Genomic DNA, 543,800 nt, shown 5'->3' on the forward strand with positions numbered 1-543,800 from the left:
TCAGTTTTTAGAAGAAAACCCTATTTCTTTTGTTTTAAGGATTGTTTTTTTTTAAGAGAGAGAGAGAGCACACATGCGAGCATGAGCCAGGATGGGAGTGTGGGGGGAAGAGAGAGAGAGGGAGAATTTTAACAAGGCTCCATGCTCATGAGGAGCCCAGTGCAGGGCTCAATCCCATGATCTTGGGATCATGACCTGAGCCAAAATCAGGAGTAGGATGTTCAACCGACTGAGCTACCCAGGCACTCCAAGAAAACCCTATTTCAAAACAACATTGAACCTGCCTCCCACCCCCTCTGAGTAAACTGTCCAACCCCAAACGCTTAAGAATTTCCACTGTGGTTTGGATAATCACGCAAAAAATAAGATGAGAAGTGTTATCTGGGAAGACATTTGGCACACAATGGGTGACACCGTCTGGATGGGCCCACAGTGTTCCCTGATCCCATGATGTGATGCGTAGACTGAGAGAATCAACTTTGTCAGCATCAAGAGGTAATTGGATGCCAGAAGACTGACTCACGCTCAGAGAACAAAGTACAAAACCTAGAACATCAATTTAAATCTACATTTACAATGAGAAGCTCACACCCTGGTCTTCACACGTGATTTTCCATCTGCCTAGAATTTTTACAGCCCTCTTCACAACCCTCTCCTCTCTGCTTTGGCTGACCAATCTCAGGTCTCCATTTAATCAGCTTTTCCGGAAACCCTTCTCTTGCCATCCTGGCCTTCATTGAGGGTCTTTGCTCATTGAGGGTCTATGTTCCCAGAGCTGTGCTTCTTCCCACATCACAGCAATACCAGAAAATTCTCCAACTCTCCAGATAGCACCTGGGTGTCCTACAAGTCAGTTCTGACACTACCAGGAGTAGGTGTCAGACCCCACAGGTTAGAGCTCAATTCCACAAGACTACCCTCACTTGAGACGTGGTGCAAGTCCCAGGTTACCACCTGTAATTCTCATTGGCTATGAATCCGGAGTTCCCATGGTTGCCTCCTCAGGCTCAGTAACTTGCTAGAATGACTCACAAAACTCAGGAGAGTGCTTTACTTACTACTACGGGCTCGTGATGAAGAATCCAGACTCAAGAATCACTGAATGCAGAGATGCATAGGGCAGGGATGGGATGGGATCAGATGCGTGTGCAGAGCTCCCGTGTCCTCTGCAGGGGCCCCGCCTTCTCAGCACCAAGTGGGAAGCTCTCTGAAACCCGTTGTTTAGGGGTTTCTATGGAGGATTCATTAAGTAGACATGATTGATGAAATCATTGGCCATTAGTAATTAACTCCATCGCCAGCCTTCTGGAGACAACCGGTTACGGACTGGGGCTGAAAGTTCCAGCCTCTAATCATACCTTGGTTTTTCTGGCAAGCAGCCCCCATCTTGTAGCCATCTGGGCCCCCCCCAACCACAGTCATCTCATTAGCATACAAAAGACACTCATCACTCCACAGAGATTCCAAAGCTTTGAAGAGCCATGTGCCAGGAATCAAATATGTATCTTATATTTATTTATACTTATTATAAGTATATATGTTATATATATTTATATTACATATATAAGTATAATTATATCTGATATTTATAATAAGTATATGTGTAAATATAGATATATGGCATTTATTATGTAAAACTTCACTCATTTATCCTCCCAGGAGCAGATAAGAACAGAACTATCATGCTAACCTTTGTCTCTAGCCCTAGGCTTGCCACAGACCAGGCTCCCTAGCCAGGGAACTTCATGCTTGAATTCTGAAGAAATCTACACGGAAAATCAAGCTTCAGTGGAAAGCTTACTTGCTGAGCCTAGACTCAGAGCTCAGTGACTTAACGATGTGTTGACCAGTATTACCCGGACAGATGTATCATTTTCCATTACAAACGTGTATCAGACACAAGCCAGGAAACCCTGGTGTCAGATGCGGTAACATTACCTCAAAGAGTTTCTGAGATATGTGGTCAAAGGGTTGGACTTTTAAACTCCCTATTATGACTTCACTGCCGTCCTTCCTCTCAGTGCCCCAGGTGACCTCACCTACGTGTCGAGTGTTCCTAAAAACTCTCCAACTGCACCAGCAGCAAAGGCTTACTCCACTGTGTTTCCTTTCTACAGATGGTTTGTTTCATCCACGATTCTTGGATCTTTAATTTCAACCTCAGGGAAACTGAAGTGACATTTTTGAAGAATGCTATTTGCAATCAAATCTCCACTCAGTGTTCTTTCCCTGTATAGTTTTCCTTATGTTTTTATTTTTTTTTATAAAATAGGTATTCCTTTAGTATGTGCTCATTACAGAACATAAAGAAGGCAAAAAGAAAAACCGCCATCTAGAAATAATTATTTTGCATCTTACGTGTTTCTACTTAAAGCATATGGTAAAACATCTTCTTATGTCAATAGATACCTTTTTTTAATATTTATTTATTTATTTTTGAGAGAGAGAAAGAGACAGAGCATGAGTGAGGGAGGGGCAGAGAGAGAGGGAGACACACAATCTGAAGCAGGGTCCAGGCTCTGAGCTGTCAGCACAGAGCCCGACGCGGGGCTCGAACCCATGAACCAGGAGATCATGACCTGAGCTGAAGTCGGACACTTAATCGACTAAGCCCCCCAGGTGCCCCTGTCAACAGATTTCTAAATTGACAATATTCCGGGGCTTCAACATGGTCTTCTGTATGCTAATTAAGTTAATAAGTATATCTTTTAAACTTTCAGATCTAAATCAAAAGCATGTTTTTTATATAGTCATTAAACAATTTGGTTATGAAAAGTATCCCGCAGCCCGAAAAATATGTTTGCAGTATAATGTTAAGTGAAAGGAGTTTACCAAAATTGTGTGTGTACTGTAACTGAAACTGTTGGAAAAATTCTAAGAAAAAAATGATTGAAGAACACACATTAAAATGCAGTTTGCTATGGTGATAAAATTATATGTGGTTTCTTTTTTACTTGTCTCTACTTTCCGTGTCTTTTGGCAGTGTGAAAACTCACTTTAAATGAAAATAATAGTTTTTTAATTTCCTGTGACAGTTAAAGTGGCTGATCTTGCATGCGGCCAAGGAGTGAAGCTTTTTCCACTCAGTAATTCTGTTCTTGAAGTACCTGAACTTGACTAAAATAACAAAACAGCAGACACACTCTACTGCTTCTTTCGGAGGAACTCTAGCCAACAGATTTGGGAGAGGTGGGCTGAGGGGCTGACTCTCTGGGAAGGTGCAATGGCCCTGGCCACCCAGCGCGAACGTGCCGTTTCTGAGCTTCTCGTGCACCTGCTCGGCCCAGCACGGAGAGGCGTCCTGACCCCTGGAAAGACTCTTGTTCCGTAAAAGGCAAAGAAATAGAAGGTCAGCGTGCCAACCTACGTGGCCACTTCTGTCTTATTCATAGGAAAGGAAAAAAGGTTTTATGTTTCTGACTTCTCCCTCAAAAAGCATCTCTCCCAGTGCGGACTCGATCGATGTCAGGAAGCTGGAATAATCCGGTGGCAGCTAACAGAGTGTGAGAACTCAAATCAATGTCATGCAAGGGGTGATGACCTTATTTTGTTCCTGAGTGATGGGAAATACAAACCCGCTTCTCTCTTTTGTGTAGTAAATTGAACAAAATGGAATAAAGTCATTTTGATTTCTTTTTAAAAATTTGAAATGCCGAGACGGTGTTGGGTGGAGACCACGGGATGAGGGCCGGCCCCGGGGCAGCACCACGCGCTGGGGCCTCCGAAAGGTCCTGTCACCTCCCTGATGGCCGCTGCTGCTTCTGTGCAGCCGGCCTCTGCCGAGGCTTCCCCGATCCGTGCTCGAGCCAGACTCCTCAAGAGGCCAACATCTTGGACACTGATGCCTCCCAAAGGAGCTTATCCTACTAAAAATAGGACCTACTGGAACCACAGCGAGCCCTTGATACTCACGAGGGACCATCAAGTGGTATTCGAGAATCCCTAAATTGTGAAATGTCTCTCTGCACGAGCAGCTGGCTTTATTCTGGGGGCCGTTTGTCACAAAGACATTCAGATGTCACGATCTCACACCTGTTCTGTGCATCATCCCAGCGAGCCCTCACTCTCTACAGCCTGTGCCCCTGCAGCGACCTCCAGATGCGGTGTCTGAATCGGACACCCTCTTTCCCCACATCGCCTGTGCCCTCCCTCCCTCCCTGCAGGCACTTGCTCCCTGTCCCTCCTCCACCCTCTCTGTCCCCCATCCTGGCTTGCTTTTCTCCACACCACTCACCTGTCCCTGAATGCACTGTGCAGTTTACTTGTTTATCTCGTCTCTGCCTGTCTCCCCTACTAGAATGTTAACTATGGGGACAGCTCATTTGCTGCACTTGTCTTGTTAATGTTAGATTAAAGTATAACCATCAATAATCAACCCAGGGGCTCCTGCCCACCCTCCTGCTCAGTGCCCAGCCCCTCAAATCTATGCAAAAACCACCTGACTGAGACAGAAGAGAGGTCAGAAGATGGATGGATGCTTCTCACCTGGGTTTTCAGAGTAGCGTCAATCCAGATCATCGAACATTGGAAGAACGTGGCACAAGAATACAGTCTTGACCCCTCAGTGGTTCTTGCAATTTCTTAACGTTAGAGGCAACTTGGGGAAATAATCTATCATCTGAAGAAATATTTATATGTTTATCTGCCTGTCTTTTTTCATTTTCTTTTCTTTCTATTAACTTCACGTGATCTGAAAATTAGTATTTCACATGACAAGAGAGTGTGTCTACTATGACTCCCTTTCTATGAAACGAACTCACATTCGTGCTGATAGGCACACCGACCCTTCCATCTGGACTCTTGGTGGAGTTTGATGATTGGCATGAAACTTACCAAAAGCAGTGCTGGCTTTTGGGGATGGTGAGATTTGGAGTGATTTTTCTGTTCTTGTGTTTTTCGATAGTACTTGAATTTTTTATGACAGTCATCATTTTTAGAGAAAAAAATACCACAATTCATTACTTAAAAGACAGAAGGCCAACAGAAATCTATAGACCAGCCTTATTTGTGAATGTGTACGGGGGGTTCATAGTGGGGTTCATGTGCAGGGTTCATGGCCATGCTGCAGTGCCCACGTGGGGAGAGCCTACAGGTGGAGAGGGTCACTGTGCTTCAGGGTGTTCAAGAGGTTCTATTACAGCTGAAATCCCATCTGCTGACCTGAATGTGTCCAAATGAGTCTGAATAGTGAGTTTGAACTATGGCCAGGGCTCCTGTCCTGATGGGCGTGTCCAGACGGACGTGAGGAGGGTAGCCGCGCAGACCAGGTACCTGGGGGCTTTCTGGTGACCCCTCGTTAATGGGATAATTCTATGTAGGCTTTCAGGCCACAAAATTTCCTTCAGCTGCTAAATATCCTTTCCCCGGTGCCTTACTACGTCTCTGCATTAATATTCATTTCCTGTTCTTATCAGTAGCTTATCCTACTACACGTGCATAAGCTACATTGCCTATGGTCCATAAAACTGAGTCTCTACCCATGTATTACGACTGAAATGTGAGCGTTTTAAATAAAGATCTGTAAGGACGTTTTCACCAATATATTAACCAATATATTAAAAGAACCACACTATAACTAGGGAAGTTTCAATACCATTCATGGAATGTTATATTAATATTAAAAATCTATAAATATGGCATTTCACAATATAGGCAAATAAAATGATCTCATTTGATGGCAAAATGACATTTGGTAAAAGTAAACATTTATTCTTACTGAATGATACTTAAAAAATGAGAAATTGAAGGATGTTGTCTCCGTTTCATAAAGAAGTGACTCATTGGTGAAACTATAGGTGTGCTCATTAAATTTAACCCCCGTTACAATAAGAAACATTGTGGTGACCATGACTGACTATTCACCCTTCACCTCTTCTCCCTCTTTTCCTGACAGACCTTGATTTTGTCTAGGTTTTTGCTCCTGTCCTATTCAGCCACAGGGGAAGGCGACCAAGCCCACCCCAGAGAAATAAAAACATCTCTCCAAAGTCTTGTACAGGAATGTTCAGAACAGCTTTATGCATAAGAGCAAAAAGGTAGAAGCAATCCTATGCCCATCAACTAATGAATAGATAAATAAAATGTGATGTGCCCGTAGACAGGAAGATTATTTGCCCATAAAAAGGAATGAAGTACCGAGAGATGTTACAACGTGGACAAACCTTAAAAACAATGCTAAGTGAAAGACGCAGAAGACCACATATTGTAGGATTCCTTTTATATGAGTTTTATATGAGTTGTCTAGGATAGGCAAGCCCAAGGGACAGAAAGTAGATTGATGATTGCCTAGGGCTGGGGGTGGAGGGAATGGGGACTTTCTTTCTTTTTTTACTTTTTTCAAAGATTATTTATTTTGAGAGAAAGGGGAAGAGAGAGAGAATCCCAAGAAGGCTCCATACGGTCAGCGCAAAGCCCGATGTGGGGCTCAGACCCACGAATTGTGAGATCATGATCTGAGCCAAAGCCAAGAGTCAGCCACTTAACCCATTGAGCCACCCAGGTGCCCCGGGTACAGACTTTCCTTCTGGGGTGATGGAAATGTTCTAAAGTTGATTCTGGTGATAAGTGAACAACCCTATGAATTTTATTAAAAGCTGTTGAATTATACAATTTAATGGGTGAATCGCATGCTATATGGATGAAACCTCAGTAAAGCTCCTACCAAAAAAAAAAAGAATGAATGAATGGAACATGGAGAAGAACAAGTATGACCTTGGTCTTTTGAGAGACTTGGTGGGCCCTCGGTAGGGGGAGAGATAAAGGGTGGAGGTAAGACGTTTGTTTTAAGATAGGATCGTGCCTACAGGGCAAGAGCCAGCACACAGAGAGAAGCTGAAAGTGCAGACTGTGACTGACTGTTCTAGAAAAGATATGATTACAGAAGGAGGACTAGCCTCAGGCAGGAAGGCTGGCTGGAGCCTCAGATTGTACTGCTAATGACTGCCCCCTTTTACGAAAAGCAGTGTGTCTTCGGAATGAGACCAATCCTGCTGCCCAAGTAAGGGCGGACAAGGCAGAGTCTGTGCCCGAGGCTGCACCTGCTCCGAGGACACTCCACGGGAGGCCACTTGCCTCACCTACTGGGAGAGACAGTGCACCAGTGGGAGATTCCATGGGAAGCCGGGGAATGGGACCCGTCAGCACAGAGCTGCCTCAGATCCTGCCAGAGCCTCCTGCACCTTTCTCCACACCAGGGAAGAGGGAGGAAAGCATGGAACGGGGCTTGGGACCCGGGTTCTAGTTCAGTTCTGTAGGGTATCTGTGAGAGATAGTAACCACTAAACAGATGTTCACATGAGGAAGAACGATTAGCGAATCGATTAACTGCATTTTATGTACATTTCTGGTCTCACGGGTAACTATTCAAATGTGGTCTTTTGCCCTTCATCAAACAGGCAGAAATATCAAGTGAGCCTGGATTCCTGCTCTACATTGGAACACTTTTCATTTTTTCAGTAGTTAAACAATTACGTTTAAAATAATTTCCTAACAATTAACTCCGATAATGCACATTCAAAAGAAACAGAAAATCATGACTCTCCTGACACCCTTTCCTGCAATCAGTTGGAATTCAGGGTTAAAACTGGGGCCACCTGATGTCTGATGTCAGAACAGCATGTCTTTACCTATTAGGGGTCCATTAAATATACCTTGACTTTAACTCAATTTGAGGAGGAAAACTTGATCTACATATATATTTTTAATGTTCCATCTTTCAGCCAGGTGGCTGGAGTTTCTCTTTTAAGAAGGTAATGTCACTGTGCTTACAAAGCATGGATGTATGGATGCCAATGGCAAAAGGTCTTCCCCAACCAAACTCTTGATTCAGGATGTTAAGATCAATGAAATAAGGGATTTTTTTAATGTTTATTTAGTTATTTTTGATAGAGAGGGCACCAATCGCGGGGAGGGGAGTGCAGAGAAAGAGAGGGAGACACAGAATCAGAAGTAGGCTCTAGGCTCTGAGCGCAACGCAGGGCTTGAACCCACAAACTATGAGATCATGATCTGAGCTGAAACCAGACATTTAACTGACTGAGCCACCCAGGTGCCCCAATGAAATAAGTTTTTTAAGCCACGTTTATGAGTTGGAAAACAATGAGTTTGTAAGTAATCAAGTTAATAAGTTATTTCTAATTCAACAATCTCACTTGTTTAAATTTCCTGGATAAAAGAGTGAAGTTCATACCAGAGAGTAGTTGCAGAAATGTTTGGATTAGCAGAGAAGGAGCAAACCAGGAAGTCATCCAGGTTGTGGTATGACATTAAGTGCCTAGAGAAGTGGGGAAAGAAGATGGACAGGAAGTAAAGAGGGGGGCACAGAGGACAGAGCACACCTCTCCACACCACCACGCCCTGGTCCTTGGCCTGTGTTCCCGTTTAACATTTACAACAATGGCATGTGCATTACCCATGTTACAAATGAAGAAAAGTGATTTCACAGAGGTACCTAATGTATCCCAGGCCATTCTATGTGGAAGCCATTTGGAAAAAAAAGAATATGGAGATCTTGGTAACCAAATAGACATGAGCAACCAAGATGGCCCCAGGTTATGAGTTCAGACATCACTGACAAAACCCCGAAAGGTGAGGAGGCCAAGACAGCTCCTCATCTATTACTGAATATGAGCCAAACTCCATAATGTAACCAGGTTCTATCAGATCTGTCAGAGCTCCGTTTCCAGACACATCCCCTTCTAATCATCCCACACACCATAGGCTCCAGGCAGATTGGCCCCTTCAGCTCCACCAGGCTTGATTTCTTCCCTGTCACTTCACACTTCTCTTCTGAGTGGATCACATCATATTCTGTCTGGTAATATGGCTCCCACACTAAGTTGTGACCACATTAAGAAAAGCGGTAAAAGTTAATCGTCTTGATTACCACTCTCTCCTCCCTCAGAGCCTAGAACTTATCCCTGGTACATAGAAGGTGCTTAATATTTCGTGAGTGAAAGTATGGATGCATGAATTGAGTTTAGCACCCTTCCCTGGCTGCTATGTATCTATACCATTTAGTAAGGATAAATGAGGAAGTCTGTCTTGAAAAAATATGAATGGAGATTATACAATTTCCATGATTTAAGTGTGTAGTCCCATTTAAATAAAAAAGCCTCCTCCATATATTTGATGGAACCTTCCTAGTTACAAGTGTAAGAACTCTGCATTTGCATTCAGGGGAGGGAGTCCTAGAAAGTAGCGGGATTGGTGCTGTCCCAGGTTTTCCATTCACCAGCTGTGAAGCCGGGACATCTCTGGACCACCACCACCCCACCCCAAGGCCTCAAGTGAAACCGGTGCGGACAATGGCGGTATCCACCTGTGGGGACCATGGAAGGATAAAAGGAAAACATAGATACAAAGTGTTTAGCACGATGTCTGCCCACAGGAAGTGCTCATGAGCAAATTGTTATAGTTCGCAGTAGTGATGACTGATTTTTGCCAGACTTAATTTAGGCAGGTAATTAACTCCTCTGTGCCTGAGTTATTTTTTTTCATCTATAAAATAAGGACAGTGATGACTGTCACATCTTCTTCACAGTGTTAAGAAAATACAACTAGAAGTTGTAAATATTCAAGACAGTTGCAAGAAAGAAGTATGTGCTCATGGTTCATGAGTTCCAAACCCATGTCGGGCTCTGTCCTGACAGCTCAGAGCCTGGAGCCTACTTTTCAGATTCTTTGTCTCCCTTTCTCTCTGTCCCTCCCTGCTCACACTCTCTCTGTCTGTCTCTCAAAAATAATAAACATTAAACAAAAATTTTTTAATAAAAAATTAAAATAAATGGCCATGCAAACTCCCTGTTGGCTCATCCATCCCATGAACTGAAACTTATTTTGCTTCCTCTGATACAAAATTTCTCAGCTTCAGCACTGAGGACATTCGGGGCTGGGTACTTCTCTGTTGTGAGCTGTCCTGTGCACTGTGGGACGTTTAGTGGCGTCCCTGGGCTCGTTCCCTTAGATGCCGTGACGGTCCCCTCCCTGTCGCCCCCAGTTGTAACAACCCAAAATGTCTCTAGACATCGTCCAATGTCCTCTGGGGAGCAAAGTCACTCCCCCTCGAGAGCCACCACCCTACCATGTTTCTAGAGTATTGCCTGCTTATATAATGTTATTTCATTAGAAAAATCTTCCTTTCAAATTCCCCGTGTGTCTGCACCAGGAGAGTTTTTACCTAAATTCAAACAGTTCTGCAAACTGTTTTCTCATCTGGCTAAAATTACCTAGTAACAGCAGTGCATTTCCTATGGGAAGACGTGCTCTGGAGTGACTGTTTCAGAGACAGTCCCTGGGTATTCCAGTAGTAAATTGTAAATGGCTCTTAGCCGCAGGAGAGATGACCTCTGAGAGAGGTAAAACATACAATTAAGGCAATTCAGGAGAATCTTGAATTCCACACGCTGTACTTTGCCTGTGGATAAACAGTGCCTGTACTTGGGTAGGCCACAATTCCTTTCTAGTACCTGTCAAGAATGCTTGAATTCACTTAAAATAAAAACCCAATTTCTCAGAAGCAAAATAACCAAATCAAGGTTTCTGCGTTCCCCACCAAAGTTCTCAGTTTCTCAACCCAAGGAAGTTTCTAATTGCTATTAAGATTTTCTGTAATGAGCAGGGGCGCCAGGGTGGCTCCGTCTGATTTCGGCTCAGGTCATGATCTCACAGTTCGTGAGTTTGAGCCCCGCGTCGGGCTCTGTGCTGACAGCTCAGAGCCTGTAGCCTGCTTCGGATTCTGTGTCTCCCTTTCTCTCTGCCCCTTTCCTGCTTGCATTCTGACTCTCTCTGTCTCTCAAAAATAAATAAACATTAAAAATTTAAAAAAAAAAAGATTTTCTGTAATGAGAAGTGATGGCATCCATTACTTGTGTAATTAAAAGCATGCTGCCAGGCACTCAAATATTTCTATATCAAATCCTGTTCCCAGGTACAAAATAATGGGCCAAGTACAGAGTGGATCCACATGACTTTTCCCTACATTATTTTCACAATGCCAACTAGATTGCAGCTTCTATTATTGAAAAGTGCACTGTATTTTACATATTTGGCAAATACCTACACAATTTAATTTCCTGTTGTCACTACTTCTTAAAGAGCTCTGTCTTCCTTCCATTTGAAAGGTTGAAATAAAACCTCAGTTGGCTGGAGAAAGCAATGGTTCTTCTTCAAAGATTCTTTTTGGTGGGTGATCGGGAGATGATTAGTACAGTGGAGTCTTACCGTTGGTACTTTCCACTGAGACAAAATCGAGTATTCACACTTGGTTATGAACCGTGAAAAGACACAACAGCACGCACAAAACAGTGCAGGCAATTCCACTGGCCCCTCCGCTGAGAAAGTGCATGTCCATACTGGATCTGCCATTTCTTTGCTCTTTCTTATATCTGGCCTCCATGAGTATGACTCCGTTATATTATTTTTATACAATGCAACTGATTTTATACAAATCAGCTATTTCAGCTGGTCCTCAGCCTGAGAAATAGTCATTTGTTTCAGCCCTGGAAGAAAAATTGATCATGTTGGATTTGTTGAGAAATAGATTGGTCTCCACAATGGCCGTCCCTTTCTAAGGAATTTTTAAGAGTAACGTTAATGAGGCACTGCTTTTTGCCATGTTTTCTGGACTGGGAATTTAACCAGATGTAAGTAACGATGCTTCCTTTGTTTCCCTATTTCCGGGCAGACAATGTCACCCTCTGCTGCCTTCTTAGGAGATGCCCAGTAGGCTTCTTACTGGATGTTATGTACGTTCACCCCATTCCTCTTCTGTGCGGGGAGACTCCAAGAGTTTCTTTTGACTTTTTTCTCTCTCTGGAATGCATGAAAAGGAGAACTATCCCCCCACAACACCTCTGTTCTGTATTTCCTCTGATCAAACAGCTTGTTATAACAGCCGCTCCCTTCCTCCCCTCCTCCTTGAGCCACACCATCTCCTATCAGCTTTTTATTGTTTCCTTCTTCTTTATTTCCTTAACAATTTAACCTGCTGTCTCGCTCGAGCATTTTGCAGGTTCCAAAGATGCAAAGGAGAGCCGGTTGCAGCCCGAAGTCCAAGGACAGTAGATAAGGTACACAAATCCATAGAATCCAAAGTCAAAGGTAGACATTCTAGAACTTTCCATGTTATAAAAGACAATTTCTGAGGCACCTGGCTGGCTCAGTCAGTTAAGCGTCTGACTTCGGCTTAGGTCATGATCTCACAGTCTGTGGGTTTGAGCCCCGTGAAAGGCTCTGAGCTGACAGCTCAGAGCCTGGAGCCTGCTTCCTATCCTGTGTCTCGCTCTCTCTCTCTCTCTCTCTCTGCCCTTCCACTGCTCACACTCTCTCTCTGTCTCTCAAAAATAAATAAACATTTAAAAATTGTTTTAAAAAGAAGACAATTTCTCACCAATAGAATGGATACTGGCATAAGATTTGCCACTGTATAAACCTTTTAAAGTTGTTCACAGATATTGAGTATTCCATCATTTTGACTTGACATCAAATCAGTGCATTTTGCTTTCAGACATGAAGCTGATTGTTCCAGCCAGAAAGTATCGTGTGAATTTGCAAGACACAAATAAATGTTAAAAGAAAATTCCTCGATTAGAAATACAAGAAATCCTGTGAGAAAAATTATCTCGTTGGTAGTATGTTCATACTTGTCACCTACAAGGCTTTTTATTTTTTTATTTTTTTTTTAAATTTTTTTTTTCAACGTTTTTTATTTATTTTTGGGACAGAGAGAGACAGAGCATGAACGGGGGAGGGGCAGAGAGAGAGGGAGACACAGAATCGGAAACAGGCTCCAGGCTCCGAGCCATCAGCCCAGAACCTGACGCGGGGCTCGAACTCACGGACCGCGAGATCGTGACCTGGCTGAAGTCGGACGCTTAACCGACTGCGCCACCCAGGCGCCCCTAGGCTTTTTAAAAATGTACCTTGAATGAAGGTGAAAGAGTACATTTTCCCCTGAACCTGAAAATAAGTATCCGTGTATCGGAAGTCTTGTCCTTCTATCCTTGAGGTTCATGCTAACTCAGGCAGGGCACAAATAGAATAAAATGCTTGAGCTCTAAGACCCAGCTCTCGAACTACAGTGCACAGAGGTAACAGAACAAGGAAATGAGTTTGCTTCCCTCTGAAGAAAGAGGCATTAAGAGCTTCACTTCTGTCTCTCTGTTTGTCATTGCCGGTAATGGAAAGATCTAAACAGATGTTTGTGAGTGCATCTCTTGTTGAAAAAAACACACACAATATCTTGTTAGAGTTAATAGTAATAACTAACAATAATCATGTACCGAGAACTTACGTGCCAGGCATTGTGGGAAGAATTTCACATGTACAACCTCATCTTGCCTTCTCTTTCACAGCCCTCAGAGAGAGTTGACTTCATCTGACCCAGGAAGAGAGAGACCCATGAAGAGGTTGACCTGCTCAAGGTCACCCAGGTGGGAAGTGATCTCACCTGCCTCCTTGGGCTGAGCTCTGGGTTTTAACCACCTTGCGGTGCAGCACATTGTTCAGGGTCAGGGGTCATCGATGCAGACACTATTCCACATGTATCTTTCATTTCAAAAAGAACACATCATATCAGGTAGAGAACAGTTTATGTGGCAGGATTATTTACTCACCCAATCTATCAAGTATGGTCAAGTGACTAATTCAGAGTTTTGAAAACACATCAGAATCAAACGTTCTGACACCCCAGAGGTGCACCAAAGCATACACGTGGTGTCATCGGAAAACATCAGTGACCGAGCGAAATGTGACTTAAGACAGGGCTCCATAAATTTACTGGCTGATTTTGTCAACAATTTCTGTTCTCTGGTTTTTATCTAAGGTCAGTATTGTCCCTTCACAGTGGGAAAATTACAATGCTCCTTTCATCCAAGTAGTTGGCAATTTTATCGGATGCTATGTTATTTACCCTCTCTTGTGATTGTTCTGATGTTTTATCACTTCCTTTAAGAAATCTATCATTGGATTTTAAAGATAAAAGTTAAAGTGATGCAGTTTACAAAATAACCAAAATATGTCCTTATTCCCACTATTTTAACATCGCGAACAACACCACAGATATTGATATTCTTGTTACCAGTGTCTTTTATATCTTGTAGGAAATTAGTCACAAGTGTGATAAGATAGAACTGTTTGTTTTTAAGAGCCCCTGCCCCTCACTGTTTTGGGTAATATTTGAAGAATCACCATGCAAGAGGAAATATTGTGAATGTAGACTAAAAGAAACCATCCAGAAGATTCACGCAGATAAAGGAAGCAGGAGTAAAGAAAATCGATAGTTCGCAAAACAAATGGAATTTGGGGCACGTCCTAGTGCACCTGCCCAAAGCAGCCCAGTTCCTTCCCCCTGATTTAATGAAGAGTGACCACATCACATCAAATGTACTCTGAAACACATTTTTCAGGAATATAAAGCAGCCTCTGCCTGCACAATGGATGATTATCAAGCTGCTAGGGGCCAGCTTGTTCCTAGAATAGACCACAGGGATGGGGTCCCTCAGTTGTGCACCGAGAGATTGGTCCAGATGGGGAACAGTGAGGCTTTCGTCAGGCCATGGGCATGTCACATAGACAGTGCTCCGTAGAACACGAGGAAGGGAGAAATTGGGTGCAGGGTGGAAGGAGTCTTAGGAGTTGGGGAAGTTTTTAAAAACTCATCCTCCAACCTCAAGAGTCAAATTTCAGTCTTTCAAACAAAGTGGTGAGGAGAGAAGGAGGCCAAAATGAAAAAAGAAAGAAACGAAAGAAAATTCTCCGTAACTTTGTGTCTTCTAAAGAACATCGCTATTCACGTCAACTCTACATGCAGGACCTAAGTAACCTTGCTCCCTGGGACACTTTAGGATAATTGTCTGGTGTGCCCATAAAACTTACAGTAAAACCTTGGTGAGCAAGCATAATTCATTCTGGGAACATGCTTGTAATCCAAAGCACTTGTATATCAAAGAGAATTTCAAGAACCATTGGCTCAGTTGTGACCATGTGATGTTCGGCATCACGTTCGGTTCGTTGCAAGACATCGCTCATTTATCAAGTTAAAATTTATTAGAAATGTTTGCTCGTCTTACAGAACACTTACAGAACATACTACTCGCAATCCAAGGTTTTACTGTACTTAACAATAACTCACTGCTGATCTATTTATGCTAGAACGTGAGATACATAAAATCTTGAAAGGAAGCATAGGAAATATGGAAGAAAAGAAAGGAAAATAATCCACTGCCATAATGGAGAGAAAGACTGAATTTTGGCTATCTTAAGTTCTAATATTTTAAAAAAGTCACCATGATTATGAAATATATTTCTTCAGTGGTCTCTTTAAATGCTCTGCTACATAGTTAGGAGCAGAGCAGAAGGGACAAAAGGGGCTCCTGCGTGACTTGGTTGGTTAAGAGTCTGACTTCAGCTCAGGTCATGATCTCGCAGTCCGTGAGTTTGAGCCCCACATCGGGCTCTGTGCGGACAGGGTGGAGCCTGGAGCCTGCTTTGAATTCTGTGTCTCCTTCTCTCTCTGTCCCTCGCTCTATCTATCTCTCTCTCAAAAATAAATAAATATTTTTTTTTTTTAAAGGAGAGGGGCAGTCAGAACTGTACGTACCTGCTGTGTGCACAGCCCTACACCTTGCACACGTGGTCCCCTTTAAGGGGATTCTTTAAATAGGATTTTCTGCTGGCACTATTTGGTACCAAATACAAGAGAAAAACTTTCCTCTTAGATATGAAGGGGGAAAGTCTGCCTTACTGAACAGTGTCCCCTATGGCAATGAATGTGCTGTCAGTTCCCACAAAAGCCTCTTTGTGGCAGATGTGATACAATGAATGCAATCACAGCAGAAGCTGGGCCCTTCTCTGTGGATGGACGCGAAATCCTACAATGCAGAGCTTCATCCTCCTCCTGCTTTCCTTTTTACAATCCTGGTTTGCCTCCCCAATAGTTTAAGTGGTGCCGTGGCCTGGGAGCTTCTAAGATATGAGGTACAATCACCAGGAACTTCTGTTTCCCTTTGAACAGGTCTGCCAACTCCCCGACGCTTCCCCTAGCCACGAGTAACATAAATATCACCCAACTAATGACAAAAAGCCACAGTGGCAAAATATATATCCTGTCAGGTGTAAGGTTTCTGCCAAGATCAGCGAGAAGAGCTTGAAGGTCGTGTAGTTCCCACGTGGGGTTCATGCACTGCACGCGGTCACATGCCTGTTCCAACCTGAAGACACATCGAAAAGGATTTTTCATTCACTCATCCATCCCCTCATTCATTCAACTAACGTTTATTTCTGGACTCTCTGTGTGTCACCTTGTGCCAGATCCTGAGTTGGGCTGGTTAAGCAGGGAGGGGTAAAAGAGTAGTTTCAAGGTTGAAAATTACATCATCTCTGGAAAAAAAAGAGCTATAGAAACATTGTATTAGATCATAGTATTGAGGGGCGCCTGGGTGGCTCAGTCGGTTGAACGTCCGACTTTGGCTCAGGTCATGATCTCGTGGTCTGTGGGTCCCAGCCCCGCATCGGGCTCTGTGCTGACAGCTCAGAGCCTGGAGCCTGCTTCGGATTCTGTGTCTCCCTCTCTCTCTGCCCCTCCCCTGCTCATGCTCTGTCTCTCTCTGTCAAAAATAAATAAACATTAAAAAAAAAACTATATTAGATCATAGTATTGAAGCAATGTTAAATCCCTTAAGATTATAATTACATCATTATGTAGGAAAATGCCATTGTTCTTAAGAGATATATATGTAGGGATAAAGTGTCATGATGTGTGCAGTTATTAAAAAGTTTTTCAAGAAGTATGTGTGAGTATGTATATGTATATGTATATATACACACATACAGAGAGAGACCGAATGTCACAAAATAGTAATGATTGGTGAATCTAGGTCAAGAGAATGGGGGTGTTCGTTACATTTATCTTGCACTTTTTCTATGTTTTTAAATTTTTCACAGTACAAAGTCAGAGGAAAATTTATCATCTCTGACTTCAAGGAGCTTACTATCCAGAGATCAATTTTTTCTAACAAAAAAGGAAGATAGGGAAGGACTAAATTTAATGTTTATTTATTTTTGAGATAGAGACAAAGCATGAGTGGGGAGGGGCAGGGAGAGAGGGAGACACAGAATCCGAAGCAGTCTCCAGGCTCTGAGCTGTCAGCACAGAGCCTGACGCAGGGCTTGAACCCACAAACCGTGAGATCATGACCTGAGCCGAAGCCGGTCGTTTAACGGATTGAGCCACCCAGGTGCCCCAAGAGAAGGATGAAATTTAAAAAATGTAGGATCAAAGTCACTGGAAGGATGTCGAAACTGGTAAACCAAGGCTGGAACTCTTTGGCGAGGAGGTCTTGGTGGTTTGTGGCCACACCCACAAACTGAGCTATAAAAAAGGAAGGCCCGAGGCAGATGCGCTTGGGTCCAGCCGAGCCCACGGTGGATGCTGTCAGGAAACAAACACTGCAAGGCTCTTGGAGGCCCTCCTCCCCAGCCCCTGGAGGGGGTCTCCTACCCCATTGCTCAGAGATGACAATGGCAACACCGTGACTGGGGCGAGGCCACCGACTTCATGTTACAGGTGCCTGCAGTCACCGAGCGATGGCCAGGTAACGCTTGAATGGATATTTAGTAACAAGGAAAGTAGAGGGGATGGGGATGTTTAGGAACATAAATCAGAAAGAATGTGGAGCAAACTCCCCTGCTTTGTCTTTATTCAGAAGGACTTCACAGAAGGTGATGGAAACCAACGTGGGAAAGCAGCTGGCCAGCCAAGCCTAACTGGGCCAGGGGCTGTGGGGCTCTTCCCTGCTACTGTTGGGGGCTTGGTGCCGCCATGAGACTAGAAGAAGCTTGAGCTTCTTTGTTGATGGCATTAACACAAGAGGACGAAGAGAGAAGAGTGGCTCTAGGGCCTGTTGGGAAGGGGTCGGGGTTACGGACCTGAGAGCAAGGCTCAGGTTCAGGCTCTAATGACCTCACGGCCAGGCTGGTGTTGACTTGGCCTGGAAAGCTGAGGTTTCCCTGCAACCCCTGAGTCACCCAGGATGGGATGACAGCCAAGCCTTCTCCCCAAGGACAAAGGGCCACCTGCGAAGCTGTGAGGCTTAATCGTCCTTCCCTCTCCGCTACATGATTACTGCAGGGAGATGTCACTGCTCGCTGTAAGCAAGTCCCCTCCGTCACAAATAACAGTATCAGAAGTTGGGGAAACACTCTCAGGAGTGGAGAAGAGCAAAGGTGGACCCTGGAGAGAATGTTCTCCACCGAGGCAGGAGCTGTAATCCTCTCCCTATCGCCAGCCAATTACAGGTCCAGGACTCAGACCTCAGCCTGTTCCACGACAAAGCCCGAGTCTTTCTGTGCCACCGTGGACTCACAGAACCACAGGACGCTGTCTCACCATCTGACCCAGAATCGAAGGTTTCCTGTCATTCCAGTCCTGTGTGCTGACGTTAGCACCCCTGTGGGACTTTCTAATGTCCCGACTTTGTGGTTCTTGACCCTGCAATGCTTCTGACCTGTGGGTCACCTCATCTAGCAATCGTAACAATCCCCGCACGCCTGGTGCCTGCCCTGACCTCCAGTCCTGTTTGCCATCTTGGTTCCCAGGCCCAGATTTCTCTGCTTTGTTAGATTTGTTCCACCGGAAGATCATGCTCTAAAACTCCAGCTGGGGCCCCACTCTGACCTGAAATACCTTCTCATTCATTCTGAGTCCCAGCCACTGTGCAGATGATCCTCATGGTCTCTTTTAGTTGTAAAAAGCACTTGTACCTTTTATTATCTATCTATTATCTATCTAATACTTGTACCTTTTATTAACTCCTAAATCCTTAAGTCAGTTGCGTCCATCCCCATGCTTCTGTTTTTCAGGAAGAACTATTTTTTACTCTGGCAAAGCTAACCCCTCATTCATCTCTGCTTTTGACTCCTTCCTACACCCTCTAGGGTCTTGTTTTAGTTATTCTTCCTTATTTTTGAGATTTTTGATCACTCTGTTTGGGGCTCCTTGTTCCCAGACAGCATATCCAATCTTTCTCTGACACTCCTCACAGATCATGAAACCCAAAGCGCTTTCCTCCACCAAGACAAGTGGCCATAGAATGTTCTGGAGCAGAAAGATTCTACGGCTTGTACCACGTGTTTCCAGGGAAGCCAGCCTGAACGCCGGCTATGACTGCCTGCACCAGAGATTGGTGTTCAAGCCAAAGGAAAATTCTTCCCGCCTGGACACCAAGGAAGCCAACAGAGTGTGAGGCAATTAAGACACAAACTGTGACATAGGTGCTCCATTCAGATCCTGTCCCAGAAACATAGCTCTAAAGTACAACCCAAAGAAGGTCATTGACCTGTTGAGTCCTAAACTGGGGTGGGTCTGTTTTCCAGTTCTTCACCAACATGGTGGTACATCCCAGTGTGGAACATGCTGGATGCAAATAGCTTCCATGCTTTCTAAACCCACCACTTGAGAGAATCCGAGGTACGCGGTTTCCTTTTCCTCCATCCTGCACCCCTTCCTGTGGGATGTCATGGGTAGTGCAATCAGCGAGTCTAGCCCTGCACAGGCCATGGTGTTCTGTCACCCCTCAACAAATGATTGAAGCTCAGCACGTGTATTTGACCAAAGCAGCCTCCTGCCATTTCATATCTCCACAGTGCCTTGCATTACTTCTCTTCTCTCTCATGGGTTATTTGTACTCCCATTTCAACACCTATGGTGCCTCGAGTTTGTCACTACCTTCCTGTTGTCACTGGCACTACCATCGGGCTTCCACCTAGACTTTCTGACCTCACGCCCCTCCTGCCAATCCATCCTATATAACTCTTAAAAGGCAATATTGTCAGTTCTCACAGTGGTAATTCTTGGCTCAGGGAAATACTGTTTTGTGATTTTATAACACTTAGAGGAGGGGTGTCTGGGTGGCTCAGTCAGTTGAGTGTCCGACTCTTAATATTGGCTCAGGTCATGATCCCAGAGTCATGGACCAAGTCCTGAATTAGGCTTAGCATGGAACGTGCTTAGGATTCTCTCTCTCTCGCTCTCGCTCTCGCTCTCTCTATCTCTCACTCTCAAATAAAAATTTAAAAAGAACTTTAATTTAAAAAACAATAAATAAAAAAACAATTGAACTCTCAGAGTATATTCAGTTTGGTTATCCAAGCTAGAGGTTCTTGTCCAGGGTCAGAGCAGGCAGGGACGCATGTTTCTTCTGTCTTCACAGACAGAATCTTTGTGTCGGAGCTATAGATAAGAAGCTCTCCCCTCCTCTGTTCTAGAAACTTCTTGTTCTGTCCTGTGGAGCTAGATGAGAAAGCCAAAGTTCTTGGCAAACACAACCCATTGTTCCTATAAGAAAGATCCTTGGTGTCAGAAGGAGGGGTCTTGGGTTCAAAGAGAATAAATGAACCAAGAGATACCTCTGAGAATAGAACCTGAAGAGCTTGCCCCAGAACCAGCCCTTGTGTTCAGGAAGATCTGTCTCTCTTCACATTTTCATCCTTCACAGTCTTTATTGGAGGTTATCTTTTTTAATATTTATGCCTTCAAATGCCCCTACATGCAAGTACAAAAGCATAATCTGATTGATTGGAATAGAGTTCTAATGTATATGTAATAATATTAAATGATGAAACTAAAATAAATTGCTTTTTCTTTCTTCCCCCATTTTTCATACAAGGCTTTTGGCTTTCTTAAGGCAATTAAATACCTTTTTATGATTTAGACATCTTCAACATTTAGAAGCAACGATGGTTTTCCAAAAATGGTAAGCACAAAGCTATTAGATTATTTCAAAAAAACTTTTTTAATTATTTTCTCCTATCCTTCTCCTGTCACACTGTGGCTGATGAGCTGATGACCAACATTAAGTGATAAGAATAACAAAATAAATAACCCTTGAGTGTTCTTCCCACCCACCCCAGCCCCGACCCTTGGCTGAGCAGCTACTACAGGGGAATTTAGATGTTGTTGGTTAAAGCAGTTGCATCCAAGGGTCAAGGACAGAAGAAAAAATGGCAAAACTGGAAAGGCAAACTGAACTGGATTGACCTTAAGGGTTGAGCAACTTCTCACGGGAAAAAGAAAAATGGATCTAGAAGAGGGTTGTGGAGGAAAGCCAGATCGGGGGACGAGCACTCATAAAGCTGAAGTCTTAGACATTTGGGAGTCTGGGGGATAGATGGGGGGGAAGCTATTGCCACATGAGCTGTGTGAGATTTTGAGAGCCAGAAGGAATGGGCAAAGAGGATTTTAAGAGAAGCTGGAGTGTAAGAATGTACTCCTTTAGAGACATGGCAGTAAAGGCTCAAGTTACTTTCAATTACGGGATTTCTTCTGAATGGGATTCTGGCCAGAGACAGGCCTTAAGACGAGCAAGAGCTGATGTCTTTATGCAGATTAAATTTACAAGATAAGAGTAAAATTAATTTAGGAAGACTGGCATAGGCTTCCCTGTTCCCCAGGGAACTTTTAATGTCTGATTCCCAGCTGAAACTTTGTTCCCTGGGTGTGGAAAGAAAGAGTCCATTTACTAGACAATGGCCAGTGCAAAAATTCAAATCCACACATCCTTGTAAAAGGCACTTTTTGCATAGACTAGAAGACCTTTCTAGCATTGCAAAGCCTCCTTCTAACCCATGTATGATCAGGGCCTTGTCTACGAGTCATTTACATTTTGTAATGCATGTTTTCCTTGGTGTCTCTTCCTAGAGTGTTTTCTGAAAAGATATCAATCAATTCTCTCCCTCCAAACCAGCTTTATTCTTTTTCAGTAACATTACTCTTAAGGAAAAACACTTCACCTATTCAGGACCAAGAGATGAAGAAGCCAAAGAGCATCCATTATAGTCACCCGAACCATTCTTGAAATTCAGGCAGGTTAGCTACACCATGGTGTAGACCTCAGTTTCCTCTGACAGGCTTGGTTGTCAGGGTTCTCAGGAATTCATCTTCAAGAGAAAAAAATTTTAAGGAAGTAGAGTGGCCCATGGTGCCCTACTTGTGTTAAGAGTTAGAAGGATGGATGTTAAAGGAGGAGTGGATGGATGTTGGGTAGATGTTGGGGGAAGGAATACATGAATGTTGGGTGGTGGTGTGGATGCATGTTGGATGCATGTTGGGTGAGGGGGTAGGTGCATGTTGGGTGGATGTTGGGTGCAGGAGTGGATACACATTGGGTGGAGGCGTGGGTGCATATTGGGTGGATGGTGGGTGGAGGAGTAGATGCATTTTTCCCTCCACAGTCAACCCTGAGGTGAGGAAAGGATGGGAAACAGGGGGACACTGAGGGTCAGAGAGTTCTCTTGGCATTAAAGAGGAGAGAGAAGCAGTTAGACTGAGTTCTAGGGTCTCTAGGAAGGCATAAAGTGGAACGACAGCATTCAGGTTTCTGGGATGGACTTAGGAAGCAGCTGTGGAGACTGAACATTCAGTAGACTCTTACGGTGGCCAGATGTTAAATTCTGAGTCCTTTGTACCTACAGAGAGCTTTTTGTTCTCATCAGACAGACGGTATCTCTTGCCCAGTTGGTTTTTCATTGCTTTCCAGCACTCAGGTGACTGACACTTTTTCTGTGGCCTTTTCTTAGCCCATTGTCACTGAAGAGGAAAAGCACAGAACTAAAAGGAGGTTGAATCAGTAGTGACAACTGCCAGCCCCCGGAAGCCCAAGCTTCATCCCAGCTTCTAGTGCCCCCATTTCTGGATGGCCTGGGCTCTGTGCCCTTCAGCTCCCTCCATGTATTCCCTGCTCTGCAGCCCAGAGGCAGCCAGCTGGCCTTCTCCTTTCCTCCCTCCCCTGCAGGGCCTAGAAAACAGTCTCTAGGCTCCAGTTTGTGATATCAATCACTGCCTTTGTTGGAATGATGTGGGAACAGACCCTTTCAGGATGAATGAATGTATCAATTATTCTTCATTCCAGTTATCGTCTTAGAGTAAGCCTGTAACTACTATTCAAGGACCTTAACTATAAGAATTTTATGAAATTCTGGAAACATTACAATAGTCTTAGTCCCTAGAGTGATTCATGGTAATTTTAAAAGTGAAAAAGGCCTGTTATAGACTGAGTTGGGTGCCCCCTCCAAATTCATATGTTGAAGTCCTAACCCACAGGATCTCAGGAGGTGACTGCCTTTGGAGACACCGTCTTTCAAGAGGTGATTAGGTTAAAATGAGGTCACCAGGGTGGCCCTTAATCCAATGATTGGTGGCTTTATTAGAACAGATGAGGATACACACACACAGAGAAGGACCATCACGTGAAGACACAGGGAGAAGACAGCCAACTACAAGCCAATAAGAAGCTGACCCTGCAGACACCTTGTTTCTGGACTTTTAGCTTCCAGGACTGGGAGAGAATGCCTTTCTGTTGTTGAAGCCCCCCCAGTCTGTGGTACTTTATTAAGGCAGCCTTAGCAAATGAACGCAAGGCCTAAATCCCCACCCACAGGAGCAACAAAAAAAAGGTGAAACACACTTTCTACTCATCCTCGGAGCAGTAAGCAAAGGGGAGGCACAGGAGGCAGCCCCAAGAGGAAAGGAAGTGGCCCTGTGCGCAGGAAAGTGACCCCAGGGCTCCCAGCAGAAAGACCCTGGCGAGACCCCACCTCTGACGTTTTCTAGCAAAGCAGGAGCCCCAACTGAGTAGGGTTCCATGTAGAAGCAGACAATACTTTTTCTCCACACCCACCCACAGACTTACAAACAATAGGTGAGAACACAGAAACACCATAATCAGCAGATGTAAAAAATGCAAAATGCATTAAGAGTCTGAGCCCATTTTGCAAATAGGAAACTGGACTTTGCAGCTCGTACAGTGTCTTAAGAGTACCTCCCCACTCACCAGTCTGGAAGGCAGGAGGCCTGGGGTGTGCCAGTCCAGACCTTGGACCAAGAATTAAAGCCATGGCTTCTGGACCAGCTGCCTTCGAACCTAACTGCATTTTCCCGCTCTCCATTCCTATCATGCCTCCATTTATGCATCTAGAAATGGAGCTAGCTGCTAAGGGCCTTTTTTGTACTAAAATCCTTTGGTTTTGATTCATAATGATGATTCACCGTGAGTCAACAAGAAAAAGGTTAAATTATGTTCTGATTATTCTAGTTAAGAAAACAGGCAAGTATGTATTCTATTGTAAAAATGTTTCCGCCAGAATTATTAGAATTTGAGAACCATTTTGTTGTGTACAGATGTAGGGTTGAAATACTGAGAATGAATTTTAGTGGGGCCTCTCATCCCTTCTGATGCTAAATGGGGACTAACCATACCTGTCTGTACCACATTACTTCCTCAGAACCTTCTGGGCACAAGGAGATTATGTATCGTGCATTTTCAAGGTCAGAAGTTTCCACAGGCTGAAACAGCATGTTATTTCAGGGAGTGTAATGGCATTTAAAGTTGACATATCACATCTAATCAATCCCACTTGTCTTTCAGAAGCAGGATTATCCAAAAAAAAAAAAAAAAAAAACCCAAAACTTAGGTACTTATAATGCAGTTAGCACCTTCTTTCCTAAGAAGTCAGTGGATTCCAAGTATTGAGAATCTGTAGATAATCTTATCTGTCTTCAATTTATTTTGAAAATTGTAATTATTTCAAAATCAAAACAAAGGGACATGAAGATTGTATCTCTGTCTCTTTCCTGTTAGATAGTCACATTCACTTCTGGTTTATTTACCCCTCAAATCAGATGAGAACAGCTTGGCAGGGCCAGCAGGTGCCCGCCTGCTAGACACACAGTACAGGGCATGGGAACAGAGACAAGTGCCTGCAAAGCCCCTCTCTGCTTGAGTTCCCTCTGCCTTCACCTCCAGATTCAGGACTTATCTAGACTTTTGGTCCTTTTTTCATATGTTCCGCTGGCTCATTTTATTCTAAGATGAACATTCTTAATTTTAAATTATTAAAATTCTTTAAAATTATTCTTAATTAAAAAGAATAATTGTCTCAGTATCAATTGTCTGGAATGCCTGAACCACTGATTTGGTTCCGTGGTTTCCTGCAGTAAGGTGGCACTCCCGGACATTCTGTTGACAGGTGACAATGCTAATGCTCGAAGTTGCTCGTCTCCCTCCCTGCCCCGAAGAGGAACCTGGTGACCCTTCTTCAGTGTTCCCTCAGGAGAATGCAAATATGTATGCTTCTATTGATTCTTTCAACAAACATTTGTGGGAGGCCTATGCTGTTCAGGTCGACTCTCAGAATTTTGGAGTTTCAAGGAATTTTCTAAATAATCTGGACCAGTGTCTTATTTTGCAGTGAGAAAACTAAAGATCTGAGAGAAATGACTTGCCCAGCATGGAGGTTATGGAATTTGTTAGCGACAAGAGGGACTGGAATCCAGTTACCTGGGTCCTGGCCTGAGATTTTAGGGTTGACCTCCATTTCTGCTGGCTGTGGCTTCAGAAACAAATGAGAAGAGGGCAATGCTGCTCCTGACTAGGATGAACGCTCCTCACCACCCTGGCCCCTCAGAGCCAGTGGCTCCTGCTGTGATGCGCCCAGAGCCTTTGCACAAGGATGTAGCTTGCCTTTTTGCAGTATGGCAGCAATGAACACCAAGATAGCAAAGGACATCACTATACTCTCCTTCCCTTAGCCTGGGATTCTCCTCCAGCCCAGGAAGCTAGGCTAGTCCACAGAAAAGGAGACCAAAAGAGTCATTGCTTAGCTTTTGACTGTTTTTCTCCATTTTTTATTGTGATAAGATACAACATAAAATTGTACACTGACATATTTTTGTTTTAATTTTTTTCAATGTTTATTTATTTTGAGAGAGAGAGCCAGAGACAGAGAGAGAGCAGGGGAGGGGCCGAGAGAGAGAGGGAGACACAGAGTCCCAAGCAGGCTCCAGGTTCTGAGCTGTCAGCACAGAGCCCGACATGGGACTCGAGCGAGTTTGGCGATAACATTATGGTGCAAGACACTGCTTCCCTTTCTAGACTGGGGTAGGAGTGTGGGAGGGGGTTTACTGCCTAATGCATCAGCCACCTGCCAAGCCCTGACTAGGGACAGCAGAACCCTCAAGATAGATGTGGATATCCAAGTGTAGAGGAAGTGAGAGCAAGCCTCAGTTCTGGGGAGCAGGGAGCCCTCCCAGAGTCCCCCTAACCACAAGGACACGGGCCCTTAGAGTGGGGATGCTTGGGCAGGCAGGCAGAAAGGCATGGAAAGCAGCTAAATGTTCTCGGTGACTGGGAGTGAGTCCCTTGCCCTGTAGAGGGGCGGAGGTGTGTGGGCCAAAACGTGCATACCATTAAGGGTTCTGTCAGGTCTCAGCAGGGGCCTGTGGAAAGGGTCTTCCCGAAGGACTGTGGGCATAATGAATCATCGTGAGAGACAAGCAACACCGGGGTTCAAGTTCAAAGAAGTATCGCTGGAAATGTGAAAGTTCTTGATGCTCACAATGGTGATTTCATCCCTCTAGCCGCAAATCAAGCTCCTTTCTGCCTGTCATCAAAAGGAAGAAAGAACCTGCATAATTTAAGCAATATAAAAATAGGCTCCCTTTTGACTTAAAGAGGAAAAGAACTGGTACCTCTCTGTCCAGAACAGACAGGAGGGAAATGTCAGCGGATGGAGATGACAGTGAGCCTCTCTGGAATTCTGGAAGGCTGGCCATGGATCCCAGGCTCTGGTCCTGGAGGAATGCTGACGTTTATCCCCCTCCTGCATGGTGTTTTCTCATCTATAAAATGAGGTGCTGGGGTCAGATTTGTCTCGTGGCTCCCGCACGGTTCCGTGTGGAGAACTCTTTATGGATAAGCTCTATGATTGCCCTTCTCCAAATAGGGTGTGGTCCCCTGACCACCACCAGCATCTGTCTCACCTGGGAACTTGAAAGAAAGGCAACTTCTCAGGCCCCACCCAGACCTACTAAATGAGAAACTGGCCCTGGGGTGGGGCCCAGAGTTCTGTGGTTTAATCAGCCTACAGATAGTTCTGGAGTGCCTTCAGCTTTGAGAACCACTGCCCTGATGTAAATAAAGTACTGAGTTTGCGGGCTGTGTGAAGTAGATCCTTACCACTTTACTCTTAGGAGGATGGCAAACAGAGAATAGCACTTAGTCAAGTAACCACAGATGTTAGAAGGAATAGGTTAGACTCATTACATTTGGTAACCAGCCTGCACCAAGATAAGTAAATTTTCACAATTGATAAATATGTAATGCTTCCCACTTATTTTAATGCAGTTAAATAATTTTGATTTTTTTTTTTAAGAACAGTGCTGCAGTTAACCAGACGTCTCTATCTGATTAAATGTACAACATGCAAAAAGCTTTCACAGATAGATGAAGTCATAGAATAATTGAGTTACAGAGATCTTTGCAGCTTATTTTTCAAAGCCACATCATTGAGTTTTTTAGGGGGATAACCTATAGAATCAAAATGTATTTAGATTTAAGTAGATAGGTTATACACGTAGCCAAAACGCTGTGAGAGTAAATATTATTTTTTTTTCTTTTAGAAACAAACGTAACACCCCTAACAATTTGCAGTTATGCGTGCTGATTCTCTGGCTCGTTTTCCAATACAAAAGGCTGACTAAGGTTTCCAGTCATGATATTATTTGGATGGGACACAAAGATGAGCTCTGTGTTATCAACTGTGAGGCAGAATGTTCTTTTGAGTTGCAGCCCTGGCTTGTTCTCAGAGCAAGAGAATGTCCTGTGTATGGGGTGATATTACACTCGGCGAGATCACCTGACCCTTCACATTCAGTACCATTTTTATGTCTCAGTGTAGCAAAGGCCAAGCCAACAAGTGAAGAAAGGAGGTTGTCTTTTGCTTGAATTAAGGGACTTAGTGGTGACAACCACATTTTAAAAGTACTGAAGGATTCAAATGGTACCACTGCTGCTTTCTTTTTCCAAAAAAAAAAAAAAAAAAAAAAGAGTATTGGCCGTTGGAATGTGGCTAAGTATGCTGTGGCGTGTGGGCCTTTCCAGCCCTGGAATGGTCTTGCCCCCGGCAGGGGTAACTTGCTGCTTCCGGTGCGACCCGGAAGTGGGTTCAGTGCGTCCGTCAGGTGTCCCTCAGTTCTTCCCTTTTCAGCCCGCCTCCCAGTTTTCACCAATGCACATTACTTTCACCTACTTCAATTCTGTATCCACACTCGGGATTGCCTTTCCTGATGGAGGTGTCCAGTGAGTTTATTTAAAACCCCACTGATTGCGCTCTTTCTGGGGCATCTTCCAGATAGAAAGTGTCTACCCTAGCTCAAAGGTGAAAGTCATCCTGACCCCTTTCATCAATCAATCCAGCACCAGTGAACGGAGGTCCTGCACGTCAGGCCCCCAGAAGGAGGAAGAGCATTTATCTGTAAGCGCCCAGAGTCCACTCAGCACTACAAGGTGCTCACGCGCTGGGAGGTGACACCAGCCAGGGTCACCAGCAGCTTCCTCGTTGCCAGATGCCGTTCATCAGCTTAAGTCCTTGTGTTCCTGGAGAGCAGCTAATCACCTCCTCCTCATTACTGGTTTCTCCCTCGGGGGCCCAGGACCCTGCACACCTGGATTGTCTTCTTCCAGTCTTATCTCTCTGTCCCCTGCACATGCTCTTCCCCTTCTCCCCAACTGCTATGGACCCACACTTCAGTCCTTGGACCTCTCCCTTCCCTGCACTCACTCCTGATGTAGCATTGCCAGAGTTTCAAAATGGGAATACAGAAGTCCCCATTAAGTTACAATTTCAGGCGAACTAATAATTTCGTAGTACGCATATGTCCCCAATATTGCATGGTGCCGAGTATTTACTTGGTTAACGAGTAAATATTGCATGAAACATACTTATGCTAAAATTGTTTATCTGAAATCAAATTTAATTAGGTGTCCTGTGTTTCATCTGTCTACCCTAAAATGATCTCATCCAGTTTCGGGACTCTCATGCCATCTAGATGCCGACTCCTCCCAAAATGTTTATCTCCAGCCTGGATCGCCCCCTCCCAAACTTTAGGCTCCTGCCGCCTACGCCCCATTGCCACACGGATAATTAATGGATGTCTCCACATCAACATATTAAAAACAAGGCTCGTCTTTACCACAAATACTCTGCTCACAGGTAATTTTGTTCTCATTTGCTCAGCCAAATCCCTGAGCACACGATTCTCCTCTTTTCTCGTGCTTTGGTCCCGGCTGGTCTGCTACCAGCATCTCTTGCTGGATCAGTGCAAACACCCTCTACTCCTCCTCTGCTTTGTCCTGGACCTCATACCGTTTTTTCTTCACATGCCGACAAGATTCTTTGAAAATATTAGTCACATGACGCCACTCTTCAGCCCAGCACTCCACAAGCCTCCCCATGCCACTCAGCCTAGAAGCCAAAGGTCCTTACCTCGTCTTGCAGCATCCCAGGCCCCCTCAGACATTATCTGCCCCTGCGGCCCCTCCAGCCACTCATTCCTGCAGCCTCCTTGTTTCTCCAGCGAGCCGGCATGGTCCAGACCCTTGGCTCTGGTGGCGCCTTCCTCCCTCCTGGAATGCCCTTGCCTCAGATACCCCTCTGCCTGGAGAAGATCTGTCCCTCCCCTAAATCTCTGCTCATATCTTGCCTTCTCAGAGTGGCTACTGACCACCTGATTCCCACTCCGACCTACTTACCACCCCAGGCACCCCAGACACCTTTTTTCCAACTCTTCTCATCATTTTGCCAGTGATATCGACTTCTACTGTATTACAAACATACTCGTTAAATTATCACTTGTTCTCAGGCTTTTCCCACTAGAAAGCCCCACAACCCCCAGGAATCTTTGCTCGGTTCCCTGGTGTGTGCCAGGCACCCAGAAGAGGGCCTGCCTCACCGTTGGCATAAATGTTTATTGGATGAACAGACGAAAGAGTGCTTGTGGCTTGGACACACAGAAATGATTGCAGGGCACACAGATTCAGGTCAGTCTGTGCTCGTCCAGGGCACGGTCCACAGGGTGGAACAGAAGAGAAATCATTTGCAGAACCTAAGTCACCCTTTGACTCCTTTCTTGCCACCCCCTTTCTATCCCTTGAAGTTAAATGCAAGAAGCAGTTGCCCTGTTTCTCCAATTGGGTGGAGTCCCAGGAAGGGTGTCACAGCAAAGAGCCACCCAGGAAGTTTCCAGAGATAAGCCTTCTTGATGCCAATCATTAACCTCCTGGCTGGCAGACAGCTGTTTGTTCTTGGACTCTGTAGTTCCATATTCGTCTCTAGGGAGCTAATAAACCCATTAGGAGTCACGTGACACTGATGGAATGACTACCACTGTGATTGGGGTGCTAAGCACTATCACTTGGTTATCAATGGTTATTTTCCTGGGTATAAGTTCTGGAGGATCCTCAGAGTGTCACATTTTAAGGGTGGGATAAGGGAAGAACCGATCAAAGTTGCTTGATAAAGGGTCTTATTCATCTTGACAAGAAGAAGACACAAGGTAACCAGGTTGGGACTAGTCCCTGACCCCACTCTCCCCAGCAGCCTCAAGTCAGGACTCATCGTACTTGGTGAGCATGTGGTCCCGGGCAAGGTGACATGGTGCCAAGGGCATGGGCTTCAGGCTAATGAGTTGGATGAAGGTCCAGCACTACTTCCCTTATGGGATGCTTTTGGCCTTTCTGAGCCTCAGTTTCCCTTTTTATAAAATAAGGAGGAGGGGCGCCTGGGTGGCTCAGTCGGTTAAGCAGTTGACTTTGGCTCGGGTCATGATCTCGCGGTCTGTGAGTTCGAGCCCCGCGTCGGGCTCTGTGCTGACAGCTCAGAGCCTGGAGCCTGTTTCGGATTCTGTGTCTCCCTCGCTCTCTGACCCTCCCCCGTTCATGCTGTCTCTCTCTGTCTCAAAAATAAATAAACGTTAAAAAAAAATTTTTCTTTTTAAAAAAATAAAATAAAATAGGGAGGCTACGCCAAAGAGGTGTTATAAAACACAAATGAAATATGAATGTAGGGGCGCCGAAGTGGCTCAGTCGCTTAAGCGTCTGACTTTGGCTCAGGTCACGATCTCACGGTTCATGAGTCCAAGCCCCGCGTAGGGCTCTGTGCTGATGTCTCAGAGCCTGGAGGCTGCTTTGGATTCTGTGTCTCCCTGTCTCTCTGCCCATCCCCTGCTCACACTGTCTCTCTCTGCCTGTCAAAAATAAATAAATGTTTTAAAAAACTTAAAAAGAAAGAAATATGAACGTAATTATTTAGCATAGTGCCTTGAATATAGTGTGCACACAATAAATTATAGTGATTTCCATTTTGAGAGAAGTGACAGATGTTGGCTGCTGGGTCCCAAGAAAACAATTTAACTAGTACTAAGTTTCTCCAAGAAAAGTGAAACTCATTTCCCTTGAGGGTGTGGTTTTGCTTCAATGAATGTTTGGAGGTCAGACAAGAGTTTACTTCTTTGCCCAGGCCAGATACTTGGCTGTTCCCATGATGATAACATAAGAAGCCTGTAATCTTTTTTTTTTTTTTAAGTTTATTTATTTTGGGAGAAAGAGAGAGCAGGAGGGGCTGAAAGAGGGAAAGAGAGAATCCCTAGCAGGCTCAGCACGGTCAGTGCAGCGCCCAATGTGGGGCTTGAACTCATGAACCATGAGATCATGACCTGAGCCAAAATCAAGAGCCAGTTGTTTAACCGACTGAGCCACCCAGGCTCCCTAGAAGTCTATAATCTTAAAACATCTCTCTGGTCAAGATACTTTTTAGTCCAAATTATATACCCACAAGATACAATGTCTTCCCAGAATAGAACTGGGTTAAGTAATTGGTTCCTGGCAATACTTATCAATCTTGTCTCCAGAGGGTTGGTATCGAGTAGCAGAGGCATGATAAAATAGATTATTTTTTAATATAAAGAATACTAAACTATAAGGTACATCCTTATAATGAAGGAAAAAAATCAAAATAGGCCACTGTTGCGGGGGGGGGGGGGGATACCCTCAAAATAATTACACAAAGACTCTCTCCACAAATGCCAAACTATTTCAGTTTATACTGATCACATTGGGCCATGTTACCTACACTATTCTTCCTGAAGCCCTTTTCATACGCCACAGCGAGACTCAGTTGTATTCCTGGGTAACGTGATCAAAGAGAAATTTACTTTCACATTAATATTGGGCTGGAAAAGGCTCAAATCTGTTGTTTTTGAGAGGAGAGCTAGCGTTTTTTCTTGAAGAGCAGATGGAGAAATGGGAGTGAACAGTTTTTCTTCGCAGCTTTTTTATGGAAACAATATGCATGTGGAGAAGGGTGCACATCCTAAGTGTATACATATCAGCGACTGTCCCCAGAGTGAGTCCACCCATAAAAGGACTACCAAACCAAGAAATAGAACCGTTTCAGCATCTCTTATTCTTCCCCATTTGCTACCCTCCCACATCCCCAAAGGTAACCACACAGGTTTGTAACATAACTTACGACCCATGGACTACTCCAGCGGACTCAGAGGAGGGTCCTCAGAATGTCACATTTAACGGTGAATCACGGAATAGGTTGTTGTTAAGGTCTAACTTCGTTAGGTCAAAATTTGTGACATTTTTTCACATTGTCGCATTTACTTGAGTTCCATTTATTTCCATTGGGGAATGGCATCATATAGCATATATACACCACCATTTCTTTATTCGCCCTCTACACGATCCCTTTAGCTGTGAATCAGGCCATTGCAATTGTTTGCCAGTGCACGTAACGCTGCTCTGAAGACGACTGAATCACGTGTGTGCACTTCTGTTGGGCATATGCCTAAGAGTAGAATTGCTGGGTCATAGAGGATGCATGGGTTCCACTTTATCAGAACACATTACGTGATTGTCCAAAGCGCACCGTCTGTTTACTTCCCTGCCAGGAGCGTTTGTTCTGATCACTCGACGGTCTTGTCAACAGCTGGTATATTTCATCTTTTGTACATGTACGATGGGTGTGTGCCAGTGAAGTCGGCCACATTTTCCATTGTGTATTGATGACTTGGATGCTCTCTGTGAAGTGCCTATTGAGATTTTTCACATTTCCTATGGGATTGACCTTTTCTTACCAATTTGGAGCATATTTTAATACATTTGAGATAAGAGCTCTTAGTCATTCACATAACGAAGATCTACGCACTCTATGTAGCTTGCCTTTCGACTCTGCATGCTGTATTTTGATGAACAGAACTTCTTCATTTTAGAGTAATCCAATTCCTCAGTCTTTTCCTGTATGGTTAATGCTTTTTGAATCATGTTTAAGAAAGTTTTTTCTACCCCAAATCCATAAAGATAGTTTTCTGCTTTGTCGTCATGATGCCTTACCATTGTATCTTTCACATTGAAACCTACAACGCATCTGGGAATGACTTCTGTGTATGGTGTGAAAAATCAGTTAAGTTTTGTTTTCTCTGTGTGCCTATCCAATTGACTCAGGAGTTATTTATTCTTTCTTTCTTTCTTTCTTTCTTTCTTTCTTTCTTCTTTCTTTCTTTCTTTCTATTTCACTGACTGTTCCTTCCCAACTGTCCTATGGTGCCATCATCGTCTTAAATCAAGTGCCCATAAATACATAGGTCTATTTCTGGACTTTCCATTCTGTTCCATCGGTCTGTTGTTTATTCTTGCACTGTCTTAATCAGTGTAGCTTTATAATACACACCCGTAGCTCTTGCATCTGAAACTGTAGGTCCTCCCTCCTTTTCTGCTTGGCTTTTTGCATTTTCATGTAAACGTTAAAATCAGCTTACACACCGGCTGGGTTTGAATGGATTGCACTGAAACTATAGATCAGTTTAGGGAAAATTTACATCTTTACTTAAATATTTGCATTTGTGTCCATATTCTTCCATTGATTAAATCTTCTTTAGGGGCACCTGGGTGGCTCTGTTGGTTAAGCATCTGACTTTGGCTCAGGTCATGATCTTGCGGTCAGTGAGTTCGAACCCCACATCAGGCTCTGTGCTGACAGCTCGGAGCTTGGATCCTGCTTCCGATTCTGTCTCCCTCTCTCTCTGCCCCTCCCTCGCTCACATTCTGTATCTTTCTCTCTCCAAAATAAATAAATATTAAAACAATTAAATCTTCTTTTATTTCTCTTGTTAGAGCTTTATAGTTTCCTATGTAAGGGTCTTACACATCTTTCATTAGATTCATCTTTAGGCATTTGAGTTTTTTGATACTATTGTAACTGTTTTCATTTTTTAAATTTCCGCTTTTTCTAATTGTCTGCTATGGGTGTATGTTTTGATGATCCAAAGCTGTGTGACAAACTACCCCAGACTTAGTGTTGTGAAATAACAGCCATTCTAGTATGCTCACGGCATCTGTGGGTGAGCTAGACAAGGCACAATGGGAAGGACTCCCTTCTGCTCCAGGATCTCCTCAGCTGAGAAGACTTTGAACAACTGGTGGTGACCCAGATGGCTAGGGAACCATCTGGAGGCTTCTTTGTTGGTGTGATGGGCACCAGGGCCGGACTGACTCATGGGCTGGCCTCCTCTGGGACAGCCCACAGAAGCCCATCACATGACCTCTTGTGTGCGTGGGCTTCTCACAGGTTAGTGGCTAGTTTCTGAGACATAGACCAGTGAGAGCAGCCCTACAGAGCCCAAGAATGTCCAAAGACCTAGGAGGAAGCTTCCCAGACTTCTCCGACTGAGCCCTAGAAGTTCTATGGCATCATCTCTACCACACTCTTTTGGTTACAGTCAAGTTCCAAGGCCACTGATATTCAAAGGAAAGGGAAGAGAGCACCATTTCTTTTTTTTTTTTTTTTTTTTATTTTTATTTTTTTTATTTATTTTTGGGACAGAGAGAGACAGAGCATGAACGGGGGAGGGTCAGAGAGAGAGGGAGACACAGAATCGGAAACAGGCTCCAGGCTCCGAGCCATCAGCCCAGAGCCTGACGCGGGGCTCGAACTCACGGACCGCGAGATCGTGACCTGGCTGAAGTCGGACGCTTAACCGACTGTGCCACCCAGGCGCCCCGAGAGCACCATTTCTTGATGAGGGAGTGGTAACGCACACTGAAGAAGAGTGGGTGGGATGGCAGAGATTTCCTGGGCATCTTGGGAAAATATAACCTGTCACTGATACGGAGATACCACTGATGTAAGCCTGTTGACCTGCAAAACTCACTTATCAATTCTAATTCATTATCTGCAGATTCTTTTGGAACTTTATTTGTACAAACATGTCATTGCAAATAAAGGGAATTTTATTTCTTTTTTTCCCATCTTTACACTTTTTACTCCTTTTTCACTGATTCGTTTCTTCATTGTTCCATAAGTGATTCTATCATACTGTTAAGTTTGCTCTCCCTACAATCCTAAGACACAATTATTTTGAAGAATAGTCTATACAATGACACAGACAGTGCTAAGATTACCAGGAAAGGATGGGAGGGAGGGAATGGTGGGTAGTAATGGGGGTGAGGAAAGGGAAGGGTATATTTTCTTCTTCAATAGAATGTTTGAAGCCCTTGATTCATTTTTTTCCTCTAGGCTCAACTATAGAATTGGTTTGAAAACATTCATTTCACAATTTAGCCAGAACTTCCTTGTTTTTTTAATGTTTGTTTATTTTTGAGAGAGAGAGAGAGAGAGTGAGTGGGGGAGGTGAAGAAAGAAAGGAGGACAGAGAATTTAAAACTGGCTCTGCACTGACAGCAGAGAGCCCAATATGGGGTTTGAACTCGCAAACCCTGAAATCATGACCTGAGCTGAAGTGAGACGCTGAACTGACTGAGCCACCCAGGTGCCCCCTAGATCGTGGCTGTTAAGACATCCAGCCAACTGCTCCAGGTCTGCCTCTCGTGACTGGAAATGTCCATTGCCTTGGGCTACCCAAGGTCCTCTGGGACAAGGTCCTCTGGCTAGCTGGCATTCCTGTGTCCTGAATCTTCACCTGGAACAAAAACTCAAGTCCTCAAGACAGGGGTGCCCTGTGGGTGGGATGTGGGTGGATGAGTGGGATGAGGCAGGGGATCACGGTCTTCCTCATTATCTCCCTCCGTCCCACATCTCTGAGCCCTGCTGGAGCATAGGAGAGTGTGCACGCCCTTTTGGGAAAGGCTACCCCCAATCACAATAGGATTTATCTCCACAGCCAGGGTCCTAACTCACATCTGTTCTCTCCTAAAGCCCAAGCTCTTTCTGTGTCAGCACACTCAAAACAAGGGAAGATTTATTTAATAAATGGCAGGACGGGATGGCAATTTGCTAAGCACCTTAAACACCGTAGACCACACACAGAGGATGAGCTCAGAAGAAGTACTTAAGTACGGAACGACAGGACAAGGCGTAGAAACTAGAACTGAGTGCTGAAACAGTTGAGATCATAGAAGACACAGATTGACCAATCACAGTTTACACGCAGATGGTAAATACCAGGAACCGAAGAAACATAGTCAATGCGTAAGAATAGGTCTCATGGAAAAATGGCTGCAAATGGTAATAACTAAGTCAACCAAGAAAAGCTGTTGGGGGGGGGGGGGGCGGTAGGCGGAGGTGGCAGTGGGAGGTACGAGAGGTGGAGGGGTGGGGGTACTCTGCCAGCAGCAGCCACAGTGGGAGGAGAGGCTTCTTGGAGGTAACTCTGAGAAGAGAGTTGCCAGCGCTGAGTGGGGAGGGAGAGTGGCAAGAGGAAGAGGGGGGAGTCAAAGCAAACTTTGGAATCACCATTCACCAACGCAGGGAACCAGGGACCTGTGTCAAACTGTGGAGCTCTGGCAGAGTCGGGGCCAGAGGTCCGTCAGGGGACCTGTTCAGCACGGGGTGCAGTTAGGGTTTGTCCATGAAGACAAGGTCCATGAAAACAAAGGTTATGGGGTAAATATGTCCGAGGTTCACAGAGAGATGCCAACTGGACTCCTAGGTCTGTGAGTCATCTTTACGTTCATGAATGGGTTGAGGAAAAGGAGAAAGGAAGGACCAGTTTTTGAGGTCCTACCCCATTTCGGGTGCTTCCATCTCCTGTCTCATTTAAACCACCAAGCCATGAATTTTAATAACAAGAAAGCTGAGGCTCTGAAAACTTCATAAAGAATTAGAACCCTTTGTTGCGGGGCACCTGGGTGGCTCAGTCGGTTAAGCGTCCGACTTCAGCTCAGGTCACGATCTCGCGGTCCGCGAGTTCGAGCCCCGCGTCGGGCTCTGGGCTGATGGCTCAGAGCCCGGAGCCTGCTTCGGATTCTGTGTCTCCCTCTCTCTCTGCCCCTCCCCCGTTCATGCTGTGTCTCTCTCTGTCTCAAAAATAAATAAACGTTAAAAAAAATTAAAAAAAAAAAAAAAGAACCCTTTGTTGCAAGTAACAAAGCTAGCTTGATGAGGGAATTTATTATATAGGGGACTCTCGTGGCACCCAAGGACAGCGAGAGAGGGAAAACCCGTATGCTCCTTTTTTATGTTGCGCAGGCTGCAGGGTAATGAACGAGAGGACTGAAAAATGGCAAGAGCAAACCCATGAGGCCCAGAGAGACCATTTTCTTTTTTACAGCCTCTTGGAAATCAGTCACGAAGCTCAGTTTTGTTGAATTAGATGTGGCTTTGGCTGGCAACCAAGATAAAATGATGGTGGAGAGGAGTTGTCCTATGCTTTTTGCCGACGTTGGGCCGATATTCCAGGATTAACTTTGGGTAAAACCAACTTTCTATGTATAAATTCAAATGCATGGAGTATAGATAGGCTTTCAATAACCACACTTAGAATAACAACAGTTTAAGTAAAAATTATTTTTAGCATTTTTATGCCAGTGGAGTTTCTTTCAGACTTGCTTTTCATCTGAAAGCCTAGGAAACACCGAGGAAAGAATTCTGGGGTGGGAGACATTAAAAACTGAGCCTCTGCTTTAGCTGTTTCCTGTTCATTGTGTAACCCAGGACAAGTGGAACCAGCCTTCCCAGACTCTGATATGACAGATTCTCTGTAAATGAGAGATGCGGACTAATGCGAGTACTTCTCAATCTTTAATGTGCATATGACTGTCCTGGAGATGTCATTAAAATGCAGTTTCTGGGGCGCCTGGGTGGCTCCGTCAGTCCATTCGGTCTCCGACTTCAGCTCAGGTCACGATCTCACAGTTCGTGGGTTCGAGCCCCACGTCAAGCTCTGTGCTGACAGCTCAGAGCCTGAAGCCTGCTTCAGATTCTGGGTCTCCCTCTCTCTCTGCCCCTCCCCAGCTTGCGCTCTGTCTCTCAATGTCTCTCTCTCTCTTTCTCTCTCTCAAAAATAAACATTAGAAATTTAAAACAATAATAAAATAAAACAAAACAAAATAAAATAAATAAAATAAAATGTAGTTTCTGATTCACCAGGTCTGAGGTGGGGCTGGAGACTCAGCATGTCTAACACGTCCCCGGGTGATGCCCATGTTAATGGTCCCAAGCCACCCTCTAATTAGAATACCCTCTACGGGGCCATTAGGCTATAAGCTTAAGGGCTGCCAACTAAAGAAAAGCATACATCACAATTAATAACAATATTTATTTTTAAAAATGAAGATGCTTTAGTTTTCCACTTATAAAAATAATTCAGGCTTATCAATGATTTTTTTTTTAAACACACAATATGTAAAGTTCAAGGGCTGAAAACCATCCAGAGTTAAATACCGCTCAAAATAGCGTGCTCTCTTTTCACTCGGTCATGAAGAAGGCAGGTGCTAAGTTTCAGTATTCCTTTGTTTTACCTTGTCTCTTAAAGTCAGGTCATGAAGCTGGTAACTTTTTCAATCTGCTGTCCATCAGTTCGGCACGAATCGATTTGAATTCAGTTCCTCCTATTGTGGTAGACTTGCTCCTGTATCATATGATTTCCAGTTGTTCATTGCTTGGCTGGAGGAGGAGACCATGACTTTTTGATCATCCCTGCCAGGTTGCATTGACCTGAAGCTATCTAGAAGAGAAAGCAGATGAGCGAATACTGAGAATTTTTAAGAGACTTAAAACACGATCCAAGTTAAGAACGTTAACAGCTGTTGGACTTAGGGTTCTGCATCCGCACTAATATTTGGGGGAATGACTCAGGTCGTAATCATCATTGATCGAGGAGGAAATCTAGTGCTTAGTTCCTCTGCCATTTCGTGATTTGCATGTTAAATGTTCACGTTAAAGACATTTGAATGTGCTCAAAACGACCGCAGTAATAACAACATAGTCTTAAGAGCTTGTTGGCCATTAAAAATGATATGCAACATATCATTAAGGCTTAATAAGGGTTGATTTAAATATGCAACGATTAAACATAAGGTTAAAGATTCCAAATATCACATTCACTTTACTCTTTACGCATTTTTCTTTGTCTATCTGAAATAGCCAGGACTCCTAATTTAGCTAGCACACAGTGAGGTAGTTACAATTGCAAATCTACGATATGCTTATATTTTATAATTTGAGGAAATTTTCAAAGTGTGCATATAGATTTATTTGGATTTGCTTATATTTGTAATCATACTATCAGGCAAATGAAATAAAGCAAAACTATCATCAGTGTACAGCTAACAAGGTATTAAGAGAACAGGCTGTTTGAAATACTCATGAAATAACTCCAGCATCTAGCCTGGCAGTCAAATATATGATATGTGACTTACTATTTTAGATAAATGATATTTATCATTTTAAGTGCCAAAATTTAGGTTAAGAAAAAACTTTTCTGAAACACATAGCATTCTTCCTTTAACAGAAGGTTCTCAAAATACTTTAATCTTTGGGATACATGTTATAATCACCATCAATTATTCTTTGCGTCTGTCCTAAATCATCCTAGAACACTATGACTTTAGAAACCTTGAGTTATTTGGTTTTTACTCATAATCATTTTCTTTTATAAAAGTTATAAATGTTCAGTGTTGAAATTTTTTCCAAAGGCAATAAAATAGAGAGAAACAAATACGAATCCTCCTCAATCTCACAGGCCAGAAATAATCATGAACAGTTCAATGCAGTATGAGTCTCCTAGGGCCACCGTGACAAATGACTATACACTGAGTGGCTTAAAAACAGAAATTTGTTCTTTCACAGTTCAGGAGGTCAGGAGTCTGAAATTAAGGTATCAGCTGGGTTGATTCCTTCTGGAGGCTCTGAGGAAGAATCTGTCCCATGCCTTTCTCCTATTTCCTGGTGGTCGCCAGAATACAAGCCTTGACGTTCTGCCTCTAGGCTTTGCCTCAAGCATCGCATGGCCTCATTCTCCGTGTGTATCTTTCTGTCCTCTCCTCTTCTTGTAAGAACACCGGTCATTGGATTGAGGGCCCCTCCTGATCTAGGATGACCTCGTCCTAACTAATTATATTTTCAAAGACGCTGTTTCCAAATACAGTTACATTCTGAGATGCTGGATGGACGTGAATTTTAGGGGGCCCCTATCCAACCCATTACACACAACCTAATATATATTTGTATAATTATAAAGAAGAGTTTATGTTAGCTATATAGCTCAGTTCCCTTTTCACTTAATATACTGTGAATGTTTCCTCGCGTCTTTCAAATATAGCATTTTAAATTTATGTAGTATACTCCATCATATGAATATCACATCATTTACATAACTGACCTGCAAGTTCAGACATTAGATGGTTTGCAGTCTTCACTATCATACGTGACTCTGACGAATCTACATGTGCCTTTGAGGTGACCTGTGCTTACTTCCTTGGCATAAATACGTATGAGTTGAATTATTGGATAGAGTGTGAACATTTTATTTTATTTATTTTGAGAGAGAGAGAGAGAGAGAGAGAGAGATCAAGTAGGGGAGGGGCAGAGAGAGAGAGGGAGACAGAGAGAATCCCAAGATCCGGGGCTCAGACTCACCGGCCACGAGATCACGACCTGAGCTGAAGTCAAGAGTCTGATGCTTAACAGACTGAGCCACCCAGGCACCCCGAGAGTGTGAACATTTTAAAGGCTCATGACAGATCTGGTTCAATTGAGTTCCAAAAATAATGTGCCACTTTACTGTCACCAACAAGAGAGGAGAGAACCCATTGCATAGCATCTTCTTTACCTTTGTATATTTGGTTTTTGAATATTTGACAAATGGATAAACAAAGAAAGAACATCACTTCTTGTATTCTTTCTTTTTAATGTTTTATTTATTTTTCAGAGAGAGAGAGAGAGAGAGAGAGAGAGAGAACGTGAGTGGGGAAGGGCAGAGAGAGGGGGGACAGGGAAGCTAAACAGGGCTCTTGTGTTGACAGCAGAGAGCCCAAAGGGGGCTCGAACCCATGAACCGTGAGATGATGACCTGAGCTGAAGCCAGCCACTTAACCGTCTGAGCCACCCAGGCGCCCCTTCACTTCCTGTATTCTTATGTGAGGTTGCATATTTGTTGTTGATGTTTATTGGTTATTTGTTTATCCTTTTTGGGTGTGTTATAGTTTATATCTTTTATGTCCTTTTAAATTGCTCCACGGGTCAGCATTAATTTTTTACAGTCTTGCTGATGAATGTACTGCCTGCTCTCACCCCTTACAGTTTGTTGTGAGCTAAGAAACTGTGTAGACATTCTCCTCCACTTCCCTATTCCCATTCTTTGGGCCGTTTCTGAACCTTGTACAGACTTCAATTACTGCCTCCATTACACCGTATCTTAACTGTTTACAGGTCTTTCGCTCCTAAGACCTAAGGTCCTAAGACCTTGAGCGCCATGGGCCAATGTCCACATCTTATTCACGTTTTTGTGTCTTCAGCAACAAAAGCGCAGGCACTCAATAAATATTTGTTGAACTGATTTGTTAGATTGTGAACTGGGAATTTTCACAATTCCTTGTCTAGACAGAAACAGCTGAACAAGGAATATCTAAAATAAGAACAGAGTCTAAAGTGTATAAGATTTAGTCCATGGATGTGGTACTTCCACTTTAAATTTTTAGAAGTGGTGACTTTCCCCTGTATTTCTCAGCTATATTGCTGAGATAATTGAGACTGTGAGTAACATCATTGAAATAGACAAAGTGTTAATGTAGCAATAACACACATAATAATAATTATCATCATAATGGAATCAAGACATATTAAAGTATTGAGATCAGAATAAGACTGGCAATTGTCAAAAATTTTAATTTCATATTGTTTCCATTGAAATCAATGACTGTTCTTGTAGGAGCATCTAGGTGCCTCAGTTGGTTAAGTGTCTCACTCTTGACTTGGCTCAGGTCATGATCTCACGGTTGTGGGATCGAGCCCCTAGTCAGGCTCTGTGCTGGCAGTGCGGACCCTGCTTTGGATCATCTGTCTCCCTCTCACTCTCTGCCCCTCCCCTGCTGGTGTTTCTCTCTCTCTCTCTCTCAAAATAAATAACTAAATTACCCTTGTAATATAGCACAACTTTATGCAATTTGCAGATTTTGAAATACATTTCCATTCAAGATTCAAATATGAAAAACAGTCTAACTCTACTTGAGAAGTACTTTGAAAAACCTTTGCAAGTTTCCCCCACGCTAGAAATAAATGGATTTTAAAACATAATTTGAAAAGTTATAAAAACTCTCAAAAATCGCTTTGGCTGTAAGAAAGGTCTTACAAACATCTTTTATAAGCATCTCTGTATGGTCAAACTTTCTTTTTTTAGTTTACTTTGAGAGAGAGAGAGAGAGAGAGAGCACGAGCAGGGGAGAGGCAGAGAGAGGAAGAGAGAGAATCCCAAGCAGGCTATGCACTGGCAGGGCAGAGCCCCACATGTGGCTCAAACCCACAAACCAAGAGATCACGACTCCAGCCAGAACCGAGAGTCAGATGCCCAACCGACTGAGCCACCCAGGCACCCGCATTTCTGTATGGTCAAATTAATTTTCACATGGATATTAAAAGAAGACATTGCTACAAATGGGTTTTCTGTCCAGATTCCTCTTTTATGCCTTCGATGTCCTTTAACGTCCCCCTCCCCATCCATGTCCCATCTGCCTCTCTCCCATCACACGTGCCACCAGCATGCCACACACCTTATAGTCCAAACCCCCCTTTGTCAATTGCGGATGCCCCCTTCTCTCCCACCATAACGGAGCAGAGCTCTTTCTCTGTTCTCTTTTCTCTGCTCTCATGGCGCACTGTTTTGCTTGGGTTTTGGTTTGGTTTCCTTCGGTTTTAGCAATCTGTGGGTCTTAGTTGTTTTGCAGTGTGGTCTAGTTATTCACGAGCATTCTATTCTTCCCCGTGGGCTGTCAACGTCTAAAGAAGGGGGTGAACACAGGGGTCGTATGCAAAGGCTCCAGTGTTATTTGCGACTATGGTTCTAATAGTGGACATTTGAAGGGCATACATCTTAACTATTTGGAGGTTGAAATCATGCTGTGGGCATGTTGGAGACGCGGTATTTGCAGAGTTGCTGTTGAAACTCTTTTTAAAGTTGTGATGACAGCGTTTGATTCTAAAGGTGTGCCCAGACCCACTCCAACACACTGGGTGCAAATGCCACGTGCGTGTGTGTGTGTGTGCGCGCGCGCGCGTGTGCGTGGTAATCGACCCCGGCGGGGAGAAAACACACCGACCCCAGAGCTTCTTTTTCCCAGTTCGGAACGTCTGCGATCACTTGGACTTTCCGGCATTATTTCCTTGAAGGTGCTTCGGGGCGCCGGTGGGTGGAGAGCGATCTCCCCGCAGCCCCGGGCGGAGCAGCGAGGGCGGGGGGGGGATCGGAGAGCGCGGGCATCTCCCCCCCCCCCCCCCCCCCGCCCCCAGCAGACCCGCCGAGCGACCCGCGAGCCCGTTTGGGACCGTTTCCAGGTCGCCGCGCGGACGGGGCCGGAGTGCGTCCGGGCCGAGCCTGCAGGAGCCCTCGGGGCCCCGGGGATGCAACAGGGCGTGGGAGCCGCGGCAGGAAGAGAAGGGCCACCTAGCGGGCTTTGTTTCGGATTCCGGCAGGTTCCCCGAGCCGGAGGCTTTGGAACGCGAAGCCGACCGAGGAGGCACTTCCTTACACTAATTGCAAGGGGAAGGGAGTGACTCATGTTACACCGGCTCGTAGCTTCCCTCCCCGTAACTGCTAAATTGTAGCTTTAAAAGGAAGTGACATGGGGTGGGGAGAGACGTCAGCTGAGGACCACTTTTTTTTTTTTTTCCCGAAGGGTCCACCCCATGGGTGGAGTCTCGCTTTTTTCTTTCCAGTGTTGGCTGACTTACAGCTCCTATAAACTAGTGGCAATTTCTGCACCCCAGCCTGCTCCCTTTCAGTTTCTGGTTCCCAAGCCCATGTGCCAGGGGCCGCCAGCAAGGAGGTATGTGCCGTTCGTGCGATTTCCAGGCGACTTCACCTCTGGGCGTGGCGGATGTTTGTGTGTGAGTGTCTGTGTCTCACTGTTATCCTCTGCGGGGCTGGACCTCACTAAAACCTCTGGAAGGGGTAGGTACAGAACGAGGAAGCGTGGAAGGTGGAGAAGGAAGTCAGGCTCCAGTGGGGACGTGGAGGGGCAGAGCCTGGAAGGCACGGGGGCTCTGCAGCCACAAAAGGACCCTTCCTTTGTGCTCAGCTGGGCGAGCGTTCGTTTCCCGGTGGTGATTTCGAGCTGCCGTTCAGGGCTTCCTCCCCGCCCCCCTCCCCCTGCGGCCCCCTCCCCTTGGGCCGAAGCGTTTTCTCTGCGATAGATGAAGCTGGGGAGAAGGTTCCTGTTACAGATCGGTCTCCTGTGTCATGCAACACGTTCTTCCGTCCCTGGCGTTTCTATGGCAACCACAAAAAAAGAAATACTCCACAAAAGGCAGCCCCCGATATCAATTGATTTATTTGTATTTCGTTCCGAGTTTGCTGCTTTCCGGACCCGGTTATGGGCTCCGCTTGCTAAAATCCAGCACGGCTTTGTGGCTACCCCCTCCTCACTTTCATTTTGGTTTTTCCCTATCGGAGGAGGGCTGGGGGAGGGGTGTTGTCAAGGAAACAGGCATTTGGGATTACCTCTTTATTTACTTAATTTTTGGCCTATGAATTTCTCCGTCATATCTAGGAATTATGGAAGGAAGGGTTCTGTGTTTATGCGAGTCCTCCGTTTCTGGTCTGTTTTAGGAAACCAAGACAGTTTTCTAGACGTGGTATTAATGCCGTGAGCAGCCTAAGCAAGGGGCGAGCGTGCACTTCTTTATAGGAGGTGAGGTCCTCGAGAAAAGTTTTAGAGGGTGTTTGAGGACCAGCGCTGATGGGTACGTTATTATCTGCCCAGGTGTGCCCCATCGCCCAAACATGCAAAAGAGGGTTCTTTGCTCTAGCCTGAACTTACTCAGCACAAAACCCAAGTTCAACAAGTCCGAGTGGGTGACAAAAGGTAACTACTAGCAGGATTCTCTGTTTGGATTTTTTTGGTTTTGTTTCTGTTTTTCTTTGCACATCTTCCTTATGTGGATCACCTGTGCCATCCGCTCTCATTAAGGTCAGGGTCCGTACACCTTCTCGTTTTCAAAACCGGGAAAGCATTAACCCATCTATGATTATGAGGCAAGCGTCTGCAGTTGGAGAAAATTATCCTGAGAGGAGGGAGAAAGTGTGTGTGTGTGTGTGTGTGTGTGTGTGTGTGTGTGTGTGTGTAGGTGGGCAAGGATCAAAGTCCTAAGTTAAAGCTACTGAATCTTCTCATCCTTTATGGGGAGAAAAAGAATTGATTTTCAGGAAAAGTATAGAATACAAGAGAAAAGTATCATCTCTCTGGTAATAAGCAAAGTCAAATATGATTAGAATCAAGGACATGTCTGCTAGAAAGTCCAAATGGGCCTGTTAACAGGTGAGAGTCTTTTATTCAGTAAGTGTGAGGAAATATCTGATAACGGACACTATTTTCTTAATGGGCATATCCCGAGTTACAAGTTAGCCCTTATAAGATAGATCAATAGTCGTCTCATCCTCGATTCTTAAAATTATCTGTAATTTTAAATAAAGACTTGTGAAGGTCGCTCAGCCCTCCGAGTCCCTTCTCGTTCCTGAAACCAAAAACATTACTCAGAAACCTCAGGCTAACCCCTCAGCATGGAAGCAGGAAGAAGGGGTGGTTTTAATGAGGTTCTGTTTGCAGAGATCCTGACCTAAACATGCCATTATCTGGGACTTCTAAAACTTACTATAATGCAAGAGGTCTCAAGTATTTCAGATACAAAAGGGACCTGAAAATGAGGACTGCATGGCATGGCACGAGGCTAGCCAGAACCAAATGGAGTTAAAGCCAAGAGAACTAGTTAAAGAGCAAAAAGCAAAGTGTCGTTGAAAAGAATCTGCCTCTCACTTTGAAAAGCGCCTGTTGGCACACCTGAGCACTTGAGTTGTGGGTTTTCCGATGCTCGCAAAGAGCGTGGAAAGCAGTCTTGCTAAGTTACTGTTTTCCTAGTCTGAAAATGGTCCTCAGGGATGTAGATTTACCCCTTGACCCCGCAAAGCAGATGGATGGTGTGTGAGTCAGAGTCTGTGATGGGGGGCGCTCTGGAGTTTCCAGACCTAGCAGTTTCACAACAAAAAGCCTTCCAGCATGGAGTCCAGAGGGCAAGAATCGTTGGGAAGCACAGCCAGAAATAAATAAATAAATACTGTCCTATAAATGGACCCTGAGCAGAGCTTAAAAACATAATAATAGCCCTGACCTGGGGAAGGTCAGGGAGGCTATAGAGCAAAGCAAATTCAGGACGCCATGAAAGAGGCTGAATAGAGTTGGTTGGTTCCAAGGAAAGACCTTTTGACATTGGCGTCAGTTGCCGCTGAGTGGGGGCCTCACTCCAAGGCTCTGAACTGGGTGCCGTGAAACTGCGAAGAAAAGAGAAGTTGTGGTCTGGGCTCCCGAGTTAAAAATCAAATTAAAAGTTAAAAATCAAGTCAAAAACCCAAGTTAAAACCAAACAGGTGTGAATGACGTGTGTGGACGTGCACAGGGCTGGAGGGCAGGAGACCAGGCAGGAGGGAGGTGAGAGAGAGCAGACGTGGTTAGTCTGAGAAGACCATGACCGGGAAGAGGATGTGATGGTTGGAAGGAGAAGAGAAACACAAGTCAAGGGGAATAAGACAACGTTGTCCCAGCTAACAGGGGTGGGTGGTAGGAGATGGTTCTCAGTTCTTGTCCCAAGTGGGGAGAAGTCCGTCTTTAGTGTGGAAATAAAGCAGGTATACCCTGTGCTGGTGGATATAGATTCAGGGGCAGAATTTTGTCTAAACCAGAGCAAGAAAGACTGGTAGAAGAAAGATGATGTGAGTAGGTGGTGGAATCATACCTCATCCACTGATTGTTGAGTTGAAGCTCAAGAAGTGAAGGCCAGACTTCAATCAAGTAAGAGATTTGGGACAGGGAGCCCCACATGCCCCTGTGACATCATCCTAATAATACCTACCATTGCCATCGCTTTGAATTGTGGGATGGTCAGATGAGCGTGGGGCCAACTTAACTACATTTTGTGCAGTCTGCCGTATTCTCAAAAGGAGGTCTAACGAGTTATGTGAAGACTCTACATTCACAGTTCTAAATGGTTTTTAATACCTAAATGTGTAGAGAGACCTATGTGATCAAGCCTGCTTAGTAATCATCCAACACTACCCAGAGCGTGGGCAACTCTAATTCAGTAGTCTTCGTCCAAGACAGAATCAGTTTGGAAATCAAGTTTTGGAACTCTGAAATTTGGCTTAATGTATGGACCAGGGAAGACCACGGCTAAGGCTGTGGGAAAGAGCAAGCTCAAATCAGGGACTCATTCTTTTAACGATATGCATTGTGCGTCTATTGTCTGTCGAGTGCTATGGACACAACTGTGAGCAAAACTGGATACAGAGTAAACGGCCACAGTTTTCAAATATCTGAAGCCTTTTCCAGGGAGATAATGTGACTTGCTGATCTCCATTTTCTTCTAATGACTGAGTAAGAGGAAATATCTCAAAACAAGAGCAATTTTTGGTGAGCATTATCGTGGGATGATCTGTCTAACCTATGTCTCCTCCACTTTTCAAGACACACTCTTGTTCCACCAAAGATTTTCTACCTGTTTTTGATTTTGTCTTCATTTTGTTACTCTAGTTGGGTTTGTTCCACTTCTTCCTTTGATCCTAAATCCTACTTTTCAGTCACCCTTCATTCATCCCTTTATACATTCATGCTTACATCATCCATCCACCCATCCATTACTCACTCACTCAACAAATGATATTGACTATCATGTGTCAGGCACTGTAAATGATGGATATAGCCATAAATAGGAAACTATTTCTTTCCTAAATAAGCTCAGGAACTAACGGGGAGAGAAATGTGGAAACAGCCCCTTAAACCAGAGGGTGTTATCTTTGAGAGATGCATTTATTGGCTAATGGTGCTGCATTCTTGTTTCATTGAACAAATTTATACATAGATTGTGCTGGGCAGAGAATGAAAGAGTGGTTAGCTGTTGGCCATTGTCCATGTTAAAGTTTTCTTGTATCTTTCACACTGGTTGAGCTTATGGCTGGTGTCAGTAAACATTTGTTGATTAATGAAATGGGAAGAGGTAGGATTTCTGACCCAGGAGCCATAGAGGAATAGAGTCCAGAAGACTTACATGTTCTCTTTCTGAAAAGTACAAACTGAGCCTTAATCTCTCAAAGTTCCCGCATAGCGAGTTACTTGTAGACTTCCATGGGACTATAGCTCCCTCCAGATGCACTCAATGTATAGCATTTTTAAAAGAGAAACTACCCCCTTCATCAAAATTATATGCCCAGTGGTTTACCAGAGAGCCTCTTGTCATTTAGAGCTAGGTTTCCCATAACATTGAAAGTCTATGTCTCCTTCCTACAAAACCTAGATTTAGGTTTCAGCACCTTAAATCTAAATATCCAAAATACAGAATGTTAAAACTTTGTTGGAGTACTCCTGTTTATATTTCCTGAGGTCATGAAGCTCCTCTTAGAATTGTTTTGTGCCCACTTGATTTCCTACCTTCATCATGGAATTTATATGGGCAACCTAAAGAAGTTCTTCTGGAACACCACCCTCCTCTGCTTGTCAGACCTTCAGAGAAAACATTTAGCAAGTTCCCCTTCTTAGTTATTTTGATCTCATATGAGGTCAGCTTCTTCCTCCAGCATGAAGTTGTTGCAGAGTTCCAGATAATTCTGGTTGGCATAGATCTCTCCCTTCTGAATTTGGGTTGTACATAGTAGCTATTTCATGGTCATTTCTATGTGGGCTCCTACAAGAGAAGAGGCCACATTTTGGACTTCTTAGGAGTCTGAAGCTGATCACTAAAATTTCTGCAGAAGGTTATCGCTCAGTCTGGGGGATGACAGGTAACTTGCAGAAGCCATCAGAGATGTTGAGGTGACCAGCCAATCTGTAGGCTCTCTGAGAACGCTTATAGCCCGCCTTCACGAGGACTTCCTGTGTCTATTACAGAGACCTCCCATGTATCAATTCACTTGATCCTTCTAACAAACCAAGCAGGTAAAAGTTTTCTTACTTTCCATTTTACAGATATAGAAGGCAAAGATTAGTGAGTTATTCACCTGGTTTCATAATAAGTAACGGAGCTAAGATTTGAACCAAGACCATAGCTTTCCTGAGCCCAGCTTGGAACCACTGTGCCCTCCGTATGGCTGGTTGGCATTGTATCCATCTGTCTGTGCCCAGGGCCAGCGCGGTGCTGCATGCTGAACAGACACGCAGCAAACATCTCTGACATAATCATCAGATCTCCACCATGCAGACCTTCCCCTGTATCCCTTTCGTCTTAGTTTTTGGGAGCTGCAGAAATACTGGAAGAGAGAGCAGTGGTTTTGAACTTGGGGAAAAACCAGTAGCAGAATGTATAAGACACGCTACTGTGGTTTTCAAGGAGCTTGGCTGTTCTGGTTTAGCCAGGGAAGTGATCTGGTGGGGAAGGAGAAGGGCCCTGTTGCTAAAATATCTGAACGACAGTGCACGGCATCACATCAAATTAAATAGGAACTGTTCTCAAAACACATTTTTAACCAAGGGTTGAACTTTGCTTAGAAATTGCTCTTAAGGACACCTGTGGTGGCTTCTTGAAAGGCTCCCAAGGCTGTGGGTGGAGAGTCCGACTCTCTTTTCTGCTGTTGATTGCCAACAAATCTATCACCGAGTGTAAAGGCAGAGTGTCATCTGGGAAGACATTGCCTGTGCTGATCTCAGACAAACTTTGAAATAAGACCTGGTGAAATGAATTGATGGGGAGGGAAATTTGGTCTTTTTCCCATCTCCATCGGCTCCCTCGTGAGCTGTCACCTCTCTGTGGGCAGAGGTTAACCCAGGCTGATGAAATTTTAAAGAGTCTGTCCGTACCAAGTGCTTCTTCCCAGAATGCTGCCGCTCTCAGCACACAATCAGTGCAGTCCCCGAACCTTCCTACTGGGACCAGCTCATGCCCCCCTTTTCTTTCTTCTGCTGTGGGGAAGGGCAGGTTGCATGGAGATATGGCGACAGCTTCTTTCCCCAAATGTGCACCACCCTTTGGGTCTGTCTCTCAAACTTCTGGCCTCTGTTTTCCTCCATCCCATCATACATGCTTTAGGAAACTCACTCGAGATGCCATTACGTTATATGACAATTCAGTCTTTATGGTTCTATCCTTTTTATTTTTTTGTTTTTTTTAAGTTTACTTATTTATTTTGAGAGAGAGAGAGAGAGCATGAGTAGGGGAGGTACAGACAGAGGGAGAGAGAGAGAATCCCAGGCAGGCTCTGCACTGTCAGCACAGAGCCCGATGTGGGGCTCAAACACATGAACTGTGAGATCGTGACCTGAGCTGAGATCAAGAGTCAGATGCTGAACCCACTGAGCCACCCAGGCGCCCCTTTATGGTTCTATCCTAATGACTGCACTGGGTGCTTCCTGGTGGACTGGGGTTTTCTAACTGCACTGTTTCTTGCACAGAGCAGTGTCTGGCATTGAATGGGTACTGTAGCCTAGAGAAAGGTGGGCGCAAGGAGTCAGGGGTCAGATGGCCCCCGCCAGGACTTCCCAGGCTGACTTTCCTTGAGGACCAATTCTCAACCTGGGCACTGTTGACATTTTGGGCCAAGTCATTCCTTGTTGTGGGGCCTTGCTGTGCACTGCGGGATGTTTGCATGCCAGTAGTCACCTCCCCACCCCAGGAGTGACAGCCAGAAACATTCCAGACTTTGTTAAATGTACTCTGGCAGGGCGGAGTTACCTGCCATTGGGAACTCTAGGGAACTCTTACATCTGACACTCAGAAACCCGGTTAGCTGGCTGGTGATCTAAGAGAACTCATCTCTCAGGACTAACTTGCACTCACCAGCTTTATAACAATGGCCCCAACCAAAGGGGCAATTCGTTCATTTAAATCAATTGATAGGAATTGAAAAATAGTAAGAACACAGGTGTAGGGCGCCTGGGTGGCGCAGTCGGTTAAGCGTCCGACTTCAGCCAGGTCACGATCTCGCGGTCTGTGAGTTCGAGCCCCGCGTCAGGCTCTGGGCTGATGGCTCGGAGCCTGGAGCCTGTTTCAGATTCTGTGTTTCCCTCTCTCTCTGCCCCTCCCCCGTTCATGCTCTGTCTCTCTCTGTCCCAAAAATAAATAAAAAACGTTGAAAAAAAAATTAAAAAAAAAAAAGAACACAGGTGTAAGCACAAAATAATCAAATGTGGCCCCCTGCCCAGGATTCCATTTAGGTCACCCCTACCCCTCAGCTGGCTGAGCCCGGGGTGGGCAGGGGGGCTAAACTTTGGGTGGGACAACCCACTCCCCAGTCCTGTGGGATGGATTAACATATGTAAGGAAAGAGTTGTGAGAACAGCTCAGTATTCCTGACTTCTGGTGAGTCTGCTGGGATTTACTGATTAATTCCCAGTTTCTAGGCCAACCAGTGTGCTCCCCACCCAGGTCTCCCTCTTTTTATTTGCCTCTTAGTACCCACCTCCAATTCTGTAGGCATTTCAAGCCTCTCCTGCCTTCTCACTGAAGCCAGAGGGTCACTTTTATTGCTGGTCCTGGGACCAGCTCCTACTTCAGGTAACCCCCCCCCCCCCCCCGCCTCGGCATCCCCAAGGCTCCCCAACGGCTCCCCAGCAGCTCTCCAGCCCGGTGCCGGCAACGCTAGGCATCTAGTCTGTCCAGGTGTTGTGTCTGCCCTTCTCCTCCCTTCTTCCTTCCAGGACCAGAAAGATGGGCGTGGCGGGGGTGGGGTCTATTCTTCCAAACTCCCACACAATTCCAGAACCTTCTCACAGCATTCCTTCGTGAACCCTTGTATCCAGCCTATGGTTGGCCAAGCACTGAAGGTACAGAGATGAACCAGACAGAGTCTGCCCATGGGGATAAGACAGACTATTAAAAGCATTGCATACACTTGCATGATGTGCTCTCTCCCATAACTTCCCTGGATCTTCTTTCAGGGTTAAAGGATCTTCCATAGCTTCAAAATGAGCAGAAATTCTACATCTTAACCCCTGAATCATGTGGAAATTTAAGAAGTTACTTAAGACCAAATAATCTAATGAAAGTTTTGTGGTGTCACTAAAATCCTCATTTGGCCTCCATTTCTAGCAGAATAATAGGGTTAAAGTTTAAGTAGGGGAAACAGGGAGAAAGGACTGCGGAGATATTTTAAATGTGCCTGATTGTTTTAATTATTTATATTGGGTCCAATTTTAGCTAGATTGAGATTTCATCCCCCCTCCCCTTCTTCCACTCCTTCTGTCTTCTCAAATGGTTGAATCTGTGATTTGCCTTTAAGACAGTCTGGTCTTAACAGCTTCCCCTCCGGCCTGGTTCCCCAGAGAAGATGTACCTGTCTTGAACATGTGCTTAGCCAGGCTGGGATCTAGTTGTTCCCTGTGGGTGTTGGGCAAGCATTGAGTTGCAATTTCCCAAGAACGGTTATGCTATGTGGCCCACCCTGCCTGCCTCTCTGGGCAGGGAGAGGATTAGCAGGTGGGGAGTCAAGGTGTCCAGTCCTTGTCAAAGGCCACAGGAATATTTCATTAGCGAGAATCTGGTGACTGTCCCGCCTCCTTCCCTAGACACTTTCTGCTGGGCCACAGAGACTGGGGGTCTTTTCGGGACAATGAGAAGCAGCACGGCACAAGGGAGGACCAGGGCAGGGTAGCAAAGCCTGGGTTGGGGCCCCAGTCCTAGCCACCTACTTCCTTTCAGTGGGACCTTGGGCTTCTTGAAACTAGGAGTTGTCTCTTGGTGGGTACTGTCCCTGGCACCGGGAGGTAGCCTCACATGTCCTGTGGCCTCATTTCTCAGTCTGGTCAGGGAGGAGTCCAGGCGTAGATACAAACATCTTCAACCACCCACAGGTTGGGGTCCTATTGGGGAGTGTGCCAGCAATTGTGCTGAGCTGCGGGAGAGACTGGGCCCAGGTCACCCAGGCATCCGTTTTGCGGAAAGATCTAAAATTTATTTTACTTTAAAAAAGACAACAAAGATGGATGTGCCATGATATAACACACAACATTTACATGAATTTTTGACACAAAACACGCTTGATTGTTTGGACGGCTTTAGGCCATAGCTCCAGACCTTTTGGAGTTAGCTTCCTCTGCTAAAGGGAACATTTCTGCAGAAACTTCTAGAGTGCTGAGTTGGATGATCTCTAAGTGACTTTGTGGGAAGGAAGAGTCGATATATTGTGCTGTCCCTTCCAATGCCTTTCCTCTTTACCACTGTCACTAAATGAGGAGTCTTGGGGATGGGATGGGGTGGGGGGAAGCAGGGTTTGAGTCATCTCTGAGAACTGGCCTGCCTTGACTCTGTTTTCTCCTCTCTCTGTTCCTGATGGTATAACTGATGGGGGGTTGCTTGGGTGTCTTTTTGGCTCTGGTCACCCACCACCCACCTTTTTGGCCTTTCCTCCCTTCTACTGGAATAACCCCATCTCTGGATTAGCACAGTGCCTTGTTCTGTTCTTTCTAATGTCTCTTCCTCTCCCATTGCCTTGACTATCTCTCGAGTAAGGAGTTACTTTAACTCCTACTGCCTGCAGCTGTCTTTTATCTTATTGTCAGTTTATGATACATTACTTCCCATCCTCATAAGTATTTCTTTCATTGGGATTATCTTTTGAAATTTGGACGAAACAGGCAAGTAAAATTTGCCGATTCTAATCCCAACAAGCTGTCATAAAGGTACCCATTACTCCACACTCTCCAGTGGGGAGAAAAATAACCTAAGTCAAACCTCTGTAAATAAGAAGGCTGGATAGACCTTGTTGTAATAGAGGGAAAGAGGAGAACCTGACACCTAACTACCCTCAATAAACCACTTTTTTTCCCTTTCCAGTTAAACTTTGTTGGAGGAAAAAAAAAAATCTGAACTGTGGACTTTGCCCAGGCATAAGCAAACCATGTTTTATTTGGTATATTCGAGAATAATAAAGAAGAAGGGTCGACCTCGTGTGTGTGTGTGTGTGTGTCCGTACTCTTCTTGAAACCATGTTATTAGGCCACCTGGCTGGCTTGGTTGGTAGAGCGTGTGACTCTTGATCTCAGGGTCAGGAGCTCGAGCCCCACATTGGTTGTAGAAATTACTTAAGTAAATAAAGCCATATTCTTAAGCATAGATACGCTGTGTCACTTGGCCCAACATTTCACTGAAAATGCGAATAACGCTGTGAAATTATTAGGCTGCTGTGATGTCTGCACATAAGAAGTCTTACCACATATTCCAGTGCAATGTATATTTGCATATTTGTGTGACACAGGATGGTGCGACCTGCATTATGGTGTGGAGCCTGTTGAAAGTAGAGAAAAGGTACTCTGTGACCACAGGGGGTTTATTATCTAATTTAGTTTAAACCAGCAAGTCTGCCAAAATGCATTCCATTTAGGAGATGGTAGAATATCTACTTGGGGACGGATTCGACCATTTGGAGCCAGCCCCAAATCTGTAGTGGGAAATAATTATTGTCAAAAGACTATGTACTTTATGAGGCCAGATCTGATTTTACCCTGAACCTACGGCATGTATAATACCGAAATTACTAGCTTAACAAGGGTGGTCACCTGTTTGCCTGCGTAAATTGTGAAAAAGCAACCACGATAGCAAGGTAGGAAAAGAAGGAATGGTCGACTGAAAAAACTTGTCCGGGGGCGTCTGGGTGGCTCAGTCGGTTAAGCATCCGACTTCGGCTCAGGTCGTGATCTCACAGTTTGTGGGTTCGAGCCCCGCGTCGGGCTCTGGGCTGATGGCTCAGAGCCTGGAGCCTGCTTCCGATTCTGTGTCTCCCTCTCTCTCTGCCCCTCCCCAGCTCACACTTTGTCTCTCTCTCTCTCTTAAAAATAAATAAACATTAAAAAAATTTTTTTTAAGATCGTCCATGGTTGAGACACACTCACGTCCGGCAGAACCGAGGTCCTGAGCCGTTGGCGTGGTGTCTAACCTACTCCATTTACTAAGGGAGGAGAGTCCAGATGCTAGTGGAAGAGAAGTTGCCGTCAAAAACAAAGAACGGTTTTGTCAACTTTAGTTCTAAATTTTCGCTTTGCCGAAAATTATTTTCACTCAAAAAGAAAGTTGTCCCTGGTTCACAGGGGTGACGAAGCTGATGGCTACACGTAAAGTCCAGGTGGCCAGCTGCCTGCCCTTGGGCCGTAGCCCTCCTGCGCGGAAGCCGAGCTCTGAGCTGGCCATCCAGGTCCAGATGGAGTCTCCTGGAGCGTCTGCTCCCTGTTCTCAGTCTCCTTCCAACCTCAGACTCCAGTGGAAGGAAAGGAATCAAAGGAAGAAAGGGTGAGCCTCCGTGGAGCTGGCCTGCTGACCTGGCAGGCTCGGTCTTTGATGCAGAGGCAGAGTTGGGGACGCAGCCACAGGTGGCACGGAGGGAGGACGTGGCTCTAGCCAGCTACATCTCACCCCCTGTACTCCCGTCCCCAGGCCTCCGTGGCAGAGCCTTGCCCACGTTCTCAACCTTGCCTGCCTGTTAGAATTGCCTGCCTTGGACCAGCTGCTTGAGTCTCTGGTTCCTCAATTTAAAAAAAAAAAAAAAAATGTTTTCTAGGTGATTCTGAGGGGCTGGGAGAACAGGAGCCGGGTGACAGAAAGAGGGTGGCTAGTAAGACAGTGACTGGGCAAACAGAAACCAGAACCAGGAGACAAGCAACGGGGATGATGATGATAGCCACATTTACGGTTATCATGTGCCAGGCAGGGTTCCAGAAACAGCTAATCTTCACCATGACCCCGTGAAGTAGGACCTACTGTCTCCATCTTACCGATGAGGAAACTGAGGTTAAGTAATCTGCCCGGGGTCGTGGAGCCCGTAAAGGCAAAGCAGCTCTTTGGCTCTTGAGTCCCTGCCCTGGTGTTAAGGCTGATAACTTTCCCTGACACAGCCTCTTCAGATACTCAGTCTGCAAGGTTCCGTGTTACAAGAGTGCAGCAAGGAGCTCAGAGCCTACTTCGGAACTAAAACAAAAGGAATAAAGCGGATGAAACCAGTTGCAGGAAATCCCCTCATCCCTGATTTTGTTTTGCCTTGTGTTTTGCCCGGCACCTCTTGGATTTCACTTTAATGTGGTGGTAGAAAGACATAGCAGAAAGAGTCGGGAAGGTTCTATCATCTCTGACCGACATATGTTCCTAGGATGGAGATAGAGTTACATGACTGAGTTTTCCCACGTCAAATACAGCTTGGTGGCATTACATTATCAGCTGGAGCGACGGAAAGTAAAATGTCCCACCTGCCTGTGTGAAGGCTGCTTCACTAACGAGGATGCCCCGATCTGGGTGCTGCGTCACAGCTCCATTCCACTGACATTGTGTCAGGTTATTCATACGCGGTGAGCAGGGTGTTTGTCTGGACCAGTGTGGTGGATGTGACTGACCATTGAAGTCATTCACGTTACGAATCTTTGCTAAGCACCTGCCACGGCCAGGTCCACGCGCTGGACACCGTGGATACAGACGAAAGCACTTTTGCTCCTAAGGAATTCAGGCTGTAGGACGGCAGACAGATACACAGAGGAAAACATTCGTTGATGTTACACGGCCTTGGTACTGTGCTGAACCTTTTACATCACTTCCCCAGGCAGTAAGTAATCTGTACCACACAAGGGTTAAGTTCTTGAATCCTGAACTTCACAGCCAAGTTAGAGGGGACCCTGAGAAGGCAGGGAAAAGGGCATGTCTCGGTTTGGGGGAGGGCAGCTGGGTGGTACAGGCTAGGGCAGGGTTTGGAAAGACGAGCACACGCCGGGCAAGTCAACTGGGGGAGGGGGAGGGGAGGGCAGCAGGCAGATGGGACAGACCCGGAGTGCAGAAGTGGGACAGTGAGCCCTGCTGGGGCAAAATGACCACGGAGGTGTGCCCTCTAGGAAAACCGTCCTGACCTCCTCACTGCCCTGCCCGCCCTCACTTTTTATTCTAAAAACACACTGCATTTTGGGAGGGTAGCTGTTATCATTTAAATTTCTCTCCTCCTCCTTCCCTACTGTGTAGCCAGCTCCTGGATGCCATGGGGCGTTTCCACTCCCCTGGGTGGTGCCTCAGTAAATATTGGGGAAGGAGTGACGGGCATCCTCCGGGGAGGGGTCCTTCCGGGGGGAGCCTGTCTCACCAACCCCCCCCCCACCCCCCACCGATGATGCTGCCAGTTTTATTGCAGCCTGAACCACATCAGAGCAACAAACTGCTGGGCCAGCAGGGCTTCTGTCGGAGGCACTGAACCTCTTTCCCCAGGAGATGTTTCTGTCGTTAGAGGATGCAGTTCAGCAGCAGCCCCAAACACGCGCAGTGCCCCGTGGCCGTGGAAGTCCTCCCGTGGTGGCCCGTGCGGGTCCCAGTGTGTGAACTGTAACGTCGCACAGAACCTCCCGCTTGGTATGAGCTCTGCGCTCACGGTCTTGAAATTCTTCCTAAATTCTGACCAAGGGGCCCTACGCTCTCATTTTGCACCGGGCCCTGAAAATGATCTAGTCCCTACGGCATTGAGTCTAGAGAGGTTTATTGGGTGTTCGTGAATGCCAGGGAGTCTGGTGGGGCTATAGTTCTGCTCTCACTGCGGACAGCTGTTCAAAAGCAAGACTGTGTGAGACAAGATGGCCACATAAAGATACGTCCGTGACCACCAGCAGCTCAGGGCGTGGATGCCACTGCCAGCCAGTGTCACGTGAGGCCATCTCGGAGTAGGAAGGATGGTGTGTTTGTTGGGCAAAGCTTGTGGTAAAATTGTTCCCACACATTCTTTACCTCTGGCCATGTGATTAAATTTTCAACCGAATCTTCCTGAAACTCAGTCTGAAGAATGGCTCTCTGTTGATGGTGTTTCCATGGTTTTTTTGGGGAGAAAATAGAACCATCTTCCAACATATGAAGATGCCAAAATCCAAGGCCAGAGTTGCCTCAACTAAGAGAAATCATTTCTGGTGATCGTGAGAGATTATTGCTCTCCTGTGCCCGTTTAAGTGTGTGTGTGTGTGTTTTCTGTATTTTGGTTGCCTTTCTGACTCGAGACCTGAATAAAAAATATATGTTTCAAGTTTTCTGTGAAAAACATCAACTTTATATTCAGTAGAAAATAACCTTTTAAAAAACAAAATTCTAAAAATTAATACGTAGATACTTTCAGGTGTTTGGAGATTCTGCCCACCCTGTTTATGGGAAATCTGTTTTCAAATGGGGAAGGATAGAAAAACGGAAAGGTGGGATTGCTGCCATTTTGAATTCTTTCAGTTATTCCAGCCAAGACAAATCACTTTTTAAGGAATGGAGAGAATTTACAGTTTTCATCTCTGAATTGCCATTCTCACTCTTGGCGATCTCGTGGGGAAATTGGAAAAGTATCATACGACTGGAGACAAGTGAAATTCCCTGTTTGCAAAAGCTGGGAAACATAAATACTGGGGCCTTTATTCTGGTATGCAGGACTTGGCCCCAAATATTTCAGTTCATTAACTAATAAATAATCACATGGAGCCAGCATCCACTGTAGCTAAATTCTGTTGAGTTGACTTAACCTGATTTTTTCATTGGTACCATTATTGGGTGGGTCAATGGGGAAAATGCCAGAGCAAAGGTGCTATCTTTATTTAAGTAAAACTGTAACAGAATGTACCCATATGCTTTTATGTATATGACAGGGCAGCTGGGGGTAGGGAGACCAGCTGGACTCATAGCTAATGAAACAATGAAACAGGCATGTTTTTATTTCCACTATGAAACAGAAGATGGAACTCATGCTGTCTTTCCTCTTTTCTATTTTACATCTCTTTCTCATTCATTCCTGCCTACATTCCTCTTTAACTTACTTCCACGAAGACAGTTCATTGAAACTGACTCCTCCTATTCAAAGGATCAGCCTATCGTTCTTTTCTATTGTTAGGAATTTGACCACTTTTTACAATTCTTCCATTCATTCATGTAATTGTTGGATGGCTTTTTTGAGACATACTTTACATATCATAAAATTCATCCATTTTAAGTGTGTAGTTCAATGAGATGGTAAATGTATCCTGTTTTGCAATGGTCACCATTGTGTAATGGTCATTCATCACAGAGCCTTTTTTTGTCACCCTCAGCAAGTGCCTTGTTCCGATGGGATCCTCACTTGCACCTATAGCCCCGGGTGATCAGCAGTCCATTTTCTGTCTCTACAGTTTTGCCTTTTATGGGAGCTGCCTATCAGTGGAATAACTCAACATGTAGTGTTTTGTGTCTGGTTTCTTTCATTTAGCATAGTTTTTCTGAGACCTGTCCATGTGTTGCATGGGTCAATCGTTTGTTCCTCTGTTTTGCTAAGCAGTAGTCCATTGGATGGACTAACCACATCTTGTTTATTCATTCACCTGGTGATGGATGTATGGTTTTCAACATCCATCCAGGTTTAAGTTTACTGCTTTTTTTTAAAAAAAATTAATGTTTATTTATTTATTTTGAGAGACAGAGAGAGTGAGCATGTGAACAGGGGAAGGGCAGAGAGAGAGGGAGGGAGGGAGGGAGGGAGAGAGAGAGAGAGAGAGAGAGAGAGAGAGAGAGAGAGAATCCCAAGCAGGCTCCACCCTGTCAGCACAGAGCCCCATGTGGAGCTCGAACTCATGAACCATAAGATCATGACCTGAGCTGAAACCAAGAGTCAGACTCGTAATTGACTGAGCCACCCAGGTGCCCCAGTAAGTTTACTACTTTTATTCCTGATTCAAAGTACAGGTTGGAAATAAGTCCCATTTTCTTTGCTGCTTCATCCCTATCCCCAGAATCCCATTTGAGGGACACGAACATTCACAGAAGGGCTTGGAGGAAGAGTGAGGAGAGCTGCCCCCACCGTCCCCGGCCACAGTGTCTGTCTCTCAGACTATGCAGCAGGTGCTTCGACTTGGACGCTGTAGGTTGATCAAGCTAACAGCTCTGATCTGGGGGAGAGAGCAGGTCTCTCAGATCTAAAACTGGACAACAGGGAATATAAATTCCTGACTCCTGTCGTGGCTCATTTGTCTCCCACCCCCAAAAATGTAAAAATGTCCATGTTGCCAGACTGATGAACCCACTTTTCCCCACTCAATTATTTACCGCCCCATGGATTTCATTGCTTAAGTGAAGCTTTTGACAATTCACCAAATTCTATTTACGAATTCTTTCCGTAAGCGTCCGTTCCGCCCTGGCTCCTGGGGGGATGGGGTGAGCCGCCAGACGTCAGTCCCGCCTCCCAGGGTTGTGCTCCAGAGAAGCTTTGTCAGCTTCTGCTCTGTTGGGGCATCAAAGGGTAACTGACCTGGTTGCACTAGTAAAATTTCTTTCGCATATATGAGCCCTGAAATTTCATCTGATTTAATCACCATGAGTCTGCCGTAGCAAATACAGCCTATCACGTCTTTGGGTGGGTAGCATTGAAAGCGATGACAGGATTCAATGTCAGGTGTTCAAAACTTTTGACCCGCGGAAGATTTTCTCTGGATCTTAAGCCCAAAGCCTAATTATCCTACGTGGTGGCAATGGCTTCTGTGGTCTTGCATGCCTAGGGCTGATTTCCCGTCACTCTTTGTAGTATATTCAGAGTTGTGCAATCATCACCACTATCTACCCTTAGAGGATTTCATCACTGAAAAAAAAGAAAAAAAAAAACCCATACCCATAGGCTGTCACTTCTCCTCTCCAGCCCTGGACAACTACTAGTCTACTTTCTGTCCTTACAGATTTGCCTCTTCTGGATATCTCCTATAAACGGACCCAGATGATATGTGGTCTTCTGTGACCAGTTTCTTTCACTTGGTCTAATGTTTTTGAGGTTCCCCCATGTTGTAGCATGTCTCAGTAATTCGTTCTTTTTTGTGACTGAATAATATTCTATTGTGTGGATACACAGCCTTTTGTTTATCTGTGCGTCAGCTGATGGACATTAGGGCTGTTTCCATCTTTTAGCTATCACGAACAATGTTGCTATGAACATTCACATACAGATTTGGGGTGTCCGATTTTGGTTGGAGCACATATCTAGGACTGGAATTCTTGGGTCGTATGGTAACTGTTTAACATCTGGGAAACTAGAGGCGCCTGGGTGGCTCTGTCAGTTGAGCATCTGACTCTTGATCTCGGCACAGGTCGTGATCTCAGAGGTTTGTGAGATACGGCCCCCCATCGGGCTATGTGCTGTCGGTGTGGGGACTGCTTGGGATCGCTCTCTCCCTCTCTCTGCTCCCCTCTCGCAAAATAAATAAATAAACTTTTTAAAAAATATTTGAAACAAAAACATCTGGGGAACTTGAGCTTGGTGTTTTCATTCACTGCCTAAAATCTTCGCTGAGGCCAAGGAAACTGAGGCTTTGCAGAGATGTCTCAGACTTTCAAATCAAGCCCCTTTGCTAGTCAGGCCTATCTGAAAATGATATTATTGAACTGATGCAGGAGAATTTTATGCATGAGATGCCACAGGAAAGAAACGAAGAAGGAACTATCAGAAGGGCTCTTGGTTCAACTCACGTAGTGGTAATTACATGGGGTTTTATGACAGGGAACCAGGGCTGTGTCCTGTCCGACCTGAGGTATCTCTGTACTGCCCTCAAAACAGTAAAAATGGTTTCTTGGGTGTGTTTAGCACCGTGTCCCTTTTTCTTTCTTTCTTTCTTTCTTTCTTTCTTTCTTTCTTTCTTTCTTTCTCTTTCTTTCTTTCTTTCTCTTTCTTTCTTTCTTTCTTTCTTTCTTTCTTTCTTTCTTTCCTTCTCTCCTTATTTTTGTCTTATTTTTACTTTTATTTTAAGTAGACTCCACGTCCAAGGTGGGGCTTGAACAGACGACCCTGAAATCAAGACTAGCGTGCTCTACCGACTAAGCCAGCCAGGTGCCCCAGTGGGTGCCTTTTTCTAACAGTTTTAAGACACTAGCTTTTTTTTTTTTTTTTTGCATCCAGGCATTGTATTTCCAGAGCTCTCCACTCTGCCAGGATTTGCTTTCTTAGAAACTAGGAAGTTCTGTGAAGAGCGTTATCTGAAACCCAGAAGCACTTGCTTTCAGTATTGAATCCATTTTTTGTTCTCCCATTTGAGCCAGTATTTACTGATCTTTAAGAATTAAATTACTGTTAGACTAAAGCTTAGATCAAGGATTAAAAGAGTAAGTCTCCCAGCAGTAAACCATTTGCTAAACTATACTTCTGCCCATGGGGAGGACCAGTTGAAATGGTACCTTGAGGTTTTGTAAGAATGTATTTCCCCCATGTTTCTTGATATTTAGTTATTTCTTACTCTGTAAGAAGAGTGATGGAGATATAAAGAGCATAACTATGAAAAAAGACAGCCAATGAATTGTACATATATAAAAATCACTTTAATATTTTGTAGCGTTTTAAACAAATTGTCTTATTTTTCATCCCCAGTAGTTTTGTGAGGTAGGTTGATGGGAATGACCGAAAAGGAAACTGAGGGAGCAAACTAAACAAGTTGTAGAACTTCCCTGAGCCTCCATTACCTTATCTATAAAATGGGTACATGGATAAATCACAGAACATTATCAATCCCAAGTGATATACAACATACTTAAGTAATCTGAAAAATGCAGTGCAAAAGTTTGAGCTCTTTTTTTTTAAACTAAAATACATTGCCTAAAATAAACTAAAATACATTACCCAAGTGGGGTAGTGCATTACCCCAATACCCTTCTACCAGGGGTATTTACCAGCATCAAGAAGGAAATTACTATTTTCCATTGTCTCTAACTCAGAACATCCTTCTGGAGTGTTAATTGCCCAACCATTTTTAAAAGCCATTGGTTGATATCTGGGAAAGCTGGAGGGGCGCTGTCCGAATAATTCAGCAATTCCAACTCCAGGGGTCATTAACACGTCGTCTAGACTAGACGAAAAAAACTGGAAATACCCTAAGTGTTCATCAGTGTGATAATACATTAATATTTGGTGTGGTCACAGAAAAGAATACTTTTCTGCACTTAAAACGACGAAACTACGTGCATAAAATTTCAAAAAAATAGTGTGAGTATAGAAAGGAAATCACAGAAGGATTCAAATATTATTTTCACACCTCTTTACAACTCAAAAATTATGGATTGTTTGTGAATACAGATATATCCAGTAGAAGAATAGACACATAGAAGAAAACACGAATTTCAATCTCAGATTGGGGAAGTGGTTTCAGTATCTATACTATGTTATTTCCTTAAAAAAAAAAAAAAATCAAATGCGACTAAATATCAATGAGGTAAAACATTTCGGACGTTTTGTATATTTAAGATATTTCAGAAATTGGTGTGCCCGGATCACTCAGTCGATGGAGTGACCTACTCTTGATTTCAGCTCAGGTCATGATCCCAGGGTGGTGGGGTCGAGTCCAGCTCTGGGCTGAGTGCAGAGCCTGCTTGGGATTCTCTCTTTCTCTCCCTCCCTCTCTCTCTGTCTCTCTCTCTCTCTCCCTCCCTCTACCCTTCTCTCCCCTGCTCGAACTCTCTCTTCTCTCTCTCAAAAAAAAAATTTTTTTTTCAGAAATTAAAAAACATTTGAGGGCTTATCATCCAGACTATTTCCTAAGCATAGAGATAACACTTTTCTTGTCTCACAAAAGTTAGCTCCTGTGCCGGGCATGTTTTTATTGACTTTCCATATTGTAAACGTCTTTTGTCACTAAATATACATTCTCATTGTTTTTTTTCCCTGTGCCTCATAAGTCTTACTGTTACAATTTAATTATTGACTCAGAGAAGAATGTTTAGAACAAACAAAATTGCTGGTGCTTCCTCTTAATATTTGTCAATTATTTTCTACTTATTTATTTGTAATTCGAAATTATTTCTAATCCGCCTAAGATATATTTGGTCTCTGACACTGAAGGAGCTCATAACCTAAAAAGCAGAGGTGAAATTAAAGTCTGTTTTAATTAGGGCACAAAGAACCCATGGAGTTTCCTAAGGAATTCCTCAAATTTGGGAAGTCACTATGGAACTTTAGTTTACTATGACCAAAAATAACAATTAACCAAACAAGTGCCTGGCTTGGAAAGAGGATTCGCCCATCCTCGGGCGACCCAAACTGTCACTGGCTGTTGCCCATGACTCCCTTCAGTTTTCCCTGTTTCCCAGATGCCCTGTGGTTTGCCTGTGTCCCAGGATACCCTGCGGTTCTGTGTCCCAGGATGTTCTGTGGGTTCCCTGTGCCCCAGGATGCTTTGCGGTTTACTTGTGTCTCTGGTCTCCCTTTTGTACTGTGTCCTAGGCTGTCAGTCCTTCAGCAGGAAGTGGCCCAGAGGCCTTGCGAGGCTTTACTGTCCCCTCTATTCCTGGATGCATTCCTGATGTGGGTTCTGGAGATGCACCAGTTAAGACCACGACCTAAGCTCCCTGCTGTGCTAGGGTTTCCATTCCCTAATCTCTAATGGTAGTGTGTCCCTTTACAAATCTAAACAATTTGCCTCTCTGCTTTTGTTTTTTCTTCCTTCCACAGAATCCATCGTATAGGTAGCTAAGTATATCAGAACTGGCAGTGCCCTTACAGGTAGTGAGAGTACTTCTTGGGTCTTTGGATGGGCAAAGGAAGGCCCAGGCAGCGGCTTCTGCATTCACCTTGGTTCCCCTCACTCCCAGCTGAGGTTATGTCGGCATGAGTGTAGTTCCAAGGTACAGCTTCCTGATTTCCTATGGATTTTTAACTAGTGATTGGAAAAGGCTGGTCTGTGACTCAGTAACAGTTGCTGCCTCTGAGAGAGGAAAATAGCATCTGGTGGCAGGGCCAGGAAGAAAGAGCACTCAGGGCTTTGTCCCTACCCCCCAGTGACGTGATGGGGCCAGTCACCTGACTGTCTCGATGGCCAGTGTTTCATCTAGAAAATGAGTAGTCGGAGTATTGACCCCTGCAGTCTCTTTTTATTGGTATTTAATAGATGAAATTATAGTATGAATTAATGGAATAGGAAGGGTCTTTCAATAAATGCCTTGGATACAACTGGTGAAATATTTGGAAAGAGACCCACTTAGCTCTTCACGGACTATCATAGCCCAAAATAAATGTCAGCTATAGATTAACCAGTTAAAAATAAAATTAATTCTGGACCATAATATTTAAATAAAAATTCTAATAAGCATTAAAAAATAAAAAATAAAATAAATTAATCCTGGAAAAACAGTGACATGTGTTTTGTGCCGTTTGAAAAGTGAGGGTAGAAGGACAGACTTTCTAAGTGTAAACTTTATGAAAGAAATCACTGTTCTTCACAATAATTTAAAGCCCCAATGAGCTAAAAATAGAAGCCAACTAGAAAAATGGTCATTCTAAATGGAATAGGAAGATGTTATTCTCCTTAATAGATGAAAAGCTCTTAAAAATCAATGTGCAAGAGATAAATGGGCAAAAAATTAAAAGGCAAGTCATGAAGAAAAAGCCATAGTTTAATAAATGTTAAAGAATATCCAGCTTTACTTGTCACTCCAAAAATTAAAACAATGCGACACACTTTTAATGTATGAAGAGCGAGTCTGGTTTTTGTTGTTTTTAGATGAGAATTTTTATTGTTGACATAAATGTGATAAAATGGGTATTTTTGTATTTTGCTGCTAAGAACATAAGTAACCACAAAACTTTTGGAAAATGATTTGGCAATATTTGCCAGATACCTTAAACTTTTATTCCTTGAACCCAGATATCCTATATGTTCTAAAGACCTAACTCAAGGTTCAGAAGAAAAGTTATGCCTGAAATTATTAATCATGGCTTTAGTATTAAAGAGGCAAAAAGAAGTCTAAATATACAACGATGAGGCAGTAAGGTAATAATCATGATGTGCCCAGTATAAGTACTAGACGAGTTATACTGTGATATTTGGACACATTGAAAATGATCTCACTAAAGCTTAACAAAAGGGCATATAAAACTGATTCGACCTAAGAGTTCAACATATTTAAAAACAAAAAAGGCGTCTGCCTTTTTATGCTAAGTTCTACCTAACAAAGAACAAAAGAAAAAAGGAAAAAAGCCTATGCATTCACCAAAGACTGAAAGAAAATAAACCAAAATGTCAGTGACAGTTTTAGGTGCTAAAATTTCTACATTTTAGAACTTGACAAATTTTTATATAATGAATGTGAATTACTGTTATAATGGAGGAGAATTATCTTTAAAAATATCCATGACTATGGCTTAGTGACTTGCATAGAGCATATAGTTTCCTTTACTTTTATCAGATTGGTATTTTAATAGAAGAGTTTTTGTTTAAAAAAAAACAAAACAAAACCAGTCCGTTCTGGTCCCCAACCAACATCTGAGCTCCCCTACTGGAGTTCAAGTAGGTAATTTGCTTTCATTTTGAGTTATTTTCATGTCAGTTTGATATATTGCCTCATGCAATTTTAGCATTTGTAAAAGAGAATTCTATGCTTGTTACACGCGATGTGATGGGTTAGGGAGCAATCATGGGGGGTTATCTGCATGGCTTTTGCAAGGAGAATAAATTGTTGGGTCATCTGACCTGTGCTTAATTTAATGGGAAAGAAACCTAGGACTTTATCAGCTCATGCTTTCGCTTTTGCACTTTGCTTCTGACGATCCGGAGTTATTGGTATAAAGATTAAATTATATTAGATCGTCTAGAGATTCCGATTGAGTCACCATTTATGGTGTATCTACTTATTCTGTAAGAAGTGGAAGGGGTGGGGGCGCCTGGGTGGCTCAGTCGGTTAAGCGGCCGACTTCGGCTCAGGTCATGATCTCGTGGTCCGTGAGTTCGAGCCCCGTGTTGGGCTCTGTGCTGACAGCTCAGAGCCTAGAGCCTGTTTCAGATTCTGTGTCTCCCTCTCTCTGACCCTCCCCCGTTCATGCTCTGTCTCTCTCTGTCTCAAAAATAAATAAACGTTAAAAAAAAAAAAAAAAATTAAAAAAAAAAAAGAAGGGGAAGGGGTGGAGGTTCCTCCTGAGCCTGGAAATATTACTCTTTAGTTTTATTTTAAAGTTTAGTTTTATTGTGTTTAGTTTTATTGTGTTTAGTTTTATTGTAAAAAGCTTTAGTTTATTGTGCACAGTGCTGACCCACATAAGACACAGGGGCTCTGTAACAATCCCCTGTGCTTACCTTCAGAAGTCTAATGCAGTGGTATAAAGTTATAACAATAAATACGAATCAATGAATTTCTAACTGAATGGATGAATGAGTAGCTTTGTGGACAACCTAATGCATGAATGGAGTTATCAATGGATTAATGAATGTTTGCACGGGTCCAAGAATATCTGTCCTGGATTCTACTGAACAGAAGTTGAAAAGAACATACCTGCTTTCACGAAGCATCCTCTGTTCCGGAGCTTTGTGACAAAAGGAGAAAAAGAAAGGGAGAGAGAGGAGGCCCACTTCATGTTTTATCACTGCTGTTATTAATGAAACTTTTCGAGGAATAGCCAGTCTGTAATGACCTCAAAAGCATTGTTCCTGTCTGAGTACTTCAATATTCTGTGGTCATATTTCAGACCTATCTAGAAACAAGGATACTGTAAGTCAACTTATTTTGGGCCCTCACAGCCAGCATTTCTGTCTTCAATAAATGATTCATGTCAGGAAAGCATTTAAGTGCTTTTGTTTTCTAATAAGTCCCTCTTCGGGTCCATTATGCATGAATCCAGTCGGGGAAATTGCCTGGGTTCATTGACATCACTTTATGAAAATCAAAGAAATGAAAGATTTAAAATCCAGCCTTATTGATCTCCCACCTTCCACACACTTCTTACCAGAAAAGAAGAGTTGGCCACAACAGGGCCTCCAAGAACTCAAGGGTCAAGGGTGCTTAACCAACAGTGAGGAACCCGCCAGAGAAAAGAGCCCATTTACTGGTGTCTGAGACACAGAAGAAAGAGGCCACTTGCTTATTTTGCCCGGAGTTACCGCCTCTGAGCAGACCCTCACAGAACCTACCCACCTTGAAATAAGCCCCATTGATCCTGACAGAACGAGTGGAGGGCTTCTTTCAAGCTCAACTCCCTGGTAGGGACCCCAGGGCATTAATGCTATGGCAGTTCCTATGAATCAGAAGCACTGTGGTTGACAGCATGTAGACTAGTGTCCCCATTTCCCATTTTCTGAGCCACACAATTGGGTTTGACAGAGCCTTTGCTCATCCCTTACCTCACTGAACTCTCCCACCACCCTTCTACGTGGCCAGTGAATCTGTCATTTTCAATTGACAGATGACCAAGCTGAAATTCCTGGAGGCCAATGGCCAGGTTGATGCAGACACACAGACGGGCAAGAGTCAAACCCAGACCCGAGTCAATACTGGTGCTTCCCTTTCTGTACTTATGTTGTGGACCACTGGTAGAGTCATGATTTCTACCTTCCCAAAGAGAATTCTAGTCCGGTTGATACATGCCAGGGCAAGGTAAGTTCCCAGTGTATCGCCCCCGGCACCCCCTGTATTTGCACCAAGTTAGCTATTGTGTACAGGAGCATCCCATGTCCACGTGGTTTTGTTACATAGCCCTCAAGCTTTGGTTCCCTATCGCTTCACATCTTCGTGGTTTTCTCACTTCATATCTAATGCTCAGAACTCCCCCAGGACTGGCAGTTTGGGCATTTGTCTGAGGCTGGTGACCTCTGTTGGTTACAGGCCCTGTTTACCTGGCTACAGACAATGTTTTGTCCTGTGCGTAACGGCGAAGAGTCATGACTCCTAATGAGCTGTTGACCCAGACAGACTAGGTGGGCTAGGCCAGAATAAGTGAAGAGATTTGTGCGATCTTATCAACTTTACTGGAAAAACAATGCCAGAGAATGTGCTTGGCTATCTCTGGTGATTCAGTACTAGTGTCCTCATAGTTTCCTGGCCTGGCCATTCCCAGACCATGTGTCGTCTGGCCAAACTGAAGCCTGCTTTAAGGTTAGAGCTTCTAGATACTGAAAAGATTAGAGTTGTACCACTCTCTCAATGGGTACTGAGAGTGGAAATATTAAATTATAAAATAAATTTAAGGAAATTTCTGATGAAATTTTACATTTTGCCCTAAGTCTTAATTTAATTTAATTTTTTAAGTAGGCTTCATGCCCAGTGCAGAGCCCAACACAGGGCTCGAACTCACAACCCTTGAGATCAAGACCTGAGCTGAGATCAAGAGTCAAATGCTTAACTGACTGAGCCACCCAGGTGCCCCGCCACATGTCTTAATTTTAAAGGCTTTCTATTATTATTATTATTATTATTATTATTATTATTATTATTTTACCTATTTTGAAACATTAAAGGTCAGATTTTATGAAAAAAATTTAGGCGCCATGATTTGCTGATGACCTAAGCACCTGTCTGTCTGCACCAGTAAGTTGTCCCCAACCTCACCCTGTTCAGAAGTCAGCCCCCTGCAAATTGCTTCCTGGTGGACACAGACACATCTATTATCTGCTCCCTCTTATATATATGTATATCTATCTTGTGTGTGTGTGTGTGTGTATATATATATATATATATATATATATATATATATATATACCTTGTATATATGTGTGTGTGTGTGTGTGTGTGTGTGTGTGTGTGTCCTTAGCTTCTTATTGCAAGGCTCCAGGGAAATGCTGTGACATTCCAAGGGCACCAAGATGACTGTGGTCTTAATTTTGTCAATATTGGTTTTTGTTTCTCTTCCACGGTGTAAAAGCAAGTCGCGTATCGTACGTCCAACTTACTCCTTCCATGCAGTTTATATAGATAACTCACTGGTATCGTCCATCGTTTTGAAGAGAGCTTCAGAACCAATGGTTTTGAACTATCTTACTTGAGGAGAGGAATGAGGACCGAATCATTTAACTAAAACTTGTGAGTGGACTTTGGGGGGTCTTACAAGTCACCTCACCTCGTCCTGGAGTGTGTGGGGGTCAGAAAAAACAAATGTGCACACGAGGAATCTTACTAAAACAAACAGGAGAAATGGATTAGGAGAACTGCAGAGTGGAAAGGCTAGTAAGAAAAGATGGTGGACGGTTTGGGGTCGTGGGTAAAGCAGCTGAGGGAGGAGGAGACACGCCCGGGCCGCCGGTACCAAGGAGCTGCTTCATGCGGGCCTGAGCTTGGCGCTTTCTTTCTTACATTGGCGCAGGTCAGCGTCCCACGATTCCTGGAAGGAGGGGAGTATTACCTCCATTACACAGACACGGATACTGAGGCTGAGATGACGAGGCCAAGGTCATGCAGTTAGGAAGTGGGGAGTTAAACCCAGCATCTCTCTGCAGAGCTTCTCCATCTCTGGTTTGGCCACCCGGCTTTGTCACGGCCCATGTGGGAAGGGGAGAAGGAGGCACTGGAAGACCGCAGTCCTGACCACGTTGCCTTGGTGACAGTGGGACTAGAGTAGGAGGTGGTTTATACGCTGAATAAAGCTCTTTTCTCGTTTTTGGTGCCAGCTGGTGCTGCATCGAACTCGCGCCTGCTTCAGTAGGCCCAGGGCTGGTCCCGGGCCATTTCCCCACTTGGAGAGACCTGAGGGGCTAACTGCTCCCTCCTATTTCCACCGTCACAGGTAGATTATTGGACCGATGGCCACCGATCTGCCACAACAAGAGTGGTGATGAAGAACCAACAATTTGCGTTCAACATCCATCTTGCTTTCGTTCTGTATTTGAAAAGGCTTCATTATTAATTGGAATATTCTTATTTAAAGCAGAAATGTCCATGTTTCCTGAATGGGAAGATTAGTGTTCCCCCATTTCATTTCAGTTTTTGGTTTCATGATACTGGATCTTGGGGAAACTTCCAGAACTGGAACATAATTTCACAATGCATTTTCCACAGAGTACCTAGTAAAATAGTTCACGCATTCTTGGTTGCTGGAAATGCAACCCAGCAGCTAGCTCCTCGGACTGCCCAAACGCCGTGAAGTCATGGTCCCCCGTACCCCGTGACCGTGAGAGAGCTGGATTGGGGTGTAGAAATGGCAGGCATTGTTCTGGAAGGAGGGTGTTCCTGAGGGCTGGGCAGGACCGACTGGCGGGGCAGTGGCTCAAAACTCATGATCTCCCCAGTGTCAGAAATGGGACCATGAGTTGAAAATATGGAATGGTGCTATGAAGGCCCAAGTTCATGTGCAGTCCAGCTACCTCAGCTGTGTCAAAGCAGCATAATATCACTCAGGGCACGAGTTTGGATTTTAGACATTTATTCACTCTTTGACCTTTGCATAGTCTAACTGCTTAGGCTAGCTAAATCCCTGTTTCCTCATCTATAAAATGGGGATAATAATACCTTCCATGGTAGGCTTTTGTGACGGTGACTGAGATAATGTGTGTGAAACATTCAGTGTGCTGATCCTCACTGCGCTGATTACTACTCAGAAAATCTCATGTTTAACTCTGGACATTTTAATCTTGTAGTCATTACTGCTACAAAAGGCCTTAGAGAATATCTAATTAAATTTCCTTCTATCTTTGTTCTTTTCTCATAAAAAGGTACCTAGGGTATCCATCGGTGTTTATCTCGGAGTCTTGGTTTCCTTGGATTGGACAGAAAAGCTCTTCAGAATGTGTTTTGCTCTTACAAGCTACTCAGAATCAACTATTAAATATAAACTCAGAAGCCTCAATTTTCTATAGACCTAAGTTTTTATCATCCTAAAATTAGACTTTGGAGAAAGGCTCGGTGTTATTTATTAGAGGACGTAATGAAAACCTTGAGTATGATTTATGACTCCTTCGGAGCTTGGTTTGTTTTAATGGACATCATGTACGGTACAGGGATATTGGACAGAGGACTGGTCCATAAAATTTTAACATAAGCTAATTTTAATAGGCTTCTCTGCGAAACCATTCGATGGGGATCATTTTTTTAATTGAGGAGTATTTTAGTTACAGATGGTCCCAGAGACAGTTAAATTCAGTCTAGAACACTTTCTCTCCTGTTTTGTTTTGGGCCTTGGGCCAGTCTAACGCGCAGGAATCCAAAAACTAAATTTATCCTTGTTTGTCAGGACTAAGCCCTAAGTGGAAGCCTCAGGCTTCCACAAGGTAGTCGCTGCCCTTTTGGAGATTTCTGCTAAATCCATTCACCCTCACGGGGCACGCAGAATCTGAATGTTCCAAGAGCAGAACATACCTCACTCGTTTCCCCCTGGGACTACATCCGTGTCCCTTTCCTCCAGGGCCACCACCACTGGCCCCGGGCATTCTGTGCTCTACCGACCGAAAATACTGGTCCAGAGACAAAATTCACCAGCTAGCTGCACGTTAGTCCGTGTTACTCTCCACCAACCCTTAAGTTTTCTTTTTCTTTCCATCCAGTTGACCATGCCCCTTTGAGAGCCCTCTCTGTACATGGGAGCTGAGGAAGAGAGAAGGATCTCCTTAATCACTCTTGAGGAGACCCCACTGAAATGACCGGAAAACCTGAGTTGTGAGGACATACATTTCCTGTATTAGAATCAGAGACTGTTCTGTCTGTCAAAGATCTTGGAGCTCGCCTACTCACTGTCTTCCTAAGGAAGAAAATGCTAAAGCAGTAGTGAGGCCATCCCAACAGACTCCAGGTTGGCTGACGTGTCTAAGTGTGGGATGTGTGTGTGTGTGTGTGTGTGTGTGTGTGTTTGTGTGTGCATATAACAAATAACTGTTAGTGTTTTCGTAAGGCGTTCTTGGCTTCCAGTACGTTTTCTATACTTGATTTTAATGTGTTTATTATTTATATATGTGTATGTATAGATATGATTCGGGGTCCTTTAGCTCTTAATACATTGAAAATGTATCCATTTCACTATAAACCTATTACAGTGATACTTAAATTGTGTGGGTTTGCCATAATTCACTTAATTGTTTCCACATGTGGAAATGTAAGCAGTTTCTAATTTTAGGTGCTTATAAATAATGCTTGCTGAATATCTTCAGGCAGAGAGAATAGTCTAAAAGTTAATTTTGTCCTTAAGAGTGTTTCCCAGAAGTTGGTTACGAGATTGAGCGGTACGAAGACGTTTCAGGGCTTTGTACGCGTGTCAAGTTGCTTTTCTAAAAAGACTGAGCGGTTGTTCTCACAAGGAGGGTGAGAGTCCCACTTCCCTTCAAGTCTTTCAGAATGTATTATTATTTTAGTTTGGAATGTAAAAAAAAAAAAGGTTCTGTTTGTTTAGTATTTGCATTTCTCGTATCTTCTTTCTGCTTTGTGACCTGTTCTGGTGCTTGGAGTTAAAAGAGCCTAAAATGAGGGGTTGTTTTGATTTCAGTGATGATACTACATTGGTCACGGGTATTATTTTAGCAATTCCACTTGGACTGATTTCTTTGGAGGAACGTTTTGCTTCTTCTAAAACCCTGCCCTGGCTCGGCGCTGTAATAAGTGTGACAAACAAGCCAAACCCCGAGAAACAAGCTACTGAAGGACTTAAACCCGTTTCAGACTCCTTCTCTCTTCCTGCCTGAGCCTGAAGGTCGTGCTTATTTAATGGTTTCAGAGTAGTGAGGAAGGCAGAGGACCTAAGTCTTCACGAAGTCTCTTCTATCTGTCGCCTTATTCGAATGCTTTCCATCGAAGCTCTCTGTGCGCACTTAGAGGAGGATGCAGTTTGAATTCTCTCCTGGGGACATTCCGAGCTTTCTTTATTTGCTTATGTTTCCACTGCCGGAGGCTGGGCAACATGTGGCGCCATCTGCTTGACCGAGCTGAAGTGGCTCAGGAGCCCCGCGGGGCCCCGCTCGGCTGCTGGGGTGCTCAGGGCTGCTGGGGTGCGCAGGGCTGCTGGGGTGCGCACGGCTGCTGGGGTGTGTGTGGCTGCTGGGGTGCATGCGGCTGCTGGGGTGTGCTGGGCTGGGGTGCGCAGGGCTGCTGGGGTGCACGCGGCTGCTGGGGTGCCTTGGCTGCTGGGGTGCCTTGGCTGCTGGGGTGCACAGGGCTGCTGGGTGTGCAGGGCTGCTGGGGTGCCCTCGGCTGCTGGGGTGCACGCAGCTGCTGGGGTGCACAGGGCTGCTGGGGTGCCCTCGGCTGCTGGGGTGCACGTGGCTGCTGGGTGTGCAGGGCAGCTGGGGTGTGCATGGCTGCTGGGGGGGGGTTGTTGTGCAGGGCTGCTGGGGTGCCCTCGGCTGCTGGGGTGTGCAGGGCTGCTGGGGTGCCCTTGGCTGCTGGGGTGTATGCGGCTGCTGGGGTGCACAGGGCTGCTGGGGTGCGCAGGGCTGCTGGGGTGCGCAGGGCTGCTGGGGTGCCCTCGGCTGCTGGGGTGCACGTGGCTGCTGGGTGTACAGGGCTGCTGGGGGGGGTTGTTGTGCAGGGCTGCTGGGGTGCGCGTGGCTTCTAGGGTGCGCTTGGCTGCTGGGGCGCATGGCCGCTCCTCTCCTCGGTGTCTGCTCAGTTCCTTGCTGGGAATGCTGCGTGGGAAACGCAGCGTCCCTGAAAGCACGGCCCGGCTCGGACTGCCTTCCTTCTGGGGTCCGCTTCTCCAACTCCACACTTGGGAAGATTATTCCTCAGTGAAGAAGGTGAAGAGCCGCGAGCTCTCGTGAACGCATCGTTTCCCGTCTCTGAGTCACCGACGGAAAAGTAGAGGTTACAATGAAAACAAACGGGGGAGGAAATGTTTTCACACGCTTGGAGGTAAATTCAGGAAAATGTCAGGCTCTAGATACGTAGTGAGAAGGGAAACTAAGTCGATTTCTATCTCTCTGCTTTCCCAGAAATGCTAAAATCACATTTCTTAGCTGCGCCCCTTTGCCTCTTTATTTGCTCGCCACGAGAAGAAAAATCTCCCACTATTTGGGCGCCGCCTATGTGGCAGGCGTTCCGGAAAGTGTTTCAAATGCGTTATTATCTGAGCCCCACGGCCGCCTGGTGTTGAAGGTATTGCTCTGATTTCACAGACACGGAAGGAACTTCTGTAGCTGCCGATGGGCTGAGCCTGGATTTCTAGCCAGAGCTGCCGGACTCGCAACGGCCCCTTAACCTTCCCTGTTCCCAACTTCCTCCCAGGCACCTGTGCTGGGATGCAGGGTGGCATCCAGCCTCCACACGGTCAGAGCCTGGATTCTCACCTTGGCGCCCTCCTGACAGGGGGTGTGTCCTTCTCATTAGGTCTATAGGCAGCACACTTGTTCTGCCTCGACGACCTGGGCTGTCTCCCCTTCTGCATCACACGGGCTCCGTCATCTGACCACAAGGAACCGCAATGCAGGCCGGGATCGGGTCCCTTCTTCTGTCCAGGGGAGGAAGAGCTCATCTCATTCTAAGAAAAGAGGAATAAAACAGGAGAAAAGAAACCGCCAGAATTCTTCCACCCCAAATTAGCCACTATTAATAGACAGCCATGAATATAGAAATAGACAGAGATGTGAATGATATAAATATACACATTATTATTTTACAAATCTGAATCATGCTTCTTTGTTACCGTTTTTCACTCAGTGTCTTCTCATATTCTTCAAGGGCCTATACCAGCTCGTTTAATGCCTCTGTTATACAATTGGTTCATGGTCGCTCAACGTCCCCCATGTGTATGACCCCAGGTCTCTCCCTTCCTTGGATGAACAGCTTCTTTACTTCCCAGTGGCACTTCAGGAGATTCCTTCCATTGAATAAGAGGCCTCCTCCAACATTAATGGCAGCTTTTTCAAACAGCTGTGAGCCGATTTAACAGACTCGTGGGCAACAATGTGCCCTCAAGGACTGCCAGAGACTTTTTCAAATGATGAGTTAAGTTCAAACTCTGCTAAACATCAGTAGCTGGGAAATGAAGGTAATGTGGAGTAAACTATCCTCCTTGAACCTATTATCCTCCTTGAACCTTGATTCCTGGTGACAGGAGCTTTCTGTCTATGTTTACACTGCTGGTTCAGGAATTTTCAGGTGATGGGTCGGACTCTACCTTCTGAAAAATCCAAATAATGTATACAGGTTGGGTTTTCTGGCATTTTTCCCTGTTCTCTACGATTTCTCTTTAAAATGTCTTCATGTTTCAGGGGCACCTGGGTGGCTCAGGCAGTTAAACGGACGACTCTAGATTTCGGCTCAGGTCATGATCTCACAGTTCTTGACATTGAGCCCCAGGTTGGGCTCTGTGCTGAGTGTGGAGTCTGCTTGGGATTCTCCGTCTCCCACTCTCTCCTTCTCTCTCCCTCTCTCTCTCTCCCTCCCTCTTTGCCCCTCCCCTGCTCGCACTCACCGTCTCTCTGTCTCTCAAAATAAATAAGTAAAACTTTAAAAAAATGTTTTCTTGTTCCGGCAATCCCTCCTACATGTTACCTGCATTCCCTGGGTTGTGACTGGTCTGGGCTTCAATATCTGGCAAGACCCCTGCTCCTGTTCTCAGCACAGCCAGCTTGTGCGCCAAGCCCCAGTCATGTCACCTCTCCCCTCTGTCCCCTCCTCAAAGATGACCTGGGCTGGATTTACCTTCGTGAACATGACGGAAGGGACTTTACCTCACGAGCCTGGAGTCAGCTCTCGGGGCCTGTGGGCGAGTGCCAGGGAGGGGCCCACAGACTGGGTTAAAGGCCACTTGGGAGCCCCTGATGTGCCGTCCACACTCTGCCCTGTGCAAGAATCCCAACCAGACCATGGCAGCATCTCGTTTGGGCTTTCAGGCACATAGGTTCTTCATCATTGCCCTTGATAATAAGAAATATCTTTGCTCACAGCAGTATGACAGAGAAACAGCTTCATGGTTATTTGTTGATTTACAAACTCCATAAATTACTTGTTCTGACAGTCTGTGAAATAAAATTCTTTGTCATTTCCTTGCTTCGTATAAGCTGCTGAAGTGAATTTGCTGGAAAGTTTCTTCCCCTAACGTTCTAGGTAGTCACGCATCTGAAAGGGAAGTAGGCAAAGTATTTTTAACTGCTTTCACCACTGGTCAGATATTTCTATCATCTCTCCTCAGTGGGGCACCGAATTGGCTGATGACCACATTCAAAAAAAGCTGTTCCTTATTCAGTATGGGTAGGGTGGCCCCCCAAACTTCCACCTGGAATAAACTTAAGACACACAACACATATTTACCCAACAGATTACCTCCTTAAATGATTTAGCCTTGTGTCTCTTTATTACTAATCAGCTCTGAGACTAAGTCAGTCAAATTGTTTAACAAACTCATGGCAGCTGCCAGCCTTGTTCTTCTTCAGGCAGTTCCTTGGCTAGTCTTTTATTTTGCTCTTGCCTATAAATTTGAGAATCGGTTTAGGTTAAAAAAAAAAAGAAAGAAAAACAATAGTCTCTTTGGAATTTTGATCCCTCTTTACAGATAGAGAAACTGAGATTCAGAAGGGTTACTTTACCTGAAGGCACATGACCAGTAAGAGGTACAGCAGAGGTTCCAACCCAGACAATTGGACCCAAGCCCACGCTCGGCCACCACACTAGTCTAGGAAGAGAATTTGAGGAAGTGTGTGCAAAACCAAAGCAACCAAGGCCCGCCTGCCTGTGATTCCCCCTTAAACATCACCAGTATTACATAGACTCCTGCTTCGTGCGGTACTAGCGAAGGTTTTACTTGAGGGCATGGTGGTCCCTGGTCTTCTACAAGGAAAAAAAATCTTCCATGTTCTTTGTAATGTCCTACTATTGACTGGAAGTCGAGGAAGGCAGCATTTAATTCCCTGCGTTTCCAAAGTCCATTATCTTCCTTTTCTTAGTGTTAAGTCAGCATAGCAAAGGATTTGCAAAATACTTCACACGTACTAGATCGTAGAAACCTAGGGAAGAATCCTCCTTCTTTTGGCCAGATTGTCTGGAAGCTTTTAGTGGCTCATCTAGGGACAGTGAATAAAGCGCATGAATATTCAACATCATCCTGTAACTGCTGCCACACTGTAAACCAACGTACATCACTCCTCTTTATGTGGCTCCTAAAAGTCAAGTGCATTGAAAGGGGGCTGCCAGCTTAATGCCTGCTCACTAGAGAGAGACTGAGTGTGTTGGAACCAAGTGTGTCTTAAGGAGTTTGACAACCTGGAGATGTTTGTGGGAAAAGCCACCTGGGAAAGGTCAGAGACATGATGCATCAATCAGTCCCCGCAGACCCTTGGCTTTGTGCCAGAGAGCAGGGCTTCTGGGGGGGTCGGGTGTCTCAGCTGACTCCAGAGAAATCAGCCCCAACGTTACTTTCCACTTCCCCCTACCACAAACATATGGAAACCATGTGGGGGTACCGTGTACCTTCCAGATCATCTAAGCAAGTGTAAATGTTCTAGAGGAACACACCTTATGTCTGTCCTGCTGCCCGTGGCCATCTTCGAAACCAGTCTGGGTGACCAGAAGCAAGTCCCATTCCCCACTCTGAATATAGCTTGTGATTTTGAACTCCACTGAAGGCTGCGCTCGTTTTTGCCTTTGGGGTCATCTCTGAGCTGCTCCGCAGAGCCCAAGAGAGCTCCCCAGCTCCCACCCCGGGAACAAAGCAGCCCAGGCAGGTGCACAAGAAAGAACTTGGAGATAAGACAGAGACCTATGATTAGTTATGGGCTGTGACAACCTTAGGCAAGTCACCCAACCTGTGAGTCATCTCAGTTTCTTATTCTGAAGAATGGGATAATAATAATACTCTTCTCATTAGATTCATGGGAAGCTTAGAATGATATAATAGATGTGAAACTATTATGTAGATTTTTTGGTGTTATTAACAAAGACTGATCTCTCCACTATTACTGTTGGAGGGTTTATGCTAAGTTTGGGCTGCTTCTAGAGAAGTTTGCAGTGAGATCCTGCTTCCAGGAGAACCAGGCTGCTGTGCGTGACTGCCTCAGCTTTCTTCCTTTTGCCATCAGAGTATTTGAAACTCCTGCCTTCACGCTTGCCCTCAAAGGCTTTTTTTGCCACACTGTAAAGTCATATCATTATTCCATTTTGGGGTCGGAGACTGATTACCAGGCCGTGATTACACTGTAAAGTCATATCATTATTCCATTTTGGGGTCGGAGACTGATTAGCAGCCAATACCTGGCTGCTATTTGAGTTTCTTTCTGATTTTAGAACTGTGTGTGTGTGTGTGTGTGTGTGTGTGTGTGTGTGTGTGTGTGTGTGTGAGGGGTGTGGTGGGCGTGGTTCTCTTGCCTTCATACTTGGTCATTTGTGTTCACTGATATCTCAAAGCCCATTCCTTGTCTACCTTCATTAAATCATTCCACATTTTTTTTTAATTAAGCTCCCCGAGGGGCGCCTGGGTGGCTCAGCCAGTTAAGTGTCCGACTTCAGCTCAGGTCATGATCTTGTGGTTCATGAGTTCAAGCCCCATGTTGGGCTCTGTGCTGGCAGTGCAGAGCCTGCTTGGGATTCTCTCTCTCTCCCTCTCTCTCTGCCCCGCCCCTGCTTGTGCACTCCCTCTCTCTCAATATAAGTAAATAAACTTTTTTAAAAAAATTAAGCTCCAGCTATGTGCCGATGACTGTTCCAGTCACTGGAGAGAAAATGATGATCTTCAGGAGAACCCTGTACTTGGGAGCAGTGACGGTGCAGTGGGGGAAGGGGGAAGAGCAGAGGGTGTCCTCCAGGGACACACTGGGACAGGTGCTTCGGCAGGCAGAGGCCACCCCAGGGGTATCCCTAACGTCACGTGGGCCAGCTTGCCAGAAGGGACGTTGGAGCAGGCAAGATCTGGAGGAAGAGAAGTGGGCAGGGGGAGGGTGGCAGAGGTGGCAGCAGGAGGGGACACCCGGAAACACAGCCTCTGCTGTGATCACCAAAGACAGGAGCTCGCACAGCGGCCGAGCCGCAGGACTCGAGCCAGCTCGGCCACCTGTGAAGCTGGCAGCCGTAGAAGCCGTGGAACCGCGGCCGGGCTGCTTACCCTCCCGGGACCTCGGTCCCCTCCTCTGTGCTAACAGTCCCAGCCTCACGGAGTGTTAGGGCAATGAGAGGAACTATTAACTTTTAAAGGGCTGAAACCCGGCCTGACATAAGTAAGCGCCACGTGACTGCCGAATAAAAAGAAACCAACTCGTGTACAAAGTGTTTCATCGTAAGAGTCTATTTTAAGAGGGTTTTCTCCCCCCCCCCCCCCCGACTCTGAAAGCACGTCTTATTTTTTTGTAACGTGTAACACTGGTTTGTGTTCTAGACACTTTCCTGGGCGGCGGACCTTGGTTCCCTCTGGAAATATTCTCCTGCGAGTATTTATTTGCCTGAATCAACGCAACCCCGCGCCATGGACCTCCTCGGGTTGCTGAAGTCTCAGTTCCTGTGCCACCTCGTCTTCTGTTACGTATTTATCGCCTCGGGGCTAATAATCAACACCGTTCAGCTCTTCACCCTCCTTCTCTGGCCAATTAACAAGCAGCTCTTCAGGAGGATCAACTGCAGACTGTCCTACTGCGTCTCCAGCCGTAAGAGTCTCGTTTATTCTGTTTGTATCCTCACCGCTGCGGGGTGTCGGAGACAGGGCCTGGAGCGGCTCCCCGGGCTTGCCCGGCGGCCCAAGCTGCTTTTTGTTCTTTTGTGTCCGTTCCTTTGTTTTAGGTTGGGAATGTCTGCTTTGTCCTCACTCTTCAAAAGCTAATTTTTGACCGAGTGATGCCAATAGCCCACGGTTCAGCTCAACAGGCGCAGAGGGTAGCCTGTGGAAAGTAAATCTACATTCTGTGTGTTCATTTTCCTCCTCAGCAGCAACCAGTGTTAACGATTTCTTAGTTGCCCTTATGGAAATGGCATTATTTTGTGTACTGAGATCTTTACGGATTTATGGCTCTGATGTGTGTATGCAGGTGGGTCTCCGTGGATATGTTTGGATCCATAATAGTTTTAACAGCGAAATGGCAATGTAACGTATTGTTCTTTTGCCCTGCATCTTTAACTTTTTATTTTGAGATAATTGTAGACGTACCTGGGGTTGTGAGAAATGACACAGAGAGCTCCCCTATACCCTCCAGGCAGTTTTCCCTAGTGAGAAATAACTTCTTGCATAACTACAGTGTAATATCCCAACAAGAAAACCACCAGTGACACAATCCACCAGCCTTCTTTAGATTTCTCCAGTTTTATGGACACTGATTTGTGTGTTTGTGTGTCTGTGTTTGATTATACTAAGCTATTTTAAACGTGACTAATTCCACTGGCCCGAATTTCAAAACTGAAGTGAAAAGAAGTAAATCAGAATATTAGGAGTGCCTGGAGATGAGTTTTGTTGTTGATTGACCTTAAACCTGTACCTATTCTCAAGAGTACGGAAGGCAGTGTATCATTACCAATTATATATATGGGTGTGAATATATTTAAAAATATGAGCTCTTTCACATCAGGCAATTTAAAAATCTCAGCTATATTAGATGCGCCAAGAGTCCAAAATTATTGGCGTCTTCCTGAAACCCTTTAAATGAAGCAATTAAATGTGAATTTGAATCCAGACAATACAGGCTGCTTACAATTATCCAAATGGATTACTACTGATCCAGTCAGTTATTAATTTAAACCTCAACATACCGACTTGTGACAAAATGATAGAAACCTCCTTATCCGTGATTTCTTTTACCAACTCAGAACTTACAAATCTCTCTGATACTATTTCTGATGGGGTGTCAGTGCTAGACCCCTAAGTCTTTTATTAGTGTGTTTTATATAAATATGTCTTGAAAATATTCATAACATCCTAAAGGCAAGCTATAACTTCAAAAAAGAAAAGAGAGAGTCTTGAAGCCATGTGTCTATGGCATATTGGATGCGGTACCCGATGCCCCAGTACATAATGCAAGTCTCCGTGTCATACATTTTACTCTCACGTTGGTCTGTGGTACTTAGGGAACGACTCTTCAGAGCACAGTGGCCGTAGTAAGAGATGTCTGAGCTGAATTGTAGCTATTTGAAGAGAGAAGAGTTTGCATGGTCAAGAGAAGGCGATCACTGTCTGAGACGTACCATATGATTTTAAGGTAAAATTTTAACTCCGGTAATCGGCATCTCTTTAAACAAAACTCAAATTTAACAAAGCAACGCTGATTGCGCTCTGCATCGAAACCTGTATTTACGTGACGCGCACACACCTGTGAGATACCAACATCTGTCAGTTTGCAAGCTGAAACCATGCCTGTTGGCACCATCACAACCCCAACCAAGTGTCAAGCACGTGGTTCGGAATTGGGTTTCTCATTTGGAGTCAAGAAGAAAGAGGTAGAATTCAGGAGGTGAGTTCCCAAGAATACTCGATTTTGCTTGTAGTAGGTGGGGAAGACACCCAAGGCTGTGGCAGGATAAGGTCCAATTCTTCCGAGAGTGCTTTAGCCCACTTGTTTCTGGTGGAAATTAAGATGGGGGACAAATTCAGAAAGCAAGTGCGTTTTTTACCCATCACAAATTGATGGAGTGATTTTAGAATAATTCCAAATGGAACTCAGGAACTAACCATCCAAGACAACTAGCATTTTCCCCACACAGAGTGTGATGGACAGACAGTCTCCCTACAAGGCCTGGGAGTACATCCATCCACGGTGTTCTGTGCCTACGGTCCCAGAGGAAAGCTCCCGCAGGCTCTGGACTGAATAGAAGCAGGGCCGTTGTACAGCTACGTGAATAGAGAAGGGAAGGAGCAGTCGTGGCTCCTGGGGAAAGAGAACGTGGTAGGAGAGAAGGGCAATGCATCCCGGGCCCGGCTTGGGGGCACCTCATTATAACGAGTCCCATGCAAAGCAGATTCCTCACCCCTGCTGCCCTGGCATGTGTTACACGGCAAAGCTACTCTCCTTCTCTTTCTCCTTTCACTTGTTCTAGCTGGTAGATGTCCTTATTCCCCGAGTGCTTCACAGCCACAACAGAGGACATGTAACACACAGACCGTGGGCCGTTGAAGGTCACGGGCTACGGTCCGTGGGTTCCTCGGCAGCTTGGAGTAGGAGACGGTCAGGTTCCTTCTGTTGGCTTCACCCTCCTCCTCTTCTCTCCAAGTTGAGATGAAAACTGTCTGTGGGGTTTGATTGTGCCTTCTGGCGTATGAATCAGTCCGAAGCTTAGAAAATCGGCAGCAGCCATCCCTGGCCACTGATATTTTAAGAAAAAAGGCAGAATAAATTGTCTCCTGGAGACTCAGGCCCCCTCCCTCACCCTGTTCACTTTACCAACAGGGCTGTGTCATCATCCCTTTTCCTTTAAATGTTTGTTAAGAGCTTGGTGTTGTGCCAGGTAAATCCGAAGTAATCCGCAGCCCTGGTGTGGGGAAACGCACGTGCCAAAGGCCACACGGATGTGAATGACAAGTAGAGATGAAATGCAGCAAAGACAGCGTGGTTACTGGCAAGACACACGGTGCAGAGAATTTCAGTCTAGTGGCCAGGACTGACGTCATGAATAACAATTTGAAGGCATGTTTAATCTAGATGGCTGGGTTTGGGAGGGGTGTTGTATCTCACTTGCCCCTAGATTTGCCTGCACGAAAGGCTAAGACAGGCAGGCAGCTGAGTGGGGACGGGCAGGGTGGAGTCAGCTTCTGCAAGGAGAGAAGCAGGAAGAAAGTGACACGATGCGAGGCAAGGAGTAGAATTGAATTACCTTTCCATTGCACAGGATGTGCCTTTTAATATCCAGGGAAAGGTAGCCAAGATTGGCTGGCTTGTTTTTCTTCCCTTCTGACACTGCAGGTTTAAAAAAAAACACAACAAAAAAAAACCCCCAAAGATTAAAAGAACCTGTTAATGGCAGAGTTTTTAAGAGGGGGTGGGGCAGGGGAGGACTATGGATGACTTAATGTTTCAGCAAGGGAAGGACTCTTGGTGAGCCCAAAGCAAAATGGAGACACCCCTGTTCCCTCTCCCCCACCCCGCACCCCCCCCAGCCCCGGGGCCTCGCTGCCAAATTCCCTGCTGCTCTTCACTAGCCCTGTGCAGTGGCAATGCCATTTAGCTCCTCCGGACTGAGGCTCCCACGGTCACGATGCCTGCCTGACGCACAGTTCCAGGGCCAAGGCCGCACGGTGGCGAGGGGGCAGCCAGCATCTACGGTGCCAAGATGTACAAGAGAATGTCCTACCTTCCTGCTTACAGCCTGACTCTTCACTTCTCCCACGGTGGCACTTAACTCCTTGGATAGGTAACTCCAAAACACGAACTCACATTTGAAGAAAAGGAATGGGGTGGAATTGACCAAGATTCCAAGATTTTTCTAGGTAAGGGTTTAGATTTTTGTTTTTGCCCTTGGGAAGATGTTCCCTCCTGTCTTTACCACCCCTGCTGCTCCCCTGACCTGGTTGATGGCCACCTAATCAGTAGTAGGCAGTGGTTGAGCATGACGAGAGAAGCGAGCTTCCGGTCACCACCTACATGTGTCCTGCCTTGGAACAGACGCTAGTTTTCCTGCTGTAATAATAATACACATTGGCAATGGACTCTGGGTTGTGTACGTCACTTCGGAGTTGTGACCTGAGAAGAGGGCTCGGCAGTCTGGTGAGCTTGGCAGAAGTCAGTCTGTGATCCTCTCTGGAAGGATTGGGGCTCAGGAACTTTTCAGAACAGCCTCAACAAAGGCACGCGCACGCAGGCAGGGTGGAAGCTCTGAGACGCCCGCGAAGCGGTGTGTCCCCGAGGCATTCGATTCCGGGGACGCGTGTGAATCGAAGACCATGGGGAGAGGGAGGTAGCCCCATCCTCCTGAGACAGAGACCAGATTCTTCCCCCAGCCAGCACGCGTCATGGGTGCGAGAGTGACCCAGCAAAGAAGGGGCCACTGTAACCTTTTCTTTTTTTTTTTTTTTTTAAACATTTATTTATTTTTGAGACAGAGAGAGACAGAGCATGAACGGGGGAGGGTCAGAGAGAGGGAGACACAGAACCCGAAAGAGGCTCCAGGCTCTGAGTGGTCAGCACAGAGCCCGACGCGGGGCTGGAACTCACGGACTGTGAGATCATGACCTGAGCTGAAGTCGGCCACTTAACCGACTGCGCCACCCAGGCGCCCCTGTAACCTTTTCCGACATGACCTTGGGAGAAACGATACGTCCTGTGAACCTGGCAGCTGGCTGATCCATGTCTCTCTCCCCAGCCTGGTTGAGGGCGGGGCTGAGTTTCTCATTTCAGTCCAAACTGATTTCTCACTCTTCAGTCCTGGAGAGGTTTGACCCCTTCACTTGCCACAGTGGTCTCTCCTCCAGGATGTCAGAGAGGCTCTTTGTCAGATAATCGCAAAGCTCCCAGTCTTGACCCTGCACACGCTGTCTCGGCTCCTGCTGAAATGTGGGTCTGGGGGGGACCTGCCGGTACCTCTGCTGGGAGCCACGACCCGAAACCTGGGTGTTGTCATCACAGGTCTCCGGCTGCATCCTTCGCAGGTGCCAGGCGGTGAGCACCTCCCCGGAGGGCACAGATGCCGGGCTGTAGATGCACAGAAGCAGAAAAGCCTACGGTTGGCGCTCTCTCCTCTGCTACGGCTCTGTGATCGGATGGTGGCTTCGAAGAGTGGTCAGCGAAGGGATTCTGAAGACTCATGATAGGTGCCTCGGCGCCGCCCCTGTGGATTACCATTCCGGAAGGCAAAGCCTCGCTCCCTGAGTGACCCTCAGCTCTCTATGGGGACCCCTTCCTCTCTGCGCTCTGTCACCCGCTGGCACCCTTTGTGTCCCCTGAAGTGCATTGGCCTCCCCACCCCCAGCTTTACCGAACAAACGCTGCTGGCTTCACCCGGAGTCACCCTCTGATGGCTTGACCTGGGAGGTTCCTCAACGTCCACGGTGATGTTGAACGAGTGCTTTCAGGAACCGGCAAAGAGCGTCCTCCTCCTCCTAATCCCCCCTTCTAAGGAGTATACCTCTGTGTCGACCCAGGCGATGACAGCAGAATCCAAAGACAAGATCCATGACATGAGAAGGATCAAGCAACAGAGATCCTGTGCTCTGTAGCGTTTTGGTTTTTTTTTTCTGGTGATTTATTCAACAAGTATTGAGCACCTATCATGTGCTGGGCACTGTGGTCCCGGGGACATAGTGGTGAGATAGGAAGCTCTGCCCCCAGGGAGCTTCCAGTCTGGTCTTCTAAAGGTCTCATCGTAACATCTTACAAAGGCATCTTTAATGCGTCCTGCCTGCCACATGCCACAGCCGTTATTGTTCCCGGGCCCAAACCTTCCCGTTTGTCCCAGGATTGGGTGAAGCAGACCTCCTCCATTTTCTCCTCACTTCGTAAGGCCTCTTGGATAGCACAAACAGAAAACCATACCAGGTTAGCGAGTTAGCATTCCTACAGGAATATAGCCGAAACGATCCAGAAATTGACTGAGGTTAGATCTCATTTAAAATTCCTTCCAGAGTAAAAGAACTTGAGTGTCTGAATTTAAACGATGCCAGAATGATGCACAGGAGAAAAGTAAGGGCATGCTGGCACGTGTAGGGTGAGCGGAACAAACCTCAGGTCCGCCCCCTTTATTCTGCGGATTTCTGCCCAGCTAATAGGACAAGAGCACCTATTGTTCTAACACTGCTCTGAGTACTGAGGCACAGAGAGGTTAAGCAGTTTGCCCAGGGTAACCCAGGAAGCGGAGAAACCGTGATTATATCCAGGAAGGCTCAGCACAGAACTTCTCTGCCGGGCTACCAGTGTGGCCTTGGGGCTGAGGACCAGGCTTCTGGGCTGAGGCCAAATGTCCAAGTGGCGATTGTAGTACATGACCTTCTGCAGGGCCGTGGAAAAAGGAAAAGGGAAATCATAATGGGTAGTTATTTTCATTTCTAATCATTGCTGTCACTGCGGTCTGTGTGTTGACTGTGTATTCGGCAATCAGGCATCATGCTAAAACTTTTATATCCTTTACCTTGTTTGAGGCTATAATCCCTCTTTTGAGGGATTTTGAGGCAGTCCCCCATTTTGTGGCTCAGTTAACTGAGGCTCCGAGAGGTCAGGTGACTTGTCTAAGGTCAGTTAGTAAGTAGGAGAGCTGAGGTCCCAAAATGCATTTTTTTCCTACCATATTTTGAAACAAACATAGATAATGTGTGATAAGACTTCTTCTTTTAACACCCACGGCTAATGTCAAACAAACATCTGCTAAGATCCACCCTGGGCATGCTAAGTCACAGTCTTGGCCCCAGGTGACCCTACAGGATGCCTGTCCCTGCTCGGCAGGTGCTCTGGTCGGTTGCCCTGAGAGAGATCCAGTCTCATGAGGAAGGCGTGAGGACACAAGTCATTGTGGAGCGTGACAGAAAAGCTAAGGTGGAGGAACTCAGGGAACAGAGGAAGGGACAGCCCATCCCGGGAGAGGGTAGAGTCGTGTCTACTGAAACATGTCACTAGCCAGGTGTTATGGAATGCAAAGGATTTTGCAGTGTGTTAGCAAGAAGAGGAAGGATGGTCTGGCCCGAGGAAAAGGCTTATTTTAGCGTCTCCAAGGGACAAATGGGTTTCTTCAGGCCGTCGGCCATCCAAAGGAGGGGGTCCTACCAAATCCCATCAAGAACCTTCCTGTGTCAGGAGACTGGAGCCAGCTGCAGCCCCCCAGGCCAGGAGGACAGCAAAGACACGTGTGCAGAGTGGACTCGAAGCTCCTGGTCTCCTAGATGAACCCCAAGTGTTCGTCCTCGGGAATTCCAAGCGTTATCAACATCAGTTTACGTCAGGATTTATTTCTGTTTTGCTCTAAGCAGCATTGTTCAAAATGTGCCTTGAGAAACTGTTAATTTGGTTTCTTCTTCTTCTTCTTCTTTTTTTTTTTTTTTTTTTGAAAAATCTGTTCACACATAATCTTTTATAGAAAGATACCCAGCTGGGTCTTTATTTCTTTGAACCATCTTATACCCTAAGTATAATATTAGGTAAAAATAGCACGATGCAAAACTGTACAATATAATACCAACCTCATAAATATAGACTGGACATAAATTCATCAGAGTGCCATTTTTAGGAATTATAATTAGAAATTTTTTTAATTGCCTTTGTGTTTTCCGAATGTCTTCTATCTCATACGTGGAGCATGTCTTCTAAAGTGAAAGAAACCAAAGCAAAATAAGAAACCAAAACAAAATAAAAAAGAAACCAAAAAAAACCAAAATAAAAAACCAAAATAAAACAAAACAACAACAACAAAAAAAAACAAAAAAGAAACCAAAAAAAAAGAAACCAAAACAAAATAAAAACCCAAACACTAAGAAGAACTAAATAGAGAGTGGCTGATGGAAGGCAGTCGAGGGGGGAAATATTAAGTGAGTCCTTTGTGTGGTAAGGCTGGGTATAGGCTGGGTGTGGCGAAAGTCAGGGAGACCCGGGTGACGATTTTCGGGCCCTACCTTCCCGGGATCGCATACAGCACAGTGAACCCCATCACAAATACTGCGGTGATTCAGTAGAAAGGAAGTGAGAGGGACATGTGGCCCGAGAGCCGCGTGTTCAGGTTATGGGTTGAGCTGCATCCGCCTCCCCAGAGCCTGCGAAGTCCTAACCACCCGTGACTGTGAATGTGGCTTTATTAAGAAATAGGGTCTTTGTCGATCATCGAATTAGGAAGCGTTCAGTGGAGTGGACCCTAATCCACTAGCACTGTGTCCTTATAAAAAGGGACAATTGGGACACCGTGAGAGATGTGCACTGAGCAAACACGGGGAGACACGTGGGGAGACCCGAGGCGGAAGAGGCCTGGAGCAGATTCTCTCCAGCAGCTTCGGTGACAACCAACCTGCCTACACCTTGATGTGGGGCTTGTGGCCTCCAGAACTGGCACGGTATTTCTGGTTTTGAGCGCCTCGGTTGGGGATAGTTTGTTATAGTGGCCCCAGCAAACCAGCACACTTTCCTTTTCTAAGTCCTTTTCCTTCCTCTGTGGCTGTGAAACACAAAGTAAAGCCCAATCCATGGGCACCAGTAAGTGTGGACACTGCGTTTATTTCACCTTCTTCCCCCTCGCCTGGCTTCCGCCCACCCTGGCTTGTTTTACTGGAAGCACAAGAAACAGGTCACGCAGCTAGCCTTGTCCTCGCTTGTGGCCCAAGCCAAGGACTCCCTTAAAGTCAGGGATCTCGGTGAAGTGGGGCTGGTGACACGGCACGCGGACGGCGACGCGCTGGCCCGGAGGAGGCAGTCCGGCTCGGGTCCAGCCATGATAGGCATGTGGATCTTCCAGTGGATAGAGACGGCTTGCATGCTTCTTTCATTCTTTATTTCTTGTATTTCCAACTGGCGTTTATTTTTATCACTTTAAGTACACTATTCAAGTCCAGATCTGCTTTGGCTAACCACCAAAAACAATCTGCCTGGGAAAAATAGAATTAAGTGGTTCTTCAACCCTGGAGAAAGGTCTCAGAAGTGTCACGGAAAGGGAATCGCTTACATATAATGCAATACTTGAGTCTGTCTGAGTAATAACCTCTCTGCCACAAAGGAGGTAACGAATCTTTTCTTCCCCTACTTGCCTTGCATAAAGAAGTCATAGCAGATGAAGCAATCTCGGCGAGGCAGTCTGTTCTGGCCTCCATGTGCCTGGATTTTGTATTCTCAAGTATCAAGGACGGTGTCTGCCCAGCTTCGTTCAGATACGATGTCGTCTCTTCGTGATCAGTGTTACACTCCGTGCACCTCCCGACGAGACCGTTAGCGCAGAACTGACCTTTTTACTTTGCTAGCCTTTATCACGCAAAGCTTGTTACAAAATTAGTTCTTTGTACCGCCACCTTTTTGGGGTTTTTTTCGGGGCGAAGAGGTATTGGGGTTGAGATCTAACGACAGAAGTATGTTACTAGCTCAGTCCCCTCGAGAAATAGCTCGGCCCCGTGCTTCGTGTTCCTGGCGATTGCAAGCGCATTAAATAGCCAACTGGTCGTATCTTTTGTAACTGATTCAGTGAAAGGAGCATGTTAAGTGGCACCGGACTTGTAAAAAAGTTTTTAAAGAGCAATGTAACTATAGAGCATATGCCACGTTCAACTTGAGTCACATCCGTTTCCGTATCTTAAATATATGTGTGTGTGTGCGTATATGTTTCACACCCAGTAGAGGGATATATATTACATATAATATATAGAATCCTTTGTATAAGAAATTACATTTTATTTTTTACTTTATATTTTATTTTTTTAGTTTATTTTGAGAGAGAGAGAGAGAGACAGCATGAGTGGGGGAGGGGCGGAGAGAGAGAGAAACTCAAGCAGGCTCCGCATTGTCAGCACAGAGTCCGACGCGGGGTTCGAACTCACGAAACTGCTAGACCATGACCTGAGCCAAAACCAAGAGTCAGACGTGCTTAACCAACCGAGCCACCCAGCTGCCCCTGGAAATTATATGTTAGATAGGGAGCCTGAGTGCTCCAAATTTCAAATAGGGGTAGTAAAAAGACAGCAAAATTAGGAATACTTATGTGATATTGAATTGTATGAGCAGACGCTTGACTTGGAGCAAGGTGTCTTAGCTGTTGATGTGGTTTATAAATAAATTAATTCTCAGCCAAGGTTGACATTTGTTTTTGCAAGCATTAAGTTTCACTTGCGACTTAAGTTACAACTTTCAAATTAGGTTGTAAGTTGGACTTGGGTGTCTCATAACTTCAGAAGACGATGGGGTGTTGGTGTTCCCCAGGAGGTAAACAAGAGAAGCCATTAGGGTATAGAAAGAAATTTCTGTTTCTAATTTGTTTCTTTGATCATATACACACGGATAAGATAAAAGACATTTAAAGTATTTTATATAAAACGTCAATTGTTTTATACATAACAATTTGCATGTGCTAATAGTGCATATTTAATTTCTTTTGCTGAACCAATCAAAAGCATTTGGAGACCACTGCCTTAGCGTGTGGATTTGGGTACGAGCATACTGACGATAGAATTTAAGTGACACAGAGTTTGAGGCAAGGAAGAAACAGGCTTCATAGACATGAGTTCCAAAGAAACGGAAAGACTAATGGCAAAAAGTATTTCCCTGTTTTCCTCTATTTCAGTTTATCTCAGGTCCAGATGGGAGATGAGGCATTTTCAAACAGTTTGAAGCATCCTTTCTCAGGCTCTTTCCCAGGTCTTCAGAAAGGAGGGGAGATATCAGATTAAAAGTATTCCCTCGCCTCCGCATTTTGTTTTGGAGAAAAATAATGATTTTTCGGTGTTTTATCATAATGTTTTAAAATACATAGCTGGCCACCGTCCATCTCAGTGTGTCCATCCCGTGGGAAGCATGGAGTAGAGTGGGTCTTCTCTCTCATTCTCGGGCTGCCTTCGCGGTCCCCATGCAGCTGTTCCGGGGTAGATTTATTTGGATGTATTGTGTCTAGGGCTGTGGGGCAGGGGTGGGGGGTGTCCTGCTCTGGTGTTCCCGGAAGGAGACTGCAGTTGGAGCCTGGCGTCCTGGTTTCCTGTGCACTGGCCTAACCAGCTTGGTGACTGGGACTTGTTTTTCCATGTGCAAAATGAGGGAAATAAAATTTAACACGCTATAAAAATGTAAGGTGAAGGTATTCTTGGTGCTACTATGCACTTAGTCAGCAGGTGTGGGCCAGATGGGGTTGAGTATGCCCTACGAGGAGCTCTGGGAACCTGGGATGGGGGAGGAGGGAGTGGTTGGGAAGGTGGAGGAACCTGGGAAGGGAGACCGGCCTGGGAGGCGCCATAACTGTGTCAATACTAGCAGGACATTACGTGGAGAAGGGACTACCGATGTAGCCCATAGCCTGGGAAGGAAGGAGACGGCCATCCCCGTCACATCTGTAATGGCGGAGACTGGGGGCAGCAAGGCGGTTTAGGAAACGGGGAGCCCATCCCCTGGACTCTGAGACCGGGAGACCTTCCTTTGCGGGGAATGTGTCACAGGGCTTTCTTCAAACCGCCTGTCTGCGTGGAAAACTTCCGAATCCCTTCGACGACCTTCCGAATCCCTTCCAACATTAAGAATCTGAGTCAGGAACGTTCATGGGGAAACAGGGCTGCAGGGTGCCTGCCACATCGTGGGTGCTGAGGAGAGAGTGTTGGAGGCTTTCTGCTGAGGTAACCCTCAGAGCTCAACAAACGATTACAAGAATATGGGGACTTGCTTCAGAAGAAGTAGGCGTGGGACAGATGAAGAGATGACTGAGGTATAAGTCATGTTTCCCTGCTAAGGGAGGGAGAGGCTGGCATGGCCTCCATTAGATGGGCAGAGGGAGGCACTTAACAAATTATGTTTAAGACGATAGAATCAAATACTTCTGGTAAGAAAAATAATGTTTTGAACCGGCCAGAAGGTTAGAAAGGAGAGGCCTCCTTTGGTGACTGCTTCGCCTAACCATGGCTCCAGGAGCGAGGTGATGGGCGTGGGGGAGGGGAGATTTCCCACATCAATAGGGCCCTCCCCCCACCTGCCTCTTCCTTCCCTATGGGTTCCATTCACTCCGGTGGAGGGTCTTGAGGGCGACCAGCCTTCCGGGTTTGCCTCCAAGGGGCAGGATCCCCAGGATGTGGGATTTCCAACTTTACCATCCCAACAGCCCCAGGTAAACTGACAAGTTCATCTCCTTAACTTGGGTTCAGGCACAGCCACCCAGGCCTAAACCCATCTCCAGAACTAAGGAAACAAGCTAATGTTCACTGTCTGCTCCTTGTGGGTGACCTTGGGCCAAGGACAAGAAATATTATGGTTGTGTGCACGCCCACGCATTAATTTTTTACTGAACCTACCTTTTATCATATGAATTTGCCGCTTTTCATTTCAAAAGGAGTATCTTTTGACAGACACTCCAACGTGACATTTTATTTTGAACGTCCTGACGGCTAACCATCTGGGTTTTGTAAACATGGCCTTCACGTGTATTGCTTTATAAAGGAGCTGTGTAAATTCAACAGTAATTTTTTTTTTTAATGTGAGGTTTTTGTTTAGAGGGCGACTATGCCTGGCTGACATTGCCTTGGAGGTCATGGTCATGCTATTCTCATAACTGTTTCAGCCAAGGCTGGACTAGATCGGACAGTTCCTGGCTGAGATATGCAAGTGGAAAAAACCTTCCACGTCACTGCATCAAAATAATGTGTGAGGTGCTTACGATTATTTTCTTGGACTAAAAGGGGGGATTACCACATTCAAGGAATAAGGTGATGCCTTCCAGCAAAGGTCCTGGCTGGTGTGCAGTGAAGACCGGTGGTTAGTATGTGACTCAGCACCTGAAGTCTTAATTTGGCAACTCTGACTCAGTCCCGCCATTTGGGAAGCCCATGCTGGCTCCTACCCTCAAACCATGACTCAAAAGATGAGTCCCTCTCTTTCCTAGGATTCCCGGGCACTTGTCTCTGCCTTGACCTCCCTCATTGCTGTAGGGAATGTGAACTTCCTGGGGGCAGCGAGGCTTGATTGTCCATCCTCCCCGTGGGGCCGGCAGCCAGCACCCTCCTGTCACAGAGCAAGAGCGCTCTCTGTGAAGGTCATGTGGATAAGCCAGGGGACGCCCCACCCCAGTCCTAGAGTGAGCCACTGTGCACAGGGACCACCCCGCTTGACCCTGACGGCATTTTTATGTAGCGCCCAGGTGTGGGTGATTGGAATACTCGGAGGCACTGGCTGCATTTCAGTGTTCTCAAGTCATAATTATTGAATGAGCCCAAGGCTGTTTATTACTGGGTACTGGTCTAGTTTCCCCGTGCAACTAAGTATTACACACATGAGGGCACAGAAGACTATGTTACTCATTCCAAAGTAATATGGGAGAGACCTGAGTCTTGTAGGATTTTAGTTAGTAGAGTCTGGACTAGTCAGGGAAGGCTCTAGAAAGGGAATGCTGTCAGCCGGACCTCGGAGAATGGGAACCAGGGGTGAGGAGAGGGACAGAGGACCCGTGCACCAGGACTCTCAGTTGCGTGGGGCTGACGCCCAGCTGGGCTGAAGGCCCCGTCGGGACTTTACCAGCTCACAATAGCAAACTACAGGGAGGGTGGCTCGGATCGGCGTCCACTGGCCACAGCAGCCAGGAGGCTGGCAGACTGGCTCACTTAGCTTCTCTGTGCTGGTGGCCCTGCTTCTTCGCACGTGGGGTTTCTTCACCCAGCATGGCTTCCCGAAGTTCCAAACTCTCATTCTCCTCACTTCTGCTACCAAGGAGGAAAGGGGTCCCCCGCCCCCCCCCCACGTCCCCATCACTTCTGCTACCGAGAAGGAAAGGGGACCCCCCACCCCCCAGCTCCAGTGCCTGGCCCAAGCTGAGTCACGAGCCCATCGTCTCTGTAACCAGCAGGGCACAGGGTCACCAGAGCGAGCTGCTAAATCAGCAGTTTTCCAAGTCAATTAACCACAGCCATCACAAACTCACAATATATTACATTATAAAACAAAGGTAATAAATATTCCAAACTTGTCACTCCCTAGTTAATTTGTTGCATTTTACCATTACCTCGTCTCTTCTGGAGGTTATTTACATCAGCCCTATACATCCGGTAAAAATGCTATATAACTCCGCATTCAATGGTTACAAATTGGCAGTTTGACATTAACCGCAGTGGGCAGATTTACACCGTGGAAGTCGGCAAAGCCATAAATCGAGGCTTTCCCCCCCCCCCCCCCCGCCCCCGCCCCCGCCCCTGGAGAGCTGGTTGTTAAACATTTCCCAGCACACCGCTGTCTGCGCTGTCACTCTGGACAGGGAAGATTACCGAAGTGACCTTGTCCAGGTCACGTGCCCGCCACTGAAGGGTATGCTTCTATTTCTCGAAGAAAGGAGGATCCAGCTGGTCAAAGACACCAGCCAGCACAGAGCGCATCTAGTGACGGACGAGTAGACATTCAGAGGCCTAGGTAGGTATCACCGTAGCACAGGCTCTGGACCAAGAGGTGAGCAGGGAGGGGAACCAAAATGACAAACCATCCTGAAGCCCAACCACGATCTCGTGGGGGTCACGCAGGCAGCAGGCAGTGCCAGCCATGCGGAGAGCTGCGCTGAGTGCCCCGGGATAGCCCCTGGCCACGGAGCCTCCTGGCTGGGCTGGGAGGGAGGCTGTTGGCTGCACTCTTTCATTCTGTTCCAAGGCTGTGGGTCGTTTCTCACTGGAAGTCTCCATGTGCCAAGTAGAGCAGATGCCCCCGCCAGGCCATTGCTTTCACCAGGACAGTTTGGATGCTCGTAAATAGGTGATTACTCACGTACAATGTATATCTCTAAGCAGAAAGGAACAGATGATAGCCCTCTATCTCCCCACTAGGGGCGGGGCTCATGAGAGAGAAGGTAAGATGCAGTCAAGCGCCTTCACGTTGGGTCAGCACACGCATGCTTGGCCCTCCAGGTAGATGCAGGGAAAGGTTTCCATGTTGTGGGCATCGTTGCAATGAGCTTTGAACAGAGGCCCCCGCCCCTGTCCTCCCCCAGCGCATCCTCTACCTGACACCCGATTCATTTTTGAAAAGCACACGCAAACAATGGAATGCCTTCCATTCATTTCAGTAAACATTTATCGAGCGCCTACTGTTAGCACGTCGCAGGCATTGTGCTCTAGGTGCTGGGCGCCCACAGATGACTGGGATCCAGGTTCCGACCCGAGGGGCCTCGTGCCCCCCACCTCCACCCTCCGCTGCGTTCCCCTGCCTGGGCTTCCCAGCAAAAGGACCGCGTTTCCCTCGGCACTCCTGTCTCTGTGCGTCTCCACACCTGCGCCTGCCCTGCTCTGTCCCCCGGCGTGCCTCCTTGTTGATCTGCTCATCATTCAGAAATGTTGTGAGTCAGCCCAGAGCCATGCTGTGCCCAAAAGGAAATCCTGATGGGAAGGCCTGGGAGCAAACGCAAGTGCATCATGGGGGCAGTATCAGCAGGTGGGAGATGAGGCCAAATGCAGAAGGGAAACCCACGCTCGGCGAGGGGAGGAAGTCAAGGCAGGGGGTGGAATCACTCAGGAAATTACCTTAAAAGAGAGAGTTGGGGTACCAGATGCTGCCCGAGCAGTTTTGGAGCTTCGATGAGTAGCGCAAAGCAGGTGCGTGGGGAGGGAGGGGATGCGTGGAAACCCTTTGTGTGGATGGAAGAGCCCGAGAGAGTTCACGAAGGCAGGGGTACAGGTCGTCTGCCCTCCTGATGCAAGAGGGTTGCGAATTTCACAGGGTCCCCTGAGGACAGAGAGGCTGGCAACGGGGTGGCCTCTCCGCCTCACAGCTTTCTTCCAGGAGCCCTGAGAGCCCTAGTTTTGTGTCCCTCATCCGTTAGTTTATTCTCAGCCCAGCCCATGACCCCAGCGTGGGGTCGGGACTCTCTGAACCAGGCATCTAGTCTTTGGGTGGAGGTGTCTTACAGTCCCTCCTTCGTCAGATGCGAAGCAGCCTTGTCAGATCTGGAGGCCCGTGAGCTCTCGGCGGCCTCGCGCATCTGGCTTTAGTTGAATGTCATTTTCGGTTTGTTTTCTGTAATCCCTGTCAACAGGACTTGGAGCAGCAGAGAGAGAGGCAAGCTTGTCTGAACTGCAACAGCTCCCCAGCTCTGGGGGCAGGGAAAGGTTGACAGCCCTTCGTGGAAGGGTGCGTGCCACAGTCTTTCCTGCAGACATACATCAGCTCGATTGTCTCCTCCGTCCAATTTGGTGTGCATTGAGGGTAATGCTGTGTCAGTAGTAAGGGAGTGGGTACATGCACCTACAAAGGGGATGTTGTAGGGGTTCCCGGGTGGCTCAGTTAGCTAAGTGTCCGACTCTCGAGTTCCAGCCCAGGTCATGATCTCACGGTTCGTGAGTTCGAGCCCCGCATCAGGCTCTGTGCTGACAGCATGGAGCCTGCTTGGGATTCTGTTTCTCTCTGTCCCTCTCTCTCTCTGTCCCTCCCTCACTTGCTCTCTCTCTATCAAAATAAACTTAAAGAAAAGGGATGTTATAGTAGATTGGTGTTGAGACTTTAGAGTTTGAGCCACCAATAGGAACCTCGGGATTTTTGTTGTTGAGATGGGGGAGAGCTCTCTACTGGGTGGTTCAAGCGATGGGCCTCTTCTCTCTGGCAAACATCTCTGTATCTCATGTGTGTGCTTGACTCCAGGACATCAAAGACTAGGATGTTTAAGGTTCACAAAGAACTTATTATGAGTTAAAATCCAGTTTCTGCCTATGTCTCTCTGTGCCAGAAAGACATACCCGGGAGAAGCACTCATGCAACGGAACCGGAATATTTCCGCATGAGTCGCAGGAACCAGCCTGGGCTGAGTCACGGTCATTGGGTCTTTTTTTTTTTTAATTTTTTTAACATTTATTTTTGAGACAGAGAGAGACACAGCACGAACGGGGGAGGGTCAGAGAGAGAGGGAGACACAGAATCTGAAACAGGCTCCAGGCTCTGAGCTGTCAGCACAGAGCCCGACGCGGGGCTCGAACTCACGGACCGCGAGATCATGACCTGGGCCGAAGTCGAGCCCGTAACCGACTGAGCCACCCAGGCGCCCCATCGTTGGATCTTTATATCATGCAGATTCAGGAGTGTGCAAAGTAGCAGAGAAGGGAGGAGCTGTAACGCCCAGGAGCTGGAGATCCGGCACAAGTCTGCCCACTGGGCCGGGCAGACATCTCAACCCCTGCGTATACGGGAACTCACGTCTGGCAAGTCACGTTCAAAGCCAGCAACCGATGAGAAATGCAAAGCTTAGGCGTAGGTAGAGGTGGCCTCCTGAGTTAAATAGGATTAGCCTGTCATGTCCAATCGTGAAGACTCTTTTAATATTAGTATTCAACTTGTATTGAGGTCTGTAGAAGAGAGAAGTGTCTGCAGATATTCCCTTTGGGGGATTTAAAGTCAGTATTTAAAATACTAGAGAGGCCATAGCTGTAGCCTCTCTAAGGGAACGACTGTTACTGTTAAGCTGGATGTGAACCGACTTGCGGAGGCTGCAGTTAGCTGGCCCAGTGGCCTTTATCCCAGGCCTGTCTAAGGAAGCTGGCACAACAGGTTTGGGAGCCTCCAAAAGCATAGTTTTGAGAGACACCAACTTGCAGCCCAACCCCATACGGTCCTCCTGCAGGCGCGTTCCCGGGGAGGACTCTGAGGGCTGAGTGCAGGCACCAGGCACCTCCCTGCTGGCCTGAGAGTTGAATGGTCTTTGGCAGCCCCTCCGAGGCAGGGGTAGCCGGAAATGGTGCCGACGGACTTCTTCCGGTGCATAAATAGGGAAACAGAGCGAACCAGAGAAGCGACTCCCTCCCTTATTCGGTTCCCCTCAGGCAGATGCCCAATGAGCTCCAGGACCCAGGCCGGCCAGTCTGGTTCGGTTTCTGCCTCCGAGAGACTGCTCCGAGGCCCCAGGGTTGGCTTATCCCGGACCCTCAGCTAATCTGGCCTCAGCTAGGCTCCGGGCTTCTGCCTGTTTCTTTCCGTCCCAGCTGTCACCTGGGGATTTGGACACGTCCCTCACCTTGTTCTGCCTCCTGGCAGTTGGGTTCTTCAGCACATCCTTGTCTGGTCTCCAACTCCTCACCTGTATTTGTGCCCTGACTGGCCTCCTTGATCCACTCAACAGACCTTTGTTGAGCACCTGCTTCTGCGGCCCACCGTCCCGGGAGCCGGGCAGACCACTGAGGACACCTTCCCTCTCGCTTGGGGCTTCCGTCCCCGTGGGCATGGCTGCTGACCCTCCGGGAGTCGACTAGCCTCTGACGCGGGGTCCTGCTACTTGTGAGCCCCCCAAACCCCGCTCTCCAGCCCCACCCCGCCCACTTGCAGGTCTGTAAATTCCAGGTTTCTCCTGGCCCGTGGCTTCAGATGCCCCCCTGTCCCCCTGGTCCCAGCTCCTCAGCGTGTGTCAGACCGGGTGTAGACTATCAAGGCTGGTAATAAAGGAACAGAAAAATTCCCTCATCTTTCTGCCTTTGTTAAAATCATTAACATATTTGGGGCGCCTGGGTGGCCAGTCAGGTAAGCGTCCGACCCCGGCTCAGGTGGTGATGTCACCGTTCACAGCGTTTGAACCCCGCATTGGGCTCCACGCTGAAGGCTCAGAACCTGGAGCCTGCTCCTGTGTCTTCCCCCCTCTCTCCGCCCCTCCTCCGCTCTCACTCTCTCTCAAAAAATAAATAACCTTAAAAAAATTTTTTTAAGTCATTAATATATTTTATAGCTAAATTCGTGCAAACTTTTTCTAGGGGCTTGGCAACGTTTCCCTCGTAAATGAGCGGTGTTTAAGCGCATCGATCCAGCCGGGTGCCTCGTGCTGGATCACCAGCCGCGGGAGACGGTGACGTGAGCTCTTGGATGAACTCAAGCGCAGTAGAGGAGCAAACAGAGCTCTGGGCCATCACCTCTGGGCGAGGCTCGGGGTTTCTGATTGTGTCTTTCTGCTGAGCTGTTCTCCAGAGGAGACAGTGGAGACAGTGCCATCCACACATCAGATTTCCACCCCCCTGGGGATTGCATCTCAGGAAAGCACCGCTCTGCCCTCTCGTCACCAGGCTTCAAGCTGATTTATGGGCAACCCAACTTTTTTCCGTTTGGCTTGCATTTCTGTCTCCTTGAGGAAGCCAGCCTTTCCCGTGAGATGAACTCATGCCCTCCCGGTAATTGACACACGGGGCAGTGGTGCTGTTTACAGGGATCACTCCCAGTGCTGCACACCCACCCCAATTATGGTCCCCGGGGTGATTCTGATCGCACGTTTTGTCTGATTATTAACCGCCCTTTCCTGTTGGGCGGCGACACATTTCGTCCTGGCTTCTATTTGATTGTGACAAATTATAAATTCATGGAATTCAAATTCACTTTGTACCTTATGTAAATACTTGGAAAAGAACTCTTTATTCAAACCAATCAGCCACAAATCATTTCCTTTTGAGCACACCTGATTATTTGTCATGTCTTGCCATCTTTTTCCGTGGCTGTGACTCTTGACGATGTAAGTGACGAGCGATCGCGACTTTTTCAACCAAGTTGCTCGTTGCAGGCGTTTTCGTTATTGTTGACTTGCGTGAATTCTAACGTGGCCCGTGGAGATAGGAATTGTTGTGTGCCTTACTGGATTTTGTCTTAGATTTTGTGAGTGTTGTGAACAAAAATAAAAGCGACTCAGATCTGTGGATGTCAGTACCGTCTGGCGTGCGTGCGTTGTGTACTTTTGCGGACACGAGTGTGTGTACGATGTTGCACATCTGTTGAGATGTTGCACGAGCTGTTGAGAACAAAGGACTCCAAGGTTGAAACAACGAGAAGCCTCGTTGCCACAGGTGCCGAGATGATGAACAGGCCAGAGCGCGCCATGAGGGCAAGTCCATGTCGGAAACGTCCTGAGAGATTTGTCGGAATCCCGACTAGCTTACTCTGTAGTACGGCGGCGGGCTTTTTCTTGGTAGCTAATGTTCATGTACAAAAAAGCAAGACTGGAACGTAAAATGTATCCTTGGTTTTCAGAAAACCTGTTTCTTTTTAAACTGACCGTTTCCTCCTTGTTAGAATTGGAACTCAGCCGGGGCACCTGGGTGGCTTGGCCGGTTAAGCGTCTGACTTCGGCTCAGGTCGTGATCTCACGGTCCGTGAGTTCGAGCCCCGCGTCAGGCTCTGTGCTGACAGCTCAGGGCCTGGAGCCTGTTTCAGATTCTGTGTCTCCCTCTCTCTCTGCCCCTCCCCTGTTCATGCTCTGTCTCTCTCTGTCTCAAAAATAAATAGAATTGGAACTCAGCCTCACCTTGTAAGGGGGACATTAAAAAGCCCACGAAAGGATTGCCGATACTGCCTTTGGTTCTCATTCTTTTACCTCTGGTAAGAATATGTAAAATAAAACACCTCAGGGCAGGGGCTCCTGGGTGGCTCTGTCGGTGAAGCAGCCCACTCCTGATTTTGGCTCAAGTCCAGATCTCACGGTTCATGGGTCCGAGCCCCGCCTGACGGAGCCTCCTTGGGAATCTCTCTGTCCCCCTTTGTCTGCCCCTCCCCCACTTGTTCTCTCTCTGTGTCAAAATAAGTAAACATTAAAAAAAATTTCTTTTAAATACCCCAAGGCATCCCTCAGATGATTCTACATCCACATCTCTCAGTCCGCAGCTCCTACACGAGCCTCACCCCTGTGCCATTAGCTGCTTCTCGTAGGGCTTTCTTTGCCTCAGCCCATGGGCTGCCATATTGGCTCTCAGTGACTCTACATCTCCCTCGCCCGTATCCAGTGCTCACTCCCCCTGCGTGCCCCTGATACTAGCCCACCATTTCTTTCCTTTTTTATTTTTTTTTTCAACCAGAGGACTATAATTTTCTTCAATACTCATTTATTTATTTTTGATGTTCATTGTTAACGGTCATCTCTCTGCACCCCGCCTACCCCTCACGTCCCTGGAATTTGAGCTTATCCTAGGGACTTCTGTCTAGAGTTCACGTATGTATTCCAACTCTACAGAGCAGTGCTTTCCACTAGCAGCACCAGTAAATGTTTGTTGAAAGAATTCCTTCACTGCATTATGTTTGTTTGATCTTCTTACTGAATGTGTTTACCCAGTTTTACGGCGTCTTCATAGCATAGGCCAGTGCTCTGAATGACAGTTGGTACCAAAACAGGCTGGAGGCTAATCATGTGACCCAGGAGCTTTTTGTTTTGTTCCGTTCCGTTTTGTTTTGTTTCACCCAGATCCACCCCAGAGTGAGGCAGGGTCCTGGTACTCCCTGGAGAACAGAGCAGCACAATCCAGTGCACCAGAAGCAAGAGGGCTCTTATCTCTTCCGTGACTGATTCCATTGGCACTTTTGAGCAGCCAAAGACATTTGAGCAATCGTGCCTCCAGATTTCGAGAATCACTAATGGATTGCTCACTCTTTGCAGAAGAGAGATGGGCTCAGCCTGCATAGATTTTGTGGAAACACGAGACTCTTAAATTCATGTCTGCATTGGAAGCGGTGCCTGGATCGCAGCTTTATACTTTCTAGGGACCCAGGCATTCCTTGGAATGTTCCACTGAGTAACTTGAAGGACTGCTTTTCTGCCTTAGTTTTCTCCCTGTCGTTCCAATTGGAATTTCTGTTGTTCTGCCCTTGACTTCATGGATTCTTTTCTCTGCTTCTGTTCTGTTAGGCCCGACCAGCGACTTTGTTACTTTGCTGTTGCTTATTGAATTCCAAAATTTCCACTTGATTCTTCTTCGCATCTTCTGCTTATTTGTCGAGACTTTCTACTTTTCATTTCCTCCCAGCGTGTTCACAGTTAGCTCACAGTTACTCGCCGAAGGATTTCTGGCATGGCCACTTTAAAACTCTTGCCAGATAAGCCAAACATCTATAGCATCTCAGTGTGGATAAGCGTCCATCGCCTTTCCTCATAGAAGTTGAGTTTTTTCTTGGTTCTTGGTACATCTGGTGAATTTCCAGCTGTATCCTGGACATTTAGGGTGTCATGTTTTGAGACTCTGGATCTTCTTTAAACCTGTTTTAACAGGTTTCCTCTGACGTTGTGTTAGTGGGGGAAAAGCTGCCACCTTCCTACTTACTGTTCAGCAAGGGCAAGTGCAGATTGCTCGCCGTACCACTGACGCCCCGAAGGGAAGGGTTCCTTGCTAGTGCTGAGCAAAGGTGGGAGTTGAGACTTCCCACCAGGCCTCCACTGACCATACCCGGGCTGGGAGAGGGAGGTCTGCCTTGTCACCTGGGGGGCTCAAAAGTTCATGACCAGTGGAGGATAGTGAAAGTCCCAGCTCCCCAATATCAGCCTTCCCAGAACCACCCAGCAGGTGGGGGAGTTGAGAGGAATGTTTCATTATAGCCTGAAAGTGGTCCCCCACACCCCCCCACCGGGCCTTTCCTGAAATGAATCAGAGTAGGGCTACAGTTTTTTCCATAATGTTTGGTTGGAGTAGGGCGGTTAATGTCTTACAGACTGTCTTACAGACTACTTTTTGCCTCATCCTTGAGCTAGAAAGAGGAAGCTTTTGGGGCACTTGGGTGGCTCAGTCAGTTGGGCATCTAACTTCAGCTCAGGTCATGATCCCACGGTTCATGGTTTCGAGCCCTGCATCAGGCTCTGTGCTGACAGCTCGGAGCCTGGTGCCTGCTTCAGATTCTCTATCTCCCTCTCTCTCTGCCCCTCCCCCACTGGCGCTCTCTCTCTGTCTCTCTCTCTCTCTCTCTCTAATACAAATAAAAACATTTAAAGAAATAAAGAGGAGGCTTTGGGCAGGAGTGGGGGGATGGGAGGGGAGGGTGGTTTTTTTCATCTGCATCCCATTGGCATTTCCAGGTTGCCAACGCCTACAGCACCCAGTCTGGGATATACGATAAAGTCTATGTGAACACCAGGGAATGCACCACCTTGTTTTTCCTCTGATCCTGGTCCCTGCCTTTTTCTCTCCACCTTTCGGTCTTCACGCGCCCCTTCTCTACACAACACCCTGAACGAGTGTGTCCATTCCATCTTGTCCCACAACCAGAAGTCTAGAAGGACTATTGTAATGTCCTGTTTTAGAATTTGTCCAACTTTGAAAAGGGGACCGACAAAGAATAGGGAGTTTTAGGTCGGCACGTTTGTTGTTGTTGAATTTCAACTCTTACAAAGTTTCTTTTTCTTTCCCCTCTAATCTAGTCCTGAAAATTGATTTCACTTCCACTCTGTTTTGATGTTTTTTTGTGATTTGCCGATACGAAGATTCATGCTGCCTCTTCCCCACCCCCACCACCTGAAAGTGCTATCGTTTCTTGCTTCAGAACCAGGTATCCATCTGGTGCCTGAGTTATTGACCAAAGCTGATGCAGGAAGAGAATGCTCTAACCTCAGCATCAGGAAACAGAGGCGGAAGGAGACACGAGGGAGACGTGCCCTTGTTCCAGGGGGCACAGGACTGCCCTTGATTCCTTTTTGGACTGCCTCTGGCCACTTGGTGTCACGGCCTCAGTTTCTCTGGCTGAGCCTGGAGAGCTGCTTGGCACGGGACCTGGAGGTTAGTGGGACATGCATGCCCACTGTCTGTTGGGCAGCCTGGAGGGGGCAGGTGGAAGGTCTATGTTTTAGGAGCAGTCATGCCAGTGAATCATTACTTGTTCGACCCTGGGCAAGTCGGCAATGCGGTGCTCCTCACGCTTGCCTTACCGCCCAGGGCGTCCGCAGGTAAAACTTCCCTGCGTGCACCCTTCCGTGGAAGGCCATCAACCTTTGTCTGCCCCCGTGTCAATCTCCTCTTGCTCAGCGCCAGTGGTGGGGTTGAGGCTGGTGCCATCTTTGGTTCCCCTCCAGCATTTCGCCATCAATAATGCCACACGGGCATTTACGCCAGGGATACTGTTAAACTTGGCAATCTTTCACAGACGGGGGTCATCCAGTTTTCATTTCCTTTTAACCACAACTTATTTATTTCTACGGTGGATTCTGAAGAAGTTACAACACAGGACAATTGTGGGGAGGAAGGAAGAGAGGAAAAGTCATTCGAAGCTTTACTTCTCTCCAAGTATGTGTTTAATCCTGGGGGCAAAAATCCTGCTTCTTTTACATCAGAGTGTACCCATATCTATTATACTTGATGCACACAAATTCCTTGAATTTGAAGGAACAACCTTTTTCTTTTCTTTTTTTTTTTTTTTTAAACAGCTGCTGGCAACAGACAACTGTAGATCAGTTTTGATTGACATTTTGTTGGCTTTTTTAGATTGAATTAACATTTGTAAAATTTAGGAGAGTTAAACTTAATCATGACATAATGAGATAATGAGAACCAAGCTGTTTCTAGATAATTGTCTTTGCAGGGTAAATATAGAAGGAAAAGGAAATTTTGGTTGGGGATCAAGTAGAAGCTGAGGTATTTACCTTCAAGCCTGGTGCCAGTTATAAACTTGGGTATATGAATATTAAACTGAAGGCATTCATTGTTATCGGATCCAATAAAATAATAAATAAAGTCACAGGCTCAAGCGAGTTGAAATGTCTATCCAGACTGACTAAAACACCATTTTCTCAAATATCAGACGTGTTTAAAATGTATTCTAGGGGCACGCGGGTAGCGCATTCAGTTAAGCATCTGACTTCAGCTCAGGTCATGTTCTCACAGTCCGTGTGGGTTCGAGCCCCACGTCTGGCTCTGTGCTGACGGCTCAGAGCCTGGAGCCCGCTTCGGTTTCTGTGTCTCCCTCTCTCTCTGCCCCTCCCCCACTCATGCTCTGTCTCTCTCTGGCTCTTAAAAATAAATAAAAACAGTAAAAAACTTTTTAATGTATTCTATACTTATGTAGAAATATATATTTTAATATATTCTATATGTAGAAAGACACACAAATGTTAATAAACACACGATCCCCTTTTTATACATTCATTAACGTAAGGATTAAATGCATTCAACTCCTCTGAATGCAACTGAGAAAAAAAATTTAATTTTTAAAATGTTTTTATTTATTTTGAGAGAGAGAGAGAGAGACATAGCACATGTGTGCACGCTTGAACTGGGGAAGGATAGAGAGAGAGGGAGAGAGAATCTCAAGCAGACCCAACGCCCGCTATGAGCCAATGCAGGGCTCCATCTCACGAACTGTGAGATCATGACCTGAGCTGAAATCAAGAGTCGGATGCTGAATTGACTGAGCTACCCAGGCACCCCTATAAATTTAATCTTTTCAAACACATCTTCCAGCCCCTATATTTGGAATTGAGAAGGTAAAATCAACTCCAGAATCCTAAAATTGTTTTCCAAACATTTACCCTAGAGTCAAAATTAAATGGAAGTACCTGGGGGGCTCGGTCGGTTGAGTGCCCAACTTTGGCTCAGGTCATGATTTCACAGCTCGTGAGTTCCAGCCCCGTGTTGAGCCTGGAGCCTACTTGGGATTCTGTGTCTCCTCTCTGGGCCCCTCCCTCTTTCGTGCTCTGTCTCTCATAAATAAGTAAGTAAGTAAATAAATAAATAAATGGAAGTACCTTTTGACTTTGAGGCCACAGCCATGTTTATGATCGTTATTACTATTTATTTATGCTAATAGTATGCAAGTCTTTGCATAGAAGCAGAAGGAGTCCCTGATTAAATGCTTTCGGGGTCAATTTAGAAGGTCAAAAGAAGGGTGGGATGAGAAGATAAGGAAGGAACACCCACTCTGCGAGGGGCAGGGAGATGGGCACGTGAGCTGGACTGGTAAATGGTGGTAACTCTACTATCGGACTGCTATCCAGTGGGTCTCAGGAATTCCAGCCAATGAGAACTATTCTGCCACAATTTCATGAATTCTTTTTCTTTTTTTTAATGTTTATTTATTTTTGAGAGAGAGAGCGTGCAAGCCGGGGAAGGACAGAGAGAGGGGGCAGATGATCCCTCTGCACTCACCGCTGACAACAGCGAGCCCAATGCAGGGCTGGAACTCACGAACCGTGAGATCATGACCTGAGCTGATACTAACTGCGCCGCCCAGACGCCTCACAATGCCATGAATTCTTATTCATTCATTATTCGTTTAACAAACATTTGTTGAGCATCTACTACATGTCAAGCACTATGTTGGGTGCTTTATAAGGAGTAAGACACAGCTCTGTGCCCCAGAAAGCTTTCAGCCTAATAGTGTATCGGGGGAGGGCGTGAGAGAGCGCAGACAATTATAATGCAAAGTATGTTCCGGTTACTAAATGCTGTGTAGCCCAGAATCCCAAGACTCAGCAGTTGAAAACAGCCATTCCGTGATGCCTGCCGATTCTGCGGGCCATGAAACTGCACAGTGGTCCGTGGGAGCAGCTATACCCTGCTCCAGGATGTCTGGTTCTCAGCGGAAAGACTCCAGAGCTGGGGGCCAGAATGAGCGGGAGATCCCTTATTTGCTGGTCTAACAGTTTATGTTGGCTGTTGGCTGGGACCTCGGCTGGGGCTGGGGCACTCTCTCCATGTGATCTGGCCTTCCTTGTGGCATGGCAGCCTCTGGGGCGTAGGATTTCTTAGCTGGTAGTTCAGGGCTCCCAGGTGAGTGTCCTGTCCTAGCTCCCAGGGCAAATGGTGCTCTGCCTTTTATGACCTCACCTTGAAAGTCGTATCTTGCTTCCACCGTATTCTGTTGGTTATGAGTAAGTTGGCAGCCCTCTCAGAATCAAGGGGTGGGGAATTTGTTCTACCTCTTGATGGAGGAATGACCCCATTCTAGAAGATTATGGGGCATAGGAGATATTGCTGCAGCTATCTGTGAAAAATTCAACCGGCTGCAGGATGGTAATTTTTAAATATGTCTTTGACAATCCTTTCTACAAGAAGTGGGACCTAATTCTTCTAACTCTCAAATTCTGGCTAGACTTAGTGACTCTCTTCTAGCAAACTGAGTGATGGAAAGGAGGCTCTGTGAATTTTCAGCCATAAAAAGTATAGTTTCTGCCCCTCCCTCTCTCCCTCCCTCCCTCCCTCCCTCCCTCCCTCCCTCCCTCCATCCCTCCCTCTCTCCCTCCCTCCCTCCATCCCTCCCTCTCCCCTCCTCCTTTCCCTCACTCCCCTCACCGCTGCTCCTGTTCTGGGGAAGCCTGACACCACCTCAGGAGGACATTCAAGCTGCCTGTAAATAGAATTGGGGTCTGTAGCCGGCAGGCAGCCTGCTGTGTGAACAGCTGCCTTAGAGGTAGACCCTCCAACCCCAGTCAAGCCCCAGCCGACATCCGGACCACTCGGTCCTGTCAGTCTTGAATAATTCCTGACCCCAGAAGCTCTCAGAGATAGTAAGTGTTTCTTGTAGTTCTGAGCCATTCAGTTTTGGGGTACACTTGTTACAAAGTGATAAATAACCAACACATCTTGTACAACAAGTATATAGGAGCGTGTGTTGGCATGTATAGGAGGCCCACCTTGTCTAGGTTTGGTGGGCCAGGAAGGCTTCCTGGAGGAGGAAACACATGTGACGAACCTTCAAAGGCTCAGACTGGGAATGGCAGGCTAAGGAATATGAGCCTGGGAATGCCACCTGAGAACAATGGAAATAGGGACAGAATTATGGGTGAACGGTGACCGGAGTCTAACTAATTGTCTGTTATGGGGCTTTCCTCTTGGACCATTCAGAGACTGAAGAGAACTAATATATTCAAAGAGCCGAGAGCAGGACCCGGCCCTAGTTGGGGTGCGGTAATCCACCTACCTGTCTCCCCTAGGTCAGCCTCAGCATCAGCCTGGAGTTAAAAACGCAGATCTAAGCCCTAAGACTGAAGACCTAAGACTATGTCGTGAAGCCATCTGTAGGTGGTGCACATGCCTATGAAAGTTTGAGAGGCCCTGCTACACGGGACGGACGCCACCCCCCACCCCCGCCCGTCCGCAGGGCGCCTGGCACCTCATAGGTAGAGCTCATGGTGGGGAAATCTAGATGGTGGCCTTGAAAACCAGTGACTAATATAAGAAGCAGAAAGCCATCTTGCCTGGTTGTCGCAATCGACTTTCTTACTTCTGTGTTCTATTTTTAACCCAAAGTGCTCTTTGAATAAAAATAAAACTTAAAAAAAGGGGGGGGGGGGAATCAGTTCCTGTAATTTCCTCTTCTTTTTGGTACTTCGACATCTCCCTTAGGACTGTGGCGCTCATGAATCCAGTCCCCGGGGCCAACCGTCATTTTTCCTGAATGACTTCCTAACCTTCGCCTTCTCTGATGAGCTATAGAATTAAGTCTGCCTTGAAAAGCCTCCAGCCCCCCCTTCCCTGCCAGCTTCTTTTCTCCAGGAAGACCTGGAAGATCAATATTGTGGAGGAAGCCGAGCTGATCGATGGGACAAGATTTCCTTTGTAACACTGCCCGATTCATGACGACTTCCTCAGCTCAGCTGTTACCTTGGCGGCTGGCTGGAGAGTGAGGACAGGCTGCCTCTGTTAGCAGCTGCCGCTCTCCTTTCTCTGCTCATGGAAGGGTCCTCCAGCTGGTGTAGCCCCGTGCTTGCCAGTCCCAGGCTGGATGTGTTGTTTCGGTTGAGAGCAGTGAACCGAACTATGACAGGGAGTCGTTCTGAAGCGAGGTGGTGGGAGATCTCTATGTTTATGAACTTGGATAGGTCGTATGGCCAAATAGAATGCCCTTCTCAGAGACTAGAGCCATGTGATGGCCGTGCGCCAAATGGCCCAGAACAGATGGATCCTCCTTCGAATTAAACATGTCATTTGTTCGTCCCTGATACTTTTTTTTTTTTTTTACTCATTTTCTAAATTCAGTATATTTCAACTAAAAAACAAACTGAAACGGTTCACCCATTTTTGCCACCTCTAACCCTCCACTTCTGGCCGTTCTCTTTTTCTATGAGCTTGTTTATTTACTTTTAGATTCTACACGATATCTGTCTTTCCCTGTCTTAGTTCTCTTAGCATAATGCCCTTGGGGTCCACGTGTGGTGGTGCACAGGGCAAGATTTCATTCTTTGTTATTGGTGAATAACATTACCGGTGAAAAATGTTATTGGTGAATAATAAGAGTAAAATACACACACATCACATCGCATCTCCTTTCCCCATTCACCTATTGATGGACGCTTAGGTTGTTTCCGTATCTTGGCTCTTGTAAATAAACCTGCAGTGAACACGAGTATACATGTATCTTTTCAAGTTAGTTTTTTCCTTTTCTGTGGGTAAATAGAAACCCAGAAGGATGGAATTGCCGGATCATACAGTAGTTCTATTTTTCATTTTTTGAGGATCCCCCATACTGTTTTCCACGGTGGTTGCACGAATTTACATTCCCACCAAGAATGGGAAAAGGGTTTCCTTTTCTCCACATCCTCACCAGCACTTGTTATCTTGTCTTTTTGATACTAGCCATTCTCACAGGTGTGAGGTGATATCTCGTTGTGGTTTTGATTTGCATTTTCCTGGTGATTAATGATGTAGAGCATCATTTCATCTTCCTGTTGGCCATCGTATGTCTTTTTTGGAAGAACGTCTGCTCAGATCTTCTGCCCATTTTTTAATCAGGTTTTGTTTGTTTGTTTTGCTGTTGAGTTACAGGAGTATTTTTTTAAATATATTTTGGATATTAGACCCTATCAGATATATGATTTGCAAATATTTTCTCTCATTCAGTAGGTTGCCTTTTCATATTTTTAATGGTTTCCTTTGTTGTGCAGAAGCTTTTTAGTTTGATGCAATCCCGCTTGCTTGTTTTTGCTTTTGTTTTTTTGTTTTTTGTTTTTTGTTTTTTGGTTTTTTTTTTGCTTTTGGTGTCAGTTAAAAATCATTGCCAACATCTATGTCAAGAAGCTTACCACCTATGTTTTCTTCTAGGACTTCTTTGGTTTCAAGTCTGAATATATTCTGAGTTAATTTTTATGTATGGTATAATAAACTTGCCCAATTTCATTGTTTTTGCATTTGGCTGTCCAGTTTTCCCAACACCATTTATTGAAGAGACTGTCCTTTCCCCATTGCATAGTCTTGGCTCCTTTGCCATAAATTAATTGACTGTATATGCATGGCTTTGTTTCTGGACTCTCTATTCTGTTCCATTGGTCTATGTTTTTATGCCCATATTATACTGTTTTAATTACTACAGCTTTGTAATATAGTTTGAAAAAACGGGAGCATGATGCTTAGCTCTTTTTCAAGATTGTTTTGGCTATTTGGGGTCTTTTGTGGTTCCATACAAATTTTAGGATTGTTTGTCCTAGTTTTGTGAAAAATGTCATTGGAATTTAGATAGGGATTACACTCAATTTATAGATTGTTTTGGGGAGCACGGACATTTTAACAATATTAATTCTTCCAATCCATGAGCATGGAATAGCTTTCCATTTATTTGTTTCTTTTTCAATTTCTTTCATTAATGTCTTGTAGTTTTCAGTATATTTTCACTTCCATTTTCTTGGTTAAATTTACTCCTAAGTATTTCATTCTTTTTGATGCAATTGTTAATGGGGTTGTTTTCTTAATTTCTCTTTCTGATAGTTCGTTATTACTGTAAAGAAATGCAACAAATCTTTCTATATTAATTTTGTATTTTGCAACTTTACCGAATTCATTTCCTCTAACAGTTTCTTGGTGGAATCTTTAGGGTTTTCTAAATATAATATCATGTCTATTAAACAGTGACAACCTTACTTCTTCCATTTCAATTGGATGCCTTTTATTTCTTGCCTAATTGCCCTGTCTAGGACTTGTGCTACTATTGAATAAAAGTGCTGAGAGTGTCTTGTTCCTGATCTTAGAGGAAAGCCTTTCAGCTTTTCAGTGTTGAGTATGATGTTAGCTGTGGGCTTGTCATAAGTGGCCTTTCTTATATAAGTTCCCTCTGTCACCACTTTGTTGAGATTTTTTGTCATAAATTCATGTTGGATTTTGTCAAATGCTCTTTTTGCACCTATTCAGACGATTGTATCATTTTTATCTTCACTTCATTGATGTGGTGTTTCACCTTGATTGATTTGCAGATGTTGAACCATCCTTGCATCCCTGGAATAAATCCCACTTGACCATGGGGTATGAGCCTCTTCATGTGTTGTTGAATTTGGTTTGCTCGTATTTTGGTGAGAATTTTTGCATCTATGTTCCTTACAGATATTGGCCTATACTTTTCTTTTCTTATGGCATTCCTGTCTGTTTTTGGTGTCAGAATAATGCTGACCTCATAAAATGAGTTTGGAGAGTCCCCTCTGGTATGTTTTGGAAGACTTTGTCCCTCATTCTTTACTAGGAAAGCAGGGACCTCTGGTATACCCAGTCAGCATAATAAACATGATTATTGAAGAGGACAATAGGCATAGATAAATTCGAAGTATTCTTCAGCAATCAAAACATGAGATTATGTGGCACTGTCATGCTTAAAGACACGTGTTTCTTTTTCTCCCCTTGTCCAGTCATAGGCTGGTAAGACACTGGACAGAGATGGAAGGAGAGAAAAAGAATGCGAATCTTCTCAGATAATTAGAATTTTACTACAGTTATTTGGGGATGGAATGGCATATTGTTTAAGAAAAGACCCTCTAGAGGCGCCTGAGTGGCTCAGTTGGTTATGTGTCCGACTCTTGATCTCCGCTCAGGTCATGATCTCAAGGTTCATGAGTTTGAGCCCCGCATTGGGTTCTGTGTTGACAGTGTGGAGCCTCCTTGAGATTCCCTCTTTCTTCTTCTCTCTCTGCCCCTCCCTCACTTGTACGTTCTCTCTCCTTCTCTCTCAAAATATAAATACGTAAAGTTAAAAAAGAAAAAAAAGAAGATAATACTCTCTGAATCAGCCCGCTCCATTATCTACTGGCCTGTAAATCTTTTATTGTAATACTTGGTACACGGAGCTTAATTAAAAATTTAATAACACTTACTGAATGCCTTCTATATGAGTAGTAAATATATAAATGTTAACACTAATATTATTAGCAGTATTCTAGTGTGATTTTCTCATGGAAGTGATACAGGTTTACAGGGTATAAATGCAGAGCTGAAGACTGTCCTTTTTCTTTCTTTCCTTGTTTCCTCCTTCCCCATTATGCCTGGAGTCATCCCAATTCAAAGTTGGGTTTCCCAGCAACACTCTTTAGTGCCTTTTCCTCAGTCTCTCTGTCACTGTGCTCGTGCTCAAGAATGGTGGTCCTCGGGGCGCCTGGGTGGCTTAGTTGGTTAAGCGGCCAACTTCGGCTCAGGTCATGATCTCACGGTCCGTGAGTTCCAGCCCCGCGTCGGGCTCTGTGCTGACAGCTCAGAGCCTGGAGCCTGTTTCAGATTCTGTGTCTCCCTCTCTCTGACCCTCCCCCGTTCATGCTTTGTCTTTCTCTGTCTCAAAAATAAATAAACGTTAAAAAAAAATTTTTTTTAAGAATAGTGGTCCTGCGAGATTTTAAAAGGCAAGTTCATGTTCCTGGAGGCCAAGAGGTATACATTCTTTTTTTTTTTTTTTTTAACTTTTTTATTTTTGAGAGAGAGACAGAGAGTGAGTGAGTAGGGGAGGGTCAGAGAGAGAGGCAGACACAGAATCCAAAGCAGGCTCCAGGCTCCAAGCTATCAGCACAGAGCCCGATGCAGGGCTCAAACTCACAAACTATGAGATCATGACCTGGGCTGAAGTCCGACACTTAACGTACTGAGCCACCCGGGTGCCCCAAGGGGTATGTATTCTTCATGCAAGAATTTGCCTAGTGCATAAACCCAGGCAGTTTCTCCAGTGGTGGTGATGAATGTGGCCATCCCTCCCCGGCTCTTGGCCAGCTACTGTGTTCAGTAAGGGGTTGGTGTGTTCAACGGCACCAGTCAGGTTCCCACACAAAACAAAACAATAATAATCTCCACATCTGCAAAGACCTTTCCCAGCAGCAACACCTAGATTTAGATCGGGTTTGATTAAATAACAGGACACCGCAGCCCAGACAAGTTAACACATAAGCCTGCTATCACACGACCCATGGCTGGAACGAAGCCACGGTGCCCACGTGGGATTAGAGACCTTCACTCTGGCCTCGTTGGCCCTGTGCTTTGAACAGTAAAAGAGCAGTAGGAGGGGGGAGCGCGACAAGGAGATGCATGGAGGAAATGGCAAACGAATGCCTGGTCAAAACATTCGCAGTCCTGCAGGAAGGGTTTTATATGTTTGTGCAAGTCTGATGCATGGTCTCGTAACGCGTCATTTATGCAGAAGAGACACCAATGAATGTTTTCTGTAATTTCTCTACAATTACCCAACTAGAATCTTTTTAAAACCTGCATTGTTAGGCATGTCATATCCAGATGTTCTGTCCTAGGCCAGTGAGCCATGTGGAGAATGTAGACAATCTGTTCCAAAGGCCTACTGCACCATGGATTTCAAAAACAAGTTTTAGGACTTCAGAGAATGAATTAATATTAGCAGGAATTCCGGTATGTGAGGGTTTGAGGATTTTCTAGAGTTTAAAATATAAAGTGTTGGATAATGTAAGGTATCTTTTCCTTAACAAGCTATGTAATTCTGTATTCATTTACAGACACAGATGAGTTCTGGGTCATTTCTTCTGTTAACATGCACACAATCTGCCCAAGAAAAGGAAATAAAACAAAACAAAACAACAGTCTGCAAATGCTCCAGGCACCGTCCCAAGTCCTTTCTATGTGCTAGTTTACTGAAACCTCAGATCGGTTACAGAGGAGGAAACTGAGGCTCCGCAAAGTCAAATAGCCTGTTCAGGGTCTCACGACAATAAACAATGGAGCTAGAATTCAAGGCAGACCAAGCAATTACGGATCCAGATCCAACCGTAAAACTGTGTGGCCAACCTGGCCCGTCTTTTTCACTGTCGACGGTCACAAAGCGGGTTTGTCGGCCTCTGCTGACTAGTGACATTTGGGGCCGGGTAGGTCTTTGTCACAAGGGCTGTTCTGCGCATTTTAGGATTAGCTACACCCTGGCCCCAACTCCCTGATGCCAGTGGTGCTCCACCCCCTAGTCGTGACAACCCAAAATATCTCCAGACGTGGCCAAATGGCACTCTCAGCTGAGAAACCACTGCTGGAGAGAGAAAAGTCATCTGGTGGTCACACTGGGGTACAAAGCAAGCTGTGTAATCTCTAGGCTTTTATTGTATTTTGGAAAGAATATGTAAATCATTGTACCTAATCCACTTTTAAATTTTTTTTTTTTTCAACGTTTTTTTTTATTTATTTTTGGGACAGACAGAGAGAGACAGAGCATGAACGGGGGAGGGGCAGAGAGAGAGGGAGACACAGAATCGGAAACAGGCTCCAGGCTCCGAGCCATCAGCCCAGAGCCTGACGCGGGGCTTGAACTCACGGACCGCGAGATCGTGACCTGGCTGAAGTTGGACGCTTAACCGACTGCGCCACCCAGGCGCCCCCCTAATCCACTTTTAAAATGAAGAACAAGAAACACAGAACTTTTCTATCAGCATGTCAGTAATTGCAATGGAAATGTGCTCAGTCGTTAGAGAAGGAGGGGAGGGACAACCATAAAGGTACAAAATACACGACGAGTGAGGAAGAAAGAGATGTGGACGTTGAGGAAGAGCAGGGGTTAAAAACCGAAGCGGAAAATACGTCCTCCCCGACAGACAGCACGTTAAAAAGGAGCTAACAAGTTGCTAGCCTGAATTGGGGTCAACTATGCAGGATTGCTCAGGTTGGTGACGGTGAGGCCAGGACCAAATTTCAATCAGTCACTAGTGAATATTGGCTGATTGTGCCATCTCCGCTTAAGCCCAGGTGTTCCCAGAACTTGAGGGCCCGCAGACACTTAACCCTTTGGCCGGTGCCCTCCGCCATGATCTCACTGGGAGAAGGGGCCGGGTCATCAGAGGCTCTCCTCCCCTGCCCCCCCCCCCCCCCCGCACGTGTCCCCATCCTTCCGGGAGCTTCTGCAAGATGACCTCTCTGGGTTAAGAGCAGCAGGGAAACTCCAGACCTGGTTTGGGAGATAAAAACAGGAACGCGGGTCAGTCCACGTCAGTACCTCCATCCAGGCCTGCCTGCCGAGGCAGGAGGGAGCTGGGTTGGTACTCTGGGAGATTTCCCAGAGGATGGGGCAACCAGGTTTAGACATTGAGACTTTTTGCCAAGATTACATGAAACAAAACATTAAGAAATCACGATAGACGGGTACACTTACTCCATCAGGGATTACGGTTTCTGGAATACTAGTTCCTTAACAGCGCCGTAGCGTGAGGTCAGGAGGCGGGTGCCAAGACCCATCTCTGAAAAGTCTCATCAGCACATTGTGTCCTGAGAAGGCTGGTGGTGAAGACACTGATATGTGTCTTTTGTTTGTTTGTTTGTTTCCCTGAATGCCGATCTCCCCGAACGCTTGTTAATGTCACCTAATAGTGTTCCTGAATTGGGGTTCCGTGGGGCAGAGTATGGGAACGTGTTCTTGGCTGTGGGTAAAGTCTGCATGCTTTGGACCAGTTGTGATTAGCTTTTCTGGAAGAGGCTTGTGACACAGGTCCGTTGGTGCGACTGGACCGCCCTGAGCCCTACGTTCCACAAGCTCCCCTCCCCAGCTTCCACTCTTTTTCTCTTCCCATCTGAAGAAACAGAGTCATATTCTAGTCGGAAACCCAACCTCTCCGTTTCCCACTTTCCAACCTCACACCATCTTTAAAATCACGCCAGGTGAAGGAAGTCCTTCCAGGGCTGAAACCCTTCCGTGGCTTCCCATCACATTTGTAGTAAACTCCAAAGTTCTTCTAGTGGTTTCCGAGGCTGGCCTGGCCTGGCCTGTGTCCACTGACTCCCTCTTCCCACTCCCATCTCACACCTCGCGCTTCAGTCACTGTACCCTCCCACAGGGCCTTGCATTCTCTGCACACGCTCCGCTGGCAAGACTCGCCTTTTCTGTCCCTTGTGCTGGAGACCCTTCCCCGGCTACCGACGACATCATAGGCGCTCAAGTACTGCCCCCCAGGTGACTTCCCTGACCGCCTCCTCCTCCAATACTCCCCTTCACCTGCCAAACTTTCCCGTAATGTGCGCACCACTCCCTGCTCCCCCAGTGTCACCTCCATAGCGTGCAAGGTCTAAGAGGACAGATGCTTGCTTTTCTCGTTCATGGCTGAATTTCCGAGCCGGCCACCCAGTTTGCTCAATGCCTGTATCCTGATATCACCCCCCGACACTCACATTGCCAGTTTTCCTCTCCTTGCTTCTAGGATTTAACACGTTAAATTGAACTCTGGCCCTTAACTCTCGTCTTCCCCTCAGTCTGTTGCTTCAGACCTATTTGGGGTCCTATGTCCTCCCCTCCAGGTCCAGTTTCTCAGAGGTGATGCCCCCCCCCGCCCAGTCACCATGTGTTATTTGATGTGATTTCCCTACTGCACGTGACATGACCGCTTCCTTCCGTCTTTTGAAATTTTCCCTTCTCTTTTTTTCTCCCGCCTTCCCTCCAGACTCCCGGACTCACCAGTTCCTGGATTTTTCTTAATGTTGCTTTAAATGTGGGTAAAAATTCAGCCCTCAGTGTCCACGGTGTAACCTACCATGTCCCTACCTGCTGCATTTCTCAGTCTCCTAGAAAACGTGTTTGACGATGGTGAACCCAGCCGAGAAGCCTGACCTTTCTGTTTTGTGACTGGTTGTTAAGGTCTGTTAAGCTACGCCAGTCCTAAAACTCTGACACCTGGAAGGGCTCTTGACTATCAAGACGTGTGGCAGCACGTGACTCGTGAAACCTTGTACGAGTGGGGTGCACGGGTCACTCTGCAAGAGTGAGCAGAGCCTTAACGTGATCACAGTGCTTCAGGGAAGATGTGATTGGAGTAAACCTTGAGAAGTGTCACATTCCGGACGTGCCTTAACGCCTGACGGCAGAGAATCGACGTGCCCACTGGCCACTGCACCTGCAAAGAAGAGGCAATCGGGAGTGACTGTGTGTGTTGAATGAGCCCGTCGGGAGTGTTAACCGTCCCCATGTCGGAAGTTTCCATGCATGTGAAGTTTGGGGATCTGAGAGATAGAGGGTGACTTTCCTAGAATTGTATTCTATTCAGAACAAAGACGACTGAGGCATCCCCTATCTCAGGGTTTCTTGTCGACCTCTGAGTCTTTGACGACTTAAGGAGGTCCTACCAAGTATGCCTTGGCTGCACACACCACGAACACGCTGAGTGAACGGTGACATCGAGCGCACTCTACAAACCTTCTCTGGCCTTTCAAAGATGACTGGTTGCTGTACGAGGTGTTACTTCTAACGATCACGAAATCCCTGTAATTCGAGGTGGCTCTAGAGCTGGGAATGACCGTGTATTCTTTGCAGGACACATCACACAATGAATGTTGGCTTGAAAAGTGTTTATTCCAGTTTGCCTTCCAGTCGTGGTCCTGCAGTGCTTGTCTTCTCTGGCTAATTGCTTTTCCCCCCTTTATTTGGGAAGACTGACATTGGAAAGAGAAAGCCAGAATCTTACCCTGAGCATAATAGCCCGTTTCTGGTCTTGAGTTACCCTTCAACTTGATCTTGAGTTAAATGGGGAGTTCGCTTCAAGCTCTGAATAATGTTTCCAGCGTAGTCAAATTAAATTGTATTATATTCTCTTTGGAGCAAAGGATCTGTGTCATTTTGGACCTCGAGGATGATGATCTCCAAGAGGTCCTGATACATAGTACTGTGCTCAGTTATTTTTCTGAATAATTTGAGAATGTAAGCAGAGACACGGAGGATGGTGGCCAGAATATTTCCTGTGTCCCTGATGGAGCCTGTCTTGGAAGCTGTAGCTTTGTAAGAGCCAAACGGGCCCGCTGACCGAGCCCCAGAATTGGGCAAGCAGTGTTGGCCCAGAGCAGCCTCCCGAGGTCAAAGACGGCAGTTCCTGGAGAGTAGAGGAATGCTCACTTTCAGACGGAATGCAGAGCCAAGTCAAGAATTCCGGTTTAACTTTCCCCAACTCACCAGTCATGTAAATTACCCCACTTCTCCTGGGTCAAGTGAGTAAAGGGCTGTTGGAAGGGCAAGTGTTCGCTTAGAGAAACCAGAAGTCAGGAGAGGTGTTCCCATCTGAAAGTTGAGAGTATCAGACCACAGGGGCACCTGGGTGGCTCAGTCAGTTAAGCCTCTGACTTCAGCTCAGGTCATGATCTTGCAGTTCTTGAGTTCAAACCCCACGTCAGGCTCTGTGCTGACAGCTCAGAGCCTGAAGCCTGCTTCAGATTCTGTCTCTCTCTCTCTCTCTCTGCCCGTCCTACATTCACACTCTCTCTCTCTCTCAAAAATAAATAAACATTAAAAAAATAAAGAGTATAAGACGACTTACCTTGGAAAGTATTTCAGTCATTCATTACTCAAATGTTCACTGGCCTTCTACTCTGTAGTAGGCACCAAGTCTGATAACATAAAGATGAAAAAAAGTGTTTCCTTCCCCCGAATAACAGTCTTATGGAGAACAGATACACACACACAAGAATGGTGACCAAGTTTGGCAGTGAGGCTCACCAAGGACATGGGAGCAGCTCATAAAGGGTCTTTGCAAGATGCTAAGGAGCTCTAACGTTTAGACTAGAGCTGTCCATTACAAGTCTAACGAGAACCACATAGGCAATCTTTCATTTTCTGGTAACCACATTTAAAAAAATTAAAGGAAGCAGGTGAAATTCATTTTTATAATATATCTTGCCACCACAATACATTCAAATCCTCATTTCAAAATGTTACCATTATAAGAAAATATTGAGACATTTTACATTCTCTTCTTTGTTCTATGTCTTTAAACCCCAGTGTATACACCTACAGCATACCTCCCTTTGGTGTAGCCACTGGACAACACAGCTGTAGACACATTATCATCCCCGTCTTACAGATGGAGACACTGGGGCTTCGAAAAGCTAACTACCTTGAAGAGAACTGAGCCATTTTCAATATGGCCACTTAGGGTATTTTGCCCACTCTTCTTCTGCAAGAAGAAAGATTAAAAACTGAAACCTAACCTAAAAATTAAAACCAACCTAAATATTTTTATACTGAATAAAAAATATTTTTGAAAATCTTCTTCAAAGTATCAAAATGCTGTCAAGACACTAAGGACATACCAGATAAAATCTAAGAGAAGACAGGAGCCAAGAGTGTTCTGATCATTTTGAAGAAGGCAACAAAGGCGAGAGAAGAAAGACACATTGGAAATGTGGGAGGAATAATGTGACTCTGAGTCCAGGTAGGAGAGCAGTGCACCACCCCAGACCCCGTATAGCGCTGGTCACAATAGCCTAGGCTGTGGGCATTGAGCTGAAAGCATCATTTCAGCTTTCAAGATTGAAGAAAAACAAATGACTTGCCCGAAGTCATCACCTAGAAGTGGAGTCAGTAATCAAACCCAGTCTGTGCTGACTCCAGAGTTTGAACTTAACGTGAGCACAATAACCTCGTCGGGGTCTAATTTTGTCCACATTAACTGGAACTCTTCTTCGGAAACTACATCTTTACCCACTGGGATGATGCGGATGCAATCTCTTAGTTCCCTTCATCTACATCTGACAAAAATCTTTGTTATTGATATTTTAATGTCAATCGACAACAGTCAAACGGCTGCAATTTAACCTTGATTGTGTCCTTACTCTAATGACTCAATCAATGTCTCCAGGACTATGACAGGTGGGAAAATATATACACATCTTTAATCTTGTCTGGCTCTAGTGTCACCAGCCATCAGAAGTACTGGAAGTGGGGGGTGCCTGGGTGGCTCGGTCGGTTAAGCGTCTGACTTGGGCTCAGGTCATGATCTCACCCCTCATGGGTTCAAGCCCCGCGTTGGGCTCTGTGCTGACAGCTCAGAGCCTGGAGCCTGCTTCGGATTCTGTGTCTCCCTTTCTCTGCCCCTCCCCCACTCACACTCTGTCTCTTTCTCAAAATAATAAATAAACATTAAAAATAAAATTACTGGAAGCGGAAAATCTCTCCACTTGTATTTGAGATGTTTGGCCTCTTTTCTTTCTGCCACTTGTTATCTTAACTTCAGTGGTCTGGGGGGTTGTCTCCCTTGGTCATAGACTTACTTCCCTATACTTGAGTTTATATTGTGATGGTATAATTGTCCTAGTTTCTTTCCATTCTTAATTACCAAATTTTTACTGTTCTACATATTTCTCACTCCTCATTTTCATACAGCATAGTGTTTGAGAGTGTGGGGGGTCAAAGGGGTGCCTGGGTGGCTCAGTCAGTTAAGCATCTGACGCTTGATTTGGCTCGGGTCATGATCTCACAGTTTGTGAGACTAATCCCCACATCAGGTTCTGTGCTGATAGCATGGGGCTTGTTTGGGATTCTCTCTTTCCCTCCCACTCTGCCCCTCCCTGCCTTGTGCATTCTCTCTCTCTCTTCCCCCTCCCCCCAAATAAATAAATAAACATAAAAAAAAAAGAGTGTGGGATTTGAGTCCACTGGGCCTAGGTAGAGTCTGGCTGTGTGACCCTGTGTGTCTACTCAAGTCTTCTATACTTTGGTATTTTCATGTTCTATACGATAACTACTTCATTAAATAAGATAATGTTTGTAAACGTTGCCACTACCCATAGCCCGTAAAAAGCGCTTAATAAATAGATTATTATACCTGGAATCTGGTCATTAGCCTTGTTAGTATTATATTCTTTAGGGATTCAGAAACCAATGTAATGATGCTGGGAGATTTAAATACCAGAAGTAGCAGTGAGTCTAATAGACCTCTATTCGTGGGAAATCTAGATTGGGAAGACTGGATATATTTGTCAAGAACAAATAACAAGCCTTCACTACCATTATGACCTTAGATTATATTATCTATTTGTTAAATAGATCAAATTAGGGCCCAAGAGCCAAAGCCATTGACTCTCATAATAATTGATTCCTTTCCGCTTGCCTTTACCCGAGAGATGGATATTTAAGGTCATGTTTATATCATTCCTTTTTCTTTTGGACCTACTGGGGCTTGGCAGCTGCTGATCTCCCTTTCGCGTCCCCATGATTGCAGAGATTTGATGTGTTGGAGGTGAAGGTGGAGTGGAGAGTCTTTCTCCTCTCTCTGTCAGCGTTGTAAAGCCAGGGATCTGATAGCACCTCTGTTTGCTTTCTTCATGACAAAGTGTTTCATCAGCCTGCTGTTGATGGGCCACGGAGAACTCACACCAGCTGAAAGGCGGGAGAGAAACCGGCAAGGGCAGAAACATAAACAATAGTTTATGTGTTTCCTGTAACATTTAAAAAAAAATTTTTTTTTAATGTTTATTTATTTTTGACAGAGAGAGAGAGAGAGAGAGAGAGAGACAGAGACAGAGCATGAGCGGGGGAGGGGCAGAGAGCGAGGGAGACACAGAATCCGAAGCAGGCTCCAGGCTCCGAGCTGTCAGCACAGAGCCGACTCGGGGCTCGAACTAACTCATGAACCGTGAGATCATGACCTGAGCTGAAGTTGGCCGCTCAACCGACTGAGCCACCCAGGCGCCCCTGTAACATTTTTTTTATGGAAGAAATATAAAAAGAAATATAAAAGGATCAACTCACCCTGGCTTGTTTTAATTAATAGACTTTAGTTTTTAAGAATGGTTTTAGGTTTACAGAAAAACTGTGTGGAAAGCCCAGTTAGTTCCCATGGAACCCTCACTTCCACCACCGGCCACACACACACACACACACACACACACGGAGTTTCCCTATCATTAGCATCTTGCGTGAGTGTGGTGCGTTTGGTACAGTTGATGAACCCATGCTGATATGCTGATATTCACTAAAGCCCATGGTTGACATCAGGGTTCATTCTTTGGGTCTTGAGAGATGCATAATATCACGTATGGGCCACGACAGTATCGTTCACAACAGTTTGCTGCCCTACACACCCCAGTGCTCCACCTGTTCATCCCTCCCTTCCTCCCTGCTACCTTGACCGCTGGCACTGCTCTAACACATGGCCGCATTTCAGATGCAGCCTGTCTAAAGGACATCGGCTTCCTAAGGTCAATTTTTTTTTTTTCAAATTCCTATCTTTCACAGAATCTAAGATGTCACCAGTTGTGACGTGCATCATGACTTACGTATCTCTAAGCAAGAAAAAGACACACTGCGATTACGCTGAGTTGCGCCACTGACCGTAAGATGCCCTGCCTTCAGGCATGTGAAAACGAGAACAAATAGCATCTCAGGACTGATAAAAATGTGACATAGAGTCCAGGCCCGCACAGGTGACCCTGGCGCTAGGTAATGGGTGACGGCGTGTGACAAGCCTTGCTCACCGCCTGCCCACGATGTGTGCTTCCCCTCTGCCTTCGTTCCTTGACTCCCCCCCTCACCTCCTGCACCATCCCTCTGTGTCCTTCCACTGTCTCCCCAACCCTCCCCCCGCCACCCCGCGCTCCGTCCCCCAGTCCGCCTGGGCTGGGTTCCCTTACCTTGCATCTCGTGAGTCCCGGATGCCGGAGCCCTCGTGTCAGCCTTGGGCTTGCCTGCAGGAAGTAGCCTTCGCAGTCAGAGCTGGTGGGGATTACCTAGGACACTTCACAGACAGCAAAGCCTCTTAATTCTTGGCCTTGGTGTCCCCAGGGCTGGGGAGCAATTAGGGTTTAGTGACGGATTGTTGTGCCACTCACTGGCTTTCCAACTTGATTAGGTAAAGCTCAGACAAACCCCAGTAAAATGATTTCTCGGGGACCTTTGAAAGTTTGGGATATAATTGAAGACAGGCTTATTATTTAACAATTGCTAAAATTCAAAGAAACACGTGTTGTGCATATTGGTGAGGTCAGCGAGGTGAGAAAACTCTCCCATCGACCACCAGGAATTCCAGATGGCAGCCGGAATCCTGCTCCCTCAGATCTGTGACCTTGGGGGGCCCTGGACCTTGCATCTTGTCATCTGGAAAGGGGGGGGGGGGCAAGCCCGTCTCCCGGATGGCCGTCAGGGTTCCACGAGGTGATCATGAGAGCCCGTGGGACCGTCGAGGCCGGTCAGCCCCGAGAGCTTCCGGTCCATCCCAGAGCTGCCTTTCTAGAGCCTCATCAGTGCTCGTTGCCATGGCTACTGCTGGCTTGCTAAGGGCTCAGGCTGCCAGATTTAGCAAATAAAAATTCAGGATGCCCAGTGAAATTTGAATTTCGGAAAAACAACGAATAATTTTTTAGTGTGAATTCGCCCCAGATACTCCATGGCTCGTACTTCACCACCTCTTTCCTTTCCTATTGCAGGAGACATACTTATGCTGCAAAAGCATTTGTAGTTTATCTGAAATTCAGTTTCGCTGGGCGCTCTGTGTTCTATCTGGCAACCTTAACAGGGACAGAATATTAACTTGTTGAAAACACGAGGAAGATGTTTCACTTGAAACAGCTGGCGTTAGGATAGATTCAGAACTATCTGGCAGCCTCATTTATCAGTTCTGCGTGAAGAAGAACCAATTTATACATTATTCTCGATAATTAAACGTCGTTCCACCAAAGTTGGTCCTGTATTAAAGAAGCAAAGTTAAGTACCTCGTGGCGTCCTAGGCTGAGAGAAGGAGTGTCTCATGTGATGAAACGGTTTGTTGTTGTTAAGGTTTGTTTTTTTAGTGATCTCTGCACCCAACAGGGGGCTCGAACTCACGACCCCGAGATCAAGAGTCACATGCTCTGCCCACTGAGCCAGCCAGGTGCCCTGAAGAAAAGGTTTTTTAAAAAACAATCCCAAGACAGCCTCTCCTTCACATGACCCTAACAATTATTTTTGGATTTGTGTATATTTTAGCATCTTAATTTTTTTATCCTTTTCAAAATTACACTATATGTATTTCTCTGTGGGTAGCAAATTTGAGGCATGAAAATAAGCCTAATTATATTTCGATGAGGGGAAAGTGAGCGAAGACAGCAAAGAGATGAAAATTAAGAGCAGGTATTTATCTTAAGTAGATTCTAAAATTTGCTTTAGATGCTCCCAAAGTGATTAGTAATTTCTTAATGTTGCTTTTAGAATTAAAAAAAAAAAAATGTCATGGGCTTGAGGACTCTACCTTCCTTAACTGACTTTTGACATAATCTGGATTTTTGTGAATTTTCTCCTACCCAAAAGTCGTGCTGTTCCTCAGGTTGGTGAATGACATATTTGTTGATGTTCGTACAAGCCCTGTTCTGTGTGCCGTAGGCAGTAAAGTGACAAAGTGGGCAAAGCCCAAACCCTCCCTCGAGGGAATGTGTGTTCTCTGGGGGGAGAAATACCAGCCAAACAGGCCTCTGGAATGTGAGAAAGAAGAGAATCAGGCTGACTGGCCATTGCTACCTGTAGGTCCTTCTACAAACATTAGTCTTACTTAATGCTGACAACAATTTTGTGAGTGATATTATATTATTCCTTTTTTACAGGGAAAACTGAGGGCCAGAGAGGTTAAGTAACATGCCGATGTTATAAGGCTAGTAGGTGATGGAGTGAGATTTCAAATCAGGTCCGTCTGACTTGGCTGTACTATCAGCACAGAGTCCCTAAATGGGGGGGACTTGGAAGAGAGACAGGTCACTTCTGACAGAGGGGTTGGGTAGCATCTAGGACAAGTTCACGGGCAGAGCTCAGGTGAGCAGAGACCTGGTGGACAGATCAGGTTTTGACATGCCTTGGAAAGGAAGGGTCTTTGGGCCAAGAGAGGAGCTTGAGCAAGAGGCCAGACCTTGGGGTAGGTACTGAGTTCTAGGTAGTTCCAGGAATAGCATGTAATTCACTTGGACTTGAGCTCAAGGTGTGTGGGAGGAAGAGGTGCACTAATGAGGTGAGCCAAGCAGGAGGACTTCGTGAAGGAGTCTCCCTGCCTCTGCGGATGGTGGGGAGCCAACAAGGGTGTTGACAGGGTTAAGCTGGCATCAGGCACAGGCTGGATGAGAGGAGCATGTGACACTGGAGGCAGACAGACCAGATAGAAGGTCATCGGGGTGACAGGGCACCACTGAAAATGGAAAAGAGGGTGGATAGCAGTAGACGTGGGCAAAGCAGGACTGGGGACGGGAGCGATGGCAGTGGATGGCAGGGGGAACTATAGTGGGGTGCACAGTTGACCCGTGGGTGAGCTGTCAGTGAAAATCCCTGGCCACAAATAAATGGCTGTTTGGAGAGGAGCTCTAGAGATAGCAGGATGAGGGATGGACTTCCCCGTAGGCTGGTTGTACTCAGAATAGTTACCACATTCCGGAGTCTAATCCTCACTTTGTTAGGCTGTGACACTGATTTATTATTATTTTAATCGGGCTCTAACAAACTAATATTAAGCAATCTTCTGATACACTTATGCAGGAAAATTAGAATGCAGTTAATCTATTTCTCAACGGAGACAATAAGGTTAAGTGAATGCTGACATTTGCTGATCAATACATTTTTACCCTGAAAGCTGGCCTGCACTTGAGTCCAGATTACATTCAGGAGGTAGAGGAGTACATGTGCAATCTCAGCAAAGGGATTTGGATGGGTATGCGGTGGTAGAGGTGTATCTGCCATGTGGACAGGCCTCACTCCCGAATGACCAGCATGCCTCTGGTTGATTCATTCTTCCTACAGTTGTATCCATTTCTTTCAATGAAGCTGGTGTCTGAGTCTTGGCCAGGAAACCATTGGTTCTCTTTAAGGTGACTCTGTACATGCCTGTACCGTCCCTTGGTATATGTTTTTACAGTTTTACCATGAGAGCACCAGGTTGTGCCTTATTTCCAGGCTCTTTGGCAGAAACTCAGTGTTGAATGTGGGTTTCGCCCACACGGGTGTAGGGTACACCCAGCTTGCAAAGTTGAACTTCCATTCAAGGATGTAGGGAAAGGACTCTTATCTTCAAGGAGAACATTTGGACCTGAGGCTTAACAAGGGTATAACATCTTTGTGCATATGGGAAGGTCAACACTTCAGAATATGACCATGGCCTTCATACTTCTTGGTTTTAAGAAACCGTTCTTTCTTTAAAACAACTTAGCAAGTAATTCTGGGAGGACCACTCTGACTGAGACCTTAGGAGCAGGCAGTAGAAGTCTGAGCTTCAGCCACCTCTGGAAATTTAAAAAACACATTTTAGTCATAGCTCAAGGATATAAAAGAGCCCAGAGGCATATGAACCTCCCATCGCTAAGCGGAAGGCGCAGAGACCAGTTAGTTCACAAGTCAAGGGCACTTCAATTTGGGGTCTGGAGTAGCTCTCCAAAGGAGGGAGCTTTGATGGGGTCTTGAAGGGCACTAGGATTTGGATCAGGTAAACAGAGAGGTGTCTGTGTATCCAGGGTTGGATGGAGGAGACAGGTAAGAGTCTATTGCCCTTGAGAGTCTGCTGTCAGCCAGACCCTTTGCAAGGTGTTGATAAATCCCCATTTCGCTTAGTGGTTCCGTTCTGGGGGAAAGCCTGGAGGATGTCCTCCCAGCCCACCCTGCAATGCCCAGACGTGGCAGAGAAAGCACTTAGCAAGACTTATTTGATCAAGGTCGGAAACATCGTCCACAGCCAATAAACCATTAACAAGAAGTCACCTGGCTTTTATGTACCACTGACATGAGAGCTTCGCCATGGCCTACTGGTGGCCTTGTCCCCACTTTAGACATCAGGAGACTGAGATGGGGGGCAGAGCTCCCCAAAGTCACTCTGCTGAGAAGGGGTGAAACTCAGGGGTCCAACCTCCATGGACTGACCCCCATGTGGCCCCAAGGCCTGGGAACTTGACTCAGGGATAGCGTGAACAGCGGAACAGCCGAGATTTTGAGAGCGAACTGCTACTCCACGGAGCAAACAAGGGAGAGCAGAGAAGTGACGGCTTTCATACTCTGGAGAACTTTAGACCTTTTCATCGCTTAATAGAGTGGCATTGAAATGCAAACTATTTTCAAATTGTACTTTAATCTTCATCTCCTTCAGAAATGAAAAAACCAGAAATCCATTTGCAGGGCTGGTCTATATTTTACACTTGGGTATCTTCATAAGATTTTCGTCTTTGTCTCTTTCTCCTTGTTGCGTCTAGAGAAGCGGCAGTGAATGCTTGAGGCAGGACTAAGGTGTTTGGGGGAATGCCCTTGACCCTGGACTCAGTGCTTCCTGGACATACTTTTCTATGGAAGAGGGAACTTGTTTCCTTTTGCTTTTTTATTATGGAACATTTAAATAAATATGAGTTAGAGGACATAGTGTAAGGATTCCCCATATTCACAGCACCTAGACTTAATTTTTCATCATACTGACATCTATAAAGTGAATCCCAGACCTTGTAGATCATGAAATACCACTCCAGATTATCACAAGGCATGTTTTATAAAGAATAAATAAGGACAACCTTGGGGCACCTAGGTGGCTCAGTCCAACTTTGGCTTAGGTCATGATCTCACAGCCTAGGAGTTCAAGCCCCATGTTGGGCTCTGTGCTGACAGCTCAGAGCTTGAAACCTGCTGCAGATTCTGTGTCTTCCTCTCTCTCTCTCTCTGCCCCCTGCACTCATGCTTTGTCCCTCCCTCTCTCTCTCTCTCTCAAAAATAAACATTAAAGAAAAAAAATAAGTACACCTTCAAAACATAACCCCGATATTATTGCAACTATCAAAATTAACATTCTCTTAGTATCATGTTATACCATCTAGATTCAGATTTCTCCAATGGCTTCCAAGCTGTCTTTAGTTGTTTTTGTTTTTGTAACGTTTAGAGTGTTGAAATCAGGACTTGAATAAGGTCCATATACTGCATTTGGTTGTTATGTCTAGAAGTCTTTCTTATGTTAGAACAGACCCCTCTCACCCTTTTTCCCTTCTTCTTGCCTCTGCCCTGCGGAAGGTCCCACATTCTGAGTGTGTGAGTGCTCACGGGGGTGGGGTTTTACCTGCTCCTCCCTCCCTGGTAACTGGGAGTCGGGCATAAACTCTCCACGGATCCAGGCTCCGTGTTGTGCAAGAGAACATTTAGCGGCAGGGCTGTTTTTCCTCCCTGTGGGCAGTTTATAGAGAACAAAATCCAGGTGCTAATGGTGCTCGCTAATCCTGAGCTATCGCTGCTTCCAGACCTAGTGAAGTTCAATTTCTTGTCCTGCCAAGCACCTGGAAGGCGTTGAAACCTAACGTGGTGACTGAGCGGGAAAGTGTTTTAAGGAGAATGACCAGCAGCATTTGGGAGAGAAGAGGTGGGGCAGGGCCTGGGGACAGAGTGGCTTGCGGTGCCAGGGGAGGGGGAGGCTTGAAGGCCAAGGTGGGATAGCACCATTACCACTGCATGGGTCCAAGCCAGGACTGCAGGATCCCTTCACTTGACAAATACGTCCCAACCCCCGCCCCCGTCCCCCCACCATCCGCACCTCCCTCCCTGCCCCATGTTTCCCAGCTCGTCCACCCCAGCTACTCAGGCCGAAACCTCAGAATCCCTCCCTGACCTTCTCTTCTCCTGCACCCCATCCAGCCCATCCACAGACCCTGTCTGCTCCACCCGCTGGAACCCAACACACTTCCACATGTCCACCGCCCTCTGCCCTCTCCCTGGCTCATCACCCGGCCCGCTCTCTGGTCTCCACCCTGAACCTGATGCCATTATTCCCCCCACAGCAGCCTGTCACCTCTTAACTGTGTTCCCAGCTGTAGGCACTGGAAACACCCCTGTGGACAAAACCAGCCCCTCGTCTGGCAGAGGTCACCTGCTAGCAGCTCACATTCAATTAGGTCACGGTGTGCTTCACGCTAAACTCCCGCGACAGCCAGAGAGGCCTCCTGTGAGCACCCCCACTGGAAGATCAGCCTCGCCCCCCTCTCAACAGCCCCCTGCTGTCCCCACGGCACTGACAGCCACCTTCTAAGTTACGTGTTTCTGTGGCCGTGCGTTTGTATCTCCCCGGCTGGAATTTGCTTGCTCACTGCCATATCCCAGCACCTCCGACTGTGCTGGGTACCCGGTGGGCCCAGGATCTGATGACTGGATAAGTAAGGTCATTCACGTAACCAGGCCTGGAAAATCAGATGGTGGAGATACCACAGCCCAGTGATCTCTGAGCTGCTTAACTGGAGGGGAGTTTTGAGAAGCCAGACGTCAGGGCACCAGAGTGGTGGGGGGGGAGGTTGGGTTCTAGACCCTTTCTTTCCGTCTCCTCCCATCTGAAGGTTCTGACTGAGGGTGGGAAGCATAGGGCTTCTCCCCAGCTTTTACACTCCTCTCTCTCGAGATAGTCGCATTTCTTGACATCCTGCCTTTCTGAAAGACTGACCCAGTAACTGGAAGCAGAGTGCTGACTCCACCCGATAAAAAGCTGATTTTTCACCCTTAACATGATTCACTCCACCGTTCATACTGTGAAGTCTTGTGACGTTCGTACTCGTGAAGTCCGTGAGGCACTCTCAGTCCACCTCTAGCTCAAAATCCATTACCCAATCCCCTCTTCTTCATCTGGAAGGCTCTGTGTACTGTGGGGAAGGAAACCGCACCCCCCTCACCTTGCGCGGTTCAGGCATGTTTTCACGGCCCCTCATCGCCCTCCCGCTCAAGGCTTCAGGAGGAAGTTACGGTGTGGCAACAATACCTTCTTACGATCTGGGCTCCAAGAACATACCAGGTCGAGTCCGTTTCCTCCGTACCTTGCCAAGGGCAAAGCCTGCCTGGAAACAGGCACTTCCTTTCCGGGGGCCGGGAGAGGGACGGTGATGCAGGAGGGTGTGTTGTCGAAAGTAAGTGGCTTCGCACGATGCCGCTCCTGGCAGATCGGTTTCTATCAGACGCGTGCCGCGGGGCTTCTCAAACTTCCCTCGTTCTCCCCGACAGTGTCTTTCTAGACGCTGTTTTCCTCAGCGGCCCCATGAAATGGCAACAGCACCGGTGTACCGTGTGTGCCTTTCTGGGCGTCTGGCCTCGGCGTCATCCGATGACCCGGACACAGAAGTGGGAAAAGCCGGGCTGACTCCGGGGCGTGGACGCAAGTGTGGCGAGCGCACTGGGCTCCCCGCGTGGTGTCGTGGGAAGGCGGCGGGAAAGCTGGCTGTGGCAGAAAGGCGCCCGCCGCCGAGCTCACGGGAAGTGGCTCAGAACAAAACACAAGCAAGTGCCCAAATGAGTGGGACACACTTAGCATCAGGAAGTTAGGGAGACCTGGCTCCGTGGCCTTGGATCTGAGACGTCACAGAAATCTGGGCACGCCCTGAGCCTGGAAGGACGGAGAGACGTGGTGGGAAGTCAGGAGTGGGGAAGGAGGAGAAGGTGAGTGTAGGAGGAGCCGGCTCCAGGCAGTTTGCAGCTGGTTGGGCCCGGCTGTGAGTGAGGAGGACGAGGAGGAGGGTAGGCGGCTGCACATCGAGCCTGGAGGGGGACGGGGACCAGCATGTAGGATCTGCTCTCAGGTCAGAAACCCCAGCAGCTGCGTCGGGCGCATTTGGTTACGGAACTTCACTCGCTTGACCGTCCCCGGGCCCGCGCGCTCGGCCCTTGACCCTGTGCGCGCCGCTCAGCACCTGCTCAGCAGCAAGACCCCCTGGGCGCCACAGCCCAGGCAAAACCTCCCTGTTTCCTCAGCTCCCAGTAGATCTTCAGTTTCATGTTTTTATTCCAATTTTTGCCCGGGGCCCAGAGAGTGCGGGCGGGCGCCTGCGACTTGATGAATGGCTTCCAGGTGAAGGGCACAGGACGGGTGCACCGGAGAATGTCGCCGTCTCCTCCCAGGCCCCAGTGCCACGTGGCCAGGGCAGAGGCGTGTCCCCCGCCCGCCTTCCGTACAGGATGGAGACACAACAGCACATCATGCACCAGACGCTTCAGAGTTTTGTTTTTGCCTTTTGGGGTCCTTTGAAGACGAGAGGTTTAAGTTTTAACCTAATTATTATCAAATTATAAAAACGGTTATAAACCCATAATTGTATATACGTATTAGTTTATAGATTACATATCATTATGGATGTGATTGTACAATTTTTTAAATTAGATAAAGTTAATTAGGAAACTACTATTTCGCTTTGTAGCATCTCTCCCCCGTGTCCGGATGCGGGGGAGGCTGTATTGTTGACGCAAGTTCGAGCAATGAGCTCTGCTCAACAGTGTGGATTTCAGGGTCCTTTCTGCAGCCGGTTTGCCTCTCGTGTGTGATGAGAACTCCGCTCAGCACCCCCACCAGAGCGGAGTCAGGTGGGCTCAGCATCGGCTGTGTCCAGAGGGATGTCGGGACTGAGGACGGGGTGTCTGGGGATGACAGATGGGGGGGCGGTCCGCACATGGACACTCAGCCTGGTGGGTTGATCATTTCTTAACTGGCTGTTTTTCCGCTATCTCTTAATTACATCTTTGGTCCTCAGGGCTGTCTGGTCGCTGGTCGAGTGAGACACCGGAGAAGAGCCGTGTGCGGGCTGCAGGTTAAATGCTTTAAATACTTGAGTGTATTTCACCTTCACCAGAAGCCCTGAGTTGATTATCTTATAGATAAGGAATGACCACCGTCTGCCTGAGGCCAGGGTTGACCTTCCACCGTAATCTTCCTCTTATCCGCCCCCCTCCCCAAATGCTCTCTTTCTTTCCCCTACGCCACCCCTTATAATCACGGCTTTTAGTGTCTGTGCAACCTCGGAGGGGCCTTGCGGGCACCAGTGTCCCCAGCTCTGGGTTCAACACCCGGCAGGCTCACGTCCCCGCTCTGGGAGTGTGGCCGGCTGCCTTGCCCCACCGTTTCCCTGTCCTCACCGGCAAGATGGGGGCAGGGACATTGGCTCTCCAGGATGCTGTGAGCTAACTCAGTGCGTGCTACTTCTTACCCTTCTTCCCAGACAGGAAAATAGGCGCCTCTCCTCCTACCCCATTTTCCTTTTGTCCATCTAACTTCTTTTTTTTTTTAAACATTTATTTATTTTTGAGAGAGAGACAGAACGTGAGCAGGGGAGGAGCAGAGAGAGAGAGAGAGAGAGGGACACAGATCTGAAGCAGGCTCCAGGCTCTGAGCTGTCAGCACAGAGCCTGATGCAGAGCTCGAACTCACAAACCGTGAGATCATGACCTGAGCCGAAGTCGGACGCTCAACAGACTGAGCCACCCAGGCGCCCCTTGTCCCTCTAACTTCTTGTTTCCCACCTGCGGTTAAGCGGAGTGGCGCAGCAGCAAACAGAATAGACGTAAATCTGTGCTCCGGACCGTCTGTCTCTACAGCCACCTGGCATTGGTGCTTCCATCGGCCCGAGATCGTAGACCGCAGATGGGGTTTTGCGGTGAAAGTCACTTCTTGCGCCCCAGGCCCCTCCTGGCCGTCGCCTCGCAGAACTGGGAATTGGCCCCCACCGGTTCTCCAAATGGAGTTTGTAAAACTGGCCCCAGTGGTGGGCAGAGGCAGGTATGGCCCCAAGTGTAGATTCCAGGGGTGGTAGGGGAGGGGCAGAGAGAGAGAGAGAGAGAGAGAGAGAGAATCCCAAGGAGGCTCCTGGCTGTCAGTGTGGAGCCTGGCGTGGGGCTTAATGTCACCAACCGAACCGAACCGTGAGATCACGTCCTGAGCCCAGACCAAGAGTCGGAGGCTTAACTGACTGAGCCACCGGGTCACCCCCGGCAAACCAAAAATTTTAGATGGAACAGAAATTTCAAAATTGCTGTATCATATTGTAGGAACCTTGGCCGCAAATCTTAAGCAAATCTTATCTGTCATAGGTTTCAGACCGCTGAAGGCCCTGCCACTCACAGTGGCCCTGCCACTCACTCGGTGCCTCTGAGGAGAACCGGTGAACTGGGTGTCCCTCCCTCCCACAAGGAATTAACATGCAGCTTGAGGCTGCTGGAGTGGGAGGGAAGGGAATGTGATAAACTGGGTATTGGTTTGCCTAGGGGAGGGGAGGGGAGGGGAGGGGAGGGACTGGATGGGGACAGGAGAGGGGAGGCAGGGGATGGGTGGGGACTGGAAAGGGGAGGAGATGGGTGGGGACAGGAGGAGTGGGGAGGGGGTGGGAGGGGATGGGTGGGGTCAGGAGAGGGGAGGCAGGGGATGGGTGGGGACTGGAAAGGGGAGGGGATGGGTGGGGACAGGAGGGGCGGGGAGGGGGTGGGAGGGGATGGGTGAGGAGGGAAAGAGCTTGGGGAGGAACCAGTTTCGGTGCGAAGGTGAGGACTGAGGCCCTGCAGATCCAGAGGAAACTCACGTTTCTCCCTCTCCCTTTTCAAAGGGGCTTTCACTGCAGGTGAGGGGCGTGCCTCCCTTCCTCCTGTGTCCCCTGCATCTATTCCGTCGTCTGCTTGGAACAAACACTGATATCTCCATTTAGACTTATTCTGAGGTCAGAGCAAAGGGGCTTGAGGATTGGGGCTGGGGCAGGGCGGGACCCACAAAACCCAGCGCTGTCTGCATTGATGATGATATGGGAATGTTCTGGAGGACCTAGGACCGAGACCGACGGGAGAAGGTACTAAGGACGGAACCCAGAGTGTGAGTCCAGAAGTCTCTGCACCCACTGAACTTCAGCCAGTGTGGTGAGGAAGCTCCTGGCTGGGCCACAGCAGACCCCCCCCCCCCCCCCCCCCGCCGTGTCCCAGGATTGCAGGGCCTGCTGTCACCCTAGCATCTCGACCACCGCAGAGGCCACAGAAAAACGTGTGGAGTCCCCAACCTAAGGCAGTGCCACCCGATAGAAGGATTTCAGGGACAGAATGGAGAGGACTCTTCCTTGGGGGAAGGGCAGCAAAGAAGAGGGAGGGACCCGCCCGCCTGCACCCCCAGGTCCCTTCTTAGATCAGCGAAGGAAGTTTTTTCATGCCACCGATATAGCCCGGTTATTCTAACCTACAGCAAAATGTGCCCAACCAGCAGGCCTCGGGAAGAGCCGGGAGGGAGGTGGCTCCGGTGGTCTGAGGACGCTACGTGGGGGTGGCTCGTGGTCTCTGTGTGACTCGTGGTCTCCATGCGACTCGCTGCAGCCACCTTCCGTCGCACGTGGGTCCACTCGTCACTCACTTTTTCCAGAGTGCAGGTACGGGCTGATCAAGGAGACACAGGCGGCATCACCCAAAGGCTCTAGTTAGTGAGGTGCTCCATGGGGACATCACTGAGGGACAATAGTGGCTTCTCCACGCTCCAAAGTTTTCTGCTGGTCTTTGCCTTTTCTGTCTCGTGGCCATTAGTACTTCCAGGCCCCCCGTGGATGACCCAGCCTCAGGGGGGTGACCTCCTTGGCTCACCAAACAATCAGGAGCCTGGAGGTCAGCAGGTCTGTCTGGATGTTTTCTTTACCTGCAGCACCTGACCTTGGAAGAATCAAATCCCAGCCACCTTCCCAAGTGACTTTCCTGGGCAGGGGTCCCAGTGGTCCTGTTCCCTTGTGCCTTCCTACTGTCTACCCGTGGTCGGTGATGTGTGGGGCGGTAGCCTGAGTGGACGTGTCCACGGAGAGACCCTGCACTCGCTCACCCTCATGGCCAAGATATGACCACCGAGTATGGAAGAGCGGGTCCTGGGGAGGCCCTGGGAACCTCCAAACTGCTGGCACTTTGCTGGCCTGGTTTCCTTCCTTCCAGCATCTTCCCACCGAGAGAGCCCTCTCAGGACACCGCTGCAGCCTCTAGGCTCTTGTCTGGGGCTGGCAGAGGAGCTCCCCTTCCCCCTTCTTCTGCTTCGGTTTTGATGTGATGCATTGTTTTAATTCCGAGCTGCACTATTTTTCAATTAACTACTCAGTTATTGGCTCCAGTTCTCGTGAGGCAAAAACTTCCATTGCTTTTTTTCCTTCTGATTGCTCAATGAGGGTTGGTTTGGATACACAAACAAGAAGGTCAGTGCTTTGGGGGCAAAGACCTCATTTCGCATCTCTTATATTTGCCCTGGTAGTATTTGTTGTTGCCCCCTGGCGTCGTAATGCCAGCTGATGGGCCTGCAAATCCCAACAGTTGACAAGTGATTTTTCCCGCCATTTTCTCATGGGCGTCATTGGCGCCACTCACCTGTCCAGGGTCGTTTGGAGGGAGAGGGTCAGAGCAATCCCAGGATCTGCTGCCATCCTGGGCAGATGGTGAGAGCCCGCGAGACAGGCCATTGAGGGAGCTGCTGGCAGACCTCCCAGGATCCTGCGCCCTGAGCCACCAGAAACCCTGACATTCAACACGCCACAGGGCAGAGTGCATCTAGCTCGAGTGACCGATGTCCCGCCCCCCTCCCATGGGAGCAGTCCACCAGGCAGGTGCTCTCGGGGCTGCCTGGCAGTTGGCTGGGAAACCGCAGAGCCAGGCCCTGACCCACAGCGCCGAGAGCAGCCACACCAGAGGGTGAATGAAACCTCGCTCGGGGAGGTATTTGTAAGTTGCGTGTAGTTATTCACATGGCACATCTCACTAAAACATCAACTGCTGAGTCATTCGACTAAAGGTTTTTGAGCACCTACCAGGGTGGGTACTGGGACAAGGGTGGCGGAGACACGAAGAGGAAGGGACGCGGGTGCTGCCTGGAGGGTGTCGCGAGGTAACTGACAAGAATCGCCCCACACTCTGTGGGAATTCGTGTTGAAGGACACGCGTGGTCCCAGACTACTAGGCGCTTCAGTGTTAGCCCAGACAGGTAGGAAACGGACCGCCTCCCATGCTGGTGATTCAAGCGTAGATTGGTAGCATCTTTTTGGAAGGCAATTTGGAAATACCCATAAAATTTGAAAATATGCGTACTCTTCAACCCATAATTCTACTTTTGTGTATACCTATGCTGGAGAAATACTTTCACAAATATTTTTTTTTCTAAAACATGCATTTTCAAGGGTGTTTATTGCCGTATCTGTAACAGTAAAAATGCTAATCAGTAGCAGAATGGCTAAATAAATCGTGGTATATCCATAGCATGAACAGCACAGCTGTTATGTTACCCTTTATGAAATTGTCATTCTGGTTATTTTTGACCTAAAACAAATGGCAGTTTCATATATTGAACAGAAATCCCTGTGCCTGTGTTTATCTTCAAAATGGGGATAATAATAGTGCCTCCTACTCTCATAGAATTAATGTGAGGATTTCATGCAATACCACGTGCAAAGCCCTTGGGACAGTCCCCAGCACATGGCTGGAGCCCAACAAATGTGTGCTAATATCACTATGTATATGTGTCAACATGGAAAGATTCAAAATACACCATTTGGAGAAAATCACTATATTTATATTTTTACAAAGGCGGATGAAATATGAACCCATTTGTGGGTGGGAAACACATGAGCCACTGTGTGTGCGTCGTTGAGTAAATGCCTAGGAAAGGGACTAGAAGGCTTCCTTCCAAACTCTTCCTAGAGGTGAACCCTGGAGAAGGGAGCGGGAGGGGGAAGGGGAGGAGAGCTGCTGGGAGATAAGGCAGCCGCCTGTTCAGGGACTGGTCTCAGGGACCCGTCCTTATTCCACCATGGGGCGGGTCAGGCTGTCTCTGCAGCTGGGGGTGTCATCTCTGCGGCTCATGTTGGAGCCTGAAACCCCAAGGGCAGGCAATCAAGGCGTGATGGATGTAAGTTGGGGAGATCAAGGGGTTGGAACCGCCAAGTGCAACCCGAAGCCTTAGGAGGGCTTGCGTCAGCGAGAAGACACACAGAACCTGGCCCAGGAGTCAGACGAGCTGGGGGCGGGGCGGGGGGAGGGGCAGTTGGAGACCCAGCGCTGATGCTGCCTCAGGCGGAAGAGGTGAATCAGCAGGTCTGCAGCCGCGCGCGTGCGTGCGTGTGTGTGTGTGTGTGTGTGTGTGTGTGTGTGTGTGTGTTACAGAATGCCGCTTTGTCCCCTCCACCTGCCAGACCTCCCAAGAGTGTTTGTGCCCCCCCCAACTGGAAACAAACCAAACAAGGGAGTCTGGGAGATGTAGTCCAGCCTAGCCTAAGGGACAGGCCACAAGGCCATCAAGGGGGAAATGTCACATTTTCCTCTATATACATCTGGATTTTTAAATTCTCTTACAGTGTGACCCTAAAAATGTATTTATTATGAATGAAAAAAAAATTTGAAAGCCCTTGGTGAAAAAAAAAAAAAAAAGGAAAGAAAACTCTTCCTCCCAGTGAGATCTAACCGTTTGGATTTCTTGCTGACGGCGACTGCACTCACCTCCTAACTGCTTCTGGCCGACTCTCACAGTCTGGTCCCCCTTCAGCCAGAGTGCGCTTTTCAAAATGCAAATTAGATGCTGCTGTGTGCCTGTTTAAAAATGCTCCAGTGGCTTCTCATTGCTTTCATTATGAAGCCATAAATCACAGCTCCCCACTCTGGTCCAGAAGTTGTTGTAACACTCTCCCTCTGTCTCTCCCCCCACCTCTTCCCTCTCGCCTTTAGTGGTCGCAGAGCCTTGTGGGTGCCATAAAGTTACCATGCAGATTACAGTAGTTCCTGGCTGGCTACTGGCTGACCACCTACCGTGCACAGCATTTGCTAGGTGCCTTGACGATGTCATCTGATTAAATACCCACGGCATGGGGTACAGGCTAAAAGCTTTTCCTGTGCCCAGTTTGCAGACAAGCACACCGAGACTTAGGGACATAGAGAAATGAGCGAGGGGCGAGCGACACCACCGGGATCGGAGTCTGGAGTGTCTGACCCCCATACCCATGAGCGTGATGTTCAGAACCATCCATCCTGGGGACAAGTCTTTCCTTCCCTGTCACACCGCCTCGTGAGTGGGTAACGGGCTTTCCCCGCGGGAGTCGGCTCTGGGAGGGTAGGCATCTGAGCCACGTCTCCAATGCCCCGCATGGAACTCGCGCACATTAGGTCACTGGTGTTTGTTGAACGCGTGACTGTGCTGGTGCCGTGCTGGGTTCTGGATTGCAGCTAGGGTTATTAGACCCCAACGATGCAGTCCTTGCTCCCAGGGCTTGTGCTGTGGAGTAGGGGAGCTGGTCTCACGCCCTGTCGCTAAGTCCCGGCAGGGTGCAGGGGGGCGGCACGTGTGAATCAGCCCAGCCTGGCCCCCAGTAGGGAGGTGTGGAGCCCAGAGAGGCAATCAGGGGGTATTTGCAGGACGGACGGCCGTGGGATGCGAGTCACAGGAACGGAACAACAGCCTTATCTCGCAGACTCCCACGTAGTTCTGCTTTTGGGGGCTTATCTGTGCTCCGTGGCCAGTAACGGGGTAGATCGGTCCTGCCCACCCAAGCTCTTAGAAGAAATCAGCGCAGCAATATAAGTTCCTCCTACCCAGTGGTAAACAACTGTCCTTTGTCCTGGGTGGTGCTGCCCGGCCCTCCTGCCCTCCCTAAACACTTACCTTGTTGCCGACTTGCTGTGTTAGGTCCCACTGATGTCATTGCCTGTGGGACAACTGACCGGGGACTTGGCATTTTCTCAGCTCTGAGGACTAGGCAGACACTTTTCATTACCAAGTAAAGGGAGCCGGTCAGTTTGTCTGTCATGAGAGTGCTGGATCCTGAGTGGTTGGTTTGTTGGGAACTTCCTGTGTACTGTGCGTGGATCGGCCGCTGTGTGCTGTATTCTTTAATCCTCAGGGAATCCATTCTAAAGAGTAGGACACTGAGGCACCAGGAGGCTCACTTGTCCAAAGCCCCACAGTGCTCACTGCTTAGAAACTAGCCTGTAATGCCTTCTAGAGAGTTCTAGGGCTCCAGTTAGAAAGCATCAGTCTCCAGCCTCAAGGAGAAAGGTTTCCAAGGGCAGCCACTGACGCCCTTAAAACAGGAGGTGTGCCTCCAGTCAAGACTGCACCTGCTCAGGTGTGCGTGTGTGCGCGCGTGTGTGTGTAGGGGGTGGGTGAGGAGTGAGTCTTCTGCTAGATATGTACCCCACTAACCGGTGATAAACAGGGCTATGGCCTTGGGGCACAGGCCTCACATACCACCCATCCACCTGCTGAACACCTTCAACTTTCAAAATTCATTTTAAAGTTGCCATGTAGTAGATAGAGTCTTAATCCCCAACGTGCAACTATTTTTCTGAGCCATTTCTACCATCGAGGCAGGCTTTTCCTGAGGCAACCAGGTTGGAAAGGGGTCACCAGGAATAAAGCTATCACTGAGGAATAAAGCCAAATTGGTCATTATTGCCTGGGGCAGGGGGAGGGGGAAGGACTTCTCTATTTTCACAAGCTCCTTCCTGTAAAGAATATTTGAACAGTTTCACTAAGGCCTGCAGTACGATGGCTCTAATGTATCCTGGCTTCCTGACACCGTGGGTCTTCATTATTTCAGGTGCACACAAGCATCGTGAATGGGAGAGAGAAATTAGGTATTTAGTGTTCTTTGATGGAGTTTATAAGAATCCCGATTAGGGGCGCCTGGGTGGCTCAGTCGGTTGGGCGTCCGACTTCGGCTCAGGTCATGATCTCACGGTTCGTGAGTCCCGCATCAGGCTCTGTGCTGATGGCTCGGAGCCTGGAGCCAGCTTCGGGATCTGTGACTCCCCCCCTCTCTCTGTCCCCTCCCCAGCTCATGCTCTGTCTCTGTCTCTCACAAAATAGTTAAACGTTAAAAAAGATAATAAAAAAAAAAAAGAATCCCAATTAGTCATTTTGCAGGCTTTTAAGAATTCTGTGCATCATCTCATGCTGCCTTTCAGAGCGCTGGAAACACGAGGGCAGGCATTCTTGATGGATTCTGGCTTTCTGATTTACTTCTCCCCAAGGTACTTAATCAAGGAATGCAAGCAACTCATTTGGCTTCTCAACGCTTCCTCTCCTTCCCCGGACCCTGTTGTGAAGTCTTCCTTGTTTTCCTTCTGCTTCTAAGCCATTTCAAGGACAGGGGTCTGGGCTGAAATGATCTAGAAAGTGACCTCTAGAAGTTGCTTTCTGCCCCAGCCGGGAGGGTAGAGCCTTGCTCCTGCCCGGCCCGGTAGAACCAAGCCTTGGTCACCAAGGATGCGTGAAATAAACGTCTGTCTGTTGTTGTGGTTTGTTCCAGAGCTGGTGATGTTGCTGGAGTGGTGGTCGGGCACGGAATGCATCATCCATACAGACCCCCAGGCCTACCCCAAGTACGGAAAGGAAAATGCCATCGTGGTTCTGAACCACAAGTTTGAGATTGACTTTCTCTGTGGTTGGAGCCTGGCCGAACGCTTTGGGGTGTTAGGGGTAAGTTGGATTCACATTTTTCCGCCTCACACACTTCCCTTGTGCAACACCATGGCTTGCCCTTTTCTCTCAACCACTCGGGATTGCAGAAGCATTAACAGTTTCTACCTGATGAAATGTTCTTAACCAATTGCTTTTCATTCCTGCTTGGAGTCAAGATGAAATTCTTCTTCTTTTTTTTTTTTAAGTTTATTTTTTTATGGAGAGAGAGAGAGAGAGAGAGAGAGACCCCCCCCCCCCCCAGGCTCTGCACGGTCAGCACAGGGCTGGACCCCACAAACCGTGAGATCATGACCTGGGCTGAAACCAAGAGTCGGATGCTTAACCGACTGAGCCACTCGGGTGCCCCAAGATGAACATCTTCTAATGACCGACAGTGATATTTATTCAGCGACGACTGTGTGCTAGGTATTTCATATACCGTGAGTTTATTTGCTCCTTATAGAAACATTTATGAATAGATGATATATGCCCTCCCCTTTTTAACAACCTAAGTGACAGAGGGTTTAAAGGATCTGCTCAAGCTCACAGAGCTATCAAGTGGATTTGGACTCGGGCTCCTCTGGTTTGAGGCCCCGTCGCGCCCTTCGTCTCTGCGCTCCGCTGCTTTCCCGGCCACCGGCCAGGAGTCATTCCAGGGTGCACCTTCCCCTCTGTGGGCTTCAGCACTCTGAGTCCCCAAGCCAGAGAGTTTCAATGTCAGAGTTGAGAATAAATACGAACTTCTGTTTCCCGTCCCCAAGCAGTTTGACTTCTTGCACGCCTTTGGGACTGGGCTTTCTCGGTTGACTTTCATCATCTTGAAAACATCGCGTTGTGTAGTCACGCCCAGATCCGATCAGCAAATTTGAGCTGTCTAGGTGCTTAGGCTGAGCCGTCCCGACCGGGATGAGGGGGGCCGGCCTGGGGCGAGGAAGGGCCGGGACAGCTTGAGCGAGAACTCGGGGCTCCTGTTTGGCACCGTCTGCGGGGAACAACGCCTGCAGACAGACGGGGTGTCTGCTCACATTGTTTTTGGACGAGGGAGAGAAAATGATAGTGTTCAGAGGGGCGGAGATTGAAGCCTGGGAGGCTGGTGGGGCTGATGGGGTCCACGCGTCTGACTCGGTGGGGAGGCCGCCTGGGTCTAGTCCCCGATGTGCCTGCGGAGTCTCAGAGATGCCAGCAGCACTTGGGGGGGGGGGGGCCCTGTGACTGCCTATTTGGGAAGACCCTTCGTCAAGGAGGACTGCACTGCACGGATTACATTTTGTATCTGCGTTTAAAAGTTGATGCACTTTTAAATTGGGGGCAGAAGGAGAGAGAAGGAAATGTGTTTAGAATCAAGTCCCATTCATGTCTTTGGGACAAATGAGACTCCTTCTTAGGCACTTAAACCATCAAAAGGCAGGCAAGGTCTTTAGCAGTTTTTCAAGAGATAGAAACAGTGTGTTCCTTCACCGTTGCCACCTTAAGACTTCGAGAAAGCTGGGTTGCCTATGAGCGAGTCACGGAAGGGATTTCTAGGAAAGGGACAGGCCTTCCGGCCAACGGTTTTCTCCTTTGTTTTCCTATTTATTCTTCCAGTTCTGACTTGGTATCTATGCGCACATGGGTGTTAAATATGTTTTCAGGAACAAGACCAAACACTTTAGCATCTGCCTTTCTCCGTTTCGGGCTCCTGGTCTCAGCTACAGTTCTGTGCTTTGATTCTCTGCGAGAGGAGACCACCCCCTAACGTGTCACAATCCGAACCCCACCACGGAGACGAATGGTCATGACAGGGTCCTTCTTCTGCCTTGGGAGAAAGGGTGCCTAGTCTCTCTGCGTCCTGACTGCTAGAACGTTCTTTCTACTGCCTCCGAGCTAGACTTCCTGGTGTGCCAGCGTCCCCCCAGGCCCGGGACTCCGGGTGTGGTTGAGGGACAGTCGGTGTTTTCCAGGCTTCCCGAGGCTTTGGGGGTATTCCTGCTCAGGATGTGAGCACGCATATGATCTGGGTGGCACCATCCAGTTCACGTCGTACCCTTGTAGCTCGATGACCACCAGCTCTTTCTGGGTACTTATTCACTGGATTTTGCTATTTCTAATTCTTAGGACATTGTCATTATTTACACTCCATAAACTCCCAAAGCCTCAGTTTGGCTAAATCATTTGTCCCAGGAGCGTAACTAGCACATCTGATTTCAGAGCTCTGCTCTTCTCCCCCGATGGTGGAAGGAGGAAGAGACGCAGGGGCCCTGGGGACCCTGGAGCCTTTGCGTCAGAAAATGACCAGGGCCACCTGAGGGCAGGGACCAGGCTGGAGCACAGTGGTAAGAGTGCTGATGACCGGAAGGTTATTAACAGGACACCCCCATCTGGCCAACAGCACAGGGACTTCTCACCTCCAGCTGTGATTCTGTAAACGGATACCCTGTCCGTCGGGTTTCCTTCCTTACTGTTGAAAACTGAGCAGCCAGGGTTGCCTGTGAGGGGGTGTGAGCCCCGGCATCAGAGACCGTTCTAGGAGCTCGCAGGTTTCAGAGGCTGCCTGGCTGTGAAGCAGGTTGAAGCCTCAGCCTGGGGTGAAGAATGTCCCATTCTCACTGGAATTGGGGAGCCCTACTCAGTGGGGCCTCAGCTTCCGGAAGCCCCAGAGTCCTCGCCGGGACGGGAGAGAGAGTACAGCCGGGGACGGGAGGTGGCCGCCTTCCCCTGTCCTCCAGCACTGAGCACCGGCCTGTGGTGTGGCTGCACTTTCCAAGGTCGCCTCGTGCCGGCCAGGTACCTGGTGCCAGGAGAGCGTGATGGAGGTGTCAGCGACCCTTGTCGGGGTCGGGGGTTGGGCCAAGTCAGGGGGAAGCCGCCAGACTCTTCTCCCCGGGGACTGCCCTGTCTGCGCTGCGGGAGACAGTTCACATCCACACGTGCTGCTCGAGCAGCCGAGGTCCAGGCAGCGGCCGTGATGCCAGATGAGCCGCTTGGCCTCTTTCCAAAGTGGCACGTTTATTCCTGCCACCCTTCAGCGTCCACAGAGCAGCGTCTTGTTACGTTAATTGTTCAGTAGTGCCCTTTGGCCTTAAATCACCTGCCCCCCAAAATAAATGACTAAATAAATAACACGTGACAGCGAGATCCTTCTGGAGTCTAAGGAGCTCCAGAGCTTCTTAGAGAAGCTTCTTAGAGAAGAAGGGACAAGACGGAGTTCTTGAGGGGGCAGTTTTCACCTGCCCGTGCAACTGCCCACGAGGATGTGCGTTCATAGTGAAGCCGTGAAATTTGCCGAAATTCTTGAGAATGGGGTCATTAAATATGAAATTGGTTTTGGGGGGAAAGGGGTGGGATTTTCTTAAAAAGGAAAAAGACTTGTTGCCTTTTATAAGCATCTGAGGACCCACACGGTCATCCCAGTGGCCTATTCTCCCCTCAGAGCTGGCACTTCGTGGCGCAGGCCAGGGTTACGGCAAAGGCTCCAGTTATCACTTTGAAGAATACACGTGCTTCCCTCCTGCCTGGGGACGGGCGTGGCCGGTGGACAGTTAAGAGCATGAATCACTAAAGCGTCCAGCAAAAATACAATGCAGAGGGGCCGGGTTTCCGGAGCTTCCGGAAGCTTCTCTTTCTGTCCCAGCAAAATACATACGTGTCACTTCATAGTGGCCCTGGCAGGTCACCCCAGGTCATATTTGTTGGGTCTTTGAGCGACACCAGGTGCCTGGTGAGCGTTCCATACACAGAAGCGGCTATGGTCAATATTTACCTGCTGGGTAGGTGCGGCCTGTAGGTTAACGTGGAGGCCAACTGGGATATTGTTCTTTAGATTGTTAACGAGCCCAGATCTGTTCTATCTGTGGCAGTGAGACAAGCCACCAAACACAGCAGCTTAAAACAATGAACACGTATTGGCTCAGCCCGTGTGGTCTGGGATCCAGGCACAGCTCAGCTGGGGGTCCCGGCAAGGGTCTCTCGGGAGGTTGTACTCAAGCTGCCGGCCAGGGTGGTGGTCTCATCGGAAGGCTCGCCGTGCGGTGACCTGCCTCCACCCTCGTCCCTGTGTTTGTTGCCAGGCCTGACCCCTCCCCTGGGCTTCTTCTCAGCTTTCCCCTGGACGTGGCCACTGGCTTACCCCAGGGGGAGCTGTCCCGGAGAGAGCAGGAAAAGACCCCCGAGACAGCACCCACAGCCTTTTTGTGGCCAAAACTCCAAAGTGGCATCATCGCTTGGTCACGTCGTATCTGTCCGAAGTGAGCAGATGAGTCCGGCCCACCCTCCAGGAAGTAGGGTGGGTTACAGGAGAGCTTCGATACCAGGAGGCGAGGACCACTGAGGCCAGTGTAGACCCTGCTACCACACCACGGCAGGACATCTGCTCTCAGACCTCACATAAACATAGTATATGATAGCTCAGCCTGAGAACAGATCGAATTTCTGTTGCGTTTCTTCATATAGGGAGAAGTAGAAGGAGAGTAGTAGAATCATTACCCTAAGCAGAGGGCACCGTGATGTCCCTCACAAAGCTCTCAGGATGGCGACGACAGCCACTGAGGCATCTTCAAAATACTTTCCCAACAAAAGGGGACCGCATTTCTGTAGATGATACCACTGGGCATTAGGGAGATACAAAGGGGGATCGGAAAATACAGTCCTTGCCTTCGGTGATTTTGTAACCTATCAAGAGAGGTAAGGAAGGAACTCGCCTGCCACAGGACACAGGGGGTTGAAGAGGGTGACAACATGGGGCTGAGCGGTTCCCTTGGGGCGGCAAGGTGCGGGTGGGCGGTGGTGATACTCGGCGCATTTAACCACAGACCAGTCAGCCCTACAGCACTATCCTGGGGGCCTCCGTCATTCCGAGTGTCACCCCTTTGTTAGCCCTGGAGGGCCTGGGGACGAGCTGGGTTCACTGTGGTACAGGTGGGATATTGAGGGGTGAGTTCGGGTATTTGGGGCAGCTCTGTTGACCAAACTGTGGGGAGGGGTTTCAATATTTTCACAACCGATGTAACATTCTGGTGCCTACCAGCACATGGGCTGTGGGGCCCCTGGGACACAGGAGACTTCCAGAAGGTGATAGCACTGGACCAAGGCCTCAGGGGCATGATTTGAGGAGCCACGGGAGATGTAGATGAAGGGATGATCATAGAGGTGGGAAGGTGCCTAAAGGGAGACCCTGAGAGATAGGCCCCCGTCTGCCAGGCGTCACGCCCCTCTTCGCCGTCTGGGCCTGGCCAGGAGTGCGTATTAGTTTTCCCACTCGTGTCACGGGCCGCCAGCTCAAGGCCACTGTGGGCTGCTTTCAGACTTACTGAGGCAAGTCAGAAAGAAGGGTGTGGGCAGGCTGCTGCCATTTTGGCGGACCCATCTGGGCCGAGGTGGAGGCCTGCACGGCTCCGGGCAACACGGCCAGCAGATGTCATAAAGCCCTAGGAAATCACTCAGAGGCTGAAACAAGAACGGAACCCAAAGTGTTGGTGCCCCGATTTAATTTTGCCAAGACGTTTGTGGCCCGCAACATCGAATATGGTTCTCTCTGTGAAAGGTTGACACGTATCTGAAAACCAGCATTTCTCCATGTTTGATTACGAAAAGGAGCCCTTTTCTCACTAGAGGTTTCCTGCAGGAAAAATACCAACGCATATTTGTTTAGAAAGGCTGCACGACTGTTGTTACCTATAAACCTCCGTCAACTATAACATTCCTTCAAATTGTAGGTTTCCTGGGTCTTGTGTTCAAACGTGTAAAACTTCGTAGGAAAGTGGACACTTTGAGAGATGAATCCATGCCTTCTGTGCTCAGATATCAAGAGCAATTTTTTCTTTTTCCCTCTACTTACTCCAGAACAGTTCTCTCCTGAGGGTGGCAGGGGAGACATAGATGTATAGGGAAAACAAAACAAAACAAAAAACAAAACACACACAAAAACCCGATGTCTTAGAGTCGCACAGATTGGGACTTGGAACCCTGACTCTTGCATTTACCAGTTGCACGACCTTGGGGAGGTTATCTGACTTTTCTGAACCACAGTTAATAATTCCCATTTATGTGGTGTTGTAAGGGCTTAGTAAATATATAGGGCTTAAATGGATATATGCCTCGGATTAATGAGTATAAGTAAAATACTTAGTTCAAGTGCCTTGCACAAAGTAGGCGTGCAATAATTATTAGTTTCCTTAACCCTAATTAGTTTCCTTTCATTGAATGTTTTCATCTTACGAGAAGGAGGAAAGGGTATGGAAGACAGAAGAGAGAACAAAGGTTTTACGAAGTGGGCTTTGGCTGGTGCTAGACCCCCAGGCAACCGACACCTCCCCCTTCCCATCATTTTTGTGCAATGCAAAGTGTGGTTGTATTCGCTCTCTCTTGGTTTCTTCATACATGGCAGTCAGGTTCCTTTTGGCCCCAGAGAGATTGGAAGTTTCTAGATGGGGAGAAACGTTTTGTTTTCCTTCCCATCAGATACACCTGCAGCTATGGTTTATCAGCTCCCTTAGGGTGAGTTTGCACCACGCTCAATGCCAGTATCACACCGCGTGAGGGAAGCGTGCTTCCCCCCCCCCCCCCCCGCCACCCCACCCTCAGGGGCTTGATCAGCAGCCTCCATATTGCACTCGGGTACCACCCACTATACTAAGAGTGGGCAGGGATGCCACTCTTTGCCTCTAAGTATTGACCTATCAGGCCAGGCATGCGGGGATCTGGCATGACACAGATAAGGAGACCGAGAGAATAGCGATGAGGGGAGGCCCCTTACAACCCGGGGGGCCTCATGACTCACTGGCTAAGGACACAAGCCAGCAGCTCCGTGGAAATACACATATGCACCTTGAGTTCTTAACTGAGTATATTCCTGGCCATGTTAGCATACACTTTATTTTTAAAAGCGTAGTGCCGAGTTCGACACACCAAGGTCTTTTTTTTATTAAACAGGATCCTCTGGCGATGTCTTTAACAAGCCAGGGTTGGATTACACCAACCGATCGTAAATCCAGACTTGTTTAAGCAGCCCTACCATGGGGCTTCCTCCCTGCTCTTCACACAGCCCTCAGCAGACCTCCCAAGCTGGTGATGGGAACCGGCTCTGACTGTGTTGGGCCCCAGTAACTGCTCCCTCTTTGTCACGCCCGTGTCCTAAGGTGCTCGGGGCCCTCCATGCCCCCATCTTCCCTGTGCCTCTTCAATGGCTTATCAAACACCTGCTGGTGACAAGAGGTTGGCGGTATAGCTGTCCTGTTACCTTCTGCCCTTGCGGAGCGCTGGTCCCCCAGCCCTGCCCCTGGATTTCTTGTGCTCTGTCTTTCCATCTGGCCAGGCCCGGGGCCACCTGGGGCAGGACTCAGGAGGGCCATTCAGAATAGAGGATGGGAAGGGGACACACGGATCTGTGCTCAGGAAAGAGGAGCAGGGCATTGCGTGGGGGTGGGGGTGCTCCTCTCTCATCTGCTTTACAGGGAGCCCCGATCCGCTGAGCAGAGTCAAGTGTGATAAATACCCAACGCCCGAGAGTTTACTTTGCCTGCAAATGCCCTTTCCTTCCCCACTCCGCATCTGCGCAGCAGGCAAACTAAGGAGAGCTTTGGGTTTGGTAAGGGCAGGGGTGTAGACTGGGGGGGGGACGGCGGGCAGGAAGAGATGCTATGAAGAGCTTTGAGTGTCGTGCTCCACCTGGATAAATGGCGCACGTTTATTTCCGGTCGAAGAGAGATGAATTCTCAGAGAGTGCTTTTGTCTCTTGTTTGTTTTGTGCATTTCCCTGTGGCTGTGACTAATTGTGGAACAGTGTTCATTTTGTTTTCAGGCTCTCCAGAGATTTTTCTGGTAGTGCGAGGTCCCCAGCATTTTCTTTTTTAGCATCAGAGAAGGGAGACAGCAAGAGAAAGGAATGAGGGCAAGCAGAATGAGGCCACGTGTACGTTACCCCAGTTGGCACGAACGGAGTCTCACCTTTTGACGTGCACACGCGTGCGCACATGCACATACACATACACACACGCCCGGCTCATTGTTTTGAGCTCTAGTCTTATCTCCTGCCTTTTATTGTAGTGAGCGACTTACATTTCAGAGACACGTTCCAGCCCCATCTTTTCTATTCTTGCACCGATCTCTTTTGCCAGAGAGCACGTGTGCTCCGCTCGTTCGCAGAGTGGCACAAGTAACACAGAAGTTGGTAGCTTTCTGTTTCTCTCCTCCCACGACACTTTGAGCGTCTCAAGGCCGTGGGTAACCTTATTCATCTCTGTGTCCCCAGCACCTGTCACAGTGCCCAGTACAAAGGAGGTATTTAACAGACACCTGTTGCATAGACCGAACAGAATAGGGTTTTTTTAAGTGTTTTTTTTAAATGTTTATTTATGTTTGAGAGAGAGAAAGACAGGGTGTGAGTGGAGGCGGGGCAGAGAGAGAGGGAAACACAGAATCGGAAGCAGGCTCCACTCTCTGAGCTGTCAGCACAGAGCCTGAGACGCGGGGCTCGAACTCACAGACCGCGAGATCATGACCCGAGCTGAAGTTGGCCGCTCAACCGACTGAGCCACCCAGGCGCCCCAGCAGAACAGTCTTGATGGTAAAGTCCACACATCAGAAAAGAGGCTGTGCCGTCGGCTGACTTGCTAGCCCTCTGCAGAGATGGGGCCTCACTCACAGTCAAGGAAACATCCAAAGGGTTGAAGTGTGGATGTTTTAGCCGGCTTTCAGAGTTCCACTTAAGATACCCCAGCCAGGTATTTCATATATTTAGTAGAAATACGTGACCTTGGGTGAATCCAAATGACTGACTGGTGACTGTACTGGTAAACCTCCAGGAACGCCCATGTGCTTGGAAACCAGGAAGAGATATTTATACAAACAACACATTGACCAGGGACCATCCTACTGACTAGTGTTAGTCCCTAATTGTGTTTTCGGAGCGGTCAGAGGAGGCGGGGGTGCCGTGGAAAGAAAGGATGCCCTACCTGTTCCAACCGTCCTACAAACCCAGCATCCACACTTCATAGTTTCATCTTATCAGTCGGCGGGTGGCCATGTTGGAGAAAGCCCTCAGCTAGAAAGCCCTGATTCTGCCCAGTTTTCATCACAGAGGCTGTGGAGCTGAGAAAAGTGAGGCAAGAGCCACACGGTCTCAGGGTTGGAATGGACCGGATCTCGGTGTATCTTCAAAGCAGTTCTTTCTGGCACCACACGGTGTCTGCACAGGGGTCGACCAGTTGGCTGGAGGTGCTGAAGGGGCTTGTGGGGTTGGCTGCTTCCCTGAGCTATTGGGTGGTCCCAACTAGGTTATGGGCCGATTGATTAGATTCTTGGGCAGCTGTAGTAAGATGGTTCTCTCTCACACGCACACACTCTCTGACACAACACTCTCTATATACACACACACTCTCTCTCTCACACACACACACACAATCACTCTCATACACACTCCCTCTTTCTCACACAAACACACACATATAGATACATACTTTCACACATACTCTGTCTCTACACACACCATCTCTCTCTCTTTCTCTCTCACACACACACACACACACACACACTCAAAAGTTTCATAAACTGCAGAACGCGATATCACGTCAGCAACTCCCCACAGCTACTAGAAACAGCCAGGTCCTTGCCGTTGTGGATTCCTCACAGGCAGTTGTGCTTCCTATGAACAGTTTTGATCTTCCAGATATGCTAAGTGTCTAGAGGGGCCTGTGGTAAATCTAACTCCTCTGTAAATCCTCTCAGGTCTACCCTCAAAATAAATCCAGAGTCAACAAAATTGGTATTGTTTTTGTACAGTGTCTTTCCTGAAGACGTTACCGTCCACACACAGAAACCCTTGCGTGGCCTGGGAGGGTCATGATAGTGATGGCACATTGAGTTTCCGGGAGGACCGTAAGCACACTGAGGAGAAAGTTTCTAGTCTCTTGGTCTGAAATAGAGCGAAGTTGGGTAAATCTCTTCGCACACTGCCTCTCAGGGAGCCCTGTAATAACCGCAGCCTTTCGCTATTGCCATATGCTGAAGCATGGTTTCAGAAATGGGGGGAATAAAAAAGGACGTTTCGCCGCTGTGCTTACTCTGTGGCGATAATAACAGCTATACGTTATTGAACACCCGTGGTCAGGTTCTCAACTCGGCACTTTTGTGTCTGCTTCCATGTGGTATTCAATCTTTACAACAGCACGTCGCGATAAGTGTGACTTTCCTCAGAAGACAGCTGGGAATACTGAGGCTCGGGAAGGTTAAGTATCTGGACCAAAGTCACACGGCCGAGCCGTGGTAGAGCCTGGCCGAAACCAGGACTGATGTCGACGCTTTCCAAATCCTGTTATCCTTGCCAAGGAAAGGAAATCAAATAAAGTTGCTTTGATTTGAAAGGCAAAAGTTTCTACCTTAATATTTTAAAACACTTCTTATATCAGGTAAACATAGTCAGCATCAAGGCCTAGGCCTAATGATAACATCCGGAACTTGAAGGCTGAAAGATGTATTAATTCCCCATAAAAACAGAAATACCTCCTCTGTCCCTGTTGATCATCACCAAATGGGCTGCTTTGATCTAGTCTCACTTAAGTGGTTGAAATGTGCCGATGTCAAGAACTTCCAAAAATGGTAGTTGTTATTAACACTGCAAAATATTTTGTTGGTGAAAGAAAACAGGAAAATATAATAAAATAATAAAATTGGGGTGGGGGGGTGCCTGGTGGCTCAGTTGGTTAAGCATCTGACTCTTGGGATTCAGCTCAGGTCATGATCTCATGATTTGTGGGTCCAAGTCCCATGTCGGGCTCTGCACTGACAGCTCAGAGCCTGCTTGGGATTCTCTCTCTCTCTCTTTCTCTCTCTCCCTCTCTCTCTGCCCCTCCCCTGCTCTCTTTCGCTCTCAAAATAAAAAAAAAAAAAATCACTTCTGATTTGACCACCTGGCTGTAGCTACTGTTATTTTTTACTGTTTTACTTTTTTCATGGAGTCATAATCAGGCTATAGACTCAGCTTTCATTCCAGACCTTTTAAAAATTTGGTATCATATAATAAGCATTTCCCCAGCTATTAAATTATCTGCAGAAAACAAGTTTTAGTGGCTCCAAATGAAAGGTTGGCAGACTTTGTAATTGGAGGGACAGTGAATATTTTAGGCTTTATGGACCATGTTGCCTCTGTCACAGCTATTCAACTCAGCTGTTGCAGTGTGAAGGAAGCCATAAGCGGTGCGTACCCAAAGGAGAGTGGTTGTGTCCCAATAAAACTTTATTTATAAAAGCATGTGGTGGAGCCGCTTTGGCCCACGGGCTACAGTAACTGCTCTATACTATCATATTATGCACTGTATATACAGTCTGCCATATATACCATAATTCCTCGAGCCCTTCTAGTGTGGGGCACTTAGATGGTTCGCGGTGTTCTGACACAGTAGGACAGCGATGGACATATAGACTCTTGAGCTCCCCTCTTTGGTCTACACATAGATCCTACATCACTGTCAAAGTTCATTGCCTTTCAGCAGTAGGTTACCAAAGGCCCACTTGCGTCTGGTGGGATAGAACCATTAATAGGAAATGCCCCTGAGAGTACTTTCCCCGCCAGACAGCCGTTGTGATTGACAGCATGGGGCCACTCACCTTCCTAGCCCCAGTGGCTGCTACCTTATAGAACATGATCCCCTTCTCCGTTATAGAACAGATCATGTTTTAGAATCCCTTCACGCTGACACAAGGTATTTTGGGGATGAGTTCAAGGATACGTAATTTTTGTAAGTAGTCCTAACCTACCAAGAAGGTAAGTTTAGTTCATTGGGGGGGATTTTCTCTCTTGTTTCCATCTCACAGGCTGTGAGTAGGGAGGTAACAGGAAACAGAGAGCATGAGAACATCCCTGTCGATAGGAGGAGGCTGAGGGAAGGGAGGCAGGGCCTCCCACGACCTGAAAGCTGGCAATGGACAGACCCGGTGGACTGTTAAATGGCTCCTATGGGCAGAGTGATGATCCCCAAGGCCATTTGCTTTTGCGTTCCGAGTGACAGGCACTTCCTTCTCAGTCCTAGTGCGAGAGAGCACAAGTCAGGATAATTCGTTCACGCTTTTAGGATTTAAAGCAACCCTATGTTGAAAAGAAAAAAAAGCTGACCGTAGGAAAGATTCTCACCAGTAATGTGATTGATGCTCTGTCACAGGCCCTCGTCAGCTGGAGATGTACGGAAACCCTGACCCAGGGGCTTTGGCCTGGGAGACATTCTGCCGCCTCAGAGGAGAGCGGGGCTGTGGCCAGACGCCTCCTGGGCTGGCCCAGCGGCCCCAGTGGCCTCAGCATTTCTAGGCTGTTGTCTCAGGGCCACAACATGATGGTCAAAGCCGTGAGACACTTGGCATCCGTGTTCACGGCAGAAAAAGAGCCGGGCCTCCTGGCCATCTCTCTTTTTGTCATGGAGCAAAAGCTTCCAGAAGCCCCAGAACATGGGCACCATGACCCCTGAGCCACCTTGCCAGAACTGGGTCAGTGCCCACACTAAGCTGAGGGATGCAGGAGGGGACACCAGGCTGGTATAGCGGTTAGCAACGTGACTCTGGGCTAGCTACTTCACATCTCTGAGCCTCAGTTTGATTATCTATAAAATGGGGCTATTTCTCTTGATTTCAAATTGAATAGAATTTATATAAGTGCACAGCCCATGCCTGGCACACAGCGGGTCCCCCCTCCCCCCCGCCCACGTACAGCGGGTTCTCTGACCCAGCAGGACTGGCCTTTTAGGTCCTCGGGGGACAGGCCCCAGATCTTATGGCTTGGTTCTCTTCGAGATAACTTGCATGTTGGGTTTGTGAGAATAACAAAAGCAAAACCCATCAAAACATAGAGACACTGAACCTGAACGGTGTCTGTGCTTTGTCTTCCCCACCGTGGGGCAAGATGTTTGTTGTTGCTTTAACATAAAGGGGGCAAGTGGCTGTTTTTTGCCGCTCTCCAGTCTGCACAGGTGCGTAAGGGGATACGTATCGGCTTATTGGTCTTCACCGAGCTGCAGCTGTGTGGTTGCTGGGGACGTGACAAGTCTCGTAGGCTCAGGGCATAAGTAGACAGTCGTCAGTCCGTATGGCTGCCCGACTGTCCGCATCACTGCCTCGGTCTCCCATGCCGTTCATCAATGACGGCTATCTCGAAGAGTATCTTGGCCAATTCCAAAATTAAGGGTGAAAAATATAGAACCCAACCCACTAGATGTAAGGCAGTTTTGGGTCTCCCCTCATCCGCCTGGACCCCTGGTCTTCCCCAGGCCAGCACAGGCCGCGTAGACTAGCATAGCTGGTTAGGGGCCTTGGCTGAGCGGCCTCAGGGGCCCGCCGGTTGGTGGGCCAAGCCCTTGCGTCTTGAGCCAGCCTCGGGCGGATGTCCCGACCCCACTGCCAGCCTTAGAGATGAGCCAGCGAGGGGATGGGTGGGGAGCCCCCAACACGATCTGGTGAGCTACGCTCAACTCCAGGCTCCCCCATTTTGCAGCTCTACGATGCAGAGAACCGCCCCCACCCCCACCCCATTTCCTAGTCTGCGAAAGGAGATCATGCCTGCCCTGCCCGCACAGCCAAGTTTGCCTGAGGACTGAGTGAGACCTACAGAAAGGGTTTGGTGTTACAACTGCATGGCCAGCTTGGAAAATGAGCTGAGCATCGATGACCCTTCAATGTCCCTCGCTGTTCCAGACGCTGCCCAGATGCCTGCGCACCCCTGCTAAGAACCCCCCGCTCCTCCCCGCCCCGCAGACTTAGCACAAACTTGGCCTCGAGTTAACCGGTGCGGAGGCTCCGGCTTCGTTTTCGTTGTGCTGTGGGACCGTCCCCTTAGGCCTTCGGAGAGCGCGTCCTCTCCCCTTTTTCTGGTAGCGTCTCCAACAGCCGTGGGAGAGGCCCCGCAAATCCCCCTCGCGGACTCCTGGGCCCCCTCCTCTGTTCCAGGGCTCCAAAGTCCTGGCCAAGAAGGAGCTGGCCTACGTCCCGATCATCGGCTGGATGTGGTACTTCACCGAGATGGTCTTCTGCACACGCAAGTGGGAGCAAGACCGCAAGACCGTCTCGCAGAGCCTGCTGCACCTCCGGGATTACCCCGAGAAGTACTTTGTACGTGAGACCCCCCACCCCCCACCCCCCGACCCCGCGGGGCCACGCCCCCCCGGTGCCACGCCCCCCGGTGCTCTGAGGGCCCGACACGCCTCGCTCCTGCCAACTGCCCCGCTAGCCTCCCCACGGTCGCACACTTGTCCTTCCCTCTGAACTGACTGGTGCAGAAATAAATCCTCAGGACACTCTTGTCACACACACTCGGGACACTCTTGTCACACACTCACACATTCACTCCTCTACTATCCTCAGGGTAAACGTTGGTCTCCAAAGCTCAGAGACAGGAAGGCCACCTCTGCGCCCCACCTGAGGCCGGGGGCCACGCAGCCGCCGGGCTGTCCCCACTCGGGCCGTTCCCTAGGGCTCCTGGGGGACCGTGTGTGACCGAGGCGTGTGACCGGGGGCAGCACGTGACTCTGAGAATGAGCATGACCGGGGGCCCTGTGTGTGAGACCGGCAGCTGTGTGTGACCGTCGCCCTGTCCTTTCCAGTTCCTGATTCACTGCGAGGGCACTCGCTTCACGGAGAAGAAGCACCAGATCAGCATGCAGGTGGCCCGAGCCAAGGGGCTGCCCAGCCTCAAGTACCACCTGCTGCCACGCACCAAAGGCTTCGCCGTCACCGTGAGGAGTTTGAGAAATGTAGGTAAGGAAGATCCCAGAATCCCCTGCAGCAAGGAGACCGAGCCCCAGCACCCGATCTGAATGGCTGTCCCCTGGCAGCGCGCCCCAGCTGATGGCGGCCGGTCGCTGGGAGGGCAAACGGGGGACAAAGGATGGCTTGCCAGGATCCAGGCCAATGCTCGCTCTCTCCCCCCCCCCCTCCCTCTCTTTCTCTCTCTCTCTGTCTGTCTCTCTCTGCCACACACACACGCACACACGCTCACACGCACACACGCACACACCCAGGCACGCACACGCGCACGAACTCTGCGCAAACACCGCCCCCTCCTGCTCAGCACCGGGACTGCAGGGCTGTGCTGACCTTGTGGATTCCCGGGTCCTCACCTGGGGTCAGCCAGGCCCCACGCCTGCTTAGCCCAGGTTTTTGTTGTCGTTTCGCTTTGTGTGGCATTTCTTGCCCATCTGGTGGCACCAGCTGCCTCCAGCTGATGAACCCTGTGACCTTGCCATCTGTCCCCGCTGACCCCGAGTTGGGAGCATTTGTTTTCCAGCGTCCGGTCATGACTCCGTCTCATCTTAAATCCCCGGGCAGCCAGCCCCCTCCCAGAGGTTCACCCCCTTCCTCGTCTGCCCTGAGCGAGGCTGGTGACCCTCGTGGCCCACGTCCCCCGGGGCCAGGCGCCGCCCGGGCCGGAGTCCGGCAGCCGGTCCAACAGCTTCTGTCCGCACACGGTCTTCTTTGTTTAGGCCCCCAGGTCTCGTCTCCCTCTTGGGAGCACAGGGATCTGAGTGTCCGGCGAGGGGTCTCCTGCGGCGCTGCCCGCGCCCGGGGTCGCGCGTAAACCCGCCCAGGCCCCCTGCGGACCCGCCCGAGCCGGGCCCCAACCTGCGGGGCAGCCAGTCCTCGGGTGGGGGGGGCCCTACCCCCGCCCCGCCCCGCGGCCGCCGCCGCAGGGGAGCTGAGCCTCCCGGGCCCTCGGCCCCGCCCCCGGCCCCGCCCCGCGGCCGCCCCCTCCCTTGCTTCAGGCCCGGCCCCACCCCCTGGTCCCCTCGCGGTCGCAAGGCTGACCCGGGGTTTCCTCCCGCCCAGACACCAGCGCGTCAGTCCGGGCTGGCTCGCGGGGAGGGGGGAGAAAGGAGAGCCCGGGCAGCCGCTCGCAGATCCCAGGCCGCGCACCGAGGGCCCCCCCGGTCCGCCTGCAGAGCTGCCCGGAGGCTAGACCCCGTCACTGAGCTCCCCGCTGCCCCCGGGGCCGAGGTCGCCCGCCCGGTTGCTGGTCCCTCCCTCGGCCTCCCAAGACACCAGCTGCTCGCGTCCTGCATCGCCCCGGGGAGTCGGGGGCAGACCTGAGACCCAGCCCTGAGTGCCGGGGCGGCGGGGTTGGGGAGGGCTTTCGCGCGCGCCGTGGGGCCCCGGGCGCATCACCTCGCAAAGCTTCTTGGAGTCGCGAGGGTTAAGTGAGAAAACGGGTAGAGGACTCGGCCCCGGGCCTGGCGCGCACTGAACGTTTACTCAGCGCTCACCCTGCTCGCCTCACCTTCGCCCCCTGGTGGGGGCGCCCAGCTTCGGGGTCGGGTGTTCCCCGCGGGGTTCCGGCGCCGCGCCCAGACGGACCCCCTGGCTGAGCTTGGCCTGCAGGCCGCGGCATCCGTGCGCCCACCGCCCCGCCCCTCCCCCCACCCCGGAATGAGCGCCAGCGCGCGCAGGGCACTTGTCATCTGTCCTGTGCGCAGGCTCGTCACGCGTGGCGCGGCCAGAGTGTGCTTGCCAGATCCAGCGACGCAACCCTTTGTTTACTTCCAGTTTCCAGGTGGGGAAGTTGGGGCTTACAGAGAATTTAAGGAACTTATTCCAAATGGCTCCACTAGTCCACAGAGGCTGGGGCTCAAGGGCTTTGCAGGCAGATGGGTTTCCTGCTGGGCCGTTGTGTCCCTTCAAGACGCTTCTCTTGGGGTTACTCCTCTGGAAACGAAGAGAACTGTGCAAGTCATTAGTTTTTAGGCTGTCCTCTGGGGACCCCCTGGCGCTCCCCTGTCCTTAATTAACCAAAGCCACCCCACTTGTGTGTAGGAGCCAGTCTGAAGGAAGGAGGCTGAAGCCCGCTGAACTCCATGAGCCACACGCGCCCTTCTTGCTCCCAGACCCGGTGACCCCACAGCCACACCCGGTGCAGCCCGAATGCCTGTTACCATAATGCCTCCACCAGCCTCACTCGCCCCTGGAGAGCCACACCTTTCCCCACCGGAATGACAGGATGGGGCAGAGGTCTGGGGGCAGAGGTCTGGGTTGCTGGGGGGTGGGGGGCCACCCCCTGGGCACTCCTGCGAGCCAGCCCCAGAGCCCCTCTCTCCTCAGCAAAGACCACCTCCAGCTGCCACAGCGCCCCACGCAGACCCCGCTGGCGGGCAGGCAGCAGGTCGAAGCTAATGGACAGTGCTTTTCTGACCGGGTTTTGAATGCTGGTTCTTCATATTCCCAACTAGAACCAAGACATCCCGTCATCCTCCTGCCCACTTTATGAAGAGTAGCCGTACCCGTGCCAGGATCTCGGTACCGTATCAGGCGCACAGTCTCCCCGGCACAGTGTGCCAAGCCCTGCGGACAGTGGTGACTTTCGCCAGCTCAGCAGGCGTGGGAGGAGGGCATCGTGGGTCCAGGGGAGCTAGGCTCCGGGAGGCTGGGCGGCCTGTCCGAGAAAAGATCCCGCAGGCACCAGCCTGACTCCACAACTCCTGTTCCTTCTGCTGCCCCCTCCTGTCGTCCTGACGCCACAGGAATGGCATCTGTCTCCCCTCCGTATTTCCCTCTCCACGGCTATTCCCTCGCTGTTCCCTCGGGCATTCTGCATCCCTCCCCGCCTCCCCCCAGTAAGCTGCAACAGTGAATTCTGACAGCAAGCTGCGGGGTTAACTCACCGCCTGGGAGACGCATTGAAACCACACGTTCTTCTTTGTTTCTCTGTCATGTTTCAGCCGACTCTAGTTCAATTCCTTAAGAGGTTCCCCACATCCACTTCTAGTTTTGTAGCTATCTTATTTTTCTAGAGGGAGAAACGCTGGTAAAATGGTTACACTGCCATCAACTTAAGACATGTCCTTAGCCTGCGTTAGATTCGTTGACCTTATTATTGGTATTTGTCGAAATATGGGTCCTTGTTGTAGTACGTCTAGAAGGGACATCGCAGTATTGCTTTAAACTGATCTGACCTCAGTAATAACTCTGTTCTCAGCTACTAAGTTAGTGTGCTGTCTGATTACAGAAAGTGATGTGTGTTCAGTGAAGGCATTTGGATGATATAGAAAAGCATGAAGAGGAACCCAGTAATCCCACCATCCTGAGATACCCAGTTAGCAGATTTCAGTATTGTTTTCCAATGTGTGTATCTATGGGTTCACACGCTATATACTGCTTTGTATTTGTTTTATTTTTTTATAGTTTCAGCTGTATATGACTGTACACTCAATTTCAGAAATAATGAAAATCCAACACTGTTGGGGGTCCTAAACGGGAAGAAATATCATGCAGATTTATACGTCAGGTAAGTGGGTTCCATTTTCTTCCCAAAAAAGAGAGCGCCCATCGAAGTAAATAAATCCCAAATGGCCGGCCAACCTCTTTCCGGGGAAATCTGTTTAATATTTTCTTGTCTGTAATCTGTACTGAAACGGACCCATTCACTACCCGTGTTAGTATTAGAAACTCAAGACACAGGCCACTCATGGGAATAATCAGGGGAGGCCTCGTTTCTTCTCAGCTACTTTCTGATTCTCTCTGACCAGTTCATACTCATCGTAGAGCTCAGGCTAGCCAGACGGAAGCCTAGTCATTTTATAGTCATTTTGAGATTGAGTGTGAAGAGATTATTTCATTGACCCCTTTTCCTGGAGGATGTGTCTGCTGCACACAGATGTCCGCAGATAAGAGGGTGTGTAATTTATAGGGAGGTTTAGAAACAAATGGAGACCATTTTAGCAGTATCTTCCTTATGTGTTACAGTCCAAGCTATTACGATTTTATTGAAAACACTTCACGAGATTTTAGACAAGCTAGTTCTCTTTGCCCATTTATCAACTGACAGAATGGATCTCACCCTGGTCGTTTGCAATGTCGAGATTAATGGGAAACCGTTGAAAGACACTGCAGATGGTAAAACACAACGGTGCACACACATGAAACCCCATGTGACCAGGTTGAGGGATCGCGCTGGTTTCTTGTGCAGTAGGTGGTCTGCCCAGAAGGCGAACCAAGGTGCTCAGACATGCCCACTGCTGGAAAGCTAGCCAAGTGTTCTATAGCATTCTGATTATGTTTTTAAAGACCTTACAGATGCTAAAGTCAACACAGGATGCAAATTCGGTGGCTGATCGTCACCACGGGGCTTCAAGAAAAAGCTCAAACCTTCCAGGACTGACAGCCTGGATTAAATAGCTTTCTAGCCGGAAATGACTTCGGCTCCCCCTTACAAAGAGGAGGGAGCATCGTACTACTGTTTTCTAAGGCCACAGCCAACAGTCTGGCTTATCACTCAGTTTAAGGCAGACGAGGGTAGGAAACGCAACCTTCCCAAGGGAGGCCTCCTTCCAGAAGTAAAGGAGGCTTTGTCCCCTGAACTCTATCACCTAGCAGAAGCGCCACTCAGTGGCCAGCTGGGCCCCTGCTCTTTGGGGAAACTTCGCCCACTATGCAAGATTATTGCACCTCTACTAGGCCACCTCTCGGGTAACTGCACCTCTCTGGAGCACATGTAGGGATGACGGTTGTAAATGCGATACCCAGCAGGCCCACGGAAGTTGGTACACCCTCACGGCTTCCGACGAAGACCGTGCCACTCCTCGTGGTGCAGGGGCCCTTTCAAAATGAGAGAGGCTTTCTTGTGTTTTACCGCAATACAAAGTGTTCAAAAAGCAAGGTGGAGAATGTCAAATAAGTTACTGAAAAGAGCAAAATTGCCTTAAACTCCTACTGTTGGAATAAATAGCATGTAGGCTTTCTAACCTTTTTCAAGAAACACATTGAGAGATCCGGTTTCCAAACCAGGATGAGCCAGTAAGAGCGCAGGAGTAGGGTATTGGTGGGAGTATTTGTAGGGGCCTACCGGGTGATTTCTCACCCTGAACAATACTGCCTCTGTTACAAGACGAAATCGCACGTTCTCGTAACGGGCTATAGTGTGACGGATAAGTTCTAAAGATGTATCTTCGTGCGAAGATAGTCCAAAGCCGGAGAGAGGACCCAGTCCACCCATGGCAGTCATGAGGGATGTAGAATTTTACGTGGATAAAATCAGGTGTGAATGAATACGGCTGGGCATCACAAAAGCCAGCAACCTGGGAACACACAGATGTATGTACAATAGGAGACATGTTCCAGTGACTCCCCCTTGCTCAGTGGGGCTGTTGGCAAGTGGCTGAGCCCCCAGCCCATGCCAGCACCAGCCCAGAGCCACCCTGGGATCTCCTCCACCTCTGGTGAGCCAAGAGCCCCGGGGCCTGGCCAGGATCCCCTGTCTCTCCCATCCTGCGGGGAACAGGAGTTGCCCAACATACAGGTCCTTCTGTTTGTCGAAATCCTTACATCAGGATCCACCTCTAACCTGTCCAAGAGGTCAAAGGAATCATTTGATGGGAGACACTTCACCACCGTATTTAGTCATTACCTGGCTGGCAGAAGTATTAGCAGATTACCACCTACACGTAGATTCTCTGCATATACATTGGATTCTAACATGTGGGAACGGAGGCAGTTCTGCCCTCTCTTGGAGAAGCAAACAGCCGGTCTTGGGAGCCTTTCCATGAGGTAGGGAGGGAGGACGGAGAGAGGCGGGTGTCTGAGTCCCCGAACCTGCCGTTGGCCACTCCTTCGTGGACTATGATTACAACTGGGCCTGTATCAATTGAATTGCGCTCCTCACAGCCACATGATCAGATTACCTAAACAGAAGCCCAGAGAGGTCGAGCACTGTTACTCTGAAACCGTGGTGGGGGCATCTGGCGTCGGCCTCCCCGCTGCTAGCTGCTCTCTGCTTTGCAGGCGGATTCCTTTAGAAGAAGTCCCAGAAGACGAGGATGAGTGTTCAGCCTGGCTCCACAAACTCTACCAGGAGAAGGTCAGTGCCGCGGGTGCTTCTGTGGGACCCCAACGACCCCCGTTTCGAGTTGCGGCTGTGGGCGCGCCGTGGGGGCCTCTGGGAGCTGACGGTGGCGAGACCCCACTGCCTAGTTAGCAGCCGCCCTGGGGCTGACGCTCTGTTCAACAGTGGGGAAAAGAAGATAGCAAAATATGTGTCAAAGGGGCTTCACAGGAAGAATGATGGGTGTAGTGGACAGAAGAGGAAGTGACGGCCCCAACAGCCCGTGTCTGGAACTTGGGCGTGGAATGTTCTTTCAGTAACACATACGATCCCGATGGCTTCCAGACCTGCAGCGTGGCTGCCTGTGTGGTCTCAAAACCACCAGCATCCGCATTGCAAGGACCCACTTTGCTGGTCTGATCTGGTGCAGTGCCCCCCTGCCTCCTGTCTGTTCCAGCCCCTCAGCTCCCCCCGCGTCCCCGTCACCACCACACACACCGTCTCTGCTTCCTCTGGGCAGGACCTTACCTTCCGTTGGCTTCTCTCTTCAAAGACCTGCTCAGGGCAGAGGCAGGCTAACTATCATTGTCCCAACTGCCTGATCTTATGAAGGAGAAAAGGCTAGCTTCCACCTATGAGGAAGGCGTCCTTATGACCAAGCCTCACTGCCCATAAAGACTTATTTCTGATTCATCGTACATTTTAAGGGCAAACCAGCTTATTACCTAGAATCGAGCTCAATAAGCAGGATACTGATTTCCTGTTGCCAAACTCCATAAATACAGACTGCCTGCCTTTTTAATGTGCTGTCTTCCCCCCCCCGACCCATCCCTCTAGAGATAATTGCCCAGAACTCTATGGGCTGTCCCCTACAGTGGGGTAGGAATTTTAATCCTGCCTTTGCCAATGTGCTTTGGCCCCAAAGCCTTCCCAGTTACTACCATCAGATTAAGTAGAGGCTCCATTTTGGGGATCAATATCCTCATACTGTCTTAGCAAGAAGTCGCTCCTGTGTTCCCAAGGAAGTGATTTTCCGATGGTGCCTTTAAAAGCGCATTCACGGAACTTGCTTCGTGTCTTTTCTGGACGAGTAATAGGGATGGGCATCCAGTTTCCTCTTACGAATAGTCAACAGTAAACACCTGTCACGGAGTGTGAGCCATGCATCTTCCTCAGCCTCAGAGATTTATGCAGTGGGTTTGAGGAGCCCTGGAAACGTGTATTTCTAGAAGGCCGCCTCTGACACGCGGCCTGCAGACCCGCCCTTGGAAACGCACTGCAGATGCTTTTTAGCAAGATTCCCAGTTATCACGCTTCCGTGCTGCCACGGGCCCAGGCCCGACAGAAACACACAAACAATACAAACTCTTTTCCTCTGGTTTCATGCACGAGGCAGCATTTTCCTTGTGCGGTTTTCTGGTTTAGTCATTTAGGCAGTATAAAAAAATGTCGCTATTAGTAAGAAGAAAAACGTGCTAAGCAAAAGCCTAAGAAATGAATCGCTTTGTAAAGAACCACACAAATCTAACAAGCGCAGGACCCAAAACTCACCAAAGCAAAGGAGGTTTTTCTCCTTCGGCCCTTTGTCTCCTGTGTTCGGGCGCGAGAGCGGCGGCCGTCGTGTGAACCGAGCCACTTGGGTGTTTGGTGGAGAGGCACCTTTCCTTCTTGCCGACCTCTCTCGGGAAGGTTTTCCCTAAACCACGTATGCATTAGAAATGATAGCGTTCAGTTTGGAGAGGATTCTTGAAACGATCATCTGGCTCCAAGCTCTTAGGCTAGTGATGAGGGTATTAAGGTCCAGGGAATGACATCATTTGTCCATCTTCGCAGCTCACTAATAAAGCCGGGTTCCCGAGGCCAAGTTCTTCCTCTCTATGGAGGGCTGTGTCTGCCGGTGAGCAGACCTTTGAGGCGGGCCTTTTCCCTGGAGGGAACACCGCTGGGCAGTAACCGCAAGGGTCAGCAGTGCCTCCAAGACGAGATGTGACCGGATGGCAGGGAACGATGGCATCCTTTCATTTCTGTCAGCCCTGTTTCCTCAGGAGCCTAGCTGGGTCTGGGGCTTTCTTTACATACCAGAAATCTCGGTGCCCCACCACGCTTGTCAGAGTGGGGCTCTGTTTTAATCGTCATCTTTCAGATGTATGGTGTTGAAAGACGATTCTGTTGACTTTGAGCTTGGGACTTTAAGGCAGTAATTCTCAGGCTTCTGATGTCACAGACAAGTAAAGTGGCTGTCAGTGTGGGACAGGGTGGTGGCAGCCACACAGGGATGTGCTGACACTTTCTTCTGCTCCAGCAGAGACACAAAAGGAAACCCACTAGGGACGCCTGGGTGGCTTAGTCGGTTAAGTGTCCGACTCTTGATTTTGGCTCAAGCCATAATCTCATGGTTTGTGGGTTTGAGCCCCGCGTCGGGCTCAGGGCCGATGGTGCAGACGGAGCCTGCTTGGGATTCTGTGTCTCCCCCTCCCCTCTCAAAATAGATGGATTGATAGATGATAGATAGATAGATAGATAGATAGATAGAAACCCATTAGCTACGACTGCCATTTTAACACCCTAAAATAGGAAGAGCATCATCTCTGAAGCCCGGGCCATCCTTTAAGTGGAACAAATTTGGCATTTCGGAAATGCACAATGGTGATCACTTGTCAGCATTCAGGACTGCTGCCGGCTGCAGGGTGTGGGCTTTGAGAAACCAGGCACGCCCTCAGGTGACCCCTTTGGGGACAACAGCAGCTCCCAAATCACCTTCCCCAGAGCCATGATGGTTCCTCTGTCATGTGGCTTAAACAAATTCTAACTTTTCATTTCTTTTTTTAAAAAAATTTTTTAATGTTTATTTAGTTTTGGAGGAGAGAGAGACAGAGTGTGAGTGGCGGTGGGGGGGGGGGGCAGTGTTACGCAGAGAGAGAGGGAGACACAGAATCTGAAGCAGGTTCCAGGCTCTGAGCGCTCAGCACAGAGCCTGACACGGGGCTCGAACCCAAAAACCGCGAGATCGTGACCTGAGCCGAAGTCGGACGCTCAACCCACTGAGCCACCCAGGCACCCTGCTAACTTTTCATTTGTGACTTAAAGTACTCAGTTCCCCGGCGTGCAGTCTGAAGTCTGCTGCAGGGGTGAAGAATTAGTCCTTAATGGTGCCAGATGAAAAGTGGGTGAAGGAAAGGGGCATTCGAGCCGTCTCATGGGCGTGCAGGGGCCACAGGGGCCACGGTTGGCAGCTTCTCCGTGTGGGGTGCAGAAGCCAGCGGGAAATTCTTCACGCATAAGAACTGAGGGTTTTCCAAGCTGGCCAGGGCCTCTGCGCTTACACTGAGGGCATCGCTGCTTGGAAAGGCGGCAGGGTCTCTGGCCTGGCCCCGTGGTACCGTCCTTTGCCCACAGCATACTCCAGGCCGGAGTTCCGTCCCCATGTCAGGCTGACGCCGGGGAAGGCATCCTCTGAAAATGTCCCTCCTGCCCAGATGCGCTTACTTTCTGTCTCTCATTCTTTCCTCCTCTTCCCTTCCATCCCTCCTTCCTCCCCCAGCACCATCGAAGACGTTTCGTTTTGCTGAGCCGAACGTTGGGAAAACCCCCAGCCGGGCTGTTTCTGGCCGGCGTGGCTTATGGTGCCTGCCTCCCGGGGCTCTGGTTGTGTGCACACCGTGTGTGCTCAGGGGCTCTGCCCTGCGTCAGGAGGGCCTCCTCCTCCTTTACGCTTTTGGGCTGATGGCTCTTTCTGGAAACAAATCAACTCCCCTTTCACTAAACATATTTCCCAATTCCAGCCTCTCCTGTGCCACGTGATCCTAACACACGGAAACAAAAACTGGAAGCGTCGTGAACCAAAGCCGTCTCCCCATAGGGCCGGACTTCATTGCAAAAGAAGGGACGTGACCAAGAGAGGCCATAAATGCTGCTGGAGCTAACGTCTGGCCCCAGACGTGCTTCGGGTCTACCCTGCCGGGTCACAGAGTCACTGTGACGCCCCCGGGGAGGCCAGCAAGGGTTACTGCAGCAGCCATGTCAGTGGGGGCAGTGAAGGGTCTTAGTTTTCTGAACGAAACAGAGACAAAGAAAACTCTGGGTTGAATTAGTTCTGACCCCCTAGAAAAAGCAGGGCTTTTTCCTCTTGCTAGAGGTACAAATAAATGTTGGCTTAGCCAGTGTCTTTCTGGCAAGAGATGGGGAAAGTGGCACCGGGCCCTCTGCAGAAATATCACAAGAGAAAAGTTGTTATCAAGACTATTAAAGAGAAGAATTAAAAAAAAAAAAAAAACAACAACTCCACTTTTTAAAATGAGGGAGTTTTATGATATGTAAATGACACCTCAATAAAGCTGTTTGGGGTTTTTTTAAGGCGCAAAGGTACCCCCTCCTGTCTTTGTCCAATCAGGCTTGTATGACAAAGTGACAGGGACCAGGTGGCTTGTACACAGCATACCTTTGCCTCTCGTAGTTCAGGAGGCCAGGCCAGCACCCCCCGCCCTCCCCCCACCCAGGCTGTTGTGTCCTCACGTGCTGGACGGAGTGCAGGGGCTCTCTGGGGCCCCTGTGCTAAGGGGGGGCCCCCAGTCATGAGGGCTTCATCCTCACGAAAGGCCCTGCCTCCTGAAACCACCGCCCTGGGGATCCGGTTTCCATATGCAGATTCTGCGGGGGGCACAATCAGTCCGCAGCAAACCCCTTATCTGGTTATTGGGCTCCCGTGGCCCCAACCTGAGATGAGAAGCATCAGCCAAGTTAATGGCAGGGAGGGACCATGGGAGGCCTTGACGGAGTTAGGTGCCCTCTCTCTGGGCATCGGACATGTCACCATCAGGTGGTCTGTTGTGGCCACAGGCTCTGTGTCACTTGGGCGTCGGGAGCACTCAGCACACAGGTCGGTTCTCCTAAAATTATTTGATTATTTGGCCCAAGCGCAGAGACGCAGGAGGAAAGTTTGGACCGGGCCTGGGAAGGGGCCTCGGTGCAGAGCACCTGAATCCCCAGGGAAGGGGTCAGAGGCTCTCCTTCCAGAAAGGCCCGTTTGCGGACTCATTTTAATAATGACCCTGAGTGGTCAAAAAGCATATTCCTCAGTACCTCCTGACTGGGAAAAAAGAGAAGTGGGATGTATGTTAGAGATTTCTATCTCAAGCCGTTGAAGGGAACAGTTCGGTACCTAAGGTGTAAGTCGCAGGCATATGGAGGCTTGTTTTCCAGGACCCTCGCCTCCTTAGACAACAGGGACATTACTGGGCTGAGACACGGGGCTCGCGGGACCCAGAGATGGGTTTGGGGCAGCATGCGTGTTGTCAGCCCCCGGGGTGTTGTTAGGAGATGTTAATTTGTTGCCGATATTCAGAAATGGGGAAACTGCCCACGGCTGCCAGCCCTCATCCTCACACGGTGCCGGGAAGTGCCGATCGGTGTCCTGGTGCCCGTCCCTCCGGCAGCACACTCCTCGGGGCCGCCTCCTGGTCCCGCTGCGTCACTCACTCCCACCTGGGGGCTCCGGGGAGCAGCTGGGCGAGCTCGCTGCGCAGGGCCGGCTTCGGGGCTCCCTGTGCTTCGCCGTGCCCCCACCGAGACCCGTGATGGCCCGCTGACACACACACGCACACTGGACCACCAGCCGTCCCCTCACCCGCGGTCTGTGACCCGCGATCGGTGGCGGTGCAGAAGCAGGCGATCCTTCCTCTGACTCGGCACCCGGTCAGTGGCAGGCCGGCGGCTCACACTCCGTTCCTCCCTTCGTCTCATCCCGTGGGCATCTCATCATCTCACACCGTCCCTAGAAGGGAGGGTACGTGCGTGAAGGCACTGGGAGACCACAGTCACGGAGCCTTGGTTACAACGTTGTTGGAACTGCTCTATTTTGTTACTGCTGTTCGTCTCTTACGCACAAGGGCTACATACAGGAAGGACGCGGCATGTGTAGGGCTCGGCAGGTGCAGGCATCCATGGTGGGCGGGGTTGGAGCCCGCAGAGAAGGGGCGGGAGAGGAACTCCTGTATTTAGTCTCTGGTCAGGCACCAGATGAGAATCTACTGAAATGTCAAGACAGGAGGCTGTTGGCCATCTGGCTGTGTTGACAGCCACTGCACACGGTTGCTGGATCCTGAGGAAGGAGGCACGGAGAGCATTGCCACTGGAGGCCGGCCTGGGCTGGGCACTGAGCCCTCCCCTGCCTGGCCTCCTCCATGAGCACCTCGCCTCCCTCGAGCAGCCCCCACAGCCCTTCGTGGTCATGTGGCCGGGGTGCCCGGGCCAGACGATCAGGACAGTGCAGCGGTGTCGTGGGTCAGGTGCAAGAGGGCGAGCTCCTGGCTCTTCCTGAGCCCCGGGGTTCTGGTCCGTTCTACGGGCGTCCACTAAGGGCCAGGGTCAGCGTGTCGCCTCAGTACGCTCCCCACTGGCCCATCCTGGGCGGCAGAACTGCCCGTCTTGCAGACAGGGAGTCTGGGCCTCAGAGGCCGGTCACCTGGCCAGAGGCGGGGGGGGGAGGGTCGGGGGGGGGGGGCTATGAGCTGCCCCCAGAAGCGGGGCCTTGGGAAGGGCCCGCATCAGCCCGGGGTCGCGCGTGAGGGAAGTGCTTCAGGGTCGCCTCTCTGTTCCCAGGATGCCTTCCAGGAGGAGTACTACAGGACGGGCACCTTCCCAGAGACCCCCATGGTGCCCCCCCGGCGGCCCTGGACGCTCATCAACTGGCTGTTCTGGGCCTCCCTGCTGCTCTACCCTTTCTTCCGGTTCCTCACCAACATGATCAGCAGTGGGTCTTCCCTGACCCTGGCCAGCTTTGTCCTCGTCTTCTTTGTGGGTAAGTAAAGATGAGAGGCCCGGAAGTAGGGACCACCCCACCTGCGCCACCTCCAGGAGCGTCTGACGGGGAGACAGGTGGAGGCAGGAGTGGGGGTCACCTCTGGTGCCGCACGGGTGCCGCACGGCCTCTGGAGTGAGGGCGCAGGCTGCAGGTGCACAGGGAGGAGCGGACCGCAGGGCCCGTGTCCACACACACCCGGGACCCCAGGCCTGGAGGAATCTTTCCCCGTGGCCCGGCGAGGCAGGAGATCCGGTCACGGGGTCTCTACGGACAGCACCGCTCAACTGTAGTCGTTTCTTTTTTTTTTTTTTTTTTTTTTTAAATTTTTTTTTTTCAACGTTTTTTATTTATTTTTGGGACAGAGAGAGACAGAGCATGAACAGGGGAGGGGCAGAGAGAGAGGGAGACACAGAATCGGAAACAGGCTCCAGGCTCCGAGCCATCAGCCCAGAGCCTGACGCGGGGCTCGAACTCACAGACCGCGAGATCGTGACCTGGCTGAAGTCGGACGCTTAACCGACTGCGCCACCCAGGCGCCCCTCAACTGTAGTCGTTTCTGCCTTCTCCCCAGGAAAACCCTTTTCCTGGGGCCCAACAGAAACCGACAAAGGCTCTTGGCCGCTCGAAGCAGGTCCAGGCCCCTTCGGGGACGTGCGCGTGCTTCTTGAACTTGGTTGCCACGCACACCGACACCCGGGAGAGGGGTCTGGTGACAGCGTTTTCATTGAGCCGTACTGGCTTCACGGACAGCAGTTTCAAACTGCTGTGGTTTCTTCGCACCAAGGTTCCCTGCAGTCAGGTGCCCCTGGGGCCAGAGGGAGACGTGGCAGGATCCCCCGGGAGCCAGGCCTCCCGAAGCGGCCGGTCGCCCTGAGTCTGGGAGGAAAGGCATCCTCTCTCGGGACTGGAAAGCACGGGCAGAGGGCAGCCTGCTTCCCTGTGACGGAGCAGACGCGTGTGCCGCGATCCGGGGGCGGGCACAGTTACTCCCGCGAAACATGCAGGTGCCGAACGAACGCGCCAGGCGCCCACAGTATAAAAGCGTGTCAAATTGAAAGCGTCTCGGGACAAAATCGCCCTGTGAGCCTGCTTCCCGGAGGTGATCATCGCTAGCAGTTTGGCTCACATTCCGCCAGATGCGCGCACACGTGCGTATGTAAATTCACACAGATGGGACTTCCCCTAGCTCCGTGTTTTCACCTCCTAAATTGCGGCCCCCGGCACTTGTCACAGCACACGAGACCTCTCTCATCCTTTTGGGTCAAACCAACCAATTCTAGACTATTCACAACAGGCCAAACTGGCTGTTATTCCCCAAACAGACCTTACTCTGGTCTTTTTAAAAATTAAAAGGTCTGTTTTCATGTTGCAAATTAAAATAACACCTGCTCTCTGTAGAAAAAAGGGGGTGTAAGAGAAACGCCGTTTCCAATGATTTAAGTCCCCCTCCCCCACAGGCCAGAGGGCCCCCTGCCGCCTGCTGGCTGGGTGACAGGCAGCTCCTGTGGTCAGGGTCTCCAGAGGGAGGAGGGAGGGGGCAGAGACCCGTGCCTTTGGGAGAACCTGGCTCGTTGGTGATGAAGGTGTGTGGTGACAGCCAAAACGGGCTGAACTCTCTCCCCCAGGAGATGGGGTCCCCAGGAGCTCTGGAGGAGCAGACTGCCCTGTGCCCCCTGCCCCTACGCCTCATCAGCTGCGAGCCCCAGCCTCCCTGCACTCTGTCTTGGATTGCCGTGTGTCTTGTTCCCCTTATAAGGCCTTTGGGCAACGGGGCTGATGTTTTATGCACCTCTTTACTCTCTACGCTCTCATCGCAGCCACCGCACGGTGGTTCGGCCACTGGGACGGGTCCTCCTTAGAACTGGCCCAGGCTGAAGCCCGGCTGGTTTGTAACTGGCCCGTGGGATACCCGGGCCCCATCAGGCCGGGCTGTGCTCAGGCACGCCAGTCAGCTCCACGGGTGCCTGACCGATGGTTCACTGGCCACGCTGCTCGAGTTTTTAAACACGTGCGTCACGGAGATTTCAGCTGTCACCCATTTATCCATTCTGAAACGTGTGCGACACAGTCTGCCGGGCCTGGGGTGTTTGGTGCTGGGCTCATCAGGGTGATTAAGACGAGCTCCCTGCCCTGAGCGAGCTCACCGAGTCTGCCCTCTCGGAGGGAGTAGCTTTAACTACAGCATCTGAACTTGGCCTTGTTTGCCAGCTTCCTGGTGGCTCAGCTGGGTTCTCACGAGTGTCCCTCCCATTCTCTGTTTGGGCCAAACCTCGCTTGGAGAAAAGGCTTTCTGCAGACTTTCCTTGTTCTCTGCTCTATAGTTATACCAACAGCAGTGCCGGGCACCGAACAGATACTTGAGCCCTAGCAATCTCCAGGCTCCTGGGGGGGCTATCAGGCTTCGCTGAGGGGCCTTAGTAAGCACCTGCCCTGCATTCGTGAGGGAATACTCTCTGCCTCGGGGGCCCCACGGGAAGCAGAGGAATTCCGTAAGCCTCTGCGTATAGTGGAGCGTGGCTCACGCAATTCGAAGGGCCGAAGGAGCATAAAACCCCCCAGCAGAACAGCCTTGCTCTGTTTTAGTGTCAGTCTATCCTGACGCTCGTGCTCAAGGGTAACTGTGCAGCAGGAGGACGCAACGGGCCCAGGTTAGCCCCTCAGGTCATGCTGCAGCCTTGCAGATGGCTTTCCCGTCGGCATCTCCCTCAAAGGCTCCTCCTAAGTCCCTGCCTTCCCATCTCCGCAGCCTCCATGGGAGTCCGATGGATGATTGGGGTGACAGAAATCGACAAGGGCTCTGCCTACGGCAACATCGACAGCAAGCAGAAACGGAACGACTGACCCCGGACACATCAGCACCCAGAGGGGACCTTGGGGACTGGTGGACGCTGTCATCCTTAGTGGGACCCAGGGACGAAGCGGGGTGAGCCCCTGCTGGGAAGCCAGGGAGTCTGGTCTCGATGCCAGATGGGGAGGAAGATGTTCTTAAATCTTTTTTCCCCCATCACACTTTAGTGGGTTTTGGTTTTCTTTTCGTGTGTGTGTGTGTGTGTGTGTGAGTGTAAGAGAAAGAACACATATGAGTAAGAATGGTGTGCGGTTGAGTGTAAGCCTTATTTTGTGATCATTCGGGGGGGATCTGAGGCACAGGGGGAGGGCAGGGATGGGGAACAGAGGGGTTCCCCTTCATTCTTTGGTGCTGAGTTTTCTGTACTGGATCGCGAGAGAGTGAAAGGCGCTTTAGGTAAGATGACTAAATTATGCCTCCAAAAAAAACAAACCAATTAAAGTGTTTGGCTCTCTGTGGTACGTGTTTACACAGGCCGCCGCACGCTTCCATCCGGCTCTCTGCCGTGGCCCTGGTGTCCAGGTGGCAGTGACCCCGCAGCACTGCCGGGAGGGACAGGCGGGACTCCGCACGCCAGGGGCAGCCGGAAGGGGCCCTCCCGGCAGGAGGCGCAGGGGCAGGAGCCCGGATCGAGTGCTCAAGGGGTGTGGCGGTGCCGGGGGCGGGCTGAGCGCGGCTGTCGGACACAGCGCGAGGCCCAGTGAGGTCTGGTTTTCGGAGTCTCCCTGGCCCAAGCCTTGAAGATGTGGCCGGTTCCCTGAGGAAACCGAATGGAAAAATCGTAGGCATTCCGGTCTGCAGTGATTTGAGAAATGACTTTACGTCCGCTGCCCACCTCAGTAGCCGGTAGAAACTGGGTCCCTCAAACGAGGACAGGCTCCTTTGGTGCAAACACCATGCAGGGGCCACGGGACTCCTCTGAGCAGGGTCAGGCTGGAGCAGACACGGGGTACAAGCACCCCCTGGGCTTCCACGTCTCTCCCAGAAGCCCAGACTCACACCACAAACGAGGGCTGCTCCTGGGCATGGAAGGTGTTCTTGGGAGTGACGGGCACACGCAGGGCTTCTGCAAGCCGCCGCCAGGCCCCACAGGCCTAACACAAAACACGAAAGAGAGGCAGTGACGCTTCTGGTGGAGAACACGTAGGAACCGGCCACTGTGTCCTCTCGGGTCAAGACGTGACAGCACTTGGACCGACGGTATTTCCAAGCGCAAAGAGTTAAGCGGGAGAAGCCTTTCTGTGCTCAGCGACACGCTGCTCAGGACAGAGGTCTATTCTGTGCTCCCAGAAGAAGCTGGGCAAATAGTACTGAAAGGCGTCATCTCTACAGAAGCTCTCTCTGCTCGAGGGACAGTAACGTATCGTGGACATAAGCTGCAGAAGGGAGAAGAGGAACAAACTCTGGCTGTGGGACGGGCGTTCCGGTGAGGCCCGGGCCTGAGAGCAGGGTGGATGTGCCCCACGCGTGTGCTCACCCTGCGTAAGGCCACGTGCTGGCTTCAGACGCACGGTTCCCACAAAGCAAAAAGAATAGAGAGGTGTGGGCAGATCCCCCGCAGGCCCCTGGAGCGGCTTACGTGTCTGTATACGTGTTCCCATGTGTCAACCTGCACCTGGATGTGGGGGCCGCTCTCCGCTGGGGACTCCGTGCTCCGCAGGGGACAGAGTAAAGCGGTCAGAGTCCGTCATCCCTGAGCTGTGTGGTCCGCCCTCACAGCACTCTGCCGCTAACTCGCTCCGAGACCTCGGGCCAGTCATTTTGCCACAAGTCCCAGCTTCCCCGTTGGTAAAACGAAGGTGATAACACCTACCTCTTGGGCTGTTTCAAGGGTAAACACACTGTAAGAATCCTAAAGCACTAAACAAAAGAGGGATCAGAGATAAGAAAGCTGCCCTCCACCTCGCGACTTCCCAAAGTGCTCAGAAACCACCCTGAGGTGTCCAAAAACGTGTCACTTTCCTGTCACCCCCCCCATTCAATACAGTGGTGATTAAGTTCTAATAACATATACCCTGCCTTCACTTCAGAACATAAAAGGGGCCCTGAGACATTTATTTTTTTTCTGAATTGGTTCTGGGACCAAACACAGGATCTGACAAGCAGACAGACGCAGGCTGCGCACACCGTGCCGTGGGTCCAGGTCGGAGGAGGGCAGGCAGAATGCTCTCCTGGGAAAGGACTCGTCGCACAACTTCTCAGAATTGCCTTAGGCAGCGAGAGAATGCGGGGTGCTGGGGACAGAGCCTGTCCTCTCTTCGGCTGTCTGCCCTCCCACGAAGAAGCATTTTGTCAGGAGGCACGGGGATCTGGTTTTCCTCCTACCCTGCTGCTGTAATGGCAGAGACGAGCACAGAACCTTGGAAAGACCCATCCCTGGGCCCCTTAACCTGTGTGCAGGTCTCACAGATGCCAGAATCTCTTCAGCAAGGAGCCGTTCTGGCTCCCAGGATGTAGATTTGTCCCCGAATTAAGACCCCATGGGGTTTAAGCCCCCTGTAGTGCTCCCTGGTGGCGTGCCCTGGATGAAGAGCTTCACGTCCTGACATTTTCATCCGACTGTAGCTTGGGTCAGCCCTGCCCAGAGCCCGCGCTGGGATCCAGCGTAGCAGACGAAAACACCGTTTTCCTGCACTCTGGACAGCCACACCCAGGGCTTCCTGCAGCTTTGAGGCAGGGAGTTTGATGCACTTCTTCTAGGAAACCAACTCCACAGAGTGACTTTCTTTACCAAAATCCCCAGCCATCCAAAATGCAGCTTGCAGCCAGGGGCAGTGGACAGATTCTGGGCCTGCTAAAGGACCAGGAGCAACCGTGGAGGAGGAACTCATGCGCTCTGTGAGTCTATCATCTTGCTTTTTTTTTTAGAGAGACCACAACCCTTTTCATAGGATCCCACAGTAGTACTGGAGTATCTCTTGACTTGCTGTATTCTCTAAATGAGTGCATGCAAAACCTTGTAAAAGTAGTAGCCACTGGTGTTTAAAAATTAAAAACATTAATATTTTCCCAACATATCCGTAAAAGTGGATCTGAAACACAGTGACCTAGCAGTAAAATCCAATGCTAATCATGCAGCCATGACGTAGAAAGAGATGATGTGACGTCACCGGAAGGGGCCCTGGCAGCTTCCGGTTTCTCTGCCGGTAGAATGGAACAGCGGCCTGGCTGGTCCCCATGCGAAACGGATTCAGCTTTGCAGAGAGTGTAGCACTTACTCCTAAATATGGACAAAAGTGACCAAAGGGTACCCGTTCTCTGCTCAAAACGCGGTTTAACCAACCCAGCTTGCCCGGAGGCACTGGTCAGACTCTTCACCGACTTGCTAGGCCCAGGTGAGGACAAATGCTCCGGGGGCAGCCGGTTTCCAGCGCGGCCACTGGAGGAGCGTCGGGGCCGCACCACCGGGCTGCCGGCCGCGTCCGCACTGGCCGCGAACCGTCCCGCCCTTCCCGGAGCTTCCGGGCAGGGCGCCCGCGGTATCAGCCCCCGGGTCACCGTGCGCCGGGTCACCGTGCGCCGGGTTCCCCCGGGAACCCGGTGTCCGCCCTCCTTCAGCGGGCGGGTCTTGCGCGGGGCTTGCGGAGGACGGTGTTCGGGGCGGCAGCGATGGTGCGAGGGCACCGCCCCACCTGCGACCCCGCAGGGCCGCTCGCGTTCCCCGCCCCGGTTCTCCCCGTAAATGCTCTTCCTCCGACAAAACGGGTCCTAACGCCTAGCGCTGCCAGGGCGGGGGCGAGAGGCGGCTCCCCGGTGGACGCAGCTCCGTGACGCGCGTGCGCAGGCTTCCCGTGCGTCCACACGGCCGGGAGCTGCTGCGTGTGCAAACTGGGAAGCCAAGCTCAGTGGCTCTTAAGACGAATGACGTGGGGCTGGACGCCCTGGATGGGGGCGCGGCCCCTCCCCCAGGGCCAGACTCGCGGTCATTTGCTGCCTTTGCCAAGGAATCGCGTGGGAATGTCACGCCAGCTGCTGAAACTCCCTCATTTGTGGCTTCTTCCCCGCCTCTACGAGGACACTGTGGCTGCGCAGATAAAGAATTGGTTGCATCGGAGGAGGATGATTTCCTAAAAGTATCCCTAGAGATTTAATTAAAAACCATTTTTAAAACCATTTTTTAATTTTTTGCCAGGATTGAATGAAGCTCGCTTCCTTGATCGACATGCCAGACGGAAGGGCAAGTCCCTTCTCAAGGCCAGCCCCCCTCCCCTCCCTCCCCCCCCCACCAAGGGGCCCGTGTGAGGCTCCCTCCGCACGGAGCGCCCCGAGCGGCACAGGAGCCTGACGCGTCAGCCACGAAAGAACGCACACCACAATCTGCAACGCGCTCCCGCACCCCTGGCTTGTTTTGAGTATTTCCAGAGTTTCCACAAGGGTAAACGAAAACCAACCACTCCAGAGGCTTCCAGGCTTTCAGTCCTAAGGCAACGGTGCCGCCAAGCACCGCCCTACAACTTGAGAGGAGGGTAGGGGACTCACGTACTCAGGTTTCTCTAGACCCATGACATCCTGTACCATTCCCAGCACCTGTCACCAACTGCTAAGGTGTCAGAAACAGAGTAGGGAAACTTGACCTAAATGGTTAGCGCATGTCTCCTGAGAGCATCAGCCCTCCAGGGCAGGGCCGGGGCACCGGGCACTCAGGGAAGGCTGGTGAGATGAAGGGGGCGCTGACTCAGACGCTTTAGTAAGTGACCTTCCATGGTCTTCTTTTGATTCCCTTTCCTGAAGTAAAAGTAAGAACCTTTCTTAAATGCAAACGGGCCAAAATAAAATCCAGGACGTTATACACGGTATGTTGAAGCAGAGTTGGTGGTGAAAAAAAGCAAAGCTTTCTCCAGTGAAGGATAAGCAGCTCGAAACGAGGCATTCCTCAGCCCCTGCAGCCTCGTTCTGCTTCAATATTAAGGTTCTGAATGGTCTGACAAGCACTTATCAAGTACCTACTTAGATCTTTTCAGTATCTAGAAAATACTCCTACGGCCATGTTAGTAAAGCTTCCCACTGAATAAGACTCGTACAATTTTTACCTTTAACATTTTGTTTTCATATGAAAGGAAAGTCTTGTTTTGCATGTTGGAGAAACTGGGTATTTTTGACATTTCTGGCATCTCTGTTCTGTTGAAATTTAAGGAGGTAAGCAGCATGAATACAAAGTTAGGATTCTGGAATAACAATCCCTTTGGACTTCAAAACCGCATTACACCACACAAATCGCACTTTTTCTTGCTCTGTAGTCTCTAGCGGGATCCCTCCCAAGCACTTTAGGAAATCAGGAGTTACCAGTGCAGCCCAGAGCCATTTCCATCTGGATGTTTGCAAACGATGAGGAAGGAGAGCAGTGGAGAGAATTAACAAAGGTGATCAACCTGTGCAGGGTGGCTCAGACTTCTAAAGTTTATGCAAAATAACATCGCAAAACCACAGGACCCCACCCCCTGCCCACACGGGGCAGCGCCTAGAACGAGCGGTGCGCATCTGAGGCAGAAAGGCCGAGGCTCCAGGACAGGGGTGGCGGTGGGTGGGGCAGCTCCTCCTCCACTTCTCTGTCTCGTCCACAGTGGAAGTTAGGGAACGAGTCACTTGAAGTGCACGGTGAACCCTACCGACGTCACACATGACAATTACCTACAAACTGACGGCGAGCCTAAACATAAGAGCAGAAACTATGAAAAGTCTTTGAAGAAAACCTAAGTGTAAATCTTCATGACCTTGGGCCCGGTAATGATTTCTTAGGATATCAAGAGAGCATGCAATAAAGAACAAGTTAATGAGCCAGATTTCAAAAGACACCATTAAGAGAAAAGACAGACGGGGAGAAAAAAGCGACTATAAATCATATCCCTGGTAAAGGGCTTGTATCCAAAATATATAAAAACCTCTCACGATTCAATCAGACGACAACAAATACCCCAATTAAAAGATGGGCAAAGGACCTGAACAGACATGTCACCAAAGAAGATACAAATGGCCAACACGCAGGAGAAAAAATGTTCACCCTCCTCAGTGAAATGCGGACCAAGCCCCCAGTGAGCCAGCGTTTCCCACAGAGTGGACGCCATCAGAACGACAAGTCCCGTGGAGGTTATGGAGGAGCCAGAACCCTCGCACGTGGCCGGTGGGAGCGCAGGACGTGTGGCCACTGTGGGAACAGTTTGGCACGTTCTTAAAATACTGAGCGTGGATTCGCCACGTGGCCCAGAAGTCCCACTGCCGAGAGAGATGAAAACGTCTGTCCACGCGAACACGTGCGAGTGAACGTTCAGAGCAGCGCTGCCCCCGATAAGCAAAGCGTGGAGCTCGTCGGTGAAGAAGTCGCGTGTGCAGCGTCTGCACCCACTGGAGCGCTCGGCACCGCAGAGGAAGAAAGTCCCGGGGCGTGCAAGGGCCCGGATAAGCCTCAGAAGTACCAAGCTCAGTGAAGGAGGCCGGACGCAAAAGACCACGTACAGTCAAATTCGTCTGAACGGCGTGCCCGGAAAGGGCGAGCTATCAGAAGAGGTGGCTGAGTGGTCACCTACGGCTAGGGAAGGGGGATCCAAGCGGATATGAGGCTTCTCCGTGGAGGGGTGTTCTGACACGGACTGTGAAGACGGCCGGCTGTACAAACGTACAACTGATTACGGAGAGTCACCTAACGGTATCCGTCCAAGATCAGGTGAATTCTACCTCAAAGAGCTGTTTGAAAGAGCTGAAATGTTTTTAAAAAATCTAAGTGTCTGTATAATCCTGCTGTGATGCCAGCGTTCTCTGGCCATTCATCTCTCGAAGGGGACTACCGCCCAGGAGGGAAGGTGAACGCACAACGTGCCGGAGAAATGAGTCTCCCAGAGTCAGCCGTTCGGTGTCAGCTTCCGAAAAGATCTCAGGAAGCTTTAAGCTCAATCTTTTAAAAACTTAATCGCAAAAAAGAAACAAAGAACACCATCAATGACATATACTTTGGGCTAGTTTAGAGAACTGCTGGAAGGTCACCTTCTGACAAAGATGCTTTCTCCTCAAGAGCTCATTCGGCGGTGCCTACCACTCACCTGTCACCTCTCCATCCTGGGGTACACATCGATGGCCTCCATCCAGCATGCGGTAACGAGGCTTATCCTTTCACCCTCCCACACTGCCCGGGTGACGTAGGAGAATTTAAAGGGGCCCTCTTGCATCCTGAGTGGTGTTTCCTTTGTCTGCTTCACTCTTCACGAAAACCCAGGAGGTCCTAGGTCCTGAAGGACGGCGCCGGTCTCTAGTGCATCTGACTGCACCCCTTTGGTACGGGAACACACGAGTGAGAGCAACAGACCTCTGTCTCAGGTAACGTCTAGGCCCTGAAGCTGATAACCATTAAGAGACAGTATAACTGAACTTTCCTAAAATAAACCATTTATTGAAAAAAGAACCTTTTTCTGAAATTTCATCAATCAGCCTTTGCGTAACAAGCCCGTGGCTTGCCAACGACAAAAGGGTAAGGTTTCACAGTCAGTGCACTCGACAAACAAGAAGTTTAACAACAAGGCCCAGGACACCGATAACACTACAACTGCTTTTGAACCTGGGAAGGTCAAAAATACTACACTGACGTCACGGTCCTCAGTCACACGAGAAACAGGTGACAGAGGCGATGGTCCGTGTACAGTAGTAATGGCACTTAACATGCAGCTTCTTTACCTCGTGGACACCGTCACGCGGAAGGGCCCCGCGCCGCATCGAACAGACAGGAGCAGCAGGACAAGTGACGCTTGTCGCCTGTGCAGTCTTCAGTCTTGGAAGGTTAAAAAGGCTTACACTGCTTCTCGGCACAGTCTCTATGTAAATATTACATACAGTAGTGATTGAGAGAATTCTCCGAGCACACACACCACCAGGCCACAGACCGACTGGCTTCATTCTTCATCTGTGCAAACCTGTGAGGGAGGCAGGAGAGAGCTGAACACGATTCACGGTCCCTGCACAACTCACGGTGAGTCACTGCCGCCGCCTCCACGTTCCCAGCGCTGAGCCGGCGGGGGGAGGCTCGGCTGGTGCGGCGAGTAAGGTCAGAGCTAAGTCACTGCTCTGTCGCCTGACCACTGAAAGCGGTAAGAGTCTGTCTGTATGCTTTATAACAAAGAAATTAGTGTCTTTTTAATCACAGATCCTTAATATCTACAGAGCAAATCCAGCTGTCTGTTCCCTAATTCCACCCACCCATGAACGTGGTCACTCCTCTCTTCCGCATCGTCCTTTCCTCTATCGGGGGCTCCCCTGCAAGGCCCTTCCAGTGTTGTTTTCCCCAGGGTTTCACGGGCACCCCACTTCTCCCTGAAATACTCTCCGAGCAACGTTCTGTCTCCCGGGTCTGCATCTGGGCCCCACTCTCTCCCGGGCGCGGGCCCGCAACACCTACGTGCCCATCTGAAGTCTCTGAGCAGACGTTCCAAACGCGCCTCGACCGTGATCTGCCACAGACAGAACCGCCACCTCCATGACTCAGCACCCCGCCAGCTGCCTCTGTACCCCTCTTGGCCAACGGGGTCTCTAACCTGGTGACCCAAGCCGGGGCCTGGGAGCCGTCCTGGACCCCACCCTCACTCGCCTTTCTCAGCTCATCAGCTACTTGGTGGTGGCCATTTTAACCCCTAAATATTGCTGATAATTCGCCCCTGACCCCCCATGCCCAGCCTATTAGCGGTATCAGCAACTTCCTCACTATTCTGTTGCCAGAAGGATCATTCTAAAGCACTATTTAATATTATGCTTATAATAAAACTGAAATTCCTTCACGTGGCGCCTGCTTACTTTTCCAGCCTTACCTTTTACCAGTTTCCACATCCTAGGATCCATCTACACACACAGTTCCTTGACTGTTTTACCCTCTTCACCCTGCCATACCCCTCCCTCCCTGCCTGACCCCTCCAAACCCTCCCACACAGCTCAGGCATCTCATTCCAGAAGAAGCAATACCTGAGATTACCTAGCTGGATTAAACTGCTCTTCTCAGTGACCCCACAACATAGCACGCGTACCATTATCACAGCTCTGAACATACGGACTGCTCAGTCATTACTAACTCCGTCTCTACTCTCCCAGAATTTAGTCATTACTAACCCTGCCTCTACTCTCTCCTAGTAGAACTCAGTCATTACTAACCCCATCTCTACTCTCCTAGATTTGAGTCATTACTAACCCTGTCTCTACTCTCCTAGAATTTAGTCATAGTCATTACTAACCCCATTCCTACTCTCCTAGTAGAACTCAGTCATTACTAACCCCGTCTCTACTCTCCTGGAATGTAGTCATTACTAACTCCATCTCTACCTCCTAGAATTTAGTCATTACTAACCCTGTACTCAAGCAGCCTACTCACTCTCCAGAGTAGAAACAGGGTCGTCCGGCCAGTTCCATTAAAAATTCCACTTAACAGCCTCAAGTGCACTGCAAACACACCCGGATGGATCAAGCAGAGGACCCCAATGAACACTTATCCCCCCAAAATAACATACAAAACCCCTTGGCATAATACGTTGACCTCCTTTCCATTCCAGATATAGGGATTTTATATCTAAGTTCCCAAATTCCTTCAGTGCCAGACATAAGCAGAACTCAAACACTGAAACATGAAAAACACTGTTCAGCGATCTGCCCAACCTTGACGAAGGCGTGGTCGAGGAGCTGGCTGGCCGTCCACCTCATCCGGGGCTCACTTTCAAGGCAGTGAGACAGGAAGTCCTTTCCTTCTGGGCTTAGTCTTTCAGGGATCGGTGGCTTGTGCCCCATGCCCACTTTATACATAATCTGGAAGTTGTGTTCATATTCATGCCAAGGCCTCTAAAAGAGGGAAAAAACAGGTTTTAATACTACATGGCCTTAAAAAAAAAAAAATGAAACTTTCAAGTCTTTTCAGGCACCTCAATATTAATACATGCCAGAGGCCGGCGAACTTTTAGCTACAGAGCCAAACGGTAAATATTTTAGGCTTGCGGACCACGTGACCTCTACCACAACTCCTCAGTTCTCCCACTGTGGTGTGACAGCAGCCACGGAAGGTGTATAAATGAATGGGTGTGACTGAATGCCAATAAAACCTTATTTACAAAACCAGGTGGTCAGCGTAGGCTGCCGACCCCGTGTGGGTGTTCTGTTAGCCCAGCATTACCTAGAAGCCACATCATACGATAAAAAATGTAACACATAAAATGATGTAAATATGTCAAGAAAACATATAAAACTCAACAGTTATAGGGAATTACTACACTACCTTATTGAATAGTGAACATGAAATTCTATTAGTGCGAAGCTCTGGTTATTTTATATATCATAAAACATAACAATAAAATGCTATTTCATTCAGAGGCCGCAAGGTATAATACAGTTTCCTACTAATAACACGAGAGGTTTGTACCATCTTCTGCTTTACAAAAATGATGCTGCTGCACGTGCGCACGCGCACACACACGCGCACACACACACACACACACACACACACACAATGGTACCTTTATACATTTGCCTCGTTTAGTAGTATTTTCGTCAAAAAATGAATTTTTTTAATAAACTTTTTAACTTTTTTTAGTGCTCATTTATCTTTGAAAGACAGTGAGAGAATATGTGAGGCGGGGGAGGCGCAGAGAGAGGAGGACAGAGGATCCAAAGTGGACTCGGCTCCGAGCTGTCAGCACAGAGCCCGACGCGGGGCTCAACTCACGTACTGTGAGATCGTGACCTGAGCCGAAGTCAGATGCTTAACCAACTGAGCCACCCAGGCGCCCCCCAAAAGATAAGTTTTTAGACTTTGCAGATACTCGGTCCTACAGAACAGCCTCATTGCCCTAAAAATCCTTGTGCTCGATCTATTCCCCCTTCCTTCCCTTTCCCACAGCCCTTGGCAACAACTGATCCTTCTACTGCCTCCACGGTTTTGCCTCTCCTGGAATGTCACGTGCTGGAATCACACTATACATATGTGGTGTTTTCAGATCAGCTTCTGTCACGTGGTCGCATGCTTTTCACGGTTCCTCCAGGTCGTCTTCTGACAGCTCATCTCTTTTCGTTGCTGCCTAATATTCCGTTGTCCGCATTTCCAGTTTGCTCATCCACTCACTTACTGAAAGACACCCTGGTTGCTGCTTCCAAGTCTGGCAAGTTATGAATAAAGTTGCCCTCACATGCCAGTTGTTGAGCGGACCTAAGTTTCTGGCTTCCTGTTTCTTTCTGTAGCTCCTCGCTTCTCAGTGTTTTAACTCCAGCTTCATACTTTTTTTATTCCCTCGTAAGAGTGCTCGAAGTTATAAATCTTATAAATATCTGGTTCCTAGTCTGTCACTCGTCTTCACAGTACTGTATCTTTTGACAGGTCACATTTTTTATTTTTTTATTTTTTTTTAAATGTTTATTTTTGAGAGAGAGACAGAGCACAAGTGGGGGAGGGGTAGAGAGAGAAGGAGACACAGAATCTGAAGCAGGCTCCAGGCTCTGAGCTGTCAGCACAGGGCCCGATGCGGGGCTCGAACCCATGAACCACGGGATCATTACCTGAGCCGAAGTCGGACACTTAACCGACCGAGCTACCCAGGTGCCCTGACAGGTCACATTTTTTAATCTTTAGTCATGGCCTCTAGTTAGCAGATATGTCCGTGGTATTGATAATAAATGATACAAGCACACGTCCAGTCTTATCAGGGTACAGAGCCCCCCGGGGGTTTGCCCCCAGGTGTGCCCCCCGCTTACCTTGCCAGTCACCATCTCTATGACGACGCACCCCAGACTCCAGATGTCAGCGGCACGCCCGTGGCCTTCTCCTTTTGCGCGAGTGATGACTTCTGGAGCCATGTATGCTTTAAAAGTCACAGATACGGGGATAGGAATAGGTTATAAACACAGTAGCACACGGTAATCAAGCCAACCATGGAATTAATATTGTCTAATATTCCACATAAAAGACACAACTAATTTGCTGGGGGCAGGCAGGGAGATCTTTCTCTGAGTTATGTAATAGGAAATATCAAAAGCAACAGACATCTCGAATCAGTTTTCTGAGTGAACATTTTAAGAGGCTGAATTACTATCTAAAGGACGATTTTTGAATGACAAATCTTCAGATAAACTGTATTCACATTAAAAATGTGAAACCTGCACTACAAAAGAGGATGAAAAGCTTTATGCCACTGAACAGTCGAAACAAATTAATTACCCTTTCTGCACGTCCCTCTTAAAGGGGACAAAAGAGTGGACCGTGGTGAGGAGCAGGCCAGGTGTGGGCGTGGCTGTGTGGGTAGCACGTCCCCGTGTGTGAAGACATTCACTTACTCTTGGGTGTGCCTACCCACTCCTTTTCCTTTAGAAGGGCCGATAATTCTCCAAACTGCCTGTCTGCTTTAGACAGACATGAAACGGTCACAGGTGCTGGACAATCAAGAGGTTATGTTCGAAAAGAAAAAAACAAACCAGCCCATACCATCGTGTTTAATATACATACGGCTGAGTTTGGGCTGGAATCGTTTAAACATCCCCCATATGAACAACAAACGATAGTGTTCCGGGGAAGAGAAGGAGAACTTTCCTCCTGCCTCTCACTCTGGGGGAAAAGGTGTTTAGAAACCCTCCTCCCTGTTCCCGGGTCGAGCTGACAACAGGGGTGATGGAAAGCCCAGACGGCAAGCGCACTGTAATGGGTCGCCTTCGCAAAGCCCGATCGGGCCAGTCCCTACCTGCGGTCCCCAGGGTGCTATTCACTTCGCCCGGCATGGTCTGTGCGTTGTTTTTAAGCTTTACGGAGCATCCGAAATCCCCGAGCTTGATGAGTCCAGACGAGGTGAGGAAGATGTTGGCCCCTAACCGGAAGAAGAAGGGCACGCAGGTGCATTTAAGCTTGCACGGCAACCAGAACTCCCAGGGACTTGCTTCACAAACTGAATTACGCAAAGCTTCATAAAACTCCACTTACAAAGATAATCACAGAAAGACTCTTAAGCCTTATTCGCAAATGTTAATACAAAGCAATTTTAATATCCGTACAAACAGCTTTGACCGATAGGTTCTGAAGTGAAATACACGCACAAACTCTGACACTAAAAACCCAGAGACAAAAAGGAGCTGTGTATATGGTGCAAATGCTTGTGCTGTCAGTCCCTGAAAACAGTGGGCGCGGACGGAAGGCCCGGCACACGCACCGCTGCCCCGTAGGCCGACCGAGGCCGCCCTGGGTGGACGTCACCCTCTCCCTGAAGAGAACGCTCTGCCGCCTGCTTCTGTCTCTACAAGCTACGTGCCTCGCGTACCCCAGCTGGAGTCCGGGCTTACGCTCCCGGCTCCGGGCAGCTCGAGGCTCCACAATCTCTCCGGCACCGTGCGTCCTGTGGCACCTTCCTCAAAAAGCATGATGGAGCCACTCGCGTTAGATAAGCAGCCACACGATGAGCTGACATCTAACAGGGAGTCCTCAGCGCCCCAGTGCTCCCAGGGTACGCTGTCCCCACAGCGGACTCGACAGCGCTAACTTCACGACTCTGGAGCTGGCCCACATGTGCACACTGGCGGTGCTGAATTATAACAAATGTCACAAGGACACAAGTGAATGGATTGATTCAAGGACCCTGACTGTGCCGACGACAGGAAGGTACCATTTTGTGACAGGGGTCAGAGACAGAACAACTGCAAACAGGCAATGCCGTGGCCTGACAAAGAACCAATTAAGCAGGTGCTCAGAATGACCCCGGCAGCGGTGTCGGCAGACGGGCAGGTGGGGAGGCAACGAGACTGGGGGACGCTGGGGATTCAGGGCAAGCCACTGCAGAGAGGGTGGACAACTCTTACACCCAGACCAAAGCAGGTTCTGGTGTAATCCATCCCCGCCCCGGGTCTAGGGCCCGGCTGGAAGTCAGCCAATTCTAGAGTGAACGTGTTTAGGCTGGCCTCAGGCTGTGTGACAGAGTGGAGTCCTTTACTCGAGGACCCATGGGAGGCCAGTAATTCGTCACTTGAATTACCTCGAAGACTCCCAAATACAAAGGCCAGGGGCAAACGCCAGAGGGACAGTTCTGAGACCAGCAGGACCATTCCCCTCACGCCAGAAAACAAAAGCGCTTCAAATCAAGCAGCGTGACCAAGTCAGTCATTGGCAGAACTCTATACTGGAGGAGGCTGGCGTCAATAAACGCTCTCGCCCAGGACACGGCTTCCATCTCAGACTCACTGTCACTTCACACATTCACGAGGTCCACATGGAAATACCAAAGAGTCCGGACACGGGGAAAAGAGCTCCGGCAGTGAACGTCTAGTAAATACACAAGCTGGGCTAAATCAGCCTATAAAAATAGCAAATTTCATTTTTTTTTTGAAAGTTTATTTATTTCGAAAGAAAAAGAGAGAGAGCACAGGCAGGGAAAGAGCAGGGAGAGAGGGAGAGTGCGAGAATCTCCAACAGGCTCCTCGCGGTCAGTGCAGAGGCTGATGTGGGGCTGGAAACCATGAACCCTGAGATCGTGACCCGAGCCAAAGTCAAGAGTCAGACATTTCACTGACCGAGCCCTGCGGGTGCCCCGCAAATTTTACTCTTGGAAAACAGACCTCACTGAAAAGAGTGTGACCCGGAAAGAGCAGACTTATCGGCTCGTGGGTGGAGACAAGTGTTCTACGTGGCCTCTCGATACTGGGCTCTTTGTGGAAGCATATTGCCAGTAAGGGTACTTCTTTGTGGAGAAGTGACGTGTGGGAGTGGGAACGAGTGTCTTGGCAGCAGCCACGTTCTGGTGCGGGGCACCGAGGAGTCTGGTCTCCGGCAGCCAGGTGAGTATGGGATCACCTTCGTTTTAATGTTTAGTTTGAGAGCAAGAGGGAGAGCGAGAGCGACAGCGAGCGAGCGAGAGAGCGTGCGCAAGCACCCGCATGTCGGAGAGGGCAGAGAGAGAGAATCCCAAGCGGGCTCCGCGCGGAACCCACGAACCGTGAGATCGTGACCTGAGCCGAAATCAAGAGGCAGACGCTGAACCGACTGAGCCCTCCAGGCGTCCCAGGGGGTTACCTTTAATGTCTCGGTGAACTATGCCGTGCTCGTGGAGGACGTTGATGGCAACGGTGATCTGCTTTGAATACAGCCTGATGACGTGCTCCTGAAGTCCCAGCCTCGACACCTCTTCTAACGTCCCCTCGTCACAGTACTCCATGAAGATGTACATTTCTTCCTGCGGGTGGAAGAAGACGCAGCCGCGTGTTCACACGTACGCTAAGCGAAGAATCTGGAAAACGTCACAGGTCACACCCCAAAGGAATCTTCTTTCTAACGGTAGGCTACACCTGTCCTCCTCGACACTGAATCTGTCTTGTAGCAGCCATTTCTCGCTCCTGCACACAGGTGTCTGCCTGCCTCCTCTGTCTGGAATTATACAGCTGGTTGGGACAAGAACGTCTTCTCCAAATCGCAGGTGATAAGTGTCCATAAACCTCTGAAACGAAGTCTGCTATATAATCTCAGACAGGGACCAACAGGGCTGTCCCTACGAATGTATTATTAAGTACTGAAACACATCCTTTTCAGACACGAATCTGTTTGGGAAAACATTAAAAATCACCGTTCAACTTCCCCCGGAAGTTCAGACTCCACCGGGACGCTCCAAGTTATCCTCTTTCCCTCCAAGTGTTTACTTCTAAACACAAGGGGGGAAACGAATCTGAGGCTGTAACGTTCTCGTTTCACAATGGGCCCTTACACACGTGTAAAAGGAAAATCAGCGTTACTCGATAGCGCACACAACAGCGGTTCAGTGAGAACTGGGGGGAAAAAGTAACGCGCTGTGTAAGGGGCACGTTGGAAGAATCTTCTGACTGGCAGGATGGGTTTCAGTGCTTTATAATGTCGGGTTAACGACTACAGTCTACAACTTACATTTTAGGAAGAACTCCTCTAGTTTCAGAGAGAAGGCAGAAATGATGTAACTCATGGAGATTTCCTGATAATTAGGCAAAGTTACTGTGCTCTGAAATGAGAAGACCTGTGATGTAGAACAGGACTCCACCTGCGCCCTTAACTGATTCCTCACACAAAACCGTGTGACCAAAGTTGGCTTACTCTATGCAGCTCCACACCAAAATACCGAACCAGATTGGGGTGTTTGATGCCCTCAAAGATTTTCAACTCGTCTGCAGTTTCCTTGATAGTTTTATGGTCGTTAGGTTGAAATCGAATCTGTGAAAAGAAAACCGTCGATTAGCGTCAGTCCTGCCACAAACCAGGACAAGACACCTTTTGAACGCGGGGGCCGGGAGGCCGTCTCCTGACGTTTGTACCACCCAGACCCACGGGACTACGGTCATTGTCTTTGTGACTCGATTTTGGGTCTTTCTTTCCTTTGTCGGGCCACGCGAATAAAATGCGCCTGCTTTACGATACTGATGAGCGAGCAACCTGCTCACGGGATCACACTCCGAAGTGCGGACCGAACTCACAAAACCACTAGACGGTCAGTAGGCGATCACAGCTGTCTAGGTTCTGGGAAGGCAGAGATGAGAGAGGATTCTGCCCTCGGGAAGCTTCCGGCCAAGTGACAATGAGGTTGAAGGAGCAGGGCGGGGAAGAGCCACGCGGGGAAGACACGAAATGCCCCGGGAGCTGCGAAAGGGAGGCCCGGGGACTGCGCGGGGGGCTGCTGCGCCCACACGAACGGCCGTGGCAGCCCCACACTCATCCTCCACTCGAAGGGCTCCTCTGCCCTTCGGAGTCCCGAAGCGTCTCCCCACGAGCGACAACGGTATCCGTTTCCCTGACGGGCCTCCTCGGCTTTTCCCGGCTCCCCCCCATCCTAGCTGCAGCTATTTCTGAAGCCGATTGCAGATGGCTCCTCCCCTGACTCCCCGCCAAGACGCTACCGTTGTCACCGTGCTCTGGGTCTTCGGCTAACTCTGCCTGCCTCCCCGGTACGGCCCCGAGCATCCCTGCGTGGGGGCAGAACCACGTGTGCACCGGTCTCAGCAGCCTCACCGGGATCCGCACCGGAGTCGGACACCCCGTTACTCTGCCGTCTCGGTGTATCTGCCCAGACGACGCAACACGGAGGCACCCGAGTTGGCTCTGTGCGCTAAGAAGGCCTCACAAACGAGCTGCTTTACCAAATCTCTGTCTCACAGAGAGCCTCCAAACAGAAGGGCCTCCGGGAAGGCCAGACCACTCACCTCCTTCATAGCCATCAATTCGCCAGTGTCGACGCTGATGCAGGTGTAGACCTTCCCGTACTGCCCCTCCCCTGTGAACAGAACAAACACACTGCTCTCAGTCACCAAAGCTAAGTCATTTTAAGTCACTCAGATGAACAATACTCTTTTGAATTCTGGATCTATATTCAGACACCTACAGTTATGCTTACCTAGAGTCTACTATCGCAAGACCCAAAACGTTTCTGAACGTCCCCCAATAACCGAAAGCCATCTCTTCGCTGTGCCTTACCTGTAAATACCTATAAAGAGTAGAAGTGACTTTGGCAAACCCCGGAAGAGGTATGAAGGTGCACACTCTGAGCCCTTATGACCCTTCAGGAGGTCAGGGTCAGGGTGGGGCACGGGGAGTAGCCAGGAGTGAGCCTGTGTGCAGGAGTGGATACTGCACCAACGTATCTTTGGGGACATTAAACTAAGGGCATATATGGCTAAGACTGGTGACAGTAATTGATAACATTTCTATAGCACTTCATTGTTTCCAGTGTTTCCTGCGCCTATGGATAGCTCTACGGAAACTTCAGGGTCCCGGAGGCTCCCAGAGTCCTATATTACAACTGCGTTTGCCTCATCAGACCTAAACACTCCATAGATCGATGCATTTAAAAGAGGGAAGGATCTGAGACATCATCAGGCTCCTTCCGTCACACAGTCTCCCATGAGTTATTTCACCTGGAAATGAATTAATAGGCAACGTTTTAGGAAAGACTGTCTCTATTTGCATCCAGTCTCTCTTCGGTAATGTTCTTGAGGGAACACGATCGTAAGAATATCAACTGGAACAAATGGCTAACTGGCAACTTCTGGAGTTATCAAGCAAAACCAGTCGGTTTAATGAGCCACTTAAAAATCCAAAATCTCCTCTCATATTGCTCTTAGAACACATTTTACAGATATATGACATTTGCACAAACAAAAAACCAGAACCCTCTGCAAAAGATCTGCCACGTCTATAAGAGAAACGGCTTGAACCTAAAGACGTGCAATTATTGCCATTTCTAAGAGAGGCGACCTTTGTGTCACGTTCCTCAGTTTCCTTACCAATTTTGTTTCCTCTTTGCCACTTGAAGGTCACCTTCCTCAAGCCTACGTGCATAACATTATCATAAGATTTAGGGGTATCACAAACTTGACCAATGATATTCTTTCTCCTCATTTCTCGATACCTCTTTTCTTCGAACAATCGGACCGACTTCTGGATAGCCTCTATGGGTCCTTGTTTGGAAGCAGTGTCTGCAGAGAGAATCACAAACGCAGGAGTCCCCAGTCACTAGCGGTGAGTCGACGTCCGGCAAATAATCACAGAAACAGAGCACTGCACGTGACCACTGCCGCACGGCAAGGCACAAAGGAGCAGGTGTGTCCAAGGGCTCCCGGCACCGCCCCCCCCCCGCCCCCCCCCCCTCCCCCCCGTGCACAGGTACATACATAAAACACAGGCTAGTCAGGCACAGCGGGTGCCTTCCTCCCCCCAGGCTGTGGCTTAGCAACCTCCCACCTGCCTCCAGCCTCTCCTGTCTCCAATCCACTCTTGTTGGCCAGATCTGTCTAACTAGCACGTAAAGTTTGATCATGTTCCTTTCCTACTTAAATTTATTTCATGGTTCTCAACAACCTGTTTACCAAAAATCCAAGTCTTTCCCACAGGATTCGAGGCCGTGTGGAATTTGGACCCAGTTTACCTTTCCCAGTTCACTTTTACAAGTAGTCTCCTTCTATTCTCCTACCACAGGTCCCAGACAAGCCAAACTGAACACACTCCTAGAACACGGCAAGCCGTTCCCCACTCCCAAGCCTATGTTCCCACTTTCCTGCCTGCCCGAAATGCCTTTTTCCCGCCACAGTGCCTAGGGAGTAACCTCACCCCTCACAGCTCCGCTGAAGTACCACACCTTTCTAGCAAGCATCTCTGATGAGAAGGGAAGTCAGTCATCCCTTCTCTAGAAAAAGTCCAGAGCAAAGGTTCTGGAACCAGAATGCCTGGGATAAAGCCCCAGCCTCGCCATATTCCACATGTCTGACAATGGGCAAGTTAACTGACGTCTTTATATATCCAATTCCTAATCTGTGAAATGGGAGTAAAATATCTTGAGTACAGAGCTATTGTGAGTATTTAATGAAATCACACATGTAAAGCGCTAAGCCTTGTGCCTGAGACACAGCAATACTCAGGAAGATTCAGCTACTATTGTTCCTATTCCTTATTTTTTCATCTGTCTCTATATCTCTAGTTCTCCAACTTATTTGATTATGAAGGACACTGAGAAGTAACTTTTACACACACAGGTATCTGAACAACAGTTTCATAAAACAGTGAAACAGACTCCATCCTATTTTTTAAATTTTTTTTACATTGTATTTCTTTAGTAGCATTGGTTCTATATAATCTTGATTATCCATATTAATTACAATTGTAATTGGAGTGATTTTATTTCCTACAGAGATAGAGAAAACTGGGAAAAGGATAATATTATGTTATACATAAGATAAACACGGCTCACAAGTACATGCTGTATCCTTCTTGCCTTAAGAAATGTAAATAGGTATGCGTGACTATTAGGAGACATCCTGATTTTTTAAATGCTGACTTTCCGACCCTCCTAACCGATGTGTCACAACCCCCAATGTGAAAAGCACTGCTTCATTCACGTACCCATTACAGCAGCCCTCATACCATATCCTAGCTATGTAAGAGCCTGAATTTCTGGCCAGCAAAGAGAGGACCAGGATGGCTCTGAGGTTAACGCCGAGAAGAGAAATTCCCAAAGGTGCATCATGTTCTAACTGTAGTTTCTCACTACAACCGTTTCTTCAAAACATGAATCGCTGTTTCCTCTACCTCAGTAAATGACACATCAAGTCTACTGGGCTCTGAACGAGACTTCACAGCTACGAGGCCATGGACTCCACGGTCAAATATTTCTGGGAAAGGGTTTTTTTTTCTTTTTTTTTACAGTAAAAACTTCTCAAGATTTCTCCATCTCTGTGAATGTGAACTGTAAGTCTCCCAACAGTTCCCAAGTTCTCTTGACCACAAAGTATTTGTTTTGAAAATCGTCACAAAGACCCGGTAAGCGTGGGAACTAGTGATTATGTGAGAGCCAGTGGAGACACCCTCTTGCCTGTCTCCCAGGCTCAAGCCTGTGGATCCCCTGCTCCAAACCCTCCAAACGCACCGCACCTGCCCCAGGCCTGGCCAAGACTGCATCAGGGTCATTTCCTTTTTTTAAAATCCCACCTTAGCCTGATGTGTGACCATCTCCCCATTTCCTCCCCACTCCAGGCCAGCAGCTCGCTCCACGCCGGTGTCTTCCTCACTCCTCCTTCCCACTCGCCAAACACACCAGCAGCTCAGGAGGCTGCAAGGGCTGCCCGCCGTCCCTGGGTAAGGCCTTAATCCGTCATTGAAGACCGACCATGGTCTGACTTCCCCCAGCACCTTCAAGATCATTTCCATTTCCGGCTACACTGCCCCATACAGCTGCTATATTCTTTAGACACTGGGCCTCCAGGTGTGTTTTTTATTCTGTACTTTGCCCCCTGGCTTGATGCAAACCTGTTTTTTCTTTAAAAGCCAGCTCAAGCCTCACTCCTCCATGAATCCCCCCCGCCCCCGGCCCCAACTATCCTCGGCTTTGGTGGGCGACATACTTCCACGGGGCGCTGAGAGGTAAGAGTACTGGACTCGGAGACAGCACTGTACGCACGGTGGTCCTAGCTCTGTCAGTTATCACGTTCACCAAACTATCTGGCTTCTCAGAAACTTTATCGCTTAACATAAGATAGGAACAGTTACTCATTTCACAAATGTTAATTATATTCCTATCACCTACAAAGAATTATGCCAAGGGCCCACTCAAGGTGACACATAGAATTAACCATCACATGTATGCTTAAAGAATACAAAGATGCATAGAACACGTTCCGGATCCAAAGGAGCTTATAATTTATTAGAAGAAATAGGAAATGTATACAAACATGCTACACACAAGAAAGTGATGTCACAGGTCTAAAAGAAATCACTAAATATTAATTTAGAAGGTCTAGTAATTCAAAAGCTAACGCATGTTTTAGCTGAAACTATTCACTCGATGCTTAAACGTTTTAAGTTCAACATTCTCTCTCTTACCTTTAGTCTGGCTGATAAGTGTCCGAAGTTCCCAACTTCTTCGAGCTGACCCACTTGAATCACCTTTTGGATATGCTGGTTCTGCAGGAAGTATGTTTTTCACACAAGTTAAGATTTACGACACAGACGCAGCTGATGTAATTGAGAGCAGGACTGAAGTGGTGAGTGGCAATGATTAGTTACCATCAACCCGTCCTTTCTGGTAATTTCTAGTTGAGGTGAGTATGAGAAGCTGTCTCTATAATCAACTCTAGAAAAGTGTACCAAACGAAGAAGCTGCCCGTGGTGTTACATGACTTTAACTACGCGAACTTTCCATAAGTAACAGACAACGCAATACTGAGCAGACGTTAGATTGTTTAGGGACACCCCCCTCCCCCGACACCTCAAGAGGCCCTGCCTGGTAATAAAACCTCAGCATACCATTAACACACACAGTGTCAGTTTGTTTTTTTTAAGCGGATGAGAGTGCTTGGCAATTAAAGTATCAGAGATCATGATCTCTGATACAGCTAAAAAAGCTAAAAAAGGCATCTATGTTAAAAAGCCAGCATGCTGAGCATCAAATGTCTGCGAGTGCTGCCGCCTCTGTCTTACTCTTCACTTCTTTCTAAGGCATCAACAGTGGAAGCCGGTGAAGTGAGGCAGAGGATTCAGCCGGTCGGGGTCACAGCCAAGGCCTCACACTCACCATCGCGCTCCTCGGTGGGGCTTGAGTGGCGGCTCAAGGACCGAAACTGTAACTCCGCAGCTATGGAGGCCAGCCGGTCGTTCTCAGGGACGCTGGAACCCCTGTTTTGGTATTTTTAAAAATTCAGCTGTCAATTCAATGGAACCGCAAGTGAAAGCTCCGTGAGATTCTCCTAGAGCGGTGATTCTCAACTAGGGGTAATTTCTCCCGCTGGGGACACTGGCATCTAGCGAGTAGAGGATAATGCAAAGGACGGCCCCAGATAACGAATTTTGCACCCGGAACAACAGTGCTGCTACTGAGAAACCCTTCCTGGAGCTGGGAAGTCAGTCGGATTTTTATCCTCCACTGCTGACACATGAGAACCTGACTGTGTTATGCTGTTTTAAGTTAAAAACAGCAAAAATAAAACCAAAACAGTATTTATTGAACTGCTATTGACTTGGGTAGAAAACTCCATCATTTCAGCCCAAGATGGATAAAATTATTAGTCAAACTGGCTAATATTTAAAATTATGATCATACTATATATTTATGGGCTTAATTCCATTTAAAATGTAAAATTATTACATGATTCAAAGATTTCAAACCTCCTAATAAGAAAATGGAAGGAAACACCTAGTGACTTTTTAAGCAGTAGCCAAGCAAAGGTGCAGGACAGCAGGAAGCTTAGCACGGAAAGAACGAGGTTAATTTGCTGCTTCTCCAGAGTAAAGTGAAGTGTGTTTAGAAATCCAGAATGAATCCAAAAAGAGTAAAGCCCAGAATTAAATAAGGGCAGTGCTAAAACTGTTATTCAAACAATCCACACTAAATATGGCATTAGTTTATTAACAAGTTTAGTATTTTGTACACGAATGATATTATGAAGTATGGTAGCATTTATGCTCTTTTTCATGATATGCTGAATGGATTTAAGGCGACATGGTCTACTGAACACATGTTCACAAATGACGCCGTAGGCAATGCTTTTTTATTTCCCTAAACTCTCAAATCCAGTGTAACACTTGTAAGTCTGAAGAGTAGGGGGCATCCTCTGTGCCATGCAGCTCATCAGAGAGTCCTGACACCATCTCCTGGGAACAGCACTGATGCTGAAGTAAAGAAACACACGACTCCTAAACCAAGGACACGTCACTCAACACGCCTCTGTTCCTGATTTCCCAGATATGAGATCAGCCGATTCCACACCCTCAGAGATCTTTGCTAGGGCAAAAGGCAAAAAAATATCCTTAATTAAATGAGGTAGCGTGCCGGTGAACGTCTCACTACCCGCTGTGACTCCCAGTTTCAGCGGCGGGACGGCCGGCTTGGCAAAGCCGTGAAAAATTAACTATCGGTCTCGCAGACCGCTACGAGCCAGTTCCAAGGAGAACAGCGCACGAAAGTTTTATCAACAACGTCAGGTAAGTGAAGCCCAGCCTGTTCCCTAAGTCAAACCCAACCAAATCAAAACATTTCCGGGATGCCCTGGGGCACAGTGACAACTCCCGGGGCAGGAACCCAGAAAGTCTCTGAGATGCGCAGGGAGGGGGGGGGGGGGGGGGGGGCCTGCACGCCGTGAGGCTGGGGCGGTCCTGCGGCCCCGGAAGTTCCAGCCTCGCGAGAGTTCCCCACAGCGCACTCGCCAACCGAGGGCTGTACACACTGAGGCTGCGCAGCAGCCGGCCACCCCGGGGTCCGCCCCGCAAGTTCCCGTCAGCCGAACTGGGCAGGCGCAGGTCCGGGACGCAGGAGGGCCTCGCTGCCCTCTGCCCACGGTCACACGTACGCCGCCAGAGAGTCGCGACAGCCTCATCCTCCGGAAACAGTGGCCTCGAGACGGCACACTGTGACGGCAGGGAAATCCCTGCGTGTCCAGAAGCATCATCGGGAAGATGAAGAATACTTACGAGACGCTGCTCGTAACATGCTGAAAAAGCCTAAGACAACGCACAGGAAGGCCAACCACACGTACTTGGCCTTCAGACTAGTAACATCCGCTCAGCGTACCACTGGCACTCACAGATGCCTTCGGCCAGACTTCATGACCCTCGAGAACTGGGGCGCTCCTCCCCCCTCCCCTCTGCAGTTCTGCAGGAATGTTGTGAGGACGCGGACGCGGCAGGCGCGGGAGCCAGCACCGCCGCCCTGGTGGAGTGTTCTGGAGTCTGCACTGGGGGGCAAGTCGCTTCCATTAACCCCGTGTGACACTTGTATAAGAAGCATTGCTTCAAGAACAGGATCTGTAAAGGTCTGCCCTGCAACGCTCTAAACATAAGTGAAGAAGGTGAAGGGGAGTCCGCTTAGGGTTAACTGTTAATTGTTTTAGTTGACAGCTTAAGCTGTAAAGTATGTGGAATTTTTTAGGTGATCTGTTATTTTAATGAAGGAGAACAATGGAACCGCAGAAACTTTAGACTTCTATAAAGTACGTCTAAAAACAAGTTGGTGTGTCTTAGGTTCTAAAACTGTACGTCATCTTTCTGCCAATGACCTCCTCGTATCTCTTACGAGCACCGAGTTTCTTTACGGTTTTGTCTGTTTTGATTGGATTACCCTCAACCCCTGGAGTTTGACTCTGTCACCACGTGTATCCGAAGACGAGCACAGAGACGGTGTGTCCCCTCTGCCAGACGGAGGGGTGTCATGAAGAGTGACTGAATGGCTTTTCTCCACTAAGTGTAGGAGACTTGGCTGAAATCCTCTGTCAGAACGACTAGAACGGGTGCAGAGACTTCGTGCAGGAGACCTCCGTTTTCAGGAGCTCGCCAGCGGTCTGACCGCTCTCTCCAGAAAGGACACTTTTCTCCGTAGAAGATACCAACCTCACGAACTCACTTGTCCACTCTTATACCCTACTTCTAGTCAATGATTATATAAATGAGGAAAGCGGGTTAGGAAAGTGACCCTCCTCAAAAACAAATCCCCACCGGAGGGTATTAACTAGATGCCATCTCTGAACCAGTACGGGGCGGGACCCCTCAGGAAAGGCGCTACTTGCCCAGATTCTCCTGTCCCCTTCGGTGGGAACTAGGTTCTCTCGTCCGATACTCTCTCAGAGGACTTGTTACTGGTCATTTTGGTTAATGTTTAGCTCCAAAGAAATACCGATCAGGCACACTGTCTCCTCGTGCTGCTGGGCGCGAGAGCCTTTGAGTCGGGACACCCCACGGGCGAATCCCAAAGCCCAGGCCACTGCGGACGTGCACAGGAGGGGGACCCAGGGGACGTGGAGCCGGTGCAGGGGGACTACCTGGTGTCATGGGCACCGCTGATGGGTTTGGGCGGCACAGCGTCGCTGCCGGAGGGACCGGGCCGGCCGGCGGCGGCCACAGTGACGGCAGCAGCAGGGCCGCCGTGGCTCCGCGCGTCTGAAGGCACGCTCCGGGTGCTGGCACGAGAAGAGAAGCTTCAGGAACACAGGTGAGGAAAGGGAACGGACTCTTGAATCGTTTTCAGTTAGAAATAAAATAGGGTGAGGAAGGGAAAAATATTTAAAAATATAAAATGCAAAGTTTTCTTTGAGATTCAGGTCTAAGTATGAAGAAGAAAAAAACTCATTATTTTGAAAAGTAATTGTGGTCTTCTCCTAGCAAATACTGTCAAATAAAGTTAACTTTTAAAAAGTGATCCTACGGGGAGAGAAAATGCTCACTCCCTCAAGATGCAGAAATGCCACCACATTCGAGGGAAAGACTTGGTACGAGAGTTCCAGAACTCACGGTAGTATTTAAGTTGCTTTGAGGTTACATAACACGCATAATAGTCAAGACTGAAAAGATCATTCCAATTGTTTCACCACTTCTAAACTGACGTTTAGGATGGTTTTTCAAATGTTTATTATGCTATGCACACTCACATTTGATTTCCTAAGGTCATTTTCAAAGAAAAGAAAAAGAATTATTCCAAAGCCGGTCAGCATTTAGCAGCCTGAAGTTATAAATAAGCAGAGACACTAAGTTATCTTGAAAGGAACAAGTCTTGTAAACTTGCATGTCTTTTTTTCTCTTGCAGCTAAGGCACTGTGGTGTATTTCAAGATAAGGCAACAAAGAGCTTTTAAAAAAGGCTGAAGGAGGACACGGAAGGGATACTTAGTTACAGAGCAAGCACCCAGGAGCCCAGAGAGTGAGCATGCACGTCAGAGGAGGAGTCATAAAGCAAATGACTAGCTGAGCACCAAATACCTGAATCCCTCTGGAGTCGGGATAATCAGATGTGGGTTAGGAGGGTCACTGTGGCATCGCGGCACCTTCACGGGACGGGGACTGTTCCGATGGATGGCTGCCAGTGACAACGGAGACAAATGCAAAGTGTTAAAGGGGTGGACAGAAGATGCCGAACCAGACAACTTAGCAGAAACGGGATGGGCCTTAATTTTGCTGGTGACCAAAATAAATCCATTACATGAGTAAGAAAATCGTACTATACCTATGCTCATATTGGGGAAAACATCGCTTTTTAAAAGTTAGTAAAAGTTACATCACACAAACTTTTAGCCGTTGAAAACATTTCTTAACATCCCGGAAAAAAAGTACACAACGGATGCAGAACAAACAACGTGGCCCGTGTTAGAGACCGCACCGTGGCAGCTCCAGTGAGAAAGGGCTCTTTCTGCTGGCTACACTTTTTGAAAGATTCTGGTCCATGCTGACGCCTCAACAGGCTCTGAGTCAGGGAGGGTCGCTGTCATTTTCCTGAGTACGTGGAGTTTTATTTAATTCTTTTAAATCTAGAATGAGGAGGACCAGGCACAGTTTAAACAGGTTATTCTTTTGTTCAGAACCCATTTTCTTCTCTTCTTTGTTTAAATATTCTGGCAAAAACTGGATAAAATTTACAATAAAAATTTAAAGGGATAACCTTACCTCATGATTACAAAAACGCTGATAACTGTCCTTTCCCCGTAACTAGACAGAGCTAGTGTTGCACACGTATTAAATTGTCTATTTCACCCTGACATGTTGTCCCCTTACTTCTGACTCCGTTTTAACTCTCCTTAATTTTGTAAATGTCCTATTTTCTTTTTATGTGAATAATTTTACTCCACGTGTTTTATTCACTCCATATATGCTTTGTCCTAAGTGGAAACACTTCCTTCTTCATGGTTTTGGTTTCTTTTCAGTAACATTACACAGGAAAGACAGCAGAAGTCCCCCAAATGGAGAGATCTGAAGGGAAAACTTGCAAAATAAAAATCAAGCAATTGTTAAGAAAAAAGTCAAGCAATTTGTGCCTCTGGCTCATTATCTCAACAATTACAGTAGTAAATAAAAAAACTCCAATTGTAACAAAGATAAAAAGAAACAAAACAATAAAAATGCCTTGGAGAGGATGGTGATGTCTTTAATTGGTGGTATCTTTAATTCGGCAAACGTACTGGGAACTTCTGAGTCAGAATCTGCTACACACTTTCCCCATAAAGGTATAAAAGAAATACCTGCTGCTAAAACACATGTCCCCAAGTCTTATGTTCCTCATCACAAAACAGAACATTTAAGAGTATATACAACCAACTGCTGAGAAACTGGTATTTTATTGAAAAGAAAATCCGAACAGCCAATAAAAGGAAAATAGATGCTCTAATTTCACTGGCAATGTTTACTAGAGAGATGTTTTTCAGGGAAAAAACGAACAAAACAAATGTCCCTAAGGAAATGGTGCAAAAAATCGCAATACCCCCATCATGGACAAAATGAAGCCGCTAAAAGAGAATGAACCAGATCCATTCCTATTGACAGGGAGGAATTTCTACGATTGTCAGATAAGAAAACCAAGAGATTACTCTCCGATGTGATCCAGCTTTTATACAGTGAAGCGAACGACCCTATCCACGCTTGTGTGATTACAGGAGCAGAGCCACACACAGCAGAACGCGCCTGCGCAGCTCCCCGAGCACACGGAACCGAGGGGAGGCCACACACCGGGCCGTGCTCCGTGGCTACGAGCGCAGAGCACAGGGAGAGAAGACGGTACACAACGGAACGACAGCTGGTGTGCTCTCCGTTCACTAACTGCCCTCGTAAGGGAAGGGCACAAAACGAGATGCAGACGGCTGCCGCGCACAGGACACTCCAGTTTACAACTCTCATGACCCTACTGAAGCCTCATTAGCATCCGGTTGTAAGCATTTGCAGAGGAGCCTCTGTGATGTTGGATGAGCGGCCCCAGGTCAGCAGGATGTCAGGCGATGTGACTCGGCCAGTGCTGTTCCCAGCAAGCCACATGGCCGAGGGGACAAAGGGCATCTCAGGCCCACAGACGGCACTGCTGACCCACTGTCCCACCAGCGGTTTTCAGAGAGGCATGTGAGTAATTAGTGATGGATCGCACGTTAGCCGTGATTACCCAGCAACCGTGGGAGGATTGCTTTTGTTTCTTTTGTAATATTCTTCTACCTTGAAATTTTTTCTGCATGTACATTTTCTACATTTCTCTATATACTCTTCCTACATTGTAACTTTGCCACCATGGAAATGATTCCTCACGTAGGGAAGACTTTAAAGAAGTGATTTTTACTGAATTATTGATGGTGTATTCTTAGTGAAATATTTTAGGAGATCAGAAAATCAAAGCTTTTAGGATAATATGATTAATCAAAAATTTGATAAGAATACAGAACACCATAAAATTGTAACCTTATATAAAATGTTCACAGAGTTTTGTAAATGGTGACTTTCATAACAGCCTTGGGAGAAAAGCAGGTATAAACTGAGTATACTGTTTTTTAAGTATTTATTTATTTTTGAGAGACAGAAAGTGCATAAACAGGGGAGGGGCCGAAAGGGAGGGAGAGAGAGAATCCCAAGCAGGCTCCATGCTGTCAGAGCAGAGCCCAGTGCAGGGCTTGGAGTCACAAACCGTGAGATCGTGACTTGTACCAAAATCAAGAGTCGATGTTTAACTGACTGAGCCACCCAGGTGCCCCCTGAGAGAATTTTAAAGATCAAGGAACCAAGCATTAAAACCCAGTGTACTGAATTTTCTATAGCTAGCAAATACCCTTTAAGATATAGTTCCTCCCACTCGAGAAATTTACCATTTATGAATTATTTTATTTTGTGTAATTTAAACTGTTTTAAAATTACTAACTTTTCATTTTTGGATGTTTATTGCATATAAATAGAGTTTTGCTTTTAGTTACTATCTCAAGAATGGGGTAAGGCACGGCCTTTTTCTGATACATATTTTGTTGTAAAGTTTCAACATACTCCATAAAACAGTATATTAACTATAATTGAAAACTCTAACTGAAGTACATCATAGCATAACTTGTGTTTTTGTCTTTTTAAGTAAAATCAAATAAGAATTTACTATGTTAGTGGGGAAACAGGTACCGTCTCAGCTGTGAAAGGGGAACAATTACACTTGCCCCCCTCCAGCAGGAAAGGCCCTTCCTTGCTCCTTAACGGACAACTCTGTCTCCAAGTCTTTCCTTCCCAGAAGAAGAGATTTTAAGGGGGAGAATAAAGTGTTGGTGTGCAAGAAATAATGAACTAAAATGTGTAGTTAAGACTGCTGGCAGGCAGTGAATGCCGTGTGCTGGCATTTTAATCTTCCTGCTGGATTTGGAAGGACTATGGTCTTCTCCACAGACACACCTCATTCCTGTAACTTTCACTGTCGTTTTCCGGAATACCATTGAAGAACTTCTCTACACCGGGTAAACGGCCACAATTACAGGATGATGCGCTTGCCCAGACCAGGAGGTTCTAGGGGAAGTGTTCTAACTGCCATCTTACCAAGGTACAAACCTGTAACAGGACTGTGCGGCTTTCCTATCACATGGCCAATGCATTCATTCATCAAGGCTTGAAGACTCTGGAAACCCGAGGAAAATAGCAAAGAAGAAGGGGAATGTACATTCTCTCAATTAGTAAGTAACACAAATTAACCTTTCAGTATATTTAAAAGAAACATGCTACCCTTAGTCAAGATTTTCAAAGTTTGTTTAAAAGAAAATAGCTATAAACATAAATTAAACACAAATTGCCCATAACTTATAATGATAATACATACAATTCTATTTTTAGGAACAAAAACAAATTCACATTCAACTCCCCATAGTGCAATGATGTGCACAAGCACATCTCTACTACTTGAGGCTAAAATGAATGAATTCACATGCTGAACACCATCTTTTGGAACTGATGGAACGTACTGGAATAAAAGTGATAATATTCAACATTTGGCACTACCCCCTCAAATGGCACATGCTCGTGTGAACCGGCTAGTCCCTCGTTAAACTGCCAAAAAGCAGCAACTAGTAAGTCAGCAATTCATAAAATCTGAAACTGACAAATATTTTAGAAGTGCTAGGCTTCCCAGCTATCCACGGACTTAGCCAGTTGGACACTATTGTTATGAAAAGAAAAGAACACGGAATTTCTTACTATGCTATTAATAATAGAGTGCTTTTACTTTAGCATTATCGTTACAATTATGAAAATAATATTTAAGAACAGCTATAAAAAATACACAGAAATAGTAATCAATTCATTTCTTTAATGAAAACAAAACAAAACAAAACTCTAGAACATTCCATACCAAGAAGTCATCTTCTGGCAAAGCTGAAATAAAGGCAGGTTCAATGGCTTGTAGAAAATCAAAACCTTGGGTTGCCCACCTGTTACATGAAAAAGTTCAATAATCACAAAACCAAGAAAATACTGTAGCAGTTTTACTCTATACAATACTGAAATGTAATGTGACTGGAAAATTATGGTCTAAGAAAAAAACATACCTTTTGGGGATGAGTAAATTTATAGCATGTTTTGTGAGAAAAGGACAAACAACTTCTTCATAAAGGAACTGGTTACCAATTTGTTTCCATTTACATTAATAACAGGCTTAAATTTCATGAGGGAGGGAAAAAAATTAGCATCAGGAAGACCTGTCCAGGGAGAAAGTGAACTCCCTTGAAGTTAACTCATTATGGAACGAATTTTGCTTTTAAGTTTTCCAAGCACTATGGAGTTTGCTGTGCTAATAGTTCCATTTAAAAACAAAACAAAGCAAAATCCTGATGGCCAAAGAGTTCAAAATGCTCCTTTTTGTGTCAGCTGCTCCGAAATCTCACATACAATATGCAAACGGAATATTACCAATCCCATATCCCTTGTATTCCTGCATCTTCCAGCTTCACAGGCTGCTCCAACACTCACACTCACACATGCTCACGCACTCACAAACACATACACACGTGCCCGCTTGCGCGCGCGCTCTCTCTCGCTCTCTCTCTCTCTCTCGTCTCTTCTGGAGAGACTGGACAACTGAGTTACTTGCAGCTCCAGGAAACATGTCCTTGGTCATTACCTGGGTCTTGTACCTCGACCGCTCTCACATTTAGTTAGGACGTAGTTCATCCACTTCCGGGCAAAGCTTATATATTTGTCTCCTATCTTCTGTCTAAACTCTCCAGACATCAAACGAACAACTTCTTTATGATACTGTAAGAAGATTTTGTGCATATCAAAATGAAGAAGAAAATAACGATTATACAGCTATCTCAACGCTACAAATGCCATGTCTGTTTAAAATGTCATTTTTCTAGAAACAAAAAGCAAAGTCTAATTAAAATTTACACATTTCAAGAACATAAAAAGTTACAGATAACGTAATATCTTAAAGTGCGGCTTCACGATGTTTTATTCGTAAGTTGAAATTACAGACGTACTTTCATGACAGTAACCATCTCATAGAAGGTTTTGAACGCAGAAAGCTGTTAGCACAAAATAAGAACCGGGCAACGACTGGCCAGTCTAAAAGGAAACCAGCATTTCTGATACTCAGCAGCGTACAATGAGACGTGCCTGACGAAGCCGTGATTCCCATCAACAGTCTGACGCGAGTGCGTCACGGAGCAACCGCAAAGCTACGCTGCGCTTCTCCTCTTGCTCTGTACCCACCTCGAACCCAAAGTTGTACCCCTGAATCATCGCCTCGCGGTAGTACTGCTGCAGCGTGACAGACTCAGATTCGTCAACCTCCGCGTCAAATTCGGAAGTGAACATGTGGTCCACTCGGTCGATGGCATCGCTTATTCTGTTGCAAAGCTCTAGCGCGTCATTCTAAAGAGGCCCAAAGCATAATGAATACAAACCAAGCAATCACCTAATACCTACTGCATTTTAGAGGAAGACTCCTTTCGTCATCACAGACGTCAACCACTGCAATATATTTTAGCCGTATCTATTCTAGTTATTCAAAAATAAAGGATATTTATTTACTTATTTTCATGTTTGTATTCATCATTTGTATTAGGTCTTCTTTAACATCTTATGAAATCCAAGAGGAAAAATGAATCCATTTAAAACGATAATGTCTAGGGGCGCCTGGGTGGCTCAGTCAGTTAAGCGTCAAGACTCTTGGTTTTGGCTCAGGTCATGATCTCAGGGTTTGTGAGTCTGAGCCCCACATCGGGCTCTTCATTGATGGTGTGGAGCCTGCTGGGGGTTCTCTGTCTCTCCCTGTCTCTGCCCCTCCACTGCTCTCTCTCACTCTAAATAAATAAACTTAAAAAGAAAGAGAATGCCTAATTACTATGTGGTCTCTGAACAGACGCTTTCCTCTTCATATTTTGCACATCAACCACCAGCTGCTTTTCCCCCCCGGGGCGGTTGTTGAAGTGTAAGTGTGGTTTCAATCCAACACGTGAACCCTGTATTGTCCTTCTCATCTCCCTGCTGCTACTTGCTAGCAGCCTGGGGGTTCTCAGCTAGGGCTGATTTCACCCGCCTTGTGCCAAGGGGACACTGGCAATGTCTATTTTGGTTGTCACAATTTGGGGAGATGGGGTGTGAAATCTGTTGGTATCTAGTGTGTAGAAACCAGAGATGCTGCTAAATATCCTACAAAACAGGGCAACTGCCCCAAAACAAAGAATTCTTGACCAAAAATGTGAATACTGCCGAGGCTGAAAAGCCCTGTCCCCGCTGGCTCTTCGTTGTCTCCGCAGGCAGGACGACAGCGCTCCGAGCTGGACCCCCACCCCGCCCCTGAAACACAGGCATGTGCACATGCTCTCCACCGGGCGCTCCCCCTACATACTGCTTCAAAATGCTCTTCCTAAATCTTCAACGACTCCCTGAGGCCTAGAAAAAAATAAAATCCAAAATCTCTCAACAGCCTGACTTTTGTCCATCTAATTTTACCAGCTTTATCTCCCCCAACTTTCCACTGTGTCCACCAAGATCCAGCCAAATCAGACTATTTGATATGTGGTGAGCACTCCGGTTCCCCTGATCCAGAGCGATGTTCCTTCCCGGTTTGTATCTTCGGTAATCCTACAAGCTGAAATGCCTCCATGGTGGCAATTCCCAGATGCTACGAGGTTCTATTATCTCCCTCCTCAGGACTTTGGTGTGGCAGTTCAGGTCCTGAAGGCCATAAATCCCTTAGGCTCAAGAATCATCACTATCTTATATAATTTTACACTCTCCAGAGTTCATGGACTCAAAGACAAAGTCTCTTGCCCTGCTACTGGAGTGGGAAGGCAATCGATGAGAGAATGTGTTTCCAGGTAAATAAGACAAATCAGACTGACAGAAGAAAAACAAATGTTTATCAAACTACTTCTGATTTCAAGAAGTGCTGCTTCTTCAAGCAGTTAAGCCCTGATGTGACTAAGAAGGCATAACTGATGGCCTGTGGAACAGTGTGGATCAGACCACGGCTGATGACTGGGGTACAAGGCAGAAGTGGTGAAAACAGGAAATCCTGGGAAAAGGTGAGGCTCTGGCTTGCCCTGGACGTGGAAGGCCTGCCGCCTGTCTACAACTGCTTTCTCTGCTGTATTTCATTTGGCTGAAGTATCTGCTAAAGCAAGGCATAAACAAGGCTTCTTTTAGATTACACATTACTGATCTGGAGTACCTCTAGCAAATACTGGTAACTGCTAAAGAAGAAAGGAAGCTGGATTAGAAATAAAGAGACCTAAATGCCAGTATCAACTTGGCTGCTAACCCACCACGTGCCATGAAGAAATCACGTAACTGTTCAGATTTCTATCCCATCCAATCCCAACGTTCTACGGCTCCAAGAAAGATGTGGGAAATGTTTAGTTGAAGTGTGGGAAAATGTGTATTGTGAAGAGGGGGAACAGTGAGGACAATGTCGCACTTCAGATCGCCCACGTGGTAGTACGTTGTCACACCCGGACTCTTCCACAGCATGACAACGGGACATCAGTCAAACAGCTGGGGCAGAGGTGGCAGGTGAGGGAGACGAGGCAGGGGGCGGCAGGGGAGGGAGAGGCAGTGGGGGTGGGAGAGAGAGGCGGCAGGGGAGGGAGAGGCGGCAGCTAAGGTTGGGGCGGCACCGGAATACCTTTAGCTGCTGCAAAGCCTTGGCGATGAGCGGCTGACTGGATGTCTGCTCCTGGTGCAGAGTCATGAGTCCCTCGATGGACTGCTGGAAGGCCTTCCTCTGAATTGTGAGATGGGCAGACTGCATGACAACTAGTAAAAGATTATCCACCTGGGAGGAAAATCAAGCACCGGGCTTAAAAACAGACCCACTTAAGGGTTTCCCATTCCAGGTGAACCCCTCGTCCAAAAACAATGCCAACCTCACAGAGCTACCAGGCCAGGAACCAGCGGATCAGAAAGCAGTTTTCAAGCAGAGCTATGCCTGGCAGTGGGCCCTACGTCTAAAGTCTTCCACACAATAGTGAAGAATCCCACGGAACTGTGTGGGCACGATGCCTTGAACAGCCTAGAACCACAAGTAACTCAATACTCCTGCAGCAGTCTGTGTGTGTGTGCGTGTGTGCGCGTGTGTGCGTGTGTGCGTGTGTGTACACGTGCTGGAGCAGTCCATAAAGCTGGAAAATGCAGGAATAAAAGAAAGTGACCTGAGTGGCTTTCCATGAAACAGACAAACAGCTAACTGAGACTTCATGAGCTCTTTCTTTCAGTGGCAGTGAGTCACTGCAGTATTTCGCATAGAGGTGTGATGTGATCACAGCCGCGTATTATGAAGGTCATTCTGAAAGCACCCAAACAAACACAGACTTGGGGAGAGGGAAGGTGTGGCTGGAAGTGTGACAGTGCAGCAGTCCAGTCCCGGGATGACAGAATCGAACTGTGGTGGTGGCTCCGGACGGCACAGAAAGCGTCACGTGCTGGAGATGCTTCGGGTGTGCTAGGGCTGGTGACTAACCGGGGGGTAGAAGGACGAGTCTATACGGTCACACTCTGCTTTAAACACCTGAGTGGACAGAGCACCATTCACAGAGACACAGAACACGAGCAAGAGAGCAGGTCGTGTGGAGAAGAGACAGCCGTGCGCTCAACTGTGGCCAGGCTGAATGCCGAGGGCATGCGAGGGTTTCTTCCAGGTTGTAATTAATGACTTATTTCAACCATCCTGGGATCCCTGTCGGGGAGGTAGGTAAAAAGCTTCACCACAAAAATGGAAGCTAACAGCAAGTCAAGCAGAATACACGAAGAAGCGGAACTTCTGAACGGGCGAGAGAACTCCTGTGAGAGTGTGAGTACACAGATCACGGCTCAACCAGGTAAGGACATAAATAAAATACTCCAAATATTCCAGTATAATTTAACATACACAATTTGAAGGCATATGCTGGTACAAGTCGTGCTACAAAACTATGAAAACATCGAGGTCCATCTGGGGGGAAGTCTACACTGGAGACTCCTGTGGCAGTTAAACCAATCACTCGGGAGCCGGTCGTTTGTTTTCTCTAAAGGTATTTGAAGTAGCCAGTGCTGCCTCAGGTGGGGGGTGGGGAGCAGCGGGTGCGGGAGCCGCGACTGACACACACCTGCATGCTTCTCAGGGTATCGACGGTCTCCACCTGCGGCACGACTTTGACGGGCTGCGCTTCCCACGCGGCCCAGCCATCGTCGGCATCCCGGGCGCGGTCGCTGTGCTTGGTGAGCAGTAGGTACGCGTCAATCAGGACGTCATCGGACTCTTTGGAGCAGTCCTTTCCCGCAGCTGCATTGAGCAACTGAAGAATAATGCTCTTCTCAGCGAGGGTGTCTGGGACAAACACCTGCAAGTTTTCCAAGCCGGGAATCTGTACCTGCAAAAGAAATGACCCAGAATCTTAAACTAGGGAATGTCACACATAGAAATGTTACTTAAAAAGAAAAACAAAAACAAAAAACAGAAAAGGACCGGCCTCTGTGGGGAAGGCGCAGAAGGCACCTCAGGGCATCCAGGGCCACGCTGCAGGCGGCAGGGAGGACAGCACGGGAGCACTGTGCCCGAGAGGCCTGGTGAAGCCACTCACAGAGCACCCTCCCACCGCCGTATTTTTAGTATAAGCACAAAAATACCCTCCACGGGAGGAATGTTGGCCTCCAACAACCTCAATCAGCGCTACTTTGAGATGCTTACAGAAGGTAAGGCAAAACATGCTAATAACGGATTCATTAATCATTCTTGGTGGGGGCATCATAAAAAGCCTTTTAAAGATCATTTTAATAAGGAACACGCATGTGATATTGTTGTGCAAATCACACATAAATGCAGGTGGGATAAAACTGTGGGCTTGGGATAAAATTTCCAGCAATAAGGCCATAACACAGAGTCTGTCAATACTAAATGTCCAACAACTTAAATGGGAGTAAAGATGGTGACTCAAAAAGGGGGTCCACTGATGGCAAACGTTCCTATAAAAAGTCTAAATTGTTTCAGGAAATGTAAGGGTAAAACATAAAAAAAAACACTTAAAATAATTATTTTGTTATTTTACATTATTATCGTACACACATTATTTTAGATGTATGTGTAGCTAATTTTAACACAAAGTATGAATGAATATTTGATGACTTTATCTGCATTCTTTTTTTAAATTTTTTTAACATTTATTTAAAAAAATTTTTTTAATGTTTATTTATTTTTGAGAGAGAAAGAGAGCACGAGCAGGGGAGAGGCAGAGAGACAGGGAGACACAGAATCTGAAGCAGGCTCCAGGCTCTGAGCTGTCAGCACAGAGCCCGACATGGGGCTTGAACTCACAAACCACAAGACTGCGACCTGAGCTTGAAGCAGGACGCTTAAATGACTGAGCCACCCAGGTGTCCCTAACGTTTATTCATTTTTTTGAGGAAGTCAGAGACAGCACAAGCTGTGGAGGGGCAGAGAGAGAGGGAGACACAGATTGCCAAGCAGGCTCCAGGCTCCAAGCTGTCAGCGCAGAGCCTGACATGAAGCTCAAACTCACAAACCGTTAAGGCCCATGACCTGAGCCGAAGTCAGAGGCTCAACTGACTGAGCCACCTCAACTTTATCTTCCTTCTTAAAGCAAGTCAATACATATGAAAAACTTTGTTTTTCTAATTATTTCATTGAGAAATTATGAGAAAGTCTTTTTACTGGGATCAATACAGCCAGCAAAGCCTAAAATATTTACCATCTGGACCATTAAGATAAAGTCTGTCCATTTTAGAGAAAAACAGGAAAGGCAAAATATTCCAGTTACAGCATTTTAAATATTTACCTTAACATACTGCTTTGATTTCAGAACGTCCAGAAGGTCTCTGACTGGGGCTGAAAGTACAAATTCTGCTGCTATTTCCAGGTCCTAAGGATCACAGTTACAAAGAAACTTCTTTAGGGTTAGCTTTTAAAAAGAAGGAAGGAAGGAAGGAAGGAAGGAAGGAAGGAAGGAAGGAAGGAAGGAAGGAAGGAAGGAAGAAAGGTTGGTAAAGGAAACATTTTCAACAATCAGGATTGTTAACTCACCTTTCTCAACATTTTGGCAAATCCGAGGGCCTTGGAGGCTCTTTCTCTGGCTTCGTGGAAGAGCTCCTTCAGCGCCCGACTAATCTCTATGACAGACCTCCTGCAAAGTCAGCGCCACCCAGTTAGAGCCCGTGACACTGTGTCAGGAAACCGCAACAAAGAGGAGCAAGTCCCAAACCACATTAACAAAGACTGAGAACTGGACACATGGGAGCAAGCAGTTACTGAGAATGTGTCTGAAATACTCAGAAGTTCGCTCTCTTGTAGTTTTCTAGAAGGTACTTGTATTCTTTACATAAGTAAGGCACACACAATAACCTTCAAATAACAGCAAGCTCAATTTTCTAAAGATTTGATTATACTAATTTCTTGGAGTTTGAGATAAAATTCCTAAAAGTTGACTCCCAGTGCAGAATCTTTCTGAAAAGGAACATACACAGTGGTGGGCTGGTAAATGGTTAACAACCGGCCCCCCTCAAGTTCCTGCCTTCATGGTGTCTGGTGATTTCTGTGGCATAAATACGCCCCTCGCGGCTGGCTGCGAGCTACCAGCGTGACGGCACTGAGCGACGGCTGGGGGACAGGTGTGCATGATCGTACTTCGGCTCCCCGGAGCCAGGATGAGCCAGGACGAGCCAGCACGAGCCAGACCCAGCACACCAGCGCACGAGCCCGCTTTTTAGATCCACCGCTAATAAAGAACCAGGGCACCCTAAGAGCCCTTCTCTAGTTCACCACCTTACATCTCCGACTCCCCGTTTATTCTGCATCCACCGTGTTACCTCCCAAACCTGCAGGACCTTCTACAGACTGAGTCCTTCCAATTCTCAGCTATTCGTACTTTCCCAGGCAAGAATCTGGGTGAACGCTTTCTTTAACTCTGGCATGAGGACCTCCCAGGTATTCTGAAACCCAAAATGTGCTTCTCATCAAATTTTGGATGGTGAGAGAAACACATTTCAGCTCTAGAGAAGTCATTTCCCTTGAGCATTTCCTAAGCTTGAATCCTAGGATATCGCTAATAACTGGCCACAAAACAGCTATACGGCTGATATACGTGCCACAGAAAGAGCGATTCAACATGGTCCAACCTGGATACCATCTCACGGAACTGGAGGAAATGCAATAGATGCGTAAGCCATGGTTTCATGTACTTAAGCTTCAAGTTCAACAGAAGGAATAAGCTATGCATAAAAACAATGACAATGTGCTAAATGTATTAATGGACTGATAGAAAGAAACATAATTATGTGATTAGAGACTTTCCAGGACACAGGGATGAATGCTCTCTACTCATTTTTAGTCAACTTGCACTCTTTCTCCCTTTCTCAAAAGACACTATTTTCATTAGGCCACTAAATTCTAAATTCACCTTCAAAGAAAATGCCACAGAAAATTCTCACTAAGAGAGGACAAGGACAGGTAAGACAGTCACAACAGAAATCTTCAGATCCACTATGGAAATCCCTACAGTCCAACAGTTCGGTTTGAACAAGGTGCATTTTAGACTCATCACCAAGAGCAGGAGTCCGTGAAATAAGGAAGGGGAGGGGAAGGGAATGAGGCACAACCTTATTTCGTCTGAAGCGTTGCTGTCGTCGGCGCTGGTCCAGAACTCGGCACAGCTCTCCTGTAAGCCAAACTCTAAAAAACTTCCTGTCGACTTCAGCAGCATCCCTGCGATGTCACTAAGGGAACAAAAGTACAAAAGTAAACCAAAGAAGAAAAACTGTCCTCGTTCTAATTCTAGAATGAGAAGCTGAAAGTCCAGCTGTTTTAATAGTTTGGGAATCAACAATAGTGGGAATTTTCTTGAACTATAAAATCCCGATTAATGTGAGAAAGGGGAAATCTCAACTACGGCATGTATCTGTCTTCGTTCTATTATCACGGTTTTATCATAAACCTTAAAATTTTAAATCATACTCAGAGCAGCTAGGTAATTATTACACAAATGTAATTTTCTACTTAAAAGTCTAAAATAGCATAAAACGGCCTCAAATATATATCTGTGACCAGATACTTTTTAAAAGCTTTATAAACTAAATGACGGCATAAGAAAACAAAGTGAATTCCTTAAATGCAACTGTTTCTACAAATTTCCCTGACAATTAGCTTCCCCTGATCCGTCAACACGAAACACTCCACACAGCTGATGCCCCTCGTGGAGTGCACAATCCACACACTAGGGAAAAGGGTAAGCCCGAGTGTATAAAACTATCTAAATGAGTGAAGTGAAGCCTCAACAGCAGTTTACCGGCCTCTACGTTCAAAGAGAGGAGCGTCTATCTGGTAAAAGAGAGCGAGTAAGCATACAAACAGTGGCAGACGCGGCACAGGGAAGCGCCAGGGGACTTGCAGAGGACGGAGACCAAACCCAGCTGCGTGTGCGACACAGGGGTGCAAGGGAGAGAGCAGTGAGAAGAGAGGCTAGCAGCAAGGGAACGGAGGAGGGGAAGAAAAGTCCAGGAAGAACAATGAATACGATCGAAAGGCATGAAGACGTGTTAAGCAAGAGGTCTGGCTGCGAAAAGAAATTGCACAATCTGAAAGGAGCGAGACCCAGAACGCGAGCTGCGGCCAGGCTGCGAAAGGCCTTGCACGTCCTGCCGAGTGCCCCACCTTCAGTTACTGGGCAGAGAGGTCAGCCTTCAAAGAAACTGAGTGGGAAAGGGACCTGATTACAGACCTGCTTTCAGAACAGCAGTGGAGGAGGATACCCACAAAGGGTTTGCTCGACAAGCACTGAGTATCTGTTACGTAGTAAGCAGTGAACGGAACCGGTAAGAACCACTCCAGTGCATAGAGGAAAAACCAAGAAATAAAATAAAAAAGGAAAATATGGAGCAGTTCCGTTAAGTGCTATGGAGAGAAACAAGAGGAAAGGAAACCAAGAGAACTTGTGGGTAGGAATTTCCATCTTAAGTATGGAGAAGGGGACATTTAGACAAAGACCTAAAGGAAGCGGAAAATGGGTCATGAAAATAACGGGGGAAGAGCAGTTCAACTAGAGGAACCACCAAGTGCAAAGGGCCGGAGGCACGAGCATGCCCTGTCCGGGAAAAACAATAAAGAGGCCAAGGTGGCTGTCTGGTAAGGCCTGGAGAAGGGGACAGAGAAGGGTGACAGAGAGTCAGTGAAAAGTCAGACTGTGTCCAGCCTTACGGGCCATGTTCAGGAGCTCTCACTTTTACTGAGGAAGAAGGGAAGCCACTGGAGTCTTTGCAACAGAGGAGAAAATGGTCTGATGTGCACTTTAACAAGATCATTCTGGCTGTGGTGTTGAGAATAAACCAACGGGGTGAAGAGCTAAAACAGAGAGTCTCCTTGGAGAGCGCCTGCAGTCATTCGAGCAAGATATGACAGCCTGGGAGGAGTGCCCACGTGGAGGGGTGTGCAGAGGTCAGACTGCGGATGAATCCTGCAGGGACCAGCGACAGGCTCAGGGGTAGTGTGCGAGACAAAGACAGGACTCAGGGATGGCTCCGAGACTGAGGGAACCTAGGAGGAACAGCCCAGGAAGGAGACCGCTGCCGTGCGCATCCAGAACTAGCCTGGCCCGTGGCAGCAGGCCCTCAGTCGGGAACTGCTCAGAAGGCACAGGAAGGTGAAGTTCAGACACTGCCGCGTACAGACAGCGAAGGACGAGCAACAGATAAAAACAAAAAACCGACAGGAGGAAATGAGGCTGGGGGGAAATTACATAACATGAATGTGTGGCACAAATGAACAGTAACCTCTTAAAAAAAAATTTGTTTGACAAAGCCTGACAGCCTGGAAACAGAAAATGCAAACAGAAGAAATTACAGGCAAAGCAGAATTACTGGACATTAAGAGAAGGCGAGATGCTGAAAAGGGCCGTGAGCGCATTTTGTAAGAAGGCTGACTGGTTCTGGAACCAACCGGAACAGGAAGGCAGGGCCCGAAGGGCCGGGGAGGTCAGAGAAAGAGTGAGCCGCTCACTCACAATCCAGGGAGAGAGGACGGTCAGGGCAGGAGAGGGATTCTGAGGCCCTGCGCACGGGACACAGATGGGGGGGGGGGGCGACAGCGATGCCCTGTGAGGCTGGAGGGGAACCCGGGAGAGCTGCGGTCCTCACGACCCACACGACAGAGGGGAAGCTGGGCTGAGCACACGAGGACTTCTACGAGGGGACAGAGGAAATGAAATGGCTGATGGGGCAAGTGAGAGGGGGCGGCACTGACCCCCAGCAGCCGAGTCGAGAGCCGAGGGGCCGGCAGCGGGGACGCCACCTTGGGCACTCAGCTCCTGGAGAAGGGACGTGGGTGAGACACACGCCTGAGGTTCCCAGCACCCCGCCAAGGCTGGGACACCCGGGGCCTCCGGTCTGAGCCGCCCTTCAGGGGCCTCAGAGCGTTTCCGCTAAGGCAGGGGTTCCTCAACTTCTCAACTGGCATTTTGGGGGGAGAATTTGTGGTTTGGGGGTTGTCCCGTGCACTGCAGGATGTTCAGCAGTGCCGCCGGCCTCTAATCAGGAGCACCGCCCAGTCACTACAAGCAAAACTGTTTCTGGAAGGTGCCAAATGTCCCCACACACCCCCGCTGAGCAGCCTGGCTCCCAGGACAACAAAACTCGGGAGAGAGGTACATGCACACGTGTGACTGCTTGTCACCTTCATGTAACTGAGCAGGTACACATGTCGCAGAGAACAGGGTGGGGGGCGGGGGGCGCGAATGGGCGGGCACGCTCAGGAGCACAAGGGTCCTACCAGAAAAGTTTGCCGGCCTGTGCTTCTCCTCCCCGGATGTAATGGGTTATTTCTTTGGTGAAATTCCATTCTTCTTCTAACAGATTTTTTAAACTATGGGATGCCTGAGGTAACTGCTGTAGCATTTGGATCCAGCTTCTCATGTAATCAAAATACACCTTAAATAAAGAAACATAAAGGGAGACAGTTGAGAACAGAACTCAGCAGCTCACAGCGTTCACCTCTGCTGACCTGAAAGCCACAAACGAGAAGGGCAAAGTGGAGGGGACGTTGAGGCACGTAGCCCTGCGAGAAGCAAGATCCTTCATTGCATCACCGAGGCCTTCATTGCATCACCGAGGTCTCAATGGGCACTTCTCTTAAACTGTGCAACTCAACTCCTTGGCAATTTAACACATTATTTATAATCCCCTCAAATTACCAAGAAAATAAAATGTTCACAATGTACACAGAAGTAAAAAAACACACAAACAAAAACCAAGATAATAATACCCAGAAAATTTCATTATTAATATATTATGAAATTATTCCTTTAAGAGGTTGGGATCTTTACTTGTTGAATCACCCAATTTAACTTTAGACAGTATCTTCCGTGTTGAGAGGAAAAGAGCACACTTTTCGCCACCATCCCTTCCTGACACCCGGATTTTTATGACACGGTTTTTTTCAAGATGTATGATATATAAGTTATGGTATCTAATCAAAATACCCAGGTCTTCTGAAATGGGGTTTATGTCCACCACAAATCCTATGCAACAGCTCTCCCGTCCCTACATCCTTATTTTGATGTATCTGCTGCTTCCCAGGGTTTTACTGTCAATTAGCTTTTCTCAAGACAGGTTCACAATTATTAGAGGACAAAAACTCACTGTGGATTCTCCTACCGAGAGGACAACTTGACTGAGTATAAAATGCCTGAATTACACGTTCTCCGCTTCGGAAGGTTTCAGGCATTGCTCCCGGACTACTGTCTGCCCTTGCGTGTTGTTCGAACAAAGAAACCTGATGCCAGCCTCGTCTCCCGCTGTCCCCGCTCTCCTCACGCCCTGAGGTGCCTTGCTTTTTCTCTGCCCGGATATATACGGGACTCTAGATCCAGTCTGGGATCTCAGTGACTTCCCCAGGCTACATCTTCGTGTTCACTGGAGCGAATGTTTTCTGAAATCCGGTACTAATTTTCGGGAGGTAAATTTCAGGTCTTGCTTTCAGAAAACCGTCTTCTGTTGTGTCTCTGGATGCCTCTGGGCTCCCCCAGCCAGCCTGCGGGGTGTGAATCTGCAGTCTGGGGTCTGTTGTGAACACAGCTGTCTGGGTACGTGGAACCTACCATCTGTGGGTCTACCACCATCGCGTCCAAAGGACACAAACCCTTAAATACGAGGCCAGGACCCCCTTTGGCTTCTCGGGGTGCTGCTCTCTTCTCCCCGGCTCCGCTCATGCCCGGCCGTCTCCCGAGGAGTGCACCTCTCCCTTACAGCCCCGTCACGGGGCGCCCGTGTGACCGCGTACCCAACGGCCGGAAGCAGTTGGCATCCTCGTGAACCCTTTGTTCATACGGTCACCTACTGATTTCCCACTGCTGTCATCCTGTCCCTCTCTGGTGTCCAACACAGTCTTCTCTCCATCCCGGACTCAGCCACCGCATGATGTTTCATCCCAGATCTGGTCATTACAGAGTATCTCCAGGCCCCAGACCACCCATCCAAACGCCTGATTCTAAAACCTCCTCTCCTCATTCCAGTTTTCTGTTCAACTACCACCACCATGACCATTCTCGTATGGAAACCTTATGTGAACTCCAGTCCATGCGTTTCTCTTCCTCCTCCAGTTCGCTACTCCCTTCCTTCACTCCCTCTCCTCCTTTTTTGGCTTAGAGCCCACACGGTCAGCCCTCCACACCCCGGCCGCCCCCCACCCTGCCACCCCTCCCTCTTCAGCTCACCTGCCAGATCCCCAAAGCACGGTGAGCCCAACAAGTCCACGCCCCACACCCTCACTCAAGAAGCTGAGGGTCATGAGGGTCGCGGGACAGGGAGGAGCCCCTGCTCTACACATCGCGATCCCGACCACGTGGTGCACGCAATACTTCTGTCTCCACTCGACCCGTTTTCCTTCTCTCTACGACCGCACTTTGAACCCCCTCCATTTTCCTCAGACTGCCAATGCCCACCCTCAGCCCTTCTCAGCAGATGATCCATGTCAGCCCTCCTAACGAAAAGAAGTCATTAGATACAGGATCCCTCACCTTCTCCACCCCAAACACACACGGCCACGTGACATCTCCTCCCAGCGGCGGCCGAGCGAAGCGTCCTCCCAATCTCAACACTTGGGTTTCGAGACCCGCCTCCTCATGGCATCTGCGGAAGCTCACAGTATCGAGTTCCCTCTCCTCTCATTCGTGCATCATTTTGTTCATCTGTCTCCCTCCACAAAGTCAATCCCCAAGGCTTTCAAATGGCCTCCAATAAATTCTATTTAAGAGCTCTCGCTGGACCCACAGTCTTCACTATCGGGGTACAAGCTGCACCCCAGCAGGAACACCGGCTGCACACGTCTCCCCTCTCCCTCCTGCGTCTTCTACAACGGCCACGTCTCGCTCATTACCGCGTTTTCATTCCTTGTAAGTTCTTTTTCCGTGGCTTCCTTAGATCCATGACACGTTCCTCCATCTCTCTCCTGTCCACTGCTCTGGTTACTTCTAAGGCCAGGGCCAGAGAAGTGAGCTGGGACGGTTTATAGCTTCAATCTGGTTTGCTGCCTCAAGCAAACGCTCACCAAGTCACGTCCCCGGACCTGCTCGCATGAGGGCTTCAGTTTTCCGCGTCAGGACGATGACGAAACGCGGAGTAAAGCCCCCAAAGTCACCGACGTTCCGCATCACGGCCTGCTCACCACTGCCTCCCGTCACCCTCCTCAGCAGCGGGATATGTTCGGACAACACAAGCGTGCCTGCTCCTCCTCTGTCTTGCAGGCAGGCCACCGACAAGCCCTCCGCGGGGACCCCTCCAGCCTCTCCCTGGACCGCTCACACCCCCCACACACCACCGCTCCAACGGATCCCTGGACGGGCTGTGAGATACTCAGAGCTTGCGTCTACCCTCACGTGAGTCCAAACTTCGAGGCAAATAACCGTAACGGTCCTTTGGTCAGGCAAGGAGAGGAGAACGGTGTGCCAAATTTTCTCCTTTGCTGAACACGGAGTTTCTTTCTTTACTCGCCATTCCTTTTGCTGTTTTTGAGTTTCAAGAGGAGGGTGTGTGGCAAACACGATGCAGTTGGCCATCCAAAGACCATTCCCTCCTTCCTTTCTAACGAACACACCGATTGTGTTTGGGTTCCCCCAGATGTCAAAACAGGCCCGTGCCATTAGCCACTGAGCGCACTTCGGGCACAAGTTTAAAACCGCTGATAACTTCCAGCTCTTCATCTGTGAAGTCATGGAGATGAAACTAAGGGAGATCTTGTCTCACACAGATCATTGTAGCAAAACCAAAACAAAGTCCTAAGTACTTAGAGCTCTGAGGAGCTGCTGCGAATTTGGGTATTCCCTTCACCTGGCCTTCAGATATCCCACAGGCACACCTCGGACTCCGGACTCCGGCACTGAATGGCCCGAGGGCACACCCTGCCCACCTGCCTCTTACCCTTCTTGCCTCAGTGACCGCACTGATAAGGGTGCTTGCTGTGTGTGCCTTTGTGAAACCACCAAAGACAGTTTGGGAAGTTTTTGTCTTTTTAAACTCCTGGTTTAACCATCCATTGAGAGAAAGCAAAAAATAATTTGCATTTGTTTTTTTATCATGACTTTTCAATGATAAAGACTTTTCTGACCTAAGAAATACACTGTATTTCAAAATGTAGCCAGGTTACACACTCTGGTCTTTTATGCATTCACCCCAATTAAGAAATAATTTCAAACTCAAAATTCTTTCTTGTAATGCACCAGATATTATAAGTCCCCCTCCTAGCCACCTCCTTCTTTCTTTTTTTTTTTTTATTTTTTTTAATATTTATTTTTGACAGAGAGAGAGAGAGAGAGAGAGAGAGACAGAGACAGAGCGCTAGCAGGGGATGGGCAGAGAGAGGGAGACACAGAATCCAAAGCAGGCTCCAGGCTCCGAGCTGTCAGCACAGAGCCCAACGCGGGGCTCAAACGCACAGACCACGAGACCATGACCTGAGCCGAAGTCGGACGCTCAACCAACTGAGCCACCCAGGCGCCCCCTTTCTATCCTTCTGCTGTAGCAACTGGAAAGCTAAACATTTGAATCCCCAGCCTCTGCCACAGTCAAGAGGCCACGCCATAGGTTTGGTCAATACGATGCAGAGGAAAGGTGGTGGGTGTGGCTTCCAGGAGAGCGTTCACTGCTCTGGACTTAGCTGGCAAGGACACTTTTCCCCTTCTGCCCTTCTCTTTTCTTCTAGCCTAGAAATTGGGGGTGGTCCCTGGAGGTGCTGCAGCCACCCTGACACAGGACACGGCGAAACGGCATGCAAAATATGTCTTGAAAACCTTCCCCAAATACCCACAAGCATGGTCATTCTTGTATTGTTTCATCAACCTGCCAGGTTACAGAATCATCTGTGCATATGCCCGACTCAATCCAACAGGTACTGGCTACACACTATCCTCTACCAGACATCATGGAAGACAAAGTAACTCCAGGCTACAGCCGCTGGCTGATGACGCTTTCAGTAGTCTGGGAAACCTGAGAGCAGAGAAATGGTGTATCATTGCATATTTCACCGCACAGCTCTAACCATGACTGCGTAGAGTTCAGAGAAGGTGTCGACGGAGGCACGTTAAAGACTGAAATTGTCAGATAAAGCTTCCAGAGAAAAGCAAACCTTGCAAGTAAGTCTTAAACGGGCACCTAAGGTAAAAGGATACGTCCACCAGGAGTGAATAATCGGAACAACAGGACAGGGGTTACAACGTGTGTGCGTGCACACAACTCACATGGTGTAAGGACTGGGGAGCTCCTCTGGGCAGGTCTGCTCCTGCCAAATCCCATTGTAATTCCCCAAATGGGCCCAGTTCCTCAGCGAACTCTGGCTCCCACACGTCCCCAAGCTAATTTAGGTGACCCGTCTCCAAGTGGTCACCGCATTTCAGAGTCCCGCCCAGGCACCTAGTGCTCACGCCCAGGGCCCAGCCAGACTAGGAGCCTCTAACTGTCACTACTGTCTTCTCAGTCTTGGCGCCGGCCACGCATTGCAGAACAGCTAAGAACAGATGGCTCAATAAAATAGGACCAGACTATGACTCCATTTCTGGGCCGTTCTGCTCTAAGATGAAGAGTCTTACAGTTAACAAAATAGGGTAAGCTTCGCCAAAAATTCTAACGCAAAAACCCTCGGGCGTTTTTTAAAACGTGGATTTAGGAGACACAAACGTAATCCAATACTAGATGAAAAGAATCGGGTTAAAGACTGCCCCCTCCCTCTCCCTCCCTTCGCCCCCCCCCCCCCCCCCCCCCCCCCCCCCCCCGTGCAGCTGAGAAACCCCCCACTGGGCCTCACCATCAGCATTTTGTGCAGGTCCTCCTCGAAGGCATCGATGTTGCAGTCAGTCTTCTCCAGGTCGTCCAGAACCTCGTGCAGCATGAACTGGTAGTACTGCTTCATCAGAAGGCCGCCCTTCAGCACCTCCTTACACTCCCTCACCAGCTGCGGGAGCACACACACCTTCTGTGACGTCGCACACCAGGGCCGCGCCATCTGTCAGCCCACACACCTCCCACCTGAATCCTCAAGAAGTCTCCAAGTCCTAAAGTGTTTCCAACTCTTTATCAGCTCCGTTCATATACATATCTTAGCAGTCTTGATTAGGAACCAAAAACCGAAAATAAGTATTTACTATTACAGCATGAATACACAGGGAGAGTACCAGACAGGCAAACGCCGATTTGTGACAATACGTTCCCCTACAAATAAAGTTATACAGAAGAGACATCCCACACAGTAAGGTCTATTTTTCTACGATTTTGCATCATATAAGACAATGGATAGAAAACTCTCCTAATGAAACTGCTTATTTTTAACCAAAAACATAGTAAAGATTCAAATACACCTACATTCCACAGGGCATGACAATCTTTGTGGTAATTTAGTACAGTAACTACGTGATTTGTGGCCTTTACCATCAGAAGCCTCTAATAATCACGAAAATCAAACCTAAGATCAATTTGATGAAAACAGACAGAGGTCAAGGGAAAACAAAACTAAACAAACAGATGAGTGACCCCACACACTAGGCCCAGGAGGCAGCGGGACAGGAGGGAGGGAGACGGGATGAGGTCACTGGCCCTCCAGCCCTTCCATCACGGCATCTCGCTAGATTATCACGGTATTGCTTAAAGCAATGGGGATTCCATAAATACGATGTACCTAGATAGCAGAGCACTGCTTTAGCCATCTGAAATCTTTTTTTGAACAATATTTAAGGGTAAAAACTCATCTCCTTTTCTTTTATTTGTATGTGTGGGATGAACAGGTGGACACAAATACACCGAAATAGTTACAGTGGTCCTCTCTGAGGGGCAGCATCATAGGATAATTCTCATTTTGTCTGCATCATTTTCTGTACTTGTCAAATATTCCAAAATTAATACAGATTGCCTTTATACACACAAATTCCCCTTCAAACGGTTCTAAAAGTAATTACTCACTATCAGGGAGCCACGGCTAGAGTGACATCTACTAAAAGCTGTTGTGTTCAGACGTACATTTCTCGGTTAAAGATGTCACTTAGGTGCTTATAACCGAATCTTTGAATGATCTAAGCCAAAACTTGTTTTATTTTGATTCTAGCAATACTACATTCATCTAAGTTTTGTTTTTTATTTTTAAAAACATTTTAACATAAACTACTGTTTCATCTTCATAAGAGCCCCACTAGCAAAAAGTAAACTCTGCCTTGTTTTTACCAGGTTATATTCCTGAATATTCGTTTTGTGAGAAAGGAAGTCAGTATATACCCAGGCCTGCTAAAGCCTGCTAAATTACCACTGCAACAGGTGGACAAGTGAGAGGCACGGCCACGGCCACAGCGGGCAGTGAGAAGCAGAGCGAGGGAGAGAAGAACACTCTCTGGCCGGTGCTGGGCAGGAACCCAGGAACCCAGGAACCCAAGCGGCAACAACGAGTCATGCCTTCTCCGAGCCACACCACCAAAGTCAAGTCCTATTCTGTGCCTATCCGATGACCTGTGCTTGTCCCCAGGTGCCATCCCATCATCCCCCTTCCATCCCCAGGGGACAGACAAGCACAGTTGACAAAAACATACCTTCCCTCCTCCCCCAATCGGAATTATTTATCTTGTATAGTGGATATCCGTATGGTTAATACCATAAAGTACGAATACAAACACTCACCAGCATTCACCGTGCTAGATACAACTGCTTCCAGCCCTTCCTGTCACCTGTGGAGTATCAAACTCCCTAGAAAATCCCATCCAAAATTGATAAAAAACAAGAAAGCAGAAGCTGTCATTACTATTTAAACCATGCAACTGTCTACACGAGCAAAGAGTCCAAACATCTCCCAGCTGCACACTCTAAAGACAATGAATGATCTGTTTGCAGGTAGCTTCACTAGGACAAGAAAATAAGTGTAAGGAACTTAAACTACTTCTCCTGAGTGAATTTTAAGCTCCCAGCCTTCAACGGCTAATGTTGGGAGGCTACGCCATTCCACCACCATCCTTCTATATCCTTCCGGAACAAGAAAGTGATGGCAGGAAGGCGAACCACAGTCTTCTCTTTGAGGACTAATGCAAAGAACGTTTGAAATTACCCTAAAAAGAGCAGCTTAACAACACCAACATGCACTCATTTTTCGCTATTTGCAACAATTTTAAAAAATCCTCAAAATAAAGACTATAAGCCTGTAGAATAGCATAATAATTGCCAACTTTTTTTAATCAGTCTTGGAAACAGACCTGCTTAATACTCAAGAGAGACGGTTCTCCAGCAGGCCTCTGCTCCAATCTTAACTTCAGACACTCATGTATGACATTCAGAAGGACTCGACAGAGGACCAGGAAGGCAGGTTCGAATGAGGGCAAGTCCATGGACTGGAGTTCATCCCACGACACAGTGCTGCATTTCTGCTCCGAGGAACACGGCGTCCTGGATAACTGCACATAATCTGAACCCCACATGGGGTCTGGAAATTCGGAAAACTAGAACAAAAATTCAACAAAAGTTACAAGAGCATACAAAAGGAGGTGCTATGGTTGTGGTTGTAACTATTATTCCCTATAATTTGCTGGCAAACCTACAAAAGTCACAATTTTACAGGTAAGATAATCTTTAGAATAATTCAACGTGTTTAACATAGACCCAAGCAGTTCTAAAAGTAAAAGAAAATCCTAACAAGAACTAATACCAAACTATGACATTTTTATCAAAAAAGCATAGTGGAAAAACTACAAAGTTCATCATTTTCATCACAAATTTTATCATCACACTTAAACTGATTACAACACTTTACTTTTAGGGTTAGATAAAGTACTATCCACAACTATCTCTAGACTGAGAAAACCAGAAATTATTAAAATCTGAGAAAGATTACCAGGGAGCCATTTACATAAACATAAAAACTAGCTGATTCTACCAATTCCTCTGTCCGTTGCTCTCCCAAGCTATACAAAAAATTTCTAAACTTGACCTGGCTGGTCCCACTCAAATGTTATTTGATACCCCTGGGAATCTCAGTGTCACTCCCCTTTCTTACAGTTACTCCATCCAATGCCTTATGCTGTTCCTCATAAAACAGGGAGTTTGGAGCTTCCCCACCATTCTTAAACTTCTGGCAACATCACCCTGACCAATCAGATCCAAAGACCTTCATTTCTCCTTTTATTGAGAAAACAGAGGCCAACAAGATTTGAAAACCTCAATTTCTCTTCAATTTAAAACATCACCAATTAGAACTATTCTGCCTCATTGTCACTCATATCTACGTTCCCTGTCCTTTACTGAACTCTTAACTCGTCTCCTCTGCTCATATCCGTTCATGCTCAACACAGATTTCTGCCTTTAAATTAACACATGCTTTAGTTTTCTGTAACAGGCCAGAGTATTTAAAATAGTGCATCATTTTTAAAATGTGATAAACGCGGTTAGGGTTAAGACATGTCTGTTTAAAAGCTTTAGGCAATATAAACGCTTGTTTTTCTCTGGTGCAGAGAGTGGTACCAGATCAAAGGCTGATGTAAAGCTCTATGAAATTCCACAAACTTTCTATGATAAAATTCTAAAGAATTCTTTTGGCATTCCCTAGCGTCCCAGCCCGTTTACCCACATGCTGCAAGCTCGCTGGGAAGGAGAACAATCCCTACTTGTCCACGGTGCAAGAGAACACCGCCTGGGAGACCCAACGGCCAGACCCACACAGCTGCTGGGCAAACGTGTTCCTCCTGGTGGTGCATGGCGGGTCAATCCCTGTCCAAGGAGGAGCAGGCGTTCAAAAACTACTGAGCACTGAAGAGGAAGTGGCACTTTAAGGAAACCAAGGTGAAGAATCAGAACAGCTGACACTGATTTCATGTAGGAAACAGAGAGAACCATAAAATACTCTACTGCAAGATCTCATTGCAGTCCTCTGGAAAAACAATTTAACAAACCAAGACTTCTATAACGAATTCAATAAAGACAGTAAGAACAGAATGAATGTGATAAAAATTAATAACTTAGGCAATAACTACAGAAATTATCACTGTAACAAAGAGCAAAAGAAAAAGAAACAGAAATTTGGGGTGAAAAATAGAGACACGGGAGTCAGATCTAGGAGCTTAACATAAGAATCACATGAGTGCAGAAAGAACAGGAGATGGAGAGGGCTGTTTGCACAGTCAAGACACCGCTAACGTGAAGAAGGAAGAAACCTGTTTAGATAAGGAAGAACTCTACGTACAATTCCTTTATCTTCACTACAAAAAACCCTGAGGAAGTATAGTAAGGTCTAATCAAATGAAAAGCAAATCCAAATAAAGATCCTAAGACAAAATACCCAAGGAAGTGAGAAGCCATGAAATTAGCAGAATCTACACAGGCAGATACAACTCCAGGATGATAACTCGGTTAAAGACTATAATGCAAGTTCTAGAAAGGAGTATTTGAATTTAAAAAAAAAAAAAACATATGAGAAAAAAAAACCTGGAAAGGGGCAATAAAGTGCAAGAATGGCACTATTTGTTATTATTTCCTTCATTTATTATTACCTCCAGTGAGAAATACAGGGTCAGATATGGTATAAAGTCTGTGATCAATTCAGGCAAACTGGGCTGACTCCATCGTGCACAGACATCAATAAAAATGCAATGTGATTACAAATCATAATCTCACTGACCTTTTGTGTGCATTAATAAACTCATTCAATAAAACTCATGTGGAAGAAAATAATGTACAAAAATAAAAGCAGCCCAGAAATTTTTTTTAAAGAATTAATGGGAACGGGGCACCCGGGTGGCTCAGTTGGTTAAGCATCTGACTTCAGCTCAGGTCATGATCTCACGCTTTGTGAGTTCGAGCCCCACGTCGGGCTTTGTGCTGACAGCTCAGGTCCCAGAGCCTGCTTCGGATTCTGTGTCTCCCCCTCTCTCTGCCGTTCCCCTGCTCATGCTATGTCTCTATCTCTCATTAACGAATAAACGTTAAAAAAATTTTTTTTTAATAAAAAAAAATGTTTTTTAAAGAATTAACGGGAAGAATTGCCCCACACAATGGCAGACCTTACTAATGAAACTACTTTATGTAAAATAGAAAAGTACTGTAAACAGATCAGCAGAGAAACATATCTAATTATCCATAATTTAATACATAAAAAAACAGCAGCTGAAACAGTTGGACAATAATGGATAATCTAATGTTCTAGAAAATTGAAAAATTACCTCCTTACCTCCCTCTATAACTAGACCTCATGCTGTCACAATTAACCATTTTTTTAATTATGTGGCTGTTTAGAAATTCTTGCCTGATATGAGAAACCAAAGTATGTATTAGTGTAAGTATAAAAATATGTTTTGAACATACATATTTGGAAAGACTCCAAACGTACTAAAACCTAAACACAGAGCTATACATTAGGTTAAACCATATGAAATTGTCATTTTAGGCAGTCGAAATGACCAGTCATTTCTAACTGTTGACCAGTTAGGCACTCAACATAATAACAGGAATTCTGGAAAGACAGTGGTAGCAGCAGAATTTTGATTTCCCTTAGTTCCCCCATAAGAACAGACAGAACTAGGACAACAAGACACACGTCCAATACAACTTGGTGATGAGGTATTGCCATGAAGTCCAAAGTAGAAGAGATGGGGAGAAAGGACCTGTTCCGGACCCTGCAGGATCAGCACTTGTGCAGGGGAAACCCAGGGGATTATCAGGGTGTCTGATGGGCCTAAAGAGGCAAATTCCACAGTCACCAAGGACTATCCGATAGAAAGCTCACTGCTTCCATTTGAGGACTTCAGTGAGAAGAAAGCAATTTGGGCCCAGATTCACAGGTGAGGTGAAAGCGTTGTAATAGGTCTGAAGGGGCCGAAGCGGTTTAGGCTCCCCAGACTCTTAAAAACTATCTGCTAAAATCTTCTTCCAGGACAAACCTGCTAAAGTAAAATCCAACTGACCTGCAAACTACAGGAGACGTAAAGGAGCGAGAGGGTCCAGCAGTGGGAGGGGAACACAGCCAGAAGATCTCAAAAAGAAAGACTGTATTTTTTTGCAGTTCAGAAGGAGAAGCTCAAAGCTATAAACCTAAACACGTTCTGAACTCTCTCTTTCCTTAAAGTCCATGAAAACAAATGTTTAAAAAAGAGCAAGAGGAAAGGACAGCACTAGAACCCACTAGGGCCGGAATCCATACAAGGTTATTAAGCAGAGAAAGAGCGAGCTGAACCACTTTACGGACAAAGAAAACATGCCAGAAAGACACGCCCACTAAACAGAGCTGTGGCCTAATTTTCAAAAAAAATGCTGAAAGAAATTAAGAAAACCACAGAAGATATAAAAGAACAACAATAATTAAAATTAGAAGAACTCAAAGTGATAGTACTCAGAAGATAATTTTTCATCATTTCAAAAACAGAAAACAAACTAGCAGGAACATGAACACAAACAGAACAGATCATGGCTTCACAGAAACAGGAGGTAAAAATGAAGAAAAGGTTATATATCAGAAAGCAAAGCAAAGCAAAGCAAAGCAAAGAGAAAGGAAAGGAAAGGAAAAGGAAAAGGAAAAGGAAAAGGAAAAGGAAAAGGAAAAGGAAAAGGAAAAGGAAAAGGAAAGATTTGAAATAAAGGGACAGAGAAGAGAGAGAAAGTAGGTCCAAAACATATACAGCAGTGGTTCCCAGAGAAGAAAACCAAATCAATGAAACAGAAAAAAGTTAAAACAATAAGAAATTCACTTGAAATTAAAAAAAAAAACAGATAAAAACCAAACAAAACCTGAAATAATATATTAAAATGGCACCATGTATTCAAAAATACCAATGTGGAAAAACCAACACCAAGTAAACTAGTTGGAGTTTGAAGAAAAAGAAAACAACAACAACAACAACACAACGATCCTTTGGGCCTCCAGGTTATAAATAAATAAATAATACAGGTGAACAAAGGTCTTACAAGTAGAAACAAAAATGTATTGTCATCAGACTTCCCAACCTCCATGCTGCAGGCCAAAAGACAAAAGCATTATATATATCAAACTTCTTCAAGGAAAGAAAATATAGGCCAAAGATTTTATAGCCAAATAGACTTGCAAGAGTAAATGCCACAAACTGTTTGGAAAATTCAAGAACACAGAAAACGCTGTTTTTCTGAACCCTTACTGAGGACTACTATGGAACAAAATGACTCAGGAGACCATTAACAAAAATCAAAATATGAGTCTCAAAAATTTTTTAAAAAGCCAAAAACTTTGTATCTAAATCTCAATCTCTGTCTACTTCTCTATGTCTGTCTATCAAAACTCACACACATACTCCCCCAGAACTGAAAGGAGGGGATAATGTGAGGGAGAAAGTGTGGTCAGTAACGGCTATATTGTTGAAACACCGCAAGGATCACAATCTGGGGGGCCGGGGCGGGGGGTGGCGGGCATATGCAATTTCTTAGCATTTCACTGGACGTAAAAGAAAAATTACTTCAAATGAAAACCTGGCTTTAAAAAAAAGGGTAATTCCAATATCCTCATAGTTGAGAACCCACAAATAACAACAAAAAAAATGTTGGGCTGGGGCACCTGGGTGGCTCAGGTTAAGTGTCTGACTTCAGCTCAGGACATGATCTCCCGGTTCATGAGTTCAAGTTCTGTGTCGGGCTCTGTGCTGACAGCACGGAGCCTGGAGCCTGCTTCAGATTGTGTCTCCTTCTCTCTCTCTGCCCCTCGCCCACTCACCCTCTGTCTCTCTCTAAAATAAATAAACATTAAAAAAAATGTTGGGGCGAGAGAGAGCAGTAAGTATATTATACAAAGATATTAATGTAAGTATAACCTTAAGGGGTAAAAATACACTTGCCATATATTAAAAGTAAATAAAGAAAACTGCATACACAGCTTATATTAGAAAATGGAAGAATAAAACATAATCTTAAAGCATAATACCTTTATCAGAGAAATCAGATTTCCTTGAAAATATATTATTCCATAGATTTTTCTCTTAAAACAAAGCATTTCTCATAACTCTTGCAAAATTAAGGTTAAAAAGCAAAACCTAAAAATAAAAAATACACATAAGAGATCTCTGAGTGGGTGAAGAAAATGTGGGACACCCACATTTGAGTGGGTATTATTCAGCCACACAGACGAATGGCGCATTGATACAACCACAACGTGGGTGGCGTGAAAAAAGCCAATCCTGAGAGACCACTAGAGGATTCCATTTACAGGAAATGGCCAGAATAGGCAAATATAAAGAGACAGAAAACAGGTAAGGGGTTGCTCAGGGCTGCAGGTGGCGGGTGGAAAGACTGGAGGGCAGCTAACTTCGCGGGCCTCGCGCAGGGATGCTGAAGATGTTCCCAGGTTACGTGGCGCTGATGATTACACGGCCCTGAACACAGTAAAAACCCCTGAACTCAACACTTCAAAATGGTGAATATCATGGTAAGTGAACTCTGTCTCAATACAGCTGTTATTTTAAATATATAGCCAAAAAAAGAAGAGAATCTAATTACATGTCCAGTTGGTGGCATAACCATGAAGAATTATTCAAGCATCTTTAAAACACAGTAATTTGAGGGCATATCCCCAAAGGGCTGTTCCCTAAGGATGGGAACGTCTCAGAGAGACAGTCATACATTCTGTGTGTCCCGATGAAGTAGTACTAATGCCATTAATCAACCAATCAATCAAGAAATCCTGAATCTGATCAAGCCACTAGACCTTACAGTCACTTTACACAGAACAAAGAGAAAAAGGAAACACATAATAGGACACCTGTAGGTCCATTTACCAAAATTCAGACTGTGGGAGACTCCACAGGGTAAAAGGCCCAGGTTGTTCAATAAACATATGGCAAAAAAAAGGGAGGGGGACTTACACTTAAGAAATATAACGAACTGTTACCTTGTGTGATGGATATTCAAAAACTGATGATTTAAAATGTTAAATGTTTTTCAAAGAAAACCAAGATAACTATGACACAGTCAAAATATGAACATTAACTTGATCTTTGATGATCACAGGAGTTAATGCTACATTTTAGGTGTGACAATGGGACTGCGGTACATTTCTAGAACAGGCCCTCTTCCTTCAGAGAAATGTATAAAATATGATGATCCCTGAGCTTTTCTTCAAAATGATGGAGGAAGTGTGGAGTGGCAGTAGGTACTGGCCAGGAGTTAATAACCACTGTGCTGGGATACAGATTCAAAGGTATTCATAGTATTATTCTGTCTAGTTTTACATGGGTTTGGTATTTTTCTTAACAAAATTTTCCTGAACTATGTAAAAACAATTAGGAAAAAATACAGAATGTTTTATAAGCTTGGACTACACACAAAATAAGGTGATGAAGGCTATAATAAAAATTTTAAGTTTCTGTGTAGGGAAAAACATCATAAACAAGTTAAAAGACAGTTTGAAAAAAAGATGTATAGCCATAATAAAAAATGAATATCCATAAAATATAAATAACTCCAACAGATCAAGATTATAATAATAAAAATAGAAAATGAATAAAATGAGGAAAAAGAAAATTCAAAGAAGACATATATGCGGCCTATAAACTTGACAACGGGCTCAATGTCACTAAAAGTGAGGAGAATGAAAGACTAAAAGGAAATTACAGTTTTTACTGATCATGGTTGCAAAACTGAGGACTAATGGGATTTCTCCTCCACTGTCAGGTAAAGTAAACATGAATAAAGCTATTTTGAAGGGCAAGTTGGCAGTGTCTATCAAAGATTTAAATGTGCATGCACAACGAGCTCACAATTCCATTTCAATTAATCATTCTTACGAGAACAATGAAGTAAGTTTATAAAGGGGAATGTACACAATACTCTTGGCTGCACTATTAAAAGTTAAGTGTCCCTTAAGAGTGACGTGGTTATAATCATCAGGGAAATGCAAAACAAAACCACAATAAGATATCACCTCACACTTATTGAATGGCTATTATCAAAAGGAGAGGAGTAACAAGTGTTGGCGAGGATGTGGAGGAAAGGGAAGGCTTGTGCACTGTCGGTGGGGATGTAAATTGATGCAGCCACCATGGAAAACAGTATACGGATGTTCCTCAAAAAATTAAAAATAGACCTACCACCATCTGATCTGCAAATTTCACTTCTGTGTATTTATCCAAAGAAAATGAAAACACTAACACGAAGAGGAATCTGCCCCCAGTGTGTTCACTGCAGCACTATGTACAATAGCCAAGATATGGAAACAACCTAAGTGTCCACCAGTGGGTGAATGGATAAAGGAAGCGTGAGATTTTATATATATGCAAAATGGAATATTATTCAGTCACAAAAAAAGAAGGAAATCCTGCCATTTGTGACAACAAGGGTGAACCCTGAAGACATTTTCCTGAGTGAAGTAAGTCACACAGACAAAGACCAACACCATATGATCTCACTCATATGTGGAATGTAAAAACAAAGCAAAACAAAACTGTCCTGGGAGGCACAGGGAACAGGTGGATGGGTGCCAGAGGAAGAGGGTGGGATTTAAACAAGACAGTAAAATGGTTAAATAGGCTATGGTACATTCATATGATGGAATACCATGTAGTTGTTAAATGGAACTGAAGCACAGCTAACTACACCAACATGGGGGCAGGGGGGACAACCCATCAGTCCCAGAATAAATACAGCATTATCATTAAAAAAAAAGGAGTGCACTTGTGATGAGCACGGGGTGTTTATGGAAGTGCTGAGTCACTACATTGTACACCTGGAACTCGTATCAGGCCATGTGTTAACTAACTGCGATTTAAATAAAAACCTGTTAAAAATTACCTGTATCACATAACAAAGACATACACTTATATAAGCACCAAAAAAAGTCTACAAGATCCAAACCAAAGGATTTAGTACTCTGAGCAGGATAAGCAGCAACTTCATCTCTTTGTATATACACTCAATATAGAAGTAAAACAAAAGAAGGCACATTGTCTTATAAAACGAAGGAGCAGATCAAAATACAGCTGACCCTTGAACAGCAGAGTCTGAACTGCATGCCTTCACTTACACGCAGAGTATTTTTGATAAATACAGTACAGGACTGTAAATGTATCTTCTTTTCCTTATGATCTTCTTAGTAACATTTTCTTTTCTCTTTATTGTGAGAATACAGTACATAATACATCTAACATACAAAATACATGTTAATTGTTTAGGTTATCAGTAAGGCTTCTGGTCAACAACAGGCTATTAGTGGTTAAGTTCTGGGGAGTCAAAAGTTATACACGCATTTTTGACTGTGCAAGGGGTCAGCACCCCTAACCCCCATGTTGCTCAAGGATCGACTGTAGTCTTTGTGTTAGCCTTCAAAGGTTAGTTTCTACGATTCTACACCAGGGGCCATGTCACAGACTGACATGCCCACAGGGCCAGGTGGGTGATGCCAATGGGTGAGCGAGGGAAAGGTGACGGTAAGAGAACAAGAAATGATGGGCACTGTGGTCAGCTGGAACCCGCCAGATGCTACCACGTGGGAATGCAGGCCCAGTGGCGACAGACCTCCTCCCAGGACTTTAAGGAAAACAAAAAAATCCAGATATTCATGTAACATCTTGTAATTTTTTTAAATGCTAGCCACTAAGTCAAAAAACACTCAAAGCGCAAGGCGGGACAAAATATAAATTCAGGAGGCAGTATAGTGTAAGGATTAGGAGCACAGCTTTACAGCCAGCGCTGGGTTCGCATCCTGGCTCTGCCATACTGGGTGACGACCAAGTTACTTGACCAACCCGCCTCCATATATAACAAGTACTCAGTTAATGGCAGCTACTAGCCTTGCTGCTGCTGCTGCGTTGTCATCACGGGATCCAGTTCTCCACTGCAAGCTGATGAGTTCTCTCCTTTGATCTTTTTCATCTTACATCCGGTTTCGCTCAGTTGGCTCACCGCAGTCAAAAATAACGCAGAACAAATTTCTATCTTCCCTCAAGTAAGTATGCTTCTTTTAAGAAAACAGAAAACTTATAAGCAAGTGAGCAGTATGTGTTCATTGGCTTGCCACTTACTCAATTAAAAAGTTTGTCATTAAAAATTTTTAACAAAGGGGGTGCCTGGGTGGCTCTGTCGGTGGAGCATCTTCGGCTCAGGTCATGATCTCACGGTCCATGGGTTCCAGCCCTGCGTCGGGCTCTGTGCTGACGGCTCGGAGCCTGGAGTCCGCTTCGGATTCTGTGTCTTCCTCTCTCTCTGCCCCTCCCCTGCTCACACTCTGTCTCTCTTTCTCTCTCTCAAAAATAAATATCAAAAAAATAAAATAAAAAATAAGTAATAAAAAAAAGTTCGTGTAACTTTACTAATGCAATCAGACAGGTGATGACTGAAGCAAATGAAAAATTAACTACGATAACTGTATTAATGAACACCGATCTGGAAGGCGGGGGTAGGGGAATACCGTAGCCTACTTAGTGTCTCCCACGGGCTTAGTCCGAAGCGCACTGCGCTGGTCCCGCTCCGTGTGAAGCACGTTGGAGGGTAAAGATGTCGATGCTCATGTCCTACCCCAAGAGATTCTGATTTGCCCTATAACCCAAAAGGGCAGGAGTACGTGTATTTTCAAAAGCTCCCTGTGTAACAATGATGTGCAGCCAGGTCTGGACACCATGGGCACAGTTTAAAGTCAGGGATCCAAGAGTCCTGGGTGTAAAGCCCTCCGACAATCAACAGCTCCTGTGATTTGGAGTAAGTTACCTACTCCCCTTATTTGTGAAATATGGAATGAACACCACCCCTTCCTTGGGTTGTTGTGCCTGGCACAAGGCAAGACTTGAAAACAAGTAGCTGTTGTTGCTACATGTCCTAGCTTCTACAGGCTTTGTCCGCTCTGAATACAAAAGGCAACCTCTCCAGGGCTGCTTGTGCTTATAGGAAAAGTTAGCATAATTATATATATTCTTGGATCATAAGGCAAACAATATTTTTTTGGCCATTAAACTTACGATAAATACATCATCATTTCTAACTCAAAAGAGAGTTAATTTATAAAGTAACCAAAACTCCTCCTTAGGATTTGAGGTAATATGCATGGTAACATGCAATGAGTCAGGCAACTAAATTTTTTTATACACTAAAGTAAAAATTTTCATTTTATCTTTCTCTTCTTCCGAAAAGGTATAAATTTCAGATGGTAAAACAAAAAGGAAGGAACAGAGAATAACCATATCACAATATATGGCTCCAATATTTTATGGGCATTTGACATTTTAAAAAATGCACAAAACTCACAGATCTATACAACACAAAAAGTAAACTTTATGGTAGGTAAACTTGAAAAAATCAGCTAGGACACTGGGGAATCCCAGGACAGAAGGCAGACTGAGATTAAGTGAATCTAGCTTGGGGCGCCTGGGTGGCTCAGTTGGTTAAGCGACCGGCTTCCACTCAGGTCATGATCTCATGATCTGTGAGTTCAAGCCCCACATCGGACTCAGAGCCTGGAGCCTGCTTCCAATTCTGTGTCTCCCTCTCTCTCTGCCCCTCTCCCACTCATGCTCTGTCTCTTTCTCTCAAAAATAAACAAACAAACAAATAAATAAATCTAGCTATGTTGCAAATGTATGCTATAACCTCACTGAAGAAGCTGGAGGAAACTGGTAACCTAACTAACTGACTGGTAAATTCTGTTGTGACACTGAGACTAAAAACAAAACAAACTGTACCTAAATGCTGTACTCTAGCTGGCCAATTTATTCCTCCCAGGGGTCCTGGTTAGTGCTTCTGAAACCACTTTACACGTGTCCTCCAGCTGCACGAATATGCCAATGAACTGCAGTCACGGGAGCCAGGTTTCCCACTGCCAGTGAGCAGAGGAGGGAGGCTGGATGAAACTTGTGGTGCTGGATTAGACCGCAGACATCAACCGGAACTCATGTTTATTTTCAACAGACAGACAGACAGACAGGTAGGTAAGCAGATAGACTGATCGATCGATCAATCGATAGAGAAGGAATTGCAGATCTGTGCATACACGTGGGCTGAAAGACGTACCTATATTTTCTAACTCTATCACTGAAGGGCATGGAAGAATGACACCTGACAGTAACATCCAGGGCCCAGATCTTCATTTCTAAATACCACACTCCAATAAAAGGAACCAGAGCTCCTCGGGGAAACGGCTGACCTCAGGACCGCAACAGGAAAAATAAAGGATGATGCTTTAAAATAAGAAACTGCTCAAAAAGCAAAACCATACAAAAAAAGATGCAGGCATGTCAAAAGGGCCCAGAAGCCAACTGAAAGAGTTCCGATGGCTAAAGCAGCAACAATCTGAGCAACGAAATAAAGAACAATATTATTAGATTACAACCCAAGAAAAAAATAAAAATTTATGACTCCACACAGAGACATAAATAAATGGGAGAGAAGAGGTAAATCTTTCAAACAGAAGAACTCCAAATAATACATGTAGATATTCCCTCCTCCTGGAGGTGGAGATTCCTACAGGAATTCCCCTCCCCTTAAATGCGGGTTCCATTTAGTGATTCACTTCAAAGAATACAGCATGGAAAGGGAAAACTGCTAACTTGTGGAGGAACCTGGCAGACACCTTCACGGGGTGATCCAGGTTAACATGACCAACGATATTATGATGCCATGAGAGTGGCATTCGCGCCCAAGCCTAAGAACCCAGTCTACTCTTGAGAAACCATCAGACAAACCCAAATTCAGGGACATGCTACAAGCCACCCAGATCATGAGAAACAAGGGAAGACTGAGCAACTACCACAGATCACAGGAGACTAAGAAGATGCGACTAAATGCAATGTGCTGTCCTTGACTGGGTCCTGGAACGGAAAGGGGACGTTAGTAGAAAAACAGAAACCCAAATAATGTCTGCAGTTAGTCAGCAGTATTTTATACCAATGTTAATGAATTGATTTCGACAAATATAGCAGAGTTAAGTAAGACGTCAGCATCAGAGGAAGCAGGATAAAGAACATAAATGAAAACTGTACTATCTACGAGTTTTCCAGAAGTCTAGAATCAACTGAAGATTACAAGTCTTTAAATTTAAAGATTTTGAAATATAATAATAAAATTTTAGAGAAAAACTGCTTTATAAAGCATGTTGATAAGCCAAAGGAAATTAAACATAAGATCACGTTATTCATAAACACTAATTATAAGTAACTTAATCACGAAGAATAAAAATACAAAGACATAGTCAAGAAAAATCAAATATCATGAGTATATTTCCTCCTTTCTACAAAATCCTTCGACTATATTCATTACTATTATCACATAAGCCATAAATACAGTGCAAAGTAGAAGATATGTGTTGGGTACAACGTGTGGCACCAGATGGTCAAGATGTTTCTAACAATTAAGAATGAAAATAAAATCGTCTTTAAACCTAAAGGCTATACACTGCTTAAAATGTACCTTTAAAATGTCTGAGTATTCGGCAGAGATTGCAGAGATAGAAAGGTTAAATACACTTTAAAAATAAAAATATAAAACAGTCTAGCCCATATTGACTTACAGTTAGCTTCTAAAGAGAAAAAAAATTTAACAAAACTTATAAAAATTAATAGTTCATATTCGGCTTCTATAGCATTTTACTATATACACAAATACCTTTTTAAGCCTCACAACAACCCTGTGAGGTAGGTAGTGAAGTAATATTATTGCCATTTTACAGACGCAAAGGCTAAGGGTCCGAAAGATTAAGTTATTAACAAAGTCATGTGGTGAGAAAGACCCACACCAAGGAATGGAATCCAGTCACTTGATTTCAAAACTGCAACTCTTCCTCCAAAATACTTAGTCAAAGTCTAAAACCAAGAAGGTAAGTCTATATATAGTCATGCGTATACATACACACCTCCCCTGATAGAAATGATGTTCCTCAAATGGAAATAAAAAGAAGTCTTCCTTTCCCACGGAGTTAATTATAATTCTGGGGCCTCATCTTTTATTAGTTTGGACTGATCTCTAATACAGAAGAATTTCTACTTCAGCTCTCGGTTACTCTTTCGTTCTTTGACAAACACATTTTATGACACAAAACCTGAAACAGCAGGGGCTTCTGTACTCCATTTTTGTTGTGCAAAGCAAACACTATCCAAAAAATTCTAATAAGCAGCCTTTAACTCCCACGCTTTATGAGCTCTGAATCTGTATGTCTCCTCTTTTCCCTAACAAGGATAACCTTCTCAGTTACATCTCAACTGGTCAAACCGAAGGAAGGCAACTGTGATGGGAACCCATCTGTACTCAGCTTGAGTTCTAATACAAAATGTAGTGCACTCATCACCCATTCTCAGCCTCTTTCTTGTTCCAACACATCTAAGGGACGCAAAGCTCTACTGTTAGCACCGACAGTTCACTGCCACGGAGGATCCCCGAGGGAGAGGGAGACAATCGGGGGGCGGGGGGGAGGGGGGAGTTTAAAGCAGTCGTATGAAGCCCCCACATGCGTCCTGGGGCCCTTACCATGAGCCCCCCTCTCCTGTGAGATCCACTCAATTAGAGGTGAGGTAATGCTGCCAGAGCTGCTCCATTCATATCACTTCAAAAATAGTGCTTCACAATAAAAGTTAATCATCGACCCTGTCTTGCCCACATGTGTCCTCACAGGAACTGACCCACTCCAGCCAAAAACCTAGACCAAAGTCAGCCATTCCCCATCTGAAGTATCTGGCAAATCCTTATTCCGTATTTAGTTTGGTTCTACTGATTTTGTAACCTGCACTATAATGAAATCAGACAAAACAGTGATTCAGGAGCTCAAAGGGAAAAAAGTCATTTGCCCTAATTAAAAGACGTACATAAAAAATCAGAGTTAAAATACTGTCCAAAGAAAATCTCATAACAAATGCACTTTTAAGACATCTAATTAAAATAATAATCAAAGTAAACTAACTTCTTATAGCTACAAAGTACTGATTCCTTTTGCAAACATCTTGCTATATTATGTTAATGTCTTACCCCTTCTCCTAGAGGTTCACGATCTAGTTCACGAACAATAAAAATCTTACAAACTGAGGCTCTCGTCCACTGTTTCCGATTATAAAAAAAAATGCTGTTTTATCACCTCTCACTCCAAAGCAAGCCAGATTATGTAAACTGAAGTTTAAAAAATAAAAATAGGGGTGGCCTGGGTGGCTAAGTCAGTTAAGCGTCCGACTTCAGCTCAAGTCTTGATCTCGCGGTTTGTGGGTTTGAGCCCTACGTTGGGCTCTGTGCTGACATCTCAGCCTGGAGCCTGCTTTGGATTCTGGGTCTCCCTCTCTCTCTCTGCCCTTCCCCTGCTCACTCTCTCTCTCTCTCTCTCTCTCTCTCTCTCAAAAGCAAATAAAATAAAAAGTTAAAAAAAATTTTAAGAATAAAAATAAAAGGTGCATACGTACATATGTACATAGCTACTAAAACTTAGAATCACAACCTAACACAGGTGTAAGGGATCTCAAAGATCTGGGTGTTTCTGCTTTTAGCCAAATGAACATGCAAACTCACCACAGAGAAAAATTACTCTTTTGCTCTAAAGAACAGTATCCAACACGTGCTACTTTTTAGTCTTAACGACCTTAACAGTGAAGAATTTGAGACCTCAAGCTATCAGAATGAAATTTGTACTGTTTTCCAACCGCTTTTTCTAGGAGGCATATTCCTTTCCCAGAAATCTTCACATATCAAACTGCAGACTTGATAATCATGAAGACTTCCCTTGAACCTCCATCATCTGCGCTAATCACTAACTTTGCCAAACACAGAAGTGAACTCTTTTTTCCTTTGATCATTCTTACATTTCTCCACAACTCACATCTCTTTAAATAAAATACAGTGGCCAATGGGGCGCCTGGGTGGCTCAGTCAGTTGAGCATCCGACTTCGGCTCAGGTCATGGTGTTACGGTCCGTGAGTTCGAGCTCCGCATCGGGCTCTGTGCTGACAGCTCAGAGCCCAGAGCCTGCTTCAGATTCTGTCTCCCCCTCTCTCTGCCCCTCCCCCACTCGCGCTCTGTCTCTGCCTCTCAAAAATAAAGAAACACAATAACCAAAAAAAAATTAAAATACAAACTGGACACACTGCTCAAAAGGGAGTAAGCTATTTGCGACGAATACAGAAAGAACTATATCCGTGACCTTGGATGCCATATTCATTTAAAAATATTTCAGCATCATGTTGACTTTTTTACTGACTCATATTCAGCTTGTGGTCACCCATGATTGTGGCTTTCTTCCCTCTTTATTTATACCTAGCCTGTCCTTCTCCATCCTATATTTATATGGCTGGATTTTTTCTCCCTCCACACACCACCTTCTACTTAATTCACTGAATTTCATACAGTTTTCAAAGATCCATTTCCCCATTTATTTCAGTACTTGAGAGAAATGTTTAAATCTGCAAGTTACAGTAACTACCGCTTACACTTAACATATCGAGACTATGAAAGTACCAACAATCAACACAACACCTTGCAATAATGGAACTAAGGACAAGAACATACTAATGCCTACCAGAAACCTACCTCCACTGGATGGTCACTCTTTACCAGTGCTATACGTGCCCTTTGCAAGGAACCGTCCATCAGCTTGTGAAGTCTTAAAATTAACTTTCTCAACCCCATTTGCTTCAGCGCTTTGTCTACAAATGGCCTATAAATAGAAGTCAGACAGTGTCTACTAAAGCCTGCTTCCGTGCTGCAGTCTGGCGCTCCCCAGCCAACAGAATCATCCTCGGACTCCAGCCGCTCAAGCTTCTTAGACACGCAGTCCTGAGAACGGGTGCTGAAACGGCGGTCAGCGGGCTGTGCGGGTTCCGGGGCCCTTGGACCAGAGAGCTCTTCTTCTTCGCTCTCGTCCGCACTACTCTCCAGCCCTTTCAACTCCCCTTCTGTGTCATCACCCTCATCTTCCGGCTCGTTGCCTTTGGATGATCGAGGGGAAGGGATTTCAAACACTGGCCAGCCAATGTCTGACAAATTCTTGATGCCCAAAACAGTGCCCATAATCCTTAACTTCTGATTTAGGTCTTTTGTGATGTTCAACCACAAACAGAGCGCCTGCACCCTGTCTTGGAAGTCTTTCGCAGCATATTTTTCGTAGTCCTTTTGAAGAGCCTGCAACGATGGATAAAGTGCTTCTATGTACTCCAGCAGCTCCATTATCCGTTTCACCTGCTCAAACGACACCCTCTGGCGTTGGAGATGCTCGTGATATGTTGAGTAACCCACAATCTTTGTTCCACGAGGGGCTCTGCGCTGCCCTTCTACTGAAGTACCATTAAAACTAGCTCCATTTCGAACAAAGGCAAAGCTCCCGTAATTCACTTTGAAAGTAAGGATTTCGTTGATAATATCTGGGATGGCTTGACGGGCTGTATACAAAAAGAGGTCCTGGTCATTAATGGTCCGTCCTGCATGCCAGGCTTGTAGCTCTAACCAGATGAGTTCGTTAGATCGGTTAAACCAGAGAGCAGACGTATTTTCCTGTCCTCTTTGCTCCCTGTCCTTCTTCTTTGAGACCGAGGTAAGCTTTAGCAGAAGTCGTAAAGTCTCAAAAAACTTCAAGCGATCTGCCGGACAGTCAGTCCTAGAAGTCTGGCGTGCAGTTCTGGCTATAGGCATGGGCACGGATACCGGAAGCTTAGCGTTGCTGCAGCCAAGACTGAGGTAAGGCTTATTAAGATCCACATCTGGAATTGATTTTTTGGGCAAAGACCCACCCACTGAGTCCAACATAAACGAGCACTGCACATTTTTCTTATGGTCGCGCTCTGTTGTCCTAAGAGCTGCTCGGATCTTTTTCTCCTGCTTATAGCTGTATTCTTCCACATTCTCCACAGTTTTTCCAGTGTCTTTGTGTGGAGGCTGGTTTGGCGCATTCATTTTTTCTATTTAAAAACAAACAAACAGAACATTATGTTACTCTAAAACGTGAAGCTACTCTCGGTATCTTCAATAAAACTGATACTCACATATACTTCTTTTTCAGGCTGTTACTGGAGACAAAATCACAGCCATTTGCTGAAAATTAAAAGATTCAGAATATATGCATCTCTAAACCTCTAAAAAGATTTTATCCATCTTCCCTGCTTTATTATACTTGCTATAGTCTCTAAGAGTCTCCGGTGGTAGCCTAGAACAAGCTGTCTACCTCTGTGCCAAAAGTGCAGTTATACAGGGAGAGAAATCGTCAGAAGTTAAGCCTTCACCTTACAAGAGACACAGCACAGCAGATCTGACAGAAACGTGGTTTAGAAAACACATCCAGGGCCGCCTGGGTGGCGCAGCTGGTTAAGCCTCTGACTCCTGATCTCAGCTCAGGTCATGATCTCACAGTTCGTGGGTTCGAGCCCCACATCGGGGTCGGTGCCGATGGCGTGGAGCCTGCTTGGGATTCTGTCTCTCCTCTCTGCCCCCCCCCCACCCCCCGCTCATGTACGCACTATAAAAATAAATAAACTTAAAAAACAAAACAAAACAGAAAACACATCCAATTCTCCCCTTTGCCGTAAACTAAATGTATTAACTCAGAGCATATCACATAAGTTTTCCGGGTCACTTTTCTCATTCGTAAAATGAAGTAGATTGAACAAAGAATCTTTAGGCACTTTCAGATTATTTTCATAAAAAACGAAAGACAAACAATAGGCAAAAATGTTATTCTCCTCCTTGGTTTCTTCTTTCCCACAAACAAATGAACGATAACATTTTGAATTTAGCATTAGCAAAAGTGAAAAGATATAGACTAAATCAGCATCACTTACCTGTACCGGCATATAAAATAATTCAAAATTAATGCAAAGAAAGTAAACACACACTTTTTTGTCAAACAACTGTAGAAAGTTCCATTAATTTAATTCCCAAGCTTTGAAATGTCCTGATTGGCATTTCTGCCGCTACCTTGCCGAAATCCCTTCACTCTGTCGCTTTGCAGACACAACGGTCTCTGGGTTCTTTCCTACTTCCCAAGTCACTCCTTTTCAAACCCCCTCCTTGCAACTTGCATCAGAAAATGCTAACGTTTCTCAGAGTTCCACTCTTCTGCCTCTTGTCTTGCTTTCCCCTCCCTCGGGGAGCTACTTCACAGCCACTTCAGAGATCGAAACGCCCAAACCTAAATCTCCAGCCCAGTCTCCCCTCCACACCCAGGATATACTTCGTTTCATTGAATCTACGATACACATTCTCTATTTTAACATCTCTGAAATGAAAATATGTTTCACAATTAATAATGATATGAATAAGTTTTAGGAACAAACTAATAGCTTTCACTTACATTTTCTCTTTTATATATATATAAATAACATATATAACATATAACATGTATATATGTATATATGCATATATAACATATACATAAGAAGAATAAATAGCTTTTTTAAAACCTGTGTCTAAATATCAGGAAGTATAAAAGGGTTCTTTCAGTAAATAGAAAATAAAAATTCTAAGTATGAAAACACATTGCATCATCAATTGTAAGCATTCTTTTCCTTAACACATATTATATATATGTCTTTAGACTGGGTGAAATACGGCATATTTATATGGGTTACAAACTAGTAGACCCCAAAATCAATTCACTAAAGAAAATTAGTTTAAAACCAATTTACCTTCTAATCAATTTAAATGAGAATAGTTTTAAAATAAGAATTTTAAAACAAATATTCCTAAGTGCAATATTTACATTCTATTTACTTTCCTTTATGGTCCATTAAAAAGATTTTATCTGTCTATATGGATTTTTGCTATATTTTAATATAAAAACTATTATTTTTAAATTACTGCTATTTTTTAAGCGATATAATTTTTAACTCTGGTTTTGATCTACTTTACTTCTAAATGTCTTATAACTTGTTATGCAGTCCATTGAAGAAACTTCTTCATAATTTTGTTTCTAGCTACAAAGGCCTATCAATGCTCATTCATAAAAAATTTGCCCAGTCCAGGGCTTTCTCTCCTCTGCAATGTTTTAGCTGTGTCTTCCATGTCTTTATCGACAAAGCACACGCATACATCCATCTCTACTCAGGAGAACAACGGTTACTTGAAAGCAAAGCTAACAAGTGCTTCCAAATTTAACTCCACTACTCTTATTTTTCAAGATATGAATTTATACTATGTCACCATGAACATCATAGCACACTGTTTAAGACTAGAGAAAAAGATACTGAGTAATTTTTTACTACACTAAGTTGGAGGTGCCTACGGGATAGCCGTGTTGGTTGGAGATATCTGTAGGTGAGTAATACGGGTCTTGAGTTCAGGAAAGAAATCCAAAGATACCGATTTGGAAGTCATCAGTATATACAGACGTCATTTACTACCAGGAGAGTACATAAGAACATCCAAGAAACGTGTACAGAAGAGAGGCAATGCAGGTCTAGAAGAGAATGTTTTTTTGGTACGTGCATCCAAATAAATGGTTTTGAGTCAAAGATATCGAATACTTAAGTAACAAAAACCAATTTTTTTAGCTTAGGGTTTAGGATCCTAACAAGACTTCATAAAATGATGCAGAGTAATGTAACTGATAATGGCCAGAAAATGTTTGCATATAGTTTATAATTTGAAAGTAATAGTGAAGAGTGAAAAAGTATTACTTGGCTTATACAACTCATAAATGTTCTTCTAATCCATGATTTAAAGATCCTAAGGAAAACAAAGGGTTAACTGAGAGCGGCTGGAATGGTTTTTCACAACTCCAGAAGACTGGACTATAAACATTATGTCTAAATCTATGCTGTATTTTCTAGGAAGCTAATCTTCATAGCATGAACATATTAAGAGGTAAAACTTCTCAGCCTTGCTCTTTATTTCAATAATTAAGAGGACTTAAGACCAATAAATGCCACAATCCCATGTTTCTGTATAAAAGAATCAAATTTTAGTAGCATAAAAAGCTAATTTTTGTAGATTATATAGAAATCTTGTTAAGCTTACCTCACAGCATACAAAATGGTTTATTACACAATTTTTTTTTAAATTTTGTGTTTACATAAAGCAATGGCTTATTATTTGGATCTACAATGTGTGTAAAGAAAAGCAAATTGAGAAAGGCACAAGATGGAACAGAAAAGCTTTTTTTTGTTTGTTTTTGAAAACAAAAAACCAAGTTGATTTTGAAAAAAAATACACAAATGGAAACTGATACATCTTAATTTAAAGTTTTTTTTACCATTTACTTATTTTTGAGAGACAGAGACACAGCATGAGCAGGGGAGAGGTAGAAAGAGAGAGAAAGAGAGAGAAGGAGAGAGAGAGAGAGAGAGAGAGAGAGGGAGAGAGAGATACAGAATCCAAAGCAGGCTCTAGGTTCTGAGCTGTCAGCACAGAGCCTGATGTGGGGCTCGAACCCACGAACCACAACATCGTGACCTGAGCCAAAGTCGGACACAACGAACTGAGTCACTCAGGCGCCCCTGATACAGCTTAATTTGAAAATGATTAATTTAAACTTAAAATAGCCTTTAACTACTGTGGGGGAAAAAAAATCAATCCACTTTATCGGTAGCTATACTTTTTGAATAATGTATTTGTGATGGACAGAGGAAACACAAGCCTATTTCCTAGCAATCAGTGACCCGGTAGGCCTCTATGAAACCATAAGGGACCCATCAGTTAAGGGAGATGTAGAAATAGTAGGTGTTGAGTGGGGAGGAGTGGAGGAAGGGGGGAGAAATAAACTGCAAGTTTAGATACAGTTCATATTCCCAAGCACTTAATATTTTGTCTTTACCCAATCTGACATGAGTATAAAACTTTTAATAATAACTTAAAAGCCCATTGATAATAGACAAGTTTCTTTCTTTATCTAGTTTTCTGTTAATACTAAATCCCTTTGCAATTAATAAAAAGTCAAATACAAATAGTTTCTGAAAAGGAGAATAAATCAAAAGTATACAGAATGTATTACATGAAAAAATTCTAATTATAGTATTACAAAACTAGTTCATAATAACTTAAGTAAGACTAATGGAACATCTAATCTCCTGAGTAGCTATAAATTAAATGGTGTGATTTGGTCAGTGCAGTTAAAGTGATCTTCCAGATAGTTACTTTTTCCTTTGGCCAATCACCAACAATTCCTGCCTAATGAGAAGAATATGAAAGGAAAAGAAAAAAAAAATTATAATGAAACCCAAAGCAACCAATGACAAGCAATATGGTTCGCTTGTTTAAACAGAAATGAGACATTCAACCGAATTCTCCCACCATCCATATCTAGAACTGGCTCGTTAGAATATATAGAAAATGTATTTTTTATCAAGTCCCTGGAATACTTAGGCTCTCCCATCTGTGCACTGTCCAAACGCAAAGCAACGGCCTTCCTCAAGCTCTCGGATGAGTAAGCGTAAGCAGATGGCTGCCCCTTACCTTTAAGTGGGAGACGATCATTAGAGCAGTGACGTCCTGGGTGATCACACAATGTCAGCAATCTGCAGGGGCTCAGAGATGGAATTCGAGGTTCTAAAATTTCGGTCAACACTAAGAATCACTTGGATTCTTGCTAGAATGCGGATTCCTGGGCCCACCCCCAGTGTCTCTGATTCAACCTGGCTAGAGCGGCAGCACATCGGAGGGAAACACTGCTTTCTTCAATCCCCTCCCTTTCAAGGTAGAAGCTGTACAGAGACTGTTGTCATCTTCACAACAACACTGTGAGGAAGACCACCATGGAACACAGAGACAGACAGGAAATGTCAGGACGGGGATCCCGACCAATGTTCATACCATCACTCCACCGTTACACCTGTCACAGGTGCTCACGGACCAGCACTAACCGTCCAACGAAAGGTTAGACACTGAGGGTCGTAAATAACAGATTATAACAGGTGATCCATAAAGGCTTGAAGTAAGACCACATGCTTGACTGGGGCCTTAAAGAATGGAAGGAGCTGAAACAAGGGTATTAAGAAAGTCAAGAGCATCTTTGAAGCCAGAGAAGATCAAGAAAAAAAGGAAGAAAAGAAGAGAACTTGGCTGAACAGTAAGTCTGTATAAGGGTAGCCTGGAAATATAAATTACAACTTTAACTATCAGACTGAGTTTAGACTAAAGAGCTGAAATGCAGATTTTTAAATCCACGCTAGTTAACAATGAACAATCGTGTGACTGACTACACAGCAGACCCCCTAAACACGAAGGGTTTGAACTGTGCAGGTCCACTTATACACAGATTTTTTTTTTTAATACTGTAAATTTTTGATAAATACTGTAAATTCCCTTAAGTTTTCTTAATTTTTTTCCTCTAGCTTACTGCACTGTGAGAATATAGTACGTAATACATACATAAATACACGTGAGTTGATTCCAGTCAACAGTAGGCTATGAGGTTAAGTTGTTGGGGACTCAAAAGTTATACACCAATTTTTGTGCACAAGGTTGGCCCCCTAACACCTCCCCTGCATTGTTCAAGGGTCAACTCTATAGACTGAATTAGACTTTTATCAGTTCAATTTTATAGCAGTATTATAGTCTTTCAAAAAAAAAAGTTGCCGAGGCACCTGGGAGGCTCAGTGGTTTAAGTGTCCAACTCTTGATTTCGGCTCAGATCATGATCTCAGGGCCGTGGGATCGAGCCCCACATCGGGTTTTGCGCTAAACATGGAGCCTGCTTGAGATTTTCTGTCTCTCTCTCTCTACCCCCTCTCCCGCTTGCACTCTAAAATTAAAAATTAAAAAAAAATTTTTAAGTGCTAATCCTACTTTTAGCAATAAACACTTTTACACACACACATACATACACATACCTTGAGATATTTATGATAGGGAAATTATGGTGTTTGTTTATGATATATATGTATGTATACATGCACACATAGGTACCAATTCTGATGAAATGTCTTGAGATATTTGTTCTATCTCTATAATTTGGCAATTGCGGTATAGCGTAATACTGCTGTAAAAATGGGGCTGGTGTTGATTACGAGGCAGATTCACCCTGGGAAGGACTTTTTGGCTTGAGTGTTTTTATTCTTATTTAACCTATTTAAGCTATTAAATGAACTAGCTTTTAACTACGTTGAAAGAACAAAACTTTACGGATGAGATAGTTTGACTATCTCTTCCTTAAACCTATCGTAAGAACAGTTACATATGACTAATTATTGTCCAAAACTTATTAAAATCTTAATTGCTGTGATTGGGCAGTTATTTACCATTATCCAAAAGTATAATTTAAATAATACCACAATTAGATCCTGTTACTCAGGGAAGTATGAAACCCAGCCTGGTCCGTGAGCTAAGTCAAGAGCTTAACTGGCAGGTTCCATCAGTCAGGATGTCACATAGCTGACTTCTTTTTAGGTAATAGGAACTGACCGTTCTTCCCGAGCTATCATAACGTGGCTATCATATTTGTCACAGCTTCTAAAAATAGAAGTTAATATTCTGACAACAAAAATGTCTTTAACCGCAAAAAACGGGTAAAATATAGTTCTGCACACTTCTAAACTGGCAACCGTTTAAAAGTCCATCAATACAAAGCAAGAAATAAAACACCGCAACAACGGTGACCTCGCCTTCGCCCTCACGTCCCACCCCCGTCTTCAGTCCTCTCCCGTCTCAGTCTCAGACAACCGCTGGGACGGACACTGTTTTGAACTGTCCTGTCTGGTGGTTGCACACTCGCATACTACAGTTGGAAATCACAAACGATGAATGACACATGAATCTCTGGGCAGCATTTACTGTGCGCATTTGCAGGGACTTCTCTAAAGTCTACTCCCAGTGTGTGGATTTGCCGGGTCAAGGACATAACCAACCACAACTTGACCGTATTAACAAATTACTGTCCCACAAGGATTGAGACCATTTATACTCCCGTTAGCCTGCATGAAAGCTGCCATCTCCTCATATCTTTGCTAGCAGTTACTCACTGAGGTAACTGTAAGAAACATATTTGGTTTTTGTCCAGGTTCCTGGCACAGAGCTGCTAAAAAACCCTCGGAATTTCCTAAGTGATAGGGGTATCTTCTATTATTCATAAGGAGCCCCTTTCAATCACATCTAATAATGGGGCGCCTGGGTGGCGCAGTCGGTTAAGCGTCCGACTTCAGCCAGGTCACGATCTCGCGGTCCGTGAGTTCGAGCCCCGCGTCAGCCTCTGGGCTGATGGCTCGGAGCCTGGAGCCTGTTTCCGATTCTGTGTCTCCCTCTCTCTCTGCCCCTCCCCCATTCATGCTCTGTCTCTCTCTGTCCCAAAAATAAAATTAAAAACGTTGAAAAAAAAAAAAATTAAAAAAAAAAAAATTTATGCTAAAGAGGTGACTTAGGGGGTGCTCCTAGAAAGCCTCCAGATGGGGCTGGTCACAGAGGGAGCAAGTAATCAGCAGCCCCCCTACCCACCTTCCTAACCTCCCAGAAAGGGGTTAGAGAGGGCAGCCTGGAGATTAAGAGCTACAAAGACTCTCAAACGGGAAATGTGATGAGCCCCAGGTTGGTGAACACATGGAGGTGGTGGGAGGCTAACTAACACCTGGGAGGACCCGGAAGTTTCATGGGAACCCGACACCCTGCCCTACACATCTCTTCCATTTGGCTGTTCCTGAGTCCTTTATACCATAAAGTAAGTAAAGTGTGTTCCTGAGTTCCTGTGAGTTCTAGGAAATTATGGACCTGAAGAGGGTCTCATGGGAACTCTCAATTTATAGCGGGCTAGTTAGAAAGGGGCCTGGGACTGAATTTCCAATTATAAAAAAATAAATCTATAGTAGTTACTACTATGGATTAGTAGCAGTTACTCTGAGCCTATAATAATAAAAATATTTGAAGAATCATATCCATATAATCAGTTCATGACAATGGTTACCATTGCTAAAAGAAAATAAACGTTAATAATTACTCTTACCTCCTTTCAATAGAATGCCCTCAGTTACCTTTTCGTGTGCTTATATTCCTTCAGGAATGCTTATGACGTTGTCCGCATTCACAAAGGAGAGAGGCTGGAGGCATAAAGACAGTAAGGCTGCCCAGACACAAATGCTCCAAAGCTTTATATCCAATGCAGGTAGGAGCTAGTCTCTTACCGCTAGCAACCACCTCCTGCTGGTGAAATGCCCTGTGGTCCCCCCACCCCCCACCCCACAACGAATTCTGGAGGCCATGTGTCGCCAAAGAATTCAGCAAAAGCGGTGTCATGTGACTTCCTAAGTTATGAACCCTTACAACTTTCACCTCGACCTCTCCTGACACTTGCTCTGGGGGAAGCTAGCTGCCACGTAAGAACTCCCATTACCCGGGACCAGTATGCTGTGAAGAAGCCCAGGATATGCCACGTGGAAGGTTAGGTGGGAACAAAACAAGGCCAGCCAGCTCTCAGCCCAGGTGCCAGACCTGTGAGTAAAGGAGCCATTGCGGACCACAGAGACCCAGCAGACACCCTGTGGAGAGGAACCGAAAGCCCACACTGAGGGCCCTGTCCAGACCATGACCACTTCTCCAGCCAACTGAGCCATTTCAGCTGAAGCTCCAGACATGATGGGTTTGAGACAAGCTGTGACCTGCCCGGACATGTGGCCCGCAGAATCATGAGCACAATAAAATGGCTGTTCTTTCACGCCACTAAGTTTTGGGGTGGTTTGTTACACAGCAATAGGTAACCTGAAAAATGCAAATACTATTGGCGACATCTATTAAAAAGATGAGTCCAACTTGGGACTGTAGTTCTAAAGTGAAGAGTCTGATTCGGAGAGTCTTTGCTCGTGCCAGTGAGAAAGAACGAATGCACCAGTTCACATTTCCTTGGAAAGCTTTTAAAATAAAAGCTGACCAACCCAATTAATCCCAAAAGCTCTTGAAAGTACTGAGGGACCAATATATTATCATGAATCACACACTCCTTTGAAATATTGGTCTCCCTGACTCAGCCTTCAGGTCATAGCACAAATGTCACTTGTTCCAGAAGCCCTGAAGCCCCGGGGGCCTTCCCAGCCCCTCCTGGGGGGGTGGGAGGCGGTCTCTCCTCACCAGCCTCTGTCCCACCTCCGCCCCCAAGACCGCACTGCCCGTTTACCTGCGTGCTTTGGTGGGGCTCTCACCAAAGATAGTACAAGTTATCATTTCTATGTATTGGGTTTATAGGTATTTTTATTTCTTTTTGTTTGTATTTTCGAAATTTCCTACAATAAACATGTCATCTTTTACAATAAGAGACAAGATTAAGTTATTAAGGATTTTGGTCTCGTAGGTGCCGCTGGATAGGTACAAGCCAAAAGACACATAGCGGGGCACCTGAGCAGCTCAGTGGGTTAAGCGTCCGGCTCTTGATTTCAGCTCAGATCATGATCTCACGGAAGGTTCGTAAGTTCAGACCCCGCATCAGGCTCTGTGCTGACGATGTGGAGCCTGCCCAGGATTCTCTCTCTCTCCCTCTCTCTCCCCTACCTATCAAAATAATGTAACAAACTCTATCAAAATAAATAAACAAACATACACACATAAAATAAAGACGTATGGCCGTTCACTCCTTTACCTGAAAAATGGCAAGAATTGGAGTAAGCAGTCCTAAGACCCCTTCCAGATCTAAAATTCTGTAATTTTATGGAATAAACAACTGAAAGAAATTGAGGAGGAAAGGAGGCAACCTTCCATCTTCTACCTCCCACATACCCCAGAAGGACAGTAGCCATTCAGCAAATATTTAGTGACTATTTTTCTGATTAGTGAAAGACAGTTAACTCAAGTACGGCATTCAGGTAAGCTTAACATCTGCTGCTTGTACTAGAAAAAACTCCAAACCAAGTACCAGGAGAACTATTTCTAAAAATACTCCTGTCACTATCTCAAGTTTTCTAGCCTTGAGGTTGCTTTGAAAATCCAGGCCTCAGTTTCTCAATCTACAAAATGTGAGAATTATGCCTTCAACTCCTATTCTAAAATGGTATGGACCAGGGTGCCTGGGGGACTCAGCTGGTTAAGCGTCCAACTCTTGATTTCGGCTCAGGTCATGATTTCGCGGTTCGAGCCTCACACTGGGCTCTGAGGTGACAATGCAGAGCCTGTTTAGGATTCTCTCTCTCTCTCTCTGTCCCTCCCCTGCTCTCTCTCTCTCTCTCTCAAAATAAACAAATAAACTTAAAAAATAAAGAAAAACCAGGGGCGCCTGGGTGGCTCAGTCAGTTAAGCTTCCAACTTCGGCTCAGGTCACGATCTCATGGTTCGTGGGTTTGAGCCCCGCGTCGGGCTCTGTGCTGACAGCTGAGAGCCTGGAGCCTGCTTCGGGTTCCGTGTCTCCCTCTCTCTCTGTCCCTGTCCCATTCACTCACTCTCTCTCTCTCTCTCTCTCTCTCTTTCCCTCTCAAAAATAAACAAACGTTAACAAATTGTTTAAATAAATAAATAATGGAAATAAATAAAAATAAAACAGTAGATGGACCAACAAGTTAAGAAAAGGCAGATGTGCTGCAGGCACCTTCTCAGTTTTCCCTGCTCGAAGCAAATATGTGCTAATATTGATTCAGGAGATGCTACTTCACCGACACCTATTTTAGAGAAGGAGCTTCTATTGACGTCCTGGAGGAAATGAATAAGGGTTGATTTTAGAGATGATAAATTGCAATAAAAGCTATTAGTTTCCAAAGGGGGTTGTAAGTGCAGGTCGCAAGTTAACATCCTGGTGCAAATAAAGTTTTAAAAGAAAGTAAAAGAATCGTGGTGCCTTGCTGGCTCAGTCACTAGAGCACATGACTCCTGGTCTCAGGGTTGTAAGTTTGAGCCCCACGTTGGGCGTGGAGATGACTTAAAAATCAAAAAAAAAAAAAAAAAAAAAATCTTAAGAGAAAATAAAAAATCACCTTCCCTGTGGAAAAGAAAGACCACTTACTGATTAGAAATTCTTTCCTGGGTAACATTTCACTCAAGCAAATAAACAAAATCCATTTCTCTCCCCCTCCTTCTTTCTTGAGGAAGGGCTACGAGAGGAATACAGAGTGAATTTGCCAACTTATAGCCATGAGAGGTCAATGTGTGGAAGAAATCTGTAGGAAGGGGAACCTGGCCAAAGAAAAAGGAAGAACACGGACCAGAGAAATGCAGAAATGGGCAGGAGCTTGATGTCAAAAAGGGAGAACATGTGATAGGGGAAATTTCTCAGATAAGATCAAGAATGAAATCTCTACCTCGTGCAGCAACTGATGACCAACTTCCAAAAAGCTAGGAGATCAATTTTAGGACAGGTGGTTTGCTGAAATTAATAGAGAAATGCTAAAGCCATAAGGCTTCAGTGACCGGAGGCTCTGAGCCAGAAAGCCGGGAACAAGGAGGTAGCAGGTCGGCATGATTTATCTCCCTCAGAAAAGAACAGCTGTGGCACGCTGGAGGAAGTGAAGAAACGAAAACAGAAAACTCTCCCAGCTTCTAGGAACAGAACATTATCTGGGCTCTGAGATTCTAAACAAAGAGAAAAGGAGAAGTGTCTGTGGTGGGAGGTGTAGGGTACCATCTAGGCACTGTGCCCGGCAAGAAAGAGGGCCACGCACGCACGCTCAGGGCCGTGTCACGGTCACCAACAGAGAGCACACGTCATGAGCTGCTTAGAGAAGCCTGGCTCTGCCTCTCCCAGACTACCCACACATCAAGTCTAGAAGACAAAAGCTAGAGATTCCAAGAATGAAAAAGGCCATCGCGGCACCTGGGTGGCTCGGTGAGCGTCCGACTTCAGCTCAGGTCACGATCTCACAGTCCGCGGGTTCGAGCCCCGCATCGGGCTCTGCGCTGACACCTACAGTCTGGAGCCTGTTTCCGATTCTGTCTCTGTCTCTGTCTCTGTCTCTCTCTCTGCCCCTCCCCCACTCACACTCTGTCTCTGTCTCTCAAAAATAAATACACGTTTTTAAAAAATGTGTTGTTGTTTTTTTTTAATGGAAGGCCAACTATCTCATACATGAGTACCACCCTGAAGGAGTACACACTCGACTTCTTCCACCACTGGCTTTAACAATTACTCCGGCCAAACCTTTCTAGCTCTGGAGAATTCTTTTCTCCTTTATTAACAATACTGCTAGTGGTAATGATTCGAAAGTTAAGAAGTGAAATTTAAAATCGGCATCAAAATTAAATTTAAGATAAGAAGAAAAACATTCTCATAGAAAGGATCAGTCAATAGTTACGTGTTCTACCGATTATGTACTGAAAGCGTCAGGCCCGTGCATGTCATACGTAGCGCACTCACCTTTCAAACCAGACCGGCCAGCAGGCCTCCCGACGTTATTCCGCTGGTGCTTGGTGGACATGCGTTTTATCTGCCGAGGGGTGCTGGGGGGAGAGGTGCCATCAAGGTTCTCTGTATTGGTTTCATCTGAAAAGTCCTCTGGATCAGACTCGGAATTCTGGCAGCCAGAATCTCCTAACGTGCGCTCTTGCCTACGAAACATGATGCACAGAGAAAATATTCAGTGACGCGGTAAGTGAACTCAAATGTAAACTACTTGCAATTTCATTTAAGAACTCTTTGCAGAACTTTGCTACGGATGCGTCTCCTCCTCGGCACCGGCGTCGTTCTCCTCTATTTGTACGTGTGGCACTCACAGGAGAACTCCTCTTTCGCCCGGTGGAGTAACGACCGTGACTTCTGCTCTGACCGCGAACGGCGAACAGCAGGGGAACCGCACGAGCAGGACGGCGCGCAGTTTCTCTGTTTAGAGAATTCTGACGTCAGTGACGTTTAAAACCAAAAGCTCACGGATTGAGTAAAAAGAGAGCAAAGGACTGGGAAGATACCAATCAGACAGAACGAGGTATGTACGTGTGTGCTGGCCACTGAAAGCCGGGTGGGCGAGTGGACTTGCCTCGTCCTGCCCCGGACCTCAGGGCTGCTCTTCCTCTGAGGCACACAGAACAGAAAGCCCAGGAACGTTCTATGATGACCCCGGCAGCAAAGCAGGGGGCACCGCTAACAGACGAGAGGTCAATGTTCCTATGTTCTCCGCCACACACGACAGGACAGGGCAGGGCTCGGGTGAGCAGTGGGGGAGGACGCTGGGGAAGGAGAAAAAGGAATTCGTTTCTCTTCAGCTTCAAAATGCCACTCCTCACTAACTTGTCCTCTGGTAATGCTTCCGGCCAATTCTCTATCCCCAGCCAGCTTCTCAAACACCACTATTTTGATAAAGTTCTATTTTTGCAAAACCAACAACAACAACAAAAAACTTATTAGTACAAACAGAAACAAATACAATCCCAGAACAGCAAGCTAGAAGGAACCCATCATGAAGTTCCTTTCAAGTACATACCACAGTCTACCGCATTCTGAATATTCTTTATTGAATACACTTCAAATTTTTAAACATGACTCCACACTATATCCAAGACAGAACCAGTTTTCTTCCTGGCAATTCATATCCTGATATAAAATCAAAGCTATTACAAAATCAAGATGGAAAAAAAAACACTCTAAGATATAGGATACATTATTGAATTATACTGACAAAATATCAGAAAATAAACTTTCAAAAAATAAAAATGCTGCAGAATTATATAAATTTACAGCACTGAAATCCATACAGAATCCCTCAGATGGGTCAAAAACTGACATAACCAGACAAGATCACTCTAGATACTGTGAATATACATGGCCCCACACATATGTGCATACATTAAGACATACAAATGAAATACCCTGAAAGCTGACTACAACAAATTAAATCATAAGCAAAGTTAGAAATGAGTTTTTTTTATTTTTTTAACGTTTGTTTATTTTTGAGAAAGCATGCAGCAGGGGAGGGGTAGAGAGAGGGGGGAGGGATACAGAAGACCCAAAGCGGGCTCTGCCCGATATGGGGCTTGAACTCACAAACCACGGGATCATGACCTGAGCCGAGGTCGGACACTCAAACAACAAGCCCCCAGGTGTCCCAGAAATAAGTTTTAAGTATTCCTGTTCCCTCAGGCTAATCACATCTATAATTTAAGTATCACACAGTCATACAATAAATAATACAACTTCCAGATGAACTTGAAATTTCCTACATCCATTTCTTCTACGCTCACTGCAAAATAGCTGATTCAGCTGAACAGAAGATATGACTATCAGTGACAAGGTCCCTCATCTCATTTCCCCGTGTTGTAGTGGTTACTAGCATAAGCTTGGAATGATTAACACTGTAGGCTTTGTGGCACAAGGGACTTTGGTTCAAAGGCTGACTGTGCTAGTTAGTAGCCATGTGGGCCTTCGCCAAATTACTTAATATCTCCACACTGCGCATTTACCAAATAAAGATAATACTTAGAATCCATACCTGTGAGGATTTAATCCAATAATGTATGCTTAACAAAAGAGTAATAATAGAGCAGGGTTCACTAAATGATTGCTACTGCTCACATTATAAACCGTGGAAGCCACCAAGCCTATTGGCCATCATGAGGGAACCTGAGTTCCTTCCGCATCTGCTTAACATTAAGACAGGGGGTACCTGGCTGGCTCAGTTGGTACAGCAGGCAACTGCTGACCTCATGGTTGTTAGTTACAGCCCCACGGAGGGTGTAGAGATTATTTAAAAAGAAAAATGTTTAAAAAAATAAAAAAGGAAAGGGGCACCTGGGTGGCTCCGTCGGTAAAGTGTCCACCTTTGGCTCAGGGCATGATCTTGCAGTAGGTGAGTGAGAGCCCCGCGTCGGGCTCTGTGCTGACAGCTCGGAGCCTGGAGCCGGCTTCGGATTCCGGGTCTCCCCCTCTCTGCCCCTCCCTCACTCATGCTCTGTCTCTCTCTGTCTCTCAATAATAAATGGACATTAAAAAAATATTTTTTTAAATAAAAAAGGAAAGAGAAGTCTGCCTTTGAGTTCAGCATGGTACAGGCCCAGAAACTATCTTAACATTTTTAACGCCTTCTAAATTGTTTCAAATTCAATACTATAACTTTTTTTTCCCCACTAAGACAAAGTCAATGGTAAGGAAGGGCAGCACATTTCATTACTTTTGTGTCTCCAAGTTTCTAGGATAGAACTCAAAACCATTCAATGTTTTACCACAAAAACATATTTCATATTTCAGAATGGTAATCACAACAGAACTACAGCACAGACATTTAGTCAGTTAAACACATCAAGGCCAGATAGCAGCGAATGCCAGGCTAAACAGAAAAATGGAGTCAGATAAAGGAGCAAACGAGACAATCAAAACATCCCTCTGCAGTAAAGAGAGACGTGAACTCAGGAAGCGGAAGACCAAAGGCTAAGTCCCAGCCTGACTAGACAGGTGACTGCGTACGTGACTTAATCTTTCTAAGACAAAGAAAGAGACGAATATATAATTTGTAAAGCCAACATTCTAAAATACTTCAGGAAATTCAGTTATAAATATTTCAAAAAAGTCAAGGATATCAAAATATTGGAAATCAACGGCTATGTGGAAAACACTACAGTATACGACAGGCACATAAAATGGCATGTTTCAGTAGCATCCAGCAGTGCTGTGTGCGTGAATAAATTACTGAAACGCGAAGTAGAGGAGGAGGAGGTTTTTATGAAGAGGGACTGAAAATGTGCAAACATCAGTGAGCCAGGTCTCCAAGGGCCAGCTCCCAGAGCTAAGGGCAGAATCATGATCTCAGGATGAGGAGAGTTTATTTTTCAAGAAGTACCTTTGTCTGATCTACATAGGATGGACACAAGTCCACTGCTTTAGCAGATAAAAAGAGTCAAAGACAGTACATGTAATAAAGATGCTAACTTTTATGAAAAAATGTAATTTGGGGAAACAGAAGAAAAAATACCTGTCATCTAACTACGGACAAGTTATTTCTCTACACACAGAAAAATTCACTTGGCTGCACTCTCCAAATAAAAGTAAAAGACTAAATCCCTGTAATACTTCTCCAGAAGCTGAAGATCTCTTGTTTTCAAATCTGCCTCTATCCCAAAACAGAAAGTCATCGTAGTCTTTATAACCTCGCACAGACACAATAAACACTACTGGTTTCAAAGTGTTTCCAAATTATTTAATTACTCTAACAGCAAACATAAAAAATGCATGGAAGCAAAGAGGAACACTGTCATAAACAACGTATTAAAGTAAGATAAAGCACGGTGCACTTCACCACTCTTCATTCATTATGCCACACAGAAAGTGACGTAGAAAGACTGCCATGTGGAGCTGACGGCCACTTTCTTAGGGTGACTTCAGCCCGTCAACATGGTACTCACACCCACCGGAAATGTTAATAGTTTACCTTCCATCCAAGTAACTTAGTAACTTAATACATGTCAGTACAAAGTCCAAATATATTTGAAGGAATTTTTTAAAAGTCTGGCACTCAATAAGTAAAATTCATGCCTGCCATCCTGTCAAAAATTACCAAAAAAAGGGAAAATATGGCCCAAACCAGGAAAAAAAAATCAGTAAGCAGACCAGAAATTTTGCTCAAACAGAACCTGTAAAGATGAAAACTGTATCTGAAATGAAAAACACTCTGGATGGGATTTAAAAGCAGATGAGACACAGCAGAGGAAAAGAACCGTGAACTTGAAGATACAGCAATAGAAATGATCCAAAATGAATCAGAAAAAGATTAAGGAAAACAAAGAAAAAGAACAGAGCATCAGTTATCTGTGGGGCAGTAACAAGCGGTGTAACATGTGTGTTATTAGAATCCAAAACAGAAAAAGGGAAGCACAGAAAAAATCTTTTAAGAATTAAGGGCTGAAAATGTTCTAAATTGGAAGGAAACTGTAGTTCACAGATCCAAGGAGCTCCACAAACTCCAAGCAGAACAACTTGAAGAAAACCATCCTGTGCACATCATAATCAAATTGCTGAAAACCAATGATGAAGAGAAAAATCTCAAAAGGAGACAGAGAAAAACAACCCGGCTTGGGAGTCTAAGCTAAGAAGCAATATACAATAGAGGGGTGGGAAGGGAAACCAAGCTAAAAGTTTCTTTTCTCTCTATAAAAAGAAAAATTTATACACAAAATCTAGGAATATAAACACTAGTGGTAAGTTCAAAAGAACGTGCATCATTTCAATTAACTAACCCAAACCATCCAAAACCTCATTTTGTATTAGCTCATGTGAGATGAGCTAATGTGGTCAGTTGACTGGTTCAGAATGTTGCCATGGATACCAATTATTTTGGATGAGGAAAGTAATACGAGGTTTACATCAATTGCCCTGAAACACTGGCCTGATATGTGCTGAAAAACACACAAATGTGAAATTTCTTTCTAGTGCTAAATTTCTGACAGTCATATAAAACAGTGTCTCACTCTTTTCACGTCAAACTTTGCTAAAGTACTATTCACTTGACATAGAATCTGGTCTAACAAAAGTGTGCCCTGAACTCAACCCAAGGGGTTTTCCTGTCATTTCAATGGAAAATGTGTGGAAGACAAGACAAAAATTCAAGTAACTAGGGGTTAAATAGTTCTGCTGTGACACAGTTGGTGAACCACATGGTGCCCGAAATAGCTCATCTATAAAATAATGAAGTTGGATTAGACGAGTTCAAAAACATCTGTGGTTTTGCAAAAGCCCAAACACACCAAACACACACACACACACACACACACACACACACACACACACACACCCTTCTTTAGAAGTTCTTTAGCAAAGTCCCTAGAAATCAATTTTAGGGACACCTGGGTGGCTCAGTCAGTTAAGCTTCCGACTTTGGCTTGGGTCCTGATCTCACGGTTCATGTGTTGGAGCCCCGCGTCAGGCTCTGTGCTGACAGCTCAGAGACTGGAGCCTGCTCCAGATTTGGTCTCCCTCTCTCTGTGCCCCTCCCCTGCTTACATTCTGTTTCTCTCTCTTAAAAATAAACATTAAAAATTTTTTTAAAAACAATCAAGTATTTTATTCACTTATGAAGTATAGTACTCAACCGTGTGAGATCCTCTCTGTCAACTCTGCCTTCTCACTAACCTATTCTCTATTAAACAATAATTAAAGAAACACTTCGAGGAAAGGCAGGGAGGGGGGTAGGCAGAGGTGGTAGATTTTCTAGATTTCTTTTTTTAAGAATTCATATTAAAGAGTTTGCTTGGCTGATGGTATAAATCAAAAGTAGCTAAGCTAAATTTGAGGTTGCTCAGTTGGTTTGTATTTGTAAGAGCCAATTAATTAAAAAGTTAGTTGATCTATATTGTCAGCCTATCATTGAATGTTTATCAGCTAACCTCCAACTAAACTGTTGTCAAACCTCAAATTTATCCAATATTTGCTAAGTTTTTAACTTTTTCTGTGGTGCCTGGGTGGCTCAGTTGGTTAAGCATCCGACTGTGGCTCAGGTCCTGATCTCACAGCTGGTGGGTTCCAACCCCGTGTCAGGCTCTGCGCTGACAGCTCAGAGCCTGGAGCCTGCTTCAGATTCTGTGTCTCCCTCTCTCTCTGCCCCTCCCCTGCTCACGCTCTGTCTCTCTCCCCCCAAAATAATAAATAAACATTAAAAGAAATATATTGAACTTCTTCATTGACTCAGAGTATAGGGTCTTTACAAACCTACTGAGTCTTGGTTTTCAAGACAGACATTCAAACTTAATTTTTTTTAAACTAAATTCATTTTTTTTTAACAAAAGCAGATTTAAAAAAAAAAAAAAAAAAGATTTCCCGTGAAAAGAACTATCCCTCCCAACCAGTCTCAAAGCTCTGGGAAGGCAGGGACCCATCTATTACTGTTTTACCACAGTTTCCCCAATGTCTAGGACAGTACCTGGTGCAGATTATGTGCCCAATAACTACCTACTGAATAAATGAACTTGTGAGGCAAAAATAATGTTCTCTTTTGATATTTCAGACTTAATCATCATCTAAAGTCTATTAAAATACAATCCCATTTAATTATTTGAAGAATGTAATTTTTTTAAAGGCTGAAAGAATTAAATGATTGTTGATTTCTGTGGATGATGTTATTGGGATACTGTAACCCTAGGTGCCAAGGTAACTACCTCCCATCCAGAACAATGGCAATGGTGGATAACAGAGGGAATCGTGGTTTTGGAATCAGATTAACACGGGTTGAAATCCTTATGTCCCCACTCTTAAGAATACAAGCTTTAATCGAATTACTCTAAATTTGCTTACGCTTTCATTTATTAGAAGCCTTCTTATCAAATGCCACTGAGACTTATGGCTACCCAGTTAATTTTAAAAATACATATCAGGGGCGCCTGGGTGGCTCAGTCGGTTAAGTGTCTGACTTCAGCTCAGGTTATGATCTCACAGCTCGTGGGTTCAAGCCCCACATCGGGCTCTGTGCTGCCAGCTCGGAGCCTGGAGCCTGCTTTGGATTCTGTGTCTCCCTCTCTCTCTGCCCCTCTCCCACTCGTGCTCTGTCTCTCTCTCTCTCTCTCAAAAATAAATATTAAAACAAAATTTTTTAAATACATATCAAGAGCATTAAGAATGAAACATGCAAGGGGCGCCTGGGTGGCTCAGTCGGCTAAGTGTCCAACTTCAGCTCAGGTCACGATCTCGCGGTCAGTGAGTTCGAGCCCCGCGTCGGGCCCTGTGCTGCCAGCTCGGAGCCTGGAGCCTGCTTCGGATTTTGTGTCTCCCTCTCTCTCTGCCCCTCTCCCACTTGTGCTCTGTCTCTCTCTCTTCTCTCAAAAATAAATACTAAAAAAAATTTTTTTAAATACATATCAAGAGCATTAAGAATGAAACATGCAAACTCGAAAACCCGAAACATCTGTGGTGGCTGTGACTTTGGTGGCCTTCCACAAACCTGGCCTCCCAGTATTCACACCCTTCTATAATCACCTCCTCTTGAATCCAGTATGACCTCGTAACCTGCTTTAACTAAAGAGATGCAGTGAAAGTGACACTGGGCCAGTTACACCCTTGTCCTTCAGGGGAGGCTGGCCACAGGTAAGAAGGCCAGCAGCCCTGAGACTTCCGCGGTCTTCAAAGCCCCACCCAGGCAGGTGGACAGGCTGCACGAAGAGCCTAGCTAGGCCAAAGTCTTGTGAGCTTCCGGCCGACAGCCAGCACCAACTTGCTAGCTTGCGAGTGAGGCTATTTTGGACCTTCCAGCTGTCCGATGAACCCAAGCCAAGACCATGAGAAGCAGAAGACCCACTCAGTACCGTAACAGACAAGAAATGGTTTTCATTTTAAGCCATTAAGCTTTGATACGGCTTGTTAAATTCTAAGAGATAACAGACACACATATAAAACTTAAACATCTACTTTCACTTTAAGCCCATGAATGAGATTAAACCTATCACCACTCTGATGAGGGCCACAGCCTTGCCTTTTAGTGTGGGTCCCTGAGAGAAGTCATGAGTCACACATACCACGACCAAGTGCGGTGTCTGCAATCCACACTCTAGTTCTTTAAAATACAACAAGACTCTAAAGACTTTCGTGGAGCAACTTTTCCAGATTTTCATGATTTTTCTTCCTAAATGTTAACAGTCCTCTCCTTTACCTATTTGATAGCAATTTTCTTTTCGTGACCTATCTTGAGACTTTCCAAAGTATTCCATCTAGAGAGAAACTACAATTCTCTTTTGCATTCACAGTTCACATGTTTGTATAAAAGCGTACTAAAAAAAAAAAAAAAGCGTACTAAATTATGCAATAACAATTAAAACATACAACAGACCTAAACAGATTTAGGAACAAACAAGGAACTCTTGATAAGCATATGTTTCAACTGGTGGAAACAGAAAGTCACGGCCATTCTAGAGTGTAACCTGTCAGTCATTCATGATGCTGCAAGCATCAGTAGATATGTTTTATAGAAGAAATGGAGAAGGTCAGGTCTTGGAAAGGGTTAGGTCACGTATGGATAAGGCTTACCTGACTTAGATCTTCTAGCAAAAGTCTTTTATTTAACTCACAGATTTACACAAAGTATACTTTATCAGTCCTAAACTAACTAGAACAAAAAGAACACTTAAAGATAAAAAAAATAAATATACACTCCATATGGATAAGTTCTGCTCATCATTAGAAATAAAAATAATTATAACCTGTTGAAAAAAGATTTTCAGGGGTGCCTTGGTGGCTCAGTCAGTTGAGCGTCTGACTCTTGATTTCAGTTCAGGTCATGATCTCACAGTTGTGATACTGAGCCTCACGTCTGGGCTCCATGCTGGGCGTGCAGCCTGCTTGGGATTCTCTCTCTCCGGCTTCTTCTGCCCTCCCCCTCTCCCCACCACTCTCAAAAAAAAAGAGTATTTTCAGATGAAGTCTTTCAGAAAACAAAGTCTTATAAACAAATATAACAAACTGCTTTAAAGACTTATCTTTCATTTCTGGTTAACCAGAAGACTACTCCAAAAAAGAACTAGAACCAAAAGAAGAGAGAGAGAAAAAAAGATAAAGAAAGAGAAGCTTTAGGTATGTAAATGCATATAAGTCATGCTACAGATGAAAAGACAAATGTGATTATTCTCGTTTTTCCTGCAATTTTGCTGCAAGAACTGAGGATAAAAATAAGAGGGCAAAGAATAAGACATTTTCAGGTGTGCTTTATTTTTACCAGTTCCAACAGCTCCAAAAATGTATGAGCATATCTATCATCTACATCTTTTTCCAAAGCTCTACAAACCAACACTAGATCGTATGAATATAGATTCGCAAGGAGACAATCAAAATGGAACAAAAACCCTTCTGAGATGCACCGATTTGGGGCCTTCCAGCTGAGTTGTTGACCATGAACAGGAGAAGGATGCCGGCAGCACAGGTGAGAGGATGTCTTTTCAATACAAGACGTGAAAATAAGCACAGGTCAGTCTTGTTGTGACCGCATCTGATGATGAAATGCCCATGGAAAAGAATTTAAAGAAAGCAACATAAAAGTGCTAATTCATTCAAAAGGAGAATTGCAGGGGTGCCTGGGTAGCTCAGTCAGTTTAGCACCCGACTCTTGGTTTCAGCTCCGATCGTGATCTCGCGGTTTGCAGGTTCGAGCCCCACGTCAGACTCGGCGCTGACAGTGTGGAGCCTGCTTAGGATTCTCTCTCTCTCTCTCTCTCTCTCTCTCTCTCTCTCCCTCCCTCCCTCTCTCTCTGCCACATCCCTGCTCACGCTCTCGCTCGCTCAAACTAAATAAACCTAAAAAAATAAATAAATAAAGGGAACTGCGGGGCTGAAGCAGCTTAAGTGGGAAGATGAAAAACTGGATCAACGCTGGAAGGAAGAGCAAACAAAGGGTCTTCTATGCCAAGTGTGCACAAAACATTAAAGAGAAACAAGACAAATGCTTAAAATTTTAAAGGGGGCAAAAAAAAATTTTTTAAGGTAGCAATAAGAATTATGATGTCCCTCTACCTACTCTAACAAATGAGAACATTTTTAAAATTCCCTTATTTTAATTTGAATTTATTTGTGGAAAAAAACACATTTTCTATCATGAATTACTCCCTGTCATTCTTAGAAATCAAGTAACTGAGGAGCCTCTTTCTGTAGGAAACACATGAGCTGTCTGAATCGCCTTAGCTCAAGTTACCTTTCTAATTCAGATTTTTAAAATAGTTTTAACTATAAATATGCTCTGTGACACACACACACACGCACACACTCAAAAGATGAACCCTAACTCTTGGGGGTAGATAGATCTAAGAAATATGAGTATATGAAATATATTCTCCCAGGGTTTTTAGCGACGTAAACTGCAAAGAAAAGTGAGGAAAGCAATTGGGACAATTTGGACATAACATCCCTCACCTCTGCTTTGACATCAGCTCAGAAAAGCTCATTTACCTAGGGACCAGATCTTGGGTTTCCAGCACCATGCTCCAATAGAAGAACCAGAAGAAACGGCTGAGTTCAGGACTGGGGCAAAGAAGATGTAATACAAGCCTGGAGCACTTTGTAGTGCCAGCAAGTGAGGAAGTGCTCAAAAAACAAACAAACAAACAAACAAACAAACAAACAACCTATGGGAGTATTTTAGAAGGACACAGAAACAGAGCTCCCGTTGGCCAAAACTGGAAAATCCTGAGCAACAAAATACAGATATAGAATTATACCCATGAATCATATCCAATTATAACCATGAATCCATGAGTCCACATTGATATAATTACTAAATAAATACATGGGAGAAGAGAGAAATCACCTGTACAGACAAAAATCCAAAGAATTTAAGTCTACATTCCCGTCCCAAGGACGGGGAGGTTAACTCCCCACCACTTAGGTAGAATAATGTGTCAACGCTGGCTCACTAGCTGTGACAAATGTAGACAGTAGAAATACTGAAATTCTCTACACTATCTTTGCAATTGTCTCTAAATCTAAACTATTTTATAATAACCAATTTATTTTAGACCTAATTATCTTAATGATGCTGTATGAGACAGTTCCTCGATGATGCTGAATAAATTTGGTGTTACTGGACCAGGTACAAAAGACTAAGAACCAGGACTAAATGGAAAATGTAGTATTATGAAATCAAGCAATCCTTTATCAATAGAACTGATGATTGTGGTTGTAAAAAAATTTCAAACGATAAGTAAAGAAATGCCCTTTAAAACAGTGACTTCCAAAATTGGGATATGCATCAGATTTCTATTTATGTTTTTAATCAGCTGTATAATTCGTTACACAGTAATGAATGATTTCCATTCTAACAGTATAATTGCCTCCATTAGGTACTGAATTCTGACCATCTGCCAGGCACTATGCTAACCATCACATGTAATTTCACCTAATCCTTGCCAGAGCTTATGGAGCCATTGTAGAAAGGCTTCTTTGCCCAGAAGGCCACTTCTCATTGATTATGAGAAGCGCTCGTCATCAAATACCCATTACATACTAGGTAGTCAGTTAGGCACTCTACAAATGTTATCTCATTTCACCTTCCCGACGACCCCCGCAGGTACTACTGCGATCCCTAAGCTGCAAAGGTAACTTGTGTGCTCAGCTGGAAAGGACCTGAGCCAGAACTGGAGTCCTGGCCTAACCCCACGGCCCAGGGCCCCTGCACCCCCAGCCTGGTTGCTGGGACGTCTGCCCTCTCCCGGTGGCAGACACGGAGGAATACTCCCCCTGTGGAAGGAGGCCCCTACGGGCTGGAGAAAGAACGTGGGAACAGTTCGGAGATGTAGTACTCAGCCGAGCTGCGGGACTCGTATCTTTGCTGATGCCTTTTAACCACTCCACGTCGAAATTTCCTCACCTATAAAGGCGTTAGCCTGGCTAAGATACTGAGTCTCAATTCGGCTGGAGACCACAGTGTGACTACAATTTAAGTGAAAAAACAAAACGAAACAGAATAGTGAGGCTTTGCTTGCCCTACTTCTTTCTGCGTATAAAAGAAAAGGTCTAAGTCAAATCCTCTCCCCTTCAGGTAGCTACTTACCTTCCCTACCAAGTCCAAGAATTACACCCTGTCTTCTCTTAATTTACTGTCCTCTAATAGAGCACTCCTCAGATCAGGCTAGTGTTTCCACTCGTTTTGTGTAAATCTGCGTGTGTTTATACCTAAAACAGAGTCTGAAACTACCCCCTACAAGGACAGAAAAGCAAGCCTTTTAAATCAGAGAACGATAATTTGAAATTAACAATTAACTTTTTTTTCACTGAGAACAGGATTTTGTGTAAGAGAGGAGACAGAGGGCAACATAAAAATTTTAAGGTGTATTATCTTATTCACTTCCGTTTTTTTCTTTCTTGGGTCTTTGTTGTAGTGACTGGTTTATTTAGAGCTGAAAACACACATTAACTGTCCCATATGCTTCCCTGTGTGTGTAGCTGCGTCAGCGACACTATTAGCTCCTCCAGGACGTTAACTGTGCCATTCGTTCAACAGTGGCCCTACCGGACAAGCGCTGTGCTAAGAGTTGAGGAAGAACACACGACTCAACGAGAGCGTCACCATTCCTGCCCTCCTGCAGCTTCCAATCTACAGAAAGAACTAGACACTTAGCACGTAAGTGCGCACACACCAGTGTTTTCGGTGCGATCCCCCATTACGCTGTGAACGACCGCTGGCGGACGGGGTCCAGCCCCGAGAACTGGGACAGTTCCCGGCGACGATAAAGCAGACTTCTTTAAGAAGCAACATTTCAACTGAGATTCGAAAGCTCCGAAGGCCCCGACGGGACGAAGGAGAGGAGGAGCAGCTGAGACAGAGGAGCACGGGGCTCAGGAGGAACCGAAAGGCCGTGACGACCAGGCGCAGAGCGGGCAGAGTGAACGAGAGCCCCCGCAGGCGCAGGCGGCCGTCGGATTATGTCCTTCGTCCTAACAGGAACATGTAGCCGCGCGGGCGCTAAAGCGGGGAGGACATGAGCGAACCCACCTCCCTAAGCATCTCCCGCCCCACTGTGCGCTACTAGACAGACGCAGATACGCACCATCTTCTGGCACTACGTCGACTTTTTCACACACAAGGCTTCTCAACTATTCCATCACAGAGTCAACCTAAAGGGCTATTCTGTCCATGCTATTTCAACAAGCAAGACCGTTCCCCGGCTGGGAGCCCAAAGAGGAAAGAGAACTGCTCACCTGAGAGGAACGATGCCTTTAGGGATCGTGAAACCCTTAGAAATGGCCCCTTAACAACCAAGAGGTAAAACACTACCCAACACCAAAGACGTAATTAAAGATATATACACGTACACAAAGTTGCCTCGTGAAAAACATAATTTTCTTCTAATTAAAAACTATGTAAACTAGGAAAAAATGTAAATGGGTCTAAAACAATTTTAGAAGAAAAAAATAAAAGCTCCCATTTTTAATTATATAGCTTTCTTCACTCAAGAGAACATAATTGGTAACTGTGGTTGAATACATAAGGCCAACGTGAAATTTACTGGAAATGCAGAGCCTAGAAGTCTTGTTTGTGCCAAAAATAAACACCACCTACGGTTTCAGAAAAGAATGTCTCACAGTATACACTTAAATGCAACATGTACAAAAAATATAGGGAACGCAAAAAGAGTTAACGTATCAAAACTGTATTTTTGTTTAATTTTTTTTCTAACGTTTATTATTAAGAGACAGAGAGAAACAGACCATGAGCATGGGAGGGCCAGAGAGAGGGGGAGACACAGAATCCAAAGCAGGCTCCAGGCACTGAGCTGTCAGCACAGAGCCCGACGCAGGGCTCAAACTCACAAACCACAAGATCGTGACCTGAGCCGAAGTTGGACACTTAACTGACTGAGCCACCCAGGTGCCCCTTTTTAATTTTTATTTGAGAGGGACACAGAGAGAGAGAGTGAGCACTTGCTAACAGGGCAGAGGGGCAGAGGGAAAGAGAAACATTCCTAAGCAGGCTCCACACTCAGCACAGAGCCCAATGTAGGGCTCAATCCCACACTGAGGTCAGGGATTATGACCTGAGCCGAAATCAAGAGCTGGATGCTTAACCAGTTGTGTCGCCCAGGCACCCCAAAACTATATTACCTTATAGCTCAATCATCAGACCACGAATCCCCTGAAACTGAATGCAAATTTTTATTATGTGCATTTTTCAGAGGAGTCAAGAGTCTACGGTTTTGATCAGATTCTCAAATACAATCTATGACCCAAAAAAGGTAAAGAAGCAATGACCTAGAGAATATTTACCACACATTTAGCAGAGTTCTCTTTTCAAAATACCTCATCCTGACATGTACTAGACACTCAGAGGATGAGGTTTCAGAGGCGTAACTAATTCAAAATCAATACTCAAGCTACAAGGGCACAGCCACACTAGCCAAGAACGGAGGAAAACCCCCTCCCAACCACAAATACTGGCTTCACACAAAACTGACTTAAAACTCACCTAATGGTCACGAAGTAAACCAAATAAGAAAATCATTTTCAATCTTTGGTGACACGCTGTTGTTTTAGGTTTAGGATGACATGAACCTCCACACTCCCTGCAAAAGTGGTTAATTAAAATAACATTTAATTTTGTAACACAGTTAATTTAAGAATAAGTAAATCCTAGAGAAGAACTAGAGAACTACAGAAGAACAGGAGATTTAAGCAGTGATTTTTCCAGTGATGGTTGCCTTTGTGTTTATCCTCCCTGGGCCTCATCAAATTTTTTAAATCTATGGGTTTATAGTGCTCATCCAATTTGAAACATTTACAGTCATTATTTCTTCATCTTTTCCCTGTTTTCCCCCTTTCTTTCTTCTTTTAGGAACTTCAATTACACAATGCTGGCTGCTTGATACGTCCTCATGTGTCACTGTTGTTCTCTACATTTTTTCTGGTCTTTGTTCTCTCTGCACTACATCTTACAACACTGACATTGCTAGGTCCACAAGTTCAGTAATTTTTTTTCTATAGGGTCTGTTCCGTTGAAAATCCCACCTGGTGTATTTGTAATTTCAGATACTCTATTTTTCATCTCTTGAAGTTCCATGTGGTCTTTTTTATCTATTTATTTTTCTCCAATGTTCGTTCATGTTTTCCTTTAAACAGCTGAATTGCAACCATATTAACAATTCCTTCTTCTACTTCTATCATTTTTGAAATTTCTGGGATTGTTTCTATTGATTGTTTCTCTAGGTCAAGGGTCATCTTTTCGGGCTTATTGACATGTCTAGTAATTTTTGGTCACATGTTAGACATTATAATTTCATGCAACTGACTATCTGAATTTTGTTATCTTCCTTTAGAGACCATTTGGCATTTTCTTTCTTTCTTTTTTTTTTTTTTTTCACAAGCTGTTATTTCTAATTCCACTTTATCCTGTCAAGGTTTGTTTTCAAGCTTGGGTAGGCTAATTCCAGACATGCTTTTACTCTAGGATTCTACTACTAAGATGTGAATCTTCCATATCTTTATTGCATGTCCCAGTGACCAACAAACAAGAACTTTTCACTTTGACCACTGGAAATTCAAATACCTCCAAGTCCCATGTGAACTCTGGGCACCTTTTGGCTCACAGTTCTCCAGTGGCTCTTTGCTTAACCTTGTAGAGTTTCTACTCTACACAAGCGCATCTTGTATTCAAACACTCAAGTCTTTGGTAGATTTCTGGAGTTCTTTTTCTATATCATTCCTTTCTCTACAGAACTCTGCCCTCAACTTCCAACCACTTCAGTCTCCCTGAACTCCAATCTGCCTCCTCAATTCAAGAAGACCACTCTGCTTTGCTGCGGATATTCCTGCCTGCACCACAGTCTAGAACGGTTTGCGGGCAGAAAACCAGGGTAATTACAGGGCTCTCTTCATTTGTTTCCCTTGTCTCAGGGAGGACAATCCCGTATAGCCCATTATCCAGTGTCTGAAAACAGTTGTTCTGTATTTACATTTATCCAAAGTATGATAGGAATAGTTTATTATATACCACTAAAAGGCGGTATATGTATAAATTTTTATTTTAAAAATTGCTCTGTGGATTATTTAGTGTTAAAACAAAATGGTACTCTATCTACTCTGTTTTACATATAAGGAAAAGCCGTACTTAACTTTCAAAGTGACTAATTTCACAACATAGCTAACTATTTTATGATAGGATCATACAGCAGTTACTTTAGGAAACAAAGAAGAGGGAAAATTTTGTTTAAAAACAAAGAAATTAATGTAAGAAGGGAAACATTTCATTTTATTGGTTAAAATATTTACAAATAGCCAAATCCAACCCATTTATTTTGTAGCAATTAAAACACTTTGTTTGTGTCCCAGTTTCTATAATTTACATAAGATCAAAGACTCTTTGTAAACCTAATTGCAGAAGGGAAGATAAAAGATCTAAAACAAGATTTAGCACACAAAGCTGGTATCACTTAAATATATGAATATTTTAAAAATGACATACTTTTCAACTATAGATGGCACCAGAACACCAAACAAATACATAGCATTTTTGGCAGTTTCTCATGTCTGCTTGTCAGAAAAACTATAAGTAGTTCTATTACTCTAATTTCTACTGCTGAGGGGAAAAAATCATTAACAGAAAAAAAAATGCCCCTAAATTTTTCTGACTTAGCTACAATCATCCAAACAAACTAATATATTAAGACAAGAAGCCACTCGATTTCTTTTTTTTTTTAATTTTTTAACATTTCTTTATTTTTGAGAGAGAGAAAGAGACAGAGTGTGAGCAGGGAAGGGGCAGAGAGAGGGAGACACAGAATCTGAAGCAGGTTCCGGGCTCTGAGCTGTCAGCAGAGAGCCCAATGCAGGGCTCGAACCCACGAACCATAAGACCACAACCTGAGCTGAAGTTGGACGCTTAACCGACTGAGCCACCCAGGCGCCCCAAGAAGCCACTCAATTTCTGAAAATCTATATTTAAATAAACAAATATATCCCTCTTCTACAAGAATAACTTGTACTGAGTCTCAATACTTCCTTACAGCTTGATATTGTGTTGGTTAATCACTACTACTTTTGTTGATGTTTTTTTCACCTATGATTCTTTCCTCAGTGCCTACAGGACCTTTAATAAAGCAACATACTCCCATGATATATTGCATTACTAGAAACTTTTATTAACAGAGATAGAAATAATAAGGAACTGAGGTATCTTACAAAATATACTGAAAAAGTGTTGGCTACAGTTGGAAAATTCTTTTTAAAGAATCAATTTACCGCTTAAAGTGAAGCTGAATTAGTTACTTTAAAGCATCCTTGCAATAAATACTTACTAAAAGTTACTATATCCTAAGCATTATTCTAGGCACAGGGATACAAGGGGTTAGAAGATAAAGGTAACCAAAACAATCCCATAAAGACTACTGTTGAAGGACTCACCTTCCCGATTTCCTGTTGCAATTACTACAAAAGTAACAATAATTAAGACAGTGTGGTTATGGCATATGATAGGTACATAGATCAATGGAACAGAACGGAGTGTCCAGATATAAACTTAACGGACTTTTGACAAAAGTGCCTAGACCTTCAATGGGGAAAGAAGAGCCTTTTCAGCAAATGGTGCTCGGATAAACAGATAACCACATACAAAAGAACGAAGATGCACCCTTAACTCACACTATATACAAAAATCAATTCAAAATGCATCAAAGATCTAAATGTAAGAGCTAAAATTATAAAACTCTTACACAAAAACTGGGGTAAATTTGTAGGACCTCAGATTTGGCAATGGATCCTTAGATATGGACTCAAAAGCATGAGCAACAAAGGAAAAAAATAAATAAATTAGACTTCATCAAAATTTAAAATGTTTGTGCATCAAAGGGCACTATCAAGAAAGTGAATAAGATAATCCACAGAACGAGAGAAAATATTTGCTAATCATATATCTGATAAGGGACACATCGAAAATATACAAAGAACTCTTATAACTCAATAATAAAAAGACAGAGAACCCAATTTAAAAATGGAGATAGGATCTGAATAGACACTTCTCTAAAGAAGATATGTAAATGGCTAACAAGCATCTGAAAAGATGCTCACCACCATTAGGAAAATGTAAATCAAAACCAAAAGATGGCATTTGATACCCAATAGGATAGTTATAATCAACAAGTTAGATAATTACAAGTGTGGGCCAGGAGGTGAAGAAATCAGAACTCTTGTAAGCTGCTAGTGGGAATGTTAAATGGTGCAGTCACACTGGAAAACATACGATGGAACAGTTGCAATCCTAAGTATTTACCCAAGAAAAATGAAAACACGTGTCCACACAAACACTTGTGCATGAATGTTTATAGCAGCATTATTCATAATGCCAAAAGGTGGAAACAACTCAATGTTAATCAAATGATGAATGGATAAACAAAATATATTCAATCCTTTAAAAGGAATATTATTCAGCCGTATAAAGGAATTAAGACTGATACATGGCATAACATGGATGAAACTTGAAAACATTATGCTATGTGAAAGAAGTCGATCACAAAAGACCACATGTTGTATCGTTCAATTTATATAAAATGTTTAGAACAGTCAAATATCCAGAGACAGAAAGCAGATTAATGGTTACTTAGGGTTGAAGGGCATGGGGATTTGAGGGTGGCAACAGCTAAAGGGTGCAGAGTTTCTTTTTGAGGTGATTAAAATGCTCTAAAATTGAGTGTGGTAGTGGTTACATATACATTCACAGATGTATTAAACCGTGAAAGTATTAAACCAATTGATCTGGACACTTCAGATAGGTGAATTATATGGTATATGAATTATACCTCAATAAAGCTACTTTATTTCTTATGCTTTTTTTTTCCCCTTGGGGTTGGGGGGGAACACCTGGATGTGAATCAGAGACTTCCTGATGCACAGAAAGCTATTTAAAAAACAAAACAAAACAATAAAAGCAAGATCCCTACTCCTATAGTTCTCTTATGCTCCATGTAAATTACAACTCTGACTACTTTCTGATAACTTAGATGTGCAATGCTTTCGATAGTCCAGAATTCAAATATACATACACTAAGGTTAGTACAAGCTTTTAGCACCTTAATACCAAGAAAGTCTATCTCACCTGTTCATTTCTTAAAGAAACTGTGAATAGTAATAAATTTGGAAAACTGTATGGTACAGATCTCCACATACCAAATTAACTCATTTAATCACTTATTCAAATTCTTAAAAAAAAAAAAAAAAATGAAAAAGCACTAGCAAACTAGCAGGATCTGAGAGGAAGGCAATCGAATATTTCTACTAAAACAAGGGAAGCTGGGATATTACGACAGGTTCTACATTAACTCTCACTCAAATACCATTTCCAGGAACAAAGCTCTTACCAGGCATGTAACATACAGTACCAGTGATGCAAAAAGCAGTAGAAATATAAGCCTAAAAGAAAGGGTACTCCTGTGTCTTTTTATTAGTTCACTAGTTCTCAGAAAATGAGTGCATACAGAGAATCCAGAGGAAAAGGTGCCAAGAACCAGTGAAATTTACTGAAGTGGTTATCAGTGATAATTCATCGAATTAACTCTTATTCATTCCATCGACAGTTAGGACCTACTATGTGCACAACTTACTGCAAGAAGGTTTCCAATGATGTAAAAATACATAAAGCCCATATTATAAGCTCCTTTACAGCTTGCATGTAGCCTACAGTAATCTTCCAGAAAATATCACAGAAAATGATATTTATGTTATAAACACTTATTTATATATTATAAATATTTATGTTATGTTATAAATATTTACAAATAAATAAATATTTATGTTATTTTTCCAGAAAATGGGTCTAAAATTATTTTCCCTTAATTTCATGTGTTGGACTCTCTAGCTTTAATAAATGGAAGAAAACTTAAAGACTTAACTATGTGGGGGCACCTGGGTGGCTCCGTCGGTCAAGCATCAACTTCGGCTCAGGTCATGATCTCACAGTTCGTGAGTTTGAGCCTCACGCCGGGCTCTGTGCTGACAGCTAGGAGTCTGGAGCCTGCTTCGGATTCTGTGACTCCCTCTCTCTCTGCCCCTCCCCCCGGCTCAGACTCTGTCTCTGTCTCTCTCAAAAATAAATAAAACGTTAAAAAAAATAAAAATAAATAAACATTAAAAAAATTTTTTTAGGATTTAACTGTGCGAACATTTAAAACGCTAATATATTTTTAAAAAACTAAGCCATATTAAAAGCTAAAATGGAGAAAAAGAACACATTGTCCTTAATTTATAAAAGGCTCACTAAATCTGGCAAGAAAAACCCTAAGACATCAACAGGAAAATAAGCAAAGAATGCAAAAAGATAATTCACAAAACAAATTTAAATAGCAATAAAACATGAAAACAGTTCCACCTACACCAGTAACCAGACACTCGGATTAAAACCAGATAACCCCGTCTGACCTATTAAATTAGTAAAGGCTTCTTACAATACTCAGAGCTACAAAGGGCAAAGTACAGTAAGTACTATTTGTGGCCCACTGTACATTTGTACCATCTTTCCAAAAGCAAATGTTTAACAATAGATATTAAAAATCTTAAAAGTGCTCAAAAGACTCCTTTTGAATCCTACATTCAGAAGTTAATTTTACAAGAGCACCCAGACTGCAGTCCTATCTAAAACAGAAACTGGTAATAACTTAAATAGGTTATGGTATAACCATAAAAAGGAATATGATGGAGCCATTTAAAAACGATGTTTTAATATTTTTACTGACATGGCAATCGCTCACAATACATTCAGATAACACAACATGCCCACCTCAGCCTAAAGAGACCTCTTCCCATTCCTGCATAATGTATTTGGCAGTTAATCATCCTTGTGGTATTCTTGCTAAAACAAGCTATTGTTTAGATCCTTCGCCATGTCCTTTCACATCTATGCCTAAGGAAACAGCACATAAGATAGAGAACCATAGACTCTGAAGCGTAACAAATACAGATGAGTCCCAGCTGCAGGTATTCTCACCTAATCTGTCTCTTAAAGTCTCATTTTGCTCATCTGAAAAATGCACATCTATTTTACAAGCTTGTTGTCATCGTTACGTAAAACAGCAGGTTATAGCACTCAAATGACGGCACACGAGTAGATGCAGGTGTAAATTTATCACCATTTCTGCACCAGACTATGAATTATCAAATTTCCGTTATTTTATCTCTTCTCCTTAACTAGATTATGAATCCCCTGAAGGCAAGGCACATTTTACATTATGCTTATTATGTAATAAAACTACTATCCGTCTGGGGGAGTGTGGGGATATTCACAAGTGGAGTGCCTTCGGGAAGGACTCCAGCGGAAAAGGCAGGAAGGAGCAGCTGACACACAGGAAACGATCTAGGAGAGGCGAGAAGCTGGGGAAGAACACAGCGCACTGAGGAACTGGGAAGATGGTCAGTGTGAATGCAGATTCTGAATTCTAAGAGGCAAGGAGTTCAGCGGGTCTATTTGGCCTGGACCGCCAGCATCAGCCTGAAATTTGGCTGCTGCTGAAGGGCAAACGTGTGGGGACGCACCGTAAGGTCTCTTCACCAGTGCGATTAACTGAAATGTGCGGCCTCCCTGATTCTAGCTCAATCTGAAGGTGGGGAGATTTCTAACTCACAAAGCTCCCTGGGGCTAATCAAGGCCCGTAGAGGGCCTGGTCATCAGGTCAAGCCATGTCTTCATTTTATCCACCACCCGCCGCCCCATGGTCTGGCCTATCACTGCCTGACACTTAATTCATGAGCCGGGCTCAAGGGAGATTAATAAACGGTACAGGGTATTTAATAGTCAAAACGGGATGGGGACACAAACTACTACTGACTACCTGTCACTACAGTTAAGGTGGGCTTCTTAAATCTACTGCACAGAGTCAGGCCAGCCAGTCTCCCTTTTTAGAAATCATTCCTCAATACGCACACATTCCTTTTGGTTTCCTGTTCAGTAACCTCTGGATATTCAAAGAGCCAAGCAAAACTCTTTTACAAAGTAAAAACTCAGCTCTGAAGCTGAACTTCACGGCAGACGTTTGTGATATTTCCAGAAGAATTTCTCCTCAATTTACTTCCGACATCCTACTTCATCAGATAAGTGAGTGTAATCAAACAACTTCTAAATTATTTATTTTAGTTCAAGACATGATTTCCAAAATTAAGTGTGTGACTGGGGGCGGGGGAAGAGGTGTTGAAAGGCAACCAAACAATAAGAGGTTGCCACCATTTTGCTTTGCCAAGTAAAAGATACAGAAAATACATAAAATCTACTGCCACCATCATCTCCAAAAACATACAATTTAGCCTGGAAAATAAGTGTAATTTTATAGAAAAACATCACCACCCTATCATTTTATCAATTCACTGCAGGCTGATAATTTGAGCACCTGTTTGGGAACCTCTCACTAAAGGAGTTTATTTGACATATGCTGCCAAAAAAACTTTCCTTAAAAGCATTTTCCTTTATAATTCTTCGTAAGACTTTCCTTGTATAAACCTGTTGGGACACTGACTGCTCCTGTGAGTCAGGAAGCGTGTTGGTACCCACCTCTCCCCACTCGTTTGTGCCCCCCCACCCCCGCCAATGCTCTCACCCTTCTCTTTGGGGCTCTCCTCACTTACTCCCCGACAAGCACTCCTGGAATCACACATCCACGAGGTGTCTAAGCAAAGTCACCAGTGTCAGAGTTCTCACTCTGACAGCTGCCTTAGGATCCTCCAAGGAGCATCCACTCCGAACACCCCAAGGAGTAAGAGGCACAAAAAGCATAATCAAAGCCACACCAAAGGACAACCTCATAGCCTTCGATGAACATAACTCAAAAGTTCCAGAGCAGAGAAGTCAGAGTTGCACAAAATGCTCTGTATCAGACACCCATATGTGGCAAGATAAGTTCTCTTCGAAACTGTCCAAATATTTAAACTGTTAGTGGTTGAGTACTTAACAAGGATTAAAAACAGCCATACAGCAAAGTGATTAATGGTATGATCCTAAGCCTCGACTGAATAGTATCGTCAAGCTTATCTACTCTACCTAAAAGAAAATAAAGGGGTAGGCAATTATACGATTAGATGGGCTAAGGACTAAGGAGAAAAAAGAAATGTAATAGATCAAAATGACTTTTATTTAAAGCTGCCTACTTGAAAAAACTAATACATATTGGTTTAACCTAAGAAATGTTAAAAAAAAAAAAAGGCCTAAAATAAAGATAACTTCTAATCGAATGTTACTTGAGTCTAGTTATCAAATACTACTTGAGACTGTTTACTATGCAACTACTTTCAGAAATGTTTTTATAACTGGTCACAAACCAAAAAGTACTATAAGGACAGTATTATCCTGTATCAGGATACAGTCTTATGAGGTCCCAATACAACCACATACAAATGTATTCATTCATTTACCAAACACATCCTGGGCATCTCATGTAGTTGACACAGAACTAGACAGTTCAGGGATAAAAAGAATGTCTAAGATGATAGTTACTACCCTCAAGTAGTTCACAGTCAAGAAGAAAGATATATGAATAATTTTTAAGACACAAAAGGAAGAAACGTAAGTAACCAATTGACATAGTTAAACCTCACAAGTAATCAAAACACTAACAAAGACTTAAAAATAATCACTGTAGGGGCGCCTGGTGGTGGCTCAGTTGGTTAAGTGTCGACTTTGGCTCAGGTCATGATCCCACGGTTTTTGAGTTTGGGCCTGCGTCGGGCTCCGTGCTGACAGCTCAGAGCCTGGAGCCTGCTTCAGATTCTGTATCTCCCTCTCTCTCTGTCCCTCTCCCACATGCACTCTGTCTCTCTCAAAAATGAATAAACATTAAAAAAAATTTTTTTTAATGATCATTGTAATGGCAAGACAAAGCTCACAGGTTCCTAGTGAAAATTAACACAAATTTTATTTTTATTTATTTTGAGAAAAATAGAAAGCAAGCAGGGGAGAGGCAGAGGGAGAGAGGGAGACATTCTGTGCTAACAGCTAACAGTGCACAGCCTGATGCAGGGCTCAAGCCCACAAACTGTGAGATCATGATCTGAGCCAAAATCAAGAGTCAGCCGCTTAACTGACCGAGCCACCCAGGCACCCCGAACACAAGTTTTCTGAAGAGCATTTGGCAATATACATCAAAGATCTTTAAAATTATACAAACCTTAAAAGATGGAAGCAACCCAAGTGTTCGCAGACAGATGAATGGACAAACGAAATGTGGTATATACATACAAGGGAATATTATTCAGCCTTAAAAAGGAAGTTCTGACATGCTGTGACGCGGATGACGCTTGAGGACGTTATGCTAAGTGAAACAATCTAGTCACAAAAAAGTCAAATGCTGTATGACTGCACTTACATGAGGAACCTGGAAGAGACAAGCAGACAAGACAGTAGAATGGGGGTTCCAGGGACCAGAGGGGTGGGAAGGGGGGGTGGGAAGCTGTTATTTAATGAGCAGAGTCTCACTTTTACAAGATGAAAAGAGTTCTAGAGACTTGATGCACAGCAGTGTGAATGAATGGACATAAAGCCCTACTGAACTGCACACTTAAAGACGGTTACTATGGCTGAGGCACCTGGGTGGCTCAGTCAGTTAAGCATCCAACTTCGGCTCAGGTCATGATATCATGGTTCGTGGGTTCAGGCCCCGCTTCAGGCTCTGTGCTGACAGCTCAGAGCCTGGAGCTTGCTTCGGATTCATTCTCTCTCTCTCTCTCTCTCTCTCTCTCTCTCTCTCTCTGCCCCTCCCCTGCTCTCACTCTGTCTCTGTCTCTCAAAAGTAAGTAAAAGCATTTTTTTTTTAATTCAAAAAGAGATGGTTACTATGGTTAAAAAATAATGAATACATACACTGTGATATATCCACACAACAGAATATTTTACATATTTTACAGCAACAAGAGTAAAAGAACCAAGACTACCCAAAACAAACCACACAGGTGAATTTCACAAAACATCGTATTGCATGAAAGCTGGAAAATATCAGCAAGTGTCCAGGTAATGGGGAGAGGCAGAAAAGTGGCTGTGTGGGGGCCAGAGAGGATTTCTAGGAGGCTGCTCACGGTCTACTTCTTCACCTGGGTGATCTCACATCAGAGCACGTGCACTGCTGGATAATTTATCAGGCTACCCATTTCACACATACACAAGTATTTGTATTATATTATACAACAAGAAATACTATTAAAAAACTTAAAAAAAAAAAAAAAAACCTGAAGAACTTACCAGGTCCTACCTAATGGGTCAACTGGCCTCTATTTCATCTCTGTATTATCAAATTCTGCCAACAGCCTGTACCGTTGCCTCCATTATATATAAACTCACTATGTAAAATTCTGTATTTAAAGGATAGCAGACTGTAACTAAAGAATATAAAAGCATATTTTTTGATACAGCAATTACATTTTCAGAATTTTATCCTAATAAAACATCCTGGACACACATAAAGATTGAGCTAAAAAGGGGCGCCTTGGTGGCTCAGTCAGTTAAGTGCCGACTCGATTTCAGCTCAGGTCATGATCTCACGGTTCGTGAGACGGGGCCCCACGTCGGGCTCTGTGCTGACGGCACCGAGCCTGCTTGGGATTCTCTCGCCTCTCTGCCCCACCCCCCTCACATGTGCACACACTCGCTCGCTCGCTCTCGCTCTCAAAATAAATAAACTTTAAAAAAAAAAAAAAAGATTGAGCTAAAAAGAATGCCCATAACGTTGTTTATAATAGGAAAAGAAATGGAAACACCCTAAAAGTCCAAGAAAGGACTGGTTAAATTAAGATCACCAACAGCCTCTTGGAATAGAAACATCAGAGAACTGAGTCAGCATCCAGTTGGCTACACAACCAAAGTTCCCACTGGTAGACTGAGATTATTCAAATTTTCTGTAATAAAAATTAACTACATCCCACTTTCTTTCTACCCCATCCCACTTCCTTTATACTCTTCGTGAATTTATCAGAATCCTGTAGAAGCCAGCAGCTTCCTCTGTATATACACCACCACATATATCACATCAAGTTTAAAAACAAGGGGAGTCAAGACCTTCCCCTATTTCACTGATTTTAAAACATGCATTTTCCACATCTTAACATTTCTGATATTACACTACTTCCTACAATGATATAAAAAGCACTGTGCCATAGTTTAATTGCAGTATTTTTTCCCTTGTGATATATAAAATTATAGTGCATCTGACAATCAAGGGCATCTTATATTTGATGAAATACTATTTTAGAAGTTCACTTCAGTAAGTTAAATGAACATTAGGCAGCCAAAAATGAAGTCTATCCAAGAGCAAAAGCACGTGAATAAATATGAACCAAAGCAATTTTTTAAAAAGAAAAAAAAATTTCTTTAGAGTTTTTTTAGAGCCTGTAAAAGTTATGTCCAGATATTCACAATTAAGTAAATTACTTCAAATTACTTGACGCAAATGAAGATACTCAATGTTATAAATAAAACACGGTGAGCTGGGCACTTACACATAACACTTGTGAAAGCTGTTCAGTTTCATCTGAGCTCTGTGCTCCTGGATGAGAACGATCAGTAAGAAACCCTCCACCCTTTTGTGGTCCAAGAAATGGCTAACCTGAGGGGCCACCATGTCCTTGCCTATTAGAGACCCACCTCTATCTTCCTCTATGATTTCCATGTTTCATAAAACAAGCTTTCTCCCTCCTCTTTGAGACACTCTCCATTAATGAACACTCCCATACTGTAACTGCCTGAACTGTTCTTCATTGTTTAAGAAAGCAAAAGTTTCTCGTGCAGGAAAGGTCCTTTACAATCAATCATGTTACGCCCATGTTCACTTTTTTTAAAAATTTTATTTATTTATTTAGAGGGCGGGGAGAGAGCATCACACAAGCTGGGCAGGGGCAGAGAGAGAGGGAGAGAGAGAATCCCAAGCAGGCCCCACCCAGTGCAGGGCTCAATCTCATAAACCTCGAGATCATGACCTAAGCTGAAACTGAGTCACCCAGGCACCCCCTATGTTTACTTTGAAAATCTTTATTGTTACTTTGGTTAAATATATACTCAAGCATCACTTCTTGGTAAGCCATATCCTATCTTAACCAAAGTGTTCAGAACTCCTGACAACTTTCTATACTTGCCTTCCCAAAATTAAATCCTAAATAGTATATTTTTTTACACCTATAACTGTCTTTGAGATTTCCCACAGGGGCCTTGGAAAATCACAAAGGATTTGTTTTTTCTTCTTGTAAAAGGAGAGGTGCTAGAAATAATAAGATTTATTTGACGTGTCACTATGCTGATGAGTTACGAAATCAGAGGAGATGCTTAGGTTAAATTCGTCTGGGTAACATGTCATAGTATTTCAAAAATGGCCTGCTGTAGGAGAAGTTCTTACAGAATTATCAATGCCCTCACTGTCCACGACACGCTTAGATCAGAGTGCTGGACCTACTTTGCTGGATATTAGACAACAGCCATATTCAGGCATAATTCAGGTATGTTTTTTATATTGTTCACTTAGTCCCGAGTTATTTTTTTTAATTTTTTAAATGTTTATTTATGAGAGAGAGACAGAGAGACAGAGCAGTAGTGGGGGAGGGGCAAAGAGAGGTGGAGACACAGAATCTGAAGCAGGCTCTAGGCTCTGACACGGGGCTCGAACTCAGACCATGAGATCATGACCTGAGCCAAAGTTGGACGCTTAACTGACTGAGCCACCCAGGCTCCCCTGTCCCAAGTTCTTTAATTTGAATCTAGGATTATCTGGGCCAGTGGCTCTCAAATGGAAATTCATTATCACTTACCTGTGGAATTTTATAAATACACATAGATGTTTAAGACCTGTTCCAGATTTACAGAATCTCTTTACTTGGTATTCTTGATATAGTCTTGGAATATTCTAACTGTATATTTAGTATATTGTTGGTATATTATTATATCTGGACTATTATATGTTACCTGTGAAGATCGTTTTTCTCTATAAAGATTAAATGTTTTCCGTTTTCATAAATTAGACATAATATCCACTCTTTCTTGACAGGAAAGTTAACCATTATGTTTATAAATATTTTATCTAAAGATTTTTGGACTGACTTTTATCTTGTTTTGCATGTCACAGAAACAACCAAATTTTCTTATCCATTGCCTCAATCTTATCATGAATCCCCACTAGATCTTACACTTTTGAAACTTAGCAGTGATAAATTAACCAGAGTCATGTCAAGTTTCCCATCACCTACAGATAGGTTTTTGTTATACTCTGCCATTTCCCAGAAAGCACTTGCAATCGGCTATAGGCCTGAGTGCCTATCTTCAACAAAGAAGGGCTGTCCCAAAGCTTGGGGAAAAGGACTGTGCCAGGTACTTTTGGGCACAGGCTTCTGATGGCATGTTTCAACAGCTCTAAGACCATACCAGTGGACTGAGTCAGGATTTCTGAACTCCAGTCGAGAAGATGGATTCATAAAACTACTAAGTAAACAGCAAGCAGAAGCAGAACTGCCTAGAACTGAATGCACTGATGAAGGATGACTACGGCTTTTGTTTAGAAGACTGTTAGTGAACTAATGTCTCATTGTCCCACTATATAAGAAACCTCTTTTCTCTTAACTATCTATAACTCATAATTTTGTAAACTATGCTTTTGTAACTGAGATTATCCAGTGCATTTTGTCTTTCACATCAGTATGAGTAAAACAACCGAGTACCTTCTAAAAGGAAACGTGGCGACGTCTCAAGAGTCTTAAAACTCTAAATATCTTACGACCTAGTGATCTATGTTAAAGAAATAATCTAAAATACTTAAAAGTTTACATAAAGATTTTTATCAAGTCATTAACAGGAAGTGGAAACATGTATTATAAAACAATTCAAGAATAACTGGGGCGCCTGCGTGGCTCAGTCGGTTAAGCAACCAACTTCGGCTCAGGTCATGATCTCACGGTTTGTGAGTTTAAGCCTGCATGGGGCTCTGTGCTGACAGCTCAGAGCCTGGAGCTGCTTCAGATTCTGTGTCTCCCTCTCTCTCTGCTCCTCCCGTGCTCACACTCTGTCTCTGTCCCTCAAAAATAAGATAAAACATTAAAAAAATTATTTTAATGAAAAAAAGAACAATTCAATTATGGCATATACATAAAGAGGAATACTCTGTCATTAAATATGTTTACAACATAAGAGGGTGCTCATGATATGGTAGCTTTTGAAGATAAACTGTATGGAGAAAAAAATGTGTGTGTATATATGTATATATGTATTTATGTGTGTGTGTCACACACACACATAGACACCACACACATAGATAAACCCAGGAAATAAATGCTAAAGTGTTAATGGTAACTATATTTAGGTGGTAAGATTATGATGGGTTACTTTCTTCTTTATACTTTTCAGATTTTTCAGACACAATAGATATGCAGCTTTTATAATCAGTGAGATATCTGGCTGATTAAGTTAGTTTTATTAATCAAATTGTATTTGTTTTTCTGAGGAAGCAGCTAGATCGATCTGAAAAATATTACTTTTGAATACAGCATACAGCATTTTAAAAAATGAACAGTACTGGGGGCATCTCAGCGGCTCAGTCAGTTAAGCGTCTGACTCTTGATTTCCGCTCAGGTCTTGATCTCGTGGTCTGTGGGATCGAGCCCCACGCTGGGCTCTGTGCTGACAGTGAGGAGCCTGCTTGGGATGCTCTCTCTCCCCCTCTCTGCCCTTCCCCACCTCTCTAAATAAACTTAAAAAAAAAAAAAAAGACTAATATTGACCTAAGTTATAGACATGTCAAGTTAAATAAACAACTAAAAAGAACTTCAAAAAAAAAGACTGAGCTGTGCCTACTAACCTAAACAAGTTACTCAATCAGTAGCAAAAAATTTGTGATTCCAAGACCATGGTTTAAGACCCTCTGAAGGACAGTCAGAATCCCAAACACCTTTAGGAATAATACGCTAAATAAATCAAATAAGTGAAGCAAAAGAAAGAATTTTAAAAAATCAGGTCCCCAAATCCTTTTTCTCCCTTCTTTGACTTCTGCAGACATAGAAAAAACAAATGTTTCCTGGGTAATGCAGATGATTGCAGTTATTTTTAAAAGTAGCTAGTCCCTAAGCCATTTGTGATGGCTTTTTAAGAAAATTAATTACAGTGGACTTCCCCTTTTTTCATTTTAAACCAAAAAGGAAGAAGAGAACTGTAACCATGATACCTAGTATATACGGAGCACTTTATGTAAAAAGGCCATTATTTCATTGAATTTTAACGTAGCAAGTAGGTGCTACTACTCTTCCGTTTTTCAAATGAGGAACTGAGTCTGAGGGAGGTTATATAACAACCCAAGAGCAGACAGCTAACAATCAAAGGTAAGATTCAAAGCCTATCTAATACCAAATTCCCACTCTAACCAACATATTCACTGTCGCCTGCGTCCAACAGGTATCAGGGAAACCTACTAACCTTTAGATGCAGTACCAGGAAGTAGGATATAAAAGTCAACAAAACCATGTCCCTGCCTGCACGGGGCTTAACGTTAGGGGAAGGCAAGGCACAACGAGCAAACCTGCTCACAGATATCTCATTACAAAACGCGACACACGCTGCGGTGGCCCAGTACAAGGGCTATGCGGGCTTGTCACAAAAGGACCTAATTTAACCTAAGGGACAGGAGGAGGGGGCCAAGGAAAGGTTGACTCTGAAGTAAGTAATGCTGAAGAGAAGACCCTGAGCAAGAGGAATAACTAACAGGGTAAAGAGAGGGCAAAAGACTCCACTCTCCAGGCCGTCTTCTCTTAAAAGTATACTTCACTGGGGCACCTGGGTGGCTCAGTCGGTTAGGCGGCCGACGTCGGCTCAGGTCATGATCTCGCGGTCCGTGAGTTCGAGCCCCGCGTTGGGCTCTGTGCTGACAGCGAGCCTGGAGCCTGTTTCAGATTCTGTGTCTCCCTCTCTCTGACCCTCCCCTGTTCATGCTCTGTCTCTCCCTGTCTCAAAAATAAATAAAATGTTGAAAAAAAAATTTTTTAAAGTATACTTCACTGTACTGAAAACTGCTGTGCGCGCACACACACACACACGCATACACACACAGCAGGGGAAGGGAAAATAGGATTTTCCCCCCACTTAGGGGCCACTCTATTTGAAAAAATGTAAATACAGATCAGTGTTTTAGAGAAAAATAAAATATCAAAGGTATTCGTATATTCCAACTTCAATTTTCCTCTAAAATTAATCCTAAATTCTAAACCTCCCTTTACAATTGCTGTGTTTTAAGGATAACCAACCAAGAGAACAGCCCGGAAGGGCCAGGGTAAGATGTGCTCTTACTCTCGACTTGAGGAAATTACACTGTTTTCAAGGAAGAAATATTCAGATCCTAACCTCGCCCACCTTCTTCACCACTATCACTCAGTGGATAAGCGCTGTGCCATTCTCCTGACTTAATCTCAAGGGACAAGGGACAAAGTACAACAGCACCTTTTTTTATTTTTGGTAGAGCCATGTAGTCGTTCAAAGTGAGGGTCACAACCCATTTGTGGGTAATAAAATCAATTTAATGCATCATGGTGAACAACTTTTTTAACAGAACAGAATTATCAGAGTGTATCATATAAGGCCAAACGTTACCTGATAAATTTTTATTTCACTTATATAACATACACATACTGTTGTAAAATTTATTTCTTACTGTAGGTCACAGTCACGGCCAGAGTTTCAATATCACTACCCCAGAACAGAAATGACAATCTTACTGTCTGCTTAATCTAGAGACTGAGCACAGAAAAGAACTGCAAGATAACTAAAAAGGTTTGAGCAGTGGTTCCTCTTTATTCTGTGAACTTAAAGTTTCGTGAGAAAAAAAAAAAAGGTGTGTACAACGAGTTCGGGGGAGCTTGGGGGGGAGGTGCATTTTTTCCTGAAAATGAATCTTTCATCACTGCTGTACGCTGTAAACTCTAATCAATCCGGAAAATAGTATCCCCCAGTTGCCGAGTAACTGGTCACGTGGGTATGAGCGGATGCTGGCCTAGGCAGTCAGGTGGCTGAAGGGCACCTTTAGCTTTGGACCCTAACCGGGGGAGCACAGTGTGACATAAAAGGAAGGGAAGCTAGAGCCTGGAGACCTGGATCCTCAACTGTAACCTTGGTGAGGCGGTAGCCCCTCTAGGTGTCTTTTCTCATCTCTAAAATGAAGGGCACGGCTCCAAATTCCCTTCCAGCTCCAATTCTTGTAATTCTACAAGCAACGACTGAGAGGTGGGACGAAATAAACAGTAACAGTCCTACCACCCGTAAGACTGGCACTGTAAGTGCTTAATTCCTTATTCGAATAAGAACGAAAGAAAATCAAGTTATAATGACATTTTTAGGTTCCTACATAAAAAGACTTTAGGATTTTTAATGGCACAATAAAAATAATGCATGTATTAAATTTCCTTCCAAAATATTCCCACTGACAGAGTAAAAAGGTTGACAATTTCTATTAATTTTACGTCTCCCAACTAGCTGTCCTCTAAGAAGCCCTATTCAGAACATTCTACAGTTCAGCAGTATCCTCAAATAGCCTGCTCACATGCACAAAAAGCTTCCACTGAAAACATCAAATCTGATCAGCTTTAAAGCTTAGTACCCACTTTTCTCCACAGAAGGCTTATTTCTTCTGAAATTATGCTGAAATCAAATCCACTTACGAAATGCTTTTGACAGAATGCCTAATATCCTCTTAATAGCTTTCCCTGCTACTTTATAAACATTTGGCATCCAAATGATCCCTGAGACTAATACTTCCACAGATGTCTGCAAAATATGTCAAATGAATGTTCTTACAGGTAAGAAACAAATTCTCACTCTGCCTATGCTGTTAGTGAATAAATATCTATGGCAAATCACACTCCATTATATGAGTCTGAGGTCTGTGAGATACAAGAAAGTACCTACCACACCTACTTTCCAAAGGAATAATGCTCCTTTGAAAACACAGTGGTTTTGCATAGGCCTCTTAGAGAGGGGAAGGCATTTTAACATAATATACATGACGAAGATATATATTCTAAATAGTTCTATAAATATGGAAACTATCATGAAGCAAACACTGTGTTTTTGTCACTCTCACGTTATTTTTTTTTAATTTCTTTATTAAATTTTTTTCACGTTTATTTATTTTTGAGAGAGAGAGGGACAGAGCATGAGGAGGGCAGGGGCAGAGAGAGAAGGAGACACAGAATCTGAAGCAGGCTCCAGGCTCTGAGCTGTCAGCACAGAGCTCGACGTGAGATCCTGACCTGAGCCGAAGTCGGCCGCTCAACTGACTGAGCCACCCAGGCGCCCCACTGACTATGTTATTTCTAACCTATAAATTCTGTTACCCAGGATGAGGTAATTAAAGAAAAGCATCTCGATATAGTCAGTGCAGTTAGTTCATAGATACTAAAAACACGTTTTAAAAAAGAAAATTTAAGTAATTAAAATAATTTAATTTAAATTCTGGCAACCATATTCTCTTTATATAAAACATAGAATCTCATCAATTCCAATTTTAGTAACAATTCCAAGTAAGGACACGTAAAATTATAAATGTACTAGTTAAGCATTTAGGCTCTATAATTAGCTTTTTATTATAAAATAAGAACATGTAACATGGTAATTACAAAAAACTTAGGAAAAAGTTAGTATGTATCCTTTCAATCCTTTTTCTATGTAGATACATACTTTTTCAAAATGGGATCTATACTGAGCATTAGTTAGGATTAAGAAGCCCAACTCAAACTATTCACAATTTAAGCAAAAATAGAGAATTTATGAACTCACATTTCAAATCAAGAGAAAAATGGGGGTAAACCTATCATAAAAAGAAATTGACCAAAGAGCCCTTTTGACCCCTCTGCTCTTTCTCTGGGGATTAATGTTACTGCCTGAAAGCAAAGTACTTCTCCATGAGACTGACTACAGCTTCAGGGAGCCAGCTCCAGGCTCAGAACTCCACATTATATACATTTTGGTTATTTTATACACATATGTATAGTTGTTAAAAAGAGCACTGCTCTCCTCCAGCTCCAATTGCAAAGAACCGGCTCGGGTCAAGTGTCCATCCCTACGGCCAGGAACACCGAGGAAGACGGCAGGTCCAACCCGAAGCAGGGAGCTAGAGCCAATAGAGAAAGAGAGGACAATGGGAACAGGGAGGGCAAAGGAAGGACAGACACACTGGCGGAGAAATACGTACCAGCTGTGCAGCCACCTCACGTTCTGGCTGCTATGTTCTGCAAAAAGCTTTCCTACTCTGTTACTGAATGCAGTGATGGGTACGTAAACATCAGAACTACTTGAGAATCTTTTTAAAACCAGGTACTCAGGTCCCACTTATCTATAAAGCCTTTTCTGGAAGGAGTTCTATCATGAGCATGTTTCCATGTCACTGAATATTCTTTTTAAAAAAGCGGGGGTTTTAATAGCGGCACTGAATTCTAACATGGTTCTAAATTTTTTCATTTTAATGATTTAAATCCAGAAAAACCACATACCATCATGATCTTTTTTTGAACATAATACTCCCGAGAGTCAAAAAGCATTTTATGAAAGCAGCAACCACTGCCACACCTCTTTCAGAAAGTATGCCCGGGATTCTTTGTGGGGGGTGGCTTCAGGGGGGTGGGTTATGCGGTGGGTGGAGACAGTTAGGTGACCTTGAGACTTACCACTACTAAAAACCTAGCACTGAGGGTTTTTTTAAACAAATGTCTCTAAGGGACAAGGATACAACATACCTCAAAGTATAGCCAGAAAAGCAAAGTCTGTCATAGTCTAATTAAAGTAAGACTGAAGATTATAAACAAACACAGTATAACGCAACTAGCGGAGGGAAGTGAGTGATGAGAAGGGGAAAAAAGCAGCCTGTGCAGAGTCTAGGGAAATGAAAGCTTACGAGTAAGACTCTGTCACACGCCTCTCATACTAGAAGAAGGAGGTACAAGCCAACCTCCCCGGTCTGTTGACATGAGTTGCTAAGATCATTCGACCAATTTCCCTTGTTGATGTCATGTTCGCCAATCCACTTCCTAATTGTACTCTGGCTTTCTACAGGCAAGAAGAATACAGTGGAGACAAAGCTGAGCAGGGGCTGAAGCACAGGACCCGGAACTTATCCTGCCGAGGGAATGCCAGCTCAAAAAGACCCACAGCAGTCACTGCCCAAACTCCTTTTCTGACATTTCTTCTACTTTCTCTTTAAAGAAACAATTTCCAATGGTCTACTTATTTAGGCAACATGCAAATGTCTCCAAAAGGAATGGATACCACCGAGTCAAGTAAGAAGGCTGAGACAACAGAATGCTATGAGTAAAGAGATAATCATTGAGGAATGAGGAATTATTAAGTAACAGGAAGTTATTAAAGCAAATGTATCCAGTAAGCAGTCAAATCCTTATATCCCCATTTTTCAGGTAGAGCTCAGAACAAGATTTACAAGACACCGAGAGAAGACACGGGAGGAAGTAGAAGCAACTTCCAACAATATGGCAATTAAAGGGAACTACAAAGTCCTTCTTGAAAGACTAGCTGTGCCCATTTCAGAACGCGAGAAAGCTTCTGCCTTCGCTGGAGCCCTTTGTTGCTGCTGCTGCTGCATGGTCACTGCTTCTCTGCCGGAAGCCACCCCCACCAATGGGATCTAACGTTGTAATGGTCTCAAGCCACGCCCATCACTGAGGCGGCCCAGGCAGTCTGCAGCTGCACCAGAAGGTGGATTTCTCCAGGGAGGGTAGGTGACCTCCAATGTCAAGATTGAAACACGGAGGCTCAAAGGGGACATTCAAGTTGAGAGAGAGAAGGGGCACGAGATTCAAGAACTCTTTTGTAGTGAAACCCATTTTTTTTTTTCAAATGAACTTATGGCAACATATTACATAAATAGTAAACAAAGGTAACTTGGCTTAAAAAAGGGTGATTTTAAAGTTCACATAACATGCACTTTTCAAGGTCAAGAAGTGGGAACAATGAGGCTGTTTTAACATACATATTTTAAACGAAAAGTTACAGATAGGAGCGGTCTTTTACCAGCCTTAATATCCGAGTTCTGTGTTTTTTTAAGTGCAGATTCAAGAAATCCCAAAAGTAAATTGTTCCAAATTGTTTTTAACGTCTCTCTTTATCATCTCAGGATCTTCCTACAAATGACCCAGAAGCTTGAAAAATTCTAAGACATGTTTACTTCTAAGTTAAATCACGAACAGCCGCCACCCTTCTAATTCCTTATCAGAAGCAAGGGCAAGAACTACCCGGTGCCCGCCAGTAGGCAGTACAACTATTAGCACTGTCACCTCTCAACCTGTTTTGTGTTCCTTGGTGACTGTGTGACCCTCACGTCAGCACGCACCAAGCAGATGTGCAGGGCTGGCACCGGTCACGGCGGTGCGCTGGCCAACATGTGCAGACCTGCGTTCTGCAAAAGACCTGGGCATTAGAACAGCCTTCCTAATCAATGACATGTTAACATAAAGTACACGAACAAAGATGGCCGAAGAGTTTTATTCTGTCTGTCCCCAGACCAGTTACCTTGGCAGCACAAATCACCACGTCATTGGTCTCCAGGATTAAAATGTGGCATCTGTCATTTTGAACACGCATATGGAGCTTCTTTAAAATCGTTACAAACATAAATAAAAGCAGTCCAAATAAATACTTGCAGAATCCTGGAAGCATGTTGTCCTAATGATCTACAGTAAGTCCGTCAGGGGTCAGCTCTGTGTACTGAACAGGTGGTGGTGACAATGATGGTGTATGAAAGACAAAATAACAGCTTTGTCAAATAATCTGTTTTACAGATTTGCTATTGTAAAATTAACTGCAATGTTGCTAAGAAAAATATTTCTAAGATCTTCTTGTTCTGCACACTGCTGTTCACTTCAAGTTGGATGAAGCCCATTTATCCTGACCTATTTTTATTATAACAAAGGCAGACCAAAACCTGACTGAAAAATCAAGGTTTCTTTTTACAGTTGGCGAAACAGTCCCTTTTCAGCACATTTCCACTTCTCTCTTTACTTTTACCTAAGAAGGTTCACATCTATTTCTTTCCAAAGTACCGTTACACAGAATTATAAACTTCTGATCTGCCCATCTGGGTAATAAAATCACGCCTCGGGGTGCCTGGGTGGCTTGGTTGGTTAAGCTCAGGTCATGATCTCACGGTCCGTGAGTTCGAGCCCCGCGTCGGGCTCTGTGCTGACAGCTCAGAGCCTGGAGTCTGTTTCAGATTCTGTGTCTCCCTCTCTCTCTCACCTCCCCTGTTCATGCTCTATCTCTCTCTGTCTCAAAAATAAATAAACATTAAAAAAAATTTTAAAAATTAAAAAAAAAAAATCACACCTCTTCTTCAGGGTGTTTAAGGTTGTGTAATGTGCAACCAGACCTGAGTTCAACTAGCTGTGAAACCTCAGACAAGACACTTAACCTTTGTGTCTCTGTTTCTTCATTCGTAAAGAGAAATAACAGGCCCTACCTAATAGGGTTGTTGTAAGGATTAAGCAAAGAAAATGGCACATTTTAAGTAGTTAATGAGTGTTCACTATTCTTCTTCTTCTTCAAGTTTATTTAGTTTTGACAGAGAAAGGAGCAGAAGCGCTTGCACAAGCGAGGGAGGGGCAGAGAGAGAGGGAGACTCCCTCTCTCCCAAGCAGGCTCCTTGCTGTCAGTGCAGAGCCCAATGCGGGGCTCAACCTCACAAACCGTGAGATCCTGACCTGAGCCGAAATCAAGAGTCTGATGCTTAGTGGACTGAGCCACCCAGGAGCCCCTCGCTGTTATTATTCTTAAAGAAAAACTTACATGAGTCAAAATGCCCAAAGATAACCTACTAACAAATTCATACAACAAGCTTTTTGATAAACTTCTAAAAACGCTAGATGCATTCAAAAGGAACAAAATGAATTCTCATTACACCATGTACTATTATTTAGAGAAGCTGCTCCTTAAAAGTTCACAGAAGTATCTCAGAATTTAGGGAAACGAAGAATGACTTTCACAACTTATAAAAATAAAACAAATCTGTTTGGGCTGACCCGGTCGACAAGCAAGAATATGGCGCCTGTGTTCAGTTCTAACTACAGCTACAGAAATTGTTTTAAATGTCTTGAAGCAGGAAAACTAAAGACACTCGCCTTATTCGTGGAACTACAGAGCAAGACAGTAATGCAGGAGGAACTCGGCAGGTATTTTCACTATAAGGGACAGGGGGCAGCAGTTTGCAAGTTTACTCTGGGATGCAAAGGACAGGGGGTAAGAGGACGTTTGAACATACAAACACAGGCAATACAAGAGGTAAATTCTTAGTTACGGTGAGTCTGACTTCCCAATCAGGAAAAAAAAAAAAAGGTGACATGAAACGAATTAACAGAGTCTCTAAGGCACAGAATGCAACAAATGCTTTGGGTACCAAAGTTCCATCTTAGAGCTTCAGGCGGTAGCAAAGTTTTAGAGAAATCAATCCTGGACTTTACGTGCACGTGTGAGCAACAATCTGCACAATGCTACTACTGAAGGCGGTAAAGGGCCCTCAGGAAGGGAAACCAACCTGCCTGTTTGCGGAGACGAAGTGCAGTTTCGCACTGGAGAGACGGCAAGCAAACGAACGGGGGAGGGGGGTTGCAAAAGGAGGGCAGGAGGAGAACGCAGGGGAACCGCCAGTGCGTGTCTGCTTCACGAGTGTCTACTTCTTCACTCGAATTGAGGCAGAGGAGAGGGAGCATTTTTCGTTTAGCCACGATGGAAGCAATTTCTGCGCGGCCCCCGGTCTGAAGCTGGCGGCGGGGACGAGGTCACAGTTCCCGCAGGACCAGGGGTGCCCCACTACGCTCCCGGCCCCGCCGCGTTCCGGGCGGGCACCGAAGCTGCAGCGACGGCCGGCGGGCTGGACGCTCGGGCGGCCCCGCGGTCTCGGGCAGGGGTCCCTCGGCAGACTCGGCCGCGGTGCCCTCGGTCCCAGGGCTGCACCCCGCCCCTCTGACCCGGGCCGCGGAGCCTGGATGCTGCCCTCACCACCTGGCGGGAAGCGCAGGCCCCCACGCCCCCTTGGCCTCCGACCGAGCTCAGGCCGGGCCGCGACCGGCTTTCGGCGCCGGGCCGCTGCGGCAGCCCCCACTCACCTCGCCGGCCGGCAGCGCTCCGGCTCGGGCTCAGGCTCGGGTCCCGGCGGCGGCGGTGGCGGCTCCTCCATGGCGGCGGTGGGGATGACGGCGAAGGCGGGCGGGGGGACCAGCTCGGCGGCGGCGGCGGCTTCTCTCATCCGTGCACGGGGCCTCGCATGGCCGCGGCGGGCGGTAAGCTGCAGCCTGGCGCGGGGAACCGAAGCCCCGAAGTGCGGGAGTGACTCGGCTCCGCCTCCGCCTCTAGCCCGCCGCAGGAGCCGCTCGCGCCGCGGCCATCTTGGGAACGGCGACCGGCCAGCGCCGGGCTACGGCGGGCGGCGAGGGACAAGCCTCCGAGGGCGGCGGCGGCGGCGGCGGCGGGCGCGGCAGCGGACGGGCGGGGAGCCGGCGAGGGGAGGGGCGCGGGGAACGGCGCCGGGGGCCGGCGGCGTGGGCGACCGAGGCGGCGGCCCGGGAGGCACGTCGGGGCCACTTGGCCCGGGGGCCGGGGGCCCGCGACGGCCGCCTGATTTCGCTAGCGGGGAGTGTGCGCCGGGCCGTGCCCGCCCTTGCTCCCGGGGCGGCCGGTGGGGGGCTGGCGCGGGGGACCCCGGGAGGGGCCGCGCGGCCCGGATTAGGCGGCGACCGGAGACTTTGAAGGGCGCCGTGAACTTTAGCAAATGGATCGCCGCCAAAGGTGATGCCATGCTCAGAAATAGGGCGCAGTGCAACGCAGACGCTCACGACCCACACGCGGGCCTGGGGGCTCCGAGGGTCCCGTGAGTCCGGGGGAGGGTGGGGCGCACTGGTGAACGTGCAGCCTTCCGCCTGCACGTGAAACTCGGGTTTCTGAGACTAAACAAAGTCTCGGGACACGCAGAGCATTAAAGCTACCCTCTTATCAACAGGGCAGAAAAGAACATTGATCTAACCTCGCCTCAGTATCACAAGGTGGTTTTGATCTTCCGGAAACCCGAGCGGGAGTGCTGCTACGGTGTGGAGAAAAGAATTCTACAGATTTCTTCAGAGTTACAGCAATACTCTTGAAATTCCAGTGCATCCTGTGCCCTTGGAGAGAACTTGGGGCTTCACAGTTTTAAGTTGCACATATTTACAAAACTTCCCACAGGGTGAAGTCCAGAGTAAATTCAAAATCAGCATCTTTTAAAATTAAGTATATTTCTGTTCATTCAAACGTGCTGGTTTTTAAAACTTAATTCGGTGGAGCTCGAATATGTAAAACACACGTTGGATGAATGTTGGTAGGAAAACTGGCTGAGATAGAAAACTTTAAATATGATCATATTTAAAGGCAGTTGTGAAATTATCTATATTTCTCTCAAAGTACCTTCCAGAAATTTCTACGTCAATCTACCGTATCACGGTAGTCTGTACTGACATTCATTTTATTTATTCAACAACATTCATTCAACAGATACCTATCAAATGCATATATGTGCTAGGAACTGTACTAGATAGTGAGGATATAGCAGTGAGCAAAACAGACCGTATCTTTTCCTGGTCGAGCTAACATCCTAGTTAAGCAAGGCAAAGAGAAAGAAAAAAGAAAAAGAAACAAGCGAGCATATAGCATCCCAGCCAGTGTAACGGCTATGCAGATGTCTGCTGGGAAAGACTGGAGAGGGGAATGCTGTTTTTATAGAGAGAGTGTGTGCATGCACAAGTGAGGGAGGGGCGGAGAGAGAACAGAATGGGACTCCATCCCAGGAACTATGAGATCAAGACCTGAGCTGAAAACCGAGAGTCCTACGCTTAACCTACTGAGCTACCCAGGGCTGTGAGGAGAATGCAGTTTCACCAAGATTGGGTAAGATGATTAAATGATTTGGGCATACAACCATTCTTACTTACTGAATTTCAAATTGTCTTTTGAGACAGTTGTATGACCAAATCTGTTAACTTTACCTTCACTAAATCATATTTAAGTATTTTAATACTTAATAAGTGTTAAAGTATCTATTAATTATTTATTTATTATTTGGATAAGTCTTGGTTCACAAATAATTCCTGAGGACTGTCTGAGCCTGTGGCCTATCTTCAGGTCTCCAAGCTTGCTTGCAAGTCTATATTTGATATATAGACGAACATTTGAGAGATGCGTGGTTTGTTGTTTTAATTTCCACTTGAAGATGCTATCTATTTTAGCATGAACCCCAAATGAACTTACATTTAACTAATCACCGAAGGCACCAGGTGTAGAAACCTCAGTTAACTAGTACTAAATATTCAATGTAAGTGCAGTGAAGTTTTTCTTCACTTAAGGTAATTTTGTGTTAGGCATCCCCCCTTTTTTATTCCTTGTGTTCACCTCCTGTTCTGGGCCACCTCATTTCAGCAATCCACTATTCCGGATTCTGAGATCTGAATGGGTTTCCTTCTTATCCACACGCCCTTCAAAATTGCACCTGACCTGTGCTCTCTGACTTGGTGGTGAACTGTAGCAGCCTCGATTCAATCAGAGTTCTGAACCACCAGGCGCCCCTGTAACTCATTTTAAAGTAAAGAAACTTATGAAGGGCTATGTGAATTCAGTCTTGAGAACAGAGAGTGAGAGGCAATCTAACTACAATAGTTCGTTAATGTGAAAAATAAAAACACCCACATCCTGAATGCGATGATATTTACTAGCCCCCTCACTAGCGGGTCCCAAATCCCGGCAAATTTTACCTCCCCTGTGGCATCCATGCACTTCTCTCCATTCTCCAGTTCAGCCCGCCATCATGTGTCACCTAGATCACAGCCAGCCTCCAGGTCTCCCTGCCCCTCACACGGCAGTCGGTGGCCACACTAATCTTCCCACATCTGCATTCAAACACATCACCCTCTTACCTAATGCATTTTATTAGCATCTCATTGCTGTCAATGAGAATAAAGTCCATAAAGAGCCTTTCTGAGTTCTTCAAAAGCTCCGTAGTTGGTCCCATGACTAGGATTGTGCCCAAGCAGTTCCTATGCTGTGACACCACCCTTTCTACCTGGCTGGTGCTCTCCCAGGGCAGGAGGGAGAGCCGTGCACTCTGGCAGGCTAAGAACTGGCATCTATTCAAACAATAATTTAAAAAATTTGTTCATATATGTTATATATGTATGTTATATATATATATATGATATATATGTAATTATATTATATAATATGTAATATATATACATGTCACTTACTAATCCATGTCCAGTGTGTGAAGAAAGCCCAGCAAAGTATTTCCCAGCTTTCTGTAATTCTGGTTCTCTACTTAATTTTCCTTTATAATTTTCCAGGCCAGAAGCCTTCTTGGAAGGCATATTAAAAATGTTAAATGTTATATACACAGATAAATCCCTCTAGGGGCGCCTGGGTGGCTCAGTCACTAAGCTTCCAACTTCAGCTCAGGTCATGATCTCACGGTTCGTGAGTTCAAGCCCCGCATCGGGCTCTGTGCTGACAGCTCAGAGCCTGGAGCCTGCTTCAGATTCTGTGTCTCCCTCTCTCTCTGCTCCTCCCCCACTCACACTCTGTCTCTTTCTCAAACGTAAATAAACATTAAAAAAAAAAAATCCCTCTCCTGTAAACAGCATTATGCCATATATTCTTTGATGTTGGTATTCCAACCAAGTGTGACAGCTGACTTTAATGGAGCTGATATACACACACATACACACAAGGCACAAAAATACTCCACGAATATAAACCAGCATCTGGCAGTGACTTCTTGTTATCTTAATTTCCACTTAAGGGTACTCTCTGTTTTAGCAGGAACCAAACAAGTTTCAGCAATCATGTAAGGCATCTTGTGTAACTGGTGCTAAATATTCAGTTTAAGGGCAGTGACCGCTGGCCTCCACAGCACCCACCACCTCCTCCAGCCCACAGATTCCTTTTCTGCCTTCTCCACTAGAGATGTGCTCCTTCAGGATCGGAGCCTTCTGTCATCCGCCACTGTGACTCCTCACCACCAAGTGAACCGTCCTGGAGGGAGGGGACCACGGTGTCACCTGGCTGTCTCTGGTGCCAGCACAGTGTTCAATACATCATAGGAACTAGTAAACAGTGTTGCACTCGGGAGGTAGGTGTTATTTTTAACAGTGATGAACTGTTATTACAGTTAGATTTTTGTCTCTAAATGTATCCCTGTTATCACATGACTGGTCTCATTGCCTTTAATCATGTTCTTAAAAACAATGACAACAAAATCTGCAGAGGAGTGCCTCTCTCTGTCCTCAAGACTGGGTTCACGTTGCCCTTATTAAATTTCATTACTTTAAAATGAGTCACAAAAGCTAGATTCAAGTTTAACTGAAGATCCAGTTTAGTTAGAGGTTGAGCTATGTAACATTCTCAGCTTTGCTTACTATGAATGTTAGGCCCAATTTTGACACATGCTACCCCTATTGTGAAGCCTCAGACTGGTAGGTAGGTAGGTAGATAGATAATAGATGATGGATGGATGGATGGATGGATGATATAGATAGATGATAGATGATGGATGGATGGATGGATAGACAGATGATAGATAGCCACATAGATAAATGGATGGATGGATAGATAGACAGACAGACAGACAGGAAGACTTCCCCAGCCATTCCCTCTCCTCTCCAGTGGCTCCCTGGAGCCCTGCCCAGCTCTGCAGAGGCAGAAACACAAAAGCCCAGACATCCTCATCTGCTCATGACCAGGGAGGGCTGACTTATTTCCACTCTGGCACATGCCACGGAAGTCCAGCTCAGAAACAGCAATAAAAGCTTCACTCCTATTGAAGAAAAGCTAAACTGAGCATTACACACATAGGTCTTTTGTTTTCCATAGTGATACAGTGACATCTATTTCTGACTAGTAAAACACAAAACATATTGGATACGTACAGAAGATAATTAGTCCTTGGAACACTGAAGCTTTGCCCTTGAGGAGTTAGGTAAAATCTCCCCTGGGTTTTCTGAGGGGTGATTTGCCTGTTCTTGTTATTTGTCCAGCCGGACACCAATCATCCCTTATTTCAGACGTTCTCCTCTGTACAAAGGAATCATTAAACGATGGATAAAAAGGTCACTCTCCTTTTCAATGGTTACAGGAGTATGAATGAGAACAATAGAGGGAAAGGAATTGTACTCCAACATGTGAAAAGTCAGGCCAGAGAAGGGGGCGTGTGCTCCAGAGATGCACAGAGGGAAGAGCCCTTCACCCGATTTCCTTCTGGAAGTGCAGACAGTAGAAGTCAAGAGAGCATACACTTCTTCAGCCCTGCTCAGCAGTCTCAGTTCAGCTCTCCAGGGTCCCGCCAACCTGAGCTTTGAGCATTTAAATCCCCAGGGGAGCCCACCCTTCTCGCTAGCCAAACAGCGCTCTCATTTCCCCACCAAAACGTCTACAGACCTTGCCAGATCCTCTCCCTTCCGTTCCGCTTTCAGACGTCCAGGTGCCAGCTTTAGAGAACCATGCCCCTGCAAGTGCACTTCCCAAATGAATTTCAGATCCCTTCAGTCCCTACACGTGGACTTCACACAGGACACGGAGTGGATGACACCAGCGACGAGCTCCTGGACCCTCTGCCCGAGGCTTCTGCTCCTCGCTTTCTTCTGCCAAAGTCACTCCTCCTTGCAAACGCAGATGAAGGTTCTCCCAAACCACTCTGGAAAGACATCTCTGAGCTCCACCACCCGTCTGTCCTAACCTGACAACTGGGCGGTGCCTTAATGTCCCCGTAACATCTTTTTAAAATTTTTTTAAAAAGTTTACTTATTTGGGGGCGGGGGGTTGACTCGGGGAGGGGCAAAGAGAGAGGGAGAGAGAATCCCAAGCAGGCTCCCTGCTGTCAGTGTGAGGCCCAACACAGGGCTCAATCCCAGGACCCTAGGATCATGATCTGAGCCAAAATCAAAAGTCAGATGCTCAGCCTACTGAGCCACCCAGGCGCCCCTGTCCCGGTAACATCTTGGGCAAATCCTCACTTTAGCACTACCTCCCTATCTGCATCTATACGTTCGGTTGATTACATGTGTCTTTCCTCGCCTGTGACCTTCTAGAGAGCGGGAAATACTTCTTGCTATTGCTGTCTCTTCCGGACCTAAAATAACACACCGCTCGTAGTACATGTTCAGTAAAATGTCCGTTGAAAAAACGAACTGGATGGATGAGTGAACATATGGACAGACGGAGACACGGATGGATCCAGTTGGGGAAATAAGCCTTGGATAAAAATCACTCAAGACTCTAAGGAGCATCATAAGGCAGCTTTTTAAAGTATAACAGACGTTCTAAAGGGTCAGAGACAATCAAGGTGGACACAAGTAAAGACGAAAAGTTACATAAAAAACAGGCATTCAATATGAGGGGTAAAAGCAATGTTATTTCATATCCTGTGAGGCTTCAAGTCACAAAACAGAAGAACGGAACAGAAATAACCTGGATTTTTAGACTGACAGTGAAGAATCTTAATGACCCCTTTGGTTGTTTGTATATATACACTTACACACCAACAAATAAAAGGTTCTGACTTTATTCTGGTTGAAGTAAAAGACCAATAGTGATGGATAAATGTTAAAATGGAGTTTAAAACACTGATTTTTATTGAGATACGACTCTGATGCACATCGGAAAAATTTTGAGCCAACAGACTTATAACCAAAGGCCAGAAATAAGTTCCCAGAAGTCAAAGACCTATCCTTCTGAAGTGTACATTTTCAGAGTAGTTTTGCAACAGGAAACCTTTGAATTAAAACCATTCTTCAAAGCCACCTATCTAACCGTCTTCTCAGAGCAAGATTTTTCTCTTCATTAAGTACAGACATGTCCAAGGCTTGAATTTGTCAGTTTCACAAGACAGTCTCTTCTGTATTTTGACAACTCTTATTCTTTGAAAATCAATGTTTATAATAATTCCAAACCTGCCTCCTTAATACTTCTACCCAATGTTCTATCTAAGACAAAGCAAAATAAAAGTTCAACATTTGAGAACAGCTATTGTGTGGTTCTCCCCAAAAATGGCAACAAAAAAGTCTTCAAAAGCTTTTTTCCAGATTCATCATCCTGTCCCCTCCACTTCAGACTTGGGTAGTGTAGGCTAGCAATGACTCCACAGGAAGATCTTTCTGACAATGGTTTACTTGACAATTCAGATCCGATTACAGTAGTTTTGCTTAAACTAATCACAGAATTCGAAAGCCAAAGCAAAAAGTGCCTGGTCTGGGTGGGAGGACACCAACATGACCATAGCCATGAAACAAAATGCCACCTGCTTGGGATAATTCAGGGCAGAATGCACTTCTAGTAGAGTGGAGGAATAAGTCACCTGTGGGGGAAAAAATCAGTTTACATTAGGTTTGAGCAGGATTATTAAAAGAAGTTTGGAAAGTTAAGATCTAGATCAATGGGTCTTCCGTTTGGCTGCAGGGCAGAACTACCTGGGGACGTCTTAAACACATTAATGCTTGGATCCCACCCCTCTTCTACATCTGAGATTAACTGGTCTGGGACAGGTCCCCAGCATCCACAGGCTGAGAAAATTGCTCAGGTGATTCTAATGTCCAGCCAGGGTCAGAACCACGGTCACGGACCCCAACCTTCAACCGCAGGATGGCTTAGGAAACACGGTCTAAGAGTATTCCTCAATGATTTACTCAGGGCCCAATCTGAACAACATTGCGTGGCCTCAAGCTGGGAATACAGAGGTCTGGATAACCAGCCGCTGGTCCTCACGGGAAATGTCGCCCAGTGGGGACCCAAGAGGCCCTGCAAACACAGAACTTTCCAGCATAGCCTTGACTGCATTGGGTGTTCACAAGGGTGCTGCCCCACCCTGTTTTTTGCCTCCCCCCATGGGTCACAGACCTGTGCTGCCAGTCATCCAGTGCCTGCAAACAGTGGCTCAAGGTATTCTGACCGATTTTCTAGTTGTTTATAGGCAGCTGGGTGTAGGAGTATCCCAGGGCCTCCATAATCCCCAGGTACCACAAACAGCAGGGCTTAAGGCAACAATTTATTCTCTCACACTTCTGATGGCCAGAAGTCCAGAATCGAGGGGTCAGCAAAGTTGCTTCCTTCTTGGGGCTCAGAGGAAGAGTCTGTTCCATGTCACTGTCATGGATTCTGGTGGCAGCCAGCAACTCGGCTTCCCGCCACGTGGCTGTCTTCTGTCTGTCTCTGTGGTCTCTTCTCCTAAGGACGACACTCATAACGGATTAAGGGCCCACCCTGCTCCAGTAGGACCTCACCTTAATTAATTACATTGGTAACAACCCTATTTCTCACAGGGTCATACTCTGAGGTTCTGGCAAGAACGTGAATTTAAGGGTGACCGTGTTCAACCCCATGCAACGGGTCATGGTGGTCCTTGTCACTCCAAAACACTGCACAATGGGAGTCCTCACTTGCATTGTAGACTCCTTGCTAGACGGATTGGTTCTTACGTACTTCGGTGCCTTTCACCATGCTCTACCCTATTGCAACTCACATGCTGAGACGAATTAGGGTCACATACCGAAATATCACCAAGAATTCTGTAAGTGCAGACTTCATGGCCCACCAGGCTCTGCTGGGTCAGAGCCTCGGGAGGAAGACTGGGAACATGCATTTTTAAGGGCTTCTGGGTTGTTCAGATAGGTTTAGGCCTTGTTCTGGGAGATTCTGGCATGGGGGTTGACTATATATACTTTGCAGTGAGAAGGAGTGGAGTTCAAATTCTGATACAGGGTGTATCAGAGAGCAGAGAAACAGAGCCGATAAGAAAAATGAGAAAAATGTATGTGGGTGGGTGTGTGTGTGTACGGAGAGAGAAAGATTTTAAGAAATTGGTTTCCAAGATTAAGGAGGTTAACAAGTCCAAAGTCTGCACTGTGGGCTGGCAGACTGGAAACCCAGGGGAGAGCAAGTGTTACAGATGAAATCCAAAGGCCATCTTCCAACAGAATTCCCTCACACTCAGGAGAGGTCAGGCTTTTGTTCTATGCATGCCGGCAACTGATTAGATGAGGCCCACCCACGCTATGGAAGGCAATCGCTTTCCTCAAAGTCTACCAATTTGAGTATTATCTAATCCCAGACACCTTCACAGAAACATTCAGAATAATGTTGATCACCTATCTGGGTAGTGCAGCCCAGCGACGCTGTCACATAAAATTAACCATCACATAGGGATCTCATTGAGGCCGGCACAGAGAGAGGGCTAAATAGGAAAGGATCAGGAGAGAGGAGGCAGGGGCAGGTTGGTACATCTTAGGTTTGTGTTTCTCCAAAGAGGATCTTTCTACCCCCAGCACTGGAAGCTCTACATGGAAACGCAAATCACTGGGCCCCATCCAGGAATCCGTGAATGAGAACCCATGGGGGTAGGACCCAGGCATCTCTATTTGAAACAAATCCCCTTGGTGCAGCAAAGCGAGTTTAAGACGTCGTGCCGACCCACTGACTGCAGATCTAGACCGGTCAAAAGTGTCCATCTCACCAAACACGTCTGGCATAAAGCACTACGTGTGGGCCTTTCTGGAAGGAAACTGCTGAGCAACAGCTTCAGGCAGGAGGGGCACTGGAGGGCCCTGAGCCCAAGCGGATGCCACAGGTGGAAAGGGTGTTGGGCACTGGGGGACAGGCAAGACAGGGAGCAGAGCTGCGTGCAGGGTTGGGGCTCAGACACCGTCCGGACGCCGTGGTGATAAGGGTGAGCCCCTGGCTGGGAATTAGAAAGTAAAGGATTTCAAATGTCAGTCCGTGCTTTGTGTGCAAACGTGGTGGCGGCTGGAGGGCCCCGAAGGTATTCTTCTCAGTTTCCAGTCTTAATTTTAGAATCTCGGTGCGACACAAAGGATCACAACAAGAGGACGGATTAAACGTCATTGAGAAGTCGCTGCGGTTCCCTAGCAGCAGCACAGAGGGAGTGACGACGTCTGCCTGGGCCTGCAGCCCGGGCCACGTCAGGAGAGACTTTTAGCCCCTGTCCACGTCTGAAACTTGGAGAACTCAAGGCTGGAGACCGTAAATCTCCCTCTCGGTTGGCAGTCTCTGCCGTGATTCATTCATACCAGATCCCCAGTCACAGCGCCTCCCGGGTCCCGTTCCGCTGGGTGCTGGGGAACTGGGTGAAAAGCAGAAGCCGAGTGTGAGCCTTGGACACGTCAGAGGATTTCAGGCCAAACGTCTTCATGTCCCCTGCCGCCTGCCAGGTCGTGACACTTCTGTTATTATTAGGTCATCACCATGGCGTGTTTATGAACCGGCCAAACACCCCGGCCACGCGAGGGCAGATGTGTGGGAGAGTGTTGTGGTCACTGTATCTGGGTGCTGGGTTTGCTCCCATTTCCTCTTTGGAAAACACTGAAACCAAGGTGCTTAGCGATAATGAAACGGAAGTGGCTAGTTCAAGTGAAAACGGAGGAATAAGGCACACCCCCGTCCTCCCCATGCAAGCTTCCCCAGGTCCTTCCTTGCTCCCCGCCCCATCGCCCCTCTGTTCCCCGAGTCCGGCAAGGTAGGCAGGACAGGGAGTCCCTCAGCCACGTACTCTGCTGGAATGGACACCACACACACACGTCTCAACACGCTTACATCTGGTGTCCAGGGTCCACTGCCCGCAGCTATCAGGCTTCCAAATTCAATGATCTCATCTAATTATTAAAATTTTTTTAAAAAAACAACTCCTCAGCCAGTTTCTCTAGGACGTGCCTAGCAAATCAGCCTCCCCCTCCCTAAAAGTGGCTCTTGAGATGGAGACAAAAGCTGTTTTCTAAAAAAATGCTCATGTGGAGGTTAAGAACACCGCCAACTTCAGAGCACAGCACAATCGTTTAAGATAAGCACTGGAAACAAATCTCCGGCTTTATCATGATGATACGAAAGGTTTACAGGACAATTAACACATTTTTTTTAAGGTTTTTTAAAGAGAGGTCCCATTATCAACATTAGCAATTTCAATCCTTGCAGATTAACCTCTTGACAACCTCATTCCAGGGGAGATTATTAGTCACTTACTGTGTGCACGGCTCTGTGCCGGTTATGGAGGGAAAGGTCACTCTCCCCTGAGACTGTGCAATCTGGCTGGGAGATAAGACGAGTGTGGGTAACAATTAAGTAACAATGTCAGGCAGTAAGGTCTGCTTACCTCCTGCCCATCCTGCTGGCTCCCGCCCAAGCCCCACCTCCTCTGTGACAAAGTCCTCAGCCTCAGCCTCCCCAGGTGGCCCGCCTCTCCCTTCCTGGGCTCCTGTATTCGTGCCTCATTCTGCCACTTCCCTGGGCACTGCCTTTGCTTCTGACGTGATGGCCTCCGGTGCATTTGTCCCCGAGCTGGATGGCGATCTTCTGGGGGACCAAAACACACATTTACATTTCTTTTGCATCCTCCTCAGCAACTAGCACGTGGAAAAGACTGAATTAATACTCAGGTAAAAAAAAAAAAAGCATAGGGCTCAGTCTTCACTGAGGCCCGCTCAGCTCCAGGGCAACTGTTAGCTTCCGGGCATCTCATAGAGAATGACCTAGATGTAATCAGTATCAGTAGTCAGGATTAGTTATGAGCTGGGGTCTCCAAAGGCGAAAGTTAATAGGGTATCTATTTTCACATCACAACCAGTCATAACCAGTCTTGTTTGTATTTGGAGCCAATTTCTGACAAACATAAAAAGCTAACCCCAAGGCCCCAGACCATCCGGTGGTACAACGCAGGCAGAGATACGAAGGATCATTGAAATCTTTCATATTTGCCTCAAAACATCTCAGTGAATATAATCGTGATAAAGCCAGATCTCTAACGTGTATCTCAAATTGTTACTTGTTCTATGCTCTGATGGTGACCACGTTCTTTGCTGAACTCAATATATAATATACTTTATATTTAGTTTACTATGAACTATATTGTATATGATTACGTATTTATACGTTAATACTATATACTTGATATTAAATATTTCATTATATTACATATTTATACAGTGATATTATAATGTAATTATATAATGACATATTACATATTTCATATGAACATAAAATATAAGTTATATAAGTTCCACTTAAAATAGTGAGAGTAAAAAAAGTTTAGCATCCTCTCTAGAGATATAATGCAAGTCACAAAGGTGCACCATATATAAAGTTTCTAATCAGCCACATCAAAAAAAATAAAAAGAAACAGGTAGAATCAATTTTAATAATAAATATATTTTATTTAGTCCAAATAACCAAAATACCATAACCTCAACATGTAATCAATATAAAACTTTATTCATGAGATATATACTTTTTCATACTAAGTCTTCACAATCCAGCGTATTTTACTTTTATAGCACATCTCAGTTTAGACGAGCCACTTTTCAAAGACTCAATCACAGCCCCACGTGGCTACTGGTTACCATATTAGACAGCGCAGCACTGGTTGACTAGTTATAACTGATAAAAAAAAAATTACATAAACTGTTGTATTTCTTATTGTTGCATTAGTTGCCAGGAAACCCAAAGCTAAATTTGGTGCTCGATTATAGAGATCTTCTCGTTCTGAGGTCCTCTAAAATTTATTTCTCCTCCTTCCAAATGGATTTGAATATCTCTGTTTTGTACGTCCTTTTAGAGAAGTAATTTAATACTAGTAACAGCCATAATGATAATTGTCTTTTATTATTCATAATGATACTAATTTATCACTCACCCGCTGTGTGCGAAGCAGAGTGCCATATGCCTTACATGGGCCACACAGCAAGACAGTGGTCGAGCGGAGATCTGATCTGATTCTAAAATCCTCCTTCTCAACCATTCCGCTCTTAGAATGCTTGTATCGGTGACCACCAGCACCACTCTGTTCCAGGAACCTCATACACACTCCATCCTTCCTCATCGTACAGGTTAGGATCGAGGCTCGGAGGTCAGGTCCCCGTCGGGGTACGGCTAATAAACACGGGAGCCAGCATATGAACTCAGATGCTTTGTGCATTCACTTTCTAAATGCTCTCTGCTTCAATTATGTAAAACCAACTTTAAAGGATCGAATTCCTTTTGAAGATCAACATATCACAAAGTTATTAATTCAGTAGCTGTATTTTGAGCTCTTTTTGTGAGCCAGGCACTGGCCGCTCCCCACCCCCCAACACTGGGATTCACAAACGGAAAAGACAAAATCCCTGACCTGAGAGAGTTCGTAATGGAAGAAATGCAAAGTGGAGAAAAATGTTACAAATACTAACTGGAAACTCTCTGCTGGACTTTGCAGAGCAGGTGCTAAGCAAGTATTTGCAAAGAAACCTATCTAGCAAAGATCAAATGAGTAAAATAAATTAGAAAAAATAGTTCAAACCACTTAGAACTCTGAGTGGATGCATAAATGTGTCAGCGTTGACTGCAGACTCCTGCTTCTCCTAAAATGCCCTACATGCCCTCTGTATCTCTACACGTGTTCCCGCGAGCTGTCCAAAAGGCAAATGGCCCACGGAAGGAGGCAGCCCACACCCTGTCTCAGCATAAACTGATACTCAGCACCATCAGCTAAATTGTTCGGGTGGCTCATCGAGTTCACAGGATGAGAACTCACAGCTGCTTTCTTGAACGTCTGGCAGGGGCTCACGAATGCATTTCATCAAATTTGACACATGGGCTGTTAGCAAACACACGAGCAAAAGGCACTCGTGTTTTGTTCAGTGCTGTCACTTTCCCGTCCTCCCCCCAACATCTGGCCCTGACATAGACTGATCTCAAATGAATGTCTGAGACTCTCTGCCACGTAACGTTGTTATGCATTCGCTCAGCCACCATCGTTCAGCCCAGGTTCTCCATGCTCTCTCCCTGTGACCACACAGGCAGGTAGGTAGAGACATGGCTTACTGAAGCTCATTCATCAGGAATCCGTGCGGGGTCACTGGCTCCACCCCCTCCCTATTCTCCATTCTGACATTATATCTGATTCTAAAAATACCATGGTCTTAAGCCTAACCTTTAAATGACAGACACCTCATTCTTCATGCTATAGTGTCCTTAATTACCCCCTCAAAGCCAGTGATTTTGAAGGTTCCCAGGAGACCTGGCACGAGCGAGTTATAGTTTTCACTGGAGGGCTGTGTTTTCTGTATGCCCAGCAGAGAGTTTCTATTCAGATTGTTTTGGCTGCAAGGAACAGAAGCATGCTTTAATCAACTCAGGAAAAGTGGGGCTTATCGTAAGGACACAAGGAAAATGGAAATGGAACCTGAGGTACGAAACAGGCCTGGGGACTCATGCAGGGCCCACGAGGGCTTGGCCTCTCCCGGCTCTCCCGCCGTTCTGTCTCCTGGCCGCTTCCTCTACTAATCACAGCTTTTCTCTCTTACAGTCTCAGACCGCATGGCCCTGACTCTCACTCATGACATCCTTTTAGCTGCTACCCCAGCATTCACCCATTCATATTCCCTACAGACATCACTGTTTTGGCCCAACCCAATTTTGAAGACCGTTTGTCACTGGCCAGCTCACGGATTTGTTTCTCTTGAGTCGGATGGCCAACTGTGGCCCAACTGTTTGTGGCTTCGAGGGCGGAGTGGGATGGGAGTGATGTGGCACCAGCAAGGACCCATGAGGGGGCAGGATCCCTAAGCGGTGTGGTCAGGGATGACACCTGAAGGTTTGCTTTGCCCAGTACAGACAAGTAAAATCACGTAATACGCTAATCAATGAAGAAACATCTAGGAATTAAGTTAAGGAAGATGTCTGAAGCAGAGAAAGAAGATGAATATCAAAAAAAATAAATTAATTAAATCCAGTAGAATTTGCTGCTGAAATTAGTATTTATTAGCTACTTCACGCTAAGCACGGTGTAGGCATTTTATATGCATTATTTCATCTAAGCCTTCTGAACACCCTGGAAATAAGTGTTTCACTAACCCATTTTCATTTGTAGGACCTGAGGCTTGGGAGACATTACCTACGTCACTACGTGACTCAAGGTCACAAAGCCAATGAACCAGGATATGAATCCATGTATATTTGACTCCGAAGTTCTTTCCACTATAAAACACACAGAGAAAGAGCTAAGTATTAACATCATTCTAATCTACCTGCTAACAAATTATAAAATACAGCTGTTTCCTTGCAGACCTGACCTGCAGCGATACGAATAAACAATAACTCAACTTCAGTGTCTTGACAGCACTAAAAATCATTCATAACAAATCGCTGGGTTATAACAACGTGGGCACTTATTACTTGGAAAAAGACCAAGCCCTTAAAATAGTCCGTTTTAATCTACCGTATGAACGATTCTTGTCACCACCAACAAAATGCAATCGCTACCTCCCTGAGCCAGTCTGCTACTCTGATTCCTTTCTCTTACGTCTTTCAAGCTGAGCCAAAGAAAATCAAAGTACTGGCCCAATTGCACCTTGTTTTAAAAGTGCTCTCACAGCTTACTCCAGTATTTCTTTATAATGCAAATATCAGTTTAATTAATCAGCCACCATCGTTGGACATTGGATTAAGCTCTTCAAGACATACACTATTTTTAAGACTCAGACTCGATTGTTTCAGATTCACAACAAAGTGAATCTAAAATGTGGTACAATGTCCAGTGTTGATCTGATGGACACTGGAACAGGAACACATACAGTTTCTTGAGTAGAGATGGGTAAAGGACACGGCTGTTCGTAACTTTTTTTATCCTGTTAAAGACTGGCATCATCTGATCAAGGTAGAAATGTATTGCTTTTGGCCAAAAAACTTTGTAAGATAAAAAAAAAAAAAAAAAAAAAAAAAAAAAAAAAAAAGCATGAGCAGGGGTGCCTGGGTGGCTCAGTTGGTTAAGCATCTGACTTTGGTGTAGGTCATGATCTCGCGATTCGTGAGTTCGAGCCCCACAACAGGCTCTGTGCTGACAGCTTGGAGCCTGCTTGGGATTCTCTGTCTCCCTCTCTCTCTGCCCCTCCCCTACACTCTCTTTCTCTTCCTCTTAAAATGAAGTAAATATTAAAAAAGAAAAAAGCAGGAGCAGATACAAAATGACCTTTAAAATCAATATCAAAGTTTAAATATAAGGATAGCACTTTAGACAAAACAAATGAACAAAGGGAAAAAAATAAGAGGCAGAGAGACAAAGCAAGACACAGACTCAACTATAGAGAACACACTGATGGTTACCAGAGGGGAGGGGATCGGGGAAATAGGTGACGGGGATTAAGGAGGGCACTTGTCATGAGGATCACTCAGTGATGTATGCAACTGTTGAATCACTATATGGCACCTCCAACGTTAACATTATACTGTATGTAACTATGCTGGAATTAAAATAAAACTTAAAACACAAACAATAGATCACGCTCCGGAACTGTCATCATAAAAAGAATCCTCACATTTAACACCACCGTGTCACTCTACCTTCACTGTCCGAAGCGTCTTTAGCTTTTCAGCTTTGAAATGGCCAGAGCATCTGGAGATGTAACAACACTGATGTTTCTGGATATCAGAGCTCTTTTTTTAAAATTAACTTGTTTATTTTGAGAGAGAGAGAGGGAGAGAGAGAGTAGTCCCAGAGAGAGTCTGACAGCGCAGAGCCTGATGTGAGTCTCGATTTCGCGAACAGTGAGAATCATGACCTGAGCCGAAATCGAGAGTCGGATGCTTAACTGATTGAGCCACCCAGGCCCCCCTCAGAGCTTCTAGTTAAAAACAATGAAAACTCATTTTAACTGACATAGGAAAAACAGAAAACGTATTTGTCTTTAAATACTGGCCTCCAAGACATGTACAACAATGTTCACGACAGCCCTATTCGTAGGAGCCACGTCTGGACCCAAGCCACATGTCCGTGCCCAGTGGAATGGACACAGGGATTGTGATACGTATATTCCTCCAGTGGGAAACAGCATCTGAATGAGAGTGAATGACCGACAACAACACGGAACACGGAGGCCTCTCAACTGCAAAATGAAGAAGCCCAACACCACGATTCCACCTTCTTAACATTCGAAACACAGGCAAAACTAATGAACGGTGTGAGAAGTCAGGATAGTGATTTCCTTCTAGGGGCACCAGTGACTGCCAAGGCACCTGACGGGAAATGAAGGGTTTCTAGGGCTTTGTTTATTGATATGAATGCTGGTAAGGATTGATCCCCTTCGTGAAAATCCATCAAAGTATAGTCTTAAGATTTGTGCAGTCTTATGCGTGTGTGTCCTTTTTCAAGAGACAATTTTATGCAACGCCATGTGGCTTCAGTATTGCCAGGAAGGCTGGAGGACCAGGTTGAGGGCTTCACGTCTGGGAACAAAGCTTGCTACAGAACTGGTTGGCCAACGATGCTGCTGCCACCACGTGACTACCCAACAGTGGACCTGTCCACCGGCCCCTACTGCCCTCTCTTCCCCTGGGGCTGACCCCTGCGAAGCTTCCCCCACTTTGCCTCCAGACTGCAAGGCTGGTATCGCTGTGGCTGGCACGTGGAGCTGGTGGCTGGAATTTACAGCTTCTGTGCTGAAAAACCACAGGGAGACACATAAGGCACAAAAGACAGATACGAGGCAGGTGTTGAGAAGGCTAATGTCTTCTACTGCACCTGCGTGGGACTCTGTTCTGGGCTGGACACGGATTCCAATGACTCGAGCAAGCTTCAGGCCTGGTGCCAGATATGCAGAACAACATAAAAGATGTTTTAGGAGATGCTTTGGTCCTCAAGGAAGGTCCAGAGAAAGGTCACCAGGTAGGGAATCTGAGTGAGAGAACCGAAGCAGGGGTGGCCTGGAATCAGATTGTTAAATGGCACAACAGATAGTAAAGAAAGCCATACTGGCTCCTCTGGGTGGTCTGTTAATGGCCTTTTTTAAATTAATTTTTATTTTAAAATAGTTTTGGACTTAACAGAAAAGTTGTGAAGATAATACAGAGTTGCCATATCCCCCAAACCTATTTTCCCCTCTTCATTCACATCTTACATCAGTATTGTATGTCTGTCACAAATAACGAACAACCGTTGATGCATTATTATTAACTAAAGCTCATACTTTATTCAGATTTCCTAATGTCCTTTTTCCATTCCAGGATCCCATCCTGGATACTATATTACCTTTGGTCCTCACATGTCCTTGGGTACCTTATGGCTGGAACAGTTCCTCACGTTCCTTGTTTTTGATGACGGTTTCGAGTAGTGGTCAGGTATTTTGCAGGAAATCCAGCAACTGGGGTCTGTCTGACATTTTCCCCACAGTTAGACCACAGTTATGGATGTGAAGGAGGAAGACCACAGATGAAGTGCCCTTCTCTTCACATCATACCAAGGGGCCTTATCACCGTTGACGTTGACCTTGACCACCTCACTCGTGTTCATCGGGCCTCCCCACTGTAAAGTTTCTCTTTTCCCCCTTCCACTCTCTGCTCTTTGGAAAGAAGTCACCATGTGCCGCCCTCGTGGGGGGAGGGGTACCTGCCTAACTTATCTGGCATTCTTGAGTAGGGGAAGTTGATAACCATTTTTTATCGCCTTCTAAGATGTGGGAGATTGTATATCCCAAATAATTAGTTAACCAGATACAGCGTTTTGATCTTACTTTGTTATATAGTTAGTATTTATCTTAAAAATAACCCATGAATCCAGAGAAGATCAGAGGTGACTGTGTTTTGGTACTTTGACTCCAGGTCTTGTAATGTTAAACCCAGACGTAGGCAACTGGAGTTGTTTACCTGATGTCAGGAGAGGAAAAACATGTATTTAGCAAATACTGGAGAGGGGTTTCCATTATATCAACATTTTAGAGGTTTCATATGTTTTGACGGTTGGCTTTTATGGAAATGTCTTTGTTTATATATAGACTTTTAATTATGGCCAGAGGAATACAGTCTTTACCGGATTTAATATTGCTACCAAGAAATGAATGAAAGAGACTACTTTTTGGGGGCTGGGGGGATTAGATTACCTCTAAGGATTTACCGATTTGTAGTGTGTGCATGATCCCAACCTCTACTCTGTTTGAAATCTGGGCCTATAGCTGTGCTGCAAAAAAACAAAAACAAAAACAAAAACAAAAAACTGTCATTGCAAAATTCTATCTGCATCTTTACATATTGTGAATTTGCATACAAAAGTTTACTAATGCCATTTCTGAATAGATTTCAGTTTTTGTACTTCAAACAGTGCGCCTTTTCTTAAGGTATATTCAAATTGGTTTAAATCATATCATAAATGTCTTGTATCTGAGTTTTCTCTGCAATGTGCTAAGTGATGAGAGCAAGCATTTTAACCCTGAGAAGCACAGCCCCGAAGAGCCTGTCCTCAGAGCTGGGGCACGCGGGAGACAGAGTCCTCTGGCCGGACGCGAGAAGGGTCCAGAGGTGGGAATGGAGACACAAAGCCACGGCTATTAGGATTCCAACCTATAAATCTGAAGGCCCGGGTAACAGGAACCAAAATATCAAGAGAATGGGCTGAAAACCAAGCAGTCGGGGGCTTAGCCCCAAGCAGCGGTTGCATGTTGGAACTTCCTTCCTCTTTTCAGGGTGGTCCTGAACTTGACTGTGACACCAGGTGAAACAGATGCCTCCGGCTTGGGTTAAACAGTTGACTTTGGCTCTTTCCATCCCTCACCCCTGGGCGTTGCAGTTAACCCTACTGACAGCAGCGTGCCTCCCTCAGGCACAACGGAATTAGCATGAGTTCTTGGAATCTGATTGGCATCCTGGAAAGAAGAGAATTCTCAGGAAAGATTGAAAAGAAGGTTAATCCAGGCTTTTGGCCGTTTTCCAGTCCTGAAATTGTAAAAATCAACACAGCTGAATTTTAAAACAAGAGCCCCCATTCTTTTACACGCTGCCATCTCTGGGGAGCAACCTTTGATATTTCAGACTTGGCTGGAAATTAGTTAATTGCGAGGCCTGCTCACAGTACTTGGAATAAAAACGTGTTTTGGGAATAACGCTGGAAAATACCTTTAGGGTGCCACACGGAATTGTTGACTTTTTCAGATTTGCTTATCACGCATTTAATGAGTGGCAGTTGGATATGGGTCCGATTTCACTGGGTTCAAGAGAGGCTTTGTGGCCTCAGTCCGGAACAATTGGCTCTTCATATTCAATCACGAAGGTGAGGGAGGTCAGGAGACGGCAGAGGCTGAAAGTGTATTTGGAAACTCCTAGGTACGTTAAAGAACACGTTAAGTTTAAGCTTTAATATCCATGAGTGTCCCGACAAAAGTCTGCATCTAACCTGTTTGAACAGCTCACGTCTCTGGATCCAGACAAGGATCCATCATACACGTGTGCCTAGTAATCACGTGTGTGACGAGCTGCCGTACGTGTGACCAGCTCTGGCGCACACGACCAGCAACCACACAGGTCTTTAGCATGGCACTTATGGGTTGTGAGGTACACGTATTTTCTACCTAGCATTTTAAACAGGTTTTGAACACAAATAAAGCATAGGTCATAGGTAATACAGAAGTCCACTGTGCATTGTTCCATAAACCTTCTCAAATGCCACCACCGTGAACCTTTCCGTCAGAAGCATTGTGAAGAGGTCCTGCAGAGCCCTCTGGCCCTTTGTCACTCTCTGCCTCTGTGGGAGAGTGAAGCCCCTGGGGGCGGGAATAGGGTGGCAAAGAGGAAAGCTTTTAGGTTTAGGGAGCACAAGACGGATTGAGGCAACTTCTCCCATCTAAGCATCCTATGAGGAGTTGGAGAATAGAGCCGCCAGGAGTCTATTCCTGTCCCCATTCTAAATCAGCAGAGACTGAAGACTTCCACGCCCATTATCAGTTCAGGAACATTGTCCTCCTACGCCGTCTACTTCCCGCAGGCAGCCCAGGGCTCACCAGACCGATGGGAAAGCAGGTAGCAGCAGAAAGCACTGAGGAGCTGAAACACAGACCCTGGATGTGATTGCGTGGCTTGAGCAATCATATCATAAGACAGTTATAGTATTTTTATGAACTGATTATTGGTCACGGCTCCAGGATACGGCTTCTCAAATTGGCCTTGAATCAATGAGAAACACAAGTCTACAATCCATGCAGCCATCTGGGCGGCCATGTGCCATGCTGGGAAGGAAGGTGTGTGCAAAGGATATCAAGAAGAAGAAGATACACGCCCTGCCTTCAAGAATACAAGGCCGGATTGAATGAAACAGAAAATAAATATTATAAACATCTTTTTAAATACAAAGACGTTTTGGGTACTATTAAGTGACATTAATGAGGCAGAGAAATATCAGGAAAAGGGTAACTGGGCTGACAAGGGGATAAGAAACTAAGTCATAGAAAGAAAGACCATGGACAAAAACAGACACTCAGAGCAATGGAACAGAATAGAGAACCCACACACCTATGGCCAACTAGTCTTTGACAAAGCAGGAAAGAATATCCAATGGAGTAAAGAGAGTCTCCTCAGCAAGTGGTGCTGCGAAAACTGGACAATGACATGCAGAAAAATGAACCTGGATCACTTTCTTACACCAGACACAAAAATAAACTCAAAATGGATGAAAGACCTAAATGTAAGACAGGAAGCCATCAAAATCCTCAAGGAGAAAGCAGGCACAAACCTCTTTGATCTTGCCCACAGCAACTTCTTACTCAACATGTCTCTGGAGGCAAGGGAAACAAAAGCAAAAATGAACTATTGGGACCTCATCAAAATAAAAAGCTTCTGCACAGAGAAGGAAACAATCAGTAAAACTAAAAGGCAACCGACGGAATGGGAGAAGATATCTGCAAATGACATATCAGATAAAGGGTTAGTATCCAAAACCTATAAAGAACTTATCAAACTCAACACCCAAAAACCAAATAATCCAATGAAGAAATGGGCAAAAGACATGAATAGACACTTCTCCACAGAAGACATTGAGATGGCCAACCGACACATGAAAAAATGCTCCACATCACTCATCATCAGGGAAATACAAATCAAAACCACGATGAGATACCACCTGACACCTGACAGAATGGCTCACATTAACAACTCCGGCAACAACAGATGTTGGCGAGGATGCGGAGAGAGAGGATCTCTTTTGTACTGCTGATGGAAATGCAAACTGGTGCAGCAACTTTGCAAAACAGTCTGATTTCCTCAAAAAATTAAAAATAGAACTACCCTACAACCCAGCAATTGCACTACTAGGTATTTATCCAAGGGATACAGGTATGCTGTTTCGAAGGGACACAGGTACCCCAATGTTTATAGCAGTGTTATCAACAATAGCTAAAGTATGGAAAGAGCCCAAATGTCCATTGATGGATGAATGGATAAAGAAGATGTGGTATACATATACAATGGAGTATTACTCAGCAATCAAAAAGAATGAAATCTTGCCTTCTGCAACCACATGGATGGAACCAGAGGGTATTATGCTAAGTGAAATTAGTCAGTCAGAGAAAGATAAATATCATATGACTTCACTCATAGGAGGACTCTAAGATACAAAACAGATGAATACAAGGGAAGGGAAGCAAAAATAATATAAAACCAGGGAGGGGGGCAGAACATAAGAGACTCTTAAATATGGAGAACAAACAGAGGGTTCCTGGAGGGGTTGTGGGAGGGGGGATGGGCTAAATGAGTAAGGGGCACTAAGGAATCTACTCCTGAAATCATTGTTGCACCATATGCTAACTAACTTGGATGTAAATTAAAAAATAAATTAAAAAAGAAAAAGAAAGAAAGACCAAAAGATTAGGGTTTGTTTTCTAAAAACCAGAAGACTGTGAAGGGCACAGGGGGTGTGCATACGGGGATCTATATACTTGGGGCAGAGTAATGTGACTGCTCTTTTCAAATATTTGAAAGCATGTGTGGAAAAGCCTTACTCTGCATTCTTAAGGCCAACACCAGAACCAGCGGCAGGAAGCTGAGACAAAAGGAGGGGTTTCCCCTAGGCATTCTATTTGCTTCTGGGCCTTCCTTGCCCCCGTGCAGTTAGGCAGCACCACGTGAGCAGCTCTGGTCAGTGGGGTATGGGTGGCAGTGACAGGTGCCACTTCCAGACAAGGCATAGAAGAGATGTGGGCTGTTTATTACTGAAGCATATCCTATCATATCCTAACTGATACAGAAATTATGTGAAAGGAGATTTGACACCAAAAAACCCTAAGCTACTAAAACTATTTACACAGATTATTTACTATTCATATTGCCTTTGTCTAGAAGTGTTCAAAGCGAGGCTGAATGTGGAACATACAGTAGAAATTTCTGACATGGGTGAAGAGATTTGGTTACTTTAGGGGGAAAAAGGGCAGTCAAGGGCCTTATCTTTAACTATACATAATAATAAATAACTTCAAAACACTTAAAACTTAGAAATCTTGAGTTAACCTGTATACACCTACAGATAGATATTACTTTCAGATAGCAAACAATTTTTTATATTTAAAAGAAAAGGAAAATACAGGTCAATTTGACCACATAAAATGTTAAAACTCTATAGATCATGTAATGCCATCATAAAACCAAAATGTAAATAGTTGAGGAAAATATTTACCCCAATATGACAAAATATCAATATTCTTACTGCACTGGTGGCTTGATCAAGTAACTAACAAAAATAAAAGACTTCAACAGGTAAACTGACAAAAGACACGAACAAAAGGCCTACAAAGCCATAACAAGCTCACGAAAAAATTGCAAACATCATTGACAATTTTAACTCTGTTGTCAAAGAAAGAAAGAAAGAAAGAAAGAAAGAAAGAAAGAAAGAAAAATGACCAATACATAATGTTGGTGAAGCCACAGTAAAATAAGCATTCCTCTTTCACAAAGCCAAGAGGAGCAAAAACTGGAACGGTCTTTCTGGAGGGACATTTATAATACATATTCACTTTTGGCTTTACAACTCCATTTCTAGAAACTTATACTGCAGTATGAAGTGATTTCCACACAAGCATTATATACGATGCTGAAAAACTGATACAGACACCCAGCAATCAGAGAAAAGCAAATAAATTAGAGCACACCCATGAGATAAAACACTATGCAGTCGGGGGGTGAGAGGGAGGTGAGGGTGGGTGATGGGCATTGAGGAAGGCACCTGTTGGGATGAGCACTGGGTGCTGTATGGAAACCAATTTGACAATAAATTTTACACACACAAAAAAAAAGGAAAAGAAAAGAAAGACTACACAGTCATTAAAAGCCACATATGAGAATATGGAATAATGAAATGGAAAAGATTCATAAAGTAATATCAAGAAGGCAAATACATACACATACTGTGTGTGTGTGTGTGTGTGTGTGTGTGTGTGTATACACAGATGGTATGATTCTAATTTGTAACTAAGTAAGCAGAAAGACAACACCGAAAGTATTAATATTTTGGGACGCCTGGGTGGCCCAGTCGGTTCAGCATCCAACTCTTGATTTCAGCTCAGGTCATGATCTCATGGTTTGTGATTTGGGAGCCCACCTCTGCACTCATAGCATAGAGCTTGCTTGGGTTTCTCTCTCCCTCTCCCTCTCTCTCTCTCTCTCTCTCTCAGCTCTTCCCTGGCTCTCTCTCTGTCTCAAAATAAATAAATACACATGTAAAAAAGTATTAACATTTTATTTTTTATTTTAAAATTCTCAATTCACTTCTGATTATTCAAATTTTCTTCAGTAAAGGGCACGGCTTTAATAATTAGAAAAAATGTATTTGAACATAATTGATAGCACTCACTGCCTGAAGGGAGTGGTAAAAAGCATCTCTCACTCATTTCGGATGGGTGTGTATAGTCCTACAAACTTTCTCAAAAGGCAGCGAGTGCCCTAAAATGCTCCTACCCTTGACTCTTCTTGACTTGTATCACTTGTGGCTAAGCTATCCTAAGAATTAACCTCCAATGAAAACTAAGATGTTATTTTCAATGATATTTATAGTGGTAGAAACTGGAAAACTTAAATGTCCAGAAGTAATGGAATAATTAAATTAGGATCTAGAATAAGGTATTGTGCAGTCCAGTCACCAAAAATAATGTTTACACAGCACTTTCAATGGCCTGGGAATATATGATGCAATATTAAGCTTATAAAAGAAAATTACACATACTCACAAATATGTATTCATAATATGGTCTCAAATATAGGGGGAAAATGCACTAAAAAACTGTGAATGGTTGGATTGTGGGCAAGTTTTTGTTGTTGTTTTTTTTCTTGGTTTCTCTTTGCTTTTCATACTCCTAAGTTTTTACATCGAGCATATATTTCTATAAGTCAAATTTTTTAAAAATTGCAATGCAAAAATAAAAAGACCAAGCTTCTGCCATTATTACTGTGTTTTAACACTACTTTTGACACCGAGAAAGAGAAAGAACAGTCAGCCCATTGAAGCTACCTGCACATTGCCACAATTGTTCATGTCTCAGACCTCCCGACACCTGACCTATTGGAAGCACCTGACAGAGGTGACCCCACCCAGGCCCTCTGGACATCACCTCTCTCTCTGCTTCCCCTCCCCTCGGGTCACACTTTCTCATGTTCCTTTGCTGGTCCCTTGCTATCCACTAACTGGCAAATGTTAGACTGCTACAGGTCTCTGACCGTGGCCACTTCCTTGTTTAGACCCACTCTCCAGATAATTCCATCTACTTTCATGGGTTTAAACCGCATCTCTGCACTGATGTATCCGAATGCATGTCTCCAACCCAGAACAGGCCCCCGGCTCCTGTCAGACTCTCGCTAATGAACATGCCTCCTGGACATCTCCACTTGGATAGCTAATAAACTTCACACGTCCCACATCGAACTCCTGATTTCTCTTGCATCCTTCAAAGAAACAATCAGACCTACAAAAACCCGCTCTGCCTGCAACATCTCCCTTTTGAGGACACAGAAACCCCACTTTCCCAGCGGCTCAAGCCAAAAGCTTAGAATTCTCTAATTTCCCTCGAACCCTATTTCCAAACGTTCAGCAAGATTTTCCCAGTTCTACCTGCACGGTACATCCAGAATGGAACCACTCTCCGCACCTCTGCTGCGACAGCTCCCAGGTGAGTCTGTTGAGAGATCTGCTCTCCCGGCTCCCCTGGTCTCCCTTCAGTCTTCTCGACACAGCAGCAGAATGAACCCCTGTCCCTCAATCCCACTCTCCTTGCATCTCACTTGGAGCGCAAGTCAAGGTTCTATGATAGCCTGGAAAGTTCTACCATGGCCTGGCCGTCTGCCAGCTCTCCCACCTCTTGCAGCCACTCTGGCCTCCTTGCCACGCTTCCAGTATCCAAACCTGGCCCTGCCTCAGGGGCTATGCACCTGCTGCTCCCTCACTGCAACACTGGGCAGATGTCTGCAGGCTCGCTTTGGTCTCTGCCCAAAATGCCACCTTCCCTGTGAGGCTTCGCCTGGTTGCCCAGCGTCAGACAGGACACCTGATGCCTCTCCCCCTTCCTCTTTCCTCTATAGAGCAGGAATGTCTACCGGGCATGTTGCACATCTTCTTGCTAATTATTTATTGTCTTTTTCTCCTACGGGGACAGAGGCACCACCGTATTCCTGGAACAGTGTCTGGTGCGTAAAAAGAATTCAAATATTCATTGCATAAATGCGGGACGGCTGCGAATGGTGAAAGGAACACTTACATGGAGTTCAGGACACCTCGGACCCACAGGCAGCTGTTGGGAACTCGGGCGTAAGTGCGACTGTCGTTGCCTTAACTCTCACACAGCAAAGGTACCACGCTTGTGAACGGCTGGAAGCACAAAGCCAACGAAAGGAAGCTTTTGCTTTCTCCGGGGCAAGCGGGCGGCATCCGTTCCTTCACTGATTTTCTGTTCTAGAACAACAGTACGGGTGCATAGCTTCGATGCCGTGCACTGCTCCAGTCCCCAGGGGGCCTCCTGAGGGGTGTGGTGGGCTAAGGGCTTCCAGCGGGAAATCCGTTTGTTTGCTTTCTCGGAAGCCTTAAGTCACTGGGACAGCTGAGGGGGTCTCCAGGATGGCTCCAAAGAATGACATGAAGCTTACGACTATTCTGCTCATGCAGTAACCGCCACTGTGGACCAGGCGCTTTATATACATTGTCTCTAATGTTCACAACAATACCAAGTGTCATCATGCACATTTTCCTGAGGCGACAAACACTGAGAGCGGCCGCTCTAGCTAAGCCATAAGTCCGTGCTCTGTCCTTCTGCGAGCTTCTGTGCCTCCCTAAGTTTGGACCTAGTCTTTGTGATTCCTTACGTCATGAAGAACGTCCTTGGTAGCTGGTTACAAACAATTTTTAAAATACACAGTTGATGCACTGTATCCTTCCCACCTAGATTTAAACCGTGCAGAAAATAAACATTTGACTCCACTTAGAGTAAACATGAAAAACACCCGATTAACTCACTCACTCACTCATTCACTCACTCATTCATTCCACAAATATTTAGAGACCCTACTGTGTGCTGGCACCACGTGAGGCACTGGAGATACAGCATCTCACAAAAACAAAACAGATACTGCTTTCATTTGGCTTACGTTTTATTGATGAAAGCAATCGGCCTACTAAATGAGCAAATACACAGTCGGTATGTCAGAAGGTGGTGAGGCCCAAAGTAGAGCAGGGAAAGAGCATGGGGTAGGTGTAAAGCGTGGAAGTGAAGCCTTTGGTCTGGAATAGAGTGGTCTCGGTCGGCCTCACCGCGCCGGTCAGAGCGCATAATCCGATGAATCAGCAAATAGGCAAGTTAGGAGCCTGACCCCTAAAGTAGATTTTCACTTTTTTTTTTTTTTAATTTTTTTTTCAACTTTTTTTTAAATTTATTTTTGGGACAGAGAGAGATAGAGCATGAACGGGGGAGGGGCAGAGAGAGAGGGAGACACAGAATCGGAAACAGGCTCCAGGCTCCGAGCCATCAGCCCAGAGCCCGATGCGGGGCTCGAACTCACGGACCGCGAGATCGTGACCTGGCTGAAGTCGGACGCTTAACCGACTGCGCCACCCAGGCGCCCCGATTTTCACTTTAAAAAGGACTGTGACAAAACGACAAACGCCTCTAACTAGCAATCTTGCCTAGTATGTTTTGATTCACAGAAACCACGCACATCACCCCAGCACACGTTCCCACGTAAGCGAGGTCCACCCACAGCTGTCTTAAGAAGGTTATTATCAAATAAGGTTATTATCAAATACATCGCGTAAAATCAAATGGGTTTTTTCAAGCTTGTTTAAAACCCTGCAAGAGTAACACATACTTTCGCATCTGGTGTAACCTTCCAAAGTCAAATGTCCCTAGGAAGTCCCAATAAATGAAACTATGGAAAAATATGTCAAAGGTTCCTGCCAGAGTCAAACACATGCATCCATGAGGAAAGGAGCTACTGTCTGCTGAATGTCTCAACAGTTCAAGAAATGTGCCTTCAAAGTTTTCTTGGACAAAGACGCCTCTGAGCTCACATTCTTTCCTACGCAGTATAATGATGCTTTGCAAGAAGGGGAAGCCATTTAGAAGCGGAATCAATGCAGGGCTCTTAGGGACAGAGGGAGACATTGGCGACAAAGGGAGCCTCCAGTGCACACGAAGCTATGAGGGGGACTCAGGCACAGGCTGGCACACCATGAACACGGACGGCGTCGCTGAAACCATCCCTTGACTTGATCGACCACTGGCACCATAAAACCTTAGGACAACGACTACAGCTCGTGGAAACAGAACAGATATCACACAGTTGATTTCTCTCTGATTTAGTAAGGCCACCTACAACAAAAAAATTGGGAAAGAATGAAAAGTTTAATGTCAAGTGTACTCACAGGGTGGGCTTTCTGTTTTCCTGAGGGTTTTTTTCTTTTTCGGCTCAGCAAAGGGTTTAATGTATTTCTATTTTTTCTCTTTTTAACCAGTCCAATAAAAGGTCTCCCTTACTTGCAAAGCATTACGAGTGGGCAGGAGTTCATCAGTCATGCGTGTCCAAATCCCCTAGTAGCTTCATGAAGAAACAATACCCAGGAGAGGGGATGTCCCTCGCCCTGGATCACAAAGCTGCCAAGGGCAGGGTTGGGGCTGGACCCCAGGCTCAGTGATGTGGGTAGCTCCAGTCTCTTTACCAACTAACAAGTCCCACAGGGCTGTCATTAAAAATAAAACGCTGTATGGGGCGCCTGGGTGGCTCAGTCAGTTGGGCGGCCGACTTCGGCTCAGGTCATGATCTCGCGGTCCGTGAGTTCGAGCCCCGCGTCGGGCTCTGTGCTGACAGCTCGGAGCCTGGAGCCTGTTTCAGATTCTGTGTCTCCCTCTCTCTGACCCTCCTCTGTTCATGCTCTGTCTCTCTCTGTCTCAAAAATAAATAAAAAAACGTTAAAAAAAATTAAAAAAAATAAATAAATAAAACGCCGTAGAGGGATGCTTGGGTGGCTCAGTTGGTTAAGCATCTGACTCTTGATTTCAGTTCAGGTCATAGTCTCATGCTTTCGTGGGTTCAAGCCCCGCATCGGGCTCTGTACTGGTAGCACAGAGCCTGCTAAGGATTCTCTCTCCTCTCTCTCCTTCTCTCTCTGCCCTTCCCCCCTCCCTTCGTGCTGTCTCTCTCTCAAAATAAAGAAATAAACTGGAAAAAAATTACTGCAGAAACCTAACTGAAAATGTACGGCGGACAGTTAATGATGATCTGAAAACAACTCATACTCCTTTCATACAGAAGCCTCCCCTGTGCCAGGCAGCCTGCTAACGGCAGAATGATCGTGAAGAAGGCCAGCACGACCCCTGTCCTCAGGAGCCTGCGGTCTAGTGAGGAAGACAGACAATTAAACAAGTAATAAAAATGAAGCACAGTTTTGTTCCCATAGGGGAAGCACGGGCACTGTGGGAACAAGACAGATTTAAAACTCGTGTGTGTGTGTGTGTGTGTGTGTGTGTGTGTGTGTGTACTTGGTCACGTGGCAGGTGTAGAGAAAGCCTCACCCATCACTTGCCCCCAAAACAGACTCCATTTTATTCTCGATCTTGCCACCCATCCGGACTCCAGAGCTAGGATGCTGGGAGTCACCTGGACTTCTCTTGCTCCCTTGGCCTCCTATCCAGGAAATCGTCACGTTCTGTTGGTCAGAAGCTTATCGTTCTTGAGGCTGCCTCCCTCCTCCAGCCCTAACACCGTCTGGTCCACGTCTTACCCCAACTACCAGCAGAGTCTCACAGCTCCCCTCCTGGGGTTCCATCTTGCTGTCAGTTTTGTCCTCTGTCAATTAAACTGCCTAACGTGCAACTCTGACCATGTGACTTCCCCACTGATAACTTTCTTTTCTTAATTTCTTTTTCACGTGTATTTATTTTTGAGGGAGAGGAAGACAGAGTGCGAGCAGGGGAAGGGCAGAGAAAGAGGGAGACACAGAGCCCGAAGCTGAGCTGTCAGCACACAGCCCGACACAGGGCTTGAACTCACGAACCACAAGATCGTGACCTGAGCTGAAGCCAGACCTTTAAGTGACCGAGCCACCCAGGCGCCCCTCCACTGAAAACTCTCGATGGCTCCCTGTTGGCTAACGAAGGATGAAGCCCAAACCTATCCACACGGCCCCGGAGCACTCAGGAGTCAGTCTGGCCTCGTTTTCCAGCTTCCTCCTTGCCTCTGATCTCCTTCACTGTATATGCCAACAACGCCCTCCTCAGAATGCAGACTGCTCTTTGTTGTGACTCACGGGACATCTCTGCCGTCACTGCCGTCCCCTCCCACACCGCCTCCCACTCTGGTTGGAGACAGGCTGATGTTCATCCTCTCTGACTCAATCCAAGCATCCTTCGTCAGGAGGCCTTCCCGGCTGCCTCTTCCCGAAAGCGCAGTTAGGGACGCTTCTCCGTGTCACATAAAACCGCCATGGTCCACATGGAATTACAGTCATTCGCCCCTGGCTCAGTTTCCCTCCCTAGCTCTCAACCTCCTGGGGGACAGGGATTGCCCTGCTCACCTTGGCACACTTAGCACCCAGCATGGTCCTGACACACAGCAGGACATCAGTACGTGTTTGTTTAATGCCACAATGCTTGCATCACTCGTGGGCGGCGCTCAGCCCAATGGCAGCCCAAGGTGACAGTATTACATGTGGAAGTAAAAATAATGGGGTTTTGGTTTCCCCAAAGTGGAATAGTTGGTTTAAGTTTTCTCAAAGTTACCGGTTTTGGTAAGACACATAACAACACCTAAAAGCTGTCTACGTTATCAAAAGACAATGGTTCCCGCTGTTTTATTACCGAAGAGATGTCCATATGTACGCAGCTGAATTATAAGTGCTAAAAACTAGCACAGCACTAGTCCCGGGTCACAGCCTAGTGGTTTCTCCAATAGTGTGAGATTAACAAACTCGTTAGAGACTGGCTCCTGGGCAGGGCTCCTTAAGTGACACACTGCCTGGAGATGTCACCATCCAAAACAGCAGGTAACCAAAATGAAACACCTTTGCCCTCCCTTCTCCGAGTAGGGTTACCTATCTTCCAAATTTTGTAAACACGGGGGGGACACTGAAGGAGGGCACTGGAAGGAAAGAAACCTCGGAAAGGGTTCAGACAGAAAGCCGAGGCCAGCTAGACTTTGAAATGATTACCAAAAAGAGTGAACTACCGACTGATCATCTGCAAATTTTATAAGTGAAAATGGACCGTGCTCCAACCAGAAGTAACCTGAACTTCAAATTGCGAACTGTACAGTCAGTGTGGAGAAGAAAATGACCAGCCAATCCCTCCAAATGCAAACACACTAGTTCTCTTTTTATTTATTTTTTTAAAATTTTTTTAATGTTTATTTATTTTTGAGACAGAGAGAGACAGAGCATGAATGGGGGAGGGGCAGAGAGAGAGGGAGACACAGAATCGGAAGCAGGCTCCAGGCTCTGAGCCATCAGCCCAGAGCCTGACGCGGGGCTCGAACTCACGGACCATGAGATCGCGACCTGAGCTGAAGTCGGACGCTCAACTGACTGGGCCACCCAGGCGCCCCGACACTAGTTCTCTTAACACAGCACACATACTTTCACATCAGCCCCAGTGAGGGAGTGGAGGGTTTATATATCATATTCCGGTGGTGTTTGTTTACAATATGGGTGTGGAGTAAAATATCATATCACAACACATTATCTGCTTCCATGAGAACCTCTCCTTCCCGCCTAGAGCGATCTGTACCCTCCTTTCCAACCCCGCATTTAAAAAGTGTATCTTGTCAAATTGTGACAAATTGTTGAATTGTTGTTACCCGAATAGCAAAGAACTCGCTAACTAGAAGTAACTTTCGTTTCCTCCAAGCACGTCCTTTAGGTAACAAACTGAATCTACTCTTTGTACTTCCGTAACCTTGAAAAAAAGGTGGGCCGGGGGCTCGGCAAAACCACTGGGTTATTCCCAAGAAGGCTCCAACACGTTTTCAAAATGGTTTTTAGGCGGAGTATTGCTTTCAACTTACAAAAAGGAAACAGTATAGGCTGGTGCAGAACTAATCTAAAAATAGGGCTTTGGTGAAAAGGCTTTCTGCCCTCAAACATGAAGGGTGCTGGTATGTTGGTGCGTATCCATTCATCTATGGATGGACACTTAGGTTGCTTCCGTATCTTGGCTACTGTAACTAATGCTACGCTACACACAGGGGTGAATGTATCTCTTCAATTTAGTGTTTTCATTTTCTCTGGGTAGATACCCGATAGCGGAATCACTGGACGGTATGGTATTTCTATTTTTAATTTTTTAAGGAAACTCCGTCCTGTTTTCCACAATGGCTCTGTCAATTTACATCCCCACCGATAGCGCACAAGGGTTCCTTTGTCTCCACACCCTTGCCAACATTTGTTGTTTCTCGTCTTTTTGATAGTAGACATTCTGACAGGTGTAAGCAGATATCTCACTGTGGTTTTTATTTGAGTTTCCCCGATTATTAGTAACGATGAGCATCTTTTCATGTATGTGTTGGCTATCTGTGTGTCTTCATTGGAGAAAATGTCTATTCAGATCTTCTGCCCACTTTTCAATCAGAGTATTTGTATTTTTGGTATTGAGTTGTAGAAGTTCTTTATAGATTTTGGATATGAACCCCTATTGGATATGTCACTTACAAATGTCTTCTCCCATTCAGTGGGTTTGACTTTTCATTTTGTTGACGGTCTCCTTCATTGTGCAAAAGCTTTTTATTTTGGTGTAGTCCTGGTAATTTAGTTTTGCTTTTGTTTCCCTTACCCGAGGAGACCTATCTTGACAAACGTTGCTAAGGCTGATGTTAAAGAGACTACTGCCTATGTTTTCTTCTAGGAGTTTTATGCTTTCAGGTCTTTAAATCCATTTTGAGTTTATTTTTGTGTATGCTCTAAAAAGTAGTCCAGTTTCGTTCTTTTGCATGTAGCTGTCCAGCTTTCCCAGCCCCATCTATTGAAGGGACTATATTTTCCCCGTTGTACATTCTTACCTCCTTTGTTGTAGGTTAATTGAGGATGGTTCTTTTGTCTTAAGGAAAGCGTTGGTGGGAGGACAGAGGAGGAACCCGGGTACGTATACGTGTTGTAGGAATGGTATGAGATAAGTGGGGGAAGAGATATTTGCAGTACAATTTTGGCTATAATCAGCTTCTTAGTTACTTTGGCTAGGGTCATTAAATAACAGAAATAACTATTTTTGCAATTTTGTTAGTATTTTCCTTTCAAACAAAATACAAAAATGGCTAAGAGGTAAAAAGTTGTCCATGGAGGGCTTATGGATATGCCACTGTAGGTATAATCACAGCGTAATGTGAAACTTTATTTATGTGTCAGAAAGAATATACCATGATGCTCCATAGATGTGTCTTTCCACTTTAGTTAGTCCTGTATCTGTGAATTAACATTCTTCCCAAAATTAAGACACCACGTAGTCATGATGCAATTAGTCAGAAGGCCACAATCAAAAGCAGCTGTAAAAGTATCTCTCAGATTTAAGTCATCATTTTCACAGCCTGGCTAACGAAGAGAAATTGAAACTATACTTATTTATGTCATAACTACTAGGCAATAACTATTCAACCCATTAAAGTAAAAACTGGGAACAATCTGAGAATTTTAGATGTTCAGATTCCTAAGAACAAATAAGGTAAATCAACCACTGAGGGAGTTTCTACCTGTGATGTCGAGTCCTCTCTCTCTGCCTAGCGTCAAAGCTGATGATGCGAGGAGTAATGGTTTCATTAAAGACATGAATGAAAGAAAAATCCTATTATCTGATCTGTAACAGTCATGTATTAGAAATAGTGATGTAAGTTTTTACCTTTCCCCGGGATACTGGCACGTCGACACGGTTATAAGTGATCTCGGATCTGGAGGTCCACGCAAAGTGAGACATAATGTGGCCTGAGCATAGGTTAGTGCCATCAAGTTCTTCTGCTTTGGCAAATGCACCGGTGAAACATCTGACAGCTCACACGTGGTTTGTTGTTGTTTTTGAAGCGTGTGAGAACAATTTTACTGTTTCTTTTCCAGTTGGGTTTTTTAAATTGTTTTGGTTTCGATTCCAGTAGTTAGCGGTGTTGTATTAATTTCAGGTGTACAATACAGTGAGTCACCAATTCCAGACGTCACTCGGTGCTCATCATGACAGGTGAGCTCCTTAATCCCCATCACCTGTTCTACCCATGTCCCCGCCCACCTGCTCTCTGGTGTTCCTCGGTGTGTTCTCTACAGTCAAGAGTTTTGTTTCTTGCTTTGTCTCTCTCTCCATGTCTTTTTTCCTTGGCTTGTTCGTTTTGTTTCTAAAATTTGAGTGACATCATACGGTTTTTGTCTCTCTGACTGACTTAGATTACATATGATTTCAATACTTGCTCCAATGCACACTTAAGGTCACAGAAAATTCTAATATTCAAAACATACTGGAAGTTATGTTGACCCAAATAGGCAAAGCAGTCAGTCAATAGTTTATGGCAGTAAAGCCTCAAATCTCTAATCAGAAGTATATGAACAGCTCCCCAGTGGCGTTTTCTATACACCTTCAGAGAATTTGCTGCCCTCAATTTTCTGATTGAAATGGGGAAGGCCAAGTTCCTTTGATTGTTCATTTTATTTTAAGGTCCCCTTTTATCACCACAACTTTCCCTTCTATATAGCACAGGGGGAAAATGTGGCGAAATAGAGGTAGCAAAAAAAAAAAAAATCTACAGGGGAACAAGAGGCCATATTGAGCACATACCGAAAGAAAATCTTTCTGGAAAGACTGTCAAAAGGTCACATGGAAAAGTAGTCCAGGAAAGACAGAAGCATAAATGATACCTAAATAAAAAGTCCATGTGAGGAACAGTTCAAGGTATTTTGATAAAAGAAGGATAAAATAAACAAGCCAGGGTGTCCTAGGGGAGTAGAAACAAAGCAGTCACCCATAAATCACTTTAAAGACAGTAAATAGGGAGGTTTTTCTAAAGAAAAAATAGCAAAAGGAGAAATAAACTGTCATAACTTGTTACACCTCTTGATTCTAATGGAGCAAATGTTAAGTTCTGCCGCAGAGGGAGGTCTATCAGAAGGAGCCCTGGAAGATGAGGAGGTCACGGAGGCGATAAAGTACAATCGGGGAAAAGGGTTTAGTGAGGATGAGGCCGCCTGAGTCAACGCCACAGAATCCCTCCTTGAAACGGTCAGGGGCAGAATAGCGGTGATTAACACAGCAGGACAAATAAGTCGAAAAATAGGAGATCCCAAACCAAAGACAAGAACGAACAAGCAAAGGCCAACAAAAGTTAGGGTCTACACCTACCTAGTGAGCGAGCCATTTTTAGGTTGCTTTCCATTTTCAACTTCAAGATCTGGCCACATGGCTGGTCTAATTCAGATGATAGGATTTCATGGCTTTTCTAGTAGGACTGCTACCAACAGCAGGCTTCAGACAGTTAGCCTGAAGTACCCTAATTCTTTCAGTTCTCTGACCCATTAGTCCTAGAGTCCAGTCAACCAAATGTCACACAGAACACTCTCCCTGAGCTTGCCTCCCACCCACAAAAACCAACCCAGATCTTGTCCCTGAAGGAGCTCTGGTAGGGAGTCCCATTCTTCTTGGGGTGAGCCCCGACGTCAGTGCAGAGAGGTCGATCTTTGGGCCCTTCCCTCTGCAGAGATAAACCTCTGACCTCCCACCTGGGGCGAAGGGTGGAAGGCTGGGAATTCTGTGAGAATCTGGGTGGAGGAAACGCTACCGTGTTCCCCATAGACTTTGACTCACACCCTTCTCTGTCTCTGGGTCATCCCTGGCTGCATCCACATCTGGAGCTTCTCCCGAACTCCTGCCCGCCTTTCTTGTGCATCCCCATCTGTGGGCGTCCTCCAGACCCTACCATCAGCTACCACTTCTTGTTTCTGCCACGGTCTCTGTCACCAGTGGCTCCCCTTTCTCTCATCCTTGTGGAGTGAAGCTTTTCAAATCTCTACGACTCTTTTGGTGGGTCTCTCTCAGGAGGGGGCTGCGTGGGCAGGGGCAATCAGCACTTGAACCAAAAGTTCCACAAAGTTACTGGCACCTTCCGCATCTATACTGAACACACTGCTTTTTGGTCACTGGTGCTATGATTTCCGTGCTTTGCTTTGCCAAATAGATTCTTTAAGTTGTCAGGCTAGGACTCTTTATAAGCCTTAACATCAACGGTGCTGGACATAGAACAGCTACGCAAAAACGCACGTGGCTCATTTTGAGCCTCAAGAAGAAAATCAGGTATGCGTAAGCATACCTTTGCTCACCACTCCGCCTGTGGCGTCCTCCTCTGCTCACTTTCTACCTAATGTCCTGGCTGTTCCTCCAGCTCCACCTCTTTGCCTGGCCCTCCCACGCCTTTGATGCTGGTGCTTCTTGGCGATTGTGCCCTGGCCTCTCTTTTCTCACTCTGCACGCAGACGCTCTCACCCATTCCTCTGGCTTCAAGAAACCTCTATGTGCTGATGACTCCCACGCTTATGTTCCTCAGGCTAGATACGCACCTATATCTACCTATAGATGTCTGCTTGGATGTCTCACGGGTGCCTCAAATTTCACATGGTCCCCACCCATCTGTGGCTCTTTCCGGGTTCCCCAAGTCAGTGAACATCACCACCCGTCATCCAGATCAGAAACCTGGGCTCTGTGCCCCACGTCTCCCTCTTTCTCACCTACCCATCCCAACCCAATCCAATCATCCAAGTCCATCCCCAGCCATTCAGTTCCCTAGGTGCCAGCCACCCCTGTCCTCACTCGGGCCGCTGTCATCCTTCAAGAGCCTCCCAACCAATCGCTTACCCGCAGCAACACACTGTGGACATGTAATCCAGCATGTCAGTTTCTGGTATTTTGTAAAGACCCCCCCACAATCCGATCTTGACTCACTTCTCCAGCCTCATTTGTTTGATGATTCCCACCTCATAGGCACCATGCTCTGTGTTTATTTCCTTCAATGCGCATGGCTCTCCATTAGCCCCAGACCTTGGTGGATATTATTCTCTCTGCCTAGAAGATTATTCCTTCCACCCCCATGTTCTCAATCCACTGTCTTTACCTCATTCTTCCTTCAGATCCCTGCGCAGAAAGGACTCCAGAAGCCTCTCTGGCTACCCTACGCTCCCTATTTTGGATTCACTGCCTCCTATGGATACCATAACACCCTTCCTCATCCATGAGGATGTACTTCCTCATCATGGGTTTTATCATAGAGTGTAATTGCCTTTTTCTGTCTGTATCTCCCTCTTACCCATAGGCTCAGGGTGTACAATGCCCACGCTAACTTGTTCCTTGTTTTAATTGCACCCCAGGGCCTAAGACATGGTGCACAATCCATATACACTTGTGGCATGAATCCATGAAAGAATAACCAGTATTTCATTGACTTCCGTTTTAATCTTTGCTTTCCTATAACTTTTGATTTCTAACATAAAACATTCAAAAGACAAATATTTCTCAAGACAGATGCTTTTTTTTTAAATTTCAGAGGTTTGCTTATTTATTTATTCCAACATATTCCATTCTTTCCTTATGCGACTGGCCTGAGGAAGAGAGCCACCCAAATCAGCGCAGTCCCAGATGGGCCAAAGGAGGGAGTCTACCACTTTCTTGGGTGACCTCCCATGAGGAGATTCCAAAGGTACAGTGATTCTTTGGGAGCTGGGAAATAGGTTGTGGTACCTTGCAAGCAAGACTTCTAAATGCAGGTATAGATTTTAGCCCACTGGCCAGAATACACAATATTTGTATTTTCTCTAAAGCTATTTCTTGGAAATTAAATAAAGTGTAGAGATTCATTATTAATATACATTTTTAAACTATCAGATGACTCTGCATAAAAGTAACAGTTGGTTCTTCTTTGTGTTCAATATGTTCGTGTGTGTGTGTGTGTGTGCGCGCGCGTGTTAGGAGGGGAAGACTGGATTAAAATCTTTGTTTATAATTAAAAAAAAAAAAAGCCAGACGCTCTATTATTTAGGATTCTATGTTCTTTTTTATGGACCATTATTGGAGGTCAAGGGCTGAGACTGGTGTCTATGTAGATTTCAGAAGAAAGTTCCCCCAAAGGGGTCAAAGCTAGAAACCATTCACTAATCCTGATGATTCAGCTTAATAATGATAATGACAACAAACATTGGCTGTCGTACGCCTTCCTGAGCACTTAGAAGAAAACAGGTGATGGCTCAGAAAAAAATCAAGGTAAGCTGATCTCGATAAGCAGTTGGAAACAGTAGAGGGGAAAATGGTCTTTGGCATCAGATTAGACTGTCACCTAAACTCGCTCCTTCATCTCTCTGAGCTTCACTCTACCGATCACTAAAACTGTGGTAATAAATGCTCCATTTTAGTGGCAGCTCTAGAGACACTGCGTGAAAACACATGGTGTCTTGCAGCAATACAATAAATGGTAGCCATTATTTCCTCTTTTAGTCTAATGATTTCGCTTGCTGCAGATACAATGCGTATCTGTTCCCCAACAGGGCATGTCACAAAGGTGCTCACGGTAGCCTTGTGCAAAAGGGAAACATGAAGTGAAATTATAGCACGTTAAATTAAATTAAGTAAATAGCCCCACATTCTGTAAGGACAGATCACTGCCCACCTGAAGACTGGTTTCTAGGAACCTGTCACAAGGCTTTGTCATTGGCTCCATTCAATGCAATGCTTTTATCAATGATTTGGAAGAAGAGCAGAATTGGGAGGTGTAGGTAGTATTTTTATTGTTATTATTTATTTATCTTTTGCACACATCTCGGTTGTCTTTATTAAAAGATGATACAGAAGTGATACAGTGATACCTAAAGGGTCTTGAATATAAGATAAGAAGACAGAGGTCCCTAATGGAATGTCCCCGAACCTTCTGGCACTGGCCCCTGCAGGATCTGTTAAGTCTCCTTGCACGATTGCTGCATGTTCCTTCCGGTGCTCAACCAGCTTCAGGAATACTTCATATTTCTTGTCATAGTATCTTTTATCCTCCAGTCTAGGAAACACGACTTTCCCAACTTTGCGCATTCTAGCCATTGCCTCCGGTACAGAAGTGAAATCCCCAGAGGCACCGGCACCCAGAATGACAGCGCCCACAAGAACAGACTCCACTTCTTGCGACAGGACCACAGGCATGCCTGTCATGTCCGCGTGCACCTGCACAAAAGGGGATTCCTGCTCAGGCCTCCACACAGGAAAACAGCGCTGATACAGTGCCCTGCCACCCCCAAGGTCTCTATAATGAGGTGGGTCCCAAAAGCAATGGCTTGAACTGTGGTCAGATAGAGAATGGCAAGATCACTGACGTCCTGAGACAGGTAATATTTTAAAAAACAAGACAGGGTATTAAGCAACATTAGGAATTATTTTTAATTTTTACAAGTATGCTGAAAGGATATAATGGTTATCTAAAAGAGTATCTTTTTTTCCTGGGGCAAAATATCAAAATATGTGTATAGGTCACTGAAATGTTATAATGTCTGTGTGTTTATCCACGAACAATCTAAAAGTAAAATAATGTACGTGTGTGTGTGTGTGTGTGTGTGTGTATAATGAAGACAAAGAAAAATCCCCAGAACTGAAGGACATGACTTTGCACTTTGAAACAGCCCACTCAAAAAATAAACCCACGTGAATGTACATCATAGTGAAGTACTTGAATACTGGATATTAAAAAATATCCTAAAAACTACCAGAGAGAAAATACAGGTTACAGGTGAGGCATGAAGAATGAGAATGGCATCAAGCATCTCACAGCAACTGTGGGACCGGGAATATAATTCTGGGGGAAAAAATGAAATTTTTATCCACCCGACTTGTCAATTAGGTATAAAGGTAGAGTCAAGACATTTTCAGACATAGAAGATATTAAAAGATCTATTGAGTCAACTGAGTTTCGATTAGAGTTCAAAGACATTCCATTGGGAAAGGACAGTCACTTCAACAACTGGACAGCCATACACAAAAGCACCAAGTGGGACCCCTACCTCACACCATGCACACAGATTAGCTCAAAATGGACAAACAACCTAAATATAAGACCTAAACCGTAACACTTCTAGAAGAAAACAGGGGCAAATCTCCATGGCTTGAAATTTGACAAAGGATTCTTAGACACGACACTAAAAACAAAAACAACAAAAGAAAACTAGATAAGTTGGACTTTTTCAAGATTAAAAAATATTGTGCATCAAAGAACACTATCCACAAGGCACAAAGCAACCTACAAAATGGGAGAGAACATTTACAAGTGATATTATCTCATAAAGGCCTAATATCTATAATATATAAAGAACTTTTACAACTCAACAACAAAAAGACAACCCAACTTAAAAAATAGGCACAGGATTTGAACAGACAGTTCTCCAAAGATATACAAATAGCGAACAAGTACATGGAATGATGTTCACATCATTAGTCATGAAGGAAATTCAAATCAAAATCACAATGAAATATGCCTTCACACCCACTACGATGCCTATAACTTAAGAAAATGGAAAATAACAAGTACTAGTGAGAATATAGAGAAGTTAGAACTCTTGTTCATTGCTGGCAGGAATGTAAGATGGTTCAGCTGCCATGAAAAATAGTTTGGCAGCTTCTCAAAATGTTAAATAGAATTACCATATGATTCGGCAATTCCACTCTTAGGTATACATACACCCCAAATAACTGACAACAGGTACTCGAACAAATATTTGAGCACAAATCTTCATAGCAATCGCTAAAAGGTGGAAACAACCCAGATGTTTGTCAGTGGGTAAATGAATCAACAAACTGTGGTATATATACACAATAGAGTATTATTAAGCCACAAGAAGGAATGAGGTACCCACACATGCTACAATATGGCTGACCCTGGAAAACATTATGCTAAGTGGTTGCTCATTGCTAAGGCTGGGGGAAGGGGAAAGGGAGTGAGTACAGGGCATTATTTTGGGGTGATGGAAATATTTTAGAACTAGCAGAGGGAATGGTTGCACAGCATTAGAGATGTCCTAAATGACAATGAATTTTTCACTCTAAGATGTTTAATTCTGTTACATGAATTTTACCTCCATTAAAAAAAAGTCACGTATCTTTTCTAAGGATTTCCTCCGATAAAATGAAGAAGTAATAAATTAAAAAAGGAAAGAGATGTGAGATCCAGGAATCAGGGGGTCAAATCAAGGAGGCTAAGGGATCTGGTAGATGACAAGACACGGGGATCACATGACAAGTGTGTATCAGGTCTGACGCGTACCCAGGCCAGGTGGGAGCAAGACAGAAGGTCCAGAGAAGAGATCCTTAAGAGCAGAAAATCACTAGACTGCCTAATAGATCCGGGTGTATACAAAAAAGATTTGTAAAACTGGTAGAGAATTTGGGGTGGGAATTAGTGAAAATCCATGAAAAGCTTACAAAAATTACGAATTCTAGCGAGAAATGTAAAAGTATACTACATGACTTAGTTATAAACAGCATTTTCTGACTCATTAAAGATCTGAACACTGAAGATTTATGTAACCAAAATTACAACATAATTATCTATTATACTGCGAGCATTTGAGAAAGGACATGTGTGTGTGCGCGCGCGCGTGTGTGTGTATGCGGTGTGACGTTGACAGGTGAGTTAAAGGGAGTTCAGTCCTAATGTTGCAAACTGAGAACTCAAAAGATAATGATTATAGCTGAAAAAAAAATCTAGAAGCACTAGGATTGGAATATTATTTAGAGAGCAGAAGGTAAGTGCCCATAGAATCCGTTTAAGGAGTTCAAAGTGGTTTCCTTTGGGATGAGGGAATTGTAGGTGCTTCTCAGAACTTTTTGGCTCTCCACGTGCACATATCAAAGTTGAGCTTTTAATAACTAGATTAAAAGAAAATGTTTAATGCCAAAATAGATTGGATGGGTGCACACTGAGGATTTCATCTTTTGTTTTTTTATTTTTTTAATATGAAATTTATTGTCAAATTGGTTTCCATACAACACCCAGTGCTCACCCCAAAAGGTGCCCTCCTCAATACCCATCACCACAAAAGGCCCCAAATAGCCAAAGTAATTTTGAAGAAGAAGACCAAAGCAGGAGGCATCACAATCCCAGACTTCAGCCTCTACTACAAAGCTGTCATCATCAAGACAGCATGGTATTGGCACAAAAACAGACACATAGACCAATGGAATAGAATAGAAACCCCAGAACTAGACCCACAAAAGTATGGCCAACTAATCTTTGACAAAGCAGGAAAGAATATCCAGTGGAAAAAAGACAGTCTCTTTAACAAATGGTGCTGGGAGAACTGGACAGCAACATGCAGAAGGTTGAAACTAGACCACTTTCTCACACCATTCACAAAAATAAACTCAAAATGGATAAAGGACCTGAATGTGAGACAGGAAACCATCATCCTTTGTTTTTTTTAAAGAATAATGCTCAAAGGACGAAAGGTTCACAATTATTCATTCCAGGTTGTGGGAAAGCTGATAAATTGCTTTGGTATTTGTTCAATCTGTACTTTTCTGTATAGCTAACATTTCTTAAATTAACATATGTTAATGAACTCTATAATTAGCTTCACAATCAGGATGGAAAGCTACCTGAAGGATGGTTTACACACACACACACACACACACACACACACACGCGCGACTGCTGAGCTACTAGCTTAAAACGAAGGATCTTTTAAAAAATGTCTGCAGAATTCATAGAAATCCGGCATTCTGATCAAGGGATGCATAACAGTGGACCCATGGGGCTCTGTCTTAGTTCTCTGGAACATACCTGGAGGCCGTGGTCTTTTCTAAGGTGGTGCATATTCAAGGGATGGTGATGAGGGACTCGGGAGACTGGTAGCCCTGAGCGATGCTTGCAGACATCTCTGGAAGACTGTCCTCTACAAGAGGGGCTGAGGGATGACTGGTCCAGCACAAGTGGTCCTTATTACTGACAACATTTTTTGCTCGCCTTCTATGAGGATGCTGTGATCGCATTTAAGTTTCCCTTATGCAATTTACTTTCCTAAATGCAATTTTTTATACCTGTTTTCTACTTTTGTAAGAAAGATAAATAACAAAGAAAGCCAGAAAAATCTGTTCAAAAGAGTCATTTCCAAGGTATCACACTGAGAGAATGTGGATTGGGTCTCCTGCATTTGACTGCATTTTTATTACTGATTGCCGATGGCAACCTCACGCTTAAGCAGCAGTACAGATTATTGCCTTCGGTTTTTCAGTGCGCTTATGAAATCACAAAAACATGCAATGTTTTTGTTCCTGTTGCTTATTTCACAGATCTTTAGAAGTCACTTTTTTTTTTTCATTTAAAAAGGGTTTAGTGAGGAGCAATAAAAGGATAGACTTAGTACAACGGATAACACACTTTTCCTTATAAAGATATCTAGCTGCTTATACACGTATACACATGTACATCATATGGGTTAAAATACTAGAGGAAATAAAATTTTTAGAAATTGCAACGTTTTCTGATTGTTAAGCATATCAGCTAGCTTTAGGGTATTAATTTTACTCTACTTACATTAATTGAAGCCCAAGCTTCAGAATAGTGGGGGATAAACGTTAAACTGATCTAAGTAAAAGGGTTTCTCCTTTATTCCCTCTTCTGGAAATAAGGGGAGAGAGATGTAAAGAGAAAACAGTAAGCCCCCCAGCCCCCACTATATAGCCTTGAAGTAACCAGCTCACAATTCTCAGTATCACTTAGAAAAGATCATCTCATCGGTACTTCTATATAACATGAGGCAGACGGAACATATAATTATCCATATTTAATTAAGGGTATATAAACCCGTGTTACCTGGGATCAATATGCCCTGTGGTAAGCTACTTCCATCAGATTCCATAAAGGAACATTGTTTTGCATAGCTTTCTAGGAACCCGTCTATCGCACAAAACAAGGCCGATCTGCGGAAGGAAGCTTACCAAAGTCATACTGGGCACGTTAAGGAGGAGGACTGGCTTGTCCGGTGTTTGAATTTCTCCGGCCAAAAAACACAGGTGCGAACTCCCTGCCCCTTCCTCCCTAACCTAGCCTCCCCAGTCGCTGCCTTCATCAAAAGGGTGTTTTGAAACCGGGAAAGGCAGGGCGCCGCCGGCCTCCAAACACCGTCTACGCGCGCCTACGCGCACCGTTTCTCAGCGCAGGCTTCGGCGTCCAGAGCGTCAAGGCTACGCATCCACGCACGTGCCGGGTGGAAATTCTACTCCTCCTCTTCCACGCGGATTGTGCGCAGGCCCAACCCGGGCGGCCGACGCTGGGCCAGCCCTTGGACGGAGCCCATCCCCGGGCGCGGGATGGAGGAGGGCTCCTACCTTTGCTTCCCGCCGCCGCCGCCGCGTCACTCGGCCCGAACGCGCGCAGCTGCGCCCCGCCCGCTCCCTCGGTCCTCCCCGGGGGCTTCCGCCCTCGTCCCAGGCCCTAACCGTGCACGGGAACGGCCCCGGGCCCGCACCAGCACCCCCCCCCCCCCCTTCCCGCGCGCGGGGTCTGCAGCCTCCGAAGGGATGTGACCCATCTGCTGGCGGAGTCGCTGAGGCTAAAACCTGCGACAGGTTCGGTGACCCGGAGACTCCGACCCGGGAGGCGCGACGCTCAGCCTTCGCCGCGAAAAGCGGCGGCGTCTGCCGCCCCCTGCCGGCCCGGGTCGGCGCGCTCTTTGCTCAGCAGCGTTCCAGAAAAGCGGAGCACCTCCAAGGCACGTCCAGAGTAAAGGCCGCCGGCCGCGTGGGCCGGAGTTAAGTCTCCCTGCGTCAGAGCGGTGGCCCCAGGCGCTGGGATCGCGGCAGGAGAGGCGGTTTCAGGGCTGCGTCGCTGGAAACTCCAAGCCCTAGCGGGAAGCCAACTTTCCACGTTGAGCACGTAACATAATCTACTTTGTCTCCTCTGGTTTACCGTCTCTCCAGACGAACAAGCCTCTGCAAAATCGGGCTTACGAAGAAGTTTTCTTCGGAGAAGCAAATGTTGGCTGTGCCGATTCCCTGCCTGGGAGTTGTTGGCCGCATCGAACTGATGCCCTTAAACGCATTTGAACAATCAATCAGGAAGGCGATTTGAAAAGGAACGTTCCGTTCGACTGAACAGGTTTCTACTTGAGCACCAAGACGCCCTCTGCAGGTTTGGGGATATAAAAGAGAACTAAAATGAGCCGTGTGTTTCCTGCAGGAGTTCGACTCAGCTTGGCGATGTCCATCCCAAAAGCAGGAAGCAAACCGAACTCTGCACAACCAAGAGGCAAACTCAGTGCAAGAAATTAAAATGTGCAGACCTGAGCAGATAGTCCCGGGGCAGTGGCCCCAGAGTAAGTTGGTCTAGGCAACACCCTTTAGGCAGTGGCCTCTGATTTGGATTCTGCTTTGTCTACCTGTCCTTGGCTTTGCCTCATTGCTGCAAATGCAGCAGGCGCTCCATAAATGCTTATTTATGGTTGATGCAATGGTTGATAACTTTGGTGGATGATGAGAAGCTGGAGGCTTTCTGCAGCAGTGAGGCTGAAGGGTCTGGCTGGGGCATTCAATGCCCTGTCAGTCCCTACCCCAACCAGCCTCACTAGCTGTGTGACACTGGACCCGTTATGAACCTCTCCTCACTCCTCGGCCAGCAAAATGCAAATGATAATAACAGTGCCTCCTGCTTAGGATCAGGATGAAGAGTAAGTGTTAATAACGTATGCAAAGTGTTTAGGGTGGAGCCTAGTACATAGCCAGTACTCAATCAAGTGGTGCTATTATCCTTTTTGTTACCACTGCTGTTCCTTCTTTCCCCAAGTTGCAATGCACTAGTTAATAGCAGTCACTTGAGGGGCGCCTGGGTGGCTCAGTCGGTTGAGCGGCCGACTGTGGCTCAGGTCATGATCTCGTGGTCCGTGAGTTCGAGCCCCCTGTCGGGCTCTGTGCTGACAGTTCGAGCCTAGAGCCTGTTTCAGATTCTGTGTCTCCCTCTCTCTCTCTCTCTCTCTGACCCTCCCCCGTTCATGCTCTGTCTCTCTCTGTCTCAAAACTAAACGTTAAAAAAATTTTTTTTAAAAACTAAAAAAATTTTTAAAAAAGCAGTCACTTGAAACCCAGATATTTGGGTAGGAAGGTGGCCAATTTCCACTGGCATAACACTGGACAAGTGAGTTTCAATCTCCTGAGCTATAAAATGGCAATGATTATAATAGCAAAGGATATGGTGATTATTTCGTGATGTGACATTGTGCTTAATTCGTAGAGTTGATTGTGCCCAGTGCAGAGTGGACAAGCCTACAGTAAGTGGTAGCTAGTAGTAAAACAAATTTTTTGTTTAATTTTTATTTATTTTGAGAGAGGGGGCAGGGCAGAGAGAGGAAGAGAGAGAGTCCCAAGGAGACTCTGAGCTGTCGGCACAGAGCCCGATGCGGGGGTCGAGCCCACGAACCCGTGAGTTCATGACCTGAGCCAAAGATCAAGTGTCAAATGCTTAACTGACTGAGCCACCCAAATAAATTTCCCAAATAAATTTTTTGAAAGGCTATGTTTAGACTAACCACCAATGCTTAATTGTCCCGAGGTAATATTCACGTCTTTGTCTCATTTCACTTTTCCATCCATTTACTTAGCAGAAGGTTAATTCTTAGCAAATTGCCAGTGTCTGAACTCTGTGACACGAAGGTCAGTGACTGTGTACAGCACTTTGTCTGAGTCTGAAGGGCCTTGAGGACTTTTGCCGGTGATGACCGGTGATTATGGCCTGGGTGGGTGGAGGGTCTTGTCGGAGAAACCAAACCTGTTAGCTCTGGCAATTATTCGGATACGCCGCTTGGTTTTGAGAAGTTGATCAAATCAAACTGAACAATATTTGCCACAATCTGGCACTCCTTGCTGACAGGAAAGGATTCTGGAAGGAACGGGGCTAGAGACGCGTGGCAGGAGGCCGGCAGTGAGACATCGGGTACCCATCGCCTGTATACCTGTATACCTTTTCAGGACGATATGCACACCCGTTACTGAACTGGAACGCGGACTTAGCAGATGCCTTTTACTCTCTGGGCGCCCCTCGGGACTCAGGAAGCCAGGCTGGAATGATTCAGAAGAGGGTTTTTAAAAGTCCAGGGAACTACTTTCTGTTTCCGTGCTCTAAGACTAAGCACCAGAGAAACTACTCTTTTGTGAAGGTCAGATGATCCTAGAAAAGGAAGGACCCTACCTTCTTTTCTTCACACATGACAACTTATTCTTTTTCAAGGAACCCGGAGCTCCCCAGTTTGTAGTATACCCTACCTTAAGTCACAGCCTTTAGGTTAAAATGTATAATATTTATCAAGCACCCCCTCCGGTCATCTGACCCCATTCTGATTTTCCACTCTTAGCATCCTCCCCCCATGCTCTTGGTCTAACCATGGCTTTCAACAGCCAGGCAGGTAAAATGAATCTTGATGAGAGCCAGTTACAAATTTTTATTTTATTTTTCAACGTTCATTCATTTTATTTATTTAAAAATATTTTTTAGTGTTTATTCACTTTTGAGAGACAGAGAGAGACAGAGCACGAGCCGGGGAGGGGCAGAGAGAGGGAGACACAGAATCCGAAGCAGGCTCCGGGCCCTGAGCTGTCAGCACAGAGCCTGACGATGGCTGGAATGCACAAACTGCGAGATCATGACCTGAGCCAGAGTGGGACGCTTAGCCGACTGAGCCACCCAGGCGCCCCGATATTCATTTATTTTTTTGAGAGAGAGAGTGTGTGTGTGCGTGCGTGTGTGTGTGTGTGTGTGTGTGTTCATAAGCGGGGGAGGGGCAGGAGGGGAACAGAGGATCTGAAGTGGGCTCTGTGCTATTAGCTTAGAGCCCAATGCAAGGCTCGAACCGACGAACCAGGAGATCACCACCTGAGCTGAAGTCAGAGGCTTAACCAACTGAGCCACCCTGGCACCCCAGCAAGTACAACTTTTAAAAGCATAGTCACTAGCAAACCAAAGTATTGTCACTTTCGCCAGCCACACAGAACCACATTCACTGTCACTCTTCCCTCTGAGCTGTCTCCACCCCTCCCACCCAGACTCAAGTCGGAGCAGCTCAGGCCTGGGAGATGTTTCCGGCAGGGATGAAGGTGCTGGGAGTCTGCCCCCTGGGCCAGGGCACCCACGAAGATGTGATCTGAACAGGCTATGCTTCATTCTCCCAAGAGGCCAGAGGGGTCTCAGGCTCCAGAGTCCAGGCCACCTCTCTGGGCAGCCAGTCCTGGGGCTCCTCTCAGTCTCCGTGAGGAGGCTCACGGACTGGCTCAAAACACCCTTACCTCCTCTCATCTCCTGCCTGTACCCTCGTGTCGCCTCTGCTCTGGGGACAAAACAGAACCCTGAAGGGGCTCACTCAGTTTCCTCGGGGAAACTGCAAACTCCCTGTCAGCAGAGAAGGGTTCTCCCTCTCCTGGTGCTTGGCTCGCGGCCTCCTCTGGCACCTCGAGTCAGTGTCCTCTGCTCTGGCCTCCTCATCACCCATGCGCTCTCCCATCAACCCCACAATGTGGCCTTTGCCCCACACTCCCTCCAGCCCCGACTCTGTATCTTCCCTCTACTCCCTCACGGACCCACTTCCTGAAAGAGCTGTCTGCACGTTGTTTCCATTTTATCTGCCACCGACGCTTCAGCTGTGGCCTGGCGCCCCCTCCCACCTGTCTGCTGCCCCCCTCGTGGCTGAGCTCAACGAACGTTTTTCAGTCCTTATCCTTATAAAGGGACATTTGGGTCGAGTAGGAATTGGAGCTCCTACAGGTCTGAGGAAGAGAGTCGGAGTGTCCCCCAACTGATCTACAGCTGGGGCTTGGGTACAAATGCAGAGCTGGGAGGACCCTCTTACCCTGTCTTCACCTCCCCGATTGGCCTGGGGACAGAGGAGCCACCTGGGAGAAAACTACTGGGATGTCCACACTCTAATGCCTGTTGAAGTTCAAGGATGTAAAGAGGTGACCAACTTGTGGGAAACCACTCAGGCTTCCTGGGAGAGAATGTACCATGAAGGGGAAAAGGACCTTATACCAGAGGTCTACCCCAATACCGTGATATCAAATTGGAGGGACTTTGGGTTCAAGACAGAATAAGGCGCTAATGCCAGAAGTCCATTCGCATCCTGACACCATAGTACCAAAAAACACGTACTTGAATATGCTTTGCAAAAAGATTTCGTGTTTAAGATAACTGAAGATTGGAACACTTTGGACCCCCCAAGAAGCTTTGTGTTGTTATATCCCTGAATGAACGTAACAGGTGGGAGATGTTATCCTTCCGATAAGCCAAAACCTCCCTGTCTGTGTGCAATGACAATTTGGAGTTAATTGTCTGTGAGCCACTGAGGACAGATGAACAAGCTCCTTTACCTAACAAAGGCGCAGTGATATTGAGGTGCTTTGACACCAGTAGCGGAAGGTGGGTGAGAACAAATCTCTGGCTCTACTTTCTTTGGAAGCAGATGTGCCTGAAGCTCTTTGGGCAAACTGTAAGAATCTGATCCGTGTCTAGGTGGGAGAGGGAAGCGTTTTAGCAAAGTACTTTTGTTAAGCTATAGAAAGAGCTGAATTATGAAACACATGTCAACAGATCCAGATGTACAGTGAAACCAATAAAGCTGAGGCTGCAGGGTCCCCTGCAGCAGATTGTGTGTTTTCCAAGATGGCAGCAATAGGACTGCCCATCACGTATGCTCTTCTTACAGAGTGAGGCCAACACTCTTCCCACTGACAGGTAGGCCCTACGTGTTCTCCTTTTGAGTCCGGGCAGGCCTGTGACCATGATGCGTATACTTTCCGAGCTAGGTCTCAAAGAAGCTATAACTTCTGCCAGATTCTCTTGGAACCCAGCTGCCACACGGCGAGGAAGCCCAGGATACATGGAGAAGCTACAGGTGTTCTGGCCTGTAGTCCCAGCTGAGGTCCCAGTGACAAGACACCTTTGAGAGTGCGACATCGGAGTGACCCTAAGTGAGAGAACCACCAGGCTAAGCCCAGTCAACTTACATAGTTGTAGGATATGATACAATAATTGTTCTTATTGCTATGAAATGGATCACCACGTTTAGGGGTGATTCATTCCATCGCAATAAACAATTTTAACAGGCCCCTTGGAGGCTCTGCAAGGGCCCCAGCAATGTGTCCAATGTGATCATATGCTTTTGTAAGATTTCCAAAGGTAAGATATTTTAGCCACAATTGGTTAAAATTTCTGTCTCTTTCCACCCTGACTTCCCCTCTGTCTCTGCAAGTGGCATTAGAGTAGGTGTGGGCATTTTGAGGATTCAGCTAAAGGCAAATTGAGTTGGGGTTCACTTAACTTGGGCTCAATGTGGTGTATTTATGTGCTGTGGACTCACTTCTGTGTAAGTTACTACTGTAAATAGCTTCCAAAATATTTCTAACAACCGCTGTCCCGGTTTGGGGGTGTGACAGGAATGTGTAGGATTATAGATCGTATCATGAGAATGCACCATATGGCATGTGGATTTGAAATGTACAAAGTTCGAAGAGAGTCTGTGGGAATTATTCCAAACTTTACAGCTCAGACATAAGAATAGTTCAACAGATGGGGCACCTGGGTGGCTCGATCGGTTGAGCATCGGACTCTTGGTTTTGGCTCAGGTCATGATCTCACGGTTTGTGAATTCGAGCCCCGCATCGGGCTCTGTGCTGACAGGGTAGCACTTGCTTGGGATTCTCTCTCTCTCCTCTCTCTGCCCCTCCCCTGCTCATGCTCACTCTCTCTCTCAAAATAAATGAATATTAAAAAAAAAACTTTCTAAAAAAAAACAGTTTGACAGAGGCTTTCCTAGATGTGACTATTATCCTGAAAATTTTTCTTTTATTATGAATAATAAGCTATGGAAGTGGAAACTTTTACAGTCTATCAATAATAAAATGTAAGGGAAAGAATGAATTATTTTTCTATTCTCTCATGAGATCTGATGTTACAAAACCATTGTTATATGAAGATTCAATAAAAAATTAGCCAAAAAGGTTAGGGAAAGAGCATTACAGAGGTGGCTCGTGAATTTAATAAAAATATGCTATTTTCCTAGGTTTCTTATATATTTGGTGATAGCAGTGGACAGGGTGAACTTTTGTGGGAGGCCAGACTCTTTTGAGATCGGCATTGTTGAGACGCCCAGCTTTAAAGCCCTGGATTCCCTTGGTTTCTCTGAACCTCCAGTCAGTTCTTCTCTCCAGCTAACTGGTCCCCGTAACCTGGAGGGGCGTCTCTTTCTCTGGGACCTCCCGTGGTCCCTCTTTCTTCTGTCAGGGCACCCTCACCCTACTCTCATTTCAATGCCATGGTCCTGCTGCAATCCCAGATTCTACATCTCCAGCCCACACCTCTTTCCTAGACTCTAGGGCCAGACAGTAAATATTTTATGCACCTGCTGGACATCTCGCCGCCTCTGTCCACCTCAGCTCGACGTTGTCCTGCAGATGTAGCAGTAGCCAGTAGTCAGTTGGTGGGTGTGGCTGTTTGCCAATGTAACAGGATTTATTAAAACAGGAGGCGGCCCCAAGGGCTATATTTGACAACACCTGCCTTCGGCCCAAATATCCAGTTACTTCTGGAAGTTTCCCCGTGGACTTTCACTAGTTCCCAAACACAACATCTCCAAACAGACTCGTCTTATTCCCTCCCGGCTCTGTGTTCCTTCTCAATGAACTATACCACTGCAGGTGCCCAGGACAGAAAGGCGGGCACGAGCCTTGGTTCCACCCCCAGAGTCAGTCAGTCACCAAACCCTATCAATTCTGCTTTCTAATCATCTCCCTAATGTCATTGCTGTTCTCTTTCTCCGCTGCCTTCTTTGAGACCCCTGTGTCCTCCCCTCCTTCCCCCCTGCTTCTTACAATCCCCTCCCACTCTGCAGGCAGAAGGAGGGTGCCACTCTTCCAATCTAAAACCCTTCCGTGGTCCCTTCTGTCTGTCGGTTAAAGAACCCCCTGCCACAGTGTAAGAGGCCAGCAAGACTGGACCCTCCTCAATCAGCCACCGGTTCCCGGTTTCAGCCTGAATGATTTCAGTGGCCCGGACCTCTTGCCTCCGGGACTTTGCACACCTATTCCTTCTTGCTTCTCATCCCTCCCACTTGTCTTCTAGGGCTCTGCTCGATGTCACTTCCTCGGGGAAGTGTGTGCTCACTCCTCAAGACAAGCCAGATGTCGCTCTGCTTGTTCCATGTAGCCTGGGCCTCAGCAGGGCTGAGCACTCACCATGCCACCTGACAGCCCAACTTACGGATCCACAGCGGCCCCGTGTCCATCAGGTGGGAAACTCCCTGAGAGCAGGAATCGGGTCTTACCCACTCGTCTACCCAGCTCCCAGCACGGAGCTAAACACTGTAGACAGCAGAGAGGCTCTACCCAGGAGGGCCGCACCCGGCACAAACCCCGGCCTCCACCCCACCCTCCTGCTTCACTCGGGGACCTTCCCACACTTCCGCTGGACTGTAGAGTTGATGTGGCTGAGTGGGAGACGAGGGAGGCGTCATCGTGTGGGGCCCGCTCGGTTTGGGTGGTGTTTTACCTGTGTGCAGAGGGGTTGGGTGTCTGAGAGGTGGGACTCCTCCAGCCTCTGGATTCCAAACCCGTGTGTGGGGGCTCCTGCTGCCGGGTAGCTCAACCAGACCTTAATAGTCGTCTTGGCCTTGGAAGAGGGGGCAGTGGAGGTGGGGGAGGGGGCCTCTCCCATTCCACTCACACTTCCCCTGCGCTCACAGAAATCAGCCAAAGGCTGAGTCCTGCATGCTGATTTAATATTTTGGTAGTTCTTTTAAGTATTATGGAAGCATTTACCTCATCCTGGGTCCTCTTAAATATATACATATATGTCCGAATATATATATATATCTCCAAATATATATACACATGTACCCAAAAATATATACACAAGTATCCAAATATATATACACACATATGTAAATACATATACACACATAGCCAAATATGTACACATGTAACCAAATATACACAAATATATAAACATATATGCATATATAGATATATATTTTTGCGTTTTAGCTGGAAGTCATTATAAACATACAATAAGCTACAAAAATAATGCTGAGAGATTTGGTATCTCCATTACCCAGCACCCAGCTCCTCCAAGGGTAAAAACTTGCATAACTGAAGTTCATTGTCAATACTGGGAAACTGCTATTGGTCCAGCGTAATGAACTAGTCCACAGACGTAGCTCAGATTTCACCACTTTTTTAAAAAAAATTTTTTTTTAACGTTTATTTGTTTTTGAGACAGAGAGAGACAGAGCATGAACGGGGGAGGGTCAGAGAGAGGGAGACACAGAATCCGAAACAGGCTCCAGGCTCCGAGCTGTCAGCACAGAGCCCGACGCGGGGCTCGAACTCACAGACCGTGAGATCATGACCTGAGCCGAAGTCGGCCACTTAACCGACTGAGCCACCCAGGCGCCCCATCACCAGTTTTGATATAGACTCATTTTTTCTTAAAACATTTTTATGTTATGTACATGTTTTGTGTCTTCCAAGTACTATGAAGAAAGATTTTTGTCATAATTAGCTTAGAGAATAACGAATTTTAAAGATGGAAAGAATGATTTGGCTTCTCTCTTTGTTTTATATGTGGTGACTCTGGATCTCAGAACAGAAAGGATGTTTTTGCCTGGATCTCGGGGGAGTCCTAGTGCTGACTCAGTGTGAGCTGGTAAATTTCTTCTCTGCTAATATTTTTTTTAGGCGGATAAAAATCTAATGAAAAGGTATCCCAATGAAGGCTAATTTTGTTTTTCCAAAAATGAAAACATCTTGATTTCTGCAAACACAACTCAATTAAGAAAATATTGCCTTGCTGAACACTGAATTAGTCAGTCAGATCTTACTTAGAAAGTGCTCCTGGACTGGTTACATTTTAACTCCTGAGCTAACTGAGCAGCCCTGTTATCTCTTTACGGGAGCTGATACGTATCTCATTCCATAGTGCCAGAGACTAAGGAACAAAGGCTAACAGATTTGAAAGAAAGGTCGGATTAAAGAAATGAAAGCCACCTTCCGGTTAATGAGGACATGTTTCCTAGGTCATATGTTCTAGTAAAATAACACAGTAAAAGCACTCTGCAAATTGACATGCAGGGCAAAGAAAAACTTGCCTAGAACCTTTGCAACAAGGAAGGTATACTTTGTTTGAACCCTTACTGGATTAATTAATTGTTGCTAGTTTCATTTTGAAATATATGGTCTTATTGGGGATACTCAGAGAATGGTCATGGTAAAGAAATGAGGTGTCTTAGAATGACAGTCCCCAGGGGGCAGAGCCTGGGCTGGAAGGAACCCTACTGGGGCTGGAGGAAGGGGGAGAGTCAGTAGAGAAAGGTGACCCGTGCAAATGTCAGGCCAGCAACACAAGGCCCAAGCAATGTGAAAGCAAGTCCCTGGGAAGTTGTGACCTGGCCACAGCTTCCACTTTAGGCAAAGTGGGGACAGGTGCCACCAAAGGGGAAACTGCCTCACTCTCCTGGTGAGGTTGACCTGGCCTCGTGTTCATAACTTACCTCTCAGGTTCTTGCAAGGAATTAGCCATTGTAATGCCTGAAGGGAAGGTACTAATTCTCCCCTTCCTAAGGGAACCTGAATGGATCTTGGTGGCAGGCCCCGTGCTGCAGAGCTAAGGAAATTAGATTCATCTTCCGTCTAACTTTGATGTCCTTGTTGTTGGCTACAAGTATAGCAGAAGTCTTCACAAATCTTAGATGCAGAAGTTTCCTGGAGTTCCTTTGGGTAGGGACTGTGATTTGTACCTTTCATGTAATCTTAAAGGAGCCCAACACACAGTAGGTGGTCAGTAAATATTTGATGAATTGGGGGCGCCTGAGTGGCTCAGTCGGTTCAGCATCTGACTCTTGGTTTCAGCTAAAGTCACGATCTCACGGTTCGTGGGTTTGGTTCATGGGTTCGAGCCCCGCATCGGGCTCTGTGCTGGCCGTGCGGGGCCTGCTTGTGATTCTCTCTCTTTCCCTCTCTGCCCCTTCCCTGTTCACACACACTCTCTCTCAAAATAGTTAAAATGTTTAAAAAAACTTTAAAAAATACTTAATGAATTGAACTCAATAAGAATGCACATCTCAGAATGTATTCAACCTGCTGAAAGTATAGAGAGATGATCTCTCTTTCTTTTATCTCTTTCCTCAGTTTTTGCCATTCTTTCAAGTTGAAAATGACTTATTTTGAATTAATTGCCTTTGCAGCTTTGAGCAAAAACCCCGCCCAACATCCTTCTAAGAGTGCTGGTGTGAGACTCCTATGAACTCTCTAGAATAGGCCATTGCTTTATGCTTACGCTGTGCCTGTGGAGCTAAATCATGGAGGACCATGCCATAACGGAAGTCTCTATGCCTTCAGTCTGGTACACACCTGAGCAGCACATTCCTCTTTGCTCTTCTCTTTACACACTGCAGTATCTGATGGCACATTCACAAAACCCTGCTTCATGTTTATCTGCGCTCTCATGATGCTGATACATTATGAAGGTGAGGAAGAATGTATAGGCAGAAGACTGTAGGAGGGCAACCTGATTTACAAAATAACAGGCGTAGAATCAAATCATTCAAGAAGCTTCCAGGAGGAAAGGGGACAAAAGGCATACCACCACCACCCAAATTTAAAAAATCAAACAGGAAAAGGAAAATCACATGGATATAGAATTTCTTGATGACATTGTTCCTGATGCTTTGTCCATAAAGCAGTAATAAAATATTAAATTTAAAAAAATGTTTATTTATTTATTTGAGACAGAGACAGAGACAGAGACAGAGAGCATGAGTGGGGGAAGGGCAGAGAGAGAGAAAGAGAGAATCCCAAGCAGGTTCCTCTCTGTCAGCACAGAGCCTGATGGGCTTGATTTCATGAACCATGAGATCATGACCTGAGCTGAGATCAAGAGCTGGAGGCTTAACCGACTGAACCACCCAGGTGCCCCAAAACTAAAATATTTTAAATGGAAATAAATGCATACTGGAAACATTATGTATCAGAAAAGTCTGGTTTTTTTCCCCAAAGAACTTTTTCAAGCACATCAACATAATCCCCCTAAAAGACTTTTGGAACATTTTTAAGAAAAACAGTCTGCCCAGTTCTGACTCCTCCACTTGCCTCCACACTGTGTCCCCTTTAGTAAACCAGGCCAACTGGGGACAGGGAGGGTTGAGGGGGACAGAAGAGTTTGGGGAGAGAAGAAAGCCAGGAGGAGGTAGAAAACCAGGAAATGTGATCAGGTCCTCCCTGCCGCTCACAATAGTCTGCCTTCTTATTCTCCAGCACGTTTTGTTCCGGAGAATTCTGCAGAGGACTTGGGTCCCAGGGAATTTAGCAAGAGGTTCCACCCAAGACAGTTTGGTGACGACCTCTACACTTTGCTAATTTACAGAAAGGGATTTCATAGCCTAGAGTTCTTATTTCACAATTAAAATAGAATCCATTCCACTCCTCCTAAGTATTGGTGAACACTGAAATAGGAGGGGTTTAAAAAAATTTTTTTAAATATTTATTTATATTTGAGAGGGAGACAGGGACAGACAGTTCACGAGTGGGGGAGGGGCAGAAAGAGACGGAGAGGCACTGTGAATTTCTTTGGGGGAAAAGACGAATGTTTTTATAGCATAATTTATAATCATGGAAAGCATGTGAGTCCAGGGGGCATAAAGAAATTTTGATAAGAAAATATTTTAACTTTCGTAGTAATTTCCATATTGTTTGGTAGGCCGTGGGAATATGAATGCCAATGCCCTAGCTTATGCTTATAATCTAAGGCCTACACAGTCTGGGTCTATTAGCCTCAACCGTTGGCAGCTAAATAACCTTGAGAAAATTAAACTTTCTGAGCCTGGGTCCCCTCCTCTAAAGAGGGGGTGTTAATATTGCTTGTTTTGAAGGGTGAGTGAAACTGTGCGTATGTACCTCTTAGGAGAGTGACTGGCCTAGGAAAGTTCTCAGCAGAGGTTGGCTATTAGCATGATGGTCTTTCTTTCTTTTCGCCTCCATTTTACCCAAAGCCAGGGAAGGAAAGTGGGGAGGAAAACCCGGATGGAACAGGGGAAAATGGTAGGCTTGGTGGGGAGAGGACAGGGGTCGGGAGATAAGAAGGCAGCCTAGGGCGGTGGGAGGGAGGGAAGTGGGGAGGAGGGTAGGACGGCTTTCACCACTTCCCAGCATCTATTGCATACTTGGCTCTCAAACATTGTAAGGTGCTCCAGCCGAGGTAATGTTTGAACCCTTCGGAGCACAGTGGTGATGGGCGTCTCAGAGAATAATTAACTCCATGAGGTTATCTTGTTTGTGGATGCGTTTTCTCTCCTGTAAGTCAATAACATCTCGGGATTGGGACACCCAGGTTTCTGGGCACTGCTGGCCGGTCCCAAAATGGAACACAAGGAAGTCATCCTTCTACTTCTTATATTTCTGAAATCAGGTAAGACAGAGGGTGTGTTTGTTTTACTTTAATTAAAATGGTTTTCCTAGCAATGTCCTAAAGATAGATCTCATGACGGCTTTCTGGGCAACCTGTTTAATTTAGCTTCTGATTCATGAGAGTCCCAAACCAAAACCTACGTGCAAGGTTGAAGAGTTCTCTAAGAACTAACTTTCATTTCTCTGCGAATGCTAAAGACCAGTGGGCAGAGGAAATAATGAATGACTTTTTAAATCTAAAAGATTGTACCTTGGGGCGCCTGAGTGGCTCAGTCAGTGAAGCATCTGACTTCGGCTCAGGTCATGAACTCACGGCTCGTGAGTTCGAGCCCCGCATCGGGCTCTGTGCTGACAGCTCGGAGCCTGGAGCCTGCCTCCGATTCTGTGACTCCCCCTCTCTCTGCCCCTCTCCCACTCACGTTCTGTCTCTTTCTGTCTCTCAAAAAATAAATAAACGTTAAAAAATTAAAAAAAAAAAAAGATTGCACCTCAGTGATGGTTGCTAGAGTGGAAATAATAGCCCACGGAGGTGAAAGACCCCCAAAGTTGTGGGCCCCCTTGCCAGGCCCTCAGTTTGATTGAGATCATTTTTGTTAGTGTCCTGTATTCTCTTCACTTTTAAATGTAAGCGGTGAACTATCTCTTTGACTGTGTTCTTTGACCATTCTGTGGCGGTCGTCACCGGTTCTTTGCCTGCTTCGGCTTTAAGACAGTCTTCCACACGTGTAAGTTTGCTTCTTATGCGTGGAGAAATCACGGCCATCGATGTGCAGAATGATGTGTGCATGAGGAAATTTAACAGATACTCACGTAGTGCTTGAGGTAGACCAAGCACGTTTTTATACATACATACACACACACACACACACACACGTGTGTGTGTGTGTGTATGTGTGTCCGTGTGTCCTTAGATACTACTAGCTTATTCTGGTGGTATGATAGGTAGGGTAGTATATGCATCCCCATTTGACAGAAGAGGAAATCCACACTTAGGGAAATTATGTCATTTCTCTTTTGACCCTACTCCCAAATCCAGGAAGTAAAGAAACCAGAATTTAAACCAAGGCTTTTCCAGAAGGAATCTGGTGCTCTTCTCACTTTTCAACTTTGTTTAAACTGTCTTTAAAATATTCTAAGCATGTCCTTGTAGGTTTGGGTTTTTTTTTTTTTTTTTTTGGACAGCTTTATTGAATTACAATTCACACACAATTCACCCATTTAAAGCATACAATCCAGTGGTTTTCAGAATATTCAGAGTTGTGCAACCATCACCACAATACATTTTTGAACATTTCCATTACCCCAGAGAGAAACTCCAGGCCCCTTAGCTGTCACCCTTAGTCCCTCTCCCCATCCCTCTACCTCCATTCCTACCCAGCCCCTGGCAATTGACAATCTACTTTCTGTCTCTGAGTTGCCGATTTTAGACATTTCATATAAATAAAATCATGCATTATGATGGTAATTCTTCATATAAACAATGCATAGATACTTGAAATTCAATTTTTAAATTCTGCTGGATAAAATTTTATAGGCTGTACTTTAAATTTTTTTAATGTTTATATATTTTTGAGAGAGGGAGACAGAGTGAGTGGAGGAGGAACAGAGAGAGAGGGAGACACAGAATCTGAAGCAGGCTCCAGGCTCTGAGTTGTCAGCACAGAGACCGACGCGGGGCTCGAACCCAGGAGCTGTGAGATCATGACCTGAGCCGAAGTGGGACGCTTAACCAACTGAGCTCCTCAGGCAGGCTCCCCACTGTAGGTTGTACTTTAGAGTTAAATGTACTTGAAGTTAGCAGATCCGTTTAAAGAAATACCAAAGAAATACAAAACAAGGATTGAACACAGTGATTTTTTGTGGGCAACGGTCCTGTGTGGGGGTGCAGGTCTGTGTCTTTTGTGTTAGCCTATGGAAAACAGGATCCGGAACACCATGAACCAATACAGTGGGTCACATCAGAATGGGAGAGCAAACTCTTCTGCAATAAAATAAACATAAGTTTTTGTCAACCTGGCAGGGGGAGACTTTCATAGGCTCTTTTTGAAAGGAAGGCATTTACTCTGTTTCGGTGGATGTGTTTCATCTTTCCAGGGCACAGACATGACTGGGGAGAGGGAAAAAATATCCTCTTACAGCCATTCTTGGTGGTTTAATAAACCACTAAGACTTTCCTTTCAAACACATGAGCACGGGTGTATGCATATGCTTTACAGTGATTAAACAAAAAAAAAAAAAACCCCACCACATTATTAACACAATACATTTGCTTTGGTGGCAATACACATCTACATTTGGCCTAGAATATAAACATACTTTCCTGACTAAAAAGATGTGTTTAATATTTCTTGGTCAACCAATAAATTGTATTACGCCCCACTGCTTTATAGCCCTGCAGTTAAAGAAAATAACGTGGGAAAACTTTTCAAGTGAGAAAGAAAAAACTGATCTCTTTTGGGATATTGCTTTGAGATATCAACTCCTCAGGTGGTCTCAGCAGCTTTTTGCTATGAAATATAACAACACAATTAAAGGTCACTTAATTAATGGGTAATATAAATGGAAATTTTCTTGTCTTGGTATCATTCATACACCCCAGCCTTCTCAACTTTCTGAGAACTCTTCAGAAAGTTTATGTCTTTATAGGATATGCTTTCCAGAGTTACTGTGATCGCCATATTTGTTTTTTAAAATCACATCCCCATCTATAGAATTCAGCCAAGCACACCTTTTCTTGGAAATGAAAGCTCAAATTTGGGGGAAATGCAGGATGAAGGCACGGATATGGGTCTAAAATCTCTGCTTCTCCATAATCCTTTGAAACATTTTCCCAGTGCTTTCTGGTGCATTAAATGTAAATTACATCAGCTAACTTCCTGTTCCATTGCCACTTTCCAGTTTAGAGTATCCTAAATTGGGGAAAGCCAGAAGGAAGGAATTGGGGAAGCCTCCCTACCAGAAGGAAGGGAGGGTGGCCTCCGGAAGATGGCTTGTCTCCACCTGCTAGAGTGCATTGCCTCTGTGCCCCAGGTCTCTCCAAGGTGGGCAGGGAGGGTCTTTCAGAGAATGAGGGGCTGACCTCTAACGGTACTTCCTAGTGGATAGTTTTCATTAGCATCTAAACAAGCTCTAGAATGTCTCAGCTTAAACAAAAATTCCGTGAGGGCACATGCCCTCTGGGAAAAGCTGCTTTCACAGCCAGGCTTCTGAAGACTTGCCTGCTCTTGAGGCTCCAGGGCTCCTGTCAGTCTTCAACCCGCTCAGCCTGGCTTCCGTCCTCACCACTCCCCTCCAGGCGGTCAAGGCCGCCATGTTGCCTAATCCCATTTATGCAAACTTTAGGCAACTTTGCTGTCTTCGTTTTATTAACCTCTTCCAGCCTGTCCCCCTGGGAACATCACTAGGGTTCCACACCAAAAGCAAAAAGTGGGGAGGCCGTCGTCTCTGGGTGGGGAGTCAAGGTATCAAAGCCAGTTCAGCGCTGCCTGGAGGCCTCGAGACAGAGAACACTCCTGTAGCTCCTGTGGGAACACTCTCTGAGGTGGCAAGGGCAGAGCAACCCTGGGACAGAGTCTTTGCTTCAGATTTTATCTTCTAGAAAAATCAAGGCCAGTGTTCGTCCCAGGATCTGCTTTTTTATAATTTCCTCAGAAATGCCAGATACTTGTCATCATTGTGGGGAAAAAATGATTTCTCTTTAATTAAGAGTGAGGTGTCACTGTACTAAGCCCAGTATAAAAATGACCTTGTGTGGTAGTTGAGACTTAGCTCAAACCTTCTTTATTAAAATCATCAACTTGCTAACGTGGAACCATTCAGAGAATGTCTGTCTCATCAGTTTAAGTAACAGAGTCGCAACCAAAGTTTATAGTGTTGGAAATCAAGGAATGGCCTTCAAGTTGGGTTCACATCCAGCGAAGGACAAATCAACATTAGTACTTGCTAACATAGTGGCCACTGGTGGTCTCTTACTGTTCTATCATGGTGTGGCGATCCATAGCAAACAAATCGAATTTTTCTTAATTTTTTTTAACGTTTATTTATTTTTGAGACAGAGAGAGACAGAACATGAACGGGGGAGGGTCAGAGAGAGAGGGAGACACAGAATCTGAAATAGGCTCCAGGCTCTGAGCTGTCAGCACAGAGCCGGACGCGGGGCTCAAACTCACGGATGGCGAGATCATGACCTGAGCCGAAGTCGGACGCTCAACCGACTGAGCCACCCAGGCGCCCCCAAATCGAATTTTTCTTATTTAAGGTTTCATGCCCATTAATGTAGCAACAGAAGTTGTTAAATAATTCTAATCTTTTTCTTTTTAATTTTTTAAATTAGTTTTCTTTATTTTGGAGAGGCGGAGAGAGACAGCGCACGTGGGGGAGGGGCAGAGAGAAAGGGAGACACAGAATCAGAAGCAGGCTCCAGGCTGTGAGCTGTCAGCACAGAGCCCGATGTGGGGCTCGAACTCACGAACCGTGAGATCATGACCTGAGCCGAAGTCGGTGGCTCAACCGACTGAGCCACCCGGGCGCCCCAATAATTCTAATCTTAATTAACCAATTGGTCCAGTTGATCTTTTAATAGAATGCAACCCAATGATGGAACTGTTTTCCTGACTAAACATTTTTATTCATGACACCCCGTTCTGCTTTCCAAGAAAGCAGCAAGTTTTATTTGGTCGATGCAAAGCAAATAGATGATTATGAAGTCATGATAATTGAACCATGGTGTTGATGAATCTCACCAATTATCCCACCTTTATCTTCCATTTGTAGGTCATGGAGACCCCCTGGATGACTATGTAAATACCCAGGGGGCTTCTCTGGTAAGCCTCACTAAGAAGCAGCTGTCAGCAGGAAGCATAGAAGAATGTGCAGCACGATGTGAGGCGGAAACAGGATTCATTTGCAGGTATTTCCCTCGTCACTGCTCACATGCAGAGATTTTGCTGTTTGGGACCCTATTGTTTTGATAGCGAGAAATTTGCTCAGGGATTTCTTAGCAAAAATAGCATTTGAGAAGAAAGAGGAGTTTCATGGGATTGGAGTGTATTTGCGCTCTGGATCTGAAGCCATGTGAACAGTTCCTGGTCAAAGTTGACTCGCATCCCTTTTAGGAAACTGCCCCCAAAGGATGTTATTTTTACCCACGACATCACCAGCTGTTGTTCTGAGCTCTGGTTTCTTGACATCCTCGTCAGTAAATATTTAATGAGCAGCACGTGACTGGAAGAGTCCTGTGCCTAAGGAGCCAAGAAGCACAGATGCAGTGATCCAGGGTATATGATGTATATGATCTGTATCACCGGCATATATGATATATATGATCTGTGTCAGTATGTGATAACTCTCTGTATAGTTGGACATGCGGTGTTTGCCGTTTTCTGTTTATGTTGTACTCACAGACACTGGACAAAATGTAAAAATTGTTTAAGAACACAGGCAATTTGAGGTGTCCGTAAGTGACATAATCAGTGGGTGCTTTATGAAGATGCAGAGAAAAGAACTCCTAAGGAGTGAGAAGGCTGGAGGAAGCCTGGGGAGGACGGGGCTTGGAAGGAGGAGTGAGATATACTGACGAGGCAGGAGACATTCAGGCTCAGGGAGCCTCGTGGCCCTGTGAACAGGACAGTGAGAGTACCAAGTTGGCTAAAGAAGGGCTCATGGAGAAAATGGAGTTGGAAAGACAGTTGTGGATGGCTTTGAATGCCAGACTGAATGTCCACGGCAAGACCATGGCGATGGGCAAGGCGGTTGAGGTGAAGGGAGAAGAGGGGAAATGTAGAGGCAGAAGTCAAGCCAAGGGAAAATTCTGGGAGTCCAGAAGTCACATAGACCCTCCTGGAAAGAGAAATCTGAGTTGGTTCTTTGGTTCTTTCCAACATAAAAGCAAATATTCTAGCACTGAACTAAAAAAAAAAAAAGAAAAAAGAAAAAAAAAAGAAAAGTGAAGAAAGAGCAGAGAAGCAGAGAAGTTGAAACAGAAAGAGAAACTTTAGAGGAGGAGAAGGCAAAGGTGGAAGAACACAAGAATAATTACCACGTTGATGTGTCCTTTCACAGCCCTTGACTGATAACTGGACCAAATTCAATGGAAAGGAAACATTCTGAGCTCCGTGACCCATCAAGAGATACAATTACCTTTTGAGTCTCTTATTTATGAACACAGGTTTGCTTTCCTTTAATAGGGGAAAGCATTTGTTGTGTTTCCTGATTTTCTTCTGCAGGTCATTCCAATATCACAGTAAAGAGCAACATTGTGTGATCATGGCTGAAAACAGCAAGAATTCGGCTGTCTTCAGGATGAGAGATGTGGTTTTATTTGAAAAGAAGAGTGAGTACAATGTTTTCTTCCTCCTGTTCCTGTCCTTCTTTTCCTCCCCACATCTTCCCCCCTCCCCTCCTCCCCCCCCCCCCCCCACTTCCTCTTTTATATCTGTCCTTTAGCAGCTAGACCAGAGAATGGAGACACTATCACGCAGGGAAATTGAGTTCAGACTCACGGTAAGATTTGGTCACGAATCCAATATATATTGATATATATTATATTATATTATATTATATTATATTATATTATATATTGAGTACATATTATTTCCCCCTTTAGATTTCATTTTTGTTGATTTGAAAATGAAGGAATTGAACTGACAAAATCACTTCTACCTCTATAACCCTGAAAATAAGATATTCAACTTTGAGGAGAGGGGAGTCTAAACGTTCCTTATGATCGTGACTTTTTATTCTGTAGGGACCATGGTCCTCGGGCCCTGGCTTCTGGACTGAAGCCTGGGGAAATAGAAAAACTGAGGTGCCTTAAATCCTCAGTAACATTTGTATACAGACAATATATTTTCATTTTTAACTTTACAGATGTTTTTATGTCACAGTCTGCATTTACCTCAGGCTCAGAAATACGATCTTTTGAAAATGTGCAAGCCCCGTTGCTTTTCCATAATTTCTTTGAAAATTCTGGATCAAGAATCCCATTGTTTAGGATGACAGATGGGCTAGACTCCTATGAAAATTGTATGTCCTTTTAGATATGCCAAATCCCATTAAGTATGCCTGAAGATTTCAGTGATTGTGTGACATTCTAAAAGCTACTCTGTACTCTGTTGTTGGCTAGGAGTAAGACTATTTATAATAACAACATAGCTCTCCAAATATACTGTGTCACAGGTGTGAAAGACAACAAGAAACATCCTGTATCGTGCGTTATTGACAACGACCTGCAACATTCTCTCTAATCTCACCACAAAACTCAAAATAAGATTTTTTGAAGCATTTCCTTAGGTTAGGATTACTTCTGTGCCTTGGTTCATCTTCTGAGGTTTAATTAGTTGTATGCCTACTACACTCCCTTTCTTACCATTATTTATCTCTAATTCTTTAAAAAAAAATTTTTTAATGTTTATTTTTGACAGAGAGAGAGAGAGACAGAGAGACAGAGCATGAGTGGGGGAGGGGCAGAGAGAGAGGGAGACACAGAATCCGAAACAGGCTCCAGGCTCAGAGCCCGACGTGGGGCTCGAACTCACGGACAGTGAGATCAGGACCTGAGCTGAATTCGGACGCTTAACCGACTGAGCCACCCAGGCGCCCCATGTTTATCTCTAATTCTCAAGATTCAAGTGCAGAGTCAATCTGAAGTTTATCTGTTGAAGTTATTCATTTTTACAAGTCAGTGCAGGGTGAGCTATATAGGGTTACCTAGTAGATTTTTTTAAAAAATAGACCGGTAGGATTTTCTCTGCAAAATGCTAACATTTAAATAAATCCTTCGTAAATTGTTAACCAGAAGGAGCTTGGGGGTGATCGCTAGGCTTAGCATGAGTAGTTGAATAGTGGCTTGTTTTCAAGGTGATGGAAAGGAGCAAAAGGTTATATAAACTCTAGTGGGTACATACAAACAGAAGAGAGGTAAAAAGTCAAAAGTCAAGTCATTTTGTGGTGCTTGTTTCTTTACTGTAGCACATCGACCCGCTGCTAAATTCCCTGCCTGAGTTTTTCTGGGAATACTCCATGTCAGATCCCATTTACATCTGCCCCTCCCCACCACGGTCACCGCCACCACCTGGGTCTAAGCCATCACTATCACCGGCCAGGCCATGGCCGCAGATGGGCTGTAACTTCCCTGCTTGCTACTCTTCATGCCTTTAGGATAAAATCCAAATACTTAACCTACTATGACTGGAACCTGTACTATTTAAGCCCACCCCATTTGCTGGTTCACTAGGCCTTTCTACTCCAGGCTTGTATCTGTTCCTCCCACATGCCAGGCACACACCCCCATGCTGAGGCCCTCTTCTGTTCTTTCCGCGGCCGGACCCTTCTCACCTCCCGCGTCTCGGCTCAAACATCACCTTCTTTGAAAAGTCTCCCCGGACCCCTGGGCCTCCAAAGTGCCTTCAGTTTATACTTTTGATCACTGAAGTATGCCTACTGCCATAGCTTATCAAATGAAGATATATTTGGAGTCTTCATACACGAACTTGAGTTAAAAGCATTTGTTTGCTGTGGGTGTGTTAGAAGTACTTGCCCCAGATAATCAAATTAATTTAAAAACTTGGCAGGAAATCGTAAAAGATGACACAAATAGACCGTACGTATTTTGTATTTTCATAGAAAACACAATTCACATTGGCACCTTTTGATGAGGAGTGGAAGCTTTTTTCTTCGAATATGGGGCCACCCATAGCAATTATCAGGTCATTTCCTCCGCAAACTCTGCTCTAAGCGCACCGTCTAGGATAAGTGCCTTTCATCTCTTTGAAGTGAAGCAAGGTCTAGAGACATCTGTTAATCAGTCTGACTGTAAAATACCTTTGTGTTTTTAGGATTTCCCACCCAAAATTATATAGCCAACAGTATGAATGGATTGCCCTCAGTGGGTTTGATAGCCTTTTTATTTTTTTTTTTAATTTTTTTTTTTTAACGTTTATTTATTTTTGAGACAGAGAGACAGACAGAGCATGAACAGGGGAGGAGCAGAGAGAGAGGGAGACACAGAATCGGAAGCAGGCTCCAGGCTCTGAGCCATCAGCCCAGAGCCTGACGCGGGGCTCGAACTCACGGACCACGAGATCGCGAGATCGTGACCTGAGCTGAAGTCGGATGCTTAACCGACTGAGCCACCCAGGCGCCCCTTGATAGCCTTTTTAAAGACGATTCGAGTCTTTCGAGTCCTTCAAAGCATTCATCTTAGCTTTTTTTTTTTAATTCATCTTTGATTTTTTTTTCACATTCATTTCTCAGTTTAGATCATCTTAAATCAAATACAGCTGTATCAAAAGTTTAATGATGAAAATAGTTGACTCTTCTAAGTGTAAAATCCAACTGGTGGGAACAGAAGTGGGTGGGCACACTGGAAAGCGGCCTGCCAGCCACAGGTGCCCACCTTATCACATGGAGAACACAGGTGGGCATCTGACAGTGTATTTTAAAAATGGGCTGGAGACTTCTACTGGCTGACCAGTGAGTTGCTTAAATGGAGGCTAGTTGAGAGTGTCTACTGTGTACTCTCAAGCGTATAACTCTGTTTGACATTTTTTTTTTCCATATCTAAAATACTGGGAGCCTCAAAAAACAGAAGTGGCTTGGATCTCTTTCCACCTCTGAAAAGCCCCCTCCCCATTCCCTTTGACTCTCTCCTCATGTTATTTGTTCTGTCTGTTCCGTGTGTGACCGTGAGGTTGTCTCATTTCATGATCTGTGACCTTGATTACTTTCTGTCACTGGCCCCTCTGCCTCCCCTAGACTGGAAGCTCCATGAGGGTAGGGCCTCTGTTCTCCTCTCCGTGTGTCTCCAGCACCCAGCCTGGTACCTGGTACACAGAGGGGCTGTGGCTTTGAATAAACCAAAGCACCAAACAGCTTGGTGAACTGCAGCTCTCACGCAGATGTAAAATGCACAACATGGTCTTTCCAAGGAGTAGGAAAACGATGTCTCGAACGCGAATTTTTTCCACATGACTAAGCAGCACAGGGCTTCTTGGTGGTGGTTCTTGCGGAGGTCTTGACCGCTGTGTGGGTCCCCCTTCAGTCTATCTTTCAGAGTGCAAGACTGGAAACGGGAAGAGCTACAGGGGGACAATGTCCAAAACGAAGAATGGTGTCACCTGTCAAAAATGGAGTGACAATGCTCCGCACAAACCTAAGTAAGACTCTCATCTCTGTGTTCGCCTGTGATATTTACAATGATCCCCATTACTTTTTTTTAAGTTTATTTATTTATCTTGAGAGAGAGAGAGAGAGAGAGAGAGGGAGAAAGCATGAACGGGGAGGGGTAGAGAGAGACGAGAGAGTGAGAATCCCAAGCAGGCTCTGTGCCAGTATGGAGCCTGACACGGGGCTCGAACCCATGAACCGTGAGATCATGACCTGAGCCAAAGTCCGACCCTTAACCGACTGAGCCACCGAGGCGTAGCACCCACTCCCCCACCCCCCCGCCGCCATTACTTCTAAATCAAACAGAATATGCGAATAAACCGGTCTGGAGAGAGCCTTATTGAGGTTGATGTGGAATGGGTCAGTTATTTATAGCACAAAAGCAGAGAATGGTTGCATTTGCTCTTGTGTGTGTACTGTTTTGGAAGACCTGGAACGTGGAAGGATGCCTAGTGGAAAAGAACAGTAAAACCACGAATCCCAGGTGACTCAGAAAAGAGCACAGATGATCCTGTTTAGGACAGAATTAGTCTAACCCAAACATATCAAGTGAGAACCCTCCCCACGTGTTCACCTCAACATTACAAAGCAAATAGAACATAAACGAAAAACTGATTATCCTGCAACTTGCCTATTATTATTTTCGTGTCATTCTTTTTGTGCTTTCCCCAGTATGGCATTAGGTGGCATTAACAGTAACAATTCTCATCAATTCTTAGTGACAGTGCTTATCAAGTAGAATTTAGTGTATATGACCGCCCACCCCCCCAAAAAAAATTGCCATTGGCAGATATAATATTCCCAAGACATATGGTTTATAGAGGAAAAACGATCAAACCAAAAGGCAAAGTCATGGAGTGTCAGGGGCTTTAGAGATAATCTAGGCCATCTTGACCCTAGCAGATGAGGAAACTGAGGCCCCGGGAGGCACTTTATCAAAAACAGGTACATAGAAGAACAGAAATGAAATCTGCCATTTAGACTCTAAGTCTTGGGCTTTTGATCTAATTTTTATCTCGACACAGCATCTAATTTCTAGAGCTGGAAATGAGCTTAACTTTACCCACCCCCACGCATTTGGAATCAGACAGGTTGATTTGAACTTGAGATGCTAGTTAATTAGGTGTTCACACTGAGGCAAGATGTATTTTGTTTGACGTTGCTGTGCCTCAGTTTTCTCATCTGTACAATAGGGATAATAACATGTTTCCCTTTAGGGGTTTTATTAAAGCTAAATGAGAGAATGTAGAGGAAGATTTCAGTGTTGCCTGGTGCATTGTTCACACAGACAGAAATGGCATTAACTACCACTATTTTGACAGAGTGAAGGTTACCTGAAAAAAGCAGGTGTTTGGAAGGAATCAAGAATTTGGCAGGCTTTTGAGGTCCTTATATTTCTACTGACTGTGCATAAAAACACTTTGGCTCTACTTCTGAGACTCACCTGTCAATATCATAATAATGGTAATATTAGCTCCCCTGTCAATATCATAATAATGGTAATATTAGCTACTATGCTGAAGCAGTCTAACAGTAGAGCATTGGAAATCAGACAACACAAACGCTGAAGCACATAGCGGAAATGCATTTGGATGACAGAACCTTGAACCTCAGATGGGAATGGCATCTCATTCTGCCTTCCTAACAGCATACTGACTTTTATTTTTTATTTTTTTTAACTTTTATTTATTTATTTATTTTTGAGACAGGGAGAGACAGAGCATGAACAGGGGAGGGTCAGAGAGAGGGAGACACCAAATCTGAAACAGGCTCCAGGCTCTGAGCTGTCAGCACAGAGCCTGACTCGGGGCTTGAACTCATGGACCGTGAGATCATGACCTGAGCCGAAGTCGGCCGCTTAACCGACTGAGCCACCCAGGCGCCCCAGCATACTGACTTTTAAAACACATTTGACCCCTGGGGCGCCTGGGTGGCTCAGCTGGTTAGGCATCTGACTCTTGATTTCGGCTCAGGTCGTGATCTCGTGGTTGTGAAACTGAGCCCTTCACTGGGCTCACCCTGGGCTTCACTGGGCTTGAACTGTGTTGTTCAAGGGTCAGCTGTATAGTCACGGGGATTCTTTCCCATGCTCTACAGGTATTCACCTGACAAGTACCCTTTGGAGGGGCTGGAGGAGAATTACTGCAGGAACCCCGACAATGACGAGGACGGACCCTGGTGCTACACCACAGACCCAAACCAGAGGTTCGACTACTGCGACATTCCAGAGTGTGAAGGTCAGGAGCGGCTCTAGAAAATGTTCTCACATCTGCCATCTATCTGTAACGTGCTGTAGAGCGATTCCCTACAGGGATATTATTAACAATCAATTAGTGGCATGTTTGACAAAATTGAGTAATGTGTATACCTCTGGGAAAAGACCAAAAATTTGCTCAGACTCATCCCTGTTTATTGGCCTCAATTATTTTTATTTAAATATTTTAATATGTACAAGTATCAAAGTAGATGTAAATTCCAGATACAATTTCTTTTTTTAAGTTTATTTATTTATTTTGAGATATAGAGAGTGTGAGCAAGCAGAGGGGGAGGGGGAGAGAGAGAATCCCAAGCAGGCTCCTCACCGTCAGTGCAGAGCCTGACGTGGGGCTTGATCTCATGAATCATGAGATCGTGACCTGAGCTGAAACCAAGAGTCGGATGCTTAACCGCCTGAACCACCCAGATGCCCCTAGATACCATTTCTTTTTTTTTTAATCTTTAAAAATGTTTTTACTTATTTTTGAGACAGAGAGAGACAGAGCATGAGCAGGGGAGGGGCAGAGAGAGAGGGAGGCACAGGATCCGAAGCAGGCTCCAGGCTCTGAGCTGTCAGCGCAGAGCCTGACACGGGGCTCAAACTCACAGACTGTGAGATCATGACCTGAGCCGAAGTCGGACGCTTAACCGACGGAGCCACCCAGGCGCCCCTCCTAGATACCATTTCTTACGCTTAAAGCTCTTACACAGCATAAAGCCAAAAACAGATTTGCGATTAAATCGTTAGAACCACAGCATCAGTAAAATCCAAATACATGTGTTCATTTAATGTGGTAGACTTTGCTGTTTTGTCAAAGCCAAGCACCAACCCGGGTTTTTAAACCAGCAATCCGCTATCTTTAAGGACCAACCAGTTGAATAGCGTACCTTGAGAGTAAATGCTAAAAACTTTAAGAACCTCCTATTGAAAAACTTTTCTTCGTTTTCTATTTTCTGCCACATTTATCGGTGCAAAAGGGGAATGGATGAGGGCGGAATTTGTGTGGCAGTGTGGATTGTATATGCACGGTGCGACAGCTCACTTCTCCCGTCTTCGTTCCAACCGCAGAGATGCCTTACTGGTATATGGTGTCGTGAGGTCATTTGGCCCTTAAATGACATGAAAGCATCAGTTTTGTATCAAGTCCGCCTCTGGTTTCGTTATCATTCCGTAAAAATTAAAATCATGGATTCTTCCACTGCACCATGTTATTCCAATAATTCCAAAAAGAAAGAAAGAAAGAAAATGTAAATGGGAGGAAAAAAAAAAAAGAACTCCAGACCAAAGTTTCAGTTTTTAAATAATGTAGGAGTGCAAAAAACAACCAGTCTTGCTTCTCAGTACGAGTGCCCCCCCACCCCCAACCCCGTCTTATCCGCAGGGGATACGTTCCAAGCCCCACTGTGGATGCCTGAAACTGTAGACAGTACAGAACCCTGTATATACTGTCTTTTTCCCTGTACCTACATACAATAAAGTTTAATTATAAATAAGGCATAGTAAGAGATGAACAACAATAAGTGATAATAAAGGGGAGTGATTATGACAAAGGGGAGTGATTATGACAATACACTATACACACACAATAACTGTAATCAAAGTTACGTGAATGCGGCCTCCCCACCTCCATATCTTATTGTACCATATCCTCCCTTCTGGTGGTGGCGTGAGATGATAACATGCCTACAAGATGAGACGCAGCAAGGGGAAATGTCGTAGGCATTGTGATGTAACCTTGGGCTACTGTCGACCCTCTGACGATAGGTCAGATCATCTGCTTCCGGGCTGCGGTTCACCGCAGATACTGAAGCACAGAAGACAAAGCCACGGATAAGGAGGGGCTACTGCTATAATATAAAAAGAGAAGCCCTGTCACTTTAGGTGAATATTGGTCTCCGGGGAGGCCTTGAGCACCAACAAAAACTCAAGCACTAAAATCCAACTCACTGGCAGTCATCCACATGATCAGAATAACTTCCTAGAAATTTCTAAAGACTGTTATTGAAGTGAAGACATCAAGTATTTAAAAATCTTCGTAGAGAACTTACAGATTTCTGAGGATTCGTGCACCTTCTCCCCATACCCTTCCCACCCACCAAGGGCCAGTGGATCCCAGTTTGAGGAACAGGGCGTTACGGAATTTCTGGACGTGGTCATGAGTATAATAGTTGAGGGGGTATTGACCGAAATACATGAATTTTACTCTTTGAGGGAGAGAATGACGTTTTAGAGTGTATTAGAAGAGTGCTTGCAACAATTTCATTGTCAAGTGATGGTTGGAAAATGCAAATGAACAAGTAGCAAGTGGTATTTGAGGCATTGCTACTTTTTACTCTTTTTTGATTCCTCCATTTCCGTTTCTTCCTTCATTCCTTTCCTCCTTCTCCATTCTGCCCAGATGAATGTATGCACTGCAGTGGAGAAAACTATGAGGGCAAAATTTCCAAGACCATCTCTGGAAACGAATGCCAGTCCTGGAACTCTCAAACCCCACATGCTCACGGATATATTCCTTCCAAGTAAGTCTTACTGGAAAAGCAATTAGACGTTTACAACTCTACACCTCTAGGGAGCGTTTAATGTTATTTGGATGTTTTCGCATGCCTCAGGAAGAGAACACATCTGATGTTTTGAATTTGAAAGTGTGTATCCTCCCGCACCATTGCAACTGAGGTATAATTTCTTGCTACTCAAAATGTGGGGCAGAGAGGAGTGATATCATCTGAGAGTTGGTTGGAAATGGAGAATCTCTGACCCTCTGAATCTGAATTTGCATTATAACCAGATTCCTGGCTGATTCATACGCACATTGAATTGTGAGAAATACAGATACATCTCACTTATGTATTTTCCAAGTATTTCCCTCCTCTCTTTATTCCTTTCCTTTTCCTTTATACTGATGAGATTCAAGGCTTCCTAATGTATGATCTACGGACGGGTCTTAGGGATTGTGAATCCCCCATCGTTTTATGTGTATTTCTATCAGTGCATTTTTCCGGGGTGAGGATTTTCAACTTCCACCAGAGTTTCAAAGGGGATCATGAATTTATAATAGGAATAAGAATCCATGATCTGGAAAGTAATGACGATTCCTAGAGTAAGGTTTTCTGGGTCTTCCTTCTCACACTAATTGTACTGGAAAATGCCTCGTAATGGGCCTTATAAAACTCATAGGAAATGGGACTAAGCCACGGATTTCACTGTGGCTCACAACTCCCCTGAATTTCTATACATCCCATTCCACAGGGCTCGCTTGAAACACAGCCGTTGTCATTTGCCTTCAAAGGAGAAATACGGGAAAGGCCTCAAGGCCCAGAGTGGATAAATTCACTTTCCAGAGACTAGAAGAGGCTTGTTTAAGCCACTGCTGGTTGTGCTCTACCTCCTGACTGAATATTCACAGCTTCAGACAGGGACGTGAAATAAGCCCAAATGGCCACAGGCTTGCCGTGCATCTCATAGTCTCCGTCACTAGGTCCCTGCTGAGGTCCCTGGGGCACTATTTGGCCAAGTGCTTCAGGAGTATACCTTCTCCCTTCCAGTTTCTATAAGCTTAAAGGCTAACAGGACCGGAACCTGGTAGACCAGAAGGACCATTCCTTTAAGTTATGAAGATGCCAACTTCTTGACTATCCCTGGTCAAGATGACCATCCCTGGTCTTAGATGACCATCCCTGGTCAGTGAGTTCTTTGTATTTTAAAATGGCTATCATTTGCAGCTGAATAGCTGGAGTTTGCCTACATTAATTTTCCAGACGGCCCAAATGATGAAGGCCTGTGATTTTTGCATATATACACTGTTAGAAAAACAGCCCTTGGAATAGTGAGCTAATCTTTCTAATGAGATAGTTACCTCTTTGAGGACAGCTCTCATCCAGTCATTTCCTTGGGTGCCTGACTGTGCCTAGCACACAGCAGATGCTCAATATTTGCTCATTTGAAGGGATTCTCACCCATAAATGTAAATGCTCGGTGCTATTAAAATCCTTCTTACCCCTTCAGATTTCCAAACAAGAACCTGAAGATGAATTACTGCCGTAACCCTGATGGGGAGCCCCGCCCTTGGTGCTTCACCACAGATCCCAACAAACGCTGGGAATTCTGTGACATCCCGCGCTGTAGTAAGTATGGCTCCTGCCCAGTCCTCAGGGATCCTCACCTGTTATGCCCTGGAGATAGAAACAAACAAACAAAACAAAACAAGCAAACAACAACAAACAAACAAACAAAAACAAACGGAAACCTTGCATCAGGCTCGAGCGCTGTGCCTAGAACGTGCCCTATAGGTCCCGTGGGATATAATTGCTCTTTTAAAACAATTTATTGATGACTGTAGGTAATTGATCAGAGCTTCTACTGATTATGTTTTCGTTGTTGTTTTTCTTGCCTCTTCCAAGTACAGTTCAATGCAGGTTTGGGGGAAGTATCTCTGCTATCCTACTTTCCTCTAGTGCACAAGGGCAACAGACCCATGCTTTCTGATACATGGATTTCAAATCAATCCGGGCTCCTCGTGACTGTTGCTTTGTAAACAAAGCGATCTCTCTGGATGTGCAGTTTTTCAGTAAGCCAGACTTGTGAGAGAGCAGCAGAAAGATAGTGTTCAGGGGAAGACTTGGCAGGAATGACTTGGAAGAAACAATTTTATGTTTTCCTTCTGTGAGAACCTGTAACAGAGGACTAAACATTTAGACAACGACAGTCATCAAAGGTTAAAGAAGAGGCAGGAGACCTTGATGGTGGCTTCCTGTTCTTTGATGTCACAATCGTGCTTTGGGACTCTGAAGGTTATCAGGTGCTCTCCTTTATGAATATCAATTATTTTGTCATCTTTTTTTTTCCTCTCAAGAATTTCTTGATTTCTGTATGCATACGCTTTTCCTTGGAGGTAATTTTTGCCTTCTTTCAGTGGGCTCCTTGTTGTTTGGCTTTATGGAATGCTGGGTGTTCTCCAGTTATGTTTACTCAGTGAATAATTTATTCATTGCAAAGGAAGTTGTATCATTGGCATATGTGACTCTTACCATGAATGATGAACTGAGCAGAGAAAATATAGAAAGAAGCATCCACTCCAAGGGTCTTGTCTTGGGAAGAGTTCCTCATTAGATGATCTAATAAACTCTACCAAGTCAACTTCTTTTGAAAATGATGGACAATTTTCAAATGCCAGATTCCAAGAGAGGATGAGCCGAAGACAGGCTGATTCTCCCTGTCTCCATCCCTCCTACAATATCCATCTGTGCAGTCTTTATTTTTAAAATACTCATAGTAATTTATTACCTCCATTCAAGCAACACCACCCCCAACTTCTGGTCCAACGTATGAGTGTCTGAAAGGCAAAGGTGAAAACTACCGAGGGAAGGTGTCCCTCACCGTATCTGGACATACTTGTCAGCGCTGGAGCGAACAGACCCCTCACAAGCACAACAGGACCCCTGAAAACTTCCCTTGCAAGTAAGTCCGCCTCTGGTCTCAATCCCTGTCTGCTGAATGGAATGTGAAATCCCACTGACTTGGCCTTGGCTTTGTTACTAGAGGAACCAACATTAAAGCATTCTCGAATGAGAACTGGCCAAGTCATACACAAGGAAGTGAAATTTCACACTGCCTTTCCTCTAACGCTCGTTCTTTAAGTGTGGTTCCCCAGACCAGCAGCACTGGCATCATCAGAATTTGTTCCAAATGCCGATTCTTGAGCCCTGTCCAGATCCACTAGATCAGAAACTCGGAAGTGGGTCCCGACAACGTATTTTGGAAAGCTCCCCACTAAACGCACAGAAAGGTTTGAGAACACTTAAATTCTACAGCTATGATGTATCCTTCTTGAGGCAGAAACGGTCTGGAAAATACCCACTGTGTTTTCCACATTGAGCATAGCACCCAGGCCACAGCAAAAGACCTATTTTGCTTCACTATCCACCGTTGAGGCATATAGTCCCATCGTTTGCCAGTGAGAAGCATCGGTGCCATAATTCTGCGGGTCCTGCGGAATCCCTCTGTGCTTCAGTTTCCGCCTGTTACTTGATTTGTGTCATTCTGGAGAATTAGCTGGGTGCATCCCCAATATCACCATCAACAAGCATGCATGCACCATTATTTATTGAGCCTTTTTGAAAACCTGGATTCCCAATCACTTCTTTTTCAGAAATTTGGATGAAAACTACTGTCGCAACCCTGATGGAGAAACAACTCCGTGGTGCTATACGACCAACAGCGAAGTGAGGTGGGAATACTGTCAGATCCCGTCCTGTGAGTCCTCGCCACTGTCCTCAGAACATTTGGACACCCCAGGTAAGGAAGGGGAATGAGAGCTTACCGAGGGCCCCGAGGCATTCTGGATTTTTCCACTTCAGTGGGGCCACAGGACACAGTAGCTTTGTTTATAGTTTCCTTCTGCTCTGTTCAGAGAGCATGCTGTATGATTTCAATGATTTTGAATTTGTTGAGGCTTGTTTTAAGGTCAAGAATATGCTTGTCTTGGTGAATGTGCCCCGTGCTCTTGAAAAGCAGGTAGCTCTGCTGTTGTCGGGTAGTGTTCTACGAAGGCCAGTTAGGACGGGTGGGTTAGTGTTGTTTCGCTCTTCTGAATCCTTCCTAATTTTTGTTTTTATCTCTGTTCTGTAGATTTCTGAGAGATGAATGGTGATGTCTCCAACTTGAGCTATGGATTCGTCCATATCTTCTTGGTCTTGTGTTTGCTTTATCCATTCTGGAACTCTTTGTTAGGCATATATACATTTAGGATTGTTATGTCTTCTTGAAGAAATGACCCATTCATCATTATGTAATGCCTCCCCTTATCTTTGGAAAGACTGCCCGCTTCAGTCTGCTTTCACTTGTAGGAATACAGCCCTTACAGCTCCATTTTCACTATTGTTTGTATGATACCTCTTTTCTCTCAGCCTTTTAACTGAGATGTTTAGCATTTGCATTTAATGTAATTGCTTTATTTTTATTCTTATTTATTTTTAATTTTTTAAATGTTTTATTTGCTTTTGAGAGAGAGAGAGAGAGAGATCAGGGGAAGGGCAGAGAGAGAGAGAGGGAGACACAGAATCTGAGGCAGGCTCCAGGCTCCGAGCTGTCAGCCCAGAGCCTGACACAGGGCTTGGACTCATGATCCGTGAGATCATGACCTGAGCCGAAGTCGGACGCTTCACCAACCGAGCCACCCAGGTGCCCCTAATATAATTGTTAATATGGTTGGATTTAAAAGTTGTTTCTACTTGTCCTGTTTGATTTTTGTTATTTTTTTCAATCTTCCTCTGCCTCTGTGTTCACTCAATATTTTTGATTCTCTTTTATCACCGCTACGTGCTTATTAGTTAAACCAATTTTAATGTTTTTACTAGTTTTTTCCAATTTCTACAATGTCCATCTCTAACTTATCACATTCCACCTTCAAATGATATTAGTCTCCTATATTTGAAATGCCAGAATCTTAGAACACTGTATTTCCACTTCCTCCCTGCAGTGTCGTGCTACCTTTCCCAAAGGGCTTACTTCTACTATGTTATAAATCTCACAATATATTGATACTATTTTTGCCCGAATAGTCACCTTTCAAAGTGATTATAAATTAAAGTGCTTATGTTCTTCATTTCTTTTTGAAGATTCAAATTTCTATCTGGTACCATATTTCTTCTGTAAAAAAAAAAACTTAACCTTTAACATTTTTTGTAGTACAGATCTGCTGCTAATGAAGTCTTTCAGCTTTTGTACGTCTTAAAAAGTCTCCATTTTGCCTTCAGTTGAAAAAATAATTTTGTTGGGTGTAGAATTCTAGGCTCATTTTTTTTTCTTTCACTACTTTCATGATATTCTGTTTAGAATAGCTTCTGACCAGAAATCTTATCTTTGTTCCTAAGTATTTCATACTTCCTTTTTCTCTGGCTGCCTTCAAGATTTTGTCTCATCTTTGGTTTCAGCAGTTTCATTGTGGTTTGTCCACATGTGTTGTCCATTTATTTACATCTTGTATCTATCCTGCTTGAGGTTCTCTGAGCTTCCTGTATGTGTGGATTGATGATTTTCGTCACTCTTATAAAATTCTCAGACATTATTATGAAAATATTTTTTTCCTGCTCTCTCTCTTTCTGTTTTCCTTTTTTAGACTCTAATTACCCTTTCATATTACCTGATACCTCTTATATATTCTTCTTTTCCCTTCCACTTTTTTCCTCTCTTTGTGTGTCAGTTTAGACGATTTCTTTTTTTTAAGTTTTAATTTATGTATTTGAGGGAGAATGACTGGGGGAGGGGCCGAGAGAGAGAAGGAGGACAGAGGATCTGAAGTGGGCTCTGTGCTCACAGCAGTGAGCCTGATGTGAGGCTCAAACTCGTGAACTGTGAGATGATGATCTGAGCCCAAGTGAGACACTTAACCATCTGAACCACCAGGAGCCCCAGTTTAGATCATTTCTATTAACCTATTTTCAAGTTCTCTGATTCTCTTTTCAGTTGTGTCTAGTCTGCAGATCAGCCCATCAAAGGAATTCTTCGTCTCTAATATCATGTTTTTTAAATTTCTATCATTTGCATTTTATCCTTTCTATCTCTGCTGAAATTCTTCATCTATTCATATATCTCATTCACCTTTCCTATGAGATACTTTAGCATATTCATCATAGCTACCTCACAATCTCTGATAGTCTGCTCTGGTCATCTCTGAGTCTGGCTCTATTAATTTCTTTATTACTGGCTTTGTTAGTGTGCCTTGTTATTTTTTATCAAATGTGGGACATTATGTGTAGAAGAATAGTAGCGATGGCAGTAAATAGTACTTACACTTTGAAATGGACACCCTCCTTCTGTAAGCAGCTTGTGTGGGTAACTGAGTCAATCTAATCAGAAGATGAACAGAATTTGAGTTGTCGTTTGCTGCTTTTGCTTTAAGCAGGTTTCACATTCCTCATATCCCCTTCACATTCCTTCACATTCCTTACAGTAAAGTTTGGGGGTGCTCAAGAGTTTTCTTAGGATTCCTAATCCGGTCTTAGTTTTTAGCAGTCACTACATGCTTGCATCACAGAGGGCTCTTGCTCTAAACCTGCTTTTAGTGACAGACTGCTATTTCTTGTTACTCAATGCTAAGCTTTTGGTGGAGGTAAGCATTCTCTACCTTCCTGATCTACCCTCACTCTTAGATGGACTCTGTGCACTTGGGCTTTAAACGTAGTGTTTTCTTAATGTTCTTGCTCCTTCTTTCCATGGAACTAAATTCCAACTTGTATCTGTGGTGGATCTTAAGTGGAAGAGTACCAGACTTCTGCTCTGGGTCAATGAAGGATTCTGAGCACCGGAGAATTCCCTGTCCCTTTTCCAGGGGAATAGATCTTTGCCTCTATCCCTCCCTGAGAAACAATGGACATTTTGCCTGCACTCTTGGGTGCAGAACTATTTCCTGCCCCATCTCCCATCAGATTAAGGCTTTGGCTTTGTATAAGCAAAAGGCCTGGGGAAACACACACACACACACACACACACACACACACACACAAGGATTTCATTTCTGCCCCCACTGGAAGCCAATCATCATGTGCAGCTTACACTATTGAATGTGCCTCTGGGCTCCTACCCATCTATTCTCATGAGCACCCAGTGGACATCCAAGAAAAAGAACTTGCACATGAGTGCAATTTCTAATTAAAGTACTCTGACCCATTTGTTTTTTCCTGAATTTTAAATTAAGTCTTTACAAAAGAAAGTACGTGATTAAAATTCTACAGTGTGATGGATCTATTGTTTTCTTTACAAGTCCATCTGACCGCCAGTATGGAAAAGAAAGCAAAGCTAATTCCAAGAGACTACTGTTCTGTTTGCGTCATAAATTGCTTCACATATCTCTGTTCTAGTCATTACTTAGTTGGTTTCTTCTATTTCAGTTTCACTACCACCTGAACAAACTCCTGTGGTCCAGGAGTGCTACCAAGGCAATGGACAGAGTTATCGAGGCACATCATCTACTACCATCACAGGAAAGAAGTGTCAACCTTGGTCATCTATGGTACCACACCGACACATGAAGACCCCAGAACGCTACCCAGACGCGTATGTCTTGAATTTTAACCACGAGGGGAACAATAGCCAAACTAAATTTCTGTTAGAAGGTCCGTGCTTTAAGCTAACTTCTTAGAACCAAATTTCTCTTTCACACCCTGGCTCCAGAACGTGAGGCAAAATGTCTTAGGCACCTCACCTTTGAGCAAAAGCTCTGGAAGTAGAGACGTTAGAAACTGGCTATCTTTCCTGAGTAGTTTTGTGAAAGAAAAGGAAGATGTATAGAGGTGTTACAGTCACACCAGCAGAAAGCTCAAGAGAGCACATGACCAAAAACTTAGAACCATTCTATAACCCCTGCTAAAGATCAATGAAATCTTTCAACTGTGGAGTTTTATTCCAAACTGCAACCTCTGAAGTGGACTTTGTGTTTATCATTGGATCACAAATATATATATATTCAAGTATATATAACATGTAATATATATCACTTAAGTTGTACTGACACTTGGCTCCTGAGCACAAGTGGTCTGCAGGGATAGGAGTTGCCAGGACATGAAGAGCGAAAGCAGAAGGGCAGATGAAAGTCAGGAAGTATACAGATACCAATAAGCAAAACAGGTAGAAGGACAAAAACAAGCATTTATGCTGTAAATGTTTAGAAAATGTAAGGAAAAACTATTTTCACATGATGGACAAAAGGTGTCACAGGACTGAGAACTTTTAGAAAGGGAAATAAATTAGTAGGTAGTAAGTTAGTTATAGGATTACTGAAGCTACAGGGATTTCGTAGGCTGGGGAATGATGAGGAAGGATCCACGAAGAGAAGGAGCTGAAAGAATATGCATAGATCTCCTTAAATCTTTGGCTGAATAAAAAGCTGCACCTGCACAGGGAAAGATTCCACAAAGTTTGCAGGACAAAGAACAACTACTGAAGAAAGAACAACTACCAGGGAGTGGTGAGATAAATCACACAGCATTGGGAGATTCTGTGTTCAGAGATTTGAGATCCTGACTAGCCAGAGAGGGGAGACCTCATGGGACACCGTGAACATTTAGTCAAGACTATAGAAAAGTCACACTTTAGGAGTAGACTTAGTGTATTCCTAAAATAAAGGCTATTCTAGAAACACCCAGCAAAGCCTAAAAGCAATCTTAAAAGGATCAAAATAATCTCTATGTAATTAACTACTTGCCACAAGTAAACTCAACTCTCTTCAGAAGAAAACAACCAAATCCAGTCACTCAGTAATGTGGCATCCAATAATGTCTGGCATAAATTTAAAAATTACCAGACATGCAAAGATCATTAAATGTAATCCAGAGCCAAGAGAAAAATCAGTCAATACAAGCAGACCCAGAAATAGATAGAACTGATGGAATCAGCAGACAGAAATTTTAAAAAGATATAATTGTGTTTAAGAATTTAAAGGAAAGTATGAATATAAAAGAGAAAAGTAGATATTCTAAAGATAAAGGAAAACTATAAAAGAACCAAATGGAAAAGGCAGGATTAAAAAGTATATATACATCAAATGAAAAGTACAGTGGATGACCTTACCATCAGGTTAGACATTACAGAAGAAAATGTTAGCTTGAAAACAATGCAGTAGAAGCTATACACCCTGAAGCACAAAGTCAAAAAAAAAAAAAAAAAAAAAAAGACTGAAAGAAAATAAAGGAAATAAGGATCTCTAGAAAAATATCAAAAGTTCCAATATATGTGTAAATCAAGTCCCAGAAAGAGAGGAAAGAGATATTGAAACAGAAAAATACTTGAAGTTATGATGGCTGAAATTTTTCCAAATATGAAGAAAATTATAAACTCATAGGTTTAAGAAGCTCAATGAATCATAAGTAGAATTTCAAAATTTTATCAAGTATTTAAGGAGAAAATACGGATCCTATATCATCTCTTACAGAAAACAGTGGAGGAGGGAATACTTATCAATTCAATTTGTGAGGCCCAAAAAACTGAGATACAAAAAGTAGACAAGAATATTGCTAGAAACTACAGAACATGATCTGTTGTGAACATAGACAAAAGACTTAACAAAAAATTAGTAATTTGAGTGCAGGATTGGTTTAACATTTGCAAACAACCAAACGAATCCAACGTGTCAACAGAATAAAAGTGATATATCATATGATGTAATCAATAGATGTAGAACAAAATTAGACAAAATTTAACATTCATATGATAAAAAAAGTTTTAGCAAACTGAGAATAGAAGGAAATGTCCTCAATTTGATCAAGGCCATCTACAAAAAACCTCCAGCTAATATATTAATGGGTAAAGATTAATGCTCTCTCTATAAGACTGGGGACAAGAAGAGGAAATAAAGAGGCTAAAGTTTAGAAAGGAATCAGTAAACCTATCTTTATTCACAGAAAACTTGATTAATAATACAGAGTCCTAAGGACAAAAATAAGTGAGCTTTTCAAAGTCGAAATATACAAAAGTATATACAATATCAATATTCAAAGAATCCATTGTATTTCTATACACCAGAAATAACCAATTGGAAAAGAAAGATTTTAAAACAATGTCACTGACGATGGCATCAAAAACAAAATATTTAATGATAAGTTTAACAAAGTGTGTACAAGAACTACATACTGCTTACTACAAAATGTTGAGAAAAATTTAAAAGATCTAAATATAGATATACTATGTTATGGATTACAAGAGTCAGTATCAATTCTCACCAAACTGATCTTTGGATTCAACCTACATTCAAGCAAAATTCCTGCAGCTTTTTTTTTTTGAAAAAGAGACAAAATCTGTAGGCAAGGGACCTAGAATCAGCAAAACAATCTATAGAAGAAGAACAAAGTTGGAAGACATACCCACCCTGATTTAAAGGTTTACTATAAAATACAGTAATCAAGACACAGTGGTAATGGCAGAAAGGTATACAAATAGAAAAAAGGATGGTCCAGAACCAGACCCACATACACATGGTCCATTGATTTTCGATATGACGGCAAAGCAAAGCAGTACAGAAGGGAAGTCTTTTCCAAAATCATTCTCGAACAACTGGATATCCACGTGGAAAAACAAAACCAAACAACCCAAACCTTGACTCTTCTTACCTCAAATTAGAGAAAACTCTTAGACCTGAAGGTGCAGGCTAAAACCTAAGCTGAAATATAAAGCTTCCAGAATATTTTAATATCCTTAGGGAAGGGAAAAATTTTTTTAGACAGGACCTAAAAGGCAGAATAAAAGAAAAAAGAATGTATACTTTGGACTTTAACAAAGTGAAAACTCCTGCTCACCGAAAGTCATTGTTAAAAAAAAAAAAAAGGTAAGTCACAGACTGAGAGAAAAATACTCTCAATTCATATATCTGCTGCATGGTTTATATCCAGAATATATACATATTCTTCCTACTTGCTAATACAGAAACAAACAACCTAATAAAAATGGACAGATGAGTTCATTAGGCATTCCACAGGGAAGATACACAAACGGCCATTAAGTACCTAAAAAAATGCTCAACATCTTAGCCATCGAGGAAATAAGAATTGTAACCACAATAACCAATGGCAGTGGCTGTTATTGAAAAAAGAGGAAAGACCGACAACAATCAGTGGGGCCAAGGTTGCAGAACAACTCTACCCGCTGCCCCGTGTTCTGGGTAGAGTAGGAAATGTACAATCATTTCATGTGAAATCAGTCTGATATCCACATGCATCTACCCTACAGACTTGCAGTTCTATCCCTGAATTTTTACCTAGAGGAAATAAAAACACGAGTCCACAAAAATATCTACCAGAATATTCGTATCAGAGCAACTTTATTCATAATAGCCCCGAACTGGAAGCTGCTTCAGTGCCCAGCAATAAGAAAAGGAATCAGTAATTGGTGGTATATTCATACAATGGATATCATTCAACAATAAAAGGGAACAAGCCACCGATACTCTTAAATAGCTCAAAAAAATCATCCTGAGGAAAGAAGCCAGACACAGAAATGTACGTACCATGAGTCCGTTTTTATGAGGTTCTGGAAGAGGCAAATCTGGTTTATGGTGAGAGAAATCAATAGTATTTCCTCCCCCAGAGGGGCAGCAGAGATACATTGAACGCTGACCCCGCTTTCTGGGGGGATGGGAATCCCGTATAATCCCATATAATCCCGTGGGTTATACAGGTATATGTGGTCAACAAAACTCGTCAAACTCCCTTGAAGGTCTATGCATTTCGCTCTGTATTAAGTATACCTCGATTCTAAAGAAGAAAGAGATCAGGGCCCCATTTCAAAAGGTAGAACTTTCGACACATCCAGTTGCTTGGGGGCCTCTCTGAAGGGGCCCCGGATTGTTGGCCAGGCCCTGTGACAGTCACTTGCCTGTAGTGTCCACAGACATAGTGCTGGATTCCCATAATTCATAGTATGTTTCAGATTTTCTCAGCAGGTTGTGGGTCTAAACTCGAAAGAGGATTGCAAAGCTGAGAAATCCCAGAGGCTGGGGCAGTTTGGTGGGGGGGGGGGGGGCGGCAGGGACCACACTGCCCAGTGTTCCCAGGTTCCTCACCTGCTGTGCCTCTTTCCCAGTAGTCTCTGACTTTCCCGTAAGCCCTCAGCCCCGCTGCTGCACCCTCACATCTCCTTTCACCCCCGCTTTAGCATCGTCTGCCTCCCTCCATCCTATGTGGCTGCAGCGAGGGAGTCCCCAGTCTGCCTGCCCCCACCCCTGCATTTCCCCAGAAGGCATCCTTTAGAAACACATTCTGCCTGGGAGCTAGTTTCCCAGGCGAGCTTTTCTTAAGTCTTTCAAAGCCCAAGCCCACGAGATCTACCTGAGAGGCTATTTACAGTATTTTCATGCTAAGTGCACAGCATTTTAGCAACATTGTGAACCGGTCGATGGAGGGGGCTGGCCTGGGAGTGTGGTCACAACGTCACTCCTCAGGGGAAATATTCAGTTCCTACTTACATAGCTCTGTGTATTCATAAGATAGAGATAGAGATATATTTGTATGTGCATAAGAAAAAAACATCTAAAACATCTGCTTTAAAATCAGTATTGGTTATCCCTGGGGAAATGTATATAACATTCCCAGGGAAAGGAAGACATTCAGGTACTTTCTTTTACACATTTAGGTATTATCTGTTTTTATATGAAGTGCATATAAACTATATTATTAAAGTAAAAATTATAAGCTATGGTTTAAAAACATCTTTTTAAGTTTATTTATTTTGAGAGAGATAGAGACGGCATGAGTGGGGAAGGGGGATAGAGAGAGAGAGAGTGAAAGACTCCCAAGCAGCCTCTGCCCAACACTGGGCTCGAACTCATGAAACCGCAAGAAAAGGTGACCTGAGCCAAAACCCAGAGTTGGGTGCTTAACTGACTGAGCCACCCCGGGCGCCCCTATAAGCTGTGCTTTAAATGTACCCCGTTGTTTAGAAGTTGAGAACCATCTGTGCTTGTCACGATTATAATAGCAATTGGCACTGAGGTACAGGTACTGGAACGATTTCAAAGTCACTTACTATCAATCAGGCTGTTATAACAAAAGTCTGGGAGGGCCCCAGAAGATTCCCCACCTCTCACGCCCTGTATTGTGGACTCCACAGCGGCCTGACCATGAACTACTGCAGGAACCCAGACGCCGACAAGAGCCCCTGGTGTTACACCACCGACCCCAGTGTCCGCTGGGAATTCTGTAACCTGAAAAAATGTCCGGACAGAGAAGAGAGTGCCACCAAGTCCCCGACTGTTTCCCAGGTTCCGAGTGCAGAGGACCCTTCCGAGTCAGGTGAGAAGTCCGTGCCCTGACGTCCACACACCTGGGCATCGGGAGGACGCGAGGTGGGACGTCTCCTGGAAGGGCTTTATTGCTACAGGCAACTGAGCCCCGGCTGACGGTCGGCCACCGGAGGCCACAGCCGCTACTGCCCGTGTGACGTGGGTGGGCCACGTTTTAAGGACTTGCAAACCAATTGGTGGTGAGGGATGGATGAAATGTGAGCCCGAGGAGACTGAGGGGTTGACCATGGCAGCACTGGCCAGGATGGAATCTGCTGGAACACTCAACGCTCACCTCCTCCATGGGGAAGTAGAAATGATTAATTCGGGTTTGAATGTACTGAGTTAGGAGGGCTCGGAAGGCAGTTGGGTGAGGCTCCCTGACACAAACCTGGGAAGGTGGATATGTGGCTTGCGGGGTGCCTGGGCCCGAACACAGGGTTGTGATTGTCATCCGAGGAAAATAATCACCCTCCCCTGTGCTTCCCTGGCCCTGGGAGTGTATGTAGCTCTGAGCACTTAGCACCTACTTTTGGGCTTGTCTCCCCTCGGCCCCAGCATGGAGACTCAGGGGTCCAGGGCCCATCTGGCCACATTTAGGTAACTCAAACACCTCCAGAGGGTAATGATTAAAATGAGAACTTGGTTGGAAGTTGAGACCCCTTTCCTTGCTGAGATGGGCTTGGTTCCTCTGAAATGCTCACCTCCCGTTCCCTTGACCAGGCTGAGCACATCTCTCTTTCCTCTCTCTCGGTGACACCCTAGGCTCTGTGCCCGTCTGCATATCCCTCCTAGATAGTACTTGAGATGACCCCCCCATGGGTCTCCCACATGCCTGACTCACCTTTGGTGTGCGGGGTAACTCCCCTCCCCTGGTCCTGGCAAACACCGAGGTTCCAGGCTTCCCAGATGGCCCTCCTTCTTGGCAGAGAAGCTAGCTGGCCCAGCTTTCGTTTTTTGTATTTTCCAAATGGCCATCAGAGCACTGGTGCCCTGGGTCCCCCTATGGCGTATGTATCATGTTCTCGGCGGGGGGGGGGGGGGGTGGTCTTGTGGAAGCTCCCTTTCCTGAGGCTTGAGTTGAAGATGGGCTTGAGGAAGAGGCCCCAAGTCATTTCTTTTTTTTTTTTAATTTTTTTTTATCTTTTATTTATTTTTGAGACAGAGAGAGACAGAGCACGAACAGGGGAGGGGCAGAGAGAGAGGGAGACACAGCCAAGTCATTTCTTTAGGAACCCTTTCACCGCAGAGGGTGGGAACTCACAGCACAGCTCCAGCCAAGATAGACTTGTTTATAAAATCCTTTTCAGTCCGCACTCTTTTTATCCACCCTTGATGAGAATGGGGTGCCCAAGGGTCGCCTGACGGCTCACAGAACTACCTGCGTCTTGTTAACCCTCCACGTGCTAAAACTCCCCTTGTTACGAAATTGACCTAGTGTCCTAGCCAAAATTCCCATGCTAACATCTTGGCTTGTGATGATTTCCCAGGCAGTAGCGTTTCCAGTAACATTTTAAAGTAGTCAGCGCTCACTGGGATTGTCAGCATTCCAGGGCCCTGAGAATGTGACCGCAGGATCTGTCGTCAGAGAATCCGCGCAGGCTGTATATATATCTTCCTTGCCATCCCGGAACCGCGCAGGACATATCACCACCCCCCCCCCCCCCCCATTTTCTTTTCCCTACAGATTGCATGTTCGGGAATGGCAAAGGATACCGGGGCAAGAGGGCAACCACCGTTTCGGGCATCCCCTGCCAGGAGTGGGGAGCCCAAGAGCCCCACAGACACGGTATTTTCACTCCTGTGACAAATCCACAGTCAGGTCTGGAAAAAAATGTAAGCCACTTTGATTTGGACTCTATTTGGCCTTCTGCTGACCGATCTTTGCAAAGAGGATTGGTCCTGTGGTACAGCAAGGCAGCTGGACAGGTCCTCGGGGGCGGCAGAGAGGATTAGGAGAGACCTCAGGAACTCAGCCTCCGTGTAACCGGCATCAGCACGTGGCAACGACCCTTTCCAAGGGCAAGCAGACCTCTGGGCTTGTGGCCACTGGGCTCAGGCCCCTCACTTCGTCTGTGACCTTTAACATTGTGGGCTGTTTCTACTTTCTCGCATTTGTCTTCTACGTTCTGGTGGTCAGGGGTGACTTTTGTGACATTTTAGTCAAATTTTTCTAGAAAAAAATGTGGATGGTCCATTAGGACTCCACGCGGTACGATTTTTCCTAGTCTCACCCACTCTGTGGGGTGGTTTATGTGGGGGGTCTATACAGGACAGGAAAAGAAAGACATCGCCTTCCTGTGGCTTGACCCTGTTGGAATGTGCATGGTTGCCGAGAACAGTTTCTGGAACAAGAGCAGATGGGCGTCACTGGGGAGGACACCGCAGAGGTGAACCTAGGGATGAGTCAGTCGTGTCCCACGGTCCACTTTTGCTGCTGCTTGGTCTCTAAGAGGTCCGCTGACACAGGCTGCTGGAGGGGCGGCCCCTTTCTATCCCTCTACCCAGGACACCTGGGGGGCTCAGCCAGTTGAGCGTCTGACTTTGGCTCAGGTCATGATCTCACAATTCGTGACTTTGAGCCCCACATCGGACCGGCTGCTGTCAGCGCAGAGCCCAAGTTGGATCTGCTATCCCCCTCTCTCTGCCCCTCCTCTGCTCATGCGTGCTCCCTCACTCTCAAAAATAAAATAAACATTGGGGCGCCTGGGTGGCTCAGTCGGTTGAGCGTCTGACTGCGGCTCAGGTCATGATCTCACGGTCTGTGAGTTCGAGCCCCGCGTCGGGCTCTGTGCTGACAGCTCAGAGCCTGGAGCCTGTTTCAGATTCTGTGTCTCCCTGTCTCTGACCCTCCCCCGTTCATGCTCTGTCTCTCTCTGTCTCAAAAATAAAATAAAAAAAAAAAAAGTTAAAAAAAATAAAATAAACATTAAGGAAAACCTATAGCACCTCAGGGCGCCTGGGTGGCTCAGTCGGTTAAGCGTCCGACTTCAGCTCAGGTCATGATCTCACAGTTCGTGGGTCCGAGCCCCGTGTCGGGCTCTGTGCTGACAGTTCAGAGCGTGGAGACTGCTTCGGATTCCGTGTCTCCTTGTCACTCTGCCCCTCCCCAACTTGTGCCCTATCTATGTCTCTCAAAAAATAAATAAATGTAAAAAAAATTTTTTTTTAAAAGAGAAAAACCTATAGCACCTCTCCCTTAGCCCCTCGGGGGTTCTATCCACTCACAGGGGGCTTGACCGATGGCAAACTGAGTCAGAAGCTTTATAATATCCTAAAAAAATAACCTTGCCCCCTACTGCAAAAAACTAGGAACACCACCTTTTATCTTTTTTTTAAGCGTGTTTATTTTGAGAGAGTCAGAGAGATTGAGCGGGAGAGGGGCAGAGGGAGGGGGACTGAGGATCTGGAGTGGGCCGTGGGCTGACAGCAGAGAGCCTGAGGCGGGGCTTGAACTCTTGAGCTGATAGATCATGACCTGAAGCGAAGTTGGACGCTTAACCGACTGAGCCACCCACGCGCCCCACTACGCAGCTTCTAACGACAGCTGTGAAATGTCTGTCTGAATACCTTCTCTGCCCTGCTGTGCCCAGCCCTCCATACACCTGCCTTTTGTTTTCAGTACTGCCGCAATCCCGATGGTGATGTCAATGGTCCTTGGTGCTACACGATGAGTCCAAGGAAACTTTTTGACTACTGTGATGTCCCTCAGTGTGGTAAGTTGCTTTCCTTTCTGGAAGGAGATGACTTCTTGGATAAATGCAGCATCATCTCCCCGATACAGATTTGCAAAAGGAAGGCTCTGAGCTGAGTGCGTCGGGTGGGCTGCCCTCTCTTCATCCTGGGCCTCTTGAATCTGTCCTCCTGGTGGCCCCATTGGTCAGGGAGTCCCCTTCCCTGACACCTAAACAAAGTAAATACACCATCTTCGCAAAGAGCAAACTTAGAGGTGATCCGATCAGCCTCAGGATGGTCTCACTGAATTCCCCATGTCCCGCTTGGGCTGCCTGAAAAGCAAATTTAAGTCCGGTCCCCAGACAGGTGACTCTTCTCTTTCAGTGGCTGAGAAGTAAGAAAAAACATACGAACAACATGACCCAGCTAAGCATACCATGTACGTTGCAAACCTATAAACAGTCATCCTAAGAATTCGATGAGAAGTAATGTAGATTTTTACCAAGCCCCAAATCTCCTTTCTCCTCAGATTACTATTCATTACCCACACATTAGGCACATAACTTAGAGAAAGCTTGTCTGGATTCTTTCCTCATTTCCCTGAGGCTTTCCAGGGAGCCAGAAGCTTGGATCAGGGAAAGAGAAAATTTGGCATAACAGATCCATGGGAAGGTCTGGAGAACAACGTAAGCCTCTTTGATTCGGACCCCGTGTCATTTCCTGCAGACCTGTCTTTGCACACAGAATTCGTGCCGGTTACAGAAAACCAGGCTGGACCTCCCCTTTGCTCGGCTTGGTCACATGTGATTGTGTCTGATTGTGTCTGATTGTGTCTGCCTGGTGGAGGGACTAGTGCTGGGGAGGGAGAAGCTCTGACTGCGGAATCACTGAAGACCAGCGTGCAGAGGCGGTTGGGGGCCAGTCGGGAGCACAGGTGAAGAGCACGGGAGCCACTTTGCCAGGCTTTGCACCTGGGGCCCTCCTGGGTAGAGCCGTGGGGCGGAAGGAGCGGCCAGGGTGACAGGCAAGTTTGCACTCGGCTGCTGTTATTCTGCTGTCTGGATTTGGGGGGAGTTTATAGCTGAATCTTCCTCGAGTGGGTGTTCTCTCTGTTCCGCAGAAGCTCTCTTGGTGGCCCCTTCATCTGGAAGTCTCTGAATGGGGTTACTGCCTTCCCTTCAGCGGGTCACTCCTGATCAGCCCTGCCCCTTCTGGAATACCTGGCCGCCTCTTACGGCCCAGGCTCTCCATGCTGGACAGGCCGCTTGCTTGGCAGGATGGCCTTTAAGTTGTCTTATCAGCATGACATTCCTGTCATGGGCTTCACAGCTGTGCCTGGGATGATGCTCCTCAATGCCCATGGAGGAGAAGTACAGTAACTTCACAGGTGCAGCCCTAGGCCACCACCAGATGCTCTGGTCTTTTGGAGGCTAGAGCTGTTTTAGGCATTAGTGGGTGGTACCAAGGAAGGAGCACTGCCCTTATTGCCTAGGGGGAAAGGTAGGAGGGAAATAGAGAATAGGGCAAGTGGCTGTAAGTCATCCCCAGGGCATTGGGTTAGTCTTTGGAAGCTTCTGGAAGCCCTGTCCCGAGGCTGGCTGAGAGATGTTTAGGACAGTTATCTTTGTTACATACAACTATACACACACACAGACACACACATGGGTACGTGTATGTACACAGAGTTTCACATCAAAAAAATACCCATCGTGCCTTTCAATGGACATGACAACTATGGTTTTCAGTAAACTTTATGTGGTTCAGATGGCACAGAGGAAGAAGAAGAAGAAGAAGGAGGAGGAGGAGGAGGAGAAGGAGACAGAGAAGGAGAAAGAGGAAGAAGAAGAGGGAGATGATGATGGAGATGAGAACCTAGATAAATCACATCAAGTCAGAATAACATTTGTGTCATGGCGCCCTCAGCAAACTCTCACTGTAACACCTAACTCTGCTTAATCCCTCCCCCCAAAACAATACAAGAGCACTTACATTTTCCTGAAAGGAGAAGGTTCTGTGTTGTCTACTGCCACTTTTGAAATCAAAGGGAAAAAAATATCCCAAAAGATGCTTATGACCTTGCTGTTCAGTTTGGGCTTCGAGATGTCAAAACCTTCGTGCTTTGGCCATGACCCATTGATCTCTCTGGAGTTGTGTGACACAATGGCTACCTTTCATTTCGCTTCTTTAAATGTGACTCTCTTCTCCACTTTGTGCCACAGTGTCCGCTTCATTTGATTGTGGGAAGCCCCAGGTGGAGCCGAAGAAATGTCCTGGAAGGGTTGTAGGTGGATGTGTGGCCAACCCACATTCTTGGCCCTGGCAAGTCAGTCTTAGAACAAGGTAACAACATTTCCAGAAACGATTAGTTCCATTCTTCTATGTAAGCCCTGCAAAACCTTTCTCATTTCACACTGAATCCACAGAGCTTATCAGTACCTGCCTCTATATTCTTAGGAGGAAGGAAAACTACGAAAATAAAATTATATTTTTTCTAGGTTCTCTACTTTGAAAATAGCCAGAATTGGAATATTTTCCTTGATCTGGGCATCTATCATCAAACTCTGCGGACGTAGTAATTTATACCAAATTCCGATATTTCTGGCAAAGTATTGGAGATGCCTGGAGGGTTTTTATCAATGTCTATTGTCTCTTTGGAAGACAAAGGGCAGGGGGTATTTTTAGAAATGTGTTACGTTGAGGGAGGCATGGGCAAAGTTATCTATAATCTTTGACCGATACCCTTTTTTTTTTTTTTTACACTTTTGTGAATTCTTGAATTTAATCAAAGGGTGCTCAGCCATTCATTCACAAGCACATCCCATGTCTTCACTCTAAGATAGTTCAGGAGCACCATAATTCAAGAGTGATCAGTTCTGGTCCTATGGAACCCAGAAGGTTTGGGTGATGGTTTCAGTGGCATGGGCTTTTAATAAGTTTGATTTTCCTGGATGCCTCTTATAAAGCGCACGTGTGAAACAGGCTGATCTGTTTTCTGTGTTGCTCTGTCATCTTGTTTCGACACCAGGGCAACACTTCTGCATTCGGTTGTTGTTCTCAATTGCCTTCCTTCCCTATACTTGGGAGATGCCACCACTAACCTCGACTTCAGTGTATTTCATTCTTTTGTTGAGTTGGCTTTTCTTCTCTTCACCTTATCATTTATTAACTCCTTGCTATACAAACCCTCACCTTTCACACATTTCAAGTTCTTTCTTTCCCCAACCGTGCTGTGGTCTATTTCCTGACTGATTATTCGGGCACTTACAATCTGTATCCCTTTCATTACAATGGAGTGGCTGACACCCAAAGGGTACATATGAGCAGATTCCCACAAATCGCAGCTATTCGGGGTCAGATTTGGTTCAGGCCTTGCATAGGTCTTGCCATAAAGAAATAAAAGAGGCCTCAAGGGTAGGACCTTTGGCCGGTCACTCCTGTTGGAATCCGGGGCCAACGAGTCTAAGCCACGGGTGTGGACTTCCTGTTGCAGCCCCATGGCTTTGCTCTCCTGTGGACCAGTTGTGCCTGGGTCTTCCCCTGCCAGCTAAAGTGTGGTGAGGATGAGACCTTCTGGAAAATACACTACTGAAGCACAACTCAAAAGTTCTTGCCATCCCGATGATAGGCTGGTAGCCTTTTCCTATGGGAGCATCAACTTTGTTAAAATTGAGTGAATACTTCTTTCGAGCTTTCTGTAGAACATATCATCTGATTTGAACTAAAATTCTGGCAATTTTCCTTATAGATTTGGAAAGCACTTCTGTGGAGGGACTTTAATAGCCCCAGAGTGGGTGTTGACAGCTGCCCACTGCTTGGAGAGGTATGTCTGGGGAACATGAAGACTTGTCTTAAAAACTCTCTGCCTCTCTCCCCTTCTCCTTTCCTGATTTCCTCCCTCCTTTCTTTCTCTCTCTGCCCCTTCTTTTCTCCCTCTCTCCCTCCTTTCTTTCCTCCTTCCCTCCCTCTTTTCTCCATCCCTCCCTTCTTTTCTCCTTCCTTCCTTCCTTCCTTCCTTCCTTCCTTCCTTCCTTCCTTCCTTCTTTTTATGGCAGTGACACTAGGGACCAGGGAATGGATGTGAAGTTTGAATCAGAATTTCCAGGGCCACTGGATGAGAGAGAAGGGGAATATTTCTAGGGAGGGTGGGTATGTAGGCCTGGGTCCATGGTAGAACAGACCTCCTCACTGTGACAGACACGGGTCCTCCCAGGTTCTCCCGACATGGGTATCTGTCCATTCTTCTTCTGTGGTCAGGCCAAAAGCAGCTCGAGAACATTCCTTAGTGACCAGATTCAAGTAAACGGTGAGCTTCCTCTCTTGCCACTTGGAGGTCGCTGACTGTGGGTAGCGAGGTGGGGAGAAGACGCCATGTTTATGACTCAGAAGGCCACCTGATGAAGGGGCTGGCACATGACTTTGCTCCAAATGTCACCACCTTTCCTAGATCCTCAAGGCCTGCAGCGTATAAGGTCATCCTGGGCGCACACCGAGAAATAAATCTTGAAACGGATATTCAGGACATAGAGGTATCCAAGCTGTTCTTGGAGCCCACACGTGCAGATATCGCCTTGCTGAAGCTAAGCAGGTACTAACTCACCCTTGGTTTTCACCCCAAGATCAGGGATAACATTTGTTTATGCCCGGGTTTCACGAGCATAACAGAGTTGTGCGTATGTGCGTGTGTGTGGTGGGGGGGAGACACCGTCTAGGACATGAAAGACACAAAGGCTTTGGGGAACAGAGAAAACCTGGGTTCGGTCCCATTCTGCCACACATTAGCTGTGCTCTTGAAAAAAGGCATCAGACAGATATCACAGGATTTCACTCGTAGGTGGAATTTGAGAAACTTAACAGATGATCACAGGGGAAGGGGAAATAAGAAAAACAGAGAGGGAGGCAAACCCTAAGAGGCTCTTAAATACAGAGAACAAACTGAGGGTTGATGGGGGGCGGGAGGAAGGGAAAATGGGTGATGGGCATTGAGGAGGGCACTTGTTGGGATGAGCACTGGGTGTTGGATGTAAGTGATGAATCATGGGAATCTACTCCTGAAACCAAGACTACACTTGTATGTTAACTAACTTGAGACTGATCATTAAAAAGAGGCACCAGGATTCGGTTTCCTTGTGTGGAAAAGGAGTGAGTTGAAATACGAAGTGCATGAAGCTCTCACTTAACCTTGGCCAGTCAGCTAACATACATCCATAATCAGAGAAGTATTCGGTTCTTCCAGGTTGACCATTCTCCTCTCAAAACAATACTTGTTTGGGGGAAACCAAACAAAATTACATGTTTCAAAGCACTTCAAAAGCTACAATATAGGGGCGCCTAGATGGCTCAGTGGGTTGAGCATCCGACTTTGGCTCAGGTCGTGATCTCGCAGTTTGTGAGTTCGAGCCCACGTGTCGCTCACTGCTATCCGTGTGGAGCCCACCTCAGATCCCGTCTCCCTCTCTCTGCCCCACCCCCGCTTGGGCTCTCCCCCCCCCCCAAGTAAATAGTTCCTTCAAAAAGCTACAATATAGACCCACACACAAACACATACACACACAATTCACAAATGCAAATTCCTCTTCCTCCTATGTTTTTGTTTTTGCTTTTGCTTTTTTGGGAGACAGAGAGAAAGAGAGTGCTTTTTTGGGAGAGAGAGAGAGAGAAAGAGAGGGCGAAAGTGAGTGAGGGGCAGAGAGCGAGTGGGAGAGAAGCAGGGCTCACCCGAAGCGGAGCTCATGTTTTTACCCAAAGCGGGGCTCAAGCTCACCTGAACGCGCGAACTGTGAGATCATGACCCGAGTCGAAGTCGGATGCTTAACCGATGGAGCCACCCAGGCGCCCTTCCCTGTCTTTGGTTTTATTTTCCCTGTTGAAATAGAATTTTGTTAAGTCTGACGAAATGATAAACCTGCTTATGTTACTTAAAGTTAGTGATATTTGGAAGCTGGTGCCAATGGAGAAGGCTGATCAGACAGCTATTTTGAGAATAGGCGCATTTGGGCCGGGCAACAAGGCCCAGAGAACACACGTACCGTATCTGGTGGATTCCGGACAGCGTGGGATGAGCCAGGATGGGCCAGGCCAGCACCAGGAGAAAAGGTGTTTTCTGCATCGCACTGTGTCACTGGAGCAGGGAAATACCAGCTCAGAGGATTCTGGGGGCTTTGGGCCGATGCCATCTTGTTGTGAGTGACCAACAGAGGAGTGGCGCGAGAATCCTAACGAGGCAGTCCGATGTAACTTTTGATGTTTTTCTTTCAGATCTGCCATCATCACCTCCAAAGTGATCCCAGCTTGTCTGCCACCCCCAAATTATGTGGTTGCTGACCGGACATTATGTTACATCACTGGCTGGGGAGACACCCAAGGTGAGAGAAATTCCCAAACTCACACAAGGAATTGGTGTAGACCTATAGCCTACAGGAGAAAACGACCCTTTGTGCAAATTCCTACCACTTTTCCTGAGGGTCCACCCTTCCTGACTTTGTCTTGGTTCCCGCCTAAGTCTCCATAATTCATCGTCGAGGGACGTGGGCGAGGGACGGAGTAGTCCCTCTTGGGACTGAGTCTCTTGGCCCATACATGCAACGTTGATATCCCATCCCCAGGTAAGTAGGGTTTTGAAGTAGACCTAAACATTAAGGGTGTTTGATTATTGTTCATGTGAAGTTAGCCACACTGAGCTCCCTAACATGGCACGACACAACAACAAAAATTGCCGTTAAGCTCATCTCCCCAGGTCCCCACATGCATTCGTGGGCGTGGAGAGGCTGTTGGTGGTGGGACAGACTGACAGCTGGGGGAAAGGAAGGAAGGTTCCAGCCCTACGGTGGCGTTCGGTGTTGGTCGATGGGGTGTGCGTGAAAGAGGAGATGCTTATGCAGGATCCTGTGTCAGCACTCGTGCTGCATTCGGGGGGCCCCATCTTCTCTTGGCAGTAGGCCCTGAGAGGGATTATACTCGTCAGACTCGGGCCTCAAAACATTGTAAGAATGTCTTAGATCTCTGCCTCGCTTTCTCCAAGTGTTGGTGAGGGCTCCAGAATGGGGGTCAGGGGCTCCGGAGGGTAGATCTCGTTCTGCCGCTCGCTGGGCAAACTGGACAAATCACCTTGCCTCCTTGTACCACTTGGCCTGGAAGCCCTCACCTGTAAAACCCGCGTTTTCGAATTGTGTTTCACACAGTATTTTGTTATTAGCTTTCGTTTAAGCAAGGTTTTGTGGTTTTGGGAAAAAAAAGTTAAAAATGACTGGCCTTGGTCACTTCAAATCTGCCTTCCTTCTTTCTGCACTTTTCCTACATTTGTGAAACCTCACCTCCTGAATGTTGCACGTCCCCTACTTTCCGTGCTTTGGAGGCTGTGAGCACTGAGAAGTTAAAGGGAAAGCTTCCCAAATGAAGCGTCGCTGTGGATGTGACAGTCTATTCCGTTGTTTTGCATTTAAAAAAACTTAAACATCCCAAACCCCTATGAGTTCAATATTTTTTGTTTCCATTTTGGAAATGAGGGATCTGAGGTTCCGAGAAGGTACAGGGCGGCCCCCTGGGAGCCGCATGCACAAAGGGCAGGCAAGGGGGGTTCTTGAGTCAGAACCCCGACTCCCACCTATCGGCTGCAGGCTCTTCTTGAACCTGTTTCCTCAGCTGGAAAACGGGCTGCAGGGCCACGGTGGGGGAAACGATGAGAGCGGTGCACGGAGCACTGAGCACGGCCACCATCCACAATTTTCTAACTGCCATCCTGCGCTAGGTTCCTCCATCTACCCTGGCCTCGCCCTCAGGTCGAGTGGGAAGACGATTCTCCGTATACTCAGTGAACCAGGAGGAGTCACAAAACAGAAGTCAGGCCTGTTTACCACTTTTCCTACGTCAGGAGTGACGTTAGATCAGTGTCCTCGGCTTCTCGGCGTGAAGTCAAAACTCTCCCGTTCTCCCTTTCAGTCTCCGGACTTTCCCTGACTTGCTATTTCAAAGCAAGGGAAGCATTCAGGCAAGGGGCTCGTTCCGGTTAGTCCTTCAGCAGCAGAGTGCTTCTGGGGCTGCTGCCTCTTCCTCCCCACAGCCCCTATCAGGGCGCCCCTATCTAGGACACCTCCAGCCTCCCGGCCCTCAGCAATGCTATCTCTACTGTGGCCACACGATGGCAGCACTTCTGCACAGACCACACCAATTTCCCCGCCAGCTAGTGGTGGATTTTGTCACCAGCCTCGGGACGGGTCTTGCTCAGAAAGCAGACACAAGGGCAAGACACTTGAATAAATCAATTTGCAGCAGGGTATTTGGGAGGGCTGGTCCCTCCCCACGAGTACTCAAGTAGTGCACCCCACCCGATGCCTCCTCGGGCCCTTCTTCCGCGGTGGCTCTGCCCAGCCAGAGCTGGGTCAAGCCTCTCCTTCCCAGATGGCGGTCCCCGTCCACGCTCCTGTCAACTCCAGATCCAGCGTAGGTATTCCAAACTCGACACGACCGTCCAAGTTTACTCAGAGTCTTTGGAGAAGGAGTAGCACCCCGTCTCCTGGCTGTTCCACGCTAGCAACGCTTTTTTGCGAGACACGTGAAAGCCGGGCTTGCAAGATTCGAAAACTGGATTATTTCTGAAAACACATGCCCGGGTGTGTCTATCTGGAAAAGCGGCGTTTCCTCTGGCTGTTTTGCAAATGTTCCACTTCAATTTGCCAGAGTAGAAAAAAAACAGTTTTTTTTACAAAAGAAATACGAGTAAGACAAGCACATGGGAGAATATTTACTCTTCCTAACTGGAAAAGAAGTGAAAACTAGGAAACAAACCAGGACAATTTTCACCTATTATATTAGCAAATATTTTAAAAAATATTAAATACTCAGAAGTGTAGGGTGAAGTGCCCTTTTGTTCTGGTGAAATCGTGTCCTGTCATACACTTTTAGAAAATAATTTGGCAACATTAACCGGGAGCCATAAACACATGTATATAATTTCTGGGAACCAGGGTAAGAAAATATTAAGGAATATAAATAAAATGCATGAACAAAGATGTGGACAGTTGGAAACCACTGTAGGAGCCCAGAAACACGGGTGTGAAGAATTTGGGCAATGATGTCACAGACCCAACTTCAAATCCCAGTTCCTCCGCTGACTTGCTGGGTGATCTTGGGCAACCTACACACCCTCTCCCAGCCTCAGTTTCCTTCACTGTGCAATAGGATTGACAGAAGTGCCTATTTCGTGTGACTATGGTAAGGATTAAATGAGAGACACCACCGAACGAGCCTGTGCCTGAAAAAGTTTATTCCGGTAAAAGGCGGCCATTTTTTCTTATATTGTGGTAAAGTATATATGACATAAAGTTCACTATTTTAATTATTTTGTTTTTTTTTTTATTTTTTTTTTAATTTTTTTTCAACGTTTTTTATTTATTTTTGGGACAGAGAGAGACAGAGCATGAACGGGGGAGGGGCAGAGAGAGAGGGAGACACAGAATCGGAAACAGGCTCCAGGCTCCGAGCCACCAGCCCAGAGCCGTGATGCGGGGCTCGAACTCACGGACCGCGAGATCGTGACCTGAGTGAAGTCGGACGCCTAACCCACTGGGCCACCCAGGCGCCCGGGGAACTGACTTCTTTATACAACCTCACCGTCAAACAAGAGACCTGTCACTGTTGCTCGGTTGTGCCAGAAGTTTCCTTGGGGGCATATTTGGGATCTGGTAGCCATTCCCTTAATCTTTTTAAACACAGGGACCTTTGGCGCCGGTCTCCTCAAGGAAGCCCAGCTACCGGTGATCGAAAACAAGGTGTGCAATCGCTACGAGTATCTCAACGGAAGAGTCAAATCCACAGAGCTTTGTGCTGGGAATCTGGCCGGAGGCACCGACAGTTGTCAGGTGAGGACAAAGTCCAATCTTCCGCCGTCCTGCGTCGGCCTCTTAGATGCCTCTGCCCCCCAGTGGCAAATCCAGGAAGCCTTTGTCCATTGAAGGCCACGTCCACGTGCTACCCAGAAACATTTCAGGTCTGGCCCTGAATGCGGACTGAGGTCATCTGAGGGGATTTCTTGGGCCCTGAGTGCCAGATGGGTTGTAAGGGAGTCGTTAGGTATCATCACTGCCAGAGCCCCACACACCTGGGGACCGTGTTGGAGCACGGGACTCGGGTGGTGGCCTTGCTAGCAGGGAAGCAAGGGAGGGTATGGGGAAAAGACCAACTGTGCCCCCTTTGCAATTACTCTGGGCTTTACTCTGCCGAAGGGAAACCCCAAGGCACGAAGGGATGAGTCCACTCTTCACAAGGGACTTCTCCCCCAGGAACACCAAACGGTGTGGTTTTGCTAAATGTACCCTGTTAAGTACCGAAGCACTTCAGCCCTCGTTGGGTACTGAAGCTACTCAAGTAACACATTAATAAGTTTCTTTCTAATTGCAAAAGAATGTTCAAGTGCTGGGAAAACATACATTTGGGTAACAGGGGTGACATCCCACAATAAAAGGGTGCCGGTTTCATCCTCTCGTGGTTCTTTTCTCTCTCTGCCCAGGGTGACAGCGGAGGGCCTCTGGTCTGCTTCGAGAAGGACAAGTACATTTTACAAGGAGTCACTTCTTGGGGTCTTGGCTGTGCCCGCCCCAATAAGCCCGGTGTCTATGTTCGTGTTTCAAGGTTTGTTCCTTGGATTGAAGGGATAATGAGAAACAATTAATTGGATGGGAGACAGAGCGAGGCGTCAGCACATCTAGAAGCTGGACCGCGGGTGGGGAATTGAGCACGCTCAGAAATGATTGACAGTAATCAGACCAACACACTGTACTTACACCACCCGCTGCTAAACCTCAACATTTTTTAGTATTATCGTGGATAAATTGTTCCTGTCCGTGGACTGCTGGATTCTGTAATAAAAAAAGTAACACATTTATAACATTTGTTGAAAATAAACTCTGTACTTCCTTTAACTTTTTTGAGCTTCATTGTTTTCTTGTTCTTCGTTTATCCTACCCATTTTAAATAGTGTGACTGCCGCACTTAGGTGATCTCTCTCTTTCTCATAAGGAGTCGTTGCGTAAAGGACAGAGAAGCCTGTAAGATCATAGAGAAGAGAGCAGAGAAGTCCTAGTAAGCCGCCCATATGTTTATCATGTCTATAAAAGACGGTTTGACACACGTCTTTATTTCTGGCACCGCGATGGATGTTTTCAAAGCTGCAGCATGTATGGGGAGTCATGAGAACAAATTCTATTCTTGGGGATGAAATCTGTTACTGACAACTTGACGTTAGCTGAGCACAGCGGACACCGGGCGGAGACTTGTGCACGGTGAAGGGAACCGGGCAATGGCAGTGTAATACAATACAATACAGGCTCCGTAGGGAGCCTGCGTGCTATTCTGGGTTACATTTGAATCTAGGAATGGTACCAAGATCCACGACCGCAGACTGAAGGTAGAGCACTTAATTTCCATCGCTAATTGTCTGCCCAGACAGCCTGTCCTGTCACGCGGGAACGGTGTTTTCCGGTGACGCGTGTGCAAAAGGAAGACCGAGAACAAACCTTGATTGTTCTTGACAATTAAACACTTTTTTATTGTGACCGGAACCAAAACAGCAACCCAAGATGCAATTCGAAGGTGAGAGTATCGAGGCAGGAATAGTCATCTTCCAGCATAGAGAAGCGCCAAAACAGCGAAACTGCGAGTGTGGACGAGTACAGGGTGACGGCAGCATGAAGTCCCCAAAGAGCAGTGTTTATTTCACGGGAAAATAAAACATTCATATTCAGTCCTGTTGTGCTGGAGGATTACAAAACTTATTTTACAATTAGCCCACACCCCGTACCTATTGTCATGTGTTCACAGAGAATTGTCTTCTTCGTTGGCAAGATTCTCCTCGGTGCTCGTTTTGTCTGTCCACACAAAATAACTCATGAAAAACTTCTGCATAAGATACATACTGAATCGGAAATACCACGAATATAACATACGAAGCAGAACAGCAGGAAAAGGTAACAGATATGTATTTAAGCTCCGCATTTCAAAAGTTTCACTAACAAAAAAAGAAAGATCAAATCCCTTATTAGTGTCTATGACATCACTTCTAAAGCTTCTCCCAATTCTTTTAAACATGGATATAAATTGACCTTACTTTTAAATTAAAATGTAAGCTGCTTCCCAAGACAGGTTAAATGTGTCAAGGTTGAATGAGAACAGTCCATGGTTTTCACCCTTGACCATGGGCGGCATCGTAGAACTGGACTCACAAGATATAAGATAAATATCCCTTCAAGATTAAAATCTTAAGACCCATGAAGTCGGAATCCATGGATTTTGCTCAATACTGAACTGAGTACGGGGCTCTATCTTCTGAGGCCCAAATCTGATTTAAGAAAACAATAGGGTCAAATCCTCAAATTGTACAGCAGATTTGTTCATGATCACGGAACAAGGCCCGAGCACGCCCGCGGGCCCAGATGCTACAGTGGCTTCCACTGGGCAAAACAAGAAGAGAAAGGAAAGCCTCAGTACCACGTGGCCCAGGGGCCTCAGATTCAGTCTCTTCACAGGCAGGATCTCCAAACCTTCATCCTCCCTGGAATCTTCAGAACGCTCAGCTCGGAGCTTTCATTCGTCGATCAGATTTGATGAACCCACTCTGGACACTTTTCCCCGATCCCTGGTTTGCACGTCCTTCATCTTTGATGGAGCAAGCAGTCGTGAGAACTTGGTGAAAGTTTCTCTCGTCCCTCTATAACTGGGTCAGACCTGCTGCCCCAACTTTAGACAAAAACTGGGGCGGGGGGGGGGCGCTGTATGTGCAACAGGCTCTTTGCTAAACCAGCCGCATACTCTGCGCCCAGAAAGTTCCCGAGCGCCGTAAATCCTAATTCATCCGACATCATATAAAAATACCCTGGGCAGTTTGAATGTCTTTGTACAGCATGACGAACGCTTGGAGCCGCGCGGCATAATGTGGCTAAAATGGACAACACGCACGTGTGTGCAAGGCACATCGGTTCCTTGAGAGACATCGACCTAGAGAGCCCCTTCCTTCTGTCTTTGGCAGGGGGGCGTCAAAGGTGCGAGCTGCAAACTTGGGTTTTCTTTCTCCTGCCACATTTGTAGGAATATGGACTAACAAAACAAGGAGAGAAGAGAAAGTCCTTATGAACTATTATACAACAAGCTACAACAAAGTTTTCTTGCTCAACATTATAGTTGGTTTTGATCAAACACACGGACGTGTAACATCGCATAAAAGCCCAATTCAAAGGTGACAAAAAAACTGTCACCAGGCTCATTTTTTAAAACCTGCTTTCAGACCCTAGGCAGGGTTAATCTGCATGTAAGTTCTTTATGTGACAGGACTAGGACGCCACCCACCCTGACCTGGTCCCTGAACTCGGATACAAACCAAGCAATTGTCTAGAAAGACACAGTTAGCAAAATGTTTCTCTCTTTTGGATAAAGCGGGGCCTTACGATGGCATCAGGCTCAAGAGGATTTCACACAGTTTAACACCTTTTATAAATTTCTTAATTTTGATTTGCAAAATGGCAGTATCTCAAAGAGAATCTTCGACCTCACTCCAAATTTCAGGTATCATTGCTCTAAGGGTGAAAAATAGGTGGAGCTTTTGGGTGAGAAGTAAGTCATTACCGTCACTTCATTTCCAAACAAGTGTAAGAATCTGTTTGGATTACTTCCCGAGGCAAATGCCCACCTGTTCTCTGACTGTTATAAGTCAGTTACCGCGATATGAGCTGATGGTTTTATTTTACACACACTGATGAGCTTTCCTTAGGAAAGTTCTGAGATGACGAATCAATCTTCTGTTTCAAAATAGCATCAAGAAACAGGGCGATAAAATCCAATGAAATCATTGTGTAAGTTGTAGAGGTTTGGTAACATGCTCAGGAGACACTTAGCAATGGTTGCTGACCTGAGCCAAAGTCGGACGCTTAACCGACTGAGCCACCCAGGTGCCCCAAAGCTGTGAACCTTTCTAAGCATAGATCTCCTAGTACTGAAATGAGTGAGGATAAGAACTGGAATTGCATAAAATCATTTTGAGTATTAAATGAAATGGCATGTGTGAAACCATCCATCACACTGGTACTTAAAAAATGCCGCCTTCTAATCTCTTCCTAATCTACAAGTGAGGAAAAGAACTGCCATGAGGTTATTAACACTTCAGTCTTCTTATAAATATTTTTGACGCAAATTTTTTTTTTTTAAGTTGAGAGAGCCACATACTTAATTTCCAGGCCGTTATTTAGAAGACTGGTTTTCTTTTAAAAATCAGCAGTTAAATTGTTTTTTAACTATGCAAATAATACAAGGCCATGTGTTGTAATGAGAAAATTAATCAAATAATACAAAAGTCTACAGAGTGTATGGGGCTCCTGGGTGGCTCAGTCAGTTGGGCGTCTGACTTTGGCTCAGGTCATGATCTCACAGTTTGTGAGTTCGAGCCCCGCGTCAGGCTCTGTGCTGACAGCTCGGAGCCCGGAGCCCGCTTCGGATTCTGTGTCTCCCTCTCTCTCTGCCCCTCCCCCACTTGTGCTCTGTCTCTATTTGTCCTCAAAAACAAATAAAACATGTAAAAACAAAAGTCTACAGAGTGTAAAAGTGAAGTCTTCTTCCCAATTCATTGCTATCCCAAGAGGGTCTACATTACTATATTAGATCTTTTATTCTAATATTTTACTAATTTACTAATTAGTAAATTACTAATTTACTAATGTAATTAGTAATTTTACTAATTTACTAATATTTTACTATTCTAATATTTTACTCTAATATTTCATATCCTCTCTTCCTCTTTTTATTATGAAACATTTCCAGCAGAGGAAATTAGAAAGAATTTGTGTAGTGTGAATTTTTCTTGATATAACTCTTCATGTTTGTGTATCGGTTAGATACTTGCCCTACACACCAGTTAGACGGCCTTCTTCAAAACTTAATCTCTCTTTCTCCTTCTCCATCTTCTATTGATCTATTTTTATCCATCCACCCACCCACCCATCCATCCATCCATCCATCCATCCATCCATTATCTCTTTCTCTCTCTTTCCATCTTCTGTCTTCTCATCTAGCTCCAGAGAGAATTCGCTATTGGTTTTATTTTTTAATAAATACTGAAACAGGGGCGCCTGGGTGGCTCAGTCAGTTAAGCGGCCGACTTCGGCTCAGGTCATGATCTCACAGTTCGTGAGTTCGAGCCCCGCGTCGGGCTCTGTGCTGACAGCTCGGAGCCCGGAGCCTGTTTCGGATTCTGTGTCTCCCTCTCTCTGACCCTCCCCCGTTCATGCTCTGTCTCTCTCTGTCTCAAAACTAAATAAACGTTAAAAAAATTTAAAAAAAAATAATAAATACTGAAACACATTGTTCAGCAACTTTTCACTTTGTAATCAATCTTGAAGATCTTACTGTGTCATTCCACACAGATATACCTCAATTCTTTTCATCTCTATATAGTAAGCCATACCATGAATATATTATCATTCTCACGATCAGTTTCCTACTGATGCACATTTATTTCTGCTTTGCCAAATGACCCATTCTCTTCCTTTAGATTTTTTTTTCTGAGTTTTAACACCTTAGCAATGTTTCCCTCTTCATAACCACATCTTAAAAATAATATACATTCTTTCAGAGTTTTGCTTTTTTTTATATTAATCTTCCAAATCAACTTTGAATCTTCTGCTTAGGACGTGAGATGACAGATTGATATTATTTCCCCCCATGAGAGTTCAATTTTCTCCACACCCTTTTTTCCCTTAGTAGTTTGAAACGCTGCTTTTATTTAAGGTGCACTGAATTTCATACGATACCTGCCAAGTTTTTCTACATCGTCCACTGTTTCTGGCAAGGCGATACCCTTGGTTTCAGGCAACAGCATCACGAGCCCGCCGCAGACAGATGCCAGGATACCTACGGAATAAAGAAAGGCGACAGCACACGAGGAACGCACAGCTGGCCCGTGGCCTCCCTCCCTGCTCACCCTGGAGCTTAACCTTAACCAGCTAACCAACTAACCTCAACCAGCCCTTACTGGCAGCAGCCCTCTGGTTACCCACCCAGCTCTCCGGTTCTCTTTTGCCACCCTTCGAAACGTTCTCTTCCTTCCTTGGACCCTGCGCGGTCCCACCGTCCCGGGACTCTTGCAAACACCTGTTCATTCGCTCACTTCACTGTTACTTACCGGGCGCCTAAGTGAGAGAGAAGACCTCACCTCCTGCTTCTCACAGGACTCCTCTCAGCTTCCTTTTACCCACCAAGCGCTTTACCGGTTCCTCTCCCTCCCCTTCCCTACCGGGTCACATTACACGGTTGGACTCGTCCCCACTTCGGCCCAACGGCCATCTCTTGGAGTCTTTCTGGGCTTCTCACTGTGCGCCGAACCCTCTGGCTCCAGTGTCTGCAACGGGCTGGTGGGGGCACGGACCCTATGCCAGCCTCTCCTCTTTCGGGACCCTTCTCCCAACCTCGCGTCATCCTCCAGTTGCTGTCCCCACCTTTCCTGTTCTTTAGAGCTGAAATTCTTGAAACACCATCCTCCCCTATTTTCCGCATCTCTTCACGTCCTATGGATGTGCCGGTGAATGTTTAGCAACCGGCCCTCCCGAAGATACAGCGCCGACTTGTAGCGTCTGTGGATTGCCGTGGTGTGAGTACCCCCACCGCGGGCATCTCTAGGTCCTGCCACGATATCACGGATCCAGGCGGTGGGAAGGGAGGGGCGGTGACAACGTGTGATGTCGCGTCTCCCCCATAAGGACACGACAGACCAAAGTGGCCCGAAGAACACAGACGGTAGGGAAATGTACGTGAACTAGGAAGTGATGGGGTTTGAGTAATTATCTCCTCTGTTTTTAATAGATTTGATACAGGGAAGTTTGAACAATGGCTGTGCTAACCCCTGGGCTCAAAAATCCCTGAAAACTTCACAGGTGGCCTTGGCAGGTGGGTGCTGGCGGGCGTCCTGTGCCACCCCCCCACCCCCCCGCCCGCTCTCTGTGGGGTCCGCCCTGCGTGCTCCGGACCCACCTTGCCCACTGGTCGGGCCCCACGGCAGCACCGGCCGCTGGTGAAGCCGCTGCCCTCCCCTGGCCCCACTTCTCTCTGGCCTCTTCATCCCTCTCGCATCCCTCCTCCTCTCCTTGAGGCCTCCAGGCCCTTTGCCACCCAAGACGCTTTGTCGCTCATCAGGGCTCTGCCTTGCCCGGGCCCTCTCCTTTCCTCTCATCTGGTCCCATTCTTGGGGTGGGGGTCTCAGACCCTCCCATGTCAGTGGTTATCTACACTCAGATGGCCTCCCGATCTCTGTCACCGGGCCACGCTTCTTCTCACGCCCCAAAGGCTACTGGCTTTCTTGCAGGCATTTGCTGCGACCCACACCCAGACAGGTTCCTTGGTGTCCCGTGGGCCAGCTCCTCTGGCATTCACTCAACGAGGGCCTGGCTGTCTCCGCTTTTCCCAGCCAGGAGCTCGGTCTTCCCCCCTCCCTTTGCCTCTGGGGAGCCCCTCCGGGAAGCCCACTCAGTCACCCCTCTTGCCAGTTTTACTTTCTTTTTAAGTTTATTTATCATGAGAGAGAAAGAGAGAGGGAGAGAGCACGAGTAGAGGAGGGGCAGAGAGAGAGGGAGAGAGAATCCCAAGCAGGCTCTGTACTGTCAGCACAGAGCCCGATGTGGGGCTTGAACTCACAAACCATGAGATCACGACCTGACCCCAAACCAAGAGTCAGACACATAACCGACTGAGCCACCCAGGTGCCCCCTTGCCAGTTTTACTACTAACATATTTCTCGAATCTCTGCGCCCAGTGCTCCTGGTGTCATGGCCTTAACCCCCAGCCACCAGGCATGATCCCTTCCCTGAGGAACTGGCTCCCCACCAGCACGGCCTCCCTCCAACCCATTTGCACATCAGAGTCCTGCTTCTAATATGTAAACCTAACACTGTCAATCCCAGCTTAGATCTCCTAGCTTCCACTGCTGTTTGGATAAAGAGCAAACCTTTGCGGGACCAGGACTACCCTTCATGACTGTGATCTGGTCCAGCCTGCCACCCAGCGTCCCCTCCCTTCCCCGCGCCCCCAACCCCCCACATCTGGCGTCTGCTTTTGACTCCCCCGCTTCCCAGACAACAGCTTCACCCTTGGCCGCTAGGCCTTCCACTGCCTGGAGCCCAGGCCCACACTTCCCACGTAGGTAATTTCTACTCCTCTCCGATCTCAGCTATGCACTCCTCCTTCCTCCTCCACTCCAGCGGGTCAGGTGTCCCTACCCTGTGCTCGCCTGCCTGCGCCCTCTGCTTTCAGTGTTTAGCACACTGTGCTGTGACTGATGGTTTGGAAGGAAGTGTGGCTCTCTCCCCAGCCAGACTCGGCAGGAAGGGGGGACAGGACAGCATCAGGGCCGGCTTTCCCAGCGCTTGGCTGCAAGCCAGGCCCAGACCTTGAACGACTGCCGCCCCACCCCCAGCCCAGACCATTTGGTCTTGGTTGAACAGAGGCACTCTCTGCTTTTTCATGCTGGCCACAGAGTCAACACTGGGCTTGTTCATCAGACCCCATGAAATAATTTGCAGTAATCTTTTCTTGAATTGGGTGCTGTCACGCGGTTAGGAGCTTTCCTGCCCCTAGCTAGCGAGCACTGTTAGGGATTTTGCATCATTCAGGATGTATGTCCCCACGGACTCAATATTTTCATTGCAAGTTAAACTGCTGAGCACAAAGTAGAACACAGTCTCTACCAGGAGTGAGGACGTGGAGGTGGAGGGAAGGTAGGTGGGAAGGGGGCCAGCCTGTGGGCTTTCTTGCTGAAGAGAGTAGAGGCAGGGACGAGACACAGGCAGAAAGGTGAGCACAACACTTGAGAAGCACTGGACTGAATCACCCTAAGCCCGCAGCCCCTATGCCTTGCTTCTGGCCCCTCAGGAGGCATGCGGAAACTGGAGTTGGAAGGAGGGCGTGAACTTGAGAGCCATCGCAGAGCTTACAGTACATGGGCAAGGGGTTCCACGCATAGCCTGCTTCACGTCAAAGCAAACGAAGATACGATATCTAATAGGTATCGAACATTTAAAAATCTAATTAGTTTGTAGGCTTATTCCGAAACAGCCGGAAGGTCCAAATTGGTCCCCTGAAAATTAGTCGTGTGGTCCCCCAATTTCAAGAGTTTTGTAGTACTGGAATGTAACTCAGAACTTAAGCAAAGAAAGCTAATGGCACATCACGACACTTTTATATAAAATAAATTAAAATCATTTAGGTTTCCCATAGAACTATAATCGGTTTGGCCACTCAAAACTCAAGCAATTGTCATAAAAAAATTCAATGATCTCATTAACAGCAAACCTAGTAATCACTATAGATGAAATACAAAGAATATAGATGAAAGCATTTAGGAATCACGTATGAAAGGAGTTCTTACCAAAGATGATAAGAGGTAGTTCTAACCAAATGGCCGCCAGCCGGAAGAGCAGAAATGGGGCTATGATTCCCCCAAAATCACATAAACCCGAGCAGAGAGAAACTCCGAAGTTTCTGTAGAGTAAAACATTGTTTTAGAGACAAAAATATTTAATGTAGTCAGGATAAGGGAAACGTTCAGATACACAGGCAACAAAGCAATCTTAGTAATATTTTCTGTTTCTGTAGCTTTCGACTTTGAGAACCACGACCTCCTCTCCTATTTCGAAGCACGCCGTTTCCATTCTGCCCCATTTCACATCCGGGCAAACGCCGAGTCACCGGAGAGCGAGGCGGTCTACAGCGCCGGTGGAAATCATTCTCTCACCGGAGGCTCACCGCCCAGCCCACGCCGCAGTGCTCAGGGATCACCTCGGCACCCTCACTTGACAGTAAGGAAGGCCCGTGAATACTCCCCCAGGAAAGGAGGCCAACGTGCAGCCCATGCACGCTGTTTCACTCTGTCCTTCCTCAATCACTCACAGCTGCCAGACGTGGAATGTGGTCAGAACAGAGGCCGTAGCCTTTAAACGGGGTGATGCCGACGAGCACAGTTTTGACCCACCTCTAAGCAAGTACGCTACCCAGATTTTCTGATCCCACAAAACCACCGCTGTGTATAAAGATACTGATATGAGAAATGTTTCTGTCAAGAGATGCGGAAGGTAGCAGTGCAGAAAGCAGCTATAGCTCAAAGTGGATCTTCTTTACTGGCTGCCTCCAGCCCGGGCTAATATATCATCAAGTTAAGAAAACTGTTTCATGGGTTTTAGGTGAAAACATTTGGCTGCAGAATCACTTAGGAGAAACCAGGACATGTAGGTTGGAATTACCGTAATGTTGTTGGGTACAATTCTGAATTTACCAAATAAACAATTTCAAAGGCCATGGTAATCCCTAGTCTTCCCAGGGTAGCCACTGTGGTTCTCAACCACGGTATTCCTGAAAACAGAAAATGTGGAAGGGCAGAGTTAGGGGTTTGCTTTCAATGAAATATCACAAAACAACAAAAGGCATTTGTTTAGTGTTCTCCCAGCCCTAAGTCTTTGCTAATTTTAAGCACAAATGACAGATATCTTCTAATATTGTAGCCAAATTTATTTTTAAGTGTTTATTTATTTTTGAGAGAGAGAGAGACAGAGCATGAGCAGGGGAGGGGCAGAGAAAGAGGGAGACACAGAATCCAAAACAGGCTCCAGGCTCTGAGCTGTCAGCCCAGAGCCCGATGCGGGGCTCGAACTCCCGAACTGTGAGACCATGACCTGAGTGGAAGTTGGACACCTAACCGGCTAAGCCACCCAGGTGCCCCATATTGTAACCAAATTTTAGCAGCAACAACCACCAGGATGATAGCTCATATTTAGTGTGCTAGTTGCCTTTCTGAGCAGGGTTAGATGATGGAAATACAATTCAAGAACCATTTGTTCAGCAGCCACTGTATTGAAAACAGTGTTCCCGGCACTGCCATCCTAGAGGGCCTGTGTGCCCTGGCCTTCTGGAAGGTGGTCTTCACTTGGGCCCTTGAGAACCGTTACCACAGCCTATTGCCCATTTGCCCTCTCTCTGTTCCCACCCCTTAGTGATAACACACAGAACACCTGCTCCGAGCAGGCCAGAAAGAATCTGGATGTGAAGCCAATGTTGCTTTCTAGAGGGTAGCAAAGGCTTGGGGACTGTAACCTTCGGAAGGGAAGATCTATGCCTTGTGTTGTTGGTAGGGTGTATGTTTCTTATTGTCTTCCCCATCCCCAATCTTGCTACTTCCCCAAGAAATCATCTAGAAGAGGCCAGATTCTTAAAAATCAGTTGGTTCATTCATTTAAAAATGAACTGTTCTAGGGGCTGCACTGGTTATATGAGGAAATTCTCCTATCCTCCAAAGTAACTAGGAGAAAAAGCTCAAAGTTCTTCATTAAATGTTTTATTTCTTTTGAGTTTTAAGAGAAGAGGGAGTAAACCATCTTTGCCCTAAAAAGTCAGTGCTCTAAATTTCTTAAGAGTTGCACAAAAACAGACACTCAGATCAATGGAACAGAATAGAGAATCCAGAAATGGACCCACAAATGTATGGCCAACTAATCTTTGACAAAGCAAGAAAGAATATCCAATGGAATAAAGACAGTCTCTTCAGCAAATGGTGCTGCGAAAACTGGACGACATGCAGAAAAATGAACCTGAGCCACTTTCCTACACCAGATACAAAGTAAACTCAAAATGGATGAAAGACCTAAATGTAAGACAGGAAGCCATCAAAATCCTCGAGGAGAAAGCAGGAAAAAAACCTCTTCGACCTTGGCCGCAGCAACTTCTTACTCAACCCATCTCCAGAGGCAAGGGAAACAAAAGCAAAAATGAACTATTGGGAACTCAAAAAATAAAAAGCTTCTGCACAGAGAAGGAAACAATCAGTAAAACTTAAAGGCAACTGACGGAATGGGAGAAGATATTTGCAAATGACATATCAAATAAAAGGTTAGTACCTAAAATCTATAAAGAACTTATCAAATTCAACATCCCAAAAAACAAATAATCCAGTGAAGAAATGGGCAAAAGACATGAATAGACACTTCTCCAAAGAAGACATCCAGATGGCCAGTCGGCACATGAAAAAATGCTCCACATCACTCATCATCAGGGAAATGCAAATCAAAACCACGATGAGATACCACCTGACACCTGTCAGAATGGCTAATGCTAACAACTCAGGCAACAACAGATGTTGACGAGGATGCGGAGATAGAGGATCTCTTTTGCACTGCTGGTGGGAATGCAAACTGGGGCAGCCACTTTGGAAAACAGTATGGAGGTTCCTCAAAAAATTAAAAATAGAACTACCCTATGACCCAATAATTGCACTACTAGGTATTTATCCAAAGGATACAGGTATGCTGTTTTGAAGGGGCACATGCACCCCCATGTTTATAGCAGCACTATCAACAATAACCAAAGTATGGAAAGAGCCCAAATGTCCATCGATGGATGAATGGATAAAGAAGATGTGGTATATATATATATACACACACACACACACAATGGAGTATTACTTGGCAATCAAAAAGAATGAAATCTTGCCATCTGCAGCTATGTGGATGGAACTAGAGGGTATTATATTATAAGTGAAATTAATAAGTCAGAGAAAGACAAATATTGTATGACCTCACTCATATGAGGACTTTAAGAGACAAAACAGATGAACATAAGGGAAGGGAAGCAAAAATAATATAAAAACAGGGAGGGGGACAAAACATAAGAGACTCTTAAATATGGAGGACAAATAGAGGGTTACTGGAGGGGGTGTGGGAGGGGGGATGGGCTAAATGGATAAGGGGCACTAAGGAATCTACTCCTGAAATCATTGTTGCACTATATGCTAACTAACTTGGATATAAATTTTAAAAATGTTAAAAAAAGAATGATTAGCAAGATTCACACACACACACACACACACAAAGAGTTGTGCGACTTATGCCATCCGTCCTTAGTGGACATGGGTCTGAGATATGTGACTGATGGACAAGCACATATCTGTTCTCCCAAGCAAAGCTAAGGACATCCTGACCTCCATCTTTGAAAATGAAATTCTTCCCTTTTATATTCATATTTATTCATGCTCATTCAGTACTAAATGGTCCTCTTGTCTCCTAGAAGGATTAATGCTCATTCCCGAGCACATGATTTTTTTAGTAGAAAAGCAGGTGTGGAGGCGGAGGATGAAAGAAAATAATTGAGCTTGGTAGATTTACTGGTCTTCTCTACAAGAATAGTCAACGACAACAGCAACAACAACAAAGCTAAAACCGACCAAATAAAACCATTGCCTAGGACGGCAAGCACAGAGAAAGACGGTTTAAGAATCCAGATCACTGCTGGGAGGCTCTGGGTTACTACATTTTGACCGCAAACTGGCCGAGGACGTCCTGGTGTACTTGACGTTTTTCCCAGATGAGGACACCTGTAGCTCTCACGCTAACAGTTACATCAGGGGGTGAGGAGTAACAGGATTGTGCTGATGTGCTGGGCTGCCATGTGCCCTGGCACAGAGCAGTGGTAAACATGTGTTTTATTTAGGCCTTGCCTCTTCATGAAGGCCAGAGAGGGGGACTAGGAAATGCATTCCACCCCAGCCTTCAATGAGCAGGTGGTACAGCGCCAGGGGCCAGGGAACGGAAAGTGGGAGCCCTTGCCCAGATTCCCTGGGTCCCAGCCCGACCGGGCAACCTCTCGCTGTTCTCGGGCTGCAAAGAATGTCGCCGGCTACCGTGGAAATGACTTGATTATCCAGGTTAAATTCTTAAGTTAGAGGGGTTTTTTTCCTACTGAATCAAGACTACTCTACAAGTGAGTCCCGCTGATAACTTTCATGACAATTTAAGTTTACGAGTGAGGCTATCACCGTTTGCCAGAAAGAACCACACGAAACCCAGGAAACCGAACACACACACACACACGCACACACACGCAACACGTGGTTAGCTCAGTGAATACAGACAGATAACAAGTCAATTCAGCGGTATGTTGAGAAAATGCTGTCAAGCGGCCACCCTTGGGGAGACATGGTTTCTCCTACATGCTGACCTTACCCCGAAAGACTCTCAGTTCGTTCCGAGCAGCAGAGGCCACTATCTAACCACCCCGAGCTAGTGATTTCGGTGAAACGTGTAATGAAACAGAAGTCCCAAGGGCACTGCACTGTTCGTGAACTTAAAAGTGAAGTGAAAGCGATTTGTCAGGAAGTGTAAATGATGTGTGGATGTTACGGATGCAAACAGAAACTTCTGATCATCCATCGCAGGAATACTCGAAGTTCGTCTCAGAGAGGCAACAGGCACCTTTCAGGAACAGTGACAAGAAAACACACAAGACAACTTAAAAACGAGGAGTGACGCTGGAACTAGGCTCCGTGGAGTCCTGAGAACACAGAGAAAGATGGTCCCTCTGAATAGACATTTATTTGGTCAAGGGACTGGAGATTACTGAGAATAATGCCTCAATTTTTGAAGAAAGGATATGCAGGATTTTAAATGAACACTATTTTACATCTCTGTACCATCTGCTTGGAGTTCTGAAATAAAACGGTAGTGAAAATTTGTAATAGAGATATGTAAATTAAGATGTATTGGCTTACTCCTCACTTCAAGAGAAATAAAAGGCAGAATTCTCCTTTCAAAAAGACTACTTACCAAAAGGGCTAGGTTTGTACCCATCCTAAACAAACCCAAATGAAAGATGCAGACAGCTACGGATAAAGAAAACCTAGTTCTCAGACTTCAATTAGAGTTCAGAAATTTGGGTCAAAAGCAGAGTGCCTTAAGTGAAGAGACAGCCAGAAAGACTTTCTTTTTCCAGAATGTCATTCTTTAGACCATGAAAAGTTGTGCTCAGTGGAGGCAAAGCCAGTTAAATTGTTCTCTAAGAGATAATTTTAGAGCTGATTCCTCTAAAAGGCTAATCAGCATTCAGTGCAGGGGCCCTCCTCCTGTTCATGACGTCAAGAACGACTGAGAGGAAGAGTCTTTCTAATGTTAATCCAGCAGCCCAAGTAACCAGGTCCAAAACCTCCCTTAAGTAGAAGTTAGGGCTGCCAACTCCAGCGAGGAACCTCTGTTAAAATTTGGTGCTCACAAGGAGCATTGGGGCTTGAACCTATTCTTGTCAATCATGGCCGATGTAGGCTTTTATAAAAGCAGCTGAATCTGTGAATGTACACATCAGATGTGTCCAGAATAAAAGCAATTGTTTTTCAGTCCTGATGAGAACAATTCTAAGGCTGAAATTGGGAAATTATGTCTTCAAAATAAGACGGATCAGACCAGACAGAAAAGTCTATTCTTTGCCTTATAGTTTTCAATTTATGAGTGTTCTCTACAAAATAGCTTCGTTCCCACACATTTAGTTCCTCCAACGTTGGTGTGGACATATGGCTTAGAATGCTTTCTGAGATCGTGCGGGATGCAGCACCCATCAAAATGAGCCCAATCAGTCTGGGGCCAGAGAGAATTTTCCAGGGAAAGATTGTATCACGAAATGATGGGCCACCTGTAAGTCATTAACCTTTCTCCACACCTTCCTAATTTCATATGCAATAAATACTTAATTCCTATTCCATGTGCGATGAGGACAGAAGACTTCGCTCTAGGGAACTAAATCCAAAATGATACAGTGTCAAAAAGGGAAACAACAGTGAGGTCTCCAATGTTCCCCATTCGTCCCCCTTCTAGTTCAATTGTGCATTGTTCACAAGGATAAGAGCTACGTCTATCTTGTTCAGGCTCTGTTCCCACTCCTAATTTAGTGGTGGCAATTAATAGATACTAAATAGGGGCGTCTGGGTGGCTCAGTCGGTTGAGCATCCGGCTTAGGCTCAGGTCATGATCTCACGGTCTGTGAGTTTGAGCCCCGTGTCGGGCTCTGTGCTGACAGCTCGGAGCCTGAAGCCTGCTTTGGATTCTGTGTCTCCCTCTCTCTCTGCCCCTCTGCCACTCATGCTCTGTCTCTCTCTGTCTCAGAAATAAATAAACATTTAAAAAAAAGATACTAAATAGACATGTATTGACCAATATGAGTTATACAGATTCCTCAGCTGTTAGAATGCTTGAATCCAGTGTAGTGGGTTGAATAGTGTCCCCTAGAGTTCATGTCCACCCAGAACCTAGAATGTGACTGTATTTCTATATGGATCTTTGCAGATGACATAAAGAAGAGAAAGTCATACGAGGGTGGAGGTGGACATTGGAATGATGTCAAGCAACACCCAAGATTCCTGGCAACTGCCGGAAATTAGGAGGAGGCAGGGAGGATTCTCACCCAGAGCCTTCAGAGAGAGTGTGGGCCTGCCCACACTGGGATTTCAGATTTCCAGTGTCCGAGACTGTGAGAGAATACGTTTCTGTTGTTTCAAGCCACCTGGGATGTGGTGCTTTGTTACTATAGCCCTAGGAATCTGGTAGACTCATCAAAAATGAGATCAGTATAAATAAACAGTTCTGTTTATCATCAACCATTCCAATCAGAACACTTTACATCTTTTAAGAAAAATTTTTTTTAATGTTTGTTTATTTTTAAGAGACAGAGAGAGACAGAATGTGAGTGGGGGAGGGCAGAGAGAGGGAGACACAGAATCCGAAGCAGGCTCCAGGCTCCGAGCTGTCAGCACACAGCCCGACATGGAGCTTGAACTCACCAGCTGTGAGATCACGACCTGAGCCAAAGTCAGACGCTTAACCGACTGAGCCACCCAGGCGCCCCAGAAGACTTTACATCTTAATTTTCTAGTCTGAAGGGGGGCATTTCTGTAATTTATTTAAATAGGGTTTGGGGACTTCATAAACCTTCATACAATTAACAAACTCATCTGTAAATGTCTATTTTCACTTCCACAATACTGGAGCTTCTTTCTTGACCCTCAAGTGATTCTCAAAAGAAAAGACAGACTCTTTGGGGTCGACAAAAGGGCTCCTGGAGAATCAGCCCTCTCAGTATCCCCCACCCCACATACCCCGGAACATGGAAAGAACCAACTTGCTCTAATTCCTACGCATTCCGTGGGGCTTTGAAAGGCTTCCCTGTCCTGCGTCTGCTGTGTCCTGTGGCAGAGATAACGCGGGTTGTGTTAACGGTGCACTTGGGGTCACCCGCCACCTCCTCAGCGTGCACTGGTCTCGGGCCCCCCCACGAACTCTGACTCCTCCCTGAAATCACCCTGTGCCCCCCGGGCTGCCTGCCACAACCTTAACTCCTGCTCTCGGCATCTCTCTCCTCACTGGAGAGATGCAACCTGATGCGGTGAGCAGGAAGCTCTCAGGACCATGCCCAAGTTCCTGGCACGGCCAGGGAGGCCAGTCACTGCTGGTGGCAGGTATCCTCGGCCCCTTTTCGTGCATGTTCCAGCAATAACAGAGAACGTGTGGTCCCAGGACTCCCGAAGATGGCTCATACTTCTGAGAGCTCTGCCCTACTGTGGACAATCTCTACTACCTTTCCCTTCTGTCCACTACCTTTCCTTTCTCTTCTTTTTTTAAGCTTATTTATTTTTTTCATAATCTCTACACCCAATGTGTATGAACTCGTGACCCTGCGGTCAAGAGTCACATGCTCTTCTGACTGAGTGAGCCAGGTGCCCCTGTCCAGTACGTTTCTTTTCCTTCGTATGTGCCGAGTTCTCGCCTCCGGAAGCTGTTCCTGACTACTCCATGCATATCACTGCTTGCGTCTATGTTTTTAATCAGTCAGAGCCTTCAGAGAGATTTATTTTTCTAAATCTTGTATTGTTGGCTCTGGAGCAACAGGTTTAAACTGCATGGGTCCACCCACAAGCAGACACTTTTCACAGTGCTGTACTGTAACTGTATTTTCTTTTCCTTATGAGTTTCTTAATAACATTTTCTTTTTTCTAGCTTACTTGATTGTACGAATACAGAATATAACACATATAGCATACAAAATATGTGTTAACTGACTGTTTTGTTGTTGGTAAGGCTTCCGGTCAACAGAAGGCTATTAGCAGTTAAGTTTCAGGGGAGTCAAAAGTCATATTCAGATTTTCAACCATGCAGGGAGTCAGCGCCCCCACCGTTGTGTCAAAGGTCAACTGTAAATAATTCCATTATTTCATGTATTATAGTGAGTTGTGAAAGCATTAAAGTGTCTATATTCCAACATGCACCTCGGTGTTTACAGCAGCATTATCAGCAAGAGCCAAGTTATGGAAAGACTCCAAATGTCCATTGACTGATGATGAATGGATAAAGAACATATCGTATAGATATGCAATGAGATACTACCAGTCATAAAAAGAATGAAATCTTGCCATTTTAAATGCAACCATGTGGAAGGAGCTAGAGAGTATTATGCTAAATGAAATCAGCCAGTCAGAAAGACAAAAACCACATGATTTCACTCATGTGCAATTTAAGAAACGTAAGACATGAACGTGGGGGGAAAGAGAGGCAAAGAACAAACAGACTCTTAACTACAGAGAACAATATGAGGGCTGCCAGAGGGGAGGTAGGCAGGTGGTTGGATGGATTCAATGGGTGATGGGTATTAGGGAGGGCATTTGCTTTTTAAAAATTTTTTTTTTAATTTTTAAATTTATTTTTAAGAGAGAGAGAGAGAAAGAACGTGAGCAGGGGAGGGGCAGAGAGAGAAGGAGACACAGAATCCAAAACGGACTCCAGGCTCCGAGCTGTCAGCACAGAGCCCGACGCGGGGCTCGAACCCACAAACTGTGAGATCATGACATGAGCTGAAGTCGGATGCTCTACTGACTGAGCCACCCAAGCGCCCCAGGAGTGCACTTGTTGTGACGAGCACTGGGTGTTGCATGTAAGTGATGAATCGCTAAATTCTACCCTTGGAGCGATTATTACACTGTACGTTAACTAACTGGAATATGAATAAAAACTTGTAAGAAAAAAATTTCAAAAATAAGGTATCTATATCTCTTACTAGGTTGTGAACCTTTGGAAGTCAGAAATGTCTTCCTTGCCTCCTTTTGTAACCCTGGTGCTTTGCATGGGGCCAGTGATATGGCAGAAGCTCAGGAAATATGCAAAACATGGTCGGCGATATCATGAAAATAAGTCAAATAAAGGCGATCAAAAGCAAGTTACACGGCTACAAGCTAGATTTTGCACACCTATTTCATCCATAAATGCACCTGAAGTGGAGAAAACAGAAAAGTCTATGGAACCAACCGCTACACTCAAACTCGTTACGCTGATTAAGCAGAAAATCGAGTGCCATCACTACAGCTTGCCTGGTGCTAAGATTTTGATGCAGTGATATGTTTTCTGAGGACAAGAGGCTCCCCATTCTTGATTATTTTGATTTAAGACTACTTCAAGGCCTTGAGTGCCCAACAGATTCAGGGGCCCATTACCTTCTGGTAAGAATGCGGTGACAAGGCAGGCCACGCCTGCCACCATGTTGCTTCCCGCAAAGGGAAGGCGGCGTCCAAAACGCTCAATGGTCAGTAAGATCAAGAGGGCTGCAGGCAACTCCACAACTCCCGAGATGAAGAAGTCGATATACAGGTTGCCTCCTATAATCCCCAGGCGCATGACGAGTCCTTGATAAACCACGGCACTTGTGAACCTGGGGCGACATTGAGAGACAACGGAGAGCAAGTAAGACATAACTTCAGCCTGACCTGCACAAGGGGACGCGTCGTAAATTCGATACAAGGTTTTGAGCTCATCACAAGTCAGACTTACCAAGCAAACATAAGAATAAGTGTGCACTTCCTCATTTGGGGAGTCCTCACCAGATCTAAAAAGGATGGGTTACTAACTTCCTCATCTGTAACAGTGATCTATATGAGAGAAGCAGATTTCAGTAGCAAATACAGCAAGAAACACCTGCACATTATAGATATTCACTGACCAGGTTCAAAGCCACCGAGTCAAATGATTTGACTGAACTGACCAGGGTCTTTCCACTTCCTACATCTGAAAACCTGAGAATGAAGACTTTTGATTCCCTCGCTTTGTTAAAAGGTCGATTTCACCAAGATGTGGTTGCCACACTGATACTCAAGCACGTATCAGCAGTACTGAATTCTAATCTGACTAAACAAGGAAAAACGGGGTGTTTTAAAGTAAAATACATTTGTGCATTTATGAAACTGGAGAAAATAAACGTGAAAGTGGCAAAAGCAGGGGGGGATCCAAACGAGTGTTTCTTTGTTGAATATCAACCTGATGTTCACACACCAAATACTAGCGAGTTCAAGAGCAAGCACCGCACCAAAGAGATCAATTTGCTTCCATCCGTTTCCTGGAATCCAGCATCTTTTGGAGCCAGGAAAATTCAGCTCATCTCTACTCGGCCGTCCAAGAAGTTGGGTCTTTTCTTGAATTGCATTAAACACATACTGCTGTTTGCCTACCATGTATAAGGTACTGTAAGGGAAACAAAGCTGAACGGCAGACCCTGGGTCACCACGGCTGCTCCGGTCTAGCATGCCAAAGGAATCCTACCAGAATGCCCTCATGCGACAGTTCCCATGCTCTTGCACATTCTGTCTCCTCTGCCCTTCGACCTCCCCAGTCGTGATTCCAGCTCCACTGGGAGGCCTTTCTGAGGCCGCCCGATCTGTGCCTTTACTCACCTGCACGTCTACTTCTCTTTCTCCCTCCCTGAGCTCTGGAGCTCCAGGAGGGCACGGACCGTGTTGTAGCACCAAGCAAAGTGGCCGGTCAACCAACGTTTGGGTGATGACTGAGTGTGAAGCCAGAAGCCAAGTGCCCAGGCCATGCCTGTTCCCTCGGAATACTGCCCTCAGTCTTTGTCCTACTAAGGGAGAGCCCCGGCTAGGAAAGACAGGACCCCTACCATCTTCTTACTCAACTCCACATCCGGTCAAGACTGAGTGGAGATTTAGGCAAAATTTCCCCCAAGACTTTGAGACAAAAGTCTCTCTGCCAGCAGTCACAGGAATTTGACTTAGAGCACGCTCACACGGATCGTACTTTGTTAGTCACCTAGTCGAGCATTACACTTGATGGCTAAAACAAAGTTTGATATCTCCTGTCAAGGCTTGCTCTAAGGAAAGTCACACACACACACACACACACACACACACACACACACACAGACTGCAAAAATGAATGTCTTTGGATCACTTTCTCTCCCTCAGTCTTTCCAATACTGTATTTCTTCTATACTGAGACACAAGTTTTTCACATTTTAACACCTCTTAAATTGGGATGGGTCCTACAACTGAGCTAACAAGAAAACAATATGTTTAATAGAATGTTTTTTCTTACTTAATGGTGCATAAAATGATGGGTTTTACAATCAATAGTGTCATAGCTCGGGGAAACAACACTAGTTTCCATGACAATACCCGTGGAAGACGGTTAATGGATTCCACGTCCATTCTTTCCTCCTCCCTATTGATAACAGAATCCGCTGAATTTTAGTTGGGCACATGGCTGCCTAGCTAGAGTCACATTTTCTAGCCTCTTTTTCAACTGTGGGTGGCTATTTGACTAAAATCTTGGCAATGACGTGCGAATAGAAGCCAGGTATTTAATTAAGCTCTACATACAATCCTTTGAAAAGGATGGCTTTGCTCTTCCTTCACTGCCTTCCCTCTCCTAAGGGATAGAAGGAGAAGGTACTAGTGAACCAGCTTCTACGATACAACCTACTGCAGGTGACAGTGGACAAACAAGGTAACTGGAACCTGGGTCCTGGAGGCCCTCATGGAGCAGAGCTGTCTTCCGCCGCTGGGCCTGCTTACCTCTGGGTGGGCATGTTAAAGACGCTTCTCTTCCCTCCCTCCTTCCTCTCTCCTTCCCTCCCTCCTTCGTTCGTTCCTTCCTTCCTTCCTCCCTCCTTCCCTCCCCCCTTTGTTCCTTCCTTCCTCCCTCCCTCACTTCCTTCCTTCCCTCCCTCCTTCCTTCCTCCCTCCTTCCCTTCATCCTCCCTCCCTCCTCCCTCCCTTCTTACTTCCTTCCTCTCTCCATCCCTCCCTCCCTCCCTTCCTTCCTCCCTCCTTCCCTCCCTCCTTTGTTCCTTCCTTCCTCCCTCCCTCCCTTCCTTCCCTCCTCCCTCCTTCCCTCCCTCCTTCCTTCCTCCCTCCTTCCCTTCATCCTCCCTCCCTCCTCCCTCCCTTCTTACTTCCTTCCTCCCTCCATCCCTCCCTCCCTCCCTTCCTTTCCTCCCTCCCTCCTTTCCTCCCTCCCTCTTTCCTTTCTCCTTCCTTCCTTCCTTCCTTCCTTCCTTCCTTCCTTCCTCTCTCCCTCTTCCCTCCCTCCTTCCTTCCTTCCTCCCTCCTTTCCTCCCTCCCTCCCTCCTTACTTCCTTCCTCCCTCCCTTCCTCCCTCCTTCCCTCCTTCTTTTCCTCCTTCCTTCCTTCTTCCCTCCCTCCCTCCCTCCTTTCCTTTGCTCCTTCCTTCCTTTCTCCTTCTATTTTTTGGGTCTCTGTTTCAGCAGCAAGTTGACCTATACTCTCAACTAATAGCATGCTTATTAAAATGTTCCCTGATCTGCTCTTCTAAATGCTAAGATGCCAGTAAAGGGTTCTAAAAATCTATCTTCGCTTTTCCTGGTCCAAAAATAAAGCAGGAATACCCAAAGTGGAAGAACTTAGTATATTACAACAATATATCATTATATGGTTGGTTATCAAATGTTTTCCACAACTATCTTGTCCACATCAAAACGGTTCACTTCTAAGGAGCATGTAGTATTTGTTAGATTCTGGGCTATTTTCCATGGGGATTATTTCACTTGATTATCATCAAAACTCTCTAAAGTTAGTCCTTTTTATCAATCCTGTTTTGTAAATAAATTCAAAAAAAAAAAAACAAGCCTTAGGGCATTAAAGATTAAATGGAAGGTGGCTGAGCCAGGATTTGAAGTCAGGCAGTTGATGGAGATCCTTTATTCTTAATCCTCACACTGCACTGCTGAATGTATGGAAAGCTTTTTGTTCTAGAAAAGTTCTTTGTAGTTGATGGTCACTTCATTTTTAGAGAAGGACATTACACATTTGGCCAAGAATCTAACGGCCTTTAGTTAAGACACTATTTTTTGGAAAAGTTGGATGTGACTAAAATAATTTAGATCTTGAGGATCTTTAAATTCAAGACCAAAACGACCCATAAGGTGAGGGCGGTGTTCCTCCACGGATGTATCACTTATTCCAGTGATGCTTTTCTCTTCCCTTATGGCTCTTCCGAGCCTCAGGCTTGGGTCAGCTTCACTGTGCCCATTCAGACTATTCCCTTTGCTCAGGGGAGCCCTTCCCATCCACACATCTCCACCACTGTTCACCCAGAGCACACAGGGGGCGACAATCTTTTCTTTTCTACGGCAACATCTGCAATGACTTGTTATGGGTTCTCTTTCATTTGCTCTTCAGTCTTATTTTCTCCCTGTAGCTGTGACTCCATACAAATTCACTTTCGTTCATGTCCCAGTGTCAACACGCCAGAGTTCAAGGGAAATCATGTATCACGTATTTTAAGATCTCTGGTCAATTCAGATAGATAATTTGGCATTTAAACACCTTGGTAGATTTTTCAATTACTCATGGTTCTTAACTATTTCTAGCTGATAAAATAACTTCGCATCATCGCTCGCCTTTGTGTAAGCTCTGCAGATGTCACTTTTTCTTGATCGTATCTCTAGGCTGGTTAAGTTACTGCATGACCACAGAACTATGACATGTGAGATTTTGACAAGACAATAGAAGTCTGATGGTCTGACCCAGAGGTTGGCAAACTTTTTCTGCAAAGGGCCAGATCAGAAATACCTTTGGTTCTGTGCGCTATATATAGTCTCTGTCGGAACGACTTAACCTTCCCATTGTAGTGTGAAAGCAGCCATAGATGGAAACACAAACAGATGACCGTGACTGGATTCCAGTAAAACTTTGTTTATGAAAACAGGCAGCAAGCCAGGTCTGGCCCGCAGGCTGTAGATTGTTGATCTCTGAGCTCCAGGGTTACTGCCAGAGTAACTTATAGATACTATTCTTATATGTATCACAGAGAAGAAGTTGAGGCACAGGAAAGATAAGTAGCTTACTCAGTGAGGACACACAGATAGCAGGGTGACATCTAAGACTGTATACTGCTAACCATTAGACTGTACTGTGTCTACAGAATACAGAGTAGAATATTTTATTATTTAAAAATACGCTTGTATCACTCGTTAATAGTTCTTACGGGGTAGTGAGATTGTAGTGGTTTTTATTCTCTTCCTTTTTGTTACAAATATTCTCTTAAAATTAAAATTTAAACCTAGAGTACTTTCCTAAAAAGAAAAAATATATAGCTCCCCTTTAAAGTAACAGATTTAAATTAGACCCTAATGTACGTTTTTTACTGTTGACTCAGTGTCAATCTCCCTTTCTCTTTCTTAATGGAACTTCCACTGCCCCCACCCCACCCCCCCCTTCATCCATTTGTGTTCTCAGGGGAGCTGATTCTGTTTCCAGTTGTAGGGCAGACCTGATTACCGAAGGGTAATTTCATCCTCTGTACAAGGGACTGGGCACGTGACCCAATCTGAACCAATGAGAAATGGCCATGTGACCCAATTTGAACCAATGAGAAAAGACCTCCAGAAAGTCCTTCACTGACCTTAAGTCAGAGGCTCCTGAAGGAATCTTCTTTCTGGATTCTCAGGAAATTAGTGAGAAAATGGTGGGCTCAAACAGATCTTAGCAGCCATGCTATACCCAGGAGGGAACCAGTGTAAAGATAAAGCCACCCAGGCAGCAGAGTAGAGAGGAAGGAAACCATGGCTTGATGGGACTGTTGAGACCCAGGTCTAGCCAATCCTGAACGGGGCTGTAACTCTAGAATTCCAGATACACAAGCCAGGAAATGGGCTTCCTGTCTAAGCCCATGTAAGTTGGTTTCTGTAACTCGTTGCCAAAAGCAGGATTATCTGGAGAATTCAGGGCAGAACAATGCTTTGGCATTAATAATTGAATATTTTAGGCAAAATAATTCTCTGTTAACTAGTTAAAAATAATTGCTTTTGTATTCCAACTTAGTAAAAATATTCAGTGTTCATCTTAGTTTCAAATTCTTAAGATTTAGAATCAAGCAGTCACATGATCCCTGCTTTCCCAAAGCACAAGTTTAATGCCTAATACGTACCCTCTACCAAAAGAACATGCAGTATGGATAAAACCGAAGGTAATCAAGACCATAAAACCAATCTTCCCTGTCCAGTGAAGGAAGGGATTAATAGTACTTCCAAGCAAGTGAGCATTTTGCCAATTTAAGAGTAAATCCAGCTGGTTTTTGATTTACTGACATGTTCTCCATAGTGACGCAGATATTCTGAAAGACGACCCACTTTCTGGGTGTCCAAAGACCTTGAGAGACTAAATGCAGTATCTTGGATGGAATTCATCCAATAAAGTCTTGGCAACTCATTCTCAGTGGCTGCTGCAGCTACTTTTTTTTTTTTTTTTACAGCAACTTCTAGGTCTCTACTTTGAAATTAAGCTGGGTTTATTTTCTGTTGCCAGAGGGTTACTGAATTTCACTTACTCTAAGTCAGATACAAAAGGATAGAAAGGCTATATTAGGTTATCATATGTATGTATTTTAATTCGCTTTATCGACACAGAACTTTCATAGAATAGAAGCCAGCAATTCCAAGGGTACACTTCGGTGAGTTTCGACTAATGGATTGAGTTGTAGAAATCCCTACTTCCACCATCGCCATCGTGAGATGGAACGTCTCCATTACCCTCAGGAAGTTTCCTCCTGACTCTACGGTCACCCTCTCCCCACCCCCAACTCTTAGCCCCTGGCACCCCCTCATCTGTTTTCTGCCATAACAGTTTTGCCTTTTCTAGAATTTCATATAAAGGGAGCCACACAGAATGTTATCTTTTGTATCTAGCCTGGTATTCTATTTCGTCGTATGATTATGCCATCTAAGTGGTATGTGCCTGCTTCAGTTCGGAGTAAAGGAAGACAGGGAAGGCTCTTGGTAACATTTGTGTGTTTGGACTCTCGTTGCCTAGTGATGTCACTCATAGGAAAAGGTGTTGCTCACAGGTAGATTGCACACGTTGGTTTCCTGATGTGTATTTACTGAGCTGAGTGCCATCTGTCCTGTCTCTTAATGGTCTTTTAGCTTTTCCAAGACTTTTACATTACGTTACCAGTGATTCAGCTTACGCTGAAAGTATACTTTGTTCATCTTTCTTTGCTCAATCTAGCTATATTTACAATCCTTCCTGGTGCCTTTCTGAAACCATTCTTTAAGTTGACATTTTAATTTAAATTGCCGAGGAAGAGAAGGACATTATAAATTGCCATCTGTTCTAAATATGGTGTCAGTGTGCCCCTGATGTGAAAGACAACCAGCCAGGGGGTGCCTGGGTGGCTCAGTCGGTTAAGTCTCCAACTTCAGCTCAGGTCACGATCCCGCTGCTCGTGGGTTCGAGCCCCGTATCAGGTTCTATGCTGACAGCTCAGAGCCTGGAGCCTACGTCAGATTCTGTCTCCGTCTCTCTGCCCCTTCCCCACTCAAGCACAGTCTCTCTCTCTCTCTCTGTCTCTGTCTCTCTAAATATAAATACACATTAAAAACACTTAAAAAAAAAAAAAGAAAAAAAAAGGACAACCAGCCAGGATCAGGCCTGAGACACGGTGTTTTGCTCAGAATGTTTTCTTCCTGACATGTTACTTTAACTCCATGGACCTTACTTCTCTGGTCAGGAGTGTAAGGATAGTAACCCTCATTTTACTAGTATTTTGAAGATCCAATTAGATAATCTGTTTACATACACACACACACACACACACACACACACACACACACACACAGGGCACACACACAGCATTCAGTAATGGCAGTGATCAGCATTACTATTGCTTTTTTATAACATTTCAGAGATATTTACTTCCAGATGATGATTCCCTTGGCACTTTTTTATCTTTTCAGTTAGTAAACTGTAGCTGATGCCATAATGCCTAAGGGGAGATGCTTTTAAAGGTTCCCTGTTGTGAATCCCTTTGTAAAAAGAATGGTCAACCCTTTTTCAAGGCTTTCTTTTTATATTGGATTTTCTTAAGTTTACCAGGTATATTTAACGCCAGTTTGACACACTGATCTCCCAGGCCTCAGGCCGGATAATTTTTCGGGAATGTCCACACAAGCAGATGACGCTTTGCGAACGTGCTTCTCAAAGTGTGTGTGGTCCGCGCATCGGCAGTGTGGCCATCACCCGCGAGCTCGTTCAACACGCCTCAACCCAGATTAGGGAATCAGAATCTGAATTTTTACAACATCCAAGGAGACTAGTGTGAGAAGCACTGATAGTCAGTGAGTTGTCCAGCCTCAGGGCTGCCTCCTAGAGTTTACTGTCCCCAGGCTGAGAAGTAATAGCGCCCCCCAGGCTTCAGAGGAAAGAACTCGTTCGCAGGGCCGGCCAGGGTAGGGGTGGGGGTGGCGGGGACAATGTCAGGTGGCTGTGTCTCCAGCCTTGCAGTTTCATCTGCTTGTTCTCAACAGGTGGATTTTTCATCAGTTGCCATATTTCACAAGGAAAAGGAAGCCACCAATGAGAAGGAGGCTTTATCTGTTCTTGAGCCAGACCCTGTAATTTAATCAGTTGTCGCTGGTTCCCTAAAGCTCTGTTCTCTAGAAGCCTTGACTCACTCAGAAAGCTGTGAGAATAAAATATTGCTTGGGGATTTGGGGTTCACTGATTTGGAGGCCCAGGGGCCACCTTCGAAGTTCAATTGCCCACACGTGTCTCATACAAGGGTCAGGGGCCAGAAGGCGGGGCTGGGCGGGAGGAAGTCCACCCATGCCTGCTGGGCACCCATGCCCTCACCCCCTGGCCCCCTGCCTCGTGCACACCCCCATCAGTGAGATGAAGGCTGGCACCAGAAGGTCCAAGGGTAAGTATTTAACATTAGAAAGCCTAGGCCAGCTTAGCACTACCTGGTATCCACAAAAGAGAATTTGTCAAATAACCCATAGTGCTTCAGGAATTGTTAAAAACCTCATTCTACTTTAAAACAAGAGTTCATAGGGGAGCCTGGGTTGGCTCAATCAGTTAAGCGTCTGACTTCGAATCAGGTCATGATCTCATTGTTCATGGGTTCGAGCCCCACATCGGGCTCTGTGCTGACAGCTCAGACCCTGTTTGGGATCCTCTCTCTGTGTCCCTCCCCAACTTGTGCATGTGTGTGTGCTCTCTCTCTCACTCTCAAAATAAATAGGTAAACTTTAAGAAAAATAAGAGTAGATAAAATATTTACCATGCAGAGTTCACAGTAAAAGGAAAAGTCCACATTAAAATGATGACAAGCATTTGCCTCTTATTAAGGTAGTTAAAGACACATCTCAGTCACCTGGACCAGAGCCACCCCACAAAATTATAGTGCGACTTACACAGTTCAGTTTCAATTTTCTAGAAGCCACATTAAAAGGGGTGAAAATAAACAGTCAAAATCAATTCTAATAAAATGTTCCGTTTAATCCAATCTATCCAACATGTTACCATTTCAACAGGTAATTAATACGAAGTTAACAAGATATTCTATGTGCTCTATGAAATTCACCATTCAGCTTGCTTTTACAGCTCATTTTGGTTCAGATTAGCCACATTGCAAAGCTCCATGACTACGCATGGCTAGTGGCTGCTGTACTGGACAGAGCGGGTCCCAAGCACCTGGGGCCCAGCCAGGTCTTCTGTTACGGTGCCGTGCAGAGAAGATATTTATTCCATCCGTTTGAGTCTGGCTGGAGAGAGCCCCTCCCCTCCATTCCCCAAGCAGGCACACTGCCTAGAACAGCAAAAGCACATCTATCTAGAGGTCCCACGAGGGATCCAAAGTGCAGACTCAATATTAGCAAAGGTTAACGGGTTGCAGCTGTGGGTCACGTGTTGGGACATTTCTTCATTTTTAAAAAACAAACTGAAAGAGGTTTTTTTTTGGGGGGGGTGTGTTAAAGTAAGAGAAAGAGAGAGAAAGAAGAAAAGGCACTCTCAGATCTAAAACTCTAACCCAAAAGGCTCAGAATTTGGAGGGAGGGGGCGCAGGGACACCAAAATGATTGAATTGAACATGTCCATCAACTCTCCTATAGCACCTACAAACGTCAGTGACAATCACTGAAACAGAAAAGTTCTAAATATCACGTTTTAAAGGACGTCCATTGTCTTATACTAAAGTAGCATGCTTGGATACACAAAAGTTTTAGTTCTATGAATTCACAAATTGAGTATCTATGCGTCACTGGTTAGCCAAGGACTTTTTTTTTTTTAAGAGAAAGGAAAAAGCTAGTGAGTGAGTTAAAGTCATCTGATATGTCACAAATGAAAGCCAAACCACACTCTTCCACTCATCAATCTTTTTATCATCGTTTCTTTTCAGTCTTCTGAATGCTTCAGACATGGTTTTAACAAGAACACCCTCTTTAACGTGTTAATAACAGGGTAGATAGAACCTCATGAGACGGCCTTTCTCTTCATCAGCTGGGGCAGGGGGTGGTATTTTCCACTAGGTTCTGCGAGCTGTTGCCCGCGTCAGCTCTCTTTTCCAGATGTTCAGGTGTTTGCAGGATTCCAGTAAAACGACAACTCTGCCCAGTTAGACTCCCGGCAGGTGTCTTTCTGCCCGGGCCTGCGGGCCTAAAGGACTCCTGCCCCGACTCAGAGTTGGCAGCCCTTTCTGGACAGGCCAAGGACAGCCAGGCGGCAACAGGCTCTGCCACACAAGTGCCCAGGGCCACGGTGATGGAGCGAGTCCAGGATGGTATTCTCAGAACCTGCAGGTTGGTGTCAGCTGCCTCCTGTATGTCCCCCCAGGGACGGGGTCTCTCTCTTCTCTTCCGTCCTCCGGCCCCTCCCAGCCTCTCCGCAAGCCCAGGTGGGGTCCCCGCCTATTCCCGGGTGCTCCCCCTCCGCTTGGTTCTCGGGCATCTCTTCAGGGCGTTTTGTGCGAATCCCTGCCCCGAACTGGCCCCCACCTGCCGGCTGTGCCGGGGGGGGACACCTGGCGGCTCTTCCACTTGCCCCTGTCCCTGTGCCCCTGACGTCTGTTCCTTTGGGCACGGCCCTCCGTCCGCTCCCAGGGTGCCCCGAAGTTGGGGTTTCTCTCGCGGGAAATGGGTCTTCATAATTGCTACTATGTCTTTCCATCACAACTTTTAAAATGTGGGTACACTTCGACCAAATTTATTTATTTATTTTTTTTTACCAGTTATAGAAGGTGAAGCCCGCTTTGCAGTAATCATTTGAACTGAAAAGCATTTATCTTCCTGAGTCAGTGTTAACTGAATCCTGTGCTCGTAATCATTTGTTTCTATTATTAGCACATTTTTCCAAATAATTTTGCTTCCCTCCCTCCCTCCTTACCCCATCACAGGGGCATGATAAGATTGTACTTCTTGGCCCCTTGCGCCTGGGGGGGGGGGGCCCGCTACCCAAATCTGCCAAGGACGTGTGAGCATTTCTCTGCTGAAGTAAGACCCCCTCGAATTCTCTTTCCTCTGATAGTCCGGGCAGCAGCCGCTAGGACAGCCTGGATTATAGGCGGAGAACCCCGCTCCGAGGAGAGGAACCCCAGTGAGCCTACGGGCACAGACGAGACTTAGCCCTTTATCGTTTTAAGCCACTGAGATTTGGGGAGTGCTCGTTACACACAGGCCTAGCTTATCCTGAGTGACCAAGAGTCTGTAGATTTCTCAGGTTTACCCAAAAGACCTCTGGTCCACACCTTCTTCCTGATGGGAATTCACCATGCAAAACACTAAATTTCTATTTGGAATTAAACTTAGACTGTCTGATTTAAATTTGGAAAACTTGCAATCTTTACGATTTTGTTTCTCGTAATAACCCCTTTTGACAAAATCGCACCATTAAAACGCCTAAAAGGAAATGAGGACCATTTCTACTGCATTTTCGATTCACAGGCACTAATCAATTTATCACGGAAATAAACCACGAAAGTGTAACACTAAAGCAGAGGGCCCTGGTGCGAACTTCCATCCTGTGGAAGGCTTTCAGCTAAGAAATTGTGCAACTGCCCAAGGAAAGAAAACGTTAACAAATCAAATTTCAGCCCCAGGTAGATCTCATGAAGGTGTTGCTGGATCTAAAAATCATGATCTCTTTTTACATTTCTGAAGTGTGCTCATACACATCACCTCCCTTTACAAGGTACAGAGAGGGAGGGCAGGGCATCACTGTCGCAGAGAGCAAATCTCATTTTTTAAAAATTTTTTAATGTTTGTTTATTTTTGACAGAGAGAGAGAGAGAGAGCATGAGTGAGGGAGGGGGAGAGAGAGAGGGAGACACAGAATCCGAAGCAGGCTCCGGGCCCTGAGCCGTCAGCACAGAGCCCAATGTGGGGGTCGAACTCACAGACCTTGAGATCATGACCGCAAAGTCGGATGCTTAACTGACTGAGCCACCCAGGCGCCCCCGCAAATCTCACTGTTTAAAGAAATGCTGAGGGGCGCCTGGGTGGCTCAGTCAGTTAAGTGTCTGGACTTCAGCTTCAGGTCATGATCTCACAGTTTGTGAGTCCAAGTCCGGCGTCGGGCTCTGTGCTGACAGCTCAGAGCCCGGAGCCTGCTTCGGATTCTGTGCCTCCCTCTTTGCCCTTCTCTGTCTCCCGCTCACACTGTCTCTCTCTCCTTCAAAAATAAGTAAACGTTAAAAAAAAAATTTTTTTTAAATAAAGAAATGCTGAGTATTTGGAGGAACTATCATATCCCTTCTGCTTTATTCCCGGGACGAACAGAATTGTAAAGGGTGCTGTAGAGAAGAGCAAGAAGGAGAGGGGCAGAGAGAGAGAGAATCTTAAGCAGGCTCCACGCCCACCGTGCAGAGCCCAACGTGGGGCTCGATCTCACGACCAAGAGATCGTGACCCCCTAACCGACTGAGCCCCCCAGGTGCCCCACGTATTCATCTTTTGAGGCCAACAAGGTGAAGATGACTGTTTGGTAGTGTACACAAAGCTGGGGTCTAAATGCTGTGACTCATTACCCCTTTCTTTATCATATGGAGCTTTGTAAGTATGCTGTCACTGATAACATCTGCAACCCGTCTGGATCCTGGCTCAAGTCTGCAGCACAGAAGCACATATTTAAGTCACCAGCTATTTGGTTCCTTAAAAATAGGAGACAGACTTTGGCTTGTAAACTAATTCAGACTCTGAAACAGGAACTTGATAAATGATGAATTTGCTTAGTAGCTGGAGCTCAAAAAAACAAAAAAAACCAAAAAAAACCCAAAAACCAAAAAACAACCAGCTTGGCATTGAAACAAATAAAGGTGGATCACTGCTTCTCAGTCGGAATGGTGGGTGGCAGAAAAATTCGGGCATGACTGTGGTAGCTAAAGCCACAGCTAATAGGGGAATATCTTTGCGGCCCTTGGATGTAGAAGAGTATTTCTTAAACAAAACCTATAATACCATCAATACGCAAAGATACACACTCACTTGCCCGTATCGAAGAAGTCTAAGGCTGTAAGAATTTTTGTTCAATGAAGAAAAAAGTAGGCAAAGTTAAAAGTAACTAAAACATGGAGGAGAATATACTTGGAATGTCGAAAACCCACAAGGGGTGGTGGTTTTAGAATAGGAGAGGAGATCCTATAAATTGAAGGAGGCAAATACCAGAAGATCCAACACACGTGGGCAAGGAGACGGCAAGGCAACCCACAGAGAAGGAGCCCAAACGGCAGAGTAAGATGCTTGAAGATATGCGGAATCTCACTAGTAACCAGAGATGTGCCACTGCAAACATTCAGGAGGCGGGCCAAAATTAGAAGATCGGAAAATACCCAATGTGTGTGGGCACCTAGACACTCGATGGGTGTACATGGAAAGCAATCTGGCAGTACTCAGGGCACGAACCCTGCATGCATCACAGGACCCAGCATTACACTCCACGGGGAACCTCCAAATCTTGCCTTCCTCCGGTACCTCAGAAAACCCTTCGTTTCCTGTTTATTCGCTTGCGTTGGCGGATGCGGAGAAACTTTTCCGCCGACGGTCAAGTACAACCGAACAGTCAAAAGACTAGTTGAGGTGTACCTCCGTAAATATCACAATCCTTGGTGCGTTCTGGAATTTGCAAGCTGCTCCCTTTCCTTGACTTGCGAAAAATTTTTTCCCATCCAGCTACTTATTGTTCGTTGGTATGTCCTTATTGTTCAATGCAGAACAATCTTTAGAGAGGGACGAGATGCTTCTATGTACAAGCCACGAGCAGATGGCAGATGCCATCCCTGGAATTCTGTTTCCGGAGGTTTTCGATAATGAAGCATGTTTAGTCTCACGGCTTGACTCTGGACCACGGTAATGTGCATCGAGGTGAGCCTGTGCACACGATTTACCCTAATTTTGAACTGTGAATTGTCTTATTACATTTCACCAAATATATATGTTCGTTTGCATCATTCCCAGCTATACTGACTGAGATCCAATAAGAATACCTTCCTATTTATAAACAAATGCAATCAATAAAAAAAACAAAACACTGAAATGGTTTCCAAACACTGCCCATGAAAGCTAAGCTGTCCTTCGACTGTAAATGACAAGAATTTAGATTTAGCCCTATTCAGCATCCCTATATGATGAAAGCGAGTATAGTTGAAGAGGTAAGGAATTACCAGTCACGGAAACCGAAAACAGCTCCAAAAAGACAAAAGAAACAAAAAAGCAACCACAAAGAATTGGAAAAAAAATGCATCTTGAATGCCTGTCAAGAAACATTTTTTGAAAGTGAATATTACATGGAGGTTGTTTAAAAAGCAGATGTTTTGAACACAGCGCTTGGTAACTATTTGCTGACTAAATAGATACACAAATGACAATGAGTACCAGCTACACCGGGTGAGTCAGTGTCCTTTTGCTTCTGGGCAGCTTCATGTCAACTAAACTTAAGTGGTTTTTCTAAACATGTGACCACCAAATAAAATATTCTGTGCTTCACTCTGTAACGTGAAAAATATCTTCATGGCAACGATCAATGACTTATTGAACTTAAGAAGCTGGTTATGTTTAGGCAATAAAGCCTACCAAATAGTTTGCAGAACTTGGGAAGAAAGGATAGGGAAAAAAATACTACACGAAGCAGACCCTACGGTTCACTCAACTGCCATCAAAAAGTCCATCCCCTGCTAATTTTGGAGCAGTCTCTATAAATACAGCATGTAAACGATCATAAATGGCAGAGTGAATGCTTCAGCTGTCTTTTTTTAAAGTTTATTTATTTTTGAGAGACAGCACTAGTGGGGGAGGGGCAGAGAGAGAGAGGGAGAGAGAGAGAATCCCAAGCAGGCTCCACGCTGTCAGCGTAGAGCCCGACACAGGGCTCAAACTCATGAACCATGAGATCATGACCGAAATCGAGAGTTGGATGCCACCCAGGCGTCCCTTCAACTGTCTTTAGCAAAATTTCTCTAAGGTCTCAAAGACAACTATTTATGCCTGGAGACTACACATAATGATCGAAACAGGAGGAGACGTACTTAAACTCTACGGCACTCTAAATAAAATAATCACGCCGAGCATTCATTCTGTAAGCCTCCCGCATTCTTCCTCAAAATCTAAACTATTTGTGTGTGTTGGCTCTGAAATGTGAGCAGGAAAGAAAACCAGGATTCACCTTTTCGAGGTAGCAAGGCAATGGTACACCAAGTCACTCAACCCTTCCTACTCAACACGTAGAACTTGTCCACAAGGTCAGTGAAAGGGCAGAATACGATGCACTTGCGTTTACTTTACTGAATCAAAAAAATGAATGAATCTTGGAAGCTGTCAAGATTCCATGTTTATGAAGACGATGAGAGGTCCTTCAGCTCTTCCTGAGACCATCATGTAACTTTAACTGTGACAGCTCAGACAACAGTTTTGCAGCAGATGGACACTAATCCTACTTGTGCTGACAGATCAGTGACTCTTATCCCTCCCGAGTATTACCACTTCCAGGTAATGTCAAAGAATATAACGGCTGCCCACATGATAGCAGTTGTGCTTTTAGTTTCTGTTCATTGAGGCCACATAACGACATAGATTTACTACAAACCCAATAAGATCTTTCAACCCATTGGTTATTATTACGAACAATTGCATCCGCCTTCATCTGAAAAAGTAGTACGTATTTATCCAAGGTGTATTAATTCACTCTACAGATAAGGCTTGGTTGCGAATGGTTTGAGGAGTCTTGCAGAATTTCCATGGTCCCCAAGGGTCTGTGGCCCCTTGGGGCAGACTGCCACCTGATTATCCCATCTGCCGTGGGGCTGAAGTTACAGCTGCTGGGAGACACCAGTGTGTTAGCATCCCTGCTCATCAGGATTTTCTATCTGGTCGCCCTCCATGCCCATTACTAGGGAAGGTGACAAATTTTGCTTTTACATGAAAGTTTCCTCTAGCAGAAAGAGTGTCCTCGGTTCTGGCCATTCCCCCCAATATTCCCCAGGTCCTTCTCCTGGGAAGGACATAAAGACTTCACTCTCAGCCCTCCTTCACCCGGCCACATCAAGAAGGGTGCATTCACTACATGGAGAAGGAAGGCTTCCTCCCAATCAGGTTCCCTTTAAACAGCACCAAATTCAAAGAAAAAAGAAAACAGCACAGGTCCATACTATTTGGTTCCAAAACAAGACATCCAGCCATCTCTGGATTGTGTGCGCCTAGTCCCCTTTGCATCTGCACCCACATGAGGAAGTGTTGGGAAGGCGACACAATCGATATTCTTCATCCAGCCATCTGGGTGCCCTCTCAGGAAAGAGAGGGTTGATCCCATGAAAGATCTAGCACCTGACATCTTTCCTACCATTTTCCTGGATGGGGCCTCGAGCGAAGGAAAAAACAAGTGGACCTTAGTGTGCTTTCTCCTTTACACAATTTCCTCAATTTACACAATTTACACAATTTCCTCCCGTGTTTATTTGCATCAATGGAGCTCGTCTGTGTTCACCAGCATCAAGTTGGCCTTGGAGAATCTGAATGATTTCACCTGCTCCCCAGGCTGCACCTCTTTTCTTAGGATTATTTCGTGAACAAAGGCAACTTTCCTGGTGGGATGAAGGTCGAGCAGCCAGTATCGTCATGGCAACGGCAGCTCTGGATTAGGAGTAACGCCCAGAATCCCTGCCAGGGAGCTGGACACACAGGGCTCTGGACATTGTACCCCTCATCGCCTTCGCAGCAGGGAGCGCGTTCACAAAGAGCTAGTATTTTCTCATTTATTCACAGCGGGGAAGCACAGCAATTGGGATTGCACAAACTGGTTTTGCCAAAAACACGAGACTGGGCCAAATGGCGCAGGAACAAAATGCTTCGAAAAGCCGAGCATCTTTCTCGCTCACACAGAGCGTGAACGTTTCAAAGACGGTATTAGAGGGCCGTTCTCTTGGCAAATGCTTGAAAAAGAAAAAGAAGGAGCAAACCCACTCCCCTATTCTATTAGAGCGGGATTCAGAATTAAAATAATTGAATTAAGCATTTTCACAATGCCCACAAAAGAGAGCTACCGTTATTAACAGAATAGAAAAAGCCCGTGTGGCTTATTCATTTTCTTTTATATTTGAATTCATTCTGTTCGTCATGCCACCAGGGCTTGGGCTCGGCAGAAAGAGGCAAGTGCCCCTCTGCAGCCAGCCTACAGCATGCTGCGGCTGGAAGGGGAGGGCCATTACTCTCCAGGGCGAGGATCAGCCTTTGAGAAGGAAAAAGGGAGGGGTCCCTGATTCCCAGATTACGTAACAACGAATGACCCGCTGAAATGACTGTGAAGGTCACCAGAGCTTGGAGCTCTCTGCGCCCCCCACCTCCATCATCCCCCACAGAGATTTGCTGGAGTCTCAGCAGGAGGGAGAGCAGGTCACGTGTGAACGGAGGGGCCGTGGCTCTGTGCCTGGCCACAAATGGGACCAGGACCTGCAGGCGGAGAGGCCGGTGCAAGGGAGGGCACACGCGGGTCTTGCATGGGCACACGGCTGTCTGTGGTCTGGGACGCATCTGCAGAGGGGGCTCTTAGTGGCAGCGGTCTCTCGAAAGAGCAGGTGCCGGTCATCAAGAGAATGTGGCATGTGGCTTTCAGAGAACCGATGAGCAGATATATAAGCAACAGACTCCTACTTTCAAGAGAGAGGGCAAACATTAAGCAGGGGTCAGGCCCTCAAATAGGCTAGGGTTCAAATCAGACTTTTTCTTTTTACGTTTATTTATTTTGAGCATGAGAGAGACAGCATGTGTCCAGAGTGAGCAGGGGAGGGGCAGAGAGAGAGACAGAGAGAGAGAGAGAGAGAGAGAGAGAGAATCCCAAGCACGCTCCAGGTGTCAGCGCACAGCCCGATGTGAGACTCCGACCCATGAAACGTGAGATCGCGACCCGAGCCGAAACCAAGAGTCGGACGCTTAACCAACAGAGCCACGCAGGCACCCCAAATAGGCTAGGGTTCAAGGCCAAATAAGAACTAGAATAGAAAGGGGAGTAAGCAAGCTGAATAAATCAAATACGTGCAGCTTATTGTGTGTTTATCAGATGTCAGTCAAGTGTTATTTTAAAAAAGGAGTATCATTTCATGTCGGAACTTCAAATAAAGGCCGTAAAAGTTAAAAAACAAAAAAAGAAGAAGACAAAGAGAGAGAGAAAAGAAGTGAGGGATTGAAGAAGAGAGGGCTAGAAAGAGAGGGGTCCGGTGGGCCCTGGGGCGTGGCGGCCTGCATCTGACTTTGGGACCAGTCCAGCGAGCAAACTCGGAGCCCATCCTCTAGTGGCGTCAGGCAGGCAGGCAGACGTGAAGCCCACGTACGTAAACCTTTGTATCTCCCTCTGACACAGCCGGGCGGGCGAGGACTGACCAGCTCGTCCCAGTTTGCCTGAGACTTTCTCAGACTTTCCCGCGTCCCAGGAATCCCCCCAGTTCTGGGCAGACACGGACAACTGGTCACCCTACTGGCGCCTGAGCCGCTGTCCTGGGTCCTGTAGATCCCATTACTCGTCAGTGATGTGTCATGAGACACCAGGACCGATGAGCAGGATTGCACACCCGGAGTGCACGTTAACAGTAACGCTGCATGCTTTCCCTTCATACTTCTGACGGATGTTTTTCAAGCTTTTACTTGTATTTAAATGAAACAGTTAAGGTTCTGACAAAGGTGTACGGCCCAGTTATTTCTAGAGGGAGTCTGGAAGTTGGGCATGAGGAACTGGGGTGGGGGACCCTGTCTCTCCAGGGTTCCCCACTCGAGATGCTGTTCTTTGGGGAGGCGTCCTGAAAAATCTGCCTTATCTGCTCCAAAGCTGCGATCTCATTCCATAAGAGATATGTCACTCGGATTCCTAGCTCAATGAAAGCCATATGATGCTCTGGAACATCCTCCCATCAGTATTTGTATAGGTTAAACGAGAGTCCACCGACCTGGAAAGAGTTTAGGCAGAATTTCCTTTCATGGGAGGGGCTTAAAGTTTAATCACCCACTTTGGGGCGGGGGGAAGGAGCTCACTCTGGATTCAAAAGTCCATCAGGACCGTTTTTTGTGGCTGTTTTTATTGTAGCATTTTCCCCCTTTGCAGGCATTAGTTTTCTTCACGCAACATTTTACCCTTTTCGTGCAATACGGTCACATTTTGAAAAGGTTAAAGACATGGGAACCAAGTAAACAACCCATTTAAATATAGGTCATTCGTTGAACTCAGGCTATTTGTGAAAATGTATTTAGGTAGAGTACTACTAAATTAACTCTCAGCTCCAAAGGTCCATTCTATGTTAGCTATATAAAGTGTCCTGCTATTTTTTATGCATTCGAGAATATTCTAAATGAAAGTTAACATGGCGGCATGCATATTCCAGTAATTTTTATATGCCATTTTTAAGGATGATGGCTTTGCTGGTACGATTGGCACCATTAGTTCTGTGTGAGGTCAAAGAATGAAGCTGGAATTCTGTGAAGGGAAAGTGGCGTATGAGTTTCCGGTGACTTTCTTTCCGATATCCTTCACTATTTTCTAGACTCACGCCTTTCCCACTCTTGACATGGGAAGTGGACGGGAGCCCCGCCTTGGGCACTGCGTGGGCCTGAATTACTTTCTCTGTAATTGAATGCCAGGAAGAGAGTTTTCAAGTCCTGAGATGGTAATTAAACACAGCATTAACAAAGACAGTACAATAATTGGGCTGAAATTCCGCACAGCCCAGATGGGCTTCATGACAGCCAGAATCCTGGTGTGGTTCCTTCTTTGGAAGAACAAGAGTTACGTTTATAAAAATCCCCCATTGAAAGGCAATGTCATAAACAGACATTCCCAAGGCTGGAAAGTCCCTTTCTGGAGTGATATTGGCGTCTGTGTGATACTTTGTTAAAATACAGATAAGATGGCAGCTATGAAGAGTTGGAAATCACTCTGGTAACTGAGGTAATCTTAACTTTAGCCTGACACTATCTAATGAGGTCTTAATCTTTACTATTTTCTATTTCTTATATACCTACCTAAAGGCTTGGGATCAGAAAGCTCGAGCATTAGCTCCTAATGTTATGTAAACATGCCACCAGGGACACTGCCCACGAGTGTATTTACGCACGAATGGGCATCAATATAACATCTGGCACTTGTATTTTAGTAAGTTGTAGGTTAGCTGTGAACAAGGAACTATATAAGCATAGCATCAAAATAGGGAAATTACAATCAAGACTTATTGGTTTTGGGGGCCAACACAGAACGACATCGCTAACGAATATGGACAAATATTCAGTTCTGCGCTGTTAGAGGCTCTTTGTTAACGAGAATTGCAACATACTCTTTTCCATGAGCATATCGCATACAAAGACAAGACGCGGAGGAGTAGGGGAGGAGAGGGAGCTTTAGGGTAAGGGCTTTTAAAATCCTTTAGAAAAAAATGCAAGCACCACCACAGCCACAGCTGCTACCTACGCAGCTGTATGATCTGGATCGGTAAGCGACAAAAGCTGTTTGACCAGTGTATTGGTTAAATAATGCTGCATAACAACCATCGATCTCAGTGGCATAAAATAATAAGCATTTGTTTACCTCACACGTTTGTGAGTTGGCTGAGAGACTGCTGATCTAGGTTTGGGAAGCTTTGGTAAAATCAGCCTTACTCCAAATGCCTCTCAGCCTCCTCTGGGGCCAGGAGGCGAGCCTGGGAATATTCTTCTCCTGGTGATGGCTGAAGCGCAGAGAGCAAGCCCACAGCTCAAAAGTCTACTGCATCACGTCTGGTGGTAGGTAACCTGCCATTGGCCAAAGCAACTCGCATGGTCAAGGCGTGATCAAGGCCAAAGTCAAAGGGCAGGACATACTTTTCACCTGCCACGAGACCAAAGCGAGTTACGCTGCCATGCCCGGTATCAATGGAACCAGGAAGTATTTTCACTGAGGGAACAGTTGGGTTTGGGCTGTATTCCACGTAGTGGCTGTAGGTCAGCTTCTGCAGCTCTGTTCCAAGTTGTGGTTCTTCTCATTCTGAGACCACGCTGAAGGAACAATACCAGTTTGGGATATGCTGTCCTTGTGGCAGAAGGAAAGAGCCAGAGAGCTGTCAGAAATGCATGCTGCCTTTACAGCTTCTGCTCTGAACGGGTACCTGGCCACTTCTGTTCCTTGGGCCATCAAGTCAGATGGCCAAGCTTCAGTGGGGAAGTATATCTGCCTGCCCGGAGGCACTGCGGCCAGTCACACGGCCACAGGTTGGGGGGGTGTCATCCTCTTACAGAGAGGGGTGAAGATCTGGGAACAAAAACACGGTCTATCACAAGTAGTACCGCCTCGTGATGAGAAAAGGCCACTAAGCAACAAGCCCAGCTCTCCACTACGTACCAACAGACCAAGTCTACTACTCCCTAAGCCTGAGCCCACTTAAATCCTTGCTCACTTTCTCAGCTGTATTGACACACATTCAGTTTTTAGGGCAATGGCCATCTCTTCAGACCAGCATCGCCATTCGATGCCTCGTTCAATCACACACGCAGTACTGGTGCGTGTCTACTGTACGAGAATGGAAAGTCGGATCGACTGGTAACTTATTAGGCGTGAGGCAAGAAACGACACACTCCAAGTGACAGGTCGGAAGTAACGTCAGACTGATGCCAAATTTAACCGTAACGTGTAAGAAGTCTGCCCGGCGTGGCCAGGGCAGGAAACAGTTCTATCACCGACATGCTCCCCGGGTCAGAGGATGGCTGTGGATGCCCCGAATGACATTAGGAGACGCTGTTGTGCCATTGCTGTGCCTGGGCTATACCTACCGTGGTCTTGCCAAGAATTTGGTTTTAATTTCTTCAAGTGTGCCTTAAACAGTGCAAAGGCACCCACGTAAGTGTCTAAACCAACTGTCCTCCTGCATTGGCTAAGTGCCTCGTGTTCCACACTCAGCCCCTCCGCTGACCCTCTACGGGGGTCTTTGATTTCCGTTTTCTACATTGCTTCAGCTTCCTAGAAGTTCCACCCACCTGCCTCATCTGCATTGGGTTTATATTTTTGGACTTTTCTTTTCAGTAAATAATAACTACACTGTTCATATATCCAGAGAGCCTGATGTTCTCATCACCTGTATTTCTACCTTCCAGCTGTGGCTTTAACAAAGTCAGAAGCCAGCTGGGAATTCTGGCAAATGGAAGCCTAGGGACCAGTGAGACAGAGAGCCAGAGTTTATTGGCCCATGAGATGAGTAACATCCATGTGAAATATAACTGTGATGGTTTATTATACAGCCAAACCTTAGAATAACCCACCTGGTTGAATGCTGGAATTCAATCCACCCTACCCATTTCTTCCCATATCCCCCTTCCATTTATAAAGCCCAGGGTTGGGCGCCTGGGTGGCTCAGTCGGTTGAGCGCCGACTTCGGCTCAAGTCACGATCTCGCGGTCCGTGAGTTCGAGCCCCGCATCGGGCCCCTGTGCTGACAGCTCAGAGCCCGGAGCCTGTTTCAGATTCTGTGTCTCCCTCTCTCTGACCCTCCCCCATTCATGCTCTGTCTCTCTCTGTCTCAAAAATAAATAAACGTTAAAAAAAAATTTATAAAGCCCAGGGGGTTAGTGTAATCCTAGTTTGTGGTGAATTTCAGGATCTCTTCTGTGATACAGAGCATTGTTTTAAGCTAGGTCTTTTGATCCCCATAAAACAGACCAGGATCTTTGGTGCCAGCGATGGCACGGGCTGGGGTTTGGGGGTGGCTGAGGAAGACAGCATAGCTGCCAGTCCTCCTGCGGACAATGTGCGTCAAGCAGATCCTTTCTAGTTGATTCTAGCTTCACTGCAATCAATGATGTGCACCCTTAGGATGAGGTGGGGATTGGAGAGGTCTTGGAGGATGCGGTAATTTACGTGATAATAACTTCTTCCTAAAGTCGGGATTTATGGACAAAAAGGTTCTGTGGAAAGAGAAAAGGCTATGATCCTGGGTCATGGGGGTGTCCTTGAGATTATATCCAGAGAGCAGGGATACCAGTTAAGGCAGCAAAAGGACACAGAAGGTTTGAAGTGACTATGTAAACATCAGGTTTCAAGATGACCCGGACATTGACATGGGCAATTAGTTATCTGAGTCACTAGAACATGAGAAATTGACAGGGTTACACAGAAACCACAACAGGATCCTGCTTTGCTTTTGGCATTGGGGCTCAAGCCAATGCACTTGAGTGCAATTCCACCACTGGCCAGTATTTCTGAGTATTATAAACTGTATCTTGCACATGGTTATGCTTTGTGGGAACATTAACATCTCTGAAACAGAAAATTGTGGTTTGGTCTATAATTTGACTGAATTCCTCTATTAGCAAGGGGTTTTAAACTGAAATGTCAATTCCTTCTCTTCTTGAAGACAATACTTTGCTTTTCTACTTACGTTGTACAATTTTAAAAGGTTGGGGATGGATAGGTTCAGTTTGAAGACATTTGTTTCAAACCTCAAAGCACCCTTTGAGAAGTGGGTGATTCCAAGAGTGAGACCAGAGACCACAAGATGAGCCTGGGAAAATGTCACCGTGCTAATGAGCAAAGCGGCATTCTGAAACTCCTAGAATATGGCAGAGGGAGCCCGGAACCAACAAAGATGAGCCTTGTCTGTCCAAAGATGGGGCAATCTAAGCACAAATCAGGATAATGACAATAACTGAGAAGGGCTGACTCACAGTAGGTTAAAACCCAGATGTTAATAATGAGGCTTAAAAAATTTTTTAAAAAACCCCACAACACACAATTCACTGATAACTTTTGCAGAATGCAGTGAACCGACTTGTTATTTTGAAAAGAAAGAATTACACATGTTTCCTGCCTTTCCTGTAAGACCTGTATCTCAGAGTCACCAAATGATTGATGGGTGAAGTTAGTCTTTATGTAAGTATTCCAGCAATATATGAAATAATAACGATAACATGGGAATACTGTCACTTGCGACCTCTGATAAATTCATAAATCCAGGCAACGACAATCACAAAACATCACAAAAGGAGAAACAGGCAGACACGAGCTATCTCTTAATGGAAATGTACTAAACCACTTACGAAGTAGGATTGCCAAAAGTATCAAACCCAAACTTAATTAAGCTCTAGATCTACCTACCAACTGATAGGGAACACAAGAGACAGAGGGCCATATTAAAGGATCCTAAGGATGTAATCAACAAAATTTAGACTGCAGAAAAGTCTACAGAAACAAAAAAAAAAAAAAAAAAAAAGAGGAAGAAAGAAAAAAAAAAAAACCCTAGCATTCTTTATTCCCAAGGTTGCAAGGAAAAGAAAAGAACAGGAACCTATAGATAAAAGACCGAAGAGGCTTATGAGCCAATCACAATATGTAATCATCAGACAGTGGTGGCTGGGGCACTAAACTCCGAGAGAAATTCATGTCTGGCTTCGAACCTGACTTTCAAATGGAGATCATCTCACTGCTTAAAGCCAGAGTTAACATGTTTTGGAAGCCACTGGATCCATCATTCACGATCCTTCCACAAGCACAACCATGTAGAGCATTGGACTACTTCCCCGGGGAAATGTCTCTACAGTGTTTGTGAATTAGAAGTGGGTCAGTGGGTCTATGGGCGCAGCGTTGAACTGGTCCCCCGAGGATGTGCAGAAGTAGCTGGGGCCTCTTAGCGGTACTCACAATAACACATCACGTGCCTCGTCAAGTGGTGCCTTCTTCTGGAAGCCATCAGAACACACTGGTTTCTTTCTTTCTTTCTTTTTTTTTTTTTTTTCTATTTTTTTAAAACCTTGATGTAGATCTGACAAATGCTTAACGCCAGGACTACGTGTGCAGTGTCTTCAGTATACTGCTGAGCGAGGAGTAAAAATACTTATTGGACTATTAAAAAGAGTGCAGATTATTATACGTTTGATCCTGTTGTGAAGGCCAAGGCTAACGGGATGAGAGCAAGGTGTGAAGGCATTGGATACTTTTTCCCTGAAAGGAATACACAGCCCAAAGGTGCTCAGAGAACCAGGATCGCTTTAACCTTAATGGTTAAAGCAGATTTTTTTCTTTTTATCTTTACCACACATTGTACAATCTGTAAACCCCCAGGTACATCATCACAATCCAGTGACAACTGGTCAACTGAAACCTTTGTAAACATGGAGGCTCCTGCTTGTTGCCGAACATAAGAGTGAAGGAAAAAGGTAGAAATCCAAATATCTCCGACCAAGTTCTGGGGGGCTGGGGAGGTGATAATAAAACCAACGAAGCCTGTTTTCTCTCAGAATGTTCTATCGAAACTGAGTGCTACCAAAAAAAAAAAAATGTTAGCAACCTAATATTCTTCAAGATACGTATCTTCCAAAAATTCTTCCCTCACATCCCTTTATAAGAAATCTTCTGTTATTCTATATTCACTTTGTCTCTGTAGTAAAGCATTGCCATGTCTTTTCTTTTTCTTTCAAAATCTTATTTATTTCTGAGAGAGAGACAGAGCATGAGAAGGGGAGGGGCAGAGAGAAGGAGACACAGAATCCAAAGCAGGCTCCAGGCTCCGAGCTGTCAGCACAGAGCCCGACACGGGGCTCAAACCCACAAACCATGAGATCATGACCCGAGCTGATGTCAGACGCTCAACTGACTGAGCCACCCGGGCGCCCCACATTGCCATATCTTTTTAGATATTATTCTCTAATTATTCAGGTGTGGCTTCAAATATATCTGAGGCATATCAAAGCTTCCAAAGAGCAAAGAATAAGCTTTAGTCCCCACCATTTCTTTTAGTGTAATGATACAGAAGCACCCCAAAAGGCTTTGCTGGACAAAGGAAGAAGAAAAAGAAGGGAGGAAGGGAACGAGGTAAGGAGGGAGGAGTAGGCCAGCCAGCATGTGTAAGTCTAAAGGTTGAAAACTACATTCTTGCTCAAGTTCTGATTCGAAGAGACAGTATTTCCAAGACTAAATTTAAAGACAAATCTTTAGACTACACTGAATGTCAAGAAAAGATCTCTAGTTTGTGCAATTAAGATGAATGAATGATTTCATAGTACGGGGCCTACGGTAGGTAAAGTTTAATAATGTAAGTGATAAGGTGCAACTATGAAAATATGGACTAAGTGGCCAGTTGGGCTCAACCTTAATGCTGTCACAGCTTCCAAGTGTGTCTTCTCTAATGCACCTTGTGATTCTCCCCAAGGCGGTTTTTTTTTCCTTTTTTAAAGCCAAACTAAAAATGATTTAGTCAGACGTTTGATAATGAGACAAATTAATTCACTCACTTGAATAATATTTGTTACCAGTAATAAATGAAATTACCTCTGAGTAATTTGGTGAGAGATACTTCCCATTGCATTTGGCAATGTTCCTCAGAATTTTTAATGCTTTATCTCCTTTCTTCCGAGTAATCAGCCAGCGAGGAGATTCAGGAACCACCCTGGCAAGAAGACTTTGTTGAGTATGTCTAGGAATTTCAAAACCTTAACAGTTAATTAACAACCTCACTTTCCTTCTTAAAATAGAGCTTGCAATTAGTTAAAACTTTAGGAGATTCTGAGAGTTTAGAACATGCTCTTTGAAACATAGATTATCTTGGAAAGCTTATAATGGAGGGAAAAAAATGCTCACTTGATAATTGGATCATTGGTCATGATAAAAACAATCAATATTACATTGTTCTTGTAAGACCAGGCTAACCTAGAATACAGTGTCCTAAATTACACACATGAAAAGAACTGAAATTACACACGTGAAAAGAATTCAATGGGCACTTAGGCATGTATGTAAACTGATTTCCCCATATATTAAAATTAAATTAGAGAAATGATCAAAATGTATTCGCTTCAGTAAGAGTCAAATGTATACACCTGTAGCTTTCTGGTAACTTAATTTTCTGATGCTCTCAACATTTTCTTATTCCTGAGAGGATTCCTGAACAATATTAATTTGCATAATAGAACACACAGGGAAGCAAAGCGATTTCGTTGCATTTAATTTGCATGTTGAAATATCGGCAGGTAGGGTTTGTTACCTTACAGTGTTCGTGAAAATATTACAAAATAACAAAACATAACTAATACTCTGGAGTTTTGTGTTTTGGTACTTTATTAATCTATTTTAATGAGAACTATTAGTCAATTAATGACCACTCTCTATAAATTCTCAAACACTCTAGAAATTCTCAAAGCCCACGGCTACTCTGGAGATGTCAGAAAATCTCCTTAATTGCTTTCATTTTCCTGTTGGTTTAGAAAGTGCAGATTCTACATTTCTGTGGAATAAGAATAAATTCAATAATGACCAGAACCACTTTACCAGTAATAAAGGAGGAAGAGAAAGCTGGGCAGCGTTATGGCTAGCTGGATCCCTTGCCAACTGGGGATAAAGTAGGCAATTCCAGGGAGAATTATGATTCCAAGGGTGAAGAACATTTGGACTACTATCCCCACAATTCTCCTTTGCTTTGAACCTACTATTTCTGTTACTGAAGGAAAACAAACACAGAGGTTAGGGAAGCTCGAGTTGAGCTCCAAAATAAACACACAGAGACATTACATCTGTCATATCCATCGGCATTGTTAGAACACCACAGAATTCTTTCTTTTTTAATTTTTTAAAGTTTATTTATTTATGAGAGATAGAGACAGCATGAGTGGGGGAGGGGCAGAGAGAAGAGGGAGACACAGAATCTCAAGCAGGCTCCAGGCTCTGAGCTGTCAGCACAGAGCCCGATGTGGGGCTCGAACTCACAAACTGTGAGATCATGACTGGAGTCGGACGCTTAACCGACTGAGCCACCCAGGTGCCCCAACACCACAACATTCTTAAGGACACTAAAACTTCCATGCCTGCTGGAGCTGGGTTTTCTGCTCACTCTCTTCTCTGCCAGTTATTGGCAGGCACTGGCCACACTCATCTTACACACACAGCCCAGCACTCTTCTCGTTATACAAAAAAATGTATCTGTTGATTTTAGGAAAGCTTAAATGATGACTATTGTATCAATACAGAAGTAAAACAAACTGGCTAGATTTCTATCACGGTATCTCTAAAGGTGTGCATATTATAGTCTCTTTAGGAGATTCTTTATGAGCATTAGACTCTACAAATGATTTTTTCAAGATCACAAGATAGTTTCTATTACATCATGGTCCTCTCCACAGTGTCAGACTTTACATGTAGGTGATATCTCTTTAAAAGTCACATGGGGAATTTTATTGCTGGCATCCTTCTCCACCCAAACTAATCCATTTCTATCTGTCATTAATTCTATTCCGATCATCTTGGGATTACGCTACTTGGTTGTGCCCTAAGATCGCAGCTTTGAAAATTCACCTACACTTGGATCTCCTTAGAAATGCTTCATATGCCAAAGTTATCCCTTCTGCCCCAGCCAGCGACAGGCAACTTCCCGGCCCATACAAAGACCTTCAGAGGGTCCTTAAGGTGGGCACTGCTTGGGGAAGGATTGTCTAGCAGTAATGGAAGGGACTAGAAGCCTACAGATCCAGAGCAATACTGTAAAAGAAGCTTTTGCCTCTCCCTGGTCACGAATCCACCATGACCCTTAGAGGAGGTGACTGGTCTGGACATCACTGGCAACAGAGCCCAAGTAGCATCCAGGACTTTTCTCAGTAAAAGGAGCAAACAGCAAAGGGAAGTTTTTCTTTCTAGAAAGGTCAAACTTTCTGGTTACGGAAGTAACAAAGGTTCACAAATGAGCGTCTCATTTTTAGGTCCTATCTCCTTCACAGTTAAAAAGCTCTCCACTTGTACACAAGGAATAGAATTAAGAAATATTTGAGAACACAGGAGTGTCGTCTCAAACTATATCCCAGAAATGCACAGAGAATGCTTTAAAAAGGTTTCAAAGAATTGCTGAAATTTTTCATAAACGTCAATCTCCCAGAAGGCAAACAATAACTTGTGATAACAGTACAGCAGTTATCTGCAAGAGCGTGGTTCACCCCCGTATTTTGTGATATTCCGTATGTGGCCAGGACCTAAAAATGAGAAGTTCATTTTGCCAGAGTCAGAGTCTCACTGCGGCGACCTTCCTATTTGCAGAGATCATTCGTGTGGCAGCCGCGAAGCCTCATCATGCGAGCCCGAGGAGGCTCAGCGGCCGGCACCGCCCAGACACCTGACCCTGGCGTCAAAGAGACACGGAGCGCAGCAGTGTCTTACCGATCACGTAGCAGGTCATCCACGTGCCCTTTCCAAACACACCTTGTAGGAAGCGGAAGGTCACAAACACGGGGAAATTTGGTGCGAACGCCACCACAACACCGGTGACGCCAACACCGAAGCAGGATATTAGGTAAATGACTATCCTGCCGTACCTTTTTGAGAAAGAGAGAGGAAGAAGTCACCTTTGGCATTTTCTCCGACACAGTGAAAAGCACTATCGGTAAGTGTTGTTAGAAGAGGCTTCAGGACAGAAATTTTGTTTTCGACGCTGCATTATTACTACTGTGTACAGGATGGCTGAGAATTCTGCGTTTCGTTCTGCAGCAAAACCAGGCAAGTAAGGACATGTGTTCCTGAAATGGCATTGCAAAACGCAAGGCACAGAATGCATTTTTGGGGGGATTGCAGTTTCCAAAAAGATGACCCTCTCTGTCACATACGGTCGCCCTGGTGGCCCAGCTTTGATACCTTTCTAGAATTTTTGTGGGTGGAGTTGGGAGGAGAAAGGGAGAAAGCCCCAGGAGCGGGCTTCAGTCGTGGCTCACTCATCCACCAACCATGCGACCTTGGGTCCGTTTCTTAAGGGAACCAAGATTCAGATTTTGTTTGTTTGCTTGTTTCTCCCCTCCCTTTCTACAGTGAAGTTGTACAGGCTCAAATGCGATGCTGATGTGAAAGCTGCTTACAAACTCTAAAGTTCACGACCAGGGCGAGCTGTTCTTAAGTTTCGCATTTTAGTCTCACCGTTTACGTAGCTGTTACTAAAGGCGTAGGCAAAGGGCACAGGTTACCGTCGTGGGCAATACTCTGGGATTCTGATGCTAAACGGTTCAGTACAACTGTGCCAGATTACTGGCTGGTGAAAGTCTGTCGTCAATGACCTTTATGAGACTTGATTCAAAAACATTCTCCCATAGAAATTCCCACCAAATTCACTCATGCAGTGTCCTGCTTCGGTCAGCGGAGCAGAGACGGAAGTAATTCTCATTTATTCCGGTTTTAAAATTCACCGTCTGTCCTTCCTACACTGTCCTCTGGTAGATTTGGGGCCTATTAAATTGTTTCTGGTCCTTTCCTTCCACGATATAGAAGCAGAGAAGGAGCCGACAGACGGTTGGCCCTGTGGTGAGGCAGAATCGTTCATGGGTCTGTCTTCTTCTTCAAAGCACGGAATCATCAATGAGGACAGGTGCGCAGGCCCCTGCTGGAACATAGGTAGGAAAAGCCCCCCCTCCTTTAGTTGAGTTCTTTTGTTTGGGGATTATGTTTATTGACCGTGAGAGAAGAACATGAAGAAGCAGCAAAACCTAATGTTTAAATCAGGAAGAGTAACAACTAAAATGAAGAAATACGTGTTGAAAACACATCACTCAATTCGAAGCCATAGCAGCTAGGAGAGAAAGTGATGTGTGGGGAGATTAAGAAAAGGAAGATGAAGGGGAAGGGCTATAAGAGGAAACCATAGAAAAAAACACGGATAAAAGACGGGGAAAGAGCATCAGACACAAGGATTAAGGAGAAACTCACATGCAGAAGACGGGGGCAGGGGGCCGCAGGAGAAAAATAAGAGACAGACGAGGGAGGAGGAAAAGAAAACAAAGGTTATACTTTGAAGTCCTGATCCGGCCAAATTCAGATTGTCAACTGGCTAAAGCATTTGGGGCATTTTATTGTCTCCAATTAGCTAATTAATTGCTGTGGGCAGTTCTCCAAGAAGTACCCTTAAGCACTGTGCACTGTGTGCTGGGTCACAGGGACCCATCAAGGCTGGGCTTAGAGTGACCAGAGCGATATCCAGCCAGACACGGTCGATGGCCAAAGCTTTCCTACCCCTGTCCTAAGGGGTATAGAAGGAATTATTAAATTACTGCATGTATTTTCATAGTTAGAATTGGGATAAAGGAATAGTTAGGCATGGATATAATAACCAACATCAATAATGTCCGAAACAGGAATGTTTGAATAGAAAAATTACTATGTTCAGTATACATACTCACCATGTCTGCCATTAATCTATATCTTTATGAATGTTAAATAATAGATAAAATTCTCTTAAAGGTCTTTGGAAAAACTATGTTTTTTTTTTCTTGCAGAGTTTTTAACTTGTAGAATAAAATACAAGGATTTCTTTTAAAAAATATAACCGAAACATATTGGGAAGGGGCCGACTCTATGACTAAATTAATCCAGACCACAACCAGTGAGTTATGGAAGCACAGGGAATCAACTCTGTCCGCAGTGTCCAGCCAGCTATCCGTCTGTCCCATGATGAAGTTACTGCCTTGCCGGTGTGTGTTTCCACTAAGATGCTTTCAGATCCACGGGGAGCAGTCCCATCCATTTGTACAGTTCAAGGAGTAAGGAGACGTAGTTCAACAAGGAGAGAATTAGTCTAACCAAACAAGTGTGAATGTCACAGGTAGAGAAAATAAGATTTCCCCCCCCCCAAGCTTGACAAAAATTGTTTCCTAACGTTAACATAAAATATTTTCATCCCCACACTTATGCATCATGTCAATGGCTGTCACATTCGTGCCTACCTGTCCGCCGCATAACCCAAGGTGAAGGCTCCGGCCAGGAAGCCCAGGTTTAGGACGGCTTGTGTGAGGTCCAGCATCCAAGCATTGACACACACGAGGTCAAACTGGGAAGACAAAGGAGATGCACGGGAGTCACGTGACCATGCTTATCCTCAAGACATCTGGTCTTCTGTCTAGATCTGTGATCGTTAAACATTTTTGCCCAAACACTCCTTACATTTTTTAAACGTTTCACATGCATATTTTTATATTGATACGTAAGGGTTTTTTTTTTGTTTTGTTTTTGTTTTTTGGTCAGTTTCAATAACTGGCAAAGATGTCCCCACTGTCTCCAACAGTCTAAATACTGAAGCCACCGGACACCTACCATCACCCAGTAAAAACCAGTTCCTCAGTGGTCTCAATCTGAAGTCGATCTTTTTTTCTCTTTGAGTTCTTGTTTTCATTCCCACATACCTACACCCTCGTATTATAAGCAGAACATATTTTATTGTGTTTTGTGTCAGTGCGTATTGCATCAGCCGTGAGGTACACAGATACTTCTGTGTGTAAAAACTATATATATAAGTTGACATTTAATTACAAATTTTTCCCTGTGACAACGTCTCGAAATATTTTCATCCTTTCTGATGGGGTTATAATTACAGTTACTAGACTGCAACAGATGCAAATAGAAAATGTAGGAATCTTGAAAAAGAATTACTGCACAGGGGTAACATTTTGTTGGAAATGCGGCTCTCTGTTTCTAGAAGAATGTTAAGAAAGCCTGGGGTTTTCCAGCCAGTTCATGTCATCTGGGGAAGAACACTGTTTATTACTAGAGTCAGTTATGGCTAAACATCAATTCTGCTCCATTTTTCATTTTTATAAATACACATGCCAGGAAAACATATGTGTATAAATAAATTATTGAGAACTGAGAGAGTTTTGTTACAGCAATGTTACTCAATTCTTCTGTCTCCCTCTCAGCTACGTGCCAAGACTCACAGAGCAATCTATCATCAAAATTAGTTTTACGTGCCTATTAACCAACATGCCCTTTTCAGTCCTACGCTCTTGCTGCAAGGAAAGAAAAGGAGACCGCCACACTTACAAAAGTTGTTGAATCAGATCATTAGGCTCAGTTACTTTCTTTCCTCATGATCTTCTTCATACCAAAACCAATAGCCTAAACTGTCCCACTATTTCATTCCCCACAGTTTTTAAAATATGAAATTTATCGTCAGATTGGTTTCCATACAACACCCAGCGCACATCCCAACAGGTGCCCTCCTCAATGCCCATCAGCCACTTTCCTCTCCCTCCCACCCCCCATCAACCCTCAGTTTATTCTCACTTTTTAAGAGTCTCTTATGGTTTGCCTCCCTCCCTCTCTAACTTTTCCCCCCCTTCCCCTCCCCCATGATCTTCTGTTAAGTTTCTCAGGATCCCCATAAGAGTGAAAACATAAGGTATCTGTCTTTCTCTGTATGACTTATTTCACTTAGCATCACACTCTCTGGTTCCATCCACGTGGCTACAAAAGGCCACATTTCATTCTTTCTCTGCCAAGTAGTATTCCATTGTATATATATAAACCACAACTTCTTTATCCATTTATCAGTCGATGGACATTTAGGCTCTTTCCATAATTTGGCTATTGTTGAGAGTGCTGCTATAAACATTGATGGGAATGCAAACTGGTGCAGCCGCTCTGGAAAACAGTGTGGAGGTTCCTCAAAAAATTAAAAATTGATCTACCCTATGTCCCCACAGGTTTTAAAACATCAAGTCAGTGCATCATAGCGAGACGGGAGAGAGGCAGGGTTCCTTTAGCCAAGTGGGAGAAGGACCTTTAGGAAAAAGGACCCGCGTCCTCATCACATGCATACTCTCAGGCAGATCCGTTCTGGACCTGCATGAGCCGAGGCTGACAATGGAGTCCCTTCAACGTACCCAGACCCTCCACCCTGTGAACGAATGGCTTTGCATACCTCCAAATGGCTTGCCCACCCCAGCTTGAGGATCGCTCATAAATACACATTCATAAGCAAACTGTCACATTTATTTACGGAACCCAACTTCTTGTCTTGGTTCCACAGCTAATGATCTGTCACTTAACACAGCTGGGGAGAAAATGGGAGCATTGGTAGCTGGCCCATGTCACAGAGTTGCTGAGGAGATTTATGGAGATTAAAAAGTAAAAAGATTTCCATATATGCAGAGGATAGTAATTTTGGTAACTTGAAGTGAGTTTTATCATCCATTCAGGTACTAGTCTCTCAAGGCACGGCAGTTTGACTATAAGTAAACTTGCAGACGATTACAATTAACTGAAATAATTTCCCACTGGAGTTAACCATGCAGAGAATGCAGTTAGAGGACAGCAGCATGCAGAAGAATGAAAATGGACCACTTTCTTACACAACACACGGAAAGAAATTCAAAATGGATGAAAGACCTAAACGTGATATTTGAAGCCCTAAAAATCCTAGAAGAGAGTACAGGCAGTAATTTCTCTGATGTTGGCTGCAGCAACATTTTTGTAGATAGGTCTCCTGGGGCAAGGGAAACAAAAGTAAAAATAAACTATTGGGACTTCACCGAAATAAAAATTTCTGCACAGTGAAGGAAACAATCAACAAAACTATAAGACAACCTACTGAACGGGAGAAGATATTTGCAAATCACATATCCGATAAAGGGCAGTATCCAAAATATATAAAGAACTGATACAGCTCAATACCCAAAAAACAAATAATCCAATTAAAAATTGGCAGAAGACATGAACAGACATTTCTCCAAGGAAGACACAACAGATGGCCAACAGACACACGAAAAGATGCTCAACATCAATCATCATCAGGGAAATGCAAATCAAAACTACAATGAGATATCACCTCACACTGGTCAGAAGGGCTAAAATCAAAACCACAAGAAACAAGTGTTGACGAGGATGTGGAGAAAAAGGAACCCTCTTACGCTTTTGATGGGAAAGCAAACTGGTGCGGCCACTGTGGAAAACAGTATGGAGGTTCCTCAACAAGTTAAAAATAGAACTACCCTATGATCCAGTAATCGCACTACTGGGTATCTACCTCCCAAATACAAAAACATAATTCAAAGGGATACACGCAACCCTATGTTTTGCAGCATCATTTACAACAGGTAAACAATGGAAGCAGTCCAAGTGTCCACATATAGATGAATGGATGAGGAAGATGTAGTGTATATATACAATGGAATATTATTCAGCCACAAAAAAGGAAATATTTTCATGGGCAACAACATGGATGGAGCTAGAGTGTATAATGCTAAGTGAAATCAGTCAATCAGAGAAAGACGAATACTACATGATTTCACGCATGTGGAATTTAGGAAACAGGACAGAGAGAGAGAGAGAGAGGGAGAGAGAGAAACCAAGAAGCAGACTCTTACCTACAGAGGACAGTCACCTGATGGTACCAGAGGAGAGGTGGGTGGGGCAATGAGTGAAGTAAGGGACGGGGATTAAGGAGTGCACGAGTCATGATGAGCACTGAGAGATGCATGGAATTGTTCAATCATTATACTGTACACCTGAAACTAATATAACACTGTATATTAACGACGCGGGAATTAAAATAAAAACTTAAGGGGCCCCTGGGTGGCTCAGTCGGTTAAGTGTCCAACTCCCGCTCAGGTCATGATCTCCCGGTCTGTGAGTTCGAGCCCACAAGGGGCTCTGCGGACAACCTGAAGCCCCGCTTCGGATCCTCCCCCTCTGCCCCTCCTCTGCTCGGTGTGTGCATGTGTGCACACGGTGTCTCTCAAAAATAAAAGGAACATTTTAAACAATCTGTTTAATTAAAAAATAAAAATAAAAACAAAGAAAAGAATGCAAAAAGGAAAAAAGCATATCAAACAGGCAACTTAGCTGCCAGAGAAAACACTGTGCTTCAGGAAAAGTAGCAACCAACGTCAGATATAAGTTCCCCGAGAGTGGAAGTCACCTCCTCCAGCTGTGCTGCAGGTACCGGGATTAGATGGGGGCGCAGGCAAGCTCTGCACAGATGACACCGCAAGGCCCAGCAAGAGCTATCCTTCCAACGAATTCGTGCAGCTGCTTTTGAATTGCACAAACTAAAATGCTCCCCAAATATTCTTTAAATCCACGAAAGATTCTCCAATAGAAAACTGATGATCTTTTTCACCCTCCCGTAAGAGAAACTATCAAAAAGTGTTTTTTCATATTTCGTATTAAAATATTTTTCCTTAGGGGCGCCTGGGTGGCTCAGTCGGTAAAGCGTCCGACTTCGGCTCAGGTCATGATCTCGCGGTCCGTGAGTTCAAGCCCCGCGTCGGGCTCTGTGCTGACAGCTCGGAGCCTGGAGCCTGTTTCAGATTCTGTGTCTCCCTCTCTCTGACCCTCCCCCATTCATGCTCTGTCTCTCTCTGTCTCAAAAATAAATAAACGTTTAAAAAAATTAAAAAAAAAAATTTTTCCTTAAAATTTTTTTTAATGTTTTTTTTTTTTTGAGAGAGACAGAGAGAGAGGGAAACAGAATCTGAAGGAGGCTCCAGGCTCTGAGCTGTCAGCACAGAGCCCCATGTGGGGCTCAGACCCACAAACCGTGAGATCATGACCTGAGCCAAAATCGGAGGCTTAACCGACTGAGTCACCCAAGCACCCCAAAACAAATGTTCTTCATACTTTAATTGAAAATAAATGTCTACGTGGTTAAAGTTCTGTGATGACATTTTCTAAAGGACTGTGATGCATCTGGGCTACGTGTTGCCTGCTCTTTGTGCTTTATTCTGCATCCCAGGGGCTGGAGGTGTGAAAACTTCATTTTCCCAGAATACCTTGCCAGCAAGGCTCCGAGTTCTGGTCCCGCCAGTGGGGGAAGGGGGAGGTAAGTGCAAGATCAGAAGGCTGGAAGCAGGTAGTGGGGCTTCTGCTTCTGGATATGGCAGCAGCTCCAGCTCGAACCGTGGCAGTGACAACAGTGGTTGGTGGCTGAAGTCAGCCAGCATTTCTAACCATGCCCTGTCCACGTCGGGGCAAAAGGGCACTGGGCCCACGGGCACTGTGAGCACTGTAATGCCCCACGCAGGGCAAGGGATCTGCAGCGCTATCCTTCCTGATCTCTCCCGTCTGTGCTTTTCTAGCCCTTCCAAAGCAACTCGAATCCAAATCCTTTTACTAAATCCCTTCCTGCTTGAGATACCTCACCTGGTTTCTGCTTTTATGATGGGAGCCTGCTATCTTTCAAAAGTACAAAATAAATTAAATCATGTACCTGTTAGGAAATGCACACAAGCACACATACACTTGTGTTTCCGGTACGGGGACCAACACAGCAGGGACACGCACGTTTTGACCCTAACTCATACATTCAGGAGGCAGCCTGCCTCCTGCCTCCTGGGCCCGGCGCTTGCTAATCAGGTCTTAGCTCACACTGCCTGCTACCACAACAGCTCTGGGTCTGTGATATGTTTTCATGTTTAAAGAGAGGTCAGCAGGCACGGAAGCTGATGAGCTTCGCAGGCCACGGACTTTTTCCTAAAATAAAGTACTGAAAGTTTGTTGTAGTTCCCAGACAGACCTAAAACCTACCTCTTGTCAAATGTACCCAAGTCTGAATCAAAGACACACGTGTTTATGTCTTTCTTCCAAGGCAATTTATCAAGAGCAAATGAGACATTTCTTTTTTTTTATTTTTTGAGTCTACACAAAGACATTTAAAATTATTTTTAAATACTCATAAATCCATGTGTACCCATTCTGTTAGTTACTAATCTTCAAAATCACCTTTACACAAAGAGAATTTACTCCCCTTGGACTCAAATAACTATTCATGTAATGTTGAAAGAATCACATTGCTTCATTTCACAGAAAGCACAACTCCAGCTTTATTAGATACTTTTGAAGGGCTTCTAGACCTAGGGATGTTTCTTAGCATTTCCTCGTTGTTACAATCCAAATAGACATTCTGTTAACTTCAGCTACAATGATAAAATGCTGGGACGAGTTACCATTCAATACCTGTTAGTTTTGATTTCTAAGTCCCCTTTAAGACTAGAGCAACAGAATATCTCCACTATACAAAGGTCAAAGGCAACAAATTAGGTACAAATAATGCAGGTATGCAAAAGACTTAGAAAGTCAGAGGGGGCCTGCCTGCTCCTTAAGCACAGAGAGTGGATCTGGATGGCCAGCTGCTGGCTTTTCTGCAGATGTCTCTAGAACAAACTGTCATGTAAGAGGGTCAAGGTTAGAGGCCATCACAGCATCTGACTTCAGTCACGTCCGTGAGGAAGAGTCCTCATTAGCTCTTTGTACTGTTGTGGGAGAAAGGGAAGTCTCTGATGTCAAGTGACCAGACATATGTGCCTGTGTTTCGATTTTCTGTTCTTTCTTTTTCTTTCTTTCTTTCTTTCTTTCTTTCTTTCTTTCTTTCTTTCTTTCTTTCTTTTTCTCTCTTTCTTTCTTTACTGTTTGCGTTTTCTAAGGATGAGTGCTAAATTGAGCCATTCCTAATCAACTTTTTGTTCAAAATCGGTGGCCACTAAACTCTTCATCAGTGTTAACAAAAACATCAAACGTACCTTTGATTTGACATCAGGTATGGGGTGCCCCTGGCTAAAGGTAGCCCTGGCCAATTACATGTCGACCTCCACGGGCGGGTGCCATTTCTTTTTTTCTTTTTCATTCTTGAGAGAGAATATTTTATTCTTGAGAGAGACAGAGCATGAGTGAGGGAGGGGCAGAGAGAGAGGGAGACAAAGAATCTGAAGCAGGCTCCAGGCTCCGAGCCTGACGCAGGACTCAAACCCACGTACCATGAGATCGTGACCTGAGCCGAAGTCAGGTGCTTAACCCACTGAGCCACCCAGGCACCCGGGCGGTTTCCGTTTCTAATCAACACCAAGCCACCCTAACAGAGCCTAAGAATGATTAAAAACTATTGTAATCGTAAAGAGAAAAATGTGGGTTGGGCCTCCATGAGGGTGGAGGATACCATAAGTAATTCTAGTCATAATGAACATTTCTTTCACGTGATCTGCTGGCCTACATGGGCCTCTTAACATGAAACAATGAAAGCTTTTCTGGTAGGTACGAACCATCACAATGAACTAACTGCAGCTGCAAGAAACCCAGGCAGCTTCCAGGGGCGTGCTCAGCCTGCCTCTGTGAGGAGCTTAGTACCTAGGTTGGAGAGTCAAGGTCAACGTAGGTGAAGCAGCTGTGGAACAACTGAGATCAGGGCTGAGAGTGATGGGCCACGAAATGCAGGAGGGCCTCAGCGGAGGAAATGGCAGGTGGGCCCAGAGCAGTCAGTTACAGAAGAAGGTGGGATGTAACAGATCCTTCGGCAATGAGCTGGGCTTAGCAGGAAACATGGGAGAGAGGAAGGGTACTGGAGCAGAGTGATGGCCAGCCCAGGGCAGGGGCCATGAATGCCGGTGAGGTTCAGCTCTGCCTGCAGCACGTGGGGGTGCCGAGCTCAGATCCTAAGCTGGGAACCACCTGCCTCTGTCCCACCCAACAGGGCCCAGGGCGGGCCCAGGACGTGGGACAGTGAGTTTCTTTCTCAGGGAACCAGAGACATCAGGGGAATTCAGGACAGAGGGAGGAGGAAGTTCTAGAGGACAGAGGGAGAAGCGGCAAGGTCGCAAATGGAAAGGCCCAGATGTCCTGGCCCCAGGACAGAACACGATTCTGGGGAGATGAGAGCAAGACCAGGAGACGGAGGGGAACCTGCGATCTGCCACGGGTCTGGCATGAGGAGGCACCAAATTTGATTAACAGGCTAATATAAGCTGTCACCTAAGCTGTCCTCCAAGGTTAATAACAGCCGCGCTTTAAGGTACGGCTAAGCATGTCGCCCTCGAGATAGAATGAGCAGGTGTTCTTTCAGTACATGGCTTTTCGTCTGGGCTTGTGAAGTAAAGAAAAAATACAAAACCGAATTTACCTCAATGGTAATAATGCCTGGTTGTCGCGACTCACCCTCTAATCTTAGGAGCTCAAACCGTTCTGCTTCTTTGTGGAGAAGACAGGCTGTTACTTATCTTAAAATGTTGATGATTTCTTTAAACGATTGAATGTCCACAGACAGGAGGAGGACAAGAGGCTCTGGGTGTGTGTGTGTACATCTAAGGGCAGAGGAACCGCGGGGCTGGGGTCAGCCAGCCTGGTGTCTGGTCTACCATTGCTAGGTGTGTGGCCTTTACATCTTCAACCCTCTGTGTCCCCATCTATAAAACGAGGCTAAGGACAGGACTAATGATACCAATGAAATAAACTATGTAAAGTACTTCCCCCAATGCTTGAGACATCTTAAATGTCTGATAAATGCTACCTCTTGCATTAGGATTAGTGATACAATGATAATGATAATAATCCATAGCATTACTAGTGGTCTTAAAATGTGCTTTTCCACACTGGCTGCCCATTAGAATTACTGGGGACAACTGAAAAAAAAATGTCTAAGGCCCCTCCAGACCAATCCAGTCAAAATCTAGTCTAGTGAGCCGCTGAGGTCGAAACCCACCGGTTCTCAGCTCTGTAAACACCTGCTGGGGGACAGTGGACTTTTGCCACTTTTGCCACTACTTCTGCATATTGTACCGGATTGAATAGGGCCCCTCCCCAGTTTTTCCCCATCTGGAGCTTCAGAATGTGACCTTATTTGGAAGTGGGGTCTTTGCAGATGTAATTAGTTGGAATGACGTCATACTGGATCAGAGCGGGGCCCTAATCCAATGACGGGTGTCCTTATATGGAGAGAAAACAGAGACACAGACGCACGCAGGGGGAACAGCATGGGAAGGCGTAGGCAGACACTGCTCAGGATGGCCAAGCAGACCTGTGTATTCACTTGCCAGGGCCGCCATGGCAGAGTAGCTCAGACGGGGGCTTAAATGGCAGAAACTTATTTTCTCGCCAATCTGGAGGCTGAAAGCGTAAGACCACGGTGTCCACAGGGCTGGTGAGGCGGCTCCTTGACTTGTAGACGGCCACCTTCTCCCCGTACCTTTGCGCCGGCCTCCTCTGTATGTCTGTGTCCTGACCGCCTCTTCTAATAAGGTCACCTGCCATTTGGATTAGAGCCCACCCTGATCGCTTCATTTCAGCTTGCTTTGCCCTTAAAGATTCTGTCTCCAAATACAGTCACAGTCTGAGGCACATATGAATTCAGTGGGGGCGGGGGGTGATGGTGGCTGTATCTCAGCCCGGAACATCTGACGTCAGATTTCAGACTTTTGGCCCCCAGAATCACGAGAGAAGAATTTTTGCTGTTTCATATAACCCACTTCGTAGTAATGTGTTATGCCCGCCCTGGGAAACTAATACACGTATCAATCAGGATATTTTCAAAGTTTTTGTATAAAATGAAGGATTAAAAAAAAAAAAAAAAAAGACAGCTCTTCCTTCCTGGTCCTAGCTCCTTGGGATGCATGGGTGAGCTGCATAATGGATCCAGATCCGCACAGCTCCGTTTCCCTCGGTGGCCCATCTTGCTGGTGTAGGGCCCCGGAGAAAGCGTGGATCCTTCTCTCACTGGGGGGGCCAGCCACCACTGCTGCCTGGGGCTCAGTGTGGAGGCCTTCTGTGTGCAGGTGGCCAAACGTGCTGGCTCCCCAGGCAGAGAGGGCTTGACATCTCAGACAGGAGAAGGAATGGAGGCCTCTTGGTTCGGACTGACCGATGGGAGGTGGGAGACGGGAAGAGGGAGGAGGGAGGCGGGAGGAGGGAGGAGGGAGGAGGGAGGAGGGAGGGGTCCCACCCTGCCGTGGCTGCTCTGAGATGTGGGTGGTCCACGCGGCCTCAGGGGAAACACTGAAGGCCGAGCACAGTGTTTGCTGCGGAGCTGTGGCCGGCCTGGGGCTCCATTCCCTTGGATTTGCCCTCCCCCCTTCGCTTCCCCCCTTCACTCCTCCCTAGCTGGGGCTGCGGCTCCTGATGGAGAGTCAGTATGCAAGCTCTTGTCCCAGGCTCTGTTATTTAGGGAACCCAGGTAGAGGAATGCTTCACAAGCAGCTCATGATCCTTTCAACAAGCACTACTCTGTTTCAAATTCACGACTCTGTGTGGAGGGGTCTGTTCAGAATGAAACATCCTAATAGGCGAGTTGTGAGTTCGGTGCAAATAGTGCCACGCTCCTATTTTCCACGAGTTAAGCACCCTTAGCTGCCACCTTGATTGAGTACACTTGCATCCAGAAGGAAAGATCCATCCAAAGTCTCATCCAGGCGCAGCTATTTTAGACTTCACTCTCTGGACTCTCGCGCCTTCCCTGAGGGAGCCAATTCCAACCAGGTTCAGGAGTATATCCTCAGAGCCAGGCTTACCAGCAGGTCCTGTGGCCACACACCTGGTATTACCAGATGCGCCCCTTTCTAGAAAGGGTGGGACATGATTGAAGAACTGAGCCTCCAGCCTGGCTCCGACTATCGGGGTAAGAGCACCTTCAACACCGGGAGGAAGAATGGTCAGAAAGGAACACGTATCTGACCTGCTAGACCCACGGAATAGAAGAGCCCCTTGGCAGAATCACAGAAAAGTGCCTCAGACTCCACATGCAGGACACAGGCCAGGCTGACTTCTGGGGACTCACCCCCCACGTGCTGTGAACAGGTATGGGAACTGTCAGTCAAGGAGCTCTGTCCTCCCTCACCAAAGCCACCACATGGCCCGAGGCGGGTTGAGCTGAGGATTAAATGATGGAATCAACATTTACTTGCTCGACACTCTGTAGACACTCGATAGATGCTTGTTCACCGACTGGTCCGGTCAGTTATTCCAAGAAAATGGTAGAAGGAGCTCAATACTGGTACAAGACTGTTTAAACAAAATGGCTCATGGCTGAAGCGCAGTGGTACAGAACCAAGTCCCGTGACTTCCTAACCAAGCGAGATTATGCATCTACAATCTCAGATACTTCAGTAGGTCACCTGAAAATGAATGTTCTGGGAAGATGAACAAAATCACTGCACCTTGGTAAATCATTCTTTTTCTAGTATTAAGTGACCTAACACAGTGGTTCTCAAAGTGTTTGGACCAGCAGCAGCAGCAGCATCTGGGAGCTTCTGAGAAACACAGGTTCTTGGGGTCTACCATAGACCCGCTGAATCAGAAACTCTGGGGTGGGGCCCAGAAACCCGCGTCGGACCCAGTCCTGCAGGGGATTCGGCCGCGCAGTCAAGCTTCAGAAACACAGACTGTGACATCCTGTTTACGTTAGTAAGTTTGCAACCTGGACGCTCTGATGCGTACAACTGGCCGCCTTCAGGGAAGCCAAGCTATCACCACGGGCTTCTTGAGAGAATGCGGGGGCCCTGTATCAGTTTTGCGTAGGGCCTCGGTCCTCAATTGCTATGTGACAAATTACCACAGACCTAGCAGCTTCGGTCAACACCCGCTCATTGTCCCACAGCTCTGGAGGTCAGAAATCTGGACAGGCCTGGGGGTGGGGTGGGGGGGGAAGTTCTGAGTGGTTGTGTGGTAGGTGATCTTGTTTTCATACGTTTTTGTGTAATTTCTTAATTTTCTCTCCATTGAGTATGTATTATTTTTATGTATTTTATTAGAAAAACATAAAATTAGGGGCACCCGGGTGGCTCAGCCTGTTAAGCATCCGACTCTTGATTTCAGTTCAGGTCATAACCCTGGGGTCATGGCATGGAGTCCTGCGTTGGGCTCTGTGCTATCCGTCTGCCCCTCTCCCCGCTCATTCATGCATGCCCTCTCTCTCTCAAGAAAAAGAAAAAGAAAAGAAAACCATAAAACTACATCCACCTCCGAAAAATTGTATACTGAATATAAAGCCATATATTAGAAGGTTGGGGAAAGACTTTGGCTGAGGGAATAATGTAACCATGGCAAGGGGAAGGGGGGAGAAGGGGCCTCCAGAGTTGGGAGCAACTATCTATCAAAGGCCGGTATGGGGTTGAGTGGGGAGCTCTTCCTGACAATTATGTTTGAGATAATTCAGAAGGGAATTAGAGATGAGTGAGGGTTGGGTGGGGAGAATGTCTTCTTAAAAGTCTTTCAAGAGGGGCACCTGGCTGGCTCAGTAGGTCGAGCACGTGACTCTTGTTCTGAGTCGTGAGTTCAAGCCCCAGGGTGGGCACGGAGACTACCTAAGGGAAAAAAAGTTTCTCAATAATATTTAGTTTCATTTGAAATGTAAGCAATAATTAAAGATGCAAAAACACAGATCAAGAATCTCTCTCGAAGTAGAGCTAAAGCCCTAATGCTTAAGGCAAGTCCCCACTCTTACCTCTGGCAAATCCAGTTCTGGGAAATGAGTTTTCATGGCAGAATGCAGCTCTCGCTCACTGCCGTTCCTGGCTGGTCTGTAGCCTAACGCTCAGGCAGAACTGGGGTTTTGTACATGGACCCTGTGATATTATCCCTCAGGTCTCTGGGGCACTGTTTGTGTTCAAGCTTTTTCCTTTCTCTCCTTGGGACTGGGTCATCTCTACTGATCTACCTTCAAAATAACTTATGCTTCCTTCTGCCCTCTCCAATCTCCTACTGAGCCCATTTAGTGAATGTATCATCTCAGTTATTGTACCTTTCAGCTCTAGAATTTCCTTTTTTTCCAAATTGTTTCCATTTCTCTATTGAGGTTATCTACTCATTCGGTATTAAGACCATTTTTCCTTTAATTCTTTGAACATCATACAATTGCCTGAATGTACTGACAACAGCCACGTTGAAGTCTGACTACCTACTAACACCCAGGACCACTCAGAGTCAGTCTACTGGCTTCCCTTCTCCACCCCAACCACCCCTGGCATGATCGCCTTTCCTGTTGCTCTGCATGTCTTACTGGCTTGAGGTGTCAAAGGACAGGGCCTAAAGCTGGCAGATAATAGTCACTTCAGCCTCTCTTAGCCTCTCTCAATCCAGTTGTGCTTTTTTTTTTTTTTTATTCATTTTTGAGACAGAGAGAGCGAGCAAGAGAGCACAAGTGGGGGAAGGGCAGAGAGAGAGGGAGACACAGAATCTGAACCAGTTGTGCTCTTCTAATAACTGTAGACTCTTGTTCTGGTAGAAAGTTACCTTATCTGGACTCAGACTGCCAAGTCTGACATCCCTGTGATGTATGGCAGCTAATAACAGCTCAGCCTGGTCCTCTGGTGGTCAGAAATCTCTTACTCCATGATTCCAGTATTGCACGTAATGACAACAGCACTTAATTCATTTAAGTGGAACTTAATTGAGTCCAGCGGAATGGAGACAATTTTTAAAATCAAAAATTATGAAGGACATATTCTTTTCAGCAGGAGCTATCTTGTCTTTTTCGTGAAGCAAAACGTTCATTTTACAATTATTTTAAAGCCTGAAAGCTCATTTTGTGTGGTCTTTAAATGTGGAAAATTCAATATTATCATGGAGGTATTACCCCATTAGAGCCACAGTATGCTAATTCCCAATTTTATCCAACTTAGTTTGTCTTAGAAAAAAAAAAATCCAGATTCACTTTTTTTCATTTATTAACTGAGTGCATGTCCCAACCCATGTACAGCTTGGGTGATAGAAAGCCAAAGCCCTCCTGGCTAAAGATGTAAGAGACCAGAGCTTTGAACTGGCAGACCAGCTAGAAATTAAGTGAGTGAGCTTCCCCAGAAGCAAGAGAACCACAGAAAGCATGAACCTTGGAATCTGAATATACAGTTGACCCTTGAGCAATGCAGGGTTAGGGGCACCAAGTCCCTGTGCAGTTAAAAATTCATGGGTAACTTTTGACTCCCCCCAAAACTGAACTACTAACAGCCTACTGTTGATCAGACTCACTGATAACATAAACAGTCAATTAACACATATTTTGTATGTTATATGTATTACGTACTGTATTCTTACAATAAGCAAATATGTTCCCATATTCCAACTTATTATAAAACAAATTAAAAAATACTATGTAAAGCAACTTGCTAATTTATATATATATGTATAATACATATTATATATATAAAATACATATTATATATATAATACATATAATACGTGTATATATATATATATATATTACAGATTCTTTGGTAAAACTCTTACATTGACCTTCTAAAATAAAATATGCATGATTTTTCACAGAAATCCATTTTTCCCCATAAAGTTTTTCAACCCCAGTTTTTTTAAAATGTGGAATCTATCTAGATTAGCCTCAATGTTAATGAAAGTGATCACAGGTTTTTTGTGGCATTGATTTTGTAGCCCTTACATGAGAATAACCTTCTGAACTATTTGCAAGATATGAAGACATTTAAAGGACATGATCAGGGGCCACTGGGTGGTTAAGCACCTAACTCATGATTTCGGCTCAGGTCATGATCTCACAGTTTGTGAGTTCGAGCCCCTTATCGGGCTCCATACCGCCAGCACAGGGCCTGCTTGGGATTCTCTCTCTCTCCTCTCTCTCTCCCTGCTCCCCCCCCCCCCCACTTTCAAAATAAGTAAATAAACTTTTTTTAAAAGTGTGACAAAAATAAAGGACATGATCAATGTATATAAAATGACTCAACATTTTGGAAACAAGGCTATCCAGGCTAGATGATAGAAAAATAAAAACAGGTAACATAGTCAGCATGTACATTTTAGATGCATTTATCTGCATATGATTTGTGAGCACAGGTCATAAATGAGATACAACTCAGAAACAATGACACGTACCGAGCATGGGTCATCGCTCTGCTTTCTTAGACTCACACTGCCGTTACACATGGGGGCTGACTTGAATTTGAAAGCTCACAATTAGCGCAAAAGTAGGCCAACTATTTGATAACTGTAAGTACTAAAGGGGAAAAAACACATCAGATTTATCTTTAGAAACATTATAAGGTTCAAAACTAATCGTAATTAATAGAAGTTTGGCTGCCTTTTAGGACTCCTTGGTTTGGGAAAAGGAAAGTACCAAATTAACCTAGTATGCAGCAAGAGACCTGGGGACCTTTACTGGTATAAAAAGTTCTGTCACATCTACTTGGCATTTTGAAAATAGAACCAAGGAATATTTTGCTACTGGAAATTTTCTCAAATACAGACACAGTGATATTTGGACAGCTTCCTGGGCTGTAAGAGCCAATGGAATGTACAGAAAGGATGTCATAAGCCATCTGATTATAGGTTGGGTGAAACGGATAGGAGAAAACCAAAGAGTAACAATAATAATAAATCCCACAATGAGCTTAACCATTCCTTTTGAGGAAAGTAAACACATAACCTTTTCTGTCCTTTAAAGAGAAAGACAGACCCCTCTTCCCCACCTCCCATGTGAGTGTGTGATTTGGATCCTGTTAACTATTGGGGCCTCTCCCAGGACACCTAGACTCCAATCCCTTTTGGAAATCTGCCATTTTGATATGTCAAAGATCTCCTGATATATATTATGTCCATCGGATATTCCTTGCAGAGGAATTCCAGAGTGGAGAAGGAGGAGACCCATAACATCTTACTAGATTTTAGTTTCTGTCTTCAGAATCATTGGCAACACGTTTTCTCCACTTGGAAACCACCGTTGCCAACGATTTTCATAATCTAGTCTGAACATGGCATAACACGTACACCTTTTAAAGTCTGCCAAAGCCTATGTTTTCTAAGAACACACTCTTATGACATAGTCAGCCAAGCTGATGAAACAGCAGCAAGAGCGCCACATAAAAACTGACTTCTCCAGAATATGAAAAGTAACTTACAGATTTTAAACATCTAGAATCTTCCCAGTTTAATACATGTCTTTCTTAAACTTCTAAACATCATTGCATTTTGGTATGAATATCAAAAAGCTGCATTCTAATCCTATTACCACCTTTCTGACGTTGACACACCATTCTAGAACCATCTAGGCCTTAGTTTTGTTCACACATCCAATTAGACACACTGAACCGTCTTGAAGGTCCGTGCTTTCCTGTTCTGGTATTTTTCTGATTCTGTGAATGTGGAATGAGTGTTAGGGCAGAAACGCCAGGTTACTCATATCCTTAAAATAACTACTATTTGATTAGGAGGGAAACAAACATACGATGAAAAGTTTCAGAGGAGAAACATAACATTCGATAAAAGCGAGAAAAGTAGAAGCTATTGTCAGTGTAAGTCAACGAATTCCCACAAGGTTAGAGCTGATTCAAACAAACGGAAATGTTTGAGCCAAATCTGAGCTTCTTAGCAGCCTCTGCGGATGGTCTCTGCCCCTTTTGTGTCTTGTGCTCGCTTCCACTTTGTTTTTTGTTCTCTTGGTGGTTTGTATGTGAAAGCAAGAATAAATGGGACTTGACAACAGATTTATTTTGATAACATTTCCAATTGCTTAGAATCAGGAAAGAGATTTGAGAAACGCGTAATCTTGGGAGAGTTTTGGCCGGGATTTGTGGTCCAAGAGCTTCAGGGAAGTCCGGGGACAATAGGATCATTGACAAATATTCCTGCTGGAGAGCACAGCTCTGAAAACGTTTCCTTGTTGTGACTGTAAAGTTGATAATCATTTGACCTGAGGTGCAGATCCAACTTTGTCATCTGTAAAACTGAATAGTGTTCTCACACACACACACCCTCCCCACCCAGGAGCGTCTGTCCCTGAGCCCTGAGGATGCCCCGCACCATCCCTGCCCAGGTGTCGGGCGTGTTAGAAAAAAGGTATGAAAGGCATCCCAGCTCCCCTTCTGGGCCTGAGATGCACTCTGACCCTGACTGCTCCCGGAAAGCCACTCTGGTGTATCATACACGGGACCCAAGACAACATTATGATTGTTTGTACAAGGCTCTCAATTGGAAATATCTCCTTAACACATGTTTAAGACCAACTGTTTTCATAATGCTTATTTGGAGTGGTCGAAACCAAAACTATAGATGGAGTTCACAAAGACCCTGTTTTCAGGGTCTTAAAGGAGGTGTCACTGAGGACCGTCCCCGAAAGCACAATAACCAAGTACGCGAGCGGCTGCGAAGCGGCAAGCGTCAACAACCTGGGCAGTTTGATTGTATACATCTAGACGCCCGGTGAATAGATACGCAGACGAGGCCCGGCCGTGGGTAACGGGACAGGCTTCGCATCTGGAATCCAGTGGCTGAAGCCGATTTCTGTTGACACCTACCATGCACCGCGTGCCAGGCCTCAGGTTAGCCGCTTGGTACACGCTGTCACTTCGAAGCCCTCCAGCAATCCAGACGTGATTATTATCATCATTTTACAGATGAGGAGGCTGAGATTAGAAGCTACTTAGCAGTTGCATAGTAGCCAGTATGTAATCAGGGGAGGCTGATTATCAACCCCTAGTACACCCCAATCCAGAGCCACACCCCAACTCCTGCAGCCTTTTACAAAGGCACGCAGTTCTTAAAATCTGCCAAAATAGACATTCTTCATTTAAGCAGGTGCCACGGATCATTCTTAAACTGCTTTTACTTGGATCGAGGCATGGTGCAGCAAATATCCAAAATTCTCTTGTTTGGGGGGTTTTCTAAAAAAAAAAAAAACTCTTGTCATTTTCTTCTAAACAAATGAGCATTAATAATTACACAGATAGGGCACCTGGGTGGCTCAGTCGGTTGAGCGTCCGACTTTGGCTCAGGTCATGATCTCACGGTTCCTGAGCTCGAGCCCCACATCGGGCTCTGTGTTGACAGCTCGGAGCCTGGAGCCTGCTTCGGATTCTGTGTCTCCCTCTCTCTCTGCCCCTCCCCCGTTCATGCGCTCGCTCTCTCTCTCTCTCTTTCTCTCTCTCAAGAATAAACATGAAAAAAATGTAAATAATTACACAGACTTCATTAAACGGTCTCTTTTTAGTAAGTGAGCTACTGCCTTCATTTTGCCAATTGAATACTGCCTCAAGTTTTCTCTCAAATTTTCTACAACTGGTATAATACAAAAAAAAAAAAAAAATGGCATGGGTATCGTACCAGTCTGGTTATTCATTGTCCTCAAACACTGCTCCAGCAGCTTCATTTTGCTCTCAGGACCAATTGCTTGGGGGCTGGGGGGAGGGGCAAACTCTTGAGGACCAGAGTCACGCATCTTGGTCTTAAAGTCGTGTTTGTTTCGAAAAGGAGAGAGGATTCTAGAGTAGAGTGTCACCTTGGCCGCTTATCTTTTTCTGGGCTCTGACTAAGCTAGACACAAGAAAATAAGCCACGGCTAAGGCTGTATTTCTGGTGTTAAACTTCGCGGGGCGCTTCAGAAAGGCGGTGGTGCTAGTTTTGTGCGCCGAGGTGGATCCGGCTGTTTGGGAGCCAGATCTCCTTGGGGTCTGGCCTGGTCGGTTCCTGGAAAGAGACGCTGCCACCAAGGTTTTGGGTGGCCATGAAGTCGTTCCCGTGGCGCTGTTCACCTACCCACTCGGGAAAGCGGTGGGTGTCAGACTTCCGAAGCTGGGCAGCCGCACGACTCCGTCTACACTTCAGCGGCACCTGGGATTCACAGAGGATCCACCTGCCACACCACACGGCTGCGCACCGCGGCACTGCGCGGGCAAGGAGGCAAGACACACATTCCTTTACTCTAACTTAGTGCTTAAAACCAGAGGTTGGCGCTCATCCCAGAGAAAGCCTAAATGACCTCCCTGCCTCCAAGTCTATTTGCTTTTTCGCGGTCTTTCCCAATCCACATGTGCTCCGGACTGGAAAGCCGGGGCCCCCAGAGATGAGCGCCCTGGTGCCGGGAAGGCGTGAGTCGCGGGAAAGGCCGGCGTCGCAAAGGCCACCATCTTCTCGCTAAAGCTGTGTGATCTGGGGTGAGCCAGGGAAGATTCCTCTGAGCTACCAGGTGCTCCCACATATAAAGTACCCCCAGACCTTGTCTCGTCCACGCCTGAGAGAAGTACGAGGAAGCAAAGCATGGTGTAGAGATCATTCATTCATTCATTCTTTCACTCGTTCATTCAAAACACTTCTACGGACTGCTCCTGGCCGTGAGGCACGTTGTCGTGCACGGACAGGGCACCAAAGCCGGGCTCCGGTTTGCCAGAAGCTTCCAGCTGAGCATCGGGGATGCAGCATGTGGAAGAGAATACTAAGCGGAATGTGTTTAAATGCCGTGAGAGACACATAGAAGGCTCTGGAAGCGCAGAACAGAGATGAGTCCCAGCTGCGAGGCACGTATCAGGGAAGGTCTCTTGCAGGAGGCAGGATTTGAGCCAGGCCTCGAAGAGCTGGTTGCATTTGGACACACGGAGATGAGCGGGAGCAAAGCGGGCAGGGTCAGCCAGGAGACACAGGAGGGGCAGCGCAGGGCAGGATTCCAGGATATAAGCAGCTCACCAGAAAGCGTGACTGCGGGACTTTATAGCAAGGGGCCTCTCCATAGCTCTAGACGGTTCCCGAAGCACTGGGTCAGCCATTACGTTGTTTCACACAACATACATACCTAAGTCTTAAGATTCTAATCAAGTTTGTTTTCATGCAGCCTCAACTAAAGGAATTAATGTGAATGTCCTTTAAACACCGTCAAATACTCCACCAAGTAAGATATGGATACTTTTACCAGTGATTTGAAAGTCTCAGAAAGTAGAGTATAATTCCATCAACGGTATGTATCAATGCCATGTTCCCCCTACCCCCTTCCCCCTTGCTTGATAAATAATACTGTGAGAGCACTGGCGACGCCTGGTTCTGACACTGCACATCCACGGCCCTCAGTGGTCAGTTCTTAGAAAGACAGCTACAACAAGAAGAGATTCACGTGGACGCCCACCGATGCAGGATGACTATTAAAAAGGGACCAGAAGCGCACCACATCAGTGGGGGGCCCCCGAGGACTTGTGGCCTACTTAAGGACGGCTGGACCCCAGTTCCCACCCCACAACCTTGTCATGCTGTCATGAGGAGGCAGAATCGAACTCTCCTTCCCTGGAATCCAGGCAGGGCTTGCGATTCTCCTGGAGCCCACGGAATGCGGCGGAAGTGATGCGGCGTGACTTCCACGGGAGGCCATCGGCAGTATGAGCTAGACTCGCAAGGAGTTGTGAGCCGCCATGTGGGAAGTCTGAGGCCGCCTCGCCAGTGAGAAGCCCTAGCTACCTGGAGAGGTCAGGTGCCACTGTGTCAGCAGACAGGCCAGATGACGTCCCAGCTGGCGTGGATACTAACTGCCCGATGGCTCCTGCCACGGGCCATCGGGTCATCTCAGCCTGTGAGCCTTCCTATCTGAGTCCGCGCATGATGGAACAGAGACAAGCACTCCCCGTTGGGCCTGCTCTGCATCCCTGACCCACAGGCTCTGCGACCACAAGAAAATGGTTGTCACAAGTCGCCAAGTTTTAGCGTCATTTGCCACACAGCAGTATTAAGTGGAGTCTCAAATTGACCTGTAACGGTTCACTTCTTTTAAAAAATACTTAAAGTAAACACGATGAAAGGCTAACATCTGTTCATTTTGGGTAGTGGTGTGTGAATGTTTAAGTCGTTCTTTGAAAAATTTTGTATTTTTTAATGGAAAACTTCCCGTGAAATACATTTGTATTTCTAACGTGACATACAAATTGCCAAAATTTCCAGTAAATTTCTAAGGGTTGATGTTAAAAAAAAAAAAAAAAATCTAAAAGACTCACATGTAAGGCTATTTGCATTTTATTTGGTTCTCTTAAGGATTCAAAGATGGAGATGAAATACCTATAAAGTGGCCCATGAGAATTACAAGCACATGTCACCGGAATTGCTCTGCTCATGGTTCCACAAAGTAGTAAATTCCGACATTGGTTCCCATGACTTACTTGAGTGGAAGAGTTTCGTAATAGCCTGGAAAATGTCAGCACGCTACGACAGCATTATTTACCAGATTTTTTGAAATGCTAATGGATTTTGGCCTCGTGTCGAAAAGGTTAAACAAGTAAACACAGGCAGTCAGGGATAATTTGTCAACATGCTAAGTCAGGCATTGAGGCTTGGGCTGTTTCCAGACAGAGCGTGGCTGAAAAAATAAAGAACAATGAGAAAATGAAATCACCGATATGAAAATCTCCTAAGAGCATCTACATTCCAAGCAGGCACTTGGAAATAACAGCAATGGTGGAGATAATGGGTTACAGGAGAGTTAATCTAAATTATTTCTACTAGATTGAATATTTTCTGCAGATGTCTCCAGATTTCAGAGCACGGTTCCTGGAATTGTGCGGGAACCAGCAGATGGGGGTCCGCCCAGCTGTACCCATCTGTTTGGGTGTGTTGGCTTCAGCAGGCAGGGGGCTGAGCGGGCAGAGGTGGGACAGAGGTGCCTGGGGGCACAGGAGGAGCAAAACAGTGAAATATGAACAGGTCCCTATGATAGCCGGGTCACTAACAGTATGAATCATGCCCCTCACTCAAGCACAGGTGACACTTTGGGGGATACATGGGACCAGGGATGAGGCTTGAACGAACAGCAGCCCCCGGGGTCTCCGGAAGCCCCGGTAAGAGCAGATTCTGGATGGTGAGGATGGAGAGAGCACAGTGGGCGGAGAGGAGAGTGAGAACGTGGGGGCAATTAGAGCGAGAGGCCTTTCAGGAAATTAGCCTCTGGGGGGGAAACATGGACCTCAGCTGCAGAGATATTCGGGCATCAGGGAGGGTGTCCTATAGATGAGATACACTTGAGCACCTTTAAACGTGGATGGGGAAAGATGCCAGTAGAGGACACCAGGAGACAGAGCAACGGTGGAGGGGGCGATCACCTCAGAAGTGGGCACGGCGGAGGGGACAGCCTTCCGTGGGGAGGGGCATCAGGCGGCTAGGATGGGAGCTGGCACGGGTAAGTTCCTATAGGTGGCGGGACACTCAGGAAGCTTCTTGTCCCAAGTCTTCTATGTCTGGGCAGTGGAAAGTGAAGGGACTTGCTAGGAGGGAAGGTCAAGGGTGGGTGTGGGGAGGACAGACGGTGGAGAAGGAGTCTCCAGAGGGAGGGAGGCTGCCCGCCAGCACCGGAGGCCCAAGGACCGGCGAGGACCGTGCTCAGCCGGCCAGGCAGGCGTGGAGCAGGGGAGCAGAGCCGTGCAAGATGCGGGCTGCAGAACTGGGCCTGAATCTAAACAGGATGAGAAGGAAGAGGAGGGATGGTCCTGGGGGCCCGGGGGCCTTCGAGGGGAGGAAACAGAGACAGAAAGCTGGAAGAACACAAGGTAGGGGGCGCCCCCGCACCTATGACGTGCCTGGCACACCCTGGCCACTCCATAGACAGTCCCTCCAGAACCACATTCCAGGGGCTGACAGGACTCTCGGTGGCGCTTTCAGGGGTGACTGGTGGGGGGGACCACACTGGCAGAGCACAGGAAGGTCCCATTTCATTGGACAGTCTGCTCCAGGCACGTGAGATCAATGCCAGACGGTGGTACCTGAACTTCATTTCATAGACAAAAGGGAGCCTTGGTTGCTCTGTAAATAGAACCGTGCTGTGACCAATATGCTGTGTGCATAAGACCCATCTGGCGACATCGGGCTAAAAGAGAATATGACTGAGAAAGAAGGCACATCAGTGAGTAGTAGCTGCATTTTTAAGAAGAACCAAACCTCATATGAACCTTACTTGAAGACAGTCACTGTTTTCCATTCAAGTATAAGGTTAGCCGGTCACCATCCTCATGAAAATTCATGAGCTAAAGCCAACCTCCTTTTAGACCAAGTGGGTCTCAAAGTGTGGTTCCAAGGATCCACAGCATCAGCAACAGTTGGGAATCCAGATTCTCGGGCCCACCCCTGCCCGACTGACTCAGAAACTCTGGGGTGGGGCCCAGAGATCTCAATCCCCACATGCCTTCCAGGTGGTTCTAGACTCTGAAAGCCACCGTTCTCGAGTCAGGTTGGTAGAGACAGGTCATTGGCTTGGGTGAGGCTGACCTCAGAAGGAATGCAACTCACAGTGGCCCATCTTCACAGCCTCAGTCCCATCCTTCGGAAAACAGGAAAATAACAACGACTTCTGTCATAAGGCTATCTTGATGCTAATATAATACATTCAAAGTACCCAGAACATATCTAGCTCTTATGTTTTTATGACTGAAATAAAAGTCAGTGATCAAAACAACCCCACCTAGTACACAACCTCAAACACATAAATAAATGGTTCATGAATCACGTGAGGGCATCTCATCACACAGTTTAAAAAAAAAACACTAATGTAAAACAATATAAACTGGACAATGCAAAATGTAATACGGTCTCTAACACATGTAAACCGACTCTAGCTATTAAAGCTGGGTCAGATTCAACCCTTAATTCCTGCCAAGCAGAGCAAAATCGCCTTTTTGATTATTCAGAGCAAGCCAGGCAATTATAGGTCCAGCTTTGTTTTCTGACCTTGCGTTGGGTTGAAGAAGAGGCGTCTTGTCACCTCTGACAGTTTCCAGACTGGATACCCTTGATGCTAGAGGCTCCTTCTCCCCAGGCGATTTTCCCTAAACAGCCCCCTCTTTTCTGGAGGTTTTTGGGTAGGCCATTAAGTGCTTGTGCTGGATAAGAAATTATCAATACTGTTCTTTCACTAGCTATAGGATTTCACAACCTTGCATTAGTGGGCCTTACGGAGAGCTTTTTCCTCTGCTGAAAACCTGGTCTTATTTGCACATTCTAGTTTTTGTAGATTTGCCTGGTTTCTTGGCAATCCTATCAAGGTGAACAAAACAATTGCGGTTGCTTTGAACGAACCATGCGCATTCTGTTTATCCGTTCTATTTTATTTTACTTTATTTTATTTTGTTTTATTTTATTTCATTTTGTTTTTGGGAGAGAAAGAGAGAGAGAGCTCAGGTAAGGGAGAGAGAGAGAGAGAGAGAGAGAGAGAGAGAGAGAGAGAGAGAGAGAGAGAGAATCCCAAGCTGGCTCCATGCTTAGTGCAGAGCCCAACTAGGGGCTCAGTCTCACGACCTTGAGATCATGACCTGAACTGAGATCAAGAGCCAGAGGTTCAACTGACTGAGCCACGCAGGCGCCCCTCTGCTCATCAATTTTAAGTGCAGCATGACCACAACGTTAATATGGCCTTACCTGTATTTTAGCGCTGACTTTGGCAAAAGAAGATCTCCATTAAGAAAAAAATGTAAGCAACAGCAACTAAAAGGTCTCTCCTTTCAAGGCCTTGGTGTAGGCGGTCCCTGCTTTACAACAACCAATTTTGCACGCAAAGGTTTTAAACATTCGATTGCAATCGTGCAATATGCACACACTGATAGCCCAGCCCTTTGTTTTAACTTAATATTGTCTCCCCAGCATGTCTGCATTACGATGCTGTAAACGGTTTTATCATCTCTGCCATATCATATCAAATGGGTACACTATGTTTATTTAACCATATTCCCCTCTAATACTCAACCAAGTTGTTTACAAATTTTCATTTTTTATACATCTTGTGAATCACTTTTTCTGCTTGTAGCGTGCTCGAGGTGACCAACTGTACCGGCTTGCCAAGGACTCTCCCAGATCCGGCACCGAATGTCTTACATCACAGAAAACCCCCTCAGTGGCAGGCAAACTGGGACAGCTGGTCCCCCATGGAGAGCCCCATCTGCGAGCTGTAAAGAAAATGGGAGCTAGAATGCAGAACACAGTATCGGAAGGGGAAAACTCCACAGGACAAGTTGGGGATTCAAGGCGGCCCCATGCAAGGAGGCAGGGGGCAAGGGCATCTGACATGAAGCCGGGCAAAACACGGTGGGAGGGGATCCACCACATGCAGGCGTTTGGGAACAGAGAAGCAAAAATCCAGTGAGTAGTGTCCTACTAGATTTCGGGACAGTCTGTGCAGGAGCTAGTGATCTACTGGTCCCAGTATCAGACTGTCTCTGCCGTCCTCCCATCTACTATTCCTCACTTGCCTCCTGACCTGGCCCTGTGGGGGCTCTGACCACCTGATGCAGGCCGCCCCTCCCCCCACCCCTCCTACCCCCCCACCCCCTCCCCCATTCGCCCCCCCCTTCTCAGCTCCTGACCTCCTGCCCTTGCCCTGCACCTCCCCCTCCTACGTCAGAGGTCAGAGCCGCATGCGCCCTCTGCAGGATAACCTGAAAGCATGAGCCAGTTAATGCCTGGGGCAGGAAACTTTGACCTCAGGGAGGCGGGAGCCAGTGGATAAATTCTTCCCCTTCCCACCCTCTCTGCTCTCTGTCCCTCGTCCTCCACCTGATTCTCGGGGGGCAGGGTGCAAAGGGGCGTGAAGGGTGTAATGGTGAGGCCGCCTGCTTCCTTCTCCCCTTCTTCACCCTCCCTGCCCCCACCCCCATTTCCTGGCTGTGCTAAGGCATGAAATAGCACATATACAAACCCTCGTCTCAGGCTCTGCTCTCTGGGGAGCCCAGGTGAAGACGGCACCTCACTGCAGAACCAAAAGACAAGGAAAGAGGGCAAATCGAAAAGGACAGTGATGACAGACTACAGCATCCTGTTTCTGGAAGACCTGCAGAGTTGCCCAGTCGCAGGACTTCAAGAACCTAGTGCCCCCGAAGATTCTGCACAGTATCTGCTACCTCTGCTTCCCAAATAGGAAGATGATATGATCTTGAAAGACAAAAGCAATGCCTGAAATTCTATATCCGAGAACGCAGAAAAGCATAATAAAAACTGTGGATTAAAAAGCAATATTGGGAATGCACTACTGGACTTGGTTGAATTATTACATTTTATAGTATACTTCTGAGATGGAATCTGAGGGACATCTTCCATATGACATGTACAGGAAAGAGCCACTTGTGCCGCAACGGTCCGCATCTGGGGCACAGCATCCCCAGTGACCGCTGAAATCGCCTGTCTCTGTCCTTCAGCAGTGCTGTCTCCGATCCCTGCAGGTAGACAGCTCCGGGGACATCTCTGGCCAGCTGTCACAGGGGACAAAGACACAGGTGGTATCCATACACTTGAGATGTATTCAGTCTCTAAGGTACAAATCTACACATAGATTTACATGATGTTCCACGGTGTACTGAAAGCTAACAAAAAGGCTGAATGAGCATTTGGGAATGACAAGTTCCCAACACCTTCCCAGGAAAATTTCTTACATACACTCACACGTGGACCTGACATTTCAAACTCCCAGGTTTTAAAACACTGGTAGTCAAGATGGTTGTTTTGTTTAAAATATACAGTTTTAGATCTGGAAGGGATCCGGGGGAATATTCATCCTGTGTTTTTTCAAATATTATTTTAGAAGAACTCTAGCTCCCCTCTTAGAAAACAGAACAATCTTAACACCAAAATAAAACTGACAAAAGTAAAATTACTTTGCTGAAAGGGACGGGCGTTGCAAAGCCAAGGACTGGCAAGAACACAGTTTGCAAGAACCCTAGTGAGACCCTGTCGATATTCCTAGGTTACGGACTGATCCATTTAACAGACCAGGGGCTGGGTGATTTCTAAGACATCTTACGAGGCCCTTGAGTGTCTTTGGCAGAAAAACCCATTTCTTTCTTTTTACCCCCTTGTCCCTTTTGAGCCTCAATGGAAGAAGGTTGGGTTAATTATAACGTATTCTAGTCATTGGTTATACGAGACCCCTACCTTATTTTTTTATCGATTCTATTTCATCGCTATTCCTATTTCCATCCCGTCCCCACAAAGGAATTCTACTGATGTGTTAAGGTGTCTCTTTTTGCTCGTCTTCTTATACAATCTATATTCTTTTGTGTCCACATATGTTTAGTGTTATGTAAATGGTATTGTATCCTATACCTCACTCTGCTTCTTACTTTTTATTCTGCCTGAGGCTTTATGGACCATCCATCATGCCATATGAACATCTAACCCACAATTTCTGACAACCGCATGGGGCGTATCCACCGCATCTGACATTCCCTCTCTCCCAGACTGCCTCCAACTCTCGGTCACCCAAGTGATGCTGCAGAGAACATCCCTACCTCCTGATGGATGGGTTTGAGAGCTTCCTTTGGGACTTAATGCACAGGAGTGGAATTGCTGGGTCACAGTATGGGGACAGCTAACGGGCATCCGCGGTTCCAGACCGTGATGGAAAACAGCTGCACATGCCCTCCAGCAGGCATCCTGCCAGCTACCAACCCTTGGCACTGCTGGGCTTGTAGTTTCTAACCAGCCTAATGAGTGTGAAGCGCTATCTTGGTTCCATTTTTATTTCTCTGATTACGAATGGATCTGCATTGCTTCTTACGCTTAATGGCCTTTTGGGTCTACTTTCATGAAAGCTGTCTCTATCCTTTGTCACTTCTCCTACCAGGCCTGTTACCTTTGTCTTACTGATTCACGGAAGCCCCGTTTAGATTCTGGAGACATCGATTAACTTCTTATTGGTTCAGACATCAAAAAATATCTTTTCCTGGCACCTGAGTGGCTCAGTGGGTTGAGTGTCTGACTCTTGAGTTGGAGTCAGGTCATGATCCCAGGGTCTCTGATCCCTGCGGGTAGACAGCTCTGGGGACATCTCAGGCCAGCTGTCACAGGGGACGAAGACACAGGTGATATCTGTACACTTGAGACGTATTTAGTCTCTAAGGTGCAAATCTGTGCATAGGCGTCGGGCTCCGTGCTGGGCAGGGGGCCTGCCTGGGATTCTCTCTCTTTCTCCCTCTGTCCCTCTCCCTCGCTCGTCCTTGCTCTCTCTCTGTTTCTCAAATTAAAAAAAAAAAATCTTTCCCAGTGATCCAGACATGGGACAAGTTACTTAATCTCTCTGTACCTTACTTTCCTTCCCTACAAAAGAGCACCTGCCTCCCAGGGTGCGTGAGGATTAAACGAGTTGACTGTTTACTACGTTTTCCGGTAATTTAGTAAGGAAAAAAGTCTCCAAGCAGTAATGTGCATTAATAACTGTAAGGTTATAGTTACACGTAGTATATTACAGCACGGCTTTGTGTCCCTATCAGGGATTAAGCTACTTTCATGGATTAAATTTTCATGCCTATTCAATGTCAGGGGACTGGACTGCTTAATATAGAGAGCAATTTAGCCAAATTCACTCAACCTGAATCCCGATATTCCTGATTACTGCCCCCCCCCCATCACTGCTCTGTGCTCATTTCACAGACCGCAGGGGGGCTGGGGAGGTACCCTTCTGGTCTTTTCTCTCTGAGGCCACTTTCTCATGACAGGAGGACAAGCAAACTGTGATATCATTTAGACTTTGAAAACGGGCCCCCAACATGAGGCAAATGTGTCTTATTGACCCGACCAGAAAGTTGGCATGAGCCACAGCGGTGCGTCCCAACACAGCACCTCTGGGGAACCTTTGCCGTCCTGATTTACTGAAGGATTTTAGGGGTTTGTGCACGGAAACACGCGACGGAGAGGGCTTCGTGGTATAGTGATGCCTTAGTCCTTTTCTTTCCGAAATCCTTCATCAACGAGCAGCCAGCACAGGAGGCAGTAGGCAGAGCCATGTGTGTGGCTCCGAGTGATCACGGACAGTGAGCCACCACCCCCCCCAGAGCCACAGGGGGCCCAGGGAAGTGACAGATGCCAGGCTGCCACCCCACCTGGCCAGAGAAGAAGCACATTCTACTCGGGGGGGTCGCAGGGCCTCGGCGTGTGCCTCTGGCCGTCCTCTTTCCCTCCCCAGGGGCTCTCCTGGCAGCAGCCTGCTCTCTGGGGACACAGCACGCATCAGTTGCAACCAACACACAGCTCACACCGGCACTTGTCTCCCACAGTGCCACCACTGCGAATAAAACAGCCATAACTTCAATCAGGAGAGCTCTCTTTTACGTGACACTTGAGAAAAACATCTTTACCCGCTGCCGGGTTTTCCGCCCGCACCCTGCAGCGCCCCGAGATCTCCCCAGTTTCAGGGAAGTCCAAGGCCCTGGCCCGGCGGTGCTCCGCTCTGCCTGCGGTCAGAACACAGCGTGGGGCCTGAGCCAGTCTGGGCTCCTCACCCCCAGACCAGACCAGGCGCACCCAGGCCTGGGAGGCCACCTCTAGTGACAAGAGCAAGACGAAGGGAATCAGTGGAGCTCTCTGGCGGGGGGAGGTCACAGCTGGAGAAAGGAGCCTTGGGAAGTTTCGTCAAAGCTCGTAGCTCTGACCTCGTATCCTGGATCTTTCCTCAGTCTTTATTACTAAGCCCCAGCTCCACCGGCTCCAGACGGTGGACCCCTGCCATGTCCCTTAGTGCTGGAATCTTGGTGGTCTGCCAGACAAAAGCTTTCCTCGGACCCAGGGTTTGCCATTTCCTCTAATCCCCAGACCCAGGCTGCCTCTCTGTGTAGACTTCCTGAATATCTATAATCAACAACTACCACCAGAGCCAGGCACTCAGCACTTCCCAGGGGCCAGCCTCTCAGTGGCTAGTTTTCCCATTTGTAAGAATCTGAGCCTGGGGGGTGTTCGGGGGGCTCAATCCATTAAGCGTCCGACTTCAGCTCGGGTCATGATCTCACAGTCTATGGGTTCGAGCCCCGTGTCGGGCTCTGTGCTGACGGCTCGGAGCCCGGAGCCTGCTTCGGATTCCATGTCTCCCTCTCTCTCTGCCGCTCCCCAACTCGCTCTCTCTCTCTCTCTGAAAAATAAACATTAAAAAAAAAAAAGAATCCAAGCCCAGACACATGTCAAACTGAGCAACTTGCCATCTTCACACAACCAATGAGCCTATATCCTTAGCCACGTATTCAACTTTAGAGACGGGCCACACCGCACCGGTTCAGGTCTGAAATCTGATCATTTCTTCACAGCATTTTGCAACCATAAATGGCCATTATCTAATCATCTATATGGTTTGGTAACACACCTGACCTGCTTTCATTTAAAGTCGTCCACCCTGGAGGGGGCGCCGTCGTAATCCTACAGGGGTGCGGGGGTGACAGAGGAGAGGAGGCCCCCAGAGAAATCTGTCACACCATTCCCAAGTTGCTGAGACACGGCGACACGGAGAACTGCTGCGGGGCGGGATCCTGGAGTAATTTCCCGTCCACGACAGAACCCTTGAACTTCCTTTCTCTCTTTGACTTTTTAAAAAGTTGGTGCCGCATTCGTTTTAATGAGCTTCCCCCTAATTTTCGCCTCGACCCTCGATATTTAATACGTTCAATTATCCCCGTGGCTTCCATGCGCGTGTCAGCTGCCAACCACGCGCTTGAGAACAGTGCACGGGAACAGGTGTCTCCCGAGTGTCGCGGTTAGAACAGCATCCGCATCGAACGTATAGCCCGTGAGTGCCATGCCCTTCCTCCCCCCCCCCCCCCGCATAAATGTGCCACCGTCTTCAGAACCAGAGGCCCTGGCGCCTCTCCCTTCTGCTTACGTCTCCGAGGCCTCAGCTGGTGGCATCCTTTCCCCAGGGACGGAGACACACACGCTGTCTTTCATCCTGTGCCGCGGGCCGCACGGCACTTCCAGTTGGCCGAAGCCCCTGAAATCCGAGCCACCCTGTGCGTACGTGGGACTTAAGCCACAACTGAAAAAGGCGTCTGAGACGTGAGCCGCTGTCGAGCAGGGAGGATGGACAGCGTGTAGGAGAGGAGCCCGGGAGGGGGTCCAGGCTGCCCTGGGGAAACGCTGTCTTCCCTGGGGGGGGTGGGGGGCAGTCCCCTCAGCCTCCTTGGCTCACGAGGACACGGGCGGTGACCCCAGAAACCCGACAACGCTACCGGCAAAAACTTTCAAAGCCGTCGGACTTCGCTGGGACCCAACAGTGTCACGGGCCCCGGTGCCTTAGAGTCAGGGCTGGTTTTTCTGTGTCGCTTCCTTCTTCTCTGGCCAGCGGGACCCGCCAAGGCCCTGGCTTCGTCTAACCACGGGCCTTACTTGGGTCTCTCGTGCTGGGCACCGCGGTGCCGGTGGCGTTTCACAGAACACCGCCACTTTCCAAAGCTGCCCCTGTGTGACACCGGCAGTAATGAAGTCAACTTTCGTTCCAGACCAAAGAAACTTGCATCCCATATTCTGAAATGCTAATGCAGGTCTTGTAGGTGAAACGCCTATTTCTGCGTTACGAAGTCAAGAGAAATTAAACACTTCTGACTGATGATACAAAAGAAACTCTCTCACCGTGAGCTCTGGTTTGCCATCACCTGCACCTGTGAGGAAGTGCGCGTCTAACTTCCCAGGTGTTTTGAAGCCTGTCAAAGTGGGTCTCTGAACTCTATTCTAAGGAACCAGAAAACATGGTCTCCCACACTCACCTTTGGGCTTTATTACAAATCAGTGCAGCGTAAGTTAACAAACCCCATAAAAGAAATGTTACATGCTCCTTCAACGGACGCAACCTTGTCAGGATTGCTTAAAATACTTAAATGTTTTGGCACAGACGTTCAATGTTAAGTTTCATGGTTGAACGTTAATGATCAGATCACTGAGGCCAAAGGGTGTGAGTACGGACAGGCTCGTGAAGCTCTTGTTCATTTTCCCGTGTTACTGTCTCAACTCCTGGCCCCAGCCATCGCCGTTCAAATGGAAAGCCAGAGACCCACCTGTCACTTGGTCATCTCCCCTGCTCCTGCCCCACAGCAGGAGTCACCTGCCTCCCAAGACCAGATCAGACAGCATCATAATCACCTTCGTTTCTGAAGTCTAGGCTTGCACTCCCCCCTGCCTCCCCCTGGGAGTTTTCGTTGTGTGCGTGGCCCGTGGCACGTCCCTTTCAGATTCTCCACGAGGCCCTGGGGTCTAGAATCAATGTTGAAGAAGGCAGGACGGGCACCTTCTGCAGGGTGCAGGGACACCCATCGACCACATTCCCCTGTGCTCCTGTGGACGTCACTCACGGCACACAGCATGCCCACCCGAAAGAAAGGCGCCCTGGGGAGGAATCCATCCTGATTTCCAGAAACTAACACCTGTAGGCTTTAAGTTAGCTTCATTCCAAGACACTGGGATGTGACGACGCTGAGCTCAGGGTCAGGGATTAAATACACCAGGAGCCTGATAACGGATTTGGTTGTGGAAGGATAGACACGGAGGAACCTTGGAAATCCACTGGCAATTAATTGACAGAGGTCCACAGATGTGGCCCACTGCCCCCGGTGGCTCACAGAAACCCGTGACGGGGTTCTGCATCTTGGGCCAGGTTCTCCTTCTACCATGCCATCTGCTTCTCTGATTCGTCAGAGACCACGGTCTAAGCTTTTAGAAACTATTCAACAACAATCACTATGCTCGTTCCCTGACTTTCATTTTTAATTTTCCCGAACACAGCTTTTGAGGTGAAATTACTGAATCAATCTTACACTTTGAATGATGTGCTGCCCCAGGGCCCACACTGTCGGCAGAATTTAACTTTAAAGAATTTGTTAAAATCACATTCATTATTCACCTTCTTATAGGCCCTAAACTGCATCCCTCGCTGGTTTTCTCTATTACTACTCAACAGCCAGCCCCAAAGTTGCTTTGCTTTATTGCAAGCATGGAATGGTTAGGGGCATCTGGGGGGGCTCAGTCGTTTAAGCGTCCAACTTCAGCTCAGGTCATGATCTCATGGTTCGTGAGTTCGAGCCCCGCGTCAGGCTCTGTGCTGACAGTTTAGAGCCTGGAGCCTGCTTCAGATTCTGTGTCTCCCTCTCCCTCTGCCCCTCCCCTGCTCATGCACTATCTCTGTCTCTGTCTCTCTCAAAAATAAATAAATATTTAAAAATTAAAAAGAAGACAAGCATGGAACAGTTAGAACCCAGCAATCCTTGAAAAGCCACGTCACTGATCTCTCACCCGGACACAATGACATTAACCATTATTTATCATTCTAAAAAGCGATGCCAGGAACTTTAGAGAACTTTCCTCATAGAACAGAAATAAACTTTCTTTCTTTTCTGTGGTTCAGGAAAGGGAAAGAGGAGGAAGAGTGTTAGAAAGGTTTTATTTGGTTCTGAAAGGTAGGCAGTGTCTGCCCTCTCCACAGCTTTGGGGGGCTCAGCCCTGTGTCTCTGAACCGTTGAGAGCCAGGCCCCCGTAAGCCCCTCGCTGAGCCAGGCCCTGCGCCTGTGTGCAGCTGCTTCTGGAGCGTGGCTAGGTCGAAGACGCACATGTGCCAAAAAGTGTGCCAGGACAGCTGAACAAATAGCCTTTTCTGCCCAGCGGACGTCAGCACATAACAATTATGGCCCCGAAGAGCCAGAAGTTCTGTTCCCTGCTTCCTTTCCTGTTCCAGGTCACATCCCCTAAATTAGGATTCTGAGGATGGCAGCACCCTTGTGCAGACAGGGGACAGGGGTGTGGTCTGTCACCCCTCGGCCTCGGGGTGGGGATGGGGGCAGTTTCTGCAGGGCCGTGGCCACCTGAGGACTCGTCAGACCTCATGGGGTGAGGAGGAGGCCCGTACGGTGCCATCAGTAGGACAACAAGTACCCAGGAATAAAACCACTGACATCTGTGTAAGACCTTCACTGAAAACAAGACGCTGCGGAGAGAAACCGAATAATGCCTAAGAAAGTGCAACAACACAGCCGTTCAAATTATACCAAATACATCACGTTCAATATATTGGAATTGTTGAAATGTTCATTTTCCCTAAATTAAAACATAAAATTAAAGTAAAAGAGAAAGAACAAGGGGCAGCCTGTTTGGGGACAAGAGCTGACGTTAATCTACGAAGGTCAATTTCAGGGTTGGCTTGACCAAAATTGTAACAGGGGTCAAAATTGTCCCTCAACCCTTTTCTCATTGACTCACTAATTTAGCCACAAAAACTACCACAGTGAGATACCACCTCACACCTGTCAGAATGGCTAAAACGAACAACTCAGACAACAAGAGATGCTGGCGAGGGTATGGAGAAAGGGGAACCCTCTTGCACTGCTGGTGGGAATGCAAACTGGTGCAGTCGCTCTGGAAAACAGTATGGAGGTCCCTCAAAAAATGAAAAATAGAACTAGCCTGTGACCCAGCAATTGCACTACTAGGTATTTATCCAAAGGATGTGAAAGTGCTGATTCGAAGGGGCACGTGCACCCCAACGTTTACAGCAACACTATCAACAATAGCCAAAGTATGGAAAGAGCCCAAATGTCCATCGATGGATGAATGGATAAAGATGTGTGTGCGTGTGTGCGCGTGTGTGTGTGTACACACACACACACGCACACACGCACACACATACATACATACATATACATAAAATGGAACACTACTTGGTGATCAAAGAGAATGAAATCTTGCCATTTGCAACAACGTGGATGGAACTAGAGTATATCACGCTAAGCAAATAAGTCAGGCAGAGAAAGACAAATGTCATATGATTTCACTCACATGTGGAATTTAAGAAACAAGACAGATGAACAGAAGCGAAGGGAAGGAAAAGTAAGATAATAACAGAGAGGGAGGCAAACCATAAGAGGCTCTTAGATACAGAGAACAAATTGAGGGTCGCTGGAGGGGAGGTGGGGGAGGATGGGCTAAATGGGTGATGGGCATTAAGGAGGGCACTTGTGATGAGCACTGGGTGTTGAATGTATGTGATGAATCACTGGATTCTACTCCTGAAACCAAGACTACACTGTAGGTTAACTAACTTGAATTTAAATAAATAAATTAAAAAAAAATTACACACCATGTAATTTCATCACATATATTTACTGAACACGTTCTCAGCCCTCAAGAAACCTGTAGTCCGACAAAGGAGGCAATGATGAGCACAGTTAGCATACAGTGAGGGTGTTGAGGCAGAGGAAGGAATCCAGATACCCCCCAGGGTAGTGGCAGGTGTGTGTGTGGGTGGGGAGTGGAGGGCAGGTGGAAATTATGGAAGGTACTTCTGGAATAGGTAACTCCCAGCTGCAGAAAAAATGGAACAGCCTTATGGAAAAAGAAGAAAGGTATTTTGAGAAAAGGAAACAGCACGTTCCAGAGCCTGGAGAGGGCAGCTGGGCGGCTGGAGCACTGGGTGCTAGAGAGGCCAGGGGCCTGTAGGGCTCTAGATGCCCACAGGCAGGGACAGGGTGGCCTTGTGCAAAGACCAAGGGGAGGACTGTCTTGAAGGAACAAGCTTCCCTACCAATTAATCAGGGACGTGCAACCTACAGAAAATATGCTCAAATGGTGTGTTAGTCAGGGTAGGCTCACATTAAGAGATGCAACAAACAGCCCCTCCAATAGTTTAATACAAGAAAGTTTATTTCTCATTAATTTCACACTCCCATGTAGACTTCCTCCCCACAGGCTTTCAGGGATGGATCTCCTTCCATCTAAGGACTCCACCATGTTTTAGGGCATCAGCATTCTCTGCTGGAAGGTGAGGGAAGCAAGGAAGAGATGGGGATTACCCGGAGGAAGGTTATTCGGGCTCCGGGCCTGGCAGAGTCACATATCACTTCTCCCATCTTCACTGACCAGGACTCTGTCCCATGACCTACTAGCTGCAAAGGAAGCTGGGAAATACAATCTCGTGTGTGTCCAGGAGGAAAGTACAGGGTATTGTCTGCCCTAAGGGCAAATTAATGTCTGAGAGATTTTTTTCTTTATATTTAAAGCCAAGTTTATTAGTGATGTATTATGCTAGACCAGGATTCAGCAAACTACAGCTGCAGGGTCAAATCTGGCACACCACTAATTCTCTCTCTCCCTCCTCCTCCGACTGGTAGGTAATAACACCTACCCATCATCATGGTAGGTGTTATTACGTCTATTCTAGAGCTGAGGACACCAAGGCTGAGGCAGATTCTGTGACTTGCCCTCAAAGTTGAAATACAGAGGAGCTGGCATTTAGGCCCAGATCTATCAAATCCCAAAGATACATCAGAAAGTGTAAATATCAATGCCATATCTGTTGGATATCCCATTCGGTTGTGCCCCTGCCTCTCCCCAGAGCTCTATTCAGGTTTGCCAAAATTCACAGGGAGTGTGGTCCAGCTGTGGGCACCCCAGCCCAGTCAGTTATGGGATTTTGCTGTCAGTTGCCCATCTCTGGAGAGCCCCAAGCTTCTGCAGATCAACAGCGGCTTTTCACCAGATAAAATCTGGGACTCGTGCCTCCAGGGAAAGGGATGATGCTTTTGTCCCAAGGTCTCAGAGTGTCTGGAAGAATGGCACTTGCTTCAACCACACATAAGGCTGTTCCTCTCATGATATTCTCGGCATGCTCCTCATAAAGGAACACCCAGCATGTCTCCATGGACCACCTCCATGGGAAAAATGAAGATTCCCAAACCCCACCTCAGTCCTTTGATTCCAAATCTCTGAATAGAAAGGCAGGGTTCTGGAAGGTAGGTCTGAAACAATATCTAGACCATACACGTAGGTATGGAAATGGAAAATATGAGATAATGTTAAGATTCACGAAGGGCAGCAAAAGAAGGTCCAACTTATGTCTAATTAGAATCCCAAAAGGAAAAAACAGAGCATGGAAAAGGTAACACTGAAGAGATAATGGCTGAGAGTTACCCAGGACTTATTAAAAAGAACCAAAATTCACAGTTAAAGGAAATACAACAATTGGTTCATTTAATGAATATTTACTGAGTGCCTATTATATGCCAGATGCCTTTCAGAGGCAACGTACACCAATCTGGGTAAACAAAAGAAGTACCCACTTAGATACGACCTGGGAGAAAAAGGATGGTTAGATGGTCAGCAGATTGCTCCAAGGCAAAATGAAAGCTTTAAGACAGAAGTAACATCTTCAAAGCACTGAGGAAAAATTGGCAACACAGAACTATTTTCCCACCAAAACCATCTTTCAAGAATAATGGTGAACAATGGCTGGCTTGGTCGGTGGAGCGTGTGACTCTTGATCTCAGGGATGTGGGTTTGAGCCCCCTGTGGGGTGCAGAGATTACTTAAAAATAAAATCTTCTCAGGGCACCCGGGTGGCTCAGTTGGTTGAGCGTCTGACTCTTGATTTCAGCTCAGGTCATGGATCCCAGGGTCATGGGATTGGGCTCTGTGCTGATAGCAGATTCTCTCTCTCTCTCTCCCCTCCCCTGCTTGTGTGCGCTCGCTCTCTCTCTCTCTCTCTCTCTCTGTCTCTCTCAAAAATAAAAATAAATAAATAAAAAGATTCCTAACTTGTTGAGGGGAAGTTTGCAGTATGAAATTTAGGCTCTGTGAAGTAAACATAGTAAAATGTCAAGGGTGACCACTGAAAGAATTGAAATAAAAAATCTAAATCCCACACAAACGAAGGAACAAACTAGAGTAAGAAAAACAAATTGAAAAATCATCTTTTAAAGGAAGGAAAAAAAGCACAGAAAGAACAAGACAAAATAGTGTAGCGTAACAAGCTCAAATATACCAATTAACACAATGAACATAAAGAGACTAAGCATAGCAGTTCAAAACTAAATAAAGTTATATGCATTTCATAAAAGATACATATAAATATCAGAACATGGGAAGCTTGAAAGTCAGAGATAACATAAAATACAGCAGGCGAATATTAACTGAAAGAAAACTACAGCAGCTACATTAGTTTCAAACAAAAGAGACCTTAAAACAATATACAACATGGATTTTAGGTAGGGTCCCTACACCTATAAAAGGTTCAATTCAGTATGTAGGTTAAAAGCAAATTCTAAATTTGTAGACACAGACATCTAATAAAACTGCCCCATGTATGTGACTTTTTAAGTCTGCTGGAAAAATAGGGGGGAACCGACAAACCCACAAACATAATGGCAAATTTCAATACTTGTTAGTTAATTTTGACAGACCAAGCAAATGGAAAGTTTAACAGCATGAGTGACAAGCTTCAAATATGGGGCATCTATAAACCCTGCACCCAACAGCTAAAGACTGTACATCGTTGTTTTTTTTTAATATTTATTTTTGAGAGAGAGAGAGAGAGACAGAGCACAAGGGAGGGGGGCAGGGGCCGAGAGAGAGGGAGACACAGAATCTGAAGCAGGCTCCAGGAGCCATGCTGTCAGCGCAGACATGGGACTCGAACCCACGAACTGCAAGATCATGACCTGAGCTGAAGTCTGACGCTCAACCTACTGAGCCACCCACGTGTCCCAAGACTGTACATTCCTGTGGAGCACGCAGGGAACATTTACGAAAATCGACCTCTTAAAGGCCAAAAAGCAAGTTTCGATAAAGTCTAAAGAGGCCGTGTCACACAGACCTTGTTCTCCGACCACTCCAAAGTTAAACAATTAAACAACAATTAAAAGTCAATAATTAAAAGACAAAAGCATCAGCACACAGTTGAAAGTTTAAAACAAGCCTCTAAATAAATCATGGGCCAAAGAGAAAACAACAATGGAAATTACAAATACTGAGAATGAAATATTAAAATTAGCTTTTCAAAACTTGTCGGATACAGTCAAAAAAGTACATAGAAGGAAGTCTATAGCTTTAAATATTTATACTAGAAAAGAAGAAAGGCTGAAAATAACTGAGCTATGGATCGAACGTAAATCGGAAGAAGCATACCAAAAGTAAATCCAAGAAACAAGAACAAATAATAAAGAGGAGAAATTAACGAAATGAAAATGAACAGCCACATATTTGGGTCTTCAAAGTAGTAATAAAACAGATGTCCTCCTGGTGAGGTTGATATAGCCAAAAAAAAAAAAAAAAAAAAAAAAAAGGAAGGTCCCAATAATATTAGAAATAAAAACAGTACAAAAGCAAGATCTTTCTCAAGTACCCAGAGCAAATCAGAGACTGAGCCCAGACTAAAACGTGGGCCTGGATAGATTTTCTCCAATTTCCACAGCAGCGCAATTCCATGCTTGACAACAGAGAGGCCAGGATGCTGGCGGCACTGATGTCTGTGGGTTGACCTTATGTCGTGGGACAGACATTCAAGAGGCAAAGCAGAGACATGTGAAGCCCCACAGATCAAAGCAGCCATCACTCTCTCCGGCTACTTTCCTCAAATGGACTTTACTTTTATTGTGGGAAAAAAAAGATCTGGAAAGGAAAAATAAGCATGATTCAGACTATTTTTAAAAGGTGCTCTGAAGCCCAGTTCCTAATGAGACACTAGAGGGAACTTCCTTTTCTTTCTTTCTTTCTTTCTTTCTTTCTTTCTTTCTTTCTTTCTTCCTTCCTTCCTTCCTTCCTTCTTTCTCTTCCTTCCTTCCTTCTTTCTTTCTTTCTTTCTTTCTTCCTTCTTTCTCTCTCTCTCTCTCTTTCTTTCTTTCTTTCTTTCTTTCTTTCTTTTCAAACTTCCTTTTCTTTCTTTCTTTCTTTCTCTTTCTTCCTTCCTTCCTTCCTTCCTTCCTTCCTTCTTTCTCTTTCTTTCTTTCTTTCTTTCTTTCTTTCTTTCTTTCTTTCTTTCTTTCTTTCTTTCTTTTCTTTCTTTCTTTTTCCCATTTATGGTATACAAGCAAGCATTTAAAAGTCCTAACATCCATTTCAAAGACTCACTCCCTAGGCAATGAATTGAAATACTGGGGTGGGGGGAGGGGGGCTCGGACTTCTCTGCATTATATCATGCTTAATTCTGGCCAGTGTCTGACAAGCAGACAAGGCCAAGGTTCAGACTTAGAAACTGCGCTGAGAAAGCTACATGCAGGTGGAAAATCTACTGCCTCGCCTTGAGCAAGAGAAGTAACTGAGGGAGCTGGATTTAAACGGCCCTGCACTTGGCCTTGGCTTCTGACTTCACTCCCCGGAGCCGTTCTGCTTCGAAAGATGGAAAGACAGTGGGTGAGGTGCCAATGCCCATTCTGCAATGTCCACATCAAGAGGAGACAGCCATTCTCATCCGCCGGTCTGGCTGTATGGCTGACCCCGTTCCTGCCACCGGGCAATGAAATACAATGGCATGTTGGCCCGAGGAATGAAGTCAACACGAAGAGGCCCCCGGGGTTTCCTGCAGCTTCTAAAGTGTGAGTGGTTGGCGGGGATGAGGAGAAAGGGGAAGCCTTTCCAAGAACCAAGTCCAAATTGCCTGGACTTCCCCGAAGACTTCAAACGCCGTATGGAGGACAAGAGGACGATTTACACTCACGACCCTTAGATCTGAACCCAACTGGGCTACTTAAAAGGTCTGGGACTCTGGCAGGTCCTTCCACCTCAGGTGCCTCTTCTACAAAGCCGGGACAGCGATGTCTCCTCACAGGGGTGCAAAGATGAAATAGAATAGCCAGATAGAGACATCCTGGAGTGTGGTCTGCCCTTCTACCTTCTAAACTCTTGCAGTTCACCCTCTTTCCACGATTAATACATTAGACTCTGAGCCTATAAAAACACATTGCATACACCGTGTTAACCAAATACAGAAGGATAGTTCCTTGAATGCTGACAGAATATGAAAGCACAAAAACTAAACGGATCCTATTCAAAACCCAAGGCAGCAAAATATCAGCCAGGCAGAACTCTGAAAGCGAATGAGTCACTCTGAATGGCGGAACTTCCTAAATGGATGGGGGGGAGGTGGGGGTTCCTCTTAAGAATCAATACATTAAAAGCAAACAAGCCAGAAGAAGCAAACAGTTTGGGACTTAAAAAGAAAACAAAACAAAACTCTCCAACATGCTTCAAAGACTTGTCGGTGGCCTTAAGGAGTGCCTGTGGACTATCATTCAACTTTTCCTTGAAGATTTTTATCATTGTTCTAAGCGCACGGAGCAGCAATCCAGCGATACCGCTGATGGACGGCATCTGTAGGACGTCATCCAACCTCTAATTTTACAGATGAGAAAGCCAAGCCCAGGGAGGTTAAGTGATCCACTCGAGCCACACAGCTCGCTGCAGACAGTGCCACACCGGGTCTCCTGCCCTTCCACCTGCCACGCGCTACCTTTGGGGAGCCACTGACCTTCATAAAACTACCTGTCCCTCCTTGAAATAAGCCCAGATCGCTTGAAACAACTCCAGAACCCCAAAATGTTTCTAAAGCATTGGGGCACCAACTCACAGATTTTTACGTCTCCTTTCTCCGGTGTCTAGGGGTCACGTCTGCTCACAGAAACCCCGCTTGAGTGCGTGTGCCTTTAGCTTTAGAGGCTCATCTTATTCTTCATTTGAGGCTTATACGTCTTCACAAATCAGGTGTCCTCTCTCCAAATGGTATCTTCCGATTTGCCTGGGAAGTAGGCACTGAGCAGCCAGGTGAAGGGCTATACACGGAGCCACCTAACCGGTGCAGCTCTAAGCAAGTACTAGTGGCAATGCCCCGTCCTACCGAAGTCCACCCCCTGCCATTTCAACTATGAGATCCTTAACCACAAGGCCACCATAGTTTATACAGCAGTCATCAGCATCACCCACAGGTTAGGTAGAAATTAAAGTACCCCAAACACACGCACACACACTGCCTGGCTGGGCTGCTGTGAGTTCTACAGCACATAGTACGGGACCACACACGCTTGGCATTCTACAGAACATGCATGAACTGGGGGCACCTGGGTGGCTCAGTCGGATAAGTGCGGGACTCTTGATTTCGGCTCACGGTTCGGGAGTTCAAGCCCCACATATGGCTCCCAGGGCAGAGCCTGCTTGGGAGTCTCTCTCTCTCTCTCTCTCTCTCTCTCTCTCTCTCCCTCCCTCTTTCTCTGCCCCTCCCCCACTCACTTGCTCACTCTCTTTCTCTCAAAATAGAGAAATAGATTTTTGGGGCCCCTGGGTGGCTCAGTTGGTTGTGTTCCGACTTCAGCTCAGGTCAATCTCACAGTTTGTGAGTTCCAGCCCTGCACCGGGCTCTGGGCTGACAGCTCAGAACCTGGAGCCTGCTTCAGAGCCTGTGTCTCCCTCTCTCTCTGCCCCTCCCCTGCTCACACGCTGTCTCTTTGTGTCAATAATAAATAAATGTTAAAATTAAAAAAAAAAAGAAAGAAACTGTAAAAAAAAGAATATGCATGAACTCAAAGATCAATCACCCCAACACCAGTGACACCAGACCAAAGAACACCATCAACAGTGACACAAGACACATTGCTAGAGCTGAATCTAGTGTTTTCTCCATTATTCATGCAGATGCTTTAAAATGTTTATGAGAATAAAGACAAAAGGTTTTCTTTCCTAATTTGCCTGAGCACATTCAATCGTTTCTTTCAGACATTAAATTGACCTAGGATTGCAGACGAAGTTCAATGAAACTGCTGGTTCCTGCCACCCAGCCCCCACAGAGGCAGGCCCCCCCCCTCCCCCCCCCCTCCCCCCCCCCCCCCCCCCCCCCGCAGATAAAGACGGCCAAACTGCCTTCCCAGCCCGGGGTAGGAACGGCCGTGCAGCCAGGGCTGAGGGGCCACGGAACCCCCAATGCACTGCATGCCCAAACACACCTAGGGAAATGGGGGGACTGCCCCCACCTGCCCCAAGCAGCCACTCCCAGGAAGGTGGGAGGGGGTCTGCTTCCTAAGGCTTGAAGCCTCTTCTGCTGCCCTCCTGTAATTTATTAGCAGGGGGGGAAAAAGAAAGAAAGAAAGAATTAAAACTCTTTTTTTTTTTTTTTAACGTTTATTCATTTTTGAGAGACAGAGCACGAGTGGGGTAAACGGCAGAGAGGGAGGGAGACACAGTCCGAAGCAGGCTCCGGGCTCCAGGCTCCAAGCTGCAGCACAGACCCTGATGCCGGACTGGAACCCGCGGACTGGGAGATCACGACTCGAGCTGAAGTCAGACCCTTAACCAACCGAGCCCTTCCCCGGGCGCCCCCAAACTCTCAATTCAAAACCTCAGCTCTCCCAACTTCGCTCCGATGTTGCTCTTTGCCCCCAAAGCGGTTTTACCAAAATCGCGACCCGGGAGAGCCTTGACCTTCGTGCCCTCGCGCTTCACATAATCGTTCGGGCAACCAGGCACCGTCTCGCCCTTCCCTGACCCCCCCCCCCCCCCCGCCCGCCCCGAAGACCACAAAGCACTCGGGCCCTGCCCCCAGCGAGCCGTCCGCCCCGCGGGGCTGCGCTTCTCCGCCGCGAGCCGACCCAACATCGCCCCCCGCGGCGCAAACCCCTCGGGGGGCGACGACGCGCCGCGCGCTGGCCGCTCGGATTCCCCAGGAGGGGCGTGCGGAGCGTCTCCCAACTCAGCATCCGTCCCGGCTTGCGTTCCCTCCCGAAACCCAGGCATCCCCCCACCCCACCCCCCGTCCACTCTCCCCGCAGAGGGACACACACGAGAGGCATTTCCCCGGGCACTCGGGACGCAGCGCTTCCGAGCGCGGGCTGAACCCGGTCGGTTCCCCCCCCCACCCCGAGGCAACCAACAGGTGCCGGCGCCCCCGCGGCCCTTCCCCGCGGCGTCCCGTCCCGCCGGGGGTTTCTCCCCCGCCCCGAGCGAGCCCCGACGCCCGTACCTCGCTGACGATGGTGGAGTGGGCCTGGACGTACCGCCAGCCGCCCCGGCAGGGCACGAGCGGCGCCGAGCGGTTGGGGAAGGCGGCGAGCGGGTCGGCGCAGCTGAGCGCGCCCGCTGCCGCGCTGCCGTTGGCCGCCTCCAGGAGGTAGCGCCGGCAGCCGGCGTCGCCGCCGCGCTCGGGGGGCGCCGTGCGGTTCCACTCCTCCTCCGGGCTCCAGCCGCAGCGCTCGGCCAGCGCGGCGGCGCTCGGCCCGCGGCACCAGTAGCGCTCGGGCCGGCTGCCCAGGAAGACCACGCCGACGAAGAGGAAGGCGAAGGTGACGCCCGTCAGGCACAGCAGCAGGAACACGCGCCGCTGGAAGCGCCCGAACTCGCCGGCCCGCTGCAGCGCCTCGTCGAACGAGGGCATGGTGCGCGACCCCGCGGGCGCGTCCTGCCGCCCGCCGCCCGGCCTCCGAGTGAGCGCGCGCCCCGCCGCCGGCCGCCGCCTCACCCCGCCCCGCGCTCCCCGCCTCACGCCCCCGGGCGCCGCGCCCCGCCGCCCCCGCCTCCCGCCCGCCCGCCCGCCCGCCCGGGCCGCGCTCCCCGGGGACGCGCCGGGGACCCGGCCCGGGACCGCGAGTGGCGGCCGCGGCCGCCTCCGGCCTGGCGCGGGGCTCCGCTCGGTCCCCGCCGGCAGCCTGCTCTGCGGTCGGCCCCGGGGTCGCGCTCCAGAAGGAAGTTGCAGGGTCACCCTCCGGTCTCGGTCGCGGCCCCTCGGAGGCCCCCGAGGGCGGCGTCGGAGGTGGGGGGGAGGGGGGGGGCGGGGCGGGGACGGACGCCGCGGGCTCCGGGTCCCGCGCCTGTGCCCCGGGAGACGCCCTCGGGCCCTCCAAGCCCTCGGCGCTCAGGGGCCGCCCCGCGCGACCCGCCGCCGAGCCGGCTCCAGGCGGGATTCGAGTTCGGCGACGTCTCGGAGATGGTCCAACTTTTTCAAAAAGGCAGCTGGGCGGTCTACGGAGTCCAAGCGCCTCGTTCGCGTTCCGCAAGTTCAAAGTGGGAGAGGACCTCGGGCCGCATTTGGGGCTCCTTAAGCCCGGGCCTTTGCGACCTACTCTCTTGGCCCGAAAGCGCCCGGAGAGGGTGTTGGTTGCTTTGAGCGTTGTTTTTACCTTCTTGACTCGCGCCCGGAGGTCCGCAGGGCTGTGTCCGCACTGGCCCCTGGCGTCCTGGGCCCTGGGCTGCCGTGTCCCGTGCCTCCTGGGTCTTCCCGCGCGGGGTCGCGGGACCCCCGACCCCTGCAGGCGGCAGCCTGGGGAGGTGCTGACCACACCGCCCCGGTCCACACTGCCCACGGCGCTCACCCAGCCCTGGCCTAGCCTATCTGGCCATGTGTTTCCTCAGAATTTCTCTAGCTCTTCTCCCCAGACCCCACCCCATCCTCAGAAAAGCTTTGTATCCTCGTGTCGCTTTTCTGGAAGCTCCCAGAAGCGGGTAGAGCACAGACACGTTTTGTCCTTCCGGATCAAGGACTCGGGAAGCCAGGTTGCCTCTATGCAGCCCGCTTCATCCCCTCACCAGCTCTTGACCTTCGGCGACTGATTGGCCGGCCCAGTATTCTCATCTGTCAAGCGAGGCTAACACCCTCCTGGGGTCTCTGTAAAGACTAAACAAATATATAAAGTGCCAGAAAAGCACCTGATGCACACAGCATACCCTTTCATGTGTTGGCTGCTATTACTGTTATTTGTGCCGAGTTAATGCTATGGAGGGTGCAGGGATGTCCTTAGGGTGACAGATACTGTGTAGGATAGAGCACCTGGTAGTGTGCAGGCCACACAGCAGGGGCTCGCCGATGCGTGGTTTTTATTGTCCTCACCTTCCTTGACCTCGGCTACTAAATAAAGCAGATCTACCACCGAGTTAGCAATGATTTCTATGTCCACGTGTCTCCTGCTCCAGGCTGTAGCCCATATTAAAAAAACAAAAACAAACAAAAAGCCCTTTTTTAACATTTATTTATTTTTGAGAGAGAGAGAGAGACAGACAGAGTGTGAGCAGGGGAGGGGAAGAGAGAGAGGGAGACACAGAATCCAAAGCAGGCTCCAGGCTCTGAGCTGTCAGCACAGCGCCCAACACGGGGCTGGAACTCAGGAACTGGGAGATCATGATCTGAGCCGAAGTCGGATGCTTAACTGACCGAGCCACCCAGGCATCCCCCTAGCCCATATTTTTAACCGGCTCCCTGGACTCCAGACTCAATCTGTCACCCGCTACCCCCACCCCAGCTCTTCCTCCTGACCTCCCTTTTGGTGTAACCAAGGCCCAACCCCAGAATGAATCTCTGGATCATCTCAACACCTCTCACTTTTGCGGGCCTTTCTTCAAAAGTCACCTCAGCTCACTCCGCCCCCACCGGTCAGCCTTCCCCTCACCACCCAACACACACGCATACACACGCACGGGCGATCCATCCTTCCTTCCGGCTCCCTTCCCTGCTTTATCCACCTACGATGCATATCCGTATTCCTTTGTTTACCATGTGTCTTCATCTGTTCATTTATCTTACTTGTGATCTTCTGCTAGACTGCAAGTTCCATGAAAGCAGAAATTTCTGTTTTGTTCACTCTATGTTGCCACCACCCACAACTGTGCCTGCTTCATAGTAGGTGCTGGTAACTGGGTGCTTCTTGACACAGCCCCCTATACACACACAGGTATTGTCTCCTTTCCTCTCCACCGCCATCTTTGTTCTGCCCGCAGTGCCCCCGGGGTTCCTCACCTGCGGCCCTGGCCCTGTCCTGCGGTCCAGCCCACGCTGCCCACCAACTGCCCACAGTGGAGCTCCAGGCCCGCCTTGCCTTCCAAATTAAATCCTCATGTCTCACCCTCCCTTTCAAGATCCTAACCCATGTTCCTCACCAAGTTGTCCCCTTATGTGGCAGCCAAACACAGCTACTTGCTAATACTCCAATCCTTCTTGAACTTTCCTACACCCATCCCGGTATACGCGAAGTTCCCTCTTCCTGGTGGGTCACTCTCCTGCCCCTCCTGCCCACTGCCCAGGAAGGCCTGGCCTAAAAGTTGGCACCAGGTTCATGAAGCCTTTCCCACCATAGCAACTGCCTTCCTTCCCAAGTAATGCCCTCTTGGTTTGTGCTCCTAACACATCCAAGAAACTTCTCATGGAATTTCACTACCTTTTTCTTTGTATTGTACTTGGTATTTTAATTTTAATGTTTTTAATGAAGTATACAGTCAAGTAGACCTAGTATATTGCTAAGATCACAGAACCCCTACTGGGTTCAAATCCCCTTCTATTTTTTGCAGTGAGTAACCTTGGGCAAGTTATTTAGTTGTCTTCCATAAAACCGAGTAATAATGAACCTTCTCGGTTTTTTTTTTTTTTTTTTTTAATGTTTATTTTTGAGACAGAGAGAGACAGAGCATGAACGGGGGAGGGTCAGAGAGAGGGAGACACAGAATCCGAAACAGACTCCAGGCTCTGAGCTGTCAGCACAGAGCCCGACGCGGGGCTCGAACTCACGGACCGCGAGGTCATGACCTGAGCCAAAGTCGGCCGCCCAACCGATTGAGCCACCCAGGCGCCCTGAACCTTCTCGTTTTTAATGCAAATCATTTAGAATAATAATTGAAACATGATAAGTGCTGTATGTGAGTCAGCTATTTAAAAAAGCAATGAGTGAGGTGCCTGGGTGTCACAGTCAATTAAGCATCTGACTCTTGATTTTGGCTCAGGTCATGATCTCACAGTTCATGGGATCAAGCCCCACATCAGGCTCTGTGCTGACAGTGCAGAGCAAGCTTGGGCTTCTCTCTCTCCCTCTCTCTCTGCCTCTAACCCCGCTCACATACTCTCTCTCTCTCTCTCTCAAAATAAATAAATAAACTCAAAAAAAAGTTTTTTTTCAAAAAAGAGCAATGAAAAAAAATACCACCCACCCCGAGAATTAGCAAATGTCATGTTGTTATGTTTGTTTTAGGTATATCATTATAAAGAACTAACATTCATAGACAGAGTTGAAGTCTCCTTCATAAGCCTTCAGATCCTGTTTCCTGTCACCTCACTCCCTCCCCAAGGCAGCCACCAGGCCATTTCTTCAGAAGGTGGGCCAGGGGAGAAGGCCCACCCAGACCCAAGAAGAGGGCTCAGGACCCTTGGGCAGAGAATCTTGGGTTCCTGGCTCCCAGAGCAGGGGGGAACTGGAGAGACAAAGTGGTGATAGGCCTCCGGTGGGTACTACCCCTTGGCCCTGGGGCTCTGAGCAGACAGAGGAAGGCCAGAGCTCCTCCCCCGAGGGCACAGACCTGTCTTGCCCAGGTGTAGCTATTGTGAAATTGTTAATTTTCATCTCGTCCAGTTTTCATCCTTTTAATACACAAGTATCACGTACAAACAATATCTAGTACGTGGGGTGCTTTGATATTTACATAAGTGGTACCACACTCCACATATTTTTCTGTCACTTCTCTTTTTCACCGCACATTATATTTTTGAGACCCATTAGCCTTGATAAACATGGATCTAGCTCATTTATTCCAGCTGCTACGGATCATTCTTTTGAATGACCATACTATGATTTATCCATTCCCCTACTGAGAGACATTTAGCTCATTCTTAATTTTCCACAATTACAAGTAACGTTGCAGTGAATGTGCTATGCACGCTCCCTTGTGCACTTTGTACAAGAATTGATGGAAAGTAAGTACCTAGAAATAGATTAGCAGGGGTGCAGAGTGTACGGATTTGGAGTTTGCCAGACATTGCCAGGTAGCTCTTAGGGGGGTGGTCCCACCTTGCATCCTGCAAATGATGTATGAAGTTATCCATGTCCATGCTATGGCTCAGCTTTGTTAAACTCAAGCCCACTAGTGGATACTCTGGGTATAAAATGCAGTCTTACTGTTCTGATTTGTATGTGGTCAAACGGAACACATTCTTCATGCTTATTCATTGCTCGGGTTTTATCTTCCAGGAGAGGCCTCTTTTCATATCCTCTATCTGCGTTCTCTTTGTTACTTGTGTTTTCTTATTGAATTTTTAGGAAGTTATTTGTATATTTGTGTATTCTGCTCCTTTATCAGTGGTATGGGTTCTGTCCTCTCAGTCTGTTAACTTTGTTTATAGTGTCTTGCTGACTATAAAAAGTTTAAGTTCAGCTGTAGTAAAATTTATCAATCTTCTTGAGAGCTTCTGCTTTTTGTCTTTTGCAAAAAAAGAAAAAAGAAAAGAAAAGAAATCCTTCACGAATGTGTTTCTGGGTTCATTCTGTTTTACTGCACTAGCTCCATACCAATATTTCCTTGTTAATTACAATAGCTCTATACAAAGTCTTAATATCTGGGAGATATTAAATCCCACCTCCACTCCCTAACCTTATTCCTCTTCAGAATTATCTTGGTGATTTGGGGGCTTTTTTCTTCCATATAAAATTTATATTTATTAAGGTCCATAAAAATTCAGTTGGGACTGTGATGTAAAATCCTGTACACATTTTATTTCTCCCATTACTTTGTAGGTCTTCGAGAGAAAAGCCATATCAATTCATGTTTCTATCCCAACACACTGATGTCTATTTTATATCTGCACATGTGGCTGTTTAAATTTAATTTAATTAAAATTTAGTAAAATAAAAAATCCTGTTCCTCATGAGCCACGTTTCAAGTTGCACACTAGTCAATGTGGCTAATGGCTAAGATATTGACTAAGCAGATACAGAACATTTCCATTCTCCACATGAAGTTCTCTTGGGCAGTGCTGATGCAGATACCATGATCATTAACTGAATAGAAATAACAAGAATCAATTGGCCCACAACCTTCGGCCTTTGTAAAACATACTGACTTTATTCTTTCTGAAAAGGTAATTTTTCAGATTTATTCATCTAAAATTTTATAGCTGGTATTTTTTATTGCATTTAGGAATTGACATACCAAGTATTAGGGTATATTCACCACATACTGAGTTACCAAAAGATGTCTTAATGACATTTATGCTGTGTGTAAGGCACCAAAAGACACTAGTTTGCTTGGGAATAAATAATAAATCTTGAAACAAAATGTCTCAAAAAGGTCCACTGGAAAAAAAAAAATTGGGCAAGTGGACTGGTGCATGTATTCAAGCCTAAGGAAAAAATTAGGAATTATATTTCCTTTTTTGTTTTTTAATGAATGGGTAAGAATATTTGAAGCATTCTCATTCTTACCATATCTGACACGGAGTAACTATTTTTTACTTTAGCATATGAATGTAGTAAATGCTACAGGGCACTTCCATTATTACATGGCTTAACACTGGACCCTAACATTGATTTAGATTGGCCAGTATTCATCATTATCTTTTTCTGACCCATTCTCTTGCTAGTTGATTACGATTTGGACTTTCCTATAAGAAACTTCCTGGTTTGAGGGGGAAACATTATAGATACCATTATCCTTTTGAAATCAATGCTCACTCTACTTGAAATATCAAGGAACTAAGACTTAAAGTAATCTTTGGAGAAGGTGTAGCCAAGCAGAAAACATGATGAAATATTCCAGAGTTGGTTTTTGACAAGGTAGGAAAACTTAGTGTCGCTTTTAAGAGCCTTGTGGAGTTCTATTTACTCTGCTAACGTTTACGGTAGCAAGCCCTTCACCACTTCCCTTTCAATATTTGTGGGGTTTGTGCTCTTCTAACAAGTGCAAGGTGAAGTGTGTTGCAACTCTTGCCTTTTCATGGCAAATGGTTTAGACCAGTGGATTCCTTCTTATGTCCCACCCTGTGATTTGGCAGAAGCTCTCTGGAGGATAACTTTATCGAGGATAACTTTGAGGTTGAGTCCAAAGCAGGCCACGATTGATTAGTAATGTCAGATAGAGGAGAAGGGGGGGGGGCAGGATGAGTGTAAAAGAGTTATCATGCTTCTATTGGTCCACGCAGCCCAATCAGTGCCAAATTGCTATGATTCGTCCTCTGGCTCTCCAACACTCAGAGCATCTATGACTTTGGGGATTTATAAAGGTCTTGGTGAAAGGCCACTGTGCTATTAATTGCTGAAATATTGCCCAGAGGTTTCTGCTATCGGATCCCAATTGTAGATGAAATTGTCTTTTAGTGAGGTGCCTTCAATAGTTTGGAAGTAGTTACCCTGGGCAGAGCATTCAACAGAGATGCACTCTTTCTGAATCTCAGTGCCAGCGTACCGAAGTCCCATTAATGCAATCTTCGAAAGGGAGCAGGCAGTCTTGGGAAAGAGGCAGGCATCAATTAAAACTTGAGTCACCTCTCAACTAATTGCACGTAAAGACTGAAGAATAACACATTCACTGAAAATTATGTTATAGGGGCACCTGGGTGGCTCAGCCTGTTAAGTGTCGACTCTCGATTTTGGCTCAGGTCATGATCTCGCAGTCGTGAGATCGAGTCTTGTGATGGGCTTACAGTGAGCATGGAGCCTGCTTGGCATTCTCTGTCTCTCTCTGCCCCTCCCCGGCTTGCATGCTCTCTCATGCTTCCTCTCTCTCTAAAAAAGAAAAGAAAATTATGTTACAGACACATAGTCATTGAAATCGAATGATGCTCACTACCTGTTAGACTGCGTTCGATATCAATGATTCCCAACCAATCTGTGGTAAAAGAGATGTGTTTGTTTGCCTGTTTTCTATCAATTGTGGACCAATTCCTGGTTTCACTGGGCATGAAAAAAGCCTGAGGTTCACAACACATACAACAGCAAGGTGAATTCAATAGCATCGGAACCGGTCTACATCCTATTCAAGGAGACCCGTCTACAAGGCACACACTTCATGGTGATGTCAGGTTGTATAAAAGTTTCTAAAGGCTTACTCCCAATTTCTGCACTTACCCGATTGCAAACAGGGGGAAGCAATTCACAGATCAGTTGTAATAGTGCATCCTATGCGAAATCTAATTTTTTGTATAATAACATGTATATATTTCCATGCAAATTCTTTATTGTAACCAGGACACAAGCAGATGTATGAACATTATAGATACCATTATCCTTTTGAAATCAATGCTCACTCTATACTTGAGATATCAAGGAACTTAGACTTAAAGTCATCTTTGGAGAAGGTGTAGCCAAGTGGAAAACATGATGAAATATTCCAGAGTTGATTTCTGACTATGTATGAACACAGGCTTTCAAATGCAGGTGGTACAAGGTTGGCAGATGGAATATTCGATTTTGCGAGATTTTTTAAAGCTGTGTCTTAACATAAGAATGTGAAAGAATCTGAAAAATTCCAAAGGAAACCTTTTAAAAATGTGGCCTGCAAAAAAAATAGAATGAAATGAAAAATTAAAAAATTAAAATGTGAGCTGAAGTAATCGAATCAGGAGTATAAGAATGTCCTTTATGAGGGGCGCCTGGGTGGCTCAGTCGGTTGAGCATCTGGCTTCGGCTCAGGTCATGATCTCACAGTTTGTGGGTTCGAGCCCCACATCAGGCTCTGTGCTGACGACTCAGAGCCTGGAGCCTGCTTCGAATTCTGTGTCTCCCTCTCTCTCTGCTCCTCCCCCACTCACGCTCTGTCTCTCTCTTTCAAAAATAAATAAAAACATTAAAAAAAAATTAAAAAACAAAAGAATGTCCATTATGCAATTTTGATGTAAATAGCAGTGACACATGGCTGCTGGGACAGCCAAAACAAATATTTCTGTCTTATTTTTTTTCTATAGTTTATCGAATCATTCGTGGTCTGGATGATTTTACCATTTATCTCGAGTGCAGCCATTGGAAGGCTTATGTTTGAGGCACCACTGTAAATATTAGGAGAAAAGGTCAGGCAGCGGAGAAGATGTTTATGACAGGAAACGAGAACGAGCAGCAAGATGGGGAGAGAATAATAAATCTTTGCTTCATTTTCATAGTAAGACGTCTTAGACTCCGGAACCCAGAGTCTAAATCCTAATCCCAAACATACAGTGAGATAAAAAGTACGTGGGACGTGTTTACTTGTCCTAAAAACAGATTAGAGCTCTCTGTGTTGCTCGTTTCTGCCTCTCTGCCAGTTCAGGGATGCTGAGACCATGAGTCTGTCTTGTGCATCATGGGGGGAAGCCACGTTACCTTCCTCAGCTCAGCTCGATGCTTCGGGAAGTGGCCGGGGCGACAAATCCATCTGAGCCCCATAACAGGTTCTCCTCCTGAAGTGTCCTCAGAGAACAGAGGCTCCCCACTGAAGGTAACCGCGCTAAAAGACAAGCCGACTGCTCCTTTCAGTCATATTCCCTAAATGAAAACCTCCTCCCAGCCTGTCTCGCATATTCCCTTCACCCCTGACACTCGGGCTGTCCGGTAACCTTCAGGGACACTGCTTGGGACGCCTGTGTGCTTTACTCACTCCCTCCCTTCGGTCCCCGGAACCACACTCCCCGGGAATACGGTCCTTTTGCACAGTAGAAGAAACACAGGCTCGGAAAGGCTAACATCAACCGTCCGAATGTCACACGAGTTTCAGTGGCTTCTGGGGAGTGCAGACCATTTGTGCCTTCCCGGCCACCTGCGGGTGGGTCTCCGCAGGGCCACCGATGCTGCCTTTGCATTCTCTTTTGTACTTTTCCCATGGCCTTCATGAAAGTACAAGACATTTTTTGCTTTTGCTTTAGACCTGGGATTGGGTTTGTTTGTTTTAAATAAAAGCATCTTACGCTTTCTATAGTGATCTCTGTACAATACTTCTGACAAAAGCTATTGTAGGACGTCTTTTTTAACGAAAAGACATTTTAGAAGTCATGTAGTCTGATTTCCTTATTTCGCCATCAAGTAATTAAGGGCCAAAGAGATCAAGTAACTCAGCTAAAAGGACTTCACTTAGTTCGTGGCACAGTGGGAGCAGGAGGCCGGCCCACACTATTATCAAGTGTCGGTCGACTCGTTATCTTGTAAAGTTGTCATTTCATAACTTATTCCTTTGACTACAAATATAGCATATTCCAGAAACTTTAAAAATCTTTGCCTTTTGATGTCAGAATTAAAGTAATTTGTATGAATAGAAAGCCTACTCAATCTTCATTCAAATAAGATAGTTAAAAATTTTTGTAGTAAAGAATGGGAGATTTTGTTGCAAAAGTAAAGATTTTTAGCATCTGTAACACTGGAGAAATAAAATGATCTAATAATTCTAAAGCATTATATTTGTGTGGGGGGAAAAAAGATAACTGGGCAAGTCTGAGTAAGCTCCCTAACTGGGTAAAATGTATCGTGATTGTATCAGGCTCCTGGTTTTGACAATACCCCAGGGTTATGTAAGATATGATCATGGGACAAAGTGGGAGAAGGGTGCACAGAAACTCTCTGTACTATTTTTACAACTTCTTGTGAGTCCTAAACTATTTCAAAATAAAAAGTTATTTTTAGAAAAGTATTGATATATCGCTATGACAACCAGTCCTGAACATTTTGTGGCCAAAATGACTGTGCCATTGAGTTCTTCCTTTCAAGGACAGGACGGTCCCTGAACTCCAAACCCAGCCCCACCTCCCTGGCCCCATCCTCTCTCTCCCAGGTGCCTGGTGACTCTTGGAACCAGCCTCAGCCCTCAAGGGGTTAACTAGAGTTTTCCAGGCTGTCCCGAGGGTGAAGCACTCCTTCCTACCATTGTGTCCTTGGGGAAATGCCCCGGTGTTCCAGGAACCAATTTACAAGTGTTCTCTTGGGGCCCCGCCCATCTGTAAATTGAGGATTGTTTTGTGTGTGTGCTGTCTTGAGCGTGACCTTGAGTTTAGCACAGAGTACAAGGGAAACTGAATACACGGAGCTATAGATTTCTTCTGCTTGGAAATAAGCATTCATCTTTGGATGGACAAAGAAAGAAGTTTTACCATTAGGTGATCAGTGATCAGTTATGTTTTTCCAAAGCCAAAGTCTTATAAGAAGGCTACAACCAAAAAAAAAAAAAAAAAAAAAAAGGTATGTGTGTTTCTTCTACTCTTTTACCGTTTCAGCCATTGGTGTTTGCGATCCTGTGGTCTTGCTTACTTACACACGTGGTGCATAGGGTTTTATGTGCACATCCGGTAACACACCTGAAGCACACCAGAACAGCGTGTATTTGACAAGCTGGCTCTCCTGGGTATCTTCAGCCTGTGCTCACCAGTGCAGCACTTCAGGATGGCTGTGTGAATCCCTGAAGCTTTAACGGCCCCCATTTCTGCAGAAGGTCGCGTACCCAAGCATTCCTGGGAATCCCTGGGGCTTGTCTTTATGTGGATCCCACAGGCCTTATTGGCAGTTTTGGAACTTTCCCGTTCTGGTACCTCCCAGGAATCTCTAAGCCCACAATAGTGTGGGTGGGGCTTCTCCTGTGCACGGAGAAAGTGCATCTGACACACGTGTTTGGTTCTCAAGGCAGAGCACACGGAGAAAAGAGTGTGTGGTCAAAAATCTGGCTTGAAAGTCTTCTCAGTACCCCAGAACAAGATCAGATCATGTTTCTCTGGTCAGGGACCAGGTGGGGTGACTGGCATGCACTGGGGGTCACCTTGCTTGAAACTACAGAAGGAGAATGGTGACGTGTGCCCCCGGGAGGCTGGCCAATGCCATGGAAGAACAGGTCCACCGCACTCTTTCAGATTCCCTAGGGGCCCCTGAGTGGGGGTTGGGGGGACTAGACGGGACCTCTTCGAGCCTCAGCCCCTACGTTCCCACTGCTCCCCACCTCTGGTTTATCTCTCAGGTCTGTGTATATTTCACCCCCCTCCCCAAACAGTCAGGGTTCTAGCTCTTTGCCACGGGTCTCCTGGGCTCAGATCAGGGGACTTGCCCGGGCACGTGTCCCTAAACATTCTGTCAAAGCACACAAATTAGGGTGGTTACTTATTCGGGCAGCCAGTACACCCCTGAATCTCAGCTCCAGACCAGCCCTAACTCCCTGTCACATGCTATCCCACCGGCCTGCCCGCTGGGTCTTCCATAAACCAACCCCTTTTCATCTAACCCTTCCCAAGGTAAGCCCTCCTTTCAGCTACTCACGGAAGTATCCTCGTTGACCCCTCCTCAAACTCATGCCAACTACGACTACAGTTACGCGTAATTCTTCTCTCGCATCTGCAATACCCTCCTATTGCTGTCTGCTGCCTAAGTCACGTCGAAAAAAAAAATACATATATATATATATATATATATATATATATATATATATATATATACACATCCAGTATTTATATGCAAGGTGTGCTGTTTATAGACATCATGTCCATTTCTATCCATATATAGACATTTATATCTGTATTCATAGCTAGACCCACGTCTCTTACAACAACACTGCCAGCTACTGGAGCAAGGTGGCGAACTTCTGGAAATGGATCTGGATTTCCTCCTCCATCGCTTATTTGCCGGGCGTCTCGGACACATCACAGATCCCCAGCGAATCTCAGTTTCTTCTCCAGTGAGATGAGGCTAAAGAGCAGTATTAAGCCCAGAGAACCGAAGGGAGCAGTAAGTGAAACACTGTTAAGTTGACCGTTTACCATAGTATCTGACACAAAGAAGGGTTCAGTGTTAACTACTCTTCTGAACTGCTCTCCACTTCCGGGTTGCACTGAATCCCATCTCCCCTGTGCCTCTTCCCTACGTTTGTCTCTCTTAACTCTTGGGTATTTATGCCCATGTCATACCACTTACCCCCAGTACAAACCACTTAGCAGGAAGTACATTTTCTAATTGTGCCGTACGAGTCATTAGTGTCTTCCTGGTCTTCCTAACAACCAGGATTGCATTATGTATTTCTCATGCATGTCTTTCCCAATGTAATGCTGGACATTTCACAAGACAGTCCACAATCAACCCATCGGATCTCTATGTCACTTTAAGGGGAACTTAATGACTCATAAGGTTAGTACTTCAGAATATTCATCTTTCCGACACGCTTTTTTTTTTTTTTTTTTTTTTTTAACGCTCGGGTCTAAGAACACTTTCCCCTCTATACAAGTGAGAGAAATAAATTAAGCCCTCTGTGGTGTCCAGAAACCCGTTCTTCCCTGTTCATCCAAGAGCAAGAACGCCATGATCTCACATTATCAAAATGGGCCCAGATGCCTGACGCAGTTGCTAATTATTGTTCCACTGACGTTTTTCTGATGTGCTTCTGATCTGCCTGTCATGAGCTGGTAACACCAAAACACCAGTTACAGAGGAAACTTGGCAGGGCACTGGGAGATTTATGCCTTATCGCCCTTGCAGGTGTTAGACAAAATCTAAAAGATGTTCAGTTTGCGAGGTCGGCAGACCTTTGTTGAAAGGAATGCATTTTATGCACCAGAAAGAGTGATAGACAAACTGACTGATTTTGAAAGAAATCTTCCCACTTGGATATTTTATGACTGTGAAATCTCCATTAGAGAACATCAAACAGCTTTCTGCACATGTTTGCCCGAAGTGATTAGCATAATCCTCACTCAGATGAGAAATGACGCAGATAGCCTGGGAATCATAATTCTAAGTACTGTTGTTCAGATGGCAAGTCCCTTCTTCATGGTATTAGTTCATCCAAATATTTAGGAGATTTGGCTTGGAAAAAAAACGTGAAATTGAGCTTTTCAATACCAGCTCTGCGATAAGATTTGAGATTCGTGCTATCCTTTCAGGAAAAGAATACTCATGAATGGGAGCGGTGGTGAATGTTCCAGATGTTGTGTGAATGAACTGCATGAGTGTTTCCTGCTCACAACGCAGTTCCCTAAACTTCACATAGCAGACAGTCTGAAGTGTTGTGACATTAAAGAAAGATCATTTAACACAGTACAAACTCACCTGTAGAAATCAACTAGACAGGTGCATATTTTAAATGATGATGAAACTTCTAACTTTTTTGTTTTAAGTTTATTTATTTATTTTGAGAGAGAGAGAGAGAAAGAGTGCACATTAGCGAGGGAGGGGCAGAGGAAGAGGGAGAGAGACAGAATCCCAAGCAGGCTCCGTGCTGTCACCCCAGAGCCCAAGGCAGGGCTTGAAATCACGAACCATGAGATCTTGACTTGAGCTGAAATCAAGAGTCGGCTGCTTAACTGAGTGAGTCACCCAGGTGCCCCAAGGTACCTTTTAACTTTTAAACAGAAAGAAGTATGGATTTCAGTCTAGGAGACATGTGGAGATATACCATAAGTTTCTGAAATCTCAAATTTAAAAACGAGAAATATTTAGGTTAAAACTCACCATCCAGAGCATGTTCGAAATAGTTCTTGCTTTTCTTTACGGAGCCTGGAGTGAAGCCCCAGAGGAAGCAGGACCTGACTTTAATCCATTTACATTTCAAACAAGAAATCAAAATAGTAACTTTATATATCTTATTTCATTTAATCCCCCAAGGCATTAGGAAGAACAAAAAGTCTTGTACAAAACAAACGCATACCTCATAAGTGGAATCTTTCAGATAAGCATAGATTTTTCTCTTTCCTGTTCTTCTTTTTTTAGAATTTCCTTAGTTGAGGAATAAGCATTAATTTCTAAAACATGCCATAAACTCAAAATACATTATCATTGGAAAACAGTTGTAAAAACTGCCATATGCTATTTTGTTTTCAGAAGACGGCACTGCATAGGAGTCATATAGGACTCAAGTGTGATGTTACTAGAATAACCCCAATGTGTTAGTAAATTGTAAGACTATCTTAGGCAAGCGTTAAAATATATTAAAACTCCAAGGTGTGATTTGAAGGAAGAAAGAATTCAAATAAGTTTGGGTAGACTTTGGAAACAAATTTTGCTTTTTTACTATAAAACTTCTCAGAGCCCTCGAAGGGCGTTGTGTATTCCCAGGCGGGAATGTGGTACACACTGTTTTTGAAACGTATGTTCACCGTGGAATCCTTCTATCACAGATCATCTTAAAGGTCTGAGGTGTCCTGGCAGCACATTTTGGGAAACATATGCGTGCAACAAATGGCCTTCTGATGTCTGTGATGGTCTCCTGTGGCTGAGAGAAGTGTGGCTGGATGGTGATGATATGACTTGGTGCTATGACTCAGTTAGAGAACTGAGCCCAAAAAGTGATGAGGACTCAGTTCCACAAAATCACAATTAGCCCTGTCGTCATTTTCATTCATTCATTCATTCATTCATTCATTCGCTGAGTTCTGCTATTGGGCCAGGTGCTGGAGGTACAGAGATTAATAAAACAGTATCCCTTTCTTTAAAGAGCTTACTCTCTACAGTAGAAAGGGTGAGGGGCATGTGACATCAGATCAGAGGCTGGAACAGAGGTGGCCAGTTCTTCCTGGGAGTCAGACAACCCCTCGAGCTGGGTCTGATACCGGGGGCAAAGGGCGTGCCAGACTGAGGAGGATGAAGGGACAGAGTCAATGACGAGGAACCCACACATCACATTTGGAAAGCTGCAAAACTTCCTACAGCTGGGTTTCAGAATGAAGAAATTCCTTCCAAAGATGGCGTTGCTAAATCGAGGAAAATCCCTTTGAGGATTTGAGATATGAGACGTGAGGCAAGGTGGCCATTTGGCTGGAGGGAGAGGAAGTGGCAACTAGCTGCCCTTAGGAGTGACAGTGGGGACAAAGGAGACCGATGGATGGGAGGGATGTTGAGGGGATCGTAGGATGCCACTGGGAATCCAGGGTGACGACAGGTACCTGACGTGGCAGCTCAGGGAATGACTGGTGGTGTCAGTCAAGAGCCTACAAAAAGCAGAAAGCTAGGAGGAGAGGGGGAAATCAGTTTGGGCTTGTTGAACTTCAGGTACCCAGGGAATATCCACATGGAGCTGTTTGGCAACTTACCGCTCATATGAGAAAGTCATCCGGGCAGGAGAGAAGGGTTTTGGAAATTGTTCGCCTGTGTCTTCCGTTTCTTTTTTCATTATTATTTAAGCATGCTTACGTCTCTCTACTCAAAGAAGGAAAAGAAGGGAGGGAGAGGGGAAGGAACAAAGGGAAGGAGAAGAAGAAGAAAGAAAAGAAAGGAGGAAGAAGGAAGAAACCCAGCTTTCTACAGCCCCATCCGTCCAGGGTGCCGTCCACCCCTTCTCTGGTTACAGCATCTCCTCCACTGCTATAATTTCCCTTGTACTCACTACTCCACTAAGACCCTCATAGCAAGATCATTAAGGACCTCCTTTCGGCTCACCATTTGCATCCACCTGGATGGACCTAGAAAGTGTAACGTTAAGCGAAATAAGCCAGTCAGAGAAAGGCAAATACCATATGCGTTCACTCATAAGTGGAATTTAAGAAATGAAACAAATGAACAAATTGGAGGAGGGGAGACAAATCAAGAAAGAGAGACTTGGGGCACCTGGGTGGCTCAGTCAGTTAAGCAACTGACTTCAGCTCGGGTCATGATCTCATGGTTCGTGGGTTTGAACCCTGCATCGGGCTCTGTGCTGACAGCTCAGAGCCTGGAGCCTGCTTCGGATTCTGTGTCTCCCTCTCTCTCTGCCCCTCTTCCGCTCATGCTCTGTCTCTCTCTTTCAAAAATAAACATTAAAAAAATTTTTTTAAATAATAAAATTAAAACTTAAAAAAAAAAAGAGAGAGACAGAGTCTTAACTATAGAGAACAAACAGATGATTACCAGAGGGGAGGTAGGTAGGGGGATGGGAGAAATCGGTGACAGGGATTAAGAGAACACTTAACATATGGAAGTGTTGAATCACTATATTGTACACCTGAAACTGAGATAACACCGTACGTTAACTACACTGGAATTTTAAAAAAAAATTTTTTTGGCTAAACCCAATTGATAAGAAATCTTTTCCTCTTAGACTTCCTGGTCACCTTCAATGTTACTGAATTCTTCCTTTTTCCCGAAGCACTTCCTTCCCTTGGGTTCTGAGAGACCCAAAGCCCACTCCTCAGACCTCTTGGTGGGTTCTTCCTGTCCACTCCCTCCACGTGGGCATACCACAGGGTTCCCCACAAATCGCACTCCTCCTTTTCTACAAACTCTCCTTGGGCAATCGTAACCACCCCATAACTTCAGTTATTCATATTAAAGTAGTTGTAGCTGCAGTAGCAAATGTTCCCCAAATATACAATGCCTCAAAGTTAATGGCTGCTTAGTTTTGCTCAGTCAAGGAGAAACTCAGAGCCCGGTCACCTCATGTCCCCAAATTTGTCCCTCTCTTACTCTTACCCGTTCTTTCTCCTTCTCCTACCTCATTTCGGGAGGCAGAATTTTTATTTGTTTGTTTGTTTACACTTCCTAGGCTCTTACCTCTTTTGGCGAAATAGAAACTAGAATGTCCCAGACATTTTTCACACACTTCATCTCATTTAAACTGTTTTGCTATTTTTTTCACAGAGAAAAACTGAGATTGGAGAGAGTGAATTCACCCAAAACATAACAAGGACAGAATTAAAATCCAAGCCTGTCAAATTCTAAACCTGATGGTTTTCCCACCTGGTCATGCTGCCTTTTTCTCTTTCAGAAAGAGTGAAGTTCAAACAAGAACAAATTATCCATCAGTAGGAGACAGAGTTGGGATTCAGACTCAGGTTCCTAAGCCTGCAATCAGGGTTCTAAGTCCTTTTTACATTAGTCTATTCTATATCTTTATCAACGTCACGATGGATTTCCCAAGTTCCTGCCTCTACATTTGCAAAATAATTGACATTTGACCACTAGGTGCTTGGGTAGAGCCCCAAGAAAAGCTCATGGATCACTGCTGATGTCATCCACACTCTGTTGGCTCCCAAGTCTGTCTTAGAAAAGGCCCTCCTGGAAAATGGCCACTGCCTGAATTCTCAAGTTAACCTGGCCAAGAATATAGAAAATAGAATCTCCACCCCAAAAACTGTTGCACAACAGATAGCTCCTTGCACTTCCAGGCATGGGCTTTTCCAGCTCTACTGGAAAGGACCACCCATTTGAGTGTTCGATAGGCACAGTTACATAGCCCCCCAAAGAATTAAAATTATGTCCCCAAATCCATCTTTGAAACCAACTCTCAATGGAGTGGGGAGAGAGAAAATTGGGTGCGACCAGATGGAAATTGTTCTTTTCTGAGCAAATTTAAAAGCCCTCCCAAAGCCAACAATATCCACGGGACTCTGGTGTCTTGCAAGCCCTTGAACGCTGACAACATGCTATGCCCCTTGCTACAGATACTAATGTTAGTGGTACCTTCTCGAATGAACTCAGGAGCAGCATAGCTATGCCTTTAGAAAAGCATCCCAGATGATTCAAGTGCTGCTTTCGTCAATCAGTGAATTTTCCCATTGTTCCTGTCTTCACAGATTTGTGATCCAAGCCTGGGCTTCTCACAGATGTGCCCTGGTGCTGCGAAAGTTGGCTTTATGAGATGTGGGTCCTCAGGAATAAGTACAACCAGGGCTCTATGACACTGGAGACCTTCCAAGAATTCTTGAGCCCATTACAAGTTGTCCTTTCTGGGGGCAGGCAGCTGATACCCAGGACTGGGAGGGAAGGGCAGGGGGCCTGATTCATGACTGTACTGCCTCCCCTGTCTGACCTTCTTCACTCTTCCCCAACTTCTACCTTGAGTATACACTTTACTTTTGGGATAGCTTATTTCAAAAAATTTAGTTAAAATTTTAAATTTAGTTATACATGCACATGAAAAAAATTGAATGATACCGAAGGGACTATGAGGAAACAACAATCTCTCATCCCATGACCCTTCCACGTCCCCCAGAGCTGACCATTTTTTAATGATTTCCATTTTCAATCCTACTGGACATGACCACTGTCATGTAGAACTCTAAGCCTCTCCTTCTATTTCTTGTTTAGCCAGTCTTGACAGTATCCGTGGACCCTCTTCTGCAAAAGATAAAGCATTCCTTTCCTGTAATCCTGTAAGTATTTTATGACTACAGAATAATTTATAGTTTTCCCTATTTAAATAAAATGCGTCTCTATTTCTTGTCCTAGAATCCTGGACAGCATCTCCTGGCTCCACCACAGAAGCACTGGCATCCCTCCATCCCTAATGTTCCACTTTTTTTACTACCCTCTGTCAAGGGTGAGAAGACCTCCGGTGTGGACGATGAAATGAACAACTCCTAAGTGGGTAATAAATCTCGCCGACTCTCCTGTGAGCTCCTTGCAAGTCCATTGTCAACGGAATCTTTCTGTGGGCTGCTAGCACTTGAAAATGAGGAGGACACTCTTATTCCACCTCCAGTAATTGTTATTTCACGTTTGTATTAGTCTGCTTTGAGGTACACTCACAAAGGAAGACCCGAGAAGACTTTTAACCTCTCCTGGACAGAGCTGAAAGTCAGAGGTGGAAAGAAGTGAAGAGTATAGGCTAAATGGAAAGAGGACCCAGTTCCTATAATGGCGTGTATCAGTTTCTCATGTCTGCTGTAACAAATTACCACAAAATGTGTGGCTCAAAACAACGGAAATGTATTCTCATGGCTTTGGAGACCGGAAGTTCAAAATCAAGCATGGCAGAGCCATGCTCCCTCCTGAGGCATTAGGGAAGAATCCAGTCCTACTACATCCATATTCTGATGGCTGTGGGCATTCCTTGGCTGTGGCTGCACCCTTCCATTCTTGGCCTCTATCTTAACATGGCCTTCACCCCTTCTCCCTGTGTGACTCTCCTCTGTGTGTCTCTTAGAAGGACACTTTGTGGATGTCGGGCCCATCCAGATAATCCAGGAAGATCACATCTTGAGATACTTAGCTTAATTATCTCTGCCAAGACCCCCTTTCCAAATAAGGTTGCATTTACAGCTTCCAGGGGTAGGATATGGACGCATCTTTTTTTTGGGGGGGGAGCTACCATTCAGCCAACCACGCTGCACCTGGAAAAGTATGTTTTGATTAAAAAAAAATGAAGAAAGGGTCATTTTTTTCCCCTTTGTCCTCTAAAAAGAGGACAGGGAAGTAAGCTGGCCCCGAAGCGGCCATTGACAGAGGCTGGCTAGTATCATTTGGCCTAGCCATTCCCTCTCTATGGTTGCTGGTCCCTCTTCCATGACGGATACTTTCTAGTGAGCATAAAACATACAATATGAAGACATTCACACTCCTGTAGCTGCATCCACACGCATCTGCTTCAGATCTCTCTGTCCCCAGTCTTCCAGTTGTTCACTGACCTGTCAGCCAAGTCATTTGCCACTGCCCATGTGTCTGCTTATATTCTAACTCAGGCCACTTACCGTCCTATAAAAATTGGGTGACCAGGTATACTACCTAAAGTTCTCACCATGGCCTTCCAAGCCCCCACTGGGAGGGGTGGTGAGATGTTCCTGTCAACTCATCCACACATCAGGCCAGCCTACCCGTAAATCAAACTGGGGCCTTTTTCCACTTCCGGCTGGCCACTGACGATGCTCCCTAGAGCCATAGATGTAAGGCAAGTGACAGCCACTGTGCAACAATCGTGGGTCACATGGCCACACGCTCGTGAGCTTGCTTATGCCTTCTGACTCAGCTCCTGTTCAACCCCAAGTGAATTAATTCCATCACATAAGGGCCCACCACTTGATCTCATGACTTGGTTGGTCTGATGGAACCAAGCTTGTGGTGGGCAATTGTTGTCATGCCAGCATTTCGTACCTCACAGTCAGGGCTCCTTGTCCAGGGCTCAGAACATGCCAGTTGTTTTCCAGAATTCACCCAGTTCTTATTGCAAATGGCATGACTGAGTCCCAGAAACTTAGGGGTCAGTGTTATGATATCCCATTAAGATGTGTGTTTTAAACTCTACACGGCACTTTTCCCCACCACTGACAGCTGTAATACCACAATATCAGCCAGGTTGTATGTCCCACGTGACAAAGCCTGGACCTCCTCCCAAGGCTTCTCCTGCTTAAGGTACCACTCCACTGTGACAATTTTGTGCCACCCAGTATAGGGGTTGACATTATGCTTCTTCCTTTATGGTGAGAGATGTAAGATACAGTAATTTGTCCTGTTCTTTGGATGGGATGGATGTTACAGCATATCCTTGGCCACTGGATCCCTAAAAATTTTACTGATATGGCCAGTCCCTGAATCTTCATGGGGTTTATGTGACGCCCTCTGGAAGACATGTGCCTTACCAAACTTCCAAAGTGCTTGGGAGGCTTTGTCATCCAGCCACACCAGCACAATGCCACTAACATAGTAGATCAATGTGCAGGATGTTCAAACCATCCAGATTTCCTGGGACTAGATTATGACAGAGAGTGAGAGAATTAGCATAGATCTGAGACAAACTGCAAATTAAGACTATGGACCATTTCATGTGAATGCAAAATCTTCCCGACCCTCTTTTCTGCAAAGGACGTAAAAGAACCTATTTGCCAAATGAATGGCCATACACCATGCACCTGCGGCTGTGTAAATTTGTTCCAGCAAATTTTAACAAACATAGTACATTTTGCATGGCAGCTGTAAGTCGGGCTACCATTCAGTTAAGTTAGTGGTAGTCTATTGTCCTTCTTTACCTGGGTTTTTCAGGGCCCAGAGTGGTCAATTAAATAAAGATATGTTGGAAAACACCGTCACCACACCCTGTAGATCTTTAAAGGGCACACTAATTTCCATCACTCCCCCGAGGATACAATATTGTTTTTTTATTTATTGTCTTCATGGAGACAAGATGGGGAGGAGAGCACTTCAGAGGCTTTTACTTGGGCTCTTACCCCATAGTCCAAGGACCTAACGTGGAGGTCAAGCCAACCATCAAGGATGTCTATTCCAATTATAGTGTCCAGTCCAATTCCAAATATAATTATTTGAGGACCAGGGAAATGGCCATTGGACTCTGTGAACCTTATCTTGGCCACGACTCAATTTATTTCCCACCCCCAATATGTCCACTCTCTAACATAGGGGCCATGATAATGCTTTGAATTCCTGCATATCTACGTCAGCTTTGACCCCGTGTTCAACAATCCTTGAAATATTGGGTATTCTTTTCCAGTGCACAGTTTCCTGAGTAAATGGCCATAAGTCCTTTTGGGGAAAGACTGGGGTAATCATTATCACGTATGCTTGCTGTGAGGTAACAGAATCCCTCCTCCTGGATACCGAATCATTTTTTAATAGATGAATTTCAGGTCAAAAAATTGGTTCAGCTTCAGCAGCTCCTTAAAGAATCATGCTTTATTAGAGCAACTGCCCTCAACCTCCTGATCATTCATTCGTGATTTTTTTTCTTGGCACAGATTGAGTGGTACCCTTGTTGGCAGCATGTTTGGTTTTCTCCCAAGAATGCTGTAGCGTATAAATCATCTCTGTAACTTGGGCAGTCAGGTCCCCTGACCGAGCCTCCAACGTTGCCATTTATTGTGGTAATTGCATCCATCCGGCTTTGGGTGAGTAACTACCCCACCGGCTTTCGGGTTTCGGGTCCTACCCCATTGCTATCAGTGAGCCAAAATCTGTCATAGCCTCTCCCTGATCGGCCCTGGCTTACAGAAGAGATCCATCACAAAGTTCTCAGTGATGCTGGTGCCCCTCACCAGTGCACTCCTCGTGGCCTGGGTGAATTCTCAAAGCCTTTCCATGGAACATTTGCAGTTAGTGGGTTTTCCGGTCTTACAGAGTCTCTCCAGCCCAGTATGCCCACTTCTCTGGGCCTTTTCATCTTCTCCACTGTCAGCCATGGTAATTCTGGCATTTCTACCTCACCTGGCATGGGCCAGCACTATTTCCGGGCTTCTGAGAGCCACCCTAATAGTGAGTTCACACTACGTTCTAAGGTCCTCGCCAGAGTCTTAAATCTCATAACCTGGAAAACTGCTCTCAAATCAATGAACTCTCCCTTATCTGACCTTATGTTTTGGTCTCTTTGTTCGAATCAGCACCCACAGGATCCAGTCTTATGTGTCCCCTTCCAGCTCCCACATGGACAGTGCTTATTATCACTCTTCTTGGGGGTAATCCCTTTCCTCCCTTGTCAGGATCTGTGCATCCCTGGCTGGGTCCCTGTAATGTAACCTTAGCTGTAGACCTGGTGTTAGGAGGTGACGGGGGGGGGGGGGGGGGGGGTAGGCATGGCTGTGGAGCTGAGGGGCCACATGGTGTCTTGTGAGGCAGTGACCTCTGCACTGTATGCAAATAAGAGGGAGGGGTAAGCCACTTCCTAGACTCAGAGGAATTCGGAGGAATCCACAGGAATCCAGATTCAAGATGGGGGTGGGGAGGTGGGGAGCTTGATGTCTGCAAAAATGGTGGAGCAAAAACCTCCAAAAGCCCATCCCCTCATAAAAGCAATGAAAAAAGACTGGCAAAAACTAACAGAATCAGCTTTTCAGGACTCTGGAAACTAACCAAAAGCTTGCAGTAACCAAGGGAACACATATACAAGAAAAACAGTTGAATCTCTGTAAGAAAAGCAAACTTTGTGTCTTTTTGATTCAGCCTAATCCCATCCACCATGCCCCAGCTCAGTGATAGCCTTGAAAACCCCATCCTGTGTCCCTGCCACCAGTCCAGAAGGAGCAGGACAAACCTTCACAAAGAATTGTATTATTTGTTTTGGTCAGTCTGGTGGATTCATGGAAGACCAGCTCAAAATGCTTGCCTTTATAGTGCCTAACTTGGAACCCACCTAGAGCTAAAGCCGTTATCTGTAAGTGTCAGAAACATTTACAGGCACATGTAAAAAAAATAAACTAAGAGCTAATAAATGAGTTGAGAGAAGTTGCAGGATACGAGAACAATATGCACCTGTCAGTGGTATTCCCATACACTAACAATCAACAGCCCAGATTTCAAGTTTACAAAATTCTGTTTACAACAGCTGCAAAAAGAATAAAACATTTAGAAATAAATTTAATCAAGAAAGTCCAAAACTTGTACACCAGGGACAATAAAACATTAATGTAAGATATTAAAGGAGGACTAAATCAATTGAAACACATCCCTTGTTGTGGATTGAAAGACTTAATATTGTTAGAAAGGCAACATTCCCCAAATTGATCTACAGATTCCATTGAATCCCTATCAAAAGTCCAATATGTTTTTTGCAGAAATGGACTGGATGATCCTAAAATTCACGTGGAAATGCAAGTGACCTCAAATAGCCAAAAGAACGTTTAAAAAAGAGGAACACAGTAGTAGACTCACACTTCCCAGTTTCAAAATATATTAAAAAGTTACAGTTTTGAAAACAATGTGTTACTGGGGCGCCTGGGTGGCTCAGTCCATTAAGCCACCAACTTCAACTCAGGTCATATCTTGCGGTTCATGAGTTCGAGCCCCGCATCAAGCTCTGTGCTAACAGCTTAGAGCCTGGAGCCTGTTTCAGATTCTGTGTCTCTGTCTTCTCTGCCCTTCCCCCACTCATTCATTCTCTCTCTCTCTCTCTCTCTCTCTCTCTCTCAAAAAGAAATAAACATTGAAAAAAATTTAAAACAACAACAATGTGGTTCTGGCTTTGAATCAATGCATAAACCAATGGAATAGAGTTACAAGTCCAGAAAGTAGCCCATAGATCTGATGAACTGACTTTTGTCAAGGGTGCCAAGACCATTCAAAAGAGAAAAGAATAATCTTTCAATAAACGGTGCTAGAATACTGGATATCCACATGCAAGAGTGAATTTGGGTCCTCATTTCACGAACTCAATTGAACAACGAACTTAAAACGAACTCAAAATGAATCAGAGACCTGGGGTGCCTGGGTGGCTCAGTTGGCTAAGCGTCTGGTTTTGGCTCAGGTCATGAACTCACGGTTTGTGGGTTCGAGCCCCCCATCCAGCTCTGTACTGACAGCTCAGAGCCTGGAGCCTGCTTCGGATTCTGTGTCTCCCTCTCTCTGCCCCTCTCCCGCTCATGCTCTGTGTCTCTCTGTCTTACAAATGTGAATAAACATTAAACATTTTTTTAAAAAATGAACCAGAGACCTAAAACTGTAAACTTCTTGGAAACATACGTGTAATTTTTAGTCACCTGACACGTGTCTCAACAGGGATGAACCTATAAAACATTATGCTACGTGACAGAAGCTGGATACAAAATGCTGCATTTTGTAAGACACCCTTTATGTGAAACAGAAGAGGTAAATCGGTGGTGTCCAGGGCGTGGGAGGAAGAGGAAATAGGGGAGCACACTCTTTCTTTTGGGCATGATGGCTATGTTCTGAATCAGGTAGTGATGATGGTTGCACATTTTGAGTAGATGAAAAACCACTGAATTACAGACTTAAAATCATATGATGGTGAATTTTATCTCAAAAATGTTTTTAAAGTATTTGAAGGAACACTGACTTCTTGTCCCTGTTCCCTGAGCCCCGGTCGTATTCTTTCCCATAAGGTCTGGCATTACATCCTACCTTGGTTCCCATTTATCCTTCTCTGGGCCTTGGCTACTCTGGCAATTCAGTTTGGGTCTCATCCTCAGCTTTGTGTCCCCCCTGCTGCAGGAGAACCGGGGGAGAGCGTGTTGGTATGTGACCAAGGTAGCTTTCTGTTGCTTGTTAAGCGACCTCAGGCAGTATTCTTCGCTTAAACCCCGATAGGTCACACCAGCCATATTGTAGCAATCTCTTCCCCTGTTTTGCCACCCCAGTCCTCCACCAGAGAAGGTTGAAATCACTAGACTATTGCCTTCTACCGGGGGCTATGACGGGATCCTCATTACCACCCCGACTCATGAGTGTGCCCACTCCAAACTCCATTTCTTTTCGCCTGCTGTCTCAGCACATTCCTGCTGCCAATTGTTGCAGACTGGGTCCCAGCGAAAGTCTCTGAGATGGAGGTTAGCATGTGAAGTGCTTGTTCGGGAGTGCCCTGGAGGGCCATGCCAGGGGAACAGAAGAGAAAGGAGAACGGGGCAGAGGGAAAGGTTGACCTGCCCGCGGGTCCAGCATTAGCCTCAGAAAGACCCCACAGAAACTTCTAGAAATACACTGGTTCTTCAGAGTAGTCCTGATTGGGCCAAAAGAGCCAGACCTTTATACTTTTCAATCGATCAGTCATATCCTGCGTGCTGCCCAAGGCAGGGGAGGGCAAAATGGCTCTTTATACTCACCTTTGCCAACAGCTCATCGAAGGGGCATCGTAGGAAGCGCAGCTCAGCATCCGTCAGGTCCCGCGTTGGATTTCATGCTTCTGCTGTTCCCGTACGGATTCCCGTACCAATCCTAAACTCCTCACAGCCCACTCAGAGTTCATATCCCTCCACTTCTCAGAACATGTAAGAACCTTGCAGCAATATGGTTCCATTTACCACCGTTCTTGATTCTACTGCTGCCACATGTATTAAATTTACGTACTTCACGCACAGTGTTACACATATTAAGTCTTTTTTTTTTTTACTTTATTTGTATTTATTTATTTTTAAATATAATTTATTGTCAAGTTAGCTAACATACAGTGCATACAGCGTGCTCTTGGTTTTGGGGGTAGATTCCCATGGTTCATCGCTTCCATACAACCCCCAGTGCCCATCCCAACGAGTGCCCTCCTCAATGCCCATCACCCATTTCCCCCTCCCCCCGCCCCACCATAAACCCTCAATTTGTTCTCTGTATTTAAGAGTCTCTTATGGTCTGCCTCCCTCTGTGTTTGAAACTATTTTTCCCCTTCCCTTCCCCCATGGTCTTCTGTCAACACACACAGTGTTACACATATTAAGTCTTTTTTTAAAAGTTAAGAGAATAAAAACTATGTACTCTTCTATACTTGCCCACATATTTACTATTCCTGGTGCTTTCTCTCTTCCTGTCTCTCTCTTCTTCCCCTGTAGATCTAAATTCCCATTTGGGGTCAATTCTCTTCAGACTGAAGAACTTGTTTTATTTCTTATCATGTGAATCTGCTGGCCACAGATTCTGTCAATTGTCAGACATCTGCAAAGGTCTCCTCCATTTTTGAAGGGTCTTAACTCATTCACTCCTACTAGGTTGGCAGGTACTTTTTTGTACTTTACAGACACCGCTCCATCATATTCTCATCTCCAAGTTTTCTGCCGTGAAGTCAGCCATTATTCATATTTTTGCTTCCTTATAGTTATTGTGAGCTTGCTTGGTTTTTGTGTTTGTTTTACCATTTCCAAGATTTTCTTGTTCTCTTTGATTTTCGGCAGTGCGACTATGACATGCCGAGGTGTGGGCTTCTTTGTATATATTCATCTTAGGTTCAGTGAACTGTTTGGATCTATAAGATTATGGGTTTTCATCAAACTTGGAAAAATTTAAATCATTAGTTTTTCAAGTAATATTTTTTGCCCCACTTTTCTCCTCCTGGGACTTCAGTTACATACTTTAAATTGCTTGATCTCATCTCACAGATCAATATCTTCTCAAACCGTTTCTTCTTGTTTTTCAGAATTGATTGTTTTCATTAATCAATCTGCAAGGTTATTGACCATTTATTTTGTCATACATAGCCTGCTGTTAGGCCCATCCAATTTTTGTTTTGGTCATTTTACTTTTTAGTTGTACAATGTCCATTTCGTTCTTTTTACGGTTTCCACTACTCTACTGAAATATTATAACTGTCCTTTTATTGTAGGCATTGCTGCCTTTAATTCCTTAATATATTTATAAGGCTCTTTAAAATTCCTTGTCTCCTTCTCGTTATCACATTTGGGTTATTTCAAGGTAATTTTCTATTGATTTTTCTTATCTTGATTATGGGTCACATTTTTCTCCTTGTCACACGCTCATCGATTTTCAATTTTAGGCTGGAATTATGAATGCTGCATTGTTAAGAGCCCACACTGTAATGTCTTCATCCAGCAACCATCTATTTTTGTGCCAACAGGCAGTTGATTTATTGGCACATCAGGCTCTTCTAATGAGGCTTGATTTTAAGCTTCATCAGATGAGTCCAGAGCAGCCCTTACCCTAACCAGAGTAGCTGTGCTTGTAAGTGTGGCCTTTCCCGTATGTGAGCTGAAAGCTGGGATGTTCAGTGGGTCTCTCTCCTCTGGCCGGCTGGATACCTCTGACTCTGGTCACTGGACACCTTCTACCGTCTTCCATCGTCCCCAGCAACTGCTCAGCTAGGCTCGTAGATTCTGCTCTGTTCACAAGCAAGTTATTGTTTGGCTAAAGACTTCATGGCTCTGTAGGGGTGAAGGTTGCCACATGCCATCCAGAGTTCTGTACACAATGAGTTTCCAGGAGAGGTTTATTGAATGAATACATTTCATTTACATCGATTAGACACTCAGGGCTGACCCAGTTTCTATCGGCATGTATCTTCTCCATTTGCTTTAGATACTTCCTTTCCTTCGTCCCTCCTTCCCCTTTCCTCACATATCTTGAGTCCCAGGAGAAAATTCTGTACTGTGGAATTATTTCTGAAAGGATAGTATTTAAAATAAAACTGAAGAATAAGGTCATAAGGGATCACATTTTTCTACTCAAAAGGACAAAGCAAAACACTAAACACTCTTATCAAGGGATCATTGATTTGATTGTTGGCTGCAGAATCTCTTCTTCTGTGCCAACAAGGCCACAGGGGAGGAGAGGACAGCAGGACACTTCTGGGGTGGTGGCACTATGCACCCCAGGGCTCCTGCAGCCTTCTCTCCCCAGCACCTCCCCCATCCCACCATGTTCCCCTGAGGCTGAGGCTGGGCAGAGTGAGTCTCAGGCATCAGCAAGGTGGAAAACTTCTGGAAGGCACCCAGGATGGACTTTAGAGGCAGAAGATGGAGACGGAAAAAGTCCGGTGGTCAGGAAGACCCTGATTATATCCCTGAGAGAACTGTGGCCTGGAGAGGGCCAGCTATTGGCAAGATGCACCAAGCTTGTGTTATAGAGTGGACGTAACCCGAGATCCTCTGGTCACATCACAGAGCCACCCTGCTGCTCTCTCTCAGACACTTCCTGGGGCGGCTGGGCCCCTGGGCACTTTACAGAGGCGTAGCCTGACCCCCTTTACAGCCATCAGTCCAAGACCTAGAACCCCGTGGGCTGATTCACTTTGAAAAGATCATCCCAACTGCACCTGTCAGCAAAGAGCTGAGAGACACTGGAGGGGTCCCGGGAAGGAAGAGCTCTAGCCCAGGGGTCCACAGCACCCCCCACCCCACCAGTCAGTGGTGTCACATTGGGTAAATCCCTTTCTCCCTGAGCTGTTTCCTCCCCGGTAAATTCAAGACACCACCCGCACCCTCGACTCCTCCCTCCCTTCCTTCCATCCTTTCTTCCTTTCTTCCAGCATTAGCTGAACTCCTGCCAGATACCTGGCCCAGAAATGAGTGATTCTCTCTCCTGGATAGCTTCTGCACCCTGTCACCTCTGTTGGGTCATTGTGGGGATCAAATAAGTAGGCGGATGTGATGGTGTCTGGTAGAGCAGAGGTACTTTCCAGGCACGGGGTATGATTGCTATTTTTAAAGCAGTCCTATTTTAAAGGCAGGGCCTCCTTTAGCGGCATGTGGTGTGAGTAACAATGGCCAGTCCGTGGGGGGAGCCCTAGAATGATCGTCCTGGTTCTGTGCTCGTGAAAGCTCAAAAGCCCCACCGTGTTGTCCGGCTGGCTGAGCCGGCATCGATCCAGCCTGGCACCCCGGTGGAGCCACCTGCCTGCCCCCACTGCCCAGGGTCCTTCTCCCCTCCCCGGGGGGCCCATGGCAGGTGAGCCGGAGGGTGCCCAGGCTCCCTTGTGCCGCTCAGGGCAGTCCTCAGCCAACTCCATCGGAAAGGGAGGGGAGCACACTGACAGTGCAGGGGTTTCCTTTTAAGTTCTTCGGCAGACAGCCGTGTGCCGCTGGACCAATTTTAAATTAGCTCCTATTTAACGTGTTCCTGCAACAAACGTTCACATAGAAAAGTTCCCATCTGGTGGGCCTCCCCCTCCCCACTCTTGCTAATCGTGATCGCCGGAATGCACCTGGGTGGCCAACACACGGCCCCCGGCTTTCCTTGCGGGTCCGTGCGCCGAGCTCCACGTCCGGCACCAAGCTGAACCAGTCACAAGCGTCCATCCACAGCCCCCGTGGGCTCATCTGCTGAACGGGAGACAAACCGGACCCGTGGGTCTCGCGCATTTCCATAATTATACAGACCTGATGCTAAAGGTTCTGAGTTTATCCTATACTTCAGGGTTTAGAGCTAACGAGGCAGTAAACAATCCAGGTCTCTCGTTAAGTCCCTCTCCACGATCCCCCTGCAATTAAAAGCAGGACACAACCTTCCTCTCTTTTCGGGGATCTTGCGCAAGTGCTTTGGAAGTCAGAGAGGCCATGAAAGCGAAGGTACATCGTGCGTGATTCTCTCTCCCAGGCTCGGTTTGTCTGTAAAATGGGTCAGTTACATCGCGGTGCTGGCCTCCCACGGCGTTTGCTGACTTCTGTCAAAATGGGGGTAAGATACGAAAATACAATGTCATTCAAATTTTTTAAAGCTACATTTATTCCATTTCTACATTCTGCGACGATGCCTGCAATGTCTAGTCTCCGCGTGTCCTTTTTGCTTCAAGTCCGGGCAAGAGGAGAACATTTGTTGCTGTCATTGCTTCGGTTTGTGCTCTGCTTTTGAGGGTCTTGCCAGCAGCTCCGGGTCAGTCATCGCAGGTTTTAAATGCACCGTCCTGGTCCATAAAGCACAACCAATTGGAACTGCTAGAGTGTGGATTTCTCCTTTGAGTCTACTGTTCTTGGGGCCGAAAAGTCTGTGTGGTATCTATGTCGGCAAATTAATTAAAGCCTTTTTACCACGATCTGGGTCCCTCAATCTTCCTCTTGTCACTCACACCCTAGCACCCACTCTTCCTTCCAGCCGCTGCCCCTGCAAGCCACCAGACACGCTAATCCCCGCCTGGAACATCCCACCCATCCCAGGCGAGGCTCCTCCCTTCCTTCTAAATCCAAGTGAAGACTTGCCTTTTATCTCAAACCCTTCCAACATTGCTTCTCTCTGTTCCAGTCACTGTCATCTAAGTGATTGCAGCCTGATGACATTCATGCGGAGAAATGGGACCAGCTCATGATGGGAAGCAACAATTGTATATATATGTATTTCTCTGGTTCTCATCAGCAATGCCTTTCTCTACCCAGTACATCTTATCTACCTCCAAACGGTGAATACATCAGAACATTTAGGACTGAAAAAAGTCTTGGCGGCTAAGTGACACGCCCAAGGTCACCAAGATGGTTCAGGAAAGAGCAGGGACTGGACCCAGCCGCCTGTCTCTTACTGCCAGTGTTGGTAACATCGGGCACGCCACTCTCCCATCACGAGTCCAGATTCCCGGGAGAAATTTCAGTGGTTTCGATGCACCAATCTAACCCCTACTGGGTGTTTTCAGAATCTAACTAGGTGATATCTCTTCGAAAAAGTCCTCACGGGAAAAAAAGGGGCGAGGGGGCAGGCACCTGGGTGGCTCAGTTGGTCGAGCCTCTGAGTCTTGATTTCGGCTCAGGTCATGATCCCAGGGTCGTGGGATCAAACCCTGCCTCAGGCTCTGCGCTGAGCATGGAACCTGCTTAAGATTCTCTCTCTCTCTCTCTCTCTCTCTCTCTCTCTCCCCTCTGCCCCTCCCCCCCCATTAAAAAAAATAAAGTTTAGTAGTCCTTCTAGAGATTGACTACCAGGCATAATAGTTTCCTACAAATTGCCTCTTCCCAGAATGGATCCAACTTCTCTGAGCTTGCCATTTCGAAGGCAGGGCCTCGACAGGATCCTTGAAATCACAGCCCCTTCCATAACACACACACACACACACACACTTTGCATCTGCAAATGGTCTGCCCTCTAGACAGAACAGGCCTTTGATGTCTAATAATTTCAGGAAGCTCATCTATTAATCCCTGGAGCAGGCCAACACACTTATTTTCAAACTGCAGGACCCCTGGTGCACATACTTCTTAGCATAAACAGCTTCTTCCTTAATATACTGTGACTTTTTCCACCAAACTGGACCTTATTTTAGTTATTTCAATTTGAGACAAAGAGCAACTTGTGTCTAGACTATAAATACTGACCATAGAAAGTGGCCTCGAACGATCAGCTCTACTGACAAGTGTAGTAACTCTTTCAAAGGGGAGACCTCAAAACTGCTGGATCGACTCTGTCTCAGCAGCGTGAGCGGCGGTCAGCGACTGGTCAGATGACCATGAGATGCTGGGAGCACAGCGGCTGCCTGCACCGCACGGGGAAGGTTCCGGAACCCGGAGGAGCCTGGCCTCCCCCGCTCGGCCGTTCGGAGCCACGCCGTCTCTCCAAGCTGTATTTACAACGTGCTCCTGATCTACCTGAAAGTTCCCTGAGCCAAATCCTTAGGCTAAACTCCTAGCTCACGAGAGACCCGGGTTACTCGGCTCGCCAGGGCCTTGGTGGGAAGAGAAACCGTGAAGGAAAACTGCTGTCCTCTTTCCATGGTGGCACCATTGCACCCCTCCCCCAGCCCTCAGATGGAAAGGTGGACACTGGACCGCTTTGCAAACCGCAAAGGCCGGAGGAGGGTCTGGACTGTGCACCTGCCTCCCAGCCCAGCCTCCCACCGGTGTGGAGGGCTCTCAGCGGGTGAAGCCTCTACGGACTCCTGACCCGGGCTGCTCCTCGTCAGCACCCAGCCAGCTGAGCCCCATCTGTGCAGGGTGAGGGCTGGCCTCTCACCGAGCTGTCTAGCTGGGGAGCAGGAACCCCAACCCCCTCCGCAGCACAGGAGTGTTTCCGTCAATAAGTCCCTCAAGGATTTGATAAAGTGCCTGGCACGGGGTTCGCTGTTCCGGGGTCCAGAGCGTGACCTGCGGCAGCCAGGAAAGGCTTCACCTGTGAGCTGGGAACCGAGCCTTTGGGAAGTGGTGTTGTTTGGGAAGAAAGGCTGGGAGGGTGCGGCGGCGCGGACGTGAGGCTGGGCCGAACCCATTTGAGTGTCGGTGAGGAGCGGTGCCAAGCGGAGCGAGATATGAAGGAGGCAGAGGCCCTGGAACCTCAGCGGAGGGTGTGCACCTGTTCCCCGAGTGGGACACCACTCCCTGTCACTGTTTCCTCTGAGGGACACGCCCTGCCTCTCCTTTGTCCAGTTGGTACCTCCCCGACCTTCAGGACCAGGGTCACGCGTCACTCTTCTGGGAAGCCCTTGCGGGCCTCCCTGCTGGCACTATATCCCAGCCACCCCTGTCCTGTGTCCCCATAGCCTCAGCACATGTGGGGACAAGGACTGGCTTGCTGGTCGACCTCCCCAGTAGGCGGTGAGCACCCAGTACCTGGCTCCAAGCCCAGCATTCAGTCAGCGTTCAAATCACAGTCTGCCCAGCGTTGGGGGGCAGGGGGTGCACTCTGCCCCCTAATGGGGACCTACAAGGATTAGAGGGAGCCTTCCTTGGCTGGCATGGCTACTGGAGAAGATTCAACATCTCCAGGCTTGTGCACCTGCCAAGGCTCAATGGCTGCTCAGGATCTGAGACGCCTCTCAGCACTGCCATTTCCCCACGTGAAAAACCAAATCTCAGTTTCTCAGACACTGTCACAGGGTCGCCAGACATTATTAAAATCTTTATCTTTGATCCAGAAATCTTGTCCTATAGAAATAAAAGCACATTCCAACGCTTAAGTCATATACAAGGATGTTTGTTGCAGCTTTGTTCACGGTGGTAATGCACTGAAGACGACGAGAATGCCATCGAGGGGCACACACGCAGCTGTTGTGACGTACCCACACCGTGGAACGCGTGTGCTATTGGGAAGGGGGACTGCCCACCTCCGCGAAGTGACTGGGAATGATTTGCCAGAGGTCTTGCTGAGTGAGAGTAGCAAGGTGGGGCTCTCCCTTCCCTTGTCTTTCCCATCCTTCCCAGAACAACTCAGCCCTAACGTCTTTGGTGGGGCTAAGCAGGGTGGGCAGTCACACATGGGATGTTGGATATTCTATTCCATTGGTCTGTGTGTCTGTTTTTGTGCCAATACCATGCTGTCTTGATGATTACAGCCTTGTAGTAGAGGCTAAAGTCTGGGATTGTCAGGGGAGGACGGTCAGGGTCGGGGGGAGGATGGCATCCTTGTAGGACAAGTCATATTCTGAACAGAGCATGGAGAGTGTCCGTGCACAGGGGACCCGGAGCAGAGAGAGGAGGGTGAGAACGTAACGTAAGGGGGTGGCCCAATGGAGGTGTCAGAGCCTGAGGGAGTGAGAAGAGCGTCCATTTCCAGGGGGTGCCCCGGCAAGATGTCAGAGGCTCAGCGGAGAAGACAGGTCGTGCAGCGTGGGAGCCTGGCCTGGGGTCTCAGAGCCCCAGAAGGGCGAGGAGGTGCTCACGGCGGGGGGGGGGGGGGCCCAGTGTGGGGTGACTGGTCCAGGAGGGCTAAGAGGGACTCTGCCTGGGGGAACAGCCCAGCGTGTGGGTGCTGGAGCCCCAGCAGCAGGGAAGGGGAGCAGGGGCATAAAGTGGGGTCCAGGCAGCCGGTGAGGAGAGCATCCACATAGGAGAGGATGTAGGGCACAATGGAAGGCTGTTTGTATGCCAGGGGATCCATCACATGACATGTTAAGAATGATAGAGCCATATTCCTCCCTGTGAGAGATGGGATTGACAGAAAAGAACACTCCAAAATTGGGATAAACCCAGCAGTTTTAAATTGGAAGCAGGGGTACCAATGTGAGTTCATGGTTGCCAATATACACAATTATAGTATGTATATAATACATAATATATAAGAACGGATATACATATTCTAATGTGTGTATGCGTAGATACATATGGGTGGGTGCACATATGTGTGAATAAACATGTGTGTGTGTGAACATGCATATAAAATCTCTAACTCTGCTGACTGGGGGAGAGGATCCTTAAGAAATGGCAGGTTCTGCACCAGCATTCTTCTTGAAGCTAGAACAAGCAATCCTAAAATTTGTATGGAACCACAAAAGACCCCGAATAGCCAAAGTAATATTGAAGAAGACCAAAGCGGGAGGCATCACAATCCCAGACTTTAGCCTCTACTACAAAGCTGTAATCATCTAGACAGCACGGTATTGGCACAAAAACAGACACACAGACAAATGGAATAGAATAGAGACTGCAGAACTGGACCCACAAAAGTATGGCCAACTAACCTTTGACAAAGCAGGAAAGAATATCCAATGGAAAAAAGACAGTCTCTTTAACAAATGGTGCTGGGAGAACTGGACAGAAACATGCAGAAGAATGAAACTAGACCACTTTCTTACACCATTCACAAAAATCAACTCAAAATGGATGAAGGACCTGAATGTGAGACAGGAAACCATCAAAACCCTAGAGGAGAAAGCAGGAAAAAAGCCTCTCTGCCTTCAGCCACAGCAATTTCTTACTTGACACATCTCCAAAGGCAAGGGAATTAAAAGCAAAAAATGAACTGTTAGGACCTCATGAAGATAAAAAGCGTCTGCACTGCAAAGGAAACAATCAACAAAACTAAAAGGCAACCAACGGAATGGGAAAAGATATTCGCAAATGACATATCGGACAAAGGGCTAGTATCCAAAATCTATAAAGAACTCACCAAACTCCACACCCGAAAAACAAGTAATCCAGTGAAGAAATGGGCAAAAGACATGAATAGGCACTTCTCTAAAGAAGACATCCAGATGGCCAACAGGCACATGAAAAGATGTCAATGTCACTCCTCATCAGGGAAATACAAATCAAAACCACACTGAGATATCACCTTACGCCAGTCAGAGTGGCTAAGATGAACAAGTCAGGAGACTATAGATGCTGGAGAGGATGTGGAGAAAAGGGAACCCTCTTGCATGGTTGGTAGGAATGCAAACTGGTGCAGCTGCTCTGGAAAACAGTGTGGAGGTTCCTCAAAAAATGAAAAACAGATCTACCCTATGACCCAGCAATAGCACTGCTAGGAATTTACCCAAGGGATACAGGAGTGCTGATGCATAGGGGCACTTGTACCCCAATGTTTATAGCAGCACTTTCAACAATAGCCAAACTATGGAAAGAGCCTAAATGCCCATCAACTGACAAATGGATAAAGAAGGTGTGGTTTATATACACAATGGAATACTACGTGGCAATGAGAAAGAGGAAATGTGGCCTTTTGCAGCCACATGGATGGAACTGGAGAGTGTTATGCTAAGTGAAATAAGTCATACAGAGAAAGACAGATACCATATGTTTTCACTCTTATGTGGATCCTGAGAAACTTAACAGAAGACCATGGGGGAGGGGAAGGGGGAAAAAAGTTAGAGAGGGAGGGAGGCAAACCATAGGAGACTCTTAAAAACAGAATAAACTGAGGGTTGATGGGTGGGAGGGAGGGGAAAGTGGCTGATGGGCATTGAGGAGGGCACCTGTTGGGATGAGCGCTGGGTGTTGTATGGAAACCAATTTGACAATAAATTTCATATTAAAAAAAAAAGAAGAAATGGCAGATTCCATGCTGGGGCAGGGAAAATGCAAGACGGGCCTGAAACTTCTTGTGTCAGTAAGCAGGAAGGTGTTCGAATAGTGATAGGACTTACCAAAAGGATACGGACGCAGGCATCAAAATGCATAACGATAGTTAATAAATTATAACCTACTAAAGACAAAAACCAAGTATGAGTCCATGTGATATACATAAACACGTAAACAAAAATTCGGCCAAGGAACAAGATATTTGCAGAGAGTCACGATGCCTTCCCACAAACCGTTGATTACAAAGGGAAAAAGAGTAACCGTATGGTAAAAAAAAAAAAAAAAAATACTGGCAGACACCGTCTTGATCAAGCTGTCAAGGTGACGTTGCGAGTATTGGTAAATGAAACTGCGCACCACCTATGGGGTTCCACGTGAAAAGCCAGAATCATTTCTGTAATATTCCTGCTAACGATGCCAACCTGTGTGTAGGAAATACAGACCAAAGTAATCAGACGTAATGAGGCATCATGTCTACACCTTGATCCACGTGCATCAGGGCTTAAAAACAACGACAAAAAAAACGACAAAAACGACAAAAAAAACAACGACAAAAACAGGTACTTTGTATTATACTTGCAACTTTTCTGTAAGTTTGAAATTGTTTCAAAATATACTTGCAACTTTTCTGTAAGTTTGAAATTGTTTCAAAATGTAAAATACGTAATGAGTAACGCAAAGCAAGATGTTGAAAGCTGTGTGATATATGATCCTAATCGTGTGAAACAATGACCTGCCTTCACATAATATATACATGTTTGTGGGGGGGCGGGTAAATGCCTCTTTGATTACATGATGATATAGAGAAATGTGGACTCCAACCTGATGAGTTGTACACAGGTGACCTTGGGCAGAAGCAGAAGAACGAGTCAAGCATAAAAATAAGAGAAAGCCTACATTAAAAAATTTTTAAAAATTTTTTAATGTTTATTTATTTTTGAGAGAGACAGAGCGCTAGTGGGGGAGGGGCAGAGAGAGAGGGAGACACAGAATCCGAAGCGGACTCCAGGCTCCTGAGCTGTCAGCACAGAGCCTGATGGGGGGGCTCGAAACTGCAAACCGTGAGATCATGACCTGAGCTGAAGTCAGACGCTCAACCGACTGAGCCACCCAGGTACCCCACTGCATTAAAAATTTTAAATGTGCGGGGCGCCTGGGCGGCTCAGTCGGTTGGTCGTCTGACTCTTGATTTCAGCGCAGGTCGCGATCTCATGGATCGTGGGTTCCAGCCCCGTGTCGGGCTCGGCACTGACAGTGCCCCTCCCTCCCTCTCTCTCTCTCTTCCTTTCTCTCAAAATAAATAAATAAACTTTAATGTGCACTGTAAGCCATCATTATCTTGTACTTCGTGTAAAACAATGCGTGTATTAGTCACCAAGGGCTGCCAAACCCCGTAGGCTGGGTGGCTTAAACAGTGGACTTATTTTCTCACAGCTCTGGAAGTCAGAAGTCCGAGATCCAGGTGTCGGGAGGGTCGGTTTCACTCGGAGGGCCCTCCTGGACTTGCGGGTGGCCACCTTCGTGTCCTCCCTCGCGTGGTCTCTCCTCACACACGTGTGCATCTGTAGCGTCTCTGTATGTGTCCAAATTTCCTCCTTATAAAAAAACTGATCATATTGGATGAGGGTCCGCCGTAACAAACTCATTCTAACATAATTCTTTAAAGGCTCTGCTTCCAGGGCTCCTGGGTGGCTGGCTCAGTTGGTGAAGCATCCAACTTTGGCTCAGGTCACGATCTCATAGTTTGTGGGTTCGAGCCCCGTGTCAGGCTCTGAGCCGACAGCTCGGAGCCTGGAGCCTGCTTTGGATTCTGTGTCTCCCTCTCTCTCTGCCCCTCCCTGCTTGTGCTCTCTCTCTCTCTCTCAAAAATAAATAAACATAAAAAAATAAAATAGAATAAATAAGGTAACATAAAATAAATAACATAACATAACATAACATAACATGAAGGCTGTACTTCCAAATACAATCATTCCGAGGTACTAAGAGTTAGGACCTTCCGCATGCAAATTTGAGAAGGACAGGATCCCGCCCAAATCAGTATGACTAGGTGTGAGTGTGCGTGTGTGTGTGCCCATGCACGTGCAAAAGCCTTCACCCTGATCATCCCATGTGCTCCCAGTCCAAGCAAACATCCATTATGACTTGTTCTGCGCTTCTTCCTGAAAAAAGATTTGGTGACTTTTGCTCTTCTGAAACAAATGTTTTTATAGGGTTGAGTGTTTCCTGAGTTTTCTTAATTCCAGTTGAAAGCCACGGTAACTCTTGCTTCATTTTAGGTAAACCCGGACTTGGTAGGTGATGAGGGGTAGGGCAGTCCTCTCTGCTAACAGGGTGTTTGTGAAATGACACAGAGAGTCCCCTTCTCTTTGGGGTGGAATGGCCGGAGAGCACAATCCGGCCACTCAATTCTGGTTCCACTTGTCCTGAAGTTTATACCTTTGCTCTTATCGTGTCTTCGTCCGGTATATCGCTCTGTGATATCTTCAAGACACCTTCATCCTCCCTCCCCTCCGCCAACTTAGATTTCTTTCCCCTGCACTTTCTGGTCCCATCTAATTCACTTCCATCCTTTCCAGCATCTACAGTCTCCTGATGTGTTCATTTGAGCCACTCTGACTGGTGTCAGGTGATATCTGAGTGTTGGAGACATTTCCACAGCAAGCCAAACACCTCCCACATCTCTGTGAGCGTGACGCGACAGGGGACCGAGATGCTGTAACACTGAATCCGCAAGGAGCATCCCAAAGAAAACACAGACGTGGGTTTTTGGTTTTGCTTTTGGTTTTGAATAAACCAGGCTTTGGAAACCGTGTCGTTTCATTGTTTGGGTTGCGTTGGACTGTTCATTCAACGTGGGTGAACGTAGCACTTCGTTTGGGGAGAAGAAGTGCCTCCAATAAACCTGCACGTCTTCCCTTTTCCTTCTTCCAGACTCTGATGGGATGTGCAAACCCTGAGGTGGACGGAAGTGAACTGCCCCGCAGAGCTCGGCCAAGTGGACCAGGTTGTACCATTTACCTGTTGTATCATTCTTCAAACCAAACGCCGGAGAGCCCTGGCTGGGTCTAGTGAGCTCTGCGGTTCACTAGCTGGATGACCTCACCTGACCAGCCCCTCCCCGGTGTCGCGGACGAGGACACTCCTGCTTATGTCTCCACTGGATGGCCAGCTAGGCTGTGGATCACACACGAACGCGCCCGCCCGTGGCAGAGCCCCATGCCAACGGGAGGCGAGAGGGGGTGTTAGTGTGGCGGGGATGGGAGGGCGGGCTGGGGGGCGGGGGTCCGGGGGCGGGTTTCTCCCTGGGCACTTTCCTCTGAACCTCGGATTACTCACGGGGAAAGCAAGGACACAAGAGCCACCCTCCCGGCTGTCAGGTCCACAGCTGGACCATCCAGGACATCAGACAGCATTTTCCCAGGAGGCGCCACTGTCCTGTTTGACCGTCTCCCCAAGGACACCGCTCTGTGAGCAGGAGATGGGTGGAGTAGAGCCCACAGCTCCTGGGAGCAATGGATCCTCAGCCCCTCGGCCCTGGGAAGTGCGTCCCTGAGTGGCCTGGTGCCGTGCGGCCGGCTCAGCAGCTGTCCTCTGCTTGCTTCCTGTCACGTTCCTGAGGACTCTGCAAACACCACAAGGTGGAGTCCACGGCTCAGCCTCCCTCAGAACGAGGACAGCTTTGGAGCTCTGCTTCAGATCAGAGCGCAGTCTCCCTGCCAAGTGTGACCATCTCACTCAAGCACGCTGCGGGGAGTGGGGGGTTGGGGAGCCCCACCCCGCTCACCCAGCAGCCCGGACCACACTCCCAAAGCTATCGTAACAGACCCCGCCCAGGCCTCCCCAGCTCACGACGGACAGGGAACTTGCCCGAGGTTTCCTCTCCATCCTTCTCACGCTCGGGGCCCGTTCACTCATTCATCCCTTTATGGAAACCTACCATATTCCGGGCACAGTGTTAGCGACAGAGCACGCGCGCCCGTGAATGTCATCATCCCTGCGCGGTTCACGATCCAGGGAAAGGTGAGCGGACAGGAGGCGTGGGCATTCGACAAACACTTGACGGGCGTACAAATATAAAACCACTGCCCACACTTTCGATGTTCCTGCGCGTTGATGTGGAATATTAACACGCTCCTCAAAAATATTTTGAGGTACAGGCTGTGGAACAATGTGATCTAATGGACCCAGATGAGGAGACAATTCTTGATTTTGAACCCTGAAGGCCAGGTCTCTGGTAATCCACGAAACGAGTTAGTGAAGTTTTCGGATTTGCAAGTAGGAAGGGCTCCGTGCCAGTGGTGGCTCATAATCACGCTGCGGGGTCTTTGTTTTCATCAGAAAAACACTTTTTTTCCGGCTTCCTAAATGAGGACAGTGACGGCCCGGATTGCTGCGTACCTGTGTCTTTAAGGAGAATCTGTTTTTCGAATGTCCATGGAAGGAATCCATCACGAGGACGTGGACTCCTTCTTAGAGTACCCAGGGCTTGCTCTGTTACCCCAAGAAAAAAGTAGAAAAGCTCCTACGGGAGCGTGTGTGTCTCAGGCTCCCTCCTCTCCTGGCTCTGTCCCCTTGCAGCGATGCCAGAAACCACCTCTCCGGGCACGTCTTCCTGAGTCATCCTGCTTTACATAACCCACTTTGAAGCCTCTTGGCACGTATGCGTGTGGTTTGTATATGCTTTTACAGACATCCACCAACCACCAACATAATCACTTTTCCCTCCGAACCCCCAAATCAAAGGTTTACCCCACCGATGTGGGCTCTTTGGGTGGGGGATTTTTATTTAGCCTGCAGAATAGAGGTTATATATACATGCCCTGCAGGCTTGTGAAATAAACATGTACTTAATCATAATCTTATCCTGTGGTTAGAAAAACAAATTGTCACACATGTTCATGATCCCAATTGCTCATTGTACAGTTCCATTAGCTGCGCTCTGGGATTAGCACGGTGACAGCAAATGTTGGTGAATTTGAAGTGAACTTTCTTACCAGGACCTACCACCCAGAGCTATATTTGTGGAGGACTGTCTGTTTACAAAAATCTTACACACACATTTTCTCCATAAATGTCTCCATAGCATTACGACGTAGATACAACTGTTTCTATTTTTCAGGTGGGGAAAGAGACGTTGGGGGTGTTCCAGACCACAGAGGAGATAAGGGCACAGATTCGAGCCCTGGTGTTCTGAAATAGCTCACTGTTTTTCACCCGTCATAACTTCCCCATGTGATATGCATGTACGAGAGCCTCTGGGCTCACCGACAACCTACTCCGTTCTAACTATTCCGCACGTGGGGCATCTGGCTCGGTCCCTGACACTTACAGGTGAAAGTAACAAGCCCCTGCAGTTGAATGTGGAGGTCCCTCCCGACTTCCTGCCCACACTTGGGTACTGATTTCCCTGATGCCTGGGACCAGATCTTCTGCATTCTCTGTAACTCAAAGTCTTGGGCACATAGCAGCTCACTCCGGATCTGTTGAAGAAGTTAACGAATGTTTTCTGTGAAGCTAGAGATCCAGTTCCCATGCCCCTTTTTTTGTGAACTTTGGAGGTTATGCTGCAAAAACTTGAGTGTCCTCAGCCTCTGGGGAACCTGGCTGCACCTGACCCTTGGGGTCAAGCTCATTTCTTCCCCCAGGGAATTTTTTCAGAGGGCTTTGAAGCCACGACAGGAGGAGAGATTTGCAATCCACTTTGCATAGCTGGCTCCCTCCAGGGGATCTGAATAGCCAGGTCGTGTGATTGCAGACATGATTAGTTTCAAGCATGTTTAGTGGTTTTAAGGATACGAGTTGATTGGATAGTTTAGTTCTGAAGGTGTTTTGGTATGCTGAGTAGGAGCAGATCCGAGCATTAGTGACTTGAGCATGTCCCTTGGGGTTTGTAAACAACTTTATGAGATTGCTTTCCTGTGCCCCTCCCATTCCATGACCTCTCTGCCACTTCCTCATTTTCAGTCCTCTGCCAGAAACTTGGGGTTCTAGTTACTCTATTCTGTTGCTGTCTGTCTCAGAGCTTCATGATTGAGCCTACATCCTGACCCATGTGGAGGGACAGAAAGAAAAAAAGCAACAGGGGGTTGCTCTATGCTTTTGAAGCCACAGCTCTAGTAAACAGAGAAAAATTCCCTCCTCTTGCTGGTGGCTATTCCTATGGAGCTGCCCTGAGTTCCAAGCACCCCCCTCAACCCCCCAGGCAAACGCGACTCCAGAGCAGTGAGTTTCTCCCTGAAGGTTCACAGTTTGTTTGTATTGGCCGTTACAGACACTCCCTGAGATGTGGCCAAGTGCAATTGGCCGCTCACTTAGAAAACAGCCCAGAAGAGCATCTTGGCGGAGCTAGTGGAATCTTCCTTTCCACTTCTGCCTGGAAATAAAGCGCATCATTCTGAGACAAAAGGGGGTTATGATGAAATCACTTGCTGAGAAAAATACAGGTAACGTTAAAAGTGTAACATCGCTAGGATGTGTTGGATGCTCATTACACGGAAGTCGCTAATGTTTCTTCCTCCGCCCTGAACCTGAAAAAGCTAACATGAATTGTATGTGGAAGATAGATTGAAGGAGTAAGAATAATCAGTGAATAGGAATAGTACAGGTCTTTTCTACAGAAGACCTTTTCTAGAATTTACAGTAGCATTATAGACGTAGAAGACAGAAAAAGAAATAGAGCTGAGAGCCCATGAACAGATCATAGTATATATAAGACGTCTATATTGTACAAAAATGGCATCAGAAATCAATGAGGACGAGTCTCTAAAGCGATGGTGCTGGGAAACTTTCTTGACATTTTGGAAAATATCATATTGTTTTCTTATCGCACACCCCTAACAAAAGAACAATAAGACACAAAAGCAATGGAAGAAATAAAAGAAAAAACATCTATTTAAATTTTAATCACCTTTGTAAGTTGAAACTCCTTAAGATAAGAAGACCAAAAATAAGCTGGGGAAAAAAAATCATTGGCACAAATTTGCAGCTTCCTAAAATGTACTGACTCTGCCTTGCTCGCCATTTCTGCGGAGAACAGGCTATTTCTGTGTTGGGATAGACTGTCCTGCTCTTATTTCTGCTTTTAAGATCTCTGTGCCCATGTACCCTCTGGAGACACAGAAGCACCATGAGTGGAGATCCTACCATTTACTTACCAACTATTTACTTATGGAACATTTATGTATAATATCTAGGCGTTTCCATGCCTGAGGATTTTATCATGGTAAATACATTTTTAGAACTTGTATTACTTTAGGCTTAGATTTTTAAAACTAGAAATGTGCTCTGATCCCTTTAGGAGAAGTCAATTTGTAACATGCTCAAGGGAGCAAAAACTGAGATTTGAGGGGCGCCTGGGTGGCTCAGTCGGTTGGGCGGCCGACTTCGGCTCAGGTCATGATCTCGCAGTCCATGAGTTCGAGCCCCGCGTTGGGCTCTGTGCTGACAGCTCAGAGACTGGAGCCTGTTTCGGATTCTGTGTCTCCCTCTCTCTGACCCTCCCCCATTCATGCTCTGTCTTTCTCTCTATCTCAAAAATAAATAAACGTTAAAAAACAAAAAAACTGAGATTTGAAAAGAGTGAACTTGACCGGACTTCAAGTGGGTAGTTAATAGGAACAAAGACCTTCACTGAGAAGGGAAGAATTCCCTTCAGGCGAAAAGAGGGTTCTGAATGCAAATCAGTGACAGGCAGATCTACCAGGGCGGGAAGACTCCAAGGTATTCAGTACCTTGCAAGGCGTGATTTACCTAGCAAACAAACCCATGATTTATTCGGTTCCTGTTCAGTTCCAGTATAAAACTAGGATCAATTTTGCTTAAGAAGATAGCTATTAAATACTGTACAGTGTAAAATCATAGCCACACGCATACATGTTTGTAAGAAGAAAGTAAAAACTGGCTCATTTGCATCTTCTGCTTCTGACAAACAAGGAGTAACAGAGACCAGACTGCCTCCTGAAACAATTAGAAACACCAAATGAAATGTATCAATCAGCAGTGTTCAAGGTAGTGGACACCAGACAATGAAAGACAGTGATCCAGGGAGTTGGGAAATAGACAAGGTGAGTCCTCTGATCACCCCAGCTCATAGTCGTGAGAGTTTCCAGACCATGGTACAGGGATGGGGAATCAAGGTAGTGCCCAGTGGACTCCCTGGGTAAACAGAGCTCTACTGAAAACACAGAGCTGAAAGTGTAAGAGATCAAGGTACCTCAAGTCTGCAGAATAAAGCACCAGAGAGGAGAGAGCTGCACGGAGGGAGAATTTCTGAGAGCTGCAGAGGGAACCCCTCAAGAATCCAGCAGAATGCAGGTAGGGCACACGCACACGGGGAAACTCTGAGACAGGAGAAAGAACTGTCTGAGAGAGCTGGAGAGAAGAGGGTCAAGCACTCACACAGGACCAGAAAAGGTGCCTGTCCCCATAGCAAAAGGTGCCCCGAGAATGAGAAATAGTTAAAAATCATACAGAGGCACTTCATATTCAAATTGCACAAACCACTGATAAAATCTGAAGAGCAGCCAAAGGACACATTAAGTACACAGGAGCCAAGATAAGGATGACGGCAGGTTTTTTTTTTTTTTTTTTTTTTGGAAACAATGCACACAAGATAGTGGAATATATCTTTAAAGTACTAAAAAAACAAAAAAAAAAAAAGCAAAACAAAACAACAAAAACCTTAATCTGAAATTCTACACCCAGTACTTTTCAAAACTGAAGGTAAAATAAAAACCAAATTCTAACCAGGTTGAAAGAATTCCAGGCCAGCAGAGCCCCATTATAAAAAACGTCAAAGGCAGCCCTTCAGGCTAAAGGAAGTGAAACCAAATGAAAATAGGGATTCACACCAGCATTTTTCCAAGCCTGGCACTGGTGACGTTTGGGACTGGACAATTCTTTATCCAGAGATTGCCAAATGTCTCTAGTGGGCAAAATCACACGCAGTTGAGAATCACATCCAGCCCAGAACCACTGATTTACAGAAAGAAATAAAGGCACCCGGAATGCTATTACATTGGTAAATATGTCAGATTTTTTTTTATCACTTAAATCTGTTTAAAAGATAGCTGGGGCACTCAGGTGGCTCAGTTGGTTGAGCATCCAACACTTGATTTCTTTTTTTTTTTTTTTTTTCCCCAACGCTTGATTTCAACTCAGGTTATGATCTCACACTTTGTGAGTTCGAGCCCCCCACCGGGCTCTGTGCTGACAGTGCAGAATCTTCTTGAGATTCTGTCTCTCTCCCTCTCTCTCTCTGCCCCTTCCCTACTTGTGCATACACACACTGTCTCTCAAAATAAATAAATATTTTACAAAGTAAAAAATAAACAAAAAATAGCTAACTTTTGGGGTACCTGGCTGGCTCTGTTGGAAGAGCATGTGACTCTTGATCTTGGAGTGTGAGTTTGAGTCTGACATTGGGCATAGAGATTACTTAAAATGAAAAAAAATATTCTAAAAAATAGCTAAGTTTTTAGGCAAAAATATTTTAAATCTTAAGTTTTCAATTTTTAAAACAAAAAAATCTTTTTAACTTTTAAAGCTTTTTAACAATAACCAAAAAGACTTTTTTTATTTTACGTTTTTATTTTATGTTATTTTATGTTTGGAGGGGGTTAGTAAAAATGTATGTCAACAATACCATGAAAGCAAGAAGAGGAAAATAGAGTTCTACTACTGTATATAAATGCTTATATGGAAGTCACATAATATCTCTTGAAGTATTTTTACTGTAAACTCTAAAGCAACCACTAACATAGCAAAACAAAAAGTTTTAGCTAAGAAGGCAACAAAAGAGATTAAATGGAATAATAATAAACAATCCAAAAGAAGAAAGAACATAGGAAAAAAGAACTAAAAAGGTAAATAGCAAGATGATAGACTTAAATCTAACCATGTAAATAATCACATTAAACATAAATGATCTAAAGATCTTAGTTAAGAGTTTTAAAAGGCACAAGTTGTCAGAATGCATAAATGAAGCAATATCCAACTAAATTCTGCTTACAAGAAACACACTTTGTACGTAAAGAAACAAGAGGGTGAAACAAAAGGATGGAAAATGATATGACTTGTTAATCCTAGTGAAAAGAAAGCTAGAGTAGATACTAATATCAAACAAAGTAAACTATAGAGCAAATAATATTGCCAGAGATTAAAGGTTATTTCAGTAAGATAAAGGATTAATTTATCAAGAGGGTATAATAATCCTAAAAGTTCATATAACTGACAACAGAACTTTGAAAAACATGAATAAAAACCTGATAGCTATAGAAGGAGAAATGGATGAATTGATAATTATAGTCAGTGATTTAAATATCACTCTCTCAACAATCAATTAAACAAGCAGTCAGGAAAGTAAGACTATATGAGACATGAAAACACGACCAGCCAAGTTGACCTAATTGCCATTTATTGAACATTCTACCCAACAATAGCAAAATACACATGCCTGTCAAGTGTATACACAACATTTACCAAGACAGTCATATTCTAGTCCATAAAATATGTCTCAATAAATTTAAAAAGGGTCAAGTCACACAGAGTATGTTCTTTGACCACAGTGAAATTAAATTGGAAATCAATAACAGAGACTTCACTGAAAAATCCTCAAATATTTGAAAATTAAGTAGTATTTTAAATTAAATAAATTTAAAATTAAAATATTAAAATGTTTTAAATTAAAATATTAAAATAAAAATATAATATTAAAAGTATATATATTAAATATTATTCAAATATTTTTGAATAATCCATGGATCAGCCAGGAAATTGAAAGGAAAATTAGAAACAACTTTGAATTGAATAAAAATTAAAACATCACAAACCAAATTCTGTGGAATAACACCAAAGCTGTATTTAGAAGGAAATTTATAACACTGAGTTCCTATTATTTGAAAGGACAAAAGGTCCCAAGTCAAAAACCTCAGATATCATCTTAAGAGAGTAGGAAAAGGAGAGCAAACTAAACCCAAAATAAGCCAAGGAAAGAAAATACTGCTAATAAGGACAAAAAAAATCAATGAAATAGAAAACAGTAAAAAGAATAGAGAAAATTAATGAAACCAAAGCTGGTTCTTAAAAAAAAAAAAAATCAATAAAATTGATAAACCTCTAACCAGACTGATCAGTAAACTAGAAAAGAAAGAAAATTTACAAATTACCAATATCAGCAATGAGAGAGGTGACACCACTATAGAATCCACAGACATTAAAAAAAATAATAAGAAAATATTATGAACAAATTCCTGCCTATAAATCCTACAACTCAGATGAAATGGATAAATTCCTTGAAAGACATAAAACCAAAACTCATTTAAGAAGATGTAGATAATTGAATAGCCTTACATCTATTAAGAAAATTGAACTTGTAGTTAAAACCTTCTCAATAAGAAAATTCCAGATCCAGATGGCTTCATTGAAAAATTCTACCGAATATTTAAGAAAGAAATAACATCAGTTCTATACAAATTTTTCCAGAACTTTGAAGAGAAAGGAAAACAGTACTTCCTAGTCTATTCTATGGGACCAGCTTTACCCCAATACTAAACACATACAATGATATCACGAGAAAAGAAAACTACAGATTAATATACCTCAAAAACATAGATGCAAAAATCCTAAACAAAATTTTAATAATCCAAATTCAACTGTATAGCAAAAAGATAATATGTCATGACCAAGAAGGACTTACTCAAGGAATGCTTGGTTGGTTTAATATTCAAAAATCATGGGTGTTTTATTTTAGGCACTCTGACAAGTGTAAAATGGTATCTTGTTGTGGCTTTAATTTGCATTTCTCTGATAATTAGTGATGTTGAGCATCCTTTCAAGTGCCTGTTGGCCATCTGTATGATTCCTTTGGGGAAAAAAAAGTATCTATTCAGGTCCTCTGTACATTTTAAAATCAGATTGTTTTTTTGGTGTTGAGTTGTATATATTCTTTATAAATTGAATATTAACTCTTTATTTGTTGTATCATTTGCACATATCTTCTCCCATTCAGTAGATCGCCTTTTTGTTTTGTTGGTGGTTCCCTTCACTGTGCAAAAGCTTTTTATTTTGGTGTAGTCCTAAAAGTTTAATTTTGGTTTCAATGTAATTTATCATCTTCACAAATTCAAATTGGAAAACCGTATTATCATCTCAATAGAAGCAGAAAATCATTTAACAAAATCCAGCACCCATTTGTGATTAAAAATAAAAACTCTCAGCAAACTAGGAATAGAGGGAACATCCTCAATCTAATAATGAGGATCTATGAATTACCCATGGTTAAAATAATAATGGTGAAATACTACTTGCTTTAACCCTAAGATTAGTAACATGACAAGATATTCCCTCTCTCCACTTCTATTCAAAATTGAACTGTAGATTTTATCTAGTTCAGTTGAGCAAGAAAAAGAAAAGGCATTCAAGCTGAAAAGGAAAAAGTAAACTGTTTTCATTCACAGCAGAATTGATTATCTATGTAGAATATCTGAAGGAGTTTACAAAAATCAAAAAGCTACTAAAATTAATGCGAGTTTATCACTATTGCAGGATACAGGCTAAATATGCAAAAAGTGTTTATATACTAGCAATAATCAACAATTGAAGTTAAACACCATTTAAAATAACACCAAAAAAATAACACTAGAAAGAAAAACACTTAGAAAATTTTTTACAAAAGATATGCAAACTCTTTATATTGAAAAATTAAAAGATTGAGAGAAACTAAGGATAACCCAGATAAAAAAAGAGGTATGCCATTTCCATATATCAGAAGGTTCAATACTGTTATTTAACTCTTGCTAAACTGATCTACAGATTCAAAATCCCAGAAGTCTTTTCTGTAGAATTCCACAAGCAAATAATTCTAAAATTCAAAGGACCTAGAATTAAGCAAAGCAACTTTGAGAAAGAACAAAGTTGGAGAGCTAACACTACATAATATAATATAATTAATATTGATATAATTAATATAATTATAATATAATTATAATTATAATATAATATAATATAATATAATATAATATAATACATATTGATTTCAATATGTATTATAAAGCTACAGTAATCAAGGCAGTGTGGTACCAGCATGAAGATAGACAAATAGATCAATGGGAGAATACAGAAATAGACCCATACACATATGAACAAGGAATTTTGGAAAGGTATAAAGGCATTTAAAGGGAGAAAGCACAGCCTTTCAACAAATGATGTTGGAACAACAGGATAGATCCATATGCCAAAAAATTAACTCTGATACATATCTCATGCCTGATATAAAAATTGGCTCAAAATGAATCACAGATCCAACGTATACATTATCATATGGTATATAGATATATGCATGACCAAAACCTAAAACTATAAGACTCATAAAGGAAATCATAAGAGAAAATCTTTATGATCTAGGGTCGGGCAAATATTTCTTAGGTATGACATCAAAATCACCATCTATAAAAGAATACATTAATAAATTGGACTTTATAAAAAAAGTCTGCTCTTTGAAGGACTATTAAGAGAATGAGAAGATGGATCACATCCTGGGAGAAAGTGTGAATCATAGCTGATGAAGGACTTGCATCTAGTACTCTGAAAACTTAATAATAAGAAAGCAACAAATAAGAGATGGGCAAAACACATGAACAGACGCTTCACAAGAGACGATAGGTGGCAAATAAACAAAAAGATTAAGCTGTACACTTTAATAATGTACAATTTATTATATCTCAATTGTACCTCAAAGAGCCTCAAATCATTAGAGAAATAGAAATTTACAGCACAATAAGATACTGCTACACATCCGCATAGACGACTAAAATTAGGAAGCCTGACCACACCAAGTGTGGGTGAGGATGTGGGGGAACTGGAGCTCTTATTCACTGTTGGAGAAAATGTCAAATGATCCATGACTACTTTGAAGCACAGTTTGGCAGTTGCCTAAACAGTTAAGCATATATGACCCAGCCACCTCCTTCCTACGTATTTACCTAGAAGAAATGAAGCCACATGTTCACACAAAGACTCATGCATGACTGTTTATGACAGCTTTCTTAGTCATAATCCCAGACTGGAAATCACCCAAGACTGCTGTCCATCAACAGCAGGAAAAAGGAAAGAAGTACTGATCTACACAACATAGATGGTTCTCAAAATAATATGCTGAGTGAACAAAGCTGGAAAAAAGAACAGAATGTGTGATTTCATTTACATAAAGCTCTAGAAAATGTAGACTACCTCTAGTGACAGCAGATAGGTGGCTGTGTGGAGTGGGTTGGGGCTGGACCACTGGGGACGATTACAAAGGGCATGAGGAAATCTGGGGAGATGAGAGATGCTTTCATTATCTTGACTGTAGTAATAGTTTCATGGGTGTACACATCAAATTTTACACTTGAGATACGTGCAGTTTATGGTTTACCAATTAGAAAGAAAGAAAGAAAGAAAGAAAGAAAGAAAGAAAGAAAGAAAAGAAAAAGGAAAGGAAAGAAAAGAGAAAAGAAAAGTAAAGAAAAGAAAAGAAAAAAGAAAAGAGAGGAAAGAAGATTCTACAATGTTAAGTTTGAGAAACTCCTTCCATGGTTGTAGGGTCGGGAGGGGGGCTGGAACCAAGGTTTGAATTGTGTATCTATGTTAGGGACAGTCATTTCAAAGCACGCCAATTTCTACACCAAAGTACAGAATGTGGGTACTACACTGGAGAAGACTCATTCATGAGTGTGGGCCAGTGCTGGAGGCTCCTCTGGGCAGGTGACAGAGCAGGGAACGAGAGACATAAATCCCCAACCTGAGGAACCTGCACTGTGATGGGGGAGATAGAAACGAAACACAGGAACTATGTAAAATATGCTTTCGAGAGCAAAATGCTGGAAAGGAAAACTAAAGCAAGAGCTGTGTGTCTGCACCCTGCGCTGGGGTGTCTGCTCTGATGAGGTGAGCACTGCTGAGTCCTGAAGGAGGTGAGGAGGCGTTATGAGGAGGCGGGTCCTGCAGGAGAGGCTGTACCTTAGGCAAGAGGCCAGTGTGCCAGAGTCAGGGAGCCGGGGAGATTTGGAGGTCTTACTCTAGAGTCAGTGAGGAGAGCCTCAGAGGAGAAACGGGATCCCTTTGTGTGCTGGGGTGGAAATCAAGGTCTTTGTCCTGAGTCACCGGAAGAACGGAATTGCTATTAATCCACGGTTCAGGTGTCTCGTCTTACAAAGCTTGGCTACTTCAATTTTTTTCCCCCAAAAGTTGAAAATATGAACTTGGTTTTTTGCTTAAAGGCTGTTAATAGGAATATTTGTAGCTTAAAAATAAAACAAATTCATCTGCTACTAGATTAGCTACCTGCTTGAAAATTGGTAGCAGCCAAATGAGCCCAAGGGGTTAAAAATGTGCTAGAGAAAAAGTCTGACATTGAGAAGCTCTTTTCTGGTGAGAGACCGAATCTGGTTTTAGCTGCAGCTGAACTGAATCCAGTTTGGGCCAACACAGTACCTTGCAGGAATATATTTGGAGAGGCCCTGCGTTATTTAATTTAATCTTCATTCGCTCGTGGCTTCCGCCACGTAAAACCAATAAGCGGAGCCGCAAAGAAGGATAAGCTAGACCATCTCTGGGGCCGGATGGGAGCAGCTGAGAGAGGGAGCGTGGGGGTAAGAGCAGCTGCCTTCGAGGGGGAAGGGCTGGAAGACTCAGGCTGCTCGGCAGGTGCTGCGGAGCTGCGGATCCTCGAGGAGACCGAAGGGCTCTCTTCAGGGGATGGAGGGGAGAGGGGAGCCGAGGCAAATTCTCTTCCTGTCAAAGTAAAGTCGGTGGTGAGGCCGGTGGTCCACCGACCCCGCAACATGCATGGGGTCACACACGGTAACCGGGAGGGTGTGTGTGCGTGTGCGCATGCATGCACGCTGGGGGACCGAGCGAGTGAGACATTGGAGCCCAGATGGGTGAGCAGACACCCGGACTGAAGCCCGCACAATCCACGGGAGCGGCCGGCCGTCTTCAGTGCAGGACCAGGGCTTGGGGTGTTCAGTTAAGAGCTCCAGGCTTGGGGTGCCCGGGTGGCTCAGTCGGTTAAGCAGCCAGCTCTTGGTTTTGACTCAGGTCATGATCTCAGGGTTGTGAGTCGGAACCCTGCATCTGGCTCCGGGCTGACAGCTCGGATTCTGTCTCTCTCTCTCTCTCTCTCTCTCAAAATAAATAAACTTAAAAAAGAGAGGGGGAAGAAAGGAGCTCCAGGCTTGCCCCAGCTGGCCACCACAGCCCCTGGGGAAGCCCACGGGAAAGGTTCTTCAAACTGATGTCCAATACGCTCGTGGCTGACCACGCATGTCTGTAACTTTAAATTTAAATTAACTAAACTTAAGTAAGATTTAAAGTGTGGTACCTCGCTTGCATTTGCCACATCCCAAAACTCAAGGGCTACCCGTGGCCACTTGCTGTCAGACTGAACGGTACACGCACAGAACACTTCAGTCCTTGGGAAAATTGCCATCGCACAGCACGTCTCTGGATCTCTGCTGTCCTCTCTCCTGGGGCAGAGACCGGCTGCCCGATTCCAAATATTTTTAAGTGACCTCAGTGATATCTGATCAGGTGCTGTTCAAGCCAAGACACGTCATCACAATGGACGTGCAGGGAGAATTCCAGAGTCTCAAAGAGGTCACCAGTCGGGCCTCATTGTCCTCACCGTGCCTTCCCAGAAATCAGGGAAGGGGTCCTGCTCATGAGTGCCCAGAAAATACATCATTGTGCCACAAATGTTTGCGTGTTCTACATCTTGGTTCACAATGAAGTTGTTATGACAACGTATTTTTCACGTTTCTACACTACCAATATACACACACATATACATACGTGTACGTATATCGTGTTCAAACAGAAAGGCTCTGTGGAACAGTGTGGGCTCTTCGTGAAATTTGCGATGTGACCCCGAACAGGCATCAAAGAAAGCAGCTAAAGTACAATCTTAGGAACCGGAGTGTCTGAGCTCACCATGTTTTCAGAAGCCTAGTCAGTGACTTTACCTGTGGCCAGATTCTCAGGGGGACGTGCACAGCTCCGTGAACCCTCAACTCTCCGAAGCAGTGGGAAACCACAGCTGCAGCCAGTTGAGAGGAAACACGGCCCCCAGCAACCGAGCTTTTTACGCCAGCTCGTAAACACTGCCAGAGCGTGAATGGAATCCAGACCTTTAGACTCAACTGGTGATCTTCCTGCTCTCCCACGCTGCCACGTCGGACACGCGCTGTGCGCGAAAAGAGACCGGGAGACAGGCCTTGTCTACCTGGACTGAGACACAACACGATTCTGGGAACGGCGCAGAAGAGGTGGTAATTCAGGGCAAAGGAGTGAGGGCTCTGCGGGGCCTCCAGATGGATGTCCTGACTACGCAGCATCGGCCTGATTTTGGTTCCACCCCCAGACTTCAGGTGGACTGCGAGTGTTCCCGGGTTCTGCGCAAAGCCAGCGCGGAATTCATCGCCGGGTGCGGTGAGTCCATCCCACAGTCTGGAGACGCGGTTCCTCTTACCGGCTGGCAGATTGCAGCGTAAGCAGGTAAGGGTGCTGAGCCCCTGATGACGCCAGCGGCATTCCTGAGCTGTCTCCCGGAGCTGCCGGCCATCTCAGCGAAGGGCAAGGAACAGCTGCTGAGGCCACTGGCACCGGCTGTCGGCGAGGATGTGCCCTGCCAGACAGATCCCCAGCAGCGCCGAGGAAAAGTTGTGAATTTTGTCACTGGCACACTGACATAGATTGGAGTGGAACTAGAATATGGCTGGTGGTCGTTTCCAGCCGCCGGCCTCTAGAGTCGATGACAACGGGCCTGCAGTGTCAGAGTCCAAGCTAGGCCTGCCGAGTGACCCTGAGCAACCTATTAGTGAAGGAGCTTCTCACGCACCAGGGAGGGCTGGTTCACAGAGATACAAATCTCCAAGGATAAAGCAGGACATTCTGGAGCCTGCTTTCATTCGCCCTTTGCTGTCTCCTTTACTGATTTGTCAATATGGTAGTAAGAGGCGAATGACAGGCCCGTAGGGCTTCAAAATATGAGTTTAGGTTTCTTTTTCCCCTGGGCATCTGAATGTACTGACAAGAAGAAATGACCTCCAATAAAACTAGGTGTTTTCATGAAGCAAACTCTAACTTTGCATATATTACAACCAATCATCAAACGGACAAAGGCTGTGTAAGGATTTATTTGCTGTTTGGCAAAGATCTTGGTCACCCAGGCACCAGTACCACAGAAAATGATCAGATTATACAGAAAGCCTCGGAGACTGGCTCAAGGCCTTTGTTTTTTTCACAGGTAAAGGAGGCGGGAAGAGATATTTTCTCAAAAAGAAAACGTGGCCTTGAAAGGAACATCTCGGTTACGTAGAATCACATCAATGAGCATCATTGAAATTTCACAAAAATCTTGGTTCTTTAGTAAATTGTAGACAACTCAAACGGCTCGCCAAGCCTGCGTTTTTCAGTAGAAGCGACGCTATTTTGAGGGTCTGAACCAGAGCTCTGATACAAACAGGATGCTTGATTAACTAATACTGGCCAACAGCTCTTGTGATTTCTGTGGAAACTGCTTGAGGACAGGCAAAGGAAGACCAGGGTGGCTATCCCCCAGCCTGTTTGCAACTAGCTGCAGAATCTAAGGCTCATCACTTACCCTCTCTTGGTCTCCATTTCTTATCTCAAAATAAAGAATTGGGATTCAGGGTGCCTGGGTGGCTCAGTTGGCTAAGCATCCGACTCTGGCTCAGGTTATGATCTCACGGTTTGTGGGTTCGAGCCCTGCGTCCGACTCTGTGCTGACAGCTCTTTTAACAACAACAACAGAATAAAGCTTCTTAGTCATTGGGAATATCTTCCCAATAAAAACATTTACAATGACTGTTGACAATGATTCAAAGTCTTCCAGGATATAATCTATATCCCAGCAGTAAAATTAATCTTTGGGGAAGTTACCTTAATAGTTGTTGGGACGATGTCTGCCAAATAAATGATTCATCAAATAACATCTTTGGTGCCGAAAGAAACAGGAAGCTTGTGAAAATCTAGGCTGTGGGATCTAGGGAGGCAAGACCTTCTGTGTGTGATTGTGGGTGTTGGGCCCACACATAGATTCTAAAATAAAGTAAAGCCAAAAGTGTTTTCCACACCAAATTCCCTTTCACATTCATCTTTGCCAATGGAGACTTTGTCTAGAAGAATACGCGTTTTCTTTGCTGACCTGCACCCTTCCCCTAAAGCCTGAGTCAGATGTCCCCCACCCTGGTATACATCAGGACACTTGCACCGCTAGATCTCTTGTATTTATCATAAATGTTTCATTGGTCTGTCTGGCTCCCTGGACTCTACTTGCCCTGAGGAAGAAGCCCATGCTTTATTTCTCATTCTCTGCACCTAGCTACAGTAGATATACAGCAGACACATCATAGGTATCGGTTGCCACTGGTCAATATGGTGGAGGTAGCAGATCTCACTGCTCCTTGCTCAGAGAAATGCTGGATGGAAGCATTGTTAGATAGAAAGCCAAGCTCCAAAGCAAGAGAAGGATATCCCTAGAGGCTTGAGTTGCCGAAGGAATTCTAAATCAGAGCAATGGCTCTTGAGTTTCAACATGGGTTGAGCCCATGGGGTGCCCATCCACCCCTTGTCACTGGAGATTACTGCCTAAGGAAACACAGAAGCCAGGGACTTAAGCCCTACTGGTGATGAGCAGCTGAAACTGAGTTCCCAAAATAAAGCTAAAGATGGGAGATAACTCACTCCCAAAAACACAAAACTAAGGGAAACTCAAAAATATTTTCAAATGAGTAGGTTTTAAAAGTTTGAATACGTAAATATATGGATCGTTGAATATGTAACGCAAGAATGCAGAATTACCTTAAAAACAGCAAAGAGATTGAAGAGGTACCAAACAGCCATTAAAATCAAATTCTGTACACAAGTTGAACTGTAGGCTAAATACAGCAGAAGAGGAAACTAGTCAGTTGAAAACATCTGGGAGAACAAAGCAGACTTTAATACAGAGAAATAAGGAGATGGAAAAAATAGACCAAAAGTTTTTTTTAAACGAATGAAAGAATGAAAAACTCCAAATTATTTATGAAAAGACTCCAGTTGGGAGAATGGAACAGAAATAATGTTTGAAGGGGAGAAAAATGAAATAATATTTGAAGGAAAAAAGGTTAGAGAATCTTCTAGAATAAGGACCCCTACCAGACTTCTCCCCTCACTTTGATAGAGCTGTTTTTCTTCAATGAAATAGGAAAATTGGATTGTTGATTGCACCATTACAATCTCAGAGCCCTAGAGTCTAGGAGAGTCTAGAAGAAAGTTGCTCCGCTCTGAGATCTGTATTTTTCCTGGTGATTTTTTCTGATGAGGTCTGAGAATCACACCCCCAAACGTGATATCACATATCATTTTCTGTGACTACAACCCATCACATTGTTCTGTCTCCCCAGCCAATGCCAGTTTGGTTTCTTTGCACAGAGCAGCTAAAGCTTATTCTAACAAATGACTAGTTTGTGAGAGACAGAAGATGTAAACACGCAAACAGACTGACTGCAGCAATCAGTCCGGAAAGCCAGATAACCACTTGTAGCAATCAAACTAAAATGGCCAGGACCTGATTAATAATTGACAGCTTTTCCTCATTTTTGTCCCTGTTTCCCATTTATAAGCAGCCAAGAAAAGCCAACTCTGCGCCCCTAAGCAATCCCATGGACGTCCCCCTCCTCGTCAGCTGCCCCCAGCAGCCCCGTGCCCACAGCCTCTGTCACCACGCACCCAAAGCCATTCCTTTCTTCCCTGAGAAGCTTCCCACCATGCCTGCCTTCGAGTCTCTGCCGAAACACAAGTGATGGTGCCTAACTCCCTTGTTCCATCAAGCGCCAAATAAACAGCATTTGCTTCTTCTCATTTGGGTGGTTTTTGTTCATTTCCACACTTGTTCATTTTGGCTTTTAGAACAAATTCATTCTTTTCCCTAAAGAATGAATTATGTCACCCATTAATAGGAAGAAAAGAGGTAAAATTTTTAAAAACGTTAAATCTCAGTTATACGCTTCACATCGTATTCCTTTCTTGCTTGCTCTGGGTAAATGAAATACAGCTTGCTGGTCCCTTAATTGACTTCCAAACCTATGCAAACTATGACCTTAGGCTCTCTGTTCTCACTGTTCCTGAATCAAAGAAACTAAAACTCTGAGAGCTGATCTTGAGGGAATCTCAGATATAAACACAACACTTCGGTAACTTCCCATGGTTGCTCGTTTCAGTAGGAAGTCCACAGATCTTTCCTAGACTTCCAGTTGAATTTGTCTTTCTTTAAAAAAAATGAAGAATTTCTAGAGGAAGTGATTATATCAGTGATATGCTGGATAATTTTTCTCTTAATTAGACAGGCCGATAATCCAAGGAAACCAAGAGGACGTGGGTGGCCGTTGATTCAGAAACCATACGCCTCGCACGAACCAACTTGGCTCTGCCTATGCTAAAGTGGAAGTCTGAGAGAAAGAGGGAAATGTTTACATATATTTATGCTGTGATGATAGATCTCTAGCATAATAAGTTTTATGAGTCTATCTGTGCATGACATAACAGACTGGATTTACCACCAGCAAATCTCTAAGTCCTTAAATTATGGCATGTGAAAGGAACCCTAGAGAATCTGGGTCATTCTCTTCTATTTATGGAAGAGGAAATTGAGACTCATTAACTGACTAGCTTAAAGTAACTGGGGGAGATAGCCCATCTAAGACAAAGTACAGATTCTTTTCTAGTCTAGTACATGTTTCATTATACCACACAATGATCACTGGGTTCCTTTTGGCCCCCAAGCTGGGCACTGACTTTTATATCTCTAATTTAGGGGTCAGCAAATCACTTCTATAACTTCAAAATCCAGTAGAATTTGATTTTATTGCCCAAACTGTATAATGAATTATTCTGATATCTGCTTAGAATTTTTTCTCAAATGGCCGTTTGTACTGTGGGCTGCCGAATTGGTATTTACATGATAAATGAGTAGCCAAGTCATCTGGAATTTCTGAGTGATAAGAGTTTCTGTTAAGATTAGGTTCCTGGGGCACCTGGGTGGCTCGTCAGTTAGGCGTTCAACTCTTGATTTTGGCTCAGGTCATGATCTCATGGTTTGTGGGATAGAGCCCCGTGTTGAGCTCAGGGTTTACAGCATGGAACTTGCTTGGGATTCTCTCTCTTCCTCTCTCTCCCTCCCCTGCTCGTGTGCTGTCCCCCTCTCTCTCTCTCAAAATAAATAAATGTTTTTTTAAAATATTAGGTTCCACTGCAAGGTAACACAGATCCAAACTAACAATGATTTAAATAGACATTTGTTACTTTCTCATGAAAAAGCCAAAAGAAATCATCATAGTACCTGCAGGGAGGCTCTATGCCACAAAGCCACCATGGAATTTGTCCCCTTTGGTTTGGGGTCAGGCATCCTCACCTTCAATTTCATGGTCCACGGTGGAGGCAAGAGCATCAGAATGCTGCAGGCAGAGGAAGCAAGAAAGGACAAAGAAGCAGAAAAGACGTGTACCAGTTGTCAGTTGTCTTCTCCCTCCTTCCCTCCCTCCTTCCCTCCTTTCTTCCCTCCTTTCCTCCCTCCTTCCCTCCCTCTTTTCCTTTCTCCTTTCCTCCTTTCTTCCCTCCCTCCTTTTCTGCTTCTTTCCCTCCCTCCTTCCTTCCTTCCCTCCTTCTGTCCTTCCTTCCCTCCTTCCCTCTTTCTGTCCTTCCTTCCTTCCCTCCTTCCCTCCTTCCTCGTGCATCTGTGCCACATCATAAGCAGATGAGAGGTTGTAAACACTGTTATCCTCTGTGCTTTGGATAAATGGTTTTAAGCAACAATAACTTGGTCAAGGAAGAAACTGGTCACTAATCCTAAATTTTAAAAAATAATAAAAGCTGACAATTATGGAAAGGAAAATCTTTAAAAATTTTTTCTTAACATTTATTCATTTTTGAAAGAGAGAGAGAGAGGGAGGGGCAGAGAGAGGGAGACACAGAATCTGAAGCAGGCTTCAGGCTCCGAGCTGTCAGCACAGAGCCCGACGCGGGGCTCGAACTCACAAACCTGAGGCGAAGTCAGACGCTTCACAACTGAGCCACCCAAGTGCCCCATAGAAATTAAAATCTCAACGATTCTTCTCTTCTCAGTCTCCAATAGTTCTCCAGGTAAGACTTAAAGGGTGTTCCTTCTATGCCACCTGGATTCACTATTTCTCCGAAGACAGGAGTCCAACCAAGTTCACTCTTTCCTGGCTCTTGGAGAGGTTAACCACCCACGACAGTTTAAATGGTCTTTGGATATCAATCAGGTGTTTGCTTTGGCCAACAGAACTGGACGTGCTGAGCTGCCAAATCGAGGAGCTCTGGATACTGAAGCCCCGATACTCTGCAGTTAATTTTACATAAGAAATAAAATGGTATGTTATTTTTATTTTTTTAAGTTTATTTACTTTGAGAGAGAGAGAACAAGTAGAGTAGGGGCAGAGAGAGAGGGGAGAGAGACAATCCCAAGCAGGATCTGCACTGTCCAGAGCCCCACCTGGGGCTTGAACTCATGAACCGTGAGATCATGACCTGAACTGAAATGAAGAGTCGGACTCTTAACCGACTGAGCCACCCAGGCCCCCCGGGGTGTCTTGTATTTTAAAGTGCAGAGTCCAGGCCAACAGCTACCAGCTTGGGTGTGGAGGGGGACACATTATGGGAGAGAGAAGGTGCTACCGGAGGGAGGGGACTTGAACCAGCAACGTGACCCTCAAGCCTCCCCCTCCTGGCAAAGACCTCCTGATCTCACACCCATCTGACTCTGACTTCCATGCTTAAAAGGAATAAGCACAGAGCCATCCTTTCATAGGGAAAAGAGAACCAGTAGACAAAGGAAAAGATGTCGTTATTGAAGGGAGCTCCAAGGGAGCTGCCACGAGCCCTTGGGCCTCCAGCCTCAGCAGGAAGGTAAATACAGTGGGCTGATTAAGCAGTGGCCTCCTCTGCCGTGGCCCCAACCGTGCTTGGAAAGCAACCAGCTGGCTGTGTGGCACACACATACCACCCCACCCGCGTGCTGTGTGGGGTCCTGGATGCAGCCCGTTAAGGGAAGATAGAAGCCATCTTGCACATCAGGGTTGTCCCCGGGGGTGGG

At 45.8% G+C, this 543,800-nt stretch overlaps 5 protein-coding genes and 1 long non-coding RNA gene across 18 annotated transcripts; 2 read left to right on the forward strand and 4 right to left on the reverse strand.

The window, feature by feature from the left end:
- Positions 1-43,977: 43,977 nt before the first annotated feature.
- Positions 43,978-170,706, forward strand: AGPAT4 (1-acylglycerol-3-phosphate O-acyltransferase 4). 5 transcript variants are annotated; one of them, XM_019412732.2, is made up of 9 exons: positions 43,978-44,111; positions 80,216-80,480; positions 139,994-140,163; positions 154,045-154,206; positions 154,698-154,851; positions 158,266-158,368; positions 160,861-160,936; positions 167,498-167,696; positions 170,446-170,706. In XM_019412732.2, exons 2-9 carry the CDS (start codon positions 80,303-80,305, stop codon positions 170,538-170,540), a joined length of 1,137 nt encoding a protein of 378 aa, XP_019268277.1. In that variant the 5' UTR covers positions 43,978-44,111; positions 80,216-80,302; the 3' UTR covers positions 170,541-170,706. The 5 variants fall into 5 exon arrangements, with proteins under 5 accessions (XP_019268277.1, XP_019268276.2, XP_019268275.2 ...); XM_019412729.2 differs by having other exon boundaries at positions 43,983-44,172; XM_019412733.2 differs by lacking the exon at positions 43,978-44,111 and adding an exon at positions 44,123-44,236.
- Positions 170,707-177,904: 7,198 nt separating this feature from the next.
- On the reverse strand, positions 177,905-290,158 carry MAP3K4 (mitogen-activated protein kinase kinase kinase 4). Of its 8 annotated transcripts, none has more exons than XM_019412723.2 (27): positions 289,886-290,146; positions 250,784-250,974; positions 237,139-238,502; positions 220,911-221,153; positions 218,492-218,638; positions 212,969-213,126; positions 209,809-209,925; positions 208,238-208,337; positions 207,993-208,076; positions 206,307-206,570; positions 204,848-204,997; positions 202,429-202,590; positions 201,836-201,969; positions 201,068-201,146; positions 200,275-200,341; positions 196,708-196,804; positions 195,775-195,912; positions 192,540-192,640; positions 191,849-191,929; positions 188,761-188,952; positions 187,681-187,751; positions 186,581-186,697; positions 185,537-185,696; positions 183,225-183,347; positions 182,245-182,351; positions 180,166-180,345; positions 177,905-178,442 (listed from the first exon to the last, which is right to left on the reverse strand). In XM_019412723.2, the coding sequence occupies exons 1-27, from the start codon at positions 290,023-290,025 to the stop codon at positions 178,422-178,424; spliced, it is 4,788 nt and encodes a 1,595-aa protein (XP_019268268.2). In that variant the 5' UTR covers positions 290,026-290,146; the 3' UTR covers positions 177,905-178,421. The 8 variants fall into 8 exon arrangements, 6 of the variants coding, with proteins under 6 accessions (XP_019268268.2, XP_019268267.2, XP_019268270.2 ...); XM_019412722.2 differs by having other exon boundaries at positions 200,263-200,341; XM_019412725.2 differs by lacking the exon at positions 195,775-195,912.
- Positions 290,159-296,339: 6,181 nt separating this feature from the next.
- Positions 296,340-302,717, reverse strand: LOC128777616 (uncharacterized). The gene is made up of 2 exons (XR_008422824.1): positions 302,485-302,717; positions 296,340-301,148 (listed from the first exon to the last, which is right to left on the reverse strand). It is a non-coding gene; the product is annotated as an uncharacterized LOC128777616 (long non-coding RNA).
- Positions 302,718-328,696: 25,979 nt separating this feature from the next.
- LOC109245476 (FGGY carbohydrate kinase domain-containing protein-like) lies at positions 328,697-329,341 on the reverse strand. The gene has a single exon (XM_053905386.1). It carries the CDS (start codon positions 329,240-329,242, stop codon positions 328,841-328,843), a length of 402 nt encoding a protein of 133 aa, XP_053761361.1. The 5' UTR covers positions 329,243-329,341; the 3' UTR covers positions 328,697-328,840.
- An 18,040-nt stretch (positions 329,342-347,381) lies between these two features.
- PLG (plasminogen) lies at positions 347,382-390,281 on the forward strand. The gene is made up of 19 exons (XM_019412718.2): positions 347,382-347,510; positions 352,283-352,418; positions 353,734-353,840; positions 357,549-357,663; positions 359,771-359,910; positions 362,329-362,449; positions 363,933-364,051; positions 365,222-365,384; positions 366,076-366,221; positions 369,815-369,980; positions 375,522-375,703; positions 377,381-377,529; positions 379,316-379,409; positions 381,588-381,708; positions 383,114-383,188; positions 383,813-383,953; positions 385,624-385,730; positions 389,077-389,222; positions 389,870-390,281. Exons 1-19 carry the CDS (start codon positions 347,462-347,464, stop codon positions 390,029-390,031), a joined length of 2,439 nt encoding a protein of 812 aa, XP_019268263.1. The 5' UTR covers positions 347,382-347,461; the 3' UTR covers positions 390,032-390,281.
- Positions 390,282-390,880: 599 nt separating this feature from the next.
- On the reverse strand, positions 390,881-483,932 carry SLC22A3 (solute carrier family 22 member 3). 2 transcript variants are annotated; one of them, XM_019412720.2, is made up of 11 exons: positions 483,431-483,930; positions 440,430-440,533; positions 437,887-438,041; positions 436,015-436,183; positions 435,019-435,136; positions 409,011-409,108; positions 408,677-408,891; positions 399,630-399,738; positions 398,759-398,871; positions 395,154-395,253; positions 390,881-392,451 (listed from the first exon to the last, which is right to left on the reverse strand). In XM_019412720.2, the coding sequence occupies exons 1-11, from the start codon at positions 483,839-483,841 to the stop codon at positions 392,391-392,393; spliced, it is 1,653 nt and encodes a 550-aa protein (XP_019268265.1). In that variant the 5' UTR covers positions 483,842-483,930; the 3' UTR covers positions 390,881-392,390. The 2 variants fall into 2 exon arrangements, with proteins under 2 accessions (XP_019268265.1, XP_019268266.1); XM_019412721.2 differs by lacking the exons at positions 409,011-409,108; positions 435,019-435,136; positions 436,015-436,183; positions 437,887-438,041 and having other exon boundaries at positions 483,431-483,932.
- Between the last annotated feature and the right edge of the window lie 59,868 nt (positions 483,933-543,800).

This window comes from Panthera pardus, unplaced genomic scaffold, assembly GCF_024362965.1.
Source record: "Panthera pardus isolate Hobbes unplaced genomic scaffold, ASM2436296v1 HiC_scaffold_17, whole genome shotgun sequence".
Taxonomy (NCBI): Eukaryota; Metazoa; Chordata; class Mammalia; order Carnivora; family Felidae; genus Panthera; species Panthera pardus.

Coding starts and splice junctions, on each gene's coding strand:
- AGPAT4 (XM_019412729.2), top strand. CDS start 44,086: ATGTGCCAGGGGCCGCCAGCAAGGAGGTATGTGCCGTTCGTGCGATTT. Junction 44,173..80,215: donor GGCGTGGCGGATGTTTGTGT/GTGAGTGTCTGT, acceptor TTTGTGTTCTAG/ACACTTTCCTGGGCGGCGGA. Junction 154,852..158,265: donor GAGGAGTTTGAGAAATGTAG/GTAAGGAAGATC, acceptor ATTTTTTTATAG/TTTCAGCTGTATATGACTGT.
- MAP3K4 (XM_019412722.2), bottom strand. CDS start 290,025: ATGAGAGAAGCCGCCGCCGCCGCCGAGCTGGTCCCCCCGCCCGCCTTC. Junction 221,154..237,138: donor AGAGTGACCATCCAGTGGAG/GTAGGTTTCTGG, acceptor TTTTTGTTCTAG/TTTTCCGAATTTCCAGACCC. Junction 209,926..212,968: donor CAGGCCGGCAAACTTTTCTG/GTAGGACCCTTG, acceptor TTGTTCCCTTAG/TGACATCGCAGGGATGCTGC.
- LOC109245476 (XM_053905386.1), bottom strand. CDS start 329,242: ATGACAGGCATGCCTGTGGTCCTGTCGCAAGAAGTGGAGTCTGTTCTT.
- PLG (XM_019412718.2), top strand. CDS start 347,462: ATGGAACACAAGGAAGTCATCCTTCTACTTCTTATATTTCTGAAATCA. Junction 347,511..352,282: donor TCTTATATTTCTGAAATCAG/GTAAGACAGAGG, acceptor TTCCATTTGTAG/GTCATGGAGACCCCCTGGAT. Junction 366,222..369,814: donor AGAACATTTGGACACCCCAG/GTAAGGAAGGGG, acceptor CTTCTATTTCAG/TTTCACTACCACCTGAACAA.
- SLC22A3 (XM_019412720.2), bottom strand. CDS start 483,841: ATGCCCTCGTTCGACGAGGCGCTGCAGCGGGCCGGCGAGTTCGGGCGC. Junction 436,184..437,886: donor GATGACCTGCTACGTGATCG/GTAAGACACTGC, acceptor GTTTTCCTTCAG/TAACAGAAATAGTAGGTTCA. Junction 399,739..408,676: donor CACCGCATTCTTACCAGAAG/GTAATGGGCCCC, acceptor TTCTGTTTTCAG/GAATACCGTGGTTGAGAACC.